Source organism: Mauremys reevesii, linkage group 4 (assembly GCF_016161935.1).
Source record: "Mauremys reevesii isolate NIE-2019 linkage group 4, ASM1616193v1, whole genome shotgun sequence".
In the NCBI taxonomy this organism is placed as follows: domain Eukaryota; kingdom Metazoa; phylum Chordata; order Testudines; family Geoemydidae; genus Mauremys; species Mauremys reevesii.
In genome coordinates, this window is record NC_052626.1 from 88,937,532 (window position 1) to 89,514,247 (window position 576,716).

Below are 576,716 nucleotides of genomic sequence, written 5' to 3' on the forward strand. Positions count from 1 at the left end.
GAAGCGTTAATCTTAATCTAACCCCATAGTAAAGGGATGAGATATTTTACTGTATCTACACTGTAATATCCTAGTGAGGTGATATCAATGCAGGAAGATAAAGGCTGCATTTATAGGAGCAAATTGCAGTGCAAGGCAGAGCTGTACTACCCCTGGGGAACTACAGGGGGTACTGTGTACCAGAGAACAGGTGTTTCCCCTTCTCACCTGTCAGCTTTTCTGGCTGATGTAGCAGGGAATGAGGCAATGGTTGACCTCCTCTCCATCCCCCGACATGGCCTTTGCTTCAGGTGGTGCTAGCAGGAAACAATCCCTGAACCCAGGAGAGTACGTATACTAAAATTGTGTCTGGTCTCTAAGATGGGGGACATCAAATTGGAGAAGGCTCCTTGAACCTACCCATTGGTGCATAAATATAAGTTTCAGGCATAATTTGGCTGTTAGTGTACACCACTGAATTAGCTACACTTACATCTGTATATAGAGTGAACAAACAATTTACACCATATCCAGATGATCATTCATGGAAAGAATTTTCTGTCCTTTTGAATTTATTTTTTGCATATATTAGACTTTGAAAAATGCCACTGCTTCAAACTTTGATATTTATAGATTCTTCTTATCCCATATAGAAGCCTAAAACTTGAAACAATTTAGGAGTACGTTTTCAAAATACTGAGGGGTTTTTAGCTGTATGACTCCCTTTGACATTAAGGTGTCAGACAGATAAACACACTGCACAATGCTTTGTAAACTTAGCAGTTATAGTGCAGAATTGTCCATTGTCCTTTAAAGTGACAGCCCAAATCACTAGTCGCTTTTGAACATTAAGGCCAATGGGATTAAACTGAACAAAGGAAAATTCAGGCTGGATGTCAGAAAATATTTCTTAATAGTGAGATCTAGTTGACCTTGCAACAATATTCTGTGGGAAATGGTGGAGTCCATCAAGGGAGTCATTTAAAGATGGCATGACCAACACACCTGCCAACTCTCAACTTGAGTGATCTTTCAGCTTCTTCCCTCGTGTGCTATCTGCCACAGCCTTTTGCAGCTCACCTCACTGAGTGAGGACATCTCTATTCCTGCCCCTATGACCAAGACTGACAAGGGTGCAGATTCCAGAAATTCTTTACTCTTCAGCACTTTTCCTTATAATAATAATCAAAACAAGATTTATGGAAAAAAACACAGAAAATGGAATTGAAACAAAACCAGTTGAGTTAACACAACGGAATTCACATGTCTCATAAGCTATATGAGGCATTTTCATTATAGACCAGCTGCAGCCCATCTCTGCCACATCCAGTTTCTATATTATCCTTTCAAATAGGTAGATTGGCCTTGTCCTCAATACAAACCTATAACAATGGAAAAGGAATATGAACAATAAATTAGGAACAAGAGAATGGACCCTCTGTCACAGAAGTACTGGAAAACCACTTGAAAAAAAATATCCATGAGTGGGCCCAATAAAGTGGCAAGGAGATGGACACGGTGTATTAATAAGGATTTTCCATCAACAGCTATTGGACTCAATTCTAATGCTCTATGTATTAAAAATATCTGCTGCTCAGAACCACATTATTTTTATTATTTCCTGTTATCATGTACTTGTCCTCTAAAGGAGAATGTTAAAATACGTGGTGAGGTCTCCTAGAACTCTTACCCTCTATCATGCCGCCTGCCTAGACCAGTGATAGTTCAAAACTAAGTTTTCACAGAAAGAAAAACTTTCCCTTTTAGCAAGAAGGTTGGGGATAAAGAAAAAAACATTCCCTATCACATGCAGCTTTGTGAATTTCACTGTGGGCATAAATAATGAGAAGTATTTATGGCACAAGTACTCCTGGTTGTTTTTGCTGATGCAGACTAACACGGCTACCGCTCTGAAACCTGTCACTGTGGGCACAGTAAAACCAGTGCCTGAGAGTCCTGGGGAAGGGAGAGGTGTGGCAGCTAAAGTTTCAGTTCAACTCTTTTTGCTTCTTGGAACATCAATCTGAATCAATGCTCTGAGTTCAGCAGCAGCCTCTCACCCTCAGAACAGGGGAACTTGGAAAGGAAAAAAAAAGTCTAAAAAATAAGGCAAACCTCTCTGCTCTGTCTGTGAAGTTACTGTATTTGGGGTTATAGAATAAAACGGTACTTAGCACTTATGCAGCACGTTCCATCTTCAAAAACACCATTAATTGACTCTACTGTGAAATAGGTAGATTAATATTGTTATCCCTGTGTTACAAATGGAGTAACAGACATGGAGTTAAGGGTGACCCTGTACACATAAAAACACTGGGTTTGTGCCAGGGAGGTTTTCTGGTTTAGTTTTTATGATGTCAGAAGAAAGGGTTTGGGGAAGGCTGTATTGCCTGTAAGTGGGATTTTTTTTGTCCTGGTTTTTACATTAGAAATCTAGCTCTTGCCTGCATTCTTTTTGCAGGAAGACTATGAACAACAGAAGAATTAGCATCATTATGACATCACAGATAACAATAAGAAAATAAGTGAGCAGGGCAGTGCGAAAGCAGAGTGGAACGAAACACAGGATTACTGAATAGCAAAAGCAACCTGGCCACAGGTGAGACACCAGTGTCTTGGCATTGGCAGTATTTGTATTTGAGAAAGATTCTGTAAGGCATGGTACTCAGATAATTACCAAAAAAAGTATCTGTCTATCCAAGGATTTCATATTACTGCTCATCATCCTAATATCTAAATGCCTTCCTCGTAAAATTGATTAGCATTAGCAGTATTCAGTAAAACTCTTAAATTGTACAGTATTTAATTGTAATTTTAATTCTACAGATGATATGTATTTCAAAAATGGATATTTCAATAGCTTTTTTAAATCTTCAACTGCTGTAAATCAGAATTTCATATTGTAAGTCTCAATTCATGGGCTGAGAAGCCGGCCTTGTCTCTTTTAAAAATAACTTACTTTTTCTGTTTTAAAATTTCAAAAAATGTCAATATCTAACTTGCAGTGCTCACATTTTCACAAACTTGTCACAAAAATTTCAGCACGAGTATTCTGCAAAGGAAAATACAGGTACTCATGGTCACCTCTGATGTAGAAGAGTTAATTATGTTTCTTATAAATAAAATAGTCGTACTATTTCCCTATTTATATATTTTTAATTTAATTTAACAAGGTAAAATCGAAGGGTATGTAAAGCTTTGGACAAAAGTCAGGCCAAATTTTTCTTAATTTTCCTTTATTTGCAAGAAAGTTGTTTGATGTTGCTCCCTTTCCTGATTCCTAGCCAGCAAACAATTTTCAGTTTGATAAATAGTGTGCATTATGCTGCTCTTCAACACTTGTTCCATGTTCTATCCATTTTGTACCTTGGAAAGTTTTAGAAATATATGTTTAATACTTTAGCAAAGGGAGTCATCCTCCAGTAACAGGTAGATGAACTGGATGACATAATTGATCTTTCCAGGTTCTAACTTCTATGATCCTCTCTCCTATGTTTGTTTTATTTTCCCAGAGGTATCCCAGTCTTCATGCCAATTAAAGAGATTGTAGTTTGAACTGGCCTTGAATTGCTCCTTTTGGAGTTCAGTAATGATTTTTTTTTAATGGTTGTAAATCCAAAGGTAAACTTCATTGTTGTTCACCTCACTGACGGAGTAATAGCTCAGATCGAAGTTTGTCCTTAAAAGAGGGTGAAATCATTTCCACTCAGCTGAAGGTCTGTTAATAAAGATCATGATTACTTTCTTTTTGGAGATATACCAATCTCCTAGAACTGGAAGGGACCTTGAAAGGTCATCTAGTCCAGCCCTCTGCCTTCACTAGCAGGACCAATTTTTGCCCCAAATCCCTAAGTGGCCTCCTCAAGGATTGAACTCACAAGCCTGGGTTTAGCAGGCCAATGCTCAAACCACTGAGCTATCCCTCCCCTGCTCCTCACTTATTCTCCTTTGGGTTGTTTTGAAAATGAGGTGGTGATATCCAAAGGCAGAGAACTGGGAGTTAGGTACAGGAGCAGTAGATCACACATTTCTTACCTTCAAGTCACTGTTTGGCCTTGATCAAGTCATTTCACCTCTCTGGGTACCTCCGTTTCCCCATCTGTAAAATACTTGGGATAATGATACTTACCCACCTCTAACATGCTTTGAGCTCTATGGATGAAATTCTCTGTATAGGTGCAAAGCAATATCATTTGTTCCCCCTTCACAAAGAGACAAGTGATGATCTCCTTGCCAAATGAACCCAGCCCAGGGCTCACTAATAGGTGAGGGCAAGTTTTCCATTCTGACAGTAACTATTTCTTTTTGGTCAAATGTTATAGTAGGAATGACGAAATACATAAAAGTAAAATGAAGTTAATTGAGACCTGAAAAACCTTGCCAATGATAGAAAAAGACCAGGTAGATTTATTAAAGAAAATGAATTGACATTTGGCCAGCCAGGCCTTGGAACTTGGCTGGAAGCTGATCATAGGTCATGTCAGCAAATCCAGTTCAGAGATGCAGTAACTATTTTTAAATTTAATTCTCTGAACTCAGGTGGAGACCCTTCTCTACATTAATTTTAGATTCTTGAAGATAATGAAGCCTTCTAACTCCCACTTCAACTCCCCACAGCTCAGACCTGTTCAGTAGAATAGAAAGAAGCCTTCTGCAGTCTGGCTGAATTTCTTACTGACTCATTTGGCTGGTGCAAAAACCAATTCCGCCCCCCCCCCAGTTCATAAGTGGTTTCTAATTGGTGCAACCATTACCACTTCCTTCAGCACGGACCTTTAGCATCTTTAACAAAAATACTGGCGTGCTGTGATTCTCTGTGGAAGATGATATTTCCTGTAAGCTACATGTTTAAAAGCAAGGTGGGGAAGGGATTTAAATGCTGTATTGATTTGTTTATGAAGCTAAAGACACCATACAGGGCATATTCTCTCCCTTCCACCTCTAACATGCAGTTTCTAATACAGTTCTTGCTCCCACTGTAATAACACTTACAAAACAAATGTCTTTTCTCAGTAAATCATTCCATGTACCACCATGGTATGACGTATTGTCAAAAGTCCCTGTTGCCCAGTTTGCACTGACAAAACCTTACTGAAAAAGATTTTCTTGCAGAGACAAACCCAGTAGTAATGCATTTCAGCATGATAGTTATAGATAGCAACAGATTAACATCGGGAGAGTACTGTCATCACATAATAGAACAGGAATTGTGGAAATGAGGTCATTTATGAGATAGCCCTCTCCTTACATAGGGGAATAAATACCGCACAAAGATCAGTAATCATATATTCTCTACGTCTGTATATACAGACACACAGTGGGTGGTTTTTGGTTTTTTTTGTACTGACCACATTTTTGAAACAACCCGGTGGCTTTCATCTCAAAAGATCCAATCCTTCTCCCACAGAAATCAATGGAAGCTTTGCAATTGACTTAAATGGGAGGTAGGATCAGGCCCAAGGTTAGATACTTAGCCCCAGAGGTGAATGTGGGGCCACATTCTCTCCAACTTCATCATTTTCAAGAACCCAGTTCTTGACTTCTTACTTGGGCAAAAGCCCTGTTAACTCCAGTAGGAGTGCATACAGGGCTGAGGAGCTGACCCAACAGAATTGTACAAGACTGGAAGACAGATCCCTCCAGCCCAAGCCAGTGGCATTTCCCAGATGGACCATCATAGACTGCAGTGCTCCATGCTCTAGCATGGACATATTTGAGTGGGGAAGCAATGTGGAAAAGTCCCAGTCTGGTCAGTTCACTGAGAAGCAGCAACAGGATTACTCTGGGCGGGGGGGGGGGGGGGCGGTGTTGCTGGGAGTACCTTTTAAAAAGATGTAGCAAGAACTGCTGGCCATTCTCCCCTCACTCCCAGGAGGCCTTGTGGTTTAAACAGGCATAATGCCCTCCCACCACAGCAATAGGGTACTGAAGGGTTACCCCCAGCTCTCAAGTACTGTACTTTAGCCCATTATATCCTGGTATGTCACTCTCTAAGCAGTTGTCTCCTGTGTCATGTGAAAGTGAGGTAGGGAATCAAGCTTAGTTCTGCCCCTTGAATAAATAAACTAGTTAACCTCTCACTTCAATGAGCAGTTATAGAACTTGCAGTCTCTACCTTTCAGCAGTGCTAGATGAGTACAACAGCTTTACTGCCTGTGTGCTGAATATGGCTCAACACATAGGCATTTTCAACTGGCAGTAGGGTCAGAAGTTAAATTAATTTCCATTACCTCCAAAGATAAATCATCACTACCAACACAAGAGAAATTCCATTCAGACAACTAAACTCAGACCGCTGCCACAGACTTTAGTTTACACATAGCCAATTTTCTTACTTGCTGTTGAATTGATAGGTCCACAAATAACTAAGTACAAAGTTGGCTGATGAAAACTGAAGCAAGCCCAAGGGAGAGGAGCAGGAAACCTGCAAGATTCCCATTGACTCCATCAGGAAAAGCAGAAGTTTCTTGCTCTCTTTTCAGTAATCAGCATAATGCAGGTTTATGTAAGATATATAGGTAAAAAGGGTTCTCGGGTGTCACAAGAGGCCTGCTTTCTCCACCTAAAGGATATATTTTTATGAGCTGGAGGGTTGTATTTATGCAGTTTTTTTTACTTTATTTGTCCGACTATTGTGAAGAAGTTGGATCCCATGTGCTAATTATGTATTATGAGCATACTCATAGAATCATAGAAATGGAAGAGACCTCGAGAGGTCATCTAGTCCAGTCCCCTGCACTCGTGGCAGGACTGAGTATTATCTAGACCATCCCTGACAGATGTTTGTCTAACCTGCTCTTAAAAATCTCCAATGATGGAGACTCCACAACCTCCCTAGGCAATTTATTCCAGTGCTTAACCACCCTGACATTTAGGAAGTTTTCCCTAATGTCCAACATAAACTTCCCTTGCTGAAATTTAAGCCCATTGTTTCTTGTCCTATCCTCAAAGGTTAAGAAAAACAATTTTTCTTCCTCCTCCTTGTAACAACCTTTTACATACTTGAAAACTGTTATGTCCCCTCTCAGTCTTCTCTTTTCAAGACTAAATAAACCCATTTTTTTTCAATTTTCCCTCATAAGTCATGTTTTCTAGACCTTTAATCATTTTTATTGCTCTTCTCTGGACTCTCTCCAATTTGTCCACATCCTTCCTGAAATGTAGCACCCAGAGCTGGATACAGTACTCCAGTTGAGGCTCAATCAGTGCGGAATACAGCGGAAGAATTACTTCTTGTGTCTTGCTTACAACACTCTTGCTAATACATCCCAGAACAATGTTCACTTTTTTTGCAACAGTGTTACACTGTTGACTCATATTTAGCTTGTGGTCCACTATGACCCCCAGATCCCTTTCTGCAGTACTCCTTCCAAGGCAGTCATCTCCCATTTTGTATGTGTGCAACTGATTGTTCCTTCCTAAATGGAGTACTTTGTATTTGCATAATGGTGAATTTGTCAGTGTGCAACATTGCACAAATAAACTCAATATTACTCCAGCAGGTTGTGAACATGGCTCAAGTATGGCAATGAAAAGCATGAGGTGTTAGTGGTTAGAGAGCAAATCCCGAAGCAGCAGGCAGAAAGAAACACAATATAGAATACAGACAAGGAAATGATACCAGAGCATGATTGTATCAAATTCACTTAAGAAGAGGTTAGAGCAGGGGACCTGTGGTGTTCTGCAGTGTTTAATGTTTAATAAAGTCAGTCTGCAACTTTGAAAGCATGAAGCAATCACTGCTAGCTACCTCTAGAGGTCAAGAGGTTAATCTATAAAGCATAGGACTAGTCTTCAATGCAAAAAGACGGTCAGAACTGGAGTTCACTAACACAAGATAAAATCCTAGTGAAGACAAGGAAGTCTGTAGTTTTCACATGAGTTGTCAGGTTGAATTAATACTTATGGAGAGCCTCATATTTACCTAACCTGTTCACTACCTTGTCACCACTAGGATTTCACCTTGAATTAGTTAACTCAAGTTAAGAACAAACCTTTCCTGCATTGAAGACAAGGCCTTAGTTAGCGATTGTAGCTGCAAGGATCTGTACAGATATTGCTTGTCATCAGTTCTATGCTGTTCAGGGCAGGGACCTTACCTTCTTATCTATCTGCAAAGTGCCTACCACAATTCTGGACCTATACAAATAAATGATGAGTGTAGTACAAAGACTATAGATTTTATTTCTGTCACTGACACAGTATGTGATGGAACAAGTTACTTATGGTCCAGTTTTTCATAGAAGATGAGTACCTGCTGTTTCCAATCAAGCCATTAACCTCAGCTGTAAAATAGGAACAACCACACCTATCTTTGTGGATTAATAGGGATATAAGTGCAAGGTATTATTATTACCTCCAATATATCTGGCACAATTATAAGGAAGCCAAACATGTTCTTGGAATTCTTAACTACAGAAATGCAATATCAGTAGGTGGTAAGTAATCAGATCCAGTGCATTGATATTGTAGCATCAGGCTATCAGAGACATTTGTGATACTGCAGGAAGGCCCGGGAGGCCAAGAGAGACACGGCAGCAGCTACAAGAGCTGTGTAAAAAGTCTAAAGTGAAGCTGACACAGGAATGACAATCTCAAGTGTTCAAAAATTAGTCAGGCACTGAAAAAATAATGAAATTGTTGTTAAAAATCATGAGATTATTTTAAAAAATAGTAAATGTTACATTCTTTCTATTTCCTTGTTTCTTAGCAATCAGGGTGCACAGTTGGGTCCCATTTTCCAGTTTTATTTTGCAGTCATGAGGGCTAAAAACCAATTTTTTAAAATGAAAGCTGAAATTCTCATGCAACCATTTGAATCCAGCAGCTTGGACTTTAACAAAAATTCGTAACACTATGAGAATTGTCAGCACTGTTGACAGCGTTAATGTCACAGACTTAGGCTGCCTAAGTCTGGAACTGGAAAACCAAGATTTAAAGCTAGAAAGGAGCAGAGACACAGGTTCTGTGGAGGACGGGGAAAGACATCTCTCTCTAGGTCCTCGTACCCAGGTCCTCGTAAATTTTGATGGTTCTTTCTGCGTAATGTTTCTAAGATACAGTCTTTCCTATCCAAACGTATAGCTAAAACTCTCAGCCAGGCTCTTATCTTGTGTTGATAAATGCAACCTCACCTGGCTCACGTCCATCCAGAATTCTGCTGCAAAGATCATTTTCCTTGCCCATCACTTTGATCTTGTCACCCTTCTCTTTGCATCCCTCCACTGGCTCCCCTTCTCTATCACAGCAAACTCAAGCTACTTACTTTCATGTTCAAGACCTTTTATGGCCTATCCCCAGCCTAGCTGTCATCTCATTCACTACTGAGATGTTGACTCCTGCCTCTGATGGTCATCTGCCATCACCAACTTGTTCAATTTTCTAATGAGGACCTTTGTGCTTTCTTCCATGCTGCCCCCCTCACGCGTGGGAGGAGTTCCCTGTAAATAACGGCAAGCCACCATCAAACTTCTTTCCCAGGATGCCTACAAAAAACATGAAAATGGCTGGACTACTGGTGTGCGGAGACCGCTGCCCACCATGCTGGCCAATACTGTCTCATTGTTTCCTTGTATTCCCCGCTCTGACTGTCTCATCTCATACTTAGATTGTAAGCTCTTTGGGGTAGAGAACATCTTTTGATCTGTGTTTGTAAGTCACCTGGCACAATGAGGTGCTTGTTCTTGACTAGGGCTCATAGGTGCTATATTAATACAAATAATATATATATATAATAAATAACTAAGGAAGTGTGCTGTTAAATAACTGGAGGCATGCAGATTGACTTGGTCATAGGCAATGCTCTATGGCTTACTGTAGGAGACACATTTGTGCAGCATGCAGCTCGATGCCAGCAGCCTAACGTGGAGTGTGTGTGTGTGTGTGCGCACACACACATCGGCGCAATTTTATTCATTCACAAAGCTTTATTAATTAATGTTTGTAAGTGTTTTAAGATCTTGGATAGAAGGTGCTGTAACAGTGTATAGTGTTGGGCATTTATTAACAGATGCCAGCTGAAAATTACTCCATTCATATTTCATTTGTTTTGTGGTTGGTTTGATATCTATATGCACCCACTCTGGAATGTTGGAGCACAAAAACATGGGGCATTTTTGTTCTTGGGAAACATATATAGCAAAATAATGTATATTAATGTATATTTCTGTTCACCATATATTAATTTATCTGAATCTATTAAGGATGCTACTAAATCAGCCAGCGCAGTGTTCTTTAAACATGCTAAGAAGTCCATAATAATGCTTTGACCTTAATTGTTGTCCAGGAACTGATATTAGTTATTTTTCTTGTTATTTATAACCTCAATGCTTAAAGTATCCCTTTTGCATTAGGGTTGTCCTACACGTGTTGTTTCGTAGATGGAATATTATCTATTCATGGCTACATAAAATAAAGTTTAATAAAAATAACATGTAATTACTAGCTCTTGTGTACATGTAAGTGCACATGCTTTGCTGATTAACAGGAATTTGGAAGCTACTAGGTACTAAAATGACATAACAGTTTTTAATCACAAGATCCTCTGGCGTCAGCTTTAATTGTTTGATTGCTGAACAGAAACAATCTAAATTGCCCATAATCTTTAGCCCATTTTTCATGCTCCAATGTTTATAAAGCTCAGTGGGGCATCCCCAGATTACCTGCCCTACAGAAAACACTATTGAAGCAGAGATAGGCTCAAGCTGTAAAATTCAGATTTCAAGCACTTCAGAGCTCAGGAATCTTTGGATTTAAGGCTTACTGTGTGTGTTATTTGGAATTTGGGTTTCAAGCACTCCCAGAAATTCTGATGTGTTCTGATCGGAGGTTTTGGTTTGGGCCTACCTTTTGCTGGAGGATAGGCAAAGAATGATTTCCTCTGAAAAAAACTTACATTAGAATATAGTTCTTACTGGAATGGCCAGTCCAAGGACCTTTTTTAGCTCAACTGGTCATGCTGTCATGCACCAACTAGGGATTCAGGTCATGAAGGGTAGAAATGAGGGTTATGAGAGAGTAATGCTGAACTTCAGAAAGGCAGGATGCTTTGTTACTCGCAATCCATGAGGAGTGAGAGCAGCAGTGCTGCTGAGCCAGCAAGAACACCATGCATGGAGTATACCATGGAGCACTGAGCAGCTGGATGTGAAACAGTGTCATGGGCCCTGGTAGAAGCATGTGTGTCTGTGGCTGGCCTTCATGGATGCCCTGCTTTAATTCCAAAGATTAGATCCTCTACATTCTCAGGTAAAGCAGCATTCTAGAGTGACAGCAGAAGTATCATGAAAAATTAATATAGTGCTATGCATATCATTGCACAGGATTGCATTTAAGCCACTGTATCCTGTCTCTGTTCCCCACTGCCCTGTCTAACCCACTTTCCCCCCGACTCACCAGTGCCCAGTGTTCAATAACTCATTTTGCTGATCATTGTGCCATTTGTCTGCCCTTCCTACTGGTGTCGAACAAAAGTGCTTCTTGCTTTGCCTCGGCACCTCTTTTGTCAGGATGCAGAAGCCTGAAGAATGAAGGCCGGTGACAGTCCTGGACTTCTGGTTTGAGACGACTGCAAGGACAGGATGCAGACATCCCAATGAGTTCAATGACTGGATGGGGAAACCCTGCTAATTAGTTAAAGAATGCTCTTGTGTCTGGCTATTATTTGGCAGACACTGCACAATCCTTACAAGCAGCTTCAAGCTCCATCAGGCATATGTTAGGCAGAAAGCCAGGATAGGACCACAGCTCCTGATAACAAAAAAAAGTCTGTTTTTTGTGTGACACTCGTGTCAGATGCAGGGAACCAGCATGTAGCCACACTCCCCTAGAATCAGGGGAAAAAATTAATTCCATGCCTAGAAATAAACTACAGTAGCATCTGACTGAGACACAGCCCAATCCAGAGGTTACAGACTAACCACAATAATACAATCCAAGATCCTTAATATCTATATTTAAGACATGTATCGTTACAGTTGTGCTTTTCAGTTCTGGTGTCTGAATTTGATTATCCTCATTAAAGTAATATTCTATCTCAAAACACAGTGGTAACGTAACTGTACAAGAAACTGAGATAAAATTCAGGCTTTTAGCAATAATATTAATTCCTCTATTCCTTCTTTACTTACCTTCTTCTCCTCCCCTATATGTGTGCATGCATATATGTATTGTGACAGACCCAGGCCAGTGGGGTACAGGAGTCTGGTACAGGGCAAATATACTGGCCACTGGGTGAGTAGTTTTCTGTTCCCTGAGTGACCAGAGCAGGGGCTGCACTAGAGTAATCAGGAACCTGCTAGAACCAATTAAGACAGGCTGATTAGATCACCTGCAGCCAATCAAGGCAGGCTAATCAAGGCACCTGGGTTTAAAAAGGAGCTCACTCCAGTCAGGCGAGGAGGAGCCAGAGGAGAGGAAGTGCATGTGAGGAGCTGGGAGCAAGAGGCGCAAGGAGCTGAGAGTGAGAGGGTGTGCTGCTGGAGGACTAAGGAGTACAAGCGTTATCAGACCCCAGGAGGAAAGTCCTGTGGTGAGGATAAAGAAGGTGTTTGGAGGAGGCCATGTGGAAGTAGCCCAGGGAGTTGTAGCTGTCATGTAGCTGTTACAGGAGGCGCTATAGACAGCTGCAATCCACCGGGCCCTGGGCTGGAACCCGGAGTAGAGGGTGGCCCCGGGTTCCTCCCAAACCTCCCAACTCCTGATCAGACACAGGAGGAGTTGACCCAGACTGTGGGGAAGATCATTGAGATGAGCAAATCTGCCAATAAGCACAGGACCCACCAAGGTAGAGGAGGAACTTTGTCACAGTATACGTTATTCATATTAACACAGACACTATATAACTAGCCTATTATAGCCTTAGCTCTCTTAATGCAGACAATAGTAGTGCTATTAGATCAAGGCAACTAACTATTCTCGTATCTGAGTCCTTAGACGGGTTGATCTTGGCCTGTCAGAACATCAGGGACTTCCACAACTTTTGCTTGTATTACCCTTATGCCCTCTTTCTTCCTCAAAGCCTTCTCTCCTTTGCACAGCGAGCATCCCTCCAAGCAAAAGCCCAGCAACAGCTCCATCCAGAGGCCATCAATGCCAATCCCACAACAGAGAGAAGGGTTAATAGCATCCCTTCCCTACTCCGCACACATCATGTGTCTATTCCTAGAACACAAGGCCAGCCTCTTCATCTTCCCTTGACAACTCAAACCTGCCATAAAACAGATGATTAAACAAGGGCCAAACTCCACTGTTGCATTTGGCCCTAAAAGCATATCCAGTAACTGAGCAGGACAAGGGTTCTGCACCTCTATCTCCTCCTATTTCTTTCTTGTTAACTTAACCGAACTAGTAAATCAGCGAATTCTACAAAATAATTGTATAAGGGGCCCTCTTACTTCCATTAGTCACAAAGAAACTCAGCCTGCAGGAAGACAGATTACTAAATGACAATCTTAAATAGCAATAAACCTATTATACTGTCTACAATATTTAAGGATTTGTCTACACTGGGACATTGACCAGCAAAACTATAACAGTATAATCATATCAGTATAGCTATGTGAGTATAACCGTCAGGGTGGACATTTCCTAAATAAAAGTGACTTTTATTCCAATAAAATTGCATAAAGTGACTTTTATTCCAGAACAGAATGTTCACATGGGGAGTCATTCCAGCATAGCTATAATTATTCCAATTTCCCAGTGTGGACAAACCCTAAAAGGGAAGTGGGAAGAGAAGGTTGTGCAAGAGTGCACTACCTGGATTTCAAGAAAACTCGAGAGCCATCAGTCTTTCTGTGCCCCTTACAGGCTGATCCACACAGCATCAGTGCTAGGCACGTAGCACCCTGGAAGGGAGACAAAAGCACAGAAATGGAAAACTTTTATATCCTTAGATATCCTGAGTACTTTAATTAGGTAAACCATGCCGAACAATTAACAGTCTCTGTCCCGAAGAGTTTACAATCTAAAGGCACAAACAAGTATAACTACGGCCCATTCCACTGTGGGCAGGAGTCTCTATGGCTGCATAGGAAGGGATAAGTTTTCCTTAATGTATTGCTATGCTACCATAGCTTCCAGAGGCCCAAATCAGGATAATTTGCTAGGATAATTTGCAGTACAAACAAATGCGAGGGCATGGCCTCTGCTCTGATGAGCTTACCATCTCGGAATGCAGTGCTAGGAAAGTGAATCACTGGGCATATTTGGATCACTTGTATTTGCAGAACTGTATTAGAGAAAAAAATGTTTTTGCTGTGAAACAACACACCCAGGAGCATGCTCGCCTTCCAGTGTATTTATAATTGGAATCTCTTCCAAGTGATGCAGATCTTGTCTCGCTTTCACAACACTGGAGGCTGGTGACATCTGAAAGTGGGTAAGCAAAGCTAACACAGCAGAATGTGCAGGTTCCACTCACTGCCAAGGTCAACACAGATAGCTTTAAGGGCTCGAAATGCTTGTGTCCTGGCAGCTACTCAGATTACAGACACATCTGATCTCAAAAAAAAAGGAGAAGGAGATTTTCACTGTGCTAAATAGAGGGATAGGTTACAGGTCACCGGCAAGTACTTCACAAACTGAACATTCCAAATAAACAAGTTTCTACAATTTAGAAATATTTTTACCCTAGATCTTTCAAAAAGCTGTTCCTACTCAATGACTGTCCACAACCATAGATCAGTGCTGGAGAAAGAAAAATCCCGCTTATAGGGGCTAGCTATATCTGGGTATTTTGTTCTAATATTGAAATACTAATACACAGTATAAAATAAGTTTAAAATATATTTTAAAGCATAACTTTGGAGGGGGCACACATAGCTGTGAAACTGATGCTTTTGTTTTCCATACACTGAATTCTTAAATTTGTGAGAGCTCTGTCTATGTGCAGAGACTGCGACCATTTTGTTCTCAGAGTTGCTGCGGCCTGTTACAGATGAGCTGTGCACGCAAAGAGCTCCTGGGAAACTTTCTTTACATTCATTATTGTTATTGTTTTCCTTAATGGAAAATGAGGAACAGACTGAATATGTATGGTTCCTCTTTTTGACCTGAAAAATACAATAGAGAAAAAGAACTTACCTTTACCCCTACAGGCAGACTATCCTCTCTGCAGTGGACCAAATAGTGTTTGTGCATCATGAGCATGGAGCATGCTGGGATGTCATACCAGAACCACTCCAGGCATCATCATGCAACTGCTCTTCACAGATCTAAATGTGTATGTGTTGTGGGGGTAAGTTAGTAAGCATAAGCAATTAACTAAAATGCCTCCCTTCCTCCCCTTGTTTATTTGGGGCACTCTATGCATATAACTTTCATGTTCACATTTTCCAGGTACTATTTGTAGATCACCTTTTAAAGAATTAGTCCTGGCTCCAGTATCTTATTAAATGTTGCAAGAGGGTTCGCATACACTCTGTCTTGTTTGTAATAAGGTAGAAAATAAATTTGCTATGGAATGCTAACCCCAAAAGAAATGAGATAGTGCCTATTTAGCCATCTTGAGGGTATCAGATGCTAAGGTGTAGTAACTAGCAACCAATACCTGTAATTGGATGAGTGTGTAACTATATCCACTAAACTGAATCTGATCATTTTTTTTCAATGAAGAAATTAAAAAAAGTAAACTTAAGGTCTGAACAGTTGCCATGGATGAGCCAGCTATCAATATGACATGGCACAATATCAGTACTGCAGATGTGTTTTTAGGATAATGTGAATGCTTTGGGAATGTTTCAGTAAGAACTGAGCTTCTTCAGAAATATTTGCTGGTTCTTGCAGAAGTATTCTACACTCAGTGTCCTTTTCACACAGGACATGTGACTACCACATCAGAAAGTTTTGATAAAGGACATTTCAGGGTCTGCCACAGACTCAGTGTGTGACTTTGGCCAAGTCATTTAACTTAATTGTGCTTCGGTTTCCCCCAACAACAAAACCGGGGTAATACTTCACTACCTCTGAGGCTTAGTTCATTATTGTTTGTGAAGCACTGAGATTCTGGGATGAAAGCTGCTATGGAAATGCAAAGTATTTTTATATGGGGAAAAATAACCTTTAAAATACATTGAGAGGATATTTTCTCCCCTTAAAAAATAGCGCCTGCCTCTCCTAACCAGGGACAGATGTTCTGCATGTGGAATCCTTCCTGGAAGTCACATAGTATGTCCTAGAGGCATTACTCTTGGGTACTAGGAACAAAATATTCACACTAGCCAAGTATGATTTCCGGAGTTGTTAAATCTCTTTGACGATTTACAAAGCCACAACAGAGTTCCCACTGATTTGGAAAGCTCATTAAAAGCCTGAAAGATTTGGAAACATTTGACATGTCTACATTTAAGAAATAAGAGAGAATTTAGGGCAGGGGAAAGATTCCAGATTCAGGGTTCTGGAGGCTGCAGACTTCTGTCTACCAAGCAGCCACAGCAAAAGCAACAACACTTCAAGTTTTCCTACACTGCTGCACCACAATGCCTCAACGCTGGCCAGAAACAAGGAAGCCAGTTAGGTTATGCCAAGAGCAGCTGGAAGTGTCACACTAGTGCAGTTGACACAAAGGACATATTTATATGACACCCAGGAGGGTGCTTCCCCGCATGGGTAGGCACATATGCTAACTCCACTCAACGTACCATGCTAAAAATAACAGTGTGGCTGTGGTGGCACAGGCAGCAGCTCAGATAAACACTTGAGTATGTACCCAGGGAGTCAGGCATGACTGTACTTGGATGGCTAGTGCAAGCCACACCCATGCTGCTATATGTAGTATGCTAGCATGAGCAGAACTAGCACGTCTGTCTACTCGCACTGGAAATCATCCTCCCAGATGTTATGTAGACATACTCTTCGTGTCAACTACACCAAGGGATATTGGATTGAAACTAGAAACCCTCTTCACATAACCTACAGAACAGCCATTGTTGATTTTAATGTTCAGTCACTTTCAACATGTGCTGGTGTGACCTGTGACCTCAAGGTAAAAGACTCATGCTTCCCATTTTTGCATGATGGCTCTGAGAAGAGAAGGGAAGTAATAAGAGGTACATAGATCGGGGCAAGATTTTCAGACGTGACTAGTGGATTTGGTTGTCTCAGTTGGGTGTCTCCACTGGAAACATCTTAAAGGAGACTAATTTACAGAAAGCGCAGGCCCCTTTTAAAAAGTGTAAATTGGGCACCAAATAAAACAGCCACCCAAGACCATTTGTCTCTTGAAAATTTTGGTCAACACAATAAATGTCTACTAAAAATTCTATTAAAATGATCAGAATACAAGTTACCTGAGGGCAGCAGCATCTTCCAATGTCAGAAAGCAAAAGTCGAGGTGAAAAGTGCAGATTGCAAAGACAGAACAGCAATTTTCATATAGTTTAATTTTAGAAATATGAACTAACGAAACTTGCACAGATATATAGATGGATTTTTCATTCAGCCAAATATACTGGACCTGATACAAAGTAGTGCTGAGCATCTGCAACTCCCACTGAAGTCAATGGGAGTGCAAGTGCTCAGCCTAATTCAGGAACAGGCCTTTTGAGAAGTCAGGAGCTACAAGAAGAGAAACTGCAACTACCTCTGCAATAGCATGTCAGCATCTTACTTAGATCTGGGGGGAATCTAAGATATACAACGTTAACATTATTAACAGGTCAAATCAGAAGAACTATATCAGAAAGAAAGAAAAATTTCAGAGAAAGTTTATTTTAGGGAAAAAGTTTTCTTATTACAAAAAAAGCAAAGCGGCTATGGCTTCACCAAAATAAACAGCTTATAGAAAGGAAGTCATTGAAAATAATGTGAGTTTTATTTGTACTAGACACCATTAATTTGTTTTTCTAAAATGGATAATCTTAATTGTTTATAAATGTTTTCATTTGGAATGTGAGGTTTACACAGTAAATTCTAATTGATATATTCTGGATGTATTTAAAATTTATATTAATTAGCCATACACGGTAAAATATTTGATTGCCCTCAAAGTCTTCTGCTAATATATCTTTATGTTCATTTCCATTAGCCAATCAAGAGACTAGTTCAAGTAAAGAGCTGTCCAAATGCTTCAAATTCCAGTTTCCTTGGCCATTCTAGAGACAAGCAGGTAAAAAATGTTCTGGGATATGGAACGCTATGTTTCAAAAATAGGAGAGAACTGAGAATGATGAAATGTCTGCCTGGGAATGAAGAAATATTCAGCCCAATATGCACACAAGAAACGCATATGGGTAGCAGCAAACACTGATTACACTGGATTGGTATTTAGGCAATATGCTGATTGGAATGCTAGAAATGCAGATAAATAAGAAAGATTCATCTGCACAATGTTTCCTTCATCTGCACATTGATTATTTAGAGTATAAGTTCTTTGGGGAAGGGACCTGGTCTTCATATTTGTGTGTAAGGTGCCTAATATACTTAGGGTGCAGGAGCATATCCATGCGTGTACAGACGAGACTCAGATTAGATAGATTTTACTGAGTTTACACTCAGTATTTGAAACTGAAACCCAGGTACTCACATTTGATGCATTTCAAGGGTGGAGGGAATAGATTTTTTTTTCATCTCAGTTGTCTCCCCCTCCCCACTGAAACATTTTATTGTTGGGGGAGGGGTTGTTTGTTTTAAAGGTAATGTAATCAGGAGGACCAATTTGGTCAAAATGGAAGGATCAACACCCTTAATGTTGTGAATAGTGGAGGAGGAGGAGGAGGAGGGAAAAAAAGAGAGAGAGAGAGAGAGAGAGAGAGATCTATTAAGACCCCTAATAGCCAGTGCCAGCTTCATGCCTCATTTGAAAGATGACACCCGTAGAAGCACAGTGTCCCCTGCTTCCAACCTGTTCTGGCTCAGCAATGACTTGACAGAGATGTGTTTCCCTCTATTAAATCACCAACACCACTTCCTCCAGCACCTCTGTTTTCCAAACACATTTCCCATCAAAGTACTTACCAGGCCTGACACTGCTTCACTTACGAGATCTGTTGGGACTGCAGCTTGTCGAAATACAACTACAGGCCAGAAAAGGGAAAGTATCTATCACTTGCATTTCAGTTAGAAATGTCTCAGAATCGGGCTATCAGCCAGTTTTGCAGTAGAGCAAGCCTAAGAGAGAGAGCATTACCAGATGCTGTGGTTTGTTTAGTTTAGTTCTAGAGGCAGCAGCAGCAACAACAACAAAAACTGGGATGGTAGTTTATGAGCGTTAAAACTAAATTTGGAATGAAAAGTAAATTGGGAAAGGGATGGGTCAGACCCAGCGTTTCAATCCATCCTGTAACAGAGATCAGATTCAGTCTGGAAATCTGTGACTTAAATCCCCAAAGTTTGGTTTAGGACCAGACTCTAAATAGAATGCTCGTAGCAATATTATTATTTATATTACAGTAGCACCCAAAATGGGACACCTGTCCCTGCATCCAAAAGCTTAACAGTCTATAATGGCAAAGTAAACAAAAGGTGGGGGAAAGGGATACAACATACAGCTGAAGCGATCAGGGTGATAGAAAGCACAATGAGTCATTTTGTAAATATATATTTACATATAAGCTCGCCAACTGCATATCTCCCTTACCATGTGAGTTCCTCCCTCTGTCTCTAGTTTATTGCCATTCATAAAGAAAAATAGTGGGGATATGTTCATACATTAGGAGAAATTAGATAGTTAGGGGCAGTTACTGAAGTTTGCAGTGGGTCTTGTTGTTCAAAATTCCTTTTTTATGGATCCCAGTGGAAGAAAGGAAATTGGGACAGTGTCTCATACTGCAAAAATTCTCTTTCTAAATTAAAACATGCATATAAAATACATAGGCGTGTGTGTGCATGCACACACACAAAAACTAGCCTCACAGTAATAAGATCAAGCGGGACACTAATATGGTGGAGATTCCTAAGTCCTATCTTCTAGCCTGGATCCCCATCCCAAGCCAATAGTTCATCCTTCCCCATACCCAAGCAAAGAAAACATGTTTTCATTTAGGAAGAGAATTTTTGCAATATGATACACTGCCCCGATTTTCTGTCTTCCACTGGGATCCATAACACCATTTTGAACAACAGTGATGCCTGCTGCAAACGTCAGTTACTGCAACTAAATATCCAATTTCTCCTAATTTATCAACACGTCTCCATCAGTTATTTTCCTTTATGGCAGCGTTTCCCAAACTTTTTCGGCCACGGAACACTTTTTAGCCTCTTACGGAACACTTATAATATTATTTTGTAGTCGTTTGGTTTTCAAATAAAAAATTGCGTTATTTATGCTGAAATATATTTTATTTAACAAAGCAAAAAAAATTAAAATAACTTGAACTAACAATTTCTAACTGGAAAGCGTGTATAAAGTAGTACAAAAATCAAGTGCAAGAGTCAAAATTAAAAACAGTGTTCTACTTAAAAAAAACCCTGTTTTTATACATACACAAACACCAAACGAATTAGATTTTTACCAGAAAAATATATTTTTATAAACAGAAATACAAAATTGGATTTAATGGGATTGGTGTTTCCGCATTTTTCTATCACAAATTCGCTTAATATTAGGAATAATGCTGGAAAGTTGAATCCTTATGTCAGGCGCAGCATCAAGTCTATTCCTATATTTGGTTTTTGTTGCAGTATAATAGAAAAATCCCGTCTCACACAAATAAGTTGTAGCAAAAGGAAGGAGCACTCGAACTGCAGTTTTAGCCACATTAGGGTACTCTTCTATTAGGCTGCTCCAAAAATTATTCAGTGGAAGATCCTTAAACTTTTGTCTCAAATCAGAGTCAGAAATTAAGTCAATTAGGCTTTCATAATCGTGCACAGTAAAGCAGACTGGTTTGGCTGTAATTACAAACGGATTTCGAACCCAAGCATTATCATCAGTAGTTGTAGGAAAATATTCTAATAAAGAGGCCTGCAAGTCACGTAAGTGCTGTAAAATGGTGCTGGAAACTTCTTCATGGACTGTAGAATTTATTTCAGTCAGAAATTCATGTATTGTAGGGAAGCAGTCGAAGTTATTCAGTTCTACAGAAGATGCCCAGAATTGCAGTTTCCTTTTTAACGAAATTTTATTGATTGTAGTAAAAATAGTCACATTGTTTCCATGCAGTAACAGATTAATTTAATTTAATTTTGCAAAAATATCTGCAAGATACGCAAGTCTCATTAGCCATGAGGAATTTGTCAGACAGCCATTAAATTTTCGTCCTGAATTATCTGAAGTGAGGAATACCAGTAGTTCACTACGAAGCTCAAAAAGCCTCACAAGCACTTTTCCTCTGGATAGCCACCTTACTTCCGTATGTACAAGAAGCGCTTTGTGCTGACTACCCAATTCCTCACACAAAATTTTAAATAACCTGGATTGAAGTAGTCGAGATTTGACAAAATTGATAATTTGTACTGCTTCATCTAGCACAATTTTCAGATATGCTGGTATTTTTTTTTAACTGCAGGTGCTTGTCTGTATAGAACACAATGGCTCTTAGTGCTTTCTGGTGCCACACTTACGATTCATGTTACAGCTCCCTTCATCTTCCCGATCATTGCCCGAGCACCATCAGTATATACAACAATACATTTTCCCCAACTAATTTCATGCTTTCTGATAAAATTGTTGATGCAGTTGAATATTTCTTCTCCAGTTGTGTTGCTTTGCAGAGATTCACATAAGAGCAGGTCCTCTTCAATAATATTATTAAATCTATATCGGACAAATACTAGTAGCACAGCAAGTCCTGAAACATCAGTGGACTCATCTAGCTGCAATAAATACTCATGGCAAATTTTCAGTCGGCAAACTAGCTCTTTTTCTATGTTATCAGCAAGATCTTTAATATGGTGTGTAACAGTATTATTTGACAACTGTACAGCATTTTTTTTTAACCAGGCTGCTCGCTCAACATGCACATTACAATATCTTTCACGCAAGGCTTGATAAGTGTTTCTCCAATAGTGTGAGCTTCTCTGGCAAGTGCTATACGGTAACTTACTCGATAAGATGCCTCTGTTGCACTTTCGTTGCCTGTTTTAGCAATTTTAATAATCGAAAATTTACAATTTCCAAGTGAGTCACGCTGCCTCTTGAAAAAACTTATATCTTTGTCTTTGTATTCAGCATGCTTGGTTTCCAAATGGCTACGAAGTTTAGCAGGAGCCAATGAACTGTTTGCTAGTATTTTGTTGCACACGACGCACTGCGCATCAGGAACATCTTTATTTCCAACACACGTAAAACTGAAAGACAAATAACTTTCATCATACTTTCGTTTCGGTCTTTTAATACCTGCTTCTTCTTGTTTTTTGATATACTTTGGTGGAAATTCTTTCACCTTGGATAACTCACTAGTACTAACAGATTTTTCGGCAACAAAAGTCTGCGATTGTCATCCTCACTTTGAAGTGTCACAATATTTTGCTCGTTTATTTCGGCCACAGTTGGAGTACCAGAAGAACTTGCTTTTCATTTCAAAGTTGCTTCTTTTAGCCACAGATCCATGGTGATTAGGATTAGTAACAACATTAGAAATACTGATTTTTGTCACATTTTCTTTGTCACAAATATTTATATATTATTTCGAGCAAAACTAGTTTAAGTTGTGCTTATCGCACACACTGTAAAGACCCACAGGTTTGAACGTGTTGAATATGTTATATTCACCATAGTGTAAAGAGAATGGTGTGTGCATACTGCTGCAGTTCGCACAGCCTCAAGCGGAAGGGGTACGACGTCACTAACTGAAACGTGCCCGAAAGCGGTAGATGTCAACATGCTTGCATGCCACGTTCTCTTTACACCATGATATTCAATACGAGATCTATCAATAACCGGAAAATGAGTTTTGTGTTAAATTATAGTAATTCAAAAAGAGTTGTAAACTACGCTTCAAATATGCCAACTTTAAAATTAAAAAAAAATTAAAGACCCTATTTTTTAATTACGATTATTTCACAGAACACCTATTCACATCATGCAGAACACCAGTGTTCTGTGGAACACAGTTTGGGAAACACTGCTTTATGGCAATAAACTAGGTAGGATTCTCTATAAAAGCATGCCTGTTTGCTAGTTGGTAAATACAATTACAAGAATTTTAATGCCATTTAGAGACTTGTTACAGGTAAACACCAAGGCACTTACTTCTGCAAGTGTTTCCATCCATCCATTTTGCACTGTAATGTATCTAGTAGTATGGGGCAGTCCACTAGGAAGTTCAGTTGATGTCAAAATTCTGTTAAAAATGCATCTGTTCAGCTATGAAGACAAGAGCATCAATTAAATAAAAATATACCCACTTTTTTTAGATCAAATACAAAAATAAAATGGTAAAACAACAGTAAAGGCCAAAGGTGACCCTAAGAAGCTCTCATGGCTAACTGGCAAGGACGTTACAAGAATATCCTGATCCTGGGTCACCAAAGAATATCATGTGAGGTCTTCAATGAAAGCCAGGGCCACACTAATGATTAACAGTGGTGTGAAATATATGCATGGATACTATATAAGGAGTTATGTATATGTGCTGAAGATATGTTCCTAAAGTCTGTTTCAAGGCAGAGCTGATAAACAGGTTTTCTGCTAGACAAAATATGTTTATTCACGTGTCTCGCTGTTGGCATGTACATTAATCACTGTAAGCCAACACAATGAAGAGTCATTTACATACGAAATCAACTGGGGGCAGCACACTGGAGAATAAGCTGCTGGTCGAGAGTGACCAAAAGAACCACTATATTCACACCCTACACACTACTGCAATAATCTTTGAGGTATCATTAGGCCTTGTGAGGTATCATTTGTAAAATTACAAATTGTTGGTCAATAATATCATGGTGAAATGTGTGTTAGCAGTATTATATGTAAAGTTATGAACATAAGCTGAAATTATGACTGAAATATGTTTACCAGACAAGTCTGGGGAGCAGGCAAACCTGTTTCTCAAAGACAAAGAACAAGTTGATGTGTCTAACCAGCTGTCATCAAAGTTGATCATCGGTCAAGTAGAGATTCTTTGTCCACGGAGTGAGTTAGAAACAGATTGATCTGTATTTTAACAAACAGCAGCATGGAACCTCTTTCACTACAAGACATCATTTCTCTGTCCTCAGACTGGGAAGGAACTTTATTTAATCCTCAGGCAAATGCATTTCAGTGGGTGACTGGACTATAAAAGTGAGGGGTAAAAATACCCCAGGTATTCTCTCTTTCTTTCTTTGTCTCTCTCTCTCTCTCTCTTTCATCTCAGAAAACAAACAAATCAGCCCTTTGACTTTTGGAGGAAGAGGCATCCTTAGCTGAGAATTAGGTCAGCCATGTTGCTGGGAACATGTGACAAAAGATTTTACCTTGAACCAAGACTAGTTTGTTTAGTTTTGGTTACTAGAAAGTGTTATCTTTATTTCGCTTGTAACCATTTCTGACTTTAATGCCTTATACTCGTACTCACTTAAAATCTCTCTCGTTGTAGTTAAATAAACCTGTTTTATTCTTTAATCAAAACTAATCCAGTGTGGTGGTTAAACTGAACTGTTTGGTAACTTCATTTATAGTAGCAAACCATTGGGTATTGAAACCTTACAGGGGCAACAGAGCTATAATAGCTGAACTGTCCAGGAGAGGGCTGGACAATGCAGAACACATGTTTTGGGCAAAAATTTTGGGTTGGGAGTGTGTTGGGAACACCCTGCAAGCAGTAACCAAGGCTGGTGGAATCTAGGACTGTTCACAATCTGCTGGGGTCAGAGTTGTTGGACCAGGGCTGCAGTGGTATCCAGACACCCAGGGTGTGACCTTCATGCTGGAAGGCTGATTGTGAGTGACCCTGGTTGGAAGCTACAACAGCAAAGCATTTTGAGGCACCCAAGATTGCAGGGCAAGCGGTGACAACTCCTCACTGGTCCAGATTGCACCCCAGAATGTGCCAGCAGGTCATCCTGACTCTGAGATACAGCCAATGACCTTTGGGGAATAGAGAGAGGAAGCAAGAAAGACACCCCTTTATCTTGCACCTAGGAAGTAATTGGGCAATGCAATTACATTCATGAAAATGGAATCACAAGTTGCCTTGGTTGAAATGCTGCCATGGACATTTGGCATGAGATAAATTTCTTTAGTCTCTCAGACTCACGTTATGATTTTTTTATATCTATATAACACTTTTGTTTCCATTATCCTTACTCACTATCTCTTGAACCTTTGATAATAAACTTATTGTTTTCACTAAAAAAATAAAATTTCAGTTTTGTGGTATTATACAAGAAGCTGATCCTGAATTGAACTGTGCAAGCTGGTGTGCCCAGTGTTGTTTTGGGGACACCACGGGTTGTATTCCTGTGAGTATTCAGTAGATAAGGGGCTGGACACGATAGGGGAACACTTCAAAAGAGCTCAGAGACTGGGGTTCACCTATTGTTAGCCTGCAAGGCAAATGAAGGGCTGAGAGAGTCCAGAGGAAATTGTTTGGGTGGCTAAGAGATTGGCTTCCTCAGTTAAGTTTAAGCTAGTTTTCCTTTCTTTGGAGGAAGGGGGTAACAGGGTAACAAGAACTGTCACACCAAATTTTCTGTGGATAGTTTAATAGTGCAGTCACACAAAATTTGTGTTTGCATGCAAAAACATGGATAACTGCACATGCAAATACAGCAAGGAGTCCAGTGGCACCTTAAAGACTAACAGATTTATTTGGGCATAAGCTTTCATGGGTAAAAACCTCACTTCTTCAGAAGTGTGTTGTTTTTGTGGATGCAGACTAACACGGCTACCTCCTGATAGTTGCACATGCAAATACTGATCTGCATATATAGAATTTTGCCTATACAAATGTGAGTTTTACGAGAAAAATACAGATATATTATTACTATTTATTTGTATTATGGTAGCTTGTGACCCTAAGCGCACTCCAATGCCAGATGGCAAGGGGATCCTTGGTGTGTACAGTACATTTCAGCTGCTCTGACCAGCTCAATACACCTCACACACTGTTGTCATGATATTTATTTTAAAGGTGTCTTGTAATATATAATTTGACACCTAACACCACACTGGTCATTAATGTCACTGTGAAATGCATGCAACAATGTTGTATGTGCAATTAAGGATACTCTCTGGTATTATATTTTGGAGTCTGTAAACAGGCTTTTTCCAGACAAAGGAGAAAGGCACCTCTTTGGCTCAATAGCAAATTGAGCTAAGTGTGACCAGGGACAGGGACAATAAGCTATTCATTTGCATTGGAAATTGCAGGAAGATAGTTTGCATTGTAAATCACAGGAGACTGAAAAATAAACATGGCTTCGGCTCCCTGGTGGACACAGAAAGCTGAGCCCCAGGAGGGCTTCCTGATGTTGAAGACAATTATAAACTTTGGGATATAAGGAACTACTGAAAGACTTTGGGGCATCCATCGCCTGAGAGAAGAAGCCAGCACTTTTTATCTAATGCAAAATGGTTCCTGCTAAATAGGCTGGAGAATGGGGACGACTTGGTGTGAGTAAGGAACTATGTTAGGCAAAGCTATATCTTGTTAGAATTAAGTTTTAGTCACTGTTTGTAACCCTTTTGTATCTCTTCCTCTTTTGCATGAAATCATTTAAATCTATGTTCTTTGTTAGTAAACATATTCTTAGTTTTACTACAAACCACCCCAGTGCTGGTATATTAAGGTGGAGTGTATAACCCCAGCTGAGCTAACCAGCTGTTGTGTGTAGTGGCTCTTTGGAAGCAGGGGACTTGGTGTTACCTCTGTGAGTGTCCAATAAGGGCAACTGGACACTGCAGGGGAAACAGTTTTGGGGAGACTCGAGACCGGAAGTGTTGTTGGGGTCAGCAAGGAGTAACTGGGCTGTGGAAGCTCAGAATGAGACATCTGTGCTGGTGGCATGATGCTGGTCTTAAGGCTCTGAGCCAAAGGTATACAGCCTAACGGCACCCAGATTTGCAGGGCAGGCAGTGACAGAACCCCTAGTGGTCTGGGTAAAACCCCAAAGCATCACATAGCTCCCAAAGGACACAATGGGGATTGCAGCTCCATTGTATCGGGCAATGTACATTCTCTGCCCCATAGAGCTTACAATTTAAGGAAACAAGGCAGACAACAATTGGAAAAGAAAACAAAAGGACAAAAAGTGAAGCATTGCCAGGCCTCTGTACCATGGATTTTAAGAAGTTTTGCTGTTATAGTCAATAAAGCCCCCATTGAAAATTAGTTATAAGTCACTATTGTAAAACAACAAAGTCAAAAATGCACCGGCCAACATTTCTGCAATTCCAGGCACCAAAAAGTAAATGGAAGTGTGAAAGGAGCAGTAATATTTTCCTCTTATCATCTTGACTAAGGATCTGAACATATTTAACCAATACAAATTTTAACATACTTTTACTTAAAATGGGAAATCCTAACTAAGAATCTCTCACGGAGATCAAAATGGCATTCAAATGGAGATTGGAATATTTCACATAATGTATGTATTTTAACTTCCAATGACATACTCGCTCGCATGGGGCTATTACATTACAATGCAAGGGTGTATGGAATCCATCCTTTGGACAGAAATAAAGCCTCCAGTGACACTATCAGTTGGGCAGATGCCAGGGAAACCCTCACTATTGAGCTATTTTATGAGGCGTGCCAATGACACATCAAGTGTTAAAACTTTAAGACTTCTTTTAAGTTCATATTATGCCCAAAGATTTGTAATGCTTATATGAAAACACTGTAAGCAGAAGCTACTATGCAATCAATGTTAATGTTAAAACAATTGCTTAAAACCCACTAGAGAAATAGCTGAGACTGACCCAATAATACACTGTCAATGGAATAATCAGGAGTCCGAATGAATATTGATCTGTATCTGATCCAAAGTTATTTGGAACATAGTGATGTAGTCATTGGCAGCAGTAATTATATGAATGCAACATAAGGTATTTTCATACATATATGACATTTTAAAGACATAATAAATGACACCATGTTGCCTCTGCAGAGCTCCCAGCCACTGCCAGTCCAGAAGGCAAAAAGTTAGGCCTTGGTGATCTCCTAGGCAGCAAGAAAAGCCTAACCATAGTGCCAATATGCTGGCCATGATGCTAGAGGGCCAGATTTGCAGTTACAGACTCTAACTGGGAGACTGAGATTCTCCTGCTCATTGCGGCCCCATTACAGGTAAAAGGACCAGAGCTCTGTAAAGGGTCCTTAACAGCCCCAGATCCAATCCAAATAGAATTCCCTTGGTGCAAGAAGTGAAGAAGACAACCATAGGCTGTCATCTGAGAACCCACATTCCCCCAAGCCCTGCTTAGAAGCTGAAACAGAAGCTACGCCATTTTTAATATTAACATTTAACTTCAATGTAATCTTATAAAAAGAGGCTTCGTTATTTAAAATAATTTAATCTGGCTTCAAATGTGAGAAAGATTTTTCACTAATACTCGTAAAAAAAAGAATTAAATTTTATATTTATAAGATATAGAGAGAGCCCAGTTTCTGGTCTATACTTTACATAGCCTTCATGTGAAGATAAACACTTTCATTTAGAATACCATGAGGCAAATGAGGTTGGGGGAGAGGAATTATCATTTTAGACATTTGATAATTACATTTAGTTCCCTTTTGCCCCACCTACTTAAATAAGAAAATTAAAATATCTTCCTCCATTTATTTTTTCAGTTCAAAGTACTATGGACTAATGAGCTAGTGTGGCACAGGATGAAACCTCAAATCATCCTCCCATCACAATTAAGCTAATGCTATGAAACAAAGTTAATTGGCAACTATTTAAGTCAGTGACTGTCATAGTAGATATGTGAAGATAGCTAGACTAGAAGCAAAAGTTGACTATCATGGCAGCTGGTAACACCAGCCCAGTTAAAAGTTATGTTAACATTTCAACCTCTTCTCTTTCAGAGCTTCCCACATCAGCGGTATCCATTTGCTCCGGACTGCTATTTGGCACTTGACCTTAGCCCACAAATTATACTTCCCACCCACTGACACTCCTCCAACCACCCACTTTAAAATGTGGTTTTCAACACACAAAAAGTAAGTTAGGAGTTGTAAGCTTGTTAAAAGTTCTTTTCACCCTCCAAAAAGGTATTTGCTTTATAAAGGACCAAATTTTGCAGTTAACCCACAGTGTGGACTATTCAGCTGTAGTATTTTCACCTGAAAGAGATAAAGAACATTAAAGGCTGTCTGCTGGGCTTGTAGCACTGTATAATTTTATGGCCTTGTTAGATTTTTCAAGTGCTTAATTACACATTGAAGATGACTAATTGCATGTAATTAAATTAATTACATAAATATACCATGATTATGTGAAACATTCAGACAAAAACTGCATTAAAAGAATATAATGGTGATCACATAAACCTACCAAAAAGCAAGGAAATTCACAATAAAGATCATATCACTATTAACACACCTCCATACACGATTACTATTATGTCTACATGCTTCACTAAGGCTAAGCATTTGCAGTTTAACTACTTCCTTGCCTCTGTTTAAAAAATGTTAAGCTACAGAATCTTCACATCCATCGATACCTCACATTAATTTTCCTATGCAAACTGAAATCACTTTAAAAAGGTCATTCAGTCTTGGAAACTATAGGCTAGATTCTCAGCTGGTGTAAAATGGCATATCTCCAGTGACTTCAGTGAAATTACATAATTTACATCAGTCAGTGATCTGGACATGTGCTTTTATACATGCTGAGACTTGTGTTATATGCTGTGTACGATAAAAATTTTCTATTATGTTATATACATGCATATTCTGACCCAGTCAAAAAACAAAGTAGTTTTATTACAGATGGTTTGAAATCACTTGTTTTAATTTTTGGGTTTTTTTTTTAAACTTTTCACAAATGTAATAGAAAAATATTACAAATGTGATCAAAGAATTTTTTTAATTTCAATATTTTTTGACTTTTAAAAAAAATAAAAATATTAAAAATGCAATATTTATAAAAATAGAAAATTTCTACAATATCATTTTTTTGCCAGAATGTTTGTTCAGAAAAGGCCATTTTACATGAAAGAATCTTTTGTAAACATTTTTTTTTACCAGCTCTATTATTTAGTGAGCATACCAGGCGTTCATAATTTATTTACATGAGTTATAGATGATATTACAACTCACGAATGTCAGACACACAGGTATGTTACGAAAGGTCATCAGTAACAAGTGAAAATGCATAATGTATGTTCAATGAACCCATTGATAGATACATATTTTATGCTCATACAGAGAGTAAGCAACTTGCCCAAGATTAAATAATGAAACCAGGACTCCACAAAAACTTACACACGATTAACTTTACTCATTGTGATGAGTTCCATTGACTGCAATCTACTCAGTAAATGCAAAGTTAAGCACTTTGCGATATAGAGGCCTGACAAGTAGCAGAGCTAGGAATGGAGCCCAGAATTCCTGATTCCCCTACCTACAATAACCGTTGCTGAAATGACAGTGCTGGTCTGACTGATTTTAAAGAGTACTTTCCTCACAGCATTTTTCTTCTCCTAAAGCTTCTGGGTTTTGTTAAAAATACAATGAATAATATATGTGTACAACATATAAAGCAGAATTAAATGCACTTTGCAATCCCTAAAGAAGCACAATGTGCTGACACCACAGTTGTGCTCTCTCAAATATTACTGGAATTATATTTTGTGGGATTTTCTTCAAAATTCATCAACCATAACTGCCAAAAAACTCATATGAGATAGTGTGTCATTTAAGCAGGCTGCGAAATGATCATAAGAAATACAGCAAACTTTGACACTATCTAGTTTGGTTCAGGAGGAAAAGCAATTACGCCTCCCCCTGCCCCCATCTTTTGTTCTGCTTCAAGAAACTCACAAAATGGAAAATCAAAACATCAAAGAATATGAACCAAAAGGTTGTCACAGTCACTGACTGCTGCTGATATCTAGTTCTACACACTAGCTAACATGAAGGTATATGTCCCCTCGCTTATTAAAAGATGACACAGGTGCAGAATAGTCTGGGACTAAAACCTGAATCTGAAAATCCCTGATCTTTGGAGAAATTTGGATCAAATTTTGGGCTTTAGCCCTTCTCCTTCCCCACAAAATCTATGCCTGGCAAGTATGTTAGGCCAAGTGGCTTAACAAATGGGGCTGTGGCATGTAGGGAAAGGGTGGTTTTATAAGGCAAAACCAGTCTGACTGCTTGTGCTCATTTTACCTGTGAACTTTAATGGCTCTGGAGGGTACAGTGTAAGTCACTCTTGTTCTGGCCTTTGTAAACCCAGATCCCCAAGGACTGTAGAAGTCTACTTCATTATCCAGACATCTATTTCATTATGAATATCTGTCTAGACAGGAGAGAGATCAGTATACAGCATTACACATGGATAGTCCTGCAAACACCATGACAATAGCTGGGAAAAGCATACAGTGGCCTTAACTAACCTTTGTTAACACAAATTTGCAGCAGAAAAACACCAGCAAAAAGTTGCAGTTTCCAGGCAAAATAAACATTCTTTTTGTTAAAAAAGGGACACTAAGATTTAGCAATTTGTCTTTAATTAATTATCAAGGAAAGGGAATTACAATATTTTCTCTAAATAGCTTAATACTTACTGTTTTGTTTTCAAATGATCACTAACTTTTATTAAGTGGGAAGCAGACTCTTGTGCCTCATTACATAAATCAACAGATATTTCACTTTTGATTTGTTACAGAGAAAACATGGAGTAATGGTTTATCATAAGTTAGAAAGCATTAGTACCTTTTTGGAGTGATAACGTTGGTCACATTCATGCTTTTAGTATACATTATATGGATGTAAATATAATTCTGCAAAAATTACATTGCAATTTACTAGTACTATCAGCTCATACAATATCACTGAAATACTTTATAGAACATTTATGCATTTAAACTGTTTATATGCTTTTTTATTCTAGTGCACACTCTTAAAATTAACTGTTGAAAAAGTGCTTATTATTGGCGATAGTATGTGAAAATCTAATTTTAATACATCCTGCTACAATATCTTATTGCAAATGCAAATTAATTAAATAATATAATACATGGGTACCTTTTTTCAGTAAATTTCAGAAGTTGGCAGTAATGCAAGTCTATATTTATAAATGTGTAATTAAAAATTGTTGAGGGCATCTAGAATTACAGTGAGGCAATCATTTGTTTAATATAAATAAAAGAAAAAAAAATTAATCTCCTTTCAAGGGGAATAGATCATTCTCATTATCAATGTGGTTTAAAACTTTATTGTGTTTATTGTGTTTCTGTTGAGGGTTTGCTGGTTTGGAATAGACATTACAAAGACTCTTGTTACATGAACTTCGTCTTAAAAACAGAACCAATGGGTAACTAGGAAATTGGGGAGGAGGGGGAAAAGAAAATTGAGAGGTTTTTTTTTACTCTTGTGATATGGTAGGAAGGAATTTTGGAAATTCCTTACTTATTGACGTGAAGGGGACCAGTAAATTTCGCACAATCAGGGTCATATGTATGATTTAGTTCCCTAACGTAATTATATGTAGTGATTAGACAGAATCTATTATACTTTTGTTTTCCTTTGATGGATCTGAAGGGTTTAAAAAAAAAAAGCTATTTCACTCCTGCTAGGTTTTAATCAAACTACCTTGCTTAATAACCGTTAATATTTAAAATTGTCCCAGCAAGGTTCTGAAGTTAGCACCTCAGCTCTGCTTCACAACTTTGCTATTTCTATGGTCTATTCAGAGCCAGTTTTCCACAGCATTGCCTTAACAAGTCTTACACTGACATAAGGAAGGCTATCTGTGCAACAGTAAGGGCTAGACAGCTTCACAGGTGAAAGCTTTGACTCCTTAGAGAAAAACAACTATTGCAAACAAACAAACATTAAAAACTCTTCAAGAAAGTCAAATAAGCCATAATTTTCCTCTACTTTAAGTCAAACGTATCATATTTCTTTTAAACAGATGAGAAAGTGGCACGCTGAGGGTACTCCATAAAGTGTCAAAACAAGTCAGATGTCACATACATTTCTAAACTGAGAAGATGTTTGGAGTGTTGTTGTAGCTATGTTAGTCCCAGGATATTAGAGAGACAAGGTGGGTAAAGTAATATCTTTAACTGGACCAACTTCTGTTGGTGAAAGAGACGTTTTTGAGCTTACCCAGAGCTCTTCTTCAGCTTTGGGAAAGGTACTCAGAGCATCACAGCTAAGTACAAGTTGTAACAGATTGTTAAGCATATGGAGTAAACACATGATGCAGGAGACTACTCAAGATAAAACGGGAGTTAATATCTCTGTGGCCATAGCACAAAGGAAGGTTAGTGGGTTACAGATTGTTGTAATGAGCTATAAAATGAGTGTCTCAATTCAGTCCATGATTTTTAGTGTCTATCAAATTCATGAGTTTAAGCTCCTCCAAGGCTTGTCTTGAAGGTGTTATGTAGGTTTCCTTTAGGGTGACCAAATCATAGAAATGAAATATCAGGACACGGGGGTGGGGTGGGGGAAGGGGGCGGAGCAAAAAAAAAAAAAAGCTGTAATGGCAGCGCAAGCCTGGAGGGGGGGGGGGCGGTGGCGCGGCTTCCAGTTCCTGGAGCTGGTGGTGAGTAGGAGCTCCGGCACCGGGCGGGCAAGGGGGCTGGCAAGGTGACTGCTCCCCCAGGAGGGAGATGGGGTGGACTCAGCTGAGGAGCCAGGACGAGGGGGGAGGGGGGAACTCGGCTCCTTACCTGGCCTGCGGCGGCCGGCGGGACATGCTGACGCGGGGCGGGGATGCTAGCCCCCCTACAGGGGCGAGGAGCCGGCTTGGGTCCCCCTCGAGCCAATAAACTTTACATGGCCCACTCGCACAGCCCCGAGCCGCTCTCCCCCGCAGCTGCCGGGGTCCGGAGCCCCGGACCCCCCCCCCCGTCTCCTCCAGGCTTGCGCCGCCATTACAGCTGCAAGCCTGGGAGGGAGGAGGAAATGGAATGCCACATGCTTGGGGAAGAGGCGGGGCAGGGCGGGGATTTGGGGAGGGATCCAATAGGGGCAGGAGGGGGCGAGAGTCCCTCCGGGAGGGCAAAATTGCTTGTTTGTCCAGTGTCCCGACCGCACATGGGTCGGGACGTGGGACAAGCAAGCAAATATCGGGATGTCTGGTCACCCTAGTTTCCTTTGAGGATGAGATCTGAGAGGTCAGATATGGAGTGATCATTTTGTGAAAAGTGTTCACCCAAGGGGTGATGTCGTGTTTTTGTCTTATTTTTCTGTGTGAGTTCATTTGAGAGTGCAGTGATGGTCTCATTTCACCCACATTGTTATTATTAGGGCATTTAGTGCTTTGGAAGAGGTACACCGCATATTGTGATAGGCATGTGTAAGACCCATGGATCCTGAAAGGAGTATTGGGGGTGGGCAGGGTATCGATCATCATAGCAGTGGAGATATGTCTGCAGGTTTTGCATCTGTTGTTATGGCAGGGTTCGAAGAAACTAGTCAAAAAGAAAGACTAGTAAAAGTGTCATCGAGATGATTGGTGTATAGGAGGCAGTGTTGCCTAGTGGACAGAACAAAGGACTGGAACTCAGGAGACCCGGATTCTATTCTGTCACTGGCCTACTGGCTGACCGTGGGCATGTCACTTTACCTCTATGCCTCAGTTTCTCCACCTATAAAATGGGGATAAAGATATCCTTTCTAAAGTGCTTTGAGATCTCCTGATGAAACGTGCTATCTAAGAATTAAATATATTATGTTGGGATCAAGATTAAAAGTTTAACAGAGAAAATGTTGTAATATTAAAAAGCTGAGTGCTTTAGAATGAAATGTAGTATTGATGTGGAAATTTTCACAGAAACCTTTTGCTTTAAAAGGAAGAGGCTATTTTATTTAAGACCATGTCTACACTACAAAGTTATGGCGCAGTTATTAAATCATTTGTGTCACGTACACTTGGCTTCTTCTGTTGGCAGTGCACATCCTCACCAGGAGCGCTTGTATCGATTGTATTGTCGGCATGGAGAATTGTGGGACGGCTCCTGAAAACCAGTAACAGATGATGTAAGCAACACAGTGTCTACACTGGCACTGCATCAATTTAATTTCATTGACCATGACTCTACACCACCTCCCCGAGCAACATTACTAAATTGGCATAGAGTGGCACCTAAGTTGGCAGGAGCCAAATTAAAGTTAAGACAATTCCACAGCTAGGTCAATGCAAAGCAACTTATGTTGACCTCATCCTGTACTGTAGACCAGGTCTAAGAATATGCATTGAACATAGATCCAGGAACATTATAAGATCAACAAAAAGAACAGGAGTACTTGTGGCACATTAGAGACTAACAAATTTATTTCAGCATAAGCCTTCGTGGGCTACAGCTCACTTCTTCAGATGCATAGAATGGGACACACAGACAGGAAATATTTATACATACAGAGAACATGAAAAGGTGGAAGTATGCATACCAACTGGAAGAGTCCAATCAATTGAGATGAGCTATCATCAGCAGGAGAAAAAAAACCTTTGAAGTGACAATTGAGATGACCCACAGAAGGTGTGAGGAGAACTTAACATAGGGAAATAGATTCAATTAGTGTAATAACCCAACCATTCCCAGTCTCTGTTTAAATCTAAGTTAATTGTATCTAATTTGCATATTAATTCGAGTTCAGCAGTCTCTCTTTGAAGTCTGTTTTTGAAGTATTTTTGTTGCAAAATTGCCACCTTCAAGTCTGTTACTGAGTGGTTAGAGAGGTTGAAGTGTTCTCCCACTGGCTTTTGAATGTTATGATTCCTGATGTCAGATTTGTGTCCATTTATTCTTTTGCGTAGAGACTGTCCGGTTTGGCCAATGTACATGGCAGAGGGGCAGCTTCAAGTCAGCGGCACTGCTATGGGTACCTGCATGGCCCCACAGTATGCCAACATCTTTATGGCTGACTTAGAACAATGCTTCCTTAGCTCTTGTCCCCTAACGCCCCTACTCTACTTGCGCTACATTGATCACATCTTCATCATCTGGACCCATGGAAAAGAAGCCCTCGAGGAATTCCATCATGATTTTAATAATTTCCATCCCACCATCAACCTCAGCCTAGACCAATCCACACAAGTGGTCCATTTCCTAGACACTATTGTGCTAATAAGCGATGGTCACATAAACACTACCCTATACCGGAAACCCACTGACCGCTATACTTACCTACTTGCCTCCAGCTTCCATCCAGGACACACCACATGATCCATTGTCTACAGCCAAGCTCTAAGATACAACCGCATTTGCTCCAATCCCTCAGACAGAGATAAACACCTACAAGATCTCTATCAAGCATTCTTAAAACTACAATACCCACCTGCTGAAGTGAAAAAACAGATTGACAGAGCCAGAAAAGTACCCAGAAGCCACCTACTACAGGACAGGCCCAACAAAGAAAATAATAGAACGCCACTAGCCATCACCTACAGCCCCCAACTAAAACCTCTCCAGCGCATCATCAAAGATCTACAACCTATCCTGAAAGATGATCCCTCACTCTGACAGATCTTGGGAGACAGGCCAGTCCTCGCTTACAGACAGCCTCCCAACCTGAAGCAAATACTCACCAGCAACCGCACACCATACAACATAAACACTAACCCAGGAACCTATCCTTGCAACAAAGCCTGATGCCAGCTCTGTCCACATATCTATTCAAGTGACACCATCATAGGACCTAATCACATCATCCACACCATCAGGGGCTCGTTCACCTGCACATCTACCAATGTGATATATGCCATCATGTGCTAGCAATGCCTCTCTGCCATGTACATTGGCCAAACCAGACAGTCTCTACGCAAAAGAATAAATGGACACAAATCTGACATCAGGAATCATAACATTCAAAAACCAGTGGGAGAACACTTCAACCTCTCTAACCACTCAGTGACAGACTTGAAGGTGGCAATTTTGCAACAAAAAACTTCAAAAACAGACTTCAAAGAGAGACTGCTGAACTCGAATTAATATGCAAATTAGATACAATTAACTTAGGTTTAAACAGAGACTGGGAATGGTTGGGTCAGTACACTAATTGAATCTATTTCCCTATGTTAAGTTCTCCTCACACCTTCTATGGGTCATCTCAATTATCATTTCAAAGGTTTTTTTTCTCCTGCTGATGATAGCTCATCTCAATTGATTGGACTCTTCCAGTTGGTATGCATACTTCCACCTTTTCATGTTCTCTGTATGTATAAATATCCCCTGTCTGTGTGTTCCATTTTATGCATCTGAAGAAGTGAGCTGTAGCCCACGAAGGCTTATGCTGAAATAAATTTGTTAGTCTCTAAGGTGCCACATGTACTCCTGTTCTTATTGCGGATACAGACTAAAACAGCTGCTACTCTGAAACCTATAAGATCAACATATCTCTTCAAGTTTTATCACACTCAATGAAATAGTCTTTTCAATCAAATAGTGCTGATCTAGTGGTATGAGTTCAGGAATTCTGAATTTCTAATCCCAGCTTGGACACTTGCTGTTTGAAGTCACAAGCAAGTCATGTAGGGTCTGATTCTGAAGTCAATGGGAGCCTTTTCATTGACTTCAGTGACCTTTGGCTCAGGCCCTTATCTTTCAGTCTCTATTTTTCCATCTCTGAAATGAAGACTGTGGAACAAATTCACACTGGCACAATTCCCTTGGCTTCAATAGAGCTACACTACCAGAGATTTGGGCCCTATGTTCATTGGCTCCTTGGAGCTATTGTGAGAGTTAGTTTGTGCTTGTAAAATGCCACATAACTGCTACTATTTTTTTAACCTCTTGCACATACCCTACTTTGTTACAGCATAACTAATGTTTGTATTAAATGTTAAAGTAGATTGATAATGAATATATCCAACTTCTACATGGCCTGAGCATGTAAAATAATTGCATATTCCCTACCAATAACTTGAGTCAGTTCTTTACCAGCAGAGTTATATTAACAACTGAGGGTGACTTGGGCAATTTAGTGATGGAAGAAAAATTGAAAGTGAATTTAGGTTATTAACAGTATTGGAGAATAACAAATGTTATGGTGTTCAATCAGTGGTTTAATAGAACTTGACCGCTGAATATAAGGACCTGGAAATACACTCACTCCAAAGAGGGGGCAGGGGAAGAGGAATATCGACAACGTGTTTGATTTGAAGGCATAGCAAAAATAGCGCGATGCCTGGGCTGGGTACATTAGTATAAAGCGTGCAGAAGGTAGAGCTCCAAACAGACTTGTATTGTTTATGTATGCACTGAATAAGAAGATTTAAGGTTTCCTCATGTCTTCATATTCCATTCTGCTGTTAACAGTAGATCCCGGTGTTCACAGTGAGCTGTAGGCACATATGCGATGCACAGTCTCATTTCCTAATAAATGAATGCCTCCCAGCATAACAGTTCTGTGCTTTAACCTTTCCAGGAAAATTAGTTGACGTGCTCTAGATGCAATTTTAAAATTAGGCACCTTCTTTGCTATCTGTCCAGAAACTAAAAGTAGTTGCTTTACAACACATTGATTGAGGAGGTAGTATTATCTCACCCACAAATGATGTACCCTGTCATTCCTCATTGCTATATTACAACACTGCTATGACTGAAAGCCCTTTTCTTCAGCTAGTAGAATAGTAGAGTTTCTAAGAAGGGATAGTTGCCCTATAAATAAGACTGACTATAACTTGAGTTCCTTAAATAGGTGGCTGGTAAAAATATTCTTCGGAGGGGGCTGTATCCATACGGCTCCTGTCCCACGGCCAGGGGCGGCTCTAGCCATTTTGCTGCCCCAAGCATGGCGGCATGCTGCAGGGGGCGCTCTGCTGGTCACCGGTCCCGCGGCTCCGGTGGACCTCCCGCAGACGTGCCTGCGGATGCTCCACCCAACCCGCGGGACCAGCGGACCCTCCACAGGGATGTCTGCAGGAGGTCCGTCGGAGCCGCCTGCCGCCCTCCCGGGGACCGGCAGAGCACCCCCCGCGGTATGCCACCCCAAGCACGCACTTGGCGTGCTGGGGCCTGGAGCCGCCCCCACCCATGGCTTTGGATCAGGCACCCTGCTACGGCCCGTTGGCTCTCATCACTCTGGGATTTTGAGGAGTTCTCCCCTCCCACTTCCTGGCCCTGGTGCAGCTGGGCCTAAAGATTTCCTCCCTCTCTCAGGACTCCCCTTCTCTTCCCCCCCATCACCTCGGATCACCTCCTGTCTTATGAAAGGAGACTCAAAGAGCTTGGCTTGTTTAGCCTAACCAAAAGAAGATTGAGGGGGGATATACTTGCTCTTTATAAATATATCAGAGGGATTAATATTAGGGAGGGAGAGGAATTATTTAAGCTTAGTACCAATGTGGACACAAGAACAAATGGGTATAAACTGGACACTAGGAAGTTTAGACTTGAAATTAGACTAAGGTTAGAGTGAACCATTAGAGGAGTGAAGTTCAGGAACAGCCTTCCAAGGGGAGTAGTGGGGGCAAAAGACATATCTGGCTTTAAGACTAAGCTTGATAAGTTTATGGAAGGGATGGTATGATGGGATAGCCTAATTTTGGCAATTAATTTTGGCAATTGATCTTTGATTATTAGCAGGTAAGTATGCCCAGTGGTCTGTGATGGGATGTTATATGGGATGGGATCTGAGTTACTGCAGAGAATTCATTCCTGGGTGCTGGCTGGTGAGTCTTGCCCACATGCTCAGGGTTTAGCTGATCGCCATATCTGGGGTCGGGAAGGAATTTTCCTCTGGGGCAGATTGGCAGAGGCCCTGGAGGTTTTTCGCCGTCCTCTGCAGCATGGGGCATGGGTCACTTGCTGGAGGATTCTCTGCAGCTTGAGGTCTTCAAACCACAATTTGAAGACTTCAATAACTCAGACATAGGTTAGGGGTTTGTTATAGAAGTGGATGGGTAAGATTCTGTGACCTGCTTTGTGCAGGAGGTCAGACTAGATGATCATAATGGTCCCTTCTGACCTTAAAGTCTATGAGTCTATGAGTCACACCCTAGACACTACTGCAATGATATTTGTACAAAATATACCTTGTGAGGTATCCTATGAAAGCTACCACCACCCTGATTATTAATGGCATTGTAAAATGCATGTGCTAACCTCATATGTGAAGCTACGAATTCCCTCTGTATGATGTTTCTAGAACATGTTTAAGACCAGACAATCTAGCCTAGGTAAAGGTGATAAAGAGGTCTGTGAGCAGTGCTTGGCTTGGCAGTTCATAGCCCCAGTGCCTCTGGGCTGCATCGGTTATGAATGTAAAAACATTGTATGAGCACCAGTACCTCATTGCTTGAGCCCGGCACCTCTTTCACTACAAATTAAGTGTTGACTGAGAGTTTGCTTCAACGTACCATTAAAAAAGCCATCAAGCTAAACCAACAGGGATTATCCAGCTCCTGAACTCGAGAGAGAGAGAGAACTAACATGGCTCTTCTCATCATTTGACAACAAAGCATTGGCCAGCCAATGAGAGTTTAGAAGACTGTACCTCTTTTCATGTTTAAAGCCATGACTCATTTATACAAATTGATTCAGCAGCTAAAACAGCAAAGCTGATGTCAACTAGAAAGTTTGAGATTCACATATATACAGATGGCTGAAGAGCTAAATAACCCCATGTCTGTTTAGTGCAGTATTACATTTTTCTTGGCCTAAAATAAATATTTTCCAATGAACTTTGTAAACATGATTGAAATATTTACTGCAATAAGCCAGTGCCAAAGAATTAGGGTCTGCTGTAAAGCCCATCAAAGTTTTTCACTGGATCATTTCCTTAGACAACTACCTGTGATTATTTATCTCACTTGTTAATTACATCCAAAAAACTATGTTACAAGAATATTAAGATTGCAAAGTCAAGCACTCAAAAGTTAGGAAATGCCAGAATTAAGGTTGCCTGTGCAATCTATTTTGCCCCTCTTGTGTATATGCAGTATGATACAGTCATTAATTATAAGATCACACTTTTTTTCCCCAAAAGGACCCCTGCACAGGATGGACAGTGCTCCCTGAATCGATAGCTATTCAACATTCCTTTTATCTTCCACATTCAGTTTGTGGCCCATGCATTATTTACTGCACACCATCCATGCTCTGCCCTGAGTACAGAATTATTAATTTCCTCATGGGCTTTTCTATGGTACTGTCATTGTAGTGTCTTAGTTCTTTACAAACATTAATGAATTGATCTTCACAGTACCCTTGTGAAGTAAGTTGGTGTTCTTCTCCACATTTTACACAGAGAATTGAAGCAAAATGATTATATCCAAAATTGTTAAAAGCATTAACTAATTTTGGGTGAGAAGTCTAGACTCATTTTTCAGAGTGTTCAGCTTTTTATCGTACTTCTCATGTTCAGCACAGGGCTCCCGTTGACCTCAGTTGCAGCTGTAAGTCCTCAACATTTCTACAAATCATACCCCAGGTGGGCACCAAGAAAATTGGAAACATACATTGGCCACCTAAGAAAATTTTGTTTTAAGTGATTTGCCCAACATCCCATAGAAATTTTGAGGCAGGGATAGAGTTCACAGGATGACATTCAGCTACCTTAACCACGAGACAGCTTTTCTCTTCCTATAGTTCCCTGCCTCACTCACTACACCTCTTCCAGCTTCCACAACAACATAGGCAGGGGTTCTACAGACAACCACCTCATTCACTGCACTGTCATGGCTTATGCCCCAAACAGTTCCATCCTGCACACTGAATGAGGCAGGGGTCCTGTGGAAAAAAATAGCACGTGATTATGTAATTAAAAACTACTATGAAACACATGCAGAAGGGGCCCAAATGAAGATTGAATGGACAATCCTAATTCTGGCATTTCCTAACTTCTGAGTGCTTGACTTTGCAGACTTAATGTTATTTTAATGCAGGAAATTATATCCAAAAAAATAAGATTTAAAAAATCTTAACATTACATTTTTTTTTCATCATGTGGAACCATATTGACCTCATCACTAGGGTTGGACACTTTAGATACACACCACAGACCCCCTGTCACTTGAGCTAATGGAGTAATCGGCAGCAGTAGAAGGCTGTTATCTTCTATGTGGACCTGCCAGTAAAGGGCGATTATAGACACACACTTTACCAGTGGGTTTCACAGCTGTTTGCTACACTGCAAAGAAATGCTGATACTCAGGAATAACGGGTTCAATTCCAGGTTCTGTAGGGGAGCAGGGTCCTGTTCCCTATCTCCCCCTTTCCCCACAGTCTTTCCCTGCTCCTGACTGAGGCTGGGAGGCTGCCAGGAGCTGGAGTACCGAAGACTCCTAGGAGGGGTGGCCCTGAAACTTGGGGCTAAAAACTGACTTAGAAACGTGTTCTGTTCATTTGTTAACCTCTGTTTAAACAATAAACCTCCTTGACTGTGACTGGTTGAAGCAGCGTATGCTTTGGAGCTGGGGAGAAGTGGCAGCCCCAGTGACACCCCCTTTTGGTTTTCCAGTTTCCCCCCAAAATCAAAGGGTCACTGATGCCTAAAACATTTCCAGAAATTTTTGGTCCTGATCAGATGCATTGTTAAAAAATACTTGTGTTACAGACAGAAAAGTAGAGTTGAGTCTTCCAACTTTACAAGCTTGACCAAACAACCTCTTATAAAGTGTAGGGAAACTTTAACTATAGGTGTTGCTACCTGTGCTCCCTAAAATAAATCAACCTCTTATTGTGCATTCATGCTCAAATCTTAGTATCCTCCTTCTCTTCAAAAGTACAACTGATGTGGACACCCATTTTGAATAACTGCACCTACAGCTTGCAGTGTATGTGTGTGTGAAAAATTAAATAGTTACATATGCAGAAGACCATTTGCAGTGTAAAGAGGCATTTGACACACATAATTTGCACTAGAAAGCCAGGTGCATTCCCATATTTAGAGATTATAATTAAGGAATAACTCCAAAAACCTGGCCTTAATTATCACTAGCCCAATTATCCAGAAAGTTCATTGGAATACAAGATAAAGCTCAATGCTAAACAAAATTTATCTTTAAACAATCCTTAAGTGGATCAGTGGGGTTTATAAAACAATTTACTGGCCACTGAATCTACAAACGTCAATCCTATTAAGAACATAAGAACAGCCACATTGTGTCAGAACAATGGTCCTTCTAGCCCAGTATCCTATTTTCTGACAAGTGCCAGATTCTTCAAATGGAATGAACAGAACACTATAATTTTGAATGATCTATCCCGTCATCCAGTCCCAGCTTCTGGCAGTTGGAGTTTTAGGGACATCAAGAGCATGAAGCTGCTCCCAAAAATCTTAGGTTTAGTTTTGACTTGGCTACTCAGTTTAGTACTATGTTCTTGGATTTTGTTCCCCAATGCATTTCCAAATCTCAGTGAAGGAGACTAGCATATGATTTAAAGAGGAAGTGAAAATCTACACCATAAGTTACTTATTGACTTAATACACACACACACACACACACACACACACACACACAACATCTGCCAGACTTAAGAGGAAAAACTCTTTTGGCAGAGTTCACCAGCAAGGTTTCCCACAGTCAATCACAATAATCAATGACAGGTAATAGCAAAGTTTTAGACGACCTGGAAATAAATCAACCCTGTCAAAGAAAATAGAGGCTTTAATATTAAGGGTGAAAAATCCTGGCCCCCTAGAAGTGAATGGGAGTTTTGCTATTGGCCATGGAGCCAGGATTTCAGCTTAAGTATATATTAAATGACAGTGACAACTAGAGAAAACCTGGTTTAAATAAAAACCCACTTCGCCAGAAAATTATAGCAACCACTGTTGCTGTTACAAATAATTGGGTTCATAGATTCCTAGAGTTTAAGGTCAGAAGGGACCATTAGATCATTTAGTCTGACTCCCTTTCCCATGTGTAACAGACTCTTAAATTTCACCCAGCTACCCCTGTATTGAGTCCAGTAACTTGTGCTTAACTGACACATATCTTCCAGAAAAGAATCCAATCTCGATTTGAAGATGTCAAGAGATGGAGAATCCACCCCTTCCCTTAGCAGTTTCTCACTCTCACTGTTAAAAATTTGTGCATTATTTAATTTGAATTTGTCTGGTTCAGGTCCCAGCCAGTGGTTCTTTTTATAACTTTTTGTGCTAGATTAAAGAGCCCTTTAGTACCCAGCATTTTCTCCCTGTAAATGTACTTACATTCTGCAATCAAGTCACTTCTATCTTCTTTTTGATTACCTCAATCTTTGTAATAAACTTAAAAAACTTAATCTGTTTAGTCTCTCACTGTAAAGCATTTCTCTCCAGCCCTTGAATCATTTTTGTGGCTCTTTCCTGCACCTATTCCAATTTTTCAACATCCTTTTAAAAACAGCAGCATCGGTCTCACCAATGCTCTATATGAGGTAAAATCACCTCAACTCCTACTCACTACTTCCTTCTTTATACATCCCAGGATCACATTACTTTTTGGCCACAGCAGCCCACCGGGAACTCATTTTGAGTTGCTTGTCTACTATAGTCCCTAAATTCTCTTCAGGGTTACTGCTTGCCAAGATACAGTCCCCCATTTTGTAGATACAACTTGTGTTCTCCGTTAATTTTGTAGACCTGACCTGTGGACTATGCATCCTATATGCATAAGGTTGTATTTGACTGTTTAAAAACATATTTTTCTTGAATAGGCCTAGTGATCCAGATTGCTGTGTATGACTGCCCTATCCTGATCATTATTTACCATTCTGCCAATCTGTGTCATCCACAAATTTTATCAGCAGTGATTTTACATTTACTTCTAGATCAATGTTGAAAATGTGGAATAGCATTGGATCTGCAACTGATCTCTGCAGAACTTCCCCCGACCAGTGATGATTCCCCATTGACAACTACTTTGAGATCTGTCAGTTAGCTAGTTCTTGATTTAAAGTCTGCTTAGTTGGTAATGTATTCTGCTAATTTTTTAGTCAGAATGTCAGGTGGTACTTAATAAAATGCCTTACAAAATATATTACATCTGTGCAGTTTCCTTTATCAACCAAAACTGTAATCTCCTCAAAGAATGAAATCCGGTTTGTTTGACAAAACCTATTTTCCATAAAACCATATTAACTCTGAGTTATATTTCTATCCTTTAAGTCTTTCAGTTCAATTGATTCCCATATCAGCTCTCCCATTATTTTGCCCAGGATTGAGGCCAAGCTAACCAGTCTTCACTGGGACGGTTTCTCAGGTCCAGGATGGAATTTCTTCTGGTCTAAACTAGAAAAAGACACCCACCTGGGATGTAGGAGACCCTGGTTGAAGCCCTGACTCCACCTGATTCAGTGCCGCATCTAAACAGAAACAAATGTCGAAAACTCAAAAATTTTCATAAATAGAGTTCTTGTTTTCTAGCCAGCCCTACTCTTGAGTCCAAGTTATCTGGGCCTGCTGATATGAATATTTATCCATAGTAGATGTTGTTTAACATTATCCTTTGTTACTAATTAACTGGAAAGTACTTCATTATCCTGTTGATATACAAATACATCAAGTTTCTACACTTAGCTTCATTTATATAAATTGCTATCTTTCTCTCTCCTTTTCAATTTGTTAAATATTGCTTTTTTATTTCTATTTGCTTGCTTCATTTTGCCATTGAACCAGGATGGGCATTTAGCCAGTATTGTCCTCTTTCTTGATTGTGCAGTAAGAGACAGTTACTGTTTCCGTAACTGGGGTTCTTCGAGATGTGTTGCTTATGTCCATTCCAGATTAGGTGTGTATGCTTGCCACATGCACCAGTGCCAGAAGTTTTTCCTTCAGCAGTATCCATAGGGGACCAGCTCTGGCACCCCTTGGACTGGCGCCCACATGGCTTGATATAAGGAGCACTGCAGGCTCCCCCCACCCTCAGTTCCTTCTTGCCAGAAACTCTGACAGTGGAAAGAAGGATGGGTCATGGAATGGACATAAGCAATACATCTCAAAGAACACCAGTTATGGAAAAGGTAGCTATCTTTTCTTCTTTGAGTGCTTACTTATGTTCATTCCATATTAGATCACTTCAAAGCAGCACCCCTGGATGTGGGTAGGAGTTCACAGACGTGGAGATTGCGACACAGCTGTCCTGGATAGGGATGTGTGCCAGAAAGGCCGCTGAAGACGCCTGAGCTCTCGTCGAATGGGCTCTGACAATCAGCGGTGGCAGACCCCCTCCAGGTCATAATAGGGCCTTATGCACGAGGTAATCCAATTAGAAATCCACTGCGAAGACACTGGATGACCCTTCATCCTATCTGCTGTAGCGGCAAAGAGTTGAGTCGCTTTATGGAGAGGCTTCTTACATTCTAAGTAAAAAAGCCAAGGTCTTCCGGATGTCCAGGCGTGAAGACGCCTCTCTTCACTGGTCTTGTGCAGTTTGGGACAGAACACCGGGAGGATGATGTCCTGGTTCATATGGAAGGTGGAACCCACCTTTGGCAGGAAGGCTGGGTGGGGCCACAACTGAACTTTATCTTTGTGGAAGACTGTGTACAGCAGTTCTGAGGTCAAAGCTTTAATTTCCGAGACCTGTCTCGCCGACGTCACCAGGAAAGGACCTTCCAAGACAGGTGGGAAATGGAGTCAGAGTCCAGCAGCTCAAAGGGCAGGCCCGTGAACCTAGAGAGGACCAAGTTAAGATCCCACTGTGGGATGGGAGCCTGCACCTGTGGGAAGAGTCTCTCCAGCCCTCTCAAGAATCTGACCATCATGTCATGGGAGAACACCATCTGTTCTTGGATTGGTGGGTGAAAAGCGGAGCTGGCCGCAAGATGCACTCTAATGGAAGACTGTGTCAGGCCCTGGCTCCTCAAATGGAGCAGGTAGTCCAGGACAGCCTGTATGGAGGAACACAAGGGAGATATGCCCTGTTTGGATGCCCAGTGGGAAAACCTCATCCACTTGGCCAGGTAAGTCAGTCTAGTTGAGGGCTTCCTTCTTTCCAGGAGGACCTGTTGGACTCCTTCCAAACAGGTCTGCTCCTCCAGGTTCAGCAATGCAGCATCCATGCTAAGAGGTGGAGGGACCCGAGGTTGGGGTATAAGAGCGTATCATGGTCTTGCAACAGCAGGTCCAGTCGGTTGGACAGGGGCCAGGGAGGGGCCGCTGACAGGCTCATGAGCATGCCAAACCAATGCTGGCAAGGCCACACCAGGACGATCATGATAACCTGCGCCTGGTCTCTCTGGATCTTTGCCAGTGCCCTGCTGATGAGTGGAATCAGAGAGAACACGTACATCTGGCTCCCTGACCACAACAGGAGGAAGGCATCAGAGAGGGAGTTCTTGCTCAGACCCTGTCGAGAACAAAACCGGTGGCATTTCCTGTTCTGTCTGGTAGTGAACAGGTCCACTTGGGGAATTCCCCACCTTTGGAAGATTATGCAGGCTACCTCTGTATGGAATGACCACTCTGGTAAGAGGAGAAGTCCCTCCTGAGCTGGTCTGCCACTGTATTCCTCATTCTCAGAAGGTGACAATCTTCTAGGTGGATTTCGTGGCTGTTGCAGAAGTCCCACAGACAGAGCGCCTCCTGACAGATAGCCGATATGAGTGCTCCCCCTTGCCTGTTGATGTAAAACATCGAAGATGTGTTGTCAGCCAGGACTCATATCACCTTACCCAACAGGTGGGACCAGAAGACTCCACATGCCAGCCGAACTGCTTGGAGCTCTTTATGTGTAATCACACCTCCTCTGGGGACCACATCCCCTATGTCTGCAGGTTTCCGAGATGTGTCCCTCAGCTGAGGTCCGAGGCCTCCAACAGCAACTTGATGGAGGGAAGAGGGTTGTCGAACAGAACCCCTTCCAGGACTGTCCTGCGGTAGGTCCACCATCTCAGCGAGCTAAGTATCTCCTGGGGAATGGTGGTAATCTTCTCCGGGGGTCTTAGGACTGGGAATAGACCGTTGCCAGCCATTGAGCTACTACGGGCCAGTTGCTGGGAGGATTGTCCTGAGTAGGGTGACCTCCTTCTTGGAGACAGGCAATGACAGCCCAGTGATCAGAGGTCTCTGGTGTCCAATTGGTCCTGGAATCTGTACCGGGCCTTGGAGATGGTCGGGCTGGTCCTGGAGTTCTTGCCAGGTGGCGTGTGCCTCAGAGGATCTGTGCCAATCTACCAGCAAGGTACGTCTCGATGGTGTCCCCAGTACAGGGACTGAAGAGGGCTCCACTGAGTCTGCCTCTACAAGTCCTGAAGCCTGACAGCTTCGGGTGGGTGAGCAATGGCGGGACATCCCTCTCGATGGGAATCAGTACCGCTGAGGTGGGGACACATGCATAGGTCCCAATGTGGAGTTTCCCTGAGACTGGGGTACTGCAGGAGCCAGTGTGGGTGGCACTGGGAGCGTCAGGATCTCTTGAGCCGCTCAAAGAGCTTTGGGTGTCAAAGGCACCTGAAGCTGGCTAAGGCCTGCACCACTATCCAGGGTCGCAGGTGAAGCATGGGATGGGCTGCAACACTCGACTTGAGCTGTGGCCCAACTTCCCAAAAGGGGTGTTGAGCTGCCCGGCACGGGTCGTGGCTCACCCCCTGCCTGCTCCTGTCCCTTACGGGAGGTAGGAGATCTTCCCCTCACATTTTTTTTTGGCTTCTTTCTTGGAACAGTGGAGGGGGACCCGTGCCAGCTTATGGACAGTGCTGGTGGAGCACTGTGCACAGAGGTCGCGATTCTCAGTGCAGAGTTGGACCACTGCTCCAGTGCCAGAGTGAGTGCCAACTCCATTAGGAGCACTCTTAGACAGATATCATGCTCCTTCTTCATCCTAGGTTTAAAGGACTTGCAGATACGGCACTTGCCACTTATGTGCCCTTCGCCTAAGCACCTTAGGCAGCTGGTATGTGGATTGCTGACGAGCATAGGCCATTTGCAGCAATCACAGGGCTTAAAGCTTGGGGACCAGGACATGCCATGTCCCCCAGCTGAGCCCCATTTGGGACTAACAAAAAGTTCAGAACTACTACTAAGGGTAACTGAGAAACTACTAACTATATACAACTATATTACAGGTTTTCAAAGTTCACAAGAACAGAAAACGAAACAATAGCCAAAGCAGCAGATGTTCCAGCACTGTCACAGGCGACAAGAAGGAACTGAGAGTGCGGGGGAGCTGGCAGCACCCCTTATATCGTGCCATGTGGGTGCCACTCCAGGGGGAGCCAGAGCCGATCCCCAGTGGATACTGCTGAGGGAAAAACTTTTGGCACTGGTGCATGTGGTGGGCACACACATCTAATATGAAATGGACATGAGCAAGCACTTGAAGATGTTTTTTTCTATCCATCTAATAAATTGTTCTTTAGAGACTTTCAATTTTTATTCATATTTTTCTGTCAAAATTTTTCCTGACAATCTGTTTTGTTCATAATTTTCCTCAGCTTTTGGAAATTAGCCCTTTTGAAGCACTAAATATACGTATTACTGGTGAGATTGTCATTTGTTTTATCACATGGAATGTAACCAGGTCATGATCACTGGGCAACCAACTTCCAGACCAATTATTAATTTGTATTAAGTCATCATAAGAAGCCCCAAAATAGAGTTAGCTCACGCTGAGTGCAATACCTTGGGTTAGAAAATCATATCTATAATTTCTTAGAAACTAATGAAGTTTTACCACTGGCTGCACAAGACCTCCAACAAAAGTCTCCCAAACTGAAGTCCCCACAGTACAATTTTTCTTTCACATATTACTGACAGATGCTTACAATGTAACTAATTCTGCTCTCTGGTTTCATTTGGGGGGGCTATAACAGTCCCTGCACCAATACCCCTGGCAGGGCTTTGCTAGTTATCACATTGATTCATATGCATTCAAGATCTTGTGATTCTGAGTACCAACAGCTCTACAACAGGTAAAGGTGTCTTGAAAGTACAGTGCTACTCCCCACTTCTTTTACTCATGCCATACTTCCTTAAAAGGTTATAGCCAATGCTTTAATATTCCAGTAATGCAAATTATCCCTACACAATTCAGTAATGCCAATTATATCAAATTTCTTCAATGATAATTTACAATACCTCTTCCATGTTACCCAGAGCATTAGCACAGCTTTATAAGCTATTGAAAAATATTTACACATTCTTTGTCATATTGGTTCATTTGGTTCGCAACTTTGGACTTTGAGTTTCTACTGCACTTGCCTCCTCAGCACCTTCCCCTTGCATTAGTTTAATGCCCTCCTCACTGCTACAATAGTCTCCAACTGAGATTAGCCCTCCTAATTCTTAAATGAGGGCCATCACATTCGTACAGCAACCTCCCCCATTGGACTGTGCCCCAGTGTTCCACAAAACCTTCGTTTTCCACCGGTTTCTCGGTTTCTCATACAACCAATGATTGACCTCCATTATTTTCTGCCTTCTGGTGCTCATTGGACTGGAAGGAACTCCAAGAAGATCACTTGGACTTTCCTTTTCTTCAGCTCTCTTCCTAACCCCCCCTGAAGTGTTCTATAATCTGTGTAATTCCATGTGATGCTGTCTCATTGGTTCCAACGTGTGTCATCACCAGCAGCAATTGTCTCAGTTCAGAGCAACTGCACCTATATTTCCCCTCTGTGGCCAACCAAGGGCACTCACTTTCAGTCTTCCAGCTTCCCAGTCAATGCCCTTCTGGGTGGAGAGCCACGTCTCTCTCCTTTCTGACCGGGCTATTGCCAGGCTCACAGTTCCCTGCCTTCACTGTATTATTCCGAGCACAGACAGGTTGCCTAATGAGATTTGCTTGCTTTTTCTTCAAAGACAGTTATTAGCTGTAACTGCTGCAGTTATATGGTACCACATGGCACTTCTTATGCAAATTTACTTTATTCTTAAGACAAAAAGCACTCCAGGAAAAATATATTAAAAACAAGAAAAGAACCTACACACATACTAATAAGCTTACCAGACATCACCCAAATATGGATTTTGGCAGGAGCAGTCAGAACAAGCACCTAGTCTTATGGAGCATCAGTAGATCCAGTCCTTCCAACCCTCCGTAAAGAATTGGGTCTCTCTATGGACCAGTCTATTTACTGGATCAGAAAGAAGGTCTGGAGCCAGTTTCGAACCAGACTATTTATCGAAAAACCCCTTTGTCTGTTGGTCCCTGGAGAATCTAGTTTGAATTAGTATGTGTGTACCTTTCTCTGGAGATGTTACAACCTGAATGAATTTGCCTAATCATCCCTGCTTTTCTCCTATTTGCCTTTCCCATGGAAATATATACAATTCCACAATAACACATACACAACTGCATTTTTAATACAATGGACCCCGAAGATACTAACATAATTCTTTAAATTTATCTTGATTCCATAAGGTTTGTTCAGGATATTACAGGCTTTTGTCAGTCTGTCACAGAGACTTGCCAGGTGACTTCATAACTCCATCCAATCTTGCTTCTACGTTCCTTCTAACTTTCTATCTCATTCCTTGAGAGAGAGAGATTCCTCAGTATTTAACTTGCTGAATATCTGATAACCATTTGATACTTCTAGCCAGATGGGATGCCTCCTGATTCTCTTTTCCCTCTGGGTCACAAATCACTAGTCCATTTCTACTCTCTACCGTTCCCTTTTGTCAGTTCTTCCCTTTATGGTGTCTGTGACAGTGATTTCTGAATCTGGTAGTCCAAGATGTTTTTATTTTCTCAGAGGCTATGCAGTGTTTAAACTTGTGCTTTCAGGCCATATATCTTGTCTTCCACTAAGGCCACCAGGTTCCACTTCATGCACCAGAAATCTCTTCAGTCTTCTGGCAGAAAGGAAATCACAACACTTCCAAGGCAGGTCACAGCAGTTGTTTCCTCATTGTCCACAGCCACTACCTGATGTAGAGTCATGCATAAAATAGAAAGAAACACACTCCCTCCTGTGAACTCTCTCCAAAACCCGAATGTTTGCTGCTCCTGTTTGCCTATGCGGCTTTCCATTATAAATGCCTCTGTATAAAGGGCTTAAAATGGTAAGCGGAAAAAAATTCATGAGGCTAGCTGTTCAGGAATCCTGATGTGAGGTACCCCCGCCCCCAAAAGTCATTCTCAAACTTTTTTGGCATTGCTTTTCTATAACTGAAATGGGTTGATTTTTAAAATCAAATTTGGCAAGTTATTAGCTGTTGATTCATTAACAACTAGTCTATGTGGCTGTCAGACAATGGAAGCCAAGCGGACCTGTTGGGTTCAGCAGCTAGATTCCCTAAGGAAATATTATAAAAGATTCCTCTGTGCATAAATAGCACCTATAAAGTGCCACATTAGATACACAATGCGGTGATACCCTGTAGATAGGGCATGACAGTGGAAGTCGGGAGACTTTGGTTCTAACCTTAGCTCTGCCACAACTCACTGTGTGACTGACCTTGTGCAACTGATTTCCGTTCTCTGAGCTTCAGTTTCCCTATCTGTAACATGGGATGATAAAACTTAGCCACCTTTGTAAAGTACTCTGCAATCTACCTCAGTTCAATTTATGAACTAAAAGCATGCCAGGTTCACATCATCTGAGTAAGCGATGACATTAACGACCACAGTATTTAAGAAACATTGTGACACTGAGTACTATCCTCTTTGTGAGTTTGCCAGTGGAGGGAACATAGGAAATGAAGCTGTTAGGATTTTGTGGTTCCCAATGAGTCAGATGCTGGGCAGGATCAAGGGTTTTCGATTTGATTCGATTCAATTCAATTCAACAAGGCTTTATTCAATGTGCACAAAGGGAGAGCCCCTGGTATCAAAAATCAGCCAGAGTCCCTCCAGCAAGGAGCCCCTCCTATTGCTATTTTATAGCACATGGCACTTACATAATAAGTTACATAACAAGTTACATAACACAAACCTCTAACCAATCATATTTAACCTTTTCATATATGGATTTGTTCATCACATGCTTATACTTCTCCACTCCACATGTTGAGCTCACCCCCCTCTCCCTGGCCTTCTCTAGAATGTTCCTAGGGTGGTGAGACACAGCATGCTTCTTTATGCACAAGTACCTTGTAAATCACATTTTGTTTAAAATGAACACAAGCATACCCTTCAAAGGTGAGCACTTGGAGAGGAAGAAAAACAAATCTGATTAGACAAAAAGGAGAGCTAATTTGCATTCTTGCTTGGAACATCCTGAGTGAGCACAAGGGGCCCATATGGACCCTAAGCAACACAACATGAATGCATGCAACGTGTTAGTATAATAAACACGGACAAGTTTTGCTACATGTAGTGATAGCAACAAGATCTGGTTATTTGATTCTGTCACTGACTCCACTGGCTGATTACAGCTGCTTTCTGTTTCCAGATATTTCTTTTCACAAACTCATCAGGAGTAAGAGAGATAGTTTTGACTAGCAGAGCACAGGACCAGGAGTCAGGCAATCTGGATCTTACTCTTGATTATGCTGCTAATTTGCTGTGCAACTTTGAAGGAGACACTTATCTCCTGTCCGTAAGTTTTCCTGCCTGTAAAATAGAGGATAAGTGTGCCTTGGCTAGCTTTAAATGAAAAAGGCTATCCTAGCACAAAGTGCTACATACACTCCATTTACTAAGTAGTATTAACAAGCATAATAGTTAATATGAATAATATACTTAGTTACAAGCTTTTTTAAAAGTGTGTACTTTTTTATATATAAAAACACTTTTTTGCCTAATGACCTAAATATTATTTTTTAATCACTTTGAAGACTTTGGGGAAGTTGCATTGATTTATCGGCCTCTGTGAAGAGGGTGTTATTGAAAAGCAGTGAGTCAGACTCTCTGCACAGCAGAGCTCTGTACTGAACATATCTCAAGCTGGGTTACCACAGGATGAGGAAGAGTTAAAGGAACACAAATGACTATTCTGTATTTTAAACAAAATGAATGTGCTCTGCTCAAAGGCAGTGTTATGCTGGGCTGAGGCAGGAGGCAGACATGAAAGCTTTAAGCTTTTAAACAAATCACAACAACATGTTATTCTGACACCCACCCACCCTGACTGTTAAACTTTTAGTGGTTTTGATAAAGCAGAGTGTTTTGCTCATTGCATAACGGGTAACATCATTGCACTGGGTTGAAATGACAAGTCATGGCTTTTATATTAATACATTAGTCCTTGCCATTCCATATGATGAATTTGGAGGGGGAGTTATTGACGGTGAGTGGGGGTGGAAAACAGTAAGAAGAAGAACTTGCCCTGGCAAAAGGAATGTATGGGAATGGCTAGCAAGTTAGCGACACACTGGAAATCAGTACAAAATAGTGGACTTGTGTACATCCTCCCCAAAATACAGCAGTAACGTTCCCTTCTAAATTTGTTTTAACAGCTTATCTAGCAAATATAAGATACAATATAGATGGTCCCCATGGAAGGTGAGAAAACAGAGAAGGAGGACGAGCAGGCAACGGGGGGGGGGGGGGGGTAGTACTTAGGTGAAATATCCCATAGCATATTCAGGTGAATGCAAAGCTAACCACCATTTCCCAAGAAAGGAAGAAAGGCCAGAGGACACCAGCATGCAACCATGGATTATCAATCAGACACGTAAAAAGAATAAAGACTATATTTTCCTCCAACTGTTAGTCCTTTGAGCTACCCAAGGGAGCATAGAGAAGGAGCCTGGATTATATCGATTCTGGGACTAGGAAGTTTTCCACACAGAAAATATATTCAACAAGAGGAATATCTTTGACTCTCAAGTTTCAAACGGTACCAGAAGTCACCTCTGGGATATTCACTATTTGGGAAGTCACTTCTAGATATTTATCTAGTGAGAAATCCTGAGCTTCTTACTCAGTTTCTATTCAGTGCTCACTTCAGATGATGCCTCTTGGACTACCTGGGGAGTTTGCCTACATAAGGGCCAGCTTAAAGTAAACAACAGCTACTGGAAATAAAACTAAGATCGTATTTAACTAAAATAAATAAGATACTACACAATTTTAAGTGAGCATATTTACACATTAAATGGCCTGTGTACCAAATTCAAGACCATGCTATTGATGTGCAGCAGCATGTGTGGAGAGTGTACCTTTACCTACAGGAAAGCAACAACTGAGCAGGTAGAAATTGCCAGAGCTATGATTCATTTCCAATAATATTGGCAGTCTGTTTTATTGTCCCTCAGAGCAGCAACAAAGTGTTTACTCTGTAGGATAGTCACCCCTTCTATATCTAAAACCAAACCCCTCCCTCCAACACTGTTAGATGGTGTATTCTCACATGAATATTTCTAGAACTCCTTACATCAGATTAGCAGCTGGAGTACGCACCTGGACCAAATGCCTCAGTGGGACCTATGAAACAAAATACATATGTAATCAGGTAACGTTTCAAGTATATTGTTAATAAAAATCTTTAATGATTTCAGATACATAGTACTCTATATTGTCCTTGATCCAAGGATTTAAAAAATGATTTACATATGTATCAGTTTTTATACTCTACAAAGATCCATATCTTAATCTAACAATCTATTAAAATCCTGTCAGTCAACCTCAGATCAAATACTCCAGCAGCAACATAAAAAAACCTCCACATTTAAATAATCTTCCCATGTCCTTAGTTTCCCACCCCCTCAATGCACATGCGCGCACACACACATTTACCCACCTGCCCTACCAGCTTTCTCCATCACCTTTCTCCTTATAGGTAAATGAGAGAACATGTGCCTTGCAGCACATCCTGAAGACTAAGACATTTAGGCTATAACTAGGGCCCTACCAAATTCATGGCCATGAAAAATGTGTCACAGACCGTGAAATCTGGTCTCTCCTCGTGAAGTCTGGTCTTTTGTGTGCTTTCACCCTATACTATACAGATTTCATAGGGGAGACCAGCTTTTCTCAAATTGGGGGTCCTGACCCAAAAGGGAGTTACAGGGGGTTGCAAGGTTATTTTAGGGGGGTCACGGTATTGCCACCCTTACTTCTGCGCTGCCTTCAGACCTGGGCAGCCAGAAAGTGGTGGCTGTTGGCTGGGTGCCCAGCTCTGAAGGCAGCACCCCACCAGCAGCAGTGCAGAAGTAAGGGTTGCAATACCATACAATGTCACCTGCTGCCTTCAGAGCAGGGCAGCTGGAGAGTGGTGGCTGATGACTGAAGGCCCAGTTCTGCAGGCAGCAGCGCAGGAGTAAGGATGGCAATACCATAGTATGCCACCCTTACTTCTGTACTGCTGCTGGCAGCAGCTCTGCCTTCAGAGCTGGGATCCCGGCCAGCCGCTGCAGCTCTCCAGCTGCCCAGCTCTGAAGGCAGTGCCGCCGCCAGCAGCAGTGCAGAAGTAAAGGTAGCTGTACTGCAACCTCCCTTACAATAACCTTGAGACCTCCCCACAACTCCTTTTTTGGGTCAGGGCCCCCACAGTTACAACACCATGAAATTTCTTATTTAAATAGCTGAAATACACATTTACCCCGATATAACGCGACCCAATATAACACAGATTAGGATATAACACGGTAAAGCAGCACTCCAGGGGGGCGGGGCTGTGCGCTCCAGCAGATCAAAGCAGGTTCGCTATAACGCGGTTTCACCTATAACGCCGTAAGATTTTTTGGCTCCCAAGGACAGCATTATATCGGGGTAGAGGTGTAATGAAAATTTATGATTTTTAAAATCTTATGACCATGAAATTGACTAAAATGGACTGTGAGTTTGGTAGGGCCCTTAGCTATAACAGATCAGCAAAATGGGGGGCAGGCGTGCTCCAAAGACATGGAACCCTAACTGAGAATGCAAATCTATAAACCAGATTCTGATTCTTAATTAGCTAAACACTTCAGCCCATGTGAAACATGTAAGTAGCTCTCCTATTTTAACAACAGGGAAACAGGAGACAGTTAAATAACATGCCCAAGGTTACACATGAAGTCTCTGGTAAAGCTGAGATTAAAACCCAGCTCTTCTGATGCCCAACACTGTGCTCTAACCACAAACTACCTCTCTGTTTCAGTTACAGAGTATACTCTCCTTGTGGTTTCAGATGTAAGCTCCAATATAAACTCTAAGAAAACGTTAAGAAGCTTCTCTGCCCATGCGTTTTCTTTTAACAGAGGTTTGTCTTTCCCCCCCACATGTTTACATAGTTTGTATAATGCAAATATAACTTTTTCATGTTCTCATTTTAAGGCAATGTAATGAAGTGTTTGCTTGAAACAAAGTGCTTCAAGGAAATACCCTCTACTAGAGTAGCCTACATATTCCCATAACTACATTTGGAAGAAAACTCATGGTGGAAAATACCAGATATACCACCGTGACTTACTCCAATCCTCAATAAATCCAATATGAAGGTGGCAGGAACCAGATTGCTGAAGTTTGAACAGTAAAAGGGCAATTAATTTATCCCAAACATTTTTTTAAAAGCTTTGATTTATGCTATTGTAACTTCTGTAATAATATTAGGCAGATTCAATCACTCCCAAGAAGAACTTAAATGTACAATATTCATGCTACATAAAATCTTATGTCCTGGTAACTGTAGGGAAATTAAACTGGCAGTGATGAGCATTATGGATTTTTTGCCCAGAGTATCTCTCAGCTAAGAAATAAAATGGGTCATTTACCTTTACAAAACATTTATTTCCTATTAAATAAACCTTTTCAATTTCCCATTGGAAAGACCAAATATGTTTTACATACTTGCTGAATTAATTTTCCAGGAATGCACACTCTCTGTACATGTTAAATCTATAATTTCTGGTATTGTTTTTAGACAGGCACTTTAAACAATTAAATGAAAATGCAGAACAATGTCTTGCCCATTCCTTTTTAAACCTCTTGAACCCTCCACAAAAGAGGGCCACTGGCTCTGTTGAATTCTGGATCAAGTTCATAGCTACAAGTTCAAGATCATAGCACGATCACCACCTCCCACAACACCTGTGATCCTCTGAAACAATGGAAGTATCAAGCAGAATAGTAAGACTTGTGATAGTAAGAGACAGAGTGTTTTTAGCAGCTGCATCATAGGTCTAACACTGTGGAACTCACTTCCAAAATGAGCAAAAATCTCACTGCATTCAGACTGAAATGCAAAATCCACATTGTCAATCTTTCCTGTATCATCAGCAAAATGTTACTGACAGGAGAAAGGGTGAGGATGGACAAAATATGTTGCTTGCAGTCTGACAGGAAAGCATATATGTGCACACTTATTAAAAAGGAAATCCCTTCCTCCTCCCAACACATGACTTTGTCGCACTGTCAATCTAAGATGTAGGAGTCCAATAAAGTTCTATTGTTTCATTATTGATTGAATTATAAATTGGATATCCAAATATAACTATGTATCCTCCATCTGTTCTCTTCCATGCTACACACTATACATGACTAGACTAGACAAATGCATACACACAATCACTAGACTTCCCAAGCCTAGTTCACAAGTCCATCACCCTGTGGCTCAAATTCTTCCTAAAAACTCCCTTTTCCTAGTGTGCCAAGAAGTGGCAGACTAGTCACAACACAGACTTCACCCTTCACCCTTAATAGCATTTCCTCCTCTGGATTAACCAGTAGGCCGGATCTTCATTTCCCTTTAGATTGCAAGGGCCAGATTTTCTAAGGAGCTTTTGACAATCTGGCCTTAAGTGCGACAATGGGAACTGAGCTCCTTTGAGAACCTGATCCCAATGGTGAGTGCTGCTGCCCTCATCCAAAAATTTGACCCTGGGCTCTAGGAGTGCAATGTTGTCTTTATTAGTCTCTCGTATATTGCCAAGTTCATAGTTCAGACAAATAACTAAGTACAACTGAAGGGGTTATCTGAGGGTTTCCTTTTGATCACAGCCAATTCCTGGAAGCGAGAGACATACTGCAATGGGGTATGTGCCCCTGGCATTGACAGGCTTGAATAAGAAATAAAGAGGGAATAAGAAGAGGTGTCACTTCTGAGGGGTAGGCCAGTAGAAAAAAAACAAGGTTTTTTTTAGCTGACAGAGCCGTGGTGCGTAACAAGTTCATTTACCATGCAGCAATATTTTCAGCAATTATTCTGGAGGCCATGCTTCCTTACGTCATTTACTTTGAGTGCATTCAGTTATTTTCTAATTAACATGGCTTTATTGAATAGTCAGAGGATGGGATTGTGGTGGCTGCTAAGTACAGTCAGACCCCAGACAGAAAGGGCCTCCCTTCTGGCCTCCTTGGAGGCTGAATCAGGAAAAGGGAAAGGAATAAATAATTTTGTCAAAGGAAAGAACTGTGGGAGTTCCACCCAAGTAAGGGCTGGATGAAGATGGTCAGTGCTGGCATGGGCTAGTCATTGAAGCTGGTAGGTTCTAGGAGTCGATACAAAGAGCCCTCCTGTTGGGGGGAAAAAACAGATAAAAATGCAGACAAAAGCGTTAAACATTCTTAGCATTCTAGATTAGTAGGTTACCTTGGGTAACCTGGAAAAAATATCCTTCTAAGGGCTTGTCTATTCAGCTCAGTTGCGTGGACTAAAGGGGTGTGAATTGCAGCATGCACTAATGGGCTGTGCTGGAATTCCCCCATGTACACCCTGCAAGTATAAACTAAAAGGTAATTAGTTTGCATTAACAAAGTCTCATTTGAAAGTACAAAGCTAATGTGAACTTTCAGTTTGTGCCAGCAGTGTCCACATTGGGCAGTTAGAGCATAGCACACTAGTGCGTACTGCAGTCCCTGTGGTCTGGGGCCACAAAGATAGCCAAAGTGAATGAGAATTTAGGTGCATTCAGAAACATGCGCTATGGCTCCTTAGTGTGTGAATATTCTTACAGTGTATATAGCTAACCCTATAGGACTGGCATATATCTCCTGTGGCATTACATTATAAATGGATGTGTGTGTACATTTATGATTCCTTTCCTATCCCTTTGCTTCTTGCCCCTCTATTGTGAGAAATAAATAATTAAGAAGAAAACAGCACATGCTGCTGTAAATTGTTTCATCTTATTTAATTCTGAGTGTGTCATTTTAAGTTCTGTCATAAAAATGTTCTGATAAAAGAAGAAGAAATTGTTGGCAACTTAAACACTGACCCAGAGCAATCCCAACTTCTGCCATCAAGGGGTTAAGTGCTCAGATGTGCTTTGTTTCTAACATTACTAGACAATGTTTTACATTGAAAGGGTTATTCAAAGATGTCACTGGCTAATTCCAATTTGGACGCCGAAAAATCCATCATCCTCAAGGTATGGTATGGACTCTACATATTCTTTGGGTCAGCTGGCGTTCCTCTTGCTAAGCAATATGCTAATAATTCCTGTGGATACCATAACAGCTACTTCATTAACTATTAAAATAGTCAACAAAGCCAGGATGGATAGACATAAAATATATGAATAGATTTTAAAACATAACTAACCAGTAAACAAACCACTTACATTATTGCTTTGAATATATGACTTAAGGACTTCCCTATTCTTTGACTTAGTCACATCTCCAATTTATGAGTTAAATACTATACAGGTATCATATAATTGCAAATATAATACATATATTGTGAAAAGAATGACATATGCAACCACTAACACCACTATAGACCATTACTACCTTAGTATCCATACTTAGGTTTTTAGATAACAGTTCTGTACTTATGATTATTTTAATACTGAATATTTAATGTATACTCCTTTATATTTAAACCATATATTGTAATGCAAGGAAATGAGTATATAGAGCTAAAATGAAGGCTGTACCAAGAGTAGAATATCTTCACATCCAGACTACCCACACAGAGAAAAAAAAAAGACATGCTTCTTGCAAACAACATTACTCATTCTTTACTGATGAGGTAAAGAATGCTACTTATTGTGAAATATACACAAATCCATTAAAATACATCCTAGAATATTTCAGGGACAGTAAAACATATTATGGTTGGAAAGAAAAATGCTTATTTTTTTTTTCCAAAAAATTGCAGCATTCCAAGTATTTGCAAGACCTATGGGTGGTTTTACACTGTAACTTAGTAGCACATACTCCGGGTGAAATACTCTATGAAACAAAACACGACACTATTCCAATCTTTTGTACAGGCATACATCCTTTAGCTCTGCATGGGTGTGCTACAGTACTCACCACGACACAGATACATAAGAAATGGACCTCAGCCAAAGTTCTGAGCTGCAATTTTGGTTCAGGACCATCTTTAGTTTTAAATAGGCAAGACATCCGTATTAAATGAGATAGCAAGATGAGCCAAACTCAGAACATCTACATGCCAAACCACCCAGGCATATGAAAATATTGCCATGCATCTCACACAGCAAGTAAGATGACTCATTCATTACCTGTGAACCATCAGGTATCTAAGATGTCATGCTGTAAATAATTTCTTGAGCATCACAACTTTTTTTTTTTTTAAAGTGGATTTTAAACCAGTGTTATTTTTAAACTAAACAAAGTTTATCGATCAAAGTCATTTGCATACTGGATTCAGCCTGAGTCATGTTATATTGTGCAATATTATGTTACATCCCATCTGGCACAATTTAACACTACATGGTGCAGCATAGTGAATTCATTTAAACGTGTATTTTGAGTAAATGTCAGATAAAAATATTACTCAAAATTTAGTTTGGAAAGATAGATTAACAGGTAACAAGTTTGTGGATGTGCAAAAAATGTAAACACATGTAATAAAGAGAATCATCGCTCCCCCCGCCCACACACACTGCTTCTTCTCTCTCTCTTTGAGAAACTATAGGCATTCAGATGAAGAACTTGTTATGCTCTGAAAAACTCTATACCAGCAAGTATCTGGAATATGCTTTAAGGGAGTTTCTGCTTACAAAGTCTATAAAATATCCAAATATCACTAACATGTTTGCAGTTCGTAACAATATTAAGTATCATGCCTTCTTAAGCATACATTTCAAAAATGAAAATGCTGCATTTATTTTGGTGTAGTAGCTGCTGGAAACAGCATAGTTTCATAGTGGTTGTCTAGCCAATTTTCTGTAGATCAGCATGCATGGCTTGCAGACAGTAGTTACAGGGTTGTGGGTGAGCATTATCTCTTTTCAACTTAATCTCACCTAGAATGGAATTTTTTTAAAAATGATAATCTCTCTTCTGACAGCAGCGCCTTCCACAATTCTGGATGTCTGGATTGCTCTCCTCCCTCCGCAGCTTATGGAGTGGATCAGCATTCTGGCAGCACATGGCCTGGCCATGCCCCCTCTGCTCCTGATTGCTGCCAAATGAATTATTCTCAAGCTGTAAAATTTGCATAACATCATTAAGAAGTATTGTGATATTTAATAAAATAATAATACTGTATATCAGACCAAGAAAGACTGCCATATGGTAACGATTCCACTTAATATTTGATCCTTGATTCATGAACCATCCAGGAGTGGTAGAATTGTATGAAGACTGCTAGCAGAAAAGAAATTATTGGTAAAATTTAGGCTTTAAGCAATTTAAAAAAAAATCATGATTAATTGCAAGATTAAAAAAATAGTCATGATCAATCACAGTTAAATCGCACCGTTAAATAATAATAGAATACCATTTATTTAAATATTTTTGCATGTTACTTACATGTGTGCTGCTCCTGAGGCTTATGATGCCTGGCACTTGACCAGCGGCTCAAGGCAGGCTCCATGGTGTTGCATGGGGACTGCATCTTATCAGAGCCCACGACCCTCCTGCAGCCCTCTGGCCACTTCTGGCTCACCATTTCAGATTTTGGTTTGGTGTGAGTGTGTGTGTGGGGAGGGGGGCATGGTGGGGTGGGGGTGGGGGAGAAGAGAGTGCTGTCTCTTTAAGCTGAGCACTGAATGCATTTTCAGCCAGCAGCAGCTGGTGGCAGCACTCATTTCTGAGCCAGCAGCAGACAGGCTGCCCCGTTCATCAACCCCAACTCAGCAGCGACCAGGTACACAGGTGGGGAGAGGAGGACACCATGTGTTTCTGTACAATGAAGATGGAGTAGATCTCAGAGAACCTTTCTTCTGAGGGAACACTATCACATGCATATCGAAAAGATGAGATATTTCATTCTGGATCACATTGTGTTTTTGGGGTGGTTGAAGGAAAGATTGGGTACAGCCCTCAGCTCAAGAGAGTATCCCTGGCTACTATTTTCCTGATCCACTTGTCTGTGGTCACTGAAAACCATTCCTTTAGGAAATGGGAAATCCCATCCATTACTTCAGCTCTGGGTGGAGGTCTAGGCAATCGTTTCCAGAAAGTGGATTTTTGGAGGGATGAGGTCCCTCTGGACTTTCCCCCAGACCTTGATTCCACTGTTTTCCGTTAGGGAGTCTATTGTCCCTTGGCTGGTACCTCTGTGAGGAAAAGGAGTGAAAAGAGCACCTCTCTCTGAAGGCCACTCTATATTCTCTCCTGAGAATGGAGAAGGAAGTGACTGTTTGCATTTTGCTATTTTGTCAGCCATCACCTTATTGAGCTTATCTCCAAAGAGGAGGGAGCTTGTAAACTTGGCCAAGCATAGGACCTGATTAGAGTGAGCATTCCCATTCCAGAGCCAGAGTCATAGGTGGCACCTAGCTACTGAGATGGAAACCATGGCTTAGCCTGAGAATCTCATTGCAACACTGAGGCATCAGCTAAAATGCTGTCTGAGATCTTCCAGCCTGGAAATAGATGCTGCTGCAAAGCAGGTAGCTGCCAGAGACTTTTGGAGGGGGATGCTTCAAAGCCCTTTTTGAGAGTGGCAGCCATCTTTATATCCATGGGGTCGTTAGGGTAGGACTTCCCTTCTGAGTGAATAACCATATCCCTGGCGAGGGACCCTACAGTGATGTCAGCAATAGAGCCCTTTGGCTCTTGAATGTTATAGAGCCTGAGGTAGCTGTTTGTGCTTGTCCTTATCAGGCTTGTTCCACTCATCCCTAATCACTTCCTCCAAGGAGAAGGGAAGGCATTTTGCAGTCTCAGGGGAGGATTTTGAAGGGAGACATTTTCTCTGAGGCTTACTCCCAAGGAGCCTGCTCAGGTTTCAAACTGAGACAGCTCACCTCCCTCAGTGGAGGAGTGTAATTCAATATGGACAAATGCAAAGTACTCCACTTAGGAAAGAACAATCAATCAGTTGCACACATACAAAATGGGAAATGACTGCCTGGGAAGGAGTACTGCAGAAAGGATCTGGGGGTCATAGTGGATCACAAGCAAAACATGAGTCAACAGGGTAATACTGTTGCAAAAAAAAAAAGCAAACATCATTCTGGGATGTATTAGCAAGAGTGTTGTAAGCAAGACACAAGAAGTACCATTCCACACTGATTAGGCCTCAACTGGAGAACTGTGTCCACATCTGGGTGCCACATTTCAGGAAAGATGGGGACAAATTGGAGAAAGTCCAGAGAAGAGCAACAAAAATGATTAAAGGGCTAGAAAACATGACTTATGAGGGAAGATTGAAAATCTGGGTTTGTTTAGTCTGAGGAAGAGAAGATTGAGGGTGGGTATAACAGTCTAAGTACGTAAAAACTTATTATCAAGAAAAGGGTGATAAATTGTTCTTATCCACTGAGGACAAGAAGTAATAGACTTAAATTGCAGCAAGGGAGATTCAGGTTAAACATTAGGAAAAAACTTCCTGTCATGGTAGTTAAGCACTGGAAAAAATTGACTATGGAGGTTGTGGAACCTCCATCACTGGAGGTTTTTAAGAACAGGTTAGACAAACACCTGTCAGGAATGGTCTAGTTATTATGTAGTCCTGCCTTGAGAGCTGGGGACTTGACTATAAGTTCTACTGAAGTCCCTTCCAGTCCTACACTTCTATGATTCTATGATGGAAGGCTGGATGCAGTCTGGGCACAACTCACCATCTGTGGGGCCTGGGAAGGCTGACTCATGTATACAGCAATGCTTAGATTTGATGAAGTGTTTTCTTGGCTCCTCTACCATGCCTGTAAGCGGCAGAAGAGCCAGCAGAGAAATGCTGCAGTGGATGCTCAGGGAGGGTTAAACCCCCAAAGGATTAATTAACTCAGGGAGAGGAGGAATATGGAGAAGAGAGAAAACTGCTCTTCACTGCCCAAAAAACTAGATAGAAAAGATAAAATAGGAGTTAGGGCAAGAGCAAAAGAAACCACCATTGTGTATTGCTGTGGAGGTAGAGAATCTGGCAGCAAGCAGGAACAGAGGGGGTGCAGTCAGACCATGCCGCACCAAAACACCAATCCACCTTAGTGAGATGCAGAGGGAGGAAAGCAGCCCAGATGTTAAGAATTGTGGGGGATGCTGGGATGCAGAAATTTGTTTTGTCACATCAACCAAACTCCTCTGCCACCCACTCCGGTCTCAGTTCTGTGAGCAACAGATTCTCTCTCAGCACGAGAGAGATAATTTGGTAGTGAATTTCATCTAAAAGCCATTTCTTCATATCAGTCAGGGAGTCTGAAAGCCTGCTTTCAATGGCATGCATTGGTGCATGCACACACACATGACCGACATATTTAAATACATAGGCATAGAGGGCCTGACCTAAAGCCCATTGAAGTCATTTGGGATCTTCTGATTGTCTTCAGTGGACTTTGAGGCAGGCACTGATAGCATAAACTGTTGGTCCTTACCTTTTTGTGAGGAGGGGATATTCTAGGACAGGGGTTCTCAAACTTCATTGCACCGTGACCCCCTTCTGTCAACAAAAATTACTAAATGACACCGGGGCAGGGGTGGGCCGGAGCCCAAGCCCTGCCGCCCTGGGCTGAAACCTTTGGGCTTCAGCCTCAGCCCTGGGCAGCGGGGCTCAGGCCTCAGCTTTAAGTCCCAGCAAGTCTAACGCTGGCCCCGGCAACCCCATTAAAATTGGGTTACAACCCACTTTGGGGTCACAATCCAGTGTGAGGACTACTGTTCAAGGATAAATAAATAAATAAAAACCAATAGAAGTCACTAAACCCATTTAAATTTAGGGCCCTACCAAATTTCTTGTTAACCAGATTGCTCCGCAAACACAGAATGAAGATTATAAGATAGTGATGAGGTCCTACAAGTGCTTACAAGCGCCACCTCTTTCTATCTGCTGGGGGAGAGAGTGGAGAGCAGTAGGAAGGTTGGGATGGAGGAGTGTGGGATGGTTGGGTATGTAGAACACTGGCCTTGTGGATTGAAGTGTAGAAGGATGAGGTGGTGGAAATGGAGATAAAAGGAAGAATTGTTCATTAGGGTCAATCGGGAAAGGGATGGGATCATTTTGGATGAAAAAGAATGAGGAGGCATTCAGGATGGGGGTGGTTCAGAAAGGCTGCAGGTGGTTAATACAGAAATCCGGTTAGCGCTTTCCCTGTGGAGAATGGAAAGACTAGGAGCATAAAATAGCACCTAACCACACAGAAGGCAGATTACCTGCCATTCAGTTATTGAAATTTACTATTGGTAAAAAGCTTTAACTATTAATATCCCAGGAAAGCCAGAGTAAGAGATCATCGTTCAAGTCCAGAAACATGTTCCTTACAGAATGCTCTAATAAACTCACTTCAAAGGGTTCTAAATACATTGGTATGTCTAGTTGGATGACTTGTGTGTAGATGTGTGAAGCTACTAACAGTTTGTTGTTCTGTACTTTCTTTTAGTTCAGTTCTAAATATAAGATTAGTGTTATTATCACATTACCTTGATAATACGTGCTGTGGCCATATTTTTCTCAACATACTTGCTTTGTGAGTTTCTTGCAGAGTGATCTTAAGAATTCCAAGCAAAATGTAATCAAATACATTAAAATTAATAAAATCTATATTGCTCAATAAAAATATGCAGACCTCATTGATGGAATAATTAACCACCTAGGAACCTTTCCAAAACTGGTAGAAAGGGTCTTATGTGTATTTTTGAACTTCTGAGGTAGTAAGAGCAAAGAGCACTAAGTTAGCATTTTATAACTAAAACCAACATACTTAATGCAGACATGAAGCAGTATCAGCACAGTTCCCCGACACATGTAGTATTACACAATGAGAATTTGAAAGACACACAAATGAAGCACTTTATTCAAATAAACTGTTATTCATGATCCTAGCTGTACTGGAATCCAAAGTTCACAAATTAAAATTTGCTTTCAAGACCACTGTTTTCACATGTAAATGATAATTATTAGGGATTCTCTACACAGGGAGAAGTAAATTAAAATAAACTGAATTAAGACCACTTTAATTTTGAATGAGGATGTTCACACAGGGATTTAATGCTATTTAGCTAATCCACTTCAACTTCATACCTTGAGTTAATTTGGATGAACTTTCCTAGATGTCCCCATATAGACAAGCCCTTAAAGTGAACCACTTAGTTCCACTCAGGATTGATATAGTGTCATTACCATAGCATCCGAGATGATTACAATGGCACCAAACATCAACACCATTTGCATTCTGAATTGTGCAGATCATATTTTCTATTTTCTGCTCATGCTTTAGCATGCTAAAGCTAGAGTGAACAGCATGGTATTGTGGCACTGGAGTGCATTTTTGCAAAGCAGACAAATGTCAAGATTTTAGGAGAGTTCATTTGTATTGCTAGGTTTGCTTCTGGTACTTGAATTCTCATGGCAGACACTATATATAAAAAAATAAAAATAGACGAAAACAGATTTCATTTTAAGTATCCAAGCTGTCTTAAATTAGAATTTCTTTTACATGATTAAAAATATGACAATTTTATTAAATGAAACACTGTTGGATCCACCTTTTCCAAAAAATAAGTGAAACTTTTCAAAACAAATGATTTTGTCCATACTTCGTATGTTGGTCATATCTATCATCATGGGCTCATGGGACTCTCATGGTCCATACCCACCTACTGTTCCATCTCCTCGCTTCTCTTCACCTCAAGTCTTTGAAATGAGTCATTTACAAAATTTGTGTAAAACTCCTATCCCTCTAGTCCGTTTTCATCTTTTGCTTCCCTTCACTCTACCAAAACTGCTCTTGCAAAGGTCTTCATCATCATCTGGCTTGACACTGGTCAAGGCCCATACTCCATTCCCAATCTCTCTGATGTTCCTCCTGCTTGGGACATGCAGATTGCATCAGCTTCTGCTCTGCGACACCCACATTACCTCTCTCTAACATCAACATCTTCATCCATCATTCTGATTGCATTGTCTCACACCCCATTTTGAACTCTTCTACTTCTTCCTGTTACCTTCTTCCATCGTGTCCAGTTCAAACTTCATCCTCTAAACTTCAAGATTCTTCTGAACTCTCTCCCTTCTCTTTTATTAACCCTACCTGCACCAGTGATGCCAACCTCTGCAACTTTCTTGTTTGATCCTCCCATGAATGCAATTAATTCATAAAAGCTGCCACTACTCTCTTTTTTCTAAGCCCTTCTGAAGATGCATTTCTGCACAACAACTATAATAAATCAATCAACATACTATGATTCTGCAGAGGGGCAGCTGGGGAAAGGTTATTTTTATTTGCTTAAAATATATAGAGAAAAATATAGACCTATTTATAAAAATATGTGATAGTCTTCTTCTCCCTTCTTACGTTGTTTGGCTTTTTTGGAATGGAAGCTCTTTGTGCCAGAGACCATGGGAGAAATCCCAGTGCCACACAAATCAATAGCAGAACCCTCACTGAGGTCAATAGGCCATCCCAATAGGTCAGAGTCACTCCCTTGTTTGCAGAGGCCCATCATAATGGGGTCATCATGATCATGATTGGGGCCTCTGGACACTAGTGAAATTTAAATATTAAATAATTATTAGCACACAAACATAACCTGATTAAAGACATATGACAAAATGTCCAGCACAAACTAGAGTTATTAGCCACTACCTGTAAAACCAGTGTTAATTCAGATAGTCTTTCGGTTAGAAGAGGCAGCCACAGAAGCAGCTCATTTTTTTCTAAATTTTAAATTCACAGAACATTATTACTCTTTGTTTACAGTTATAAAAACTTTATTCAGAACAATTAACATAATTCACCTATTTACAATAAAATTAGAGTTTTGAAAACTATAAAACATCAAAATACAGAGGAGCATTTACATTTAAATTGTTCAAGCAATTAGGTTAAACAGATTAAAAATTGTCAGGTTAAAAGTCTGAGCTCAACATATTACAGCTACCATTTTTTTAAATTTCTAGTAAACTCTTTTCCTGTCTCCTGGTACCGTGTTGGTGCTATCACCCTACATCACCAAATTTATATTTTAGAACAAAATTGACATCCCAATGCCTAAAACATGGATGTATTAATATAAGGGTCTGGTTCATTTATTTGTAAATGAAAAACATAAGTTTAATAGTAGAAAATTTCAGTGAAAACATCAAAACAATAAACAAAATATTCTAATTACCTAAACATTTGGTGTATCACAATAAAGACTGAGAATTTGTAAGTGACATTAAAAAGGGATTTCTTAAAAAAGCCGACACCACTGTTTCCTGAAGAGTTTGAGTACTGAAAGGCAGTAATTTATTATTATGCTTGCACGGGTTATAGAAACAGCTCCATGAAATAAGTGGACATCACAATTGTCATCCCCCACCTCCAAGCCCAATGACTTGTTTCTATTCTCATGCTAAAACACAGTAGTAAAAGTTTGTATGTGTTTATGGGAAGCCAGAATGGGTGTCCATTAAAAAGTTTTGTAAAATTTAAATTGTAAAGATGTATTTCAATGAAATCGTCATTGGAAAGGTAAGTGGTCATTCTAGAATCATGCATTACAGGTGCAAAAATGGGCTGACAAGTCTCAGACAAGAAATACTGCAGCAGGGAAAAGCAAAGTCCATCCTTTATTTGAATGCTTCCAATCCTGCCTGAAATGATGAGCATCACATCTAAATCTTACTTTTTCTTAGAAACACGAATTAAAAGATTTGTTGATGTTCTTGATTTCAGACCCAATGTTACATTTCCTTCAGAAAGACTTCTAACAAGGTTTCTCTGCATATTTGGTTCTTGTTTCCGGCTTCTTGTTCCAATTCCTAATGAAGAAATAGATGTCATGTTAAAAAACAAACAAACCCTCTTTCAAAAAGTATGAGCATTATTTCTTTATTTTGTTTCATGTTGGGGGCAACCTGAATCCACTATTGTGGGACTGTGTGTGGATTCTACAGCTTTTTCTACATTTATCAGAGTCTAGCTTTCATTATTAAAAAAAAGGCAGCTCTCTTAGGTGAGACGATAATTTGCGCTGAGAAGTTTGTAGTGGAAGATACAGAAAAATGACCAATAAAGGAGGTATAGGAATCCACTTAACTTTGTGCCTTATTGAAAGGAACTACATAATGTATACATAACATGTAGTTATATTTTTTACATTTTATTCTCCAGTATGCCTAATACCCTACTCAAATTTGTACGCAGACAAATTTCCCTAGCTCAATTTTGAAAAATAAATAAATAAAATAAAATAAAATAGAACTTACTATTAGCTATTGAGCATAACCTCATTCTTTCCCCGGAAGCATGGCTTTTTGGAAACAAAACTGCTACTATGGTAAGAGCAGAACTCTTTCTTCTTGCCCCCAGTGACATGGTATTTAAGTACATGTCATATCTGAAACATGTGTTACTAAATACCTGAAAGGTAGGCAAACTAATTTGTGTTTATCCCTTTTCTTTTAAAAAAAAATCTTTTTGGCATGTCTAATATTTTGCAGTATTAAACTAAGTACTCAAATACATGATTCCTTAACAATACAGTTACAGAAATTGGCGTTGGTATCCCTTATTTCCCAACACTGGGTAGAAATAAGTAACATGGAGACAGCACTATACACAGAAGTACAGAAGCACATCTGTCTACTATACATTTTCAAAAAAAACCTACACTATACTATTGCAACTATACTATTGCTAGGTTTTGTCTGTGGGAAAGGGTATGTGACCAGAGAATGCCTTAGAGCTAAAGTCAGCAGAGTAAAACGTAGAGCAGCCTTCAATCTACTCTAAATTGTACAAGAGGATTTTGCCAGCATTGGGAATGACCAAGAATGGTAGAGGAGGGAAGGCATAGCTTTAAAGTGATTTTTGCATCCTTCCCATTCCTGAGCTGTGCTGAATTCAGTTCTGATGTAGTCCACAATCTAGCTCAGAGTTTTCCATATAATCTCTTCCCATACATAAAGTTACAGAAAGCATTCAGCTTTTTTTTGTTTAAGTTCTGTATGCACTGTTAAAGAAAGGAACAATACAATACATCTAAAATACTGATTCCCTCTCCAAATGGAAGAGGATAGTAACCCTGGCGTGAGGTTGCTTTACACAAATAAAAATGAAATTGAAGTCCTGACAAAAATGTACAGCACTATGCAAGATATTACAGAATATACCATGTGGGATTATGGTTAAGAGCTGTCCAGAGAGAGTAAAAATTCCATTTCTTGACAACTTTTGAAATTTGTGGAAGGAAAACCAAATCCGTTGAACATTTTTTTTTTTTGAAACACAGTTATGTCAATATGTCTGTGTTTGGATCAAAAAAGTCTTCGGAAGTGACCAGAGTGTCTACCCTGAACCTCAGAAACCTTATGTAGAAAATTTCATGAAAATAACTACATTTTGGCTTTGAAAAAGCAACACATTTTATTAAAGAACATTTAGTCAAAAATATTCTGATCAGCTTTAGTTATGGTTGCTCTATGCAGAATTTTTCATGGAACAGGTGGGCTTCACAAGTTTTTGGAAAGATGAGAGTGAGGGTCCTTAGTAAAAATTCATTTGGAGATTGCGACCAAGAGTAAATAAGAGTCTAAAAGGTGTAAAATCAAGAGTGAGCTGAGGTGATACAGGGACCAGTTAACAGAGAAATGTGTGTGAAACACTGGCTGGGGAGAATGAATTAGGGAAGATAATTTACTTTTACAATTATTAAGATGTCACAGTTTGACTTTTAAATCTTGCTTTCAGCAGCTGTTCTTTCAAGGCAAAAAGGTTCAAGGGATATTTGCTCAGTGGGAAGGAGGACAGTTAGAATACATGAACCTGGACAGTTCTTTCTAATACAAAATAGACTTAGCTTTGGATGTTTTAGTAAATTTAGAAGCACAAGTAAAAAATCATTAAATTTGAGGCAAATTTGTAACAGATTACTTTGGATTAACCCTTGTGTAACACACCCTTCAATGCCAAGAGACTAACAATAATATAAAATACATTAGTATCTACAGTGGGCACTCTGAGAACATAGAGACTAAATGTTAAATTAGAACTAAGAAAGCCACACATTTTTGGAAAATTGTGGGAAAAATGCTCTTCATACATTTTTAATCAGTAATAGAATTTGTTACAACAAAAAGTTTTCTACACCTCAGACAGAAGTTTCTTGCAAGCCACTATTATGATCACCTTTTACAGAAGTTTTGGGATCACCACCTAAAGTATTGTAAACAATTTGTTAGAGACTAAAGAATGCTTAAATATTGCTCGCAAATTTCATCTTCTCAACTTCACTGCTGTGTTTTCCCAAATGGTATCAAAAATGTATCTAATAAATCTCTTGTTGGAAAAGTAATCATGCTGTGTTAAAAGATGAAGCAAGCATTCAAGAAAGGTTTGGCAAAATGCTTAATAGATTAATTTGTTTCTCAATAAAAGCAGATATGGAAATTCCATAGTAGGCACTTAAGTTTGACGCTTGTCAATGGGACTGTGCCAGATCAAACCTGCTACCAGTGAGGAGTACGCTTTTAGAGTAATTAAAATCATTAAAGTATCTGTAAAGATTATGTTTTTATCATTTAAAGTTGTTATAAACTTGGAATGCTGGGACCATTTCTAATCAAGACCCAATAACTGACTAACCCTATTCCAAGTTGGGTTGTTGGGGTTTTTTTGTGTTTGTTTTTTAAATGAATGGACATACCATATTCAGCAAACAGCTTAGCTGACTGATCACAGCAGCAAACCATGAAAATGAGAAACTGTAAATGTCTAAATTTAATCTTGGACCCCCTACACAACCAACCATGGCCACAAATTCCAGTTTAATATCACAAGTTATAGTTTTGACACTTACCTGCTTTTTTGGGCACTCTTAAAGGTTTATGACTTAACAAGATATCCTGTCGAATACGCTTTGCGGACACAGGATTTTGCAGGGTATTTAATCCACTGTTTGGCACAGAACTTGGAAAAAAAGACAAATAAAATTTACTTTTAGTGAAGTGATGTTAAACCCACTCACTGTACCGTGGTATTTCAGGACATGCAGTCTGAAAATATATTAGACAGTATCACCTAGTATTAGTGGGTCTTACTAAAAAAATGCAACAGAATAAACTCAATTTTCTTTCTGGTGGCTGTCTTCAGATTTCATTTCAAACAGTTTTCTTTTAAAGCTTTGTAGTACAATCTTGTAGGAATGTATTAATTGTGAAAATAAAAAAAAACAAAGTATATCGTTTCATGAAACAATGTAGTCCAAAATTCCATTGATATTTGGGAAGCAACGAGGATGCTAATTGGATGGTCACAATTAAGAACATAAACGTACTAAACAAAAAACAGATGCAACATATATAGAAAGTTCTTGGAAGGGTCAAGCTGTGTATATTGCTTCAGTCAATTTTTTAGTTACTACAATAATTCTCCCTCTGCCTCCATATAGTGGAGGTGGATGGGTGGAGGGAGACAATTATTTCACAGGTAAGCTTTAAGAAAGTGGTTGAAGCTGATAGTTTACTAAAAGAAAAAAACCTAGTATTTTATAGTATTTCAACTAATGGAATTAAAACATGACAATGAACTACAATGAACATGAAGTTGTCAGTGACATCACACTCCTACCACTATTGTCCCGCCCACCCTCCATGACCTGATTCTGGAAGACAACTTTGAAATCAAGATAGAGTAAGTTTTAAAATATAAACCACAGCTACATTTCTACATGTTTTCTTGTTTCTCTAACAGTATGTTATAGCACTATCCTTCATACTTTAAAGACTGTTTTGTTAAAAAGCTTGTGTTCTACTCAAATACACAGCAAACAGGAAAACTGATTAAGGCTAGGACCAGCTTCCTTTTACTGCTGGGGCCCCTTTATCTCTTAAGCCTGGCTCCTGGGAAGATGATCCACACTCAGTGGGGGCATGTGAGTAGCCTTTAGCAAGGGACCCACCCCCCTTGCTCCCCATGTTACTAATGACTGGCTTCCAGTCACTGACCTGGGAACTACGGTTACTGGTTACTATGTTTAGCAAGTGTGTGTGTGTGTGTGGGGGGGAAGGGATGGTTGAGATTTAGACTTTGTATTTCAATGCTGGATTGGGAGGGATATATTTGGTGTAGGGAGGGCATGGGGGGGGGGGGAGGAAAATATAAGGAATGCTCTCTCTTTTCCTTCTCCATAAACAAGAATATGGTTCCCTTCTCTCTCTCCCCCACCCAGAGATAGATAAGAGAGGGTGAAATGTGTCTCATCTGCTTTTAGGAATTAGTGTGTCACTTGTGGTCAGTCAGCATGATTTTAGGGAGAAAGAGAAGAGAGTATTACTGAGCGAGCAAGTCCTGAGGTTTCCTCTAAAGTTATCCTGGTTCGGGTAGCAGGAAAAAAACGTGTGTGTGTGTGTGAAGTGGGGGGTGGGGATAGTGAAGCAGCTGTTTTGGAGAGGCAATAAGGCTGTATGACTTTAACGGTTCAAATGGAAGACAATGGAATGCTTCAATTTTAGAAGAGTTTCTCCTGTTACATAATATTTGCGTCTAATCAGGCAAAAGAAAGTCTCAGAAACAAAGAAGGTAATTATGTACATTTCTAGGATTAACCTCTTAACCTTAGGAATAAGTGAGTGATTTTGTAGCAAACTTAACTGAGGCGTTTCATGTTCTCTGAGAAACGTAGTTATTTTTCCTTAGAATGCTGTGCACTGCTTTGACGAAATGTCACCAGCATCTCGATTGTTTAGCTCAACTCATAATTATTTGAGAATACGTGGAAATACAAAAGATACCTCTCCCAGCCCAGAAAGCAACAACAAAACACTTCTTTTTAAATTTAAATTGATGTCAACCAAAGCATGAGCATGGAGCTTCTTCACTTCTTGGAAGTTCAATACACTCACTCATTCCAGGAAGAACAGACCTGTTTTGAAAAAGGTACCAGAACAGTGATGCAGCCTGTGCTGCATTTCTGAAACGGGTACTTTTGCTAAATTAGGAATAACTGAAGATTTTTTTTTTTAAATGATATACACTCATAAAATTAGGGTTGCATTTCTCACTCATATATATAAAAGCACATCTGAGTGAGAAATGCAACCTTAATTTTATGAGTGAGTGTGTGTGTGTGTATATATATATATACACACACACACACACACACACACACAACAAAAAAAAAAAACTTGATATCAGGATTCATGACTTCTCCAGAAGCATTTTATGGATAGAGCCTTGATTCCTACATTAAAAAATAACTTATGCTGGAATGTATTACTGACTGCATCAACCAATGCCAATCTATAACTGCAACTTATTTAAAGGGATTCTATTTTTTTTTGTTTTTAATTAAAAACAAAATTTTCTGCTAAAGGACCTTTGAATAGCATCTCCTGAAATAAAAAAAACCCTCTTAAAAACTTGTGTGGCGTGAAAGGGATATTTCTACTACCCTCATGTTCAGAAGTGATTTTTTTTACAGACCACCCTTTATCCGTCATGCCCTTCCCTTGCAAAGAAGCCTGACTGCTGTCCTTCCAGTTTCAGCTTTGCTGCTGCTATTACTAGTAAACATCCTCTTTCAGGATCTAAGTAGTGCAGTTCATGAGAGTGAAGTTATAATGGTTGAGACAGAAATTGTAACTAACAGTTAAATTGATAACACACACAAAGTGATATCAAATGCATGAAAAACATTTCTTATCTCTTTCAGTTTTGGTAATCTTCAGTGTTTTTTGTAACAGTAGGCACAACATTTTCAGATAGTAATTTGATTTTCAGATTGATGATGCAATTTCCCCTTCTAAATCCGAAGTAATTTTCCCACATACAGCGTAGGACGGTTACGGAAAATGCAATGTTAGTCTGTATTATTCTATTAAAACTAAAAAATAGTTCATATTAAAAAAACCCTTAAGAACAGATTCTACATAACCTGGGAAGGTTTATACTTAAATCTGAATTGTCAAAGCCACTGTGGGTCAGAATTATTTCTCATATTTCTGAATACCAGTGACTTGATAAAAACTTCTTCACATGTGGGAAAATATGTTACAGCATGAGAATTGTGATGAAAATGAAAGCAGTACGTAAAAGCTCATTTGAATGGCAGTAGAACAGACACTGTTTTTAAAATTACCTTAATAACTTCCTTTTTCTCTCAGCAGCAGAAGTCATTGCCATATATGATGGCTGCTCATGTATTGGACCAGGATTTCTATTCAGCAATGATGGAAGACCAAGTCTAAAATTAAAATAAGATACTAATTTAAATTATGAAAACCCTATCCTGTGTGAAAACAGTTATTTTTTCACTTTAAGCCAAGTAAGTGTTTTTCAACTGAAAAACACAGCACTGGTAATAAAATGAACTTATTCCAAATAAAACAGTTATAATGTCTTTTTTGAAAGGTATGGACATACTTTATAACTTTCCTTTTGAAAGCCAAAACACGGTACTACAATATTAGTAGTTAACATATATATGGCAGTTTTCATCAGGGGACTACAAAGTGCTTTTGAAGGAGGATTAGTATTTCCCCATTTTACAGATAGGAACATTTCTTAACTTCTCTGAATCTCAGTTTTTCTGAGGCCACACAGAAGCGGTACTGGGAATAGTACCCAGTTTTCCTGACTCCCAGTAAGTGCCCTCTACCTCATCTCTAGTATATTAGGTAGCAAAATACATCCAAAATGACTAGAAAATTTAACAACTTAATTTGCAGTTTGTTTTTAATGTGTCATTAAAACAGGATAGGAGTTTCAAAAATGCTAAGTGTTGGCTTGACTCTCCTCCCACTGAAGTCAATGGAAATTTTACTATTGACCTCAATGACCAATGTTGAGAACTTTTGGGAAAAAAAAAATCACACCATTAGTTATTTAAGTTTACTAGAAAAATAGAAAACAGTATAACTAAAACATATTAACTGCATGAAAAGAAGCAATATAAAACAAAGCATGTAGGAAAAGAGGAATAGAAAATGAATGAGGAATTCTCCTCATGCACAGATGCACAGAACTACCTTTGTAAAACACTGCTGTTGCTGCACAGGTGTGACTCCTTTTCAGACAAGTCAGCAGAAGGGTCATTTGTGTTACTTGTACCTTCATACAGAGTCACTGTTGAGTTCATGTCTGTCTGTTCACACTCTGGCATCACGTTATATGTGAAGTCCATGTCACACTCTTCTTTCAAAGGGAAATGAATGTCTACATTACAATTGTTAACTTTGGGAAAGCTTGCCACTTGTAATGGTTGCTTTACCACAGTCTGTGTACAAAAGATTGGCATAGATTTTCTGCAAACTTCTGGTGTGTACACAATAGGACGGACCTCCTTGCTGAGGGAATCCTCCAGGAAACTAAGGCTAGACTGTTCAGAAGCTTCAGGACTTTGTGCTGTTGCTGGAGAGTTCATAAGCTTCCGCCTTGTTCTTTTTTGTGGAGGGACTGCACGTTCGCTTATATGTTGCACATTTTTCTTGCCTGCTTCTGAAGGGACTCCTGAAGGTGTACCTGTTCAATACAGTGAAGACTAGTAAGCAGTTTACCGAAACTCTGTTCATTAGAGCACTGCTTTCCCACTCACCCACAATCCAGACTAGTGTAGCTGGTTTCATTTCTTTGCCCTTCTTTCCTCCTTCCTCTGCTAAAAAAAGTAAACTTCTATGCAAGAAAAAGCTATTTGAAATAATTTCTGTTAAATGAACACATTTGTATTTAAAGGAAATAATACAATTATTTCTATTATAGTAGTTACCTGTATTGCAAAATTTGGGCTCTGTTGTGCAAGGTGCTGCACACACGCATGTACACAGATCTCTGTCCTAAAGAGCTTACAATCTAAGTTGAAACAACACACTCCAGACCAGTGTGACAAAAAAATAGAAAGAAGACATTGACCACGGAATGGTGCATAAAGATAACGCAAGTAAGATCAGGTTAGCTATTGTACATCTTAGTTGTTCCTGAAGGTTTTAAGTCATAAGTTATTATTTTTCTTTAAAAAAAGAGCACCTGGCCCTCACAATGTAGCCATTGTCAGTTTGGCTTACTTCTAGTAAGTATTGCACACTGTGGGCAGGTGTGGTCATAAGGTGGAAGGAGAGAGGATTGTTACAAGTGGAGGGAGTAGAGGAGGAGATGAGAAGGGAAGAAATCTTGGAGCTAATAAGAGTAAGAATGTTACATTGGATATTGTCACTCTTCTAACAAAAACCCCATTTCCAATAAAAGTAGAACAATTAAAAAAATTAAATGTTTTCTGAAAATCTTTAAAATGTCAAAGGAAGCAATAAAGTAGACATCCATGATCACACCCAATAGAGAATACTTTATTTACCCCCTCAGTAAGTGGAATGACTAAAGTATTATGGCTTGATTTAAAACTAACAAACAAACAAAAACAACTGAGGGGACAAAAGAGGGAAGATGCTATTTTTGCTGAAGTTTTTAGCAAAGGAGAATCAGTGTAAGATATATACCATTGTTTAAATAGCTGGGTAGTGGTGACCCCGGTCAATGGATAGTTTATAATGTAAGTAAAACAATTCTCATGTTACAAATCGAAGCTAGCAGAGGCCAGTCATAAAAGTGAAATGCTCCTATATTTTACTTTAATTTTAACTTTTAAACTGATGAAGTAAACTCTGGTATGCTTAAAATTACACCTACAATGGACTGGCTTCACTTCAGTTTGCAGTCTCAGAATCACACTTTACCTCTACTCTGCTTGCTTAATTCTTATGATCAGGTAAGTAGTTAGTAGCTTGCTCAGGAAATAATCTGAAATGTTAAACTGCAGTACTCATTCAAGAAGACTGATGAAAAAACTTTTGACAGAAAAAACTGAATGCAAGTTTAGAAGTGAATTTTGAGTTTATCAACCTGAAACATTCCTTCTTAACTTTAGTCTTCTCCCACAGAGATTACCCTAGAGCTTTTAACAACTCGAAAAATGTTTGAAGGATAGAAAGTTGATAAAAAAATAGCTAATATAATAACTCTCATTTTTGCCACAAAATTACAGTATATACAAACTATAAGACCAGACAGCACATAGTTTATTATTTGCTAATTTTAGTTTGTAACTAAAGCTTAACCACAATACCTTTTCTGTGCAGTAAAGGGGAGGACAGTAGTGAAATGTTAATAGAGAAACAATCAAAGAATCATAGAATATTAGGGTGGAAGAGACCTCAGGAGGTCATCTAGTCCTATCCCCTGCTCAAACCAGGACCAACACCAACTAAATCATCCCAGCCAGAGCTTTGTGAAGCCGGGCCTTAAAAACCTCTAAGGATGGAGATTCCACCACCTTCCTAGGTAACCCATTGCAGTGCTTCATCACCCTCCTAGTGAAATAGTGTTTCCTAATATCCAACCTAGACCATCCCCACTGCAACTTGAGACCATTGCTTCTTGTTTTGTCATCTGCCACCACTGAGAACAGCCTAGCTCCATCCTCTTTGGAACCTCCCTTCAGGTAGCTGAAGGCTGCTATGAAATCCCCCCTCACTCTTCTCTTCTGCAGACTAAATAACCCCAGTTTCCTCAGCCTCTCCTCGTAAGGCATGTGCCCCAGCCCTCTAATCATTTTTGTTGACCTCCGCTGGACTCTCTCCAATTTGTCCACATCCCTTCTGTACTCCAGGTGTGGCCTCACCAGTGCCAAATAGAGGGGAATAATCACTTCCCTCAATCTGCTGCCAAAATGCTCCTACTAATACAGCCCAATATGCCATTGCCCTTCTTGGCAACAAGGGCACACTGCTGACTCATATCCAGCTTTTCGTCCACTGTAATCCCCAAGTCCTTTTCTGCAGAACTGCTGCTTAGCCAGCCTGTAGCAGTGCATGGGATTATTCCATCCTAAGTGCAGGACTCTGCACTTGTCCTTGTTGAACCTCATCAGATTTCTTTTGGCCCAATCCTCCAATTTGTCTACGTCACTCTGGACCCTATTCCTACCCTCCAGCGTATCTACCTCTCCCCCCATCTTAGTGTCATCTGTGAACTTGCTGAGTGTGCAATTCATCCCATCATTCAGATCATTAATAAAGATGTTGAACAAAACCAGCCCCAGGACTGACACTTGGGGCACTCCGCTTGATATCGGCTGCCAATTAGACATTGAGCTGTTAATAACTACCTGTTGAGCCCGACGATCTAGCCAGCTTTCTAGCCACCTTATAGTCCATTCATCCAACTAGCAAGAATACTGTGGGAGACCGTATCAAAAGCTTTGCTAAAGTCATGATACATCAAATCCACGCTTTCCCCATATCCACAGAGCCAGTTATCTCATTGTAGAAGGCAATTAGGTTAGTCAGGCATGACTTGCCCTTGGTGAATCTATGCTGACTGTTCCTGATTGCTTTCCTTTCCTCCAAGTGCTTCAAAATGTATTTCTTGAGTACCTGCTCCATGATTTTGCCAAGGACTGTAGGTGTAGTTCCCCGGGTTCTCTTTCTTCCCCTTTTTAAATACGGGCACTATATTTTCCTTTTTCCAATCATCCAGGACCTCCCCCGATTGCCACTAATTTTCAAAGATAATGGCCAATGGCTCTGAAATCACATCAGCCAACTCTCTCAACACCATTGAATGCATTAGATCTGGATCCATGGACTTGTGCAAGTCCAGCTTTTCTAAATAGTCCTTAACCTATTCTTTCACAACTGAGGGTGGCTCACCTCCTCCCCATACTGTGTTGCCCAGTGCAGCAGTCTAGGAGTTGACCTTGTTTGCGAAGACAGAGGCAAAAAAACCATTGAGTACTTCAGCTTTTTCCACATCATCTGTCACTATGTTGCCTTCCTCATTCAGTAAGGGTCCCACACTTTCCCTGACCTTTTTCTTGTTGCTAACATTTGTGTTACCCTTTACATCCCTTGGCCTTCCTAATTACACCTCTGCATGCTCTAGCAATATTTTTAAACTCCTTCCTAGTCATCTTAAAGCGAACAAAAGGGAGTACTTCTTCACACAATGCACAGTCAACCTGTGGAACTCCTTGCCAGAGGATGTTGTGAAGGCCAAGACTATAACAGGATTCAAAAAAGAACTAGATAAGTTCATGGAGGATAGGTCCATCAATGGCTATTAGCCAGGACAGACTAGGATGAAGTGTCCCTAGCCTCTGTTTGCCAGAAGCTAGGAATGGGCGACAGGGAATGGATCACTTGTTCTTTTCATCCCTTCTGAAGTGACCTGGTATTGACCACTGTCTGAAGACAGGACGCTGGGGTGGATGGACCATTGGTCTGACCCAGTGTGGCCATTCTTATGTTCCTTACGATTAGCAGTTTAAATATCCTCTTTTCTTAATCTTACTACTCCTTGAGATGGGGTGTTCACCCCACACCGGCCTTGAAAGGGTTAAGATGGTCCAGATAGGGCCAATTCATCTTACAGGCCTCACCTGGTTGAGAGTCGGGCTTGAATGAAAATGACTAATGGCTGATAATGAGAGCAAGGTAACTATGGAAGGTGGGGCCAGACCAGATGATAGCTGATTCCCCAGACACAGACATAAGGAAGTGCCCCAGTGGAGAGTGAACTCTGGGACACTCCTAATTAGAACTGTTTGTACCCTGCTAGATAACTCCTCTCCCTTCTTCTTGTTTGCACCCTCCAGATAGATGTAAACTTATCACGTCGTGCACTGAGCCTGTGTTTGATACTCCTGTTTAGTGGGAATCACAGAAGAGAAAGAGACTAGATATGGTGGGCCCTGCATGCTCTAGCAATATATTTATACTCCTCCCTAGTCATCTGTCCAAATTTCTACTTCTTGTAAGCTTCCTTTTTGAGTTTAAGATCACCAAAGATTTCACTGGTCAGCCAAGCTGGTCGCCTGCCATATTTGCTATTCTTTCTTCACATCGAGATGGTTTGTTCCTGCACCCTCAGTAAGGCTTCTTTAAAATACAGCTAGCTCTCCTGGATTGCTTGCCCCCTCATATCAGTCTCCCAGGGGATCCTGCCCATCAGTTCCCCAAGAGAGTCAAAGTCTGCTTTTCTGAAGTCCAGGATCTGTATTTTGCTACTCTCCTTTCTTCCTTTTGTCAGGATCCTGATCTCAACCATCTCATGGTCACTGCTGCCTAGGTTGCCACTCACTTCTACTTCCCCTACCAATTCTTCCCTGTTTGTAAGCAGCAGGTCAAGAGAAGCATGGCCCCTAGTTGGTTCCTATAGCACTTGTACCAGGAAGTTGTCCCCAACACACTCCAAAAATTTCCTGGATTGTCTGTGCATTGCTGTATTGCTCTCCCAGAAGATGTCAGGGTGATTGAAGTCCCCCATTAGAACTAGGGCCTGTGATCTGGAAACTTCAGTTAGTTGTCCAAAGAAAGCCTCGTCTACCTCATCCTTCTGATCCTGTGGTCTATAGCACACGTCCACCCTGACATAACTTTTGTTACTCTCACCTCCAAACTTAACTCAAAGACTTTCAACAGGGTTTTTTTCATTATGCGGTTTCATTTCACAGCTGTGGAATTTTTGTCTGAGTGTAGCATAAATGGGAGGTATGTTTCAAAAATAATTTCCCAGTCTCATTTAATTTCCCCTACCACTATCTTTTATAGACATACTGTGGTACAGACAGCTATTTTTCTCAAAGCCTATTGGCCGATAATAGGAAAGAGGGTTTTATTTTATTTTATTTTTGGTTTATAAACTACTTTCAATTGGCACTCTGCAAGAGCACTAATGATTCCATTTATAGTTCACTACAAGTTCCGCTCTCTCATCCTTGGCCTATTGTCAAGTACTGTATACATTTTTACTGTAAAACTAATGCCCTTTATTCAGAATATGTACCTTCTGTCACAAATAAAAATTGTGACCAAGGCTTTCATTTAAAGGTTTTTGGACAGCTTTTATTCTGAAATCCAACAAAGCTTTATCCAGCAAATCCATTTCTAGTCTTTGAAACAACTATCCATTAAACATTTCAGGACACATTTTTAAATATTAATTTATGAGGCTTTGTTGCAGCTTATATGCATCTGAAAGTGTGTGTTTCGGGAAAAAGTAGTGGTTAGTGTTCTATTTGTCTGCCGTTACATTCCGACAATGAGGTTCCAATTTCAGAAAGTTTGCTTACTGTAAGATGCTGGGTTATGCAAATGTCCTAAGAATGACTAGGAAGGAAGTCTGTGATACACAAACATCTTGGAGAGTGTGCCAAGTTTTAGAAGCTTCTACAAGACTAAATACAGAAAACACTTTTAAATTAACTGTAAATGTGAGCATTTAAGCCATGAATTAGATAGGTAGAGAACACAAAATTATTGCCAACATTAATAATTTGTTGAACTTCATCACAGTAAGAAATATTTCATACTGCAAAACAAGTACATTAATAAAAAGCAGATAGCAGGGGTTCTATCTGGGCAAATATAAGCCAGTAATAAAAATGCCTTTAAAATAACTAACATAAACAGAATGAAATTCATAGTAAAGAACAAGTTAAAACAACACAGAGTACTAAGGCAAAGTGGCCAAGATACTAGAAATAAAGGGAATATCTTACTGTAAACTCTTGATTCTAGCACATGAGGCTTTAAGAAAAAACACTAAATATTGTGAAATTCATGAGAAAATTGGGAGAGTTGTCAACACTGCTTACAATGTTACTGTCACAGGCTCAGGCTAGCTAAGTGTGGAACTAGAAAGCAAAGCATCAAAGCCAGAAAGGAGAAAAGACACAGGAGCTGTGGAAGAACATAAGAACAGCTAGGCTGTGTCCATCTAGTCCAGTATTCTGTCTTCTGACAGCAGCCAATGCTAGATGCCTCAAAGGGAATGAACAGAACAAAGCAGTTATCAAGTGATCCATCCTGTCATCCAATCCCAGTGTCTGGCAGTCAGAGACTTAGGCACACCCAGAGAATGGGGTTAAATCCCTGACCATCTTGGTTAATAGCCATCGATAGACCTATCCTCCACGAACCTAATTCTTTTTTGAACCCAGTTATAGTTTTGGCTTTCACAATATGCCCTTGCAACGAGTTCCACAGATTGTCTGTGTGTTGTGTGAAGCAGTACATCCTCCTTTTGTTTTAAACCTGCTGCCTATTCATTTCATTAGGTGACCCCTGGTTCTTGTATTATATGAAGGGGTAAATAAAACTTCCTTATTCACTTCTTTCACATCATTCATGATGGAGGAGGAAAGACATCTCTCTTTCTAGGTCCTTACATCCAGGCTACATCTAAATCTTGTTATGCAGATGCAACCAGCATCTCTAAGGCCTTGTCTACACTGCTACTTACAGCGCTGAAACTTCCTTTGCTCAAGGGTGTGCGCTCCCAGCGCTGGTAGCTATGGCCCTGATGGAGGTGGTTTTATTACAGTGCTGGGAGAGCTCTTGCTCAGTGCTGGAGCCATGACTACACAGCCACGTTAAAGTGCTGCCGAGGCAGCGCTTTAATGTCGGCTGTGTAGACATATCCTAAGATTATATTTACATTGCAGCTGGGAGCATGTGTCTCCACCTGGATAGACAGACTCACACTACCTCTACTCAAGCTAGTATGCTAAAAATAGCAGTGTGGATGTAGCGGCACAGTTGGCAGCTTGAGATAACTGTCCTAATCCAAGCCTGCCTGACCCCCAGGCCTAAGCTTGGGTGGCTTGCCCACGCCGCTGCCCACGTTGCAATGCCCACCTTGCTATTTTTAGTATGCTAGCTTGAGTCTAGCTCTCAGCTGTAGTGTAGATGTATCCAGTGATAGTCTTTCCTATTCATCCATACAGTAAAACATGTCCAAGTTCTCATTATGTCACATTCCAATGACTGCATCATTCTTCTCTGGCCTTGATTAATGCAACCTTGTCCTGCTCATATCCATTGAGAATGCTGCTGCTAATCCCCTTTGCTCATGTCACCGGTTTCTTTACATCTCTCCACTGGGTCCCACTTCTCTATTGCATTAAACATAAGCTACTTGTTTTCATGGCTGATTCCCAGCCTACTTATCATCACATTTGCTATACAGATGTTGACATTCACACCTCCAATTGGCCTATGATGCCAGCCTCCATTGTCCACTTGTTAAAATTTTAACAAGCACCTTTATGCTTTCTGAGAGGCTGCACCTCATTCTTGGGAGGAGTTCCCCATAAATATCAGCAAAACTAACATATTGTCCTGTATCTATGTCATATGTCAGACACATAATTAGTTGGAGAAGAGTCAACGTGGTTTTTGTAAAGAGAAATCATGCATCACCAATTTGCTAGAATTCTTTGAGGGGGTCAACTAGCATGTGGACAAGGAGGATCCAGTGGATATGGTATACTTAGATTTTCAGAAAGCCTTTGACAAAGTCCCTCTCCAAAGGCTCTTAAGCAAAGTAAGCTGTCATGGGATAAGAGGGAATCCTCTCATGGATTGGTAACTGGTTAAAAGATAGGAAACAAAGAGTAGGAATAAATGGTCAGTTTTCAGAACGGAGAGACATAAATAGTGGTGTCCCCAAGGAGTCTGTACTGGGCCCAGTCCTATTCAACATTTCATAAATGATCTGGAAAAAAGGGTAAACAGCGAGGTGCAAAATTTGTAGAGGATACAAAACTACTCAAGGGAGTTAAGTCCCAGGCAGACTGCGGAGAGCTACAAAAGGATCTCTCAAAACTGGGTGAATGGGCAACAAAATGGCAGATTAAATTCAATGTTGATAAATGCAAAGTAATGCACATTGGAAAATATAATTCCAACTATACATATAAAATGATGAGGTCTAAATTAGCTGTTACCACTCAAGAAAGATCTTAGAGTCATAGTGGATAGTTCTCTGAAAACATCCACTCAATGAGCAGTGGCAATCAAAAAAGAGAACAGAATGTTGGGCATCATTAAGAAAGGGATAGCTAATTAGGGAGAAAATATCATATTGCCTCTATATAAATCTATGGTACTCCCACATCTTGAATACTGTGTGCCGATGTGATCACCCCATCTCAAAAAAGATATATTGGACTTGGAAAAGGTTCAGAAAAGGGCATCAAACATGATTAGGGGTATGGAACGGCTGCCGTATGAGGAGAGATTAATAAGACTGGGACTTTTCTGCTTGGAAAAGAGATGACTAAGGGGGGGATATGGTTGAGGTCTATAAAAATCATGACTGGTGTCAAAGAAGTAAATATTTATTTACTGCTTCCCATAACATAAGAACTATGTGTTTGAGTCACCAAATGAAATTAATAGGCAGCAGGTTTAAAACGAACAAAAGGACTAATTTCTTTACACAACGCACAGTCAACCTGTGGAACTCTTTACCAAAGGATGTTGTGAAGACCCAAACTATAACAGAGTTAAAAAAAGAACTAGATAAATTCATGGATGATAGGTCCATCGATGGCTATTAGCCAGGATGGGCAGGGATGGTGTCTCTAGCCTGTTTGCCAGAAGCTGGGAATGAGCGACAGGGACCAACAGATCACTTGATGATTGCCTGTTCATTCCTTCTGGGGCACCTGGCATTGGCCACTGTTGGTAGACAGGATATTGGGCTAGATGGACCTTTGGTCTAACCCAGCATGGCCGTTCTTGTGTTCTTACTTACAGATGGGAGAACTCTATCTTGGGAAGCAGTATCTCAGAAAAAGATTTGGGGATCGTGGTGGATAATCAGCTGAACATGAGCTCCCAGTGTGATGCTGTGGCCAAAAGAGCTAATGCGATCCCAGGATGCATCAACAAGGGAATCTTGAGTAGAAGTAGAGAGGATATTTTACCTCTGTATTTGGCACTGGTGCGACCATTCCTGGAATACTGTGTCCAGCTCTGGTGCCCCCAATTCAAGAAGGATGCTGATAAATTGGAGAGGGTTCAGAGAAGAGCCAAGAGAATGATTAAAGGACAAGAAAACATGCCTTATATAGACTCAAGGAGCTCAATCTATTTAGCTTAACAAAGGGAAGGTTAAGGAGAGACTTGATTACATTCTATAAGTACCTACATGGGGAACAAATATTTAATAATGGGCTCTTCAATCTAGCAGAAAAAGGTATAACACGATTCAATGAATGGAAGTTGAAGCTAGACAAATTCAGACTGGAAACAAGGTGAAAATAGCCCAACACTGTGGCATTTAACTTCAGAAAGGGGAACTATGCAAAAATGAGGGGGTTAGTAAAACAGAAATTAAAAGGTACAGTGACTAGAGTGAAATCCCTGCAAGCTGCATGGACACTTCTCAAAGACACCATAATAGAGGCCCAACTTAAATGTATACCCCAAATTAAAAAAAACAGTAAAAGAAAGAACTAAAAAAGAGCCACCGTGGCTTAACAACCATGTAAAAGAAGCAGTGGAAGATAAAAAGGCATCTTCTAAAAAGTGGAAGTCAAATCTTAGTGAAGTAAGTAAATAACTGCCAAATTAAATGTAAAAATGTAATAAGAAAAGCCAAAAAGGAGTCTGAAGAACAGCTAGCCAAAAACTCAAAAGGTAGTAAAATGCTTAAGTACATCAGAAGCAGGAAGCCTGCTAAACAACCACTGGGGCCCCTGGACGATCGAGATACAAAAGGAGCACTTAAAGACGATAAAGTCATTGCGGAGAAACTAAATTAATTCTTCATGGCTGAGGATGTTAGTGAGATTCCCAAACCTGAGCTGGCTTTTGTAGGTGAGAAATCTGAGGAATTGTCACAGACGAGATTTTGGAATTAATTGAAAACTTAACAGTAACAAGTCACCGGGACCAGATGGCATTCACCCAAGAGTTCTGAAAGAACTCAAATGTGAAATTGCGAACTACTAACTATGGTTTGTAATCTGTCCTTTTAATTGGCTTGGACTGACTGGAAGATAGCTAATGTAACGCCAATATTTAAAAAGTGCTCTAGAGGTGATCCCGGCAATTACAGACCGGTAAGTCTAATGTCAGTACCGGGCAAATTAGTTGAAACAATAGTAAAGAATAAAATTGTCAGACACATAGAAGAACATAACTTGTTGGGCAAAAGTCAACATGGTTTCTGTAAAGGGAAATCATGTCTTACTAATCTATTAGAGTTCTTTGAAGGGGTCGACAATCATGTGGACAAGGTGGATCCAGTGGACACAGTGTACTTAGATTTCCAGAAAGCCTTTGACAAGGTCCCTCACCAAAGGCTCTTACGTAAATTAAGTTGTCATGGGATAAGAAGGAAGATCCTTTCATGGACTGAGAACTGGTTAAAAGACAGGGAACAAAGGGTAGGAATAAATGGCAAATTTTCAGAATGGAGCGGGGTAACTAGTGGTGTTCTCAAAGGGTCCCTAAGTGATTGGGCAACAAAATGGCAAATGAAATTTAATGTGGATAAATGTAAAGTAATGCACATTGGAAAAAATAACCTCAACTATACATACAATATGATAGGGGCTAATTTAGCTACACTAATCAGGAAAAAGATCTTGGAGTCATCGTGGATAGTTCTCTGAAGACATCCACGCAGTGTGCAGTAGCAGTCAAAAAAAGCAAACAGAATGTTAGGAATCATTAAAAAAGAGATAGAAAATAAGACGGAGAATATCTTATTGCCCTTATATAAATCCATTACACCCACATCTTGAATATGGTGTACAGATGTGGTCTCCTCATCTCAAAAAAGATATACTGGCATTAGAAAAGGTTCAGAGAAGGGCAACTAAAATGATTAGGGGTTTGGAACGGGTCCCATATGAGGTGAGATTAAAGAGGCTAGGACTTTTCAGCTCGGAAAAGAGGAGACTAAGGGGGGATATGATAGAGGTATATAAAATCATGAGTGATGTGGAGAAAGTGAATAAGGAAAAGTTATTTACTTGTTCCCATAATATAAGAACTAGGGGCCACCAAATGAAATTAATGGGCAACAAGTTTAAAACAAATAAAAGGAAGTTCTTCTTCACACAGCGGACAGTCAACTTGTGGAACTCCTTGCCTGAGGAGGTTGTGAAGGCTAGGACTATAACAGGGTTTAAAAGAGAACCGGATAAATTCATGGAGGTTAAGTCTATTAATGGCTATTAGCCAGGATGGGTAAGGAATGGTAGCCCTAGTCTCTGTTTGTCAGAGGATGGTGATGGACGGCAGGAGAGAGATCACTTGAGGGGGGGATAGCTTAGTGGTTTGAGCATTAGCCTGCTAAACCCAAGGTTATGAGTTCAATCCTTGAGGGGGGCCATTTGGGGATTTAGTTGGGGTTTGGTCTTGCTTTGAGCAAAGGGTTGGACTAGATGACCTCCTGAGGTTCCTTCCAACCCTAATATTCTATGATCATTACCTGTTAGGTTCACTCCCTCTGGGGCACCTGGCACTGGCCACTGTCAGTAGACAGGATACTGGGCTGGATGGACCTTTGGTTTGATCCAGTACAGCCATGCTTATGTTCTTAAATTTTTTTAATGGTGAGAGTAACTTAATCATTGGAACAAGTTACCAAGGGTCATGGGGGATTTTCCATCACTGACCATTTTTAAATCAGGATTTGATATTTTTCTAAAAAGATATGCTCTACGAATTATTCTGGGAAGTTCTATTAATCCTCTTTCAAATCCCCCTAAAAACTCTTTCTTCCCATGATTCCTACAGAAAACTTGACAACTTCAAGGCTGCTGGTGTGCTGAGACCACTGCCTATCACGTTGACCAATGCTGACTCATTGTTTCCTTTACTCCCCCACCCATATCTAGTTTCGTGTTTTATACTTAGATTGTAAGCACCTTTGTGGTGGGAACAGTCTTTTTGTTGTGTTTTTGTCAGGGCCTACCACAAGGGGGTCCTGAACTTAGGACTCCGAGGTAGTATGGCGATACAAATATTTCATAGAACCCAGGAGCCATATTTAAACAGACTGCTGCTTTACACAAATTCACAAGTAGTTACGGCACAAATTGAACATGAGATGGGCATGAAATGTATCAAACAAAGTGAATTAATTAGGGAAGTTTTTAACATTGGAATAACACAATCTTACAAGGAAAGAATAGTACTGAAGCTAAGTACAGCAAGATAGGTAAATTTTTGGGCTCTCATAATATCCGCCATTACATTATTAATAGAGTTTAAGGAAAGTCTGTCTTGGATAACAACTCTTACTACACAGTATGAGCATTTCCCAGAGTTCAGCTGAATACAAGGCTTGTGATACGATAGGATAGGATAGTAATTTATGGGGGATTCCTGAACCCACAATAATTTATTAAGATATGCTGTAAGAGCATGCATTTCATCTACATCTCAGCAGTTTTGTCCAGCAAACATTCCTTGAGCCTATCTTTCTGTCATAGAAATCTGGGTGTTTTTTAGTATACATCTTGTCTAGCTTTTGCTTTACAGATAAGACAGAGCTTTTGCAGTTTTGAAGAAGCCAGTGAAAAGTACCATTACACTACATCCATCAAGTCCTATGAACTTTTCTTTGGGTTGGGAATAGCATAGGCTACTGGAGCTAACTAACACTGTTTTTTATGCAGTAATTTCTTTTCCTGATGCAGATTCAGCACCATTCAGAGGAGTTTGGTTGTGTTCTATGCTTCTAATACGGCAGGGGAAATTTACAGGCATATTAATATGGCTGACAAACAGTGAGCTGCAAATATTTCCAGAGGAGACATTTCCATACATAGTGTTCTAGGGTTCTTATTTTCCAGCTATGCCATTGCTATCATTTCTAACTAAAAGCTGAAAAAGTAACAAGGGAAACTGCAAAGAGCACTGCAGTTAAAACCTGGGCACCATGTAAAGAAGTTAGTGGTGACTGGAAGCCTTTTTGTGAGGACTCTCTTCTACAGATCTCGGTACAAAGGGTAACTACATATGGAAGATTTTAATCAGGACTGTCAAGTGATTAAAAAAATTAATCATGATTAATCACATTGTTAAACAATAATAGAATACCATTTATTTAAATATTTTTGGATGTTTTGTACATTTTCAAATATATTGATTTCAATTACAACGCAGAATAGAAAGTGTACAGTGCTCACTTTATTTTTTATTACAAGTATTTGCACTGTAAAAAAACAAAAGAAATAGTATTTTTCAATTCACCTAATACAAGTACTGTGGTGAAATCTCTTTATCATGAAAGTTGAACTTACAAATGTAGAATTATGTACCAAAAAAACTGCATTCAAAAATAAAACAATGTAAAATTTTAGACCCTGCAAGTCCACTCAGTCTTACTACTTATTCAGCCAATCACTAAGACAAACAAGTTTGTTTATATTTGCAGGAGATAATGCTGCTCACTTCTTGTTTACAATGTCACATGAAAGTGAACAGGTGAGAGCATGGCACTGTTTTAGCCGGCATTGCAAGATATTTATGTGCCAGACTTGCTAAAGATTCATATGTTCCTTCTTACTTTAACCATCATTTCAATGGACATGCATCCATGCTGATGATGGGTTCTGCTCAATAACAATCCAAAGCAGTGCGGACTGATGCATGTTCATTTTCATAATCTAGTCAGATGCCACCAGCAGACGGTTGATTTTATTTTTTGGTGGTTCAGGTTCTGTAGTTTCTGCATTGGAGTGTTGCTCTTTTAAGACTTCTGAAAGCATGCTCCGCACCCTGTCCGGCTCAGATTTTGGAAGGCACTTCAGATTTTTAAACCTTGGGTTGGTTAGAAATCTCACATTGATTCCTGGCCTTTTGTGAAATTTACAGCGAAAGTGTTCTTAAAATGAACAACATGTGCTGGGCCATCATCTGAGACTGCTTTAACATGAAATATATGGCAGAATGCAGGTAAAACAGAGCAGGGGATGTATACTTCTCCCCCAAGGAGTTCAGTCAGAAATTTAATTGACGCATTTTTTTTTTTTTTTTAAACAAGAGTCATCAGCAAGGAAGCATATCCTCTGCAATGATGGCTGAAGCATGAAGGGACATACAATTGTTTAGCATATCTGGCATGTAAATATCTTGCAATCCCGGCTACAAAAGTGTCATGAAAATGTCTGGTCTCACTTTCTGGTGACATTGTAAATAAGAAGAGGGCAGCATTGCCTCCTGTAAATGTAAACAAACTTGTTTGTCTTAGCAATTGGCTGAACAAGAAGTAGGACTGAGTGCACTTGTAGGCTCTGAAGTTTTACATTGTTTTGTTTTTGAGTGCAGTTATGTAACAAACAAACAATCTATATTTGTAAGTTGTACTTCAGGGGTGGGAAAACAACTACGGCCCACAGGCTGGATCCGGCCCATGAGGACTTTGGATCCGGCCCATGGGATTGTCACCCCTGTGGCGCTGCGGGGCTAAGGCTGCCCTGGCCCCGCGTTGCTCCCAGAAGCTGTTGGCACCACATCCCTGCAGCGCCTAGGAAAGCGAGGGGCAGAGAGCTCTGTGAGCGCCCTCGCCTGCAGGCATTGCCCCGTGCAGGTCCCATTGGCTGGGAATTTGGAATCACGGTCAATGGGAGCTTCGGGGGAGGTATCTGCAGGTGAGGGAAGTGCGCGGAGCCCTCTGCCCCCCCCCCCCCAGGCCGCAGGGACATGGTGCTGGCTGCTTCCAGGAGCGGCACGGGGTCAAGGCAGGCAGGGAGCCTGCCTTAGCCCCGCTGTGCGCTGCTGTCAGCCCGGAGCTGCTCAAGGTAAGCTGTCCCAGGCTGAAGCCCGCACCCTGAACCTCTTCTGCATCCCAACCCCCTGCCCTGAGCTCCCTCGTACATGCCACACCCCCTCTATGCCCAAACCTCTTTCCCTGAGCCCCTTCCTGCACACCACACCCCCTCCCACACCACGCATTCCCTCCCGCATCCCAAACCCCTGCCCCAGCCCTATATCCATTGCCCTGCACGCAATTTTCTCACCCAGATATGGCCCTCAGGCCAAAAAGTTTGCCCACCCCTGTTGTACTTTCACGACAAAGAGACTGCATTACAGTACTTGTATAAGGTGAGTTGAAAAATACTATTTGTTTTGTTTATCATTTTTACAGTGCAAATATTTGTAATAAAAACAATATACACTTTGATTTCAATTACAACACAGAATACAATATATATGAAAATGTAGAAAAACGTCCAAAATACTTAATAAATTTCAATTGGTATTCTATCAACAGTGCAATTAAAACTGCGAGTTAACTGCAATTAATCAACAGCCCTAATTTTAATATTGTTTTGTTATACACACTCCCAACATTTGATGCACATTGAAAGTTACAGTTTGGTACAATTGGCTGACACTGAAAATACCGTATGCCTAAAATTTAAACACCTATATGAACTGCTTCTCTCTATTTTCTAAATGGCAGCACACGCAATTCTAGGAAAGTCTTGTCCAAATAAGAGATCTGAATACTTAGGTAACGTATACAAAGACATATTAAAAGAGGAGAATCATGTATGTAACACGGTCAATCAATTTGCAGTTGAGTATGTTCAGACTGATTGAATGCTACTTTTCATAATGGTATGGAAAAGACGGTTACTCACCGTAGTAACTGTTGTTCTTCGAGATGTGTTGCTCCTATCCATTCCAGTTAGGTGTGCGCGCCGCGCGTGCACGGCTCTTCGGAAGATTTTTACCCTAGCAACTCCGGCGGGCCGGCTGGGCGCCCCCTGGAGTGGCGCCGCTATAGGGCTAGATATATACCCCAGCTGGCCCGTCCGCTCCTCAGTTCCTTCTTGCCGGCTACTCCGACAGTGGGGAAGGAGGGCGGGTCTGGAATGGATAGGAGCAACACATCTCGAAGAACAACAGTTACTACGGTGAGTAACCGTCTTTTCTTCTTCGAGTGATTGCTCCTATGCATTCCAGTTAGGTGATTCCCAAGCCTTACGTAGGCGGTGGGGTCGGAGATAGATGTTGCAGAATGCAAAACTGCTAAGCCAAAGGCTGCATCAGCTCTGGACTCTTGGACCAATGAGGCAAAGGTGTGGACCGAGGACCAGGTAGGTGCACCACACATCCCCTGAAATGGTATGTGAGCCAGGAAGGCAGCAGAGAAGCGTGAGTCCTGGTGGAATGTGCAGTAAGGTGGCTCTATGGAACATGGGCCAAACACAGGAGGTGCGGATGCACCACGTCATTGAAGATTAAATCCTCTAGGAGGAGACAGGTATGCCCTTTGTCCGGTATGCCAGTACGACGAAGGTTTGGGGGCGTTACGAGAGGGCTCTGTCCGCTAGATACAGATTGCGGACGCCCTACGGATGTCGAAGGATAGCAATTGTTGCTACCCTTGCAAAGAGAGCGGCTTCGGAAAGAAGACCGGAAGGAAGATATCCTGGTAGATATAAAAGGCCGACACCTCCTTAGGGAGGCAGGTCGGACGTGGTAATAACTGCCCTTGTCCTTGAGGAACACAGTATACCTTGGGCCCATAGTGAGAGCCTGAAGCTCGGAGACTCGTCTGGCCGCAGGAAAGGCTACAGGAAACTGCCTTGCAGGACAGGTATATCAATGAGCATGTTGACATTGGCTCGAATAGGGCAGTCATAAAACTGGTTAGAACCAGATAGAAGAGCCAGGTTTATAGCGAGGCCCCACTGGGGGGGGGGGGGTATAAACGCTCCAAGCCCTGAGGAACCAGATGGAATGGAGCGAGACCTCGGCGGGAGAAACATTGCGTGTTTCGAAGCAGCAGGAGAAACGCTTCCACTTGGCCAGATAGTTTAACCGAGTGGAAGATTTTCTACCACCCCGGAGAATCCTGTAGAACCGAGGCAGAACAACATAACTTGGATCGGTTTAGCCACGCAGGAGCCCTGCTGTGAGGTGCAGGGATTACAAGACCGGGTGGTGAAGCTTGCCCTGATCCCGCGTCATGGGGTCTGGGCCAAGAGGGTTGCTACCGACAGGTGTAGCAACATGGGGTACCAGTGCTGCCCGGGTGACACTGGAGCGCTCATGATCAGGGGCGCTCTGTCCTTGCGGAGTTGTAGCAGGACCCTGTGAACCAGCGGGGACAGCGGAAAAGCGTACGGCAGATGGCTGATCCATGGCCTCAGGAAAATTCTCCAAGACCGAGCTTTGGGAGAGGCCTTGGAACAAGGAGAATTTCTCTCTCCGTTCTCGCGAGAGCGAGGAGGGCTATGTGGGGAAAGACCCACTTCCGGAAACGGAATGGATAAAGTCCGGAGGAAACTACCACTTGAGAGACAGGAAGGATCTGCTGAGACGACCCGCCAGCTGAAAAGCCTGGTACACAAGGCAGACTACTCTCAGCTCTCGGACATTGATATGTAAGGCCAGCTCTTGCGCTGACCGAAGGCCGTGATCCCTCGGCATGGATCCCTCTCCTGGAGGACGCGGCACCGACAATATCCGCACCTTTAACTCCGGCCAGGCAAGAGCCGTCGAGTCCGGTGCAGGAAAGCTCCCCGGTACAGACCGTGGTCGAGCTCACTCTGAAGCTGCGTCTGAGCCGCCTGCTCCGCAGCCAAGCGCCAGGCTCCGTCGGATCGCCCGGCACCGATGTCTGCCGCGGCACCGGCAATACCCGCACCATTAACTCCGGCCAGGCAAGAGCCATCGAGTCCGGTGCTGGAAAGCTCCCCGGTACGCACCGTGGTCGAGCTCACCCGGAAGCTGCGTCCGAGCCGCCTGCTCCGCAGCCGAGCACGATGCTCCGTCGGATCGCCCGGCACCGATGTCTGCCGCGGCAGCGACAAGAACCGCACCATTAACTCTGGCCAGGCAAGAGCCGTCGAGTCCGGTGCTGGAACACTCCACGGTACGGACCGTGGTCGAGCTCGCTATGAAGCTGCGTCCGTGGTGCGAGCTATGGTCGAGCTCACTATTCCCTCCACGCCGGAGACAGTGGCCACGGCGAGGGAGCTGATGGCAATGACAGCGTCCGCGCTGCCTCAACCCCCGGCACCGCCGGTGCGGGTTACATAGTCGATGGGCAAGCCTGCCTTGATCAGACCACCCTCCGTCGGCACCGCAAAGCGGCACCGTTCACGATCACGGTCCCGCAGATGTTCTCGGTCCCGTCACCGATCTAGGTCCCGACGCCGCTCACAGTCTCGGCACCGTTCTCCATGTCAGTGCCAGTAGTACTCGCGGCACCGGTCAGCGTCCCGTTCGCCAGCCCGGTACACTCAGCACCGATCCAGCTCCCGGCACCGCCCCAGGCACCGGGACCCCCGTAGCGACTCCTGATCATCGAGCCTCGCGCTCTCGGTCGACCGCCCGGCACAGCTCCGGTGGCAGGTCCCGTTCTCGGTACCGGTATGTCTCCCGGTACCGATCACCGATGCCGCATCGAGCGACATCAGTTAGAGAGGAAGACTCTACCAAGGGCTTTCAGCTCCTCCAGGGCCATCCAGCCATGCATCAGTGTCGTCCCGTGCGGACACTTCATATGCATAGTGCTCTGTTTTCCAATGTGCCCTCCAGAGTCTTCCAGGAGACCTATCAGTGGTCATTCTGGACGCCTTGGGTGTACTACAACGCCAGAGGCGTATCAGTGATCCCATCTCGCTCCGTTCCCTCGGAGCCCTGGGTGCCAGAGGTGACAATTAGTCGTCCTCCTCCGACCGGTACAGAGCAACCCCCGGTTCGGCACCGGGCTCCCAGATCCCACCGGATCAGGAGATCGTCCAGGAGCTCGAGCCCACACAGGACCCGCTTGTCCCTGGCCTTCTTCTTCCTCCTCCCCAGATGAGACGGGGGCAGGAACATACCCCTCCGGCCCTCCTCTAATTGAAATGCGACCAGCCCCTAAATCCAAAGAGGCTGGGCATGTGGTCTTACTGGGCCGTAAGGTGTACCCGGAGGGGGCCCTGCAACTTCGCGTAGCGAGCCACCAAGCCCTGCTTAGCCACTGCTATGGGTGGCGGTGGGCAAATTTACAGAGTCGGTTCTTCGGAACTCCCGTCAAGAGTTCAATGCCCTCCTGCAGCAAAGGACGGAGCTGGAGAGAGCTTCCCTCCAGGCCTCGCTGGACGCAGCTGACTCTGTTGCTCTGGCCTCGGGTGTTGCCACGAGGCGTGTTTCATGGCTCCAGTTATCGAGCCTTCCCTCGCAGCTGCGGCACACTATACAGGACTTGCCCTTCACCGGCACGGGCCTGTTCTCTGAAAACACTGGCCCTAGGCTGCAAAGCCTAAACGGCAGCAGGGTCAATTTGCGCTCTCTCTCTCGGCATGCACACGCCGGTGATTCAGCGCCGACATTTTCGTCCCCAGCCTCCGCTCTTACCCTGCGCCTTGACAAAGTCAGGCCTTTGTCAGAGGACGTGGCTTACACGGTCGTGGGCATCAATCAGGACCCCAAGGGGGCCGAAATTAGGGTCCTTCTGACCACCAATGGGGCAAAAGCCTACCCATCCTCGTCCCTCCTAAGGACCCCTCTCACGAGCGATTCCTCTTGCAAGAGGTGCGGACGCTCCTCTTCATCGGAGCTATACAGGAGGTACCTAAGGGCGAAACCTAATCCCCTAGGCGAAGGGAGGTCTCAGAGCTATCCTAGGCCTGCGGGAACTCAACAAGTCACGATGCGGATGAGTTCCGCATGGTACCCGGGGCGACCGTCATCCCATCCTGGGATCCCGGAGACTGGCACGCTGCCCTCGATATGAAGGGCGCGTGGTTTCACGTCGCCATTTCTCCTCCATACAGAAGGTACCCTCGGTTTGGGGCTTACCGTCGTTATTCCCAGTATACGGCCCTCCCGGTTGGCCTCTTTACAACCCAGGGGTATTCAAAGTGTAGGGCTGTAGTCGCCGCCTTTCTTCGCCACCATCGGATACACGTTCTCCGTATCTAGACAAGAGGCTCATTCAAAGGACCACCGGGCCCAAGTTACCAGTCATGTGGGCATCGACACGAGCCTATTCCGGTGTCTAGGTCTGATGATCAATAGAAAAAATCCACTCTGCTTCCCACACAGGGAAGGGGATTCATTGGGGCCGTCCTGGACTCCAGACTCGCCAGAGCCTGCTTACCTCAGCCTTGGTTTCAGGCGAGGGTAACAATTGGACAAGGTCTACGGACCTTCCCGCCAACTTTGGCTCGCACTTGCCTAGTTTCCTGAGTCACATGGCTGTCGGCACGTTTGCAACCAAACATGCCAGGCTTCGCCTCCGTCCACTTCAATCGTGGCTCACCTGGGTGTGCCACCTGGGCAGACATAGCATACTTGTGGTCGTCTCGTTCCCCCTGAGTATCCTAGGCTCCCTTGACCGGGAGTCAGCGCCTCCCTGGTGTATCCAGGGATGCTGTTCCATTCACCTCACGGGGTCCCTCATGACCTTCGGAGCCAGCGACGGTCGTGTCAGGAGGCCTTGGCGGTACCAGTGATCCGGTGCCGAGGGAGCGCGCCTTGAAAACTAACTAGCGCTCGGCGCCGAGAGCGGAGGAGCAAGAGCTGCCTCCCTCAGGAGCTGTTTAAACGAAAGCCCCGCGCCCCTTTGTTCACGGATCAAAGGCCCCACAAATGCGGCACTTATCTGTGAGGTAAGATCCCTCGAGGCACTTAGGAGAGGATCTCTTGTCGGCAGCGGCTTGTGGCCGGCCGAGCCTTAGAAAACCCTGTGGGCCGGGCATCGGACCTGGCACTGGGTGAGGGGAAGGGGATAAACCCCGAACCCCTGTAAAATAACTACACTATACTATTCTACAAACAAACAAAGTTAACTACAACTATAAACAGAACGAGAGAAAACTATGAGTAGCTAGGGAAGCGGAGGTCAGTTAAGCTGCGCTCCACTGTTCCAACGGCCATCACGGGCGGAAAGAAGGAACTGAGGAGCGGACGGGCCGGCTGGGGTATATATCTAGCGCTATAGCGGCGCCACTCCAGGGGGCGCCCAGCCGGCCCGCCGGAGTTGCTAGGGTAAAAATCTTCCGAAGAGCCGTGCACGCACAGCGCGCACACCTAACTGGAATGCATAGGAGCAATCACTCGAAGAAGAACTGGCCTATTTTCTAAATCTTATTAGAATCTGTTCCTAGTCTATGTGAACTCTGCTGTATGGGGCCATACAGCTGTGTGTTCAAAAGAATGATCCAGGTGATTGTGCAGACATGTGGTCATTTTACACAGCCTTCCTTTTATACTTGCATCTATTCAGGGAGAGGCAAAACAGTTTCAAATTTAAAGGACTGAAGTAATTCTGGAATTGATTTCATTAACTGAAACATTTTTATGATGCAACTTCGGGGTAATATTATCCCTTGATTGACCTAACATTAACCAGAGTTCTCCAAGTACTTTGTGGGAGCATGGATGCTTCTTAGTCTATGTGTAATCTGCTAATTTCTCCCTAAATATGCCATTGTGCAAACAGAATGAATAAGGAGTCAGTACATTCCTATTTGCTACATCCACTAATATAAAACATTTTATGAAACACTTACGTGTTGAAAAGTAACATGGTGATGACTAACATCCAAGAAGCCAATTAACAAGACCATTGATTAAAACGGTTTATACTAAAATGAATACTAAGTGGGAATACATCTTATTCCTAGATAAAGAACTAAAATTGAATGAATGTCCAAATAAAAAAGTACAAAAAAAAGTCTGAAAAGAAGGCCATCCAACATGGCAAACATTTAATTAAACTTATGTTATGTGGTATAGCAAATAAAAATTTGCAAACAAAATGGAGCCTTTGAAAGATGAAATCCCACCATCTGAAATGGTTCTGACTGTATTTATCCTGTAAAGCCATTCAAACAACATTTTAGTATTAGGCTTATTGACTGGAATGTAGGTATCAGATAGGCACACCTATAGTAATGTAAAAAGTATGTTTTTATCTGAAAAAGACAATTTGTAAAATTGGTCAAAATGTTCTGATTTATATGGATTTTTTCCCCTCTTGTTTACTATACTGTAAAAGTTTTATTAGTCCCAGTCAGCTGATCACTGGAGCTCAGGAGTATTAAACTGTTATTTTTGCTTGCTATATGAGAATGAGTCATTATGAAGTCTACAATTAGTGCTTTCAGTATATACAGATGTTTGATATGCAATAGAAATATTTACACTAAAGATAAGGGACTGGAGCAAAATATATTTTACAATGGAAGTGACATCACCAACTGGATTTCCTTGAGCAAAATGCTTATTTCTAAAAATAGAATTTCTCATTGAAAACAGAGCACATACCTACTAAACCAACTGATCTATAGTGGTTGGCTAATGAATTTTAAGTCTATACTTGCCAAAATTTGTTATCGATCAACTGTTGTTTTACCAGATGATTTTATATATAAATAGTTTAAGTGCAACAGTGATTTAAAGAAGGAGTTTAAAGTGTCACTTCAAATAAAAGAGGCAGGAGGTTTTGGTCAACCTTTGGTTTGCCCAGAAGACTTTACCCTGAGGAACTAATTTATCAAGAGGTGAGTGTACAATCATAAGAGATTTACAGAGGTATAAGATAATGTGAAAAGCAGAATGCAGTATTTAGCAATCATGAGTCACAGCCCAAATAAGTAGGGTTTGTGACAAAGACACACTGATGAATTGGATTAGTTCTAATTGAAGTTTGGGACAAAATAATAGCTAGGATTCTTCTTCTTCTAGAACTCATGTTAATACATGCAGGAGGGGATATTTCTGGAAACTGTGCTAAATTAAGTCTGCCAGGTTGTTCTGCTAAAGTGAAATCAAATATTAATGTATGCATTTCAATAAACATTTCTGGGCTACAAATGATTGATCCAATTACTACACTAATCATAAATTCTGATTCTTTTAACAACTTTCTGACTCACGGAATTCCGAATTGCAAATTATGTCTAGTGAATGAATTTCAGCTATTGAATATTCATGTGACCCAGAGGGATCATTATGGTGGGCAATTTAATGACATTCTTATAACAATAGCTATGATGTGAAAAGGCTAGAAAACAGTTTGCATTCATGGGACTGGCATGTTGGTCATTATTAATATTTTATTCTACACGAGGGAAGTCAGTCATATTAGGACAGGGTGAATGAGCTCTTCAGTATATAACAAGTCTTTTAAATAAGGCAGAAAATGTTTTTCCTGTTTTAATCTTTTTTTTTTTTTTTTTTTTTTTACTATCATACAACTATATTCCCATTGTCCCTGCCCCACACAATAGTAAATTGACTTTACTTTTGGTATTTGTCACTAGGGAAGGTAATGGATGCCATTTTTTCCTGTAAATCAATTTTGTTCTCTCACTACTAATGCACAGTAAGGCTTCAGGAAATGGGATGCCTGAAACCATGCCAAGAACGTCCTCATTCACAGCAATACTTGTAAATACCAGTTATGGCCCTCAACCTAGCTTTGTGCATCTTTCCCCCATGCACCCCCGTACCCCCCCCACTCTACACTGTGAATAGTGTGGGTCACTCTATTACCCAAGACCCTAAATCGATGAAACCTTAAGACTATGTTCATGAACTTACTTATTCTGTATCTTGAATTTTACACATCATTTATGTTTTATTCAATGACAGCTCCAAATAATTTTAGATTCCGTTCAACATACACAAACTGCAACCAAATAAAAATTTCTTCTAACTTGTTCCTAAAACACTCCTTTAGCCCATAGGAAGATGACAGATTTTTCTCAAAGATTAATTTGTAACTGAAGTAATTTTAAAGCAAAGAATTAATATATTTGAGCAACTTCTGAAATGAATGTGTATTTTGACTGTTGAACAACAACAGTATACACTTTGCAAATTTTCTGTGTTTTAATGAGAAAAGATAAGGTTCTGTTTAATGCACAAAAAACTTATATAGCAATTCTATGCTAAGGTTTCATAATAAAATGACTAAAGTTCAGGAGATGCAAAAGGTAAAGTTCTGAAAACAATGTCATTTCAGCCATTTTGTGCAATCTACAAACTTTATGCTAAGAAAAAAAGCAAATATATTAAGATACACACTTTAGGGGAAAAAACTGGAAAATATTGCATATGTACAACATGACCAAGTTACTATTGCTGTAAAAAAATTATATTTCTTCATTTTTGCCGTTTTAGTTGTGCAATCTTGATATTATAGATAATTCAGCAAGGTTTGATTTTTTTTTTTAAAGTAATGCAAAAAATACCCGCCTCAAAACCATTCACGCCCCAACAGGGGAAAAAACGAATAGAAATGCCTTCTAGTACCTTAGCTACAGCATTTATTTCCCATAATGAAAATAAGCAAATTGCATAAGCAGGTACAATTGAAAACATAAGAATCAGGAATTTCTTGCCAATGGTCTTCATATGAAATTTTGCAAGGAAGGTTTCAATGTGTTTTTTAAAATAGCTATTGTATGCTAATAAAAGTAGTTCTTTTAAACCTGCTGTGTAACAGAGATAGAAAGGTATCAGAACTTTTGGTTGTCATCTCTGCCAATGCAAGATTGCTCTAGGTTTTTCTAATCTAACTTTAGATGATCAGAGGATACAGCTTCCACCCATTGGTGGTGTCTGTAATACTAATGACATCAGTAGTGTGTGCATGTGGGGATATGAGATCAACATAGGGAAAAGAGCTAACAGATATCTGAATAGGCTTTGGAAAAGATGGTGAAAGGATTCTAAAGGTTTAAGGAAATCCACGTTTGCATTGCTTTCCCTCTCAGTCCTCCAGAGAAGGCTGGCTGGCTATACGGGGCATGGTCAACCCACAATGAGCAGGGTCCTGTGACCTGAGCAGGCATGGCATGACTGACTTGCAGCACAAGCAGGCTTTGGTTAGCCTGGCAGTTATGGCATGGCTGACCATGGCATAAGTGGGTCTGGTGAGCCTGGGCATTTTGCACCTTCTTCTGCCAAACTTCTCTAGGCTACTGATGTTCTTCCAGGGAGCCTACAATGAAAGCTGCTGAATGTACCAAATACATACCTTGGTTTCAGAAGGGGTTTCAAAAAAAATCCTGCTGCAGGGCTCACTTGAGGTTAAAACAACAGCCCAGTGATACACAGAATCCTTTCTTGGTTGTTTTGGTTTCTTGTTGCCCTGAGCAGGAGATCTGGTAAAGACTTCCTGCAAGCCACTGGAGGCAATTCAAACTGGCTAGGTGGCTGGGTATTCAGCAATATGGCCATTCCCAGTCTGCCTGATTGACAAATCTGGTTAATGCCCCCAAGAATCTGCAAGCTCAAGAGTAAGAACCATGTAATGGATCTTCAGACTTTCCCTATGAATAAGAGTTCTTGTGTGATTTCTCTCAGAACCATGCCAGAACACTTTCTTACAAAATTTATAAAGTAAAACAGGCTGCTCCTCCTGACCCAAGTAACTGAAAAGCAGGGGAGAGAAAGGAGTATCCCACAGATGCTTAAAATCTTAATTATACTGTCTCCTCATTTCCAGCAAGCCTAGTTTAAACCCAATAGCAACCGATGAAAAACTAGTGGCTCGCAACTGTAATTCTTTCCTTGTCATAGAATCATAGAATCATGGAATATCAGGGTTGGAAGGGACCTCAGGAGGTCATCTAGTCCAACACCCTGCTCAAAGCAGGACCAATTCCCAACTAAATCATCCCAGCCAGGGCTTTGTCAAGCCTGACCTTAAAAAACCTCTAAGGAAGGAGATTCCACCACCTCCTTAGGTAACCCATTCCAGTGCTTCACCACTCTCTGAGTGAAAAAGCTTTTCCTAATATCCAACCTAAACCTCCCCCACTGCAACTTGAGACCATTACTCCTTGTTCTGCCATCTGCTACCACTGAGAACAGTCTAGATCCATCCTCTTTGGAACCCCCTTTCAGGTAGTTGAAAGCAGCTATCAATCCCCCCTCATTCTTCTCTTCTGCAGACTGAACAATCCCATGCCCTCTTATTGCAATGCTTCAACTGCTTTAGATTGCTAGGTAGCATGATTATAATGTGAAAAGTGTCACAACAGAGTTTAATTCTATCATTTTAAGCATACCATTTTAGTTCCACATGACAGCTATTTTATAAATTAATGCTACAGAAGCATCAAGTATTAATTTTCAATTTTTTAAAATGATAGCTTTCTTATTGTTTGTTGAATATATCAGCCATTGACGCTACCTTAATTTGACGGTAAACTTTAAAAAAGTTTCAGATTTCCATTTTCTTAATAGACTGTAAGTAAAAGGACAATGTTGTAAAAAAGAAAACATTTTCCTGCCTGGTGTTTTATGATGTGAAAAAGTCAGCAATTTCCTTTGTGGCCACAGACATTGTTTTTCTATACTATTTCAGTTTTACACCTACGCTGACCATAATTACTTGTAGATAGCTAGAGTGACATATTTAGAACTTTCATTAATGGATAATGAATGATAATTAGAATCTTCTTAGTTCAATCAAACAAATGTAATAACTTTATAAACATATAGTGAAAAGGAAGTTATATTTCCCTAATATATCTTAATATATGATCCATGAGTGCTGGCACAGCATGATTAGCATATTTAGTCATAATAGTATTTCATTTCTGCAGGAAGACATTTATAATACCCCACCCCCCCAAAATGCTCATTCTTTGAAAGCTATCCATATTTAGACGCAAGAGTAGTAAATTACATCTACTAACAAGCTGACCTAATACACACCCTTCCTGTTGGCCTCCCCAGACTCATAATACTTTATTAAAGCATACTGTATACATAATTCAATTTAATGTGAATGAAACACTTTATTACCACCAATTAACTTCTCCAAAAACAAAGCATTTAAAAACAAAACTTCAGAAACATTCAAGAGGAAATACATATTTATGAAATACTGTAGATTTTAAAATTAATTCTCTCAACTTATGAATGAAATTAAAAATAAAAATCAAGTGCCAAAAAATGAACAGTTATGTTTTACTGTTGACAAGTAAAGTCCATGCAATTATGTTGCATGTGAAATATGGATTTTAAAATAAGGAATAATGACCACTGTGTAACAGGTGGTCAGTGTTGTTCAGTCTTGATGCAAAAGCCTATTTCCTTTCCAACATCTTGAACATATTATGAACTAAAATAAAATAATCAATGTAGCAAATACATCTGTATAAATCTTTCTTTATATTTGTTTACTAAAGATCTTAGTCAGGTCAGGTATTGCTAAATGATTGCCAAGCATTCTTTTGAAATGACTTTTGGGAAAAAATTAATTAGTTCTGAGAAAACTTATTTTGGGGGGTCTTTAAAAAATAAGAAAAAACACTGCATCCTTCCCATTTCTGTCTCACCATTTTGTTCCCTCTTTAGTATAGAGAGAATCATGTTTTTCTATGCTAATATTGTTCTCTAACCTACTTTTTGTTTCTTAGAAGCTTTGGTATCTACGTTTTGTGACAAAAAGATTGTCTCCTCAAGCCTCAGCTTGGAACAAAATTCGTGACAAAGTTAAATCTGTAGAAGCTTTTGAAAGCATAGCCATTCCTAAATAATTTTACCTTTCTGAACAGGTCTTTTAAACACAAATGCAGTACAGGCCAAAAAGAGGAAGAGCCATCTTCATGAATTTTAGAACTATGCAGTGAAAGTGCAGGACAGACAATCTACTTTTCAGACAGGAGAGTAATAAAACACTCTGATGGGTGGTGCTCACAGGCAGTGTAGCCTAATGGTTAGGGCACAAGATCTCTACTCACCTCACCTCCAATTTCTCTCATTGTCCACTATCATGTCCTGTGGCGGATTGTCTTTTGGTGAGTGTCACCCTGATCCTCCGGTCAGGTCTCCAATGAGATGCATCACTCTCAGGGTAACAGAGTCTGAAGGAAGATATTGGGTCTCACAGCCTCCCAAAGGAAAGGGGGGTGGGAGAGGACCTTCAGTCTGTTTAGTGACCCCTGAGGATACTTAGTTCCAGCTTGCAAAGCCTTTACCTTCTCTGGGTTTCCCCAACAGAGAGTCTGGAAGAGAGGGTTTTCATGCCCTCTGTAACAAGGTAGTTGGTAGGAAGCCCACTAATTGGTAGGGCTCTGGGCCCAGGCCATCTGAGAAGCAACAATGTCCAACACCCAGGAGCACCTTAAGGCTACCTCCTGGGCCACTTCCTACCACTCGTTACCCCAGCAAAGTCTTAGTTTGACACAGTAACAAAGAAAAGGTGAAGAGCTCAACCTTCAGCCCCTCTGGGCTCAGCAGGCTGGCTTTCTTCCAGAGAAAGGTTTCTGTAGCATTCCTTTTCAGGAGCTTTCAGGGTAAGTCTCTCTCCTTGCCCTGTCAGGCCCCTTCTGTGCTGTCAGCCTCCCTTTTAAACTCCACCTCCAGCTGGAGCATGCACTGCAGGAGGGGATGGACAAGGCAGCCTGGGCCCCAAGTTGCTCCTTAACCCCTTCAGTTCTGGTGTAGGGTTTATACATTCCACCGCAAAAAGTAACTCATTTCCTTCCAAACACTGCATTTTCCCATATGCATCAGGAAATGCCTGAGGTATTTGGAATATTTATTAAATTTAAAAAGGAAAATAGGCAATATAGGCCCGATGGTTTCAAATATGGGGACATTTTAAGCAATGTATCATTACTGTACCAGGTAATAGTGGAACCATTAAAAAAGAAAACCATTCAAGAGAAGGCTTCTTTTTTGAAGGGTCACTCTCAACTTAAGTTATATGCTCTCACCATTCCTCTTAGTACCATCTCAAGTAAAAATATCAAAAATTGGATGTCACTTTTTGCGCTCTGTGTACATTTAGGATTTCTTTCAGCATAGACAACGAAAATCAATTAAGTTATTTTTAATTTATTTATCTTATCAGAGGGGTAGCTGTGTTAGTCTGGATCTGTAAAAGCAGCAAAGAATCCTGTGGCACCTTATAGACTAACAGACGTTTTGGAGCATGAGCTTTTGTGGGTGAATACCCACTTCGTTGGATGCAAGTCGGATGGCTTGCATCCGATGAAGTGGGTATTCACCCACGAAAGCTCATGCTCCAAAACGTCTGTTAGTCTATAAGGTGCCACAGGATTCTTTGCTGCTTTTACAATTTATTTATAGTTAATTTAACTTTCAGGTTCTTAATACAGCAATGATTGGCAGTTTTATGTCATATTTTGTGGCTTGACTAATTTTTTAAGCTTTTGTAGAACAGTGCCTAACTGCTAAGCTTTAGATAGTATATAAATAATCAGAAGAAAGAGCCCATTAAAACGTGTGGATCATCGTGCTATGAAGAAAAATCATTTCAGGAGAGGCTGCCAACAACTTAGCTGCTCAGGGGAGAGAGTATGGTTCTTGGTGAAGAATAAAAATCTCCAGTAGTCTGGAAAGGAAACTGGGGACATCTCCTACAAGCTTTACATCATAGTTACATAACTAATCAACTCTCAAGAGGAAACGAAAAGAGTGCATGCTTAGCCAAATGAGCTATGTGAAAAACATGTGTTGCTGGAACTGATTGCCTTTCAGGGCAATGCTACAAAACTCTTCCATTAAGAAGGCAGTTGTTTCTTCCATGATTTGCATGGAGTCTACAGAAAAGCACTGAACAAGATCTACCTGGGAGTTTCCAGGTCAAGTACCAGGTCTGCATGAAAAAAGTTAAGATTGGTGTAAAAAAGCATCACCTCAACTGAAACAAGTGGTTTGCATTCGCATAGGTAAACCTGTAATCCAACAACAGAAGTGGGCTATGTTCACCAAGGAACACTTGAAGACTTTGAACAGTAGACAAATTGAGAATGGGGAATCATCCTCAACTAATCCAAACACAATCCCTTTGAGCAGTGTGAAAACCTGAAGTCTATCCTTATGATTTTGGTTCAAAAGCATGAATGGGTTTGAATTCAATAAGAGCAGGATCAAACTCTAAATGTATATTTAACGCCGACAGCCCCGGTGTTGGTGAGCGGGATTGAATCTGGGATTTGTGAAACTAAACGAATGAGCCTATACTACATGAGCTAACAGCCACATAGCTCTTAGCTAAGGCTGTGGCGGACTCACTAATCTCTAAGTGGTTTCGGTGCCACCAAAGGGGGACAGAGCACCACACCCAGGAAGTGTGTGGGTTACACACAGGATTCGTAGAGAGGTGGATGAAACAGAAGTAGACATGTTTTGTTCCATATGGGAAAAGTGTTTAGCTTGACATGGTAGAGAGGCAGGGAATAGAAGTTACAAAAAATGACAGGTGATGAGTTTTGTTAGATTTCAGCTGTCATAAATACTCTGAACACTTACTTGCATATCCATACATCACCAACACAAAAAAAGCAACTTTTCCAGATATATACATGTAAGGCTTGTAACAGCTGTATCCACCTCTTATTTTAAAAAAATAAAAACGTTTCACGGACCATTTACATGAAACACTTGCAAAGCTAATTTTAATTACATTGTTATTTAAACTAAAAACAAGAAAAAGTAGGCAAAACCACTTATTTATATGTAGAGTGAAACATCATATTTTAGTTTGTAATGAGAAGAGAGCCAGTTTTCATAACCAGAAACTCCAGCCCTCACCTTGAAAATGCTGTGGTTCAGAAGAGTGCACTCAGATGATAGTTATGAAAAGTTTAAATGAGTTTATCCCACCAAAACAGATTTAGTAGGACTATAAGTAGACCAAAACCTCCACACAATAGAACAAAACTGGTTATTGTTAAGGCTATGAGTCTATCACAGCGGTCATGGATTCCGTGACTTTCTGTGACCTCCATGACTTTTGCAGCGGCCAGCAGCAGCAGTTTGGGTGTGTGGGAGGGGGCTCAGGGCTAGGGACAGGGACTTGGAGAGCGTGGGTGGCTCCCCAGATCCCAATGGCATGGCTCTCCTGCAGCTCCTAGGCGGCAGAGGAGGCCCACACCGTATGCTGCTCGCAGGCCTCTCAGCTCCCATTGGATACGGCTCCTGGCCAATGGGAGCTGCGACAGCCAGCACTAGTGGCGGGAGCAGCCGAGCCCCTGCCTCTGCCACCTAGGAGCTGTAGAGACGTGGAGCCGAATAGGAAGCCCTGACAATCCCCTCCCCAAGTACCAGCGGGGGTCCCGGGCCATGCACCGTGGTCTGACATCCTCTCCTCCAGTACCAGCAGGGGTCCTGGGCCACATCTCCCAGCACTTGGCGCGCCCCTAGACTACTCCCTCCCCCCAAGAACTCGCAGCCCCCTGCCCAAGTTTTAGTAAGGGCAGGTATTTTTAGTAAAAGTCATCGACAGGTCACAGGCCCATGAATTTTTGTTTATGGCCAGTGATCTGTCCATGACTTTTACTAAAAATACCTGTGACTAAAACGTAGCCTTAGCTATTGTCACATTTGACTATTATTAAAAAAAAACCCTGCCTTTTATATGTCTCTTGACTGTTTACAGATATCTTTCATAAATTTCAATGGACAATCACTAAGGTTAGAGGACACTCGAACAGCTGAGAGAAAAAGACATTTGATACAAGTGGAGAGAAGGTACCCATAGAGTTAAAGATGAGTATGTAAATATGGTGGGCTTTAGGATCTGCTTTTCATAGATTATAAAGTTAATGTTGCATCATTCAAACTGCTTGATCAGCGATTAAGTTTTCATGTCTGATTCCTCTCTGCTCTATCCGATTTGTTGGAAGTTTATTATTTTTTTATAAGTAAAAGAAAGAAGAAATATATGCAATTAAAATTAAAAAAAAAAACCAAACCCTAAGTGACCTGTCAAGAAATTGCCGAAGTTCCACCAACTTTAGCAATACCTGCAAAATGCCTGATTCATGTCACCAAACAGCCAGACTAAGAGGGGCATTTGGCAAGTTAACTCAATATTCTCCTCTAGGCTTCCCAAAATGCCCAAACCTACTGACCATTGGTTTACATCCAGATAGGACATCCCAGAGTTCACTGTGTAGATTATACCACAATTATGGAAATTCAGTCAGATTAAAGGAAGATTAATCTGAACAATCCAAGGGTGCCACTATATCTACTTAAATCCAGGCAAAAACTGAAACCAGATGCTTAGACATAATGGACGGTCCATCTTCTAGCAGACATGGCATTCTGAGGCAGGTTTGAGGGCGAGGGGAATTGTCTTTCCTCCATATACATTTTCTATGTATCCACAACAGTATCTGATTCATGACCACCATTTTGCACCAAAAGTTTGGATTGTGTTTGCAAGATTTTTTTGGGGATAGATGGCAATTTAACAGACACAGTTCACATAAAAAATGCAGGCACTGCCAATCTATATTGCCAAATATTAATGTAAGTAATCTATCCATATAAATCATAGCTTTTTGGGAAAACATTGCATATTATTCTCATTAGAAAATTTAATTATATACTTACGGCAAGGTGTATTTGGATTGCTTGCAAGTTGTGGAAATGCCAGGATAACAGACATCTCTGGTTGATCATTTTGTTTAGGTTCCTCTTCAACAGGTTGGTCAGCCCAAACTACTGTTTTTGGTCTCTGAATCAGCTGTTCAACCTCCTTGAAGTTAGCCTCAATGACAGCATTTGCCAGCCCAGCTTCTTTTAAGGTGAAGTACTGTTTTCTTAGAACTGGAAGCAAAGCATTTAGAACTCTACAAACAAACAAAAAACCCCAGACAAAGATCATTTTAAATGAAAGTTTTAGTCTAGTCAACAGTAACCTAGCTATGAACTACAACTGTTAGAACATAAAAACTACTATTAACTGAACCCCTGCAAGTTTCTCTCCTTCCTCTGCAGATTGCGGCCCGGGTCACTTGCAGGTTTAAACTATAGAGTGGGTGGGCAAGATTCTGTGGCCTGCAATATGCAGCAGGTAAGACTAGTTCATCACATTGGTTCCTTCTGGCCTTAAAGCCTATTGTTGATTTAGTAGTCTTATTGTATGATTCAATTTGAAAGAAGCGTAATCAACTTCTGAAAAGTACTAAACCCCATGCAGAAATCACTGCTAATTTTGGTGGTGGTCTCTTCCCTGAACTATTAAATATGATGTATATGAAAATTCTTTATCATCCTAGTAAGTAATATTTTCATAACACTGTGCAATACACCAAAACATGAAAAATAGCACACAAGTATGGTTGATATATTTTGATAATATTAAAGATATTATTAGAGATCTGTAAAAGCAGCAAAGAGTCTGTATTCACCCATGAAAGCTCATGCTCCAAAACTTCTGTTAGTCTATAAGGTGCCACAGGACTCTTTGCTGCTTTTACAGATCCAGACTAACACGGCTACCCCTCTGATACTATTTATTTTTTTCAATTATATAGATAATCAACACAGACTTTTTTTCAATTCAATTATTTTTCCATCAGGCACCAAAGTGGTCGTGGTCACTTTTTATACAGCATCCAAAACGTGGGCCAGAGTTCCAGTTTCAGGTTTGCAAGTTTGTGTGGCTTATTCAGCACTTGTATTGTTTGCAGTAATGGCATTTAACATGTATAGTTGATTTTAAAAAATCTGCTCAAAGCATCTAACTTTCTTGAATCCCATTAGCTGTATAACAGCTTCTGTGTAACAAAATTAGACTTTGCTTATCATTAAAAGCCATTTAAGTCTAAGGGTATGTCAACATAGCAAAAGCTGTGCACAGGCTAGCCTACCTTAACTAGCTTGAATCCAGCTAGCGTGGTTAACAATAGCAGTGGAGACAGCACAGCATAGGCAGTACGAGCCCGGCATGAATCCTGGTTACATATTCTACTCGATAGCCTGTGCTACACTGTCTCCACTGCTACTGTTACTTGAGATAGCTGGAGTCAAGCGAGCTCAGGTAGGTTAGCCTACGACACAGCAAAAACTGATCAATATACCTTAACATTGATGTTTATAATCTCCCTGTGCTTTTTTGTTTGGTATACATATGGAAATTATATCAGCATCCTCTATGAAGTCTATGGGTACCACTGCAGTCTGCACCTACGGTCCCCTGGTCTCTGAAATGCTTCCAGTTCCACGCACAGGGCCTGTTAGGCAGGCAGAACTGCAGGGTCTCAATGCGTGGATGAGACGATGGTATAGGGAGGAGGGGTTTAGATTTATTAGGAACTGGGGAAACTTTTGGGAAAGGAGGAGCCTATACAGGAAGGATGGGCTCCACCTAAACCAAAATGTAACCAGATTGCTGGTGCTTAAAAATTAAAAAGGTTGTAGAGCAGTTTTTAAACTAAAGGCTGGGGGAAAGCTGACAGATGCAGAGGAGCATGTGGTTTGAACATCCCTTAGAGGAGGATCTATAAATGGAGATTCGTTATGTCCTAATAAGGAGGAGAGGATGGAAAATGATCAAATACAGGTAGGATCTGATGAAAAATAGTCAAAAGAAAAAAAAAGTCCCATTCAATTACATCATGTAATGACAGACAGCTAAAAAGTGACAAGTTTTAAAATGCTCATATAACAATGCTAGAAGTCTAAATAATAAGATGGGTGAACTAGAGTGACTCGTCTTAAATTAGGATATTGATATAAGAGGCATCACAGAAACTTGGTAAAATGAGGATAATCAATGGGACACAGTAATACCAGGGTACAAAACACATCGGAAGGACAGAACAGGTCATGCTAGTGGAGGAGTGGAACTATATGTGAAAGAAAGCGTAAAATCAAATGAAGTAAAAATCTGAAATGAACCAAACTGTACCACAGAATCTCTATGAATAGTAATTCCATGCTTGTATAATAAAACTATAGCAGTAGGGATATATTACAGACCACCTGACCAGGATGATGACAGTGACTGTGAAATGCTCAGGGAGATTAGAGAAGTTATTAAAATAAAAAACTCAAGGGATTTCAACTATCCCCATATTGATTTGTACATATCACCTCAGGAAGGGATGCAGAGATAAAGTTTCTTGACACCTTAAATGACAGCTTCTTGGAGCAGCTAGTCCTGGAACCCACAAGAGGAGAGGCAATTCTTGATTTATTCCAAAGTGGAGCACAGGATCAGGTCCAAGAGGTGAATATAGCTGGACCGCTTGGTAATAGTGACCATAATATAATAAAATGCAACACTCCTGTGGCGGGGAAAACACCACAAAGGCCCAACATTGTAGCATTTAATTTCAGAAAGGGGAACTACACAAAAATGAGGAGGTTAGTTAAACAGAAATTAAAAGGTACAGCACCTAAAGTAAAATCCTTGCAAGCTGCATGGAAACTTTTTAAAGACATCACAATAGAGGCTCAACTTAAATGTAACCCCAAATTAAAAAACATATTAAGAGAACCAAAAAAAGTTAAATCCTAGTGAGGAAAATAGAAAGGAGCATAAACTCTGGCAAATGAAGTTTAAAAATATAATTAGTAAGGGCAAAAAAGAATCTGAAGAACAGCTAGCCAAAGACTCAAAAAGTAATATCAACATTTTTTTTAAATACATCAGAAGCAGGAAGCCTGCTAAACAACCAGTGGGGTCTCTGGATGATCGAGATGCTAAAGGAGCACTCAAGGACGATAAGGCCATGGAGGAGAAACTAAATGAATTCTTTGCATCGGTCTTCACAGTTGAGGATGTGAGGGAGATTCCCAAACCTGAGCCATTCTTTTTAGGTGACAGATCTGAGGAACTGTCCCAAATTGAGGTGTCATTAGATGAGGTTTTGGAACAAATTGATAAATTAAACAGTAATACGTCACCAAGACCAAATGGTATTCACCCAAGAGTTCTGAAGGAACTCAAATGTGAAATTGCTGGACTACTAACTGTCATTTGTAACCTATCATTTAAATCAGCTTCTGTACCAAAATGACTGGAGGATAGCTAATATGATGCCAAGTTTTGAAAGAGGCTCCAGCGGTGATCCTGGCAATTACAGACCTGTAAGCCTGACTTCAGTACTAGGCAAACTGGTTGAAACTATAGTAAAGAGCAAAATTGTCAGACACATAGATGAACATAATTTGTTGGGGAATAGTCAACATGGCTTTTGTAAAGAGAAATCATGCCTCACCAATCTACTAGAATTCATTGAGGGGGTCAACATGCATGTGAACAAGGGGGATCCAGTGAATATAGTGTATTTAGATTATCAGAAAGCCTTTGACAAGGTCCCTCACCAAAGGCTCTTAAGCAAAGTAAGCTATCATGGGATAAGAGGAAAGGTTCTCTCATGGATTGGTAACTGGTTTAAAGATAGGAAAAGACGGTTACTCACCTGTAGTAACTGGTGTTCTTCGAGATGTGTTGCTCCTATCCATTCCATGTAGGTGTGCGCGCCACGCGTGCACGGTTCTTCGGAACATTTTTACCCTAGCAACACCGGCGGGCCGGCTGGGCGCCCCCTGGAGTGGCGCCGCTATGGCGCTGTATATATACCCCAGCCGGCCCGTCCGCTCCTCAGTTCCTTCTTGCCGGCTATTCCGACAGTGGGGAAGGAGGGCGGGTCTGGAATGGATAGGAGCAACACATCTCGAAGAACACCAGTTACTACAGGTGAGTAACCGTCTTTTCTTCTTCGAGTGATTGCTCCTATGCATTCCATGTAGGTGATTCCCAAGCCTTACCTAGGCGGTGGGGTCGGAATGAGACGTGGCGGAGTGTAATACCGCATAGCCGAAGGCTGCGTCATCCCGAGACTGCTGCACCAACGCGTAGTGGGAAGCGAAGGTGTGGACTGAAGACCAGGTAGCCGCTCTGCAGATGTCCTGGATGGGAACGTGGGCCAGGAAGGCGGCCAACGAGGCATGCGCCCTCGTCGAGTGTGCGGTGAGGCGGCACGGGGGGACGCGAGCAAGCTCGTAGCACGCTCGTATACAGGACGTCACCCAGGATGAAATCCGCTGCGAGGAAACCGGCTCGCCTTTCATACGCTCAGCAATTGCCACGAAGAGCTGGGAGGAATGCCGGAAGGACTTCGTCCGGTCGATGTAAAAGGCGAGGGCCCTACGGACATCCAGGGTGTGGAGCTGCCGTTCATGAGGTGAGGCGTGCGGCTTTGGAAATAAAACCGGGAGGAAGATCTCCTGATTAAGATGGAAGGCCGACACCACCTTGGGGAGGAAGGCCGGATGCGGTCGAAGCTGCACTTTGTCCCCGTGGAAGACGGTATATGGGGGACCTGCTGTCAGGGCGCGGAGTTCCGAGACTCGTCTGGCGGATGTGATCGCCACGAGGAAGGCCGTCTTCCAGGTAAGATGGAGCAGAGAGCACGTGGCCAGGGGCTCGAAGGGCGGGCCCATCATCTGGGCGAGGACCAGGTTCAGGTCCCAAGTCGGAGCAGGCGGACGCACCTGAGGGTAGAGACGGTCTAACCCTTTAAGGAAGCGGGCTACCATCGGGTTGGAGAAGACGGAGCGCCCTCCTACAGCGGGCCGGAAGGCTGACAGAGCCGCCAGGTGCACCCTCAGGGACGAGATCGCGAGACCTTGACCTTTCAGGTACCAGAGGTAATCGAGGACGGTCTGGATGGGGGCCGAGAATGGGTTAAGACTTCGCTGGTCGCACCATAGCGCAAAGCGTTTCCACTTTGCGAGGTAGGTAGACCGCGTCGACGGCTTCCTGCTTTCCAGCAGAACTTGCTGCACTGCAGCCGAACATCCCCTCTCTGCGTCGGTCAACCACTCAGGAACCAAGCTGTAAGATGCAGCGACTGCAGGTTCGGGTGACAAAGTCTGCCGAGGTCCTGAGTGATGAGGTCCGGCCATAGCGGAAGGGGAATGGGTTCCCGAACCGACAGCTCGAGCAGCAGGGTATACCAATGCTGCCTCGGCCAGGCCGGAGCGACGAGTATTACGCGGGCCCTGTCTCTCCGAAGCTTGAGTAATACTCGGTGGACGAGCGGAAAGCGGGGAATGCGTAGAGGAGAGGCTCCATCCATGGCAGGAGAAACGCATCCGAGAGGGAGCCTGGAGCTTGACCCTGGAAGGAGCAAAACCTGTGGCACTTCCTGTTGGCCCGGGAGGCGAAGAGGTCTATCTGGGGAAACCCCCACCTCTGGAAGATTGTGTAAGCCACATCTGGGCGAAGGGACCACTCGTGGGAGGCGAAGGACCTGCTCAAACGGTCCGCCAACGTGTTCTGTACCCCCGGTAGAAAAAACGCTTCGAGGCGAATCGAGTGGGTCACGCAAAGGTCCCAGAGGAGCATCGCCTCCTTGCAAAGCGGGGAGGACCGAGCTCCGCCCTGCTTGTTGACATAGAACATGGCTGTGGTGTTGTCCGTGTACACCGCTGCACAGCGACCCTGAAGGTGGGTCCGAAAGGCAAGACACGCCAGACGGATCGCTCTCAGCTCCCGGACGTTGATATGGAGGGAGAGCTCCTGGGCTGACCAGAGACCTTGGGTGTGCAGGTCTCCTATGTGAGCCCCCCAACCCAGCGCCGACGCGTCTGTGGTCAGGGTGATCGACGGGCGAGGAGGGCGGAACGGAACCCCTGCGCAGACTGTCTCCGGATCCAGCCACCAGGTGAGTGACTGAAGAGCGGGACTCGGCACCACCACCACCATGTCCAGTGGGTCGCGCTGAGGGCGGTACACCGAAGCCAGCCACATTTGGAACGGGCGCAGTCGCAGCCTTGCGTGCGCGGTCACAAACGTACACGCTGCCATGTGACCCAGAAGACGAAGGCAGCACCGCACTGTTGTTGTCGGAAAGGCCTGAAGTGTTCGTATCAGGGATGCCAACGTGTCGTGTCGGCCCCGAGGGAGGCAGGCCCTGCCAGAGTGGAGTCGAGGACGGCTCCTATGAATTCCACTCTTTGTGTTGGAACTAGGTGGGACTTGTCGGTGTTGACAAGCAGGCCAAGAGACCGAAACAGACACAGAATCTCGGATACCTGAGCCGCCACCTGCTCTTGGGTACGGCCACGAATCAGCCAGTCGTCGAGGTACGGGTACACGTGAATCCGACGACGACGGAGGGCCGCAGCTACGACCGCCATGCATTTGGTGAATACCCGTGGTGCGGTGGAGAGGCCGAAGGGTAACACCGCAAACTGGTAGTGGGCCTCGTTGACCATAAAGCGCAGGTAGCGTCTGTGGGGGGGGTAAATTGCCACATGAAAGTAAGCATCCTTCATGTCGAGGGCGGCAAACCAGTCTCCTGGATCCAAAGAAGGGATAATGGTCCCCAAAGTTACCATCCGAAACTTAAAGAATCCTGTGGCACCTTATAGACTAACAGACGTTTTGCAGCATGAGCTTTCGTGGGTGAATACCCACTTCTTCAGATGCAAGCTCATCCGAAACTTGAGCTTGCAGAGGTATTTGTTCAGCTCTCGGAGGTCCAAGGTGGGGCGAAGACCCCCTTTCGCCTTGGGGATGAGAAAATATCTGGAGTAGAATCCCCTGCCCCGCCTGCTGGGAGGCACCTCCTCGATGGCACCCACGCTCAGAGACTGGACCTCCTGTAAGAGGACTTGCTCGTGAGAGGGGTCCCTGAAGAGGGACGGGGAGGGTGGGTGGGAGGGAGGGGGCGAAGTAAACTGTAGGTGGTAGCCGTGCTGGATGGTGTTGAGCACCCAGCCGTCTGATGTTACCGAATACCACGCCTGGAGGAAGCGGGAAAGGCGATTCGAAAATAACGGGGATGGATCCTGAGGGGAGAGTGGTGCGCCGTCCTCGGGCGTCCCGTCAAAAGGCCGGCTTGGGACCTTGAGGAGCCTTGGACGAGCCTTGAGATTGGTTGCGCCGCCCGCCTGACGGTCTGCGGCGGAATGGGGCCCTGCGATTGTTAAATGGCCGAGACCTGGCCTGCGGTCCGGGCCGATAGGGCTGTTGGCGGAACGGACGCCTCTGAGTGGCTGGTGTATGCATCCCCAAAGTACGGATTGCCACTCGTCCGTCCTTGAGGGTCTGAATTCTCTAATCAGTTTTTTCCGAGAACAGGCCCTGTGTTTCAAAGGGGAGGTCCTGGAGGGTATATTGTACCTCCGGTGGCAGAGTGGATGACTGTAGCCACGCGATGCGTCGCATGGTTACACCGGACACCACAGTCCTGGCCCCCGAGTCCGCTGAGTCGACCGCAGCCTTAATCAAGGTCCTGGAGGCCAACTTGCCTTCTTCCAGAAGCGCCGAGAATTCCCGGCGGGAGTCTTGTGGGGTCAGCTCCGCGAACTTTCCCAGGCAACCCAGGATGTTAAAGGTATACCGGGAGAGCAGGGCCATTTGATTAGCGATGCGGAGTTGGAGACCGCCCACGGAGTAAATTTTTCGTCCCAGTAAGTCCATGCGCCTGGACTCCTTAGACTTCGGCGCAGCGGCAGGCTGTCCGTTACGCTCCCGGTCGTTAACGGATTGGACCACCAACGAGTCCGGAGTCGGGTGGACATAAAGGTATTCGTACCCTGTTGGTGGTACCGAATACTTCCTCTCCACGCCACGTGCCGTGGGAGGGACGGAGGAGGGCGACTGCCAGATGGCGGCATTGTTCCGCTGGATTGTGCGGATAAATGGCAGCGCTACTCTTACGGGGGCGTCTGCTCCCACTACGTCCGTGATGGGATCATCGACCTCCTGGACCTCCTCGATTGGCAGGTTGATAGCTTTCGCTACCCGCCGAAGAAGGTCCTGGTGCGCTTTGAGGTCTATCGGTGGGGGCTCTGCTGGCGACGCCCCCGCCACCGCCTCGTCGGGAGAGGAGGATGAGGAGTGACCAGGCAGCACCTCTTCAGGAGCTGGCTGCGCGTCTGGTCTGTCTGGTGCCAGCGTCTCATGCCCCAACGGTGTATCACGGGGGGCAGACTGCGGCGTGGGAGACGGGGGTGGCCTGCTCACCGTGGCCTCCGGCACCGAGCGCACCGAACCAGGCTGTCTCGGTGGAAGGGGAGGCCCCTGCTCATGATGGGCCCAGGGTACCCAAAACCCCCATTGCTGAGGTCCATGGTCTGGCGGAATAGACCCCGCTCTGAAGTCCACCGCGCTGCCCTCCGGAGAAGCAACTGAGGGCTCCCTCGAAGGCCAGGGAGGGGCTGTAGCGGTACCCGGGTGAACATCCGGTGCCGGGATAAACTGTCTCTCCGGTGCCGGTGGACGGTGCCGGTCGTCATGCTTGATCGGCGAACGGGACCTTCGTGAAGCGCGGTACCAGGAGCTCGACCGGCGGCGCCGAGAGACTGACCTCGAGCGCGATCGGCGGCGCCTTGAGCGGCTGCGCGAATCGCGATAACGTCCGCGATGTCTGGAGCCGGACCGTGTGCGGTGCCGGCGACTCGGCGACCGGGACCTGGAACGCCGCCGGGAGTGCGACCGGTACCGCGATTGCGAGTGGTACCGGGACTGCGACCGGTGACGAGATGGGGAGTGTCGTCTCGACGTCGACCGCCGTGTGGAGCGGGCCCGGTGCGGTGGTGATCGGCCCCTTGAAGGAGAACGGGAGCGAGAGCGGATCATGGTGCTCCGATCACCTCGGCCGAGAGAAGGAGGGCGCATCATCAGAGGCTTTCCCATGGATTTTAGAGTCCGTACCGGCGGTGCCGGTAGCTGATGGCCCTGATCCGTGAGGTCAATTAGCTCCCTTGCCGTTGCGAACGCCTCCGGCGTAGACGGGAGCCTCAGCTCTTCCTCGGTCGGCACCAGGGAGCCGGGCGGTGCCGGACTCGACGGCCCTTGCGGCGCCGGAGTCAACGGCCCGGTGCACTTTTTGTGCACTGCCTCAGCCTGTACCGTTGAGGTCGGTGGCGGCTGGGCTGACGGCTTGTGCTGTTGTTTAGCAGCTGCTGTCTCCGGCACCTTTTGCTTCTTCCCCGGGGAGAGGGAGCGGTGCCGGGTCTTCGGTGCCGGGTGCCGAGACGCGCCGGCACTGGAGCGGCTCGGTGCTGCCGGTGCGCTGCTCACTGAGGCCGGTTTCGGCGCCGACGGAGCTGGTGCCGGAGGTTGGAGAGCCGACTCCATCAGGAGCTGTTTTAATCGAGAGTCCCGCTCCTTCCTCGTACGCGGCTTGAAAGCCACACAAATGGGGCACTTATCTGACCGGTGCGACTCTCCCAGGCAGCGGAGGCAAGAGTCGTGCGGGTCACTCACCGGCATGGACCGTTGGCAAGCCACGCAGGGCTTGAATCCCGGTGCCCCGGGCATAAGCCCGCACCGGGGCGAAAGAAGAGGGCTAGCCCCTCTAATTCCCTAACTACTATGCTATACAACTAACTATCAACTTTAACAAGAAAACTAACAAACTATTAATAAATATACAGGAAAACTATTGAGAACGCTAGGGCTGTGGAGGTAAGAGAGCACTCCACTGTTCCTACTAGCCGTCACGGGCGGAAAGAAGGAACTGAGGAGCGGACGGGCCGGCTGGGGTATATATACAGCGCCATAGCAGCGCCACTCCAGGGGGCGCCCAGCCGGCCCGCCGGTGTTGCTAGGGTAAAAATGTTCCGAAGAACCGTGCACGCGCAGCGCGCACACCTACATGGAATGCATAGGAGCAATCACTCGAAGAAGAAACAAAGGGTAGGAATAAATAATCAGTTTTCAGAATGGAAAGATGTAAACAGTGGTGTCCCCGAGGGGTCTGTACTGGGACCAGTCCTATTCAACAGATTCATAAATGATTTGGAAAAAGGGTAAACAGTGAGGTGGCAAAATTTGTAGATGATACAAAACTACTCAAGGTAGTTAAGTCCCAGACAGACTGAGAGCTACAAAAGGATCTCTCAAAACTGAGTGACTGGGCAACAAAATGGCAGATTAAATTCAATGTTGATAAATGCAAAGTAATGCACATTGGAAAACATAATTCCAACTATATGTATAAAATGATGGGGTCTAAATTAGCTGTTACCACTCAAGAAAGAGATCTTGAAGTCACTGTGGATAGTTCTCTGAAAACATCCACTCAATGTGCAGTGGCAGTCAAAAAAAGTGAACAGAATGTTGGGAATCATTAAGAAAGGCATAGATAATAAGACAGGAAATATACTGCCTCTATATAAATCTATGGTACACCCACATACTGCGTGCAGATGTGGTTGCCCCAATTCAAAAAAGGTACATTGGGCTTGGAAAAGGTTCAGAAGAGGGCAACAAAAATGATTAGGGGTATGAAATGGCTTCTCTATGAGGATTAATAAGACTGGGACTTTTCAGCTTGGAAAAGACGGGGGCAAGGGGAGGGGGGGTGCATGACAGAGGTCTATAAATAAGGCAGGGCTTGTAAATAAGTAAATAAGGAAGGGCTTCTCTACACTACCGTGCGGGGTTGATCCAAAATATGCAACTTGACAGCCGACGCTCTCCCGTCGACTTTGCTTGCGCTCCACGTTCTGCTTGCGCTCCACTAGATGCGATAAATGGACCCCCGCTGGATTGATTGCTGCCCGCCAATCCGGTCGGTAGTGTAGACAAGCCCTGAGTGTTATTTACTCCTTCTCATAACACAAGAACTAGGGCCACCAAATGAAATTAATAGGCAGCAGGTTTAAAACAAACAAAACAAACAAACAAAAGTATTTTTTCACACACTGCAGTCAATCTGTGGAACTCCTTGCCAGAGGATGTTGTGAAGGCCAAGATTATAACAGGATTCAAAAAAGAACTAGATAAAATCATGGAGGATAGGTCCATCAATTGCTTTTAGCCAGGATGGACAGGGACGGTGTCCTTAGCCTCTATTTGCCAGAAGCTGGGAATGGACGACAGGGGATGCATCACTTGATTACCTGTTCTGTTGATTGCCTCTGGGGCACCTGTCATTGGCCACTGTCAGAAGACAAGATACTGGGCTAGATGGACCTTTGGTCTGACCCAGTATGGCTGTTCTTATGCTGATCACCTTTTATTAAAGGAGAAATCTTATATTGAAGGGATACTGGGAGGTGGATGGAATTTTCAACATTCTGTTGAACATTACAAGAATACTATGCTTATGATGTTTTCCATTATATAGGAATATATTTTTGTTTCAGTAATTAGAACTGTTTAGATAAAGGTTTGGAAAATTATGCTGCCACTGTCACCTGAAACTCATTGAAATCTGTACATTTATTATACAAATAACAAGTTTTGAAGAGGAACACACGTCAAGCATGATATACAAACACACACTTACTTTTCTGTTTGCTTATGTTGCTGCTCTTGAAGTGATACTAGAGACATCATGTGTTCGATCTGCATTTTCAGATCCTTGACCTCTAGCTTTAAATGGTAGCAGTGAAGATCTTTACGGAGCACCTTGAGAAATAAGTTACATAAAAATTATTATTTAAATTTCAGTGCGATACACACAAATTCAGTCTAAAAAAGATTGAGAGATTAGCATGCAATACCTTGAAAAGTAGTTCTGCAATTCATCTACAACTATGACAATACTCAACTTTTAATTTAATAAATCTTACAGAAGGAATAAAATTTAATTTATGTTAGACATAGCAGTGAAATGCTATTGTCCTATAGTTTTCCATTCACAAACAGATTTGTGTGCTGGACGTAAAGAGTACATATATGTACGACAGCATATACCTTGTGTATATCTGAAATTATTCTAGATTTTTTTTTATTCATGGAGTTTAAGGCCAGAAAGGACCACCAGATCATCTATTCGGACATTCCGTAGATCACAGGCCATCACCCAGCACTTGCACACTAAACCCAAAATGAAAATTATACCAAAACAGTACATCCCACAGGGAACTAAACTATTGTGTGTCTCAGGGTATGTCTACACTATCAGATTAGTTCGATATAAGTTAATTCGAATTTGTAGAATCGACCTTACAAAGTCGAATTTGTGTGTCCACACTAAGGACACTAATTCGACTTTGTGAGTCCACACTAACAGGGCAAGCGTCGAAATTGGAAGCGGTGCACTGTGGGAAGCTAGCCCACAGTTCCTGCACTCCCCGCTGCCCATTGGAATTCTGGGATATCCCCCCAATGCATGCTGGGGGAAAACTGTGTTGAGGGTGGTCTTGGGTAACTGTCAGCATTCAACCGTCACTCCCGCCGGCGGGAAATCAGTTCGCACACTTTTCCTGTTAGTGACAGCGCGGACACCACAGCACTCCACTCCACTGCGATCATGGAGCCCGCTGCGATCATCGCTGCACTTATGGCCATTGTCAACTCCTCGCACCTTATCGTACACCTCTTCAACAGTCAGATGCTGAGAAATCGGGCGAGGAGGCTCCGGCAGTGCGGTGAGGACACGAAATCTCAGAGTGGCACAGACCTCTCAGAAAGCACAGTATGACGCACCGTGGAGATCATGGTGGCAATGGGTCATGTTCATGCTATGGGACGGCGATTCTGGGCCCGGGAAACAAGCACGGACTGGTGGGACCGCATAGTGCTGCAGGTCTGGGATGAATCACAGTGGCTGCGAAACTTCAGGATGCGTAAGGGCACTTTCCTTGAACTCTGTGACTTGCTGTCCCCTGCCCTGAAGTGCAAGGACACCCGCATGTGAGCAGCCCTGACTGTGCAGAAGCGAGTGGCCATAGCCCTCTGGAAACTTGCCACGCCAGACAGCTACCGGTCAGTAGTGAACCACTTTGGCGTGGGCAAATCTACCGTGGGGCTTGCTATGATGCAAGTAGCCCACGCAATTGTTGAGCTCCTGCTCTCGAAGGTACTGGCCCTGGGAAACGTCCAGGTCATCACAGATGGCTTCGCCGCGATGGGATTCCCAAACTGCAGTGGGGCTATAGATGGGACTCACATCCCTATCCTGGGACCAGCCCACCAGGCCAGCCAGTATATTAACCGAAAGGGCTACTTTTCAATGGTGCTGCAAGCACTGGTGGACCATAGGGGACGCTTTACCAACATCAACGTTGGGTGGCCGGGCAAGGTTCATGACGCGCGTGTTTTCAGGAACTCTGGTCTGTTTAGAAGCCTGCAAGAAGGTAGTTTCTTCCCGGACCACAAAATAAGTGTTGGGGATGTGGAGATGCCTATAGTGATCCTCGGGGACCCAGCCTACCCGCTAATGCCCTGGCTCATGAAGCCCTATACAGGCGCCTTGAACAGCGACAAGGAACTCTTCAACTACCGGCTGAGCAAGTGCAGAATGGTGGTGGAGTGTGCTTTCGGACATCTCAAGGGGAGATGGCGAAGCTTACTGACTCGCTCGGATCTCAGCAAAACCAATATCCCCATTGTTATTGCTGCTTGCTCCACAATCTCTGAGAGAGCAAGGGGGAGACCTTTATGGCGGGATGGGAGGTTGAGGCAAATCGCCTGGCTGCTGATTACGCTTAGCCAGACACCCGTGCAATTAGAAGAGCCCAGCGGGAAGCGCTGTGCATTCGGGAGGCTTTGAAAGATAGGTTCCTCAGGTTGCAGGGTAACCTGTGACTGTTCAGGTTCTTTACAGAGAAGCTGAACCTGCCCCTCTTTCAGTTACTGTTGACTTTCTTTTGCGGTTACATAGCCCGTTCACCACGTTTCCCCCCTTCCAACACACGTTTAAAAATAAAGTTAATGGAATATTGTTAATTAACATTTTCTTTACTAATGAATTCGCGTTAAAGGGTTGAAACAGGGACGCAGACTGCGGTGGGTAGGGTGTGCAGTGATGTACAGACCGCTTCTACACTCGAGGAATGACAGGCTCCTGCTCCTAGAGCGGTCTGCACTGCTGGACTGGTTGTTTCAACTAAGCCTGCCATCCCTCCGTTTCGGGACTCTGTGTGCGGGGGCTATGTGGCCTTGTGGCGGGGGAGGACGTTTACAGGTGGGTGTGAAGGAAGGGGTGAGGGGTGCAGGCTCTGGGCTGGGGGTGGGGGCGTAGGAAGGGGTGAGGGGTGTGTGGGAAGGGGGAGGAGGTGTAGGGGGATGAGGGCTCTGGCTGGGGCTGAGGGTTTGGGGCATTGGAGAGGCTCAGGGCTATGGTGGAAGGGCAGGGTAAGGGCAGCCTGCCTTGCCATTTGTGTATGGCAGGTGCTAGGACCCTGGGGCACCAGACAGCATTTCTGCGGGGAGCCGCTCTACTGTCAGGCAGGTACGCAGCGCGGCGGGGTGGGGGGAGACCCGTGGGGGCCAGGGCCCGATCCAGGCAGGGCCGGGGGAGAGACCCAGCTCCAAATATAGCTGGAGCAGGGCACCTGCCGCCTATGCAGAGAACATGAAAAACACCTCCCAGACTGACCAGGGTGCCTAGTGACCGCACTGTGTGTGTGACCTGCTGTAGATCCTGCCCGTGTCTGTACCCAGGTAATGGTGACCGTCCTATGCAATTACCAACCCCCTCCCCCCTCTTCACACAAAGTCTTCTGTAAAGAAACATGACGGAAACAGTAATGAACAGCAAACTATTTTTAATAATCAACTACACAGTGAGGGGACGAAACTGGGATTTGGGCTTGGGTGATCCAGGAAGGGAAGGACTTCTCAAAATTTAGCGAACGAGAGCTTTTTGGTACTTGAGCACTCTGCTGGGGTGGAGTGACAGTTTTCACGGCCCCTCGTGCACCTCCTTCGTGTTATTTTATGTGAGGGGGGTATTGGACTTTGTGGCGGGGGAGGGCGGTTGCAGATACAGTGCAGAGGGGCTCTGTCCTCCTGCCTGCGGTCCTGCAGAACATCCACAAGGCGCCTGAGCGTGTCCATTTGTTCCCTCATTAGTCCAAGCAGCGTTTGAGTCGCCTGCTGGTCTTCCTGCCGCCACCTGTCCTCCCGTTCGCTGTGTGAGCGCTGCTGCTGAGAGAGGTTCTCCCTCCACAGGCTCTGCCGGGCCGCCTCGGCTCGGGAGCAGCCCATAAGTTCTGCGAACATCTCGTCCCGTGTCTTTTTCTTGCGCCGCCTAATCTGCGCCAGCCTCTGTGAGGGGCATGCTGGAGCAGGTCGGGATACAGTTGCAGCTGTGTGATGGGAAAAAGGGATTGACTTCCTTATAAAGATACATTTTTGCAAAGAGGAAACATAGTCTAGTCAGTCTCTGTGAACAAGACCATGCACAGCACTCACGCAGGGAAAGTTCGAATTTTCGGAATTCGCTTTCATTGCCTGGGGGATTGCACTGCAGATCAGACAAGCGGGGCAGGACAGCAGAATCCGTGGAGCAGCCAGGCATGGTAAGCCAAAAACTTTTGGCTGCTTAAAAGTGAATGTATACCACTGTCCTCTTGCTACAGGCAATCCTGAAAGCATAAACTCTGCCCCTGTTGCACCCCTCGCGTCTGTTCCCTGGGAAAGATCCCTGTATGCTGCCACTCTGCAGCCTCCACCACGTGGCTGTAAAGTGACGCTCATTGTTATGCAAAGGAACAGTGAAGCACTCCCAATACTAATAGTACACAAATTACTGTAATTAAATGCAGGAGTCTCTGAGCGAGATCACCCTGAGGAGGGTCACTGAGGCAGATAGAGAGCGCATGCTGCGTGAAAGCCAGCACAAAACCAGGGGCCTATGCTGACATGCTCGTGGAGGCAATGCTCCCGGAGTACCTGATGATAGCCTGGCGCGGAAAAGTGTGCTTTAAGGCACACTCCCCAGGAACCTCATGCGGAGGCTTTTCGATTACCTGCAGGAGAGCTTCTCGGAAATCTCCCAAGAGGATTTCTGTTCTATCCCCATATATATTGACCTTCTTTTCAACTAGTAACTATTCCTGCTCCACTAAAAATAAATGTTAACATGTTTAAAGCACTTACAGGCTGATCCTTCCCCTGATTCAGGGTCCGGGGTAACGGCTGGGGAGGGTTGGTAGGGGATCTCAGTGAGGGTGATGAAGAGATCCTGGCTGTCTGGAAAATCAGCGTTGTAAGCGCTGTCGACTGCCCCCCCGTCCTCATCTCCTTCCTCATCTTCCCCGTCCGCGAACATTGCCGAGGAACTGGCCGTCGACACTATCCCATCGTCAGAGTCCACGCACACTGGTCGGGCAGTGGTGGCAGACCCACAGAGAATGGCATGCAGTGCCTCGTAGAACCGGCATGTCTGGGGCTGGGCTCCGGAGCGTCCGTTTGCCGCTCTGATTTTTTGGTAGCCTTGTCTCAGCTCCTTGACTTTCACTGCATTGCATCCCGGCTGTATCCTCTGAGTGCCATGGCTTTGGAGACCTTCTCATAGGTCTTTGCATTCTGTTTGTTGGAGCGCAGCTCCGAAAGCACAGACTCATCGCCCCGCACAGCAATGAGATCCAAGACTTCCTGGTCAGTCCATGCTGGGGCCCTCTTTCTACTCTGAGATTCCCTGGACTCCTCTGCTGGAGAGCTCTGCATCGTTGCCAGTGCTGCTGAGCTCGCCACAACGTCCACACAGGAAATGAGATTCAAACTGGCCAGACAGGAAAAGGAATTCAAATTTCCCTGGGGCTTTTCCTGAGTGGCTGGTCAGAGCATCCAAGCTCGGACTGCTGTCCAGAGCGTCAACAGAGTGGTGCACTGTGGGATAGCTCCCGGAGCTACTAAGGTCGATTTGCATCCACACCTAGCCTAATTCGACATAGCCATGTTGAATTTAGCGCTACTCCCCTCGTTGGGGAGGAGTACAGAATTCGAACTAAAGAGCCCTCTAGGTCGAACTAATTAGCTTCCTGGTGTGGACGGGTGCACGGTTAAGTCGAATTAACGCTGCTAAATTCGAATTAAAGTCCTAGTGTGGACCAGGCCTCAGACAGAGAATAGAAGGGACTAAGGTGCATGAATGCCCAAGACCCTTGCAATGGCAGAGGATTAATTGATATACACCCAGATAATACTGGCAAGTGACCCACACTCCATGCTGCAGATGAAGGTGAACCCCCTACCCCTTCTCTCCCCAAAAGGTCACTACCAATATGACCTGGGGGAAAATGTACTTCTGAACCCATATGTGGTGATCAGTTAGACCCTGAGCAAGAACCAGCCAGTCAAGCACATGAGAGAGAGAGAATGATCAGTGACACCTCACATCACTGGCCCACCCGATCCAGAGTCCCATCTCTAGCTATGCCCATCTCTGATGATTCAGGGAGAGGAGACCAGATAAAAATCCAAAATACATTTTGAGGTAGGTGGGAAATCCATTCCTAACCCTGGCAGGGGGCTGGATGAAGACCTGAATGTAAAATGTAAACCAGAAGGGATCCTGACCCCCAGGGCTGATGAGCCATGCCCCCGTACCATCACAAACAGTCATACAATCCCATCCATAAATTTGTTCTGCTCTCCCTTAAAACCAATTAAGTTGTTTGCCCCCACTACTCCTTTTGGAAGGCTTCCTAGAACCACACACTGATAGGTAGAAACCTTCTAGTTTCCAGCCTGAATTTATTCATGGCCACTTAATACCCATTTGTCCTTGTGCCAACATTGTTCTTTACCAGTTCTTCACCATCCCTGGTGATTACTCCTTTGATGTATTTGGAGAGAGCAATCATATTCCCTCTCAGATGTCTTCTTATTACACTAAACAAGCCAAGCTCTTCTAGTCTCCTCTAACAAGATGGGACTTCCACCATTCCCCTGATCATTCTATCAGTTCTTCTCTGTACCCATTCCATTCTGAATTAATCTTTCTTGTACATGGGTGACCATAACTGTACACAGTATTCCAGAGGAGGTCTTACCAGTGCTTTGCACAATAGCATTAATACTTTTCCCTCTCTACTGGAGATGTCTCACCTGATAAATGCATTTGACTTTTTTGCAACTGCACTACACCAGTGGCTCATCGTCATTCTGTGATCAAACAACACACCCAGGTCTCACTCCTCCTTTGTCCCTTCCAACCAATGACCCCTCCCCCCCAGTTTGTAGCAGAAAGGCTTAGTATCAGGACACTATGAAATTAGGTCAATTTAATAGAAGTCGATTTAATAGACATCGATTTGATGAAGTCAATTTGATACAGTCGATTGTGTGTGTCCCCACTAAGCTCATTAAAAGTTGGTGGTGTGCGTCCACAGTACCGAGGCTAGCGTCGACTTGCGGAGCATTGCACTGTGGTAGCTATTCCACAGTTCCTGCAGTCTCTGCTGCCCATTGGAATTTTGGGTTGAGCTCCCAATGCCCAATGGGGCAAAACATTGTACCCAGACCCGCGACATGTCATCAGGCTCACCCACCCCTCCCTCCATGAAAGCAACGGCAAAAAATAGTTTCTCGCCTTTTTTCCTGGGTTACCCGTGCAGATGACAGACCACGGCAAGCATGGAGCCCAGCTCACTGTCACCGTATGTCTCCTGGGTGCTGCTGACAGACCTGGTACTGCAGTGCTATACAGCAGCATCCCCTTGCCTATGGCAGACAGTGCAATATGACTGCTAACCGTCGTTGTCGTCCCGTGGGTGCTCCTGGCCGACCTCGGTTAGGTTGCTCGGGGGGCGCCTGGGCAGACATGGGTGCTCCTGGCCGGCCTCACTAAGGTTGTTCGGGGGCACCTGGACAAAAATGGGAATGACTCCAGGTCATTCTCTTTAAGTTTCATCTAATGGAGATTCAGTCCTGCCTGGAATATCTGCCTCAGGCTACTCTCCCAGTTGGCAGCGTCGCACAGTCACACCTACCCCAGCCTACCCCTTGCTCCCATGGCTCATGAAGCCTGGACAGTAGTAAGGAGCAGTTCAACTATAGGCTGAGCAAGTGCATAATGGTGGTAGAATGTGCCTTTGGACATTTAAAAGCTCGCTGGCGCAGTTTACTGACTCGGTTAGACCTCAGCAAAATCAATATTCCCATTGTTATTACTGCTTGCTGTGTGCTCCACAATATCTGTGAGAGTACACACAGCAATGTTTATGGCGGGGTGTGAGATTGAGGCAAATCGCCTGGCTGCTGATTACGCACAGTGAGACACCGGGGCAGTTAGAAGAGCACAGCAGGGCGCGCTGTGCATCAGAGAAGCTTTGAAAACCAGTTTCATGACTGGCCAGGCTTCGGTGTGAAAGTTCTGTTTGTTTCTCCTTGATGAAAACCGGCCCTCTTGGTTCACTCTACTTCCCTGTATGCCAACCACCCTCCCCTGCCCCTTTGATCTCTGCTTGCAGAGGCAATAAAGTCATTGTTTCAAATTCATGCATTCTTTATTAATTCGTCACACAAATGGGAGGATAACTGCCAAGGTAGCCCGGGAGGGGTGGGGGAGGAGGGAAGCACAGGGGTGAGGTAGTTGTAGGGGCACCCCTTAGAATGGCATGCAGCTCATCATATAAGCAGCATGTCTGGGGCTCTGACCCGGAGCGGCCGTTTGCCTCTCTGGTTCTTTGGTAGGCTTGCCTGAGCTCCTTAAGTTTCACACAGCACTGCTGCGGGTCCCTGTTATAACCTCTGTCCTTCATGCTCGTGGAGATTTTTTCAAATATTCTGGCATTTCACCTTTTGGAACAGAGTTTGGATAGCATGGATTCGTCTCCCAATACAGCGATCAGATGCAGTACCTCCCGTTTGGTCCATGCTGGAGCTCTTTTGCAATTCTGGGACTCCATGGTCACCTGCACTGATCAGCTCACCAAACAGGAAATGAAATTCAAAAATTTGCGGGGCTTTTCCTGTCTACCTGGCCAGTGCATCTGAGTTGAGAGTGCTGTCCAGAGTGGTCACAATGGAGCACTCTGGGATAGCTCCCGGAGGCCAATACTGTCGAATTGCGTCCACACCACCCAAAATTCGACCCAGCAGGGTCAATTTCAGTGCTAATCCCCTCATCGGGGAGGAGTACAGAAATCGATTTTAAGAGCCCTTTAAGTCGACAAAAATGGCTTTGTCGTGTGGACGGGTGCAGGGTTAAATAGATCTAACGCTACTAAATTTGACCTAAACTCGTAGTGTAGACCAGGGCAAAGTGTATGACCGTACACGTTGTGCTATTAGATTTCATAGTACGTCTACCACTCCATTCTTCAAGGGCATCCAGATCTTCCTGTATAGAATTCTGATCCTCCTCTGTATTGATGCTTCCCAACTTTGTATCATTAGCAAATTTCATTAGTGCACTCCCACTTTTTGTGCCAAGGTCATTAATCATATTCAATATTTTTATTAGTCATAAGACTGATTCTTGAGGAATTCCACTACTAATCTCCCTCCAATCCAATAGTTCACCTTTCAGCACAACACGTTATCCAGTTCCTTATCCACCCTATAATTCTTGTCTAATCTCCATCTTCTTTAGTTACTAATAATTTCCGATGTTGCACCATGTTAAATGCTTTATCAAAGTCCATGTATATTAGATGTACTGCAATTCCCTTATCTAAAAAAATCAGTTATTTTCTCAAAGAAGGAAATCAGGTTAGTCTGGCATAAACTACTTTTGGTAAACCCATGTTGCATTACATTCCCATTACTATCTACCTCCATGAATTTAATTATTCTTTCCTTCAAAATCTGTTCCAAAATCTTGCACACTACTGAGGTGAGATTAACAAGTCTGTAATCACAACACCCCCATTTTCTTAAATATAAGTATGGTATGACATTAGCTGTTCTCCAGTCACATGGTACTGCCCTGAATAGAGAGATATGTTAAAAATCTTTGCTTCTGGACTAGAAATCTCATGTGCCAGTTCTTTCAGCATTGTGGGATGGAAATTGTCTCATTTCCCCAGCAATAATATTTGGGTTGAAAATTATAGCTAATGGGGGGAGGGATAGCTCAGTGGTTTGAGCATTGGCCTGCTAAACCCAGGGTTGTGAGTTCAATCCTTGAGGGGGCCACTTAGGGATCTGGGGCAAAAATTGGTCCTGCTAGTGAAGGCAGGGGGCTGGACTCGATGACCTTTCAAGGTCCCTTCCAGTTCTAGGAGATTAGTATATCTCCAATTATAAAAACAAACAAAAAAACCACACAAATTTCATCTTTGTTCATGAATTTGAAGAGAAAGGGCTTATAACATAAAACCTATGCTCTAGTTTCAGTGACTCCTATGCTGATCACCAAGCCTGGAACACCCTCCCTATACCAGTGTGCCAATACCTTCTTTTAAATACTTTAAAACTCATTTCTGAGTGTCCAATAAATCCTAACCCCTGCCAGTAAAAATGTAGTGTCACAGTATTTTTTACAAACTATGCTCTATTCAATCTTTTAAATGCCATCAGTATGCTTACCACTGTACATAGCTAAATATTTTCATGAATGAGAAATAATTGCATTAAAAGGATGCAATACATTCAGGCAGAGCAGAAGAACTGCCGTATTTGTGCAAGGGAGACTAAACCAGTTGACACTGCTCTAATCAGTGCTGGAGGACTCTTCCATAACTAAAAAATTCCAGGAAAGAATCTGTTCCCAACTATTATAAGCATGTTAATAACAAGAACTTTGGTTATAAATTGGGGACAAATCAGTTTGAAGAATCAGAGGAGGAGAAGGACCTCAAAGTATTGGTTGATCACAGGATGACTATGAGCCACCAAAGTGATATGGCTGTTAAAAAAGCTAATGCGGTCTTGGGATGCATCAGGCGAGGTATTTCCAGTAAACACAAGGTAGTGTTAGTACCGTTACACAAGGCACTGGGTGAGACCTCATCTGGAATATTGTGTGCAGTTCTGGTCTCCCATGTTTAAGAAGGATGAATTCAAACTGGAACAGGTACAGAGAAGGGCTACTAAGATGATCTGAGGAATGGAAAACCTGTCTTATGAAAGGAGACTCAAAGAGCTTGGCTTGTTTAGCCTAACCAAAAGAAGGCTGAGGGGAGATATGATTGCTCTTTATAAATGTATCAGAGGGATAAATATCAGAGAGGGAGAGGAACTATTTAAGCTCAGTACCAATGTGGACACAAGAACAAATGGATATAAACTGGACACTAGGAAGTTTAGACTTGAAATTAGACTAAGGTTTCTAACCATTGGAGGAGTGAAGTTCTGGAACAACATTCCAAGGGGAGTAGTGGGGGCAAAAGATATATCTGGCTTCAAGACTAAGCTTGATAAGTTTATGGAGGGGATGGTATGATGGGATAGCCTAATTTTGGCAATTAATTATCTTTGATTATTAGCAGGTAAATATGCCCAATGGTCTGTGATGGGATGTTCGATGGGGTGGGATCTGAGTTACTACAGAGAATTCTTTCCTGGGTGCTGGCTGGTGAGTCTTGCCTACATGCTCAGGGTTTAACTGATCGCCATATTTGGGGTCGGGAAGGAATTTTCCTCCAGGAAAGATTGGCAGAGGCCCTGGAGGTTTTTCACCTTCCTCTGCAGCATGGGGCACGGGTCACTTGCTGGAGGATTCTCTGCACCTTGAGGTCTTCAAACCACGATTTGAGGACTTCAGTAACTCAGACATAGGTTAGGGGTTTGTTACAGGAGTGAGTGGGTGAGATTCTGTGGCCTGCGTTGTGCAGGAGGTCAGACTAGATGATCATAATGGTCCCTTCTGACCTTAAAGTCTATGAGTCTGTTTGACTACGTCTGAAATCTACCTTTGAAAGGAAAGTCATTTACCTGTGGAATGTGGCCATCTTGTCCCAGGAGACGCATTTCATTTTCCACACGATGCAGCCAATTAGTATTCTCCTCAAAGTGTTTCATCTCCTCTTCTTTCTTATTCTGCACATGCAAACGACGAGTTTTAAGCATTGCGAGCCTATGATCCCGTTTACAAGTGGCCTGAAATACAACCATATTAAATTATTTAATAGGAAACTACCATATAATGTTCACTGAATTCTGTTATGAAAAAGACTTCGCAGGCTTCCATAATTGGGTAGATATAGTCAAAACAATTTACACAGTCTTTGATCTATGTAATATTTGTAAAGTAGCGCACTCTTCCTAAGTGCACTACTGAAGTCTATTAAATTGTTTTATATGCTCTCATTCATAGTTCTTTTCCTCTGAAGTCTTTTCAGTAGGACTTTTGAAACTATAGTAAATTGTTTAATATTCTTACAAAAACTGCATGTTTTAAAAAAATATTTAAAAGCTATAATGGTCAAACTATAGAATAGAAAAGTTACACATACCTATATTATTTTTACAGGTAGCACTGTCTAGTTACTAATAAGCAAAGAATGTAGAAAAGAGCCAGGAATTCTTGAATTCTAATCCTTGCTCCCCAAGCATGACTACATGTACGGCTTGTCCTCACTACGGGCTAAATCGGCGCTGCTGCGATTAATGCAGTGGTGTTAATTTAGTGAGTCTGGTGAATATGCGATAAGTCAATGAGAGAGCGCTCTCCTATTGACTTCAATACTCCACCTCCTTGAGAGGCGGAAGCTAAGTTGGTGGGAAAGCATCTACCACCGACATAGCATGGTGTAGACACCGCCGTAAATCAATCTAAGCTATGTCAATTTAAATTATGTAACTTAAAGAGTGCAACTTAGATTGACTTACCTCGTTAGTGTAGACAAGGACTTAGATAAATAAGAAAGGAGCAGAAGGACAAAACGAAGCAAGTTTCAACTCCAATTCCTCAAACACTATCCCTATTCTAAAGGTGGTGGAGGGAAGAAGCTATATAGGGGACCAATGGTCACAGGGTACTGAAAATTAGGGCAAAAGGAATGGAGGAGAACCCTCTTTCCCACCTCTTCCCATGTTTGAGTCTCCTGCGCGCTGAGCCCAGTGAGGCCATGTTTGACAAGTGACACAGACCAGGGAGAAGCTGGTATGTAGGTGGATGCAGCAAGTGGCTTAGACCAAGCCATTCAGCCTTTGGAGGCCTGTGTTATATTGCTGACAGTCCCCTGAGACTAGAGGGAACATCCCACATACAGTAGTGGGGAAGTAGCACAAAAGTCTGTGGAAAGGACCAGCTACTGCATAACGATCTGGACAAATTGGAGAAACGGTCTAAAGAATATAGGATGAAATTCAATAAAGGACAAATCCAAAGAACTCCACTTAGGAAGGAACAATCAATGGGAAATGACTACCTATGAAGGAGCACTGCAGAAAGGGATCTGGGGTCATAGGGGATCACAAGCTGAATATGAGTCAACAGCATAACACTGTTGCAAAAAAAAAAAAAAAAAAAAAGTAGGGCTGTCAAGCGATTAAAAAAATTAATTGTGATTATTCGCACTGTTACACAATAGAATACAATTTATTTAAATATTTGTGGATGTTTTCTACATTTTTAATATTGATTTCAATTAAAACACAGAATACAAAGTGTACAATGCTCACTTTATATTTATTTTGATTACAGATACTTGGACTGTAAAAAACACGAACCACCAAAAAAGAAAATCAACCTTCTGCTGGTGGCATCTGACTCAGATGATGAAAATGAACATGTGTCGGTCCGCTCTGCTTTGGATTGTTATCGAGCAGAACCCATCATCATCACGGACGCATGTCCTCCGAAATGGTGGCTGAGGCATAAAGGGATATATGAATCTTTAGAGCATCTGGCTTGTAAATATCTTGTGATGCGAATGCCTGTTCTCATTTTCTGGTGACAATGTGAACAAGAAGTGGGCAGCATTATCTCCTGCAAATTGTAACCAGACTTGTTTGTCTGTGCGCTTGGCTGAACAAGAAGTAGGACTGACTGGACTTGTAGGCTCTAAAGTTTTACATTGTTTTTGAGTGCAGTTATGTAACAAAACAAACAAGCAAACAATCTACATTTGTAAGTTACACTTGCACGATAAAGAGTTTGCACTACAGTACTTGTAGGAGGTTAATTGAAAAATACTATTTCTTTTGTTTATCATTTTTACAGTGTAAATATTTGTAATTATATTAATATTTATGTTAGCATTATACACTTTGTATTCAGTAAAAGCAGCGAAGAGTCCTGTGGCACCTTATAGACTAACAGATGTATTGGAGCATGAGCTTTCGAAGTGGGTATTCACCCACGAAAGCTCATGCTCTAATACGTCTGTTAGTCTATAAGGTGCCACAGGACTCTTTGCTGCTTTTACAGATCCAGACTAACACGGCTACCCCTCTGATACTTTGTATTCAGTGTTGTAGTAGAAGTCAATATATTTGAAAATGTAGAAAAACACCCACAAATATTTAATAAATTTCAATTGGTATTCTATTGTTTAACAGTGCGATTAATCACAATTCTTTTTTTGAGTTAATCGTATGAGTTAACTGTGATTAATCGACAGCCCTAAAAAAAAGGCAAATGTCATTCTGAGATGTATTAGCAAGAAACAAGAAGTAATTCTTCTACTCTACTCTATGCTGATAAGGTCTCAACTGGAGTACTGTGTCCAGTTCTGGGCACCACATTTCAAGAAAGATGTGGACAAATTAGACAAAGTCCAGAGGAGAGCAAAAAAAATGATTCAAGGTCTAGAAAACATGACCTATGAGGGAAGATTGAAAAAATTGGGTTTGATTAGTCAGGAAATGAGAAGATGAGACATGATAACCGTTTTCAAGTACATAAAAGGTTGTTACAAGGAGGAGGAAGAAAAAGTGTTCTCCTTTACTTCTGAGGATAGTACAAGAAGCAATGGACTTAAGTTGCAGCAAGGGCGGTTTGGGCTGGACATTAGGAAAAACTTCCTATCTGTAAGCGTACTTAAGCACCAAAAGAAATTGCCTAGGGAGGTTGTGGAATCTGCATCACTGGAGGTTTTTAAGAGCAGATTAGACAATCATGTGTCAGGGATGGTCTAGATAATACACTCAAGGCAAGACTAAGTAAGGGACTGAACTAGAAGACCTCTCAAGGTCCTTTCTGGTCCTATGATTCTATAAGGAGAGGACTATCAAGCAGCAGCAGAAAATGAGCCCCCGAGTTTAGGCCCTGAGCAGAGCTGAGGCACAGACTGGAAGGTATTCGTTATGGAGGCTGAAGACTGGGGCTTTAAGGGCCAGTATGCATGAGCCAAACAAAGACATTGGCTCCAGAGGCAGCCCCATGTAAAGTGAACATGGCAAAGGTCACTAGCAGCCCAAGATTGGTTCACAGAACGCAGTACTCAGGACCCAAACCCACAACAAATTAACACTGATTTCACAAATGCTAGTTAAGATAATCTTCGTTCTGTTTGCACCTGCTCATTCTCTCAACAATTCTTCTTTTGGACTGAGACTTTCCATGTTTTCAGCCCACAGTTAGGTTCCTCCCTCCTGCCAGGATGGGGTCTAAGCGAGCCTAGCATGAAGATAGGGAAGGTTTGGATAGGAAAGTTTGCATAGCACCCAGTACTGCACAAACTCAACAGCTGGATACAGTAATCAAGAGAAAACATAAAATGAATATTTCATAAATGAAAAATGTCCTTTAAAAATTCACTTGTCTTAGACACTCTCTTGTGATCTCGTAATCTATTTTAGATGAAGAAAACAGACGCAGTTAAGAAAAATAGCATACTTCCAAAAATGTGTGTAAGAACAGAAGCATAGCATACCAGGGAAACATGAACAGTCACTGTTATATCACATGACTGGATTAGAAATTACAATACAATTTGTTCCAACCAAATCAAAGGACATTCAATTTCAAGGTTACAGTGGCTTATTATTATTTTTTTTAATAAATAGGGTACTGCACTTATCCTACTTGACTCTACCAAGATCATGACTATAAATTAAACAGTAATCATAAAGCTACATTTAAGTATTAAGTTTCTATGCAAACGAAATAAATGATTAAACAAAAAACCTTTGTTAACACAGAGTTAAGGTTGCCTGGTGGTATCCTCCAAAACAGAGAGTCCTCAAATTTGTGAAAACCAGGAAATACAGAATTAAGCGACATGCCCACACAATCTTAACTCTGCTCCCCTGAAGCTGGCAACAGGCATTGGGAATTATCTTCATGCACTCCAGCTGTATTCACTGTTAGGTGTAGCTGTTTTGAATAGTGAAGGAATAAATTGGAGCAGCTTGAATGAACTGTGATTTTGATCTGAGCAGCTCTGGGTCTGAGTGCACCCCAGGTGTGTAAGCAAAGGAAAGAGGTACATATGTAACTTGAGGTTCCAGTCTACATCTGGCCTGTGTTATACAGGAGATAAGATTAAATGATCATAATAATCCCTTCTGGCCATGGAACATATGGATCATCTCAATCCAGAAATGCAAGACTGTGTCAGTAGCAGGGCACTGGGACCTGCTTGCCATTGGTATTATCAGCAGTGAGGTGGGATATGAGAGTGGTCTCTGGATTTAATGAAGGACAGGGGAAATACAGGTTTAGGTGGTATCTTTTGTTCAAGTGTGAAAGGGTGGTAAGAGAGAGTATGAAATGATTGTTAAATTTTACAAGTGTGGTATTTTGTCAGGGTAGTAAACTCTGAGCATCGGGCAAGTGCAGCTAGCACCTGTCTATTACACATACTCCCACTCGGCCTTTACATTGTGTTATGGGCATATTGGGGCATCACTCAAAGAGGGCAGAGTTAAGACTGTCTGGGTGTTTTACTGTAACTCTGTATTTTTCTGGTTTACAGAAGTTTGAGTTTTGCTGAACTTGATTTCTGGAAGAGCAAGAACTATCACCAAGCAACCTTAACTCTGCATTAATAAAAGTTTTTTGCTATTTAATTTTCTAGTTTTTTAAACAGAAAGAGAAATGCTTGTAGGTAGGAGTTAATGGTCATTTAGGCCGGTGTAATTCTCACCTAGGTTCGCAGTTATATGTTACTGTGGCTAGGTTAATCATTAAAAGACCTGGTTTCATGCGGTGCTTTTCATCAGTAGATCTCAAAGAACTTCATTATCCCCATTTTAGAGATGAAAACTGAGGCAAAGAGAAGTGAAATGATTTGCCCATGGTCATCCAGCAAGCCGATGACAGAGCTAGGAATAGTCCCAGTCCAATAGTCTTTCCTCTAGGCCACACGGTTCTATATGATTCCTTGGTGCTCTTCACCACTCCTGTATATCTGCTATAGTGGAATGGGGATAATCGTCATGCTTTGAAATGTTTGCAGCGTGTAGTTGTTAAAGGGCTGGTGAGGGAAATCCCATGCAACATCTATGTTTCAGAACTGTGTCACTTTTCTTACATGATTGTTACTGTAATTTTAAGAGAGTAAGAGAAGACTGTTCTGTCTATGTGCTTCTTCACTCTCTGCCTCATCATTCACTGCAACATGTAGCCCCTGCCACCAACATTTCCAGTTCTCCCTTCCCTTCCCAGCCCATTAAGCCATTACTTGGCACTGCAGCAGTCATTAACATTTAAGAAGTTGTTCCTTGCTGTCTCCTGCCTTATGCTGCTGAATACATATATCACATGTATCGGCTTACTGGCAGGCTGCATGCTACCTTGGTTATGTAGCCTTAACTGCACAGCAAGCTGGACCACTCACTCCCACTATCCATCCCCAGTTGCAACCTCTGCCCTTGTTTCCTCAGGAATGCCCCGGCCCACCCAGTCCCCACACAGAGGTGATGTGTACCATAATTCATTTTCTGGATTTCAGATATTTAAATTTGTGTTACTCCAACCCCTAATCCTAACTCACATGCAAGGGCAGGGAGAGGGGCTCAGGTACCCAAAGAGCAGCAAAAAATTTAACAGAGGTGGATTTTCCGCAAATGTTTACAGTTTATTCTCAGATTTCTGCCGGTGGGGAACACAAGATGCATCCAGAGGGAGAGACCAGTGTCAAAGAGTCCCCCCATCTCAAGCTTTTCCCCCTTATTTATACATTAGTAATACAATGACATGTCCCTTAAAGAAAACTTGTCAAGCAAACAGTTCCAATGGGCAAGCAAGAGGCTCCTTCTGATTATTGATTAACCACGTGTAGGTTTTTCCAGAGTCTGCACCCTTGAGACCCCAACAGACATTCCTGAGGGTACATCCTGCTTTTAAAATGCATGCATCAGCAACTTCAACACAGTTCTTATCAGGAAGATGCGGGGTCAAGCTGCCCTTTCTGTGGCACCCAAAACCCCCTCCTGCCTTGGTCAAGCTGAAATTGCTGAATGGCCAATTTACAGCTTGCTGACTAGGCCGCCTTTAACAATAAGTCATAGTGGTTTCAAGCACTTTACTGGTTTGCCAAAAGTCTCCTCGTACAACTATACCCTATGCAGCACATCAAATTTCAAGGCAATCTGATTAACTGTACAGATCTTAGAGCACTCAACTGAGCTTCAAACACAAAGCTAGTCTTAACCTTAACTACAGCAGACCTATTGCTCTGTTAAAATGGAAAAACATATTATAATTGCTTCACTAAAATAGGTGTTAGAGAAATTATGATACAGGATAAAAATAACGTTTTACAGTAGTACTTCAAAATTCCATTCACTGCAAATTGTAACATGAAAAACTTCTGGAATATGTCAGTCACTCTAAACATCATTTGTGACAAGCACAAGATTTCTGAAACAGCAGTGCATTTTTTACCTTGACATTATTCATAACAAATTTAAACCTCCAAGTGAATCACTGCACACACTGGAAATCTGAAATTGTTGCCAGTTAAATTTTGCTATAACAACTGATTAAAAAGAGGAAAAATTAAATCTATATTTTACAGCTGTAAATTTTTATTCAGAAACTAAATTAAGATTGGAGTGTTTTCAGGCTTTCCTGCCTACTCTTGGACCTTCTATAAGAAGATGAGGATTGCTGAACAACAGCAATCATTTGAAATACAGGCCAACGGGTTTTGAACTGCAAGGCCATTGATAGAACTGCTTTAAAAAAAAAGAGTAGCTTTCCTCGGTCAACACTGCAGAACATTTGTATTACTTTAAGTTTGGCATGGAGCTTGACGAGGTTTGTTGTTACTACAGTGATGCAAATGGACTTCTCAGATGACAGTGACCTAAGTAGCTATGCCAGGTGTGCTGTATGTTGGTAAGTTTGTTGTTGCACAAAAGCAGCATGGATATGTTCAGTCTAGTCAGATCTCAAATTAGCAACTGTGAATCACATCTACATTGAAATACTGAGAGATTTTTGTGTTTAGCCGCAACATTAAGGGTCAACACGTTCCTTATTGTGTGAAAAAATAGTGTACCTCACATCAACACCACATTTTCTGTATTAATGTCAACTGTTAAAATGTTATCTGATTGTCAATACAGCGTACGCTGCACTGTTTTGTTAAAGTTGTACATATGAACTTATGACAATCAATGCAATTTGCATTTCAGCAATGTTCAGGATATATTTATTGGGAATTACAACTGAATTATACACAGCTTGCAGAACAGGCACAGGTAACATGCCACAGTTAAAATAAATCATATGGCAGAAAGGAAGTCTAGAACCCTTTTACTTTGTATAATTTTTATTTTAATATAATTTTTGCACTAAAAGCAGATATTCTTAATATCCATATGGTCCTGACCGAAGTAACACATTTAAAATAATTCAAGTGATTTAGGAGGCTAAGTTTAATTTAGGCAAGTAACTTAGTCCTACTGATCTTTAGCAAGACTTGGGTTCTTAAGGATCTACGTCGCTTTTGAAAATGGAATTCACAAGCTGAAGACACTTGAACACTTAAATACAAAAGGTTAGATAGCTGAACCAGATTAAAGGTAAAAATTTCAAAACAGAGGTTCCATACTGTAACATGGCAAAATGAAGTGGTACAAAAATCACTCACCTTTTCTACTCTCTCTTCAGAGCACATCAACTCAATCTGTTCATGGAATTGTTTCTGGTAATATGTTTTCAAAATGTTCTCTTTAAGCCGCATTTCCAGCTTGAGGTATTCCTTTCTGATTTCCTCCCGGTTTATAAACAAACTTTTTAGAATTTCTCGAAATCTACCAGAAATAAGGGACAAGTTAAAAGAAACTGATGACACATGTAGTCCTTTCATGAATGCCTGGTTTACAGTGATACAACGGAAGCAAACAATTCCAATTCTGAGTTAAAAAAGTAGATATGGAAAAATAAGGAATCAAAATTAGTAAGTGACCTCAAGAAAGGAAATATTCCTATTTATCTTTCCCAAAGTGGCAGTACAAAAAGCAAAGATTCTATAATGCAAATTAAGATCCATACAAAACAAGAGCACATATTCAAGTTTCAAAGGGGATTAAACTATCCTTGTTTAGTTTAGGAAGTCATTAAAAGGGTACATTTGTTTCTCTCTTCCCCCAAACAGCCACCACCACCACTACACAAGTACTGGTACTTCATTTTCTATAAGAGAGTTTAAACTATATACAACTCTGATATAAATATGAGACGACACCCAAAGTACAGAGAAACTAAATTCCAAGAATTTAAATCTTTTCTGGTTTCTTCCTCCCCCTGCAGCTCTCAAGTTTTCAAGCTTTAATTTTAAAATAAAATGCCTTGCTCTTTGATTTGTGAAGCTGATATTTGGATTCAAGCAGATAGCAGCCAGACTCTCCTCACACAATGCGCTGTGCTCTAGTATTGCAGAAGGCTTCCCGTTTCCTTCTTTACTCTGCACGAGGTACCAGTCTATCCAATAGCTATGGTGACTGCTGCCAATGGCACATAATGCCGCCTACAAATATTGCAAAAGGACCCCCCCAACCCTTTGCAAATGAAACCCCAACCACTGTGGGTGTCCCTCTCAAGTGTTTAATTCCCTGCAAGATCTCATGCATGCTTTGCAATTGCTTGCAGCTAGTGGACAGTGAAACCATACTCAAATGCAATGAAGGTTTAGGTCCTAATACCTGTGAGGCTGAGGATGGAAAACTCGGGATGGAAGGATGTTTGGGAGAAGGGATCCAATTCTGGAGAAACCTTGATCTCTGGGTGGATTCAGGACCTACTTAGCTTTAATCCATCACTGTCCAGAGTATAAACCATTATGTAAATACATTATGAGTCTGCAAACACTAAAAAATGGTACTGTTGGTTCTTAATGGGGTTGGGGATGGGATATTACCATGTCCTTGCTAACATTGTTAACAGATGATAATCAGATATATCCAGCTTATTAATTCACCTAGTATATATCTGTCATGTTATCCTATTCATTTGATAGAACCATAAGAATATGCTTATAATTTTTGAACATGCAGATTTTCCAGATATGAAGTGCCAGTTGTGTTTAGAAATACATAAGGTAAAAGTGACATCTACAGAACTAGGTAAAAGAAAAAAAAGACCCCTCCTCCCCCTCCCACAGGGATTCTTGTGGTGCGGCTGGCTGGATTTTTTTCTTTTCCAATAAAATGTGTTACATCAGCAGCAGTTCCTTTTCATAACCTAAGAATGTTTGAATAACGCTCATGTCTTATTCTAGTATTTTATAACCGGACCAAATAGAATTAAAGTAAGAACTCCTCTCCACACTGGCAGATATTCAACTACTTTGTCCAACATTTTCCAGAGATTATTATTATTTCTGGATAGTAAGGTATATTTAAAATATATAATTTTTTAATTTAGAGACAAACAAAAGTTTAATAAACATAGAATAAGTCTCAAAGAAATGAAGGATTTCATTGCAGACGATCAGAGCAGAGGGGCACACACCACAGAGATGGAACCATTTAAGATCAATTGTCCCATCAAGTATTTTCTAGTCCATTTATTAATTGGTAGAATGACTAGCACAATAGTGCCCTGATCTTTATTAGGGGTATTTACGCTCTACTGTAATAAAGGGGGAAAAATCACAATAAGTTATAATGATTATAAATGACTTGGGGCCTAAGCCTATAAGACAGTAACATTTTCAAAAAAAAGTCTATGTCACTTAAGAGCCAGTCTCTTTTGAAAATTTTAATCTTATTGCTGAGTTCAGTGCTCACTGCCAGGAGTATTTAACTGGAACTAGTCACAGTAGTAAGCAGCTTGTTCAGGAGCTTTTGCAGGATTATGTCCCAAAGGTTTAAAAAAAAACACCCCAAAACATAACAGATTTGAGGAATAATCAACATATATTTTAGGAGTATTTATTAAAAAAGGATACCTTATTATTAAGCTAACAAAATTAAAGTTAACATCTAGAAATATCTGGAATAACTGAGTGACCACAAAACCACCATTCTCAGGCTCTACAACATCTTCAGAATTTAACAAAATAATTCTTCAACACATATTTGTCAGTCTGTATAATTTTAGATATGGAAAAAATATACTTTTACAGAGGCATAGCAAGAAAAAAAAGCATCTTCTGTCTCAAGTTGTCAGACAGAAACATACAAACTGCATCCAGTATAAAAATATTTTATTATATTTCCCCCCTCCCCATTCTCAGAAATGTTTGACAAGTACAATTAGAGTAGGTACATAAACAGGGATGGACATACTCATGTTTTTACTGGTTTAGATCCGGACATTTGACAGGAACTATACATTTGTAAAGATGAAACAAATTTCTCTTCCTTCAAAGATAAAGTCTCACACTTACTCAGGAGCCTCAACATTAGGTTCTTCAGCTAAACCTAACACGCTGATTACATATTCACTGGAAATTCTCCAAGATTCTAGACTATTGCTAAAAAAACAAGCTTGTTTGCAAGCCTAAAACAGATTTGATACTTTGCAATTACATTTTGAGTACATAAGACAGACCATGCTGGGTCAGACCAAAGGGTACTGAGCTAGATGGACCAGTCTCTGACAGTGGCTGGATGTTTCAGAGGGGATGAACAGAATAGGGTAATTTCAAGTGATCCATCGTGTCATCCAGTCCCAGCATCTGCAAGTTGGAGGTACTTCCTCTTGTTTGTTTTAAACCTGCTGTCTATTAATTTCATTGGGTAAACCATGGTTCTTATGTTATGTGAAGAGGCACAAAGCAAATAGAATCTTACTTTGTACTTGTGACTTGTCCTCATTTAATCTTGAGAGATGTAATATTATGCAAGTACTGTAATTTAGAGACATAAGTATCCAATTCTGCCTCTAGAGTTTTCCAGCTGAAAGAACAGCAAGGGCCAATTGGAGTAATGCCAGCTGGAAAATTCTCAGAAACCTGATTGTGATGGGATTCTAAAGGGATGCATCCAAGAAAAACGGCAGATATTTCTGACCATAGTCTGTTCCTCCCTTACAGAAGAGGCTGACCTACGAAAATAGTCCAGACCTTGGGATAAATGAACATCAAAAAATTAAGTTGTTTGTTTTCTCTCCCGGGCATACCATATCAAAAGAAGAAATAATAGAACAAGAGTGGCCAAATGTACTGATCCTCCGAGCCGCACACAACTACCCTCAGACATTCAAGAGCCGGGGCACACCTGCTGGGGCTCCAGCCCCACTCCTGCTGGAGCCCTGAGATCCAGCAGGTGTGCCCAAGACACTCTTCCCTACTGGACATAAGCCCTTACCCCACCACCTCACTGCAAGGCAGCGGTCCGGAGCTCTTTCCCCCCCCCCCAGTCTGGTAGGTGGAGAATGGGGAGTGGCGTGGGGGGCTCTGTGAGCCACACTTTAATGGTAAAAGAGCCGCAGTTTGGCTACCACTGTAATAGAACATGACTAAGAGAAACAAACACCTTCCCTAAAGACAAAATAATTCAATGAAAACTGTGAAAGTTACAGAAACTAAGAAAGCTACAAATATAAACAAAGTCCAAGAGCTTGCCTATGAAACCTGGGCCTATACAGTACCCATTATGCAAAAAGAACACTGTCAGAGAAGTATTTGGCAGTAGCAACAACTAAGAAAGTGTATGCAGACTTTATACAGTCTGACTGCGGGCAAAAGTAACTTTAATAAGTGGCTGCACTGAAAGCTAACAAATTAACTGACTGCGGAATACTCGTCCTTTCCTCAGAATGCCTGTCAGCAGCAGTGCAGGCTGGATGGCACCAGAGGCTGGATGGCAAGCAGGAACAGAAGCAGCAGAAGCTAAGGCTATTATTTTAGTCACCTAACACAAATAATCAAAAAAAGAAGTTTGATTTGTTAGCACGTCCCCAGATTCTAAAATAAACAGCCGTACAAAATTATTAGTACAAGAAAAAAAGGAGACCCCTTCATGTAAAATACTAGTTTGTCCAGAAATTTACACCCCATTCCAGTCTTTTAAATAACTAGATTGTGGCCAGTTTCTTTGTACTTTTGATAACGTATACCCCAAATTAAGAAACACAGTAAAAGAACTCAAAAAGAACCACCATGGCTTAACAACCATGTAAAAGAAGCAGTGAGAAATAAAAAGGCATCTTTTTAAAAGTGGAAGTCAAATCCTAGTGAGGTAAATAGAAAGGAGCATAAACACTGCCAAATTAAGTATAAAAATGTAATAAGAAAAGCCAAAGAGGAGTTTGAAGAACAGCTAGTCAAAAAACTCAAAAGGTAACAACAAAATGTTTTTTAAGTACATCAGAAGCAGGAAGCCTGCTAAACAACCAGTGGGGCCCCTGGATGATCAAGATACAAAAGGAGCGCTTGAAGTAATTGAGGAAAAACTAAATGGATTCTTTGCTTTAGTCTTCATGGCTGAGGATGTTAGGGAGATTCCCAAACCTGAGACAGCTTTTGTAGGTGACAAATCTGAGGAATTGTCACAGATTGAGGCGTCACTAGAGGTGGTTTGGGAATTAATTGATAAACTTAACATTAACAAGTCACCGGGACCAGATGGCATTCACCCAAGAGTTCTGAAAGAACTCAAATGTGAAGATGAGGAACTATTAACTATGGTTTGTATCCTGTCCTTTAAATCGGCTTCTGTACCCAATGACTGGAAGATAGCTAATGTAACGCCAATATAAAAAACGGGCTCTAGAGGTGATCCCGGAAATTACAGACCAGAAAGTCTAACGTTTGTACCAGGCAAATTAGTTGATACAATCGTAAAGAATAAAATTGTCAGACACATAGAAGAACATAACTCGTTGGGCAAAAGTCAACATGGTTTCTGTAAAGGGAAATCGTGTCTTACTAATCTTTTAGAGTTCTTTGAAGGGGTCAAACACACACATGGACAAGGGGGATCCGGTGGACATAGTATACTTAGATTTCCAGAAAGCCTTTGACAAGGTCCCTCACCAAAGGCTCTTACGTAAATTAAGTTGTCATGGGATAAAAGGGAAGGTCCTTTCATGGATTGAGAACTGGTTAAAAGACAGGAAACAAAGGGTGGGAATAAATGGTAAATTCTCAGAATGGAGAGAGGTAACTAGTGGTGTTCCCCAAGGGTCAGTCCTAGGACCAATCCTATTCAACTTATTCATAAATGATCCGGAGAAAGGGATAAAACAGTGTGGTGGCAAAGTTTGCAAATGATACTAAACTGCTCAAGATAGTTAAGACCAAAGCAGACTGTGAAGAACTTCAAAAAGATCTCACAAAGCTAAGTGATTGGGCAACAAAATGGCAAATGAAATTTAATGTGGATAAATGTAAAGTAACGCACATTGGAAAAAATAACTCCAACTATACATATAATATGATGGGGGCTAATTTAGCTACAACGAATCAGGAAAAAGATCTTGGAGTTATTGTGGATAGTTCTCTGAAGACGTCCACGCAGTGAGCAGTGGCAGTCAAAAAAGCAAACAGGATGTTAGGAATCATTAAAAAGGGGATAGAGAATAAGACGGAGAATGTATTATTGCCCTTATATAAATCGATGGTACGCTCACATCTTGAATACTGCGTACAGATGTGGTCTCCTCATCTCAAAAAAGATATACTGGCACTAGAAGAGGTTCAGAGAAGGGCAACTAAAATGATTAGGGGGTTGGAACGGGTCTCATACAAGGAGAGATTAAAGAGGCTAGGACTTTTCAGCTTGGAAAAGAGGAGACTAAAGGGGGATATGATAGCAGTATACAAAATCATGAGTGACGTGGAGAAAGTAAATAAGGAAAAGTTAGACTTATTCCCATAATACAAGAACTAGGGGCCACCAAATGAAATTGGCAGCAGGTTTAAAACAAATAAAAGGAAGTTCTTCACACAGCGCATGGTCAACTTGTGGAACTCCTTGCCTGAGGAGGTTGTAAAGGCTAGGACTATAACAGTGTTTAAAAGAGAACTGGATAAATTCATGGAGGTTAAGTCCATTAATGGCTATTAGCCAGGATGGGTAAGGGATGGTGTCCCTAGTCTCGGTTTGTCAGAGGGTGGAGATGGATGACAGGAGAGAGATCACTTGATCATTACCTGTTAGGTTCACTCCCTCTGGGGCACCTGGCATTGGCCACTGTCGGTAGAGAGGAAACTGGGCTAGATGGACCTTTGGTCTGACCCAGTACAGTCGTTCTTATGTTCTTATAAAATCTCAATAAATTCTATGTTACTGTTTAAGAAATTTAACATTTCATAGATCTGTTAGGTCATCTAGACCAGCTCCCTACTAGGGCAGGATTGTTCTCTGTAGTACATTTTGTGAGACTTTTGCCTAGCCTAGTTGTTAAAGTCCTATGGAATGGGCTTCAATTACTTCCTCTGGGAGACTATTCAACACCCTAATAGATCTGTCAGGAAACTTTTCCTGCCACTGTGCCTAAGTTTTCTGTTTCCCAATTTCATTCTATTGCTCCTAGCTCAATGCAAAACTGTACCATCCCAAATAATTCCACTCTGTTCTTGGTGTTTACATATGTCTGCTGTTCCCACACACCATGTATTGTTAAGTTAACTAAAAAAACATATATTGACAGTTTGGCTATGTTTTTCCTTTTGAGTCCATTTCTCTAGCTTGTGGATTGCTTGCGTTACTCCTCTCTGAATTCTCAACAGTTTCAATATTTTTCCTGACAAAATGGTACCCAAAACTGAGTAATCCTCTCCCATCTCTACAAATCCTCTGTATGGTGCTCAGAATTACATTAGCAAAAATGACCAGTGCATCACCTTGCAAACACCATCTAATTTGTTATCCACTATGAGATTTAGGTATGCTTCAGCATTACTGCAGGATAGTTTTCCAACTATTGACCATTGTTTTCAGACCCTTTTCCTCCCATTTTATAGGGACCTTTGTGAAATCTTAAAGTGGATAGGCAAAATTGACACATGGCTTAGAATCACTTTACAGCAGGAATAAAATCAATATATATCTGACTCAACCAAAGATAGGAAAGCAAACCTTATAGTATCAGCATTACATTATAGGATTAGCGAAACTGCATTTTGCGAAGTTTTAGTTTCACCATACACACCATAATCAAGTACCAATTAAAACATTTAGATTCAAGGGGTCTATTTTTATGCATTCCAAATATATTTGTGAGATATTTAGGGAAGAATTGCATTACACTATATGAATCCTTAGCTAGGAAAAAAAAATTAGTGTGTGGATAAATCCCTGCCTTTAACAGTACAACAGTATCTAGGCCAAGATGTATCAGTAGTTAGAAAGATAAATTAACTGACAGTTTATTGAACTTCAGTACCTCCAACATACATAAAATCACAGATGACACAAACTGAACAAATTGTAAAGAGTGCATACAAGATAAACATTTTAAAACAAAGGCTCAATGGCGAAGTTCAGATTTCTGTAAGGCTCAGTGCTCACGTGTAAACAAACAGTGCTGACCAGAGTAAATAGCCACACTTCTGTCAAACTGGTAAATATTTAATAGGAAAATATGTACAGATCTCAGAACTTCACCATTTCCCTCCCCACAAATGCTGATGTACATGAATTAAGTGGGTACCTTGACTTCCATAGAACTTGTAGTGTTTTACCCAATAATTTAGCTAGATAGTTAAAGCATCAAATGATTAATTCTTCTGTTTTTCTTTTAAAAAGAGATAATTGGTAGTCAAGATTTTTTCAGAAAACTTTTTATTTTCAAATTATCTGAATACATTTCATGTTCTATTAGAAACAAAGAGGATGAGAGACTGGGTAAAATCAATTTGTGCTTTTCTATTTGTCCACTAATTAGTAAGCAGACCAATGTCCTTTTCAGGATTCCAGAGTGTTTTGGTTTATTTTATTTTTTTTTGGTTATTTTTTAGTCACACAATTTAAGGAGGATTTTCAGTTAATATGTCACACTTTTTCATCTTTCACACGCTTTACAAGTATTTCTTAATTTATACAACATGGCTCAATTAAGTATCATCATTTTACAGGTTTATTAAAAAATTCAACTATCTACTTTTTTTTTTTGCACTGTATAGTGTGCATGATTTCTGAACCTTTAAATAGAAAGCTCAATATAGTGAAATTTATACCCTGTTGCTACTTGTTTTTGCTGAAGCACTAACTCCAATCCAGCACTTAAACTTTTTTTTTTTAAAAACAGGAAAAACTAGATTATTCCTTTACAGTACTGTTTTTGCCATCAGATTATAATAAATGGAAGATATGGCCTTTTAATATATAGCTTTAGAAAGCTCATATGCCTATATTGAAACTTAATAGCTGAAAGTTTATCACTGAATAGGAAGTTAAAAAAAAATGTTCATTAAGGTCACCAACTGATATTTTTCCTGCCATTATGTTAAAGTTCTGTAGCAGAGTCAAGAGAGACCAATTACAAAGATTCTGTCATGAGATTTGTTTCAATCCCTCCATCAAGATGTACTGTAAAATGATATTGAGTATAATGTCACATCTACTTTAGAGAGATCAACATGAATCAAGCCAAAACAAAGATTTTTTTTTTTTTTTAAACAAAAAAGTATAGAACTGACTTTACAAGTTTATGGTAAAATTCTGCAAACATAAATTTGTCAAAATGATGTTACCTTTGTATTTCCACTTGCTGCTGGTTTGAAAGAACACTTGTACCATGGTTTTCAGGAATGGCTGCTTTTTCTTCTTCATATGCTCTCAGTTTCTCTTTCAGCATTATGATCTGAAAAATGAGGAAAATATGTTTTGATTGAAATGCAAAGCTTGCCTTGTGTAACTTATTTTTCACCATCTTTCTGTGCTTCTCTTGTAGAAGGCATTTTTAAATTAACAGTTAGGGATATCCCCCTGAATAGAACATGGAAACATTTGCTCCTTAGGAAAACTACAGAGAAATGGTAAGACAAATCTTATCAAATACTTTAATTCATTGTACACTTTCTGCTTATACCACAGTGACGTTAGTATAGTAATTATAGTGATTAAGACTGACATACCTCTTTCTTTTGTTCATTGCAAATCTTAACATATTGACTTATATGACTGTCCAAACTAACAACATTGCTTTTCAACTGTTAAGGAAAAGAGAAAGTGAAATTTTAACAACATTCTTTATGATACATCATACACAGTAACTGCACTAGACACAAATATCAGTAATTAAATTTGTACTGTATTACAAGACGAGACAAAAATATGTTGTTAGATCAGATTGGAAGCCAGAAGACTGTGGTTCTATTCCTAATTCTGCCAATGGTTACAGGCACGGTCTGAATGTCCAAGGGCACACGTTTCACAAATATAGAAAATTGGGGATGATCTCTAACTACCTTTGTAAAGTACCTTGAGATCTGTGGTTTCCCCGGGGCAAATAAAGTTTGCATTCTTGAAGAATAGCATTGGCATTTACCTTAAACGCATGATATTTGATTTCTAATGTAACTCATCTTAAAATATTGAAGAAGTAGAAAATATAAATAAGAAAATAAAGGATATTAGACCAGATGATGCAACAGAATTTTGATGCAAAAGCCAAGTTAATTGCAAGTTACACATAAGTTAGACACATAACCGCTTTGTTCTTTTAATCCTATGCTATTTTAATTTGGTAGACTCTAATACTTCCAAAATAAGTTGTATACATTTACTTACAGAAGATTTAATATCTTTTGCTCGGTTTGCATACTTCAGAGTGTTGTAAGTGTCATCATAGAACATAGAAGAAGGACTAACAGCAGCTATCATTATAGTCCGACAATTCCCCCCAAGAGAATCTTTCAGTAAACGAGTAAGCTTGCTGTTACGATAAGGAATGTGTTGTTTCTTGCTCTGGAATAAAAAGTCACAAGTGTTTTTATGGATTGTGGAAGTTAGTATATTTGACCTACCTTAAAAGTCTGTTTTAAGATTTAATAATCCCATGAAGACAACAGTACATTTATTAGTGGCAAGCGGTAAAGCCTTGTAATCTTTCACTTCCATTAGTAATCTTCCTCCAAATCAGTCCACTTTAAATCTTTCCCCACAAAAATCAAGGATTAGTACATTTATTGCTTGAATTTTTGAAAGTTAGCCATTTGCTTTCTATACCCTAGATAGCTGAGAATGGTGATTTTCGAGATGCAGACAGCCTGGTACAGGAACAGAAAATGGACTATGGGGGAATCTTTATCATCTATATTAAAAAACAAACAAAAAAAAGGTTACCTACCTCTCGGAACAGTTTTTCTTTGAGATGCGTGGCTCATGTCCATTCCAAGTAGGTGTGCATGAGCTGCATGTACAGTTATCGGTTTTTCCCCTAGCGGTACCCGTCAGGTTGGCTGTGCAGTCCCCTGGAGTCGTGCCTTCATGGCGGTGTATATAGGTCCCTGCCAACCCGCTGCCTTTCAGTTCCTTCTTGCCGGATACTCCGACAGAGGGGAGGTACACAGGTCTTGGAATAGACATGAGCTACACATCTCGAAGAACAACAGTTACGACAGGTAGGTAACCATTTTTTTCTTCTTCGAGTGATTGCTCATGTAGATTCCAAGCAGGTGACTCCCAAGCCTCACTAGGAGGCGGGGTCGGAGTTTATGGAATATCTGATTGTAGCACTGCTCTGCTGAAAGCTGCATCATCTCTGGTCTGCTGTGTGATTGCGCAGTGCGATGTAAAGGTGTGGACTGACAACCACATTGCTTCCCTACAGAGCTTTTGGATAGGAATTTGTGCCAGGAACGCAGCTGAGGATGCCTGTGCCCTTGTGGAGTGTGCTATCAATGCAGGGGCAGGTATCTTTGCCAAGTCATAGCACACCTGGATACAGGATGTGATCCAAGAAGAGATCCTTTGGGACGAGAATGGAAGCCCCTTCATGCGCTCCGCAATCGCAATGAAGAGTTGTGCTGATTTTCAAAATGGCTTTGCTCTTTCAATGTAGAAGGCTAATGCTCGTCTGACATCCAGGGAGTGGAGCATTCGTTCCCTGTGGCTAGTGTGTGGCTTAGGAAAGAACACAGGAAGAAAAATATCCTGGTTCACATGGAATTGTGAAACTACCTTCGGGAGGAAGGACGAGAGTGGTCGCAAATGCACCTTATCCTTATAGAAGGCCCTGTATGGTGGCTAGTCTTAAACTCAGACACCCTCCTGGCTGAAGTTATAGCTACCAAGAATGCTACTTTCCAGGAAAAGTACAGGAGAGAGCATGTTGCTAAAAGCTCGAAAGGAGGTCCCATCCATCTAGAGAGTACAAGGTTGAGATCCCATAGGGGAATTGGCTGTTTTACTTGAGGGTAGAGACTATCTAATCCCTTGAGGAAGCAGCCCACCATGAAGTTTGCGAAAACTGAGCGACCAGTCAAACCGGGGTGGAAAGTTGAGATAGCTGCTAGGTGCACTTTTATTGATGATACCAACAGACCTTGCTGTTTTAGATACAGCAAATAGTCCAGGATAAAAGGAATTGATGACTGTAAAGGGGGAGTGTGTTTTTGTAATGCCCAAATGGAGACTCTTTTCCACTTGGCCAGATAGGTGGCCCAAGTAGATGGCTTCCTGTTGCTAAGGTGGACTTCTCTAACAGAGTCTGAGCATATGATCTCTGAGGGGTTCAACCATGGAGTTTCTATGCCTTGAGATGGAGACACTTCAGATTAGGATGCTGGAGACAGCCGTGGTCCTGGGTGATCAAGTCTTGGACAAGGGGCAAGGTTATAGGTGTGTTCACTGACAGGTCTAGAAGCATGGTGAAGCACTGCTGGTGGGGCCACACTGGTGCTATTAAGATAATTGATGCTCCCTCCGTTCTGACCTTCAGCAGGATATTGTGTACAAGCAGGAAGGGCGGAAAAGCGTAGAGTAGATGGTCCCTCCAAGGGATGAGAAAAGCATCCGAGAGACAGCCCAGGCTGTGATTCAGGAAGGAGCAAAATTGGTGATACTTCCTGTTGTACTTCGTTGCAAACAAACTATCTGGGGAAGCCCCCACCGTTGGAAGATGTTGATCACAACATCCGGGTGGAGGGACCACTCGTGACTGTGAAATTACCTGCTCAGATGATCGGCCATTTCGTTCTGGGAATCTGGAAGGTAGGATGCCTCCAGGTGTATCAAATGGGCAATGCAGAAGTCCCACAGCTTAAGGGCTTTCCGGCACAGGGGACGAGAGAGCACTACCCTGTTTGTTTATATAGAATATTGCTGTTGTGTTGTCAGTCAATGCTGATACATATCTGCCCTCTAGATGGGCCTGAAATGTCTGGCAAGCAAGGCGGACTGCCCTCTGCTCCTTGATGTTGATGTGCAGCAAAAGTTCTGCCTGGGACCAGAGGTCCTGAGTCCTGCAACTTCCTAAGTGTACCCCCCAACCCATTGTCAATGTGGCTGTTACTAGATACAACAAGGATTAGGGCCCAGAGAAGGGCATTCCCCCACACACCACTTGTGGGTTGAGCCACAACTTGAGGGATTTGATAACCGGGGGAGTGAGTGTAATCAACTTGTCTAGGTGGTCTCTATTTGATCTGTACACCGAGGCTAGCCAAGCCTCAAGAGGACGGAGACGCAACCTGGTGTGCTGTACTACATACGTATAAATACCAGAGGGGTAGCTGTGTTAGTCTGGATCTGTAAAAGCGGCAAAGAGTTCTGTGGCATCTTATAGACTAACAAACGTTATGGAGCATGAGCTTTCATGGGTGAATACCCACTTCGTCGGATGCATGTAGTGGAAATTTCCAGAGGCAGGTAAAAATATGCAAGCAAGAATCTGGCTAGAGATAACGAGGTTAGTTCAATCAGGGAGGATGAGGCCCTCTTCTAGCAGCTGAGGTGTGAACACCAAGGGAGGAGAAACTGCTTTTGTAGTTGGCTAGCCATTCACAGTCTTTGTTTAATCCTGAGCTGATGGTATCAAATTTGCAGAGCAGTTCAAACTTCAGTTCATCTGCAAATTTGATACCATCAAATTTGATAGTTTTAATGAGAGGCAAAGCCACCCTCGAGGGATCCTTCGGCACCAGAATATCAACCACGGGGTCAGTCTCCTCTGCCACCTCTTCTGCCTGCATGCTCAAATTTTGAGCCACCCTTCTGATCAAGTCCTGGTGGGCTCTGTTGTCCATGGCTGGTAGCGTGGTGGATGTGCCTGCCATGACTTCATCAGGGGAAGATGCCCCTTGGGGCACTGGATCTTTCTGCCTCTCTGGTTTATGGGGATCCCCTTGCACAGAAGCGCCCTGCGCGATGGCAGTAGTGGTGCTGGCCTCCATGCCTGTCTCAGTACTGGCCCCGGCTCCTTCTGCTATTTTGGTGCTGACCTGCATGCCCAACTCGCATCCATGTGGAGGTTCACGGGCAACAAATACTGATGAAGATGGAAGGGGCCATGACTCCGAAACCACAGACAAAGATCTGGACCTCAGCCTTTGGACTTGGTGGCAGGCCCACGGGTTCCAGAAGGGTCACTGAGCCAGTGCCTGCCACTGTGGTGGCCATGCCATTATAGGCAAAGGCTGCCTTTCCTTCTGTCTGGAGCAGTGTCACGAACAGTGTTGGCTTTGCCTAGAGGTATATGATTCCGCCTCTGATGAGGACTCTGAGTCCAGCGACCAAAGCGGTGCGGAGTGAGATAGTGCTGGGGTGAGGACGAGCGGTGCTGCATTATCGCCGGCTTGCCCTTAGAGGGCACAGTGCCTCTCTGCAGTGGTGCTGGTGCCCGGATGGGGGACTATGCGGTCATTGCTTTGAGCTCTCTGGCTGCCTCAAAAGGTGTCCTCCATGGAGGGAAGGTCTAAATCCTCCTGTCAACCCTCCCGCACCAGGGAGTCCATTAGAACCTTACTCAACAGACCTCCCTGTGAGGCCAGAGCCAACAGTGCTGGCTGGGTAGGAGCCGGAGCAGAGTGTCCCAGCATGGGACGCACACTGTTGGTGCCTCCTCCTTCCACTGCTTTAGTGGGAGAGCAACCTTTGTCTGACCTCTTCTTTTTGTGCGACACCGGCAAATGGGAGTGGTGCCAAGTGCTCGCACCGGAGGAGGTCTTCGGCACCGGGGACTGGTGGTGCTGAAGGTCCCTGGAGCCCAAGTACTTTTTTGGCGTGTGGCCTCTGTTATCGAGGCTAGTGCGCTGTGCACCTAAGTGCTGGGCTTGAGGTCGGACGCTGCTGAAGCTGGCTGGGGATGAAGGACTGACTCCACGAGGAGCCATTTCAGCCTGAAGTCCCTCTCCTTTTTTGTCTTCAGGCAGAAGCCTCTGCAGTTTTTACACTTATCAGTCTGATGGGCTTCCCCCAAAGACTTTAAACAGGAGTTGTGTGGGTCTTCCTTTGGCATGGATTTTAGACAGGACCTGCATGGCTGAAACCCTTGAAACCAAGACATGCCCCAGTCCCTGGGAGGGGAAACAGTGCGGGAAACTCCCCAACTGAAACGCATCTAAGATAAGTAAAAACTACTTGACTAACTAATACTAAGTTTTGAACTATTTACAGGGTCAACAAGAAAAAGTTCACTAGGGGATTGCTTGCCGTAGCAAGAGAGCTGCTCAAACGACCATCACTAGTGGTAAGAAGGAACAGAAGAGGCAGCGGGTTTGCAGGGACCCATATACAACATCTTGAAGGCACGACTCCAGGGAGCTCCACAGCTGTCCCGACAGGTACCGCTAGGGGAAAAACGGTCCGATGACTATGCATGCAGTGCGTGCACACCTACAGGGGAGTCGCATCTTACGTGGGGGTTAGGTTCTGAAGTCGGCACGTAAGGCGAAAATCACGTATAGTCAAACGCTCATTTAGTGGAATGGTGGGCGGAATCACCCGCACTACAGGTACAGTATTTAAATTGTTATTTTTCTCTTTGTTTTGCCGAGCGCGTATTGTTAAAATCGCATAAGTTAAATGCACCTATTATGCGACTCCACTGTACTTGGAATCAACACGAGCAATCACTCGGAAAAAAACTTTTCACAATACCCACTGAATCGCCATCAGATAAGATTGTAGCTACTAAGGACCTCATCCTGCACCAAATAAATGCACAGGGTAAGATTCCCATAGACACAGGACCCAAATGCTCACAGGCCTTGTGGCCTTAGAGATTTGGTGGCTTTGTCTGGGCCAGCAAGGGAATAAAAACCTAAATCCCTCCTCCTTCTGAGCTTGAGGAGAGCTCCGTGGCTGAAGGATGCAGCACACATTTATTGGCTCCTGTACATCCAAGAGGACTTGTAACCCTTCTCGCCGAGGGCTGCTATTCCATGCCAGGAAAGAATGCTTCACATTCATGGGGGTTAGAGTAAAACTGGGTTTTTTAGACTTTGGTAAGGGCATCATGCTAGTCATCTTTTGAGGACTGGGAAAGGAATTTTGCCCAAGTCAGTTTGGTAGTGAGGAAATACAGGATTTTTCACCTTCATCTCAGCAGTTCAGGGATCCATGGGTAGGTTAAGTTTTAAAATCCATTTTGTCACAACATAGCAGGTTCCCTCTGTACATACTCATTCAATAGTACTGGATAAACCAGAATCTTAAACAGATAAGAAGAATGCTGGGGTTCCTGTTGTCTCGTACAGCAAGGAAACAACCCTTTCTCTCCTCCCCCCACCCTTGTATGAGGGCAGTCAAGTCCCATCAACAGTACTGGTGCTAGGTTAACTGGGTGTGGGGCTGACAGCCTTCTGCCATGTGATATGAGTTACACACGAAAGATAACTTGCAAGGGATGAGTTATTGTTGGATAGTTCCCAGATGTGTGACAAAGTTGTGGCCCAGTTAACCTTATTCCTGGTGTCTAGTCTTTCTTCTTGCAGTGTTTAGGACAACACTGGGCTACGATTTAAACCAGTGATTCCATTATCAATCTCACACCCTGATCCATCCAGTCCTTTTAAAGCTGACATTTAAGTGGAAAATCTCAGCTATATTTGTTTTCACTAGATTACGCTTCTTTGAGATGACCCCAATGACAAAATTATGGAAATGTTTACTCCCTGGGTTTGGGAGAAAACACAGTCAAGGAACTCTTCAAAGTAGAGGATGGGGCTTTGGATCGAGTATGCATCAGGGTGACTTTCATTTCAAGACAACTCAAATAGCTGAGAACACCACAGTGACTTTGTACATTGCTTCAGCGTGAAGTGCTTTATAGTTTAGAGCTATACTGATTTCTTTTAAGGAGTCCTAGTTTGGCTATAGTAAAGGGGAGAACTTTAAACTAGGTTTAAAGAGGGCATGTGACAAAAGTCCACAGGCATGCAATAAAAAAAAGTAACCTTGACAGAGGGCTATATGTTGGGGGGGGGCAGCGGGGGGAGGAAGTGGGGAGGATATGGAAATTTTCAATAGGGTCATAGGAACAACAAAAGCGAAATCAGTGGGGGAATCTGCTCAAAACCTTCACGTCTATACACAAATACAAGGATGTTAGGGGGCTTATTCCTTCACCCTTTCACTTCTCTGGTCCTTCTTGCATGAACAGAGAGCAACAATACCCGAAGTCCGAAGGTGCAAACAATTTGATGTTTATTGGGGTGAACTTCCAGCAAGCATGATTCCAGTTTCCTTCCTCAGTGTCCCCGTTCCCAGCTCTGACACCACAGAGCCTTGCCTGTGTCCCTGTTCCCATTCCCTCACCTTAGCGAAACATGATTCCAATTCCCCCACCCCCATTCCTCCCTCACTTCTTGATTGACTGCAGACTATATAGTAAAACTTGAGTTCTGCTTAGCTATACCTTAACCATTTTACTGAAATTTAACTAACCAATCCTAACATATTGTAACATGATTATTCCACCAATTATATCCCACTACCTTAATTGGTTTACATCCAACAAAAATTAATTATACAGCAGACAGAAACAATCACAGAACCAGACAGAGATTATACAGATAAACAATAGGGAAGTGGAGACTACAGTGACAGAAAATACAGAAACGAGGATTTCACATCCCAGCTATTGATAAGTGAGTTCTTGCCAGGTAGGATGCTATCAAACTAAGTTTCCTTTTACATCTTCTAGGCTCTTCCCTTTCTCTGGAGCTGATAGGAATACAATCCTGTCCTGATATTCCTAACAGCCCAATAGAACCTTATTTCAATGCGACTAGTTTGGAATGTGAGGATGTGACCATACACTTCCCAGTTTATGGCTGCCTTTGCTGCTTAGCCAAAGGCTTAGCCCAAGAACCAGGCCTCAGACTGTCACAGTAAGAGAAGGCCCTTAGACAGACAGACAGTGATTTTGATTCTTTTATACCTCTATAACTAGCTTAGTGATAAGAATACACCTACATTCTTAAAGTATAGGCCTTTGCAGATAGGCCTGAATATCTATATCCTAACAAAGGAGTAAAGAGAATAAACAGGAAGAACTGGAAGTATTAGTCCATAAGATGAATGTCGACTTAATTGGCACGAGAGACTTAACAGGATAAGTCTCATGACTGGAATATTGATAGAGAAGGCTACAGCTTGCTCTGGTAGAACAGGCAGGATAAAAAGGGAAGTGGTGATGCAGTATACATCAAGAATATATACACTTGTTCTGAGGTCCAGAAAGAGTTGAGAGGCAGACCAGTTGAAAGTCTCTGGGTAAAGATAAAAAAGGAGTTGCATCATGGTAGTGGTCTACTATAGACCACCAAATCAGGAAGAAGAGGTGGATAAGGCATTTCTAGAACAAACAACAGAAATATCCAAAACACAAGACCTGGTAGTAATGGGGGACTTCCCCAACAGATATCTGGATAGTTAAAGTAATATGGCAAAACATAAGATTTCCAGTAAGTTCTTGTATATATATTAGGGGCAACTTTTTGTTTCAGGAAGGGAGTAAGTAACGAGTGGGACAGCCATTTTAGACTTGATTCTGACCAACAGGGAGGAATTGGTAACAAATCTGAAAATAAAAAGGTAATTTAGTGAAGATGAACATGAAATGTTAGATTTTATAATTCTAAGGAAGGAAAGCATGAGAGCAACAGAATGAGGACAACAGACTTGAACAAACTCTGAGAACTGGTCCGATGGGAAAAAAATCCAAAGGAAAAAGTTGTTCAGGAGAGTTGGCAGTTTCTCAAGGAGACATTATTAAAGGCACAACTGCAAACTATCCTGATGCAAAGGAAAGATAGGAAAAAATAGGAAGAGGTCAATAGGGCTCGCCTCTTGCCGAGCTGGAGTACAGGAGTCGACGGGAGAGCGCTCAGTGATTGATTTATCGCATCTAGACTAGACGTGAGAAATTGATCTCCCCGGATCAATCGCTGCTTGCCGATCCGGACGGTAGTGTAGACATACCCTCAGTTAGCAGGGATCTACTCCTTCCTGCTTCTCAGTTGCTATTGCAGAGTTGCCTGCTTTTAATAAGTTTCCAGAAGGCTCTTCAAAAATTATCTAGCAACACATTTTATACTATGAATTTCCCCCCTTCCAGATAAAGTGCTGTAAGTACTCATGATGGGAAGACACAAAGTGCACTTTTAATACTGAACCTGAATACGTAGTGCAAGCAGAAGTGTTAAAAATGTAATAAGTTATTTTAATCTATAAAACTGAATTATTTTATTATGGAATATTCTGTAACCCTGTGATAAAGTGATGACAAAAATACAATGCAACTAAGACAGCTGAAACAATGTTTAGTTTTTCTTTCTTCACAAGTTTCCTGCTGGCTAATTCTATAACTAATACAAAAGAGCAGGATGAAGTAATCAGTGCCATTGGCTAATGCCAATACTTTGCAAACGTTTAACTATAAAAGAATTATAAAAAAGCCCTAACCATGTGAAAATATTGAGTTGGAGCATCAGGACTCCAGCTTAATGGGTTACAGTACAGCAACCAAAGACAGCAAGAGGCACTTCACCTTCAAAAAGACATGCCACAGCTGTGCATTTATGATTACAGCAGAAGTTATTCTTTTGGGGTCTTCCATTAAATATGCATTTTAGGCTTTTTTAAGGACTGCGGTTATGCAATAAACACAACCATTTAGCATTATCAACTTTATTATTTAAAAATGTCATGAGAGTTTGCTTAAACATAAGAAAAGATTTTGGGATTGTTCACTTCTGAAAGTGAATGAAAGTAGTTAGGTAAGTTATTATTAAGGATATTAAATATAATTAGGTAAGGACCAAATAGTGTGTTTGGCACTGTACAGGATCCAACTATCTCCTGCCCCATTATGAGTACACTTACAATCTAAGAACCAAGGTGGGTGAAGTAACATCATCAGGTCTAGACCTGGAGAAGAGCTCTGGGTGGATCAAAAGCGTGTCTCTCTCACCAACAGAATTTGGTCCAATAAAAGATACTACCTCACCCACCTTGTCTCTCTAACATCCTGGGACTGACACAGCTACAACTACACTGGATACAATCTAAGAACCAGACAGATAAGACTAGATAATACCTAGCTCTTAATACAGCACTTTTCATGAGTATGTCTTAAAGTGCATTCAGAGACCTAAAGAAGATTGCAATTTTTTTTTTATTTTTCTTTCAGAAGAATTAGTTTTTCCTGATTTCACTCAATGTAATAATGGAGTGGAGAAAACTATTTAACTTTTTAGAATACTGAGGAAGAAACAAGTATATTAGAATGATCTGAAGGAGGACAGCAGAGGTCTAGCATATTAGATACACCTCTACCTCGATATAACGCTGCCCTCGGGAGCCAAAAAACCTTACTGCATTATATCAAACTTGATTTGATCCGCTGGAGCTTGCAGCTCCCCCCCACCCCCACCCCAGCGCTGCTTTACCGCATTATATCCAAATTTGTGTTATATCGAGTGGCCTTATATCGGGGTAGAGATATATGTGGTGGAAGTATGTACTTGGCCCAGCTCAACCATTCAGCCACTGCTGCTATCTATGCTACGATGGCTACAATGCTATTTATACGCATGCTAGCTTAATAAAAGCAAGTGTGAGCATGTGTACGTGAGCAGGGGAATCACAGCCCTAGCTTGAAGTGTTATTCCTGTGGGAATTCTGCTCCACTGCACATGTAGAATTTGCACAGAAATTAATGTTTTTTGTGCAGAATTTCCTTTTCCTCCACAGAAATGGGCTACAGAGCTGCTGGCTGCCACTATGGGCTACTGGACCCAGCAGAGCCCAGCTCGCACACAGAAGACACTGCCCGGGGGAAGAGGGAGGGAGCTGGAGGGTTTGGAGCAGCTGCCCTCTCAGCATGCCCTAAAGGAAGGAGGCAGCCTACAGGAAACTCCATACAAGCCTGGGACCCAGCATCATGCTGTTTCTCCCTCTGGATTCATGGGCTCTGGGTGTATGCGTACGCAAATGTCTGAGCTGGGGGCCCGCAGCTGGGGTCTGGGTGGGGAGGAATTAGGGGGTGCGTGCGAGTGATTGGCCTGGGAGTGTGTGGCTGGGCTTGGGGGATAAAGAGTGTGGATTTCTGCCCCCCCTCGCACTCTCGCGGGGAGGAACTGGATCATCATAGGGGTTTCCTTAACACTCTACTCCTGGAGGAATTTTTTTGTCTCTGTATTGTTATAGACATAGTTGCTGATAGGTATTTTGAAATAAATTACCAAAATAATTGAAACTGGTGTGATTATATAGCGTTATCTTGACAAATAAAATTTGCAGCATTTTAAAATATTGTGCGCAGAATTTTCCCAGGAGTTAAGCGTAGACATAGCTCTAGGGCAGGTGTCGGCAACCTTTCAGAAGTGGTGTGCCGAGTCTTCATTTAGTCACTCTAATTTAAGGTTTCGCGTGCTGGTAATAATTTTAACGTTTTTAGAAGGTCTCTTTCTATAAATCTATAATATATAACTAAACTATTGTTGTATGTAAAGTAAATAAGGTTTTAAAAAAGTTTAAGAAGCTTCATTTAAAATTAAATTAAAATGCAGAGTCCCCCGGACCGGTGGCCAGGACCCGGGCAGTGTGAGTGCCACTGAAAATCAGCTTGCGTGGCGCCTTTGGAACGCGTGCCATAGCTTGCCTAACCCTGCTCTAGGGAGCAAGGAGCTGGAGGAGGGATGTAAAGAGAGGATTGACATGGGTTTACTGGTAGATAAGGAAGAACTTTAACAGCTGCATTTTAGATGTACTTTAGAGGGGTGATATGGGTTTTAGGGAGTCTGGAGAGGAAGAGGGGTTACAGTAATCAAGAGATGTTTAGACAACAGGACAAAAAAGAATGGTAATTTAAAAAATGTTGACTAGAAAGAAAAGAAAAGATGAGGTGACAGGCTGGAGAGAAAAGAATTCAGGAACAAAATTAGCAATCATCTACTTTGACAGTCTCTTTGTACATGAGCAGACATACATACACACAAATTAGATAAACTGTCCAACTATCTTTGTTTTAACCTCCTGCCAGATAAGCACGAGTGTTTCTTGGCCCAATTTATCCAAGTTAACTGGGCAAGAAGAGGAAAGTAACTATATTTTTACCTCACTGCCTGCTCAGGGAATGGGGAGGGAATTTCCTTTGTACTGACATGAGCATGTGCTACTCCTTCAGATTTCATATCACATTGGGTTTATTTTTCCTAGTACATGTTTCTTTATGGTACAGCTTGCTGAAGGGGTTTGACAGTTACTCTTCCACAATTTAGCTCTGCAGTTCTCTGGTGCTGTTGATGTTGCAATACATTTTCTGTCAGATGAAATTTACAAGCACATTACCCTGCTTGACAGAAACAGTGAGCCACAAGGATTTCCTGAGGAGAAACTCCCACATGCTGTGTGAGACATTTTGCTGGCTTTTCTTTTGGCTGGGGTAACATTTTTCAACTATACCAATTACATAGCCACCCTGACACAAACTTTCAAAAACATAAAACATTGAGTGAAATGCGCCTTGACTCCAGAAGGAAAAATATCCTCAGTCTTTTTTCTCTAATTATTTAAAACCATTTGGAAGACTGTATATCAGTGGTCTCAGGGCCCACAACTGTGTTGTTAATGTAAGATTTGTCCAACATAGCATGTGTGGTTATAGAGGACAGGAATCTAAAGTCCTTAAGGCTCCAAGTTACAGGACTCCGTTACCAAGAAGAATGGGCATATGGCTCCTTTGTTCAGTTATTGAAACCTCAGCATGGGGTAGCATGAAAACAATAAAATATTAAGCCCCTGGAGACTCTGCCAACATTTAGGATGCCAAGCTTCTTGAAAGGTTCAGAAAGGAAAAACTAAAGTCGAAATTAGAGCTATGGTTTCCCCCACTGTATTATCTGATTTATCATTTGAATTGCAACCTTTTAGGTTTTGTAATAAAGAGGCAGCATGGTCCATTAATAGGACACCATGCTAGGCATCAGGAGATAAAGGTTTTGTCACTCATTTGTTGTGTGACTTAGCCAAATTGCAATCTGTGCCTCATTATCCCCATTTTACCAATGGGGAAACAGAATACTTACATACTTTTGTCAAGTGGGCTTTATATTAACATGCCATTATTGATAATCTGCAAATCTCGAGTATTTGCATATAATTAATAATCACACCTGCAACAGAGGTTATGAAACTTTGAAGAGAATTGCCTACAGCTGCAACATGTAATTTTTAAAATTCGATGCTCCGTCACTTAGCTATATGCTCCACACTGAAAGTAATCAAATTACTGGTGGAAATCTCCAAAGCAACAATCTGCTCTCTCAAACATATCTAGCTGTGAGGCATTATCCTGAGAAATAATATGAATACAGGAAACATATGCATAAAACAAAACATGAACCTAAAATCTAAGGGCTATATTCTGCTGTCTCTGGTGCACATCTCCTACCGATGTTAACAGAAGCCATACTGAAACTGCCTGAGCAAGAATCTGGCCTGTTTTGTCTTACAGATACCCTTCTCCTCCTTGTGTTTATTTCTCTTCCCTGTATTTAGGCTCATTGATAAAATTAACTCTCCTTTTCTTCCTGCTATCCTAGCAGATTAGGGTTTCTATAAGTCCCACCATTTTCTCAGTATATCCCGTATGCTGCAAGTATAGCCGAACAAAGTCAGTTAACTTTGCTTAGGGATTCCCCCTTAAACCTGCCTCATCAATATGATGCCATGAAGTCACTTTTTATTCCACAAGTGAAATTACCAAAGTGGCAACCCTAAGCAGTATGTTCTTACTCTTGGTTTTCACTCCATTTTGTTACACTAAATCCATGTGTCACAGTGAAATATGAGGACAGGTGAGGGGAGAGAATCCAAGAGTCACATTTACAGTAACTATGGATTTGAAAAAACAAAGACCATTTATGAATAAGTAGGTAACTAATTGGGCAATTATTTTGGAAAATACTTGTCCTGCAACACCTAACATGAATGCTGAGCACTGAGAATAGATCAAGTAGCCTATTCTTTAAACCTAAGTATAAAAGAGTGAAAAAAATTCAGCGTAATTTGCAGCACATTAACCAAAATCTGCAGCAGTTTCTTGACTGAATGCAGGGCCAAGTTTAAAAAAAAAGTTGTTGTTTAATAGCTTCACTGGGAAAAAGACAAGACAATTCTAGTACACATCATGCTACAAAAATGAAGGGATCCAAAATATTTCTGTGATCTGGAATATGGACTATTGCTTGTGACATAGCAACTCACTATCTTAGTTTGCATTTGTAATAATCTGATACTTTTTTCATTCTTAAATTACAGATTTGTTTTTGCCTGTGTTCCCATTTATTTTATGTACTAGGATTTTGGCTCAGCATATTATGGTTGTAAAAATAACCTTCCAATGTGAATCAAATGTAAACGTATGCACTATCATCTTCCTGAATATGCAGACAGCTTTGATGTATCCATTGCTGTGCTCATAGCTTTGCAAAGCATCAGCAACAGAGTGGAATTAGCAAGATTGGTCAGTTTCTCTACTGCTGTTCAGAACAACTTGTGCAGCAGTGAAATTGTCAAAAAATCATGTCTATTACATACTGATGCTGGAACTCAAAAACAAAAGGCTAAAATGAGTAGAGTAGAGACCAGTCTCCCCTAAGCACCAGGCAGGCTGGGGGATAAGGGTTGGAAAAGGCTGGTGGAAGAGAAAAAAAACAAAACCAAAATCAAAAAACACAACCCTTTCTTCTCTGTTCCAGCAGACAGAAAGAAGCAGAGCTTCATGTTTATATAAAACACTCACTAGATCATGCTCTAGGAGATGCCCGGCATACATTAGACCAGGGGTAGACAACCTATGGCACGCGTGCCGAAGGCAGCACTTGAGCTGATTTTCAGTGGCACTCACACTGCCCGGGTCCTGGCAACCGGTCCGGGGGACTCTGCATTTTAATTTAATTTTAAATGAAGCTTCTTAAACATTTTTAAAACCTTATTTACTTTACATACAACAATAGTGTAGCTCTATATTATAGACTTAGAGAAAGAGACCTTCTAAAAATGTTAAAATTATTACTGGCACACGAAACCTTAAACTAGAGTCAATAAATGAAGACTCGGCACACCACTTCTGAAAGGTTGCCGACCCCGGCACTAGACTCTTGATGTTACACTCTCCACACAACTATGCTGCAGTGTGGAGCCAGCTAATAGGGGTAATGCCAGTGTTTCTAAAAAATAAATTATATTATGTGTGTGTGTAATAAAATACAATACATAATGCAATTGCTGTAATTTATTAACATCTTATTTTATATTTTATATTCCATAGGATCTCTTCAAAAAAAGACAGCAATGTTGTTTAAACATTACATTACACTCAAGTCCATAGCCAGCTGGCACAAGTTAATAACATCCCCCAAGCTTCTCTAACATGTCTTGGAGCAGAAAATCAGAGCACTCTAAGGCCTGGTCTACACTACGCGTTTAAACCAGTTTTAGGAGCGTTAAACCGATTTAACGCCACACCCATCCACACTAAGAGGCCCTTTATAGCGATATAAAGGGCTCTTTAAACCAGTTTCTGTACTCCTCCCTAACGAGAGGAGTAGCGCCAATATCGGTATTGCCATATCGGATTAGGGTTAGTGTGGCCGCAAATCGACGGTATTGGCCTCCGGGCGGTATCCCACAGTGCACCACTGACCGCTCTGGACAGCAATCTGAACTCGGATGCAGTGGCCAGGTAGACAGGAAAAGCCCCGCGAACTTTTGAATATCATTTCCTGTTTGCCCAGTGTGGAGCTCCGATCAGCACGGGTGGTGATGCAGTCCAAAATCAAAATCCAAAAAGAGCTCCAGCATGGACCGTACGGATGTGATCGCTGTATGGGCAGGCAAATCTGTTCCATCAGAGCTCCGTTACAGAAGACGAAATTCCAAAGCATTTTTAAAAAATCTCCAGACAGAGGCCACAGCAGGGACTCAGCACACTGCTACGTGACAAACGTAACAGAAAGCCAAAGAGTCAAATGGACGCTCATGGAGGGAGGGAGGGGGGACTGAGGACTCAAGCTATCCCACAGTTCCTGCAGTCTCCGAAAAGCATTTGCATTCTTGGCTGAGCTCCCAATGCCTGTAGTGTCAAACACATTGTCCGTGGTGGTTCAGGGCATAGCTCGTCAATTTACCCCCCTCACCCACCTCCAGAAGTAAAAGGGAAAAAAATCCTCTCTTGACTCTTAAATGTCACCCTATGTTTACTGAATGCTGCTGATAGACGCGATGCTGCAGCAGTCAACGGCACCATCCTCGCCCCCCCTCCTTGGTGGCTGATGGTACAATATGGCTGATATCCATCGTCAGCCTTGTGGCAGATGGTGCAGTACAATAGGACTGGTATCCGTCCTCATCATCAGCCCGTGAGTGCTCCTGACTGGCCTCCGGTGAGGTCGGCTGGGGGCGCCTGGGTAAAAAACTCCTGATCATTCCCAGTAGATGGTACAGAACGGCTGGTAACCATCTTCATCATAGCAACAGGGGGCTGAGCTCCATCAGCCCCCGCCCTTCATGTGTAAAGAAAAGATTCTGTACTGCCTGGACTATCATAGCAGCGGGAGGCTGGGCTCCTCTCCCCCACACTGCTTAATGTCTTGTCTGGACTATCATAGCAGCTGGAGGCTGCCTTCCCCTCATTTTATCTCACTAACAAGTCACTATTTCTTATTCCTGCATTCTTTATTACTTCATCACACAAATGGGGGGACACTGCAATGGTAGCCCAGGAGGGCTGGGGGAGGAGGGAATCAACAGGTGGGGTTGTTGCAGGGGCACCCCCTGTGAATGGCATGCAGCTCATCATTTCTGCGGGATCTGACACGGAGCGGCTGTGTTCTCTGGTTCTCTGATACACTGGTTCTCTAGTACACTTGCCCCATACTCTAGGCAGGACTGATTCTATTTTTAGGTACCATAAAGGAGGGATTGACTCGGGGAGTCATTCCCATTTTTGTCTTTTGCGCCCCCGGCCGATCTCAGCCAGGGGCACCTATGACAGCAGCAGATGGTACAGCACAAAAGGATTGTTAATCGTCATCTCATTGCCAATTTACAACGGCATGGTAGATGCTACAGAACGGCTGATAACCATCTCTGCTATCATGCAAAAGCAAATGAATGCTGCTGTGTAGCGCTGCTGAATCGCCTCTGTCAGCAGCATCTAGTACACATACGGTGACAGTGACAAAAGGCAAAACAGGCTCCGTGGTTGCCATGCTAATGGCGTCTGCCAGGGCAATCCAGGGAAAAAGGGCGCGAAATGATTGTCTACTGTTGCTTTCCCAGAGGAAGGAGTGACTGACGACATTTACCCAGAACCACCCGCGACAATTATTTTTGCCCCATTAGGCACTGGGATTTCAACCCAGAATTCCAAGGGCCGGGGGAGACTGCGGGAACTATGGGATAACTACGGAATAGCTACCCACAGTGCAACGCTCGAGAAATCGATGCTAGCCTTGGACCGTGGACGCACACCACCGATTTAATGTGCTTAGTGTGGCCGCGTGCACTCGATTTTATACAATCTGTTTTACTAAACCAGTTTATGTAAAATCGGAATAATCCCGTAGTGTAGACGTACCCTCACATTTTTGTTTGGTTCTTGCCTATTTCTTTACCCCTCTCCAGTGCTGCTGGGTGAGGGAAGGAGCAAAGACCCATTCTGCAGTAGGCACTCCCTACACTCAGGCAGTCAGTTGATCTCCTTGCCTGCTCTCCCTGGGGCTCCTACATCCTAGCAGGGAAACAGGCAATAAAGTAGTCAATGATACTCTTCTCCATTCCCTGTGACTCAGCAGATGGCCAATGGTAGAGAGGTGGAGCAGCTGTAGCAAGAACTGAACAGTTGCTGTTCAGAGCACTTTAGCCTCACATCAAAGTTGCTTTGGGTGGCTGCAGGGAAAGCAGTTCAGATACCAAGGCCAGAGAGGACCATTATGATAAAAAAGGGATCAATTGTGGAAGCAGGGCCTCTTACTTCCTCCCTCTTGCAACAGAAGTGGCCCAGACACTTAAAAGGTGCAGTGTGGCTCAGGAATACATCTTCAGTTCATAATCAAATTGAAGTTCTTAATATAGTTGCCCACAAGGGCCACAGAGGTCACAAATGGCCCCAGCCCACATGTGGGATGCCACTGTGGTAGATGTTACAAGCCAGGGCTCACAATCACGGAAAGATTCTAAAGCAGTTTAACAGGAAGTAGGCCACGTCTGTTGGTCAATTGTAATGACAGTACATATATACAACCCTCAATTCTGAATCCTAAGTTTCAATGCAGTTATAAATGGTCCTGTCCATAAGCACTCACTCAATTTTAACTACAAGATCAGTAGCAATCCAATGAAACAAGAAAGAGAAGGCTAGTAGGGACAGGAAATGGCAATACATTCAGACAACTTTAATAGTAACTTCTCTCCCTCCTTCATGAGGATACTTCTGCAGATCCCTCAAGAAGGCACTTTATGTAAATAAGGACTGAAGGACTTATCCCTGAAATTAACTTCCGATCTGGCTGTAGAGTTGAGAGTACAGCTGAATACATGAAATGAGTGAATTTTAAAGTAAGTGGCAGACTTACAAATTTCAAAGGATACATTATGTAGTTCTGGAGGCATTCTGCACCAAAAAAATAAATTCTGCACATAATATTTTAAAATTCTGCAAATTTTGTCAAAAATAACACTACATAAATCACACCAGTTTCAATTATTTTGGTAATTTATTTCAAAATACCTGTCAGCAATATGTCTGTAACAATACAGACACACACAAAAATCCCCCCAGGAGTAGAGTTAAAGAAACCCCCTATGACAACCCAGTTCCTGTTTCTCTGCCCCCTTCCCCTCCTATAGTGAGTCCACAGAGAAAGAAGTTTTTATATATTTTCTAAATTAGTGCACATATTAGAAAATATAATACAAGGTTGTATTCTTTTTAATATAATATTCCTTCTGGTTAAACAGTATAAGGAAAAGTTGACCTGTGTGCATGTTTAGTGTATTTGAAACAAAGCAGCACTTACCTTTGGATCTGCCAATGCATTAATGACATTTCCAAGAGCTAGCAGTGAACGGTTAATGTTGGTCCCTTCTCTAAAACGAGCTCCTTTGGAATTTGTGGCACTGGCACGTTCAGATCCTGCCAGGTCAATGAGGGACATTTTGGCAATACGTACATTTTGACTGATACTTGCTGTTTTATCTTGCTGCCTTAAATAAATCTATAAAGAAAACAAATTACAAGGATTTAAAAAAAAAACAACAACCAACCTCTCCACAAGCAATGGCTCTTATTTAAAGGACAATACAATTCTACATCATAAGGATAGTTACATAAAAATGTTTGTGCAGGTGTTTACAATGTCCTGCCTGGAGTTGTCACTCTGTACATACTGAAGTATTAAGCAGAAATTACTATTTAGGGGAGAGGGACAGAGTGAGATAATTTCAAAGATTATCTGCTCCCCTCCAATAAGTCCTAACATTGTATGCACCCCACTTTACATAGTAATAGGAAAAAATTCAAGTTTACCTGCTAAAGACACAATGCACTTTCAAATCAGTCTTGCAGACTTCAGACTAAAATGGCTTTTCTGTCTTTGAAATGTATATAATGTAAATTGTCATTTTAAATATAACGTGTCTCTTCCAAAAAGACAGAATACTTTTTAGATTCACAGTGTAGAGTCCCAAGTGCCATAGGAAAAGAGTGGCTGTCAGACATTCAGTAAAGAGAAGTTACTGGTCAGTAACTGTAGCTCAGCAGCATTGCCTGCTCATTCACACTGTGGAAAAAACGATTGCTGACCTTTTCATAACTGTTGTCCTTCGAGATGTGTTGCTCACGTCTATTCCATTCTAGGTGTGCGCGTGCGCCCACATGCACACTCAAAGATTTTGTCTTAGTGGTATCCGTAGGGTTGGCTGTAGCATCCTCTGGAGTGCCACACTCATATGTAGGTATAATAGGTGCTGCCAACCCTACGCTCTCTCGGTTCCTTCTTGCTGGTAACTCTGACAGAGGGGTAGGAGGGCGGGTAATGGAATTGACATGAGCAACACATCTCAAAGAACAGTTATGAAAAGATAGTTAACTGTGTTTTCTTCTTTGAGTGCTTGCTCATGTCAATTCCATTCTAGGTGACTCACAAGCAGTATCCTCAGAGGTGGGCTCAGAGTTCATAGTCTAGAGGCATGCAGTACTGCTCTACTGAAGCCAACATCCTCCTAGGCCTGCTGGGTAAGTGGAGTAATGGTATGTGAACGTGTGGATGGACGAGCAGGTGGCCACCCTACAGATGCCCTGGATAGGCACTTGGGCTAGGAAACCTGCTGAGGAGGCTTGTGCCCTGGTTGAATGGGCAGTTACGATTGCAGGAGGTGCAACCCTTGCCTGATTGCAACAGCGAATGCAGGCAGTCATCCAAGAAGAAATTCTTTGAGTGGACACTGGACGACCTTTCGTCCTGTAGGCCACCACAACGAACAACTGCGTCAACTTGCAGAATGGTGTGGTCCTTTGAATGTAGAAGGCTAGAGCTCCACAAACTGCAGGGTGTAGCTCAAAGATACTATGTCGAGCAACCAACGGTCCGAGGTCAGCTGCGACCAGGCCAATCAGAAGGGGTGCAAAGAGTTGAGGAAAGAGCAGGGGTATGGATCCTGGGAAGTGGCTGAGGCACCATCCTTGGGTGCATACTCAAAACGCTTGCTTCTGGCCTCCTTGGCCTCTGGAAGAACCAGGCTGGGCGGAGGAATGGGAAAAAGAAGGGTGACTGTTTAAATCCTTTGTCTCTGTCCTTTCTGTAGGAGCTGGACCAGAGGACACCCCAGGACCTCCAGGCGGAACAGCTTTCTAGCCTGCTGAGGGGTGTGAAGGCCCAAGGAACCAAGGTTGGCATTGGAGTCTTTAAGGCCATGGAGCCATGAGGTCAGCTACAAAAAGAGCCCTGCTTCCTCATACAGAAGGTCCTGAAGAGTAGTCTGCATCTCCTGGGACAGCCCAGAGGATGTAACCAGGAGCTGCACCTCATGACCACTGTGGAGCTGACTACCCTAGCCGCCAAGTCTGCAGCATACCAGGCCATCTGGAGGGCACCTCTGGTCACTACTTTGTCAACGTCCGGCAAGGTGGCAAACTCCTGGGCTTGGTCATGTGGGAGGCCCTCCTTGAACTTGCTAATGGAGTCCCACAGGTTGAAGCTATATCTGCCTAGCAGGACCAGATGGATAGACAGGCTGGCTTTCCAAATAACTAACTTCCCTGCCAAACAAGTTCAGCCCCCTGGTGTCTTTATTTTTAGGTGTGCCACTTGCCTGGCCCTTTCATTGATGACGGACACAACCAGGGATCCCGCTGGAGGCTCGGTGTACAGATACTCTGATCCCTTTGCGGGGACACAGTACTTCTTTTCTGCCTTCTTGGAGGAAGGTGGAATGGAAGAGGGGGTCTGCCACATAGACTTAGCAATTTTAAGGACCCCTGGGTGGACAAGCAATGAGACTTGGGCTGGTGTGGAGGAGGGCATAACATTAAAGAGGTCATTGGACTCCTCAGCTAGCTCTTTGACCTCCAAGTTTAGGTTGGCAGCCACCCTTTTGAGCAGGGCCTGGTGCTCCTTGAAGTCGTTGGGCAGGTGGGTGGGTGAGGAGAAAGGATGTAGGCTGCTTGTTTGAAAGGGCCCACTACTGCTTCGTCCGGAGATGAAGATGACTGCACAGCAGAGGGAGGGGCAGCTTCCCTGTGCTCGTCCGGAGACAGCTCCTTGGGCATCAAGGCCCACTGTGTTGCTCCCGTGCTGGATTCAGCACCATGATCCAACACTGGTGCCGGCTATGCCAACGGCAGCTTGTCTGATGTGGCCTGATAGGAATGGTGGGAGTACTGCCACTGAGTGGGCCCTGGCCCCTGCCTCCATGCTGCAGGAGCCATGCTGGTCTCGTGGGCCTGTGGTGATTTGCCTTTTATAGACCAGGGGCTAAATTCCCTTTCAGGCTCAGACCACTGTCCTTCCGGTGACAAGGGTGGAGACGTAGGTGCCCAAGTCTGCCAACTGGCCCTCGTAGGCAACAAGTAAGGAGAGGGCGAGGACTGGTGCCTGCCCAAAGATAGGTACCAGGGAGCTGGAGACTGGTGCAGAGACCGGAACGATCCCGCACCAAGGGGGAAATTGACCCTTAAGTGATGGTGATCTGTGCTGTGGAGAACTCTGGCAGGAGGTCCGATGGTGGTATGGGGATCAGCACCGCGACTCAAGTGTCCCGTGCCTTGCAGACAGGGACCATGGCATCAGGGATCTATGTCTTCTAATCAGGGATGCGGTGCCAGGGTCTGGGACACTCTGTTGCTTTAGAGGGTAGTCCCATAACCGGCTTCCCTTAGATGCTGGGGCCTTGTCCGGGTCTGTCACCTGGCTCAGCATCTACATTGGTGGTCAGCCTACTTGCTTTTTGGCTGCTGGGCCCACTTTGGACACATGACCCTACTAGGGGATGGGACCCCCCCACCACTCCCACAAGTCGGGTTCCTGGCTGGACTAGGGGGTCAGACCGCGATGCAAGACAAGGAGCTCCAACCTTCACAGGTGGTAAGAAGGAACTGAGAGGGCAAAGGGTTGGCAGCGCCTAGTATACCAACACTGAGTGCAGCACTCAAGAGGGCGCTATAGCCAACCCTATGGATACCGCTAAAGCAAAAATCTCTGGATAACTGTGCATGTGGCCTCCAGAGCCAGCTCCAGGGAAAACCAAACCAAACCAACCAAACACTGATCGTGATCTGCAGCTCTACCACCACCACTTCAGTCTTCAGCGGCTGGCCCTTTGGCTCCAAGAGGGACCGAGGGACCCGCTGCCAAATTGCCACCGAAGACCCGGATGTGCCGCCCCTCACCATTGGCCGCCCCAAGCAGCTGCTTGCTGGGTTGGTGCCTGGAGCTGGCCCTGGTGGCCACGCACACACCTAGAATGCAATCAACATGAGCAAGCACTCAAAGAAGAAAAAAAGGTACCAGTGACATAAGCTTCCAGAATCTTCCATAGAGCAGTGTCTGTTGGGGCCACTTGCTCTTCTTGGCCCTCTGCTCATGTGGAATTCTAAGGGTATAAAAGGTGAAGAGGAACCAATTCCTTCAGTTTCTTCTGCTAATTCAGGAACTCTTAACCTAGGTGTCTGATTAAAATGGGGAGCATGAATACACAGTTACTGGTCAGTAACTTCCTTCGCTTTTGATGCCACCTCTAAATATTTCCACTTGTGGGAACTTAGTGAGCAGGACAACCCTTCGGGAAGGTTAGTAGCCTAAAAGACTATTTACTCTGATAAGACCGTATTTTCTGTATCTAACTTGGCCTAACAGTCATGTAATTCACTGATTCTCTAGGAATGGTCTCTTTACAGAGATGTTTCACAGAACAGTCTAACAAATGTTTGAACAGAGGAGCTGTGTTGTGAACTAGGCTCAAAGACACGGCTCTCATTTGGGACCAAGAGGCAAAGGGACAGAAAGAGAAACAGGTTTCAGAGTAGCAGCCGTGTTAGTCTGTATCAGTAAAAACAACAAGGAGTCCTTGTGGCATCTTAGAGACTAACAAATTTATTTGAGCATAAGCTTTCATGGGCTACAGCCCACTTCATCAGATGCACAGAATGGAACATATAGTAAGAAGATATATATACACACATACAGAGAACATGAAAAAGTGGAAGTTGCCATACCAACTCTAAGAGGCTAATTAATTAAGATGAGCTATTATTATAGCTACCCTCTTTCAGGAAGGTGGATTAACTATGCCAGTCAGTGTAGGAGTATCTTCACTAAAATGTGACAGTGGTGCAGTTGCACCACCACAGCATTTTAAATGTAGACCTGCCCTAACTGTTCCAGCAATCCAAGATTCTAGTTGCAGATCCAATAAACTTCTGATATGGGTGGAAACATTTCAGATCCTGTAAACCCGGAGATCCAGTAAACTGGAAAACAGGACTTGTAGTTCCAATGTCAAACACTGGGTGTTGGGACAAAACTACCATGCCAGGGCTATTGACAGCATCTTGAGTACATACCAATTCACGTTCAGAAAAACTTCTTGAATCAATAATATCAGAGGGCATTCACAGAGGAATTTCTGACCCAAATCCAGTGAAAGACAGTCAGTGATATCAGGTCTTCCTTGACCCTGGAACAGAACTGAACTCAATGGGCATTATCAATTAATGGAAAGAGAGACCCAACTATGATTCACTTCACTTGTAGAACAGGTGATGCAACACAGATTTATAAATCATGTGATGTTGACTATAATCTATACTAAAAAAGACTATCAAGACATCTTTCCATGGTAGATGAGTCGTTTGTGGAGGCTATACTCCCAGAGCAGAAAAACTTTTATGCTTCTGGCTAGATCAAACCATCCTTTAATAGTTGGCGAATACATGGCCCTAATCTTGCCCATCAGAATTTGGACAGCTTTGGAAGATTTGACCAGAGTGAGAAACCTTGCAAGCCAGACAAGTAACACTTATCTTCAGTATCATGACGTGGCATCTTGTTTCCTTCAGAGTTCATAAAACTTGTGGAGGATGGAGATCTAGGTGAGCACTCCAGTCCACCAGCTGAAACTATTATTATGGTAAGGGAGGAAAGAAAGGACCTGTGACAGGCCACATTTCTATTGAGTCTCTCAGTAAAGAATTTTATAGAATAGATGTTGTGGCTCGGGTGTTCACAGTGTTGAAGTGTGGGCAGTACGACCACAGCTAGCCCAAAGGTCAGGTAGCGAAAGATGTTACCTGAGTTCACTGGTGAAGAACTTGTCCTCTGGCACCTCTGCAGCGAGACAGAAGTAAAGTATTCTTTGTGTATACAGAACTCCTGAACACTATGCACTTTCCTGAGGGCCAAAGGCTAGATATAGACAACGGTGCTCGGATGTCTGAGAAAAATACTTATAACAGTCAGACATTTAGTGAGCCACTCTTTGCAGTTGGTTGTGTTGGACCCCCTGCCTCTGGTTGACAAACATGCATCTGAGAACTTATATTTGGTCTGACCCAAATTTCCAAATAGTTTTGGTACTCCCCTCCCAAATCATCTCTCAGTGAATTGACTATTTGGAAAATATTATATATATTTTACCCAGCTCTAGTCTAAATAATTCTGCACATAAGATACAGACAAATATAAAATAAGGTAGTAGATTGTTTTTGTTCACAGAATGAATCTTGGTTCTTGAACAATTTTATGCAATGAAAAAGAAAACAGAATAAAATATTTTGGTCAACATAGATCTAAAAAAGACAAAGTAAACCCAAGCAAACGTTCAAGATCTAGCTCATTTACAAGGACTAATTGGATGACAGAAGTTGCAATGAATGTGGAAGAAACTTTGACTGGATAATAATAATCTGCTGATGTGATATCTTTGCAGGGATGGCATGGATTTACCAGATGTGGTTTCTACCAGGTAAAATCATGTTTTTACTGCCCCAGGAAAAAAGTCAGTCAGTCACAGTTTAAGGCATTTTCTATTTAAAAAAAAACCCCCCACCTTACTAATGCACAGCACATAATAGTTTTATTTACATATTCAAATTGTGGCAGTAGATTCAGAGATTAATTTAAGATCGTACAAATAAAAAATAAAACTGCAGTGTGTGTGATACTAATATATGTAATGATAATACTGAGCATTGGAATGTTTAGTAAATATTTTAGTTAGTTTTTCTCAAGTAATACATGTCACATTGAAAATATTTGATTATATGAGAATGACAATAATGCAAAATTGTAGGCCTGAACTACTAAGCAATCAGAAGCATGCAGAGTTGTAGACTGCCAATCCAGATCCACTTGGCCCTGCAGAATTCTGTAGCAGACGACCAACTTTGATGTTGTTGGATTGTAAAGGTGTGACCACTCGTGAGTGCTTCCTGCTGGCCAGATGCGTGCTGCGCTCTTTGTTTTTTGGTATCCTCTGACAGTAGTTTCTCTTTCAGATGGGTTTTCAGTGACGCAGCCTTCCAGCTGAGTAACACGCAGTCTGTACGTGAAACAGACTGAAAACAAACCCCTTCTTGGGTAACAGTCCAATGAAAGATTGGCCCCTCCCCAAAGTCATCAGTCCTATCTCAGGGTCTGTTTAAAGCACCTGCACCCTTCTTGGGCTCCAAACAAAACATTTTGCCTCCTCGGCCCTTGGCCACTCTGTGGCCAGTGGGGGGACCTGGGCCTGCCCACTACTCTGGGTCCCAAGCCAGGGACCCTAGGACTAGCAGCCACCTGCTGTTTCAGTCACTATTGTCTATTGCACTATTCTCTGGGCTGCTTCCCACTTTGTCCCACCAGCTTCTCGGGTCCTCAGCCTGTTCCATGTTTAAGCAGTCTCTCTCCCAGGCTTCCTTGCCTGGAGTCTGTAACAATTCCTGTCCTCTCAGGGTTCCTCTCTCACATGGCACTTCACCTGGTGAGCTAATAAGTCTCTGGCCTGTCTCATCAGGGTTCTCGCTCACCCAGGCCTCTGTGCCTAGACAGCTTCACATTCCTACCCCTGCTTATACAAGGTTTCTCCCCTGTCTCCCAGACTTCCACTCTTTCTGGTCCCAGCTAGTGACTGCTCTGTCCAGCTGCTGCAGCTTCCTCAGCCAGCCAGGAACAGTATCCTTCCTCCTCTGGCCCCAGCCAGCAACTGAGCTGTTCAGACCCTGCAACTCCTTTTATATATGAGCCTTTTAGGCTCTGATTGGCTTCCTCCCCTGCAGCTTATCTAGGCTGCTTAGAGGATCCCACTCTACTGCCTTTTTTCTGTGGCAGGGTGTGGTAGGACAGCATGGCCTTCTGGAGGGCCTCAAAAGGCCTAATACACACTGTCATATGGATACACGATGAGCGTATACCTCAGTTCCGAATGGATGTATCCAAAGTTTTAGAAGATTCGTTCTATGCTTGCCAAACACTGATGCAATTGCAACACCAGTTCTAGAATGTCAGAATATTCACATTCTTCATATTTTTCCCATGTTATAGGGAAAAGTTTTTCTTTGTGGGCAGATGAAAACATTGATTTTGGATACAGCGATTCTTCTACTTTAAAATGCTAGTAAATATGTCAAAAAAAAATTTGGATTTTTGCTGAGCAGCCACTGCCTTGAAATTTCTTCTTGTTCAGCTGACAGTCTCTTTCCTTCATATTTTGGATGAAGGAGGTTGGTCAACATAGAGTAATTACAAAAGAGATTTTATGAGGCACTTCTGTCTCGTGTGGTGCAAGCACTTCATTTATTAGTAACTCCAACTATACTTTGTACACAACAGGAATTGCTGATTTATCCCTGTGGAGTGCATCAAGTGCCATAGCAACTGGTTTCACCTGACTGATCAAGTTCTTTGCTTCTAGGTAAATTCCTCGATTATGAATTATATTGACCATCTTCAAGTTCTGCCTAATGCATTGTCACTCGCAATTCTGAGATTATGCAGCTGATTTTTAAACATATGTTTCTAGGCAAGTTATTTGACTGTTCCATCGTGTGTCACCGGGAATGGAGGTTTTTCTTTGAACCAGGCTCCAGGCACATGGTGATTACAAAAGTATTTTTGTAAATCTACAACACTGTTCAAAGGACTTGGTATAAAGGTCTTGTCCAAGTAGATTTAGCCAATGTGATGTACAGCCATTCATAACCAAAGTGTTGTCATCTTGTTTCAAATCACTTCTCATATTTTGCATCTTTTTCAAATTGTCTGTTGGGTAGTTCTTAAAAACACAATTGTACAGTTTATTTGATAATGCCTTGGCTTCTCTCATCAGCATAGCACAGTACTTTCTAGTCTCCTTATTGGTTCCAGTATCAACAGCCAACAGACACCACGGTTTTCCTTATGTGCACACAGTAAGATGTCACTGGGTCATTGTACACATTATTCCAGCCATTTGATATTAATATTATGCTTTCCCACATAATTTGTTGCTTTCTTCCACCTTCAAACCATCAGTGACTGCATCTAACAATTCACCTGCTATCCTCCTTTCAACTGGGTGTTTTGTAGTTCAGCCTTTGGCAGCTGATTATTGATTGAAAGTTGGATTCTCAACAACAAAAAAAGGGGATATTACAGGCATAAAAAATATTCTGCAATTTTCTAGCCTTTTTTTTGTTTCAGTTCTGGAGTTATTACAAGCATATCCATGTGTGGTTGAAAAACCATGATACTTCCTCCTCATTGTCTTTGGCCAACTTTCTTTTGATGTACTTAGCAATGGCAATGCAGTATTATCAATACCTTCATCCTGATTCAGATTCTAATATTTGAATCTGGTTATCCAAAGTCAGTGGTTCTGGTGTCTGTTCTTTCAACTGCATTTTGCAAAGTGATTCTTCATATGGTCTGCCTTTCCACCCCCTTTTCTTAGCAATTTTTGCATCCAAGATTCTTTACTATCTTCATGAATTTTCTCAAAATAGCTATGAATTCAGTCAATGGGTCTTCCACTTTTGCTCATGTTGAAATAGTCACTGTACTCACTGAGTTCAGTTGCAGCAGCTGCATTCCAGCTAGCCAGCTCAAGTGATGGATAACTGGACTGGAGAACTACTATGGCAGTTTATCTCAAGCAGAAACTTCTAAATGTGGAAATTTCCCTTGTTTGTATAGAGAACACAAAATTTTCATTGCTAAACAAAGAAGGGGAATTCCAAGGTTCAGAAATTTCTGTTTGAGGTAGCCAAAGCAATAGCATACAGCTTAAGGTTAAGGATATTTTGTTTTATTTAATTTCCTTTTAGTTAATTTTAAACTGACCATATTATTGCAAAACTATTATCAAATTGCTAAAGATTTTTCAGAAAGACGTAGGTGAAATAATATTTTTTTTATTAAACCAACTTCTGTAGGTGAAAGAGACAAGACTTTGAGCCTGACCCCCACATGATTCCATCTAATGCTATTAAAGGACAAAAAGGAAATCATTGTCCATGCCACCTTCCTTCAACCTTCTGCTCCAGCTAATGTGGGTATATCTATGAGTATACCCTGTACGCATATTGAGGCACTGCTTGAAGAGAGTAGAGGGAAGGTGACATAGGCAACTTTTCTTTCTTTTTTGTCCTTTAAAAATGCTATATGTAATCCTATAGCTGAGAGTAAATGAACTGTAAAAAGGAAGTAAAGGGCTTGTACATTTCAGCAACTGTGGAGTTAGCAGAGTAAAGATGTGTGTATTAATGGGGTGTGTTGGGGCACTGATGAAAGAGGGTAAAGTCAAAGTTGCTCATGCATTTGCTGGTTTTCAGATGAGTTTTGCTCAACTCTGTTCTGCAAAGGGATGACATACCATCAAGCAACCTTAACTCTGCATTAAAGTATTTTTTGCCCTAGAATTTCCTAGTTTTTTTTGTTTTTTAAAAAAAGAGGAAAAGATATGTTGTTGGTAGGAATTAGTAATCATTTAGGCAGTTGTACAGATCATTCCCCCCCACCATCCCCAAGAAGCACACTGGGCCAAGTTCCCTCCGCCCCCAAAGAAAAAGAAAAAAAATCTGTACACAGCAGCTGAGCCCCATCAGACCATTGGCACAACTCTCTAGTCAAGCTCCTGACCTATTCAGTGTATCTCCCTGCTCCAATCGGGTCCCTCCTCACTATTGTACCCAAGCCTCCCCACCACAAGCAGGGAACTCATCCCCTTAAATCTTCATTTCTTCATATACAAAAATGTTTCTATTGCAGAAAATTGCCATATCTGTCTCAATGGCAATCCCCTGTGACACCTTATTGAATTAATTTTAACTGTCTTTGGGGGTCCATTGTATAAAATTAATGGTTTATGTAGTATTGTGGGCTGGGGGGGGGGGGGGGGGGCAAAGGGGAAGATCTGACAGATATGAGACCCGGGGTTTCAAAGGAATATATTGAGCATACCAGACAAGATTAGAATTTGGAACAAAAAAAGTGTGACATTTCCTGGGCAATATCTTGGGGCGTGAATACAAATTCCCCATCTCAGAATATGCAAAAACCCAGCCAATTGAAGTTACACCCTGAAGAGGGGGCCTTTGTCTGCTGACCACCGGTTATATGGACACCAAGATCAAAGGCCCAAGCTGTGTAAAGGAAAGACTGAACTATTCATGGTTGTTCTGGTTCTGAATAAGACCGTAATGAACTTGTAAACATGGGGGAAAACCCTATTCTGGGTATTGAAGGACTGACACCTACCAGAGCCTAAAGTTGGGGTGACGTCTGGTACCCTTTTAAACGTGTGTGTAAGGTTCTTTTCTTGTTTAGTATGTTTTTACTGTAATGCTTTCACCTTAATAATAAATGTAGCTGCTTATAAAGAGCTGTGTGACCATTATGCTGTTTGTAGCCTGCAGACAGAAAGCAAAGTGCATATGCTGGCCTGTTTAGGCAGTCTGGCTTGCTTGGACTATCACAGTGCAGACAGGGAACTGTGCAGTTTGCAAAAATATCAGTGAAGAGGGAGAGACACCCAAGAGAGCTGATGGCTGAGAAGCCAGGAGCCTCGAGTCCGTGCCCTAGAAGAACCATAGAAGGGAAATACAAGCTGCCCTGAACTGTGACAGCTATTACTACCCCACCTCCTATAACCTGACTCACATGCAGTGCCTGGATCGAAGGACAACGATGTTACAGTGGAATAACGTTCCTAGTGGCATTTCACTATGGTTGGAGGGTGGGATTTGTGGCAAGACTGGTGAGAAAAATTACAAACAGGATTTCTCTTCCAAAATACTGATAGATTTATGTTTGAGAGAAACCCAATATTTGAGAAACAGAGGTGTCCAAGCTTGTAATTTTTTCTGTGCCATACAGTACACATTTTCCAGTCAGCCATGAACCATTCAATTTCCTGATTAATTTTCTTCCAACACTTTATTAATAGCTTTCATGCAGTGTTGGGGTGCACCAGAAGAGCTGGGCGTGCAATGTCTCTCAACCTCTCTTACCTCCCGTACGATCAAACCCACTCCCTATAACCCGCTTTCCTCACTGTAGGCCTGAAGCCCTCTCCTATTTTCCCACATACCCGCCTCCTCCTATGAAGCATTCCCACATCTAATCCCCCTTCCCCCAAACTACTTTGATGACATTCCCCCCAAAATGAAATTGCCATCTAGGACTCACAAATTGCAGCAGCCTCAAGACAATCAGTTCAAAGTCTTTTTGTTTTAGGTGGGGGCTTGTGTTTAATTTATCCTTAGTTATGTTAGTGACAGGGTGAGTTCACAGCCATGAAGAGGTCTGTGATTCATCCAGTCATTAGTGTCTTAGTTTTCTTAAAAAGTATTCTCAGTTTGGGTCCTCCAAAGATTTCATGGGTGCCAGGGAATATCTATGTAAAACTCAACAGACTAAGACCATTTTGACTTGGATCACATCAGCAATTTCATATCTAGCTCTGGGCAAAAGGCCACCTAGAAACATTTTTTAAAACTGTTATTTTTTCCCCAGGGCTCGTGTCACTGGAACCCCAGCTGAAACAATTCCAAACCTGGGTCACTAATCCCACCCTGAAAACTCCTGAGGCACACCCAATTTCAAAGAAATCTGACTGAGCATATTGACTTTTGGAGGATTTAGGAAAGCCCATCTTTAAACAGAGGTCATGATGCAACTTTAATAGTGTAGAAGCACCACTAAGTTATAGTGTCAATGTATCTCAAATTTACTGAGACACTTTACATTTTTAAGCATGAAAGATTAAATCAGTTGACTGGTTAAAAGACAGTCAATGCATTTTATGCCCCCTTTCAGTGCTACTTTTGACCCCAGGGTGCTCAAGGGCAACACCAGAGCCCAAAGTGTTTTTTGGAAAGGACAGGAAATACTCATCACAATGATATGCCTTGTTATTTATTTCTATCTCAAAGAAAAAAAAAAACCACTAGATCAGGAAATTTTAAAGAAATATTTAACACCAAGGATCTTGCTAAGCAAGTGGGAAAAACATACACATGCATAAAGCCATGAAAGGGTTAATGTTTTGTCAAATGCAGTAACTTACCCTTACCTCCCTTGTTGCATTCAGACACGATTTATCGATATTGTATAAATATTTTTATAGATCTTTCGAGTTTTTTGGTGTGCATGTTTTTTCTCATATCAGTTTCTTAAAACATCATGGCAGCTTCAAGCTATGTTCCAAATGTATCTAAAACCTATTCCTGAGGGAACTTTAAATAAAGGATGCATTTGGGTGGGGGGGGGAGGAAATGAACAATACAACTTTGTTTGTATAATATATTTCACGTAAACTGTAACCCCAAATGCTGTGAACTAGATAACAGTTACAAAGTTAAAATAAGCAAACAAATTGAGAGAGAAGAACAGTAAAAATGGGCAGTATTTCTCTCCCCATACCCAAGCTAATAAAACAAGATTGCCATAGTCAGATAGCCATTCTGAAGCTTAATAACTACTTTTAAAAAAAATTATCTAAAACTCACTAGTCTCAGATATCAGCCATTAAACATGTTATATCAGCGGTTTTCAAACTGTGTGTCATGACCCCGAAGTGCCGGCATTAGATTTGCTGGGGCTTGGGGCTTTGCGCCCCCTGGGTGGTGGGGCTCAGGTGGGCTCAGACTTTGGTTCCCCCCATCCTGGGGTCAAATAGTAATTTTTGTTGTCAGAAGCGGATCGCAGAGCAATGAAGTCTGAGAATCTCGGTGCTGTTTCATCTTACCTGAAAGACCGCATGGGACCGAGAAGACGAGGCATTCATATCAGTGGGGTGCTGTGTTCGATTCTTGTTTCCATAATCCAACATCTGAAGGATCTCCTCTGCACATTTAGGCTACAAAGTGTTGAGATTACACAAAAAATTAGTAATCTTTACGAGATTTAATTAGGAAACAGGCTTTACATACAGTTGATAAGTAATTAATGGTCTTAAAATTCATTCTAAGAGGAGTTACTTGAATTGCAGGGGGCGGGAAGAGAGAATGAGAGAACTCAGTAAGTCAGAGGGGAATTTTCTTTTTGAAACCAAGTCACTTAAAAGAAAGTTTATTTTTAAATTAAGAGAAAACCTTTGAATTTCTGCAACATAATGATATATATTTTAATAAAAAAAATACATAGTAAGTTTACATACGTGGACCAGTGGCGCACAAACTTTTCCACTCGTGTCCCTCCTTACCATTAAGGGAATTTGTCCACCCCCCTCCATTACTGCACAGCCAAAGCTTTCTCAGCAGTAGAACTTGTGCTGAAGGCAGAGTTGGGGGTGGAACGGGATAGAAGAGGAGCTGGCATGAGGGCATGGTGCTCCTTCCACACCCCCTGTGGAGGCTAGCCTGGGCTCCACCTTACCTGACTCAAAACATTCCTCTGTGCCTCTTCCTAAGGGGGCAGGCCCCACAGTTTGCGCACCAGTGATATAGACAACTCTTTATAAGCTTATTACAAAACACAGAACTACATTATAGAAAGTTACAGCTGCAAAGCTAACCTCTCAAAAGTTAGAAAGTGCCAGAATTAAAGCTTCCCATGTAACCTTAATTCCACCCCTTTCTGCGTATGTATTGTAATAAGGTCTTTAATTACAGGATCACATACTACTTTTTTCAGAGGATCTCACCTCATTCATGGTGGAGTTGACAGTGCTCAAGAAATGAATCAAGGTTGCGTTTAAATAAATCAGGTTAACGAGGCTGTTGTCTGTAGGATCCATGACTCATTTGCTGCAGAAACTGGAAGGTGTTTAGTGAACAAGGGAGAGGGCTGCAGGAAGAGAAAGGACCACCCTTTGGTTTGAATGTCACCCTGAAAACTGTATTCAATCCCTGCATCTGCCGCAAAGGTCCTATGTGATGCTGGGCAAGTCACTTAAACCAAACTTTTCACAAATAACCATTCAATGTTCCTCATTTTCTGGGTGTTCTGACTTGAGATACCGGGGGGGAGATTTAGAGAAGTGCTGAGCAATCACAGCAGCAACTGAAGTCAGTGAGAGCTGTGCTCTGAACAGAAAGTGCTATAAGCTTTTGGAACGGAAGGGAGGGGAAATCAGACCATAGGAATCTCAAATTATCCATCCTAAGTTAGCATATACTTTTGATGTTGAAGCATCTATGCCTCAGTTCCCAATACATAAAATGAGAATATGCCATTTTAATGTATCTTCACAATTCTCCTGTGAGGTAATGTCTATGAAACACTCAGATATTATAGTGAGTTGAGTGTCATAGAAAAGCCCATGAGGAAATTAATTCTGCATTCAAAGCATGGTCTGAACAGTGTGCAATGAACAAGGCCCGAGGCCATACACTGAAGGACGAGAACAAAACAAAATATTGATTAGCTGCTCACTCAGTCAACATCCATCCATTTAAATGAACAAGGCAGGGGTCCTGCGGAAAAGTACGTGATCACATAAAGACAATCATAATGCATATGCACAACAACAACGTACTAACATTGCAAGGGAAATCTTATTAGCATTCTTTAAATTTAATTTTTGGTATGCAATTTCTTAAACAACAGAAATTCCATTAAGTGCAACCATATTGACTCTCCCATGAGTAAACAGTAGGTTAGAATGTTTAGATCCACAGCTCAGACCTCTGCTAGTTGCATCAACAGAGTACCTGATAGAAATATAGAAGAACCTCTGAGTTACAAAACACCAGAGTTACGAACTGACCGGTCAACCACATGCCTCGTTTGGAACCAGAAGTACGTAATCATATAGCAGCACAGATGAAAAAAAGCAAATACAGTACTGTGTTAAATGTAAACTACTAAAAAAAAAATAAAAGGAAAGTTTAAAAAAAAAAAGATTTGACAAGGTAAGTAGACTGTTTCTGTGCTTGTTTCATTTAAATTAAGATGGCTACAAGCAGCATTCTTCTTCTGCATAATACAGATTTGAAACTTTAGTAAGGAATTGTCTACACTGGCACTTTACAGCACTGCAACATGAAAAAAACACCCCCTAAGCACTGCAAATTTCAGCTCCCAGCGCTGGTAGCTAGTCCCCTCATGGGGGTGTTTTTTTAATAGCGCTGGGAGAGCGACTACACAGCCACATTAAAGCACTTTAATGTTGCTTGTGAAGACATACCCTTAGTAATATTCAGAGTTACCAACATTTCAAAGTTACAACCTCCATTCCCGAGGTGTTTGTAACTCTGAGGTTCGACGGTGGTAGGTTGTCATCCTCTGTGTAGGTTAGCCATGAGAGGGAGATGAGGAACACATTTTGCCAATGGCTTTCACAGCTATTTGTGGACAGCAGAGAAATGAGACTCAGAAACTCTGGATTCTATTCCAGCCTCTGAGGGGAGGGCTCTTGAGTAGTCACATACCCTTCCCCCCCAGCGCTACACATCATCCCTGACCCTTTCAGTTCCTGACTCTACCAGTTTATTTCATCCCAGCCACCCCTAATCCTGTCCAGCCCTAAACCCAGCTCCTTACCCCTCAGAGCTGTATGTAGGCTGTGTTCTCCTAATCCTCCACATTAGTTGGGTCCAGCAGGAGGAACACAGAGCAGATTAGAAGCAGTCGCTTTGCTCTTAGTTCCTGTGCCTGACACCACAGCAGTCCCAAGGAGGAGTAATTGCAGGGAAAAATCCTGCTCAGTCCCATAACCCCCTAGGCTGAAGCATATTTCACTACAAATGCAACCTTAAGAGAATTTAGCTGTCAAACTCTAACACCTTCTGAGCCTGTGAAAACAGATTTTCAGAGGGTCATAATCTGTTCAAATCTGGCCAAGTTTTCACAGGGATGGTAGAAGACATCCCAGGCACCAGGAAGACCCCCCATGCCAAATTTCAAACCCCTGCTCCAAAGCACAGATGTGCTAGAGCAGGGGTCGGCAACCTTTCAGAAGTGGTGTGCGGAGTCTTCATTTATTCACTCTGATTTAAGGTTTCGCGTGCCGGTAATACATTTTAACCTTTTTAGAAGGTCTCTTTCTATAAGTCTATAATATATAACTAAACTATTGTTGTACATAAAGTAAATAAGGTATTTAAAAATGTTTAAGAAGCTTCATTTAAAATTAAATTAAAATGCAGAGCCCCCCGGACCAGTGGCCAGGACCCGGGCAGTGTGAGTGCCACTGAAAATCAGCTTGTGTGCCGCCTTTGGCATGCGTGCCATAGGTTGCCTACCTCTGTGCTAGAGCTTCTCGGTGAAACAGCTAGAGTTTAACATACTGTCCCTTAACCTCAATCTGAAGAACAGCTAAACCATTTTTGATAAAGTTTTCAAAAATAATTCAGCCTCTGGCAGATACCCAACATGGAAAATTTCAGCCTAGATGGTTAAAGTGTGGCAAAGTTATAAGCAACTGAAAAAGCATCTAATAAGTGTCAGGGAACACTGAGTGTAAGCATCGCTAGCTGTGCCACCAGTAATAATTGTAACCTGTTGGTTAAAGTAGGATAGAAGGTGTCAGAACTCTTCAGTTTTATTCCTGGCTCTGCAAGCATTTCATCAGCCTTGCTTACATTATAAAATATTGATGTATTAGCTATCAAGTGGTCTCCCCAATACAATGGTAACACCTTGCATTCATACATAAAAATGTTCCCAGCAATGCAAAGGCAATGCTGTCATTGTGAGACTAGTCTTAACTGAAGCAAACAAACAAAACTTCACTGCTGCATTGCCTGTGTGAACAGAGATTACTTGTGTAAAAGCTTCCAACTGTGCAGAGTCCTCTCATTCTACCCCAAGAAGTGACCAGTGAACTTTAGATGGCCTTTCTGCACTCTCACACACAGGGTTCAGGTTAACCGAAATATTCTAGAAGCCCTTTCAAAATTATTCAGAAAACACTGCTTCAGGCTCTGCTGGGAACTCTGATTGGGAGACAGTGATACTGCAACAATGAAGAAGAATGCACAGCAAAGCTACAGTGAACATGAAACCAAAACACCACGGGGAACAGATAGCACCACTAATAGTTACACTGATAAGTGAACTAGTGAAACAGCACCACCAGTTCAATTATCTAGCATAGAAAGAGTCATTGTACAATTAGAGGGCTTGGCTACACTTGCGAGTTACAGTGCATTAAAGGAGCCCCGGTTGCACTACCTCACTACTCGTCCACACTGGCAAGGCGCATAGAGCGCTCTGACTCCAGGGCTCCAGCGCTCCTGGTACTCCACCTCGGCGAGTAGAATAATGTTTGCTGCGCCCCAGCGTTAGTGTGAACAAGGTGTTGCATTACTGCGCTCTGATGAGCCTCTGGAAATATCCCATAATCCCCTTAAGTCAAGTGGCCATTCTTGTCATTGTTTTGGATATGCCCTTTGAAAGCTCCGTTTGACAGCTGGCATGCTTATCTGCTCTGAGACAAAGCAACCATTACTGTGGAATGCTGTGTGTGAGATAGAGGAGCAGGGGGAGGGGGGGGAAGAGGGGGAGGTCTGCTGCTGTCTGGACTTACAAGACAGCATGCTGACATGCTCTCAGCCTCCCCCCCCCAAACCCACTCTTTCTCTCTCCCCACAACACACACTGTCACACTCCACCCCCCCGACCTTTGAAAAGCACATAGCCACTTGCATGCTGGGATAGCTACCACAATGCACTGTTCTCTGTGACTGTTGAAAGAGCTGCTAATGTGGCCACGCAAGTGTGCGGGCAGCTGTCAGTGTGGACAGACTACAGCGCTTTCCCTATTGTGCTGCACGAAGGCTGGTTTAACTCAAAGCGCTCTACATCTGCAAGTGTAGCCATGCCCCAAGCAATTTGCTTAGTCTTCAAGTCTGTAAAAGCTTCACCACAACATCAGAGGAGTTATGTGTCTTAGGCCTGGTCTAACCTACAAAGTTCTCAAGGTAGCTTACATTGACCTAGTTGTGCATGTGTCTACACTTACATTTGTCTCCCACTGATGTAAGTACTCTGTCCCTGTAATGGGGCAACATCACCTCCTGGAGATGTGTTGAGCCATGGTTGATGTACTGACTTTGATACAGCGTGAGTATAGACACTTACTTATGTCAACGTTAATAGACCACCAACAGCTGTCCCACAACGCCGAACACTGACTTCTTTGGTCATAATCTCAGTTACCCATGGTTCATAGACACCAGAAGGCCTCCTTCCCCTTTAAAGGCACTTCAAAAATTTGCAGGGCTTTTCCTTATTCTCCAGCTTGGCAAGCATACCTAGCAGCACTCCATTGTTACATGCAACTGCCTGGCTGACCATGACAGCTACACACTCCGTCTTGAGTAGACAGGAGATAGTGGATCTCTTGGGCCAGTGGAGAGAAGAGGCTGTGCAAGCACAGCTACGGACCAGACGTAGAAATGTGGACATCTATGAGAAAATTGTGTGCAAGTCAGATGCAGAAGTATGATAGAGACCAGAAGCACTGCTGCGTGAAAGCAAAAGAACTGCACTAGGCATATCAGAATGCCAACAGTTGATCCAGTTCCAAGCGCAGATATGCTGCTTTTACAAAGAGCTGAATGTCACACTTGGCAGAGATCCCACCACCACCCTGCACAACACCGTGGATACCTCCATAGAGCCCAAGCCACAGGCTCCTGGCGTGAACAGTGAGGAGGAGGATGGGGGTGGGCAGGGATCCAGCTACGTAGCGAGCCAGGACCTGTTTGGGACTCCATTGCAGTCCAGACCAGTCTGTCCTAGCAGTCCAGCATGGGTGAGCCCGATGCAGGGGATTGAACCTTAGATGTGTGTGTAATTGTATTTCCCATTCAAATGATGTACTCATGTCACACCCAACTAAACAGGACACAGCTATCAACTTTTCATTAAATTTACTCAGATGAGATAGCAGTACAATAGAGAGTTATCTGCTTTTCATTTCCCGGTAGAGACAGGCAATGGGGAGGGCCAAATGGATTAGTTTGTTTATGTCCCTTGAATCCTCCTGAGATCTCAATGAAAAATGTCATGGAGTTACTGTGCAGATCTTCTTCTGGCCATGGGGATGGGGGAGTGAGGTGTTCCCTGGGAGGTCCCCTCCCCTCGCAGAACACCTGTGTCAGATAATAAAGGAGGAAAAAGAAGACAGACTCAGGATGACGTTCAGTAAGATTCTGCAAGTGAGTGCTGCATCAGACAGTGAGCAAAGAGCATGGAGGGTCAACATTGTAGACAGCCTGGAAAAGGAAAAAGATGACAAGAGAAAGGCCCAGGAGTCATGGCAGGAAAAGGAGAGGGAGGTGTACCAGGACATAATGGGACTTCTTTGGCACCAAACAGATGCTACAGACTCTTGTTGACCTAGAGGTTTAACAATCCTGGGCTTGCCTTTCTTTGTAGTCCATGGAGAATTCCAGTATAGCAACTCTCTACATCCCTCCTCAACATTCCATGTGGCATCGGGGGCTGCATCCCTACTCCTACCACTCCACCCTGGGGATCACCAGGGACAACCACAGCTTCACGTACACTGACCTGTGAAAGCCACAGTTTTGTTATGTGCAAGTGAAATGCACATGAATATTTTCTCCTTGTTAAGTTCTGTTCCATTCATATATTACGGTTTTAATGTATTTGCTTTTAAATTGAAGAGTTTTCTTTGCACTGATTTTGTTCCTGAATAAAATTCCATTATTTGGAAAATAATTCATGGTTCCCAACATATGCTGCAGAATGCCTAGCAATTCTAAGAGCACCCACTTACTTGTTACTATACAGTGAGACAACTCATAGGATCAGTGACAAGTGTATAATGATAAATGTACAGCAAATATCACAAAATTAATAGGTCTGCTAAGTGTCATTCACTGATGTACATCAAGCACCACACAATTCATAACAGGCCCCAATACACCTCAAAACATTACAGTGGCTCACTGTTAAAGTGCTCTTTCAAAGCCTGTTTGAGCCATATAGCTCCATATGGAGGTCTTCTAATACCTTGCATCTGGCTGTTCAACCTCAGCACACAGCCACTCCACCGTAGCAACTTTGCCCCCTTTGCTTCACAGATATTATGCAGAACACAGCAGGCAGCTATAACCATTGGGATGTTTTTCTACTGAGGTCCAATCTTGTGAGTAAAAGCCAGTGTGTTCCTTTAATTTACTAAAAGCTTATTCGTCATTATTCACCTGCTGAGCCAGTAGTTGAATCTTTTGTTGGTGTCAAGGTGGCCAGTGTACAGCCTCATGAGCCAGGGAAGTAAGTGGGAGGCTGGGTCCTCCAGGATCGCTATGCCATTTCAATATCACCAATGGTAATCTGCTTGTCAGGAAAGGAAGTCCCTCCTTGTAAACTTTAAGAACACAGGACTGTTCAGAAAGATAGGATCATCATGCACCATCCATGACCAGCCAACATTGATGAAGCATCCCCAGTAATACCTCAATGCTTGCATAACCATGGAAAAATAGCTATTTCTGTTGATGTTGTCTGTGGCAAGGTAGTCTGGTGCCAAAATGCTATTGTTCCATTGCAGTTCAGGAATCCCATTGCTCCAAATCAATCCACTATGTTCTGCATGTTGCTAAGAGTCACAATCCTGCATAGCTGCAGATTAATGGCCCTGCACACTTTCATGACAACAGCCCCCCCAATGGATTTTCCAAATGACTGGTAGCAATCTAGAATGGCAAGGTTCCACAATGTGACCACCACTCACTTTTCGTTAGTGCAACTCTCATTCTGGTGTCCCTGCATTAAGAACTGAGGTGAGCTTGGCACACATATGTAGGAATGTGACCTTGTGCATCCAAAAGTACTGCAGCTACTGCTCATTATCACAAGCCTGCATTACAATGCGATCCCACCAGTCAGTGCTTGTTTCTCGAGCCTAGAAGCAGCACTCCTCTATCTGCAGCTGCTCTGTGAACTCCACCAGCAACCTTGAACTGGTTCTTGCTATGTCCCACAGCAATCTGTCCCCCAAGAAGTGGTTGTATTCCCTGCTGATTCAACTCTGCAAATACTGGAGGATTGTGTGTCCTGTGCTTGCAACACTTACAACGACGGAGCCTGCGCAGCTCTGCACTATGCTTCTGTCAGAGATGGCAGATAGCGAGGGGGACCATGTGGGTTCATTGCATTTCTTTTTTTTTTTTTAAAAGATGCAAAAAATATAGGATACAGCTGACATTATGGGATGAAGACAATTATATGCTAGGACGCTGACCCTTTGCACCCAATCACCCCTGTGCAACTCGTTTCTGCTCCACCACGCATTGCCCAAACTTCCCAAAAGAGTGTGCTAGCTGATTGCATACTGCATACCTGTAGTGCAACGCACGGTGCACTGACACAAGTGGCAAGTATGCATAGCGCCAATGCAAGGAACCAAGTATATGGCTTGTGCACATGGCAGCTTTATGCAGATGTTGCTCTCATTGACCAAGGTCTGTAGTGTTAACATGGCCTTAAAATGAGTGACCTTCAGAGGATAGTGTTATGCAAGATAAAGTATTATTTACATACCTGATGTAATGTTAATCCTTGAACTACCACCCCTTTCTGAGTATCTTCCCGGACAGCCAGTGGTCCTGAATTTACTAGCAGGTCACGGATCTGTTCATTGTAGACCTCCAGAGAAATTAAAAAGCCACTTTAAAAATTAAATCCTATTGTGCTTGAGATTTAACAAGAATAATTTTGCTCCAATTTCATATATTCCTGTTTGTTCAAACTAAAACAAGCTTAATTCTGTAGGAGAAAAATTTTAGCCAACTCTCCCCAGGATTAATGCTCGTCTTCAGAGTATAATTTATCAGTTAAATTGGTAAGTGTTGCAAATTATATCGGGACATCATGGTTTGCTAAAATTCAATGAGGTATGTACACATTTGTTCAAGTCTTATTTCTTATTCTAAGGGGTTACATTAGGCTTCAGGATCTATAACCCTTACCACAATCTTAATGTGGAATCCTCTTTGCTACTGTTTATGAAAGTAGCCCTCTCCCAAATTCACTGGAAAAAGCAGCAGTGAAAGGGACACAATCTTGTCACTGGTTGGTGAAAAGGTGGAGTTTGATGGGAAGTTTTATGTAGCGGCAACATACGCAAACTTTTTTTGCCAGTGAAGCACTTGGGTAGAATGCAGCAAAAGACACGTTTATGTCTAATACAGAAACACTGGAGCACATCTGTACTGATCCTACATGTTTTCTCTGTGCTCTAGCTGGAGTTGAAAGATCATATTGTTTTCATTTGTTACAGCTGCTGCTGCTCCTCCTCCTGACAGCAATGAGAGAGCAATGTGCAAGAGTAGCATTGTGATACAGAGAAGGGGTCAAGTACAACCAACAAGGGAAGGAGGTGGTAGTAGATAACTTATTCTACAAGCCACTGGCAAAGCAGCTTCAGTTGAAATGCCCTTATCTTCAAATAGCTGTTTTCTCAATTCCACCAGAGAAAACCTTTTAATTTAAGCACTACTGTAGCAACCCCAAACAAACAACTTGAAAAAGTCTCATAACTGAAAAGCGGAAAAACTGAGTCTGAATTACAGTCAAGTGATTCCACACTATTCATAGGCATTTCAGTTGTGCTCAGCCCTGCAGTTATCAGGGAACTCAAGGATATTTTGTTGCACATAATATGTGTGTATAATTATAATTTGGAAAATATTGATGATCACTGGAGTATTCAACGAAATTTTTAGAGGAAATTGTTCTTACTGGGCAGCATCCTATTTTAAGATTTACCCTAAAAACATCTCCAAATCGTTGAGTACGGTTCTACTCCATTTTTATTAGGACATCTCTTTTAAGCGCCCAGTTTGTGTCACTCCGTAATAGTTGCTTCAGACAGTTTCACTGTATTTTATATATGAAAATATTCTTTATTGATAGCAATACACAGAATATAGCTGTTAGCTTACCTCTAGATATGAAACTGCAATAGTACACAGTTTCTCTTCTTTTAATTGATCCATGCAATTGTAAAGGTCCATCATGGTTAGATACATCACTCCGGGTTCTTTAGGTGAGCCCAGCATCGTGTAGGTCTTTCCTGCTCCTGTTGCGCCATATGCAAGCACTGAATTTTCAGAAAGATTAGTTTAAGTATGAGTACCATATCACTACACCAATTATGAAATCTACTATAATCCCAATATTAATTTCTTACAAAATAGGTCTTCTCCTGTGTCTGTAGAAAGAGAGATAAAATAAAAAGTGAATCTCCTGCCTCTGACTGCTAGTGATGAAGCTGCAACTGTTCAAAATCAATCTTAGCATTAAGATTAAATGCTAATTAAATATGATTTGGTCAATTCATGGAGACAAACTGAAAAGTTACCTGTACAATTGTATCCATTTAAAAAGCCATCAAGCACAGTTTTGGTAGTACGTTCAAAAACTTCTAATTGAGATGAATTTTCATCAAAAACAGCATCAAATACAAATTTGAGATCCTTGTTTTTCCTCTTGTTAATATCCCTACATGCTATTTTCTTCCCATGAAAGAAGCTAACTTCCTCTTCTTTTGGATCAAAGACCAGCATGTGCTTGTCTACAACATGAAGCACTTTGCTAAAGTTGCCATCTTTTTCTTTTTGATTCTGTGGACGGACACGGACCACCACTCTCACATGATTGCAAATATCTTCCTGGGTAGCACTAGACATGATGATGCTTTGGTTTAATTCTTCTTTGTTGCCAAAAACAATTCTCCAGACCAAGCAACTGAAATCTCTTCTGTAAATGAAAACAATTATGAGATGACTTTAGAATTCAGAAAGTAGCTACAGCTTTACAATTAGCTCATAGCCAAGGCAACATCTACCAAACACACAAGCCCGATTTTCTAATTTATTAAAAAGTTATTTCATCAAGATTTAAGTAGTATACTTCTTATATTGTTAAGATCTACAGCCATTTGCCTTTTTTTTTTTAAAAGGCATTCAGATCAATTATTAGCCTCCAAAAGTACAGTACTTTCAACCTCTCCTCTTCCCCATATAGTATAAGTTATGTTTTTCTGTCAGGTTTTGACAGGTTACAGAAACCAATTGAGAACTGCAAAACAGCTTGGCCCTTGAACTTTGCTGCTGCCTGATGTTGCATTAGTTGATTGATGTATATACAGACTATACTACATGCTAATGAACCTATGCTGACTGAGCAGTACATATGTACGTCTTTCAAATCAAGTGTTGACCCATTCCTGAAAGCTTGTGATTTAAAGCCAACAATAATCAGAATTTGGGGTAAATCAGCATTTTTGGTTTTCTTTTCTTGCCATTTCAGTCAGTAATAAATCAGAAATAAAAGTAGGGTTGTTTTGTTTTTTTTATTTGTTTATAACTAATTTTTTTCTTTGTAGGACTGAAAGCAATGGAAACTGAAACCTGATATATTCATGGAACAAGTAGAAGTAGTTGCACAAGCTTCCCCACAGCGTGCTATCAATGTTCTTCAAACAAAGGGATCATACCCATATCACAATAATTCAGTATATAGTCCCATAGAATCTTAGGTTCACAATCCTACACCCAGCATGGATTAGCAGTTTTTGTTCTACTTTATTTCTGTTTATTGCTTGGTCTCTTAAGTAGTTGCAGCATCACTCAGGTTTGACCTGCCCATCCTTGCGTCATAGTCAAGCTAAATTTGAGTAGCGCTGTGAGCAACCCAGGGCTCCAGGTTGTAACAACACTCAAATATGATCTGGCCACTTGCCCTTCATGACAACAACAGAGGGACAGCTGGGCCCAATACCTGAGTGGCGCGGCAATCCTGTGTGCCAGGTCACAAAGCCCAGAGTGAGGAGCCGGGCCCAGCCATACAGGAGCTGCTGCCACTGGGTGAATTTTTCATTGCAAAAAAGCCCAACACAGGGCTCTACTTATGCCCCAGTCCATTTAGCACAGGCAAACCCATGTGCCCATGCCAAGCTGCATGGAAGTTAATGGACATTGCACGGAGCAATTGACAGGAATGGGGCCTGAGTGTGCAGCCAGCCATATATGAACTGCTCTCACAAGTAACTATGTTATCTCAACACGGCAGGAGGGAAGACAACTTTTAACGAGTCTAAGCTGCATGTTTGCAGTAGCAGGGTAGATCTACAGTCAACCAACGTTCTCACTCTCTCTGCCTCTTTCCTCGGTCCTATGCTTCTGAGCACTGTTAAGACTTCACACAATGCCAAACGTAATAATCAGGTACCTGTAAGACCACCAAGCCACAGGCCAAAGTACTTCAGAGATCATTATTCAGGGTGGATTGATTTAAATCACCTAGAGGAAAGCCTTAATTTATATAGGTGATTTTAGTCAACTTTTCCATTTGTACTTTAGCTATTTTTTAAATAAAAAGTCCATTCTCATTGATTTGTACAGCTATAAAAACAAGTTGATTTACAACTAAACAGAGCCTTTACACTAGATTTGGTACATCTTGTTGGTACTTAAAAAGGTTACACTATATTTATATACTTAATATTTTCAGATTCTTATAAGTTGCACATTTTTAGTATGTTAAGCAATATATCATTCATGATTTTCTATTTACTAAATAATTAAACTTTTGCTCATTGTGTGCGCGTATTAGGACAGTAACTGGAACGTAATTAAACATAAAAAATAGCATATAAAATTTATTGTTATTAAACAAAACCACCTTACATCTCTTCTCTTATCAAAAGATGTTTCACATTTACAACATATGTTGTATTAAATTTAGATTTAAGTTTAAACAGGATTTAAACCAAAACAAAAATAAAAAAAATGATTTAAATAAAAAAAATTATCCACCCCATTTTTATGGTATTTGTTACCTAAATACAGTAAAAAAAATTTAAAAAAAATGCTATCAACTCAAGACAAATACAGGTGACAAATGTGAAGACTTCATATTCTGTTATCGGAAAAAAAAAATCTAAAAAAAAAAAAGAAGTGTATTTATTCTTGGTTTCTCTGCTAGACCTTAACACCCCACCCTATGATATCAGTAAGTGAATCAAAGATATTTGTTAGCTTATTATACTAAACTACTTGTGCTGATGAACAAGATAATGTAGAAAGTCCATAAAATCCTGCCAGTCATAACGGCAGATATCCAACACATTTTAGCTGACAGCATTGCAAATACCACTTTTTACGTACCAAGTTTCTGCCATCTAAATAACTAAAAAATAAAAAAGGCATCCCATAGAATATTAGACTTTTTACATAATCAAATTGGGAGCCATATTCCTGTGGGAAAAATCAGGTTGCGAGATAATGCGCTTATCCAGTATAGCTGGAAGTAACTGGATACTTATCTTAAAACAGATCATCAATTAAACAATTAATGCTAAATAAAGAACTAATTTGAAATTGTTTCCTAGCAGTCTCAACTAGCGTAGCTTTTCCATCAGTATGGAGGGATCATAATTGGATTAAGAATAATTGATCAACACTGGCTATTTGAAACTGAATTGATTTTTAAAAGCTGTGCCTTTCAACAGTGTAGATAGGGGTCTAAATAGAGGTATATTTAATTTAAAAATTCACAGCAGGGCTTGAAAACAAATTCATTCACAGAGAGGAAAAAGAACAGGAGTACTTGTGGCACCTTAGAGACTAACAAATTTATTTCAGCATAAGCTTTCGTGGGCTACAGCTCACTTCTTCGGATGCATAGAATGGAACACACAGAAGATATTTATACATACAGAGAACATGAAAAGGTGGAAGTACGCATACCAACTGTAAGAGGCCAATCAACTGAGATGAGCTATCATCAGCAGGAGAAAAAAAAACCCTTTGAAGTGATAATCGAGATGACCCAAAGAAGGTGTGAGGAGAACTTAACATAGGGAAATAGATTCAATTAGTGTAATGACCCAACCATTCCCAGTCTCTGTTAATTGTAAACCTAAGTTAATTGTATCTAAGTTGCATAGTATCAGAGGGGTAGCTGTGCTAGGCTACGTCTACACTACCCGCCGTATCGGCGGGTAGCGATCGATTTTTCAGGGATCGATATATCATCGTCTCATCTAGGCGATATATGATCCCTCGACTCGATTGCTCTATCGATTCGATCGCGAACGGCGGAGGCGCGGCGGCGCGAGGCGGGAGACATCGATCCCGGACATCGATCGAGGAGGGGGATCGATATAAGATATCGATATAAGACTTCAGTGCGTTATTTATTGGCTGGCATTGGCTGATTATATACCTAGTCTGGATCTGTAAAAGCAGCAAAGAGTGCTGTGGCACCTTATAGACTAACAGACGTTTTGGAGCATGAGCTTTCGTGGGTGAATACCCACATGCATCCAACGAAGTGGGTATTCACCCACGAAAGCTCATGCTCCAAAACATCTGTTAGTCTATAAGGTGCCACTGGACTCTCTGCTGCTTCTAATTTGTATATTAATTCGAGTTCAGCAGTCTCTCTTTGGAGTGTGTTTTTGATGAGAGGAAAGTTACCATTCGAAAGTAGGTGAGTGTGGTGATGAAGGGCACTAAGCTATTGTTTAGTTAACATTTATTAAAGAGTTTTAGCCCTCATGATTATGAATATAAGTATTCAAATGTGAATTGTTGCAGTGCTGTTTCCTAAGGCCTTGTCTAAACCTGGATAAAAGGTTTTTTTGTTTGTTTTTTTAAAGCTGTTAGATAATATATTAAAAGCCTAAAGTAAACAAGGTCACTTGTATTTTAACACATTAGCTGGTAAAGATGAACTCTAGGTGACCACAGATTTCTACAGTTCTTGTTGATATAGGAAACTATAAAATAAACTGAATTTGTTTATTGGGCAGATTCAGGATTGGGAGTTTATAAAAGGAGTGCTATTTCATCATCCTGAAAGTTCTTCTGTGATGCACAGTGCTTCTATGAATCCCATACACCCTACATGCTGGGAGAATGCAGTGTGAATGCAAACACAGATAGTATAAAACTTACTTTATATTATCTTCCAAAAGAAAATCCTCAATTAAAAATGAAACATTCTAAATGATTTTAAAACATCCAAAAATAGTTCCAAACCTAGCACTGTCAGAAATCCTTAGAAAGCTCCAGTAAAAAGGGATTATTTTTAAACAGTTAAGAAATGACTGCTACTGTATTTCTAAACTAGTCAGGCACCTTTACGGCAAGTTACCACCATGTAATATCACCCAGTAAACCCTAATCTTAATTTCACCAGATTTTTAAAAAACAGTAAATATCACTTTATGTAAAAAATATAATGGCCTTGATTTGTCCCCTCTACTAACATTAAATCACTAGAGTATAAACAAACCCCAAACAAAATATTTAACATAGCTTATGCTCAAATACATTTGTTAGTCTCTAAGGTGCCACAAGTACTCCTGTTCTTTTTGTGGATACAGACTAACACGCCTGCTACTTTGAAACCTATAAAACTCTAGTGGTCTGGTAGCAAAAGTAATTTACAGGAACATTGTTAACTTTAAATCTAGATAATTTCAAAAGGAGTCAAAGGTAATTTCAGGCATTATACCTGTCCCCAAATTCTATTTGTTTTTGCTTTAAAGTCTTTGGACCTGATCCTGCAGAGAACTCCATGCTGCAGATTCTCATGACTCTTGCAAGACTGAGCATTTCAGAAGAAGCATATTGTCTTTCTGTCAGTGTGTGAAAGAGCCACACAAACGACAGGGAAACCTGATTACACAGGGGAAAGAGGAAACTAGCTACACACAAGTGCTATCCAATACATTGAAAACAGGATTTTTCCTTTTAGAATAATCTTACGAGTTAGGCATGAAATAAACGTTTCTCAGGCAGGAGTGCACGTTTTAAACTGACAGCTTCCCTTTAATTCACAGCACGTTTATCGTGATGATGATGACGACCAGGCCTCTGATAACCAACATACAAAGTCCTTTATACAGCAGCCTACAAGCTCCCGTCTCTAGGATATCACCATTATTATTTGCACATAGTGTCAGACAGATAGTTACGGCTGTAACAAAGCCTGGTCGCCGGGCCGGGCTCCTCTGCGGGCGGCGGCTCCAGCCCGTTCAGACGGCTCCACCCCACCCGCAGCTTGGCCCGAGGTGCCGGGGGCTTCCTCCGCCGGCCAGGGAGAGGCTGGCGCGTGGGGCAGTGGGGGCCGCACTCACCTGCGGGCGGGGGGCGCCGCTGGCTCTGCCCGGGCCGCACCCCCTGTCACCTCCTTCTCCAGCCGCACACTGAGCAAATTCAAACACAAGCGGCCCGCCTCCCCTCGCCACCTCATTGGCCCGCACTGCCATGACGTCTCTAGTGCGACCGCGCCGAGGGCAAGCGGGACTGGTTTGATCGCAGCGGGGATCCATCCGGGCTCAGTTCAGTCCTGGTAGGCCCGGTGCTGGGGCCAGCGCTATTCTTCCTGCTAGGAAAACGTGCCCCGTGCCTAGGCGGTCTGTGCTTATGCCGCTTGTTCCTTTTGGGTGCTATCACGTGAGAAAGGGGAATATAATTCCGAGAAGCCCCCTTTAGGGTCCTGCTCTGCCTGGGTTGGGGGGGGGCAGCAATCCATCGTGCACAAAGGGGTGAGTGGGAGAAGATGCATTAAGCCCCCGGGTAGGGGTGCGCATGGTACTCAAGAGGCTACATGCCACGTTGTACTGCATTTTAGATGAATAAATCACAGATAGTTGTACAGGTAGCTGAGCAAATTTTATAACAGAACTAAACTGGTGAATATTGTAGAAATCAACCACGTTTCACTTTAAAAGGCAAACGACTATTCGCCAACAGTCTTTTGCCCTATGCGGTTGTCTCCACATATTGCATACACAGGCTCACAACAGGTAGTATGTTACACCCGTGTAACCGTGTAACAGGAGATTAGAACATTCTTACTAACAATAGTTTAGTATGCATGCCCACAAAGTATTGCTGGATTGGACTAAAACTTTACTCAGCCTTAATGATTGAAGTCGTGACTGGCACTTCTGTAGTACAGCTAGGATGTGTGCGGAGGCTGTGTGTGTACGACTGTAGTGGTGATTGTGTGGGTGTATGTTTGTGAGTGAGTGAGACGAGGTTGGTATGTACCTGAGGTAGATTTATGCATATGTTTCTATGCAGCAGAGAGGTAGGTGTGGGGGCAGCAGGGGTTGTGATGTTAATGACAAATACGTGTCGGAGATAAAACCCCAGTGCGAAACCCTGACCTGGGCAGGTCCGTCCTACATATCTGCCACTGGCAGATACCCGAGGTGTCTTTGAAAATGTTCGCAACGTTGCATAGCTTTTCATGCCAATAAGGTATTACTGTATTGAATTGCATAAGACGGGATGATGCGTGTGGGGTATGTACAGGAAGTGGTAGTACGCAACTGACAAGCGTGTTACTGGGTTTGTCTGCAGTTGGCAGGCGTGCTGATTGGTGTTGCATGTTTCAAGGGGAGCGTAGTGTCTATAAACAGGGGCAGGTGTTTGTATATGGCTGGTGGCGGGGGGAGCGGGCTGTGCACAGCTGGGAGCTGGTGTGGGTGATCGAGGATAGTGCCCTGGGGGGGAGATGGGGGGGTACCCGGGGAGGGCTTGAGGCTAGTGTAATGTGGCTGTTGAGAGAGAGAGAGAGACACCACGCTGGGGCCCTGGGGAGATCCTGAGCGGTTTCTTGGGGGCCACTCCCCTCCGGGCGTTTACATCTCCCTGGTCCCTCAGGGACCCTCTGCTCCCACATGAGACGGGGGGGGGGGTGCTGCCGTCGCGGCAGCAACATGCAGGCGGAACTGAAGACACCGGTGCCTTGTTGCCAGGGGAGGGGAGGCCGGGCTGTCTGTGCACTGATACCCCGGCAGCGAGAGAGGGGCAGCGGCGTGATCTGCAGTGAGTACCGGGCCCCCTGTTCCCCCAGTCTCCCCTGCCTGCAGACTGGGGCGGCCTCAGTTGCCCCCGCAGCGCAGCGCGGCCCGGCTGGAAGAGGGGGGGTGGGCAGGCCGCCCTCAAACGCTCTCGGGTGTAGAGACTTCGCAGCCGCGTTATAGACGCGCAGTAAAACCAGACGAAGCGGAGCGTCCGTTGACAACGAGTTAACGTTCCCCGCGATGCTTCCGCTTGGCTAGAGCGCCCGTCCGGCCGCTGTGGGATGGTGCTGTTATCCCCCAAGCACACACTCACTCCTGCCCCCCTCCACGCCCCAGGTTTGGGGTGTGTCGCAAGCCCCAAGTGCTCGCTGAGGTTCAGTCACTCTTCTGCACCGGAGGCGGTACATCTGCTACCTCTTCCCTTCCTAGTTGCATTTCAACAAATGACAGCAACGTTTTCGCTTACAAACTCCCAGTCCAAACAATACATCGAAATATTAATTGGCATGAATTTTAGAAGAAATGTGACTTCTGCTTTATTTAAACAAAAAAGTTGCCTAAAATGAGAGTGCTGTGAAGTAACTTATCAATATATTTTTCTGGGATATGAATTGAGTTTGAGTATAATATATATGTATAACATCTTACTAGGTTCATATGACTACTTAAAGCAATTCTGGTTAAGGATGTAGACAATTAAATGATTATTAATGTTGGCTCTGATCTTGTAGTGATCTATAGGGGGAGTGAAATAGTCTTCTTAGAGAGGGCTCACTGCAGGATCAGGGCCATAGTGTGAGGCACATTTCTGAATTAAATAAGGAGACAAGCACCTTTTCAACAATGTTATCTCCAATATTATACATTTTGCTTATTTGCCCTGGGTGGGATAAGCCAATTGATGGTAGCTATTCATAAGTACCTTGTAGGTAATTTGATCCATCAGTTTCTTAAACAGTTTCTGGAGAACAAGAAAATATCTGATTACAGAGAACTTGCCTAATTTGTTTACCTTTTTAAAGTGTGGAGCTATTTAACAAGTGGGGCATAGATTATAATGAAGGTAAACTTTCCTAAAATGATCATTCAGCATGTTCCCATTTTGTGGCAAACAAAACAGATGACTGAATGATGGGTAGACCTGAATCAATAGAATATATAAAAATTGGGTAGATAAATTGCATCATGGGATTAGACATTGTCTCCATTAATAATAAAAATACAGTATGGCATATTGTCAGATGGCCTTATGTCTGTGTTTTCTTTTTTACATGGTAAGAGAGCATATGAAATGTGGGACTGAAGGAGGTATTTGCTCAGAAAACAAATGTAAAATTCCTGTAAATAAAACCCGTCTTTTTACCTCTTTGCAGCTAACTGCCAATTCATTCTGTTATGAAAAGAAAAGATTAGCCTAAAGCAGTGGTTCTCAACCTATTTACCACTGTGGGCTGCATATGCAGCTCTCTATGTGTTATATGGGCTGCAGCCACTCAATATATATATTACCATGGCCCCAAGGATGTCATATGGGCTGATAGGGCTGCAAGCAGCCTGTGGGTTGAGAAGCACTGGCCTAAAGGATATAGCACTCCACTACTAAAATAAAGAAGAGAGGTAGGTGTATTCTTACTGGTTTGTCATCTAGGTATGACTTAGTATGAAAGAAGCGTAAGTCATGTTCACGAACAATATGAAACTGATGAAAATAGCTATTCTTGACCAGACAAATGGTCTGATGTTTCATTTCTCACCCAGTGTTTGAACAGTTGATGTTTTAAAGTATGAGATTTGATTACATGATGTTATCATGCACTGCTACAAATGTTGCATCCGACGAAGTGGGTATTCACCCACGAAAGCTCATGCTCCAAAACGTCTGTTAGTCTATAAGGTGCCACTCTTTGCTGCTTTTACAAATGTTTTTATTGATCATAACATGATTCTAGCACTGTATTAAATCCAACTACAGTGTTGGACTCTCATTTTCCTATTTTAACTGGTTACAGGGAACACTACAAAATTAATTGTGCTGTGGTGTGCTGATGTTGAAAGCATGTTAACCATAGAAAGGACAGTAATACTTTTTTAAAGTAATGAAGCCTAGTTGGCTTTACTTGTATACTTTGTGCTCAGATATGGTCACTTATCGTTTACCATATACTTCATTTTAATACTAGTATCCTCAATATGTCATGCCACAGTCAGAATCATAGGCTGGAGAGGAAACAAAAGTTTTATGGTAATACGTAAAGAGAAGCATTGCGGCTTGGAGCATCCATGTTGGGTAGAGGGCCTTGGAGAAATCCTGAAAGGATACCACCATTGGAGATTATAATGGAAACTATGTATCTAAATTTCTGCCAATGTAGTGTTTCTCTGGGATCATGGGTTGTGTGACTGCGTTTTTGTACTTCTCCTTCCTGAACCAACCTATTATTTAAAATACTTACTTTAAAATTGTTTCCAATATTTGTTTTTCCAGGTTCGCCTAACTACAGTATGGTGCTGTTTCGGTATTTGTGCCAACTCTACAAACGATTGCTTCTGTCCAGTTTAGAAACTAGCTCAATAAATGTAGGTATTTGGGCCAGAAATATACATTCTTCAGCAGAAAGGCTGGAAGTGACTTATGACTATGGAATTAAAAAACAAACAGTGCATAACCATGAAGTTCAAAAGCTACATCAAAGTGCAGATGATGAAGATTGTAGAAGACCACACATACCTGTGATGGTGAAAGAAGTTGTTAATTGTTTATCACCCCGACAAGGGCAGGTGAGTTAAATGATTTCTTACAGTCGTATATAATTTTTTCCCCAAATTTGGATTGTCACTCTGTATTGTCCTAAGATAATTATTTATTTGGTAGAGAAATAAAAACCACACTCTGCAACTTGTGCTGCTAAGAGCTCTACTGTATTAAATTGATTTGTTATTCAGATTAAGGTTTTATGTTTACCATCACAGGATTCATTAATCTTGTACTCTGGAAAATCAAATTATAGTATTTGTCAAAATTATAGTAAATGTTTGTATATTCCCCTGTTCCTGTATCCAGTCCTGACAGATGAGTTCTATTGGGTCACTTCTGCTCTATGTTCCTAGAGTACCATAGGTAGCAGGGAATTCTCAGTTAATGAATTTCTGATGAAATAGCTGCTTCTTGTAGGCTTCAGGGTATAATGCAGAACATATGTCCAATTAGGTCTTAAACTAAATAGCATATATCAGTGGTTCTCAACCAGGGGTCTGGGGCCCCGTAGGGGGCCGGGAGCAGGTTTCCGGGGCTCCTGCAAGCAGGGCCAGCATCAAACTCGCTGCGGCCCTCGGTAGAAAGCTGAAGCCCCACTGCATGGGACTGAAGCCTGAGGCCCTGAGCCCCACTACCCGGGACTGAAGCCAAAGCCTGAGCAGCTTAGCTTCATGGGGGCCCCTGTGGCATGGGGCTCTGGGCAATTGCCCTCCTTGCTACCCCCTAATGGCTGGCCCTGGCTTTTATATGCAGAAAGCTAGTTGTTGTGCCACAGATGGGCCGTAGAGTTTTTATAGCATGTTGGGGGGCTCAGAAAGAAAAAGGTTGAGAACCCCATGTGTATATATAATCATGCCAGGTTTTAGGTCTCTTTTATTAGATTTCTTTTTTTCCCCTGGTGCTTGTGAAACTCAGTGGGACTTGGGCACCTAAATCCCTTAGGAGCCTTTGAAAACAAATCCTGTGTGTGTAATATGTGTGTTTTAATATGGTAGTGGCATTTAGCTGCAAAGTACTTAACTGCCAAAGCACTTAAAATAAATAGAATATTAGGACTCAGTCCACCAAACAATTAAACAAGAGTAACATGTTTGGGTCTGTGATATCTTAAATATGGTATTGAACTAAAAGGATTCTATTTACAGTGTTACATATTTACAATTCAGATGTGTTGATCTGTGAAATTTAATTGTTGTTCTTTGGAATGCTGGCTTCCTATGAGTTTATTGTTCTTTTCTGATCTCTGTGAGGCTTTTTCTGGAAAAATATTACAATATAATGATTGTTAAATGATTTAAAACACTGGTTACTTACTGTAAATAGTTTGTTTTTACAATAGTTAAACAAGTGGCATCTTTCAAAATGACATAGAGCCCAAGAATGGGAAAATGATGCACAGGGTTTGTAATATGTCCAGGAATCAAAAGGGTTTCCGAAGGTCAGGTGAAATCTCTTATAAAGCCATGATTTGTGACCTTCTGAGGATTGTTGTGGTCTTGAAATTGATGGGTCACTTTTAGATGAATTGAGAAACCAAATATGAAAGAAGAGAGAAGAATTTATAATTGCTGACTGTGAGTAGCATAACTCTTGCAATATGTGCATCACTAATTGCTTACTTTATACAATTCAAGATATACAATACATGCCAGTCAAATATACTTTGATAGAGTTTACAAATAGGTCTTCTGGGTCAGGGCTTTGGAGCGGAGTACGGAGCAGTGGAGCTTCAGTTTTTTGCCTGGAGTTGGAGTGGAGCCGGAGCACAGCTCCAAAGCCCTGGGTCAGAATTAAGATTGCTGTCAAAATCTGAGAGTTGAATTTTTACATGTGAACTGATAACTGAGTATGTAAACTGTAACAGTGATATCTGTAAAGTATTTGTTGTTAATAATAAACTGTAGTTTGCACAAGGGCTATATTACTTTAATAAATTTAAGTCCTTTTTGAACTAATTCATAGGTTCTAACTATTAATATAAAAATACTTGCTAAGTAATTTGAGAGGGAAGATACATTCCTATCTATAAAATGAGGACAATAAATCTTTCCTACCTTGCAAAATGCTTTTGGAATTTTTAATGATAGGTTATAAATGTGTAAGGTAGTTTTATTTTTGTTTAATGTCAGCCATCCTAGCCCTCTATCAGGATGTTGGTGAATTCTCAGTTTAATGCATGGATGTTCAATCCTTTGTGACAAAGTGCCTCCTCTACCTTGGGGGTCCTGCACTTATTGGTGGATTTGCTTGCCTCACAGATTCACCATGTGGGTCGGGAAACAGCCCAGAGACCTTCCCATCTGGTAGAAGCCACAGTCCAGGTCAATTCCTCCTGTGTCTGATCAGGAGTTGGGAGGTTTGGGGGGAACCTGGGCCCACTCTCTACTCCAGATTTCCCCCAAACCTCCCAACTCCTGATCAGACACAGGAGGAATTGACCTGGACTGTGGCTTCTACCAGAGGAGAAGGTCTCTGGGCTGTTCCCGACCCACATGGTGTCTAGAGTGCCTCCTGGTACAGCTGCACAACAGCTACAATTCCCTGGGCTACTTCCCCATGGCCTCCTCCCAACACCTTCTTTAGCCTCACCACCGGACCTTTCTCCTGGTGCCCGATAATGCTTGTACTCCTCAGTCTTTCAGCAATATGTCTTCTCACTCTCAGCTCCTCTTGCTCCCAGCTTCTCACATGCACGCCATAAACTGAAGTGAGGTCTTTTTTAAACTCAGGTGCCCTGATTAGCTAGCCTGTCCTAATTGATTCTAGCAGTTTCTTAATTGGCTCCAGGTGTCTTAATTATCCTGCCTGTCTTAATTGGTTCTGGTAGGTTCCTGATTACTCTAGTGCAGCTCCTGCTCTGGTCACTCAGGGAACAGAAAACTACTCATCCAGTGACCAGTATATCTGCCCTCTACCAGACTCCTGTACCCCACTGGTCTGAGTCTGTCACACCTTGTACAACTGAGGGTCATGCTGAGAGCTTTTGATGAATAAAGAGACACAGTTTTCAATAATTGGAACAGACTGAACTTGTCCTCATCGTGAACATGGAGGTGCAGCCAGTGGAGAATATAGGAATCCATCTGTGGATTAAGATGGAACTTTGTATGCTGGCACCTGCATTTTTCAGATTTCAACTCTGTATAGTCAAGATGAAGACATCAGGAAACCAAATTGCATTTTAGAACTTGGTGGGACGTTTGGCCTGCAAGATTCATTTGGCCACACACTTGTTCAGTGGCGAGTACAAGTGATATGGTTTTGTGTGTGTGTTAGCATGTATATCAGTGGTGGGCAACCTGTGGCTTGTGGGCTGCACGTGACCCATCAGGATAATCTGGTGGCCAGCCGCGAAACAGTTTGTTTACATTGACTTTTTGCAGGCACGGTCACCCGCAGCTCCCAGTGGCCGTGGTTCGCCATTCCCAACCAATGGGAGCTGCAGGAAGTGGCGCAAGGTGCTGGCCGCCGTTTCCCACAGCTCCCATTGGCCAGAAACGACGAACTGCGGCCACTGGGAGCTGCTGGCGGCCGTGGCCGGAGAAAGTCAATGTAAACAAATTGTCTCATGGCCCACCAGAGGATTACCCTGACAGGCTGCATGCAGCCTATGGGCCACAGGTTGCCCACCACTAATGTATATTATTACACACACACACACCCTCTATTAAAAGAACATTGTTAAAGTTGCAAAGTCTAACATTTGAAAGTTAGGAAATGCTAGTTTCATGATTGCCTGTCCAGCCTTAATTCTGATGCCTTGTGTATCTCTGCTCTGTACCAACTGAAGCGGGGATTGTGTATTGTGTAACTAAAGACTATATCATAATGTATTTCTTAAATTTTGAGTGGTTATCTTTGCACCATAAACAACATTCTTGTAAGATAGGTATTTGTGTTTGTGTGTAATTTCTTCTTCTCTTTTTTTTTTTTTTTTTTTAAGAAAAAAGGTAAAACCAAATTCTTTGACTGTCAATGGGATTTAGGCTGCTGCATACCTAAGTCCCTTTTGAAAATAAGAAATAGGCTCCTAATCAGTTAAGCATTGCCACACTGAACACACTGATCCCTAGATACCTTTAAAAAGCTGGGCCTAAGTTTTTTGTGCAACCTGTTAGGCTCTCTGATTCAGTGGTCGTCGTCATCAAGGGAAATCCCAAGGGAACATAGCTTCCTTGCAGATTGAGCATCACTTGGGGCATGTCTACACTACCCGCCGGATCGGTGGGTAGTGATCTATCTATTGGGGATTGATTTATCGCGTCTAGTGTAGACGTGATAAAATAGATCCCTGATCACTCTGCCGTCGACTCTGGAACTCCACTGTGGCGAGAGGCGGGAGCGCTGTCGACTCACTGCCGTCCTCACGGCCAGGTAAATCGACCTAAGATTGCCGACTTCAGCTATGCTATTCACGTAGCTGAAGTTGCATATTTTAGGTTGACACCTCTCCCTCTCCCCCCAGTGTAGACCTAGCCTCAGATTGATCTCTAGCTAAATCCTTAAGACATCTGGCTGGACGTTCAGTCTATGTCTGTCACTGGTGATCTGATAGTGCCACTGAGTTTTTTGGCCATAGAGTGGAATTCCTTAGTAAACATGCTCTGCAATTGGCTTTTAATCCTAATAATATGTCTGTGCCAAGACAGCTGCTGAAACTAAACCAATTCTGACAGAGGTAGTTGCTGGTTTCAGCTATAAATATCGTCATTGCTGATCTTGTCCTGCCACTTATTGTGGAGCGGCTGATGAAATGAAAACATTAATCTACTGCTCCTCAGCCGCCTTCAGTACCCATATCACTGCTCTACTATAAAGTTGGTATAATTGTGATTCTGTAGATTCACAGATTTGTAGCAAGGTTGATGTCACAATGTCTCCACCGAGGCCACTAAATGGCTAGAAACATGAAGCAACTGCTGTTATACAAGTCTCCATGTATTTCGAGCATCCTCCAGCACTGTTTACGGTGTAGGCCAGATACTTGACAGTTGCCATCTGTTTTATATTGTGTCTAAAGAGGTTAAAACTAAATTGGTTGTAATTTGGAGTTGGAGGCTGTTTAATGGTAATGGCCAAGGATTTAGTTTGGGATTAACCAAACCAATGCATGTTGCTTCTTGCCCAACCAGACTGGCTGTCAGCTGCTGTGATTCACTATATTGTGCCAACAAGACAATTTTATCAGTGTATTCGAGATCTCAAAGTATGATGGTGTTCAGCTCAGTGTCACCAACTTTAAGCTTATCCATCAACCAATCAATACCGATACAATGATAGTGAAAGGATGCAGCTTGCCAAACTCCTGTGGAAACAGGAAACTTCCGTGTATCTACCGTTACTTCAAACACACATGCTTCATTCTGTGATGGTGGAGATAACAGAAGTTTCATATGTCTTAGAATGGTGCAGCTCATCACCCAGGAAATGCCAGTGGATTTCTTTGGGGGGGAGGTGAGGTGAACTCCTTTTAAAAAAACAAAACCACAAAAAGAACTAGAGCAGGGGTCGGCAACTTTTCAGAAGTGGTGTGCCAGGTCTTCATTTATTCACTCTCATTTAAGGTTTCGCGTGCCAGTAATACATTTTAATGTTTTTAGAAGGTCTCTTTCTATAAGTCTATAATATATAACTAAACTATTGTTGTATGTAAAGTAAATAAGGTTTTAAAAATGTTTAAGAAGCTTCATTTAAAATTAAAGTGCAGAGCTCCCCGGACCGGTGGTCAGGACCTGGGCAGTGTGAGTACCACTGAAAATCAGCTCACGTGCCGCCTTAGGCACGCATGCCATAGGTTGCCTACCCCGAACTGGAGTCATGGTTTTGTGTGGAATGACACAGCCAGATTAGTTGGGGGTATTCTACATCTAAATCTAGGCTTAACTGAAATTTCATTTTAGCTTTATGGTTCACTGTTGGAAGACATCATTGCAAAACACAAAGGAACTCATTCAGAAAGATTTATTGGGTTATCAAAGTGAACTGTTACTGCTGCTCAACTAAGTTCAATAGAAGATCCACAGAATCCCATGTGCTTTATCTGGGATTCCACCATTGTTAATGGATAAGTGTAAACAGCTTTTTTTGTCACTTTTAAAAAGCATAGTAGGTGTATCAAGTATTTGAAGCATCAGAGAATATCAGGTGTTGCAGTTTTAGTTTATTTGCAAATAAATAGGATATAGTCAGTGACAGTGGGTCAGATGGGTTATGCTAGTACAAGGGTCAACAGTAAAATGTTAAGTTAAATTTAGTGTCTATATCACTGAGATGAATGGTGGAACTTCACTCAGTGCTATCATTTATCATCTTGGCTGTAGAATCAGGGCCGTGTTGCATTGATTTACATTCTAAAGGTTATCTTCATAAACAGGCTACAATATTTGTGTGTGTGTGTTTAATATGTGTATGTAAAATATGCCAGAGTTCCTTAATATTTGGAACTTGTTTTTTTCCCACATAAGAGGATTTCTCTTATCCCTGCTTTGAACACAGTAGAGAATATGAAAGCTGATGTCAGCCTTTATTTTCTTCAGCATCTGAAAACCTAAAGGGTAGAGTAATACATGGAAAATCTGATAGGGAGTGGATACTCCTATCCTAACTTTGATCACTCATCAGGTCTTTAACGTTATTTATAGTGCTTCCTAATAACATACACGAAGACTGAAAATTCATTCACAACTGAGAAACACAGAGAAAAGAGTCAAGTATTAAAAAAACAAACAAACAAATAAAAAGGAAGTTTCTGGGCATTTGGTGCTGATGAAAAAAAGAGAACTTCAGCACTAATGATATGTTTAATACCCCCTGCTTCCGCCCCCCGCCTCCCCCCCCCGGTAAATATTCTTGTTGGCTGTTTCCTATGAGGAATTGGTCTGTCATGGATTTAAGCAATAGTATTTTCCAGTTACCTTCATAAGTCTCTTTATTGCTTTAGAGCCTGTTTCCTTCAAGTCCCTATGGTAGTGCATTCTCTGAAGCACACAGTACAAATGAGTCTCTATCCATCTAGTTCATTTTCTCTTCAATGAAAAGTCTGTTGCAGTAAATTCACAGAAAAGTAATTTCCTCTTTTTAAATTCATTATATTGACTAAACTGTATTTTAGTTTTTTTCAGTCCACCACTGTTCTTTACTCTTATTTGATAACTGTTGTCTGGACAACTTCAGTTTTCACAGTTCCCTTAATCTTCAAGGGTAATAAAAAAACAAGTGTAACTCCTCAGACTGCATATCTGATTCATCCACAAGCAATTATTTTTCTTCCTAGCTTTCATCTTGATTTTTACTAGTTTTCCCCTTGTATGAATCGTTTGCTTTAATTACTCTCTTTTGCATCATAGATGCACTGATATGAAAGAGAGTTTTACTATCAGTGACTTTTAATATATTTGCCAGAGGATGAAACTTTGATTTTTAAGTTATTCTCATATGGGACTTGTAGTAATATTTCAGGGATATTGCATATCCATAAGAAACTAACATTTGGAATGCTTCAGAACAGACATCATGTTTGATGTGTAATATCTAAACTCCCTTTAAGACAAGAGGAAACGTGTTATATCTGATCTAAGTGTGAATAAGAAATATAATAAATTAGTGCCTGATGACATCTACACTTCTACACTTTAAACACAATAGTATCCTGGTCTAGGGTAACATGTTTTTAAAAAAATGCTTTCTGGTCTATGCCTGTTAGGCAAACTGTTAGGTTTTTTTTAATGGTTTTGCCTAAAACTGTTGTGTCAGAGTTGGGGGAAAGGGAACAGTCCTTCAGCTCTGTGATCCTTTGGTGTGTAGCCTGCTTGGTAGAAACAAGGTTAAATCAGATGCTAGTTTTATCAAATGAAACAGTTTGTGTATACAGATAAACCTCATCTTAGAGCTTGCCTGACCTTGCTTTTCCTGGCCATTTGGTACATTTTGCAAAGGCATCCTCTTTGGCTGTACACAGAGTTCTGCAAGTCTATTCCCCTCTACCTCCCCACCCTTGTTGAGGTTCTCGCTCTTGCTCCCATAGATGCACAAAATGCAGCAAGCAGCTATAACACGAGGCACATATTTTTCAGAAGCATCCAGCCTTGTCATAAGACACTTGCACCTTTCTTTCAGTCTTCCAAATTCACACTTCACTGTTATTTTACAGCTGCTCAGAGTATAATTGGTAAGTTCCTTTCTCATATCCAAGTGTCCAGGTAGGATATGTCTACACAAGCTGCGGCAGCAAGTTCCAAAAGCCAAGTTGACAGACTGGCTCACAGGGCTCATGCTATGGTGCTAAATACAGCTGTATAGATGTTGTTGTGGCTCCAACTGGAGCTCGGACTCTGAAGCCTTCCCTAGGCTTCCAAGCCAAAGCCCAAATGTGTACACAGCTATGAATAGCATTGTAGCATGAACCTCAGTCTGTCTACCCAGGCTTGCTGCTGCTCACTGTGTGGACATACCTTTAAAGGTTTTGTAAGCTCGGTCTCCTAGAGTGACAGGAGGAATATATATTGTCTATAATGATCTAAAGTTTTTCATTTAAAAAAAATTGTAAGTTCTAAAGCTCTCCGCATCATGGTCCTTTCCAGACTACCCCAACTTAATATTGGTGAATATACCTCGGTGATCAACAGGACTTTGCACCACAGTGGAGAAATACCCCTTTCCATTGATGAACTCTGAGGTCTGGTGTGTGGGGAGGCAAATAATAGACATGAAATCCCCTTAATGTCTTCTATACAATTTGGGATCTCCTACTGTGCAAATCTGTCAGTAACCTGTGCATTACCCATCTTTATCCCCTGGGGCGGTAACACCTCTTAATAACCGTGCATGCCTCCATAACAGTATCCCAATAGTCGATCTGTCAATGTCAGTCTGGTTAGTTACTAGCTGATAGAAATTAGATGGTGAGCTTCTAGATGGCAGTGATGGTCAAAGGCTCTTCCACACTGAGGAGAGCTCTCATGTTGGTGTTTTGACACTGCAGCTCTGGGGTGAGCTCTCCACCAGTCTTGAGGAAAATTAGTCTTTCGCATCCTGAAGTTTTGCTGCTACTGCTGGTCATCCCAGTTCTTCAGCAGTATCCTTTCCCACCAGGCAGTGCTGGTTGGCTGAGCCCAGAAGCAGTGCTCCTCCAGATGAAAATGTCATGCAGAAAGAAGTAATTTCTCAGTTTCCCATCTCCGTCCTCCTCTTCCTCCTCCAAATAACTGCCCAGCATCATGGTGGCTATGCTGGTGGCTGCCTCCTGACTCTTCCAAAGCTGGCTGCTTGACATCTGGGCCATCCTGTTCATATTAATGGCTGCTAGGATTGCAACACTCAGCTGTGTTTCCTTCATGCTGCCTCATAACAGTTTGAAAATGGTGCTGTATTACTAGTGATTAATGGCTCCATGTCTAATCGGCAGCCGGTATTAAGCGGAGTGCCCCAAAGATCGGTCCTGGGGGCGGTTTTGTTCAATAACTTCATTAATGATCTGGAGGATGGTGTGGATTGCACTCTCAGCAAGTTTGCAGATGACACGAAACTAGGAGGAGTGGTAGATATGCTGGAGGGTAGGGATAGGATACAGAGGGACCTAGACAAATTAGAGGATTGGGCCCAAAGAAATCTGATGAGGTTCAAGAAGGACAAGTGCAGAGTCCTTCACTTAGGATGGAAGAATCCCATGCACTGCTACAGACTAGGGACTGAGTGGCTAGGCAGCAGTTCTACAGAAGAGGACCTAGGGGTTACAGTGGATGAGAAGCTGGATAAGAGTCAACAGTGTGCCCTTGTTGCCAAGAAGGCTAACGGCATTTTGGGCTGTACAAGTAGGAACATTGCCAGCAGATCGAGGGACGTGATCATTCTCCTCTATTCGGCATTGGTGAGGCCTCATTTGGAGTACTGTGTCCAGTTTTGGGCCCCAAACTACAAGAAGGATGTGGAAAAATTGGAAAGAGTCCAGCGGAGGGCAACAAAAATGATTAGAAGGCTGGAACACATAACTTAGGAGGAGAGGATGAGGGAACTGGGATTATTTAGTCTACAGAAGAGAAGAATGAGGGGGGATTTGATACCTACTTTCAACTATCTGAAAGGGGGCTCCAAAGAGGATGGATCTAGACTGTTCTCAGTGGTAGCAGATGACAGAACAAGGAGTAATGGTCTCAAGTTGCAGTGGGGGAGGTTTAGGTTGGATATTAGGAAAAACTTTGTCACTCGGAGGGTGGTGAAGCACTGGAATGGGTTACCTAGGGAGGTGGTGGAATCTCCTTCCTTAGAGTTTTTTAAGGTCAGGCTTGATAAAGCCCTGGCTGGGATTATTTAATTGGGGTTTGGTCCTGCTTTGAGCAGGGGGTTGGACTAGATGACCTCCTGAGGTTCCTTCCAACCCTGACATTCTAAGAATCTATGAAAAGCAGATGAAGTATGGGATACCATGAGAGGAAAATCTGAGTTTGTTAGTTTGATCTGAAGTTCCGTAATTCTAGTAGGTATCGCACAATGCCTCATGAGAAAAATTCCAGAATACATAGAGTCCAGTGGCAGAATATTGCACTATGGAATATCTGCCTAGAATGTTGTGTGGAGTTACTTTGAAAAAGCTCAGAGCTGTGTGGGTGCAGTGATTCATATGGGATTTAGGTAAAGATGACATAAATGAAGCAGTGTGGATGCACTCTTTCAACATAGTTGTACAACTGTAATCACAGCAAAAAACATCTATTGAAAATACTTTCTTGTGTAGCCCAGCCCAGGTGACAAGGCTACAGCACATCAACTTCTATTTTGTGGTGGCTGAATCTTAGCAAGTAAATTGACAAAAAATGACATTTGCAGAATGCTGCCAAAAATATGAAGAGCCTCTTAAAATTGTAGGCTCTCCAATCTTTACATGACCACAATTCCTCCAGTTTGTGTTGTTTGTGGAGTTTTTGGTGGAAGATGTTTTGCTTTAAGATTCACTGTCTCAGTTTTGCCTCCTCACTGACTCTTAGTTGGGCTGGATGACGAGAATGTGCATAGTGAATTCACAAGAGATGTGTAATGGTGTTTACAAACCCCATACTGACTAGGCAGAAGGGAGAGCAGAGCCTTCCCTGCTTGCAGGCAGTCAGGCTGCCCACATCCCAGCACAGCTTCCAGAACTGACCCTTGTGGAAGCATGCACCCACAGCTGTGGTCAACAAAGAAAATGTGCCTAGCCATAAAGGGGAAAGGGAAGGCAGAAAGGCCTGGGATAGCAGAGGTGCAACTGCCCCACACCAGGCTTCCTCTAAGAAACTGGCAAGGAGAGAAAGGAAGACTGCAAACACTGGAGTTTAAGGGCTGATAAACTCAATTTAGATTAAGAATTTATAGATTGGTCTATCTGTTGGCGAATTGAAGGAGACCAGTTAGAAGAAACCTGGGACCTCTAGAGAGACTGCTCCAAGAGCAGTTTACAATATGGTACCAGAAATGAGGGCGCCTTTAAGTGCCCTGTAGAAAAGAGAAGCTTTTTTTGGCTCACAAAACCATAAACTGAGACATACACATGCGCTATGGAGGTGAATCAGCTCCTGCAATGGCTGGCTGATTTACAAGCAGGACAGCGACAAGTGTTTGAACAGATGGCGTCACACCAGCAACAGTTGTTACAACGAATGGTGGATTTGCTACAGACTGCTGCTCCTCAGGATCCCGCTCCTCAGGGTCCTGCCCCTCTGGGTAATGCATTTCCCCAAACTTCAGGGAACCACTCTGACCCTGTTGCTTCCAAAGATGATGACAGATGATGACCTGGAGTCATTCTTGGTAATGTTTGAAAGGGTGGCCATGGCATCTTGATGACCCCCAGCCCAAAGAGCAGTCCAGTTTTCTGCACTCCTCATTGGGGAAGCCCAGACAGTGTATTGAGGACTTGACAGTGCAGTGGCCCAGGACTTTGAATTGCCTAAAAGAAAGCTTGGTGCCCTTGAGAGAACCTAATCCAGAAGCAAAAGGAACAGGCACACCAACCGGTGGCTGCTTTTACAAAGGTATTCTCCACTCGCCCTGGGAAGATGTGCATGGCTCACTGTCACATTAGTACGGAAGCAGATAAAGGTAATACAGGAAGGACCACTGACCAATTCCCAACAAATTGAGAGGGGCTGTTGAGAAAGAGCCCAGGACTGTATTAGAATTCAGGGTAATAGAGTGACTGGAGGAGTCCTATTGTGCTGGTTCTAAAGCCAGATGATTCACTGGGTTTCTATATAGATTTCAGAAAAATGAACAGTTTCAAAATGTGATGCCCACCCCATTCTGTAGGTGAATGAACTCTTAGACTGGTTGGAAAAAAAACCATACATCACCACTCTGGATTTGATGAAGAGGTACTGGCAGATCTCTCTAACCCCAGGCTCTGAGGAGAAGATGTCTTTTTCTGTGCCACTGTGCCTATTTCATTTTAAGATGATGCCCTGCAGATTACACAGGTGGCAGTTGCTACTTTTCAATGTGAGATGGACAGATTACTCCAACAGCATAATCAACGTGTAGTGGCATACTTGGACAATGTAGTAATTTTTAGCAAGGATTGGGATTCCTATCTGGATAAAATATCCACTGTTCTCTGATCACTGAGGGAAGCTGGGTTAACCGCTAACACTGCTAAATGTACAATAGGAAAACAGGAAGCCCGTTACCTGGGACACTTAGTTAGTGGAGGGCAAGTCCACTATTTGGTGGTTAAGGTTTATGCCTTACAGGCATACAAGCCTGCCACCAAAAGGCAAGTGAAGGCCTTCCTATCCGTAACGGGCTATGTAGTGAGGCGGCCTGGTACCCAGCTGCCCCGGAGGAGGAAGAGCCCAGACGGAGGCCGGACTGGGTGGAGCTAAAGGGCTCTGAGCCCGCCCCGCAAAGGGTCAAGCGCCGACCCGGAAGTATAAAGGCGGGCCTTCAGAGCTCAGTGAGAAGTCAGCGACTGGAGTGAGCGGATGTCCCCCCGAGAGCTCGGCGCCAGGAGGCTCCTACCCTTCCCCGTGCTCGCTACCCCGAGGAGCTGCCGGAGCTTCCCTGGGCTCGCTACCCCGAGGAGCTGCCGGAGCTCCCCCGCACCTTGTACCCAGAAGAGTCGACGGAGCCACCCTGGACCGCCATTCCGGAGGAGTTGCTGGACCTGCCACCCAGCCCCGGCCGTGACGAACCCATGCACCTGGACCCAGTGGAGGACAACCCTAGGATACAGGTAGGCCCCGAGGGGGAGTTTGGAAGTGGCCCGGGGCAGCCGACCCTAGTCTGACTGCAGCAGACCCAGAGCCAATGTCAGTGTGTTGTGGCCAGGATCCCCACTGACACAGCAGCAGCCTGCCTGCCGCTGTTAGGGCCCCGGGCTGGGACACAGAGGAGTGGGCGGGCCTGCGTCCCCCCTGCCACCCCACTCACGGGTGGCAGTCTCCCCCTCGCTCCGACGCCCTGACCCAGGGCTTTGTAGACTGAACTGCTTGCTCAGCCCCTACCTGAGGGCCTGAGCCCTGCACCAGCGTTTGTTGCCCCGCCCTGATCCAGGGCCTGGGCTTTATAAACTGAACCGCTTGCTCAGCCCTTGCTGGAGGGCCTGAGTCCTGAGCCAGTGGTGTCACCCCTGTGTGGTGAGGTGGCCTGGTACCCAGCTGCCCCGGAGGACGAAGAGCCCCTCCGCTAACGACTGATCCTACAGGCTACTATTGCTAGTTAATACCGCATTTGGCACCATAGCAGCCCCTCTAACTGACCTAAGGATACTACCCCAAGATGGGGTTTATGAACATCCATCTTGAAAGGGGTTTTCAAGAGCTCAAGGGCATATTCTGCCGTCACATAGTGTTGCATTGTCCAAACTTGGAGAAGGAATTTGTATTGCAAACAGATGCATCAAAGGTAGGACTGGGGGCAGTCCTTTCCCTAAGGGTAATAGAGAAGAACCACCAGACAGTGTACATCAGCTAGAAACTCTTTCCTCTCAAGAGAGTGTGCTCGATGATAGAGAAGGACTGCTTGGCTGCCAGGTAGGGGATTGAGAACCTACAGTACTACCTCCTAGGGAATTAATTCACATTAGTTACAGTCAAACCCCTTTGTGCTGGCTGATTATAATGAAAGAGAGAAACCCAAGAATCATGAGATGGTACCTATCATTACAACCATGTGCCTTCCAGATATAACGCTAGGCAGGAAGTTTGCATCAGGATGCTGATTTTCTGTCAAGAGAAGTAGCCTTCGCCAGCCAAGGCCAGGCCAGGGAGAACATGAAGCAGCTTACACGCTCCTGAACGTGAGACACAGCCCGCTGTGTGGAAGGAACTCCTGCCCGGGAGTGTGCTAGCCACTTGCCCACATTAGTGGGACCAGGGACAGCTTCCAGTGAGCCTGGTGCCCGCCCCAGTGGGCGGGGCTGGAGGCAGTACAATCACACCAGAGGAGCTGCTGGCACAGGGCACTGGCTCCTGGGAGTGGCAGCTTGACATGCTGCTGCTGCTGCAGTTCTTGGTAGAGCCCTGCAGCTTTGCAGATATAGATTTATATTCCCGGGAGCCGCACAGAGCTCTACTGATAAACTGAATTTAGGTTAGACTTTATGGACTGGTTAATTGTAGGTGAATTGAAGGGGCCCAGTTAGGAGAAAGCTGGGACTTCTAGAGAGACTGCCCGAGGTGTACCAATGAGGTTTCAGCTCACAGATATGTGGGGAAAAGGGTGACAATGATTTTGTAGAATGGGGGGAAAATGCATATGCTACTGAAAATTGACTGAATGCAGTCTCATCAGATTAAAAAAAAACACACTCTTAAACATTTTTCTAAGACCAACTGAAGATATTTTTAGCCCAGAAGAAGAATTGTTTTGGAAAGTTATGAGCATTTGAAAATAGAGTGTCAAAATGGAAGCTGTTATCGGTCTAGAGTCAGAAGTCCCTCAAATATAGAACTATGGGTATATTGAACGCTAGTGAGAGCCATTTTAAATATATCTATTTTGATTTGAGACCACTGTGAAATTTACATCCTGTGCTTCCTCTTTTAGGTTTGAGGCATGGCGGACAACTCCAGGGAGTTACAAAATACTCAGATTCTGGGTTTGTGACAGGGGCAAGACTCTTCTTCCAGGGGTGTAGAGATTGGTCCACCTCCATGTTTTCTTTTGTATGGGACTCCAAGAACCTGCTTGCTATTGAAGAAGGAAGCTTGGAAGGGTATAAGGAGGAAGAGCAGGCTGATGGCTGCAGCTCCACAGGGAAGAGTCTTCCAGTTACAGTTTCTGGCCATGTGACATGCCAGCAGGGACCTCTAATTCTCACCTGCAGCATGGCTCTCAGCAGGCAGGCCTGGCTCCTCTCTTTGACAACAACAACATGGCAGCTCTCACCAACTTCCCTTCATGTTTCTCTACTGTAGAAGAGGAAGGGAGCCTGCAGCTGTTACTGCTGGAGAATAACAAGGGAACTTGGTCTGTCTACTGAGAGCCACACTGCAGATGCACCGGATTTCATTTCACTGTAATACTAAGTTAGCTTGTTGCTATCACTCTATCACATAACAAATGATAGTGCTTCAGGAGCCTATTTAAGGCACTGTGTTATAATAAAGCAAGATAAAATGCTTTTGGGTGACTCAGCTTGTAATAGTGCTGTCTATACTCTCTCTCTCTCTGTTGTGATAACATTAGTCTTTGCACCTCTTGGGTAAAACTAATAAAATTCACCAGAAAGTAATCTAAGCCCTTCAAATTTTAACTTGAGTGAAACTGTGGTCCCAGAAAGGATGATAATATATGTAGCTACTCATTTCCTCCCCTTCTAGAACTGTGTACCTTATTTAGTAAGCCTTTTGGCTAATGTTGCTTATTAAATATTTGAGTTCTAGTTTGCAAACAGTAATTCAGTCATTCCCCTTTCCCACAAAGTACAAAATAGTATCAGGGTTCTCAGTTCATAGCAGGAGTGCAAGCGATAGCCACACTTTCCACACTCACTTCTATTTCAGAGAATTCCACATTGTTTAGAGTTACACCTATCTCACCACTGCTCATGCATAAAGAGGCTTTTTTCATATGATGGTGCTAGTGATAAAACTAACAGGATCATTATCATCATCTTATAGCATCTGTGAAGGGATGAACCCCAATGTGCATGTCCTTACAGAACTGGTCCTGTGCTGCTGGTAACTGGGGGTTACCTCCCCCATATTTGTACATCTTTTCTTTCCGTCTTAGATTCTTATGATACTTACATCATAGCATCTGATAACCTCACAATCTTAATGTATTTATACTTGCAGTGCCCCTGTGAGGTAGGATAGTACGGTTCCCCGTTTTACAGATGGAGAAACTGGGGCACAGAGAGACTTAAGTATCCAAGATCAGACAGGAAATCTGGTGAAGCAAGGAATTGAATCTGGGTCTCTTGAGTCCTAGGCTAGTGCTCTAACCAATGAACCATCCTTTCTACCCTGCCCAACCCTCCCCTCTCCCCAAAAAGAATGAACTTAAAGCCCCATGTATGGGTACTTTATTAAATGACAATTACATCTCTTTCCCCCCCCACAAGATACCATATTTGCTCCTTGTTCATCTCTTAATTTTTACGACTATTGGAATGTAAATGGCATTTTACTTAAAAGTTATTAAGGAGCTTAGAATTAGTATTAGCATCTTACAAATCGGGGAAAAAAAGGCTTTCATGTTCCAGCCCATATGTCCTTGTGCAGCTTTCTTAACTCCTTTTTAATAAAAGTATGGACTCTGGGTCCATTTTCTCTCAGGCATCTGCTAATCTAAACATAGATACATTTAGTTATCTTTATAGTGCTGCTAAACTATATTTGGTGACTAATTTGTAGTGGTTTGTACAAAGTCCATCCATTTTGCTAATAATGTAGTTTCAGTGTAAAGATTGGCACTGTTGCATATTCTTAGTTTTGTATTGGGGTTTAAAATACAGTACAATCTGTCCCAAAGTTAATAAAGCAGTTATTTAAGAATTGTGTGAACCTGAGGAATACTCAAGGCAATTCCTACAGAAGCATAATTATTATATGGAAGCAAAGCCGCCTCATGAAGGACTTGTGCTTTCCAACTCTGTTGGGTAGTGAGTAACTCTTCTAACATTTACAGGATTTCTATTTTTTACGATGGAGTGACTAATACTTGAGAATCCATTTCAATGGTAATTTTGCCTGAGTCAGGAGTACATAATTCCATTCCTAATGTATACTTCCATCTCTTAAAATAAGATAATATACATTTTAATCCTCACTGCTCAGAATTTACAATATTTCTGTTTTGGAACAACAAGTTCAAAGAAAAACAGTTGATAGTTATAAAAAAGCACCTTGTCATAATTAGTTTTGTGCAGTAATCCATTGAAGTTGACAGAGATATTTCCATTATCATATCCAAGATGCTTTTTTGGTATCCATCTGGACTTCTATGCTGTAAGAGTGGAATAACTTGCAAAGGAGATTGAATACCTCCAAGAATGGGCAAATTCCACAAAGGGAGAGTAAATAGAGAGCTAATGGGGTTTCCATAGAACTCTACCAATACCAACCAGAAGTGGTGCAAGGGAATAAACTCAGATAAGAGGTATTTTATATTTATAAATTATCTGATTCTCTTTTTGAATCAAAAGTTCAAAACATCCAAACTTATGTGCCTAAAATTAGATAGCCTAATCTAAGTACATAACCTGAATTTCAGAGTTTCTAAGCACCTGCTTCTTCAGTTGACTTTAATGGCATTTGTGGGCGTTCAGCATCTCAGAAAAAGGCCATTTGTTTAAAGGTCTAAATGTCGATTTAGTTGCTGGACTTTAAGTACCCATGATTGATTGGCTAAGGTTCCTAGTTTGTAAAGCAGTATTATCTAGAAAACAGCGGCCAATTGTATACCTAGAAATCAAGAACGTCCATGATTTATATTGAATTTATATTATCCTTTTGGTTGGCTGTCCCTAAATATTAAATAACAATTTGTTTTATTTTAAATTCATCCTTAGTAAAATTTCCACTAAATTTTAATAATACACATTTTTGTTACAATTAAGGAAAGAAAGAGTTGATTTCCTCAAATATAATTATACAAAATCTGGTGGCTAATTTAAGATTGGAATTTTAACAAAATTAGTTTCATTTTGGACATTTTAATAATGACCTGCTTGAATCATACTGTGGAAATATAAACTGAATGGAATTAGATTTAACAGCTTTAATAAATCTATTAATTAACTGAGTAAAATTTATTGGCTGAATTTAATACATAGGAAGTGAGGTCTAATAGAACTATACAAAGGAAGGTAGATGCTGTTCACTTTTGTTTCTTTATCTTCTCCACCTAGCTCGCTATTGAAACTACTCTTTTTTTTTTTTTTACGCCTTTTTTACCTTCACACTTGTTTGGGCTCTTTCTTTTGTTTTACTTTTTCTCCGAGGTACATTTTTTCGTACCTTTTTTTGGCTACCTTGAATTGACCTTTCTTTTTTTGGCAGTTTGTTCAGTTGAAGAAACTGACTAGCATTTGGAGGGCAGATTTTATACTCTGTAGGAAGTGGCACATGACAACCAGTAGAGCATCTGATTCACAATGTATCTTGCCACCCTCAAGGGTCAGAATACATTAAGAGTTAATGGAGCTCTGCCAGTTTTGCATGAAGTCTAAGATTTAGGAGTGAGAATTCTTCAAAGAAGAATAATTAAAAGCTAAGTAATTTCAGGCTGGCCTATATATGTTGGTTTGACCTAGAATATTGCCCATCTGTCAGGTAGTGTAACCCAATGAGAAACCATTATGCCAATGTTCAGCTCTCTATCTTGTCCATCCAATTTCAGGTATACCTCAAGGTCCTAGTCCAGGCATACTCAATTAAACCTACATGCAGGCCAATTGGAGAATTATGACAAGAGGCGGGCCATTTGTGCAGAAGGCTGAGCAGAAAAAAAACCTTCAGCCGCCAGGAAATAAAGACCTTTATTTCAACATAAGTATTAGTTTTTCTATCTTTTAACAAAGTTTATAAATCAACATTATTACCTGTGTTTGTGGCAATCTCTAATAGGAGAGGTGACATTGACTATCTCTGGCAAGCTTTGTGAAGCGTGGTTTGTAGGAGTTCAGGGCAAGGTGAATGCACTAGTGAAGATACTCGTCTGTCAAGCGATCGCGGTATTGTTTTTTTTAAATGTTCATGGTAGAAAGCCCAGTATCACAGATGTATGTTGATCCGAACATTGTAAAAGATAGATGGCTAGATTCTGTCTATTCTGAAACTGGCCAGCATATTGAGTCCAAAAATCACAAAGTCCCACTTCTCTGAATTTTGCCTTCAAGATATTTGAGTTCTCGAGCCTTACAATTTCAAATTGAAAGGCACCTTCATCAAATGAATCAAGAATGTTCTTTGCTTCAGACAGGCAATGTCTGTCGGCAGAGACAACAAATGGATCATGAACAAGTAAAAGCAAATCCTCGTAAAAGACATTTTAAAAAGATGATGTTGCAAGCTAGAAGTTGAGCATATGTAATTTGCTAATCGCATCACAATTCCTATTGTTTTTTTTCAAGTACCCAGACAACTTACTGCACAGGACAATCTCGTGAATGATGCAGTGAAGTGTATTTAATGAAGAGTGTATCGCTGCCAAACATGAAGCAAAGCCCTTCTCTTTACCTGTCATGGAGGGACCTTGGTCTGTAACAAGCAAGTTTACTTTCTGCAGACCTAAACATTTTTTTTTTTCAAAAAAGCCATTTACCTTTTAAAAAATGCTGTCTCCTGTTTGGGTAGATTTCTAATGATATTAAGTACAAAAATTCTTCCTTGAAAATTTCACTATCTTAAAATCTAACAAATAGTCATAGCTGGGCAATGTCCCTTAAATCACTTGATTCGTCCACTGCAAGAGACATGTATTTGGTGGTGGGGTTTTTTAAGTTGGAAAGCAGTGCTGACAAAGAGTCATCGTAAATTACCTCCAATCTTCTCACTGCCCTGGAATCAGACAAGGGAACTTGCTTCACATGGTTCACATTGTCATCTTTGTTTTTATTTCTGGCAAAAAGTTCGTCCAGCATTTCCAAAATCCACTCCTTCACAAGCTCAGCATCCAGAAAAAGCTTTTTCATTTTAGCTTCTACCAACATTATCCAAAGAGAAGCAGCTGTTGCTTTTTCCTGTATGGTCGCTGATGTTGTGAGAATGACATTTAAGCGTGATATGAAGACTTTAGATTTTTCAATTTTGTCACGTCTTGTAACACTGCCAGAAGGATAGGTCACTTTGAAGTTTTCTATGCTTTGATTCAAAGTGGCGCTTCGTGTTGATGACCTTACGGACAAAGTGGTTTGGCATATTAAATACAGAGGTTTTGCATGTAAATGAGGTGGCATAATAATAAGAAAATCCGTTGTCCAGTTTGGATTAAAAGCTTGTTTTTTGCTGTTGACTTTTTGATGTTTAATCCACTCAGATTCATTTTTGGCTTCATTTCCATTCATGAAAAATGGGCAGTGTCCTAGCTCAATCACGGCCGATGCTATCACAAGAACTTAAGATCCAGTAAGCAGTTCTTAATTTGTACCAGGGCTGAGTCCTAGCACCTCTAGCCTTGATAGTTCATAGCCCCAGCACCTTTGGGCTCCCAACCAGCAGCTGCTGCTTTCCGGCCACCTAACTCTGAAGACAGCGCCGCCACCAGCAGCAGCGCAGAAGTAAGGGTGACAATAGCCCCAGCACCTCTTTCATTACAAATTAAGCTCTGCCAGTAAGTTATTTGCTAAGGAAGTCATAAGCATTAAATGATAGGCAGCATATCACAGTTTATAGACTTATAAACCTTATTTTAAGGTGAGCTAGTGGATCACACAGGAAGCCTTGGTGGGCCACCTATTGAATATCTGCATCTTAGTCCTTATGCTTGAATACTAAATGGGATGGGACTGAGCAGTTTCAGAGACTACCTCTCCCTTTGTTTTTTCTGTGGTAGTTTCTCTTTATAGAATCACGAAAGCTAATCAGTTTGTTTTGACTTGAAGGGGCCAGAAGCAGGCAGACCTTTTCAGTGGTTGTCGGTTGTGCAGTTTACTAGAACAGTGGTTAGACTGAGCTTTAGTTTGCAACATTCTGATTTTGCTTGCTAAGCTTATAATTTAACTGGAATTTCATCAACAGCTAAGTCACTGTTCTGGTTCTGGCAACTTGCAACTGGAATAAACCACTGAGAATCAATTGTTTTGTTAGTTGGAAGCTTCAAAATCTGTGGGAGAAGAGTGTTTCTGATGGATTAAAGATATAATTTTCAAATTAATGTCATTGCCAACAGATACCACAGTGATAGATACCTTTAGAAATTAGTAGACTAACAAAAGACATCAAACTTATTTCTCTTCTTTCTAAAGATATTAATAAGTTCTTCTTTATCAGCCTAATTCACTTGGCAGAATTTTTTTGTTATTTTAGTAAATTGAATTGTACTATTCTAGTATATTATGGCTTTTTCTTTTATTCTAAGCCCTGGTCTACACTTAAACATTTTGTCAGCGTAGCTGTGCTGGTTGGGGGTGTAACTTTTTTTTAATGTTAAACCACTTCTGGCCGACATAGCTATTTGAGCAAAAGCTCTAGTCTTTTTTGCTGGTATAGCTTATTTTGTTTGGGGAACTGGTATCAGCTGTACTGGCAAAAGAATATAAGTTTTGTGTCTCCACTAGAGGGAGTTCTATACCTCTGTGGGTGTAGCTATTACCAACAAACCCTTTCTAATCTAGGCAAAGTCTAGCAGTCTATGAAGCCAAGCTAAAGAAGACGTTTAGGCTTACAGAAGTAGGAAAATACAAAGTGAAACACCTTAATCTTGATGCTTAAATACAGAAAAAAAGTTAATGTGCTTCAAAAAAAAAAAAAAAGGGACTAGATTGCCCATTTCAAAAGAAATAGCTCTTTCAAGAGTGGTTGTGGTTGGCTTGTGCTTGTACGGGGTCATCTTGGACACTAACAAATATAAGTAAATGTGTTCTTTTTTCCCCTTGTAGTAAGGGATAGTAATGGTTAATGTGAACTTAACGTGGCATGTGTGTTTCTTTAGGGCCTGATCTGAAGCCCTAACTCTTACACAATAGTTTTTATTTTTTGAGTAGGACCAGTGACTTCAAGGACAGCTTGTTTGAGTAAGATTTGCAGGATCTGGCCCTTCACTTGCAAAGTACTGTGAATAGGCAATAGTACCTGGGGGGGAGGGATAGCTCAGTGGTTTGAGCATTGGCCTGCTAAACCCAGGGTTGTGAGTTCAATTCTTGAGGGGGCCACTTAGGGATCTGGGGCAAAAAACTGGTCCTGCTAGTGAAGGCAGGGGGCTGGACTTGATGACCTTTCAAGGTCCCTTCTAGTTCTAGGAGATTGGTATATCTCCAATCATTACCTTACCTTACCTATTTATGGGAGGAGTTTTAAAAGGATAGCTGAACTATCTTGTTGAATAACTGCAGGGACCACTACTAGAAAATCAACTTTTTGGTTGTACTTCTGTCAATAAAAAAAATAACAAATTATTGTAAAGATAATTCCTTCTTTTGTGTTTATTTTCAATTGAAGTATAAATTTTTTACATTTTATTATACAAAGGGAATTCTAAATTAGAACAACTATGCAGTTTTTTACATTGTGTATGTATATAAAATAGGGTGTGCGCGCATCTCTAATGACCTTAAAATGCCATCTGTTCAAGTGTTCTATTTTTTGTTAACATATTCGAAAATATTTGCCATTCATTTGTGTTCCTGATATCAATTTTTGGCTCTTTGCAATTTGTGATTCTTTCTATGCAATTGAAAAAACCCTAAAAATAGTAATCTCACAGAATCTGTGACTGTGACAGGAGTTCTTTCTTGTGTACAACTGATACGTAGTTTTAGTGTCTGCTGCTAGTTTAATTTTAATGTTAATTATTTTAACACACACAGAGAACAGAATCATAGAAATGTAGGGCTGGAAGGGACCCTAAGAGGTCATATAGTACAACTCCATGCACTGAGGCAGGACCAAGTATACTAGATCATCCCTGACAGGTATTTGTTGCTAGTGGTTTTCGAACGGTGGGTTGGGACCCCAAAGTGGGTCATGACCCTGTTTTAATAGAGTTTCCAGGGCTGGCTTAGACTTGCTGAGGCCCAGGGCTGAAGCCAAAGTCCAAACCCCACATCACGGGGCTTGAAGAGCTTAGGCTTCAGCTTTTCTCCCTTTCCTTCTCTCCCCCCGCCCACCATCCAGGGCAGTGGGGCTTGGGCGGGCTCAGTCTTCGGTCCCCCCTCCTGGGGTCATGTAGTAATTTTTGTTGTCAGAGAGGGGTCACAGTACAATGAAGTTTGAGAACCCCTGGAACCTGTTCTTAACTCCAGTGACAGGGATTCCACAACCTCCCTTGGAAACTACTCCAGTGCTTAAGTATCGTTATAGTTAGAACATTTTGCTTAACGTTTAACCTAAGTCTCCCCTGCTGAAAATTAGGCCAATTATTTCTTGTCCTAACTTCAATGGACATGGAGAACAATAGAGGTCATCCTCTTTATAACAGCCCTAATTTATTTAAAGACTGCTATTAGGTACCTCCTTAGTCCTCTTTTCTCAGGGCTATGTGTCCATTTTTTTTTAACCTTTCCTTAGGTCAGGCTTTCTAAACCTTTTATCATTTTTGTTACTCTCCACTAGACTCTCTCCAAATGTGGCACCCAGAACTGGACACAGTACTCTGGTTGAGGCCTCAGCAGTGCTGAGTAGAGCAGGACAATTACCTCCCATGTCTTACATACAACTCCCCTGTTAATAAACCCCAGAATATTAGGCTTTTTAGCAACTGCATCACATTGTTGACTCATTAAATTTTAATCCACTGTAACCCCTAGATCCTTTTCAGCAGTACTACTATTTAGCCACTTATTCCCCATTTTATATTTGTGCATTTGATTTTTAATCTTCCTAAGGATAATACTTTGCACTTGTCATTATTGAGTTTCATCTTGTTAATTTCAGACCAGTTCTCCAATTTGTCAAGGTCACTTTGAATTCCAATCCTGTCCTCCAAAGTGCTAGCAATCCCTCCCATCTTGGTGTCATCTGCACATTTTAGACTCTCCACTCCATTACCCAAGTCATTAAAGAAAATATTGAATAGTACTGGACCCAGGACAGACCCTGTAGGTCCCCATTAGATATGTCCCTCCAATTTGACAGCGAACCATTGAGAACTACTTTTTGAATATAGTCATTCAACCAGCTTTGCGCCTACTGCATAATAATTTCATCTAGACAACTTTTCCGTAGTTTTGTCATGTTGGGAATGTGTCAAAAGTCTTACTAAAATTAAGGTATATCATGTCTACAGCTTTTCCTCATCTGTTAGGCCAGTAATCAAAGAAGGAATTTTGGTTGGCTTGGCATGATTTGTTCTTGAAAAGTCTATGTTGGCTATTATTCTCCAGTTGCTAACAAACTGGTTATTTGTTCCAGTATCATTCCAAGGATTGAACTTAGGCTGACAGTTCTATAATTCCCTGGGTCCTCTTCATTTCCCTTTTTAACGATAGGTACTGTGTTTTCCCTTCTCCAGTCCTCTGGGACCTCACCCATTCATCCTTCAGAGTTTTTGAAGATAATGGCAAATGGTTCTGGGATTGCTTCAGCTAGTTCCTGAAGTACCCTAGGGTACACATCATCAGACCCTGCCAACTTGAATGCATCTATGTTAATTGTGACAGTAGGAAGATATGGACAGAGCTCCGGCACCTGCAGCCCTGGAGTTCTCTGTCCCTGGCAGGCGTGGGGCCGCAGCTTCTCTCCAAGCTGGAGAGAAGCCGCGGTCCTGCACCTGCCAGGGACAGAGAGCACCAGTGCCCGCAGCCTCGGAGTTCTCTGTCCCCGGTAGGCGCGGGCCTGCAGCTCCTCTTGAAGCCGGAGAGAAGCCGGGGACAGAGAGCACTGGCTCCCGCAGCCTCAGAGTTCTCTGTCCCCGGCGGGCACGGGGCTGCAGCTTTTCTCCACCTTGGAGAGAAGCCGCGGCCCCGCACCTGCTGGGGACAGAGAGCATCGGTGCCCTCAGCCTCGGAGTTCTCTGTCCCTGGCAGGCGCGGGGCCGTGGCTCCTCTTGAAGCCGGAGAGAAGCCACGGCCCTGCGCCTGCCAGGGACAGAGAGCACCAGCACCCGCAGCCCTGGAGTTCTCTGTCCCGAGCAGGCGCGGGGCTGCGGCTCCTCTTGAAGCTGGAGACAAGCCGCGGCCCCGCGCCTGCCGGGGACAGAGAGCACCGGTGCCCACAGCCTCGAAGTTCTCTGTCCCTGGCAGGCATGGGGCCGCGGCTTCTCTCCTCTGCTAGGCACTAGGCGGCGCACATCAATGCACCACATTGGGGATCACTGACTTAAACTGACCAGCTTGAAACCCCGCTATACCACGACCCCGCGTTTATCATGATGGAATTTTTCAGACCCCAAGCATCACGTTATAGCGGGGTTTCACTGTATTTACGGATTTGTTGCTTCCAAAGAAGCAGTATGCCCCAGATTACCAGTTCCACCTCATATCACTACTCTTCTTAACGCACAGCGCTTACACTTAATTTCACTATAAATATATCTGTGTTCATTTGACAAAGCATAGAAGTTCAAATAGCAGCAAGTATATGTATTGGAAACAAATGATTATGTATAAAATAAAATCATAACACGCATTCTAGAGCCTAGACTTAATTAGTAATATACTCTTATTTCTTGTAGAATAATGCTCACCCAAAATCCTTGCAGCGCTTTACAGCCAGGCTGGCTATGATCCTCTTCTCATGAGACAAGCACACCGTCAGTGTGTCCTTTTCACTTTAAAATATACCAAAACAATCTTTTGTCTTTATTCATTAAACAGGATCACCTCCTGATATTTGTTCCTTTTTGTAGATTTTCCCTGTGGTAGATTTCACAATTTCTTAATTGGCAGTTGTCCCAGTGAGCAAATAAGCATATATTGTAAGGCACACAGTACACACACGACCAAACAGGGAGATAGGTATCTGTTACCTACTGCTTGAAAAGAACATTTCTGAGGTATGTCACCTGATGACCTGCCTTAATTCCAGGACCTTAGGAACATATGTATCTATGCTAAAAAATAACTCCTTAAATATTATCTGTACCTACATTTTCAGAATGCTTATGACAAAGGACTACTGGCTCTTGATAGAAACCTTAAATGTCACACTTTGGTGAACTATTATGCAGATATATGACCCCCGGATCCCTGTAAAGGCCTGAGCCCATACACCCTTATGCCCCCAGCCAGTTGGCACCACGGGGTCTTTGGATCACAATGTTCTCTCTCTCTCTCTCTCTTTTTTTAATTATTTTTTTAATGAAAGCAACTTTAGTAATTATGCAGAACTCTGTATTGACCGCAAAGTAATTTCAAATGCCCCCCTGTGTCCTTCCCAGTTTCCTGGTGTGCTTTGCTTGTACACCTCTACCCCGATATAACGCTGTCCTCGGGAGCCAAAAAATGTGAAACCGTGTTATGTCGAACTTGCTTTGATCCGCTGGAGTGCACAACTGCCACTCCCCTGGAGCACTGCTTTATCACGTTATATCTGAATTAGTGTTATATCGGGTCACGTTATATCAGGGTAGAGGTGTACTGTGTGATAAGATATTGTTAAGAATAATATGGAAAAGGCAGTATATATTTCCTTTTTTATTTTTAGCTGATGTTGTCTAAGACACAGCACCTTCTCTTACCTCAGTAACCTTTGTCTTTGTTAAATTCAGCCCTGGTGTAAGTGGGAACAACTCTGTTGACTGAAGTGGGAATTGTGCATGGCTATGCCAAGCATCTAATTTATGGGCTGCAGTTCAGTTTGCATGCCTTAAGTTTTTTTGACAACAGAGTGGCTTTGGATGGCAAGGGCCAAACCTTCAAAAAGTTTGCTTTAGTTTGGATATGTATTCCAAAATGTTTGAAGTTTTATCCAAAATTTAGCAGTGCCTCTCTGCTCCTGAAGATGAGCTAGAAATCTTGTGATCACAGACTTTTTTCACCTGAAATTTTCCTGTATTTTTTGTTTTGTCATGTAAAATATCTTTGATCACAAAATGTCAGTGTTTCAACTTCTGGCACTGGTTGAAACATGGAAATACAGAGATAAGTACATCTTTAAAGAAAGTACACACTTGACTTTTGTGGAAGCCATCACAGAAATAATTAACCATAGGATGGCAACTCTTAGCAGGATTGTGCCCTTATATAGCTGTCCCATATGACATAACATTAGTGAGGCAAATTACAAAATATTGTAGATTCTTGGAGGTTTTATAACAACACATTTCCCTCTTTGTGTATTACAACAAATATACATGTTATGAAGCAAATATTAAAAAAAAAACCAAAACACATTTGTTTTTAACTAGGGAGTACCTGACAATGCATTGTGAAATTTAAAAATCTATAAAAATATCAATCTGAATTCTTCATGAAGGAGGAGGAAAGTTTATCAACATATTTAATAAGATTAAATATTACTATTGATTAAGTCTTAATGATACAAAATTATACTTGTAAATTTTTAGAACATATCTTTGTTAGATGTATAGTTTTTGATTGCTCGTTATGCTTCTGTGTTAGGATAATTCTTCTGCACATTTTGCAAAGGAATGACAACGTGTGTGTTCATATGTGTATGAGTAAATTTTTCAGCTGTAGTGTTTTGAAATTGTGTCATCTCTTAACTGATGAGAGTTGTACTTGCTATAAAGATCGATTGTTCTACTAAAAAAAAAAAATTCATTATGCTCCCAGTAAAATGAAGGCTATTCTTATGGCACCTTTCACTTAATGTGTTCCAACACCTTTTACAGTCCATGGTTGTGTGTTGTTTTGTTTTGAATAAACCTATAGCCTAGGAAACAAGTGTGTCTTTTATTATTTGCGTTATGGATGTTGAGAGGTCTTTTGTTGCTAGGCCTGAGAGCCTTGATTGGTCCTAGGCTCTTGTTGAAAAAGACAGAGAAGTTGCAATGTTTAAAATGTCTTTACATTTAGATATGATCTAAAAGTATGAAAATAAGCTACCTACTTCTGTACAGTTTGTGTGTGTGAATAAAGGGAATAGTGTAGGGGGAACGTTTGTGAGAACATTGTATATTTTGTTGCAAGTACACCTCTACCCCAATATAACATGAATTCAGATATAACGCAGTAAAGCAGCGCTCGGGGGGCCACGCACTCTGGCAGATCAAAGCAAGTTCGATAAAACGTGGTTTCACCTATAATGCAGTAAGATTTTTTGGCTCCTGAGGACAGCGTTATATCAGGGTAGAGGTGTAATACAGTTATCCAGTGTTCATTTTCATGTTTTAGTGCTGTATACATTTGTGTAGTCATTTAGTGAATGAATACTAGTGGTGTGGAATAGTAGATACACCTGCAAATCGATACCGGATCTTTGTCTACTGGTAGTCACCCCAGTAGGTTTATGATAGTTAACACTATGAATATGGGCTCTTCTGATGTATGACGAGTTATCTGAGAGACCTTTCAAAGCTGTTCTGTTCTCTAACCAGCAAGCTTTATTGCTATAAGATCTGAAATGAACCCCTAAAATGGTGTTATTTTGTTTGTGTAATGGAACTGTTTTATCAAGAACTCTAGAGATTGGATTTATATAGCACTAGCAGTAGTGAATAAGGACATCTCTACCGGGTTTGAGCTCATAATAAGAGACAAAACCCCATCTGGGGAGGGCAAACATCAGCGGACATATGTGACCAAGCAACCTTGAATAAGTGAGGTATTGGTAAGGAGTTTAAAATGATTGAGATATCAAAAACTGAATTTAGATTGATGTATCTATGGGGAGGGAGGAGGGGAAGGAAGAGGGAGTGAAGCATCAGCTGTTGTGATGCTTGGTTAATTCAGTTTTTGAAAGTAATTTTTAGCTATGTCTCTTTTCATGGATGAAAGTTAATTACATATAGCATATTTTATGCAGAAATTTTAGCATACCTGTCAGCATTTGAAAGGTCCAGTTAGGGACATTTTTGGAGAACATTAGAGACACATTGTTCAACATCATTTAAGTAAATTGGTCCAAGAGTGCTTTGTGAGAACAGTGGAGAAATGTAAATATCTTGCTGAAAAACTAACAGAGTATGAGCCATTTACTTTTGAAGCCCTAAACTGTCATTCATACCACAAATAGCACTTCACTAGATTTATGACATTATATTACATATAAAAGAAAAAGCTGTTTAATATTTTTTAAATCACAACAGGTTTTCTTCCTATCACATAGAGAATCCAAGATGGTAGCCACAAGATGGTTCATTATAACAATTTGAGAAGCTATGAAAAGTTCTAAAACAATCACCTAAATTCTCTTCTCTGATGGAGGGAAGCTGAAATGGTGACAGTAATATTAGATGTGTTGCAGACATTGTAAAATAAGCAAATTGTTTATCTGTACTGCTTTTCAAGTGCTGACTGGCTGATCATTTTAGTGACTTTCCCCCCTACTCTTTTATTAATAAGCTGGTTTGTGAGTTGCTCTGTTTATACTTCTGAAAATTTATTGGGGAATAACAGACAACTTTCCAGAACGCTTATTAATTAATAATAGGTTTCATTTGGTAGACGGGACATAAGAGGAAATACCATGCAGTATTTTAGGATGATAAAGAAAAAATATTTCTCAACATCCTCGAGTTTGGGGATGGGTGATTGTTTGCAAGGGTTTTCTGGTCTCTCTAGAGATTGCATACTGCTGAAAAATCTTCAGAAACTTTGATTGTTTTCTTCAGTCTTAGATTTATTTACTTTCAGGATGGATTTGATTTAAATCACTAGTCAGGAAGACTCGATTTAATCATGGTTTTCTACAGAAAAGTACATTCTTGTTGGTTGATTTTTATCCACCCTGTTTACTTTAAAACACCCCAGATTTTTTCAGAAAGACTGAAGTACCCAAATTCCCTTTTTAAGTTTAGCTTGTAACTGTATGCTTTAGGATCTGTTGTATGATCAAACAGGTACTACTACTACTACTACTACTACTACAATTTGGGACTGTATGGAAAACTCTTGTGTCACACAGTAGACTGAACCTGACATTTCATCTTTCGTTTGTGTCATGCACTCCATCAAAAAGAAGCATGTCATCAATTAAACCAAAAAAAAAAGTATCGGAAAAAAAACCTGACTTTGAAAGCACGCATGTAGCCCTACTGAATTGGATGGAAAATTGTGTGCTTGCCAGGATGGAGATACTCATTTACAGCCTTCAAATCTTTTTAATCTGACCCAAGCAGTAACAAATAAGAATAAACAAAACAACTTGAAGGGTCCACCTAATTTCATGATGAATTGATCAGCCTACAGAGTAGCACGTTACAATAATCATGGCACAGAAGATTTCAGATCAGCCGACAGAAATAAATCCCTCGCTGTAGACTATGTGAAACTAGTTTTTTATGCACATTTTTTGCACTTGTTTCAGAATTGAATTCTTAACTGTAAACGCTTTTTTGAAATGGCTAAAAACTAACTTTATGTATGTATTTAATAATGATGAATGAACTCAAAAACTTCAGCGTTCAGGTTCACTTGGGATAAACATCTTGAAGTGCAACTGCTCATTTGAAGCTTATCCAAACTATTTAAACCTCTTGAGTCTACAAAGATTGCATGGGAATCTCACAAGTATAGACTTCCTAATGTGCTTCTAGTCCTCGCCAGGAATAACAGCATACAGTTGTCCTCATGGTATTTCATCACTTCTGGCTCTGGTTATGTTCAGAGAGCAGAAGTTAATAAAAATATCCAAACACTTCAGAATATCAGGGGAAATCTTAATTTCAGTTTGATTCTAAAAATGGACAAAGATGCACTTAGGAGGATTAGTTGTTTTATCTAAATATTCTCCCATCTGTTGTATTTAAATTGTGAGGTGAAAGGTAACTCAGTTATAGAATGGTTTCAGAGTGGTAGCCATGTTAGTCCATATCAGCAAAAAGAACGAGGAGTACTTGTAGCACCCTAGAGACTAACAGATTTACTTGGGCATAAGCTTTCGTGGGCTCTATGGTGCTACAGGTACTCCTTGTTCTTTCAGTTATAGAATGTGTATCCTTTACAGTGGTGGTACTGAAAAGCTTTCCAATTGTATCCTTTGTATTTTCAGAAATCTCCTGTACCTTCCCTGTTCTTCCTGTAGAAAATACCTTGAAGACTACAAATATTGCAGCTGGCTAACTGCAGATCTTATTTATACGTACAAAAAACTACATTAAAAGAATTTTACAGTTGCCCATTATTTTTTAACATGGGACAAATGTATTCCCTAACCACCTTCTAAAAAATAATCTGGACTGGTTTTTTTGTTTGTTTTTTGGGGGGCAGGAGGAAAAAGTCAGCTGGAGGCAGACAGGTGGCAAAGAAAATTTACACCAAAGTGGTTACAATTTGGCAAAATTTATAAGCAACTGAAAGCAGGATCTAGTAAGGGAAAGGGTCAGACAACCTTAGACATTCCTACTTGTGCCTCTATAATAAGGCAAGTTTTAAAGACTATCCACTTTTAGCTTCAATTTGTATAAACTAACATATTACTTGCAGTCGGGATTTTTCAGACATTTATTTAAAACTAAATCCTTTTAATATTATTTACTCTTCTTTTTTTTTTTAATAAATGAAAATAAATCCATACTTTTCAAATTGCCTCTTCCTACTAAACTTTATTAGAAGGTCATTTTATATTCTTCTGGTCATCTCAATTTAACACAAGGCTCTTGCTAAGAAGGTCAGTGAACCTGCTTTCCTTTTGATCTTGCATCCTTATGGGTGCTTGGATATTTCTTCTGTAAGAAAAGTTTTACTGGATGAGTCAGTGCACTGAGTCATAGGCAGCATGAAGCCTGTAGTGCTGTAGACTAACTAATTGGTAACAGTCTCAAATTTAATTAAAGCACAGTTGTCAATTCAGTGTTACTGATTGACATCCCATTGCAGCATTTTGTTTTTTGCAAACTTACTTTAATTGTTCTTTGGTATTAAATATTTTGTTTTAAGGTCTTGTTTCTGTTGAACAGATCTACAGTTGTCTTTGTGCTTTCTACCCTATTAATGAATTGTATGCCATTTGTTTTTAATTTATCCCTTGCTATGTCACATCTTTAGTAATTATATTTTTTACCGTGCTTGTGAGTTTACAGCCTTTCAGACTCCTTTGAGGGAAATCTTTTTTAGATTTAATTGTTTCATATTCAAGACAGTCCTGTTAGCCATGATGAATATATTCAGTGTGCTCTCTTTCACTTCCCCTCCCCCACTCTCCTCCACCTCCGTAACGTCATTGTGCACAGTTCATTAAAAATAAAACAGTAATTTTGTCCTGTGCTTATCTTCAGGATAGACTTCTTATACAAACACATTAAAAAGAAATCCTTGAATAGGTAGATACTTTTCCTTTTCGGTGTACCGCTCTGCACCACCAGTACACTATTTTAATCAAGTAGGCAGCGCCTGTTTATCCGAATGACAGCCAAAGGCCCAATTAGTGACCACACTTTCTGATGTCAGCCAACTTCTGCTCTCCTTTTTATCATCTTCCTTGTTTCTTCCTCTGTCTCCTCAAGGAGCATCACAGAAGCAGCTGCCTACAGCATCTTGTTTTGTAGCAAAAACCTCAAGGTCTTGGAAGGACAGTAAACCAGGGACTGTTGTCATTCTCTGCTGCATATAAAAGAATGTCTGTGGGAGAGGTAGGAAAAAGAACACTTCAGTTAGCTGTGGGCCACTTTTCTAGAATCCAGGTTTCATATTGTGCAGACCTCTGATGTGGATATTATAGTAGAAGAGCTTGAAGCTGCTTCTCACCCTATCCTGTTGACATATAGCACAGGCTGAAATTGGAGTAGTGAGGTAGAAGCCTCTCCACATGGAGCCATAAGGAGGAATTGTGGGATTTGGTGATTCCTTGTTAGTTCTTTCCATGTTTACTATTTTTCCTTTTGAGCGACCTCCTTTAGATCTAGAAGTCTTGCTAAATTGGACCATCTACTAGAGGTAGGGTGGATAAAAGTAGATTTAAAAAAATTAATCAGATATCATAATTTAAATTAAACACGTTTTTTGTTTTTAAGACTTATTTAAGATTAAATTTGAAATTATGACAACCTATATCAAGCCTTACACTTACTATAATCTATTAAAACAGTGTTTCCCAAACTTGGGACGCCGCTTGTGTAGGGAAAGCCCCTGGCAGGCCGGGCTGGTTTGTGTACCTGCCGTGTCCGTAGGTCCGGCCGATCGCGACTCCCACTAGCCGCGGTTCGCTGCTCCAGACCAATGGGAGCTGCTGGAAGCAGTGCTGGCTGAGGGGTGTGCTGGCCACTGTTTCCCGCCGCCCCCCATTGGCCTGGAGTGGCGAACCGCAGCCAGTGGGAGTCGCAATCGGCCAGACCTGCGGACTGAGGGGTGTGCTGGGGAAAGCCCCAGGCAGGTAAACAAACTGGCCCGGCCTGCCAGGGGCTTTCCCTACACAAGTGGCGTCCCAAGTTTGGGAAACACTGTATTAAAATAATGTAAAATTAATTAAAAACAAATAATGTCCAAGTAGGACATGTTTATTGCCAAAGTTTTAAAGAGAGTCAAACCACTGAGCTGGTGGCAGGCACTGGCTAAGCATCCGGAACCAGAGTCGGTTCAAGTGGTAAACCAGTTTTTCCCAGCTGTAGCCTCTTCTGCAGGTACAGAGACAATGTTTTCTTCATTTTCGTTTATTCAACTAGTTCAGTTCAATAACTAGTTCATTCAAAGTTAAGAAAACGTTTGGGAGTTTGAAAGAGAAGTAAAGTTTGTTTTCCTCTTCCAATTTATGAATAAAAACAAGTTGTGAGAGGATAAGAGAGAGTTGTTCTAAAACCTTGAAGGACATGGTATCCAGAAACAATGAATTCAGTTAACTAACTACAGATTCCGCCTTTGTTTAATAAATCAGCATTAAATGGAAAATATGTTTTGATAAACATGTTTACTTTTCTTATGTATCCGGCACATTTAAGGCAACTTTAGTTCATTAATGAAAAACAATTTCAAAATCTTTTTTTGTGCACTGATGTCTTCTAATTTCCATCCAATGCAGCTTGACACAAATCATAAGTAAAAATTTAATCTAGTAAATCAGAAAAACATCCATAAAAACTTAATAGAAAAATAAAAATTAAGAATCTGAATAAATATATGTTAAGCTTTAAAATTGCTTAAATAAATGTGTATAAACATAGTTTATGTTCCTGAATATTAAAGAAAAGAACTAAATTTAGTGCAAAGCCTATAGCTCAGGAGTCGGCAACCTACGGCATGCATGCCAAACACGGCACGCAAGCCAATTTTGAGTGGCACGCAGCTGCCTGCCGTGGTCCCGGCCCCCAGCCCCACTCAGCCCCCCCCCCCCCGCCCACTGCTCTCCCCTGCAGGGGCAGGAGGCAGAAGCTTGGTCCTGCGGCAGCCAAGCTTGCCCCCTCCCCCGCTTCTTCCCCCACCGTGGTGCTTTCCTGCCCCTCCCCCTCTCCTTCCCTGCGCCAATCAGCTGATGGCCCTTGCGCGGGGGAGGGGGAAGAGCGGCAGCCTGCACGCAGCTCTGTAGCGGACACAGAGAGAGGTAGGGACGGAGCCTTGGGGAAGGGGGTGGAACAGGGCATATCCCTTCCAGCCCCCTGCCATGAGCCGCTCAGGGCAGGGGGCTGGGAGCACCCCTACGAGCCCTCTTCCCTGACCCTCCCCACATGCCCCAGCCCTCTGCCCTGAACCCCTCCACCCCAACACACACCCAGCCTTCTGCCCTGCACGCCCACAGCCCCATCTCTCTGCCCTGAACCCCTCCACGCACCCAGCCCTCTGCCCTGACTCCCCCACACACATTCAGCCTTCTGCCCTGCACCCCCCATGCCCCCAGCCTTCTGCCCTGATCCTTGAACCCCCCCACAGCCTTCTGCTCTGAAACCCCCAACACACACCCAACCTTCTGCCCTGCACACCCACAGTCCCATCCTCTGCCCTGAGCCCCCTACACCCAGCCTTCTGCCCTGCACCCCCCCAGCCCTCTGCCTTGATCCCTGAACTGCCCCCCCACACACACCCCAGCCTTCTGCCCTGCACCCCCCCCCCCAGTTCTGGGATCCCGGCCGCAGGCCCTGCTCAGCCCGCTGCCGGCCTAGGTGAACAGAACCCCAGGCTGGCAGTGAGCTGAGCAGGCTGGCAGCATAAGATCAGCATTTTAATTTAATTTTAAATGATGCTTCTTAAACATTTTGAAAACCTTGTTTACTTTACATACAACAATAGTTTAGTTATATATTATAGACTAATAGAAAGAGACCTTCTAAAAATGCTAAAATGTATTACTGGCACGCGAAACCTTAAATTAGACTGAATAAATGAAGACTCGGCACACCACTTCTGAAAGGTTGCCGACCCCGCTATAGCTAGTTGCAAATCAGCATGTTTTAATGGTTACCAACCAGTGAGAATAAATATTTCTTGAGGAAAATAACTAAAAAGTGTAAATGCAGAACAAAATTAAAATAGTTGATTTAACTCAAGGTTTCCTATTTACCAAGTTAAATCAGGAATTGGTGATTTAAATCACTTTGATTTAATTCAATCCATTCTGCCTAGAGCTGGATGAAAGCAGCACTGGTGGTCTCTCACTGAAAATCATTAGGGTTCACAAGAAAGAACCTTTTGGAAGTTGCTCTGGACTAGCAAGATGTGTGATAAGAGACTTCCTCTTCTTTTATCACTCCAGTGGACCCAGAGAGACCCACTTAGGGCGTTGGTCAATGATCCTTTGAATAGGAAATTACAGCAACTGTCTAGTGCTTCTGTTGTCTCCTGACATCATTATTTACTCAGCTCTGAGACTTGGACTCTGGTTGTGGATTTTTGTTGTTTACTGTATCGCTGTTGGTCTTTACCCCTTCATAACCTACCAAATGCAACTCTTTAGTTGTCCTACCTGATTCTCCTTGCTCACTGGGATTTTAGCTTTGCTCGTCCTTTCATCCCTTCCCCTCTCTTATTCCAGCAATCCTTTCTACTGTCTCACTTCAATCCCGAGGTTCCCCTCAAAGTCCCCATTAAGTTTTTATAATGTAAGTTAATACATATACATTTGTTTTTAAAAGAATTACTTGGAACTCACGTAATGCATGCCTGCCATCATGTTGATCACTCAGTTTGAGATCTTGTGAAAACAGGCTTTCTGAGTGACCTTTGGCAAATCAACTCACCTATCTATGCTTCAGTTTCCTATCTGTAAAATATGGATAACACTCCCCTCACGTGGATGTTGAGTCGTAATGCATTAATTTATCAAGGTGCTTTATTACTATGCTGATGGACATTATAGGAATGCCTATAAAAGAAATGCATAATAAAATTAGGGCATTGAAATATTATCTAGAGCAGAGGTAGGCAACCTATGGCACATGTGCCGAAGGCAGCATGCAAGCTGATTTTCAATGGCACTCACATTGCCTGGGTCCTGGCCATTGGTCCAGGGGGCTCTGCATTTTAATTTAATTTTAAATGGAGCTTTTTAAATATGTTGAAACTTTATTTACTTTACATACAACAATAGTTTAGTTATATATTACAGACTTATAGAAAGAGAGCTTCTAAAAAGGTTACAATGTATGACTGGCATGCGCCACCTTAAATTAGAGTGTATAAATGAAGACTTGGCACACCACTTCTGAAAGGTTGCCGACCCCTGATCTAGAGAGATCTCCTGAACGTGCCCATTTTTCACAGTGTTTTTTTGCTCTCTGAAAAGGTTTTAAGCTGAAACATCAAGCTTTCTAAACAATCTTAGACATTGCATAGAAGAAATCTTTGTTGAGGGCCTCCCATTTCTGGTGGGACTAAGGAATATCTTCCTTTAGAGCTAAAGCGTCCTACTGTATGGAGAGGGAGGGCTTCAGCTGAAAAGTCATGAAACTTAGATTGTAAGCTCATAGATCAGGTACTGTCTCTTCATGTTATATACAATAATGACATTTAGTTGTTAAGTTCAGGAGGATAGCTGTCTGAAACTTGTGTACAGTCTCAAGCAACTGTAGCTTGGAAACACATTTTTCTGCTAATGTAGCCTTGAGTAAAGAGATAAAGGCACTGGTGCCTGTGCAGAATCTTGTTTTTCTCCCCCCACCTCATTTAATTTTTTAGCACTTAAGATTTCTTTAGGTCAGGGTATTGCTAGAAAGAATGTATCTTATTTTATCTAATCTAATCTAATCTAAATTAGATTTGGGGGGGAGGGATAGCTCAGTGGTTTGAGCATTGGCCTGCTAAACCCAGGGTTGTGAGTTCAATCCTTGAGGGGGCCACTTAGGAATCTGGGGCAAAAATTGGTCCTGCTAGTGAAGGCAGGGGGCTGGTCTCAATGACCTTTCAAGGTCCCTTCCAGTTCTAGGAGATTGGTATATCTCCAATTATTACCTTTAAATTGGTGTACTGAGATGAGGAAATGAGTTTTCTTACCTGTTAATGGGATTTTTGCATCTCAGTACACCTATTTGGAACATCCTCTGGTAGTGGGATTCTCATTTACTTTAGTCAGGGAAAGTATTCTGGAATCTTTCCATGCACCAATGATATCATGTGTTTTAAAAAAATGTTTGTGCAACACAAATACAGCTTGTTAGTTTTGCTTAACTTTGATAGTACATACTTTTTTCCCTTTTCTGCATTTTGATAAAATATATGGAGTTAGGTAAGCAAAGTATTGGAATGTTACAGTCGATGATTTTAACAAATGTTGTAGAAAAGTTCTCTTGGCTTGTTCTTCCAAGTGGACGAGAAAAACACATGAGATGGGAGCTGAAATACCATTTTTGAACTATTTTTTTGAGTCTCTTGTCTGCCTGTTAGGAGAGAATAATTAGAGAATTAAGATTTCATTTCAGCAACTGTTATGCAAAATTTCTGTCTTGGTGACCTAGGTCTATTGAGTGGGTAAGAGTAAATGCTCAGAACCTGATAGAGCTGGCATTTAGAAAATCCAACAGATAAAATTTAACACCCACTGAGGCATGAAACTGAAACAATTAAGGTACCGGTTTTAGAATGATTCCAGTCAGAGGCTTTAATTGTTAGGTTAATTTAACAAATAGTCCATGAGGCACATTTGGAAACATGTTCTGAGCACAGTGGGCTTTTTTGTTTTGTTAAAGGCTTTCCTAATTAATTTAGGAATCTCTCTTTCTCTCAGTAAGCCAACTTCATTAGGTTTTGTCAGTAAATAAATATATTAAAATAATTAAAAGCACAGTAGTGCTCATGAAGTTGTACATTTAGTTTTTGAGTTGCTTTTTAAAAGAAAATATTAAATATATTTAAATATAAAATATATTAAAATATTGTCATCCCAAGTTCTTTCCTCATCAAGAAAGAACAGACCTTATCTTACAATACCAAACTCAGTATTTTACTTACCTATAAAGACTTCAGCAGATTAAAAATGTAAGAAGTCTGATAAAGGAGATTTTTAGATTAAATATATTTTGCATAAAGGAGCATGACTGATGCATAGGAAAATCTTATCAGCTTAACGACCTCACCAGTGGACAGAACACATGAGGTCAAGTGTTGCTCTTTCTTGCCTCTATAAAACCCAATTGAAGTTGATGGGATGCACACACTGGAGTGCAAACATTTATAGAAGAAGAGGGACAGTCATAGCATGGGTGTTCGATCTCTGTCTGTTGCTGTGAGATCAGCTAGCAGTGCTGCTTCTATGCCATGTCTAGGCCTGCAGCGTCATTGGAAGTATTTAAGATATCCAGTTTTGATGGAATTTTCTCGGTCACATTTTCCATAATCTCTGAGATTTTGAAGTCATCTGCAAAATCACTAGTGTTCGAATGTTGGTTTCTTAGGTGTGAACTGGACTATTGCATTTTGTCCACTTCTCCAGCAGTAGTGGATTCATATTCTCAGTCTATTACCAGTGAAAACGGGTATGGAACTATTTCTTCTGTGTTGGCACAGACCTCCTCCCTTGTTCTATGTATGCTGTCCATGAGAGTATGCTTGGTGCTCACCTGTGATAGTGTATTTTATTCTCTGGACTTGTTAGCTGTGAAATCGACTGACTCTTCTGATATCTGTGATTGTACCAGAAGGAAACATTTTAGGGTGTTAGTAGTGAACCACAAGAGCCAGTGTAAATGCAGAAAGGCTAAACATAATTTTGTAATTGGTTACTTAAAACTTATTTATTTGATGAATGCTTCCCTACTTCTGATTTCATAGTGACATCAACACATTTCTGTGCTTGGCTCATCTTTGAGTTAATCTTTGCACTTCATCTTTAATGCTTTTCATATACTTGCTTTTTATGCATGCCTTTTAACCACACATCACAATTTAGATGTGTAAGGATACTGCATGCATGTCAGATAGATCATTGCTGCTTTGATGTATATAGCTGCTCCATCCTGGCCACCCATTGCAGGTTAAATAGAACTGTAAAAGATCTGTGAACCTTCTTGAATAGAAGAACTTGTCCACACTTACCAGCTACTTAAGATTGTCCTCTCATTTGCCCCACACAGGGACAATATTAAAGGTTTGGTTTATATCTTGATTGCTGTCTCATTAAGAAGAGAACAGATGCTCTTTGTAATGATGCTGATTCTGGTAGGACCCAACTGAGAGTGCCAATTCAGGACAAATTGCTTAAAGCAGGACAGTTACAGCCCAAGGCTGCGGTTTCTTTGCACACCAAGGCAAACCAAACCAGCCAAACAGTGAAGACTTTGGTTTCACCCCACTGGCTAACCACAAGTCACACAAGCAATTCCCTTAGATACTCCAGTTTCCCAGTATCACCACCAGTGCCACTCGTTATGGGGACAAATGGTTATGAAAACCAATACCCCAGTAAAAGAAAAAAATGGGGGTTCTCTCGATCCCAAAAGACCAAGCCCCAGACCCAGGTCAATATACAAATCAGATCTTACCCACAAATCATGCTGTTGCCAATCCTTTAAGATCTAAAATCTAAAGATTTATTCATAAAAGGAAAAAGATGTAGATGAGAGCTAGAACTGGTTAAATGGAATCAATTGCATACAGTAATGGCAAAGTTCTTGGTTCAGGCATGTAGCAGTGATAGAATCAACTGCAGGTTCAAATCAAGTCTCTGGAGTACATCCTCTGCTGGGATGGGTCATCAGTGTAGAGCTTCCATTTGTAGCAAAGTCCCTCCAGAGGTATGAAGCAGGATTGAAGACCAGATGGAGTAGCTGAAGAAACTTTTTATAGTCTCTTGCCATGTGGGCTCTGCTTTCTTTGTCCCAAAGACAAGCTGTCCATCACATGGCATGGAGAAACCTCAGAGGTCTGTCCATAGGCATGTCCCTGCATACCTTGTTGAGTCACAAGGTGTGTCTGCCTTCTCTCAATGGGTCATTGGACAGCTCATGGTCCTTAATGGGCCATCAAGCAGGCTAGGTAGAGCTGACACCAACTTGTCTGGGGTGTCACCCAGAAGCATAGCATAAGTTTGAAATACAGACAGTATGGAGCCAGTATTCATAACTTCAACTACAAAAATGATACATACATATAGACAGCATAATCATAACCAGCAAACCATAACCTCTCCATAGACCCCTTACAGGACAACCTTTATACAATGTTTGTTGCAAATATATAACAGTGGTCGCAACAGTGATCTATACAGTTACAGATTATGTCAATAACATCACACTCTTCAGTGCCTCTTTGTAGTAAAAGCATCCAAAGTCCTCATTGTTAAGTAGTAGTTTCAGAGTTATATGAAATAGTTCTATGGCAACAGCGATAGATGCTATCTCAAATTGCGTCTTCAGGTCGGTTTTCCTTTCTCGTGACTGATAAGTCTGATTCTGTTTCCTGAGCTGTGAACAGGTTAAAGACCCATACTGCAAAAAGATTTGTGGACTTGCTTAATAGAAGAAATGAAATTATCAGGATTTAAGAGTAAAGTGTCTGATCCCTGACACTATCAGAGATAATCAAAATCATTCAGAAAGATGGGGGACAATATGATTTGTTGTTGTCAGATTAGCCTCTAAACCAGAGGACAAAAATACTGTTAGTAGTCACTCTTAGAACTGCAGAAATTCTTATCAGATGTTCCTTTTCTCCCTTTTTATACTCCTAAAGAACCATAATCACAATATCTTATCTGATTTATATTAATTTGTCCATTCTCAGAGCATAGAGACCTGTTTTTCATAATAGCAGTCTGGTCCTCCATCCCATATGTGTTATCATGTAAAAGAGGGACTAATCACTGTTTTCTGAACAGCATGTTTTTTCAGTAGTACAGCCACTGTGTTCTGAATGAAATGTGAACTCTATTCCTTTGCATCTTTTAAATGTAGACAAAGTTCTCCCAAGAGGAGAATTTATCTGGAAAGCAAGATAAGGTGGTGGTTGTTCGAAGTAGCTGGTTTACTTCTCAGCAGAATATAAAAATCCTGCATAGATATGAAAGTTTGCCAGATGCCTCTGATCTGTAATAAGAAATATTAGTGACGGTTCACCCAAAGCTTCAGAAAGGAGTTTCAGGGCTTGGCTACACTTGTGAGTTGCAGTGCTGGTGGAGGCTTTCCAGCGCTGCAATTAGTAACTGTCCACACCTGCAAGGCACATCCAGCGCTGCAACTCCCTGGCTGCAGCGCTGGCTGAACACCTGGTCCGCTTGGGGTGTAGCGAGTGCAGCGCTGGTGATCCAGCGCTGCTCGTCAAGTGTGGACACACACCAGCGCTGTTATTGGCCTCCAGGGTATTAGGAGATATCCCAGAATGCTTTTAAGTAAATTACTCTCTTTTGTTTTGTTATGCAGCCTCTCTTTGTTTTGTTGTGAATTCGGAGAGCTCCCGGAGCTGCTTATCTAAACAAACACAGCTCCTGTTTGCTGTGATCAATCTGTAAGTGACTGTGAACAATCAAATGAGATAACCCCCTGCCTACTTCATTCACAGGGGTTGAGTGTTTGTTTGATGAGAGAAAGGGGGGGTGGGGAGAAAGGGAGTCCATGCTGCTTATCTGGTCTGCAGGCTGTTTGCAATTAAGAGTAAGGGGTTTGGAAAATTTTCTGATTTTCAAGGCAGGGAGCTAATACACAGTGTTGGCTCCAAAAATCCACTCTCTCTCTCTCTCCCCCGCTCCCTGACACACTACACCCCACCCCCCTCTTTTGAAAAGCACGTTGCTGCCACTTGAACGCTGGGATAGCTGCCCATAATGCATCACTCCCAACAGCGCTGCAAATGCTGCAAATGTGGCCACACTGCAGCGCTGGTAGCTGTGAGTGTGGCCACACACCAGCGCTGTTCCTACACAGCTGCACGACCAGCGCTGTAACTCCCAGCGCTGCAACTCTCAAGTGTAGCCAAGCCCTCAGTCAAAATGGATTCAGTGAAGACAACATCTTACAGCATATTGTATATATGTGCTCCTACTATTTAGTCTGTTTCTAATTCAGATTCTTTTTGAGCATCCTTAAATCAGCCACTTTACATAAAAGAATGTTTAAAACACAGTTCTACACTGAGAAGTGACTGTGAATTTGGGACCATCGTACTGAAAAGCTCTGTCCCCTGTGTGAATTCAGAATCATAATGCTTGCTTCAGTGACAGAAGGTTTTGTGTACTGCTTTTTACTTTTTAGCCCTGCACAGCCAAAACAGCTATGGTAGAAGGAGCTGGATTTGCTTCCTTATCATACATCAACAGAATAAATGGACACAAATCCGACATCAGGAATGGTAACATACAAAAGCCAGTAGGAAAACACTTCAATCTTCCTGGACATTCTATAACAGATTTAAAAGTAGCCATACTTGAACAAAAAAAACCTTCAGAAACAGACTTCAAAGAGAAACTGCGGAAATAAAATTCATTTGCAAATTTAACACCATTAATTTGAGCTTGACTAGGGACTGGGAGTGGCTGGCTCATTACAGAAGCAACTTCTCCTCTCCTGGAATTGAGACCTCCTCATCAATTATTGGAAGTGAACTACATCCACCCTGATTGTATTGGCCCTGTCAACACTGGTTCTCCATTTGTGAGGTAATTCCCTTCTCTTCATGTGTCAGTATAACAATGCCTGCATCTGTAATTTTCACTCCATGCAGCTGAAGAAGTGGGTTTTTTAGTCATGAAAGCTTATGCTCAAATAAATCTGCTAGTCTTTAAGGTGCCACCGGACTCCTTGTTGTTTTTATCAACAGAATTGTTAATGAAGTCCTAATTACAGGGCCAAATTATTCCCTCAGTTACGCCTATGAGGCTTCATTATAGGCATAAATGTTACCAGATTTTCCCGCTAGTTTGGGGTATGCTCATTTATTAGGATTACTCTTCGTGGGGGTGGGATGGGATGTTCTGTAATTCTATCCATGTACTGCTTGTGTTCTGATACAGAGTTCTATGTCTCCCTGCTGCAAGTCCCCTCCCAATGGAGTTATCCTGTAGGACACCCCCCCCACACACACACACACAGCGCGTCTGAGCGGACCAGGTTAATCAGCACTCCCAAGCTGACCTCTTACATGTCCCTGGAATCAGTAGGCTGGGTTGAGCAGCATTTCGAAGCTGTCACCCTCATAGGCCCTTGGATTCAGCAGGCTGGGTTGAATAGCACCTCCAAGCTGTCACCCTCTCATGCCATGGGCACTGCACCGGAATAGAGTACTCCTGAGCAGGCTGGGTCGCGCAGCACTTTCAATCTGCCACCCTCATATGTCTCTGGACTAGCAGACTGAGTCAAGTGGCACTTTCGGTCTGCCACCCTTATATGCCCCTGGACTCAGAAGACTGGGTTAAGTAGCACTTCCAAGCTGCCACCCTCATATGGCCCAGGTTCAGCACATCCCTATCCCCACTTTCACGTTACAATTGTACTGGTAGTAATCCACTTGATGAGCAAACCCCACAGGATTTTGGGCACTGCAGGGATCTTTAGCTTAGGTATGAGGAGCGTTGCTGCAGAGCGAATGATATAACTTTGGATCCATTTCCTATCTCCCCAATACTACTACAATATTACTATATTATAAAAGTGTCAAATAAGGTCTTTATGAAAGCTCATGATCCACTGGTGATTTAGTATCATTTTAAAATGCATGTATTGACACTATATGAGGAATTACAAAGACTCACTGACATAAGTCTGTGATCAAATAAAGGGAAAAACTGGTTTTCTCCTAGACAGCAGGGAAGGCAGCTATCTACTTGTCTCCAATGAAATTAAGCAAGGTGTTACCAAAAACAGTGGAAGTCCCATTTACATATGAATCTGCTGAGGGATGGGAAGTCCCCAGGAAGGGAAGAACAGCATGAAGTCATCCTGTGTCTGGGGACAAAACAGTGAGATTGGGAAGATATAAGGAGAAAGAAGAAGCCATTTTGGCACCTGTCAATGGACAGACACCTGGGGGCAGAGCTCTTGCAAGCTGAGAAAGATGGGTCCTTCAACCAAGGGAGTTGAAGTCTCTGGGAACTGAATATAAGTGAAAAACGTGCTTAGGCAAATATATTTCACCTAGGAAGACAAGGGAAGGTTCCTGACTGAGATAAAGTCAGCCATGGCTGGAAAGAAAAAGATTGGCAAGAAATCTACCTTGAACCAAGGCTGTAGCTTGTTGTCTGAGCCACTACAAAGCATATTTTACTTTTGTTTGCTTGTAACCATTTTGCCTATGTCCTTTTGTTAATAAACTGGTTTTATTTATACTATAATCAAACCCAGGGCTGTTTGAATGGAAGAGGATTGTTAACGCCAGTTAAAGTGATAAACTGTGCTTTTGTCTCTTTAAGGGAGCAACAAACCTTATTAATTCTTAGTATTCTAGGAAGGGCTGGACACTTCAAAGCAGACAATTTTGGGAAAATTTGGGACTGGGGTGTGTTGGGGTTACCCTGGAAGGAGTAACTAAGGCTGGTGAAGACCAGGGTGGGGCTGCTGGGTTTTAGGCAGGCTGCTGGAGTCAAGAGTGGTGAACCAGGGTTGCACAACACACAGGCACTCAGTACATGCTTGTATGTTGTCTCGGAGTTTCTGGCCTTAAAATCCAAGATTCTATTAAATTATTTATTTCTGAATATTGGGCATTAAATATTTGTGGTAAATTGTTTGTAATCAATCCATAGAGTGGAAAAAATTGAAAATTGAAATATATTTGAGAAAATTGTGATCTGTTTGCAGTTGTTCTCAAAGCAGAAAATGCAACTAAATATGTGAGTAAAGCAAAGAGGTAGATGGTGGATTTCAAATAAAAGGCAGAAAAAAAATCTTAAGAGAGATAGGTCTTTAGAGTTTTATCAAGTGCTGAAAAATTAACTCTTTTAAACTTTGAACTTAAAAGACAATTTAGTGGTACAGTAAAAGTAAACACTGACATATCACTGAATTTTTAACCTATTAAAATGGAAGTTTTATTTAAATTGTAAAAGCAAGGATGAATCATTAAATGTTTTATAGGCATTTACTATCATTTCACTAGTTGTTAGTCCTCTCTAATGATTAATAATTATGTTAGACTACCTTTACCTGCCTGTTCTGAAGAGAGATGTATTTCTCAGAATTATGGAGTTGCTGGTTGCTTGTCCAAATTTAAGGTTGCAACCACGGGCTCATTGGAAACCAAGTTTTCAGTGCCCTTAACTTTTTATTGCATGAATTGACATAGTAGGCTTACTCTCAGGCCTGAGGAGGGTGTTGTTCCCCAGTAATTTAAAGGAAAGTGGTCCAGCAGTTTAAGAGTTAAAATCAGGTGAACCAATATACCTTTGTTTGAGTGGACTGTAGTCCCACTTTTTATGTAAATTGCTTATTGGCATCCAACTTCATTATTTTATCTTCTATATACAGTCCAGAATTACTTCTTGAATTCACACGACCCCTACATCTCAGAAAGTTTAATCTACCTCTTCTATTAACAAAATATATCCTTAGCAGAACTTCCAACTATAGCACCTTATTAACACTTAATGGTAGATGTGAAATTACATACCATAAAAATAGCTGTGGCTTTACTGGTATCCACAAGTGAATTTATACGTGAATCATAGGCAGGGATAAAGGGTCATAGTTACAGTAGTTTGTATGATATTCATTGCGAATTTCTGGATTTGAGACATCATTGTGCAGTTGTCTCAACTGTTATTAAATAGAAATGTGTACTGTGCTATCTAGATAACCTGATAATTCCCAAATTTCTGAACCTTTATTGTTTTAATGTTTTTGTTCTGCAGTTTGTATTGGTGTCCTCCCCCTCCACCCGCCGAATAACTATTCATTGTGAATCAAATGATTATTTAAGCAATAAAGCACAGTAGGAGGTGGCATTATGAATGTGAAATAATCATTTTCCTGTGGTGTCATGAGACAAGAAGTATAGCCTTTTGCTTTAAATCCTCAAGGCTGTGATTATTTTCTAACTGTAGTCAATGAAATTCCCTTACTAGCGCTATAGTAAATGTTTGGAGAAGTAACATACATTTCCGCGCTTGAACTAAGATGTTGCCCATAATCAGAATACTGAACATCCGAGCTGTATCTTTCAGACATTAACATCTCCCTTCTAAAGCTGATGAACAGTCATTCAAAATGTTCCTACTGAAGGAGTTTATAAATGCCTAGTGTGAAATCCTGGCCCTTCTGAAGCGAATGGCAAAACTCTCATTGGTGTCAGTGGGGCAAGGACTCAGTATATAAATTAGTAACTAGTAATTTAAAATTATGTAAATAGTTATTTAACTTGATTTATTTTTAAGTTACTAATTTACTTTTAATACTTTATAAAAGTTACACCTCCATCCTTTCTTTTAAAATATTGTAACTTCTAAAATTTACATTTAATTTTTATTTGTTAATTGATTCATTGTGGTGATTGGCATAATATTTGTTTTGGAGTTAATATTTTTTGTCATGGAATTTTATATAGGCTTTTCTTGAAGTAATTACACTGGTAGTTCCAACAAAATAGTTTACAAGAGAGAGGAAAGGTTGGTGTGCATCTTTAAGAAGAACAAGCATTGTTGGAGGAAATCAAATTACAGTGTATTATACTACAAAGAATATAGCCACAAGTATGAAGATTACTTTCTTAATTAGCCAATTTGTAAAGTGTGAAAATGCCCTGACACTCTCACCAGCTGAATTCTTTGGGGTTGTCGAGTGCAAATCAGGACAGAAATTTGGTCCAATAATTCTATCAGCTGAACTCCATTAATAAACTTAGCATGGTTCAGAAAATGTTTTTATGGGGAGATGGAAGAGGTTTCTCCAGGACAAGTGAATTAAAAACCCCGCCTATAAGAGTATACAGTGCAGCACATTGTGTCCTTTGCAACTTCAGTCTTCCTTTTAGTGAGTGTTTGAAGGTGTGCTCTGTCCCTAGCCTCTGAAGCTGGGAGTAGATGATGGGATAAATGATTGCCTGTTCTGTTTATTCCATCTGAAGCATCTGGCATTGGCCACTGTAGGAAGACAGGATACTGAGCTGGATGGGCCATTGATCTCACCCAGTATGGCTATTCTTATGTTCTCAAGATTTTCTCTGCATGTCTCACCTTTTGTGAGTTGTCTTCACCATTCCACCCTTGAAAGAAAAATGCCCATCTAATCGTCCTGGCCTTTACAGCTGTACACCTCATTAGTTTTCTGCTTTTGTCTCATTTGACTCGTTTCACCACTTCATCACTTCACTTCACCACTTCACTGGTTTTGGCCACCCATTTGTTCACTTTTCTCACATTGGTGGATGATCTTTTCCCTAGGCAAGTATCTATTCTGGTGATGGCAGTACATTTATTAGGTGCCCTTGGTTTGATGATTTTTAAGGTGGTTACACACTTCACCTAGGGTTGATGTTGCTGCTCTTGAATGGTTTCATTCTTTTCTCTTTGGGAGATCTGAGATGTGAGCATTGGGCAAATTCTTGTATACCGCAAGAACTCTCTAATTGTTTTTTATTAGTAGTAGTAATACTAATTTATTCTAGAGGCCTGGAGTCCTCAATCTAGATCAGGATGCCATTGTGCTAGGCACTGTACACCAATGTAAGGAAAAGTATGTCTCAGCATGGATGGTGGTGTCTTCAATATGTCTGTGACACCCAGCTTTATATTTGTATTTTGATTCCCACCCAGCAGTTGAATGCTTTTCCTAGTATCTGGCATGGGTTGGGGCTTGGATGAAAGCAAGATGGTTGAGGAGAGCAAATAAGATTTAGGTGGTGATGGGGAAAGCAACTGGAAAATTCAAAAATAATTCTCTGTTTCAGAAATGGAGTTTAAGCATCCTCCTGTTGTTACTTGTGTTTACAGCCTGGGTGTCTGGTTAGAGTCTCAGTTATTGCTGGAAGACTATCATTCTACTACAGCTAAGGCTGCTAGACTGCATTTTATGATTTGTCTGGCTTTTCTTTCCAGTGTCGACCTCACCACCATGATTCATGTCTTTATCACCTTGATATTAGATTACTTTAGAGCAGTCTGTTTAGGGCAACACCTTTAATCATCCGGAAGCTGAAACTAGTGCAGAATGTAAATTAAGGTAAATTTAGGTATATGCTGCTTGGTAAATTGAGGGTATGTCTACACTGCAATTAAATAGCCCCTCATGAGTCACAGTTGGCGTAGGCCAGCTGCAGGTTTTTAATTGCAATGTAGACATACCCTTAGTGTCTGGTCAAGAGCATGTTCAACCAGTGCTCTGTGAGCCACACTGGATACCTTTGTGTTTCTGGGTGGAGTTTAGGGTGTTGGTATTGCCTCTGGTTGAGATCAGTAGAAGTGCTCAAACTGGAGCCTCCTCATTATGAAAGAGAAGGATCTGTTGGCAGGGCAAAGTCATTCTCTGTGCATGGCTCCTTTCCTTCTCATTTGAAATAGCTCAAATCTGTTGTGCCTTGCAGTATGCTATAAATGTAATTTGTTTAGGTGGGCTGATGAGAAATAGGGGTGAAGTATAGAAGAGGTGTGGAATTGGTTCATTTTATTTTTATTGGTGTTGCCTGATTATTTAGTAGTTATGGGTTGGGTTAGGTTAGTATTATGGGGCTGCTGGTGTGGGTGTGTAGGGTGGGTTGGTTGGTTTGTTTTCAGGTTGTGGTGTCTTCCCCCTCCACCCTTTTCCCCTGTGTATGTATTGTATTTTTAAGGGGTGAGTAGAGTGCTCCATAAGCATTTGTTGGTTTTGTTTATTTAGATTTATAAAACTGAAACTTAGGACAGGAGAGAAAGGGAAGTAAGAAAACTCATTATTTCTAAATGATTTGGAGCCATCAAGTTATGCTCATTGGTTTGTTGAAGTGAATGGGATTACTGATAGGTTTAAAGTTACGAACGTGCTTAAGTGCTTTGCTGCACTAAAGCCATTGTAAATTTACACAATTCTGTGAATCTATTACTATTTTCATCATTCTCTTTCCTCCTATCCTTATCGCTCTCACTTGTTTGATCTTAATAATAATAATAATAATAATAATGGCACCGTCGCTTTTTACAGAGCATGGTGTGTGCTCCGATGAGGTCTTTGATGGCTGCTGAGTCTGATGTGCGAGTGACAGTCCTGTCCAGAGGTAGGGCATACCCATGCACTAGCAAAGCTCTGAATCCGAGCAGCAGATTCTTTCCTCCTCTGAGCCTGGTCATCACAAATCTTGATCCAGAATGGCATTCTGCACTTCTTTCCCAATCATCCACAGAGATTGCAAAGGATACTAAAAGTCATCCTTGCAAGCATCCCAAAATCTTCACAGTGATCTGCCTCTCTTTCTAGACCCTCTGTGAGCTTTAGAGTACAGCACACTCTTCAGGATCCTGTAATCTGGCATTCGCTTGACATGTCCAAACCACCCAAGTCTTTTCTTACTAATCAATGTTCTCATGAACAACATACCAGCACGATTTAACACTTCCACATTTGTCACCATGTCTTGACATCTTATTTGAAGAGTTTTACACAAGCATCCTGGTATGGAAACTGTTTAGCCTTTGGTATGTTTGGCATAAGTTGTCCAGGTTTCTGAGACATATTGAAGATTTGGATAAACCACACGTCTCATAAATATGGATTTTCACTTTAGTTGACAATTTGTTAATGTTCCAGGCTCTGTCTTGCAAAAGACCAAAGTTCCTGGCGGCTTTGCTGATCCTACTCGTGATCTCAGCATCAAGATATACATTGCTGGTAACAGTAGAGCCAAAGTAGCAAAATTTATAAACAGCATCTAGATGAATACCATCTAAGGTGGTATCTGGAACTGGTTCTGAAGAGCCTTTGTGCATGATAAGTCTTCTTCAAGCTTATTGCTAGCCCAAAGATTTTACATGAATCAGAGAACTTGGTAATAAGATCTTGTAAGACACCAATACTGTGAGCCACAAGGGCCTCATCATCTGCAAACAGCAGGTCTCTTATTATGATCTCTTTCACTTTTGTCTTAGCTCTGAACCTTTCAGTGTTAAACAAACCTCCATCATGTCTAGTGCTAAGATAGACTCCCCTTCGAACATCGCAGAACTCATGTTGAAGCAGAAATGAGAAGTAAATATTAAACAATGTAGCAATGTACCTCCTTGAACCTACTGCTATTATCCTCATTCTCTTCCCTCCTCTCCTCATCACACTCATTTGTTGGATCTTAAATGACATGGTAAACTCCTTGGGAAGGAACTGTATCTTCTTTGTCTGTACAGTGCCTAACACAAAAAAAGCTCTGATACTGATAAAGCCTTTGGATACTACTGTAATACAATCATAAATAAGCATGTCACCATAATTATTTCCCTGTATGTTTTGGTAAGACTATATACTGTTTGCAGGGATTTCCTTACCACTGTGTTCTCCAAACTATGGGATGGTAATTAACATTGCTTTGAGTTCAGTGTCAGATTGGCAGAGCCCCTGGGTTTTTTGTTTTTGTTTTTGCCTTCCTCTGCAGCATGGGGCACTGGTCACTTGCAGGTTCAAACTAATGTAAATGGTGGATTCTCTCTGTAATGTGAAGTCTTTAAATCGTCATTTGAGAACTTCAGTAACTCAGCCAGAGGTTATGGGTCTGTTACTGCAGTGGATGGGTGAGGTTCTGTGGCCTGCAATGTGCAGGAGGTCAGACTAGATGATCATGATGGTCCATTCTGGCCTTAAAGTCCATGAGTCTAGGCGTATTTTTCTTCCTGCATTTTAAGATAATAGTGTGTTAAATGTGGTTGCCAAGTAATGTCCAAGATGCAGCATGTATTTAATTTGTATAATTGCTAGATACAGTGACTGTGTGCTTTTTTTTATCCAATAAGAATTAACAAAGGTAAGCTAAATCAGCTCATCATTTTGTAACATAATATCACAGATAGTATTTACTCATAAACAAAGAGTGCTGTCAGAATGTGAAAGGGTTAGTACATTGCCTTCTGTTCTTTCCAGCTTTTGGAGAAGGGTAGATAGTGTCTATATTAACATGCTAAAACGATTAAGTTAAAATTTTTTATGTAGAATATAATGTATGGTGTGTGCTCATTATTTAAGGCAATGCACTCTTTATTCTTTATGCAATTAACTGCCAAAGGTCTGCATTTAAAAAATAAACCAAGAAAATCCAGAATTGATTTGTTTAACTCAAGATGACATCTTGGAATTCAGTGGTCTTTAGAATCATGTGTATTGTGTTGCAATATGTAAGTAACAAGATTAAGGATGCTGTCTGCATTAAAGATGAACTGAAAAGCTTTTCAACTACCAAGATGAGAGATTGAGGTTCCCTGTTCCTCCTGCAGTGATTGATGCCATCACTGCCAATGTTTAAACCATTTTCAGGGAATCGCCATACTTAGTATGGTTGTGTGTGGCTCATTGAGTAAAAATGTGTACACCTCATGTGAGCCAGTAGCAAAGCTGGGACTAGAACGTGGGAGTCCTGATTTTCAGTCCTATGCTTTAAGCAAGAGACTCTGTTCATTCTATATTTAATGTATTGAATGAAAACATTATAATCATGTCGGATTTTAAAACTCATAATTATTTGTTGCACATTAAAATTGATGGAATTTTTTAAAGATCTGTATTATATTTTGATAGCAATAATAATGCAGTAAAGAGTATAAAAGTGAGTGATAAGCCATGCTATTCTTGCTAGAAATTTGAACTTCATATTTGTGGTAAGAAATTAATCTGGTTTTAATTGCCCCATGAGTCTGAAATATATTCCTTTTGTAAAGCTGACCTCACATAAATATAAATCACTATAACTGCCTGTTCTTTAATTATGCATTAGTGTATTGTACCTGCATACCTGATGAGAATGAGTATCTCAAGTTACGGTGTATTGGAGGTCATTAAATCTTCTCTGTTCTATGATGTCCAGTAGCACTGCACTTCTAATTACTGAAAAATGTACTATATTTGTACCACTTCCTTTACAGTAGCTATGTTTAGCTACAGAAACATGATCACTTCAATTTATAAGGAACTGCATAGGTTATTTTGGCAACACTGGAAACAAATGCTGTAAAAACATACTGTAAAATTACAGAAATAATTACAATGTTTTTGCCATCAAGTAATTTAAAAATACTGTAGTGGGAAATCAAAATTTCTGTTGCAATTATTTCGAAATAGTAGTAGTTTACAAATATAAGGCTAAAGTCTATCCCAGGGCATTTGTGTCTCGAGAAACAAAAACAGCGCACTCATATTCTGTGAAAGGGGTGTTGTTGTGTACCTGCTTTCTTGGTAGCAATAGCCTCTCCCCATTTTCCCTCCCTCCCTCAAGCACAGGTTATTGCTGCTAGGAGTACAAGAATTAACAAACAGGACCCAAAGAGATGGCAGGGCTGACTGGCTAGACCCTAGACTGGGAGTCAGAAGTCTTTGGTTCAACTTGTGGGTGTAACACTGAACTGTTGTCACCATGGACACCTTACAATTTTTCTGTACCCCTCTTGATGAAATTGACCTTAAATTTTATTTATTTATTTATTTATTGATGCTCTCATGCCTTGTGACACATAAGGCAACCAATCTGTCCACCTCTGTCTACCTAATACCGCATTTCTTGCTCCATTATAGGGCTTTTCTTTACTATTGGGGTAAGTCGAACTAAGTTATGCTACTCCAGCTATGTGAATAACGTAGCTGGAGTTCATGAAGCTTAGGTTGACTTATCCCGATGTCTTCACTGCACTGCGTTGACAGGAGATGCTCTCCGGTCGACTAAACTTACTCCTCTCGGGGAGCTGGAGTACTGGAGTTGACCAGAGAGCGTTCTGCCATCGAGTTAGTAGGTCTTCAACTAGACCCGCTAAATCAGTTGCAGCAGCGTCGATCTCCCGGTAGTGAAGACAAGCCCAAAGTCTGTTTCTGTGACAGGTGCTTCTTTCTCAGTGGTTTTCTTGTGTGTCATCTGTTGTTCCCCCTTGTTTTCTGTCTTCCAGAAGGTGGTATCCAGTCAAAAGCTTGTCTAGGAATGCAGTTTTTTGATCTCCTTACAACATGTGCAAACCTTTTCAGCCTTCTCTCTCAAATCATTATCTCTAGAATCTTCTGTCCAGTCCTTTGTAACACTCAGTATTGGTCAGTTTATTGCACCAGTATTCTTTGCAAGTACCTCTGATGGAATGCATTAAGTTTCCTGTTGTGAGTTTCTAGTATTTGCCAAGTTTCAGAAGCATATAACAATGTGGGTATCACAATGGCATTGTACAACTTTATCTTGGTTCTTACATTCTAAGCCTTTGTCTGCACTGGGGTTTTGGCCACTGGACTATCTGGAAATCCCTAGTGCAGACTATCTTTTTCAGGGTAAACTGTACTAGTACTATACTGGTATAAATCATATATTATGCTGGGGGCTTAGACTAGTGCAGCTGCATCAGTGGCTAAAAATCAGTGTAGGCAAGGTTTAAGATCTGACTGAGACCTCTTTTGAGTGCAGCTGAATTCTGATGATGTTATGAATTAGACAGATAGTTCTTGATTATGAATTTGCAATAATTTTGTAAGCCAATTAAGCTTACAACGCTAATGGCCTTTATTATGCATTTTGATGTGCTGAATTCAGATATGACCATTAAAACAACTGATTGGCTACTGTTTCTAAGAAATTTAAGTTTTTACATTTTATGTCTATGTATATTGTGTAGATAGTAGAGTTTTAATCATAAATTGTATACCTAGGTCTTTTCATGTGTTTATGGTTGCTTTACATGATAATATTTCACCTGTCCTGTTTATGTAATACTTTACAAATCAGCAAAAGGGTTATATAACTAAAATTTATTATGAAACAAAAGGCAAAAAACTATTATGTACATAGTTTAGTCCTATTCAGTGTCTACTCGGCGCTTCTTGGCTTGTCTTTTGTATTCATTAAATGGAGCATCTCTTGTCACTGTCCAGCAATAGTCTGCAAGCATTGATGGGCTCCATTTGCCCTGATAGCGTTTCTCCATTGTTGCAATGTCCTGGTGAAATCGCTCGTCGTGCTCGTCGCTCACTGCTCCGCAGTTCGGTGGAAAAAAATCTAGGTGAGAGTGCAAAACATGTATCTTTAGTGACATGTTGCAACCAAGGCTTTTGTATGCCTTGAGGAGGTTTTCCACCAACAACCTGTAGTTGTCTGCCTTGTTGTTTCCGAGAAAATTTATTGCCACTAACTGGAAGGCTTTCCATGCCGTCTTTTCCTTGCCACGCAGTGCATGGTCAAATGCATCATCTCGAAGAAGTTCACGAATCTGAGGACCAACAAAGACACCTTCCTTTGTCTTAGCTTCACTTAACCTTGGAAATTTTCCACGGAGGTACTTGAAAGCTGCTTGTGTTTTGTCAATGGCTTTGACAAAGTTCTTCATCAGACCCAGCTTGATGTGTAAGGGTGGTAACAAAATCTTCCTTGATTCAACAAGTGGTGGATGCTGAACACTTTTCCTCCCAGGCTCCAATGACTGTCGGAGTGGCCAATCTTTCTTGATGTAGTGGGAATCTCTTGCACGACTATCCCATTCGCAGAGAAAACAGCAGTACTTTGTGTATCCAGTCTGCAGACCAAGCAAGAGAGCAACAACCTTCAAATCACCACAAAGCTGCCACTGATGTTGGTCATAGTTTATGCACCTCAAAAGTTGTTTCATGTTATCATAGGTTTCCTTCATATGGACTGCATGACCAACTGGAATTGATGGCAAAACATTGCCATTATGCAGTAAAACAGCTTTAAGACTCGTCTTCGATGAATCAATGAACAGTCTCCACTCATCTGGATCGTGAACGATGTTGAGGGCTGCCATCACACCATCGATGTTGTTGCAGGCTACAAGATCACCTTCCATGAAGAAGAATGGGACAAGATCCTTTTGACGGTCACGGAACATGGAAACCCTAAGATCACCTGCCAGGAAATTCCACTGCTGTAGTCTGGAGCCCAACAGCTCTGCCTCACTCTTGGGTAGTTCCAAATCTCTGACAAGGTCACTCAGTTCACCTTGTGTTATGAGGTGTGGTTCAGAGGAGGAGGATGGGAGAAAATGTGGGTCCTGTGACATTGATGGTTCAGGACCAGAAGTTTCATCCTCTTCCTCTTCCTCGTCTGACTCAAGTGAGAATGATTCTGGTGCATCAGGAACTGGCAGTTCTTCTCCATGGGGTACTGGGCGTATAGCTGATGGAATGTTTGGATAATGCACAGTCCACTTTTTTTTCTTTGACACACCTTTCCCAACTGGAGGCACCATGCAGAAGTAACAATTGCTGGTATGATCTGTTGGCTCTCTCCAAATCATTGGCACTGCAAAAGGCATAGATTTCCTTTTCCTGTTCAACCACTGGCGAAGATTTGTTGCACAAGTGTTGCAGCATATGTGTGTGGGGCCCACCTCTTGTCCTGATCTCCAATTTTGCAGCCAAAAGAAAGGTGATAGGCTTTCTTAACCATAGTGGTTATACTGCACTTTTGTGATGCAAAAGTCACTTCACCACAAACATAGCAGAAGTTATCTGCACTGTTCACACAAGTACGAGGCATCTCTGCTCACTTTGGCTAAACAGAAATGTGTCCCTTTGCAAAATCAAACACTGACAAATAAGAGAGCACGACACTGTATGATTTCTAGAGCTGATATAGGGGAATTTGTTCAGCAAAGTGATGTAAGCTTCGTTATGATTGCATCATCCATGACTTCTAGGAATAATATGATGGAATTCATATCATGTATGACGCAATACCAGCTTCAGATTGCATCATTCATTGTTTTGCCTAAAAAGCAAGTACTGTCCAAACCCAGTCATAGATTTATTCATAGATCCAGTCAAAGATGTATTTTAGTCATTTCTGGTTTAAATTGAGATCCCTTCCCTTTATAACTCACTTATCCTTCGCTATTCCCACGTCAAGGGTTGTATATAGTGACCCAATAGCATATCTTGAAAACTAGAGCCAATCAACAATTTTAAGCATCATTTTCGTTCTCAGTGACCCAGAATTAGTAAAGTTGGCCTACATTTATTTCAGAAGCATTTTGTCTGTAGAGCAGTGTAATTTGTGGGTGTTACAAGGCAATACGTTATCTAATGATTAGAGAACATCTGTGAGATTTATAGCCTGTAAGTTTTATGCATGTTATAGTGAACAAGGACTGTAAACTTGAATCCAGCCATGAATTTCAGTTGACAGGGAAAAGACTCCATATATCTCTCAAATGAAAAGCGATCCTACTTCCATAGTCTCTCTTAAATAGATTGTTTGTACCATAATAAGATTTTCCGAAATCAATACCAACGTTTTAGATTGTTCTGTGTAACTGAGCTGGTGTAAGTGAGTTTGTACACAGTTGGCTGTGGAGTAGTAATAGATGTTTTTTTCTGCACCTGAATTAATTTCTATCAGATATATTTTTAAGTTTCTAATTAATGTTTTTATACCATTCAGTTTGCTAATACAGCCAAATGTGTGAACATAAGAAGGCTATCATGCCTCTTCCTTTATACTATTTATAGTACTTTTTAGATAAATTTTAGAATTATCTATAAGGTTAACTAGACTTTTAAAATGAGAATTTATTGTAAATTTGTTGATAAAAAGGGGATTTGAGAAGACTTCTTGTTTGGCTATTGCATAGTTACACTTCTATAACACCTTTTTAATTATTTAAATGTAAAGTTTATCTTACAGGTATTTGTTACCTTGTTCTGGGCTATGTATCTGCTTGGAACATATATTAGTAAAAAAGCGATCTTCTTTTCTAACTTTTCTTATTTTACTTTTCCATAAATGTGACCTATTTAATTTGTAGGGTTTTCAGGAGGTATTGTTGTAATGACTTCCACCTAGAAACTAATGACCAATAGCAGAACAGAAGGATTTTTTTGCACACATATCAAATAAGTTTCTCAATGAAATGAATATTTATTCATTACAAAACTATATTGTAGCTTGTAAAAAAAAATAGCTAGACAATCCCTCTTCATAGAGAAATATTGTCACTGATCAAAAAGGTATCCCACAGTTAGAAAAGAGAGTTCACAAAATGTTGGCTGCCTTGACATAAAAAAAATTGTGTGTTGGTGAGTTAAATAACCATACTGAAAAAGGCACTGAGGTAATAAAATGGTAATTTAGGAAAAATTACTAATGAGAATTTTAGAATATACATTAATTTACTGTGGACAATTAATATGTCAGTTATTTTCCAAGCAATTTTAATTGAAGAGCTGCATCACAGAAGTTTTATGAGGATTAATGATTGTTTACTCAATACTTTGAAGCTGTAGAGTGCTGTGTAAGTGCTGAATTTGATAATTATCGTTAAAACTCTGACTTTCAGAGAACAAAAATTACAGGGAAGGGGGTTTGCTCTTCCTAAAATAACTAACTGCTGATGTTTTCCAAAACAATATCTTACACAAAAAGTAGAATTACAGTTGAACCCTGTTATGTCGCCGGCCTAGGGGTTTGCCAAAAAGCGTCGAGATAACCGATGAACGAGATAAACAAAAAACAATATGGCGGCAATACATTAACATGTGCTTGAAATTTCTTTATGTACATGATGTGCGTTAATAAATGAGAATGTTAATGCACATGTTTTTGGAGGTTTTGGGGACCGGGGAAGCGGGGCCGGGCGGGCGGCGAAGCGGGGACTGGCGAAGCGGGGCCGGGCGGGCGGCGAAGCGGGGAGCCGGGCGGCTGGGGACGCGGGAGCGGGCGGCTGGGGACACGGTGGGTCAGGGGCGGGAGCCGGGGGCCGGGCGGCTGGGGCGCAGGGCTGGGCGGCCAGTGAGCGGGCGGCTGGGGACGCGGGAAGCTGGGCGGCTGGGGCTGGGGGGTCGGGGATGCGGGAAGCCGGGCGGCCGGGGATGCGGGGCGGGAGCCGGGCGGCCGGGGACGCGGGGCCAGGGCAGGAGTCGCGCGGCTGGGGACGCGGGGCCAGGGCAGGAGTCGCGTGGCCAGAGAGGGATGCGGCAGGAGCCGGGCAGGGCCGCCGCCGGAGTTAGTAGTTTACCGGTAAGTGGCAAATTCGGCCCTCTTCTGTGCTCGAGATATTAGGGTTTGGCGAGATTAAAGAATCGACATAACCGATGAGAAACCGATAAGACAAAGAGGGAGTTTGGCGGTTCCACTTCTAAAACGTCGACTTAATACGATTGGCAAGTTAACCGAGGTCGAGATAAATGGGTTCGACTGTAGTTCTGTAGATTCTGAGCCAAAGAAGCCCATGGCCTCTGTGGCCAGCAGATGTGTTGAATAGAGTATGTTCAACTATAAGCAGCTCTTTAAAACTCTCCCAAATATCCACTTGAACTTAAAGAGTTAACATTACTATAACTCCAAGTTGTGTTTTCCAGTTTTAAACCATATGTAAAATATCTTGCAATTTTTGAGAATTTTCCATAATATATCTGTGATCATACTTTGATGTAAAAGTTCTATTAATATTCCCATTATGATCCCCATACCCCTCTTCTCCAAAGACCCCTAATTTAGTTATATATATTTTTATGAAACATAGCATATTGTCTAGTCCCATGAGTGATTTTGTTCTTTCCTTCAAGAGCTGGTTGAAATAAATGGTGCTATCTCTTAGCTAGTCTGACAAAAAAGAGGTATTGGAGCACATTCTTGTTTGGCTAATCTGCAAAGTTAAAACTTTGTTTTCTTTCAAAGGTCTGAATGATTGCTTTATAATTATGAAAAAGTAGCACTCTTCAACATGATTATCTTCTGATAGCTGTATAGTCTGATATGTACTGACATAAGGCCTAATCCAAAGCCTGTGAAGTCTTTGGGAATCTTTTCATCTACCTCCAGTAGGCTTTGCAACAGACATGCAGGGTATAGGCTATGGAAGAAATGTATTGGTATGTTCTGTGGCTGAACAACTCCAACAGTGACAGAGATTTGGATTAAATATTGATAAAATGTATTAGCTGAGTTCAAAAAACCTTATCTTTTTCATTTTGCTTGTAAAATCATTTGCAGTATAGAACAGATCCTCTCCCTCAGATGCAGTTTCTTATGATGCCAGTGCTAGAACGTTGTCTGAATGTACTGTATTTACTTGCATATTACTTTGCTTATTGTCCACCATGGAAAAAAAAGTGTTAACTGTAGCAGAGATTAACAATCTCATTTTAAACTTTCATTGACCAGAAGGCTAGATTTTTATCATAATTTCTGTATTTTCTATAAAATAGTTGAATTGCATTTTATTTTTATGTAGAGACTTTCAAAGCCTGGAAAACAGCTTTAACTTTAAATCCTCCGCTGAGTACGGAATAGAGAACAAAATTCTATAGTGGTAGTGGAATCTTTAAAGAAATATAGCTTCTCTTTTCAGTTTCATCAGTTGATCAATGGTCTTGTTTTGCTAGCAGTTTAATTAATTGCTGTTTCCTTTTGTGTCCTAAAATCACAGCAGGGAAGGGGGGGGGAGGGAGAAAGACACCTCAAATTAGACAAAAAGTTAATGATTAGAAACGTGTACTTTTTCACTTTAATATGTTTTTCAGAATTAGCCTGATGATGTACTTAGTTATAATTGGTGGGGTGGGAAGTATTGTAAGCATCAGTTTTGCATTTGTGTATATGATGAGCAAAAATTATATACAGAAGGAAGCAAAAAGATAAGCAGAAGAGGAACACTCTTTTATAACTTGTTCACCTTGTGGTAGCATCTTGTGTTTCCTTAAAACTTAGGTTCTGTGGAGTGGAGTGGAGTGTGTGCGTGCGTATACAGATTAGATTGGTAAGTAAATTTAAATTTTAATTATCTACTGGAATAAATTATTTTTTCACTGAAAGTTGCACACACACACACACAAAATGTAAGTTAAGCCAAATAAAATGTATTATGACAGTGACTATAGGCATAAATTTGAGCTGTCTGATTTTGTAATGTATATGAGCTTTGAATGTCTTTATTATTTTTTCAGAGATGCTATACACTTGAGTCTCCAGTGCAATGGAACATTCTGGTATGCATATAACACCTCTGAAAATCAGGCACCATAATACAGACTGATAAAATCTTGCTTTACTATTCCTTGCTATAACACGTGGCTAATGAACAGAATTCCTTATTTTGTAAAGGCATAACTTTAATCTTAAAATCACCTTCTTTCATTTTATATATTTTTACCTATTAAAAATATTTTTTTAAACTTGATTTTTTTCTCCAGTCTGTTTGTTGTGTGCATTTTAGAGCACTTGTGTACTTTTTCAATGTTTTGGTGGGTTATTCCCTGGGAAAGAAAGAGGTTTTAAAAAATTGTGGTTATATAACCACAGAAATTGGTAGCAAGACATAAGGTAATTTCTTCTAAGTTTTTTTTAATGATTACTTTTCAAATTAACTGTTTTATAAATAATGAAATGTGCAAAAAGTGCTATAAATTGTTTTATGACCATGTAAGTATTTCAACTTAAATGATATACAGGTGGTGCCTAGACCTCTTGACAGCCTTCTGCACAGAGATGAATTTCACCTTAAATATATTAAAATATTTAAATAATGTGTTCTCATCTTGATGTATATGGAATTACATACTCATATCTTGACTAGTTACATTTTATGTATCTTTATTAAATAGAAAAGATTTGTACATGTTTTGTCAAGATACTGTATGTGGGTGTAGAGATTGTAGTTATTCCACTCTAATGCATGTCAGCAACTTTCAGTGAAAAAATAATGTATTCCAGTAGATAATTAAAACTTACTTAATTTTCTCTTTCTACATTCAGTCTTGGTTTTCTTGGGTCTTATGATTTAATTTTCAAAAAATTATAAAGGGTTACCTGCCCTTGTCAAGTGGTAATGATGAAGAACACACACGTGCAAGGTGGTCATATTACCATGTTTTAGGATTACAATATTAGCATTATTGTTTTTGCTTTTTTTTGAAAAAGGCTGATTTTCATGTTGCCCACATTCTGTATGTTGTGACTTCAATGAATAAATAAGAAGTTAAGGCACCCATGCCTTCTTTAAGGCTCATCAACAGGAGAATTCAATCTTTAACAGCTGAAGAGCCATTTTAGAATCAGAAAAAGTCAAACTATAGAAGAATGAAGCATGTTCAGAATGCAAGAAGATTTGTAACAAAATTATAAGATAACTATGCCAGAGTAAACTGCAGATTTCGGATCTAGATTTTGAATACTCTAAGTAGCCATAGCTTTTATGATCTGGAGTTTTGTTTAAGCCACCACATACAGATAGGGACCATCTACAAAATGTTGATTTGGTGCTGCACTTGGGTGGAGGTACCTCACTCTGCTGCCCAAGAGGTTTGCGGCATTCAGACACAGAGGGTTGGTTTTGGGCCTGTCTCTAAAGGTAATGGTTAATTGAGTTGTCCAAACAGGTAAATCAATTTGAGTAGTATTATTTACGGCTCTAACAGGCAAAGTCTCTCAGCTCTTTTGAAGAAGTTAAATTCTGTTTAAATGTTCCTTCCATACGTGTGCCTTTCTGTGGTTTCATTTTCAGTTGCCCTTTTTCTCCCCAAGGTAAATTTGAATTCTCATGAAGATGTTGCAAGAAGTCTTTATCAAACGTGAGAGGAAAGGGATATGAAGTTGGGGTCTCAGGATGGGCATTACTGTAGAATAGTCTTCTGGATGGCCTTCACCTTTGCCAGGTCCCGACTCCGAGCCTATGCAGGAACTCCTCACTTAAAGTCGTACCGGTTAATGTTGTTTTGTTGTTACAAATGTTGTTTGTTGTTTTGTTGAACTGTTGATCAGTTAGGGAACATGCTCATTTAAAGTTGTGAAATGCTCCCTTCTAATGTTGTTTGGCAGCCGCCTGTTTTGTCCACTGCTTGCAGGAAAAGCAGCCCGTTGCAGCTAGTGGTGGTGGAACCAGGGTGGAACAGCAGCCCCCCTATAAGCTCTCTACTCCCCTAAGTTCCCTGTGCAGCAGCTGTCCCTCCCCCCACTGCCATGTGCTGCTCCTGCCTTCTGCCTTGGAGCTACTCCCAGAGACTCCTGCTTGCTGTACGGGGGGAGGGGGAAGAGGGGGGCTAATGTCAGGGTGTCTCCCCCTCCCCTCTGCTCCTTCACCCCGCTTACTCCATCTTCCATAGAGCAGGGGGGACACATGATGGTGAGAGGGAGCTTCTAGGCAGTAGCTGCAGTCTCAGCAAGCTGATTTAATTAACAAGGCAGTGTACTTAAGCCTGGGGTCAGCTACTTAAAAGGAAAATGCTCATTTTTTTCTCTCACACACAGGGTGTGTGTCTCTGTCTGCCCTCCCTCCTTTCCTGCTGCCTTGTACAGTGTTGTGAGAGTTAATCCTTGAGGGCTCAGTCAAGTGCTAGTTAATTTAGCAGTAAGGCATTCCCTGGGAAATATCCCACCCTCTGACTCCTCCACCTCAACCAAGCTTCACAATCATCATCACTGTATACCTGTATTTTATATATGGATAGATAGGTAGAGATATATATAATATAGTCTTTTCTCTGGTGAAAAAAATTTCCCTGGAACCTAACCCCCTCATTTACATTGATTCTTATGGGGAAATTGGATTCACTTAACATCGTTTCACTTAAAGTCGCATTTTTCAGGAACATAACTACGTTAAGTGAGGAGTTCCTGTATTTTACAAAGACTGAGTCTTGGGAGCAGGGGGTGTTTCCAGCCTGCTGGTGTGGAGAGACAGCTTTGACTCTTTCTGTATTTTAGCATCTTTGGATCACATAGACACATAGGTGCTCTATCAGTATTCTGGAACTATTTGAAGTTCATTTGGCCCTGCACACATGGGAGATTCTTCGCAAAGAATCCTTTTTCCTAATCTGCTGCAGTTGTGTCTAAAGGTTGTTGCTTAGGGTATAAGTCCTCCATTTTAATTTCTTGGTGGAGAAATAAGTTTTAACCCAAGGTGGGATCAAAACTCATGCTTGAGCACATGGCTGAGTATCCCCAGGGAGTGGAGCTTCCACTGAGAAGTGTCTTCAAAGTTGTATCTTTGTTGGGGCTCATCAATGGTCATTCGTTCACTATGTTCTTCATGCCTTTGTGTAAAAAGGTAGGGAAATGGATACTTTATTCTTTTCCTTTATTCTGAGACTTCCCAGGAAAGTCAGATAAAACATGGAGCAAATAATTACGGAAGCCCAGACAAGAATGTCTTGGACCTTTTTGAGCCTCTCTGGTTCATTAGAGACTTCTATTCTATTTGGATCTTTTATTTCAAGGTCTGATACCCTTTGTCAATTGTGATGGCTGGAGATTGTACAGATTAGGTGTGTGAATGAATTTATCTGCACAGGAATAGTACTTGGCTATCAATTATAAAAGAAAGGCTTATTCTCAAATACATATATCTTTACTTACTGGAAAAATTGTTAGGTACCAGGAAATGTTTTCAAAATATTTTACTTTTTGCAACAATGCTAACTTAACTTGTATCCCTAGTTTTTTTTCTCTGAGTTCATGTCTCAGTTGTAATACAAGCAAAGTTAAAGTACGTGATTTGAGCTCACATCCTTCTGTTTCCCATCTGTCTTCCCCTCCTCTTTGAAGAGGCCAAGATTTTGGTTAGTGTTAGGTTTAATTCTGAAAGCAACTGTGAGTTCCTCCTTTGAGCTATCTTTTAGCTACTCTATGTAAAGCAGGATTTTTGGCTGTAATAAGGATACAAGGGGGAAAACGAGCTCTCTGTGCAATAGCTTCTGGGGCGGGGCACATGCCAAAACAGATATTCTTATTTTATTTGTTCGGTACATATTTAATAAACCAGTGGTTCTCAAACTTTTGTATTGGTGACCCCTTTCACACAGCACACCTCTGAGTGTAACTCTCCGTATAAATTAAAAACACTTCTTTATATTTAGCACTATATAAATGCTGGAGGCGAAGCAGGGTTTGGGGTGGAAGCTGACAGCTTGTGATCCCACACGTAATAATCTTGTGACCTTGCTTCAAGGAGTTTGGTAAAGTTGATTGTTGTATACGTAGATTGTATAAGTAAAGTTGATTGTTGTAAAGTAGGGGCATTGCCAGCAGATCGAGAGACCTGATCATTCCCCTCTATTCAACATTGGTGAGGCCTTATCTGAAGTACTGTGTACAGTTTTGGGCACCACACTACAAGAAGGATGTGGAAAATTGGAGAGTCCAGCGGAGGGCAACAAAAATGATTAGAGGGCTGGAGCACATGACTTAAGAGGAAAGGCTGAGGGAACTGGGATTGTTTAGTCTGCAGAAGAGAAGAATGAGAGGGGATTTGATAGCTGCTTTCAACTACCTGAAAGGGGGTTCCACAGAGGTTGGATCTAGACTGTTCTCAGTGGTAGCAGATGACAGAACAAGGAGTAATGGTGTCAAGTTGCAGTGTGGGAGGTTTAGGTTGGATATTAGGAAAAACTTTTTCACTCGGAGGGTGGTGAAGCACTGGAATGGGTTACCTACGGAGGCGGTGGAATCTCCCTCCTTAGAGGTTTTTAAAATCAGGCTTGACAAAGCCCTGGCTGGGATGATTTAGTTGGGGATTGGTCCTGCTTTGAGCAGGGGGTTGGACTAGATGACCTCCTGAGGTCCCTTCCATCCCTGATATTCTATGATTGTTTGTTTGTCATTTTAACCATCACATATTCCTAAAATACCCCCAAACAAACAAACACATAAAAAACCTTGTTGTGGCAGAAACTATAAACAAACGAGAAAACTGGCAAATACAATAGAAACAGTGAAACCTATGTTGCAAAAAGTGTTGTCAAATGCAGTCTTGTTAAAAATAAACATAGGTGTACACTGTAACAGAAGTTGGTAAAATATTTCCAGACATAGGTATGTGTGGGATGTTCTGTTTTATTGTTGTCTCTGTTGACAGTGTCTTTTAATTTATGTGGGATTTTATTCCTGTTTACCCTAGGCTGGAATTAAAATTGAAACCATTAAACTTTTCACAAATATGTGAAAAGGGCTTCCACCCATTGTTTACAAATTTCTGCAGTCCCTTCATTTGTGGAATATACTGTTTAGAGTGGAGGGTTAATAGAGCTATTTCTAAATTAAAGCGTGGATTATATTTTTAATTTTTTCAGCCTTCAGTTTACTTGGACTTTCTATCAGAATTTTTTTTTCACTTTTATTGTGTAAGATGTTAATAATATCTGTGGAAGAATTAGTAAACTTTTATTGAATTTTTAGACCTATTTGTAGCATAGTATTTTAGTGAAGAGAAAAATATATTTAATATATCATCTTAGATAATGCTTTAGTATGAAAAGCAGTTAACTCTCTATTATCATATGCCAGTAATCCACCTCAGGTACATGAGAAAGTTAGCCCTGAATGTGATGATGCTTATATAAAAACCTTTAAAGTGAATTATGATTGACATAGTGTCAGCTGTTTACAGAATACATGTCAATGTACAGTAATGCCTCACTTAGTTGTCCCAGTTAATGTTGTTTTGTTGTTACGTTCTGATCGATTAGGGAACGTGCTCATTTAAAGTTGTGCAATGCTCCCTTTTAACGTCGTTTGGCAGCCACCTGCTTTGTCCACTGCTTGCATGAAGAGCAGCCTGTTGCAGCTAGCTGGAGGGGGCTTGGAACCAGGTGGACTGGCAGCCCCCCCATCAGCTCCCCGCTCCCCTAAGTTCCCTGTGCTGCAGCCGCCCAGCAGGCTAGCAATTGCAGCCGTCCCTCCCCCCACTGCCATGTGCTGCTCCTGCCCTCTGCCTTGGAGCTGCTCCCAGAGACTCCTGCTTGATGTGCAGGGGGGAGGAAGGGGGGCTAATGTCAGGGTGTCCCCCTCCCCCCACTCCTGCACCCTACTTACCCCTTTTCCGTATAGAGCAGGGAGGGGACACCGACAGGGAGAGAGCTTGGGGCAGCAGCTGCTGTCTCAACTTCCTGATCCACTTAAAAAGAGAATGCATTTAAGAGTGGGTCAGCTTACTTAAAGGGGCAGTGTGCATCTCTCTCTCTCTCTCTCTCTCTCTTCCACACACAAGGTGTGTGTCTGTCTCTGTCTGCTGTGCTTCTCCCCTCCCTCGTGTTCATGCTGCTTTGTGTGAGAGGCTACATTAACAACAACGTGTTAACCCTTGAGGGCTCAGCCGAGTGCTAGTTCATCATTTAGCAGTAAGGCAATCCCTGGGAAATATACCTCCCTCTTCCACCCTCTAACTTCACCACCTCAACCAAGCTTCATAATCATCATAGCTGTGAACAGTATTAAATTGTTTGTTTAAAACTTACACTGTGTGTATATCTATATAATATATAGTGTTTTGTCTGGTGAAAAAAATTTCCCTGGAACCTACCCCCCCACCCATTTACATTAATTCTTATGGGGAAATTGGATTCATTTAACATCGTTTCACTTAAAGTCACATTTTTCAGGAACCTAACTACAACGTTAAGCAAGGCGTTACTGTACATCCAATACAATAAAAGGAGTTGAAAAAAAAAGTTGTAAGGCTGCTGTAACAATAAAAAAGAGGAATAATAATAGCCTTTTAAGTGGGATAATCATATTTTTCTAAAGGCAAAAAAGTGACTGAGCAGACACATGTAAGATTTGATTTAAACTGAGCTTGTAGCTTCTTTCTCTAATATATGATTATTTAAAAATATATCATGTAAATGAGCATGAAATACAAGATTGCAAATAAAACCATTTCCATTATACATGTTTAGAAAACAAAAGTAATTGACAGCAATTACAGGGCTTGGCTGCACTTGCGAGTTAGAGCGCATTAAAGCAGCCCTGGGCTCCCTAGCTCACTACCTGTCCACACTGGAAAGGCATGTAGAGCGCGCTGACTCTGCAGCGAAAGCACTCCTGGTACTCTGCCTCGGCGAGTGGAATAACGTTTGCTGCACCATGGCTACAACGCCCGGGTGACAGCGTGAACAAGGTGTTGCATTACTATGCTCTGATCAGCCTCCAGAAACATCCCATAATTCCCTTAAGTCAAGTGGCCACTCTTGTTTTTCAATCGCTGCAGGAATGTGGATACGCGCTTTCAAAGCTCCATTTCTGACAACCGGCATGTTTATCTGCTCCGAGACAAAGCAACCATTACTTTGGAATGCTGTGTGTGTGAGAGAGAGAGAGAGAGACGCAGTGGGGAGAGGGAGTCTGCTGCTGTCTGAACTTACAAGACAGCATGCTGACATGCTCTCACCTCCCCCCCCAAAAAACCCACTCTCTCTCCCCCACATACACACAACACAATCCCTGTCACACTCCACCCTCCCCCATTTGAAAAGCACGTTGCAATCACTTGCATGCTGGGATAGCAGCTCATAATGCACTGCTCCTAATATCACTGCAAGTGCCACAGATGTGGCCACGCCAGTGCGCTTGAAGCTGTCACTGTGGACAGACTACAGCGCTTTCCCTACTGCATTCTACAAAAGTTATTTTAACTCAAAGCGCTCTACATCTACAAGTTTAGCCATACCCTCATATTATGCATCAAATTAGTCATGTGCTGGGATGTTCATTTATTTTGATTAGAAAAAGGGTCACTTACTTTCAAGTTTTTGTTTTTTTTTAAACTTAGACAACAGTATATGTGAAATGAAGAGAGTTTAACAGTACAGTGAACCACAGATTTTAGATACATTTGGTTGTGTCTGCTCTTAAATACTGTATAATGATGAAATGTTAATAATGTTAAGAAGAAAGTCTGAGCAGTTTATATGTACTGAAATTTTATCATATGTATCAGAGTGACTACAGGGTATTACAGATGTCCGAATTAAGTGTGTGTCTTTTATTTGTAACCTACATCTAAAGAGTATAGGAGATTTCTAGGCAACAAAGCTATTTTTCTGCTTCCTTTTGTCTTTTCCCTTCTCTTTATTGTTGACAATCAGTCAGTTTAGACTCCACAGCTGTTTTTTTTCTCCAATTTTATTGGCCTCCAGAAAGTGTCTCACAATTCTGATGATGCCGCTCTGCTCAGTAGTTTGAATTCCGCTGCCCTGCAGCCAACCCACCCTACCCCCTTGCAAGCCCTGGGAATTTTAAATCTCATTTCCTGCTTGCTGGCATCCCAGATGAGCTTCCCGGGTGAGCATGGCTGGCTATCGCACCAAACACGCTCCCGCTTGGACCACCCCTGAGTTGTTGGATCTGATCAGTATATGGGGAGAGGAGTCTGTTCAGTCGCAGCTGCGAGTGACCCATAGGAATCAGGACATATATGGGCAAATTTCTCGAGGCTTTTGCGAGAAGGGCTATGATCGGGACACGCAGCAGTGCAGAGTGAAGATAAAGGAGCTGAGGCAAGCATACCATAAGGAGTGGGAGGCGAACCATTGCTCTGGTGCTGCACCTAAGACCTGCCACTTCTGTAAGGAGCTGAATGCTATCCTCAGTGGTGACACCACCTCCATCGCTGATAGCCCCATGGATACTTCAGAGGCAGCAGAAAGAGGGGGTAACCCAGAGGCTGAAATTCTGGATGAAGAAGTCAAGCTAGAAGAGGATGTGGTGCTCCCACTGGGGTTGCCCGGTGGGGCAGGCAGCCATGAACTTTTCTCCACTCCAGAAGTGCTCAATGGGGAGAAGGAAGCAGATGAGACTCCGGGTAAGTTGCTGTGGCTTGTGTAGGGAATTGAAAAGTAGGAGGTAGGTCGTGTTTTCTGTGAGCTGGACATTGCCCCATGTAGCTAATCTGCATGGCCAAGCAGGGTGTTGATGGACATCGAGACCTTCAAGGAATCGTCCAGAGAGAGGCTCTGGAAAGTTTCAAAGAGGTACTTGTTAATTCTCTGCCGCAGATTCCAAGGGATTGTAACCTTGTTAGTTCCCCCATTGTGAGAAACTGTACCATGCCATTTAGCAATCACTGGAGCTGGGACCAAAGCAGCACATAGCTGAGCTGCATATAGACCGGGGTGAAAGCCGCAAGCATGCAGCAGTTGTGCCTTGGTTTCCCGCAGCAGCGAGATGTCAGCCAGCAGGTTGGCTGCCCATGAAAAAGCATGTAATAATTTTAGAATAAGTTCCCTGTAAAGCTGCCCTGCAAGCCATGACTGTTTTGTCCATACGCACAACCGCCTTCCCCCCACTCCCGACACTCACCATGATTGCAGTGCTCGTGGAGCTGTGTGCCTGTCTAGAGTCTCAGAAAGTGATTTCTACTAGCAAAAGGCCCGTGTTACTAAAATGTTTCAGTCGTTTGCTGGAATGTAACAATCCCTCTTCTGTTCAGCACAGACCTTGAGGAACACACCACGCACCCCCGTCGAGTGGCTTCGGCAGATAAGGAAGAACCCTAGGCGCAACAAAGAAGACGTGTTCCGGGAGGTGCTGCAGTGCAATGAGAGATAGACCAGGGAACGCAAAAGTGCTGGGAAGCGGAAAGGCAGGACAGAAAAGAGAGTGCTGCATTTGCTAGGCAAGCAACCGAGCGGATGATAAAAGTTATGGAGATCAGACAGAGATGCTCAAGTCTCTGATATAGCTGCAGATTGAGCAGATCCGTGGTCGACCTCCACTGCACACATGCAGATACAAAATTCTTTGCCAACCCCATCCTCCTCTATGCCCACACATTCCTTTTCAGTTCACAGCACTCGTGAGTTTCCCCATCACTCCACCCCCCTCACAGCTTGTACAATGACCAATGGGGCCCCTTGGCGATCGAAATACAAAAGGAGCACTTAAAGACGATAAAGTCATTGCGGAGAAACTAAATGGATTTTTTGCTTCAGTCTTCACGGCTGAGGATGTAAGGGAGATTCCCAAATATGAGCTGGCTTTTGTAGGTGACAAATCTGAGGAACTGTCACAGATTGAAGTGTCACTAGAGGAGGTTTTGGAATTAATTGATAAACTCAACATTAACAAGTCACCAGGACCCGATAGCATTCACCCAAGAGTTCTGAAAGAACTCAAATGTGAAGTTGCGGAACTATTAACTAAGGTTTGTAACCTGTCCTTTAAATCTGCTTCGGTACCCAATGACTGGAAGTTAGCTAATGTAACGCCAATATTTAAAAAGGGCTCTAGAAGTGATCCCAGCAATTACAGACCGGTAAGTCTAACGTCGGTACTGGGCAAATTAGTCGAAACAATAGTTAAGAATAAAATTGTCAGACACACAGAAAAACATAAACTGTTGAGCAATAGTCAACATGGTTTCTGTAAAGGGAAAGCGTGTCTTACTAATCTATTAGAGTTCTTTGAAGGGGTCAACAAACGTGGACAAGAGGGATCCGGTGGACATAGTGTACTTAGATTTCCAGAAAGCCTTTGACAAGGTCCCTCACCAAAGGCTCTTATGAAAATTAAGCTGTCATGGGATAAAAGGGAATGTCCTTTCATGGACTGAGAACTGGTTAAAAGACAGGGAACAAAGGGTAGGAATTAATGGTAAATTCTCAGAATGAAGAGGGGTAACTAGTGGTGTTCCCCAAGGGTCAGTCCTAGGACCAATCCTATTCAATTTATTCATAAATGATCTGGAGAAAGGGGTAAACAGTGAGGTGGCAAAGTTTGCAGATGATACTGAACTACTCAAGATAGTTAAGACCAAAGCAGATTGTGAAGAACTTCAAAAAGATCTCACAAAACTAAGTGATTGGGCAACAAAATGGCAAATGAAATTTAATGTGGATAAATGTAAAGTAATGCACATTGGAAAAAATAACCCCAACTATACATTCAATATGATGGGGGCTAATTTAGCTACAACGAGTCAGGAAAAAGATCTTGAAGTCATCGTGGATAGTTCTCTGAAGATGTCCACGCAGTGTGCAAAGGCGGTCAAAAAAGCAAACAGGATGTTAGGAATCATTAAAAAGGGGATAGAGAATAAGACTGAGACTATATTATTGCCCTTATATAAATCCATGGTACGCCCACTTCTTGAATACTGTGTACAGATGTGGTCTCCTCACCTCAAAAAAGATATTCTAGCACTAGAAAAGGTTCAGAGAAGGGCAACTAAAATGATTAGGGGTTTGGAGAGGGTCCTATATGAGGAAAGATTAAAGAGGCTAGGTCTCTTCAGCTTGGAAAAGAGGAGACTAAGGGGGGATGTGATAGAGGTATATAAAATCATGAGTGATGTTGAGAAAGTGGATAAGGAAAAGTTATTTACTTATTCCCATAATACAAGAACTAGGGGTCACCAAATGAAATTAATAGGCAGCAGGTTTAAAACAAATGCAGCACACAGTCAACTTGTGGAACTCCTTACATGAGGAGGTTGTGAAGGCTTGGACTATAACAGTGTTTAAAAGAGAACTGGAAAAATTCATGGTGGCTAAGTCCATAAATGGCTATTAGCCAGGATGGCTAAAGAATGGTGTCCCTACCCTCTGTTCGTCAGAGGATGGAGATGGATGGCAGGAGAGAGATCACTTGATCATTGCCTGTTAGGTTCACTCCGTCTGGAGCACCTGGCATTGACCACTGTCAGAAGATAGATACTGGGCTAGATGGACCTTTGGTCTGACCCGGTACGGCCGTTCTTATGTTCTTATGTTATGATAGCTGAAGCTACACACAGTTGTGAGGTTTTACTCTTTTTAACAATAAATAAAGGCTAAGTTATTTAATGGTACAGCGTTTTTGTTCTGTGTTCTACAAAAGTGTATAGCAATCAATTCACTCTCAGGAACAGGCTTGTTGCATGGCTCTTGAGCTCCAAAATTGTATATGGATGCACCAGGGAAGAAACTCCAAAGCAGACATGTGTTACTGCCCCTCATTGTCAACGTGGTTTCTCAAAGCCTCTCTGACATTATTAGCAGCCCTCTGGGCTCCTCTGACAGCCCTAGCATCTGGCTGTTCAAACTGTGCAGCCAAGCGCTCTGCCTCAGTGCTCCACACCTGAGCAAACATTTCACCCTTAGATTCACACAGATTATGCAAAGTGCAGCACACAGCTATGACCACGGGAATATTATTCTTGGTAAGGTCTAGCCTGCCATTGAGACACCTCCCAGCAACCTTTCAAACAGCCAAAGGCACATTCGACTACCATGCGGCACCTGCTCAGCCTGTTGTTAAAACGCTCCTTGCTGCTGTCCAGGTGCCCTGTGTAAGGTTTCATGAGCAAGGTTTCATGAGCTGTAAGGGGTAAACCGGGTCTCCCAGGATTACTATGGGCATTTCCACATCCCCAACTGTGATCCTGTGGTCTGGAAAGAAAGTCCCCACCTGCAGCCTTCTGTACAGGCCATGTTCCTAAAGATGCGTGTGTCATGCACCTTTCCAGACCAGCCTGCACTGATGTCTGGGAAACGCCCCCAGTGATCCACAAGCGCCTGCAACACTATGGAGAAGTATCCCTTCCTATTGATGTATTCAGAGGCAAGGTGGGCTGGTGCTAAAATTGGAATGTGTGTGCCATCAGTCGCCCTGCCACAGTCAGGGAAACCCATCTCTGCAAAGCCATCCACTGTTTCATGCACATTTCCCAAAGTCCCAGTCCTCCTGACCAGGATGCGATGTATTGCCGTGCACACTTGGAGTAATACAACCCCAACAGTGGACTTTCCTACTCCAAATTGATTTGCAACTGACTGGTAGCAGTCTGGATTCACCAGTTTCCACACAGCGATTGCAACACGCTTCACTACCAAAAAGGTAGCTCTCAATCTGGGGTCCTTGCACCACAGGTTGGGGGACATCTCAGCACATAGCTCCAGGAAGGTTGCTTTACACAGCCTAAAGTTCTGTACCTACTGGTCTTCATCCCACACCTGGATGACAATGCGATCCCACCAGCAGTGCTTGTTTCCCTAGCCCAAAAGCGATGGTCTATCATATGCATCTGCTCTTTGAATGCACAAGATAAGTTGCTGCTGTCAATATCACACTAGGATGAGTATGCATCCGAACAAGTGAGCTGTAGCCCACGAAAGCTTATGCTGAAATACATTTGTTAGTTTCTAAGGTGCCACAAGTACTCCTGTTCTTTTTACTAGGGTGACTGCGATTTATCCTCTGTCAGTAACTTTGTGAGTGACTCTGTGAGTAACTGTGCTGCCATGCACAACATCCTCATGACAGTTAACATAGGAGAGAAGTATGGGATCCATCATCTCTCACTGCAGATGCTGGCGCGCACTACAAGAAACTGACAGTTGGAAAAATGGTGCGAAAGAAAGCCAGAAACCATTGGAGGGCTGGGACACAAAGCAGTGCATGATGGGACATTTTGCACATCCCAGGATGCGCCATGCTCTGTTTCCGCATTCTCATAACACCTAGTGATGGATGGTGGGCACTGTGGGATACATACCCATAGTCCATTGGTCTCGCTGTCAACAATGGTGCCCCGAAAGTGGACATGATCTGTTGACAGAGGGAGCAAATGTAGACAGGCTTTGGCTACTTTGCTTTTGTCAATTTTTCCTTGTCTACGTTAGTTTCATTGACAAAACTTGCCAATGTAGACAAGCCCTTATTGGACCAGCTTCTGCTGGTGAAAAAGACAAGCTTTTGAGCTACACGGGTGTTAAATGCCTACTTTACCTTGAATAATAGTCTCTTGCAGTATGTGTTAACTCCTTATCCATTCCTACTTCTGTTTAGCTGTGACAGAGTTTATCTCCCTGATCTAAAGAACAGCTCTTTGTGTACAAAGATACTACTTCATCCACCTTTTCTCTACTAGAATTATGATGACCATCTATAATGTATTACATAACTAGCAGAAGCACAGTCACCTTAACCCATTACAAACAATTCAGTTCAGCTTTTGTCCACACAGCAGTTTTTCCTGCCAATTTTCCATACAAATCTCTTTGTATGTTCCTCTGTGTGCATCTGCACTTGCCATACTGCCTAATTGTGTTTGTCCATTGTGTCAAAATCTAGGCACCTGTCTCATATTGCCTGTGCAGGGTATAAAGTGCCTGGAGGCTATGCATGCACCAGTAGCTTGTGAGACAACGCACTCTGGGATCATATCACATAAAGAACTGGGAGAAAGGAGCACTGGACATGTCAGTTACATGAATGTTATGAGGTACTGTCTGCACTGCAGTAAAGAAGAGTTCTGAACCAATTTCGTGCAGGGAACCATTATTCCAGCCTAGGCCTCCCTCGGGGTGTACCAAGCTGTGCGTAGACAGACTATATCTAGAACCGGTTTTGCCAATAACTGTTGTTTAGTTCTATTAAAAGTTTGTTAATGTGCACAGAGTATTACTGATGAAAACTATTTACAGAAAGTAATTATAGTAAAAATATTATGTGTTCTGGGAGGAAGAATTGTTACGGTAAAAAAATATTTTCTCTTTAATGGAACAGATTGTGTGTGTGCATGTAAATGTGAAAAATATAAGAAATCTGTTGGTCAGTCCAGCTTTTGGGGACCAGCCAAATAGTATCACCTCTGACCATTTGTACTAAATATGTCATTGTGAATACAAGCATATCAAATATCTATGGCAGTATACTACAGTAGAAAGTTAGAGCAAATCATAGTTATCTGAGCACAATCAGTCCAGGGCCGGTGCAAGGATATTTTGCGCCCTAGGCGAAACTTTCACCTTGCGCCCATCCTCCCCTCCCCACCGGAGCATCGCTTATTATAAACTTTCAAAAATGAATACTGCATAATGTGGTATTGTTCATTAGAATTAATACAAAGGGGTCAGAGGAGATAATCACAACGGTCCCTTCTGGTCCGGGGGAACCTATGAGCAAGGAGGAGGCTAAGAATGCCCCCCAGCTCACAGGGTCTCTAAACGTTCCCAGGCTCTGAGTACTTCACCCTCCGGGGGCGGGGGGGGGCAGGGGGCAAGGAGGGCAGAGCCAGGCTCTCTCAGAGAGCAGGTGAGGCCGGCTCCCTGCATTGGCACAATGCCACCGGGGGGGGGGGGGGGGTCGGTGTTTGGAAGCGGCATCTACACCAGCCCTTTCCCCTCCATCGTGCTGCAGGGTTTAGTTTCACTTTCCCTCGCCCCAGGAGGCTGTGCCCGGCCCCAGGCGCAGCATGTTGGAGGGCAAAGCTTACCTGAGCTCGGGACCACGTCCTGCCTCCCCCAACGGCTCCATCCCTCAGCCACGCTGGTCGCTGCGCCCGGCCAGCTATCTCCTTCTTGCTCCGCTACAGGCTCCCACTGACCATCCTGCATGGCACCCCTAGCTGCGGGGGCGGGTTTATTTTGGAGGCCTCGCTCCCCACCCTGCCCCGCTCAGCTGACTTCCGGGATGCCGGACACCGCTTTTTGGCACCCCCAAATCTTGGCGCCCTAGGCGGCTGCCTAGGTTGCCTAGTGGTTACACGATCCCTGAATCAGTCACAAGAGAGGTTGAATCCTTTAATACTTTAATTTTAATGTATTTAAAGTCAATATGTTAAAAATCAAGCAAACTGAAAAAACACGTTGAGTTGTGACAATGAGCAATTTCTGCTGTGAATAGGAGAGAAATTTAGACAGCAAGACTAAAATGTTTGCGGAGTTTAGGCAGAATGAGTCATTATAGTAACACCAAGGCTTTGATAAAATGAAGGAAAAAATAAATTTATTGCAACATATTGTTTTGTTTGTGATGCAGCTTTTTTGTTTCTGGGGATTTTTTCTTATATAAGCCTATGAAATGGGTACAAATAAAACAAGAAAATGTACTTAGTAGACATCTACTAGCAGTGCCTGGCAATGAAATGATAAATCAAGTAGTTTGGTAGCACTAGCAGGCAAGCAGGTTCAGAAACGCAAGCAGACTAGTAGGCTAACCCTCTGTATTTACAGGCATACACTGTGATTCATTTCAGATGTAGAAAATGCATTATTATGACAAATGTCTTCTTGTCATCCTATTGAGCAGGAAAGATTGGTAAAACCTTAGAGAAGTGTGTGATCTAGTCTTGATTGATTTGGAACACACCAATGATACAGTGGTCTGTCTTACCAGTGCACAAATATGTCATTGTTGTAAAACAAATAACAATTTATTGTGAATTTTTATTTTTGTCAGGATATCCAGTATAACAGTATGTCAAGATAAATTGTTATCTTGACATTTGATATCTTAATTGTGTCAAAGGGACTTTTTTTTTTTAAATTTCAGGGAAAGGTGCTAGGTATTTTCTCTGCTTTTGACCAAAAATCTGAAAGTTTCCACTGGTTTGGATGCTGGATAATCATGATTTACTTTTTCTTATCTAAGTCTGTTGAACTAATTCAGTGTCATTTTGGTTTTTTGTCTTCTGTTTCCTTTTTAATCCTATTAAAAGGAGGAAAAGTGCATTAATTATTATTGCAAGTCTTTCCTAATTAAAGAGGATCATGCATTTTTTTCTGGTTTCTGGACTGTGGAAGGTGAGTGCCTGCTAACACACTCAGGAAACATGGTCTTGGTTAAATTAAGTATAGTCAGGTATTTCTTTGAAGCAAATCTCTTTATTTATAAAGAATGTATAAAGTGCTGTTTCCTGCTACATTTGAATAGTTTGTGGTTTGTGTGCTACAACTAGCATAATAAGTAGTTAGGTCTATATTGTATTTTTATGTTGCTTTTACATTGTTATTTTTAGTATAGTGATGCACCTCTAAGATTGACCTGCTCTCCTACTGCCCTATTAGACTGTAGGTCTTTTGGTTATTGCCTTCATTCTTTGCTTTATTTGTATGAGCCTCATAAAGTCTGTAAAAACGTACTAATTTTGCATAATGTATGATGTAACAAGTTCCAGCTCAGCATTTCTTGAATATGTTGTAGCCCCTTTGTTGATGTCAGGCAGTCCTTTGAAAATGTCTTTAAGGTTGAAGCAGAGGGAGAAAATTAATATTACAAAAATGTAAGTATGGTCATGATTATTTGAAAGAATTAATGAGTATAACAGAAACTATATTAGATACAGTTCTGAATTTCACAAAATAGAACAGAGCATTCTGTTTAAAAGAAAACACACACATCCATATTAGTGAGAATGGAAAGCTTGTATTTTGTGCAGAATTTTCAAGATCAGTTTTAATATTGTCGTTTCAATATGTGACTCTTGGGCTGAATCAGTACTGCAGGGCTTAAAATAATTCAATATTTTATCATCACATTTTTTCAAATCTCATTTTGTTAAAAATTAGAAGAAAACTAATTACAAAGCCAACAGAGATGTAGAGGAGTAAATTCTGCTGAAAGCTGAATGTTGTGGTGAGAAGAATTACACAGTAGTTTAAACCACAATAGTATGATGTGTCATAAGGTATTTAGCATAAGATTTCTTTTCAATAGAAAATAATCTTGTATACAAAATTAAGAAAATGGAGCTTTTATAGCTGTATAACTATATTAGAAAAAATGTCATAAAGTTTCTATTTGCTGCCATCCATGTATCATGAAAGACCTGAATATTTTCTAAAATGTACAATCACAAACTGAACATAAAATTCCTAAGGGGACGTCTTAACTACCTTAACTACAGAAGTGAAGATTTCATGTTGTAATCTTTTCTGGTATTTATAGGACCATGGGGATAGAATGTCATTTAGTTGTATTTGATTAGAAATAATCAGTTTAGAGTAGCGGTTCTCAAACTATTGGGCGGGCCTGCTAAGGAAGGAACGAGAATGAGTCAAGGGAGGTGTAAGCTGAGTGCTGTTTTTTTCTTCTATTTAAAGAGCTCTGGCTGTCAGTCTTTGATGGCTAGGGCTCCTGCAGAAGGGCCGTGCACACCTGAGAGGTGAGGATAAAGGGGACAGCTGGAGCCCTGCCGCTTGGGCTCTCCTCCACCCTGTCCTTCCAGCAGTCCCTCACCAGGAGGCGGCAAAACTCCGTCTGTCAGCCCCAGGGTGGCGGCAGCAGCAGCACAGAAGTAAGGGTGGGAATGGGGCACTAAGTCAGCTGTGAAAATTGATATTGACAAATATCACTTTTCACATTGCCACCCTTATTTTTGTGCTGCTGCCAGCGTGGTGCTGCCTTCAGAGCTGGGTGGTAGTATATGTACTGGAGGGGGTGGGGGGATGTAAACAGCTATCGAGACAAAGAAGGGAAGTCCAATCAAATATGTTTGAGGACCACTGAGCTAGAGAGAAAGTGGAAGACAAATTTGTAAGTGACTTTTCTCTACTCCAGACATGAATGGAGGCCATAAATAATATATTGTGAAGTACTGTACTACTGTAATTTAGCTTGAACTCTGATTAATGCTCCAAAACACTTTTGTTAATAATAAAAAAATATTTTATTTTGCTTGATACGTTAAGGTGATCATTTTGTTTTCGGAGCCAGATTTTCAAACTTGTGTTTCTGAGTAGTACACCCAAAATTGTGGATGACTCGTTACTAGTGCACACTTACAGATTTTTTGCCTGTACCATTCAGGGATTGTGTGTGGAAAACTGTGCACTTTGTTTCTGAGCCAAAATGTACTTTAAACTGAAGTGGCCTATAGTGCACCTGGTTGGAGGATCAGAGAACAGTTTCCTATTGTTTTTTTGAGTGTAAATTCAGTTTTTCGTGTTACCACAGTACAAATGAGTAAGAACAATAAAGCACCTTTGGCAACCTGTTACTGTGGTATCAGAGTGCCAAATCTTAATTTTATGCACTAACCACAAGCTCATCCTCATTCTTTTCTTTTATCTTTTTTGCACTACTGATTATAGTTTTGTATTAACTTATATATATTATTTATAGTATAGCTCATTAATAGTCAATGTCACCAAAGGATTGACTAAGCTTTTGTTGAAGTATGTGTTGAGCCTTGTTGACACATTTCATCCTATTGGAACAATTAAGTTCAATACAAGTTCACTTGTATTGAAAAGAGGGAAAAGGTGTGTTTGACACACATTTGCACAGAGCCAGTCTAGTAGTCCTCAGTGAAATATCAGATCTACAGAATTTAGTTTAGTGAACATTTAAATGTTGCCGTATTATCTGGATGTATGATGGTCAGTGTGACTTCAGCAACTGACTTTTCCACTGTTCCTCCCAGATTAAATTATACTAAACACCTGGTCAGAATTAATGAGAGAAAAGATGAAGGATCAAAATCTGTATAATAAAGTTCCAAACATCAAGTCAGTTAAGAGAAGGAGGCCTCTGGAGAAGAAATCATACAGGGAAACAAACACAGTGGGGGTTAATCCTTTTTTTTTTTTTTTTTTTTAACCACAAAGGATTCTTGTGACTTAAGTGCGATAAAATTGCAGCTGCAAATATTGTGAAGGAGATATGAACTATAATTGTGCTTTGACTTGGTTATAGAACTGTTTGTGGCCGTTTGGACTGTCCCTGCCAGTGTTGTAAGACTGAATATTGCCCTATTTGAAGTATTTTTTTTTTAAACTTGGAGAATATAATTCTATTTCTAGTATCAAATAAGAGTGCTTGTTTGTTCCAAAGGCTCTTCCTATATGCTTGCTTTTTAAAGCTAATGTTTACTTCAGAAGTGATTCATGTGGTGTTAGGAAATTCTTTCAAATTCTTGCAAAATCTAAATCTTTAAACTAATTTTTAAGTGACACTGAAGATTATTGTGAGCACGTTGTTTCCTGTTCAGGTTAATCCTATGTAGGGAACAGAAAGCACTGTTAGTTTATTCTCACATAGTTCCTTCATATTTTTCTGTGGGGAGTTGAGACTGTTCAATAGGTTATTAGAATCATAGTTCTGGAAGAGACTTCGAGAGGTCATCTAGTCCAGTTCCCTGCATTCATGGCAGGACTAAATATTATCTAGGCTACCCCGACAGGTGTTTGCCTAACCTGCTCTTAATAATTTAAAATATCAATTTTACTTGTCATCATTTATGCTGTCAAATTTAATTTTTGCTATTTGCAAAACTAAACTTAGACAAATAAAACAAATTAACATTGTTCACTTTGTTTTTTGTCATTTCTTTTAGGAATAGGAATACCATATTAGACTGTGAATTCCAGTTTCCTACGTAACGAGTATTAGGGCTTGGCTACACTTGAAAGTTGCAGCGCTGGGAGTTACAGCACTGGTCATGCAGCTGTGTAGGAACAGCGCTGGTGTGTGGCCACACTCACAGCTACCAGCGCTGGTGTGTGGCCGCATTTGCAGCATTTGCAGTGCTGTTGGGAGTGATGCATTATGGGCAACTATCCCAGCGTTCAAGTGGCAGCAAAGTGCTTTTCAAAAGAGGGGGGTGGGGTGTAGTGTGTAGTGTGACAGGGAGCGGGGGAGAGAGAGAGAGAGTGGATTTTTGGAGCCAACACTGTGTGTTTAGCTTCCTGCCTTGAAAAAATCAGAAAATGTTTCCAACCCCTTAGTCTTAACTCTTAATTGCAAACAGCCTGCATCCAACACGACTCCCCGCTGTTTCACTCACTCCCTGCCTGCCTCTCATTTGATTGTTTACAGCCAGGTACAGATTGATCACAGCAAACAGGAGCTCTGTTTGTTTTTTAGATAAGCAGCACCGGCAACGGAGCTCCGCGCGGAGCTCGTTCACAACAAAACAAAGAGAGGCAGCATAACAAAACAAAGAGAGTAATTTAGTTAAAAGCATTCTGGGATATCTCCTAATACCCTGGAGGCCAGTTAAAGCGCTGGTGTGTGGCCACACTTGACGAGCAGCGCTGGATCACCAGCGCTGCAATGCTTATTCCCCAAGCAGACCAGGTGTTCAGCCAGTGCTGCAGCCAGGGAGTTGCAGCGCTGGATGTGCCTTGCAGGTGTGGACAGTTACTAATTGCAGCGCTGGAAAGCCTCCACCAGCGCTGCAACTTGCAAGTGTAGCCAAGCCCTTAGATAGTTGAGAGGATGGTGCAAGAAATGCTGTATTGGACAATTAGGATCTATTTAGGCCCCATGAAATAACTTGTTCATTAGCGAACATTTTTCCTAACCCCTTGTCAGTTAGTGATTCTTTATGCTCTAAAACTTGGTGTTTTTTATTTATATCCACAGTTTTGTTAGAGAGAATACTCTCTCTCTCTCTCTCTCTCTCTCTCTCTCTCTCTCTCTCTCTCTCTCTCTCTCTCTCTCTCTCTCTCATATACACACATACATGACTGTGGATTTTTTTATTCATATAAATGTCTTTTTATTTAATTCAGCTAAACTCTTGGACTCAATGGGTTATGCCACTGAGTTCCACAAATGCCTTGTTGGACATTGTTATGTAAAATGTTTTTATTTTCAGTCACACATTTGCTGCCCTTTAGGTTAATTGAATATCCTCTTGTTAGGGTAGAACATAAATCATAGTATCCAATTTACCATTAATTATTTCATATGGTTGAATGGGTCCCAAACATTAGGAGAGTGCTGCAAAGTGTGAGTAGGAAATGTGGTAGGGATGTTTGAATCACCATAGCTCCTCTCGGTTAGTTCCCAGGCAAAGTCTGTCTGTTTGCGTCTCTTCTGTTCCCTGCTCCCTAGTTCATAACTGTCTGCCTTTTTATAAGGTTGCTGGCTCTAAGGCTGTGCCTACACTGCCACTTTCAGTGCTAAAACTTTAGTCGTTCAGGGGTGTGAAAAAACACCCCCCTGAGTGACAAAAGTTTTAGTGCTGAAAAGCAGCAGTATAGACAGCGCTTTATTGCCGGAAATCACTGCAGTGGTAGCTTTGTCGCCTCGTTCAGAGTGTTGTTGTTTTTTATCACTGGGAGAGCTCTCCCTGGCAATAAAGCGTGTCTACACTGCCCACGTCACAGTGCTGCAATGTGAGCAGTGTAGACATACCCTAAGCATTTCCTCCGGCTTAAAACCACTCCTGGGTCACATTTCAATCAGTCGCTCAAGGCCCACCTGGAACAAAGCACTCCCAATTCACACTTTTTAAACAAACAAACACTTGGTCAAACAGTCTCTGCAACTAGGACCAGTCAAACAGTAGTCAAACAAAAGGTCACAGCAGACAGAGGCTCAGATATCCACCTCACAGCACAGCCCCCCAATGCAGCACCTACCTCAGTAGCACTCATCATAGCTCCTCTCGGATAGTTCCCAGGCAAACTCCTATTGGCAATAAAACATCCAATTTGCTAATACGTGGAGGATATAAGGATAATAACTAGCAGCCAACATGGATTTACTAAGAACAAATCATGCCAAACCAGCTTGATTTCCTTCTTTAACAAGGTAACTGGTTTGGAGGATAGGGAGAATGTGGTAGACATAATATACCTGGACTTCAGCAAGGCTTTTGACACAGTCACACCTGATATTTTGATAAGCTGGAGAAATGCAGGCGCAGCGGAACTACCATTAAGTGGATACATAATTGGGATCTTGATAAATTGGTGAACTGGGCTACAGACAACAACATGAAATTCAACGAAGACAAATGTAAGGTGCTACACTTAGGGAAGAAAAGCCAAATGCACAAATACAGACAGATAACTCGCTTGACATCAGCACTGCTGAAAAGGATCTGGGAATTGTGGTGGATCACAACCTCAATATGAGTCAACAATGTGATGCTGTGGCAAAAAAAGCAAATGCAATATTAGGTTGCATTAACAGAGGCATAGCTTGCAAGTCATGGGAGGTGATAGTACCTGCTGCTTGGCACTGGTTATGCCTCCGATGGAATACTGTGTCAAATTTTGGTCACTAATGTGTAGAAAGGATGTAGAGAAACCAGAAAGGATCCAGAGGCGAGCTGCAAAGATGATCAAAGGGATGGAACTCAAGCCATTTGAGAAATGGGTATGTTTAGTTTGGAAAAGAGGAGATTAAGTGGGGGACATGATAGCAGTCTTCAAATACTTGCAGGGCTGCCATAAAAAAGACAGAGAAAAGTTGTTCTCTTGCCACAGATGGCAGGACAAGAGGCAATGGGTTCAAATTACAGCATAGCAGATTTAGATTAAATCTCTGGAAAAACTTCTTAACTGTAGGGCAATGGAACAGACTGCTTAGGGAGGTTGCAGAAGCTCCTTCATTGGAGGTTTTCAAAAAGAGGCTGAATAGCCATCTGTCTTGAATGGTTTAGACAAAATAAATCTTGCAGCTTGGCACGGGGTTAGACTAGATGATCCTTGAGGTCTTACTAAATTTTAAAGATTTTTTTTTAAACAAAGCCTAAATTTGGATACTGAACTACCTATCCATGCCTCTTTAAAAAATAAATAAATAACATTAAATTAAAATTAAAAATCCTATGCTGTGTTCTTATCCAGGACAGTAATTGTAAATGGGAGAGGGAGAGAAAATTTTGAAGTTTAATTATATTCATCTTCATGAATTTGAATGGCTAGAAATAGTCTGTAAGAATTATTACGCAGACTACCTAGACATTTGTATCTTATTTCACCCATTTTATCCAAGCTCAATTGATTGACAGTTCATCAACATATTGATTTTTAGTATTTCATTGATAATATGTAAAGTTCTTCCATGGCTCGTATGTTCCTGTGTATCCTAGGTCATTCCAATGCTCTATGTATATCAATTCCTCATTTGGTTCTGACTTTTTTTCATGTTATGTCCCTTGCCTGTGAACATTCTCTTTTTGGCAATTCAAAATGTAGATTTCCTCCAAGTTTTTAAAAAACAAATTAAGGGCCAGGACTCATAAGGTGAAGTCTCAGGGAGTTGTGCATGTATATTATGTCACAGAAGTCTGCCTTTTAATCCTGTTTGTTTGTTCTCTTCTTCTGTTGCTGTGGGTATAGCTGTTTTTATTATTGTGTGTTAATGGGATAATATAAAATAAAGTATTTGTCCTTTTGTTTTTAAGTGCTCCTATTGTCTTGATTCTACTGGTTATTCACAAGATTAAAGGAGCAACATTAAGGAGTGTGGTTGTAGCACTTGTCAGTGCTATTACTAGAATTTAGTGCAACTGTTTGTATATCATCACTTTTGTTTACTTTGGCCATTTGCACCAGCAACTGATCTGGCCTCTCAACTTTTACAGTTTCCTTTAATAGTATATGAAATTTGATACAAGTGGCTTGACCTTTTTGAAGCGTCAGGTATATATATATCACTGGTCTGGACTTTATTCTTGTCACAGGGTGGCTGATCCTGGTGGATAGATGAGGCTCATCTCCCCTGGACCTGAGCAGGTGAGTCCAGTCCAGATAATTAAAGGGACCTGGACTACACCTGGACCTGTAAAGGGCTGCTAATGGGCAGTGAAAGGGGGATTGATTGAGACAGGTTGAGCCTGTGAGGGAAAGCCACAGTGCAGGGGAGCTAACTTCTGTGGTGCTTCCCCGGGAGCAAGGAGCCTGGTGCTCAGGAAGACAGCCTAAGGGGCTTCCCCAGAGAGGGAGCAGAACTGGTCAGAACTGGGAGGTGGCCAGAGGCCCTTAAGAGAAGTGGAGCTGAAACCTGAAAGTAAAGACTGAGTTCAAAAGACTGTTTTTCTGTTTGTGTATTCGGTTCTAAACCTCCTTGAAAGAGATTTGGTGTGGCAGTTCATACTTGGAGCTGGGGAGTAGCCCTGCCCAGTGACAATTCTGTTTGCACATTACAAGTATGATCAAGTCATGATCACTTATACCTAAGCTACCATTAATTTTGAGTTTTATGATCAGTTCTTCTTTATCTATCAAGACATGGTCTAATATAGAATTGCCCCATTTTGGATGCAACAATTTTTGAGTTAAGAGGTTGTCATCTATGATATTTAGAAATTCCAAGGATGTTTTAGTGCTAACAGCATGAGACCTCCAGCATATATCATCAATTTGAAGTCACCCAAATTCACCCAGCCTTTTTCCTACCCATGATAGGTCCATAAGGAGACACTCATCCTGTTCCCTAGTGAGAGCTGATGGTCTGTAGCAGACATCAGCTAAGGCCTTGTCTACACTGGCAAGTTTCTGTGCAGTAAAGCAGCTTTCTGCGGTGTAACTCCGGAGGTGTACACATTGCAAAGCCACTTAGTGCTCAGAAACTGCACAGTTGCAGCACTGTAAAAAAAAAAAAATCACCCAGTTAGAGATGTACAGCTTTCTGCGCCAGGGCTACAGCACTGCGGTGCCAGTGTAGATACCCTGATCACTTACAGCACTGCGGCTGGCCTCTGGGAGGTGTCCCACAATGCCTGTTCTCACCTCTCTGGTCATCAGTTTGAACTCTACTGTCCTGCCCACAGGTGACCAACTGTGAGCCCCACCCCTTAAATTCCTTTGGAATTTTTAAAGTCCCATTCCTGTTTGCTCGGTGACGCATGCAGTGGTCTGAGCGTGACGATGACTGCTCAACGCACCAGGCGATCCCCCGCTTGGAGCAATGCCGAGCTGCTGGACCTCATCAGCATTTGGGGAGAGGAGGCTGTCCAGTCCCAGCTGCGCTCGAGCCGTAGGAATTATGATACCTACGGACAGATTTCACAAAACATGACAGAAAGGGACCATGACCGGGACACACTGCAGTGCAGGGACAAAGGGAAGGAGCTGCGGAACGCCTACCGCGTAGCATGGGAGGCAAACCGCTGCTCTGATGCTGTGCCCAAGAGCTGCCGGTTCTACAAAGAGCTGGACACGAAACTCGGTGGTGACCCCACCCTCACTACAAAGGCCATTGTGGATACTTCGGTGGCTCTTGTGCCAGTCGAGAGTGGACCGAGCCAGGAGAAGGAAATCTTGGACGAGGATGTGGAGGGGGAAGGGGACCCAGAGGCAGAGGATGACTCGGAGGTCAGAGATGCATGCAGCCAGGAGCTCTTCTCTACCCTGGAGGAGGCTAGTCAGTCACAGCTGTTGGAGCTTGGCAAAGTGCAAACAGGAGAGAAGGCCCCTGGTAAGTGGCTTTGATTTTGGGAATCACTGAAGTGAGTTGTTGGGGGAAGGAGAGTTGCAGAAAGCAGGCTTGTTGTCTGTATGATGAACATACCACCACATGCCTAGTCTGAGCAGCCAAACAGGGTATTGATTGACTCCCTCACTTCATGGGAATCTGTCTCAGAGATTTCCATGTAACTCTCTCGGAGATACTGGGCAATCCGCTGCCAGAGGTTCTTTGGCAGAGCTGTTTTGTTTCTTGCCCATTAAGGGTAACTTTCCCATGCCTCTCTGTCGTCACTGGGGAGAGGAAGGCATTGTTGCACACAGGTGAGCCACATAAGGGCAAGGGCGGAAGCAACAGTCTTGGAGAAGACCCTCCCTTGATTCCCTGCTCACCCTCAACAGCGAGATATCTCCCATAATGAACACAGCCTGTGGAAAATGTGGGGACAGTAATGATTATAAAGCCCCCACTACAGTGCTGGCTCTTCCAAGAGCCATGTGCCCAGTGTACAGTATGGTCCTGGAACACTGATTTCCCCTGCCCCTGTGGTTACTCACCATTTTGGGGGTCTTGTGGCTCGTGTGTTTGCCTGGGGTCAGCCAGTTAGTGACAGGTATGTGAATACTGGCTGTGTTTTAAATCACTGAATCAGTGGTCTGTGTGTTGCAAACAATACTGCTTTTGTAAAACGTTGCATTTTGGCTTCACAGATATGACCTTGAGAACCCAGCTTCGCTCTTCGTTATTGCCAGCTGAACGGCTGTGCAGAATTAGAGAGCAGCCATGAAGAACTAAAGAGGACCTTCTGAGTGATGTCATGATGCACTCCGTGGCCAAAAAACAAGAATTGAAGGAGCGGCGGGAGAGCGAGAAGAGGGACTGAAAGGAGAACGCAGCATCCCAGAATGAAGCCACGGAGCAGCTCTTAAAAGTTATGGAGTGCTAAGCAGACACACTCTAGGCGCTACTAGCACTACAAACCAAGCAGCTCTGCACCCGCCCTCCCCTGCAGCCGCTGTCACAAAACTCTTTCCCATGCGCCCCCCAGACACTGCCAACACACTCTTATCAACTTCCTGGCTCCAGTCTGTACCCGCTGCATTCCACTCCTGCCCCATCACAGTCCAGCCCTGCGGACTCCCAGTACCCACTGCACTCAACACCTGTCCCTCTGCAGTTTAGCCCTGCTAAAGTACAGTACCCACTGCGCTGGACTCCAAAGGATAAGGTTGCATATGATACCTGGACATACACAAATCTTTAACTGTCCTGGGACCCCACCTCCTTCTGGGACCCTCCCTTCCCCCGTCCCCCACAGTGCTGATGGGTTTTTTTTGTTTGTCTCTCTCCTCCAATTGTTGTTTTTTAATAAAATAATTATTTTAGTTTGAAAGCAATCTTTATTCCATTAATTAAAATCAAACAGAGCTCTGCAGAGCAACAGACAATTTTCTTAAACCTTCATAGTGAATCGTCTGCACCAATCACAATCACCTCCTAGCATTGCAAACACTGCACTCCTGAACATAGCAACAAATATTAGTGGATTTCAGATTCAAATTGCTGCGCCAAGGCATCCCTGATCTTTATGGCCCTGCGCTGCACCCCTATAATAGCCCTGGTCTCTGGCTGTTCAAATTCAGCCTCCAGGTGCTGAGCCTCAAGGTCCAACCGTGAGTGAAGCTTTCACCCTTCCCTTCACAAATATTATGGAGCATAAAGCACATGGCTATAAGCATAGGAATATTGTCATCGGCCAGGTCCAGCCTCCCATATAGGCTGTGCCAGCGGGCCTTTAAATGACCAAAAGCACACTCAACAGTCATTCTGCACTTGCTAAGCCTCTTGTTGAACTGCCTCTTGCTGCCTTCAAGGTGCCTCATGTATGGCTTCAAAAGCCACGGCATTAAAGGGTTGGCAGGATCTCCCAGGATCACAGTGGGCATTTTCACTTTGCCTACGGTTATCTTCTGGTTATCTTCTGGTCCAGGAAGAAAGTCTCTGCTTGCAGCTTCCTGAACAGGCCAGTGTTCCGAAAGATGCGTCAGTCATGCACCTTTCCAGACCAGCCTGCGTTAATGTCCGTGAAATGCCCATGGTGATCCACAAGCGCCTGGAGAACCATAGAGAAATACCCTTTCCTATTAATGTACTCGGTGGCTAGGTGTTCTGGTGCCAGAATTGGAATATGTGTGCCATCTATTACCCCTCTGCAGTTAGGAAAGCCCATTTGTGCAAAGCCATCCACAATGTCACACACGTTGCCCATAGTCACAGTCTTTCGGAACAGGATGCGATTAATGGCCCTGCACACTTCCATCAACACAAATCCAATGGTCGACTTTCCCACTCCGAACTGCTTAGCGACCAATTGGTAGCAGTCTGGAGTAGCCAGCTTCCACAGTTCAATCACCATGCGCTTCTCCAACGACAAGGCAGCTCTCATTTTCGTATCCTTACACCACAGAGCTGGAGTGAACTCATCACATAGTCCCATGAATGTGGCTTTCTTCATCCGAAAGTTCTGCCGCCACTGCTCATCATCCTAGACGTGCATGACGATGTGATCCCACCACTCAGTGCTTGTTTCCTGAGCCCAGAAGTTGTGTTCTACTGTGGTCAGCACCTCTGTGAATGCCACAAGCAATCTTGTGTCATAGCTACTACGCGTGGCGAGATCAATGTTGAACTGCTCTTGCCTCTGTAGTTTAAGGAATAACTCCACTGCTGCTCATGTTAGTGAGAACGAGTAGCATGTTGGTCAACAGTGCGAGATCCATTCCTGCAGAATGAAGAGGCAGAGCACGCAGTACACAAACTGTACTGTGTGTTCAGTACAGAAGAGGTACAAGTAAAAGCTGCAGACCAGTGGTCCAAACATCAGTTATTTTCTTTTTCTTCTATAGGACTCTACTAAGGCCTGGTCTACACTAGGATTTTATGTCCAATTTAGCAGCGTTAATTCGACTTAACCGTGCACCCGTCCACACCAGGAAGCTAATTAGTTCGACCTAGAGGGCTCTTTAGTTCGAATTCTGTACTCCTCCCCGACGAGGGGAGTAGCGCTAAATTCGACATGGCTATGTCGAATTAGGCTATGTGTGGACGGAAATCGACCTTAGTAGCTCCGGGAGCTATCCCACAGTGCACCACTCTGTTGACGCTCTGGACAGCAGTCCGAGCTTGGATGTTCTGACCAGCCACACAGGAAATGCCCAGGGAAAATTTGACACGCTCCGGCGCCTTGTGAATGTTCTGCAGGACCGCAGGCAGGAGGACAGAGCCCCCCTGCACTGTATCTGCAACCGCCCTCCCCCGCCACAAAGTCCCAAACCCCCCTCACCCAAAGTAACAAGAAGGAGGGGCGACAGGGGCCGTGAAAACTGTCACTGCACCCCTGCAGAGTGCACAAATACAAGAAGGCTCTCATTCCCTAAATGTTGAGAAGTCCTTCCCTTCCTGGCTCACCGAAGCCCCAATCCCAGTTTCATCCCCTAACTCTGTAGTTAATTATTAAAAGTAGTTTGCTGTTAATTACTATTTCTGTCAAGTTTTTCTACAGAAGACTGTCTGTGAAAGGGGTTGTTAATTGCATAGGACAGTCACCTTTACCAGGGTACAGACACGGGGGCAGGATCAGCAGCAGGTCACACACACAGTGCAGTCAGTAGGCACCCCAGTCGGTCTGGGAGGTGTTTTCCATGTTCTGTGTGGGTGGGGGGTACGTGACTTTGTAGCATGGGAGGGCGGTCACAGAACTTATGCAGCGGTCCTTGTCCCGGACCACAGCGCCATGCAACAGGGGAATCTGTAACCGTCCTCCCCCGCCACAAGGTCACGTAGCCCCCGCACACAGAGTCCCGAAAAGGAGGGATGGCAGGCTCCGTTGAAACAACCAGTCCGGCACTGCAGACCGCTCTAGGAGTGGAGCCTGTCATTCCTCGAGTGTAGAAGCGGTGTTAACATCACTGCACATCCTACCCACCACAGTCTGCGTCCCTGTTTCAACCTTTTAACATGAATTCATTAATAAAGAAAACGTTGTTAATTAACAATGTTCCATTAACTTTATTTTTAAACGTGTGTTGGAAGGGGGGTGAACGTGGTGAACGGGGTATGTAACCGCAGAAGAAAGTCAACAGTAACTGAAGCAGGGGCGGGTTCAGCTTCTCTGTAAAGAAACTGAACAGTCACAGGTTACCCTGCTCCCTGAGGAACCCAGCTTTCAAAGCCTCCCGGGTGCACAGCGCTTCCCGCTGGGCTCTTCTAATTGCACGGCTGTCTGGCTGAGCGTAATCAGCAGCCAGGCGATTTGCCTCAACCTCCCATCCCGCCATAAAGGTCTCCCCCTTGCTCTCACCGAGATTGTGGAGCACACAGCAAGCTGCAATAACAATGGGGATATTGGTTTCGCTGAGATCCGAGCGAGTCAGTAAGCTCCTCCATCTCCCTTTGAGACGTCCGAAAGCACGTTGAATGATGACAGTTACCCAAGACCACCCTCGACACATTTTTTCCCCCAGCATGCATTGTGGGGAAATCCCAGAATTCAAATGGGCAGCGGGGACTGCGGGAACTGTGGGATAGCTTCCCACAGTGCACCGCTTCCAATGTCGACACTTGCCCCGTTAGTGTGGACTCACAAAGTTGAATTAGTGTCCTTAGTGTGGACACACAAATTCGACTTTGTAAGGTCGATTCCACAAATTCAAATTAAGTTAAATCAAACTAATCTGGTAGTGTAGACATACCCTTAGCTTAAAGGAAACCTGCGTTGCAGCTAAACCCAAGCAGTGTGTAGCCTTTGAATGAGAAATAAGAAGAGGTGCAACAAGAGAAAAGGAGAGAGGTTCATGGTGCAAAAAGGAAAAAAATATACATATGAAAGGGGAAAAAGTGAAAAGGGGAATAAAAAGCAGATGCAGAAAAGTGGAAAGAGACAAGAGACAGCTTTAGTAGTGGCAGGATGTGACGTGTGGGGACAGCTTGTAAGGGAGTTCATTTGCCAGCCCATCACAAGTTGGGATCCAGAAAAGAACTTGTGAACTACTGGTGTTTTGTACATACCCATCATCCTTCCTTTTAAGCACAATCCTACAAGTTGCTGAGTAAATCCTGTGAAGTGCTTAGACCCTTCAACCTCCTTTGAAGTCAGGAGAAAGGGAAGATATGATGTTGCAGGAAGTGACTGACCTCATCTTCTGCATAGAGGCTCCCCTCCATGTGGGATCACAATCTGAGCAAAAGAAAATAAATGTGAATTGGCTTGTGCTGTTCTTTGAAGCATGTTCAATGAAAATTGCTTTAAAATGTTTTCAAAAAAAGCTTGTGAAATGGATTTAATATTTATTCTTCCACACCATATTAGAGCGGTTAACTAGAAAAGGCTTAAATCAACAGTAGGTTTCTTTACCTTATATTATTAAGTAACAGTATTATTTCTTTTGCATTCAACAGCGTATGCTTGATATGACGTTTGGAGCAGGAGGTCATACTACAGCTCTTCTACAGAAAGTAACTGATATTACAATATATGCACTAGACAGAGACCCAGCAGCTTATAAAATAGCTCGGCAACTTTCAGAGTCATATCCGTAAGTAGAATTCTGCTTTTCTTGTCTTATCTATGGTATTTATGGGGTGTCAAGCACCATACTTTATCTTTTGTGTATACATTTAAATGGTTATAGTACTACAGTATGTGCCTATTAGTTTCATTAAAAGAAAGAAACCTACCTTAAGTCACTTTTGACTTTTTTGCATGTAAGGCTTAAATTTTTATGAGACTACTTGAATTTAATGCATTTTCTCTGCTGCTACCTGCCCTGTGTGCTTTAGCTAGTCACTGCAGTGTTTAAAACTGAGTGTGATCAGTTTAATTTGGGACTATTCTAGTAACAAGCTTGTATTTAAAAATTTTTATTGCACACCAAATTAGTTTTGCCACAAAAGAAATCTTTCACAACAAACAAGAAATTGATTTAATAAAAGTTTAGTTTTTAATTAAATTATGAGCTAATTTAGCTGTGACTCATTTACACTAGACAGATTCATAAAAAACAAATAAAGATAATTTACTGAGTTTCAGTATTATATTTCCTGCTGTACTTTGTGACTTGTGCCGCTGGCTTCAGAATTTAGTCATCAAGTAAACAAGGTCACAATCTTGCGTCACAGGATCTGCTAACACAGACTCCTGTGCCCATGTATTACTCAGATCTTAATTTGCTAGGCAGAAAAGGACAGGAAATACAATAGTGCTCTTAAGAAATGTATTTTAATAATTTCTTTGTTAATATTACAAATGTTATATTCTTTGATTCTTTTTTTTTTAATAAAGAGGTGACATTCAAATCTATGGCAAAAATGCTTTTAGATTAAATGTTGAAGTCTTTCAACTTCCTTTCTCTTTGCTGCACATAACATTTAAATTAAATTTCTATGGGAAAACAGAATAGTTTATATGCGCAATTCACGTCTCACTTGTAACACAAGCATCTTTTTTTTGTTTGTTCTGAAACTCTTAATGTTCATCCCAAAGCAGTTTACAATAATTACATTAGTACAGGTGACTGGGATAGATTATATAGTTTATTTCTTGATATCATTTGGTGAAATCACATTCTGAAGCATGAACACTATCTCTGTGCACTCAATTTTATGCCTGATATTTATGCTGCCCCACGTAGCAGTGCCACATTACTGTTTGGAGTTCCAGGAGACCTATTGCCTTGTTTCATGGAACTTAAAGATAACTGTGAACTCATCAGATGACATGGATAACTAACATTATCTTCAAAAAGGAGTCAAATCTTTGAACTCGCCTTGGAAGCAGTGACTGACTGGGTGAGTGAAAAGAGCCAGAATAGTGCTTCTACATTACTATCTGTATTGGGCACGGGTATATGTGTGAGCTAATAAATTGGATTCAAAGCATAGTGGATGGAGAGGAAACAGTAATAGATAAAGAAGAGGTGAGAGACAAAGGACAAGAAGCAGATGGGGGAGGAGAATTAGAAGCCAAGATGGCTTACAGTTCATGGAAGATTCTGGAAAATATATTGGAAACTGAGAAGCCAAGTACACAAACTGGAGAGCACAAAAGACAAAAGGAATTCTCAGAATCAGAGCCTGTTTGGTGAAATAGGTAGAACAGATGAAGTATATTAGGGGACAGCAGAACGTTAATTTGTGGGTAACTGTGGGCTGATAGGGAGCAGACATATGCTGTGTTGCCTGGAGTAGTGGCAGTTAGATCAAAATACTAACCAGGCAACTCACCAGAGGTTGTCATCATAAGTTTCAGTGGTGTGTGCTGACGTAGCATTGCTTCATCTTCAATGATGGGCCAAAGTAAAGGGAAGAGAATGAGGACAAAATAACAAGGTAACTGAAGGCAGTTTGGCCTCAAGTAGCAGTTCCATGGCCAGCCAAACAAAGAGCATATAGGCATGCTTGTACATAAATCTGTGCAGCTGAGTAGGCACATTTCTAAAACTATTATTATTTTGACTTGACCAGGATGTGGGAATTGCTTTGGTATAAAAAACAAATAAAACTGAAATGCCTGGGAGCTTGTTCTGGAAAAAAAAATTTTTTTGCAGGAGGGAAACTTCCAGCATTTTAGAAGACTTTACAGTATTTCAAAAGAGATTTTATGTAGTCTCTGTATAACCTGTGTATTAGATTTATCTTTCGTCCGGAGACACCTGGCTTGGGCATCTCATCTTTATACATTCTCCGCAATCCCAAAGATGCTGCTGCTTTACTGTTGAAAGGCTAGGGGCCTCAGCAACTCTCCTGTTGCTTCCGCTTCAGTTCCCCTAGCTGTTGAGCCCTCACCTCCTAGCCAAGATGACTTCTGGAAGTGCAGAACTCTCCCAAGTCAGGCAGGGGAGGCGGAGTTTTAACACAGGGAAGAATTAGATCTGCTTCTCTTTACTTTACTGCTGGTCATTATTACCCCAGCCTTGACCCTGTTCAGCAACCATTAATATCAAGGGGGAGGACAGTCCAGACATACAATCCCTTAACAGCCTTCCTCTTGATATTACATTGGGATAGTGAGCAGTCCCAATGCCTCTGATTTTAATTGCCACGACAGATCAGAGAACAGCAGATAGTGCAGATTACAACAATCCTATATTAACGTTGTAAATAGTTAATTAAATACAAAATAGCTATATTAAAAATACTTCATTTAGGTTGCAAAGTCAAGTACTTGAAAGTTAGGAAATGCCAGATATAGGGGCGTCATCTTAATTTTGCCTTCTCGTAAGTCAGGGGGAAGCCTGACCATTCTGACTCTCTCCACCCCTGGGAATTGGCACTCTTGTCCCATATGGTGCTCCCAGAGGGGAAATTGGCCACCAGCACCACATGATGGGTCTTGTGGGTGGTTGAAGGAAGCCTGGCCTCTCTCTTCCCCACCTCTGGGATCTCTGTCTACATATGGAGCCCCCAGTGTGGTGATAAGAACAGGGGTGGAAAGTTATGGGAGGAAGTCCAGCAAGGCTTCTCTTCCCTTCCCTCCCCCCCAGTAGGTATGGGTTTCCTGCCCCATGTGATGCCCACAAAGGAGCCTATATGATGAGTCCTGGAGAGGGCAGAGGCTGGCTTTTCTCCCTCCCCTCACCACACTGGCAACAGCTATTTAGACAGCTCCCACATGTTCTCTGTATGTTCGTGATGGCATTAACTCAGTTCGAGGCCATGTCTACTATACAGACGCTACAGTGGCATAGGTGCACCTCCATATCTATGTTGGTGTAACGCCATAGCATAGTCACAGACTACAGAGATGGAATCTCCAACTCCCTGACTCTCAAGGGTGCCACTAGAATAGCAAAACCTTTCCTGTTAAGTCTTCTGTACCATTTTCTATACAAGTATCACAAAAGGAAATAAATAGACTCAGCTAGTCCAAATCTTACATGCAAGAGATCAAGGCAGCATTCACAAAACAAAGAGGAAGACACCCACGCTGCTCTATAGATCGATAGTCCTGTGACTTAAAGTCCATTTTCCCCTAATGAACAGATATCCTACTCAGCCTATTTTATGGCGGGGTTTGCTTTCCCAACTAGATGAAAAGATTTTAGAAGCGCTAGATATTATTCTACCCATAGAAACAAAAACTGTATTTGTTTCCAAAGTGGAATTCTCTTTTCCCATCCCTTCTTCACTTTTGTTTACATAAGACATGCTGATGTCTAATCACAGTATTACAGCTGATGTAATTTATTATGACAATGTGAAATGCAGAAGGGCTTCCTCGCTCCTCTTCGTGTCAATAAGTTGATGTGAAGCTATTCATATGGGCACTGAAGTTGAGGCTCTCTATAGACTCAAGTCCATCAAAAGAATCCTTGTGGATTCTTTCTGAAGTAGCATATCTCGCAACCACTGTTTGAGAAATCACTACTTGACCAGCTGAGATAGAATTAAATCACACACTTAAATAGTTCAGAACATACAGATGCAATCTTATGTTTTGTTTTGTTTTGTTTTCTCCCTACATCTCCCATTTATACAGCATTGGAATGAACTGTTGGGTCATTTCTCCAGAGAGATAATAAACTACTGAACAAGATAGATACATTTATGTTCATAATTCAGATTGCCATCTTTAAGTAGGAAAACTGTTTCCTTATGGCATACACAGCCTTTATTAATCTCACTAGCTTTGGGGTGTCAGTTCTGCTTCACAGTTGTAAATGAATGAGCATTTTTGGTGTATGTATAAATTAAAATACATTTTGACTGGACTGTTCAAGTGCTTGCTCATATACATTCCATGTTAGGTCTGTGCATGCTGTGTGCACTGTTGCCAGAGATTTTTCCCTCAATGGTATCCATTCAGCTGGCTCTGGTGCCCTCTGGAGCCAGCGACTAATGCAACAATATAAGGGGCACCGTCGGCCCTTACCCTCTCAGTTCCTTCTTACCGCCCTTGACAGTTGCTGGAATGACCCTTCTTACTGTAGCAAGGCTTCTTCCTAGTGATTTTTAGACTCCTCCTTCATTCATAGTTATCATAGTTTAGTGTGTATAGTTTTTACTGGTATAGTTAGTGTATATAGTTAGTTCCTATCATCGAGAGACTTCTTTGCCCCAGTCACCAGGCTTCAAGCCTTGTTCCTCTTGTGGCAAACCTATGCCCGTGAGTGACCTGCAGTCTAGCTGCTTGAAGTGCTCGGGGGAAACCCATGTGAGAGACAAGTGCCAGATCTCTTGGGACTTCAGACCCCACAATAAAAAGGACAGGGACATCAGGCTGAAGATTGTCTTCATGGAAGCCATCCTCAGACAAGTCTTCAACTACGTATCTCCCACCAGCTGGCTTTGCTAGGGAGATATTATTTTAATCTGTGGGACTCCCTGACTAAATTAAAAAACTCCCTGATCCCAGAGTCAAGGCAGGGTAGAAGAGACTGCACCCACCCCTAAACCTCCCTCTCCCATGGGGGACAATGCCCCAGGGCCTCCTCTGGTCGTACAGTCATTGTCTTCATCCCTGGACGAGGCAGTCATGGGGACTCTCGAGGGCCAGCCCGCCAGATGATTTTAAAGAACACCAGGCCCTGCTTCGATGGGTGGCCTAGAACTTGGGTCTAGAGGTGGAGGAGATGGACGACCATACGGATGCCTTGTTCAGTGTCCTCTCAGCCTCCATCCCTGCCCGTGTTGCACTAGCAGTGCATGACAGCATCCTCAAAATTGCGAAGGCCCTCTGGCAAACCCCGTCATCCATCCCTCTCATCTCCAAAAGGGCTGAAAATAAGTACTTTGTCCCGGCCAAAGGGTTCGAGTACCTTTTATACTCAGCCACCTCCAGGCTTGCTGGTTGTCTCTGCAGCTAACAAAACAGACAAGCAGGGGCACACCAGCTCAACTCCCAAAAATAAAGAGGCCAAAAGACTGGACCTTTTTTAGAAGAAAAATTCCACTGCCAGCCTGCAATTTCGGGTGGCAAGCCATCAGGCCCTCTTGGACAGATACAATTTTAATTTATGGGACTCCCTCCGTAAGTTCAAGGAATACCTCCTGCAGGGTTTGGGCCAAGAATTCGGCACCCTAGTAGAGGAGGGCATCGCAGCGGCTAGGTGTTCTTTCCATATGGCGTGGGACGCTGCAAACTCAGCAGCCAGGGTGGTCACCGTGGCAGTGGTTATGAGGTGCAGCTCGTCGTGTTAGACCGCCGGCCTTTCCCAAGAGACGCAGACCTCAATCCAGGACCTCCCATTTGATGGGAATGGTCTCTTTTCCAAACAGACAGATGCGATGCTGCATGGATTAAAGGACACTCAGGCCACCCTTTGCTCACTGGGCATGCATATGCTGCAATCTGCACGGAAGCAGTTCCAGCCACCCCCGCCACCAAGGCCTTGGCAGCCTCGTCAGGGGTTTGCAAGGAGAAGGGATAGAGACACGAGTTTCAGTTGTCGCTGCCCTTCCTCCTCCAACTCACCTGCGCAGCCCAGCCTGGCAAAGCATCCTGGGGGCCAGAAGCACTCATTTTGAAGTTGCGCTGGAGAGCAGTGCCCCAGTCAATTTCCCAGATCCACCTTGTTCTTCCTCGACCATCTTCATCCCTACCATTCAGCCTGGTTGCAGGTCACCTTGGACCATTGGATGCTGAACATAGTATCTCGGGGCTATTCCCTGCAATTTTTGGCTTCCCCTCCCTTCCACCCACCCTCTTCACCATCCCTTTTCAAGGACCCTTCTCATGAGCAACTCCTCATTCAAGAGATTTAGAACCTCCTGTGCCTGGGGGCGGTGGAGGAGGTCCCTTGGGACATGAAAGGAAAAAGGTTCTATTCCTGCTACTTCCTTATCTTGAAGGCAAAAAGGGACCTCAGACCCATCCTGCATCTGCGTTTCCTCAACAAGTCTCATAAAAAGTTGAAGTTTTGCATGGTCTCCCTGGTCTCCATTATTCCTTCCCTGGATCCAGGCAGGCAGAACAGGAAATGCCTATCCAAAGAGCTTCCTCTCCAGTGCCTATCCAAAGTCATGGCCCACCCAATCACGAGAAGCTCGGGTGTGACTCAAGCTGCTGGTTCACATGGAAGCTTGTACTTTTGTGCATTTGCAATAGTCAGTCCTAATGCTGTGGTCTTTAAATGTTATTTAAAGTTGATTACTATAGAATATTATTTGTATTTGTTCTCATTTTACTATTTTAATAACCTTAGTAAAATCATATTTTAACTGTGGTTATTTTTCATGCTTAATTTTTGCACACACTCTAGTATCATGAATACTGAGCTATGAGACCCTTATTGCCCAAACTGCAGAAATATGCCCAGTGGAACAGTAAGAAAAGATAAGTAAAGCTAATTCATGGTATTTTTCCATAGTCAGCAATTATAAGTGTAGTCTTCCTCATGCTTTGGCAAAAGACAGCTGGAGCTGTAAATCACCAAGTAAGAACATCATATTCACAAAATCAAGAAAAAATAAATTTGTTCTTTGCATTTTAAATATGGTTTTTAGCACCTTGGTAATGATTTAGTAAGAAATAAAAAGTAAACAGTGTACAATTCCAACTTCAGTTCTTGTATACATTTAGTTCCTTTTCTGTTTCAAGCATAGTCAAGATTCTTCCTCATCCCTACCCCCCGCCCCAAAGTGTACTGATGCTTTAATAAGGAAAAAATGGGTCAGATCCTGTTAGATATTCAGTGTGTGGGTGGGAATCCTTTGACGTGCTTTCTGGGGAAGCCTCTAACTTGGCAATTGCTGAGATTCCAGAAGAACAAGATAAAATTCTGTCAACAGCAATATATATTACAAATAAACCCTTTTACTCCCACTGAAAGAAAGAGGCTAGAAAGGTGGCTGAAATCTAGCAATTAACCAGTAACATTGCATGCTTTTAAGGACGAGAAACCTACGCAGAGCCTACGCACAGGAGACAATGTGTTCTTTATATTACACTATGCTGTATGAGAAATCATGGCCCAGAAGTAAGAATAAGTAAAAGCAGTAATATAGAATTCCATACTTAAATGAACTATAATATATATTTTTATTGGCAATCTAAAGTGTTTGTGTGGTGGCGGTGGTTGCGGGTTTTAGTTTCAATGTGAAATTAAGTTTATATGATTGGATAGAATTCTAAATTCAGTAGCTTTGAATGTCTGGGGAAAATTTAGAATACAAATTATAGTGCCCTAGAGGGAAACCAAAACGCTGTTTATAAATTACAGTAAATGCATTTTAGTTAAACTTTTACCTATATGTTTGTGGTTTTTATCTGTGTGTTCAGTGTTTTGGTTTTGATGCTTTACTTTGTAGCTTTGTTGCTTTTGATTACAGGAGGAAGGATGATATTTTTGTACTCTATAGGCATGGCATATTGAAAGTAATCATGTTTATATGTATTATATACTATTGCTGTTACATTTAGCTCCAATCCTTTCTGAAGTAAAAGTTATCACTGTCTGTGCAAGCTAACTCTGGCTGTCTTCTCAATAAAGATAGGATAGATAAATTGATGGGACAGTGCCATTAAGGTCTCTCAAGGTCACCTTCAAATGTCACTAAATTAAAGGCTAATAGTGTTTTTCCGCTGTTTATTTTTTATCTTTTCCTAAAGGTTGTGTTGAGCTTCTTGGGTGCTACTCCCTCCTCTGTTGTCGTTCTAAATTCCAGCTGTCTAGACTCCATCATGTATAGAGTATTGCTGCCTGCCTTCAGACATAAAATATCACCCCCTTTAATACTTTCTCTGGTTCTCTATTCAGAAGTCCCCTAATTAATAAAACGCTGTGTTGGCTTAAATCAACCTACTTCTAACAGACCTTACTTGCTTGTCCTCCCTTTCTACTCTCTGTGTTCTCTTTATTGCTGGCCTTCTTCTGTCCCTTCTCAAAATTTCACCACTATTTGAGTAACAGCCTTCACTTCTGCGGCCATATATGTTTCATCCACCCTACAACCCTTTTCAAATCTCATCTTAACCTATTCTCATCTATGCCTCTTAATTTCTTTTTCCCTTCACTTACTGACTTCATGATTTCATGCTTTAATTCACTGCACAGTTTTTGAAAAACTTTTAGGCCATCGGCCAGTGAGGTTATTTGAATCCTCCGTCTTGTCCAGTGAACCCACCCCAAGGAATCTTCTGGCACACACTACTCAGAAGGATTTTGTATTCTGAAATGTTGTGCCCTGTTGAACAGCTCCTATGATGGTGAACCAACCCATATATTAAATGGCAAAAAAAATTGTTAATGCATAGTTAAGGTTGCCCGTCGATAGCCTGTGCCCTTCCGCTATGTTGAGTTCAGCAAAACTCAAACGTGTGAAAACCAGGGAATATAGAGTTAAGGTAAACACCTACATAGCCTTAACTCTGCTTCTCCCCCCAGAGCTATCAATAGCTGTTTGGATTTTCCTGAATGAACTCCAACTGCATTCAGTGTGTTAGGTGTAGCTGTATTGAATGGTGGAGGAATAAGTTGGAGCATCTTGGATGAGCTGTGATTGTGATCTCAGGAGCTCAGTTCTGAGTCACCCCATGTGTGTTATCAAAGGAAGGAGGCATATATGCAGCTTGATGCTCTAGTCCACATCATTTCAATGCACAATTGTGTAGATTATGTCAGTAGCAGGGCACTGGGGTCTTCTTACCATGGGTATTGTCAGTAGTGAGGTGAGATGTGAGAGTGGTGTATGGATTTTATGATGAGTCAGGGAAGTATAGGTTTAGCTGTGTTCAAGTATGAAAGGGCTGTAAAAGGTTATGAAATGGTTGTTTAAATTTTACAAGTGTGGTAAAAGGGAGCAAGCTCAGTGGTTGAGCATAGGGCAAGTGCAGCAAGCACCTGCCTATTACAGAGAAAAGGAAAAGTGGGAGTGTGTGTTGTGGGCATATTGGGGCATCACTCAAAGAGGCAGAGATAAGGTTGTGTGGGCTTTTACCTTAACTATATTTCCTGGTTTTCACAAGTTTGACTTTTGCTGAATTTGATGTTCTAGAAGGGCATGAGCTATCACAGGGTAACCTTAACGCTGTGTTAATGAAGATTTTTAAATTTAATTTCCTGGTGTTTTAAACTGCAAGAAAAATGTTTTTTGGTAGGAATTAATGGTCATGTAGGCAGTTGTAGTTCGCACCTAAGTTTACAGTCGATATACTACAGTTGGTGGTGCCCAGAACAGGTCCAAGTCCTGCCCCCTCCCCCCCCACACACACCTGCCTTGTAAGCCAATATATATTTTTTAAAATAATGTAAAAATGTGAGGTCTCTTGGGTGGGGGATGACGGGTTTGGGCTGTGGGAGGGGCTTGGGCAGAGGGCTGGGGTGAGGGCTGCAGGGTTGGGCCGGGGATGAGGGGATCACGGTATGGGAGGGGGCTCAGGGCCGGGCAGAGGGTTGGGGTTTTGGGGGGTGAGCGCTCTGGCTGAGGGTGTGGGCTCTGGGGTGGGGTGGGGCGGGGCTGGGCCAGGGATGAGGAGTTTGGGGTGCGGGCAGGTTGCCCCTGGCTGAGGCCAGAAAGGAGAACTCCCTCCAGCCTTCCCCCCACTGGCAGCAGTGAGCTCCGGGGAAGGAGCCCCCTCTCTGCCCCCTCACCCCCCTCCCGGCAGCACACTCACCTCGCACTACTGTCACTGCATGTGCTCCTAGGGCCCCCTCATGTCCAGGAAGCCCCCTTGCCTCCCCTATGTTGGATGTGGGCTGCCATCATGTGTGTGCCTCCTCTCCTGCTTACGCTCCTCATTGTAGCCTCACTGTGGGTGGGGGATGGGGCTGACCCTTACCCAATGTGGGGCAGGAGCAGCGACTGCAGGCGGGGGGGGGGGCTGTGCTGGTGGAGGGTCCCACCAGAAAAGGGAAGAGTCCATCCGTCCATCTGAGGCGGAAGGGCAGGGGCAGGGTCAGCCTGCCCTGGCACTAGCGGTTGGGGGGCGCTAGGACCCTGCAGCAGCAGTTGATGACAGGAGCCGGCAGAGCTGAGTGCAGTTCAGAGCTACAGGGTGCAGCCACCCACTGCCCAGGGCGCAGGCAGGGACTCTTGGGGAAGGTGTGCGGGGGCAGCCCCGGCCCCGAACACTGGTGGAGTTGGGCCCCTGGACCCTGAATAATTCTGGAGCCTGGGCACCATGAGCCTATATAACTTGCCAGCCCTGCTCTCCCACCATGTCATCCCAGTCCGCCTACCCCATACAGGGGTGATCTATATCTAGTTTCTGGATTTTATATGTCTAAATTTGTGTTATCTTCAGCCCCTTTACCCCAGATCCTAACTCACACGAGGGGGTAGGGCGAGGGGCTCAGACCCCTGCAGAAGGGTAGGGCTCCCCTAGATTCCAGCACACATGGAAGGGAAGAATTCAAGGCTAACAGGCTAACTTCACCCCTAAACTCCCAATTTCTACTGCTTATTCACCAACCTCCACATCTTATCTGCTCCCACTTTGTACCTCTCCCTCTTACCTAAGCCCTCTAACCCCCCTAACATCAATGCAATCCCAACTCCTCTCAACCTTATTCCCTTCAACCCCAACATGGCCCTTCCCTTCCTATTTTTCTTACAGAAATAGTTTGATTACATTTTCCCATAATTAACATCCCCACCACCTGCAACAGAGACAGATTTTAGCAATATGCCTCCCAACTTTTTCCAGATTTTTGCCCAAGGTGGGACTCAAACTGAGAGTAGCTGGCTGGGTCAGATTCAAAAGACTACTGCTTATCCCCTTGAGATATCCCGATGGTGAGAAACACTTTGAAGACTAGCAGTCTTGTCAAATCCTTTTTTCTGTGCATGCTTAGCATAATCGGTTAGGCTTGAGAATAAGCACATGCTTGTGACGAACCTAACCAGAGAGGCGCAAAATATTTTTCAAATACTGTTTTAATTTGATTTCCACTACAGGGCTGTTGGTGCCATGCACTCTGTTGGGGTAACCCTCAAACATTGGCGACTCTGGTATGATGATATGAGCCCTAGTTTGATCTGTGTGCGCAAAAATGGTCACCAGAATTTGTCAACTTTAAGAAAAGCTGGTTTTGTTTGTTTGGGTTTGTGAGGAGAGAATGGGGGAGGTTTGCTGTATCACCGGGACCCTTTTGTTCAAATGGCCTCAAATTTGGATCACTAACAAAAACCCCACACACCATAAATTTCAGGGCAGTGTGAGTAACTATGTAGATTTTAGAGCACTTAGAACAGTCAGACTTTAAACAGAAAGCTGATCTTAACATTAACTATAGCAAAGTTGTCTTTCTGCTATAATACATAGTGTAAAGTGCTTTGGAGACCCATTTGGGGAAAGGCTATACATAAATGTTAGATCATTATAATTATCTGTAATCTTAACATAAAGTATATCATAGTGACACTGTTTCATCTGCACTCAAATTCATTGACATCGTAGTACAGAGGAAACTTTTAACATAGCAAATTAATTATTAAATGAAGGTGGCTGATTACCTTCTTGTTTTATTCGTGGTATCTGAAGAGGAGAGGAGAGAACATTCAATTTTTGCTTGCAATTTTGTTGTAGAATCTTTATTTTGACCCCCCAAAATTTCCCCTCCCAAGAAGCATATAATACAGTGTTCATCCTTTAAAGAAACCCATCTTATTACAATTTACATTACATGCATGTGTTTACTAATTGTATGTGCACTTAGTATCAACCCCTTCTTGCATAACTAACCGTACTAAACGTCTCAGCTGTTCCTTGGTGTTTTTTTCTGAGTCACTCTTAATTAATCAAATTTGACCATTAAGGAACCTACCAATAGGAAAAAAGTGCAATATTGTTGTGAAAGCTTTCTTACTTGCATATATAAATGGTAGTACATTTTTGCTAGAGAAATGTATAATTCAAGCTCCCCTGGGGCGGTAACACCTCTTAATAACAGTGCATGCCTCCATAACAGTATCCCAATAGTCGATCTGTCAGTGTCAGTCTGGTTAGTTACTAGCTGATAGAAATTAGATGGTGAGCTTCTAGATGGCAGTGATGGTCAAAGGCTCCTCCACACTGAGGAGAGGTCTCATGTTGGTGTTTTGACACTGCAGCTCTGGGGTGAGCTCTCCACCAATCTTGAGGAAAATTAGTCTTTCGCATCCTGAAGTTTTGCTGCTACTGCTGGTCATCCCAGTTCTTCAGCAGTATCCTTTCCCACCAGGCAGTGCTGGTTGGCTGAGCCCAGAAGCAGTGCTCCACCAAATGAAAATGTCATGCAGAAAGAAGTAATTTCTCAGTTTCCCATCTCCGTCCTCCTCTTCCTCCTCCAAATAATTGTCCAGCATCATGGTGGCTATGCTGGTGGCTGCCTCCTGACTCTTCCAAAGCTGGCTGCTTGACATCTGGGCCATCCTGTTCATATTAATGGCTGCTAGGATTGCAACACTCAGCTGTGTTTCCTTCATGCTGCCTCATAACAGTTTGAAAATGGTGCTGTATTACTAGTGATTAATGGCTCCATGTCTAATCGGCAGCCGGTATTAAGCGGAGTGCCCCAAAGATCGGTCCTGGGGGCGGTTTTGTTCAATAACTTCATTAATGATCTGGAGGATGGTGTGGATTGCACTCTCAGCAAGTTTGCAGATGACACGAAACTAGGAGGAGTGGTAGATATGCTGGAGGGTAGGGATAGGATACAGAGGGACCTAGACAAATTAGAGGATTGGGCCCAAAGAAATCTGATGAGGTTGCAAGAAGGACAAGTGCAGAGTCCTTCACTTAGGATGGAAGAATCCCATGCACTGCTACAGACTAGGGACTGAGTGGCTAGGCAGCAGTTCTGCAGAAGAGGACCTATGGGTTACAGTGGATGAGAAGCTGGATAAGAGTCAACAGTGTGCCCTTATTGCCAAGAAGGCTAACGGCATTTTGGGCTGTACAAGTAGGAACATTGCCAGCAGATCGAGGGACGTGATCATTCTCCTCTATTCGGCATTGGTGAGGCCTCATTTGGAGTACTGTGTCCAGTTTTGGGCCCCAAACTACAAGAAGGATGTGGAAAAATTGGAAAGAGTCCAGCGGAGGTTAACAAAAATGATTAGAAGGCTGGAACGCATAACTTAGGAGGAGAGGATGAGGGAACTGGGATTATTTAGTCTACAGAAGAGAAGAATGAGGGGGGATTGAATGAAAGGGGGTTCCAAAGAGGATGGATCTAGACTGTTCTCAGTGGTAGCAGATGACAGAACAAGGAGTAATGGTCTCAAGTTGCAGTGGGGGAGGTTTAGGTTGGATATTAGGAAAAACTTTGTCACTCGGAGGGTGGTGAAGCACTGGAATGGGTTACCTGGGGAGGTGGTGGAATCTCCTTCCTTAGAGTTTTTTAAGGTCAGGCTTGATAAAGCCCTGGCTGGGATTATTTAATTGGGGTTTGGTCCTGCTTTGAGCAGGGGGTTGGACTAGATGACCTCCTGAGGTCACTTCCAACCCTGACATTCTATGAATCTATAAGCTTAGTGTTTTCCCCTAGGGAATTAGATCAGCAGACTGGGAGTCAAAGGAGATCCAACATAGATGTCATTGTAGGATCAGGGCCTTAATGTGTGATTTTTTCTCAAAGTCCAAAGAGTTCACACCTCACTTCCCTTTTATAGGTCATTGGCCACTGAGCAGGGCAACATCTGCACTGGCTTTTAAAGAACATCAGCAGTTCTTTTGGGTACTCTAGAAATCAAGATGGATATTGGAGTTTCCATTAAAGGGAGTAACTAGATTTACTCTGCATTGTGTCAGTTAAAATTGTAGATAAAACCACAAAAGCAAGAAAATGAAAAGTTAAGCCATCTAACACATCCCTCTCTTCCTCCACCCAGAAACATTCCTCACCACTTGAACTGCTATACACCAGAAAATGCACCATGAGCTAACATTGCAGGTAGATGCCTAGAGGGATTTTCAAAAGCACCAGAGCATATTAGATACCTAATTCCCTGATTGGGTGCATTGAAAATCCCACAAGGTGCCTGTCTGTAATTTAAGGTGCCTAAATACCTTTGAAAATCTGGCCCCACAACCTTAACTGTCTCAATATGGATGCCAGCCTCTCAGCCTGTTCTTTATGATGTTTGTCAAAGATCTGCTGTTCTGATGCAACACAGATATGGAACTAATAGGTCCTCTAGCTGGGAAGAACCAAGGATAGCAGGCTAAAGGCATAGCTGGAGGATTGATGGACTCTTTAGACTGAAACCACAGAACATTGACAGCCACAGTCAGGCAGAACAAGGGAGCCACCAAGCCGGGGGTCTGTCAAAATTGTTCTAGTTCACTGGGTTGCGTATCACAAAAGAACAGTGTTGTAGTGCTCTTCTAAATTATTTATAATGTTTTTCAAGTGTTGCCTCAGAGAACATAAATGGCTAACATAAAACCTGTTATCCATTGGCTACACATTGTACAAAAGTTTTCAACGATGTTGAAAAATGCCTGTTTTTCTTTGGTAAGGAATTAAAAAAATTATATGTTACCAGAAACAGACTCTGACTCTCATTGGATACAAGCTTTCTTGGACTTTCTATGGTCCATAGTTGATAAACAAAAGAAGCCTGAAAAATCATGTCTCACAAATTCAGTTTTCTTAAAGGTTTCATTAACATTGTTTATAACTATTAAAACTAAATCAGTGAACTTGAAAATCTTCAGAAAATTAGTCTTTATTCCTAGATTATGTGCTGTAAATCTGGAGATGATGAAACGCTTTTTTCCTGCTCTAAATGAAGACTGAACCCAGCCTTAATTAGAGATACCCACACCTGAAGTGCAACCACCTGTAGGATAGAAGCACAGCAATTGTTTAATAGAGTACACCAGCACTATATAATTCATAATACTAATATTTACTGAGAATCAACAGGGTTATTGGTGCAGCACAGACATAGAGGAAGATACCGTCCTTATCCCAGGGTTTTGTAATTTAAATCAAATATAGAAAATAGAGTACAGAGTAAAGGCAAAGTGAGAGACACATTGAAGATCCAGTCTTTGAGAAGTACAGTATTTTCTTTCTACAACATATTCTTTCTCTGTCTTTGTCTCTCTTTTGGGGGATTAATGATGAGTTCCACAAAACAGGGAGACAGGGAGAGATTTGAAAAAGGAAAGGGTTAGTGCAGGGGTCGGCAACCTCTGGCACACGGCTCGCCAGGGTAACACACCTAATTCGTTTCATTCTGGATTAAATGTTTATTAGAAATAAATATAAAATTATATTAGATACAGTTGAAACAAAACTTTTAATAGAAGTAATAGTAACATATAGAAATAGTACTAGAAATAATTAAAATAATAGAAGCGAATCAACAGTCTGGCAGAACAGCGTGTGTGTGTGTATATATATATATATTTATATATATGGTGAATTCATATCATTCTGAAATTAAAATACGCCGGTTTGGTTAGGTTAGTGAAAAAAGCATTAGTTTTAATACTTACTATTTTGGTATTGAAAAATCTTCAGTACAAACCAGAGTACTCAGTGTGAGGGATGGAACTGCTTTTGACCAGACACCATCGCGAGGATATCTGGATCGATGTTTGTGATCTTAAGACGAAGATGGGGCTCCACGTCAATAAGATGGTTTCGTTTTTTTTGTTTTGATGCCAACCAGCGCGGAGAATCCGATCTCACACAAATACAATGTGGGAAAAGGCAGAAGATACTTGACAGCTTTGTCCGATAGAGCTGGATATTCAGAGCTAACCCCAACCAAAATGACATCAGTGTATTTTGCTCAAATTTTGTTTTCAGGAAGCTATCTGAAGCCAGCTCCAAGAACTGTTCTTCTTCTGAAGCAGAGAGGTTATTTGGCAATGTTTGAACATTGATGATAAAAGGGTTCCTTATTCATTCAAAGGTGCCTTCCGGTTCAGGGAAATACTTACGAAGATCTTTCTGCAAGCTTTCCAGATGCTGCTTCATGATTTGCAACACATCACTATCAAGTTCATTAGTCAAGTTTATTACTAAGTCATGAAGAGATGGAAAGGAATCCAGTTCACAACCACTAAGACATTTATGCCACAGTTTCGATTTTGCGACCATGGCGCTCACTTTGTCTTGAACATGGAATATGGATATGAGTTTCCCTTGCAAGGATAGATTGAGGTTGTTTAAATGAGCAAAGATATCTGCAAATATATGCTAGTTTGCATAGGCGTTCAGAGGGCGGCCTTTCACAAAACTGATTATTTTCACAGCTTCATCCAGTACTTGCTTTAGATCTGCCTGCATGTTCTGAGTGGCAAGTGCTTCCTTGTGAAGGTAACAAGGAGACGATTTTGCTTCTGCCGCAACAGCTCGAATACATGCAACAACTCCTTTCTTTGAACCAATCATGGCTCTGGCGCCATCTGTGCTTATTCCAACACAACGACTCCAATCCAAGTCATTATTTTTGATAAAGTCATCAATAACTTTAAAAATAGCTTCTCCAGTTGTATGTGTTGGTATAGGTTGTCAGAACAAAATATTATTGTGGACTTCATTATTCAGCTCATATCTGACAAACAACAAAAGATTAGCTAAATCCACATCAGTGGATTCATCCGCTTGCTGTGCATGGTACCGACTCTTTTGTACACTTGACAATAATTGCTGCTTTATGTTTTCGGCCATATCTGTGATTCTACGATGAACAGTGTTATTTGAGAGGGGGGACACAATCTATAGCTTTGCTAGCCTTGTCTCCAATCATCACTTGTACCATTACTTTGGCTGCAGGTTTTACTAATGTCTCGCCAGTCACTTCAGCAGCTCCAGACTATGCAATTAAATATGCCACGCTATACAAAGGTTCCAAAGCTTTCAGATTTTCACCTCCTGTCACATTACGAATTGTTTTCTGGGACTTTGGGACATCTTTGCGCCTATTTTCGAAGAATTCTACAGGTTTTCCCTCATATTCTTTGTTTGCTATTGAAATGGTTTAGGTTGGATGGTTTCATACTTTCATTTGTGAGGGTCTCGTAACAAATCACACATATCATCTCCTCATCTCCAGTCCACGAAAATCCCAGTTTAAGATATTCTTCAACATATTTGCAGGCTTTTTTTGTTTTCTTTGCAACTGATACGTCCAGTAAACTTACAGATGGTTCACACAGTTCACTAATTTTGTCATCACAATTGTCTGATGTAGCCATATCACTGCATTTTTTGGCATAATTATCACTAACATTCATATTTCCTCCATCATTTTCTTTTGTACATTTCAAACTTCCCGTTTTTAACCAGCAATCCATTGTAAATGGGTTTAACAAAAACAAAAAGAGAGAAATTTTGTATATTAATACACACTACTTGCTACGTTCTTTAGATTACTATGAGTAGTTATTCACTTTTATCTTTTATCCATCAGTATGACTTCTGCGCATGCCACAAAGGCAAGCGTATTGCTCGAGCAACTGTAACGCGCACACGTGGTTTGTGTCGGCTCTGCTGTGCTATTAGATGTTACTGAACGTGTTATCATATTAGTTACAAGATAAACCTGTGTGTATTTCTACTGTACATCATTCTTATATATTAAATTTTAGTTAACTGTTTTCTGCTGCTAAAAAAAACAACTATGATAAAGTAAAATAAAAAATTCTGCTGCGTACCCCTTGAAACCTTTTCACGTACCACCAGGGGTACGCATACCACACTTTGGGAAACACTGCAGTAGTAGATGGGGAGCCAGTGGAGATACTCAAAGAGGTAAGTTACTTGATTATTTTGTGGAGGGAAAATGAGTTGAGTAACTGTTTTTTGTATGGACTGAAGCAGTTTGGGAAGGCTGTTTGGGAAGCCAGAGAGGAGGATATTGCATAATCTTATCATGGTGGGACGTTGAGGGTTATAGATAAAATGTAAAATCAACAGCTCACAACTCCATCAGCACACATCCCGTAGCACCATGTCCATCAGCACACATCCCGTAGCACCATGTCATACCACTGTTTTAATACTAACTGAGAGGGAAAATGCTACCCACTTGAATCACCAAAATCACCTCCTGCAGAACTACTCTTTTCTCCTGGATTTAGTATTGCCCTGGCCTGATCTTGCTTTATTTTATGAGATCTGTTAACTTATGCATGATGTGTCATGGCTGCAGACCATTTGCAACATTAGTGGCTGAGTTTGTTTCATGGAAGTTTTATATAAAGAGAATTCCTCACTTGTATTGGTCAAGTCTCTAAGATCTAATGAAAAATAAGGTATCTCTTAAGAATGTTGTAGCTCTACAGGATTTGAAAATTGGTCTGTGTTTACTGAGGCACCACAGTTCTGTTGAAATTGTAGCTGAGGCCATAATACAGGAATATATACATTTGGGGAATAAGTAAATGCCTTCCAGGCCATCAAGACTCATTCCATTTACTGTATTCTGTTCACCTTTCATAACCTATTTTTGGTTTTTGAATGACACTCAAGTGTTTTTTGTCTTAGCAATATTGCCTGATAGGCTATTTCAGTCATTGAAAAAGTGCTTTCTGACATCTGTCCTGAATTTGTTTTCTTTCATTTTCATTCATTACATCTGTTGTACCAATGCCAATTTTAGGATTGTCTCCAGTCAGATGAGTCACTGATTTGGGAATACACAATTTACAGCCATCTTGATCTCTTGAAAATCTTGAGAGAAGTAGCATTCTAGCATTATTTCACAGGGAAATATCACAGGAACAATATTCTCTGCCAAGATTTCAGGTGAGAATGTCTTCTGTAGGCTAGACCAGAATAACAAAAGTTTTGATTTGGTTTGGTTAATATGAAGCAATGAAAAAATATATTTCTTTCCTTCACTAGGGATATTCTGTATCTACAAGTTATACAAAGGCTGTATCTGTTGTATCCTATATAATAGACTAAAAAGGATTGACTTTAATACTATGTGTTTTTTTCTCTAACTACACTTTTATTAATCATTTACCTTTAAATCTGAAACAGAAATAGCCCTACAAATGAAACACACACTTCAGCTTCTTTAGTCTCTCACAGTAAGGCTGGTTTTCAGACCTTACGTTATTCTTGTAGCTCTTTTCTGAACCTTGTTCAGTTTGTCAACATCTCTTTTGAAGTGTGGACATCAGAACTAGACACATTATTCCAATAATGGTCTCACTAATGCCATATACAGTAGTAATATTACCTCCTACCTTCTACGCAACACTCCACTATATACATATCCAAGGATCACATTAGCTCTTTTAGCCACTGCAATGCACTTGGGATCTCATGTTGAGGACTTTTTATTCCCTGACCATGACTCCTATATCCCTGTCAAATTCATTGCTTTCCAAAATGAAGTCCCCCATCCCGTGTGAACTGCATTCTTTGTTCCTACCTGTATAAAATTGCATTTGGCTATAAATAATATCAAAGGCGGCTATTCAGCAGCTGACTCACATCTTAACTAGGAATATTTTCCACACCATTGATTAAATAATATATGCTATTTCCCACATAAGGTGTTAATTTTTTGAATGCTTATACTATTTATGATTTACCATTAACACTTTAAATACTATTAGTAACCCATTTTATTAAATGTTGTCTGGCAAACAATTAAAGTAACCAAATAGGCCACACTACAGTGTTTTAACATTGTTGTAAGCAATGTTGATTGGAAACACCAGAGGAACATACAGCTTGGCAATATCAGGAAAAGGGCCTTTTTTTAATTGAAGTGAAGGTGCCTTGATTATTCTAGCTGAACAACGTATTGATGTGAGTATGGCTCTGTATCAGCTCAGGGGTCTACTCACATGGATCAGCTTGCAGTAACAGGACCTTCCTTATTATCATGGACATTCTAGACTCCAATTATGGATGATATTGTGATGCAGAACATTCATTTAAATACTAGCAAGGTGGAGGAATAAATGTGGAATCAGAAGAAGTGAAACAAACAAACAAAAAACCCAACCCAGTATTTTGGTAGCATTTGTCATAGGATTACCACCTAGATTTTCAATTTACGATTTTATCATACTGCTCATTTCTGATACTGAACCTGCTATGGCACAAAGTATGCAGTGATCTTATGTCTAAATTACTAGAAAGTGAAGCCATTAGACCTATACCAGAATTGAAAAAGTTTTTGATGTAATTTTGCCCAAGCAAATTTGTTTTTTCACCTAGTGTTGAAACAAAAGGGATCTCATGAATTTTTATAGTATTTTGAACAACAGTTGTTTGAAACCTTTCCAGTATGCCAGTCACTTGTGGTAACTGTGAATAACAAGCCAGGATTAATTTTTCCTCACAATGATATAATTCTAAAATACCCAAATACTTTTTTTTTCCCTTGGTGCCACTTCAGATACATCAGTGAAATACCTTCTCTCTGCTGCGATGCTGAAAGAAACGAGCTAACCTGTAAATAACTAAACTGAGGGGCAGTAAGGAAAAATCAATACTAACTTATCTATTGATGTAATAACAAAAACAAATCTACTTTATATATATGAAAATGAATATTTATGCATATAAAAACCTATATATAATTTAATTAGTTCATCTACCCTTTGTACATTACTTATCTTCTGAGGCCTGATTAAGACTTAGAAGTGTTACTTCACCACCACTTCAGTTAGGAGTGTAATTTTTTTTTTCTAAACCAAAATAATTACACTGGTAAACGTCCTAATGTGGATGCAGTTATACTGGTATAAAGGTGTCTTATTCCAGTATAGTTATTTCCCCTCTTCTATGGGAATGGCTACATAGAAGCACCTTTATATCAGTAGAGCTGTCCCTGCACTGGGGATGTTGTATTGCTTTAACATTAGAAATATATTTAAAGTGGTACAACTTTCTATTGTAGACTGTAAGCTTTTCTGGGTGCTCAGCACAACAGGGTCCTGAAGCTGATTAGGCTTCTGGGCCTCACTTTGTAATATAAATTGAAATAGTTGTAAGTACTGTGCTTCTGTTTCTATGCAGTACTGAGAATCAGAATTGTAGTCTTTGTTCATTATTTTTTTTCTTAATATTGGCATTGAGTGTTTTTGAAGTTAACTGATCCAAGGGAACCAATATGATCACCTACAGATACCTCTGAATCAGATCTTGGAAAACAGAAGTTCAGGGCACTCACAGTTTTGGACAAGTGGGTTTCAGACATAGTCATCAAAAGATACTCCATAAACTACCAGATTTCCTTTCCACAATGGATATTTTTTCCAGCTGTGTGTCTAGGATCCCTACAAAACATGCTTAGATGGTAAAAGCAATGGTAGCACCCCTCAAGGAATAAAGAGAACAAAAATATATATATATATTTTCTTCCTAGTCTTGAAATATTCAGGAGGGATGAGAGACCATGTGGATCCAAAAGATGTTTGCAGGTCATTCGAGAAAACAAAACTGAATATGCATTAGTCGAAATCCATCTTAGAAGCTATCTCAAGATCTTCATTTAGCCTCAAAGAGGCCTATGTATACACATCCCTATTAGTCCCTTGGGTTCTTTCATGACCCAGACAATTATCAAATCAAAACATTACTCTTCAGCTGTTTAATGTCCTCAGAAGTATTTACCAAGTGCTAGTTGTCCTGATAACTGTGCTCTTGCAACAGGCTACACAGTCATCCTGAAAAGAATGCCATCCAGGGAGAACATACTGGATATGGATTGTACAATCAGATTATCTCAGATCCATCATCTCCCAATATATTTTCTGAAAAAGTCAGCTCCCTCCCTCTCAGAGCACCTTGGAGTCATCACTGATGCTAATTTGTACAGAATATTGCTCTCCGTGGTAAGAAAGACTCTAATCCACAACATTTTTCTCTTATTTTCTCCTAAGAAAATCCATGTTGATGCTACCTTCCAAAAAAAATAAACTTTAAAAATCCAGGCAATTTTTCTTCTTTGGCATGTTGCATTAACAGTTCATTTTATGACACTTATCATTCACACATCAATAAGGAAATGACAGTAGCACAAAAACTTGTAAAAATAGTCCCAGAGGAATTTTGAGGGTTTATGTACACAATTCGGTTTTTATTCTTTTCATGTTTTCATACACAAAAGATTTCACATCACTTTTTCAATCTGCAATAAGTATCGCATCTAAATATGTAGCTTCCATGTCCAAGGTCTAGTTGCCTATTGTTCAAATTATTCCTTTTTGGTCTAGCCATTCTTATGCTACAAATGCTGCTATTCTTACCCTAGGAAAATATGGATAATACGTATAAGTGACATAGACCATGAAAATGGATTACCTTGAGTTTATGAACAGGTAATTCTATTTTTCTCTTAGTCATAATAATAAACATCATTTGCATTTCAATTTGATCTTGGCCTCTGTGACTCAGCTGTGTCAAGTGTAATATGGAATATTCAGAAGACTAAAAGTAAAATCTGCCAGTGAGTTGCTGACTTAGAATTTAGAGAAGTGCAGAATATAATAATGCATACTGATGTGAAAATAGAGACTCAGGTGGAGGGAGTTTTGTACAGCTTGTTTTTGAGATCTAAGTGGGGAAAAATACAGGATAAGGCTGCTAAATAGATGAAATAGTTGTGACCCTGAGCTCACTGAAGTACTAAAGTGCCTCAACACACCCAACTCGAAACACAAAGATTTAGAAGACTATTATAATAGTGACCGTAATCTTAATATTAGGAATAATCCATAATATTAATATAATTAATTATTTACTCTATTGAGCTTTTTTTTTTTTTTAAACTTTGCTGGCATGGAGAAGATAAAAGCAATTTTAAGGTACAAAGTGTGTGCACATTCTGATGATGGAACACTCTCTGGACTCTTGCTCTGTGTCCATTCCTTTTCACCTTCCTCCAGTGACTGTATATGAAAATTGGTGACTGATGTAATGTTAGAAACTTTATTGAATAGAAGTGATTAGTGCATTGATATATGTAGTCAGAGAACTGTTAGGAATACTCTGCCTGAAACACCACCACAACCAAGTGAAGAGTTCTTCCACACAGGTTGACAAAACACAGGGCTGCCCTAGATTTTGCAGAGCTCTATGCAAACTGATATGCAGGATCCTATCAAGCTCTCTCCCCCATTTATGGCAGGGGTCACTATGTAATGTGGCAAGGCACCTTCTCGGTCTCACCAGCCTCAGCTGCTTTTAGCCTTGGCGAGACAGGCTTGGGTAAAACAGTCCCTCTGGGTTGCACAGGGGAAGTCCGTTCACCAGTCTTTTGTGCTTGTTTTTCTCTCTTATGGGAGGGAATGCAGCCTCCCCTCCTGGTGAGTCTCACTGCTGCTAACCTACTGGCAGCATGTCTCCTCCTCTTCTCCCAACAGGAGAGGGTTTAAAAAGGTCTCAGGAAGCACTTAGTTGGAATCAGTTGATCCTAATTGACCTCCGGTAACTCCCTCTCAGCTGATCCTAATTGATTCTCTGGTATCCCCTTCTCAACTGAACCTGATTGACCTGTAGTTACCCCTCCTCCGTTGATAGGCAGGAGGGCCTTTTAACCTTCTGGGTCTGTTTTCTACACATACACCCCTTGCAGCTGTCTGTCCTGAGTTTATCACAGTAAGTATATCCATGATGCTACTCCATGTTTTCTTTCTGCTTTCCTATAATCACTCGTACTGAAGTAACTGCCTCCTTAGCAGTTAATGAACATGAATGGGCTTTGACTATATGGACCGGAAAACCAGTAGGTGGAGCTTTCCAGATATAGAGCAGCGGAATGGTATGCTGCATGTATCATCACTTTTAATAGCGTTTCAGTCCAGTCCTCTTAAGGCCTAAAAATTATGCAGTCACCTTTCATTTTGGGGGGAGAGGGGGAATTATTCTTTATAAAATATTTTTTGATAAAACAACTGAGAGAGTCCATGCACAGAACAAGACATCCTGTTAAGTCCCTTAATTACTCTGTCAGAGTAGCTACTTGTGACAAACAACTGCAAGAAAGGGCCACCTAAAGATAATATTGAGCTCCCAAGGGAGGCCACCCAGTTTTAATGTGGAGGAAAAGTCTTCAACTCTGATTTGGAACATTTATTAATACACATAGAGTTTGGAACTAGGCCAGGAAGGATACTGGACCATTTATTGGAATGGTTTGTCAAAGGTAATAGTAGGAGACATATCCATATAACCCCTGACTCTGAATCAATAGTGAGTGGAAAACATAATCTGAATTTGTTGGTTTGGCACCTTAGAAAAAGATAGTTGATACATTGTTGATTCCTAAATGTGGGCATGAAAAGGGTATTGTATTCATTAACTAGGTTGTTGAAAGAGAAATAATTTTATTGAAAGCAACTAAAATTTATAGACTGGATGAACAAAGATCAAGTAAGCTGAATTATACATAATTGTACCCTCTGGTACAAGTCCAGGGTATTACCCCACCATTTGTGCCATAAACATTTTTATTGTACATAATATTACCAAGCAAGGCATGTATATTAACATGTATATTTGTTAACACATCTTTTGAGTTAGCAGGACCCATAATTCTGTGAATGAATTTTCCAGGAATCATTGGTACTATCAGTTGAGCTTTCCCACTGTAACAAGGTAATGAATTTCATATTAAAATTAATTATGGAAACAATATTACCCACTGGCTTGGAGAAATTAACAGGCATCTTCTTCCTTAGTTCAGAGCAGCAGAAATTCTTATGAATAACCTTCAGTTTTTCCACAGAAAAGGAAATCTGGTGAAGATGAATCTGTTATGTCAAAATACTCATTTTAAAGAATAAAAGAAACAAATTAATGTTTTGAAATGTATAAGACTCACAGTAAAGCTTATGACAAATACTCAGAAAAGGAAAGGACTGAATAATGAGACTAAGCAATCAAAAGTGCACTGCCTATGTATATATATTTATCCGGTACTTCTATTCCTGTTAATAAAGGGGACCACACAGAGGGTGACTACAGTACGTTTAAAACAGGATGATTGTCTTCTGGTTTGTCTTCATGCTCTACCACAATAATGGTGATCTTATTCCTACAGTGGTCTAAAAAAATTGGAAAGCAGACTACATTGGAGAGAAGGTTAGTTTTCTGATTAAAAAAAAAAAGTACTAGGATTAAACACTTTTACCCACTACCCCCCAAAGTGGTGGTTTATTGAAATCTGAAAAGATTAAAGATTGTATTAAATATTATGGTCTGGTTGCAGTTGCTGAATACTGATAAATTATGATATAGCTTGCTGTGTTTCCCCAGCGTTTTTCTGTTTATAGTGCATTAATATTTTCATCCTTTACTCAATAATATCTAGGAAGCAGGAAAACTAATTCTTCAAGTAGTGTCCCTATGGATGCTCCACCCCAGGTGCACATGCGCCTCTCAATCCCTTGATCGGAGATTTCTAGCTAGCAGTGCCTGTTCGGCCTGTTCATGCACCCTGTGCCTCTTTGTGGCAGACCCTCTTCACTTCTGTTAAAAGTTAGTTTAGCTTAGCATTTTGTTAGTGTTAGTATGGTTGGATATTTTAGCTGAGGGACTGTTTTTTCCTCTTTTTTCCCTGTGAGTTTTGTCTTGTCCTGGCTGGGTGTGCCTGGTTCCTCAGGCTTCAAACATTACCTCTCCTGCTGAGAGGCCATGTCAATGAGCAGCAGACACTCCAAGTATGTCTGGTGCCCAGGAGAGTCCTGTATCTCCCAAAAGTGCTCCTTTTGTTTAGCCCTTAAATCAGGGGTAGAAAAACTTTTTGGCTCGAGGGCCACATCGGGGTTGTGAAACGGTATGGAGGGCTGGGTAGGGAAGGCTGTGCCCCCCCCAAACAGCCTGCCCCCTATCCACCCCCTCCCATTGACTGCCCCCTGACTGCCACCCTCAGAACCCCCGACCCATCCAATCCTCCCTGCTCCTTGTCCCCTGACCTCCCCCTCCCGGGATCCACCCCCTGGGACCCCACCCCCTATCCACCCCCCCCGGCTTCCGACCCCTAACTGCCCCTAATCTGCCCCCCCCCCCCGGATCCCTGCCCCTTTCAGAATGTGGCCCTGTGAACATGGGCGAAGGACTCAGGAGGAGCAGGGGCAGCCACACAGCCGGAGAGAAGTGGCGGTTTCCCCTTCAAAGCACCACTTCTCTCCGGCCGGCTACGCGGCCGCCTGGTGCTCCTCCTGAGTCCTCTCCCTGCGTTTCCCACCATCCCGCCACCTGCACTGCCCACCTGCTCCCCTGCCCCCACAGTGCAGCCGCTTCCCCACATGGGGGGGGGAGTGCCGGTGCTGAGCTGCCCGAGTGCCTGGCCCTGGGTCCCCCTGTTGTTGGTGGGCCCGTGCTAGGGCACCCTGTGTTCACTTGTAAATCTGCCCCTGAGCCGCACAGCCTGGCTGGAACCAGCCCCGTCGCCTCGCTGCCAGCATGGCTAGCTGAGACTACAGGGGAGGGGGGGACAGCAGGGAAGGGGCGAGGGACAGCCGGGAGTTCAGGGGCCAGGCAGGATGGCCCCGCGGGGCGTAGTTTGCCCACCTCTGCCTTAAATCCAGGGCTAGGAAGAGCAGCGAGATAAAGCTCAGACTATTAACAATGGAATGTTCCCTGCAACCACCCTCTGATCCAGGTCTGAAAACCTCCCCATACATCTGTCCCCAGACAGGCCCAGTGCCATGGCCACCATAGGACATGCTTCCCCTAAGAAAGGGAGGCTTTTGGAGCACTCTGAGAAGACTCCCAAAAAGAGGAGCTTGGACACTTTGTCTAAGGAGCCAGCTGCAAAACAGACCAGTCCCTGGTCTCTTGGAGTACTGTGGAGGCCAAGGACTCTTCCTGTGGTAGCAGGCCTGCGAAGCCCCAGAGCTCTAGGGAGAGGAGAAACAGCTCCAATAGGACACCTGTACTCTCCGCCAATAAAGAGAGAAACAGAGTACCATCAAGCTTGGCCCTGTCATCAGCACTGAAGTATTGTGCTCTGCCATTGGTGCAGTCGCCCGCCTTAACCCAGCCATTGATACCAATGCAAATAGTTCAGCTGGGGTTGCCTGTACAAGTGGTACCCTCAGTACAGGCAAGCATTAACGCCTAACAAAGCCTGTGGAATGCTCAGTGATACTGGTACCGTTGGTTCCAGCCACAGCCACTTTCACTGTGGTGTCAGGACGTAGGTCCTTTCTGGTACTGCAAGGTGTTGGATGAACCAGAGTCCCTGTTGCTATCAGATACCAAGCGTCCCACAGTACTGAGACCTTAGTCTCTGAGTGGCCCTTCCCTGGTACAGGACTCTCTTCCATCATCATTGACTGCCCCCCATGAGAGGACGTGAAGGAAGATTCCTTCAATTTCCTCCATTTCTGTTAGGGATTCTCCTACACACCCCTCTGGAAATCCACCTTCACCCAAGTAGGACTTTGCAGCACATCAAGTATGGTGGAATACCCCTTCACCTCCATGGACCCTCACAATGGTCATATTGGGGCATGTGGGCTGCCTATCAGCAACAGTTCAACAAATCACTAATATCATCCTGAATGGATACCAGGGTTCCACATCCTTCCTCTACCTTTTCAATGCAGGAGGAGAGGTTTGAGGAGTTAGAACTTAAGTTAAATGAGGAGGTCACCCCTGAAGGTCCAATTACGTCATCATCGCTGGATGAGGCACTTATGCCTCCCCTTCCTTCTATCACTGATGATCAGATAATTCCAGGACCTCATTAGAAGGATAGCGAACTCTCTGCAGATCTCTCTGGACGAGGTCCAAGACCAGCAGCATAAGCTGCCTGACATTTTGCAGTCAACAACACCCTCCAGGGTGGCACTCCCTAATAATGAGGCTCTCCTGTATCCATCTAAGATGGTATGGTAGATGCTGGCCACTATTCTACCAACATGCAAAAGAGCGAACAAGAAGTTTTATGTGCCTTGTAAGGAGAGTGCCTTTTTTTTGTTTTCCCACCCATCCCTAAATCTCAGTTTGAGGATGCTGTGAATTAAGGGGGAGACAGCACATTTCCAGGACTACCCCCTATAAAAAAGACCAAAAGCGACGGGACCTCTTAAGATGAAAATTGTACTCATCCACAAAGTTGCAGTTCTCTTGGTACCAAAGACCCATGGAGCCTCCTCCCAGAAAGAGAGACAGATTTCAAATGAGAAGCATCTAGCTGCCCTCCGTGATCATCCAGGTATCATCCATATAGCAATTTTGAGAGTTTGAATTATCCCGTTCCTCTCACTTTACAGTTGTGCCCCACCTCCCTCCCTTTGGGTATTGCATTATCCATTTTCACCAGGCTTGGGAGTGGATCACCACAGATCAATGAGTCTTGGAGGTCATAACATCAGGCTACACCATTTAGTTTTTGATGCTACCTCCCTTCCACCCGCCTTCCCATCCTTCTTCAGGGACCCATCTCATGAGCTTCTACTACGGCAAGAGGTGGACTGTCTCCTCTGTCTAGGATCTGTAGAGCCAGTTCCTTTCCCTTATAGGGGTAAGGAGTTCTACTTAAAATACTTCCTAGTACCAAAGGAGGATGGAGGTTGGAGGCCCATCTTGGATCTCAGACAGTTGAACAAGTTTGTGAAGCCCCAAAAGTTCAGGGTGGTGACTCTCTCAACTATAATTCCTGCTCTAGAGGAAGAGGATTGATTTTTGTCCCCTACCAACAAGATGCCTACTTCCATATAGCCATTCACCCATTGCATAGGAAATGCTTTCTATTCACTGTGGGCCAAGATCATTTCCAGTACTGAGTTCTCAAAGATTCTAGCAGTAGTGGCGGTTTATCTTCGACAAGAAGCAATTCTTGTCTTTCCATACCTCAGCGACTGGCTTCTCAAAGGCCATTCTTTTGAGGCAATGTTGTCAGCCACTTGAAAGGCCCTTACTCTATTCTAAGAGTTAGACCTACGACTAAACGTAAAGAAATCTGTGTTTGTATCAGAGCAGGGAATTCAGTTCATGGGGGCATACTTGGACTCAGTGACAGCCAGAACATACCTCCCTGTAGACAGATGTGTGATTCTGTCAGGACTGGTAAGGACAATTCAGGGAAGCCCTCAGGCATCAATAAAGAACTTCACCTCCTTGACCATATGGCAGTGTGCATTTTTGTGACCAATCATTCAGGGTTACACCTCTGCTGTTTCCAAGGTTGGTTGAAAATTGCCTAATCTTTGATCAGGGACACCTTGGACAGACAGGTGGCAGTCCCCTTTCATGTAAAGAACTCTCTGAACTGGTAGAAAGAGCAACTTCATGTCTGTGCAGATGGCCCGGTCTGCTGCCCAACCCCGTCAGTGACTCTACTAACCGATGTATCTCTGTTGGGGTGGAGAGCCCACCTCAGTGCTTTCATGGTTCAGAGCAGAAGTTTGGCTCACAAGTCCAGACTCCGCATCAAATTGTTGGAGCTCAAGGGCGATCAGGAACACTTGCCTCCATATGCTGCCTTTCATCAAAGATAGAGTAATCGGGGTCATGACGGACAGCCTGTCTTGCATATTTTACCTCAACAAACAGGGAGAAGCAAAATCCCCTTCCTTGTGTGCTGTAGCTATAAAGCTCTGGAACAGGTACATAGCCAGCTGTATCAAGATTTCAGCAGCCTACCTTTCTTGTATCTGGTACACCACTGCTGATGCCCTCAGCAGACATTTCTCCTGCAGCTACAAAAGAGAACTGGATACTCAGGTCTTCCAGGACATATTCTAGAGATTTGGATGGCCAGAGATTGATCTTTTTGCCACCTCCAAGAATAGGCAGTGTCCTCTCTTCTGTTCAAAGAAGAGTCTGGGTCACCACTCCCTGGGGGACACCTTCCTTCTACCATGGAAGAGGTATCTGTTTTATGCCTTTCACCCAAAACTTCTAATCTAAGGGTGATGAACAAGGTCAGGCAGGTCAAGACCGGAGTTATTCTCTTAATACCAACCTGTCCAAGACAAGCTTGGTACCCTTACCTGCTTCAGTTCTGTGTCCAACCACTGATCAAGTTAATGACCATTCCCCATCTCTTGTCTCAGGATGCAAGTCAAGCGCTCCACCCTGAACTGGGAGTTCTGTGTCTCAAAGCCTGGTTTCTGGCTGGTTCATGGGAATAGATGTCTCCTGCTCTACAGATGTAGAGCAGGTGTATTACACAGTAGGAAGACATCAGCCTGTACTACCTTCAGAAATGGAGAAGATTCATCCACTGATGCAATTGTCATTACTTCCAGCCTGAGTTGGTTCCACTTTCTCATATCCTGGATTACTTCCTGGAACTGAAGACATCTGGGTTTTCAGTCAACTCGGTCATGTTACACCTGGCTGCCATATCAGCCTTTCATCCCCCAATCGAGGGATTTCCTTTTTTTCTCACCCTGTATCATCCAGATTTGTCAAAGATTTGAGTAATTTGTTTCCCCATATTAGATACCCCACTCCTTCCTGGGACTGCAACCTGGTTCCCAACCACCTTACGAGACCTCCATTTGAACCAGTGGCTAATTGATCCCTTCTTCATTTATCTATAAAGACAGCCTTCCTAGTTACCATCACATCAGCCTGTAGGATAGAGGAGATTGGAGCTTTGATGACAGATCCCTCATTTACCATATTCTTTTGTGATAAGTTCTCCTTACATCCATGTCCTAGGTTTCTACCCAAGGTTACTTCAAATTTTTATCTTAACAAATCAATCCATCTACTGGCATTTTTTCCAAAACCTCACAGTTCTTAGCAAAAATCCTACTTCCATTCTCTGGATGTTAGAAGGGCCTTATCCTTCTACTTGGATATGACTAAACAATTTAGGAGATCACCTACACTTTTTGTATCCTACGTGGTGTTACCAAATTTACCCATTACTTTGGGGTATGCTCATTTATTTGGGTTACTCTTCTGGGGAAGGGGATTCTGTAATTCTATCAATGTACTGCTTGTGTCACTTGTGTTTTCCTATGGAGCTCTACTTCTCCCTTCTGCAAGTCCCCTCCCAATGGAGCTATCCTGCAGGACCTAGGTTCCCCAGGGCTGGGTTTCTCCAGCCCCAAAACTGGATGAACACACCCACACCTACACATACATTAACAGAGCAAGTCTGAGCGGACTGGGTCAATCAGCACTGTCAAGCTGACCCATTATATGTCTCTGGACTCACTGGGCTGGATGAAGCAGCACTTTCAAGCTGCCTCTCCTTATATGCCCCTGGGCTCCATGGACTGGGTCAAGCAGCACTTTCAAGCTGTTACCCTTATGCGTCCCAGATTCAGCACGTCCCTATCCCCACTCTCACATCAAAATTGTACTGGCAGTAACCTACTTGATGAGCAAACCCCACAGTATTTTGGGTACTGCAGGGATCTTTAGCTTAGGTAAAAGAAGTGTTGCTGTAGAGTGAATGGGGGAAGCTAAAAACACAAAAGAGTAAAGTTCAGCAAGAGAGAGAGAAGCAACCAACTTAACCATAAAAGTTATTTATTGAATAATACTGATAACTACACAAGGAAGACTAAACCAACACAACATACATTATTAATGCTTAATGCCTAAGGTAGAAAGGAAAATGAAAAGAGACAGAGAGAGAAAGAGAAGGGGATCTCACCGCTCCCTGAAGCTTGAACTTGTCGGAGTTCCCAGATGATGCTGGTAGCTGAGGGTCCTGAGGGCAGGAGACAGGCAGAGTCCCCAGCACGATCAATCAGGAGAAGATGGAGTCCCAGTGGAACTGAGGCACAGTTTGGATCTAAGCATCAGAACCCCGACTAGAGGGTGAGTAGGGATTTTTGTAGAGAAAATACAATTGTTCAAGGGAGAACAATAGATTTGTTTATAGGTAAGCTGATGACTCAAGGGTTTTCTTTAGACTAGACAATAGGAGCTGGTCACTCTTGGCTATGGGTGTTATTTTCTTCCAGGGAGCTCACAATGCAACTAGGCTGCTTCACTATTTGGATATCAATTAAGGATTCATTACTAGAATTGGTCTGATAATTGCTGAGCTGGGTGTGTGCAGACATCAGTTCATTAGCATCTGGATTCCCATGTTGCAGTGCTTCCCTGCTTTTTCTGGTCCCAGAATTCAGTGTGGTTCTCTGTTCTCCATTCTGTATGTAAGTTGAGATGTCTTCCTGTCCCATCTTTCATGCAGATAAGACTAGGAGAGTTGTCTCTGCTCTCCATTCTGTATGCTAATGGAGATGTCTTAATCTTGTCACCCTTGTCAGGAGGGGTCTAGGTGTGTCTCCCAACGCCCTTCACTGCTCTCTGCAAGTTTTTTTCTCTGATGGGTTTTGGTTTAAGCAGAGGCTGGGGAGAGGGAATGTCTTTCATGAGTCAGGCTGGATACTGCACCCTGGTTCCCCAAGAACACAGAGGTGTCTGGTATCAGTGGAGAGGTCTAAGGGGGCCCCATTTCTACTCAAAGACTTTCTAAATGGATATCAGATTGTATCTATACCTATTATGAGTCTGCAGTTAGTCAACTCCTTAGGGAGTGAGCGCTCATTCAGCCAGATCGCAAGTGAAATCTCTGGCATTTTTGAAGAATATACTAGCTTCTGAGGTATGTAGAAATGCTCCTTAGACTTCAATCAGTGCGTTTTTCAAAGCATTACGCCCTGCTCCTTGCAACCAGATCCAATGCGGCACTTGGCACTGCAATATCATCTCCAGTTCTGGATCCTGCTCTGAAGCCCTCTCCTCCTTCTGGCAATGCTGTGTGGAAGTCACCCAGAGTGGAGCACCCATAGGGACGTTACTAGAAGAGGAAAGTGTTACTCATCCTGTGCTGTAACTGTAGTTCTTCAAGACTTGTGTCCTTGTGGGTGCTCCACTGCTCTCTGTCCTTGTCTGCTTCAGTTGTCCCTTAGGAGGATGGTTGGGTAGAGAAGGAACTGAGGGAAGTTCTCCTGCAGACTCCCATATAGCCTCGATGTCTGCCATGAGGAGGCATAGGACTCATGCATGGGCCAAACAGGTGAAAGCTCCACTCAAGGGTTGGAGAGGCTCATGCGCACCTGCAGTGGCACACCCATGGGGGGAGAACTACAGTTATTGTACAGGGCAAGTAGCATTTCCTTTTTCTACCTTCTCTATACACTATTTATTACTCAAATGCAAGAGTTCCACATATTTATGACCAGTTCATACCAGCTTTGATTCTGTGATTGAGTTTAGAAGCTAGTTTTCATAACAATGCACAGGTATACTGCAATTTGGACCTACATAGGGCCAACAGATCTGAAATTACTTTATAATTAATTACAGTGGCACTGAGATATAGGTAGGTATTAAATACATTTTACAGGGAGATGACCTAGGGCAGAAAAAATTGAAGTGACTTACCTGAAGTGTCATGCCAAGTCAGTGTCAGAGTTGTAACTAGAATCCAGGAATCGGGATTTTCCTGCTCTTATGTCTATGCCACACTCTCAACTTCCTTAAGTAAAATATCAGTTTAAAAACACTACAATCTTTTATTATTAAAGTCTGTAAAATAATATAAATGTCCTTAAGGAATGCAATTGCATGTAGCAGGTAAAAGGTGGCTTAGTGTCTTCAAAGAATATAGAGAAAAAATTGGTGATATGTTTATAGATTTAGTTTTGAACCTGCTTGGACATTCAGTATTCTGCTATAGCTATGATATAATGCTCTCCAATCTCCATGACAATTATCATAATCTCACATTTGAGGTTGACATTTCAACTGTTTTTCAAAACAAAAAGGAATGTTTGAGGTTTTGTCATTTTCCTTTTAGCGCACAATAATTTCTGGCGTCAACCTCATCCCAAATAATACAGAAATAGTTCAGAGTACTATGAGTTGAGCATAACGTTTAATGTTTGTGCATAATTATAGTGTTGTCATTTAAGACACTGTAGTCAAGGCTCTGTCTTCATTTATATTACAAACTCCCTGTTTTCAAGGGTTTGTAAGTGAGATTGATCAGGGTGAAAACTGACAGTAAAAATCAAAACATATTAAATGTAAAAGCAATTCATAATACAGAGTGATTACTATTGGCATTTTGAAAACATAATTGCAGAGTAATCAGGCTTGTAAATTATGTGCAGGGTAACTTACTTGTGGAGGAGTTCAAAAGGGCTGTGTATACTAGTATGCATCTTAAATACTCTAAAAATGGGTTGTAGGCATATCAGGTGCATATTTTCTTTGTAAAAGAAATAAACTACATTATTTTTTTCTTAAAGATCAATTAAACTAAATTAAACATAACTTAAAGTGATAGTAGAATTAAGGATGAGCACACTAATATTTTTTCTCCACTTGACACATGATGGACCTGAGTGCACTTCTTATGTTGGTGGGATGGCCTAGTTTGAGGGTTAATCAAGGAGTAATCTCATGTCTGCTGAAGGAAAGCGACAGATTACATTTCCTAAATCCTCCACTGCTGCCATGAGTATGAATGTCACTGTGTGATTCTGTATGATTTGCATATTTATGCAGCTCCTCTGGTCACCAAAGGTGAATCTGGATTTGATTGCTTCCCTTGTGAATCATGCAGGCAAGGATGATTTTATCAATATGCATGATTCTTTGTAAGATTAAGGACATTTTAAAGCTTAAGAAAATATGTAAAACTATGTCAGATATACACTTATCATATTCTTGAAATGTTTGTGCTTCCTGTTTCTATAGGCTGCGTTGTTCACCTTTGCCACCAGAGGTCTGAGTAAGCCCCTTAACTGTTTGTGCTCTCTTGTGCCTGTCATCACTATTTCTGTTTCTTGTGTGTAAGGGCAGAAGAGAGAATGGAGGTAATCAGTTTGGAGAGGTGTTCCTCACTCAATATGTGTTATGTTCAAAGCAACCAGTAAGTGTCCAGAGGGATAGTCATGCCCTTGATGTGTCAGAGCTTCTGAATGCCTTTGAAAAATCTGACTGAACATCCAGCCCCTTAGCCATGCCCCAGACCTATCCTCCTTGAATGCTCAACACCTTGAGTTCTCAGGAGACTTTAATGAGATAAACAAACTGTTCTGAAAATCCCCTTCACACCCAAACATGCACTGAGCCCAGTTACAGTACAACAAGCCACTTATGTCTTCACAAGCTTTTTTTATCAATGTTTTTAAATAGTTATTCTCAAAAGCAACTATTAAAACAAGTATACGTTACCTTAGAGTTTTTATCATTGCATGTAAAAGAGTATCACTTTGATGATTTTTTTTAGAAAACATAAATTTAATGAGATTGTCAATATATGGAACTATAATTGTGTTTCAGTTAGCCAATGTATTGTAGTTAGTATTAGTATTTTAATATTGTAGTGAAAATTTATGAAAGCTCTGTAGGGCAGGGGCCGTCTTTTTGTTCTGTGTATGTACAGTGCCTAGCAAAATGAGGTCCTGGCCCATCATTAGGCCTCTTAGGTGCTTTGGTAATAAAGATAATTAATAATAATGTTATATTACACAGCTTCCCCTGGAGAGATCTTGATTTTATATCACAAAAATTCTATTATAATTTTATAAGAAGGGGAAAAAGCTTTAAAAAGAGATTATCTGCTTCTCTAGTGGTCTTAAAAGACAGAGTTTTTATAATTAACTTTCTCTTTCATGGGAAACCTTAATATTGCTGAGTAATGTGTTTGCTTTTCTCCCCCACTAACTTTTTCTGTTTGTCTGGAACCAAATACTTCCACTGGTTTTTGGACTGTAGTGTATTCTCCCTGAAAGGAGACAGTAAGGCTCACTGCTGAGATGTGTAATGTTAAGACGAATGTGAAATCATTAATTTTCTCATTTAAAAATAGAATACACAATAACATGGTGTAATATAAACAATTTATTGGCTTACATGTTAAGGTGGCAGCTTTACTCCTGGGTGTCAAAGCAATTAGTTATTCAGGTCATTCCAAATGAGTCTCAATAAAACCTTTATACCCCAGCATCAGGTATTCTGCATACACTGTAATTTCAAAGTGAAATGTTTTAGGTTTCGGGTTTGTTTTGTTCTGTTTATTTGAAGCTTGGTGCTACTTTTCATATTCCTCCACCAATGAAACCAGTCTTCCAAAATGCCAGGAGTACAGCAACAGGAAGTTTAATTTAAAAGAAAAAAAGAAAAATCCTATTAGTGGAAACTTTAGAAATGTCTAAAAATGACCTATATAGCTTTTCCATTTACAATAATGTCACAATTGTAAGATATACTTTCTAATTCTGGAAACAAATGCTATTTATCCCATTGTGAAGAAGGTGAATCTCCTCTTTCCAGTGGTAAAAGCTTCTATTTCTTATCCTGACAGATGAAATAGTGAGATATTGGACCTTAAACTTGTCACTGGTGCAGAGCTGAAAATTTTCTGTTGTTCACTTCAGGCCATATAATTCTGGTTTGGGAGAGGAAATTCTACATTTGGGGAAGAGGTTTGAAGCTGCTCACAGAAGTAGAATGCTAACTGTATTCCCAGAGATTGATTAGTGGGCAAAATGCAGATGGGATGGTCAGTGATAAATTCATTTCTCCCGCAGCTCTGCAACCACCTATATAGTGCTAAAATTTTAATCACTGACCTTAGTTAAATATTCAGTTCAAAATAACATTCAATCTCACCAATGATGCAGGCATCATAGGGATTTTACATTTAAATTGCTGTATGTAAAAATGTGTGAGGGGACACTCATCTACTCTGTTAATGTAAACAATTGAAGTTAATTGGAGTGAATTCATGAATTGAATTTCAGGCTCCCATCTGAGGTTTACAGATGGAATAGCAGGGACTTTCAGCCAAGGCTAAAATGTTTTAAACAACTGTGGAAATAGAATACAGTTATCTTCTGTGTCAAAGTTTACGCAGGGTCTGGAGTCAATGGAACTGTTTCCGTTGATTTTAAGGTGTGTTGAATCAGGACCTGAAACAGCAGACTGAGTACTAGATTCATCTAATGGAAAATTAAACCAACTGCCTTTGAAGACCATTTTCTCTCTTCTTCAGGACAGTAAACAATACTTCATATTTGAACTTGCAGGTGCTCAGCATCTCCAAATCAGACTTTTTTTCTTAAATCTTAAAATGAGCTATGGTTTTACTTAATTTTTGGTATCAGTAACAGAGGCAGGGGCGGCTCTAGGCCCCAGCATGCCAAGTGCGTGCTTGGGGCGGCATGCCGCGGCTTTGGTGGAACCGCGGGACCAGCGGACCCTCCGCAGGCACACCTGCGGGAGATCCACTGGAGCCGCGGGACCAGCAACTGGCAGAGCGCCCCCCATGGCATGCCGCTGTGCTTGGGGCAGCAAAATGTCTAGAGCCGCCCCTGAACAGAGGCACTTCTAAAAATTTCTGTGGACTCTCTCCATGAAGATCAGGTCCTCAGACACATCTGATATAATCTTTTCCACCATCCAGATCTAAAAAAGCTGAACAGGGAACCTGATGCTGTGAGGAGTTGAGTCCTCATCTCTCTTTGAAGTCAGTGGCACTTGAAGCACTCAATACTTTGTAGAATTGGACCCAAGATTTCCAAATATGCAAACACATTGTCTGTTCTGATTTTCTTGTACTTCCCAGCTTCTGTTTTAGTGGTTTATTTCTTCCTGTGGTAAGTTTACAGTAATGAGAGAACCAAATTCTAAGAAAATATTAAATATGGTGACATAGATCATATTTTAACAAGTACATAGAAAAACATTCTTTAGAAATTTCAGGTAAAAGGATTAATTTAAATTGCAACTTTCATTTATAAAACAAATAATCTTTTAATCCTCCTAAACTTAAACAGTTCAAATTGCCCATGACAAATGTCAGTTCTCACTTACATTTTTACATGTTCTAAACTTCAAAAGAACTATGGGGGTTGGGGATCATTGTATCCCATGTACTGTAATGTTTACAAAAATGTTCTGTTACAGTTAGTTAAAGTCAATCATCTGGAACAGCAGTAGAAGAAAGATAATGTTTGTTTGTTTAAATTAAAAAAATAAAAACTCCCATCAAAAGAATATTCAAAAAGTTATTTGAGGTACTCATTTATTTTATTTCCTGATGATTTGACCATCATAAGAACAGCCATACTGGGTCACACCAATGATCCATCTAGCCCAGTATCCTGTCTTCCAACAGTGGCCAATGCCAGGTGCTTCAGAGGGAATAAACAGAACAGATAATCATCACGTGATCCATTCTGTTTTGCCCATTTCCAGCTTTGGGCAAACAGAGGCTAGGGACGCTTCAGAGCATGGTTTTGCCTCCCTGCCCATCCTGGCTAATAGCTGTTGATGGACCTAGCCTCCATGAACTTATCTAGTTCTTTTTTGAACCCTGTTATAGTCTTGGCCTTCACAACATCCTCTGGAAAAGAGTTCCACAGGTTGACTGTGCGTTGTGTGAAGAAATACTTCCTTTTGTTTGTTTTAAACTCACTGCCTATCGTACCATGAGCTTAATCAAAAGAGTCAAACAGAATGCATTGTGTTTGATATAGTTGCTGTTGGACTCATAATTGAATTATTTTACTCCTCTAAAGAAGCTCAGAATTAAAACAGTGAAAAACACAATCTTAAATGCTGGTGAAGCCACAGATTACTGGAACTGATTGGAAGTAAATGTGTATGTGTGTTTTAACAAAACTCTTCTACTTTCCCTATCCTATTTATTAAACTGTTTTGTTTATCATTTTAAAAAACAAGTTTTGAAGTATGATTTGTAGTCTTTTTTTAATGACTTTATATAAAAGTGAGAGGTATGATAGACGAGTGGTTACTTTGTGGAAAGCACAGTTGTTTCTCTCTTCACAGACTGTAAATCTGATTTGGAAGAAGCTGTCTTGGCTTAAAGTTTAAACATCCTCTACTGACCTGACCCTGCTGATACCACAATACGCAGCAACTGTTAGCAGGAGGTGAAGCCCCTCCTTAGAATAGTAGAAAGGCTCCAAAAGTTTTGTGGGCTTTACTTTTAAATTTACAAAATTAATTAATTTTAAAATAGTGTTTTAAAACATAGACCTTGGTTGATCTGTTATTCCCATGAATTCATCAGTTTTGTACAGAGTAAGGTTGGTGTTTCCAGACACTTTTTAAAGGTTTTATAATAGAATTCAAAAATAAATTGTGTAAGATATTTTTGTCTGTGTTCTCCTGCTGTAAATGATCAATCCACTGACAACCTTTTACAGAACTGACGCACATCTGAAGCAGTAGGGTCAGACTCTCTGAACATTTTAAGCTTGAATGGCAATTTGAATGGAGTTTCATGGAAAAAAATATGTGCCATGTATCTAGAACTAAAACAAATATTCTCAGTGTTTTGGCTTTCTGACGTCTTTTTGCCCCATAATCAACTTTCAAAGGTACAGCAGGTGGCTTGAAGGTAGAATGTTTTAATGATTAGTAAGGCTTTACACAGCTTTTGCGTCACTTTTTATTTCCAAATCATTTGCAAACAAGTCACCCAAGGGCTTGAAATCGACCATGAAAATAACCAAAGGGAGCCTGCAGTGCAATTGATACTGATGAACAGAGAATGGAAAGTATAGAAGGAAGAATAAGAATTATCTATTTACTTAGCTGCACGTGGTGATGTCTGATGTTTGATTTTTTTTGTACTGACTATATGATAACTATTCAAAATAATGACTGCCCAGTTGTAATTTTATGTTATGTCTAGACTCCCCTTTTTATATTTGAACAAAGTTGTATTTATTCAATGTAGCCAACTTTGACATACTTTTTTCTATAAAACATTCACTCCCCAGTAATGTCAGTGTAATGGATTTTTCAGTAGACTTAGTGAATTTTCTCACTGATTCTATACCCAGAAATCCCTTTGAAGATGTATCTCTTGGACAATAAGGCAGACTGTCTTCACATTTTACAGAACTAGGCAAGCAACAAAAATAGATGACTACTGTTGCCACTTGCTGTATTACCTTGATAGTCCCTGTGCAAAGTGGGATGGCTTTGTGTATTTTCACTCTATCCTTTTAAACTGTAGCTTTCCTGAGAATAAGGTTGACCTGCAGATATTGGACCAATATAGAGCCCTCTGAAGTGGCATAAAATCTCACAAACGATGGAGCTATATTTTCATTTTTTCCTTTCAACCCTCTCTAGGATGCCACTGCCTGAGATTGTACATAGGCAACTCCTACCTTTCCAGCCATATGTAGGGACAGATTTTCCTCTCTTCAAAATTGTCCTCACATCTTCTATATGTAAATCAGATCTTACATGTTTGACCTGATCTACATTCATAGCACTCAGTTGGCACACACATTGTGCACAATTTGCCCATAGGCAGAGGACCAGTGCACCACTTAAGTCCTCTCTTGATAATTTAGGTGGGATTTAAGTGATGCTAGGCCTTGAACTAGCCCCTCTGTAAAGTAGTGAATTTTATCCCTGATAGATAAACCTGCAAAATATGTGTACATCTTCAGAGACTGTTTGGAAGCATCCTTAATGGACTGCCCTCTTTTTCATATTATTTAATTTAATATTGGAATACCACAAATAATGGATATGTTTACATTTCAAAATATCAAATCTCTCTATTCTTCAGTATTCTTCAGTAAATATGATTTCTTCACATTTTAATCTAAAAATATAAATCCTTGTTTTAACAGATTTTATTAGAAGAAGAAACCTATACAATCATTGCAGATATGGTGTAAATGCTAGACTATTAAGAAAGCTACATTTTTTGTGGGAGGGGGATGGGAAGGACATAGCTGTTCAAATTGCTTCTGATCAATTTGCAATACTTTAATTTTTAAAAAAATTGCAAATTGAGGTGCACAAATTGTTAATGAGCTGCATGTTGTTTATAAATGGGCTGTGTATACACCAAAAAACATCGGGAGTCGAACACAGCTCCTTAAGGATCCCGTTGGTGAAGATAGGGTCAATCATATTCAGCATCCACTGCCAGAATGTATGCTCAAATTCTCTTTCTGAGTGTGGTTGCTGACACTTTGTGGTACATTGTATATTGAACAAGTTTGGCCCTATCCAGACTAGTCAGTAAACCACAAGTGAGGGGTTTAATGAAGCGGTGTGGTCTCCTGCCGCCCCAGAGAGGGACAAGCCCCTCTGGACACCAGAGTGGACGGGGCCAGAGAGCTCCGAGCCGGCCTCCCAGGGGGTCAGGCACAGGACAGGAAGTAGAAAAGCAGAGGGCCAGAGCTCACTCAGGGCGCAGCCGCTGGAGAGTTCAGATGCCTCCAGCCTAGCTCCCGGCTGGGAGACCCTAGCAACCGGCGGTGGACCTGAAGACTGGCCCGTCTGGCCAACACCTGATGCTGACCAGAGCCAGGTGGCGCTGTCAAGCCTGCCCCTCGTCAGTTACTCGGAGGAGCTGCCAAACCTACCCCTCAGCAGTTACCTGGAGGAGCTGCTAAGCCTGCACCTCACCAGTTACCCTGAGGACCCCATGGTGTTTGACCCCCCTGAGGATACCGTCCTGACCCAAGTACCTCTAGAGGGGGAGTTAGGAAGTGTCCCAGGTGCAGCTGACCCTAGTCTGGCTGCAGAAGCGCCAGAGCTTATGTCAGTGTGTTGCTGCCAGGATCCTCACTGACTCAGCATCAGGCCTTCTGCCGCTGCTAGGGCCTCAGGCTGGAGCCAAGAGCCTGCGTTTGTTGTTAACTTGTCTGAGCTCAGCCCCTGTCTGAGGGCTTAAGCCACTGACTCCTTGCTACCATGCCCTGACCCAGGGCCTGGGCCTGTTACTTATAAACTGCCTAAAGGTCTGAGCCTTAGACTCATTGCCGCCCCACCCTGAGCTAGGGCCTGGGCTTGGTAGTTGTAGAACTGTTGCTCAGCCCTGCCTGAGCCACCGCCCATGATTGGGCCCAAATAACTGTTTTGTGGCATCTCCCTGGTCAACCCTGTGAGAGACTCCTGCGACCGGACTGATGCCATGCCAGCCACGGTGAGGACATAACGAGGCAGTGTGGTCCCCGCTGCCCCGGAGAGGGATGAGCCTGGCTACGCCCCTCTCCAAGTGGGGACTAGGAATGAATCTTTCTTAACATAGCTGTTGAGCTGCATGTAAGCACTGCTTCTTGTATTTGCTTATCTTTATGAAGGGTGGTGAGAAGAAGCAGTCCTTCAATAAATAAATAAATAAATATAGCTGTGTTTATACACACACCGTGAGTGCCTTCATAATCTGTTGAATGAACTGTGATTGCATATTCATGGATTATATAACCTAGAACTTTAAAAGGGATAAAGGGAAGTTGGGTTGCCATAAAAGTCTGGGCATATGCAAACCTAATGGTTTTTCATTGTGGAACTGTAAAAGCACAGCTAAATGGATTTTTCTTTTAAGACTGTATTGTGTTTTCATTACCATTTTAATTTAACAAGGTGGTTAGTCTTAGAAATGGTACTTTGCCTGAAGTGATCTTTCCTGACATTAGCTTATGAATGAATTGAATATCTTCCACTCATCTTCATGGAGCTACATTTGTAACTAATCAGATGTAATTGTTTTCATGCTAATAATTCAGTTAAAAGTTAGTGCCCTAGTGTTTTCATAGAGATCCAAATTATCTTTAGTCTCCCTCTTTTATGTGGTGAGTACCCCTAGGATGTGCCATGTACAGTGCAGTGTCCATCGGAGTGACATTTGCATCAGCTTTTAATGTGCGCATTGTGGGATAACATTTCAAAGAGACGCATGGGGCTTTAGCTCTGTGACTGCCACTGTTTGTAAGTGAGAGACATGCAATTAAAACTCTGCATGATACATTGAAAATGTAGGGTTATGTGTCTTGCTCCTGTTGCTCTTGTCAAAATAATTCCTCCCCACTCTGCAATACGTGGTCATTGCAGGGATTGTAGTACACAGTGTTTAAAAGTTTTATAACTGCCTGATTTCTGCAGTACTTGTAGAACAGCTGCAGTGTTCTAAATTGATTAGCTGGTGTTACTTCTCATATCAACTGTCTTATTAACATGAGAACTGGAGGCTAGCAAAATTCTGCGATTGACAGTTGGCCTTTGGAATTCATAATTGGGGGGAAAAAATATGTAGGACTTTGTCTCCATTGAATTTGCTCCTTACATGTCACTCCATATAGTCCAATAGTCATACACTCTTATAAAGAGTTTTCTAATCTAAGAAATTTTCTATGGAACGAGATGGACATCATAACCTTTTGAGGGTATGACTACATTAATTATTGATCAGATCCATTGTTTATAAACTATCCAGAAGTGACCAAATACTCTTGGGATTATTAGTGATATAGACGCATAGAATCGTAGGACTGGAAGGGACCTTGTCAGGTCTTCTAGTCAAGTCCACTGCACTCCTGGCAGGACTATTATCTAAACCAGGGGTCGGCAACCTTTCTGAAGTGGTCTTCCGAGTCTTCATTTATTCACTTTAATTTAAGGTTTCGCGTGTCGGTAATACATTTTAATGTTTTTTAGAAGGTCTCTCTCTATAAGTCTATATATTATATAACTAAATAATTGTTGTATTGTAAAATAAACAAAGTTTTCAAAATGTTTAAGAAGTTTAATTTAAAATTAAATTAAAATGTTGATCTTACGCTGCCGGCCCGCTCAGCCCGCTGCTGGTCGGGTTCTGTTCACCTAGGCCAGCAGCGGGCTGAGCGGGCCCTGCAGCCGGGACCCCAGCTGGCAAGAGTCCGGCAACCAGAACCCCAGACTGGCAGCGGGCTGCGTGGGACCGGTGGCCAGGATCCCAGACCGGCATAGGTCATGTTTTCTAGACCTTTAATCATTTTTGTCGCTCTTCTCTGAACATTCTCCAATTTGTCCACATCTTTCCTAAAATGTGGTTCCCAGAACAGGACACAATACTCAGTTGAGGCATAATCAGTGCAGAGCAGAGTGGAAGAATTACTTCTCGTGTCTTGCTTGCAACACTCCTGCTAATACATCCCAGAATGATGTTTGCTTTTTTTGCACAGTTGACTCATATTTAGCTTTGTGCTCTACTATGAGCCCCAGATCCCTTTCTGCAGTGTTCCTTCCTAGGCAGTCATTTCCCATTTTGTGTGTGTGCAACTGATTGTTCCTTCCTGGAGTACTTTGCATTTGTCCTTATTGAATTTCATCCTATATACTTCAGACCATTTCTCTAGTTTGCCCAGAACATTTTGAATTTGAATCCTATCCTCCAAAATACTTGCAACCCCTCCCAGCTTAGTATTGTCCTCAAACTTTATAAGTGTACTCTATGTGCCATTATGTAAATCATTGATGAAGATATTGAACAGAACTGTATCCAGAACTCATCCCTATGGAATCCCACTTCATATGCCTTTCCAGTCTGACTGAATCGCTGATGATTATTCTCTGGAAATGCTTTTCCAACCAGTTATGCACCCATCTTACAGTAGCTACATCTAGGTTGTGTTTCCTTAGTTTGTTTATGAGAAGGTCATGTGAAACAATATCAAAAGCCTTACTAAAGTCAAGATATACCACATCTACTGCTTCACCCTTATCCACAAGGTTTGTTACTCTGTCAAAGAAAGCTATTAGGTTGGTTTGACATGATTTGTTCTTGACAAATCCATGCTGACTGTTACTTATCATCTTATTATCTAATAGGTATTTGCAGATTGATTGCTTAATTATTTGCTCCATTATCTTTCTGGGTAATGAAGTTAAGCTGATGGTCTCTAATTCCCCGGGTTGTCCTTATTTCCTTTTTTATAGATAGGCACAATATTTGCCCTTTTCCAGTCCTCCAAAATCTCTCCCATCTTCTATGACTTTTTGAAGATAATTGCTAATGATTCAGATACTTCCTCAGTCAGCTCCTTGAGTATTCTAGGATGTATTTCATCAGGCCCCGGTGACTTGAAGACACCTAACTTGTCTAAGTCATTTTTAACTTGTTCTCTCCCTATTTTTGGCCTCTGATCCTACATCATTTTCACTGACATTCACTGTGTTAGATGTCCGATCACTACTAAACTTTTTGGTGAAAACTGAAACAAAAAGGTCATTTAACACTTCTGCCATTTCCACATTTTCTGTTATTGTTTTTGCCCCCCTCATTGAGTAACAGGCCTACCCTGTCCTTGGTCTTCCTCTTGCTTCTCATGTATTTATAGAGTGTTTTCTCGTTACCTTTTATGTCTCTAGCTAGTTTTATCTCGTTTTGTACCTTAGCCTTTCTAATTTTGTCCCTTTATACTTGTGTTATTTGTTTATGTTCCTCCTTTGTAATTTGACCTAGTTTCTACTTTTTGTAGGACTCTTTTTGGAATTTCAGATGATTGAAGATCTCCTGGTTAAGCCAAGGTGGTCTCTTGCCTTGCTTCCTGTCTTTCTTACACAAGGGAATAGTTTGCTGTTGTGCCCTTAATAATGTCTCTTTGAAAAACTGCCAACTCTCTAACAGTTCCCCTTAGATTTGTTTCCCATGGCATCTTATCTACCAACTCTGAGTTTACTAAAGTCTGCCTTCTTGAAATCCATTATCTTTATTATGCTCTTTTTCCATCCTGCTATTCCTTTGAATCATGAAGAGAATACCTTGAGGAGAACAGTCAGTAAAGTTATCTTATTACTTTAACTGGGAAAAGTATTACCAATTTATCATTTATCTAAGATGGAAAGCATGGGAGATGATAGAGAGCCTAGTGCAGCCCAAGAAGTGGATGGTGCTGGTTGGTGGCGGTAGAACGGCCTGCAATCAAAGATGCATTGATTCAGCACAACCCTAGACAGCCTACATCAGCAGCACTCAACTATAACCTCCCCTACAACTATAACTGTTGTTTCTCAATGGAAACTCCGGGGTTGAAAAATCACCATTTGTTCTCTGTTGAGATGAATTTCCCAGGCCGTTGTACTACAGGAGGCCCAGCAGGTGCAGAGAGGTATAACTGTAATCGGCACTTCTATCTGCCAGTTTACGTGAATGAACTTGGTGGTGAGAAATAGTTTGTCTCCTTGCATTTTTGAACTGTAGTATTTTAAAAAGTGTTAGGCATTTTTCACTGCATACTAATATTTTTTTTAAAAAGCAGTGGTTTTATTTTATGCAATATAACTACATCAAGAAAAATATGGCATTTTTTATTAAAAGAACTAATATCTGTCTAATATTTGTAAAAGAAACCACAAAATCTTTATTGTTCATAACTACTTGGTGCCTTGAAAGAGCAATTACTGTTTATAAAAATATTTAACAGCACCACTCTCTGGAAGGAAAAACAACTTCTTATAAATTATATGCGGTAATTAGAGCAATTCTGCAACTGGAAAAACATGCTTATAAAGTGTAAGGGCACAATTCACTATATAAAAGGTTCTTGCAGGTGGTTTCTGCTTTGTGTCTCTTCCATGCAGAAATCAAGGAATGAAAATGGTTTAGATCAGCATGTAGTTAAGTTTAAAATAAAAATGTAGATGTACACAAGGAGAGCAAATTTTCTCCAGACCACAAGTACTTCTGATCATTTACATATGGGAGCTCTATTTGGCAGCTTTTTCATTTAGTACTTGCAGATTTCACCACGTTTAAGATTAACTGTGCAGACACTGTCTTTTGAGAAAGAACTCTTGTTAAAATAATAAAGTATTTTAATTGGAGATTACATATACTGTATTTGGCAATGTAAATACTTCTTAAGCTCTATAATGAAAGATTAATTGTCTTAAATTCTCTGAGGGGTCATATAAGTATATGAGAAGAAGCACAGAACACCTTTTTGTTCAAATAGTTTGCCTCCTGAATATGTACTTTATTAGAACTCAGGGAGTGCAAAGACATACTTTTGGGGGAGTATTAGCCTTATTTAAGACTGAGTATAGATTTATCTTGTCTGCATAAAAAATGTTGTTGGAACAAGATCTCAAAAGCAGGCCATAAAGTTATGGATGGAAGTTTTTGTATGTACAGTTTTTGACAGGCCCAATCTCACAGTCTGATCTGTGCATTGGCAGAGCCTCATTTTTCATGTGAAATACTACAATCTAAATGACTCTGGTATCTTTGTCCTATAGAGTCTTGGATACCCGATGTGAAAAAGTAATATTATGAAGCAAGTTTGACTTTTTGGCTCATCATCGATGCATAAATGTCTGAACAAAATAATGTTGAACCTATCATATTCTTCTACAAGGAAGAGTGTCTTCACTAAGTTTTGGGAAAGTCTTTTTAATAAGAAAGTTGTACATGACTGAAAATTTCCTTCTAAGCATGCTTAGAATGTGCTAAAATTTTAGTGGAGCTTAAAGGTCCCCTTCATAACAAATGTAGGATGGAAAAAATGCACATTCTTCCAGAAAACCTAAAGACACAGTCACTTGTGTGGGCACCTGCTGGGACAAATTGTACCTCTGGGACAATTTAGATGAGGAAGACTTGTGACTGGCTTACTGAACCATGCATAAAACTCTCTTCAAACTGTCTTAACATCAGGGGCTAACTTTAAGAAAAAAATGTTTCTATTCCTCTCTTTTTTGTTCCTAAAAAAACCTCTATTAATGCAATTATGTATAAAGGCATGTTAAAAATTATACATTTAAATTCACAGAAGCCAGGAAACAAAAAAGTACTCATAGTAATGACCACTCACAATGTCCATTTTAATTACCGTCTGGGTGATTGACTGTTACTTGAAGAAACTTAAATGTCTCGTGTCTTTGTTTGTTTAGATTCATAACCTTCATATTTAATTCCTTTAAAAAAATAAAAAACTGTTAAGAGAATGTAAAGTCAAGTACTCAAAAGTTAAGACATATCAGAATTTAAGGTTCATTCCTATGCACTAAATGTGAAGGGTCCCTGTGGAAAAAATAGTATGTGATCTTGTAATTAATGCATACGCACAAAGGGAGCCAAATTAAGGTTGTACAGGCAACCTTAAGTCTAACATTTCTTAATTTCTGAGTTCTTGACTATAAAATCATAATTTTTTTTAAAGATAGCGTTTATTATTGTAAATTTCTAGGAGTTTTAAAAAGGAAAACTGAAAAATCAAAAATTTCATCACATGGAACCATAAAGACTCTCACATAGGTTATCAGGAGGGTTGGGACCTTTACATCTACAGCACGGACCTCTACCATTTGAAACTTTGAGTAATTGGTAGCAGTAGTAGGAAGTTATCCTCTATGCGGACCAGCCACTAGAGGCAGATGAAACCCAAAAATTGGTGGCGGCTTTCAAAGCTCTTTGCTGACAGCAGTGGGATATTGATATTGAGGAAACTTGGATTCTGTTTCACGTTCTGGAGGGATGTGGGCTTTAATGTTCACAGTCCCTTGTACTAATGTCCACCCAGCCTATCCCTGTCTTCCCCCAGGCCTACCCACCCCTCTCTCCATCACCCTCCCTCCTTCTATGACTCATCTACATTTAAGTCAATCTTCTTCCACCTTTATCCTTCATCTTGCTTGGGCACCAGGAAGAGGAACATTCAGCACAAGAAGGACAGCCTCCCTGATCTCAGTTCTGGTGGAACAGTGGATTTTAGCAGTCATGATGAGCAATTGCTGGGAAAGTGCTGCTCAGCTCTGGCCTGGACCATGCTCATGACTCTTCAGGTCATTTTGTTGCAGTCCTCTCACTAGCCTCTATTGAGCATTTGCAGAATATGTAAACTGCATAATTTTGGCCAAATAAAGGGTGGATTTTCATGGGGACAGCAAAAGAGTGCACATTTCTAATCCAAACAGCAATCTGTATGTCAAGTTTCAGGTCCCTGCTCCAAAACTGGCAGGCACTGGATCTGTACAATGAAGTGGTTATAAAAAGTTTTAACTTTGACAAAACAATTTACTTTTCCCTAACCTCATTCTCAGAAATGGCTGGACATTATTTTCTGAAGCTTTCCAAAACAATTCAACCTGAGGCCGTCACCTGGAATGGAAAATTTCAGCCCGACTGGTTAAAGTTGGCAAAATAAGGAACTCAAAACAGAGTTGTATAATGGAAAGTGTTAGGCAACCATAGCAGTACCTGTTATTAGTACCACCACCTATAACGTACATTTTGTTTTGTTTAAATTTACGTATTCATAATATGTTATTAAATTATACTCCCTACTTATCACTCCAGGAAAAGCTCATTCTCTAGTTAAAATGTTCTTTAGAGAAGGCATTAAGGACATGCTGTAATGTGTAATTTAGCAATTCTTTATGAATGACTTTTACATGACTATCTTCTTGGTTATGAAAGTATAAATGTTTTAAAAATGCCACTCACTGGAAATTACTCAGTTTTTGGCAGTTCCTGCGAAGAACTAAAGTGAAATAATATATGCCTCATTTTTTATTATCTAAAACCGAAGCAATAGGGCATTGTGAGCCAGAAAATACTATTTTTGTATCATCTATCACCTTTGTTAACATTTTATTGGACATAAATCATATAGTGTCAGGTTGCATAGTGACAATGTGGTTTGCCATGCATTCTATTTTTATAACTTTATTTAAAACTGACATGTAACATGCTGTACCTGAAACCCCAAGTGAGCCAGTTATTGGAGTGTAACAAAGTTTTGACGTCAGAACTGCTATTTATTCCACTGGCAACCATTAGTGGTGCATTACCCTTTGGCACTCGTGTTTTCAGAAACATAGTTAAATTTTTATGACTGGTTTTGGCCAATTAGGGTTCTTTCTCAATATAGAAATAAGGAAGGGGGCTTTTCTATATCACATTAAATGTGTGGCTTCTCAAAAACAGCAGTATATAAAACTGAACTATTACAGTGAAAGTTCCCCACACTCTCACCAACCCACATTCACATTAATAATTGTATATGTGTATTTCAGAGTAAGGAGTTATGATAGGCTGACTTGTCAGGTGTTTGAAATCTGCATTAGGATTAAATGTAATTACTGCAGAGTCATGCTAACAGATGAATTCTGTTAGCACCAATGAGGTTATAATAGAGTTTTGAAGCCTCTTGGGGTAAAGAGAACTAGGATCTGGACACAGAGATTCCTACAGGGAAGCCCTGGGAACAGTCAAACTTGTGGGAAAAGTTTGGGTTGAAGGTTGAATTGTTTGTGTGTTAAGTTTCCCTTAAATCTAAACTCCAGGAAGAAGGTAATTTTGCTTCAGAAAATGTACATAAACTTCATTCAAAGCAAGGTGGAAACAACTTCTGCTTACAAGAGTGTTAGAGGAATTGATATTGTTCCTATGTGTTTGTTTACCATCATCCATCTGCATTTTGAAAAAGAGAAAAAAATGCCACTGTGTACAAATGTAACATAATCTGCAACAGACACTCTTGCTTACTTTTCAGTGAGCTTTTCTATGGGGTATTAAAATATGCATTGTGCATCCATGCATAAAGCTGTAGTCTACAGAACCAGTGCAATGCTAGCTTAGACACATTTCCTAAATTACTATTAAAGGATTAACAATTGCAATCTTGCTAAAGTGTAGCCGTGTACTTTATAATGAATAACACGAAGAGCCACGGCCAAAATTGGGTGCCAAGATAGGCACTTAAGTCCATTTTTAGGCACTTACATAGAAGTGGCTTGATTTTCAAAGGTGCTGAGCATCTGCAGTTTCCATTCCCAGTGTTGCCTGGAAAATTTTGCCTGAGCTGGCTGACTTCCTGCTTTGGCTGCTGGGCTGCTTGCTCAGTAGCCATAGTTGCTTCCCAGGCACTCTATATTCTGTGTGGGGCAGAACCCTAAAGCAAGTGCAACACCACAGATCCCTCCCACCCCAACTACAGTGCAATCTCTCTCTTATATGCAAATATCAGTGCTTGATGTTAGGTTTCATAACTAGATGGCCTCTGTATCAAGGGAGACTAGGCACTGTAGACCACGCTTCAGAAGTTGGGTTGGGCGCTCTTCTACCACATGAGTTGTTGTCTGCAACGCCACCCCACAGTCACAGTGGCAGGAAACCAGGTTATGGCAACTCTGGTTGAGCCAGAGAGTAGCCTGTTGAATGTGGCCCAGGATCTATGGTCAAGTGGACAAGGAGACAGGTGCAATAATGGACTTTTGAATTTACTGAGTGTTAGACCCTTTTTCTCACCAATGCTTCTTCTCTGTAAGGACATAATTTTTGGCTTCCTGGTAGCACTGGTTGTCCATGCAAGGTAAAGGGCCAGTAGCACTCTTGTAGCAAAGAAGTAATGAGAGCTCAGGCATGGTGTTACTGTCATGAATCCATAGGATTGGTGCTATGCCCCCAGTTTTAGATCAGTCTCTTGGATGTGCCAGACCCCAAGATGTCTCACTCTTCATTCAGGGTAGGCCATTTGGCCTCACCAACTCCTGAAACCAAACCTCTGGGCCTTCAGCACTCCTGCTTCACAGAGCTCTGTTAAGCAAGTCCAACTTAAAAAGACTCCTGGTAGAGATGTGCACAATCTACATGATTTAACACACCTCACCAGGTATTTACAGTGACATTCAAACAGTGTTTTCAAAACACAAGGGTTTATTAGTCAACTGGAACACAGCATTAGGTTAGCACAGAGAAATGAAGGTTAATGCATAGTGCATTTTGGTAAGCTTAGTGCCTCAGTCAAGCTGAAGTGAACTCCGTTTTCAGGCTTTGTCTGTCTGTCTGTCTCTGACTGATCTCCTTAGTCAATTCCCAGCAGCTCAAGCTTCTTCCCAGAGCTCAAATATACCCTCACACCTCTCAGGCTTTTGTTCTTGAACTGGGGTCTTTGCTCAGCTTCCCTGCTTAAAGGCGAGGAAATCCATGGGTCATTGGAGCTTGTTTTCTCTCTAGCTTCCTTTTTGATGTGGGTCAGTTTCAAGCAGTTCCTTAACGACTCTTCATTCCACTGAGACAGGGAAGTGACACACACACCTATGTCTCTTACCCTATCCTATGATCCAAACTTAATTCTATTTCCCCCACTGGGTAACCATGCAACATATAGGGAAGACTCAGGCACACACACAGATCTCCTAAAAATACTACAGAAAATTATCACTTCATCACAGTTATACTTTGAACCACAGGAGGGGGATTTCTCCTCTGAATACAAGCAGACCTTCAAGTTGTTGCAGTGTATTACTCCCTGTCTGAGAGTTGGGCATCAGCCAACTGGAGATTTAATTAGGTAGGTTTTATCTGTTGCAGCTCTCCACACAGACTTAACAGTAATGGCATCTTATCGAAGATCTGGTGGCACTATGGGCACTAGCACATAGAGATTGGAGGTTGATGTATAAAGCTAATAAAAGAAGTGGCTGACTTCAGCTCCATGTTGACAAGCTGAGTGTGGCAGCTGTGCCACCAGACTGCAGTGCAGTATTCAGCTGGAGCAAACACCACAGCTAATACAGATGTATGAATGACCAAAGGGTCTGTTCCCCAGGAGGTTCCTGATAGTTTTTGTATCAAGTTTGGGGAGTGATCTTCATTTTCAGGTGTTCCAGGTGAGGCCAGTATGTCAGGATGTGGTCAAGTTTTACTCCCAAGTATATGACAACTGGGTGGAATGGAGTAGCTGTTCTTGGACACAAATTGACATGGGTTGATTGGCAAGATGATTGCTTAGATGGAAAGTAGTTGCCATTGTCTTGATTTCATTGAAAATTAGTCTCCATTGCTAGAAGTAAGTGGACAAAGTATTCATGTCTTGATTGAGATTCCCTTAAATCCTCTGGAAGTCATTTCCAGTGTCAGCAATATTGATGTCATCAGCATGCACATAATTCTCAGTCTGCATGTCAGGAAAGTCATATGTGAATATATGGAACAAAATGGGAAGCCATAACTGAAGGCCATTGTGGAGTTTTTTAAAGCTACTGAAATTCTCTCCAACTTGCAGGATGAAGCTTTGATTGCTAATCACTTCTTGAATGAACTGCACCATCGGCCTACAAGGAATGACTTATAGCAGCTTGGCAGTCAGCCTGATGTGCCACACAGTGTTGTAGACTGTCATCAAGGACTGCACCAATTTTCTTTCCTGACTCAAAGGCATCTCCTATGTCTTGAGTCAGATGAAGTACCTGATCTTGGGTGCAGCCCAAAGGTAAAGCAGCTAAGCTTCAAATATACCATTAATTTGCATCAGGATTAGTCTTTCCGTCAACTTATAGGAGCACACAGCAGAGAAATCAACTGGGAGCTTTTGGGGTCTGTCAATGGTTTCCATGGCTTGAGAACTGATACGATCTTTGCTCTGCACAGGGCTCTTCTAGCCATCTAATTTAACTACACTTTATGAAAACATTTTATGGTATAAGTGTAATTACCTTCAGTTGATGCATCACATAGTTGATCCTAGTTTTTCATTTGTACTGAATAGCAAAGTTTCAGTGATTCCGTATAATTGCAGATATATTCTATTGTTGATTAACATGAATGTGCTTAATTTGGTTCCTAATTATTGTTTGATGCAAAACAAGTGCAGACCATCCAGTAATTGGGTTGTAACATTGTCAAACAGGAAACGAAGAAAAGAATAAGAGCAGAATGGTTAAGAGGGGAAAGATTTTTCTGCTCCAAGATAGGAGAGAAAGCTATCAGAGTCATGTTTCCTATAGTAGCTACCCAGGGTTGTGGGAGTACTGAAGGAAAAATATGGAGAGAACATTGGAAGAACAGCTTTGAGGTCTTGGAGAAGTAGGGATACAAGCGAGAACAGGGATGCAGAAACATTAGTACAATTCAAGAGTTTAGAACTCAGAAGAGGACCAAGAGAACAAAGGAGTAATAGAGAGGTAGGTCTTGAGCTGCATTTGATGTTTGATAAGAAAGTTAGAGAGTCATAGGAGTATCAACAGCCCAGGTAAGTATCAAAAACATAATTCAGGAGTTAAGAGTTCTGTGAGCTACACTGGAGGTGGTTAGATGTAGCCTAGATCAAGAATGATTGCGGTACATCAGACGCAGAAAGCTTGGTGAACAGCATAAAGGATGAGAGGGATAGGAAAACTGTTACTCCTCTTAAAGAGTCAGAGACACTAAAGCAGGGGCGGGCAAACTTTTTGGCCTGAAGGCCACATCGGGTTTCCAAAATTGTATGAAGGGCTGGTTAGGGGAGGCTGTATCTCCCCAAACAGACAGGCTTGGCCCGGCCCCTGCCCCCTATTTGACCCCCCCTGCTTCTTGCCCTCTTATGGCCCCCCCAGGACTCTTGCCCCATCCAACCCTCCCCCATTCCCTGTCCCCTGGTGGCCTCCCTAGGACCCCTACTCCATCCACCCCTCCCTGTCGCCTGACTGCCCCCAGACTCCTCGCCCCTGACTGCCCCGACTGCCCCATCCAACCCCTTCTCTCATTCCTGACTGCCCCCCGGGACTCCTACCCCATCCAACCCCCCATTCCCTGTCCCCTGACGGCCCCACCTGGGACCCCTGCCCCATCCACACCTTCCTGTCCCCTGACCACCCCCGGACCTCCCACCCCTGACTGCCCCTCGCCGCCCCATCCAACCCTTCCTCTCATTGCTGACCACCCCTTGGGACTCCTGCCCCATCAACCACACCTTCTCCCTGACCATCCCTAGAACCGGAGCCCGGGACGAGTGACTGCGGCGGGTGCCGTGGTCCCGCGGCTCCGCTTGACCTGCCGCAGTCATGCCTGTGGGAGGTCCAGCCCAGCCGCGGGACGAGCGCCCCCTCCGCAGTCATGCCTGCGGCTGGTCCACTCGTCCCGGGCTCCGGTCGACCTGCCGCAGGCATGCCTGCGGGAGCTCAACCGGAACCGCAGGGGCCCCAGAAAACACTCGTGGGGGCCCCTGCGGGACACGGGGCCTGGGGCAAATTGCCCCTCTTGCCCCCCCCTCTGGGCGGCCCTGACCCTATGTATAGTTATAAAATAACATTCTTAATTTGGGATGTAGCTGAGAATTCCCTATTATCTGAACCAGGGTACTTTCTTTGATTATATAATTCTTCATTTACCAGAATGTTTCTACTCTTCCCCATGACATTTTGCTAACCAATAGATATAATTGCACCATTTTTTGTGTGAGAGCACATGTGGGAGTGAAAGAATGGAAAAGTCCAGGTGTGAAGATAATGATTCAGGGTTCTAGCTCTTCTAAGAATGCTATGAAATCCAACCCTGGGTTCTCAGGCAGTAGTCTCAGCCTAAGTGTTTATGTAGCACTTTGGACATGTAAAGTGCAATATAAATGCTAAGTATTATTATTTATAATTTATTGGAATGAGGAATACAGGCCTAAAATGTATAAAGAGCTCCTTTGTTCTTGGGTTTATGAGTACCCAAAATGGAGCCCATAAACAGACTGAAAAATGTCCATTGCCTAATTAAGCTGATTTGAGTGCTTCATGCTTTATATTTGGGTACTGTCACAAAGATAACAAATTGCAGTAGCTGATACTGGTAGAGGGGAGTGGCCTGGGACATAGACCTTGAGAGACTAAACAAGTCAATGAAGAAAATGCAGTTCAGGATGGAAACTGTAGCTTCTACTATAACTACTTTTTTACTGGAAATTTACTTATGTTGGAGGCTTAAGCAGAAACTTATCTGCCTATTTCCATCAGGCTCTGCCATCAAGAATTTCTCCAGTCCAACTATGGAAATCACTATCACCAATATAAAACATCTTTTGTCTGTCTTCTGTCCCCAGGGCATCCACAAAAGTATTAGTAGTGACAATGAGAAGACTGGAAACTATTTTATACCCCTTGGCATATAAATCAGAATATTGTCCCAAGGGATTTTGTATGGGATGTGATTTAGAGGACTCTCCCTACGTTTCTGGCACAGGATAAATGATAAATCTCAGATAAATCTAAAGAAGAGCTCCTTCATCCCCTCTCAAAGGAGTGTCCACCTAGGAAGTAAGACAGCCAAATGGTGCCAGTGTCTTCCTAATTAAGAAAAGGTTTGACAAAATCCAGACACTGATCTCCACAGTGACACAAAACCAAGTGTCATCCATTCCCCTTTACCTGCAGCTTGTAGGTGGTTTGGATTCATACATATAAGTTACTTTCTGTGCAAGAGTGTGCATGAGTCAGTTTCAGTTCTGGAACCATTCCCAAAAAGAGATGCAAAGCAAAGTTACTTTGCAGAATGGTTCAGTCCCTTGGTAGGTGGGATGAGGAAGAGGAAAAAGTTCCTTTTTCACAATCTAGATACCAGAATCCTATATATGTTTCAGGATGGCAAGCATACCTCACCACAAGGGTCAAGGGATATACAAGCTCAAGATCAAAGAGTCTTCAAAGTATCAACTTCCGAGATATGAGAGCAGTTTGGCTGGCCTTCAGGATCACCTGAGGAAGGAGCACGTCCTGATTCATTCAGACTACATAACTATTATATCTATCAGAAAGGGAGTATAAGGTGATGTAGCCTAAATGCTGAAATAATACAGATTCTTTCCTCTCCCACTGACGTCTTCAGTAGACTTGGTATCAGGTCTTACTTGCCATCAGGATGAGCCACAAAGAAGAGGCATGAACAGACAAAGGCTGATAACTAATCTATCTGCAGATAAACATATCTGAGAGGTACTTGAACTACTGACTCCAGCAGAAATCCAGGAAAACGGCTAAATCTCTTTCTTTACACATTTCCTCCCTCCTTTTTAAAAAGAAGGCTTCAAAAGATCAGAAAAGAGAAAGTTACTGTAATTCTCAAATTGTCCAGACATAGTGGATATGTCTTAGAAGTCCCCAAACCATCCTCCTAGAAGACATGACCTTTATATATAATTGTATTTATCTAGTAATAGAAATTCTGTGTAAGGAAGTAATTATCAGGCTTGTGGACAGAAGGGGTGTGACCAAACCTTGAAGTATCATGGATAAGTCTGAGCTGCTTCCAATGTTCTCAGGAAGAGAGGCACAGACCAAACATCTCAGACTGCAGAGGGGGCAGTCTCAGAGAGGAAATTTTCAGAAAATAAAATTTCCATATTTCTTCTAGATACAAAATAGTAAATATTGGGGTTAAATTTCTAGATCAAATGTTACTAAACACAGTGGGCCAAATGCTGCTCTATTTACACTGCATGAACCCCATTGAAGTCAATGGGGGTGCACAGAGTATCAATGAGGACAGAATTCACTATGCTAAATTCATCACTGTGATAATTCCATTAATTTCAAGAGTTACATCAGTCATAAATTTGTCTGAATAGAAATTTGTATTTGAGGCTTTGTATTTCAGTTATGCAAGTACTACACCTTTTTAGTGTGTCTTTTTTATAGAAACCTTTCAAAGGGAGTTGTATATAATATCTTAGTACAGTATACATAGTAATTGCATTTCAGGGAAGAGTACGTTTTAGATAAAACATACTTTACAGAACTGAAATAAAATGCTAAGGTATTTCTACAGTATTTCCCAAAGGTGAATTGAAAACATTACCAGACCACATTGCGAGAACATTAGTGGAGCCACCTAGTCTCTCTCTCTATAGGTGGTTTCTGTAATAGAATAGCCATGGTTCTTCCCTGGCAAAGAGCAATTTATTCAAAACAAAGTGGTGAGGGAAGTGTCATTATTTGGATTTATGTTGGTGCTGATAATCCAGCTTTCAAACACCAACATAGGCACTTTTGTTAGGGCTGTACAATAACAAAAACTGAACTTTGAAGTCTGGGCATTACAGTACTCTTATCAGTTGTTTATTATGGAGTTATACTGCAATAAGGAGCTTGTGGCAAGTGCAGAACAATGGAAGGCGCAACCTTCTGAATGCTCACAAACTTGACCTCACAAAGTGGAAAGCAGTAATTTTGAAAACATGCATAAATGCAGAATTCTAAAAATAAAAATTTTCCCCAAATACATTTTCTTTTGTTCCCACAGCTAACAGTAAGTGCTTATTTTAGTAAGTGTGCTCCCTTTGGCTCATGTCAGCAAGAACTTTAGGTGGCTTACCTTAACCCAGAGAATGCTGTTATGGAAAGTGGGCGTACGTGATGGAAATATTTAAATAATTTGGGTTTGGTGTGGTTTTTTTAATCCTGGGATTCAGCTTTCTCTATGTCAAAGATTAACATAGGGTGATTTGTCTCAGAAACAATTACTTTACTACAAGGGTAAATCTGCGGTTGCCCTCTGGTTTTAATTTGAAGAAGGCCCACTATAGTTCTGAAAAACGCCTAGTCTCAAAGTAACAATGCCTTATGGTGATATTGCACCATTCATTCTAAAGTATTCAAAGTCCTTCACCAACTTTATAAGCTAACTATTTTCTAGGTGTTCATCTGCCAATGAATGGCAGCAACTTGTGGTTACATAAAAGCAGACAGCAAGAGTACAGGACAAGAAATGAATACATCTAATCAAACTACAGGGGGAATTTAGAGAAGTGTAACAGCCCCTTATTGTGTAAAAACTGTCATTAGATATTTAAAGACCAAAATTAATCAGGACTTCAGTTTTATGTACGTTGAAAAGATGGAACCTGTAGGAAAACTTTCCCATAATGCCATGCTGGGGTATCACTAAATACCAAGGAAGAGTACCCCTTTGTTGACTCACCAAGATCACTTCTTATATCACCCTGGCTTCTTTTTAGAAATCTCCTGTTTAAATAATACTTACACTCGCCATACTTATCTTACAAAACCTGATGAGATCATACACTGTATTTTTGGACAGCCTCAGAAGATATTCTGTTGTATATGGAAGATATTAGCTATGTTACCACCTTAAATTATTTGGATCATAAAATCTTTCTCCCTTGATCAGGATATAAAATTTATTATCCAAAATTACAAAAACTACTTAAACTGTAGGAGGAGAACTACACTAAACAAGCCAGCATTTTATCTTCTTCCGTCTCTCTCTCTCTCTCTCTCTCTCTCTTTGCTGGTAGATATCAAAGCTATCCATATATTTAAAGATACGTAATACTCAAACTACAAAGTAATAGACCAGAACACTAAAAATAGACTTAAAAGATAGGCACATCCTCCTTTATCCAGGATGGGAAAAAATATAGTCAAAATGACAGTGATGACAAGAATTCTTCATGTATTACCGAAGCTCACTTTTATATAACAAGAATTCTTTTCCCTTGCAAATCATTTTCGATGTCTAGAAAAAGAGATCAGTTTTAAATATCTACGTCCTCAAATGCACAAGAGCAGAGTGTGATGTTTCACTCAATATTCTTTATGAAAATACTATGGATATGACATAACTGAGATATACTTTATGCAAGATGGCTCATGTAAGATATCATTAGAAAGGTTATGATGTACTCAATGCGACTATCCAATTTGTATGCCTGTACCATTTCTGTATCTGAAGTTAGGAATAGTAACTATGTATCTGTATTTAAAATTTATTACTTTGGGGGTCATCCCCAACTAGCCCTTCAGATACAACAGTGAGAAAGCCAGACAGGGCTAATGGCCCATTAGCAAAGAGAATTGACTGTAAAAGAGCTTAGTCTTCCTGTGGACCTTGGTGATAGGTTACAAGCAATGGCTGCCACAGCCATGCAGAGACATGGGTCTGAGTCACTTGGTGCTGGATATTTCTCCTCCCCTTTTGGAATACCAGTGGTTTTCCACTGGAAGACAAAGGGTTCCCACTTTACACAAGAGCTATATAAGGCCAGGGAGTGACATCATCATGGTTCTCCTCTGTCTCCCCACCCTAAGAGACACTGAAAAACAACTGGAAGCAAGACCTGAACTGTGGGGAGAAGGGTTGATCCCAAGTTGGAAGGGCGTCCAGCTTGTTAGTAATAATAACTGAGGTTTCAAGCTGGAGACTGGTGCATCTGCCTTTCAAGACTTTCAGTAATCTGCCTGCAACAATATCTAAGGTGAGAAATTACTACTTGTAATCTCTTTAGTGAAACAAGGTTAGTTTGCATGTTTGGTTTTATATGCTTAGTAATCTGCTTTGTTCTGTTTGCTATCTCTTTAACCACTTAAATTTCACCTTTTCTAGTTAATAACCTTATTTTGTTTATGATTTAACCCAGTTTATGTAATTTGTAACTGCGGGACAGGCAAGAAGTCGTGCACGTCTCTCTTCACATTGAGGAAGAGGGCAGATATTTATAAGCTTGCGCTTTGCAGATTTTTCTATACTGTATACCAGGCCTGCACAACATATGGCCCGCAGGCCACATGCAGCCCGCGGAGCCTCACTGTGCGGCCCGTGGGGGGATTCTAAATCCCCCGCACACGGCGCTCTGCAGGCAATCCAGAGCCCTTTAAATCCCAGCTGCAGCCGGGAATCAAAGGGCTCTGGGCTGCCCGCAGTGGCGGGGAGCTCTGAGCCCTTTAAATCCCAGCCGTGGCTGGGAAATCAAAGGGCTCTGCGCTGTCCGCAGTGGCAGGGAGCCCTGAGCCCTTTAAATCCCAGCTGCGGCCGGGAATCAAAGGGCTCTGGGCTGCCCGCAGAGATTCCCGACTGCGGCTGGGATTTAAAGGACTTGGGCTCCCCTCAGCGGCAGGAGCTCTGGGCCCTTTAAATCTCTGCCCCAGCCCCGGAAAGCTCTGGGTTCCCCCAGCCACCGGAGCCCCGGGGCCTTTAATTTGCCCCTGAGGGCTCCCAGCCACCTCTTCAGCTGGGAGCCCCTGGTTGATTAAAATCAAGTATCACCACCCCACCCCCAACCTTCCTTTTTGGCCCACAAATGTTTTGGTGGGGCAGCGCTGGGGAAGGAGGGTTTGTTTCTGAAGGGCTGGGCGGTGCTGGAGCGGGGTGTTTTCGCAGGGCCGGGAGGTGCTGGGGGGGGGGGCGTTTCCGCGGGGCCGGGGGGTTTCGGCCCTCAGCTGTTTTCTTTGGAGTAATGTGGCCCTCGCCATTTTACGAATTGTGCAGGCCTGCTGTATACAGTGCAAGACAGTATTATTTTGGGTTTATCTCCCAAAAGGGGTGTGCACCTGAGTGCTGGGGCAAGTCCCTCAAGACAAGACTTCCCAGAACTGATCTCAGTGTCTGTTTTGTTCTGCAATTGGGTGTGGCCCTGCCTGTGTGTTTGCTGGAGGAGGCTTAAGAGCCTTGCTCAGCAAGATAGGTAAAAAGGGTGCCCAAGCTGGCATAACAGGCAGGCTCAGTGGTATCTCAGCACATCAAGTATCATCCTAAGGGGGACAACCCATTACACAGAGGTCCTCAGCCCGACCCTCACAAGGGTTACAGCCTCCTTCCCTTTGTTTATGACTAGAAATGATTGGAAGTTCTGATTTTTCCCCTTATAATATGGAGCCACTATATAATATCTTTCCCAAGCTGAAACATTAGAAGTGAACCTGTGATTTACAGTACCATTCTCCTGTTCACTGTGGATAGTCCCAGATAATCTTTCATGGTTACAAAAATTGAGATAAAACAGTCTTCCCTTTATCATTGTTAAATTTGATCATCCAATTTCAAGGGGATTTGGGAGCTTAACTCCTTTAAGATTTTGAAAATACCAGTTTTAGAGGTGTGTGTGTGTGTGTGTATGTGTGTGTGTGTGTTTAGAACCTATTGTCAAACAAGCACTAGAAAAATTATCTGGGTAAATGCCACGGTGCAGATTTCTGCATGAGGATTAATCATCGCAAAGACATTAATAGGCCTGATATTACCATTTTCCTCTAGGTAACCAACTTTTATAAAAGAAAAAAGACTTTGTTATATTTTCTGCTTATGATCACTCCTGAAATATTTTGTCATGTTATATAGGCCTGGGAGTTGCATAAGGTAACTGCCGTTGTTGATCTAGTAGCCCTGGAGCCATCTTTCAGCTTTATACTTCATTTCTTCTCTACTACATCTTTGTTTTAAACTGGCAGCCTTTTGTCCCTGCCTTTACCAAAATCCTCAACCAAAATTAGAGATCCCTTTTATTTCTTATTGCAATCACATATTAAAGAAAAGTTAAGTACGTGCTCCTGAAAATCAATAAAAATGTATACAAAAATGTAACTTTATTCAGTCACCATGCTACTCTGTGTAAACACTGAAGTATTGAGGATTGTGGAGGGTTTTGGTTTATAGATTGCGCACTGTGCTTAGCTCTTCATTTCTTCCTTGTTCCTTAGATTTTCTGGTAGTGGATGCTTAAGAGCACAGACTGACAAATTTGATGGTACCTGTGTGTTTCTTTGTATTTCACAGGAATACTGCATTTTGCAAAATACAAACCCCATAAGCTCCAAAAATAGATTTTAAAATGTGTTAAATGGTATCTCAACATTATAACACACGAAAGAATTTATATTTACCCAGTAGATGATAATTAAGCTGTTTATAATTAATTAGATAATAATTAGGATGCCAAGTATATTTAATTTAATACTATGTTTACTTGTGCAAGGAAGGGTTTGCAGGATTCCTAATTTAAGGCTAGAGCTGGACATTATGGCCTAGCCCCAGGCAAGGGGCAGCATGTTGTTGCACTGCCCCTGAAGCGGCTTGAAAGAGGGATTTATGATTTCCAATGTCACAATCTCCTCCTCGTTTTCTGAAGAAGGGTCATACTGCAGCAGACCTATAGGTGATGTTGCATTTGTTCCTCAGTGTGCCAGTATAGTTACACTATCAGATGTACTGGGGAAATGGAGTCAAGGCTCGGCTCCTTCCAACCCACCTGCTAACTAAACCTCCACACACCAGAAGCAGCAGTATGGTGGATGAGCACAAGGGAATAAAAGGGCACTTTATGCCTGTGCACATAACTGGCTACCATCTGGCCCTAAAATAGTATTTCAGGTCTCAAGAAACCAGAACTCCTCTTGGGAGCAGTGTCAAGTTTTTGTATAAAACTTGGTATGTCAGACTGTATGTTACTGGAATGGGAACATGCCATATATTTCAGTAAGATCTTTGATTTAATCCATGACCTGTATGTCACTAGGAAATCATTATCCATTTAGCAGCAGTACAAACAAACAGTATATTTTTGTAGACTTGTTAATATTTTATTAATTTACAAGAACAAACTTGATTTGTAAAAGTTCATTACATTCTAAAATATAATTTATTCACACTAACTGAATCCATTCCCTGGGCATATAGTTCCACTAGTTCAGCAGATACAGTACAAGCTGAATAACCTTCCTTAAGTTTTTTTTTTCTTTATCTTAAGGGGAGAAAAATAATTATTGTAAAATAATATTAAAGCTGTGATGCAAAGAATTAAAAACAAATAAGCCCTTTTAAAAAAACCTGTTTTACTCAAGGATGGAATTTCATCTTTAAGTAAATTCCCTGCTTATTTTTGGTATGTCACGTTATGCTCTTTGAACATGTGCAGTAGCATTTTGTCTTTTGGCATATTTAAACACTGCTCTGTGACACTATACTGCAAAATTTGATTAATAAAACCTGTTTTTTTTTAAAAAAGAAATGGTGATGGCCAAAAGTAGAAGACTGTACAATACAGTTAAAAGTACTAAGACCAAACTGTGCTCAATTTACTCACAAAAGTAACTCCACCGATGTCAGGGAGGCAGAATTGGGCACTTGGGACCTGATTCTCAGTTACACTAAACCCTTTTCTACTGCTCTGGCAGTGTAACAGGTCTGTAGAGTAGGCATAAATGTAAATTTGCACACACTTTATGGCCCTTTACTCTGTCAGAACAGCATACAGGGACATTAGTATAGCTGAGAATCAAATCCACAGTGTATTGTAAAGAAAATTAACACCAGTAGCTTTTCTGTATAAGATAGAAGTACATCTTGTGATAATAAACAGCTGTTCTATCAAGCTTATGAAACATACAGCAGCCTTTGTCAAGTTCTGGGGAACCTTTCTCATGCTTCACTACCTCCACCTCAATTAACCACCTTACAGTGGTTAGCGGTCCACCCTTTCCTCACATCCTATTGCATTTTTTCCTTCCTAAGTAATAATAGTACATGTCACATTTTTTATATCTATATGAACATATTTCCATATCTAAATAAAAAATTGTGTGTTGATTTAATATTTGTGCAAGATGTTAGCGTGTCAGGGCTGGAGACTGAACTCTTCTAGCTACAGAACAGGTATGACAAGGGCAATTACAGTTGAAGATTCCCATGAGGGTGCCTTCACTGTGACCAGCAGGGTGAGAGGTTAGGCTCTTTCGGAATGTGCATTTATTTCTTGGTCTTGCTTTGAGACTTCCAACAATCGTGCCAATTCTCATGATGTATTTTGCAAGCTGTACACTGCTCCACTTTGGACTAGCAAGTCACCAAACAGCTATCAACAAGTAAGTACTATAGAGTTGGATCCTGTTCCTATATAAATCATTAAGAGAAGGATTAGGTCCTACTTAGGCCAACCACAACTGGATTTGAACTTAACATCCTAAAGTTGAAAGATTCCATATCCTGTTACCAGCCATGAGTCATTCAGTCCCTTGCACTCCCAAGTCACACATTTTAAAAAGAGCAACTGCTGTAAACTTTTAGATGTTCCCAGAAACTGTCTCCTGACATCATAGCAATCCAAAATAATAATATTCTTGTTCATAGAAAACCTTTTTTCCAAGCATGATATTTTCAGCAGCTTTGACTTCCATAGCATTAATAGCTATTGTTTGATCTGTCTTGGTAGCAGCTTAGAGAAAGTTTTTTATGTTAGTTGGGTCATCTGTTGGTACAAGTTCAGGATCTAAATTTAGATGCATTTAGGTAAGTGGAACAGCCTAAGAATATATAAAACCTCAAATTGTTAAAGTGGTGTAATGGGTCTAAGTAGTGTTGTCTTATATTTCCACAATTTATAAATATGTACATGTATACAGAGATGGGCAGGAAATTGTTTTTCCATGCCCTGACAGTCTTAGAGATTTCAAAACTTGTCCTGTTCAACATTGGGATGAAACTGAGACCCTTTCAATTTTTTTTATTTTATTTTTTATATGTTTTTTATTTTTTTTATGAAGAGACAGTGAAAGACTGAGGCCTGGTCTACACTACAGTTAGGTCTATGTAAGGCTTCTGGGCTCCCTCCTCCCAGCTGGGCTGCTGCCTGGGCTCCTCGCTCTCAACCGGACTACTGCCTATGCTCCCGCTCCCCACTGAGAGCCCGGCTGCACTGAGGCTCCCCATGGGGAACCTGGCAGGTGCACAGGCTCGGGGCATGGAGCTCACTGCCTGGAGCCTGGGCGGGGATCAGAGAGCCTGGAGGGGGGGCGGGCAGCTGGACTCCCAGCAGGGAGCTGCACGCAGAGCTGAGAGCCTGGGCTTTCAGCCCCCCACACTGTCCCTCTTAAGTCGGTGGAAGTACTCCTGGTGAGGATGTGCACCACCAACAGAAAGAGGATAGTGTGGACATGCCCTGAATCCCCTAACATAGGTCAACTTAAGTTTGTAGTGTAGACATGCCCTGAATGACTGACTGCAGAATGGGGGATTAGGACATGCTGCTGGGATGTGGGAGACCTAGGTTCAAGTCCCTGCTCTGTCATTCTCCTACATTCTGGGTGAGGCCTCTTAACCAGTAGGCCTTTCTGGGGTCTCTTGCACTTCTGGCTTTGGCCAGAAATTCCATCCTGGACCTGAAAAATCTTTCCAGTGAAGATTGTTTTAAATGAATCGGCATTTCCAAACAAACGTTTCATCGAAAAATTCCTGACCAGCTCTGCACATAACATAAGGAGTGGCATGCAAAGACAGTTCAGCTTGACAAATCTGGGAAGTGTTTCATCTCAAATAGTGATAAGAGCTCATTCATATAAATGGAAGTTAAACTGGGGTTTCATCACATGGAGGGTTTGGTTTGGTTTTGTTAAGTTTGTAGGCTAACCTTTTTACCTAGGGTTACCAGATAGCAACTGTGAAAAAACAGGACTGGGGCTGGGAGGTAATAAGCGCCTATATAAGAAAAAGTCCCCAAAAACGGGACTGTCCCTTTAAAAATGGGACATCTGGTCACTGTATTTTTACCTAATGAGACAGACAGACATACTTGACGTGATCACTCTTGCTCATGCAGGGAAAGTGTAATTACATGCCCCTTCTTATCCCATTGTGTTCCAGTGAGGATTCTACACCTAACGAGGCAGCTTTAAAATCTGCCAGAGACTACATAGGAGCTCGGAGGGTGGAAACTGCTTAGTGGATGCATGGAATTAGTATGTCACTAGGTTCCCTGGTCATGCCCCTTCCCTAGACAGTGTCACCTACTTTTATAGCAATGCTGCCTCCTGTGGACCACATGAGAGAGAAGAAATTGTCACTACAGTTAATGAGTGTTCTAGTCACAGAGGGTTTGCTATCAGTCTTCAGTAGGTTCTGTGTTCAGTCTTCCACAGTTGTGTGGATCAAGCCAACTATTTGAGTTTCTGAACATAAAAGTTTGTAGGGTTTGTTGCTTGGACATTTTGCTGAAAATAAAAAAAAGTTTTCATTTGCACATTTAACTAAAAATATTCTGTACAATGTCTGGATAATTATGCAGGAAGAAAGTCCAGTTAGCTACTTCATCTTATATGAGCCATACACAGTAGAAATGTGAATACCATAAACTCTTCATGTCGGAAAAGCTTAGCACTGGTAAAATAAATATAGCACAACTAAGAAAAGTTCAAGAGCATTATGAATGTGAACTGTTGCCAAATTCTATTCTGTGATATTGATTTAAACCAAAGGTGTTTTTATGAAAGCAGATAATCTACTTTTTGTATAACTCAACAGTTATTGGCACATGCCTAAATAAATATAAACCTTGATTATCTAAATTCTGATTAACTGAAACTTGGTTATTTTAAAGTTGGATACATCCTCTGAGATTTGACTAGTGTTTGGAAATGCTGACATCCTTAAGTTCTCATTCTTTTGCAACACAGCACATGCTTAAGTCCCATCAACTATAATGGGACTTAAGTACATGGCTTCCTTCCGAGTATATGCTCTGATGAAGGGGGCCTAAGTGCTTCACCGTGCAGACAGTGTATAAACTCATCAGAAGAAAGCATAATCCCACAAAGTGAAATAATTAATCTAAAATAAAAGTGGCTTTTATTCTAGAATAGTGTGTCCAGACAGAGCCTTTCGAAAATAACTTATTCACCTATACCTATCCAGTCAATAGACTTTAGTCACAGTTGGCACTAAGCCCACCTTCCTGGGAGGGCCAACCCACTTTATGAAATCATGATGGAGGCATAGCTGTGGGAGCAGCGGAGTGGACTATATGATATCTGCTACGATGGCCTTTACACTTCAGAATTTTTTGTAAAATCTTTGTGTTTTGAAATTAATTGGTAAACATCTGAGCTGCAGTTCCTTTCTATCTTGTCCAGTTTTAAGGAACCTTGTTTATGTTGTCTATGCCCTTTTAATGCAATGGTTATGTGAGTACCTATAAAAGAAATCCAGCCACATCACCTGGCAGGCAGCTAATTAGTGACAGGTGGATCTAAGCCAGAAGTGGGCAAACTCTGGCCCACGGGCTGCATCCAGCCCATAGGACCCTCTTGCCCAGCCCCTGCCCTGGTAGGCTAGCCCCTGGCCCCTCCCCTGCTGTTCCCCCTCCCCCGCAGCCTCAGCTCGCCACGCCACCAGTGCAATGCTCTGGGCAGTGGGCTGCAAGCTCCTGGGGCAGCGCAGCTGCAGAGCCTCGGCCTGACCCAGTGCTCTGTGCTGCGCAGTGGTGTGGCTGGCTCCAGCCAGGTGGTGCAGCTGCCTGTCCTGGTGCTCTGGGTGGCGCGGTTGTAGTATGGTGCAGCATGGTAAGGGGGCAGGGAGCAGGGGGGTTGGATAGAGGACAGGGGAGTTTGGGGTGGTGATCGGGGGTGTGTGGATAGGGGGCAGGGCGGTCAGAGGGCGGGTAACAGATGTTGAATGAGGGCAGTCAGGAAGGGGGTTGGATGGGCCAGCGGGGGGCAGTTGGACAGGGGTTCTGGGGTGGTCAGGAGACAGGGGGATTGGATGGGGCAGAAGTCCTGGGGGCACATTCAGGAAGAAGAGGGGGCTGGATGGAACGGCAGGGGGTCCGGGAGCTGTCAGGGAATGGGGGGGGGTTGGATGGAGCAGGAGTCCCAGGGGGGCCATCAGGGGACGAGAAGCAGGAGGGGTTGGATGGGGGCGGGGGTGGGACAAGCCTGGCTGTTTGGGGAGGCACAGCCTCCCCTAACCGGCCCTCCATACAATTTTGGAAACCGGGTGCAGCCCTCGGGCCAAAAGGTTTGCCCGCCCTGGTCTAAACCCAAATCCCTTAAAGGGCCATCCCACTGTGTGACACCACCTTAAAGTTGTTTAGTTATGTGAGGGTACATTAGCCTGGATGTATCCGCTCTCCCCAAACTATATTCCAGTCCCCCATGTCCATATCATTCTTGGTGACAGCATAATTTTTGCCCAGGGAGGTCAGTAAGGGTTCATGACTCAGTCCGTACATTATACCTGCCTTCAGAGGTGGACTGGTTGAGGGTTCACCCAGAGATCTCATGAGTGTCCCACCCCCTCGATAGGGAGGCATTGGGCCATTTTGCTCCTTCACTTGTCTCTACTTTTAGAGTGTTCTTTCAGTGTTAACAATAGGATTAGTATTAGAGGCAAAGAACATGTTTTATATTACCTAGTGTTTAAGCTGGTGATGGGCCTTTTAACCATTATAGAGCACCAGCCAGACCTGCTTCCTAGAGTTGAATGGGTATTAATAAATGGTGCTATAGCCAGAGGAGGAGGAAGGCTAGTTTTCTGTCTTACTAACAGAGTGCTGCACCCTACCTACCTCCTTCTTGCCTGACTTGTGTTACTATTTTGCTTTTCCTTCCATACCTCAGGTTGGTCTTCCCAACTAGGAGGATATAGAAAAGGAATGTGACATACAATCATCTTATTACCAATTTATGGTATGGTAGATGGTGCAATATGGCTGATAACCATCCCTGCTTCATGCCTCTCTGTGCTTGGTGGAGGTCAGGCTGTTTGATGCTGAAGCTAGTTGAGAATTAGCAATATGGGACTGTCCTTATCAGAGACAGACTGGGTTGATAAGAAGAAAGATCGGAGCCAACAAAACTGTACTTCTAGCCCAACGATGCTCAGCCTTACTGTCCAAAGTGTGAAATGCAATGTCAAACAAAGAAGTAGTTGGTGAAGGAAAAATCCTCTAGGGCTTTGTCAGGCAACTTGATCAACTTCAATAGTTATTGGGGAAAAAAAACGTGTCTAGGGCTCAGATTTTTTCTCTCGGTTGTATCATAGTGCTAGCACTAAATTCCAGGGCCCAGACCTGCATTGGATTAACAACATGAAGGTTATGCAAATATATTCTAAGTATCAGTAGCGGCAGATCTGTCAAAGCAACAATTATGAACAATTTTGAACAAGCTCTCTCCATGACTAGGGCTCTTTAGAATGTCAAAATTATTGATGTGGAAAAAATATTGTATAAATTTGCTTAGCAAAAGAAAATGTACCAGTAGCAACATTTATTAGCTAGTTCCACAGAGAGGATAAGAGAGTTTTACATACTGTATCATCTGTGTGTTTATAACAATCTTACAAAACGTAAATCAAATTGCAATATGAGTCAGATATTAAAATACAATTGAATGTGTAGGTGTACGAAGGAATATTCTGTTTTGACAGTCCATTTTCTGTTACTTGCTAAATCATAAATGCATGTTTCATGAACTCCAGGGCTGTGTTTTATACACAGATGAGTGTGTTGAACAATGTAAAATAAATGCAAACTTTAAAACCTTTAGAAATAGTGCACTAAACTGATACTGTAATTATAAGTAGGATTTTTTAAATTATCCTAGGTGCAATCTTTACAATTCATGTTCACACCTTTTCTGAGATATCTTGTAAACTGAGTGTAAATTGATAATATTAACTTGTTTTATAATTAATCATTTGTGGAAAGATGGCTACTAATGGTTTGGAGTCATGGGTTTGTAAGAGGAGCAACCATATAACAAAACTCTGTTTTAATTTGCTTCTATTAAAAACAGTTATTTAATCTGATTTTATGTTATGGACAGAATCTTTACATATTGATCCACACTGTGCAGACAGCAGTTAATTGTTATTGTCTGTATAGATGGACCAGTGACAGTATGCCTGCACAAAGGAGGATGGTTCAAGACAGTCAAGGAGTCTGAGGGCTTGTCTACACTTAAAAGGCTGTAGCTGCACAGGTGCAGCTGTTCTGCTGTAGCGCTTCAGTGAAGACACTACCTAAGCCTGCAGGAGGGCTTCTCCCATTGGCCTAGGTAATCCAGCTTTTTGAGAGGCGATAGCTATATCAAAAGGAGAAGCCCTCCCAATGATATAGCAGTGTCTACTCCAGGTGTTGGGTCAATATAACTGCATTGCTCAGGGATGTGGATTGAGTGCACCTTATTCCTCCTTTAAATTCGAGCAGCAGGTGTTCCTTCAAGCATTTGTCTCCTACTGTGTATAGCAAGCACGGGTTCTGGGAACCTGAGCAAAACTTCAGACTGTGAAAGACCACAGTCTCTTGGTCATGATAATGTAACTGATCATTCTTAAGCAATCCTGTCCTGCTTCTGCATCCTCTTCCCCACTAACATGACCTCACATCTTCAAAGTTTCCTCTGTGGTTTAATGCTGATAAACCAAGGATATGATTTAAAAAAAATTTTTTTTAGATTACATTGTTTGTACTGTGTGTTTTTCTGATAATAAAACAGTAGGTATGATGATTGTTGCTCTGTGAATGGCCAGATTCTGCTATTTGTCTACTTATGTGCTCTGAAAAAGTGTTGATACATAACTCTTGTTTCTTATGTTTTTGTAATTCACATTCTTTTCATGTATTTCCAGAATTGCATTACATCTTCTAGATCAGTGATTTTCAACCTTTTTTTTTCATTTGCGTACCTCTAAAAAATTTCAAATGGAGATGCAGCCCCCTTTGGAAATCTTAGATATAGTGTCCACGAACCACAGGTTGAAAACCACCTTTCTGTGGTAACAACAACCTTTCGTGGACCTCGTAGACATAGTCTTCAGACCCCTGAGGTCTGCAGACTACAGATTGAACACAGCTGTTCTAGACTGAGATCTTACTGTTGTTCTAAACATATTAAAGTCTTACTGACAATAAAAAAAGTAAGAATTAGACACTAAAGTTGCTTTTCCGTGTAGAAGTCAATTCTGGCATTAACATTAGGAGCCTAATCTTGCTCCTATTTAAGTCCAGTAGCAAAATTCCCATTGACTTCAATAGGAGCAGCACTATGCCTTTAATATGAGGGTTTTTAAAATACCTTTTTAAACTAGTGCCATAGAAGGAATAAGGAAATAGATAAGGATTATTAACTCAAGGTGAAGCTGCTCAGTTGATGAACTAGTGAAAAATACCCACGGATAGGAAAGTGAGTAAGGTAATGAATGTGTAACCCCCTACCTGATGATGTTGGCAGCAACAAGGACCGGGTTCCATATCTACATGTTCCTCTTAAAATTACGAAACAAGCCCATCTGAAGCTTCCACCCAGAAATCTTGGAAAACTAATTGCCACTCCTGGGTCTTCTGAGGCTATCCTTCCCCACTCTAAAGCACTGAATATATAAGAAGTATATAAGAAAAGAAACATTTATTAAGAGGAGAGGCAACATAGCATTAATTTTGGAAAACACAGCAACAGTGACTGAAAAATATGCAAACAATAATAAACACCCACCTCCAATTACGTTGGGTAGTAGTCCTTTGCCTCAGCTTTTAGTGATTTCACTGAGGAGTGTGGATTGTCACTTCTGCCTCCCCTGTGTTGTCTTGCACTAGAACACTGTACCCACACTATGTCTAAGCCTGAGCCCCCAAGATCAACTTATCAGTGATTTCAGCTCTCATGGTTGCTGAGAAGAAACAAGGACTATCAATTGATTCTAGTTAGCTCTGTCTTTAAACACTGGACGGAGAGGGTCAAACGGCAACTAAGCCCTTTTGAACAGAGTCTTTACCACTACATAAGACAGCTGCATCAATCTTCCCTGCCTTTTACTTGGATCTGGCATCACTATCCCATAGTTAGCAAGTAAGATTACATTTAGGGTGACCCTCTCAATTAGGGCATGTTAAGTACAGTCCTCTGCTCTTCAATCATACAATAAGGATAACAATATTTCATTATCCCTGCATCCAAAATTTGAGTGAATTTAACCCAAAACAGCCAAAATGGATCACTTTGGCAAAGCAGGTATGTTTGCGGATCAACTAGGCAAAGTAGGTGTGTCCATGCAAATACAGTCTTACATCTTTACCCTCAATTCATCAATAGGTGGCAAAAGTAACTCATTTAGATCACTGGCTTGTGAACAGTCACTTCTTTAAAAGTGATTTTACTGCTGTCAGTATGACCTGTTACAAGAGGTAAAGATGATACAACTGTTGTTTTAACAAATGGCAAATCAACTGTTATAGGCTTCAACAGATCAGTCGGTTGCTTATAAGCAACGACAGCATCTGCTACTGATGTTCTTATAACTATCTATAACACAGATTACTCGTGTAATATGCTTATATCATATATAAATAATTTATTGACTTTTTACAATTTAAAATAGAATGTTAATGTTTAGTGTGACCATATTATCTAAAATTCCAGTGCAGGTTAATGTTTATTGTGTTGGAGAATAAGTTCACAAAGGCACTTTCATAGCATGCAGTAAAAGTGTCCACATGGAAAGTTAGTGAGGAGTAACTAGCATGCTATAACTTCACATCCTAACTTGCCTGTGTAACTTCTCATGTAAACAAGCCCTAAATCTCTTTAAAAATAAGTTCAGTAATATAAGAGCATAATTTACTACCCTTTATTTAGCAGAACTTTGCAGTTCTTATGAAACTAGCAAATACATTTTCTCAAATTACGATGAGGCTCATCATTTTCTACTTTGAAAATTGACCATGTAGTTACCATCTGGGATCTGAAGAGTCTATTGATTTTGAGTATACAAAAATGTTTTATCTTCTTGACCTTTAATTTAACCAAAAATAGAGACAAAGTTGATTCAGTACTGACATTTTAAAAATTTTATTGGATAGAATATGCATGCTGTGGAATAAATATAACGTGTTCAACAGAGAATTCCTTCCATAACTATGCTTTAGAATGACTAAATACATTTTCCTGTTTTAAAAAAGATAAACATTCAAAAAATAGTGTGTCCAGTAGAGGTTTTTTGGTCTATCTAGGTGTCTGTGTGGTCTCCATCACTGTAGCATCTAAGTACAGGCCACATGGTCCATTATATACAATCTGGATGTTTGGTGTTGTATAGCTGAAATTATGCTAACACACTGTGAAGGGGTGGACAAGGTCAGAGGCCCCCTGCTGGAGGCCTCAGGGTCCTGCTACACGCTCCCCCAGAGAAGAACAGAAGGGAAGTCCTCCCATCAGACAAACTGCGCCCAGTCAGGGTTCAGGAAGGCTGTATAAAAAGGAGCAGCATTGACAGAGACAGTTAGTTGCTGCCTGGAGCTGGAAGAGAGAGGACTGTGTTTCTGGCTGGCTGAAAGTGCAGCAGGACATCTGCAGGTACATCTCAGTGTGGGCAGGGCTAAGGGAGAGGCCCTGGCTGGCTGTGTGGGCTGAGTAAAGACTGAGCTCAGGGAGGGCTGCAGGAAGACTGTCTCCAGGGAGGAAGCCCTGGGGTATGGCCCCACACCTGAGCCAGGAAAGGGTAAAGACTATATGCCCTTAAGGGCTTTGTTCTGTTCCAGTTATAGACGATGTGTGAGACTCGGCCAGAGGGCTGAGTCACTGAAAACCTGCCGAAAAAAACCATCAACTGGGGGAGGGGCCACTCGTGAGAGGCAGATGCCACCTCATTCCACAAACTGAGTGACTGCAGTCAATCAGGGGGGCACTCGCGAGAGACAGGTGCTGATCCTGTTACACACATCCAAAGCATGGGATGGGTATGTGTGGAGTTTATACATCTAAATAATCTACAAAGTGATTTTGTCTGAGGTAATCTAAAATCTCAGACAGCTGTGTTTGGGGATGACTTGGCCAAGAGGTTCTATACACATCACTCTTTGGGGCTGGGTTAAATGTGTCTTGAAGAAGGGCAGCTGTATCCTGTAGGTACTGTTGGGTGGTGTGAGGAGGAAGAGGGGAAGCTCTGTTGTTTGGAGGCTAGGGGAGAACAACTGAGGTAAGAGGAAGAGGCAGCACAAGTTGAGAGGTAGGCAGGTCAGAGGTGGGAGGAGGTAGAAAAAAGAAAACTCTCTAGGCAAGTATACTCATCTTTAGTTCAGCCAGTGTGAGATGTTCAGTGTTCTAAATGTTAATTTAGGAAGTTGACATGTTTTTGAATCTAGAGTGTGCCACTCAAATTCTATGAAGAATCTTATTTAACCTATACTTGGCCTCTTGAACATAATTTATTTGGGAGTTTGTGATTATTAAATTTACAGTCCAGTTCATACAGGGCATCATCAAACAATTACAACTATAGTCATGGGGACCTCATACTGAAATAAATCTTTCCTGAACCCCGCTTCTGATCTTCAAAGAATCTCCCAACCTCTCCAAGCTTATCATCAGAAGCAAGCTCCCCACAGACCAGGACCCACCAACTCAAAGTAGCACCAGACCCTATCAGAACAACAGATGCAATAGCTGTAGACATATCTTCACTGTGTCAATGGACAACACCCCCACAGCACACCTTTCAAGATTCATGGGCCCTACACATGCCTATCACAATATGTAGTGTGCCTCATCCAATGCACTAAATGCCTGAAATCAACTTTGTGGGTGAAACAAAACAATCACTGCGCTCTTGAATGAACTCTCACAGAAAAATGATAAAAGACAAAAACATCAAAGCACCTGTGGGTGAACACTTTTCATAAAGCAATTACTCTATATCTGACCTCACAGTCCTCATCTTCAAAGGAAACCTGCACAACACCTTCAAAAGACAGGCCTGGAAGTTTACATTCATAACTTTACTAAATACTAAAAATCATGGACTGAATAGAGACACTGGATTTATGGTTCATTACAGCATCCTCCCCTCCATGACAGGAGAGGTGTTAACAAGCCACTTCTTCGAGTCATATCCCTCTGGGTGCTCCACTGTAGGTATGTTTGCATCCCTGCACTGCTGATTGGAAAATTTTGGTAGCAGTGTCCGTTGGTCGCACACATGCGCTGTCTCTCCTTGTGCTGCACCAAGAGGCTAGACAGCACACGCGGGCTAACCCACCTCAGTTCTTTCTCTACTGCAGAGTCAAGACAAGAACTCCAAAGGGGAAAGGTGGGTTGTGGAGTACCCATAGACATCCTGTGTCCTTTGAATTACAGTGGCAGGTTGTTCCTTCTGAGATCTAAAAATGATGCATTCGGGAATTCACATTTAAAGATGGCAAGTTGGCAAATATGTGTAATTTCATTTCTTTTCTTTTGCTAAGATAAACATTATGGTAGCATTCTCTCAATCTAAGGTTGTTTAACTGTTGGATGTTACTTTAGAGAATGGAGGATTATATGGAGGGAGGATGTTTTGCTTAAAACAGTCCTAACAGTTTGGAGTGATGAGGCTGAAAGGCTCAAGAAATTAGAAATGGGATACAGAGCCTTTTATTTCTAGGTCACTGGTTTGAATCCAGCCCAAATCAATACTGAGTGAAAATCATTGCTGTTTGTTTCAGTGGCCAAGATGACATGAGTCAATGATATAAACCCAGCTGTAGGCAGTTGTTCATTACAGTTGACACTCATTGGCACCCGTGTCGGCAATCTCAAAAGGCAACCGCCCGTTAGAGGTACATTAAGCGACATAATTACAGCGTCATAAGCACTAGTGTGCACAGCACTGTGTTGGCAGGAAAGCTTCTCCCACTGATATAGCTATCGCCAATTGTTGGGCTGGATTAACTATGTCGACAGGAGAATGCTTCTCCCGTCAGCATAGAATGACTACACAAGAGATCTTACAGCGGCGCAGCTGCATCGGTACAGCAGTGCGCTATAAGGTCTCTAGTGTAGACATAGCCTAAACTGCTGCCTAAGATTGTATGCTGTTATACAGCTGCTGTGCATCACTCCAGGTTGATTACATTTCACTGTGTGAAGGGATCCCTACAGAGCATTTCTTATAAAACAAAACAAAAAACTTCCTTGGGACATAAGATGTTATGTAAATGTAAATCATCATTAGAAATTCTTTAAAGTCATTGTTTTTAGGTAACAGTCTTTCAAGAATGTTAAATAAGATTGGCAAACAAAGAATCTTTTAAAAGATCAGATGTTTGGAATATGAGAATAGCCTGAGTAAGCAGCATCAGGATAATTGTAGAGAAGAGAAATTATGTTTTCACAGTTACAGGGCAAACTGCACTTAACACCCTTTTAATCCCTCTTGAGTTGCACCCCTTAGGTGACAGGACTGGCTTCCTGCACCTCACTCGGTGTGTTACCGGATGGTCCAGCCACCTGGGACTGAGTCACTGGGCCACAGCCTCTTAATGTATCAGGCCCATCTGTGGTTGGGACCTGCAAACCCTTTTCTTTCAGAGACCTGTGACTAGTGAGTTGATTAAAGCAACTCAAAAACAGTGTCTTCAGAACAAAGCATTATTTATTAGGGCTGTCGATTAATCACAGTTAACTCACGCAATTAACTCAAAAAAATCGCAATTAAAAAAATTTATTGCGATTAATCACAGTTTTAATCACCTTGTTAAACAATAGAATGCCAATCGAAATGTATTAAATATTTTTGGATGTTTTTCTACATTTTCAAATATATTGATTTCAGTTACAACACAGAATACAAAGTGTACAGTGCTCACTTTATATTATTTTTATTACAAATATTTGCACTGTAAAAATTATAAATGAAAGAAACAGTATTTTTCATTTCATCTCATACAAGTACTGTACTGCAATCTCCTTGTCGTGAAAGTGCAACTTAGAAATGTAGATTCTTCTTAGATGGTATCTCCGTCCAGTTGGAATCTTCCACTCAGTTCCTTCTCAAGGACTCGGGGCAGTGCTGCCTTCTCTTCCCTAATCTCTATAGAAAACATAGAAATAGTTCTTAATTAATTCCCAGTTGTTTCCCTTCCTTTAGTATAGTTACATAGTTAGTTACTTAGTAAAAAAAAAAAAAAAAAAAAAAAAAAAAAACCACAGGCTTGGCTCCCCTTGAGACACTACCTCCCATAACACAAACACATAATGCCAGGAGCTTCAGGCTGAAAGAAATGCAACACCTGTCAGGCCTCCATGCCACGGTCAGATGGTCACTCCCAGTGTGTAAAGTGCCTCGGGACACCCACATCCCCACGGCGCCAACACTGTGCGAGCCTCAAAACAAGAGCTGGATCTGCGCCTCAAGATCATTATGATGGAGAAATCCCTGCAGCCACTGTCGGAGCGATCCCCAGCCAGATCAGAACCCCTCCCTGGAGCGGAGGCACGGGAAAGTCTCGAGACTCTAATAAGGGTAAGGGTCTCCTGCCCTCTGCTGGCAGCACGAAGTACTGCTGCTTCAGCCTCTTCACATGCCTCAGCTGCTGCTTTGACAGAGCTGACAGGCGACCAGACTTCCCGGCACCAGCACCACGTGCCTCGGCACCAGCAACAGCCACGGTGCCGACAGCGCAGTCAGCACCGGCACCAGCAACAGCCGCGCTACTTTCAGCCTGGTCAATTTCAGCGCTGAAAGCAGCCGCCAGCGCTCTGCCTCAGCAACAAAAATAGCAGCGGTGCCGACAGCGCGATCAGCCTCCGGCACCCAGCCACTCTGTGCCCTGTGCAGCGGCTCTACAAATCAGGCTGCCCCAAGCAGCGCTCTTCCGGCATCCTGGGAGGCGCCCAGGATGCTGGTGCCTAGAGCTGGCCCTGTGCACCAGCACTGCAGGGCACATCAAAGCACAACTCTGCAGGAAACTCTCTGTCACTCTCTCCTAGCAAAGAGCTAGAGCAGGGAGCAGACTTAGTTCAGATTAAAGAGCACGAACAATAGCTGCTCACTCAAAGTGACCTTTTAGTGCCACCTGAGCCTCACTCTCCACTCCTGGAAGCAGAGGACTCCTTCCTTGACCTGCCACTTTCTCCACCTGAAATGGCTTTCAGTGACCTTGAATTGCAACAGCAGGCAGAGTTCCCCTCCTGCTTCTCCTCCACAGGCACCTTTACCACCTCAGGTCACGGCTCAAGTTCAGCAACCTCAGTTTCCCTATGCTGCCCCTCCGTGGGTGATGCCTGGGTTTTCCTACCCCATGCCTTGGGTGGTACCCGTGGCAGAATCCTCCTATCAATCACCTTCCTCCGGTACCTCAGTCTCCTGCTCCATCTACTTCCAGGGTGCCTGAACCTCCTGAACTATATCCTGATTCGCCTAATCCTAACTCTCCATCAGCCGCAGATGAAGCCAGCCTCCCTCCACCCCACAGATCGTCGACTGCAAACAGTTCCAAGAACTTTTGAGGGTTGCGATCAGCCAGGATATTAGAGGTTCAGGAGAAGCAACACAAACTCCTTAAAATCCTTCAACCGTCTGCACCTATAAATGAAGCACTCATGGAGCCAGCTGACATTCTCTGGCAAACCCCAGCTTCTCTGGTACCAACTTGCAAGAAGGCTGAGCGTAAATATTACGTTCCTGCGACTTCCTATTCTCTCATCCACCACCGAACTCCCTTGTCATTGATGCAGTGACACAGAGGACCAAACATTCACAATATCGACCCACCCCTCAGGATAAAGACCTTAGACGCCTTGATGTCCTGGGCATCCTCTACACTACAGTTCAGGATTGCTAACTACTCTGCCCTCCTCGCCAGTTATGATTTCGATAATTACAATAAGCTTTTCGAATTTGCCTCCTACATACCGGAGGACAGAAGAGCAGACTTCAAATCAATCCTGTCTGAGGGACAATTAATCTCCAGAACAGCCCTACAGGCGTCTTTAGACACGGCGGACACAGCAGCCCGTACTACCGCAACTGCTGTGGTTAGAACCTCATGGCTCTCTGCATCCGGCATTCAGACTAAAGTGGAGGATCTCCCATTTGACAAGGACAAACTTTTCTCCCAAAACTGATGAACTCCTCCATACCATGAAGGATTCCAGAGCGACACTGCGCACCCTGGGCATTCAACCATCTCTTCCCAAGAGACAGCGATACCAGCCCTACCAAAGAACACGTCAGTATTATCGCCCTCAATCTAGACCGTACGACACAACTCGGAATCATAATAGACCTCCCAAACGCAGACAAAATCAGAACCAAGCCACCACCTTCCGTCCACAGGGCAATAAACAACAGTTTTGAAGCTTTGGTCCCTTGATTCCACCACTTACTTTCCCATTTGGCCACCGCCTCCAGTATTTCCAACATGCCTGGCAACGGATCACTCAGGACCGCTGGGTCCTCGAAATAGTTCAGACCGGTTACTCCATTCCTTTTATTTCCTACCCTCCTACCCATCCCCCTTCCCCGTCCCTCTTCAGGGACCCCTCCCACGAGCAGTTACTTCGCACAGAAGTGGCTCACCTTCTGCAATTAGGCGCAGTGGAGCCTGTGCCTCTGCAACACCAAGGGACAGGTTTCTACTCCCATTACTTTCTAACACAGGAAAAGACCGGGGGATGGAGGCCTATATTAGACCTCGCCGACTGAACAAATTGACACAAAGATTCAAGATGGTCACATTGGGCACAATCATACCCGCATTGGATCAGGGGACTGGTTCACAGCCCTCGACCTACAACACATATCAATTCATCCAGCTCACAGGCGCTTCCTCGATTCACAATCGGTCACGATCACTTCAATACCGAGTTCTTCCTTTTGGACTCTCCACGGCTTTTTCCAAGACCTTAGGTCACACTTTTCCCCTATCTAGACGATTGCCTCATCAAGGGCGACTCCTGTCGTCTCACCATCTCCCTCTTTCACAGCCTAGGTCTCCAAATAAACACCCAAAAATCCACCCTGATACCCACGCAACAGATAGAGTTCATTGGAGCTCATCTCGACTCAACCCAGAGCAGGGCCTCGCTCCCATACAACAGATTCCTCACTATCACACAGCTCATACGCACACTCTCTACTCGTCCCAGGACACAAGCAAGAATCTGCCAACAGCTCTTTGGTCACATGGCAGCTACCACCTTCGTGGTTCAACATGCCAGGCTACATATGAGATGCCTCCAGGGCTGGCTCAACTCCAATTTCAAAACCAGCAGACATCCCTTAGGGATGCTGCTAACTCCTCCTCCCAATGTTATAACTTCCCTACAATGGTGGACAAGTCCAGAAAACCTCTGTACAGGGGTTCCCTTCCAGCAACGATCCCCAACGCTCATGCTCACCACGGATGCTTCCCTGATAGGTTGGGGAGCGCATCTAGGAGAACACAAAGTACAAGGTCGATGGTCTCCATCAGAATCTACATATAAATCTCCTAGAACTCAGAGCAGTGAGGAAAGCATGCCTTCACTTTCTTCCCTTATAAAGAACAGATATCTGAGTTTTAACAGACAACATAGCATGTATGTATTACATAAACAGACAGGGGTGCCAGATCACATTCCCTCTGCATGGAAGCCATTCGACTCTGGAATTGGTGCATACAACATCGAATACAGATCATCGCCTCCTATCTACCAGGCTGCCACAACACTACTGCCGATGCACTCAGCAGGCACTTCTCCACAGAACGGAACTGCACCCCACAGTACTCCAACAGCTTTTCTCCCACTGGGGCACTCCATCAATAGATCTCTTTGAAAATGCCCCTGTTTTGCTCCAGGGCGGGACTGGGACTGCATCCCTAGGATGCATTCCTCATTCATGGAACAGTTACCTCCTGTCGCCTTCCCGCCTATCCTCTACTACACAGGGTTATTCGGAAGATCGCGGACGACAAGGCCCAGGTCATCCTTATTGCCCGGCTTGGCCAAGACAGACGTGGTACCCTTACCTTCTCCGTATGTCCTCCGTCACCCATGGGCTCTCCCCAACAGGCCAGACCTCCTTTACCAGGACAACGGCGGGTCCTTCATCCCCAACTCCAGAAGCTCCACCTCACGGCCTGGTTCCTTCATGGTTCCAAACCCATGAACTAGCCTGTTCGAACAAGTCCTACACGTCCTCCTGCACAGTAGGAGAGACTCCACCATAAAACCTACCTTCAGAAGTGCTCTTTGGTGCTCACATAAACATTTAGCACCCAACAATGTGACCCTTCCTAACATTCTAGATTACCTCCTCGAACTGAAACAGGACGGACTTTCGCTTAGTTCCATCACCTTCCACAAACTATTGGATGGGTACTCACTCTTTACACACCCCACCATTCTCTGGCCTGCAAAATCTCTACCCTGAAATTCACGCAACAGTGGCTACATGGAATCTTAACCTCGTTCTTCATGCTCTCATGAAACCTCCATTTGAGCCCTTGGCTACCTCCTCTGATCTCCATATGTCCATGAAGGTGGCTTTCCTAGTTGCCATAACGTCAGCAAGGAGAGTTGGAGAAATAAGTGCCTTGATGGCCCACCCTCCATACACAATCTTCTCCAAAGATAAAGTCACTTTGAGACCACATCCTCAATTTCTTCCTAAGGTGGTATCGACCTTCCACCTCAACCAACCTATATATTTACCAACTTTCTACCCCAAACCTCACCAGGATGCAACCCTGCATACTCTCGGCGTCAGGCGAGCAATTGCCTTTATTTAGACAGGACTAAATCATTCCGCAAGTCTCCACGACTCTTTGTTTCAATTGCGAAAGATCCAAAGGCACGGCTATATCTAAACAACGTCTATCCAAGTGGATCTCTGACTGCATCAGATCCTGTTAGAAGAATCTTCAAAGAACTCATTCCACTAGAGCCATGTCGACATCCGTTGCCTTCCTACACAATGTTCCCATTCCCGATATCTGCAAAGCAGCTACATGGTCATCTGAACACACATTAAACACTATGCTAGACACTCAGACACAATAGTAGGTCATACAGTACTATCTTCATCACTTCCTGCCGTATCTCCACAGTCCCACCAACCGTAGTGGGTACTGCTATACATTCACCTAGAGTGGAGCACCCACAGGGACAGCACTCGAAGAAGAAGAGAAAGTTACTCACCTTGCAGTAACTGAGGTTCTTCGAGATGTGTGTCCTGTGGGTGCTCCACTCCCCTCCTCCTCTACTTTGGAGTACTGAGATGACTCTCCACGGTAGAGAAGGAACTGAGGAGGGTGTGGGGCACGCACCCTGGAAGATTCCAACTGGACGGAGATACCATCTAATCTCCGATCGACAGCGCCGGGACGCACCGTCACCTAGAGTGGAGCACCCACAGGGACACACATCTCGAAGAACCTCAGTTACTGCAAGGTGAGTAACTTTCTCTTTTTTTTGTTACACAACTGCACTCATAAACAAAACAATACAAAATTTTAGAGCCTACAAGTCCACTCAGTCCTACTTCTCGTTCAACCAATCACAAAAACAAACAAGTTTATCGCCCATAAATGTAAACAGTGTTTCCTGCTTCTTATTTAGAATGTCACCTGAAAGTGAGAACAGGCATTTACATGGGACTTTTGTAGCTGGTATTGCAAGATATTTACATGCCAGATATGCTAGACATTCATATGCCCCTTCATTCTTCAGCCACCATTCCAGAAGACATGCTTCCATGCTGATGATGCTTGTTTAAAAAAAAAAGTGTTTAATTAAATTAAATAATTTAATTAAATTCTCCTTGGGGGAGAATTTAATGTGTCCGGGTCTATTTTACCCACATTCTGCCACATATTTCATGTTAGCAGTCTCGGATAATGACTCAGCACATGTTGTTCATTTTTAAGAACACTTTCGCTGCAGGTTTGACAAAATGCAAAGAAGGTACCAATGTGAGATTTCTAAAGATAGCACAGCACTCGACCCAAGGTTTAAGAATCTGAAGTGCCGTCCAAAATCTGAGAGGGACGAGATGTGGAGCATGCTTTCAGAAGTCTTAAAAGAGCAACACTCCAATGTGGAAACTACAGAACCCGAACTACCAAAAAAGAAAATCAACCTTCTGCTGGTGACATCTGATTCAGATGATGAAAATGAACATGTGTCAGTCCGCACTGCTTTGGATTGTTATCGAGAGGAACCCGTCATCAGCATGGAAGCATGAACCCTGGAATGGTGGTTGAAGCATGAAGGGACATATGAATCTTTAGCGTTTCTGACATGTAAATATCTTGTGACATCGGCTACAACAGTGTCATGAGAATGCCTGTTCTCAATTTCAGGTGACATTGTGAACAAGAAGCGGGCAGCATTATCTCCTGCAAATGTAAACAAACTTGTTTGTCTGAGCAATTGACTGACCAAGAAATAGGACTGAGTGGACTTGTAGATACTAAAGTTTTACATTGTTTTATTTTTGAATACAGTTATTTTTTAACACAATTCTACATTTGTAAGTTCAATTTTCTTGATAAAGAGATTGCACTACAGTACTTGTATGAGGTGAATTGAAAAACACTATTTCTTTTGTTTTTTACGGTACAAATATTTGTAATAAAAAATAAATAGAAAGTGAGCACTGTACACTTTGCATTCTGTTATAATTGCAATCAATATATTTGAAAATGTAGAAAACATCCAAAAATATTTAAATAAATGGTATTCTATTATTGTGTGACAGTGTGATTAATCGCACTATTAACTGTGATTAATTTTTTTAATCGCTTGACAGCCCTATTATTTATTCCTTCCTCTTAAGGTGCAAAGCACATACAGCAAGGGGTGAAAACAATAAAAAGTATAACCCTGAGCCTGGATCTTACTTATCCTTAATCTTTCCTTGCCAGCTTTTGCAAGTTTCTCTCAGCATAGCTAACCCCTGTCTCTGGCTGGGAGAAACAGACTGTCCTGTTCACAGCAGGCTCTCCGTCTCTGTGTATTCCCTGGCCAGCCTGTCTGTTTTTTCTGACACTCTCTGAGTAACCTCTGGCCACTCACTCAACTTCCACTCTTTTCTAGACCCTGGGTATTCTAATATTTTACCATTCCCTTTGATATCTGTCATCTGAGCCCTAGGAAAACAGCTATGTCACCACAGTTGGAGTGGAGGAGTCTTTTCTAGGCTATAAACCTAGCTGTTATGTTTGAGTGTTTGTTGGTATGAGCCTTGGCCATTGTTTTACCTTTCCTGCTTGTTCCTCTAACAACCACTTTTGATGTAACTCCATAGGAAGTAACCCATCATAAACTCACACTCAGAGGCATGCACCATATTCATAACAAATAATACAGATATTCTCACATTGTCACATGTCTAATTGGTTTTTGGATTATATTAATATGCTAGTTGGAAAGGGTGCTGGGGGAAAATGATAAATTTCTCAGAGTTGTCTTAAATGTAAGTTAAAATATTGAATGTCTGAGTAGGTATACCAAATGAATCACCACTTTTTTCAAGGCTATGAAATCCTATTCCTATTATGCTGAACATCAGTATACACAGTTAATGATGTATTGTACAGTTTTATATTTAGGGTGTTTGTGTGTGGGCAGATAACCTTCATGTAATATGTTTGTTCCCTTTTTTCTAGTAGTAAGGAACGGTGATCATAATTATTGTTGTGATAGAATTTTTTTAAATGATTTTTGTTTGTTTTTTTTAATGTTGTTTTTATTTCTTGTTTCTCATTTTTCTTTGTTTGGATGAATAAAAGTAGTGGGCCCTTCTCACTTATACTAGTTGAAAACTGGAGTAACTCTGTTGCAGTTAGTGGAGTTGCATTCATGTAAATTTGGTCTGAGAGGAAAACTAGACCTAAGGTAAAACTTTGAAAAGTGCCGAAGTCCTGTTTTCAAAGTGACTTATGTGTCTAAGTGACATTGAGACTTTGGCTCCTAAATTCCTGAGTCTGTTTTGAAAATGGGACAGAGAAGCCTAAGTCACTTATATGCATTTGCAAATTTTACTCCAATTTTTTGTTCATTTCCTACTTTAAAGGGGAAGAAATATTGCACTATTAGCATTCACTTTTTATCTGTGATTCTCTTATAGGAAACAGATTCAGGCTCTTCTAGGGCAGTTTAGCCAAGCAGAAACCTTGTTAATCTCGGCTGGAGTGAAGCCAGGAATGCTAGATGGAGTTCTTTTGGATGCTGGGTGTTCCTCTATGCAGCTTGATACTCCCGAAAGAGGTTTTTCCCTGCGAAAGGATGGTCCTTTGGATATGAGGATGGATAGTGGCAGGTATGTATTGATCAGACATTTCTTCTCACAACAAGAAATCAATTTCTCAACAACACTCTGAATTTAATTTCCTTTTTAGGTTGCAGAATTCCCATCACACGCCCACATCTAACTCCGCACATACATAATAAATCAGCTTTGTTCTTTTGCCATAGAGGCTCATCTAGTTCTCAGGATTTAGGGCCAGATTCCAATCTCACTTACTGCAGCATAAAGTGAAGGTACTTCTGGGTTTCAGTGGTGGAAGGTCAGAATTTGACTATTAGGCTTTCCATACTTAAGGTTAAAAGCAATGAATAATAACAATAATTAAAACAAGTATCTTTAATTTTGTTAAGCAGACCATGATGTAGGATATAAATGAAATTGTTACTGTGAGAAGGTAGTTTATCATCTAGGTGAAATGAGGATGCTTAAGTATAAATGAAGTTCTAACAGACTTCTTTTAACCTTGGTAGCTACTCTGAAGATGGGCATGTGCTAACCTCTACAAAGAAACGGCAGTGAGCCTATCCTATCAATTAAATTACAATGGCAACTCTGCTTTCAAGGCATTAAATATTCTACCACTACTTGCATGCTTACTGTAAGCAATTCATTAACTTTGTCCTATGTTTCATAGCAAGCAGATCAGAATGACTTACTTTATACTGAAATTAACAAGTAGTAAAAAGAAAAAAACCTTTATATTTAATTGATTAGAGTCAGTGCTGAGTATACTCTGGAAGGTGGAATGCAATTCTAATAATAAATACTAATGTTTTCTATGTATATAGCAACTGTCACCTCGAAGGGACTCAGTGCCTTTCATGGGGAATATGCCTTATTACAGAAAACACCAAATATGCAGTCACCTCTGTTGTATGGATGATGGTAATTAACTGAGACATAGCATGCTGCACACCTATAAGGGAATGGGAAATTCTGGCCAAAAATAGTGGGACAAACTTGTGTTCTTAGAATATGAGCCATGGTATTGTTAATGTTCACACATAGCCAATGATACCTCAGTTTCTAAGAAACTATCCCAAAGACTGACACAGCAAGCTGCATGATACGCAATTTAGTCAACTCTAGTATGAACAGCTGAGATCTTATTGGGTTCAAGCCTACGGTTTCAAGGAATGTAAACCTGAGGTTTTTGCCACTAAAATATCCCTGCTGGTATATGAACTTGCATGATACCATATAAAGAATAAAGAATGACTGGGATAAAACAGGCATATACTGTACAGTTGAGGATAAATATACAGGGCAAAGAGTATCTTAAGTTTGGTTATTTTCTATAAGATATTGTGGGGAAATAATAAAATACTGAAAAATATTCTGCCTATCAGTCCCTTTGTAGAAGAGGCAAGTCTGTAAAATAGTTGAATTAGATTGAGCAGTCTCTGCAAATTACTGAATACCCATGCAGTGTATATAAAAGACCTTGAACGATTTCAATAAAGAAAGTTGTACAGGTGAAAAAAATATTGATGACTATGGGATATTTTGTTTGCCTTTTGGTAGATAGTTACAAATATCCTTTTCTTTCAAAATACTTTTGAATTTAAATTGAGATACCTTTAAGTGACAGTACAGGAAATTGTCTTCATAAGGGATCATTTTTCATAGCACTGCATATAAGAGGAAAGATCCTTGAGATTAGTTCCTCTATATTCTGAGTGGAAAACAGAACAAATAATGCAAGATGACTAAAACCAAAACATAAGAAATGAGTTCAGATTTTGAAGATATTTAAATAAAGACAATCTTACAGCCTTTCAATTTTAGAAAAATACTTGAACCATAGCTAATCTTTGTCAACTCATTAACGTTAAAAGTTGATGGTAGTGCTTGAAGTTTCAGCTATTCTTTATTGCTAATTAATGTTAAGGAAGACACTCCATCTGAAGTAATAAGACGGGATTTAAAAGGTAGAAGCTATTTCCGTTTTCACAGGATTGCTTTCTCTTATTTTAAAACCTCAAAGGCACTTGCATGCAGTGTGTGTGTTTGACTTTATGTCTCAATGCTATGAAGCTTCACCTCTTGTCAATGAAAACTGACGTCAGTGAACTAATTGGCTCTTCTTGTGCGTAGGTATCCTGACATGCCCACCGCTGCTGATGTTGTGAATGCTTTAGATCAACAGGCGCTTGCGTCCATCCTGAGAACATACGGGGAGGAGAGGCACGCCAAGAAAATAGCTTCAGCAGTCGTTCAGGCACGCAGCATCTACCCCATCACCAGAACTCAGCAGCTTGCCAGCATTGTTGCAGGTACCCTCATTAATTCTGAACAGTGTCTGAGAGAGAAAAAATATTAATCCCCAAAGTCCCAGAGGGATCTATTTGTTCTTGAAATCATGCAGGATCTAATCCTGTCTATCCTTCTCTGATGTCAGCTTTTTGTGTTGTTTTGTTTTGTGAGCTCCTTTTTTTTATATACTGTGGCTTCCTGATTAGTTTAATAATAGATTTTACATGAAGTGATTTATCATTTTTGCCCCCGAAGGTGAAACATTGAATGACAACCACAGAGGGAATTCTTTATCACTACTGTTGATAAACCCTCAATTATCAGATCTGTTTTATATTTTTGGGGGGTGGGACTGGTAGTACCATGACACTGAAATAAAATAACAACAACTGAAATAAAATAGATTAGCTCATATTTTTCTTCTAAACAACCAGCTAATGAAGAGTAAAATGATGCGTAGGTTATTTCATTTTGTGAATGCTAACTAGATCAGCCTGAAGGGCTTAATGAAACACTTCATCTTAGCTGCTGTTCACCATAAACCTCCTGAACTGAATGTAGCTAGGAGGTGCTTTGTTGCAGACAGGAATTGTTTCATAGCTGTGCCCCTCTGATGAAAGTTTTCCAAGTCAAAATATAATTTCTGTAGCTGCTTAAGACAATTCCATTGGAGAATCCCTAGTCTTGTCAGAAATACATCTAAAGGAGTGAAATTCTTGTATCTGTAGCTAGGGAAACTATCTTCTAATGTAATGTATTATGGTTTATGGTTGCTGTTGGCTTATTAATAATGGAGAAGTTCTTAAGTAATCTTAGAACTCTCAAATGAAAGGTTCAGCACCATTTTAATAATACAGGCTGTTTAGGCAAGTTATATGGTGAAATCAAATACACCTGAACTTTAGTCATAAAAGACGTGAAATGATTAAAGCTCTGGAAGAAGTATGAAGACACTATTGCTGTAGAAAGATCACATTGTAAGCATACTATATGAAAACAATGTAATGACAAAGAGGTAGATCAGTTGGACAATATATAATATATAAACCTTAAATAAAATCTGAAAATTCTGTATTTAAAAAGTACCCATTACCATCTACATTTAGTGGTAGTGATTTAATTTGCTTGTCAGACACATGCTTCTTTCTATAGCTGTTAATTAAAACAGTATGTCATTGTTTATGTACTTAAAGCAGCTACCCTGATGCTGTGTTAAATTTTTAATAAGCTGTAAGTCTTAAAAATACACCGCTACCTCGATCTAAGGCCACCCGATATAACACGAATTTGGATATAACGTGGTAAAGCAGTGCTCCGGGGTGGGGGCGGGGCTGCGCACTCCAGTGGATCAAAGCAAGTTCAATATAACACGGTTTCACCTATAACGCGGTAAGATTTTTTGGCTTCCAAAGACAGCGTTATATCAAGGTACAGGTGTATTATACAAGTTAATATTGTAGCTGTTATGAACTAAATAAAAGTGTCAGCACATTAGATTACCAGTTCCGGGTAAAAGACAATGGTCAAATTTGCAGCAGTGTTGTATCGGTTACCTATGAATCATAGCCACTGCTACTTCTTCTGTCATTTTAAATCCCTTGCTGTACATTATGTAGTTTTGACAGGTATATTAATATGATAAAATGCATGCCAAAGAAATTTATCAAATGACATTTTATATCAGGATTTTTCCTTTTAATAAGTACAGTTTCTGTCTACCAACATGTACAAAACACATATACTTACCAAACATCTCTCTATATAGAATAGGCAAATAATTAAAACTGGTTTAGCCCATTCTTTCAGTCTATGCTTAGGGAGAACTCCCTGGATTTCAGTGTGAATCTGCACAGAGTAAGAAGTTCAGGACTGGCTCTTATTAAGTTTTCATTAATTGTTTATACCTTAAGGTATAATGAACAGTATTACATATACGGTATAGAATTTTTTAAAATTATTTTTGTTTGTTTTTTTAATGTTCTTGTTTTTATTTCTTGTTTCTCATTTTTCTTTGTTTGGATGAATAAAAGTATTGGGCCCTTCTCACTTCTCAGGGAATTCTACTACCTAATTCTAGGAGCTTCCATGGCTTATAGTTCTGATGGTCTCCTGCATGGCCACAGTGGGCCCTACAACACATGAGACCTCTTGGAGCCTTCCTCCTATTGAAGTAGAATCTTCAGGAGAACTACCTCCCTTTTTCCATTCACTCTCCCTGCTCTCATCCTGAAATTGTTGTGGGGGTGTCAACATACAAAAACCCTCACCACAAGGAATCCCCTCACAGAGACTCCTGCAATGCAGGTCACTGTGGATGCTTTGCTACTAGGTTGAAGAGCACATATGGTGCACAAACATCACTGAGTAAATGGTCCAAATGAGAGAGAAAACAGAACATCAGCGGGTTAGAACTGACAGCAATTGGCAATACTGTAGTTTAATCCTTCACCGGACAATCAAATCTGTTCTTCTACAAAATGACCGCTATGCAGTGTTTGTCAAGAAACCAGAGCCTGAGGGTCAGGGAACATACTCACAGAATCCTCCTCTAGATAGAACAGAAGAAACTCTAGGTATCTAAGATTCATGTCCAGGGTAAATAAATGTAGAATTAAATGGGTTAAGCCATCTAGCCTTCTCTCTAGAGGCATGAAAACTCAACCAGATAATTAAAAACTTGATGTTCAGGATATTGGGGACTGCACCTCCAAAAGCAAGAAGAAACTAATCACTTTTTGCAAGGCACTGGAACAAGAAAATGTGTGACGTTGCTTGAATGAGAAAGAATCTATCTGGAAAATGGATGTACATCCTCCCATCTTTTTCTCAGCTGGCTTGAGTGGCCAAGAAAAATCAGGACAAACAATGCTATTGTAGTCCTTGTAACTACCTATTAGTTTCATGGGCCCTCCACAGATTAGCTAGTCTCCCAAAACCTTCTATATCAGTGGTGAGCAAACTGCAGCCACTGGAAGCTGCGGGTGGCCGTGCAAATGTAAACAAACTGTCTGGCGGCCTGCCAGCGGATTACCCTGATGGGCTGCGTGTGGGCCACAGGTTGCCCACCACTGTTCTATATTAAGAACATAAGAAGATAAGAATGGCCATACTGGGTCAGACCAAAGGTCCATCCAGCCCAGTATCCTGTCAGTGTTGGAATATTGGATCTCATTCTGGCATCCATTCTGGCATAACTGTTAAAAGGTTATTTAAAAAACTGGAAAGGATTCAGGGAAGAACTACAAGAAATTTTGGACTGGAAAATATACCTTACAAAGACCAAAAGAGTTAAATCTATAAAGTTTATCAAATAGAAGTTTGAAGCGCCAGAGGAAACACCCATGAAACTTAATCAATTGTCAGTATTTGAACACAAGTCAAAGATTGTTTAAAATTTAACCACGTATCTACACACAGAGAAGGTGCCTGATATTATAGAGCTATTAATTCAGGAAAGTTCTATGGCCTGTGTTATGCAAGAAAGTAAACTAAAACCGATTAATATAGCAGACAAAGGTAGAACAAGATTCAGTGCTGGAAGCTGAAGACAGCAAAGTTCAAACAGGAAATAAGATGACATTTTTAGTAGTTAATTAAGCATTTGGAATATATTATCAAGTGATAAATTCTCCATCACATGGAGTCTGTCACGTTGGATGCTAGATGCAGGAATTAATGGGTACATAAGAACATAAGAATGGCCATACTGGGTCAGACCAAAGGTCCATCCAGCCCAGTATCCTGTCTGCTGACAGTGGCCAATGCCAGGTGCCCCAGAGGGAGAGAACGTAACAGGTAATGATCAAGTGATGTCTCTCCTGTCATCCATCTCCACCCTCTGACAAACCGAGGCTAGTGACACCATTCCTTACCCATCCTGGCTAATAGACCAGAATGGACTTAACCTCCATGAATTTATCTAGTTCTCTTTTAAACCCTGTTATAGTCCTAGCCTTCACCATCTCCTCAGGCAAGGAGTTCCACAGGTTGACTGTGTGCTGTGTGAAGAAGAACTTCCTTTAATTTGTTTTAAACCTGATGCCCATTAATTTCATTTGGTAGCCCCTAGTTCTTATATTATGGGAACAAGTAAATAACTTTTCCTTATTCACTTTCTCCACATCACTCATGATTTTATATACCTCTATCATATCCCCCCTTAGTCTCCTCTTTTCCAAACTGAAAAGTTCTAGCCTCTTTAATCTCTCCTCATAGGGGACCCATTCCAGACCTCTAATCAGTTTAGTTGCCCTTCTCTGGACCTTTTCTAATGACAGTATATCTTTTCTGAGATGAGGAGACCACATCTGTATGCAGTATTCAAGATGTGGGTGTACCATGGATTTATTTAAGGGCAATAAGATATTCTCTGTCTTATTCTCTATCCCTTTTTTAATGATTCCTAACATCCTGTTTGCTTTTTTAACTGCCGCTGCACACTGCATGGACGTCTTCAGAGAACTATCCATGATGACTCCAAGGTCTCTTTCCTGATTAGCTGTAGCTAAATTAGCCCCCATCATATTGTATGTATAGTTGGGGTTATATTTTCCAATGTGCATTACTTTACATTTATCCACATTAAATTTCATTTGCCATTTTGTTGCCCAATCACTTAGTTTTGTGAGATCTTTTTGAAGTTCTTCATAGTCTGCTTTGGTCTTAACTATCTTGAGCAGCTTAGTATTATCTGCAAACTTTGCCACTTCATTGTTTACCCCTTTCTTCAGATCATTTATGAATAAGTTGAATAGGATTGGTCCTAGGACTGACCCTTGGGAAACACCACTAGTTACCCCTCTCCATTCTGAACATTTACCGTTTAGTCCTATCCTTTGTTCCCTGTCTGTTGACCAGTTTTCCATCTTTTACCAGATCATAGAGAAGCTCCAGGTAACAGGCAGAAATTTAAAATTTAAAAACTAGAATTTGGATTCACCACAGGCTAGTGGATATTTTGTTCCAAACCAGAAAGCTATCTACCTCTAACCTTTAATATAAGACCTAGGAAGGGCATGTGCAGTTGTGCCCATGAATGCAGTTCCACAAAAGTAAATGTGAAACATTTTCTTCAACTTTCTGGTGGGAAGCTACCAGAAAGAACTGTGCTGTGGTTGTGTAAATGGGAAGGTCGCAATACCAGAGGCTCTGCAGTTTTTGCAGGAAAAAGGGAGACTTGCAGGTTTTGCCCCTCTCTCTCTAGAGTCAGTAAAGCTATTGGTGATGTCTAACCATCTCAAACATCTGGTAGCCCACAGGTAATCTTACTCTTGATCTTAAACATCTGATGAAACTCACTTTGAAATGTCATCAGAAGTCTCCTTTACTTTTTATAATTTAAGGTGTCCATCATCTCTTCCTGAGAGCAAGCAAACTTCATGCCCTGTCAGCAAAAAAAAACATTTGTACAATTATTTGTCTCAAACATTGATATCCTACTGCAATAGGCATTCTATAAATACTTTACATCATGGGTTCTCAATGAGGGGGTTATGAACACGTCCACAGGGATGAACAGGAAACACTGCCTTAGATAGATTTTTGCCACAGCTACTTGGAAGTTAATAGGTATATATTAAAACACTGAAAAATATAAAGGTTGAACCTCTTAAAATGTAGCTTTAGTGTTCTTCTATTCTACTGATCAACAACTCTTATTTTATTTCAGTGGATGATATGCCTTGTTACCTATTAGCTTAAGCTAGTAACTTAATTTTGCTTGGTTTCATTTAGATTTGTAACCCATTGACAGATCATTGTGAGAGCATGTAGTCATCTGGATTTAACTTGAGAGAAGTTGGAGATTAGATGATAGAGAAGTTTAAAAAACCCTTAGTGGGTAAAGCCAGTTTTATCCAGATCTATTCAAGTTCACAGACTTTAATTAACAGTTTGAAATTTGTAATATTGCTTGAATTTTAGATGGGTGTGAATTAACACTGTATTAAGGGAGCCTAGACAAAAGGACATGAGTTGCGTCACAGAAACTTATTAAATGTGATGCAAATTCAACAGATGAATTCCAGCAAACAGGTGCACGATCTGAATTAATTTTTAAACTCCACCACTCTCATACACTCAGGGGACTTTAATGCCTCACATTGACAGGCACAGCACATTGCTAATTTCATTCACAAGCTTAAAAAATTCAATACATTTTAACATATGAATCTATTAGATTTTAAAAAGTGTAAGTAGCATCAGGGTATCCCAAAACTAAAAATGATAATTTCTCTCAACTGGGATTTCAAATCAGTAATCTAGGTAGAAGCATTATGTTTTTATAAATGAAATCCGTTTTACACACTTCCCATACAAATTTTGTTATATTATTATACATAGCAATGCCTGTTACCAAGCAAGATTTTCTTTTACTGTTAGTATGGTTTTCATCTGTGACTTAGCAAAAAGCACAGGATTTCCTGACTCCAGAAACGTTACTGACTCAGAGGACTGAGAATGGGATAATTGTAGCCTTTCAAATTGCTGATTCAAATCCAGTTTGGATTGTTAACAACTGTTCCAAATAGATGGCTGTCCATATGAAAAAAATCACCACCATCAAAACATTCATTAGCTGTTGACAATCTCAGCAGAGAAACCAAGGATTCACTGGGCTTGGAGACTAAACTGTCTTTTCACTACATACAGCTGGTACATGATCTGAGCATAAACAAGCCTTTTCTCTAGAGTTGTTAGTCAAGGACCTTTCACTTTATCATCAGCAACATTTGTATCACACCCTGCCCTGGACAGCTTACAGTCTAGGTCAGGCATGACATACAAATAAGGGTAATGGGAGTTAATGGGATGGGAACAGGTCAGGGTCACATATAGAAGATCACACAATAATTTAGATTAGTCATGCATAGTTCCTTAAAACATTTTGTTTGAGCTTCATCCCCATCATCAATATTCACCAAACTCATCCACTTCTAAAGAATGCTGCAGCACTAAACGCACAGATACTGTTAAACAAGCATATACATGTATACATGCACAAATACATTAAAAAGGGATAATTGAAAGAGAAAATATTAGCTGCAAGTTTGGTAGTAAAAATGCTGTATTTCTGGCCTCAGTGTGGCAAATACATCTCTTTCTGATGTAATGTGGCTATATTTTTTTTTACTGATTTACTGAATTTTAGTATTACATACTATAACATATTTTCTGCCTTGCTATTTGTGCATTGCCTTCCACAGATGCCACAGAGGATTGTGTTATATATGAAAAAAATATATGTTGGCAGTATTTACTTATTTTTATTTCCTATATTACTATAATAGATTTTTATCCTAAGGGCCTGATTTTCAAAACCAGGTTCTTTTTTTGCTCATGCAAATATTTATAGGAACAGTTAATTGTCAGAAAAAATTATGGTATCTAGATACTGCATTGAAATATCATGGTGATGGGGATTATATAAGATCCAAGATAGATACAATTTAGATATCTCTCTAACTGCCATATATGCCAGCACAATCTGGTAGCTGGATATCTAACTGCTTTCATTTGTCTGCTCCAAATTTCAGTTGCAGAATCAAAGACTAGTTTTCAAGATCAGATCAAGTCTTGCTAAAAAGCTGTCTAATTACAGCAACATCCACAAAGTGGTACAAGTGGGCTAGAATTGCATCTTTCTTTTTTCATATACTTCTAAATTAGTGAAGCTTAAGATTCCTATTCTACTCCCTTCTGCTTTTTCTTTACCTCCCAGGGGATAGCAGTGTGTCCAGTTTATTTAGGTTTAAAAAATAGTTTTGAAACAGTACAAATGTTTGTAGGAGACTTGTTAGTGCAGATAAGTAAAAAGACAAATATTCTCAAAATATTTTGATGACATAGAAGATAAAGCTGTCAGGTTTTTTTCAACTGAGTGTAAAAGAAAGCTCAGTTAGACTAGTATACAATAGAGATGGGCTGAGGAAGCCAAAACCAGACATGATTAGAATCTGTTTCCATTTACCCAAACTACCAAAGTTCAAGAACATCTGATAAAAGGTTCCAGTTTGGGCATATTTCTAGTGCTGGGATGACTGTTTTACTTTTGGGAATTGATCTAACAGTAAATCATGCCTTAGTTTAGCATAGATCCAGATTAGTTTGAAATAGACATTAGATTGGAACCTCTTGCCCCAGCTTCAAGTCATGCACTATAGAGGGTGGATCCAGAACATTTTATAAAGAAGTTCAGATTTGCATCTGAATTTTATCTGAATTCTGTGGCTTCGCTCCATCTTTAATTGTGATCCTTACACGGTACCCTTTTCTGGGGCTTGGGCAGTCTCTCGGCAGCAGAAGTGAACCGAACCCCAGCAAACCATCAGCAAGTTCCCAGAATGTTTTTATATCCTGATGCTACTCTGTGGTACATATCAAATGTGGCTTTTTGTTCTGAGAGGTGACAATCAGCTCTGCAGAACAGAGTCCAAAAGTTATACTGTTTATAGAGCCTATACCCTAGAGCAGAGGTTCTCAAACTGTGGTTTTCGAGCTCCATTCAGGTGGTCCATGGATAGTTCCCTCTAAGGTGCGCGCCTGGGCGGCCACACACAAGAGAATGAAGGGCCACTCACCTGTGTGGCTCCACTAATTAGGTGCCTGGACCCTGGAGAAGATGCACATGTATGGTGAGGTGGTGGCCTTGGGGAGAATAGGGGACAGGTAGCAGGGGGCAGTGAGGTGAGAAGAGCAGGCGGGGGGGGAATTTGGGACATGCAGGGCTGCGGCGGCCAGAGAAAGAGGTGACTTTCCCCAGCTCGACGGCTGCTGCGGTGGGGGAGAGACCCCTCTCCTTCCCACCCCCAGCTCGGGGGCTGCTGTGGTGGGGGAGAGAGGGAGAGACCCCCTCCTTCCCAGCCCCAGGTCGGGGGCTGCCATGGCAGGAGAGAGAGGTCACATCAGGGCCAGCGCAACCCATTAGGCAACCTAGGCGGTCAACTAGGGCGCTAACATTTGGGGGGCAGCGACCGCGGCGGCCGGATCTTCGGCTGCCCCGGTCGTCGGCAGTATATCGGGGGCGGTATTTCGGGGGCGGGACCTTCTGCCGCCTAGGGTGCCAAAAATGCTGGCAGCGCTCCTGGGTCACATCCATCACATTAGAAAGGTACTACTGAGTTGTGGTTCAACCTCTCTAATCACTCAAAACAGACTCCAAAGAGAGACTGCTGAACTCAAATTAATATGCAAATTAGATACAATTAACTTAGGTTTAAACAGAGACAGGGAATGGTTGGGTCATTACACTAATTGAATCTATTTCCCTATGGTAAGTTCTCCTCACACCTTCTATGGGTCATCTCAATTATCACTTCAAAGGTTTTTTTTCTCCTGCTGATGATAGCTCATCTCAATTGATTGGACTCTTCCAGTTGGTATGCATACTTCCACCTTTTCATGTTCTCTGTATGTATAAATATCTCCTGTCTGTGTGTTCCATTCTATGCATCCGAAGAAGTGAGCTGTAGCCCACGAAAGCTTATGCTGAAATAAATTTGTTAATCTCTAAGGTGCCACAAGTACTCCTGTTCTTTCTATACCTGAGGAACTCTCACCAGTGCCTCCTGCTGCTCCCTTCCAAACTATTGCCTGGCTCTTTATGGAGGCAGGATGCCCTCTACCATGCCCATTATGAGGTACTAATTAGTCACAGATGAACTGGACCCATCCCCTTTAAAAGGGGATAGTCACCCTATGACAGCAGGTCAAATAGTTGTAGATGTAACTCATTTGTCCTTCCTGATATTCATTCTTGCTATCACTTTACTCTTTTCAGACATACATTATATGTTTTCTTGCCATTGTGTTACTGTTTCTTCACCGCACAGAATGAGCATGGTTGGAATATTCCATTACCAGAGGCAGAAATCAAATGATTTGGTTCATGCCAGGAAAGAACCATGAGATCACAGAGTTTCTGCTAAGTGCTTGGGGGCGGGGGGGCGGGCGGGGGCGGGGGTAAAATGCTGCTTTCTTTAATATGTATATTAAACAAGATGCTGCACATTACATCAGTAGCCAGTGACCACATTTCTGGCTCCACCTCAATCTGTAGAACTCCCCACTTTGTCTCAGGTAATCATTTATACAGCTCAGCAGAATTTCTGTTTTCTTACCTTCAAATCTTACCAGAGGAACGTACAGCAGAGCCAGTAGTGTAGAAACATTTCATACCATCTTGGAAATTATCCCAGACTGGAGCAGCTGCTGGAAGAAGCTTTGCAAAGGTGCTGCTGACATCACCTGCAACCACATAGCCGCCCCAACTGTAAAGGTAGTGCAGTCTAGCGTTTACATCTTTAGACATTTTAGTCTGCAAATTATTGCAGATTTGGATGGCATGCAGCTGTTTCCTGAGAACCTTTGTCTCTGTTCTTCATTTCCACCCACACATTTGCAAATACACAGTTTTCAACATGCTTCATAGCTGCAGGTTGGCTCCTTGTGCAGTGAAAATGAGAAGATGGGAAAACACGGAGGGGACAATGCTGAGTAAGTTTCCTGTCCTCCATGGAAATGTCAGGGACGTTAGTTTATGAAGTCCACAGTACACAGCTGAAACCATGGACCATCAGGCCTTAGTGTGTAAAATGCTGTACTTACCTAAAGCACTATATAAATAATTATTGTTGATAGAAATGTGTAGTGAGATGGGCAACAGTTTTAAAAAATGGTACCTCTCTCCACCTTTACCTGTATGCCCAGTCATCATTTTTACACATGCATATAGGATGCAAAGGTTTTGTTATTTTCATAGACTCTGGTGTTTCCAACCCATAGCAAAGAAAATTTGGAAAGAAGAGTGGGCTTACAGTATGGGTTTGTTTTGTTGCTTATCCCCAGCTAATAGCCTCTCTTCCAGATCAAGAATGGAGTGCCTCATGCAGTATCTTGAGATGATGGAAAGAGTTTCTTTCCCCCCCCACCTCCCTGTAAGTTTTAAATTCTTAAAAAAAGTTATCAGTAGGGAATACCTTTCTGCTAAAGCCAGCGCTTCAAGTATCATCCAAACTAGTGCTGTTTTATTCATATAACACAAATCAGAAAATCCTTTCCCCACTTTTATAGTTGATATTGAGTTTGATTAAGGGATACACTCAAACCCTTAGTTCTTCTTTGAATGCCTCTGCATATTCTCACATGTGGAATCAAGGTCCCTGAGACATGGGGTTCCAGAATCTTCTGGGGTGCAGTGTCTATCTTGGGCTGCCTATCCCCAAATGGTTCAGACAGTATCAAAGGGGGAGCAGCCCCAAATGCTTTTCAGTTCCTGCCATTAATTCAGGGATTCCTAACGTAAAACTCAGAAGAAGTGGGAAATCTGGATGTGGAGTTTGGATTAACCAGTTGCAAGGAACAGTTCTGTCCCTTTACCAAATAACATTATTGCTTTCACTTTCCTGAATCAGGCTTCTGCATTCACCTGGCATAATAGTTTGTAAATTGGGTTCAAGTCACATCTCTTTTAAGACTCTTTTGCACCTTAATATGCTTTTTTTTCTTTAGCCCAGGTTTCATTAGCCTTATTTACCCATGCATAGAGACTGATGATATAAAGCTAAATTTTTGTAAGGTGAATAATGCCACAAAGTCCAGAAAATATTACCTTGGTCATCTTTCTCTTCTGAATAGTAAAGAGGATGGTGCAATTCCTCCAGGAGTCAGTGGACAATATAGATTAGTTGGCAGTATTTGGAGCTATTTGTCCAACAAATTCACACAGTGACACTGTCACATTAACCGGAAACAATCTAACTACTTGAGGTGGGAACAATATCAACTGTTCCCTCTTAACCCTTCTATCTTAGAAAATCAAAGAATAATAAAAAAATAAAATTGGAAATTTAGCAGCAGATGCATAGCATGAATGCAGCAAGGATGCCTCTTGTAACCCTCAGGAAATTAATACAAGGTCAGTCGGTCACTTGCCTTATCTGTGCAAACAGGTAATGTGAAACAGAGCAATGGTCTCACCCACATACAGTTTAATCAAATACTATGCACTGGGGTTTCCATAGTTTCAACCTATTTAATTCAGCTCAAAATCTGCAGATTAGGTAACCTCCAAAAAATCTGATTGGGACATGTTCCCAATGGATGCCCGTTTGTTTAGTTGGCATGGCTACTTCACATGGACCCTCTTTCCAGATTTCTATCCATAGAATATAATCTAGGAAGAACAGAAGCCCTGTAAACAACACCTTTTAACCTCAGTACTCTCTCACATGCTGACAACTCAATATTAGATCTTAGACTTGCTTTCCTTCAAATACCGTTTGTCCCAGTTCAAGCAGACTGTCACTAATACCAAAGTATGAACAGTGAGACCATGGAAAATTTAGGCTAAACATAGTACTAAACCTGCCTTTCGTATCATTTCTTTTCTATCTAAAATTCATGATCTTGTGTGGAAGTTACTATGTGGTATGAGGAGAAAAATATGAACTTTAAATAATCTAAACCTGCATTTTTCTCTTTATTTATGCACTTTAAATACATAACAAGAAGATAAAGATAAGATCTAAGTAATGTATAATAAATCTGTATTCTTGATTCTTTGTATGTGCCCATTTAGGCATAAACAATGCTAATTAACATATGATTATCTTTATATAAAATATTTGCCATGAAAAATATGTAATATTGATACAAACAGGAAATAATGTGTGTGTGGTAATATGTGACACAGTCATTTTGTACTGTAAAGAGGAAGACTGGTTGTACTATACCAGTGGTCACCGACTGGTCGATTGCAATCAACTGGTCGATCCTAGAGGATCTCCCAGTCTATCGCAATCTATGGCAGTGTAGTGTGGCTGCCGCCAAGGCAGACTCCCTGCCTACCCCAGCCCACGCTGCTCTTGGAAGCGGCCAGCACAGCCCCATGGCCCTCGGGGCAGGATGGGCAGGGGGTAGGCAGGGAGAACTGCAGGGGCGGTGCTTGCAGAGAGGGGCAGTGTGCGGAGCCACGTGCCCCCCGCCCCTCCCCAGGGGCCGCAGGGGCATGTTGGCCCCTTCCAGGAGCAGTGTGGAGATGGGGTAGGCAGGGAGTCTGCCTTAGCGGCAGCCACACTCAGTCTTGCTGCACCCACTGCCGAACAGGAGTCGCCGGAGCTACGTGCTGCCTGGTGGGAGGCCGCACCCCGGCCCTGAGCCCCCTCCCAGAGCCAGCACCCAAACCCCCTCCTGCACCCCAACCCCCAGCCCTGAGCCCCTTCCCAGAGTCAGCACCTCATACCCCCTCCTTCACCCCAACCCCCAGCCCTGACCCCCCTCCCAGAGCCAGCACCCTGTACCCCCTCCTGCACCCCAACACTCTGCCCCAGCCTGGGGCCCCCTCCTGCACCCAAACTCCCTCCTACAGCTTGCACCCCTCACCACCTCCAGCACCTCAACCCCATACCCCAGGCTCAGCTCAGAGCCCCTCCCACACTGAAAACCCTTCAGCCCTAGGCCAGAGCCAGCACCCCCTCCCGAACCTCAACCCCTACCTCAGCCCGGTGAAAGTGAGTGACGGCGGGGGAGAGCGAGCGACTGGGGGGTAGGGCGAGGTGGAGTCCGCAAGGCGGGGCTTTGGGAAAGGGGAGGGGCCTCGGGGAAGGGGTGGGATAGATCGTGGTTGCCTTTAGATTCAAAAAGTGATCTTGGGCGTAAAAAGGTTGGAGACCACTGTACTATACTGATGGATGAATTATAGTTTCTGCAATAGCTACAATCAACTATATCCAAATTCATATATAAGAAATTATTAATCTGTGAAATATCTAAAGTAGGATTTATGAAAGCTAGAGATCCAGCTCTATTCAGTGTCGTCTTATTAAAATGTAATTATATAAATAATTAAATGACGTGCATACACTACTAGAAAATAATATTTCCTTTTAATGTTTTATTGAGTGGATAAAGCAGTTTTGTAGTATCACAATTAGATATCACAAATAGTATCACAGTGTCACAAGTTTTGTAGCATCACAATTAGATTCACTAAGCTTTTAATACTGTATATGGTTTGCTCATTAAAGTTTAACAAGTAATAGTCTTATTTCTTTAAACTAGAAAAAGTATTTAATTGCATTTAATTAAAATAGAATAATTATTTAAATCCCGCCTCTTTGAATTATTGCACAATAATCTAGAAGATGAGACTTAATATTTGCTTCCGCTTCTGCATAAGTTATATATGTTACCTGTTTTAAGAATCTCAGACAAGCAACCAAGTATGCATGTCTATCTGCAATCATCTATATATGAATGTAGCGAGTACTATTTCAAATGAAGATATAGAAAACTAATTTTTTCTGTAGCGTTTTAGGGCATTTTATCTATCTACCCTGTCTATACTTTTTAATTTATCGCAGTTTCATGGCTGTTGCTTTGTATTCTAACTTGCAACTTTATTTTTCAATTCTGTGAAGGATTTGAGGTGCAGTTTGTGTGAATGATTCCCTAGAAAAAGGGCCTGATCCCACAATAGGACTGCTCAGTTGAACAGGGCTTACTCATGTAACTCCTGGGCAGGTCTTAAATATGTATTATAAAGGGAGGAGGTCACTACTCATTGTTCAAAGTATCCTTTACTTTAAAGTCAGCACACATCACTGGATTAATGTCAAAAGTAGTTAATGGCAGGCACAAAAAGTTTATGGAATTACCAGATTTTTTCTAAAAGGTAGCAGGTTCCAGTACAGGAGAGCAGTATAAATGTACTTGATAACCAAACTTTAATCTCCTTTCTCTCTTTCTTTAATCCATAACAGGTGCTTTTCCAGCAGGAGCTTTGTATGCCCGAAAAGACTTACTTCAGAGACCTACACATGTTGCCACCAAAACTTTCCAAGCCTTGCGTATATTTGTGAATGATGAGCTCCGTGAACTCTATGTAGGGTTGAAGATAGCTGAGAAGTTTCTGAAACCTGGAGGTCGACTTGTAGCCCTTTCTTTTCATTCACTAGAGGATCGTATCATCAAACGATTCCTTCAAGGAATAGATGTTTCAGAAAAGTTCAACCTTAACATAAGACAGAAGATAAGACAAGGAGAAAAAAATTATTCCGAACAAGATGTGGAAGAATTCTCCAGTGAAAAATCCAACCCAAGATGGACATCTATACAGAAAAAAGTGCTTACTCCCCAGGCTGCAGATGTTCAAGAGAACCCAAGAGGGCGGTCTGCCAAACTAAGAGCTGCTATCAAACTGTAAAATAAAATAAAATACTCCGATTTTCTCTTTATATTAAATATGCTTTTGTAAATTTTCATCGTTCAGACTGTACAGAAATGGTCACATTGAAGAATAAAAGGAAAGAAAATAATTGTTATCTTAGGATAGAGTCTGACTTCTATCTTCAGTCTTCAGTTTTAATTAAGCTGTGGAATTGAAACATGGAGCATCACATGGTAAATCAAGTCTAAATCAATGGGCATAACTAATATTATTAATTTCTTTAGAAAAACAGTTCTTGAAAAACAAGGCTCAGGTGTCTATAATAGCAACACTTGTATGTACAACTTAAACATATAGGGCTCTATCCACCTACTAAACCACAACATAAACTCCCACTGAACTATTCCAACTTCAGTTCCACAATTGATCATGTTGTGCCTTATTGTTTGAACATATACATTCTTTAAAACAGCTAAAATTTGAAGTCCATTTAAAACTTCTTGTATGAGAAACATCAAAGATTGAAAATTAATATTGGCTCCTTTTACATCTTGTTAAACAATTCATTTTTTTAAATGATATAAAAAGTAGCTTAGGCTTCATCTACTTTAACTTCTTCCTCCCTTTACAAAAGAAAAAAGAAAAGAAAGAAGTGTTCTCTTTATTTGGACAATCAAAATGTGTGGCAGAATTTCACTTCTGATGAATCAGTAGCTTGGCCAACTAGACGAGGAAACATGATTTCTGTTTCTGAATTTGAATGGTTATTACACTAGCTTGTAAAAGAAAACTGACTGGCTGCTTTTAAAACTCCAGACCTGATTCTGATCTCACCAATTTTATACTGGTGTAAGCCCAGTGACATCAGTAGACTTATTCCTGATTCAGATCGGAGCAAATGAGATCAAAATTGCATCCTCCGTGTGTAATAAATTGAAATAGCAATATCCTAATTAATTCCTTTGGTAACATTACACTGATGTTGGCAAATTTCTCATAAATACCCAGAGATATGACATTGGATGATGCAAACACTGATAGGAAGTAAGAGATGAATAATAATGGGCACGTTATACTTTTCTGAAAGTGTACTGTTTTTCCCAGTTTTCATTATACATAGTATTAAATATAAATACAAACATTCCTCTTCAAATAATAATACTTAATGTTGACATCTGTTAGAAACAACAGACTGTATTTAAATAGATATTTTCCCCTCCAAACATTATATATGAATAGTTTAAGTTATTTTTGGTTAAGGTTGTACCTTGAACTGCATCCCCATTTGAAGTTTTTAAAAGATTTTTATGGTCGAAATATTTAAGTTCAGAACAATGTGGTGCTGTGCTGTGGTGCAGGTAGACGCACAGAGAGACATGCAATTGCAACAAAGGTAAGTGCTGTATTAATAATATCCCAGAAGAGATATGGAAGAGTCAGTACTGCTTCTGACTGTTTGCATAGGGGTATCTCCAAAATGCCAGCCCTCCCATTTCCAGAAGTATGGTTGCTCATACCAGTTGGGTCAATATATCATCAACATAGGGAGAACATATTTCCTACTGCAAATATTCTTTCAATCTGGCTTGTTTTGTGCTCGCCTGGAGTTTGCCGACTCCCATAAAAATCTCTGGGTGGGATTAGTTGAAGCATGCTTGTGTATCTTGAACTGTTTCAGTTTCACCCAGTAGATAGAGTAGCATACATTTGGTTACCACTTTGAACACCTTGTTGTATTATGGTGCAAGTAGGGGCCCAGAGCACAGAGAGAATGTGGGGTTGCAACAGAGTTAAATGCTTATTCAGTAACAACCTTGAAGTGACATGGAAGAGTCAGCAGTATTTCTGTGGATAGTGAGGCCTAATATTCTCTCTCAGATTAAGTTCTGTCCAATACACAGAGAGGCAGAGTGTATTTTAATTCCCTTACAGTGGTGTGATCTAAATATATTTCACTTGTGGAAAATACCACCTCATTGAAAATCAAACAAGACTTCTCAGAGGATGAAAATGCATATATATCTTTTCTGGAATTTTTATTTGCAACCTGAACAACATGCATTTCAACACAACCAAATGCAATGTCATACATCTAGGAACAAAGAATAGAGGCCACACTTACAAGGAATGCAGATATACTAAGAAGGTCTTGGGGGACATAATAGATATCCATTTGATCATGAGCTCCTAATATAATGGTATAAAGGGCAAACAGGATCCTCGTATGTATAAGCAAGACAATAACAAGTAGGAGTAGAGAGATGGTATTACCCATGTTCTAAAGTACTGTGTCTCTTTCTGGTGTCCACACATGAAAAAGGATGTTGAAATATTGGAAAGCATTCAAAAAACAACTCCAAGAATGATTTGAAATCAGAAAAACATGCTGTATAGCAAAAGGCTTAGGAAGTTCAATCTATTTTGTTCACCTAAAAGAAGGGTAAGAGGTCACTTGATCAAAGTCTGCAAATACCTACATGGAGAAGAGACAGCTCTTTAATCTAGCAGAAAAAGGCATAGCTAGTTGAAGCTAGCAAAAGGTGCACATTTTAAACTGTGATGGTATTTAACCATTGGAAGAATATACCTAGGGATGTGGTAAATTTTCCATTACGTGAAATCTTTAAATCAAGACTGAATATCTTGCTAAAACATATGCTGTAGTTCAAACAGAAAATATAGGTTTGATGCAGAGTTTATTGGGTAAGGTTCTTTACGTCTTTGTTGAAGGAGGGTCAGATTTAGATGCTCATATTGGTCCCTTTCTGTCCTTAAAAATCTATGAATTTATGACAGCCTGATGAGAACGTATCCTATTTTATTATTATTAAATAGATTTTATTCAAACCTTTTGGGAGAAATCCTGGGCCATTTGAAGTAATTTATGGTTTTATTGACTTGAATGGGTAAAATCCTGGTCTCATTGAAGTCACTGGGGGTTTTGCCATTGACTTGAACAGGGTCAGGATTTCGCCCTTTCAGTTTTGTAACTGAAAGCATTTTTAATTATTATAAAGACTAACATCACCTGAACTGCCTAACTTCAAGATATTGTGGTTTTCTAGAAAAATGTTGATATTTACCGTTTGATATTAATTTTGCTGCAGTACACGTGTTCACTAAGTCACATAATCAGTTTTACTCATTAAAAAATTAAAGGCTCGATCCTGCAGTCCATATTCAAGCAAAGAAAGGAATGCATGTATTATCCATTTTTGTGTTTGTTGTCCATTACTTTGGATAAATTACAGTCAGTCATTTGCAAACCTATTTACAGAGTTACTAATAGTTTGATGAAATTATAACCTAAAATGTCAATATTTATCCATAGTAATTACACTGTGGTATCTGAAATACTTTACAGAGTAGTAGTCATGTTAGTCTGTAGCTGCAAAAAGAACAGGAGTACTTGTGGCACCATAGAGACTAACAAATTTATTTGAGCATAAGCTTTCATGGGCTACAGCCCACTTCATCAGATGCATAGAATGGAACATATAGTAAGAAGTTATACATACAGAGAATATGAAAAAGTGGAAGTAGCCATACCAACTGTAAGAGGCTAATTAATTAAGCTGAGCTATTATCAGCAGGAGAAAAAAACCTTTTGTGGTGATAATCAAGATGGCTCATTTTAGACAGTTGACAAGAAGGTGTGAGGATACTTAACATGGGGAAATAGATTCAATATGTGTAATGACCCAGCCACCCCCAGTCTCTATTCAAACCCAAGTTAATTGTATCTAGTTTGCATATTAATTCAAGCTCAACAGTTTCTGGTTGGAGTCTGTTTTTGAAGCTTTTCTGTTGCAAAATTGCCACCTTTAAGTATGTTACTGAGTGACAAGAGAGGTTGAAGTGTTCTCCTACTGGTTTTTGAATGTTATGATTCCTGATGTCAGATTTGTGTCCATAGAAACTGTCCGGTTTGACCAATGTACATGGCAGAGGGACATTGCTGGCACACGATGGCATATATCACATTGGTAGATTTGCAGGTGAACGAGCTCCTGATGGTGTGGCTAATGTGATTAGGTCCTATGATAGTGTCATTTGAATAAATATGTGGACAGAGTTGGCATTAGGCTTTGTTACAAGGATAGGTTCCTGGGTTAGTGTTTTTGTTGTGTGGTGTGCGGTTGCTGGTGAGTATTTGCTTCTGGTTGGGGGCTGTCTCCTCACTTACAGGTGCCACAAGTACTCCTGTTCTTTTTGAAATACTTTAGTTTCTCTATTCATAGAGACAAAAAGGGGAAACCATGCTATTTCAGAAACTACTATTTGTAAATTCCTGCTTTTTAATAGCAACTATAGAACAGGAGGCTTTCTATGCTCCATTTTTCCTAGAATAGTGCTGGTTTTATTTACTATAAATCATTTATATTACAATGGTACCTAAAATATTCCTGTACAGACATATTGGAAGACACATGGTCGTACTCAAACGGCTTATGCTCTAAGGAGACAAAGCAAAAGAAAGAAAAAATTGGGAAAGGGTTACAGCACATAAACATTGGCATGTCTTGTTAGATCCATGTTGTTGGCTTTATTATTATAATCTAAAGTAAAGAAATAGCTAAATGTCAGTGTTGACTCATTTATTGTAGGTGTTAAGTAGAAGTGTGTCATGGAGGGGAGGGGGTTCTGAATGAGGAGAGAGTAGTAACTTTACACAACAATTGGTTGCCATTATTCCATTCTATGCTTAGTTCCGGAGATGGTATTAAAGGGTTCATTCTTGCATTTCTTGAGCTCCCAAACTTCCCAGGGCAGGGCCTTCAATGGAACTTTGACAATTTATACCAGCTGAGGATCTGCTTCATATTCAACTACATATGTACATTGGGAGTCCATGAGAGACTATCATTTGATCCAGGTGTGTGGGTGTTTTTACATGTAACTTACTTACACTGTTATGCGTATAATTATGTCAGGAGAATATTCAGATCTCAGTGCACAGATCGTTGTGTACTGCACACTGAAATTAAAGTATATCTCATAGACTAAATAAGACCACAGTGACATAGCTAATATCTTAAAAATCATTTAAGTGGCTTTAGAAGAACGTTCTTTTTACCTGGATGGGAGATACACAGGGCAGGAGGAAATAGCTTGTTTCATTAGATCGTGCCAAACCAACCTAATCTCCTTCTTTGAGAAAGTAACAGATTTTTTAGACAAGGGAAATGCGGTGGATCTAATATATCTGGATTTCAGTAAGGCGTTTGATACGGTACCGCATGAAGAATTACTGGTTAAATTGGAAAAGATGGGGATCAAAATGAAAATCCGGAGGTGGATAAGGAGCTGGTTAAAGGGGAGACTGCAGAGGGTAGTATTGAAGGGGGAACTGTCCGGTTGGAGGGGGGTTACCAGTGGAGTTCCTCAAGGCTCGGTTTTGGGTCCGATTTTATTCAATCTATTTATTGCTAACCTGGGAACCAAGAGTAGGAGTGGGCTGATAAAGTTTGCGGATGACACCAAGTTGGGGGGTATTGCCAATTCGGAAGAGGATCGGGATATTCTCCAGGGAGATTTAGATGACCTTGTAGACTGGAGTATTAGTAACAGGATGAAATTCAATAGTGAGAAGTGTAAGGTTATGCATTTAGGGATGACTAACAAGAACTTTAGTTATAAGCTGGGGACGCACCAGTTGGAAGTAATGGAGGAGGAGAAGGACCTAGGAGTCCTGGTTGATCGTAGGATGACTATGAGTAGGCAATGTGATGTGGCCGTTAAAAAAGCTAATGCGGTCTTGGGTTGCATTAGGCGAGGTATTTCTAGTAGGGATAAGGAGGTGCTAGTCCCGTTATATAAGGCGTTGGTGAGACCTCATTTGGAGTATTGTGTGCAGTTTTGGTCTCCCATGTTTAAGAAGGATGAATTCAAACTAGAACAGGTACAAAGAAGGGCCACTAGAATGATCCGAGGAATGGAAGGCCTTTCGTATGAAAGGAGACTTGAGGAGCTCGGTTTGTTTTCCTTAACCAAAAGAAGGATAAGAGGAGATATGATTACACTCTTTAAATATATCAGAGGATAAATACCAGGAAGGAGAGGACTTATTTCAGCTCAGTGCGAAGGTGGACACGAGGACCAACGGATCTAAATTGTCAGTCAGGAAATTCAGGCTTGAAATTAGACGAAGGTTTCTAACCATCAGGGGAGTGCAATACTGGAACAGCCTACCGAGGGAAACAGTGGGGGCGAAGGACCTCCATGACTTTAAGATTAAGCTAGATAAGTTTATAGAGGAGATGGTATGATAGGATAACGGGCTTAGTCAATAGGTCAATTAAGTGCCACACTGGTAAATAGTACAATGGGTCAATGGTATGATATAACCTTTTCCAGAGGGTTTGGCTGGAGAGTCTTGCCCGCATGCTCGGGGTTCAGCTGACCGCCATATTTGGGGTCGGGAAGGAATTTTCCTCCAGGGAAGATTGGCAATGGCCCTGGAGGTTTTTCGCCTTCCTCCGAAGCATGGGGCAGGGGTCGCTTGCTAAGGAGTGGATGGATCGGCTTATGTGGCCTGCATCTTGCAGGAGGTCAGACTAGATGATCATAATGGTCCCTTCTGATCTTGAATTCTATGATTCTATGATTAAAAATATAAGTTAAATGCAATAAAACTGAGCATTAGCTCATAGTAAATCAGTTTATGGTGAGGGTAACTGATAAAAATCCATTTTATCAAAAACACCTATATTACTACTTTGTTCTATTTTCTCTTTCGTTCACTGTCTATTCTTGACGTGCTACAAAAGTGGCTCTCAACCTTTCCAGCCCACTGTACCCCTTGCAGGAGTCTCATTTGTCTTGAGTACCTCCAAGTTTCACCTCACTTAAAAACTACTTGCTTACAAACTCAGACATGAAAATACGAGTGTCATAGCACATTAGTACTGAAAAATTGCTTATTTTTTTCATTTTTACCATATAATTATAAAATAAATTGATTGGAATATAAAAATTGTACTCACATTTCAGTGTATAGTATACAGAGCAGTATAAACAAGTCCTTGTCTGTATGAAATTTTAGTTTGTACTGACTTCACTACTGCTTTTTATGTAGCCTGTTGTAAAACTAGGCAAATATCTAGATGAGTGAATGTACCTCTTGGAAGACCTATGAGTACCCCTGGTTGAGAGCCACTGTGCTAGAAGAAACAGTAGAATGATGTACTATTTTTTTTTAAATAATAGGAGATATACCAATCTCCTAGAACTGGAAAGGACTTTGAAAGATCATTGAGTCCAGCCCCCTGCCTTCACTAGCAGGACCAATTTTTGCCCCAGATCCCCAAGTGGCCCCCTCAAGGATTGAACTCACAATCCTAGGTTTAGCAGGCCAATGCTCAAACCACTGAGCTATTCCTCCCCCTGTGCATATGAGTGAGGAACGTGGTTTTATATGCATAATTTAAGGCAATGGTGGAAATAAATCTGGATCTTTAAATCCAGATCCATGTTTACTTTTCCCTGCCTCTATACATTTAGAATTGTTATAGTATTTCAAATTCTATTTTTTGACATTTCAGTTTGTGTAAGACGATCACAGACTAAATGAAGAAAGCAGAATCTTTTCTTCCTCAGGGAGCTATAATAATAAATTATCTGCCAGTTGTTAATCAGCATGCTATTTAATATTTCTGCTTTATATAAAATATTCTGTTTTATAACATATGTCTTACTATTCGTAATGCTGTCATTATATCATTGAAGAATAGCATAAAAAGTGCATTTATTATTCAACAGAAGTCTGGGGTAAAAAACATTTACTGCCTAGGAATTTGTTACTGTACCAGCCTAGCCAAGTCAAAAATATGTAAACAAAGTTTAATTTTCATTTTGTTCTACCCTGATCTTCGGGCAAACAATTTACTTGAGACTTTTAGAAGTTATTTTGATAGTTTACATTGCATACAATCAAGAACAACCGAAGGATTTTTTTATTTTTCTAATATTATTTTGAAAATTTATAAATTTGACAATAAATTGTTACAGATGTTTCTTTAAAATGCAAAACTGGAGATACAGCTCCCTCTGTCTTCCTTGGGAATATGTAAGTTTTTTGCTTCTTTACCTGCAAATTATCATGAGTACTGTTTCACTTTTAGAGATGGGCAATTAGTTACTGATTGTTATCACAAGAAAAAACAAGACAAACACATATAGGTGCCTTCCTATACAGGACAGTTTTTTTTTTTAACTTATTGTAACCAGAATTGAAAAAGACGAAGGTCACAAAACAAATGAGAGTTGTTTGCCACCCAAAAATCCTTCAGTTAAGGTGTCTAACTGAAAAGGACAAAAACTAAGGTACTCAATAATAATCACAAGGCCCAAAATAAAACTAGATAGAATATACATTAGTGAAAATGTCTAGCCACTTTTTAGTAGATTGGCTGTCACTAAAGAAGTAACATTGGAAAATTTGTCGTCTTTTTCTATAATGACCATTGTCATTTACAAGTGAGGCATTTTTATGTTGCTGGAAGAATCCATGTAAACAGCAGCATATTAGGGCACATGACTGATTTTGAAATCAAAATAAATGGCATATAATGAGGTACATCTTAGAACACTCATTTAATTCCAAAGTATCTGATCAGGGATTTATGTGTCACTGTACTCCTGTGTCAGATATTTGATGTCAAAAAAGAAACATTTTGGGCAAATCACACCCTACAGAGATGTGATTGTAGCAAAAGCAATGTGAGCGGTTTCCATTGTACTTTCTCAATTTCAGCTTATGTGTAATTTATATTTACAATTAATAGTCGTAATCAGAATAATGTATTAACTTCATCAGTTTTGTGAAACTTATTAAAAAAACAAAAAAAAATTAAAAGAATAGCGTCAAAAAGTTTAGGGTCAAAATATTGAGCAAGCTAAATGATTTCTTGCATTACAGAAAGACAGCAGTCTTTCCACAATTAAGGTTGAAACCAATTTTCTATTTTAAGCCATGTTTTCTGCATATCACAACCCCAACATCCTTCTAATTTCTGGATTTCATTTTAAAAGCCCAGGAAATTCTAAATTAAGTTGACAACTTCAAATATGCGCTTACATTTTTTATTATGTGATTGTACTGTTAAAATTAAGGTAAACCCACCTGGAGTATACAATAGGCACTTTTCTGTTTTTGTAGTTGTTAATAGGAGTTGTTTACCTGCTGCGTCCACAGGTTCGGCTCATCGCGGCTCCCACTGGCCTCGGTTCGCCACTCCACGCCAATGGGGATGGCAGGAAGTAGCGCAGTCTGAGGGATGTGCTGGCCGCCGCTTCCTGCTGCCCCCATTGGCCTGGAGCAGCGAACCGTGGCCAGTGGGAGCTGCGATCAGCTGAGCCTGTGGACGCAGCAGGTAAACAAACTGGCCCGGCCTGCCAGGGTGCTTACCCTGGCGGGCCACATGCCAAAGGTTGCCGATCCCTGTATTAGATATTCAATGATTCCATAGATTTTAAAATATCAAATTTTGGTGTAGACCCATTCATAAGCTGACCCCGCTCTTTAATGCATCACTTTTTTACCAAAAATATTTGGCTCATGAACGAGTATATACGGTAATTTAATGTTCGCACTAGCGATACAGAATAAACATTGACTACTGAATAGGGCTACTGAATATCACACTCCTTATAAAATATATTAACCTGGTCAACTTCTAACCATTTCATTACAGGTTCCTGAGTTTAATGATCCTTCCTAAACATATGTCCACCTTTTGTCTGTCTTAATTTCAAAACAAGACTTCACAGCATCTTTGCTTTAAACAGTTCTTTCTTTTGTCCTAAACAATTTTAGTAATTTTATTATAACAGTTCTATATTTAAAATCATGGACCAGCTCCATGCTGCTCAAGTGAGCATATCAGATTCAGTGTTGATGGTTCTTGGGATTTTATTGCAAGTCTAGCTATAATTGCCCTTTTTCTTCTCCTGTAGGCATGCCAAAACATGGAAATCTCATCTGTCTGTAAAAAATACAGTAAGTTTCTAGTTCTTGTGCTTGCAGAAAAAATCTTGGAAATGTGACCCAAGTATATCCTAAAGACTCACATGCGAAATAAAAGTACCTCAAATGTATAACTTAAAAAAAAAAAAAAACCTTCGTGATTTTTAAGCCAACCTTATGTTTTTTTGAGCGAAGCTCATGATTTTTGAATGTGTGGGGTTGGCAATGCCACAGAATTAAAAATAACATTTTAGGGAAATAATATGTGGGTACTTGCGCAGTTGCCCATTTCTGAATGCTCCTTTGCCTATTAACATACTTGTTCCCTACTGGACTGTTCATCTGCAGCATGGGGCCCAGGTCGCTTGGTAGGATCATTGGGCATATTTCACACAATCAATTTCCCGCCATTGGGCATTGGTGCACCTCAGTCTTTTCTTTTTTCTGCCCCTGTAGCACCCAGAGCTTAGTCTCCTGAGGGTTCATAGAATCATAGAATATCAGGGTTGGGTAGGGACTTCAGTCTAATTCCAGCTATTGAGCTCATTGCAGGGGTAACTGAATGGGGTTTAGTGTCCTAAAATGTGCAGTAACTCAGACTAGATGATCTGGTGAACCTTCTACCCTTAAGTGCCATGAAACTATGTGCAGGATTTGCGTTAGAAAAATGTTACAGACAGTGGAAGAAAATGCAAAACTGTTTGTGTAATTTATCAGTTCTGTGTATTCTGTTGTTTCTCTCATGCTATTCACTTGTACTGTTTCAGTTACTAAAGAACACAAGCATCAATTAATTAACACTTTAAATTGAATTGTTTAGAAATCATGTAATTAGGAAAATGCCTGGATTAAATCTGAATATGCAGTTAGGTACCTAATTATGTTTAAAATGGTTGTACACTTACATAGATTACTGGCCCTGGGCCATCCCAGATGGTTTTAGATTCATTTGTCTGTACAAATTAGCTGCTTTTCTATGGCGCACCGCCTCATGGAAATTTTCAAGCACTTAGCGCAGCAGTTGTCATTGTTGGTGCATAGGTTACAGATGTAGACATGCAACTTTTGTTTTAAAATTAGTCCATGGAGTTTAAAAACAAAATGCAATACTTACGGTTTTCTTTCAATTGTTTTCCTATGAAATTGAGTCCTGAAGCAATATACTTAGGGGGAGCACCAGCAAAGTCTAGGGGGGCTCAGGTAAGAGTGAGCAGTAGGGTACCACAGGCCTCCTGGCCTAGGATGGGGGTGCTGCCACCCAGGGGTGGAGTGGCAGGAGAAAGGAGGATACAAGCCCACCTGACTCCACTGTGTCCCAGCCCAGGGCTCTAACAATGGAGGAGTGGTCCACCACTAGGTCAACGGGGATCTGCCTGCAACACGCTGACCTAGTATCGAGTCAATGCTCATCCAGATGGTCATCTAGTTTCCCTGAGCTACTTCCTACTTCTCTGGGGTTTGGTGCCTCTATACCATAGGGTTTTCCTGTCATCTCGGGGAGCTCTGGCCAATTCTCAGGCGGCAGCACTGGCAGCTCCTTGACGTCTTGGTTGGTCAGCGGCCCCAGGAGCTCTAGCCAGTCCTCAGGAGGCGGCCCAGGCAGCTCCTCTGCTGGCTGTAGCAGCAGACAGGATGCATCTGTCTCCCATGGCAGTTCCCACTTAATTGAGCTGTAGGGCCCACCTTTTGTACTTCCACTTTCTGTTCAAACCTTTGTGGGGACGTTCTTATGTAGATAAACCTGGCTTATATTGTTTCATAAGTTTGTAAGGCCAGAAGGGACTGTTATGATAATTTAGTCTGACCTGCATAACAGAGGCTGTAGAATTTAACCAAGTGATTTCTGCATCAAGCCCATAACTTCTAGCTGAGCTAAATCCTATCTTTTAGAAAGACATCCAGCCTTGATCTGCAAATGTCAAATGACTGAGAATGCACCGTATCCCTGAGTAAGTTGTTCTAGTGTTTAACTATGCTTACCGCTAAACTATTGGTTTAGCTTTTATTTGTTAGTTAAACATGCAAGATAAACTGATATAAGCCAAGTTTAAACTGATAAATGCACATACAGAAAATGGCAAGTGGTTTAACTAAGTTGGTTTAAAAGTCACACCTTTAATTAAACCAATACAGCTGTGTTTGTAGACCAGGTCACAGATTACTGTTTAGAATGATAATTGCTGGGTCTCTATTTATTGCTTATCTCTCTATCCACCTATCCTATGGTTATCACTGTACCTCTTCCATTTTACTTATTGGACAACCCTGTTCAACTTTTACTTGTTTAATTGTTAAGGTAGCTTTTATCATGATTTGAGTGGTCAGTGGTACAACTCCCACTCTCTTCAATGGGGCAGTCTTAAGCCAGTGATGAACATTTGAACCCTCCTGCCCCCCATATACACACAATTAATGTGCCAGTTTGGGGCACTAATATTCTTCACAGCAGGATAGACTAAGGAAGAATTAAGATTGCAAATTCATGACATTTAAGGTAAATCACAGGTCTAGTGATTAACATACTGGAGTGGTAGCCAGAAGATGTGGGTTCTGTTCCCAACTCTGCAACTGACTTCCTGTATGGCTTTGGGTTACTTACCTTAGCAAGGGGGTGATAATATCCCCATGCACACGTTGGGGGTAGTCTGAGGCTAACTCTATCTGTTTTTATTAAAGTTTTTTCAGAACTTTACATAGAAGGTGCTACAGAAGGCAAAGTATTATTATTCACTTTCAGACAACAATGGGTCCTTGTAAGGGATTAGGTTGATGGTGAATGGCAAATAAAATTTAATTATTTTTTAATGGCTTATCAATAGAAAAAAAAAGCTGTCATTGAATTCCAAGGCACACTGTGTACTCAGCTACTTTCTTGTTGTGCTTTGTCCATGAATATCTTTAACAGTTTTGTCAGGTCTGAGTATTATTTAAAAGGCTGTTTTCTGAGTGACAGTGGAGTACACCTGTAAAGCTACATAAAATCAATCTCCCACCAAGCCTACAGATGTAATGTTGGCAAATACTAGGCTCTTTTTGTCCCGCATGGTTGGAGACTAGTAGAAGCTGAATCCTTTATGGGAAATGGTAATGCAACCAATCTCTAACAGCTTGACGATGACTATTCATCAGTTCTTCTGAGGTTTAATCTACTGAAGGATTTATCATCCGTGGCAGATGTCTGTAAATACGCAAATGTATTGACGTAGTGTTCATTTTCTGCAAAAATATTGTACCACTAACTGGCAAGGGTGCTTATTTCTCCTGTCTTAGGGATGTCAGGGGTGCAGAGGAGTATTTTGAACTAAAATCTAGTCTATTCTGTATGAAGTCTTCAAATCTGAAGGTTTGGAAATGTGTTGAATATCATCAGATAGGCTTAGGCTGGAAGTGGAAAAAGAAAAAGCCACTTCTAAGTGACTACGTCCTAGATCTGCAAAGGTATTTCTGCACCTAATATTGACTTCAGTGGGAATGAGGTGCCTAAGTGTAAAATCCTTGGGACGGATCAAACCTTATGTAAAAGAACCACTCCTGACTCAGCAGGCACAGGATTAAGGAACAGAAGCCTGAGCTTCAAAATATTATACACTACCACAAGGTACAGGAGTTATATTAGTGAATGAATACTGCTGCTCTCCCCCCACTCCGACATCATTTGGCTAGTGGAAGCATGTAATGCAGGACCACTTTAAGATTTTCTTATGGGGCCTTTGCTTACCATGCAGGAGAGCTAGGATAGAAATCCTGAGCAAGAATAGAGATTAGAGCTGGGCAAAAACTGTGGGAAAATCCCCAATGAAGGTTTAATCAAATTCTGACTCATCTGGGGATTTGTCCATGTTTACAATCAGAGTTGGTTAAAAATATTTTATTTCCCATGAAAACTTCTATATTTTATCAAATTCTAACACGGAAATATTTCCGCTGAAAGCTGGTTGCCTCATGTCCCCATTCTCTATGGGCTGGGTTCCCTGGTTGGACTACATCTCCCATGGTTACTATGGTCTCCCCTCTTGGAGAGGGAGTGTAGTGCATCATGGAAGGTGTAGTCTGGTGGGAGAAATCTGCCTCTAGAGGAGAATGGGGACATGAGGCAACCAAACTAAAACATGAAGCACTACGAGAGCATATCCAAATTAAAAGATTTCAGTTTACTTGTGTTTGATTTTTCAAAGAAAAATCAAAATTTTGTGTGGAGACAAGACACTGTGAACATTTTTTGCTTCATTAAAACCCAATTTTTCATTGAAAAACAGATGGAAAAATGTTACCTAGTCTTATTCGCAGCCCCGTTTTTTGGTTTGCTTTCCCACAAACATTAATGTGAGCATTCTTCATTCATAACAGTTTGGGAAGGAGCTGTTGTTCAGGTGTTTGTGGGCAAACAAGCATATTTGTGCAAAGGTACTCTCCCCACTGTGCTAAAGTGGATTGTCTTTGTGGGTTTGAGAAGTAGAGGTGGTCAGAGATTGTATAATACAAAAGGTGATTTATGTCCTAATTTCCAGAGGTGTTGAAGCTCCTGGGGAAGTCAGCAGTAGCTGTGGGTGTTCAACAGCTCAGAAGATCAGGTCAACAATAAATAAATAGACAACATGGATCAACCTGAGCAACAACATGACTCCATCTCCTTAGATGTAAGAGGAGGAGGAGCACGTCATCCAGTAAACTGACAACAACAATTTGCTCCTAAAGATGAAACTAATGCTGCAGCTTTGCTTGCAAAACATATATCAAGCTCCTTTTGGTATTCAGCCTATTATTTAACTTGTTCACTAAGTAAACAGATATAACATTTTGTCATGATCAACATAAGTTTTAAAGATGACTTATGTGCAGAACCCACATCTTTCCCCATCTCAGCTCAGGGTTCCAAGGTTAAATATTTTAATGACATTTATATGTGCATTTTATTATATACAATGCTCGTTAGAACTGGAGCGGTTTACTCTGCGCAGATTAGTATGCAATCAAATAAAAGTGCCACCTACCACAGTGGGTGGGCTTGGTGGAATAAACTTTGTTGGCTATATTTAGCTGGATAGAGCAATGCTCGCTAACCACAAAAATGTGTTTTCTGAACACTAAATTTGAAAAGGCAGGAATGTTTATTTCTTAACAAGCTTCACTCACCAAAGAATTGAAAACACTTGAGGGATGTAATTTATCTGAAGTCTTTTCAACTGAAATGTTTTCATTGGACCAGGACATTTAAGCCTATGCAGTGAATGAAAATTAGTTCATGCAAACAGCTATCAAGAGGAAGTTGTTATCCTTTTTTTAAAAAGCCAACACAATTTCATTAGTAGAAGAATTGATTCAGACCTGTATAATCTCCATTTTATAATAACAGACCAAAACAAAAAGCTGACCACTGGTATGTTTTATTGTCCTTTTTTTAATGTTGACGTGAGCCTCCAGTTTTAGAATGCAGTTTCATAATTTCCTTTCATTTACCCTAAGTGCCTGTTTTGGGAAAGTTTCCGTTCTTTGAGAATTGGCACAGGAGCTAGTTTAACATGTTTCTGAGCAAGACCTATTATTTTCTTTTGTCATCTGGACAGAGAACAAAATGCAACCATGTTTCACCAGTTACGTCTTCCCTTCCAGCTTGCCTACAACATTGAAATTAAGTCTGTTAACACCTGTATAAGCAGATTGCTTTCTGTAGGGCTCAAGGTCTGTGTTTAAAAATCTGCTTTTGGTCCTTCTGACTGTAAGAGAACATCCTAGACTCCTTATTTATAATTATATTAGACATTTCCAGTGTAGCATTCACAGTAGTAGTAAAGCTCCATGTGTTCTCAAAACTGAAGTACTGCCCTCATGGAATAAATCATAGGAAGTAAACTATTTATTTCTAAACAAAACAGAATGTGCATTCCAAGATTAACATTAGCAGTAACTTTGTGTAATTCATTCCCATGTTATGTAGGAAAATCAGTTATCTGAAATGTAAAGATTACAGTATTTCCTAATTGGTTCTGTAGAAGGTAGAAGAACTGCTATAGCATTGAACACAGATTAATGATGTAAGTAAATGCTTGCAAATTGAGTGTTGGTTGAGTACTAAGCAGTGGAAATCTTCATTGGTTAGAGTGTCACCTTAAGAGCCAGGGCTCTGGGTTCTACTCCCAGCTTTGTTACTGTCTCACTCTGTAGCCTCAGTGAAGTCATTTAGGTAAAAATGTTCCAATACAGGTGCTGAAGGTTAGCAACTTCAATCCAGATTGAGGATCCTAAATAAACAGCCTGATTTTTCAGGGGTGCTGAGCACTCACAGTTTCCACTCAAGGCAAGTGGAAAATATAAAATTTTAATTCCCAAACACAGAGTCCTAATATTTTTCTGACACTTTAACCCACTCCACCTTTTAATTTATTTTATTTAGTCATATTTGTTGACCAGGAAAAAGTGGTTCATAAATATTGTACAGTAAATACTAAACATGATTATAATTGCATGTAGCTGTCAAGTCATCTGAAAACAAAACCTTCGTTAGTGTAATTGGACCATAACTCCTGCCTGCAAACTTGACATAACAACAGCATTCTCCATGGGGAATCTTTTCTCTAATTCAGTCTCAATGCATTACCTAAGAATGAAGACAATCACCATTTGATTTGGTAGTTTTGTTATTTATGTGAAAGTTAAATAGTATAGTAATATGAGCAAAATATAAGTTGAAGTATCAATTAATGGAGTCTGTTAACGAGGGTACAAATTGTTGGGGGTCGGGGTTATGATGTTGACACTTGGTCCATTGGATATAGACTGAGACAGCCAATTCGTTTCACATAGGTCACCAACTATTTTTATATTATTTATATTCTTGTAGCACCTACAAGCCTTGGTCATGGACCCAGACCCTATTGTGCTAGGCTCTGTACAAACACAAAACAAAAAGACGTCCAGATTTACAGCCCAGCCTGCCATGCACTACCTCACCCTAACCTGTTGTGTACCATCCTTGTGGACCCACTGCACTAAAAGTTCCCTGGTGCAGTTTGATCTACTCCTATTTCAAAGCAGGGTAGTTCAAAGAACTTTTAGTGCACAGTAGTGGGGTCCACACAGACACTAAGTATGTGGCAGGCTAATGCAAGATAGATTCACGCCGCAGCCTGCTGTGTTCTAACTTTTCATCTAGATAACCCCCCTCCCCCCCGCCCCGAGAGCGTACAAGTGAAGTATAAGACGTGAGACATCAGAGGGATGCAGACAAACCAAAGGGAGAGGTCAAGGAAACAATGAGACAATATTGGTCAGCATGATAGACGGGTCAAACAGCCCTCATATGGTAACACCTTCCAATCAGTGCTAATGCAGAGCTGAAATGTTGTTTCTCCCTACTGCCCATCAGCAGTGCTATCCTCTGTGATGACCATTTAGTTGAAACAACATAAACTGATTCTCCACTGCCCTTGTCCCTTGTGTGGACATTTATACCTGTGTTGGTTGGGAAATGGTAATCATTTTCAGTCCAAAAATTGTATAGAAAACAGAAGAGATCATGGGTTTAAAAAACAAACAAACTGCAGATGTTTTTCTGATTTTAGGACAAAAACATTTTTTCAGTTTTTGTTTTTCATTGAAAGCAAGTTTTCACAAGAAGTGAATATGTGAAAATGTTCACTTCCCAGCAAAGGATAATTTGTTTAATAATTTTAGTGAAAATATTTGACCACATCAAATGCGAAGTAGGTGTAAAACATTTGTGGGCTAATGTGATCGCTTTTTACACCCACTTTACACAGGTGTGAATGGCCACACAAGGGGCAGTGCAACAGAGAAGGCGACCCCATGCCTGGAAAGTTTGATCTCAGGTCATACACACTGTGGGGCCTGGTTCTCCTTTTCTTTACTTACATCACTTTTGCACTGGGATATACCACAGACCTCAGTGAAGTTACTCCTGATTTACACCACTGTAAGTGAGGAAAGAGTTGAGATGTGCAATTAGCATGATATCTAGAAATTATCTTAGGCATTTCCAGTGTGCCCATCCCCATGGTATCTAGGTATATTATCCACAGTTTACTTGATTATGGTCTTGACACCTAGTGAAGAAATGAATGGAGAAATGCAAATGTGTCAGTAATACAGCCATTGGCATAAAGTTCAGCATGCTCTTATCTCTACAATTTGTCACACGTTATCTTTATTTTCTTGTTCTGTATCTCACCAAAATCTCAACTTCCCATCCTACTGCCTTAGGCTACTAGTGTTATACAAAATTCTGAACTGAAAACAATCTGAAAGACGGGAAAAATGAAAATAGCACAAATGTGAAGTGCCTTAGTAACAGCTTCTTCCATAGGTGACACGGGCAGATGTCACAGGATTGGGACTGTCAAGTTGTCCTGCAGTGGCTCAAAGTGCATGTACCAACCTCAGGGCAGACTGTTAAGAAGCATAGCACAAACCCCAAATTGGTTGTGAGTTCTATACTTAGATTTCACCAACCAAGTATCAAACGTAAATTCCTAGGAACTATAACAGCCTTAACATGGAGTCACAGACAGTCCCCGTGGGTACTCTGATCTATCTTGCAACCCAGGTAAGCTTACCTTTGTGATAGATGGTTCCTTACACCAAAGATTTCAGCAATGTGCAGGTGACTCCCAGTCCCAAAAGACCAGTCCCTTACCTCAGATCATTTGCACCTTAGATCTCACACCAGAGACAATGCTTGAAGCCAATCCAATAATAATTTATCTAAAGATTTATTAACTAGGAAAAGGAAATGAGAGTTATTAACAAGGTTAAAGCAGGTAAACCTGTATACACACAAATGAATTCCAATCTTAAGTTTCCAAAATAACAGGAAGTTCTATAATAAGCAAAGTCTACATATCCTTTAGGGGTAACCCAGGCCAAGCACTGGAAACCTTTGGCTTATGCATAATTCTTGCCCCTCAGAGTCCAAGCAGCATAAAAGATACAGTTCCTCCTTGTTAGGGCTTTTTATTCCTTCCCCAGGCCTGCTTTGAGTTGCAAATTCAGCTGTTGGGAGGAATTCATTTGCACATCTCTTCATGGGACAGGAAGGGGTGAAGCAACCAACAAAGTATTTTGTACCCTGATGTTCCACAACAGTTTGTCTGATGTTGATGGGTCTCCCTTGTTGGGCAAGATCCAGCCAATGCATGTATAGGAGTTGCCTCCCTTACCCTTACCTTGACTCTGGTTATGGACATTTCTTCTCTAATTGGGGACCTCACCTAGGAAACCTATGATTGGACATCTCAACAAGATTTGGCTCTCCACATAAATGTGCAGGAGTTGTGGGTTATTCATCTGGCCAGTCAGGCTTTTCTCCCTCACATCAAGGAAGACACTCTACAAATCCTCTCAGAGAACACTGCATTGATGTTCTGTGTGAACAGAAAAGGGGGAGCCAGATCAGACTGTCTATATCATCTTTGGTATACATCTTTGGGAGTTTTGTTTCACCGATGCAATACATCTCAAAATCTCGCACCTTTCTGGTGTTTAGAACAGCTTGGTGGATCACCTAAGCAGATTATTCAGCAGAGATCACAAATGGTCTCTCAGGCCAGATATTGTGAGATTCATTTTTCAAAACTGGAGTGTCCCTCATATAGACCTGTTTTCTATTTGTCTCAATTGAAAGTTCCTTATTTTTTATTCCAGAACAGGTCCCAGTCATCAGTCTCTCACAGACACTTTTTTACTATCTTGGAAAGATGAACTGTTGTGTGCCTACCCTCCCACACTGCTCTTCCCTGGTTTAAGCTCAAGCAGGATCATGCTCACATGATCCTAATAGTACTGGCATGGCCTTGCTAGCATTGGTTCTCTAGTCTGCTGAGCCTCTGAGCCATGGCTTCTTTGAAACTACTTACAGAACCTGAACTGATCTCCCAGGACCACTGTACCCTATGACTTTTCAACCCAGCTTCTCTCCATTTTAGGGCCTGGATGCTCCATGGTTAATTCTTCAGGGTGCAGAGTGTTCAGGGAATGTGAAAAATGTTCTCCTGAATAGCAGGGAGACATCTACTAGATATGCTTACCTGTTGAAGTAGAAACACTTATCCTTATGGTTAAAACAGAAGGGTGTTTCGCCAGTCCAGGCCTCTATCCAGCATATTTTTGACTATTTGTTCCACCTGAAATAACAAGGCCTATCAGTTAGTTCCATCAGAGTTCCCCTGGCAGCTATCTCCGCTTTCCCCCTATCAATTGCAGGCCACTTTGCATATTTTCTAATCTGATGTCAGTCAGATTCTTAGAGGGCCTGAACAGGTTATATCCCCATGTCATGGATCCCATTCTTCCCTGGGCCCTAAATCTGGGGTTAACAAGGCTGATTTGTCTACCCTTTAAAATGATGGCTATCTTCTCTATGCTTCATCTCTCTATGAAAGTTGATTTTTGGGTAGCTATTACCTCTGTGAGAGGGGTAGTGGAGTTACATGCATCGGTAGCTGATCCTCTTTACACAGTTTATTTTAATAAGGACAAGGTTTACTTACTTCTGCATCTAAAATTCCTGTCTAAAGTAGTTTTGGAATTCCACCTCAATCCAGCCATATACAGACTCACATTCTTTCCTAATCTCTGTTCTCATAAGGATGAGGAAAGGCTCCATAATTGGATGTTAGAAGGGCCATTGGTGCTTACATGGACAGAACCAGGTCTTTTAAGTCATTATCACAGTTGTTCATCTCAGTTGTGGGCAGGATGAAAGGCTTTTCAGTCTCAGTGCAGAGAGGTTTCATCCTGGATTTTGTCCCACGTATGCCTGTGCTATTGCATTGCCCAGTGTACCCCCTTCAACCAGGGTGGCCTCTACACAATCTCATGCAGCTTCCACAGACATTTTTAGCAACTTGGTCTTCAGTACATACTTTTACTTCTCATTCTGCTACATCTCAGCATTCCAAATATGATGCCAAGTTTGGAAGAGTAGTTTTTCAGTACTTGTTCAGGTAGACTCCAAAACCTACCTCCAGTTTGAACAGTTTGTGAATCACCTGAAATGAAATGGATGAAGAAAAAAACCTGGTTACTATTTTGTAACCGTTGTTCTTCGAGACATGTTGCAAATGTCCATTCCATGACCCAACCTCCTTTCCCTCTATATGGTGTCTGTCTCATAAGAAGGAACTGAGGGGAGTCTGAGGTGGCTCTGCTTTTTATACCATTGCACAGCAGCATGAGGCAGCAGAGGCCTGCATGTGTTGCCTCAACAGAACCCAAAAGGAAAAGTCTCCAGTGCCAGTGCTCTGGATACACAAATACCTGAAGTGGAATGGACGTGTGTAACACATCTCGAAGACCAACAGGTTAGTGGCCATTGCTTTCTTTGATTGTGTGGATATATTGTCAGTGCATGTTGCTTAGCTGAGCAACCTGGCAACTTGCCTTCATGCTACTCACTAGAATCATGTAAGCTGGAGACAGAATATAGGTAAGAAGTTATTGGCTCTGTTTCTGCTCTCTTCTCTCTCTCCTATTTTCGGAATAAAAAAGAAAGAAGGATCACAATCCTCCCTTCCGTCAGAAAACCAGAGACTCTTTCCCTGCCAGTTGTGATTTTTTTTTAAAGAACATTTGTTAACATCTGTATTTCAGCTATTGTCACATGCCTGTCGTTTGTCTGAGAGAGTGATGCATGTATAGATGGGGTTGGGAAGAATGAAGATGAGTCTGGATGAGTAACTAACTGCTGAAGATGATTAATGGAGTAACTCAGCTATTCTCTTCATGAGTAATGTATTGACAGACACACTGTTATCACTAGAAAGGGTGCTTTGCTTTACACAGCTTAATTTTTTACAATTTACTTAGCATATCAGAGGCCAGAAAGAGGTTCCAGTCCCTACTGAGTTCTCTCCTTACGTGTAGCAGAGTAGTGTTCCCATTTACGCGTGTGACTGGTGCTGTGGAGGAAGATGGATTATGGTAAGTCATCAAGAAGTGCAAACGAGATTAGAAAGTGTTCCATGCTCTAAAGACGCACTCTTCATTTCATAATGCTCTATTATATACATGCTTCATATTTTTAATAGAGCTACAGAGAGCTGTTTTCTGAGACTCACTACCGAAAAGTCCATTTGAGTCACACACATGAAAAATGCAGGCTTTGCCTTCCTATTCACTGACTAGGCTTGTGTCCATTGTTCTTTCCCCTGGCTGTTACTTAACAATATGCCAACTCCTTCCACGAAAGAGCCTCTGAATCAGTGCTTACATCCCATTGCCCTTGAACTATTCTTGTTCTGAATGTCAGTTTGGAGATTTAGAAGAGTTTATTAAGAGATTTACTTGAGAAAATCAGACTGCTAAGCACTTTTGATATTAGGTTCCATACTGGAAAGGGCACTTTCATTTAGAACACAGAACAGTTTTAGACTTGCTATTTTAAAGTCAATAATGAATTAAACCTCATCGAAGTCTTGGCGATTCACCTCAGATAAGCACCCAGAAGTTCAGGTGTTCAACCTCTCTGTTGCAAGCAAGCTGTAAAATTGGGCTGGGAATCATATGGGAACATATTTTTCTTTTGATGTTTCCATTAATTAGTGCTTTAAATTAAGCCAGAAGTACTGTGAAATCAGCCCCATAGTCTGATATTTCAGCATTTTTTATTCTAACTAGAACCCAGAAGCTGGAGAAATAGACAGCAAGAACTAGATTTTGAGAGATATTTAGGTGCCTAAAGATGCAAGTAGGTACCTAATGGGATTTTCAAAAGCAGCTAGGGGTGCCAAATTCCCATTGAAATCAGTGGGAGTTAGGCATAAAATCAATGGAAGTGAGGCACCTAGTTGTTTTTGGGAATCCCACTTATTTGTATCTTTAGGTCCCTAAATACCTTTAAAAATCGGGCCCTAAGACATCCCCTGTGAGGCAATCTTAAGTGTCTTGAATGTATGTTTGGGACCAAACCTGGGTAAAATGGTGGTCTATCCCTAAAGCAATTTGGCCACCTTTGCAATTTGCCTGGAAACCTGAGGCAAATAACTTTCAACTCCAGATTCATGAAGCTGGATAACTTTTTGTGCCTGTACCTCTTCGGGGGGGGGGCTGGTTTGAGGCTTAATTTCCATAGTTAATATTTGTCCAATGTTTTGAAGATGTACAGCACTGTTATGTATGTAAGTAAATACTATGTACTATTTTGTTACTTAGTGCTGTCAATGAGGCAACATTTTGCAAGATCACACAGATCTAATATTTTAATGCATTGTAGCATATCCTCACCTACAGTAAATCATTAGAGCTCAGCTGAAGTCAATGCAAATAGAAATGAATGAATATTAGAAAATATACAGGATATACACATGACAGTGAATCACATCTTGTCCTTGTAGTCATGCTATACATGTCCATTATAGTAGTTTGTGTGTTCTTGTTAATGCACTCACTATATGTTAGCTTCCAATGAGCTACCCACAGTTCTTGTTAGCAATATAAAGGAATACAAATGAATATAGTTAAGGATTTTTCTGTTTTAATTCTGTATCTCCCATTCTCTTTTAATTACTGTACTAATGGGATGACCAATAATGCACTTTGTAAAGTACCAAATAAGATACTGTTTTTTTTTTTTCAGAATATACTGGTTCTGCCTCAATGCCCTGAGTTTCCACAAGGGAATCCATAGTACATGTTGGTATTTCATTATGTACCCAGATATGACTCACATTTGTTTTAACTGAAAAAAATCCACACACTATTAATTCTCATTCTAGACAACACTAGTAATTAACCACTGTATGCTAACAAGCTTTTTTATGTTGTACATATGGTACTATAATACCATTTTGTACACAATTTCATTATTATTTATAGTTTATAGGCATTGTAGTAGCACCTAGATGCCTTTTCATTTTGGGGGGAGATTTTATTTATTTCCTTTTGTTTGTTTGTGCCTGTCGCAGATTGTAGTTGTCTCAAACACATTAAAAACACAAACTTCACCACCATACCAAATAAATCCTATAAATCTTACAAACAGGCCTCATTCAAAAAAAGTAAGATAGCCATACAGGTTTGTTGTCATTGGCTATAAACCTGATAGTGGTGGTTACATACAGTGAAAATTAAAAGCTACTAACACATTATAAAGAGTTTGACAATGAAATTGGCATTCCTCAATTGCTCTCTCAATTTTGCAGCATATTGACCATATTGTTGTCTGATATGTCAAAACATAAGTCTATGGGCAATGTGGGTTCTTGGCTATACATCACGAAGTATGATGTAATTCCAGTAGCATCATTATATGACATTATAAGCATGCCTGTCACAGTATCTATAGTTATGTCAGGAGTGGCCAACCTGAGCCTGAGAAGGAGCCAGAATTTACCAATGTCCATTGCCAAAGAGCCACAATAATATGTCAGCAACCTCCCATCAGCTTTTCCACCCTGCTCCCAGCACCTCCCGCCCACCAGCAGCCCCGCCGGTCAGTGACTCCCCGCACCTCCTGATCAGCTGTTTTGTGGCATGCAGGAGGCTCAGCGGGGGGAGGGGGAGGAGTGGGCGCACCGCAGGCTGAGGGGAGGGGTGGGAAGGGGTGGAGGGCTTGTGGCAGACCAGAGGTTGAGCAGTGAGCACCCCCCAGCACATTGGAAAGTTGGTGCCTGTAGCTCCAGCCCCGAAGTCGGTGCCTATACAAGGAGCCGCATATTAATTTCTGAAGAGCCACATATGGCTCTGGAACCACAGGTTGGCCACCCCTAAGTTATGTTTTGCATGGCTTTTACTTTTATATGGGTGCCTTTTATGGGCCAAACAAATGTGAGATCCAATCATCCTGTAGTATTCCCAGCATTCAAGAATTAATACCATAAGGTGACCAGATCTCACGTTTTTTCCACTCCATAAATGGGAGCCTGAACAATTATAGAAGCTTGTGAAAATGTAAACAAATACAAATCACCAAGAGTCTAAATACAAATAACCAACTCTTCTTCAAGTTTCTATGGGACCTTTATGTACACCCTATAAAAGGGACCTAATTATGATGATTGTCAAATGCTCTATAATGCGTTAGTAGCTTTTAATTTTCACTATATGTAACCACCGCTATCCCCTTTGCTTATATTTGTGGCTACTAAAATCTATCTTCCTGAATGATCTGGTTTTGCAAAGTTACGTACAATGTCTCAAATACAAGGGAAAAAATGGCTAGATCATTGGTGATAAGAAAGTTCCTTGGGGCTACTGTCATATTTGGGGGTAGCAGAGTGGATGGCAAGTCCTTTTATTACATAGAATTCTGACAGTGCTTGCCATGTTCCTTATTTTCTACTGTGTGGCTGTTGGTATCAGGAAGGCTCAAATTCAAAGTCTGAACAAAAAGTTTAGCTTTCAGAATAGTGTTCTGAGCTAAATGGGTGCTGGCACCTTAATTTAGTTTAAATTTTCAAATGATAATTTTCACCAGAAACCCATTCTGAACAACAGGTGATCATCAAAACCTATGGGAAGCTTAGACACGTGACATTAGATACTGGGCTCCAGCTGATATATGTTAATGGTGCAACTGCAAAGATGGCATGAAGTTCACCTGCTATATGTGGAGCTGCTGTTTGATGAAATGAGCAACTGAAGGCCACATTCTGCTCATCTTGCCCTCATGAGTCCTCCTACTGATGTCAAAGGTAACTACTCACATGAGGCAGACAGTTGTTGGCCCTGACTGAATGCATGTATTGTACATTCCAAAGGCTGAGGCAGAAATTGCCAAGAATCCAGGGACTGAAATTCACAAAAGGGTTGAAGATAGTCTGAATCTGACAAGGATACCGAGAAGAAACTCAAAGCACATTGGTGATGAGAAGTATGGCCATGGTTTGTGCTATTTGTGTTTACTTTTCTCTGTGCAGTTATTTGGCTTGTTGAGCTATTTGGCTTTTTCCCCATGGAATTCCCTGTGGGGATGTTCAAATATCCACAAAGCAGTAGTGCTTGAGCTCTCCATACCCAGGAGGCTGAGGACACTTGGTTGATTTATGTTGCTCATTTTCAGTAGAGTAAATTTATAGCTATATAATGATATTTTGGGCCACTGGATCCCTCTGGATTTGGGAACTTTGAATTACCTTAAATAACTGGAACATAGGCGCTGCTATGTTACTCTGGAGACCCACGAACTGAAGAGTAAAAATTAATTCAGACATGCGTCTAAGCTTCACTGAATTTTAATCTACCTTTCTACCAAATTATTTAGTTATTTTTGGAATGAAAGAATTCTGTGATAAGAAAATAGCCTGGGACAAAATTCCATTTAACACAATATGAAACTGACAAACTCTGTGAAAATTAAGTGAGCAGACAGACCCCCCAGACAGCATTTTTGTTTCCTTTGGGAGGAAAAAAAACAGAAGTTTACAGGATCTTAGGTCAGGTTTTTTGCCTTCTATTGGTGTTATTAAACTTACTTAAATGTTCTGCTAATACATATAAGACAAGGAAAAGGAGGCTAGATCTAGCTGCATGTTTAGCTTGTGTCTGTCACAGTAGGTGCCAAGAGTAGAAAAGCTCTCTCACAGGAGGGCCCATTCATATACGGATGGTTACATCAGAGAGATACACAGACAAGAAGTATTCCCCTGTAAAAATCTTTTAATTCACCTCTTCAGTCAGAGCTAAAGCTAGTGAGTGTCAACAGGCTGCCACAGAGCATAATAAAATTGTGCCAGATCTTCTGGAACTACCTGGGCCCAGGTCTGAATCCCTGATTGTTTCTCCATGAATGAATGAATGTCTCCCAAGACCCAGCCCCAGTGTGCAGGAGGCGCTGGGAGGGAGGGCTGTGATGGGGTGTGCTCGGGGGAGGGGCGGAAAGAGGCAGGGAAGAGGAGGGGCATGGTGGAGCTGGGGCACAAAGAGCTGGGGCAGGGTCTTGGGAGAAAGGGTGGAGTGGGGGTAGGGCCTGAGGCTGAGAGGGGGACATGGAGGTCCCTGAAAATTTTTAAATCAAAATGGGGGTTCTCAGGTTGCTAAAGTTTGAGAACCACTGATCTAGACCATCCGTGACAGGTATTTGTCAAATCTGTTCTTACAAATCTCAGTGACAGAAATTCCAAAACCTCCCTGGATAACATGTTCCAATGATTAGCTACCCTTATAGTTTGGAGGTTTTTCCTAATATTTAACTTAAATCTCCCTTGCTGAAATTTAAGCCCATTACTTCTTGTCCTGTCCTCAGTGGATAAGGAGAACAATTTATCATCCTTCTCTTGATAGCATTTTACATACTGAGACTGTTATGTCCCCCCACCCCCCGTCTTCTCTTCTCCAGACAAAACAAACCCAGTTTTTTTTCAATCTTTCCTCACAGGTTGTGTTTTCTTTTGTTCGCCTCTGGACTTTCTCCAGTTTGTCCACATCTTTCCTGAAATGTGGTGCCCAGAACCGAACACAGTACTCCAGTTGAGTCCTTATCAATGCCGGGTAGAGTGGAAGAATTATTTTGCATGTCTTGTTTACAACACTCCTGCTAATACAGCCTAGAAAGATGGTTGCTTTTTTTGCAGCAGTATTCCATTGTTTATTCATATTTAGTTTGTGATCCAACCCCTGATCCTTTTCCATAGTACTCCTTCCTAGACATTCATTTCCAATTTTGTATTTGTGCAATTGGTTCTTCCTTCCTTGTTCCCCAAAGAGGTCCAGGCAGAAGTAGAAGGTCTTTCCTTCTAAGGCAACAACCTGTTTAGTGAGAAAACAGACAAATTGCCCTGCCTCCAATTCCCCGATTACCTTGCATCCTCAGGAAGATCAAGCAAGACAAGGCAACAGTAATCCTGATAGCACCATGGTGGCTGAGACAATTTTGGTTTACTATTCTGCGAATGGCCTTTTGCCCATGCGTTCACTTACAACCATTTCTGACAAAAGCTGGACCGACCCTGTCTGGCAGCCTGTTTTTTTGATGGATTAGCCTAAAATATCATACTCTAAACATGTCTAGTCCATACATAACAGCAGAAAACCCTCTACAAGGAAGTGCTATGCTGTCAAATACAAGTGGTCCTCCATATGATGTCAAGATCATAACTTGCCTTCAGAAGAGTCTAGGATCCCTCTTAGTTTGGACTGTCCTCTGTCCTTGAAGACACTGGATCTCTCTCTCAGTTCATTATGGGTGCCTCTGGCTACTATCAGGGCCTCCCGTTCTCCTGTGTTGAACTGCTCAGTTTCTTCTCATGCCACAACCATCGAGTTCTAAAAAGGTATCATGAGAACCTTTCCATTGGTACTACAGCCTACATCTGAAATTGGTACTTTTGGCACTTATGAATCCACTTTTTGAGCTTTTGGCCTGCTGTTGTCTTCGTCACCTCTCCATGAAAGTGAGCTTCCAAATGACAATCACCTCTGCGAGGACAGTGGGTGAGCTCAGGGCCATCATTGCAGAATCCCCCCCACCATAGTATTTCACAGGGATAAAGTGTCCTTTAGATTGCACCCCAAGTTCATTCCAAAGATCCCCTCTGATTTTCACCTGAATCAGACTGTATACTTGCCCATCTTCCATCCAAAGTCTCACAATAATAGCGAGGGCAGGAAACGTCACTCTTTGGATCTGTAGCTCTCTCGCCTTTTACTTACAAAAGGTATTTAGGAAGTCTTCAAGACACTCTGTTTCCATTGCTGAGAGAATGAAAGGGCAGGTAATCTCTTCACTAATGAATCTATGGGTGCATTCTCCTCTGCTCTGAGTTTATGGAAATCCCTTCCCCTCAAAGTGTCAGGGCATACTCTACTACAACACAAGCCACCTTAGTGGTCTTCCTGCCAGGAGTTCCCCTCTTGGAAATCTGTAGATTGGTGACTTGGGGCTACATTCACACCTTAATCCTGGCATTATGTCATGGTTCAAGCTTTATCGTTGGCTGTCTCCTTTGGAGCAGTGATCCTGCAATTGGTGGTGCAACATACATCGTAGAATCATAGGACTGGAAGGGACCTTGAGAGGTCATCTAGTCCAGTCTCCTGCACTCATGGTAGGGCTAAGTATTATCTAGGCCATCCCCAAGAGATGTTTGTTTAACCTGCTCTTAAAAATCTCCAATGATGGAGATTCCACAGTCTCCCTAAGCATTTCCCATTTTGTATATGTGCAACTGATTGTTCCTTCCTAAGTGGAGTACTTTGCATTTGTCCTTATTGAGTTTCATCCTTGCACCCTCCTCAATTAGTATAGCTTGGGAGTGACCCACAGTGAATATCTACAGGGACCAGCACTTGAAGAAGAAATGGAGGTTACTTACCTTATAGTAATGAGTTTTTTGAGCTGCGTTGTCCCTATGGGTATTCTGCAATGCAATCTTTTCCCCCTCTGCTCAGATCATCTCTTGATTCATAGCAGAGTACAAACTGGAGAGTTGCTTGGTGCATAACTCCTCTTATTCCATTGGTTCAGAGTACAAAGGGGCATAGGGCGCTAGCATAGACAAATGGATACTGCTATTGAAAAATCTTCCAATTTCAAGCACATGGAACACATGCACCCACACAGTGAATGTCCATAGGGACAACACATCTGTAGAGGGGTTTGATCGGGATTCGGGACTATGGGGTATCCCACCGCCTCGCTCGACCTCGCCGTCCGTCGGCTCTGCGTTCGTCGGGAATAACACGCAGTCGGTTAGGGGCTCAGGCCCTTGGAGCAGGGGCTGAGTCAATAGTCAAACCGCAGCCCAGGCCCTAGGTGAGGGCTGGGCAGCCAGCAAACAGTCTAGGACTCAGGCCTTTAAGCAGGGACTGAGTCAATAGTTCAAATAGCAGCCCAGGCCCTGGGTCAGGGCAGGGCAGCAAGCAAACAGTCAAGGACTCAGGCCTTTAATCATAGAATCATAGAATTCAAGATCAGAAGGGACCATTATGATCATCTAGTCTGACCTCCTGCAAGATGCAGGCCACATAAGCCGATCCACCCACTCCTTAAGCAAGCGACCCCTGCCTCATGCTTCGGAGGAAGGCGAAAAACCTCCAGGGCCACTGCCAATCTACCCTGGAGGAAAATTCCTTCCCGAACCCAAATATGGCGGTCAGCTGAAGCCCGAGCATGCGGGCAAGACTCTCCAGCCATACCCTCTGGAAAAAGGCTAACAATATCCTATCATTGACCCATTGTACTAATTACCAGTGTGGCACTTAATTGACCTATTGACTAAGCCCGTTATCCTATCATACTATCTCCTCCATAAACTTATCTAGCTTAATCTTAAAGTCATGGAGGTCCTTCGCCCCCACTGTTTCCTTCGGAAGGCTGTTCCAGAATTGCACTCTGATGGTTAGAAACCTTCGTCTAATTTCAAGCCTAAATTTCCTGACTGACAATTTATATCTGTTTGTCCTCGTGTCCACATTAGCACTGAGCTGAAATAATTCCTCTCCTTCCCTGGTATTTATCCCTCTGATATATTTAAAGAGTGCAATCATATCTCCTCTTATCCTTCTTTTGGTTAAGGAAAACAAACTGAGCTCCTCAAGTCTCCTTTCATACGACAGGTTTTCCATTCCTCGGATCATTCTAGTGGCCCTTCTTTGTACCCCTTCCAGTTTGAATTCATCCTTCTTAAACATGGGAGACCAAAACTGCACACAATACTCCAAATGAGGTCTTACCAATGCCTTATATAACGGGACTAGCACCTCCTTATCCCTACTAGAAATACCTCGCCTAATGCATCCCAAGACTGCATTAGCTTTTTTAACGGCCACATCACATTGCCTACTCATAGTCATCCTACTATCAACCAGGACTCCTAGGTCCTTCTCCTCCTCCGTTACTTCCAACTGGTGCGTCCCCAGCTTATAACTAAAGTTCTTGTTAGTCATCCCTAAATGCATAACCTTACACTTCTCACTATTGAATTTCATCCTGTTACTAATACTCCCTTTAAGCAGGGACTGAGTCAATAGTCCCTTTAAGCAGGGACTGAGTCAATAGTTCAAATTGTTCTAGCCTCTCCAGGCCAGGAAAAGGACAAGGGGGATCCTGTCACCCAGGAGTGGGTGGCGGGGGGGACGCAGGCCCTCCCTCTCCACTGCGTCCTAGCCCGGGGCCCTAGCAGCGGCAAAGACTCGCTGCTGTCAGTGGGGATCCTGGCCGCAACACACTGACATAGGTTCAGGCAGTGCTGCAGCCAGACTGGGGTTGGCTGCCCCCGGGCTACTTCCACACTCCCCCTCGTAGGGTACCTGGGTCGTGCTAGCGTCCTTGGCAGTCTCGACCACCATCGGTTCCTCAGGGTACGCAGCGAAGGGCAGGCTCGGCTGTTCCTCGGGGTAGCTGGTATGGGGCAGGCTCAGCTGTTCCTTGGGGTAGCTAGGAAGGGGCAGGCTCGGCCAATCCTCCTCGGGGTAGCGAGCAAGGGGTAGGCTCGGCTGCCCGGGTGCGAGCTCAGGCCGGCTGCGGGCTGCTGCTGTCTCCCAAGAGGGAGCTCGGTCACAGACGTCTGGTCTCTCCGGTGGCTGGTTCTCCATTGAGCTCTGCAGGTGAGCTTTTATACTTCTGGGTCTGCGCCGTGACCTCTGAGGGGAGGGTGCAGGACCCAGTGGCTCTGCCCACGTTGGTGTTAGGGGAGATTCGCCCCTCGGCGGGGCTGTGGAGTATCTCACCGCCTCTCTACAACATCTCAAAGAACTCGTTACTTTAAGGTAAGTAACTTCCGTCTATATCATGAAGGTTAATTAAGCTCTTTAAAGCATTTTTAGATACATAGCATCTTTCCTCTGAGTAAGTACAAAGTTCTGTTGTTTTTAATAAGAATTTCACCTGACAGAAATCATTTGTATTGCATCTATTTACGCTGAATCGACTGCGGGTCATTTTTTAACTACTCCAAATTGGATATCTTTTCTTTCTATACATTATTCTTTCTCCTAGTCATGTCACAATCTTGGTCATGAAATTCTTATGTCTATTCTAAAATATATATATATATATATATATATATATATATATATAGGGTTGTCATTGCCCTTCTAATATGTATTTTCACATGATATCCACCACATATTTATGCTTTTTTGCATGAATTTAGTATTGGTAAAATTGTTATAGATATTCTCTGTTTGACTGAAAGTCAACATGCTTTTTCTCTGATCATTTTTAACATGAACTTGCCTCTAACATTTTTTTTTTATTGAACTGTCTTAATCATCTGGCTGTAGTATTGTAACCACAATCTTTGCAAGATGCAGGTTTAATTTCTCCTTTACTTACCCAGTACTGTCTTGTCTTAGTTATCTTGTTCCTTCCATGATTTATTTATCACCTAGACAGATCCAATTTTTGTTAAAGGAATACTCTTTAAATCAAATTTAACCCCCCCCCAAACTATTGTTACTTGTTCTGATAAAAGTGAAATGATTTTGAAAAGCAGATTGATTTGATACCATTCATGTGTATGTTTGCTTTTGTATTTCATTCATTGACTCCAATCAGTAATTCAAAAAAGAAGCTGCTCTGGTGATAAAGGCACTGGAATGGGACTCTGGAGATCTAGGGTCAATTCCTGACTCTGCTACAGACTCCCTGTATGACATTGGGCAAGTCATTTAATCTCTCTGAAAGACACTTCCCTATCTGTAAACAAGGACTGTAATAGTTCCTTTCCCCTATTTCTGTCTGTCTATTAAGACTGTAAACTTGTTGGGGGGCAGGGGCTGTTTCTCAGGGTGTTTTTTCAGGGCTTAGTGCAATGGGTCCCTTGTTTTTATTGGGCCTTCTAGGTGCTACCCATCTGGACATGCATGGGTGCACAAGGGGACAAAAAAAGCAAGGACTCTCTTCCCTTGGATCTCTGAAACAATCCCAGTCCATTGGGCTGTGCACTATGGCAGTGGTAGCCTCCACAAAGCAATCAGAAAGGGGATGGGGTCACAGCCCCACCTCCATCCCAGACTCATGCTGATGTTTCTCAGTAGGAAGTTGGAAAATGGGTTCTTTCATCTGTAATCCAATAACATTTGATCTGGAAACAGCTGAGTGGCAGAGAACATAGAACCCCACAATGCCACGTTTACATATTCAGTTTTCTGAACATAGCTTCACATCAGAGTTACAATTTTGCCCAAAATAGGGAGAATCTCCATAGAGAGCACAAGTCTTCACTTTCTTTTATATTTGCTCTCATTTGAATAGCTACCGTATGTTTGACTATTCAGCTAATTACAGTTTTGGTATACAAGCTTCATAAGGAAAAAAATGCAAAATTCTTGCCAAGACAAATGTTAGCAATATGCAAACATTTTCCTATATGTGAACATATTGGAGGTCCTGATCTTCCTTACAAATATGTTCATGGGGCCCAAAATATAGCATCCTATAGGTAATCTGTAAAAATGTACACATTTTACCCTTTCAGTTCCTTTTATTTTTGGTTTTGCTTATTAAGCATTGAACAAGCTGTGGTTAGGTGTGTGGTCTCTATGTGGCATTTCTATTGTACCAGTATTGGCAAGCAAACATGTCCCCTTTCGATAGAATTCATTTAATAGCAACACGTTAGTTTACAGGTTTAACCCATATGATATTTATTGGCTGTCATTCAGAGAATGACAGGCAGCCAACACACTATTTGGTGGACTTTTCCACCCATCTGTTTATCCATCTGTGGCTTGAAAAATAGATTGCTTTTTTCCCCTTTAAAGCATTGTTTTTGCAGGCCAGTGAGATGAATATATATTGATGTATATTGTTTGCTGCAACTGGATCACCTGAAATATCAACCAGTGTCTTGATATTTTTTAAAAAATCATTCATGCATCCCTGATGTGATATACCTGCCATTGCATCACTAGTACAAACACATAATTGACTAGTTATACATGTAATACTTTCCTGTAGCTTTTTAGACAATGCCCATAGTATTTGAGTGGAAGTCAGTGGTCATTAAGCAACATGATTGGCCCTTGTCACATGTGTTTCTTTCTCTGTCCCTGTCCCTATGGGAAATATTGCATGTGGATTTTTAACAATGCTTTATTTTTATTGATAGATGAAGTTATATGATTTCATTTGTGAAGGCCAACCTGAAGTTAGCCTTAATGCTGGAATGGAAAATGAAGAGGTTTGGGGTGATTCCTTGAACCTGCAGGAGTGAGCTTCTCAGTCTTGAACTAGTCCCGACACTTGCTTGTGTCCTGCACAAACAAACTTTACTTTTCCAATACACAATTACAAAGAACCAGTGCAGTGGAGTTGTCCACCATGAGTCTTGTCCTAGTGTGCAAGGTGATCTTTTAGGTATCTTGGGCCCAGATCATTTAAAGACTTTAATGGACCAGGATCTTGAGCTGGACTCAATATTCTATGAGGAGGCAATGTAGAGAGCAAAGGACCAATCTGATGTGCTTGCAGTAACTTGTGCTACTGAGGACATATGCTGCTACCATGATTAGAATGTTCCCTGAAAAAATGCTAATTAAAATGGTAATCTGATTTTTTTATCTCAAAGCTAGTGTTCCTTTAACACTAGCTTTATGGAATGTTTAAATGAGTGAGTAACAAGGTACTGCTCCCCAGGTACATGCACATGTCTCTGTGCCCTGTTCCAATCCTCAACCCTTTCAGGCTGAGGGGACTAAGCTCAGTGAGCACATGACCAGAGTCATATGACTGCACCTGATCTAGGGACAGTCTTCTCTCCATAATAGGAGACCCACAATCAGGGGAGGTATGCAAACGGGCTCTCAATAGTATCTGCAAAAAGCTACTTAGCGGGGGTGGGAAAGTGGAAGAGGATGTGTCTTTTCCCCTTCCTACGTGGCAGAAAACAGGAAGTATCTATTACTATGTGTTTTGTATTACTTTGTGCCTTTTTATTTAATAAAAGCTATCCTGAGGATAAGAATGTAGAACCTGATCTGAATGCTTGGGCATTATTAGGATTTCTCTAGTTGGTGAATCTGTCCACCAGCTTATGGAGAGATATACCAAAGTAGGATGATCAGATATCAAATTATGGTTACTGATAACTATAATACTTAATTAAGTCACCTTCCCTTCCCCTGCATCCCAACAAATACTATGCTGGGACAACTAGAAACAGCTTTGTAGAAGAGCTAACTCAGAGACATAGGATAGATGTTTTATTAAATATTTAATATTGGGTGATGTGCTATTACACTGTTTGCTTATGATGCCATTTAATCTACAATTTCAAATATTTCTACCATATTCTTTATGGTGGTGCATCATTCTTTAGTAACAAATAAGTTGAAAGCTTTTTGCAACATTACATTTTTATAATGAATATGAGGAAACAGATACAGTGTTACTCTTAAAACAGTACTGCAGATGAGAGAGTTAGGGAATGTGTTTGTGACAGGCTGCCCCCCTTTGAGGTGCCACCTGATGTACTGGGATACCACTGAGCCCACCTGTTCCACCAGCCTGGGCTCCCTTTACCTTGTCTTGCTGAGCCACGCTCTTAAACCTCCTCTAGCATACACACAGGCTGGGCCATACCCAGCTGCATAAAGACACAGACACTGAGATCAGCTCTGGGAAGACTCAGCTTAAGGACTTGCCCCAGCACTCAGGTGCCTACCTCCCTTGGAGTGCAGACCCAAAGGTATTTTGACTTGCATTGTATAGAAAAATCTGCACAGCGCAAGCTCATAAAAATTCGCTCTCTCCTTCAACGTGAAGAGAGATATGCATAGCTTCTTGCCCTGCACCCCAGATATGGATTGCACAAACTGGGTTATGTTATAAACAAGAAATAAGTTTATTAACTACAAAAGAGATTTTAAGTGATTATAAGGGATAGCAAACAGAACTAAGCAGATAAAACCAAACATGCAAACTAAGCTTGATTCACTAAAGAAACAGGTTACAAAATGTAACTTTTCACCCTAAATGTTGAATTAGGCAGGATGAATAATTTCTGTAGAGCTCCAGTTATCCAGCTCCAGTTATCTCTTCTTACAGACTGGACCCCTGTCTCAGTCTGGACTCACCCCTGCCTTTCCCCTCAAGTACTTTCAGCAGTCTTTCTTCTTGGGTGGGCAATGGAGGAGAGTCCAGATTAACCCCCTCCCCAGCCTTAAAAAGGATTTACCTAAGGCAGGAAACCTATGTTTGATCCCCATCCCCCTTCAGAGGAAAAGTACCAGCAGTATCTAAGGTGGTATCTTGTATCAGGTGATCTTATCACCTGACTTAGTAGTCACAGCTACATCCCAGGACACCTCTCAGGAAGGAGAGAGATTAGTATCTTCACAGTCTTATTGTTTCTTGCTAATGGCCCATCAAGGCTGTGATGGCTGGTTGTCTGGTGTGTGTCTCCCAAAGACACACACAGTTGTAATTGTTACATAGTCAATATTCCTAACTTTAGATACAGAAATGATACATGCATACCAATTGGATAATCACATTCAGTAAAACATAACTTATCATTGGAAAGGTTACATGAGCCATCTTGCATAAGGTATATCTTAGTTATGCCATACTCAGATACTCATATTTCTATGAAGAATATGGGGTGTAACATCACAGTGTTGGTTTGAGATAAGTAAGCACTGACATGATACTGAGGTGCCACTGGTGTATGCTTCATGAACAGGTGAAAAAGTGATTCTGAGCTTTCTGATAAGCTTTCTGTTTAATTTTGTGAGTTTTCTCCAATGATAACTTTAGCACTGTTGTAGCAGGTGTTTACAGATGAAAGACCAAGATTATGGGGGAAATGAAAAGCATGTATGGAAATAGCCCAACAGTGCTGATAAAGAATACTTACATGGTGAGAATTGTAGGTATTAAGACTTTGATCCAGCAAAACCCATCAACTGAAGATTGAGTGATATATATGGTGTGCAGTACATGTCCTGGCAAACTCACTGGGCACTTTTTATTTGAATGGGAGTGCAGGATCAGAGTCTATGTGATTGTTTGACAATGCAGGTATATTGTGAAATGTGGAACCTTTCACAGGCGTATTTTTGGAAAAAATTTCATTGGGGAATCTATCAGTTTTGTACATAATATAAAAACACTTTTAAGCCTGAAAGTGGTAAGGAATATAGCTTCCCATTTTCCCTTGACAAATAAATACTCAAATATATTACATAGGGTCCTTTACTTAGGCAAAACTTCCATTGCATTCAATGATAGTTTTGCCTGCAGATCAACTGCAGAAGGTATAAAAACACAATGCTCATGTAAGCTATATCACCTAACATTTTCCCCAGGTAAATTGTCCTTTTCAGCATTATTGTGCAATCTATTGCTAAGGGGAAAAGGAACATATATTGTTCTATTAATTAAAGAACACTTGTCCTTCTCAGACAATGCAACATGATGTGTTGAGACTGAGGAGAATTACTAAGAGTGGGGGAGAGGCTAATTCATCTTCTTTCTCCGTTTTCTTCCATATGCAATTTTTCTATTTAGAATTGAGTGGATTAAGCAATTAAAAAAAGAGATTATAGCAAAATAATTTTTAAAAATAACTATTTCCTCTTTGGGCAGACAACACACCAGCAAAGTTTTTAAAAATTGAATTGAAATTAATTTGAAGGCATTAGTAGTGATTTGCCAAAAGGTATCAAGTTGGATCAATTTTTGTCCATAGATATCATATATATCACTAGTATGAATAACCTTGTTAGGGGAGCTAGTTCTTCTTCTAGTCCTGTCACATGAGATGGCAGGAAGATTGCTCACTGTACAATGTACTTACACAATGGGAGATTGCACAAAGAGGAGGTTTCTTTGTTTAATCACCCCAGTTTGTCCTACCCTCTAAGTGTATAGGTAATATTGTGGCAGCAGTAGTATGAGACAAAAAACAAACAAAAAAACTCCACGCCCTTGCCATAAGCTAACTAAAGAAATATGGTCTCGATAAAATTACTATGAGGTGGGTGCACAACTGTTTGAATGACTGTATTCAAAGACTATTGATCAATGATACACTGTCAAACTGGGAGGGCAACCGGGAGAATTGTTCTGAATTCAATAAGATGAAATTTAATAAAGAAGTGCAAAGTACTTCATTTAGGAAGGAAAAATCAAATGCACAGCTACAGAATGGGGAATAACCGACTAGGGGGTAGTACTGCTGAAAAGGACCTGGAGGTTATAGTGGATCACAAATTGAATGAGTCAACGATGTGATGCAGTTGTGAAAAAGGCTAATACTCTAGGGTGCATTTAACAGTAGTGTTGTATGTAAAACAAGGGAGGTAATTGTCCTGCTCTACTTGACATAGGTGAGCCTCAGCCCGCAGAGTGTCCAACAGGTGCAGCACTTTTGGAAAGATATGGACAAAATGGAGAGAGTCCAAGGGAGGCCCACAAAAATGATAAAAGGTTTAGAAAACCTGACCTATGAGGAAAGGTTAAAATAACTGGGCATGTTTAGCCTTGAACAATTGTAACACTGCTCTACAGCCACAATGCTTCTGAAATAAATGTAGTCTAACTTTACTAATTCTGGGTCACTGAGAACGAAAATGATGCTTAAAATTGTTGATTGGCTCTAGTTTTCAAGATATGCTATTGGGTCAGTATATACGACCCTTGACTTGGGAATAGCGGAGGATAAGTAAGTTATAAAGGGAAGGGATCTCAATTTAAACCAGAAATGACTAATATACATCTTTGACTGGATCTATGAATAAATCTATGACTGGGTTTGGACAGTACTTGCTTTTTAGGCAAAACAATGAATGATGCAATCTGAAGCTGGTATTGCGTCATACATGATATGAATTGCATCATGTTATTCCTAGAAGTCATGGATAATGCAATCATAATGAAGCTTACATCACTCTGCTGAACAAATTGCCCTATAAATCATACAGTGTCATGCTCTCTTATTTGTCAGTGTTTGATTTTGCAAAGGGACACATTTCTGTTTAGCCAAAGTGAGCAGAGATGCCTCGTACTTGTGTGAACAGTGCAGATAACTTCTGCTATGTTTGCGGTGAAGTGACTTTTGCATCACAAAAGTGCAGTATAAGCACTATGGTTAAGAAAGCCTATCAAAAATTGTAGACCAGTGTAATCAGCTGTTTTCCATGTCCACTGAAGGTAGGACAAGAAGTAATTGGGCTTAATCTGCAGCAAGGGAGATTTAGGTTAGATATTGGGGAAAACTTTTCAACTATAAGGATAGTTCCACTCTAGAATAGGCTTCCAAGGGAAGTTATAGAATCCCTGTCATTGGAGATTTTTAACAGTTTGGACAAATGCTTGTCAGGGATGAGCTGGGTTTACCTTGTCTTGCCTCAGTGCAGGGGCCTATGTTTCTATGATACTATGAAAATAGTCTCATTTTGGCCAGATATTGGTCAGGGATAGGGATCAAAGAAAGACACAAGACAGGATTCACCAAAGGGACTCTGAGAAAATACTGCTCATTTTGCCAATGAGTAACTAAAAAAACAAACAGATTTTGAAATGTTTCAACCTCAGTCTTGACAAATACATTCTGAGTGTGAGAGAAATAAAGTTGAGATGCTTGCTCCAAAGAACATAGACCTGTAAGGCCACCAGCAAAATCCAAAAAGAAAGACCTTCCTGGCACAAGAGCATGCTTACACAACGAAAAGAGGAAACTGTATAATGTACATATTGTGTTGCAGAAAGAGAAAAGTATAGAGTTTAATATTTTGGGCCCTGGAAATGTTGATATGAAGAACATTAAGAAAGGGAAAGCATGTTGTACCATTTTGCTATTCCTAAATTGCCATCCTAAATATCAAAGGACACATTTTGGCTAATTCTCAGCTCAGATGAACACCAGAAATCCATAGCCACTAGCAGGATCATCTGACAGAATCTGGCTGCCCTTATTCTGACCCTACTGAAATATTATGGAGTGTTCTATCTGACAGCCTTCCATAGCTGGAGCCACAGATTGGCATTAAAGTGTGTGGCAGGTATGTATTCATGTGCACTCCTTGACCAAGTGGGGTCTGACAGGGGTCAGTCCTGGGTCTGATACTATTCAATGTTTTCATTAATGTCTTGAATAATGGAGTGGAGAATATGTTTATAAAATTTGCAGATGACACCATGCTGGGATGGGTTCTTGGACCTTATTATTTTTGAATGAATGTCATCAGCATGGAAGCATGTCTTCTGGAATGGTGGCCAAAGCATGAAGCAGTATACGAATGTTTACTATATCTGGCATGTAAATCCCTTGCAATACCAGCTACAAACATGTGAACACCTGTTCTCACTTTCTGGTGACATTGTAAGTAAGAAGCAGGCAACATTATCGCCAGTAAATGTAAGCAAACTTGTTTGTCTTATCGATTGGCTGAATAAGAAGTAGGACTGAGTGGACTTGTAGGCTCTAAAGGTTTACATTGTTTTGTTTTTGAGTGCAGTTATGTAACAAAAAAAATCTACATTTATAAATTGCACTTTCACGATAAAGAGATTGCACTACAGTACTTGTATGAGGTGAATTGAAAAATACTATTTCTTTTGTTTATATTATTATTATTATAAATATTTGCACTATAAAAATGATAAAGGGAGCACTGTACACTTTACTGTACATTATTCACTATACACTTTGTATTCTGTGTTGTAATTGAAATCAATATATTTGAAAATGTAGAAAAATATCCAAAAATAGTTGTTAAATTTCAATTGGTATTCCATTGCTTAACAGTCTGATTAAAACTGCAATTAATAGCAATTAATTTTTTTTTGCACTTTCTCACACAAGTGATTTCAGAATTAGGCCAACACTGAGCAATTTTGAAAATCCCATCTTTCTGCTCTATCTGCGCCCAATACAGCTCAAAGTCTGAAATATGTTCCAGAGTGAACTTTAAAAGTCACTGGTTATACTAACAAGAACAGAGTTACTGAAAGTCAGTCTTTGTATTATTCTGTCTGGGCCAAAAAAAGTATCTATACCTATCTATCTAGGCCAGATTCTGATATCCTTACTCACGTTGAGAAATAATCTACTCCTCACATAGATCCAATGGAAATCAAAGGAAAATCAGGAGGAATATTTGTGAAGTAAGGTACTACTCAACAAGAACAAGAGTATGATAATACAGCCCATTGGTTGAACCCAGTTCTTCAAATCCTCCTTCCCCTGTAGCTATATTTCCTTCTCTATATACTGCATTCATGTTTGGGATTAAATATGGAATGTTGGTTCTCTCTCTGCTGCCTTGGCAATGTCTTATTTTTAAACATGGTACATGTTGAATACCTTTTAACAGCATTTTATTTCATTTTTAATGCTTTCTGTGGGACTGACTCCATTGTGCTCTCTCCTGTCTTTCCTTTGATTTTATTGATCAGAAGACACTGAATTTTCAGGATCTCTCTGTAGTCAAATCCTGTCTCTCTCTATCCATTGTGGTCTGTGATATTGATAGTGAATTACTGGATCAGTATTAATATCCATATTTTAGGACATCTTTCCTGGAAACATGCCTCCTTACAGAAACGGTTACTTGGAATGTTTCTACAGAACCACAAGTGCTGTACTTCCTGGAAGGGAATCTGCAGCTACTAAGCAATAATTGAGTTCTATGCTTGCTTCCCTACAGAAGATGCAAAAACCTAAAAGACAATATAAATAACTCAGTTCCATACATTGGCTTCCACTCCACTAAAAGGTATTGTAAGAAGCAGCTGGACTTTGCTGCTGCTGTGTCCTTCATTTGCATTATGACTATATCCAATGGTAAACGTGCCTGCTCCAATTTATCCAAAACCTGAAGTACCAAGCTCCCACAAACATAAGCATAAGCAAATTTACAGAGCAAAAACATGCTCTCTTTCCTTGTAGCCATATTATTAAAAATCAAAGACAGATGTGCTTTTGAGCAGGGCAGGTAAATAGTCGTACATTACACCAGTGCTAGGCTGTCTTTCCTGGCTGCGGGTTCACTCCCAGGTGAAATTGTGGGGGCTGATTACACACTATAAAATTCTGACTTGTTCAATACCCCTGTTAACTCAGAGACAGGGGCGGCTCTAGGCACCAGCAAACCAAGCTGTTGCCTAGGGCGGCCCAATCTAGGGGGTGGCAGGCTGGGCCGGTGGACCTGCCGCAGTCATGCCTGCGGGAGGTCCACCGGAGCCGCGGACGACCGGACCTGCCGCAGGCATGACTGCGGAGGGGGCGCTCGTCCCGCGGCTCGGCTGGACCTCCCGCAGGCATGACTGCGGCAGCTCAAGCGGAGCCGCCGGACCCGCGGGAGGTCCGCTCGTCCCGGGGCTCCGATGGCTCCGTGCCCGCGGGAGCTCAACCGGAGCCGCGGGAAGAGGGGACCCGCCGCGGGACCGAGGAAGGGCGGCGCAGCACACCGCGCTGCCTGGGGCAGCCTATTTTCTAGAGCCGCCCCTGCTCAGAGATAGTCTTTCACAATGGCCTTGCCATTGATTTCACTGGGCTTTGGGTCAGGCCTTGTATACCCATCATGGCACCTACATGTGCAGGATCCCTGTTGCTGCACATCCTGAGAGAGGAGCTCATGAGATTGGTAGGGCTGACCTTACCATGAGGCGAACTGAGGCGGCCACCTCAGGTGCCAGACTGGGTGGTGGTGGTGTGTGTGTGTGTGGGGGGGGGGCACCACTAGGACTCAGAGTGTAGAAAATTGTGTCTGCTGCTGATGCATATGTATTCTCTCTGCTCTAGATGCACAGAGATGGTGGAATGCTGTGCTGGAGGAAGGAGGGCACAAGAGACATAACAGGCAGGCAGGAGAAAAGGTGAGAGGGAATAACAGAAAGCAGCAGGAGCTGCAGGGAGAGAGAGGAGGAGGAGCCTGGACTCATTAACACCAGCTTCTCAGGGAGCTTCCTGTTTCCTGCTGCTTCCCTGAACCCACTTGAGGAGAACAGGCAGTCAACTGAAGTAGTAGGAGCCAGTTAGGCCCTTTAGATGCTGATATCTTCCCTCACTCAGGCCCTGCTACTAGCCTGCTTATTTGTCCCCTTCAACTGAATGTTGAGAGCCACTATAGCTGGCACAGAACAACAGTCATGAGTGAAAGAAGAAAACACCCTTCTGGGGCAGCATTCAGAAAAAAAGAAAGCAAAGGAAGCTTTTCTATCTAAGCAGGAAGGAGCTCTCCTGAAATACATAGACACAAATGTTCACGGTGAGCCTTCCGGCCCCAGTGAGGATGTGAGTGGTGAGGAGATGCCTGATCTTCCAGTTAGTCAGAGTGCAGGTGACTGGGCAGCTACTGCAGCATCCATATCTCCATCTCAAATGGATGTAACCATGCACATTCCTGAGGAAAAGTGTAGATCAGAGAAGAGTGTGGTGGACACACAAGAAACAGTTGCTGCTGAGTTTAGTTTAGTAAGTCTAGATGATCCAGGACTGTGGACCCACTTGAGCAGTAGCCTGAGGGACTTCCTTGTACTGCCTGGGCCACAGCAAGTGGAAAACTTCATGTTCCCCAAAGACAATGAAAATAGAAGTTTCCATCCAACACATTACTGGTGTGAAATCCCTAATGGTGACAAAGTGGAGATGCAATGGCTTATGTACTCAAAAACCCAGAATGCTGCATACTGTTTTTGTTGCAAACTCTTCCAGTCTAATGTTCCAGTCACATTGGGTTCTACAGGAACAAAGGACTGGAAAAATCTGGCTAGAAATCTGGCATGCCATGAGAAGGCAGCAAATCACCAGAGAGCATTCCATAGGTGGAAAGAGCTTGAGATGAGACTAAGGTTAAAGGCCACCATAGATGATCAGCATCAAGAGAAGATTGCATCACAATCTCTTTACTGGCAAAATGTTCTGAAAAGGCTCATTGCCATTGTGAGAATGCTTGCTACCTAGCACTGTGTGGCACTTCAGATCAGATGTATGTGCCTGTAGCGGGCCGGTGTGGCTCCCCTCCTCCCCGGAGAGGGTTGAGCCCCGGACACAGGAAGGGGCGGGGCTACAGCGTGGTGAGCCCGCCCCTCAGAGGGTCAGACGGCGAGAAGAAGACGTTGAACATACCCCACCCACGAAGCCCAAGCCACGGGCCCAAACCCCGACAGGGAACCCCGACTCCACGCTGGGAAGCAGCTCCCCAGCTGAATACCCCGGCCTTCACCCAGGGAGCGCCCCAGGTCCGGCGGAGTCCCCCCCGAAGTACCCGAACAAGCCTCCCCCGGAGTGGACGCCCTGAGCTCGGTCCCTGCTTTAGATGTGGGAAAGCAGGACATGTACAACGGGACTGTTCCGAAATGGATTGCAGTTTTGGGCAGGTTTACATAGGGGCCGGCCGGGCCCGAAGGGCGGAGGCCCCCAAGCTGACAGTCCCGGTGATGGTTGAGAACCAGACCACACAGGCCCTGATCGATTCAGGGTGCGGCCAGACCCTGGTCCGCCAAACTCTGGGACCACCGGCCGACCCCCATTTGACGCCGATGCAATTACAGTGCATCCATGGAGATGTCCGACCTTACCTGAGTGCCTGGGCCCGGCTAACAGTGGGGGGTGTTACCCGGTGGATAGTCGTCGGCCTGGCGCCCGGCCTGGCCTATCCCGTGATTCTGGGACGAGATTGGCCCACCTTCGAAGAGGTCCTCCGGTCAACGCCGGGGTTGGCTGCCGAACCCCGGGGACCTCCGCCAGAGGCGGGGCAGGCTGGTGAGGAGAGTGAGGGAGGAGACCAAGAAAGTCAGGGGCCGCCGGGGCCAACTCCCACAGAACCTTGCTTCGACACGGACTTTTGCCACGACCAGCGGTCAGACCCGACGCTTAGCCGGGCCTACGAACAACTTGCGGCCGTCGACGGCTCCGTAGTGGATTCTCATCGGGGCACGCAGTGGCCCCATTTCGAGCTGCGATGGGATCGGCTCTACTGCATCGACCGAGACCCGCGCACCCGGGAACCCTTGACGCAATTGCTGGTACCCCGTTGTCACCGCAGGGCCGTGATGCAGTTGGTCCACGATGTGCCCGCCTCCGGGCATCTGGGGCAAGAAAAGACCCTCGCCCGAATCCTGGCGCTTTTTTTTGGCCCAGTATACATCAAGAGGTGAAGCAATATTGTACCTCCTGTCCCGAGTGTCAGCTGGCCGCACCGCCTCGGGTACCCAAGGCCCCCTTAGTCCCTATGCCCGTCGTCGAGACCCCCTTTGAGCGGGTCGCCATGGACCTGATAGGTCCGCTTCCCCGAAGCGCGGCCGGCTTCCAGTATGTCCTTGTCCTCGTGGACTACGCCTCCCGCTTCCCCGAGGCCGTTCCCCTGCGGAGCATCACCGCCCAGACCATTGTGGGGGAACTGATGAAGATTTTTGCCCGAGAAGGGTTGCCTAGGGAGATCCTAACGGATCAGGGCACTAATTTCACGTCCCGGCTGCTCCAACAGGTCTGCAAACTCCTGGGGGTGAAACAGCTTCATACGTCGGTATACCACCCGCAGACCGACGGGTTGGTAGAGCGGTTTAACCGCACCCTTAAGGACATGCTAAAAAAATTCCCCCCGGGGAACTGCGGCACTGGGACCAGTTCCTACCGCCCCTGCTGCTGGCCATCCGGGAGGTTCCGCAAGCCTCGACCAAGTTCTCCCCCTTTGAACTGTTGTACGGGCGGAGGCCCCGCAGACTTCTGGATTTGATGCAGGAAACATGGGAGGAGTCGGCCTCCCCAACCCAAGGCCTCCTCCAGTACGTCCTCCAATTACGGGAGTACTTAACTCAGGCCGGGACATTAGCCCGGGAGAATTTACGGGCAGCCCAGGCGAAACAGGAGCGGAACTATAACCAAGAGGCACGGGCCCAGAGGTTCACTCCTGGGGACCGGGTCCTACTGCTTCTACCCTCCAGCGAGTCGAAGCTGTTGGCCCGCTGGCAGGGGCCCTATGAGATGTTGCGGCAAGTGGGACCCATGACATACGAAATCCGCCAACCCGACCGATGGAAGAAGCTCCAGGTCTACCACGTCAACCTGCTAAAGCCATGGTGTGACCGAGAGGGCCTACTGATCGACCCTTGCCCGCCTGAGCCAGAACTGGGCCCGGACGCGGCCGAGACGAGGGGTGCGGAGGAACCCCCGATAGGCCCCTCGCTCACGGCAGAGCAGCGTAAGCAGGCTACATGTCTCCTGCAGGCTTTCCAAAAAACCTTCACAGCCGTCCCGGGGTATACAACCCTGCCTCTCACACGATTCTGACCGAGCCAGGGAAAACGATCAGGGAAACCACCCGGCCTTTGCCATACCGGATGCGGCAGGAGGTAGAAGAAGAGGTCCGAGCCATGTTGGCCTTGGGGGTCATCGAGCCTTCCTGCAGTGAATGGCGCAGTCCGGTGGTGCTGGTCCCCAAACCGGACGGCACCCGCCGATTTTGCATAGACTTCCATCGGGTAAACGCCATCTCGCGTTTTGATGCCTATCCGATGCCCAGGGTGGACGAACTCCTGGGCCGCTTGGGGGAAGCCCAATTTATCACCACCCTGGACCTGAGCAAAGGATATTGGCAGATCCCACTCGACGAGGCGTCCAAAGAGAAAACGGCCTTTGCTACCCCCTCAGGCCTTTATCAATTCAATCGAATGCCTTTCGGCCTCCATGGTGCCCCTGCGACCTTCCAGCGGCTGATGGACCATCTCTTGCGGCCCCACCAGGAGTATGCGGCTGCCTACTTGGATGACGTGGTAATTTACAGTCGCCGCTGGGAAGATCATCTCAACCGGGTCGCCGCGGTCCTACGAACCTTGAGAGAGGCAGGGTTGACCGCCAACCCAAAGAAATGTAGGATCGCCTGGCAGGAGACCACCTACCTTGGCTACACAGTGGGTGGAGGACGAATAAGACCCCTGGTGGGCAAGGTACAAGCCCTTGCGGACTGTCCCACACCCACGACGAAACGCCAAGTGCGGCAGTTCCTAGGCCTCGCCGGGTATTATCGGCGGTTTATTCCGCAATTCGCCTCAATTGCCGCACCCCTAACCGAACTCCTCACGAAAAATAGCCCCCGGCAAGTACGCTGGACGGCCGAGTGCGAGATGGCCTTCCAGACCCTTAAGGACCGCCTGTGCCAGGAACCGGTCTTGTACAGCCCGGACTTCGACAAACCGTTTATCCTACAGACGGACGTGTCGGAGACCGGCATAGGGGCGGTCCTGTCTCAAGAAGCAGAGTGGGGGGGGACCATCCAGTAATATACCTCAGCCGGAAACTATTCCCCCGCGAGCGAAACTACTCCGTGATCGAGAAAGAAGCCCTAGCGGTGAAGTGGGACTGTGATGCTCTCCGATTCTTCCTCCTAGGTGCCCCCTTCACCCTCATCAAGGACCATGCACCCATCCAATGGTTAATGAGGATGAAGGGTAACAACCCCCGGATTATGCGGTGGTACCTAGCCCTACAGCCCTATGCCTTTAACATCCGGCATCGGGCGGGCAAGGACCATGCAAATGCCGACTTCCTGTCGCGCCTTGGGGAGATGGAAGGACCTGGCCCCAAGGTATGGGAGCCAGGCTTGAGGGCGGGGGGGAATGTAGCGGGCCGGTGTGGCTCCCCTCCTCCCCGGAGAGGGTTGAGCCCCGGACACAGGAAGGGGCGGGGCTACAGCGTGGTGAGCCCGCCCCTCAGAGGGTCAGACGGCGACCCGGAAGGATAAAAGCCGGGCCTTCCAGCCCAGTCAGTGCCCAGCCACCGGGGAGAGCAGACCTGTCTGAGGGAGCTCCTGACGGAGGAACCGCTGGAGCCCCGGGCAACTGCCTGGACTGGCCGGAGAGCACCCTACCCCGCTACTGGGAAGACCTGCCGGAGCTTCCCCGCGCCACCTACGACGAGGAGCCAGTAGGAGCTTCCCCGCTACCGTGCTGTTACCCCGAGGAACCCCCGGAGCACGATTGGCCGGACTTCCCCGGGGAACTACCCGATCTACCCCCCAGCCCGGGTTGTGAGGAACCCATGCAGTGGGACTTCCTGGGACCAGACGCCGTGGACCACGTAGGACCAGAGGGGGATATTGGAAGTGGCCCGGGGGCAGCCGACCTCAGTCAGGCTGCTGACCAGACCGAGCCCATGTCAGTGTGTTGCGGTCAGGATCCCCACTGACCGTCAGCGGTGACGACCGCTGCCTAGGGCCCCGGGCCGGGACACAGTGGAGTGGGTGGGCCTGTGTCCCCCCTGCCACCCCACTCACGGGTGGCAGTTATCCCCCTCACCCTATTGCTCAGCCTGCTGCAAGAGGCCTGAGCTCCTGTACTGTTCCCTGCTCAGCCTGCTGCAAGAGGCCTGAGCTCCTGTACTGGTTACTGCTCAGCCTGCTACAAGAGGCCTGAGCCCCTATACTGGTTACTGCTCAGCCTGCTACAAGAGGCCTGAGCTCTCCTTGTACTGCTTGCTGCCCAGCCCCTGCACCAGAGGGCCTGGGCCTTATCTAGACTGTTTGCTCCCCAGCCCCTGCACCAGAGGGCCTGGGCCTTATCTAGACTGTTTGCTCCCCAGCCCCTGCACCAGAGGGCCTGGGCCTTTCCTAGCCTGTTTGCTGCCCAGCCCCTGCACCAGAGGGCCTGGGCCTTTCCTAGACTATTGGTACTGTTGGCAGCTCAGCCTTGCAGAAAGGCCTGAGCCCCAACTAACTCTGTCTTTGTCACCTAGCCTTAAAGGGACAGGACAGAACCCCTGTGAGACCAGCGGGCCGGTGTGGCTCCCCTATTCCCCTCAGAGGGTTGAGCCCCGGACCCACCTGTTACAGTGCCAAACAATAGAAACTTCCTTAATTGTGGAGCTGATGGCTGAGTTTGATGCTGTACTCTGGGATCATCTAAGAAGAGTCACCACCCAAGAAATGTACACACACCACTACCTTGGAAAAACAATTCAAAATGACATCATACAGTTACTGGCAACAAAATTCAAACAGAAGATTGTGGCGGATCTGAAGTCAGCAAGATATTACTTTGTTATTCTGGACTGCACATCTGACATCAGCCATACGGAACAAATGAGAGGAAAGAACAGAGGAGTGCAGACACGGATCCAAGAGTTAAGCCCTCGAGCTTTTTTTGTCCCATGCAGTTCTCATTCATTGAACTTGGTGGTCAGTGATGCAGCATCAGCTTCTAGTGAGGCTGCTGAATTTTTTAATGTAATTCAAAGCATCTATGTGTTTTTCTCTGCATCAACTCATTGATGGAAAATTTTGAGGCAACATCTGGGAACATCCTCTCTGACACTGAAACTACTGAGTGCCACATGATGGGAAAGTCGAGTGGAGGCGATAAAGCCCATCAAACACCAAATTGGGAAGATAGATGATGCCATAGTTGCCATTATGGAGGATAATGCTATGACAGGAACTGTTCATGGGAGAACAGTGGCAGAGGAAAATGGAATCACCAGAAGCATATATAACTTCAAATTTCTGTGTGGCTTAGTGTTGTGACATCCTGTTTGAAATAAATGTTGTAAGCAAGAGACTCCAAGGTGTTGTCCTTGATATATCTGAAGCAATGGAACAACTGGACAAAGCAAAGTCATACCTACAGTCTTACCGGTCAGATGAGGGATTTCAAAACGTTCTGAAGAGTGCACAGAAGTTGGCAGAGGAACTTCACACTGAAGCTATTTTTCCCACTCATTCAAGAATACAAGAGTCACTGAAGAAGAAGATGCCATTTTGATTATGAGGCATGGGATAATCCCATAAGAGACTCCAAACAACAATTCAAAGTTGAATTCTTTAATCAGGTGCTAGATTGTGCAATACATTCAGTTGAAGAACGTTTCATGCAGCTCAAGGAACACAGCAGTATATTTGGGATGTTGTATGATATTCCCAAACTCCTCACTATACCTGAAGAAGACCTACACCAGCAATGCAGGGCACTAGGGACAGTGTTGACACATGATGACATGCGTGATGTTGATGCGAGTGATTTAGGTGATGAACTGATAGCCCTTTCAAGATACATTTCAGCATGATCAACTCCAAAGGATGTTCTGGAATATATGTGCACAAATAAGATGACCACCCTCTTTCCAAATGCTTTTGTCAGGGCCGCCCAGGGGGGGGGCAAGAGGGGCAATTTGCCCCAGGCCCCAAGCCCCACAGGGGCCCCCACGAGAGTTTTTTGGGGCCCCTGGAGCGGGGTCCCTCACTTGCTCCGGAGGGCCCGGAAAACTCTTGCGGGGCCAGGCGCATGAGCTTATTCGCTCCCGGTCCTCGCCGGCGGGGGGTCCTTCCGCCCCGGAGCGGAAGGACCCCCCGCCGGCGAATTACCGCCGAAGATGGAGCGGGACCCGCCGCCGAAGTTCAGCTCTGTCTTCGGCGGTAATTCAGCAGCGGGGGGCCCTTCCATTCCGGGACCCGCTGCCGAAGTGCCCCGAAGACCCGCGGCGGGGACCCCCCACCGCCGAATTACCACCGAAGACCGGGCTGCGCTTCGGCGGCCGGTCCCGCTCCGGCGGTAATTCGGCGGCGGGGGTGCCCCCGCCGCGGGTCTTCGGGGCACTTTGGCGGCGGGTCCCGGAACAGAAGGGCCCCCCGCTGCTGAAGACCCCGGGCCCCCGGAATCCTCTGGGCAGCCCTGGCTTTTGTTGCTCTGCGCATACGTCTAACACTTCCTGGAACAGTTGCCAGTGGAGAATGCAGCTTCTCCAAGCTGAAGTTAATAAAAACCCATCTACGTTCCACAATGACACAGGAGAGGCTGGTCAGCCTTGCAACAATCTCAAAAGAGCATGAGCTGGCCCAGACTATGGACCTTCAGGAAGCAATTCAAATCTTTGCAACCAAGAAGTCACGGAAAGCACCACTTTGGTTATTCAAACAGATAAAAATGCCAATGTTTACTATGCAGACAAGAAAAGTTACACTTGCTGTTCAGGAATTTGAAAGTTAAGTGTTACTTAAAATTTTTGAACAAGGCATTTTAAGATGTTAGTTCTCCTTTATTGGGGTAGGTATCTGAGCAGCACCATGAGAGTCTTCTGCAAAGAAACATGACGGAAACAGTAATGAACAGCAAACTATTTTTAATACTCAACTACACAGTTGGGGGATGAAACTGGGATTTGGGATCGGGTGAGCCAGGAAGGGAAGCAATTCTCATACTTTAGGGAATGAGAGCTGTTTGGTACATGAGCGCTCTGCTGGGGTGGAGTGACAGTTTTCACGGCCCCTAGCGCCCCTCCTTCTTGTGATTTTGGGTGAGGGGGGGACAGGACTTTGTGGCGGGGGAGGGCGGTTGCAGATACAGTTCAGGGGGGCTCTCTGCTCCTGCCCGTGGTCCTGCAGAACATCCACAAGGCGCCGGACCGTGTCCGTTTGCTCCCTCATTAGTCCAAGCAGCGTTTGAGTCGCCTGCTGGTCTTCCTGCCACCACCTGTCCTCCCGTTCGCTGCTGCTGAGAGAGGGTCTCCCTCCACTGGGTCTGCTGGGCCGCCTCGGCTCTGGAGCAGGCCATCAGTTCAGCGAACATCTTGTCCCGAGTCTTTTTCTTTCGCCGCCTAATCTGCGCCAGCCTCTGTGAGGGGGATGCCGGGGCAGTTCGGGAAAGAGCCGCAGCTGTGTGATGGGAAAAAGGAAGTGATTTCCTTGCAAAGATACATGTTTGCGAACACTGAACACAGTCTACTCAGTTTCTGTGAACAAGACCATACAGGGCACCTAATCTCATGTGCTCTCAGGACAAGTTCGAATTTTCGGCATTCGCTTTCATTGCCTGGGGTCTTGCACTGGAGATCGGACAAGCGGGGCAGGACAGCAGAATCCATGTAGCAGCCAGGCCTGGTAAGCCGTAAACTTTAGGCTGCTTAACAGTTAATGGATAGCAGTGCCCTCCTGCTGCAGGCAATCTGGAAAGCATAAAGTCTGACCCTGTTCCAGCCCCTCGCGGCTGTCCCCGGGAAAGATCCCTGTATGCTTTTCCTCTGCAGCCTCCACCACGTGGCTGCTAAACGACGGTCATTGTTATGCAAAGGAAAAGTCAAGCATTCACAATAGTAACATTAAAGTAATTCCCCTAATTAGATGCAGCAGTCGCTGAGCGAGATCACCCTGAGGCGGGTCACCAGGAGAAACAGAGAGCTCATGCTGCGTGAATCCCTGCACAGACCAGGGCTCTATGCTGCCATGCTGGTCGAGGCAATGCTCCCACTATACCTCAGGATGGCCTGGCGCGGAAGAGTGTGCTTCCACGGAGCACCCAATAAGGCACCTCTCCCCAGGAACCTCCTGCGGAGGCTTTTCGAGTACCTCTCCGAGAGCTTTGTGGAACTGTCCCAAGAGGATTTCTGTTCGATCCCTATATGCATTGACCTTCTTTTCATATAGTTTTTATTCCTGTTTTTAAAAAAATAAATGTTTACAGGTTTATAGCACTTACCGACTGATCCTTCCCCTGATTCAGAGTCCGGGTTAACAGCCGGGGAGGGTTGGTAGGGGATCTCTATGAGGGTGATGAAGAGATCCTGGCTGTCGGGGAAAGCAGTATTGTAAGTGCTGTCGCCTGCGTCGTCCTCCACAAACCCTTCCTCATCTTCCCCATCGGCGAACATCGCCGAGGAACTGCCCGTCGACACTATCCCATCCTCAGAGTCCACGGTCACTGGTGGGGCAGTGGTGGCAGACCCACCGAGAATGGCATGCAGTGCCTCGTAGAAGCGGCATGTCTGGGGCTGGGCTCCGGAGCGTCCGTTTGCCGCTTTGATTTTTTGGTAGCCTTGTCTCAGGTCCTTGATTTTCACGCGGCACTGCGTTGCATCCTGGCTGTATCCTCTGAGTGCCATGGCTTTGGAGACCTTCTCGTAGGTCTTTGCATTCCGTTTTTTGGCGCGCAGCTCCGAAAGCACAGACTCATCGCCCCACACAGCGATCAGATCCAAGACTTCCCGGTCAGTCCATGCTGGGGCCCTCTTTCTACTCTGAGATTGCATGGACTCCTCTGCTGGAGAGCTCTGCATCGCTGCCAGTGCTGCTGAGCTCGCCACGACGTCCACACAGGAAATGAGATTCAAACTGGCCAGACAGGAAAAGGAATTAAAATTTTCCCGGGGCTTTTCCTGTATGGCTAATCAGAACATCTGAGCTCAGACTGCTGTCCAGAGCGTCAACAGAGTGGTGCAGTGTGGGATAGCTCCCGGAGCTACTAAGTTCGATTTGCATCCACGCCTAGCCTAATTCGACATAGCCATGTCGAATTTAGCGCTACTCCCCTCGTCGGGGTGGAGTACCGAATTCGAACTAAAGAGCCCTCTAGGTCGAATTAAATGGCTTCCTGGTGTGGACGGGTGCGCGGTTAATTCGAATTAACGCTGCTAAATTCGAATTAAAGTCCTAGTGTAGACCAGGCCTGAGAGTTTTGTGGGTTGCAGTGGTGTGTAAAAAACTGACTTAGACACCTGAGTACTTTCGTGGATCCCACCCTTGTACACATAGGGGAATTTAAGAAGGGATCATTGTAAAAACTCAAAGAATCTACAAGAGTCTGAACCACTGTGATAGGAAATCAGTCATTACATTATCATTGAGCAGTTGAATGGTTATTATAAAATATAAAATTAATTAGTCTCTATTTAGGATATTAAAATGTCAATCTGACTATTTTTGCAACTTTCCCAATAATATTTATAACATTGTCTTTACGTTCTAGGACTTGGAGGACAGACCACAGTAGGATTTTAATAACCCTGTGAAGAAATTCAATTTATATGCAAAATAGAGAGTTATTTAATACATATATGCAAGAATTTTCCAAAACGACCAAACTTTCCCTTCTTCTCCTTGGTGAAGGCTGCTCTGAGTAAAGTGAATTAGAGAGAGATGTAAGATTAGCTTCTCAACACTTTGAGCCCCACAGACCCATGTAATCCTAGAGATGGATGTTTTGAAGGCAATCACTTACTCCTGATGAATGATTCATGCATATAAGGAGCTATTGTAGGGAGTTCATTTGATAGAGCTGAGCTTTACTGTGGACACTAATTAGCTGTACAGATGGGCAGAATGGGTTCAGAAACTACTGATATTTCTGATTCTATACACACTAGTCCAGGTGTGTTCACAGCAGAGAAGTATAAGAGAGGGACTATGGCCTTCATACTCTATATGATTCATTTTCTTATTTAGATAAAAATTACACTGTTTTTTTTCTACTGCTATATCATTTGGAAAACATGTCTAATCTTCTGTACTCTATAACTCCTAGTTCTCTTTTGGAATTATTGCTTCCTTAGTTTCTCCCTTTAATTGAATATTATGTTGTGGGGAGTTTTTTTAGTTGAATCAAAAGATGCACTATGAATACCTGAAATAAGAGGAGAGAAATAATTTGATGAATTGTTTCAACTCCCCAATTATGGGGTGCAGGAGAACTGTGACTCCAAATTTGAAGTGGATTCAGTTTTGCCACAATGAAGTCAGGATGATTCATTGTTTGAAAAGGGCCTATTTTTAGCTGGCCTAAATTACAGAGATTAGCATAAAATTCTTCTTAGTAATTCCCCAGTAGGTAGCAAATAGAAGACTCAGAAACAGATAAGATTTCTCCAGCATGGTTAATTTCCCAGTGAAACCTTCGATGTATGCAGAAGGCAGTTCTGTAACCATACAAAAGCTTTTGTAGGCCATTGATCTTTTCTGCTGAATACAATGCAACACAACTTCATTTTGTATAACATCTTTCATACAAGCTGTATTCCAAACAAAGCCTTAGAGAGTTAAATAATTGCAGACGAAAGAAATTAAGAGGTAAAAGACAAGTGGGAAGGGAATGTTTACGGCTGTAATTGGATGTGAGGCGAGTCAGTGAAGCTCAGAGACTCAAGAAAGCTCTTCCAACCACAAGAACTGCAGAGGAGAAGATTCTTGCATCGACAGCAATGAGATTTTCTGCAAGGACACAGGGGAGGCTAGTGCTGGATGAATAGTTTAAAAAAATAGTGCAAATGAAAGAACCCCAATATTAAATCAAAAAAGAAACAACTCCACACTATTTATTTATAATTTGTTTAACATAACAGAAGCTATTTAACAAACACATTAAATGGTCTGATTGCCATATGAGGTGGCCAGAGGTGGGGGAGATGGCCAATTACATTCAGTCACTGTGAATGATGGGGAGATGAGTAACTGTCTGGGACAAATGAGCATCCTTTTTTATGCATCACCCTAAATATTAAGCAAGACTTCAGATGCAAGAACGAATATGAAGAATGATGAGAGTGTCTGAGTGGATACTCATTACAGTGCACTGTTAAACGGTACAGTCCATACATTACATAAATGCAGTCCATACATTACAGTTCCGTGCAGTGGCTCTCAAACTTTTGTACTGGTGACGCCTTTCATATAGCAAGACTCTGAGTGCGACCCCCACCCCCCCATAAATTAAAATGCTGGAGGCAAAGCGGGGTTTGAGGTGGAGGTTGACAGCTTGCGACCCCCCCATGTAATAACCTCATGATCAACCCCCAGTTTGAGAACCCCTGGTTTAGTGTATTCTCATATAGGTGACAGCATTTATTACCCTAGGAGAAAGGTGTCATTTGAGGTGATATCAAAATGGTGTTAATAGCATCATTATACTCCACTGTCAGGGGAAGAAATTTATTGGGCTATATTGAGAAGTGGTATGTATATTGAGAAGTTAGACTTTTTTACACTCAGACATCCTTCGACCTACTTAGACTCACTCTATTAATGTGAAAAGTAGACTCAATTAGCATGAGGAGGTCTAATGTCACATTACATAACATCATACTTGAATGTCGCCCACTGCCTCTCCAACCAACTGTTAAATGGGAGGTAAATGATGGTCACAACAGTGATCCTTCACAGGTTTCTGTCCACTTTCTTTGCCTTTAAAAGGGCACAGTCAATCTGTGTTGGTTTGGTTTCTATAGTTATTTTGTGTCTTTTACAGCCCTAACAGGTCCTATATGGCTTCTGCTTAAATGTAATACATTGATCGTGAAAATGCCAGAATAAAAGTTAAAGAAGCCAGCCAGAAGTGTGGGGGAGAGTGAGTGTTTTAAAGAAAAGATTTTCTCCAGGTTTTTACTGGTGAAGGAACCAATTGGTGGGTTGGGATGAATGTGAATGGGGAGAATATCTAGATAAAGATGGAATCAAACGCTCAGTCTCACCATCAACCTTCAGAGTTTTAATTTTGTCCAAATAAAAGCTGGGATAACAACTGTACAAGCAGATTTTTTCTAATGTATATATGTTGATTGAGCAGAATATGTCTTGCTTGTTTGAGAGAGGTGGTGGGGCTGTTGAACCTCAGATGAATAAGACCTGTCCCCAAGCTGTTTGCTTTAGATTTTTGTCTGTCTTTTGGGATTGCTGAGACAGTGATCTTCTGATATGTTAATGAGAGGAAAATGCAAATCCTGATCCCATAGAAGTCAATGGGAGTTTTGCCACTGACTTCAGTGGGACCAAAATTTGGTCCAGTGTGTCAGAATGCAGGTCCGATTGCAAAAATGTCAGTTTACACAATTAAATAGCTGTAAAATGAAATAACATCATAGCAGTTTGGATTATAATGAAAAGAAAAACTTAAGGCAGCTTCGAAGTGATCAGAAAAGCAGGCCTCTGAACCTTTTAGTAGGGTTTTCTTGGTCACACTGGTAATTTAGCTGTAAATCTGAGAACTGTTGTGACTCTGCAAATGTCCAATATGCAAAATTCACTATTTAGGGCCAAATCCTAGTCCATCTGTCATCTGTGGTAACAACCCTTGATGCTCATGGAACCGGGAATTGGCATGACATGCAGTAGCTCTCAGCCAATAAATGGGCTGATGGAGTCTCAGTCCAGTCCCCAGTGTCACCATCACAATTGTGCTTGATGACAATCCTGTCAGAGAGGTTAAAGACTGAAAGGCTCCTGGGCCCCAGAGGAGGTTTCTCCAATCTGACCTGATGAATGTTGACCGGGCAGTGTGTGAAAGTATGAGCTATTACCGGTGCTGTACCTTTTGGTGAATACATGAAGCATGGTAATAGCCAGGTTTATCAAGCTGAAAGGTTTTGTAAGCTCGTAATGCAAAGGAAACAGTTTATTAAAAAAAATTACAATAAAACCTTTTCTATTTCTTATTTATTGATAGGTGCAGGAGATGGCCATATGCCGGTGTTTTGGCCTTTTAAGTAGAAAAGGAAGCTCTGGCTTAAATATTGTGCAGGAGAGAGAATTAAATGCCATCTTGGAATTAAATGCTGAATTGTCCCTGTATCTAACACTTCACAAGTTACTGATGTTTGTCTTATATGGCCCCATCACTATAGTGAATGCTATTGATAGATGCACTAGCACGATTCAGTCAGAAACAGTTGTCACCATTTAAAAAGTCAACATTTACCAACTGTTATCGCACCATAGCATCTGTACTAGTACAATGTGAGCATGATCCTTGGAGGATTCAGATGTTAGCAGGGCCGGTGCAACCATTTAGGCGACCTAAGCGGTCACCTAGGGCACTAGGATTTGGGGGGTGGCATTTTCTTTGACAGCAACCGCGGCGGCCGGATCTTCGGCTGCCCCGGTCACCGCCGGCATTTAGGCAGAGGGAGCTGGGGCAGGGGAGTGCGGGGAGGGCCGCCTGCAGCAAGTAAGGGGGGCGCGGCACGCAGGGGAACTCCCTGCCCCAGCTCACCCCTGCCCCGCCCTCTCCCCGAGCACGCCGTGGCTGCTTCACTTCTCCCACCTCCCAGGCTTGCGGCGCCTAAGCTGATTGGCGCCGCAAGCCTGGGAGGTGGGAGAAGTGAAGCAATGACAGTGTGCTCGGGGAGGAGGCAGAGCAGGGGTGAGCTGGGGCAAGTGGGGGTGCCTCAGGGCAGAGGGTGGGGGTGGGGAGCTGCTGCGGGGTGGCGCCTCAGGGCGGAGGGGGGGAGCTGCCACAGGGGGGCGCCTCAGGGCAGGGGCTCGGGGACGGGGGAGGGCGCAAGGTGGAAGTTTCGCCTAGGGCACGAAACATCCTTGCACCGGCCCTGAGTGTTAGGTGCTTACTATTTCAGGCCCTACTTTTTCCAAAGTCAGAATCAGAGTTGTAAATGGGAAATCTTTGGAAGGTGCCAATTTGTAGAATTCAGAGTTACAAAATGAGCCAGAAAACAGCTATTACATGTGCATCAGATCCTGCGGATATGAAGAGTTTTAAAATCTGTGCACTAAAAACTTAAATCCTGTTCTCTGGGATAGGATTAGCCAGTGTGATTGGCTAGCTATTCTATTAGTATTGCTCTGGTGCCTATGGGCCAGTGTGCATGAGAATTCTGACTTTAGAGGGGGAAAACATTACACTGCAGTAAGAAAGCAATGGCTTAAAACAGTGGGTATCGGGCCCTTAGGTTACACTGAATAGCTGGGGTTTAATGAACAATAAGAAGTGTATGAAATACTGTAGGTAACTAGACATCCTGAGGGAATTCAGGAACTCAGCTGTGAATATGTACCCTGAGATTTTCTTACGTGACCTCTCAAGACACTAGCAAAAATCATTTGTTTAGCAGAGAAGAATTTGAACTAAAGGTTGCACAAAGATTACTAGAAACTTAGGGTATACATTTGTTGCTTAAAACAGACATAGTTTCGCCTTTTGGAGGAGTCCTCAGGAGAAGGTTTTAAATTATTTTAATGCCAAACGATAGTAATAAGAAAATAGAATTCAGTGACTCCAATATTTCCAACTTATCAATATGAGTTATTGTATTTTGGAGTTGGATGATATGGATTTCTTAATATTTTAGAATCTTGAATTGTTTTTTTATAGCACTATATAGACTCTAACAGAATCAAGGCATTCTATATAGTTAAGGGGTTTGTTTCTTTTTTTTTTTTCCAAATGACATGCTATTTTTGTGACTCCAAACTTTTAGTTGCTGCTGTTTTTCAGAAAATATTTCCAGCTGCTATGTTAAAAGCTGTCTGTTACAGGTACAGCAACAACAAAAAAGTCCTTGATCACGAAATTCTTAAAAAAAAAAGAAAAAAAAAAGGCAGCCGGCTGGATACTATGCTAATCAGAACATAGCTCATTCTCTGCAAAGGGGAAGGGGGAAAAAAAAAAAGATTTCTCAATGAACCGCTTTGAGGTTGAAGCTATTTGAATGATTTTTTTGAATGACGCAAGACTGAGCTCATGAGAGTTAGATGAAATCCAACTGAAGAGACTAAGATGTTGAGGGGGAACAAGAGTCCAGCTGGGATTCCTGCTATTCACAGACTCACAATAAAAATCTTGATAAAATATGATCCTTCTGAAGTCCAGGTTCTCCAGGGAAGATAAAGCAATTTAAATTGAGACAATGAATAAAAGAAACATTTCCTACTATTAAAGTTTGCTGCTGGTAATAACCGAAGCCTGGTAATAGAATTTGTTATGAGCTTTTATTTGATTATTTACATCATATATTTGAACTGTGAAACTACTTATTTCTTCTAGCTCAGCATCACTGCAATTCTTAAACTTATACCTTTTTAAACACTTAAAAAGTCATCAACCAGGAGCAAAGTCACAAAGATATTGAAGACCCAATCCAACGCCCACTGAAATCAATGGAAAAGCTTTTATTGACTTTAGTAGGCATAAGATCAGTTCCTAAGAGGGCGGATTAGGTATGGACTTCCATACTTTTATTTTTGCTTCAGATAAAGTAATCCTTTAATACTTTGAATATAAATTGCCAAAACTAAATTTAGCAGATACTGTAGGGTATTTATTTATCAACTATGCACTATACTGTGTGTACTTTACAGAGCTGAACTGATTGTTTATTACAAACAGTGGCAAAATGATTTTAAACCTTTGATGGAGAATCAGATTAATAAATCCAGATGTCGGAACTACAAGGGCCATACTCACTTGTCATTGACTTGTCATTGGGTTGCATGTTAATACATAATTCAGACCAGAAATTATGGACTAAGGTAGGACAAATGGGGCAGAGGACCTGTAGTAAAATCAGTATATAATCATGAGACTAAAGACTGTCTCATAATACATGCAACCAAAAGCAGAGAATTAAGATTACTCGGGCAACCATAAATCTGACATTTGACTTTCAAGTGCTTGGCTTTAGAACCTAATTTTTTTTTCTAATGTAGATTTTAAATGTAGTTTTCTAGGTTTTAAAAAAAATAAAAATGACAAAACCAAATTTTTGTATATACTTGTAACATTCCCTACCCCATTCCCATCGTGAGTCATCAGAATGGTTTAAACCTTCAGTATGACAGTATAGACTACTGTTTGAGCTACAGAACTAGCTTAATTGGCTGGTAGCTAGTGAAGATGCTCTTTTAGAATGGGGTTGCTAGTGCCCTGTGCTTGGTCCAGGGGATGGTTAGGTGGAGCCCAACCTGACTTTCTCTCTCCACATCCTGCCACCCCCAGAAGGAGCTGCTGCCCCATGTGGTACTCCTAGAGGTGGAGTTGCTATGGCAATATTTTGAGGCAGAGGGGTATGGGTTAAGAAGGATAGACTGGTCCAACTCATCTTCCTCCCACCCTACGCTACAGCTACACAAGCAGGTCCCAAGTGTTCCTAGTGCAGAGTGTGCTTTGGGGGTGGAATGGTCCTACCCTGAGAATGCTCATTTGTTTACTTGTTTTGGCAGGTACAACACAAGTCAGTGAAGAAAAATGGTGATCTTTTTTAAAAAAAGTAGTTTATACCTCAGCCAAAGCTGGGTAGAAGAATTTCATGGGGCAGGGAAGGGCACTTCTGCTGTGGGCTTTCCCCCTACCAAATTGCAGAGGCTTCTGCAAAAAATATTTTAAAAAAATAAAATAAAAAAGAAGCATTTCAGAAAAAGTTGCAAGAATCTTTGGTGATGGAAGGGTTAGGCAGCCTAAATATAGGGATGGTTACCAGCTCCTTCTAATGATTTTGTGCTTTGAAATGACCCTGGAAAGCTCTTAACTTGATGTGGTACTTCAGCCATGGACTCTACCTGGATGAAAAGATAGGGGTAACAATAGTAACACTGTTAAGTTACAAATAAGATATATATATATTACTGTTGGGAAAAGCTAAAGCTATGCATAGAAGCACCTCCAATGTGCATATGGAGAACATTTCAGTGGGTTTATGTTTCTATTTTACATAATACCTTGTATTCCCAAAGCAGATCCCAAAGCACTTTATCATCTTAAACAAGTGAACTACAAGCTATTAACAAGGATCACTTAATCTCTCACTGAAATACCCCCAGCTATGGGATGAACAGTGCAGAGCAACTGTGATAAATGAAGTGTGTGTGTGTGGGGGGGGGGGGTAGCTCCCTTTTATGGATCCATCCAGGGAGTTAGCTATATAATCCCTCTTAGTAGCTGTTCTCTACTTGTTTTAACTGTAAAAGGTTAAAAGTCTCACTGCAATGCATAGGTAAAAGGAAATGAGTGGGTACCTGGCCAAAAGAGCCAGTGGGAAGGTAGAAGTTTTAAAAATTGAAACAAGACTCCCCTTTTGTCTGTCTGTTGTTGTTCTTGGGGAGAAGCAGACGCAAAGAAACTATGCTGTAAGAAACTTGGTGCCAGGTATGAAAAATCATCGGTATCATACCTAGAAACTACTCATTTGAAATCCCAGATATATAAGTAGATCAGGAAATGTCTAGGAAGACGTGATTAGGTTTATCTCTTTTTATTTCTTTCTGGCTCATGGACTCCTCTGTGCTAACCCCAAATGCTTTTGTTTTGCTTGTAACCTTTAAGCTTGACCTCAAGAACATTATTCTTGATGCTTAATCCTTCTGCTTTTTTTTAAATCTATCAATAGCCTGAATTTCCAGATGTATTTTCTTTCTTTTTGTTTTTAATAAAATTTACCATTTTTAAAGAACAGGATTGGATTTTTGTGTCCTAAGAGGTTTGTGCACATGTTGTTTAATTATCTGGTAGCAACAACTGATTTCCGTTGTTTTCTTTCTCAGCTCTTCCCCGGAGGGGTGGGAGGGGAAGAAAGGGGGCGGTGAAAGGGCTTGAGGGTACCCCACAGGAAGGAATTTCCAAGTGTACCTTCTGGGTTCTCAAAGGAGTTTTGCACTTGGGTGGTGACAACATCTACCCATCCAAGGTCAGAGAAAAGCTGTAACCTTGGGAGTTTAATACAAGCCTGGAGTGGCCAGTATTAATTTTTAGAATCCTTGTGGGCCCCCATTTTCTGCACTCAAAGTGCCAGAGTGGGGAATCAGCCTTGACAGCAACACTGCAACACCAGTTTAGGGTAAGAAGTGAGGAATGTTGGTGCCTCTTTTTGATGTAGGGCTGAGATTCCTTGAAGGGATTCCATGCATCCTGTTTATGAGCATCTCTGTTCCAGGACTGGTGTATATGTGTAAAATATGTGAACTAATCTCAGCCCAACACCAATGTCCTGTTCCCAGACAACAACTCTGCCCTGAGAATTGAGTCTACCCAGGGACCAAGGCCGAGGGCATGCATAGCTTACTTTCCAAGAACCACTGCCTCTGCCCGGAATAGTCAATAGGCAGACTGTGGGCCAAATCTGGACCGCCAGATGTTTCTGAACAGACCGCACAATCTTTTTAATTATTTATTATTACCATTATTGTTATTGTGGTCTGAAAAATGTTTCTCTGGAGTCTGGACCTCGTCTATACCTTGACCAAGAAATTTGGACCTTGAACAAAAATAATTGACTACCCACACCAAACCTTACAGGACAAAAGCAGGTCTTCCCAGAACTGAAGCTTTCCTTGCACACAAAGAAAAATAAATTCAAAGAATGTGCAACAGTACCACCTGATGACACCTACCACACTTTAATCAACCGAGTTAGAATTTGGTAACCTGAATTTAACCTTTTAATGACCACAAATGGTCACAGATTCCATTGTATATCTCATCCTAAGAACAGCAACTTCATCAGCACAGTGCCCTTTAGTGCCATGCTGAAGCACTGGATCAGTGCAGGCTGAGAGGTAAGAATGCTCTTCCTGTTGGTATGCGTACTTCCACCTTTTCATGTTCTCTGTATGTATACATATCTCCTGTCTGTGTGTTCCAGTCTATGCATCCGAAGAAGTGAGCTGTAGCCCACGAAAGCTCATGCTGAAATAAATTTGTTAGTCTCTAAGGTGCCACAAGTACTCCTGTTCTTTTTGCAGATACAGACTAACACGGCTGCTACTCTGGTACTTGTTGAATCAGTGTCACATCCTGTACTACCCTGTGTTTTACTTGTTGATCTCCAATCCACCTAGTGTTAACTAACGTAATTACAGCACAAGCTATAGTACTATTCCTGCAGGCCGTGTTTACAATGTAGTGATGTTTGTATTCTTTGTATTCTGAACAAGTAATCAATGATTACTACAGAGTATGTATTTTATTAAGGTAACAGTGTCTACAGTCCTTTTGTCAGTAGTTTATGAAGAACTGGCACCTTTATCGATAGAATAACAATTGTTAGAACCGTATGAATTAAGGACAGATTGTAATAATTAATTTAGATAGAAAGACTAATCAATAAAGTGCCAATTACTGTAACATCTAAGCACTGAAAAGAAGCTACTCTATTAGTTGCATATTATTAACTGAATGGTATTTCTGAATTATCATGTAAGTATGCAACTAATTTTGTTAATACTAAGTGCCTTTAGACTGGTTCATGTTCTTGGTTTTTCTTACAAAACTACTGCAGATGATTGTGTGTGTGTGTGTGTGTGTAAAAATGGATTATCAGCAAATAATAAAGTTTTTGTCTAAATCCATTACCAAACTGTAATAGTGATAACTATCCATTTAAACACACACACACACACACACACACACACACACACACACAGTTATCATTATCACAGTTTGTTAATGGATTTAGACAATTAGAAACCTGTGGCTGGTCTGTGCCAGTTGACTTGGGCACACAGGGCTGTTTAATTGTGGGATAGATATTCAGGTTCAGGCTGCAGCCTGAGGGTCTGTTTAATTGTGGGATAGATATTCAGGTTCAGGCTGCAGCCTGAGGGTCTGTTTAATTGTGGGATAGATATTCAGGTTCAGGCTGCAGCCTTAGTCCTGGGACCCTCCCACCTTGCAGGGTCCTAGAGCCTGGGCTGCAACCTGAGCCTGAACGTCTACCCCACAATTAAACAGCCTCTTAGCCTGATTCAGCTGGCATGGGCCAGCCATAGGTTTTCAATTGCAATGTAGGTTTTCAATTGCAATGTAGACATGCCCATGTGGTTGGCCTGCATTAGTTTAGCAGGAAGTGATTGGATGGCTTGAGGAGCCAGGGGTTAGCTGCTCTACACAGAATCATCCCTTGCCAAATGCGTGGCAGTTCCAAACCTAATTCTCCTTTTTTGCCACTAATTCTAAAATGGCCTTGAGAAAACCTCTGGTCCAAGAACCAAATCCTGAATGATGCTGAGCACCTGCTGCTCTCAAATGACTTCCAGGTTTTGCCTGAGTAAATACTGAATAAAAACTACATAAAGACTTCAGAATTTGGCCCATCGCTTTTTGCACTTAACACCAACTGTAGTTTAGTCTCTTCTTATATTAGACTGAGTTGTTTCAATGGGGCAGGGAGGCAAACAATCATTCTTTCACCTTTTATATACCCAGAAATGGACTAAACGCAGGTAGTTTTATTGAAATCCCCACTTATGGGGAATGACTGTTGTGATGGAGAAACATGGAGGACCGAAGTTTGCAGCAATTTGTCTCCTCAGCAATCCCTCCAAACTCAGTGGTATCAACTGCTGCTGAACTTGACACTTATCTGGAAGGAGAGGTAAGTGGAAAAATTCTTAACAGGTAATTTTTGTTTGTGAATTGTCCCTGAACAGCTGGCATAATTCTTAAATTTATTCTGTTATTTGAAAGACTGAATTTCTTCAGTGAATAATTCCTGGTATGCAGATCATTCATAGTTGTGCATATTCACAATTTGCCCTGTGTTTGATTAATTGCAATATTGGATGACATATGTGAGTAACCAGAAAAACTTGAGTTTAATGTATTATGGTGGAATAGTCAATTAGCAGTCCATGTTGTGTACTTGAGGTATCCAGTCAGGGACAGAAGTGATACTGTGATGCTGTAGAAAAAAATAGATGACTATGTTTCCACTACTGCATCACCACTGATGGAACACCACTGTTGCACAATTGAGATAGATTTTATACAAAATGTGCCTTTTAAGGTATCACTGAAAAAGTTAAAATCCGCTAAGTATGATTATCCTATTTGAATGTGTGTATCACCATTGTGTATGAAGTTATGAAATTTTACCGTGTGTTCATTACTAAACACGTTGTGTTCCTGGATAGGACCCACAAGACAGATTTACATCAAGACTAGCTGGCCATGTGGTGATGGGGCATTAAGGAGAATCAACTCTTTCAGAGGACACCTCAGAGAGCGTATGGACAGCGGAGGCCCAGTAACTCATCAGGGCATGTAGAACATGTGATCCCTGGGTCCATGTTTGAGACAGTAACTTTCCATGCACATGGACAGGTGGATATAAATTGTAGACTGTGATATCATCTCCTTGCTTCATTCCTGCTCCACATCTCTGGACTTCTGACAAAGTGATTTCTAACAAAGGGAACTTTGAACAATGGACAGAGGACTCTTTTGGATGTACCTACCAGAGAAATTTCTTATAAACTGGCAGATTTAAGATCACTATTATCCTGATCTACAGACTCTGAAATCAACTGTAACATATATGATTCACTTTAATGGTTTAGTAACTCTCTTCTCTTCCTTTTTTATTAATAAATTTTTAGTTAGTTTACTAAAGGATTGGCTGCAGCGTGGAATTTGATGAGATCCTGAAGTACATATTGACTTGGGGTGAATCAGTTCTTTGGTACTGGAAGAACCTAATATATGTGATTTCTGGTTTTAATAATCATTTATCACAGAAGTCTGGTTTGTCTGGATGGTGCATGAGGAGCTAGAGGCCTTGAAGGGGGCAGTCTATGGCTTCATAATAATGAGTATTGTATTTTGGAAGCACACATTTGTTACTGGTTTGGTGAAATCTTATAATAGAGTATACCACCTCTCTGGGGTATATGCCCTGTATTCTGGCAGGCTGACCTGAGATGGGCATGTTAAGCTGTTTCCCATACCACGCAGCGTGATAGATACCATCTGACTTAAGCAGCTAGCCAACAAAGCACACATTTGGAATTGTATATTCCATTGCAGTATTCCCTATACGCTTGTTTGGTTACTTATATAGTCACATGGTATTTTTTCTGCTTCCTGAAAGGATGACTTAGGTAACTAACCATCACAGTGTGACTTATGACTTTTAAAATCAAATAAACCATTCAGAAATTAATTTTCAATTACTATTTCAACATTCAAATGAAAAATATTTATTTTTTGTGAGTATTCATGCTAGTAAAGATTGAGCACTCCAATATTTATGGAAAACAAATTCCAAAGGTCCACAAAATGCAGGCAAAATTAAATTCACTTTGTGAATTTAGCATATATTCATGGACTTTTTCCCAGCTCTGATCTAGTTGTAACTCAATTATATCTCCACTTGCCTGTCTCAATTCCTCATCTCTGGGATAGGTCTCAAATATACAGCATGCAGAAGTGGTCTCTTGTTTCTGATGCATGGGATATCCATTCTTTTGTCTTCTAGAAATACCATTCTCCTGGTCACTGGAGTCGGCAGTAAAAAGTTCATGGCGACCACAAATACATTTTTTCTCCTCTCCCTTCGGCCAGTTTTCCACAGTGCTACCTAGACAAGAATATCAGATTTCTTTTTCTCTATCATGAAAAGAAAATATTTTCCATCAGTCTTCATGCATAAATGGGTTTTTAAGGCCTTTATTTACTACTACTGGGGCACTTGACTGCAGAACAGCATTGCATATTTGAAAGCCATTAAACTCTTTATTAGACACAGTATATGAGCTTCTTTCCACATGTACTCTCAGGGCAAATCTGTTTTAAGTTTTTCTGCCTACTCACATTCTGGCTTTTCAGATCCCCATTCCTTCAAGCCAGAAACTAACTTACGACTTGTAGCTGCAAATGTCTTGTCTACAAATACATACACCAAATCTCAGATGGGCCAAAAACTGCATACACACTGTGCTGCTATTTTTTCCCCTAGTCCTTAGTAAGCCAAAAATCAGTTTACCATTTTTAATAAGGTTGCATTCCATTTCATACCCAATCCCTCACAACATAGCTTTTCTATTCAAGTTTGTTTCTGTGTATCCACTATTATTATTTATCTGTATTGTAGTAGCACCGAGAAGCCCCAGCCAGGTCAGAACCTCATTTATTAAGACAAAGTAAAAGACAGGCCCTACCACAAACAGTCCCTACTTGTTTTTCACTGAAAATCTTTCGTTTTTTCACCAAAACCCCCATCACACTGAAATTTTGGGGGTTTTTAGGGTTTCCCCTTTCAAGCCTTCCTAGCCCCCCATGTCCTAGCTACTATATATCATAGCCTTTTGCACTCTCCCATTTCTAAGTGGGAAAAGCTGAAAAATGTTTGGCTTTCATAAACAAACTGGAAAACTTCAAATGACTCAAAAAAGTATATTGAGGGGAAATGGATACTTTCTGGCCCCCAAAATATTGAAATTAAAAATTCTGAACATCTCTAAAAATAGTGAGATCATGGGTTGTGGTAACTGTGTGCATAATATGTAAGCACAGAGGTATGGGACATGTTTTGGTCAACCAAGACAAATAGGCCGATCAATAGGCAGCAGCTTTAGCTGGCCACCTGCCTAGCCACTATCAGTTGACTGTGCTCATTAGGCATCACAGTAGTGTTGAGGAGGGATTTGAAAGAAGTTAGGGTGGTAGCAATGTGGATTTTTATAGGGAGGGTGTTCCATGCATAAGTGGAGGCATGAAGAAAAGGGTGGAGGTGCTTGTGGGAGACATGGATAAGCAGACAATTGAAGCTGGCATCATTGTGGTATCAATGGGGAAGCTCCGCCTGTGAATGACCTGGGAGCAGACATGCCAAACCCATGAAAAAAATGCAGAAATTGGGCTTGTTTTGGGCTTAATTGGCTTGTTAGTTGCTTGTTGGCTAGTTTTTGGCTTGTGGCTTGTTTGGCTTGTAGCTTGTTGCTTCTTTTTTTTGATCGGCTCCCAGCAAGCAGGGACAAGGTGCGGAGAGAGTCAGCACAGTGGGCCCACCACTGTCCCAGACTTCACACCGGGGGGATCTAGTCACAAAGTGTGTTGGGGTTCTTAAGGACTGGCTTGTTTTGGCCTTGTTTTGAAATGGGATTTTTGATTTATTGTGAAAGTCGGGGTGCTTATTTAACCACGTGAAAGTTGGGAACTGTGCCTGGGAGCACCACAGAAACACTCCATCCTCTCAACTGAGAGCTGCCTGGGAAGATGTATGTAGCTCTGCAGCAAAAACTACTGTTTCTGCCCCTCCCTCAGGCCAGGGCTGGCTGCAGAGATGTATGTGAAGAGCTGGCAGTTCTGCCTTCCTAGGCCTGGATGAAGTGAAGAGCAGATGATACTCTCTCCTGCTCCGGACTCAGATGGTGTGGAAAACTAGGTGTTTCCTGAACAACAAGGTGGGGAGGAAGTTTTTAGAGAGTGAAATAGAGCTGGGGGTGGGTGCTGAAGAGTCTGCAGGAAGATTTATATAATGAATTCCGAGAGGCCTGGAGTAGAAGTTTACAGAGTGAAATGCTGGTGGTGGGGGTTGGGGGCGCTGGGAGCAAGAGAGAAAGACAAAGGATTGGGTAGAACGAGAGATAGTTAAGGAATATTCTTCCCTCTCCCATATCTGAATCATTCACAGTTCTAGCTACTCCCTCCCACAGTTACTCACTTCTCCTTCCTCACTTCACTCGCCCTTCATCATTTCAGCTTTTGATCCCCCCCTTATTTCTCTCTGTCCCCTCCTCCCCCTGCCTTAGCATGGCAGCCTCTCTCTCCTCCCTCAGGACTGGCATTCTGTATGCAAATTTATATAAATTGAATGTATACTATTCTTTCCTTCATCAATGTTAACAGGTAGGCACGTTTATTTGCCAGATAGCAATGGCATCCTGGGACTGAAGATTTCTGGGTGCTGCTCCTAGCCCGGAGAGAAGTGGTGTGTAGTGTTTACAGACAGCAGACCCAATCACATACATTTTGCACATAATTTTCAACAGCAGTGTGGCTGAGGCATGCATCTGCCACATCAGGTTCTATTCTCAGCTTTGCATTAAGTAACCCTAAGAAGCCTCTCCATTACCCACATCAGTGAAGCTGGGAAAATTATATGTGCTTGTCTTCTAAGGTGGTGATAGGAAGCATTGCTGAGTTATAAGTAGGTTGGCAGAATTCAGTTTTTTATACTTTCAACAGATGAAAATGTTTATTTTAAAGCATTTTTAAAATTTTTTATCTATTCACATTTTCACGTGTACAAATGTATGGATTTTAAGCATTTAATTTTTAATTTTTATCTATTTAAATTTTTACAGTTGCAGTAAATTATGAGAAGGGGATCCGACAATAATTAATGACAGTTGACTCTGAGATTCAAAAAGTTCAAGCTTTATAACTGCTAAAGGACAAATTGTCAACATCACATCTCAAAATATACAACGCGGATATTCTGAAATCAAACTTAGATAAATTCTCAAGCAGCATTCTTCTCTCTTTTCCTGTCTACGTTTTGATTATTATTGATGGAAATATTTTTTCATCTGGTTGTGTGTGTAAAGCGAAATAGACATTTACCAACGAAAATCTAATCCTCCTAAGCCTAATTATAAGGGCTGTCATGCAGAGTACATGGAAAAGATGAGACTAAAACCTCTGGCTCCTCCTGGCTCCAAGCCTACCACTCTTTTCGTCTTGTCAAAGAACTGGCTACTTCTGCTGCTGTGACCCATTGGAAGCTCAAGCTCTGTGGAGCCTGGAGCATACTCAGTACCAAGGGAATTTTCAAAGATTTAGCGGTAAGCCCTCTGAAATGCTCACTTAGCATGGAGAGGCTTCTTAGACTTGGTCTACACTAACAAATTAGGTTAGTTTAACTATGTTGGTCATGGGTGTGAAAAATTCACAACCCCTCAGTGGCATTTGCAAGCCGACCTAAGTCCCTGTGTAGCCAGCACTAGGTTGACAGAAGTCCTAGCTACCTTCTTCCACCAACCTAGCTACCACCTCTTGGTGAGGGTGGATTACCTATGCTGATGGAAGAACCCCTCCTCTCATTATAGGTAGTGCCTATGCTGTAGTGTTTTAATTGTAGACATACCGGCTGCTTATAACTGGCCATACCTGTGGATATTTTTTATGAAGACAGAAAAAGGCACATTCTTGATCCCAGAGAAATCCTCAAATCAAATTTCAAATTCTTACTCAAACCTACAGAGGCTCTTCAAAAGCAGTGGAACAGTTTTAACATTTTTTTGATAGTGTGAAAACACCTCTTGTTTCTGCAATCTCATTCTTGGAATCACCAGAACCCATTTTCCTTTGTTTCTGTTTAATCTGTTTGAGGCAAAGAGCAAGTGTGGAAAAATTGAGCCCGAATACTGAAAGCTTTGCAGAATTGTAAGCATCTGAAAATGGACTTATAATGGAAAGTTATAACTATGGAGGTCACTATGAGCTCCTGTTCAATGTGTGTGTAATATGCCATCTCATTTCCCCACTTCTGCTCACACCTCTAGACCACAGATACAAGAATGAGACTAGAAGGTCCGTGTTTTTAAACTATAGGACTTTCTTGTAGTATGAGAAGGGAGAGCCTGTGCAGGCAACCATATGTCCTAGGATACGTTTCATATCCTTGCGTATCTTCCTTAATGTCAAGAAAGCCACAGTCCGCACGGGCAAGAGGTCTCCCAGCTCTACAGTTTTTTGACCTTAAGCTAAAAAAAATCTTTTTCTTCCAAAAATTTCAAGACATTCTATTATTTTAGTAGATGTTAAAGAGCCAATGTCAGTTTTTAAAAAATCACGTGTCTTACCTGTGTTGTTAATGTTAGGTTTGAACCCCATTTTATAGCTTTATACAATCCAAATGTTAGTTTTTGGTACTGAACACTGTGCTAATCCCTGTAAGAAAGAACAATCAGAATTCTGATCAAACAGAATCAAATCAGTGCTAAGCAATGAAGACTGGCTGGTGTATTGTACAAATCAAAGCCAATTCTCCATTGTCACAAATACAATCGAGTAGATGCATCTGTATGACAGATAAATTATAGGGATGCTTTACACACACATTATCTTGTCACAACATAAGAACATCCTACTGTGCTAAAATACAACCTTCAGAAGTAACATGTAATTTCCCATTATTGCTGAGGAGGGCTGCAAGGGAATTTCTTCTATCTTATATATTTCCAGCATCCATTGCAGATATGAGACAAAAGCAAGACATTAAAATATATATTTTCTGGAGATCAGTTAATTTTACTTTCTGGCCCTTTAATGAAAACTCTTGTTAGCTTTGGCTGCCACAGCAATTACTGAAGGAAACTTGTAGATTTTTTTTCTTTTAACGATGATAAATACATGTATCAAACTCTTGATAACATATTTGAAAGCTTTCTTTTTCTTCAAGTGCTCCACTCTGGAAGGCCTTTCCCTTTATCCAGTGGAAGGTGGCAAGGTGTTTTAGTTTCCATCTTAGGTTTGTTGTTGACATGGGAGATGTCTGTTGTATCTTTGGAGGAGTTGTTCCTGGGAGCATTTATGACAACTCCATGGTGGGATTTTCAAAAGTGTTCTGTCTTAGTGAACACCATGGATTTCAACTGGAGCAGAGGTAAGCCAACACTTATGCTTTTGAAAATCTCACTGCTATTGTGTGTTGAACCATGACATCTTTTTTTAAAGCTATGTGCTAAGCCCAGTTTTGTCAGGTGACTTATAATTAACTTTGTGTTGTTATTAGTAATGTGTCACAGCTATAATATTTTGACCAAGATTTGATCTTGGGCCTCTGCAAACATTGGGGTTATTTGTACCCTGGGCTTGGTTCAGCCCATTATGGAGATAAGGAACAGCTGCAAAATTCAGATGCAGATTCACATTTAGATCCAGAAACAGCTCTCCTCTCTTTGTGGTGTTTGCATCCAGGGTTTTGGTTCAGGCATCTGTTGTTTTAATATTAAAAACGAAAAAGCTTTAAATTAATTATTCAGTCTCATATACAACTCCTACCCCGCTGTTGAGGCCAGAGAAGACTCTGCATGTAATGATCTTAATGTGGCTCTTCTGAGCAAGGGGAAGAACAGAGGTTATTTAAGGTGTTTCTGTACAGTCTACACAGCCTGTTTACCACAGAGCTCAACTCTGCAGAAGCCCTCCTCTGCATGGTGGGATTTTACAGGCCTGCACCAGGGCTGCCCAGAGGGGGGGGCAAGAGGGGCAATTTGCCCCAGGCCCCGAGCCCCACGGGGGCCCCCACCAGAGTTTTTCGGGGCCCCTGGAGCAGGGTCCCTCACTCACTCCGGGGTGCCCGGCAAACTCTTGCGGGGCCGGGCGCAGGAGCTTCTGCCGCTCCCGGTCTTCGCCGGTGGGGGATCCTTCTGCTCCAGGGCGGAAGGACCCCCCGCTGGCGAATTACCTCCGAAGACGGAGTGGGACCCGCCGCCGAAGTGCAGCCCGATCTTCAGCGGTAATTCGGCGGCGGGGGGCCCTTCCGTTCCGGGACCCGCCGCCGAAGTGCCCCGAAGACCCGCGGCGGGGCCCCCCTCTGCCAAATTACCGCCGAAGACCAGGCTGCGCTTCGGCGGCGGGTCCCGCTTCGGCGGTAATTCGGCGGCGGGGGGCCCCCGCCGCGGGTCTTCGGGGCACTTCGGCGGCCGGTCCCGGAACGGAAGGGCCCCCCACCGCCGAAGACCCCGGGCCCCCGGAATCCTCTGGGCGGCCCTGGCCTGCGCTATTTAAATGGTTTGAGGTTGGCCCAAGAGATGATTAGCATGGCAGACGGATGGTGTGTGCCTACCTTATGTGAGGCAAGCATATAGCTGACTACTAATAGTGTGTGATGGGTCATCAGCATCAGTCTGAGCAGGGGGCAGAGGGCTATGTGTATGAAGTAACATTTATTGGCAGTAAAAGAAAAATGAGGGAGGTGAGGAGTAGATGTAGCTAGTGAGTGGAGAAACAGAATTTCAGTGCAACCAGTTCTTCATGATTTTATCATAAGTCTCATGATATTTGCTCTTTTACAGCCCCATCTTCTGCAGCCATGAGGTTATGCAAGAATCTCAGCTTTAACAGGCGGTTGGGGGAAGGAAGTATCTAGCTCTCAAGGTTTCAGAAAAAAGCTTGAAAATGTGATTTGGTGCACCCCAAAGCCAAATAATTATTGTGGTTAGTATTTTAAAAGATCTTATGATTTTTAAACCAAGCTCAGGATTTTTTGGGGGAGAGGGCAGAGCTGACTTCTGATTTATGAATGTTTGAGGTGGGCTGTACGGATCCTTCATAGGTAATTGTCACATAAACTGGATTCTCCACAGCTTTATAAGGTCACACCGTCACACCCATGGTCTCTTTCAGGCAGTTTTAGTCCCAAACTGAAACAAACCAACCAACAAAACAGTTTGTCAGCTCACCCTTTGCATCTCAGGTCTTCAGTGCCTCCCCTCCAAGGCAACCTGTCAGTCCATCTTCTGGCCTCTCTCTGTCTTCCTCTCCCTTAGCTAGTTCCTTCTCACTGCCAGGCTTTCGCTGGCACCCCTCTAACCCTCTATAGACCAAGGTAAAGCTCCGCCTCCTGAACTGGCCCAACTGAGAGCACCTACTCTGGCACGGGGGAGTTGGACCTAGTTCAGTGACAGGGGCCAGCCCCCTGTGACAGGAACTTACTGTTATTTTGCCTGAATTATGCTTCTTCACCATCTCAGTCTCAAGAAAATATTTCTTAGCATCATTACACAAAGTGGTGGGTTACTGTATGCAATGACATGGCTTTAGATATCTTCTGTATATTTGTGCCATTGCCCTGTACTGTCTTTAGTCAGAATTTTTATGTGTATTACTAAAAGTAGGTAAAATTTTAAAAAATATTATTCATGAGTCTTATTTGAATTTTTAATAGGTGAAGCTTTGTTAACACAAAACATTTGTGAAATAATTTCATTCAGCAAGCAGCCGTTGAGAAATCACGATCTGCTTGTGAATGGAAAAAAGGGCTAGCTGATGAATAAATTGTGGCTGCAAATAATTTGCCTAGCTGTAACCTTGAATGGTATTTTCTAGTAGCAGTGGGGGTAGAGGTCTCTGTGTCTGGAGCAGGAAGATCTGAGTTCTATATCTGCCATTCCTGTGAATCTCCAAGAGGATGATATGTAGCATAGTGACAACTGGGATCGCCTAGATGGTTGCAGGTGTAAATAAGCAGAAATAAAAATAGCATAATGAACATGGGTAGAAATTAGAGACATACTCCCATTGCCATTAATTCCCGATGAACTGTTACAATATTTTACACATTGTTTTAGGTGATCAGGTATTTGCCTAAAATGCCTTCATAACCACTAGATCTTGATAGACTGGTTTAGAAGAAATGTGTTTGCCCAGTCAGCTCTAACAGTTTGGTTCTTTCATCAGGAATTAATGACAATAGTCTGTATGTCTAGTCATGGTAATAGTACTAATTTTACATCTCCTTATTTACGGGAAGGTTTATTTGTAGCTCGTGGAGTTGATTACACATTCAGAAAGGAGCTCCAGTACAGTCAAATAAGAACCCCACACAAGTTGAAATTTTGCCCTTCTGGCCTTGCAGCATCTTTCACATTACAATAGGCTAGTGACTAACTAAACTGATATTCTGGACTACACAAATAGCCAGCAGAGCAAATCATGTGAGAAGATGAACTACCATGATTTCACGATATGGTCTGCTGAATCCACAGACACTCTTCCACTATGAAATCACTATGAAATCGCTCTTTTGATCAGCAGTTCTGTTTGATATTTATCTACTTTTTGACGTTTAATCTGACAGCACTTGAAATGTGTGTTCGGCTTCTTCAGTTGTTGTGGAACAGTCACTGAAATAGATTTTTATACTCACTGCACATTTTTGTAAATGGAGTAAGGCAGCTCTGAGTGTACAACACAAGGATGAATGTTATGTATTAACACCTTTATAATTTTGGAAGCCAAGCAATTATTTCAATTCTTATATCGTGCCCATCGTTAACTGAATAACTATTGACAAGGAAATATTTTTTACTTTTCCATTTACAAGAGAGATTTATTTTCTGTATTGCTCAATATATATTTTTATTTATTTTAAATTAGATACATATTCATTGTGTCATCTTCCCCACCCTCCTCTCACCCTTGTATCTTCAGTTTCTGGTCACCTGTCATTGATCACATACAATATTTATCTGCAGCATGAAGACTGGTTGCCATAGAAAGAATTGTGATGTCTTAACTGAATACATATTGTGATCAGAAGAAATTCAACATTATTCTGATATTGATTCTAATAAGGTAGCAGAGAAAGGCATTAGACACAAAGACAAGTGAATAATGGAAGAAAATAGTTTCATACTCAGCAAGTATCATTATTATATTATATAATAATAGTGTTATACACAGAGAAACATTTAACAATATAATATTAAACTGTACAATGTAACACTGTATTTTTACCGAGTGTTTCTGAAGAGTAAATAAACCAGTAAAACAAAACTGGAGTAGTTTGTTCTTGGCAATTGAAGTCTAAGATAAATATCTCTGTTTCAACAGTGTTGGAAGGCTGAGATATATGTGTGAGCATGTGCATATATAAAGTAGTTGCATATTTTTATACTCCTTTCCAAATGGTCTCAGTATCGCTATGAATTATGCATTGTTATTACATTTTGCTGCATAGGTATTTATTCTTCTTGAAAAAACGGAGATTTTAGATGCTATTTTAAAAAAATAGACCATTCATTATTGGCATTATGAATATGTGATTGTGTAGTGAGGATATTGACAGGCGTGTACCTGTACAGTATGTTGCAGATTTGAACCAACACAGATTTGATGCTATTGTCACTTGGGTCTGTTTAGCCGATATTATAATACGGAATTTGTAATTGAACAGTAAACATGCAAATCTGGTTAAACATGTTGTTTATTTAGAGTGTCTCTAGACTTCATAATTTAGTATTATTCTGATGTTATTTGGAAAAAAAACCTTAGTTGTGCCTCTTGGGGTTTCTTAGAAATAATTTACTTTTTAATTAGAATATTATCTTTTCCATTAGACACGTTTAATGGTACAATGGGCCAGATCCCATTTGTCCTGGCTTAACAAAGGGATGTAGTTAGGCACGTGTGGCTGAATGTTACTGTGCACTGGCAAGCCACAGCCAGCCCCAAAAACATGGCAGGCTCAAACATAGTCAACTTTACATCCAGGGCCGGCTCTAGGCCCCAGCATGCCAAGCGCGTGCTTGGGGCGGCATGCCGCGGGGGGTGCTCTGCCGGTCGGCAGGAGGGCGGCAGGCGGCTCCAGTGGACCTCCCGCAGGCTTGCCTGCGGAGGGTCCGCTGGTCCGCGGCTCTGGTGGACCTCCCGCAGGTGTGCCTCTGCAGGCACGTCTGCAGGAGGTCCACCGGATCCGCAGGACCAGCAACCGCCAGAGCGCCCCCCGTGGAGTGCCGCCGTGCTTGGGGCGGCGAAATTGCTAGAGCCGCCCCTGTTTACATCCCATTTTCATATCGAGATCCTATGCCAAGTGGCGCTCAGCAAGGATCAAACCCCCAGTATTGGATTTTCCTACAGCTATCTTCCACAGACTGACTGTTTTAGGATTTTGTATTGCTAGTGCCACCTATCATACTCTATCTGAGTGCCTTTCTGTCCCATAAACTAGATGAGAAATAGGTTTTAGTTTCTTTTCATTTCTTTTTGTTTCTGTTATTGGTGTTGTTATAGGGGAGAGAGGGCTATAACAGCAAGGGGAGAAAGGCAGATAATATAGATGGTTTTCTGGTTATGGTGTAAAAGCTTTATCATATAGGACCTATACTATAAATACCTGCGATAAGGATAGTTTTAACTATGGTATCACTATTTAAATTATTCTCTCCAGCTTACTCCCACACAAGTTTATAGTCAGAGGTCCCTGCAAAGCACTTTGACGGCAGAATTGGGAAATCACGCACGTTGTCATCTGTTTATATCTTTGTAAGAGGCATACCAGGAAACAAGCAAATACTTTGACTCTAAGGTTTTTAATTTTAAACCCTTCAATTTAAGAGTCTCCTGGATGGAACACAGTCCTAATGCAGCCAGCACCATTCCATTACTTTATCTACTGTTACAGCTACATTCCATCATGGTCTATTTTGGCTGTTAGATTAAAAAAATAAGAACTATGCATCAATAATTAAAAGTACAATCACAGCTGAAGCGTCAGTTACTTATTTTTCTCCCATCCTGACATTTTTATGAGTCAACAAAACCAACGACATCAATATGAAGCAGATTATTTTTAGCAATTTTTCAACCCTAGTGCACTAACTTGGAATTAAACATTGACGTTGATTATTGTGAAATATCCAGTTTCTCTGAAATTTCAGTGATGAACAGTGTCCATATTCATAATCCTAATATTTTCCTTGTTATTTTGAGAAATAATTTCTGTTTGTGAGTACTCAGAGGTAAGAGCCAGGGAACAGAATTTTTTGTGAGCTTGATTTGGAGTATTTATGCAGTATCATTGTTCATATTGCAGTAATGCTGAGAGGGTCCAAAGGAGACTGGGGCCCCATTGTGCTTGGTGCTGTCCGTAGACAACTGAAGAATGCTTACAAACTAAATAGACAAAACAGACAAAGAGGGGTGGGATGGGGAAGGAAGTTTTGTTACCCCACTTTATTGGGAGGAGGGCATTGGGGCACAGAAGTGTTAAATGCCTTGCTCAGAGTCAACACAGGGAATCTATGATACAGCCAGGAATTGAATCCAGATTTCTTGAGTCCTGCTCCAATGTTTTAATCACAAGACCATCTTTCAGTTGGGATGCAGGATATTTAGCTAGAGTTTAACCACTGTAGTCAATACATGAGGAAAACATGTCTGTTATCTCTCACGAATACATAACAAATGGAAACTAATTCCCAAAGCTCAGAAATGGGATCCACAAGATAATGGGATAAAAGGGAAATAGACTGCTGCACTGTGACAGCAGCAGAAGTAAACATGGTGTGCACTAGTAGCAGTTACAGGCAGAAAGCAACATGGATAGCGAGCATACAGGCATAATGTACAACACTTAATTATTCTCAGTGGCTCAGAGTTGCTATAGTTCTGATAAACTGGAGGAAATTAAAACTACCCAGGAGGATCAAGAAGTGTTTCACAGTTAAAAGTACAAAGATGCATTTTTGGTTGGGATAGTTGCTTAAGGGCTGTCCCATGCAGGGTGAAGGTGTATCGCTCTTGACCTGGTCACCTAATATATTGAGCAGATTATTCTGTCTGATAGAGGAATAGTCTAGATGCACGACAATAAAGGAAGCAGGTTTGAATATTGGCCAATATGCAGACTACTTTTGTAGGACTGTATACTCATAGCTGCACAAAAAGCAATTAGAGCCTGAATTTGGCCTCGAAAGATTGGCAACATTGACTGCTTTTATAAAAAGAAGGGAATATCAGTCTGATTAAAAGTGTTTGTGCACTGAGGAATTAAAAATGTTTTAATCAGTAATCAAGCCTTTATTCCATTTGTCAATATTAGTTAGACTTCACAGTCTATAGGCCAAAGCCAGCAACCTTTCCACAGATCTTACTCAAGTTAAACACTCATTATAGCCAAATAGAAGTTTTGTCTGAGTAAATTTTAATGACTGCAGGATTTGGTCCTATGTGTGTATATTAGAATGTTGTCATCACAGTGAAAACCTGATTACTGAATTCCAGTAATTCATATGTTTTGGTTTTTGCTTCAAATGTCAAGTCCTTCTAACTGTTTTTGTACCAGTTTTAGGGTGATTTACAGTAACAAGCTCCATTTTGTCGTATTTTAAGTATTCATCATATTCTGCCAGTGCATGACTTGGTCATTCTGGTACTCTTACATTCCAATATTTTGAATCATTTTAATAAAGTGGGAATAATTAAATAACTTCTTCTCAAATGCAGCTTATACTTTAATATAGTTAACAAAAACTACCATTGCACCATAACAAGTAACATAAAATATTTCTAATCACTTTGGGGGTTTAGTGTTCCCAAAAGGTTATATGTGCTTCCTGATATAGATAAAATGTCACTTGGCTGAGGAGTTTACAGACTAAAGACCTGATCCAAAGCTCACTGAAATCAATGGGAGGCAGTCTTTCCATTTACTTTATTGGAATTTGAATTAGCCCCCAGGGGCGGCTCTAGGTATTTTGCCACCCCAGGCATGGTAGGCAGGCTGCCTTCAGCGGCTTGCCTGCAGGAGGTCCCTAGTCCCACGGATTCGGCGGCACGCCTGCGGGAGGTCCGCCGAAGCCGCGAGACCAGCGGACCCTCCGCAGGCATGCTGCTGAAGGCAACCTGCCTGCCGCCCTCGTGGCGACCGGCAGAGCGCCTCCCGTGGCTTGCCGCTCCAGGCACGCGCTTGGCGTGCTGGTGCCTGGAGCCACCCCTGTTAGCCCCCAATGCCCTGGTCCAGCAAACACTCATACATCTGAATTAGGGATGTCACTGAATCGCAGTTAACTCAAGCAATTAACTCAAAACAAATTAACTTGATTAAAAAAATGAATCACGATTAATCACAGTTTTAATCACACTGTTAAAAATAATTGAATACCAATTTAAATTTATTATAAATAGTTTTGGAATTTGTCTACATTTTCAAATATATTTATTTCAATTACAACACAGAATACAAAGTGTACAGTGCTCACTTTATATTATTATTTTTTATTTCAAATATTGCACTGTAAAAAAGATAAAAGAAATAGTATTTTTCTGTTCACCTCATACAAGTAGTATAGTGCAATCCCTTTATCGTGAAAGTGCAACTTACAAATGTAGAATTATTTTTTTACATAACTGCACTCAAAAACAAAACAATGTAAAACTGTAGAGCCTACAAGTCCATTCAGTCCTACTTCTTGTCCAGCCAATTGCTAAGACAAACAAGTTGGTTTACATTTACAGGAAATAATGCTGCCCTCTTCTTATTTACAATATCACCTGAAAGTGAGAGCAGGTATTCGCAGGGCACTGTTGTAGCTGGTGTTGCAAGGTATTTACATGCCAGATATGCTAAATATTTGTATGCTCTTTCATGCTTTGATGTGTAGATTGCTCTTTAAAAATGTTTCTTCTGAAAAAAGAGAAACAAAAACAATAATAAAAAAGAGAGCACCCTACACTTTGTATTCTGAATTGTACTTGAAATCAATATATTTATTTGAAAATGTAGAAAAACATCAAAAAAATTTATAATAAATTTAAATTGGTATTCTGTTATTGTTTAACAGTGCAATTAAAACTGCGATTAATCTCAATTAATTTTTTAAATAATTTGACAGCCCTAATCTGAATAATTTTTACTCACACAAATCACAAATAGTGATTTTTAAGGGGATACTCTTGTGAGAAAAGTTAGTCACCTGCATTAGTGTTTGCAGAATTGGAGCTAAATGAGGGAAAGTAACAAGACAGCAGGGAAGGGCAGAGGGAGGCGGAGTGGTGTAACACCAATAAGATTACATGGTTACTCACAAAGGCTGGTGCACAACATGGAAGAGCAAAAATATATCTATATCTGTATACCAAATAAATATTTAGAATGGTCAAGCTTCTTGTATCAGTCACAGAATCATAGATATTAGGGTTGGAAGAGACCTCAGGAGGTCATCTAGTCCAATCCCCTGCTCAAAGCAGGACCAACACCAACTGAATCATCCCAGCCAGGGCTTTGTTAAGATGGACCTTAAAAACCTCTATGGATGGAGATTCCACCACCTCCCTAGGTAACCCATTCCAGTGCTTTATCACCCTCCTAGAGAAATAGTGCTTCCTAATATCCAACCTAGACCTCCCGCACTGCAACTTGAGACCATTGTTCTTATTCTGTCATCTACCACCACTGAGAACAGCCGAGCTCCATCCTCTTTGGAACCCTCCTTCAGGTAGTTGAAGGCTGCTATGAAATCCCTCCTCATTCTTCTCTTCTGCAGACTAAATAACCCCAGCTCCCTCAGCCTCTCCTCATAAGTCATGTGCCCCAACCCCCTAATCATTTTTGTTGCTCTCCACTGGACTCTCTCCAATTTGTCCACATCCCTTCTGTAGTGGGGAGACCAAAACTGGACACAATACTCCAGGTGTGGCCTCACCAGTGCCGAAGAGAGAGGAATAATCAATTCGCTCAATCTGCTGGCAATGCTCCTACTAATACAGCCCAATATGCCGTTGGCCTTCTTGGCAACAAGGGCACACTGCTGACTCATATCCAGCTTCTAATCCACTGTAATCCCCAGGTCCTTTTCTGCAGAACTGCTGCTTAGCCAGTCCGTCCCCAGCCTGTAGCAGTACATGGGATTCTTCCTTCCTAAGTGCAGGACTCTGCACTTGTCCTTATGAACCTCATCAGATTTCTTTTGGCCCAATCCTCCAATTTGTCTAGGTCACTTTGGACCTGATCCCTACCCTCCAGTATATCTACCTCTCCCTCCAGCTTCGTGTCATCTGCAAACTTGCTGAGGGTGCAATTAATCCCATCCAGATCATTAATAAAGATGTTGAACAAAACTGGCCCCAGGACTGACCCCTGAGGCACTCCACTTAATACTGGCCAGGGCTGGCTCTAGGCACCAGCAAACCAAGCACGTGCTTGAGGCGGCACATTTTCAGGGGCGGCATTTTGGCCTTTTTTTTTTTTTTTGCTTTGGACAGCCAAAGCCTAGAGCCGGCCCTGGCAGCAGCAGTGCGGGGGGTGCCCTAGGGACTGTGATTCGCACGGTGGGGGAGCAGCACCCGCATCTTGTGGCTGAGCTGGGCAGGCTCCAAGCGGGCGACACTCAGGCTGAAGGCCGCCTCACGGGGCACACAAGCTGCCTGGAGGTGCTGCAGCGTGGCCGCCCCACAGGGCACATGAGCCGCCTGCAGGTGCTGCAGGGCGGCCGCCCCCCCAGCACTACAGCTGGAGCTGGGCGAAGTGGCCTGAGCCGCCCAGGGACTGCGGCAGGGCGGCCAGAAGAAACAGCAGCGGTGGGGCCATAGAGGGTGGGGCGCTGCCGTGTGGGGCCCATGTCCCACTCTCTGGGGCTCCGCTCCCTCTGAGGCTACCCTGCCATGGCTCCTCAGCCCCCTGCTGGGACGGTTCCCCAGCTCTGCCCTCCTGGGTCCCGGCCGGTCCTGGAGGTGGGAGCCCTGGTTTGAGGGACCCTGGGCTGAGGTGCGGCCCGGGAGCCCCACTGCTTACCCCAACCCTGCTAGCACCTGACTGGCTGGAGGCAAGGGGGGAGTGGGCGGAGTCAGCACTGGTGGGGGGAGCCCAGGATTGGGGTGGCAGCGGGTGTGGGGGGGAGAGACCAGTGCTGGGGCGGCCAGGGGTGCGAGTGGGGGTGGGAGAGAGAGAGCCAAGGGCTGGGGCGGCAGGGGGTGTGGGTGGGGGAGGGCAGTGGTGGTGGTTGGTGAGAGCCCAGGGCTGGGGTGGGGGGCAGCCAAAATTTTTTTTGCTTGAGGCGGCAAAAAACCTAGAGCCAGCCCTGATACTGGCTGCCAACTAGACATCAAGCCATTGATCACTACTCACTGAGCCAGACAATCTAGCCAGATTTCTATCCACCTTATAGTCCATTCATCCAATCCATACTTCTTTAACTTGCTGGCAAGAATACTATGAGAGACCGTATCAAAAGGTTTGCTAAAGTCCAGATGTATCATATCCACTCCTTTCCCCATATCCACAAAGCCATTTATCTCATCATAGAAGGCAATCAGATTGGAGAGGCATGACTTGTCCTTGGTGAATCCATGTTGACTGTTCTTGATCACCTTCCTCTCCTCCAAGTGCTTCAAAATGGACTCCAAAATGGAGTCAAGAGACAATAGATATTTAGAAGGAATTTAAAATAGAAAGGAGTAATGATTTTTTGGAAACATTTAGAAATAAGTTGCACTGGTTGAGTCAGTGTATGTACTTATAGGAAGGCAGACATATTTGTATCCTGACAGATGGGGACCTTGAAGACCGGTATGTTTGGGAATCAGATTTTAGTACATATGGGATAGGAGGAGAGACAGGTATGAGGAAATGTCTTTTTTTGGCCATAAAAACTGATCATATATTTTATTTGGAAAAAGAAGAGAAAGTAAGTAAAAAAGGCTACACTGTGTAACAGAGAATAATTTCAGAATAAAAAATGCCTTTACAGAGATGGTAACCAGAATGGCAGGGCAACAATTAGCCAACCCCTTAGTTGGTGTTTGTAGATTTCACACTGGTCCACTCGAGAGATCCTTCATAATCTCAGTTATTGACAATGTCTGTGTTGTTTAGCTCAACCTTTGAGTAAGGACATCTTTGTATAACCTAGCACAGGGAAAGGCTGGAGAGGCGCTTGCTGAATAATGCCCAAGAGTGGGAACATGAGCGATTGTGTGAAGTACAGGTACCAAATACAATTCGGAATTGTGAGGTTATTTTTAAATGTATTAATTATTAAATGGTATTAGTTTGTTGATGGTAGGGGTAAGAATATTAATTATTTGAAGGTCATGTCTTAAATATCTTAAACCTCAGCCTTAAATGATACATTGGCTCTAAAAATTCTCATTGTCTCTTATGAGAGTGATTTGTGTTTGAAAAAAATATAAAATTGTGGTGCTTAGCATCAATACAATATGGAAATGATGCAAACCTGTAGCAATGATAATAGGCAGTAATGGACCCGATTCTGCCTGCAGGTGTGCCTATGGGCTCCCATTGAAAACCCTGCTCACAGATCACAGGGAGTGGTGGAACATTGTCTGCATGAGGAAGTTTCAGATTAAGATGACCCAGTGTTTTGGGAGATTTGTTCTAGAGATGAGCAGGATCACAATGAAGTGATTGGCTTTCCATTCCTGTAGGAGGGAAGTGGTCAGGAGCATGGGATTCCCAAGAGTAAGAAAGGAGCCATGGATTTCTTGGGCCATGTCTTTGTACTGTGCACATTTATTTACACTTCAAGGTATTCCAGGTAAATGAAGAAATGTGAACATGAAGGGTAGCCTGCTGCAAGTTAGCCTGCAATGTCAGTCTTGAGGGATAGGATTGGCTCCTCCTACAGGGACTCTAGGTGCTTGTACTGCACCTAGCACAATGGAATTAATGGGCTTTGGATCAATGCCATATTCCCCTAGAATGCCAGCACTCTCTTGCCTAGTCTATCAGCAAGGCAACCATATCCATAAATGCAATAAAAAAAGGGCAAAGACACTTTCCTTTGCTGGCATTTGACAGTTATTGAGTGCTAATCAGTACACTAACTGATATCGTAGACTATGTAATATGGAGAACATGGTTAGGTTACACTGCATACTTTGGAAAAATTCTTGGGTTTATTTGGGTTGTTACACTAGCTCTTCTGAATACTGTGGTTTAAGCACAGGTTTGGCCTAGTTTAAGCACTAGGTTTGGCCTAGTTTTCCAGGTGTTTGGATTCTGTGGTTTAATCATTCTACAGTGGGTGCAAGAAACAGCCTGCTCCTGGCTGCTCTACAAAGTGGTGAAGCAACTTTTGCTCTTGACCCAGGGGCGGCTCTAGGAATTTGGCCGCCCCAAGCAGTCATGCCTGTGGGAGGTGCACCGGAGCCGTGGGACCAGCGGACCTCCCGCATGCATGACTGCGGAGGGTCTGCTGGTCCTGCGGCTCCAGTGGACCTCCCGCAGCTGAGGATGGTTCGCTGGTCCGCGGCTCCGGTGGAGCATCCGTAGTCATGCCTGCGGGAGGTCCACCCGAGCCGCGGGACCAGTGATCCGTCCGCAGTCATGCCTGCGGGAGGTCGACTGGAGCCGCGGGACCAGCGGACCCTCCGCAGTCATGCCTTCGGGAGGTCTGCTGGTCCCGCGGCTCCGGTGGACCTCCCGCAGGCATGACTGCGGAAGGTCCGCCGGAGCCGGCTGCCGCCCTACCGGCAAAATGCTGCCCCAAGCGCGCGCTTGGCGCGCTGGGGTCTGGAGCCGGCCCTGTCTTGACCCTTCTGCAGTCAGGGCTGCCCAGAGGATTCAGGGAGCCTGGGGGCAAAGCAATTTCAGGGGCCCCTTCCATAAAAAAAGTGGCAATACTATAGAATACTATATTCTCGTGGGGGCCCAGGGCAAATTGCCCCACTTGTCCCCACCTCTGGGAGGCCCTGGCTGCAGTAGATGAAGAGGCTCCTACCACATGCAATGGGGAGGGGCATGCAGGATAAGAAATCTTGTCAAAAATCACAGCTGAGGTTCTGTATGATTTTAATCAAAACCGATTATTTGGTTTTGAAAGTGTTTCTGTAACAAAACTGCAGCCTGATCATGAGAGCTGTCTTGTGTCTCACTAGCTTTTTCAGTATTTGGCTTGATTTAAAACAGATGAATAAACCATCCAAGTGCCCCAAGTAGCTAGCTTCTAATGAGACACAGCTATTGGCTAAAAATATTTTTTTTCTCTTTTTCCTTTCCCTGGCAAGTTTTGACAGGCACATGTCTCTGGTGTACGATCACTCAACTTCTCCCCAGGGGATATGTTTTCTATTTCCTTCTGCCTGTATTTGTGAATGACAACAATTTGAGGGTCTTCTTGCATCACTATGCCAAAACCTGGTGGGTCATTAACAACACATTTGCTGATACTGGCGTCTCAGTACAGTCCCTGAGGAGGTTTTCTATTAGATTCAGCCTATGTAATTATTTATTATTTGTATTATGGTACCACCTAGAGTTCCCATCACAACTGGGGGCCCCGTGGTAGGTGCAGTACAAACACATTGTACAAGACGTTCCCTATCTGGAAGAACTTTCATTCTAAAATGATAGAACAGAGAAAAAGTGGGAGAAAGGAAGTAGTGGTATCCCCAGTTTACAGATGGGAAAATGAGACACAGAGAGATTAAAGGCCTGATCCAAAGCCCCTTGAAGTCAAAATGACTCACCTAAAGTCGCATAGATGGGAGTTGAATCATAGTCTCCTGGTTTTTGTCGCAGTCCTGTGACTTAACTACAGAGCAATCCTTCTTCTCCAATGTATGTTTATTTTGTATTAACAAAGTACAAAATGTAGCAAGTGCATTTGTTAGTAGTTCAACAGATGGTGTTACTTTCTGTTTCTATCTTTCCTAACTGCAGAATTCAATTAAAAATAATTTTAAAATGGAGCTGAGGTTTCACGTAAGCCCTTTTTTTAAAAATAAAGGAGACTTTTACAATTCTTTGTGTGCGCCACTACTGTTGCCCTATGGGACCGCCATGGAGCCTTATAATTCCACCTGTTCTGGTGGAGTTTCCCTCAGGTGAAGTGACTATATGCTGGAAACTGACATTCAAAATGCAGCTATTCTTTGTTAATAGTTCCCTTTGGAGATATGATGACGTATCCCTACCCACCCAGCCTATTTGAAACTGTTTTTGGGGACTCTAGCTGGAGGGCCCCTGATTACTTCAATCTCTCTCCCCCACTTCTTTTTTTGGCAGGACTTTTATTTATGCCAAAGATGGCAATCCACAAGAAGCACTGCACCAGAGGCAGCCCCCTGGACACTTAGCAGGAGAAGTGCTGCTCTGCACACATACACACTCGGACAATAATTCCGCCTCATAAAAAAATTAATTCAAAATCCCCATTTAGCCACTGCACCAAAGTTTTGTTTGAAGACCAGATGGATGCAGCCTTAGGCCTTCTTCCTTTGGATCCATATGGATGCCTTAGACACCAGATTTGAAGATCAGAAGGCTTCATTTTTAAGTTTTTTTAAATTGTTCCTTTTTAGTTTCTCTTCCTCATTTTAAAATCAGTATTACTTCATTCCACTGCCACTGGCTTGCTTCATTTGTAGCTCTTTTGGGCTTCCCATTGGGGAACATTTGCATTTGAAAGATTTTCTAGGCCTTGCTGTAAAGGGTGTTGTGATGAAGTGTGGGTCTCACTGAATATGATTTTTTCCCTCCTGTTGAAGTTTTAAAATATACAGGTTATTATGAAGCTCTTAGAGAGCACTGTGAAACTATTGGGACAAAATTCTATGCAACAAAGACCCGAGAAACTTCATCCCTATTTTATCTGCCACAGACAAGCCATAAAAATGTGTTTTTTAAAATGCTATATTGAAGTGTGCCTGTTGCAAAATCTAATACATATCCAGCTTAAAATATTGTTATAAGTTATCTTAAAAAATATCTATTGGGACTGATTCTCCTCTCACTTAGTCATTTTCCATTTATGTAGCTTTGTTGACCTCAGTGGAATTACTCCAGACTTATACCAGTGCGAGTGAGAAGAAAATCCACAAAGCAGTAAACATTGTGTTCTGAAAGTCAATACTGTGTTAAATCCTGCCGTAACACTGATACTGTATCTAAAAATCTTGAATTGTCATTTAATAAAAGAGTCATTTGACAATACCATTGGATGACTCTTTTTATCAGTTTTAATCAGCTGGAAAATGCCCAGAACTATGGTACTCTACAGACCCAGGAGAGAGAAGCTAGATTATTTATGAAGACTGACATAATAAGAGTGGAGTAGTTTTGAAGTATCATTTGAATTCCCACCAGCTCTAAGACTTTTATATCAAGCAAGAAAACCTTCCTGGGAAAAAAAAGAGCACTTTAGAGAGCGTATGGTTATGTGGTGTTCCTTTTCCTTTCCTTGTGGTGACATTTTTCCATGGTCCAGAGACAGAAACTTGTATCTGGAATGGAGATTGTAGGTCCTGTAGCATTGAGATGATCTCCCCCACTGAAGTCATCCCAGTTGTATTTGTGGCCAAGGCTTTGTCAGATAAACAGGCTGAATTAGGGCTGAAAGTAAAAAAAAGAAAAGTTTCCTAAGAGAAGTTGTGTCTCCTTTACCCATCTATTTCAATGTGAAAGCTGGGTAGAGGATGTGAGTAGACAGACCATGTCTAAGAGGAGCAGACGTACAATTTGTAGATTCACATAGTGTGTCGGTGAAAAAATACTTTTTTTTCACTGTAAGACTGTATTATAGGAAAGGGGAATCCTTTGGCCTTCACCTTAATGGAACTAAAACACTAGTCATACTACAAGAGCGGGCGATTATTGCCTATTAGAAACATATTACTGAATTCTATTTCTGGTGACATTGTCTTTCTCCTCAGTACATGTTCAGCTTTACCTTTGTTGTCTCACTTCACCCTAAAGAGCAATTTCTTTGTAATGCAATATTCAGCATGATTTTAAATTTCCAAATGGTTGGCTCTTTTTTTAATCCCAGTAGCTATAGCATTAAGCAGTGAGGGTGAAAGAGTCTCCTCTGCAAAGAGCCAACACAAAGTCAATGCACCCTTTTATGAGGGCGGAAGTGGGTCTTAAATAGTGCATGGGCCTTGTGCTAACCCTCTGCACACGAATGAACTTCACCTAACAGAGTTATTGTGACAAGTGGGTACATTTTTTGTGTGAGTTCATATAGTGGTTTTTTGAAGGTATTCTGATCCCAGCACATTAGATAGAATGTGATCCTTGGGCATTCTGACTAGTGATGATTTTGGATGTATGTAAAACCAAGGCAATAGTGATTGGCTCTAGATGATGTTTAACTGGAGCTGCTGGTTTTTACTTGTATTTTGCAAAGAAAAAAAAGAAAAAAAGTAATGAATGGAGCAATTTTTTTTTTAAGTCATGCATCATTTAATCTCAGCTTTATAAAAGTGATGTATATACAGGACAGATCATACTAATAGAAAACTAGAAGCATAATAACAATGAGTGGAATGTGGGAAAATAACATTAGAATACCAGTTATTACAAATGTGAAAAGTGGACCTTCATCTAATTTAAGAAACAGATTTCCAAAGATGAAATTGATGAACTGAAAAGGGTTTGCAAAAAGCCCTTAAAATGATTATGAAAAGTGCATTTATTCAATTGACCAGGCACCATTTGCAGCTAAAATACTGTGTGCTCTAGTGTGCTAAAAGAAAAGAGGAGATTTAAGTGAATCTTTTTGCAAGTTCACTCTAGCTCAGAAGAGAGCTACTGAGGAGCTGGAAGCAATGAATGTAATATTATTATTCAAGTATGGGTCTAGGGACAGGCTCAGGAATCACAAACTAGTTGGGCTGACGTCAGCTGTGGGTAATACATAAGAAACTATTTTAATGGTTGAATTGGAGAACATCTGGAACATGCTGTTTGGCTGAGGTCAGTCAGCATAACTCAAGAAAGGGAAAAGTGATGCCTCACAAACTTAGTGAAATTCTTGCACAATAAAAAGAAGTGGATATAGTGGCTACCATTTATTTAGATTTTAGGAGAATAGATGACTGGAACATAACTCCGTGCTAGGAATATGTTACTTAGATACTTTAGAACATTTTAAAAGCCAGGCCTGAATTCTTCTCTTAGACTGCCTTATGGTATGAATAAGGATGTGGTTCCTGCCAATGTTTCCTGGTTATGAGGAATGTGTTAGACATGGTATTGATATTTACACTAGTTTGGTTACTTATTTAATATAAGTCACAAAGTATTGTTTGTTTTCCCTCCTTGGATGATTTATGTAACTAACCAGCACAGTGTGAATTTAGAATACTCCAGTTAAATTTACACTTTAAATTCTTTTCTTGGATGATTTATGTCACTGTCCAGGATAGTGTGAATTTAGAATACTACAGTGGAATTTACACTTTGAAACTGGTTTCTGGTGGCTATTTGGGGGTTGAAACTCAATATTCATTCTTTGCCAATGATTGTGCTAGTAAAGCTTGATTTCTTGGAAGTGAACTTGAAAAGGTTATGGATGTGAATGAATTGAAGTTGTTAGGAATATTTAGGGAAACTTTTTTCACTGTTTGCTAAGCTCTAGTTGTTTTCTTGGTCCAGGAAAGGCTCCATATATGGAGGGAGTGGGGGAAACCAAACAACAAAACTCCAAACTGTTCCTTGTTCCACCCTAGGAGGCAATGTCAGTAGAGAGGGCTATGGACTGAGTTAGCACAGATCCTGAGCTCTCTTCTGGTCCCAAGGGGTGACCCCTCTGAGTCATAGTAGAAGCCAGGGGACAGGTTATGTGGGGAATATTTACTGCTACTGCTTGTGCTGTACTTGTGCACATATTCTTTACCTTCTTATGTAATATGTCCACATGCACGGATTTCATGTCAAGACCAACAAAAGGAAAAAGTTGAAATTAACATTATGTTTGGCTTTCCTAAGCTGTTTTAGCTGTGAACTATATCAACATTTTCATGTACACCACAATATCCCTATGATAAAATGCAAATCTCTAGTGGAATAATTAACAGATTCTCAACAACTACATTCCAGCAGTCCTATTCCCCAAACCCAAGTTACTCTCCGGCTGATCAAATTAACAAGGTTAATATTTGTTAAGTGCTCTCCTGAGGTTTATTTGCTTTGCTGCCTAAAATGGCTATCCACCTTTTAATACTTACTCTCCAGTTTTACTGTGGCACTCTTAGTTCTCAAGAATGTGGCATTGCTTTGGCTTTAGCCACCTTTCTTCTGACTTCCCTACATACTTAGCTCTTTAGCTCACAGGAGAAACCATGTGAAAATAGTGTGTGTGTATGTGAGTGAGTGAGTGAGTGAGGGGAAGCCAAGATTGATTTTTAATCTACAAGGATAGGAGAAGGAAATAGAATGAGGTTGGGGTTGAGTCTGAAAAATGATGACCTATCAGTCCAGATGTTTGGGTCTGTAATGGTATAGCACATTTTAAAGAAAACAAATTAATGAGAGAAAATTTCCCCTTTACCACATTTGATGAGATTTTGAGAGTAAGGTTTCACTTGAAATTGTGTCCTGAATATTAGCCAGTAGCAGCTTTCAGTTTGTTTTAAATAAATAAATAAAATTAAATAAAGCAAAAACACTCAGATACAAACTATACCTACAGAGCCACAAACATGTGCCTTTCTTACTCTCTTTCTCACTTCAGCATGTGTATTTCAACTCTGAAACAGAACAGGTATGCGACAATGGGGAAAAAAGTTTACTTCCATACAAGTTTCAGTTTGGGATATGTTTGAGGGATAAACAAAGATTCAGGTTGGCTGATATTTAATCCAAGCTGATTTACTTATCCCTGATACTTAATTTGGTTTATGGTAGGAACATGTGCTGTGTGTTGGAGGAGTATCAGTCAGAAAAACGACTGTATTGCCTCAGTGATAAAGTAGAGGTCACTCTGTTTTTTCAGATTAAGGGGCAGACTCCCTTCTGTGTCCAGTTTGGGCTGGATGCACTAGAATAGGGTAGCTGTCAGGGAACCCATTTCTGCTCCTTGATTCTCTGCCTAACCCCTGCCCTGGCATGAAGTACAGTCTAGGGGCTGCTCTAATGTGTGCCTGCTGGGCAGGGCCGGCTCTAGGCATCAGCAAACCAAGCACATGCTTGGGTCTGCACATTTTCAGGGGTGGCATTTCGGCCATCTTTTTTTTTTTGCTTCGGACGGCAAAAGCCTAGATCCGGCCCTGGCAGCAGCAGCATGGGGGGCGCCCTGGGGACTGTGGTTCGCGCCGTGGGGGAGCAGCGTTCGCACCTTGTGGCTGGGCCAGGCAGGCTCCAAGAGGGGGACACTCGGGCTGGGGGCTGCCCTGCGGGGCACACGGAGACACCTGCAGGTGCCGTAGGGTGGCTGCCACAGCTGGGGCTGGGCAAAGCGGCCTGAGCCACCCAGAGACTGTGGCAGGGCGGCCAGAAGCAGCAGGGGAGCCATAGAGGGCAGGGCGCTGCCATGAGGGGCCCATGTCCCGTTCTCTGGGGCTCCGCTCCCTCTGGGGCTACCCTGCCATGGCTCCTCAGCCCTCTGCCAGGGCAATCCCCCGGCTCTGCCCTCCTGGGTCCTGGCCGGTCCTGGAGGCAGGAGCCCTGGCTGGAGGGACCATGGGCTGAGGCGCAGCCTGGGAGACCCGCTGCTTACCCCGACTCTGCCAGCACCGGACCAGCTGGAGGCGAGGGGAGAGTCAGCACTGGTGGAGGGGAGCCCAGTGCTGGGGCGGCAGGGGATGTGGGTGGGAGGGCACTGGTGTGTATGGGGGGGTGAGAGCCCAGGGCTGGGGTGGGGGGCAGCCAAAATTTTTTTTGCTTGGGGCGGCAAAGAACCTAGAGCCGGCCCTGCTGCTGGGTATTGTCCCGTACACTGCTTGGGGATAGGTAGAGACATCACACTCCAATCACTTCCCCTTTCTGCTCCATCCAACCCTGATATAGCCCTGGCTGGGATATCCTCAGCAGGGGACTTTAGTGATGCAAAAAGGACACTTCGGGGTGAAGAATATGCTTCTAAAAAGATAAGTATTGATGGAATTCAGTTCATCATTTGGTGAATTGCTGGTTTTTAAATTTTGGTTGGTAATAACATTTGAATTCAGGGAAGAGCAATGTGAGCCATAGAAATATGAGTGGAACTCTTCTCCCTCCCCCACTCTTTTCCTTTTCCTTTGGTGGCATTGGTAGTTATTTTCCTCCTGCAGGGAAAAAAAACCTGCCACTTTTTGCAATGCAAGTGTAGTGGAGGTGAACCTCATGAATAATGAAGAAGGTACGAAAATGAATGGGGTTCGGGAATATTTAAATTGGTGCCAAAAATTTTGTGGCCTAGTACTGAGCATTAAACCCAGACTATAAATCTTTATGGAGATTCTTGTGCTTCCCCTCCTCAAAACACAAAAACATGACTTAAAATAGCTTTTTATAATATCCTGGCTAAATGCTCCCCACAATATGAGCTCAGCCAAGTAAAACACTGTACTAAAATAACATTAAAGATGTGACTTAAATACATAAAAGCAAGGAACACCGGCACTGGTTGAATTTAAGGGCAACTGAGGTCTTTTGCGGTGCTTATCGTCACATTTATCAGAATGAAATATGAAATTGTTACAACCTGAGCCGGGGAAAAAATCCAAAATAGTTTAATGAACAAAATTAAAAAACTGAACTTGTGGTCCAGTGGAAAGTTCTTTGGAACCTGAATTATTTTTTGTTTTGTTTTTTCAAACGTTTAATCGGAAACATTATTGAAATGGTTATCAACAATATTCAATTAACAAAAATCAGGTGTATTGCAAAATGAGAATTTGTCCATTAATAAAAAAATTGATTTTTTTTTTAATGCTTTCACAGTTAGTGGTATTATGTGTTTTCAGAGGGGGGTTCAATCTAGACTTTTGGTTAAAAGGGCTATGAAATGTTAAAATCAATGTTCTTTGTCAAATATTTAATTTTCTAGACATTGTCAGAGGAGATTTCTGCTGTTTATTTCCATATTTATGTATTTAACCCATCCAGATTTAAAGCACTTTACAAACATTAACTAATGTATCCTCACGATAACCCTGTGAGATTACTGTTGTTACTGATACAGTAACTTGGATGTGCAAGGTGGGCTAAATTTTCAAAAGTAACTAACGATTCTGAATGCCTCAGTTTTTGAGTGTCCAACTTGAGACACTTTAATGGGGTCTGATTTTCAGAAAGTGCTGATGTTCTGCCCTCTGAAAATCAGGTCTGCCTATGAGGTCTCAAGTTGAGAGCCTAGATATTTAGGCATCCAAAATCACCAGTTTTTTTTAGAATCATAGGATTTCAGGCCAGAAGATACCACTAGATCATTTAGTCTGACCTCCTGTATATCACAGGCCACCACCACCCATACACTAAATCCAACAGCCAAAATTAGACTATAATATTACAGCTCACAGGAGACCAGACTATTTTGTGCCACAGGCAGAGAACAGGAGGACCAAGGTGCACCAGTGCCTGAGGTCACTGCCAATCTGAGGGGAAGTCGCTGCCAATCTGAGGGGAAAGTTCCTTCTTGACCCCACATATGGTTATCAGTTAGACCCTGATCACAAATCAGCCAGCCAAACACTTCAGAAAGCAAATGCTCAGTATCACCTCAGAGCACTGGCCCACACCATCCTGTGTATCATGACCCATGGGTCTTGAACCCAGGTCAGCTGGCTTCTTGGGGGGCAGGAGGTGTCATCAGATTCCAATCCTCCACTTGATAGTTTGCTGGCATCAGTTAGAACTGGGACTTCTTTGAAGTCCAACTCAGATGCGCCTACTTAAGCCAAAAGGAGGAACAAGAACAGAAATATGAACTATCAGGGGCTGGGACATAGGTGGCTGGGCCTAGTGGTTAGTGGTTACGTAGGGATCTGATGCTGTGCTAATCATCAGACCCGGCTACCTATGTCCTGGCCCTGACACAATGTCCCGTCTTCAGCCACGGCACCCTTGATGCTTCAAAGGAAGGAAATCAACGCTCCTTCCCTGCAGAATACAGTATTCTCTCAATTTTTACTGCTAAAGAAGCAGACTCAGAGAAATGAGTGACTTACCCAATGTCATGAAAGACATCTGTGGAAGAGCAGGGATTAGAATTTAGGAGTTCCTGAGTCCTAGCACTGTGCTCAGTCCAGGACCATATACTTTGTTACTCCAGGGACAAGGAATGGAAGGGTAGCACATGCTTTTGTTTACATCTCCAAGTGTGACTGTCGCTCTTTGACTGGCTTTGACCTTGTCAGATTGTAATTGTCAGATTGTAATATGTGATGCAAAGCAGTCAGAAGCAAATGGTGTCTCTTCTGCAGCTTAAAAATGCATGTCACTTGTCAGCTTGCAATAGTATAGATCCAGCTTTGAACGTTGCACTAGGGTTTAAAAATATTTTGGAGCTGAATATGCTATTCATAGATATGAAAAACTAGTAGCAGTGGTTAAGGACAGATTTAGGGTAAGCATATGTGGTTCAATACTGAAACAGTGTGCTGGCTTGGTGAATGTTTCTTGGTCCACATGCAGCCAGCCCACGTAATGTGTGGCTCCTCCCATATGGGAAGGACTCCTGGCTCAGGAAGTAATACTGGCCCTGATTCAGCAACTATCCCTACTTAGCAAAGTACATGGAATTTAATGAAACCCAAGCACTTGTTTAAAGTTAAGTAATTTGATAAATAGGGATGGACTTAAGCATGTGCCTAGGTTTCGAACTGGGGTCTCTGAGAGGAAGTTAAAGGATGTGTCTGTTTTTCCTGCCTTTTAGAGACGGGAACGATGAATGCAATAGCAAAGACAAGCAGTAGGGGGGTGAGCTGACTGTGTATTGCCTTCCAGCAATAAACAGAGATTCTTTTGTTTAATGGGCATGTGCCTGCTGTTATTTTTGATTGTGCATGTTTGTGTTATCCCACCAAAGAGCAGACCACGAGGTCACGGAACAACATTTAAGACTCCACACACATCTTTGTGAGTATGTTTAAACCATAGATTGCAAAGTTCATACTTGAAACTAGCCTATTGTACTGTTATGCCACCCCTTAGAAAAGGCATTATGTTTTGGATTTGTAATGTAATTAAATGTTCCCCAATGGCTAGACCAAACCCCTTTCATGTGTGGATTTGGATCCAGGCCTCCAGACAATCCATGTTCATATGTACACCCACTATTTAGCCCTACTACTCTGGAAATGCTTAAGACTGAATCTCTGAAGAATTGAGTTTTGAGTGGACAGGGCAGTTTCATAACCCAATACCATAATTTACACTCTACAATTAATTAAATATGCCTCAATAGCCAAAAATACCATTCACCTATTTCCATCATTCTCCTGTGAAAGAGTGATTCTCCCATCTGAAATAATGTGACAGACTGGCACAACCCAAATATTCTTGATGGGTTAAGTTCCTCTTGCTGTGTGCAAACTGAACACAGATGTGAATTATAGGAAGTTGGCCAGTTTTTCTGTCAACCTTGGCAGACCATTTGTGGAAAGGCTTACGGTAGCTGGCAATTTTGGGGACTGTTAAAAAGATCAGTCATACTTTTACTACAGAAATGTGTATAATAGTATCCTTAATCAGATTTTTTTTCAACTTTTACTTTTAACATGGAAAAGTGTCTTGTATAGTTTTAACCTATGGGTTACCTTGATTACAGTAAAAATGATATTTGGTATTATATTATATCAAAGATAAACATGATTTTTCTACAATTGATTGAGAAGAAAAAGAGTAGAATTGAAATGTGAACCAGCAAGCAACAGTGAGAAATATGCTGCACAGTTTAATGGCATTTAAATCACAATAAAATCAAGCCTTGGGTATAGATTTGCAAGGCAGGAAAATGCTCTATAGAAATTAGATCTACACACTTCTGGCTGCATACAGTCGTAGATCTGCATCTCTTTAACAATTCCTTTGATTTTGTAATGGTAATAGTCTGAGTTTAGAGGTGGTGTTCTGTTTTCGTTGAAGGATGAAATGGGCTGTAGGTGAACGTGGCAAATGTTCTTTGTAGAAATAAGCAAAGTCTTTATAATCAATAAACAGCACTTAGTTTAAACCACTAATAATCTACATACGTTTTTTCAGGAATTACAAGTTTGTTACGCTTTGGTAAGATGTTGGAACAAATTGTGGCTAAGCCTGTCAGCACACTACACCACAGCCTTGATTTTTTTCTCTGATTTTCGTAATGGAATCTACCCAACACTGAAATGTTTAAATGAAAGAGAAACACGTCTGTAATGAAAAATATAGCTCTCAGCTAGTCTGGGCTTTAAAATGAAATGATGTCTCTTGTGAGCTAGTGACTCAAAGGGTAGAAGAAAGGAGCACTCTCAAGTAGAAATCATAAATACACTGAACTGTTGTATTTCCACATGTTCTAAACACATCTACATAGTATTTTATATTTTGTGTGTGTATATCACTGTGCTGGCACAGCAATGTATGGGACTCCAAACAAAACTTTGAAGTGCTCACCCTTTGCCATCAATTCAATACTATCCCTCCTCCTCCTAAAATTCATCACTGCTCTTCCATCCCATTTAACTTTTGGTGGTGGCAGAGTCGGCTCTTCAAAGCCACATGGCTGCAGAATCCATCTCAGATCTTCCCTAGCCTGAGGGCCCTTAGCACTTCAAGAGGAAGGGGGTGGGTGGGTGAGATATGGCAACAATCTATAAATATTTCAAGGGTATAAACACCAAGAAAGGAGAGAAATTATTTATCACAGTGCATGGGGCTATAACTAATGAGATTAAATTTAAAAAAGGGAAAACATAGGCTGAATGTCAAGAAAAGCTCTTTGACATTGTTATGTATGAAGACTGGGAAGCCCTCTCCTAAGGGAATGAGTGGAACATTTAAAACTAGACTGCACAAAATGGCAGAAAATGTTCTGTAGGGAGCAATACTGCCCTAGCAGGACAATGGACTGGATGACCTAGTGTCTCTTCCATGTCCAGTTTCTATGATTCACAGCCTCCTGAGAGCAGTGGCCACCTCAGCTCTTGCCTGGGCTAGGTCTTCTTAGGTCTTTATAACCTTTCAGCTTTATAACCCAACTTCTCCTCCCTGGGTCAAGCCTACTCATTTCCTCACAGCCTAGCGGCTCTTCCATTTCTGGAGCTGAGAGGCTTCCTAGAGTGCTGGGCCTTTATGAACTGCAGAAGTGAGATTTTTGCCTATTACTCCCCTTCCTGATTATACAGGATAGAACTTGAGCGAGCATCTAAGATATTGCTCCAGCAACACCTAGCATTTGAATTTTATTATTGTAATATTTTTGTATAGAACTGGGGCTGAATTCTGCATTTGTTACTTATGTGAATAGCCCTTACTCATGTAAGCAGTCCCATTGAAGTCAATGAGATTACTTACATGAGAAAAGGTAGAGCAGACCATTACTTAGAAATCAAATCATTTGAACAGATGTAATTTTTATGGCATGAAAAAATTTAGTGTCAGAATGTAGGGAAACATTTAATGTCCATCTCTTTAATTTTGATTTTTCATTATTGAAGAAACCAAAATGGTAAATTCAATCTGATTTTGATTAAATTTTGCATCCATCTTGATCTTGGTTATTACAAGGTAGAAGATAAACTTTGTTCACTTCTGTACCAAATGTATTTAAAGATAAATGTTCTTGCAAGTCTCCTTATATTGCTATTGCATATAATTGAACAATATGAGCTCCCTCTTGTGGCCATAATAACACCTCAAAATCCCCCTAGTCATTAATACAAGTCTGTTTAGCTAAGTGGATAAAGTATGTGTCTTTTGTTTTAAAGGTTTCTTGTCTAACTCCTGGAATCCTTTAAAGAATAACTTCCTGATGTCTCAGAGTATTGATAGAAGAAAAGATTTCCATAAAGCAGCACAAAAAAGGAAAAAAGCAAAAAGACTGAGGGTCACACCTAACAACAAAGTAAAGCTGCTGTAATTAATCATGTTTAGTAGCCTGAACAGCCATGCCAAATATATAAGTGAAGAGTGCATAGTCTAACAAAATAAGACATGTTTCTTGGCCATAAACATCAAGAACAGAAACATGTTTTCATTAAGAAGGAAAGAATAATTAAACAACTTCTGGGCTGACAGACACTGCAAAATATGCCCTAATTTTAGTTACTTAATAAAGGCTCCGAAAATTCTTAGAAAACTGTGGAGAAAAACAATCTGCCTACACAAAAATAATACTCAGGAAGTGATAACTTAGTCATTATTTTACAGGTTGTGGACCAGAGTGTAAGTATAATTGGTGATTGTTTACTCAGATTACCTTTTCCTACTATTCATGAATCATGTATATACCATTATAATGGCACTGAATTTGCTCTTTAAGGAATTAATTTCATGTGAATCCTAACCAAAGTTTACAAAATAACTTAGAAAACTGGAAAGGTAGCCCCAAAAATGTTACCTCTGGATTGCCAACATACTTTCCATGCTGTGAAAGGAAACCATATTGCCAGTGATATCGCACCTAATGCTTCACAGTCCTTATGCTTCATAGACCTACTTAAAATAATACATGAATGAATACAGGAATGGTCTAGATAATACTTAGTCCTGCCATGAATGCAGGGGACTGGACTAGATGACCTCCCAGTCCTTTGATTCTATGAATTAAAATAATACATAAATGCTGCGAAATCATTGTCCATATTAAATAGACACTTGGTATTCTACACCTGTGATTTTAAATGGACGCTTTGTTTAGGGTGAAGACATGTTTTTTTCTATCAACTGAAGGACTAAACTGTCAAGGAATCATATTGTTCTGCTCTGACCAATACAGGTAATTCTTTGATGGCTATTGACATACATTGATCATTGTTATTGTGAGAACTTGAAATGTGTATTCTGGACAGTCATTTACACTTACACTGACTAAACATTGTGGTAAATATCCTGTAGCAGCTTTTGCATCATGTTACCACAGAAATTGTAAAGAAACCTCTTTATTTGTGTTACTTTGCCCCCAGAGAGAGCATGCAAAATTCTATATTAATAGTATAACACACTCAGTCCAACTGGGAAGTGTGCATTGTAAAATAACATCAAGAAAAAAAACAAGTCATGGAAATAAAATTTCATAACTATAGGTAGGGTTACCAGATAGCAACTGTGAAAAAACGGGACAGGGGGTAGGGGGTAATAGGTATCTGGTCACCCTAACTATAGGGCTAAATTACATGCCGCAGCAACACTGCCCCATTTGAGATCTGAAATGGGTGACCCATTAGGACCATACTATGCTTTGAACCAATTTATACATGAGAATTAAGGATCTAAGAGAAATCCCAAAGAGAGGGAGTGAAAGCACACAGTTCAGAGTAGTCAACTATAGTCTCGGCCACATTTAGAGCAAAAATGCAAGGGTGTTGCAGCATGGCTCTAAAATAGCTTCTATGACAAGTGTGAACCAGTATTTCATTTTAAGTCAGGAAACCATTCTGGTCAGACCTTCCAAACTTCCACACAATGATGGAAAGACTGAGAGTGCCATGCAGCTGATGGCACTAACTATGTGGACATTTGGAACAGTTGTGAATATTCTTCACAAGAGGAGAATTTCTATAGAGATAATCCACAATCAGCAGCTGAGAATAAAGGACTATAAAATGTGGATAAAGGACAAAGCCTGTTCTGGATTACAATTAAAGAACTTGTTTAAAATTTTAAATGGTAGAAATGTTCTCTCCCTCAGACTATTTAACTTTTTTTAGTTATTTGAATCACTTAATCTGAAAGAGATCTTCTGATGACCCAATGTATGCTGTGGAGTGCAGAAGAAAAATCTTTAGCAGTTTCCCTGGAATAAAGTGAAATTAGAGTTAATCTGTAGCGATCTGTATTTGTCTTGCTGACCCACTTGATTGGATAATGGCAAGCATTTTGGTTTTCCTAGATTCTAGCAGCTTTAACAATATGCAGCGCCTTAATTTTATCACATTTATTTGCCCTGCTTCTCTATTTGTTCTTTTGCTTCATTCCCTATATTTTTCATTTTCTTATTTCACGTAGTTGTTTTTGTCTTTCTTTCTCTTGCTCTTACTTCCTCAACTACTGCACCAGGTGAAGCCAGTGAAAACCTCTTTAGCTGCATAGCGTTGCTTAGCAATGTCATGCATCTCTTGGTATCTCCCTTGGAGGCATAGCAGCCTGGTCTTTCTACAAAGATTGCTATATTATTATTTTCCTATATGTCCAACGTTCCCCTAATATTCATGATAAGAGATGATGTGGCCACAGGTTACATTTTTATCTGTTATAACATAATTAGACCATACCGTGTCTTCTTACCAAAGCCCATCAAGATTTCATGTTTAAAAGGTCAACAGCTTTTTATTTCATATTTCAAAGATAAGCACCTTACATTGTGCTTAATATGTAGAGTGCTGAGGCTGAAAGGAAAGGAACTTAAAAAGATTTTCTCCTTTTGTTATATCATTCAAAATAGACATTTGACAGTGAAATAAATCCAGTCTAATTCCATGAATCATAGAAGTTAGAGATAGAAATAGTTCACCTGTGTCCCTACACAGTGCAGGATTATTCACTGAAACATATTTTCTAGTGCTGTGTCCAGACTAGCTTTAACTATCTCATGTATTTACACTTCTTACACTGAGACTAGACATGGGCTAAAATGTTATGATTTGTTGTTTGTATTATGATAGCAAATAGAGACTTCAACTGAGATTAGGACCACATGGAGCGAGGCATTGTACAAACAGGAGGAGACCGTCTCTGCCCTGTAGTGCTTACAACCTAAACAGAGAAGACAAGAGTGAGGGTCTACATTGATACATGGGAAACTGAGACACTGAAAGAGTCAGTGACTGGCCCAAGGTCACACTGCATGTCTATAATAGAGCTGGGAATTGAACTCAGCTCTCCTGGGTCCCAGTCCAGAGAGTTAACCACAAGGTTCCTCTTGACTAGCAGGCTTTAGTTTTCACTGTTAGGTATTTTTTTTTTATGAGCTTTGTCTAAAATTTACATTTTTTAAATTTCATCCCATCACTCTTTGCTATGCCCCTTTTACCATGCTAAATAACCGTACATACACCATTGAAAAAATTCTTATCCTGTTCCCCACTCTCCTCAACCCTACTCATTCATTAGCCACGCTGTACTTATAAAGTATGTTCATTTTTCCTCTGAGGCCAGTCCTGCCATCCCCCTTTTTTTACACTTACTTGACAGGTTTAAGTTTTAAAATATAGTAATATTTGTTTTAATCATGTTACAAAATCCACAAAATAAAATAATAAGAATTATGACTAGGTCCACATTTTACAAATGAAAGGTTTTTCATTTACCAAAACCCAGTAATCAAAAATGGTTTTCAGTAGATGAAAAATTTTGGTAAGCGTTTTTCATTAAAAAAAAAGACAAAATATTGTGAAAAACAAACAGAAAGATTCATTTCAGTTACTTCAAAATGAAAATGTTGACATTTCAACATTTTTCCAAATGTAGGTTTTCATTTTTTGGCGAGCTGTAGTAACAATAAAGGAAACCAACAATACATACTAGAAACAATTTTCATCAGCATTCTCCTAACTTTATTTTACATACTCCATCCTTTACTTTTCCTTGCCTTCTGCAACTACCCCACCACGCTGTTTTCTAGCAATGAGGTGATCATTGTAAAATATTTTGGGAGCCTTTATAACAAAAGGGGTTCTATTCATGTAAGACAATCCATTATTAAATACTCCTTATCAACATAGGATAATACATCTATCCTCACTTGCCCAACCAACACAGTATTTTCTGATTTAACATTGAGGTAACAGGAGAGAAAAATGGCAGCAGATTTCAATATGTTAGCAGCAGCAAGAATGCTAACAGCTCACTATTTAGGGGAGAAATAGAAGCCAATGTCTTCAGGCTCAGACATCTGTCTCGTATGATTTGCCAAGAAATGCTGTAACTATGAGTTCTAGTAACATTAATGAACATAACATAGCTGTTATTGAAGAGAAGTGATCATTCTAAAAGGTTAAAGAAAACAGTGCACAGTATATATCTTGTCTATTCCATGATATTCTTCCAGATGTATAGACACTAGATTGTATCTTGGCTTGCAATTTCATTAATCTCTCCTGTAATTACCATTATTAATTAATTTAATCACTATTTATTACATTAAGACCTGAAGATGCTGTAATGATTGTGTGCCATACATCCTATTTGTCTGTAGCAAACTGCCCAGAGATAATTAGTTCTGTCAGGCACACTTACCAGCCACTGATGCAAACTTTTATACTACAGCACACTTGTTTGTTGTTCAGTCAGCTTTATCCAAGACTATGTTGCCCTCCAGCCAGCAATGAATCAGTAACTTAACACAACTGTTGTACCAACTGAAAGATAACCAAGGAAACAATTGTTTTATCCTACTTTAATTCCTCATATTCTTTATTCTATTTTCCCTTCTGTGGTAGTGACTCTTCAGTATAGGATGATACCAAAACAACTGCATTGCAAAGCAGGGCCTCCCAGAGGGAGGTGGCAAGTGGAGCAATTTGCCTCGGGCCCTGCAGGGGCCCCCACGAGAATATAGTATTCTATAGTAGTGCAACTTTTTTTTATGGAAGGGGCCCCAAAAATTGCTTTGCCCCAGGCCCCCTGAATCCTCCGGGTGGCCCTGTTGCAAAATCCTATAAAGCCCAGCCATTGAACTGGAAAAATGCACCAATTAAAAACAAATAAATATTAACCATGTCTATAGACTTTTTTTTAGAACTTCTAGTCTTCAAGCTTTCCTCTTTACTGTACTCTCAGTTCCTTGTGCAGTGCCTCAAATGCATTGCAAGTAAGCAACTCATATTTGTCCAGTGAAGTATATTGGATCAAGATATACTCTTACCATGTTGCCCTTTTTCTCTATCGCTCTCTATATAATCTACTTAGTGCAATCAGTCTGTATATCAAATGTTGCCCCTCATAATCCTTTGAGTCTGCCATTGTAGGCTAATTAGACATTGAAGGTAAATGCATTGACTCTGGTTCTTTATCCTCTTTTTATTTGCCCAAGCACACTTCTGGCTCAAAAAAACCTCATAATAGTAAAGGCAGCAAATGACTAAATCTATATTAAGGGTTTCTAAATTGATCAATCTGTATTTATAGAATGCTAATAATTAATTATTTTTAGTTAGGCCACAGATACTGAGGCAGCAGCAGCTACTCCAGGCAGCAAATCCTACTGGAAACATTTTTTCCTTGTGCAGCAATCTGTTATTTGTTATATTTGTCACTGAGTTTTTAATAGATATAGATCCTCTGTATATCACTGTTCTGGCCCACAGGAGTCAGAATCCAGGATGTGGCAGACATTGCAACACCTAGGTTAACATCCTGCTGGCCTCCCTGAAGTCAATGGGGGTTTAGAAGTGGGACTAGGATTTCACATCTAGAGACTGAAGCATGTATTTCACTTCTGTCAATGTGCGACATTAAAAAATAAGTTACACTGTATGAAAAGTCTTTATTAAGACCAACAAGAGAGGAAATTAACTCTAAGGCCTAATCTACTCAGAAAAGTGGTGGGTTTTTTTTGTTTTTTGTTTTTGGTGGGGGCAGGGGTTGGATTTTCTTCTCTTTTTGGGGGGGGGTATAAAAACATGTCATGGACTGTGAAATCTGGTCTCCCCCCTGTGATATCTGGTCTTTTGTGCACTTTTACCCTATATTATACAGATTTCACAGGGGAGATCAGCATTTCTAAAATTGGGGGCAAAAGGAAGTTGCAAGGTGGGTTAGAAGGTTATTTTAGGGGGGTTGCAGTATTGCCATCCTTACTTCTGCACAGCCTTCAGAGACCAGCAACTGTTGGCTGGGCACCTAGCACTGAAGGCAGCCCCCAGCCAGCACCAGCACAGTAGTAAGGGTGACAATCCCATACCATGACACCCTTACTTCTGTGCTGCTGCCTTCAGAGCTGGGCAGCTGGAGCGTGATGGCTGCTGACTGAAGGCCCAGCTCTGTAGGCAGCAGCGCAGAAGTAAGGGTAGCAATACCATACCATGCCATCCTTCCTTCTGCGCTGCTGCTGGTGGCGGCTCTGTCTTCAAAGCTGGGCTCCCGGCCAGCAGCTGCCGCTCTCCATCTGCCCAGCATTAAAGGCTGTGCCGCCGCCAGCAGCAGCACAGAAGTAGGGGTAGCAGTACCACACCCCCCCTTAGAATCACCTTGCAACTTCCCCACAACTCCTTTTTGGGTCAGGACTCCTACAATTACAGCACTGTGAAATTTCAGGTTTAAATAGCTTAAATCATTAAATTTACTATTTTTAAAATCCTATCACCATGAAATTTATCAAAATGGACTGTGAATTTGGTAGGGCCCTAGGTATAACCTAAGGTATGGATTTAAACCAATATATAGTTATATCCAAGTGCACATTCTTATCCTGCTATAAGTTGGCCTTTTTGGGGGGGGAAGGGGAGTGTCATGGTGCTCCAAAAAGCCACTCCTATACTAGAATAAACATCCACATGGTAAAGGTTAGAACTAGCTGAATAATTACATCATGGTGAGTCACAAACCCTGTCTATGTAAACAAAGTCTAACATTACAACGTATGGAGACCAATAGACATAAGGAATTAGTACCAAGAATTAGTATAGAGAGCATAAAGTAACCAATTCCCTACTTAAAAGCCAGAAGTAGCAGTCTACATGAGAGAGACAGGATGGTCTTGTGGTTAAGGCACTGGCTTTGGTCTTGAAAGATGTTGGTTTAGTTCCTGGCTCTGCTACAAACTTCCTATGTTGTCTTGATTTAGTATCTCAGGGCAGGTCTATACTTAAAACGCTGCAGTGGTGCAACTGCAGTGCTGTAGCTTTTCAGGGAAGACGCTACTATGACAACAGGAGAGCCTTTCCTGTTGGCTTTGTTAATCCACCTCAGTGAGCAGCAGTAGCTATGTAGACAAGAGAAGCCCTCCCATTGACACAGCGCTGTCTATATCGAGGGTGAGGTTGGTATAATTCTGTTGCTCAGCGGTGTACAGATATTGTGTGTATATATACAGATTAACAGATATAGTGTAGAAACTGGCCTCAGTAACTCAGTTCCCCATCGATAAAATGAAGAAAATATTTCCTTCCTCCCATACTTTGTCTGTCTTAACTAGTCAGTGTTTGTCTCTTATTATGTGTTTGTACAGCACCAAGCACAGTGGGGCTCTGCTCTCAGTAGAGAGAATAACAATAGAATAGAATAGAAAGTTGTCTAGATTGTTAATTTGTTATAGAAAATATTGTAACCAGAACATACAAGAATACAGATTTATATACATATATGCGTAGACATGTGATTTGGCAAGAACAAAATGATAATGATTTGTGTAATGACCAGGAAAAAAAAACTGTATGGTATGTCAGTGATACTAGTTGGTTTATAGGAAAAATGCAATAAGTTGAAAGTGTTTTATTTTGTGGTGTATTTTACCCAGCAATATATTTCTTGTTGTTTTAGAGGCCTGCTCCTAGTAGGCAGGGTATCCCATACTCACCAATGTAATTAAATCACATTTAAGCAGTTTGATTATGCAAAGTAATAGAGTAGAGTGGGTCTCGCCAAGAGTCTTCCCAGTTAGCTCAATTCAGCTCACACAATAAAGTTCTTTCTCTTTCACCCAATCAGCAGACCAAGGTTTGGTGTCAGACATCTGATTAACAGAGAAAATGCCTGCTGAATCATTTGATTGTTATTTCAATAAGAATAAAGGAGACCATAAAATACAGCATGAATAATTCAGATAATGGACTATCCTGAGTCATTTTTGGAATATGTGTTTTTTTTCCCCCCCTTCAGAATTGTACTTTTCTTTCAAATGCCTGCATGATAAAAATACATTTTGGTAGCTGCAGAATCTCCTTCCTCTTTGACTGTTAATTTTATAATGCAGAAGTGTCACAAATCTTGAAAATAGGAAGAGGGACAAAAATAAATCAGAGTTTTCCTTACCAGAGAGAATAGAAGTAGAGTGTGAAAATAAACTGACTTGTTATTCCAAGGGTAGTCACGACAGCAGAAAAGTGTACTTTCAGCAAAGAGCACAACTAATTTTTAAGAGCATCACTCTGTCACCAAAGTGTACACTAAGCACTTAGAGCCGTGTCCTCTCTCTTAATGGGTATGTCTATTCAGCAGCTGGGAAGGGTGTTTCCCAGTGTGGGTAGATAGACACATGCTAGCTTTGCTTGAGCTAATGTGCTAAAAATAGCAGTGTAGCTGCCGCAGCCTGGATGGAGGCTCAGGGCAGCTGCCTGAGTACAAACCCGCTCAACTCCCTGGGTATGTCCTTGGGCAGCTAGACCAAGATTCTGCCCTTGCCACCCCTGGCTGGTGACACTGCTATTTTCAGCACCTCTGTCTACTTGCATAGGGAATCACACCTCCCCCAGCTGCTGTGTAGACATACCCTTTGTGCAGCACCAAAGCATCTCTACCTGGGAGGTAAGGGTAACAGAACCCTCCCCCAATCTGTTCCATGACTGTACTAGACTTCATGTTTGCTACACACCCCTGTATTAAGGGTGAGAAGGCAGATTTGTGAATCCATGTAGCCTCATTCCAACCCTCCTTTTTTGCATTTACTACGTAAGCCCTATCTGAACCTCTGCAGACAGAACCCCTAGTGTTTTAGTCACAAAGTGTGAAGCTGAATGCAATTTAAAGTTGAACAAGTGAAACTTCATTAAACCCTGGGGACTGCTCTGTCCATGTGGCTAAGTTGCTTAACTTCCTGTGTTCCCTGTTCCACTGGTGCCTGCCACTAACAGTTCTTCCAGGGAACATTGGCTTTCTGACACCAGATTCACTGATCATGATACATCTTCCCTATTTTACAAACTTTTCAATATAAATATTTAAAATAAATAATTGACACCCAGATCCCCACCCTCTGTTCCTTTGGCCAGAGATTGCCAGCACACGGCCAAGCTGGAGTCCTGTCTTTACCACAGACTTAGCTGGTTATAGCCTTTGAGATAGTTTGGTTTCCTCAACAGGTGACCGAGCTGGGAGTGACCTCTTTCTGTCTCCCTGTTACCTGTCTCCAAGTCTAGCTAACTATCTCTCTGTTGAGTCTCCTTCCTCTTTGTGGGGTTGGCCTCCAGATGGTTCTCAGTCTCTTTGTTCTTGATAATCACTATCTCTGTAGGCTGTCTCTGGGCACTATGTCTTCTGGCTCACATCTTCTGTTCATTGTCCTCTTGTTCTTGTTGAGCAGTCACTTTGTATGATTTAGGTGTCATTGGATGACCTCTCGTACTCTAGTGCCTGCTCTCTCTCTGATTGTTGGCCATCTCCTCTCGGCAGTATCTCTATCCCTCTGGCTGCAACAGGACTCCCCTCACTGGTAGGAGGGTTTTGATCCTTCATCTCATCTGTACCTGCACTGGACTGTTTTGGCACTCCTGTGATGGGGTATTCCTATATGCCAAAAATGCTAACAAGGGGTCTTAACCAGAGGAAACTGCCCACCTGACCATGGGAAAAGGTGAGACCAGACATTTCCCATGGCCAGGTGGGCAGCATATGTGGTAACAGAGTCTCTTTCTGATGGCAGTTATTGCATGATGGCAGGTGTCACACACTTCTACCAAGGAGAGGAGTTGTGTATTCATTCCTGACCAGTAAGCACACTCTTGAGGCTGCCTATGACAGCTATCAATGCCCAGGTGTGAGGCATATATTTTTTGCATGTCATCCTTATGTAATGAGGTGGGGCAACAGCTCACTCTCCTTGAAATAGGATTCTGTCCTGCACACTCAGCTCATCTTTAATTTGGGTCTGTTCCTACCGGTACTTGGCTTTTTTCTTCTGGCCACCCTGCCAGTATCTCTGTCTTGACTGCTTGTAGTTGGATTTCCTGTTCAGTAGCCTCTTGGATTTCCATTAGCTTTGCTGTTGAAACTGGGAGACAGCGTATTAATGGATTCAATGTCCTGATCACTTTCCCCCAGCTCACTGATGCTGGACATATATGCTTTGCTCAGGGTGTCAGCTAACACCAGTAATCGTCTAGACAATTGTCTCTGCCTGGTAGCATTGAAGGTGCATCAACATGTATTGGACTCCGTTTGGTGCATTAAGAAGGGGCTTTGCCATGATTGTCTCTAGGGGTTTGTAGTCTGATTACACTATTACTGGGTGGCCCTAGGTATACTGATTGAATAGTTCCATTCTAAATACCGCAGCCAGAAGCTCTTTTCTCTATTTGGGCATACCCCAGCTCAGTCTCTGACAGGGCTCTGCTGGTGCAAGTGACTGCTCCTCCTGCAAAAGAGCTACACCCAATCCTTTCTCCGGTGCATCACTGGAGTGTCAGTGGCTCTCCTGGCTGGTAGTACTTCAGAACAGAAACTTCTGTTATTAGCTGTTTCAGTTTGTCAACTAGTTGTTGTTGGGGGCCTGCCCAGTCCCACTCAATGTCCTGATTTGCGAGCTGACATATGGGTTCTGCCACTGCAGCCAGGTGTAGACAGAACTTGGAACAGAAAGTTTATCATTCCTATGAAACACTTGTAACCTTTTCCAATCCACTGGAGCTAGTACTAGGTCTCTGACTGCTGTTGGACTCTGCTTTCAGTCCCTCTGCTGTGAATAGCTGTCCAATGTATGTCATTTCATGCTGAGTGCCATTTTTTCTGAGTTGAGTTATGTTCTTGTCCCTGTATCACTGTAGAAAAGCTTGTATTTTTCTGTCATTGTGATATTTAGCTTCTGTATAATTTCTCTTCACCCAGAATGAGGATATCATCTGCAATTATTTTCACCCCAGTCAGTCCTTCCAATGTTTGGATGAATCTTCTCTGGAATACCTCTGGTGCAGGACTTAGGCCCACTGGCACATACAGACATCTGTAGTGACCAAATGGTATTGCAAAGGTTGTCAGCACTCTGAACTCTTTATCCAGTTTATGTGCCAAAACCCATCCCTAACATGACAGACTGTACAGTTCTGGCACGTAGGAAAGTTCTGGCAAGGTGTCATGAATCGTGGGCAGTGAATAGTGGCATCTTTTAAATGCCTTGTTCAGTGGCTATGGGTCTCTGTAGACATGTAATTTGCCTAGTGGCTTCTTTATCACCACTGCTTAGAAGGCTGTACCAGTCTCTATGAGTGTGATGAAACCTCAGCTATGCAGACTTGCAAGTTCCTTGCATAATGGATTATGTTATGCCACTGGAATTTTCCTTCATGGTAAGCACACAGGTTCCACTGCAGGATCTGCTTCCACTTGCAGCTTTCCTACAAGGCACCAATCCTCTCTGAAAACATCCCTATCTGATTTACAGTTGTCTCCATTGTGCATGGGACTCTCTCTTTTGCTTCTTGTACTGCAGCTATACAATTCTGATGCTGCACCCTGATTATATCCATAGCTTGCCACGCTGTAGTCACTAAGAGGGGTCTGTGGTGCTTACCATCCACTACCACAAGCTTCAGCTGATATTTTCTGTTGTTCTTTGGTTTAGTTACTATGAGGTCACATTTTCTGAAGGGCCAAATTATGTTCTTATTGTTCATTATTAGATTGCACCTGCTCTTTGTAATGGGCATGTTCAAGTCCAGTTCACCTTGAGGAATCACACTGAAGGAGGCCCTGCTAGCCAGCTGAAATCACACAGGGCATTTCCCTATTGATGTGGTTGTATGCATGGAGGATGAAGTTGTCCCTTGTTTCTTTTCCTGTCGTGACAGCCTGAATCTTATATGCTCTCCGACTCAAGGAGTGAGCTGTGAAGACATCACCGCTGTCTGATGTGCCCTTCTCCTTCTGTACAAATCTGATTGAATGTTTCTGGAACCATCCTCTGCTCTTGCACACATAGGGAAAAAGGTTCAACGTCCTACATTCCTTGCAAGGCTGTCCTAGTGCAAGGCACTTCTCTTTTACCTGCTCATGCTGTCTTCTGCATGATAGGTACAGAACCCTGGCCACCTGCTCTCCTTTGCTGTTATCTCATTGCATTTATTCTGGGGGTGTTGGGCCCCCCAAGGTTTTCTTCTTTTCTCTTGAGGTTTCTGCTCTGCACCCCAAGTCTATGCATCTAATTTGAGATCACCGACATGGAGCAGCTGTTCCAGCAGGTGGTGATCCCAAGTGCCACAGACTCTCCCAAATCAGGGAGTATGTCAAATCCCCAAAATTGCATATAGCAGCCTGGGGTGTGTGGGTGGAAGCTCCCTGCAAGAGTGTGTGTGTGTGTGTGTGTGTGTGTGTGTGTGTGTGTGTGTGTGTGTGTGTGTGTGTGTGTGTGTGTGTGTGTGTGTGTGCGCGCACAGAGGGATGAGAGGTAGGTACTGAAACGGGACGTTTTTATTAGCGTCTACAAGTTATAACTTTTGTTGCAAGCAAGGGAATTTACAACCCACTGAAAAAAGAGGCAAGTCCTAATTTTCAAAAATAACTGCAAAAATCCCCTCAAAAGCTCCCACAAATGGTGAATTAAGGGGGTGCTCAAGTTTTTTTCTTCTCTTCTTCATTGGATCTATTGATAAAAAGCTCAAAGGTTGCTTACCAGTGACCTCAGTCCTTTTCATATGACCAGGGGATGCAAGCTGGAAGCTAAAGCTTGCCTTTATTCAGTGATCTGTGAATAACCCTCAGTCCCTCAATGACGTGAGAGAAGCCTCCAAAGGGAGACAGTGAGTCAGAGAGAAGGAGGCATAGAGATTGCTTGAACAACTATTAGCACGTCATTGGTAATCCCAGCGACACCTTTCACATCCCTGGCATTTGTCTCAATGCTCTCTACTGAAGGCTGATACTATGTTTTATTTAAGGCTTTCTCACTGCCTTCTGCAGCTGTGTGTGTTACTGAAGTCTGACTGATTGCTTGTCTGTTATGTTTACAAACATTCTCAGATCTTGTTAGAGGGGTGTATGTGGAATTCCGGGCATGGCTACGTACCCATTCACTGAATGTGAAGGATTTATGCAATCTTTAAATTATTATAATAAGGAACAGAAAGTTAATTTGATTTATTTCAAAGTGTATACTCTCTCTCTCTCTCTAATTTGTCACCTAATATGAACATTTTGGAACATGTAAAATATGTATACTGATTATGCTAATTGTATATATTTTATGTCTGTCAGCTGAGTATGTGTGCTGTTTCTTTAAATCTCTAGTTGAAAGGAAGGAGAGGATTGGGGAAGGTTCTAGGCAGAAGCTGTACAGTGATGTAGGCAGAATAGCTTTAGGGACAAGACTGTTTTCTTATTCTGATAGCTTCTTGTTCAACGTTTGAAGAAAAGTTCAGCTCTCTACAGGACTTTCAGTTTGATAAGCCCATGGAATGACCTGATTGGAAGAGGCTCGTCATCAGATTCTAAGTACACGTCAGCTCATTGACAAGCTAAGTGGAGTGAAAGTTAAAACGTTTATCAGGATACCTGGTTCTGCTTTGCTGGGTGACTTCAAGCCAATCACTTCATCCCCGTGCCTCAGTTCCACATCTGTAGAATGGGAATGATGATACTAAGCTTTGTAGAGTACTTCAAGATCTATTGATGAAAAGGCTGTGTACGAGCTAGAGATTATTGATTATAGATCTTCACAGAGGGTTGGTCAACATTTTTCTGTTGAAACAGGTGTTTGATGAACCAGAACTTTTCATGAAAAGTATCTGCTTTCTGTGGGAAAAATTGATTTTTTTTGTCAAAAAGAGTGCCCCCAAACCAAAATATTTTGGCCGAAAACTGCAATATTTTTGCATTTTAATTTGGCTGTGCTGCTCCAGTTATAATTTGGTTGCCTCCTACGCCCATTCTCCATTATGGGCCGGACTCCCCAGCCGGACTACAACTCCCATGATACACTGCCTCCCCTCTCCAGTGAGATATATTATTATAGTGTTGAAGACCCGAAAATAGAAGCAGGGTCAACCCTTTCACCACCTGAAAACTAAACTAGACAACTCTTAGGACAATATATCATATTTTTGGTAGGGCCCTACCAAATTCACTGTCCATTTTGGTCAATTTCATGGTCATAGGGTTTTACAAATCATAAATTTCATGATTTCAGATATTTAAATCTACAATGTCATGGTGTTGTAACTGTAGAGGTCCTGACCCAAAAGAGGGCAGCGGGGGCGGGGGGAAGTGTCACAAGGTTATTGTAGGGGGTTTGCAGTATTGACACCCGTACTTCTGCTCTGCTGCTGGTGGCGGCGCTGCCCTCAGAACTGGGTGGCCGGAGAGCGGCAGCTGCTAGCCAGGAGTCCAGCTCTGAAGGCAGTGCAATGCAGAAGTAAGGATGGCGTGGTATGGTATTGCCACCCTTACTTCTGCACTGCTGCCTTCAGAGCTGGGCCCTCAGCCAGCAACCACCACTCTCTGTACACCCAGCTCTGAAGGCAGCACAGATGTAAGGGTGGCAATACCACGACCCCTTACAATAACCTTGCAACCACTGGAACCTCTTTTGGGTTGTGACCCCCAGTTTGAGAAACGCTGGTCTCCTCTGTGAAATCTGTATAGTCGAGGGTAAAAATACACAAAAGACCAGATTTCACGGGGAAGACGAGATTTCATGGTCTATGAATTCGGTAGGGCCCTAATGATAGGGATTAAGCCTGAGTCATACAAGCGATAGACTGATGACCTAGCACCAAAAGCAATCCTAGTCACTCTGGTGTCCTAGTCATTGAATGTAGGGAGTGCATCATACAAGTAATAAAAGAGCCTCTTTTTGCAGTAGAAGGGAATTGCTTTAATAAATCTATGTCCATATAATAAAACATTGGCTAGATTTTTAGCAAAAATGCTAATAGAGGATTAGGAGGGTTTAAATCAGGGGTCGGCAACCTTTCAGAAGTGGTGTGCCGAGTCTTCATTTATTCACTCTCATTTAAGTTTTCGCGTGCCAGTAATACAGTTTAACGTTTTTAGAAGGTCTCTTCCTATAAGTCTATAATATATAACTAAACTATTGTTGTATGTAAAGTAAATAAGGTTTTTAAAATGTTTAAGACACTTCATTTAAAATTAAATGAAAATGCAGAGCCCCCCGGACCAGTGGCCACGACCCAGGCAGTGTGAGTGCCACTGAAAATCAGCTCGAGTGCTGCCTTTGGCACACGTGCCATAGGTTGCCTACTGCTGGTTTAAATCTTTATGCTAAAAGTAAATATTTTACATAAAATAATTGTAGATGAAATGTGATTTACAATCTTACTGGCATGGGGTCTCTCGAAGCAGGTGAGATCCAGAAACATATATATATATATATATAGTGACAAAGCTCTGAGCCTGTATTGGTGGGTCCCACGCTTCCAGGCAGATTCAGTGGCCTCAGAAGCTCACTAAGGCCCTCAGTGTGACCCCCCTTTTTCAGTACAGTGGCAAAGGTCACAGCTTATTGAGCTACTTTCATCACAGGCCGGTATGGGAGGTGGGAAGGTGGAATACCCACAGTCTCTGTTGCTCCTTAGAGGTCAGTAGTCGCAGTTTGGCCTCCTGCCTGGACCAAAGTCTGCTTCCCCTCTCAAGGGAATCTCTGTAGAGCATGGGGGGAAGGGAGGAACCCGGGCCTGCCCTCTACTCCTCTGTCCTTTTTCCCATCTTGGGACTGTAGCAGCAGCGAGCAGGCACTGGTTTTACAGGCGCCCGTGATTGCACGTTTCCTCTTCCCTCCCTTGGACTTGTCCTTCCTCCCCTGCTGCATTTGGCTGATGGGCTCCCTTTTCCCCTGCTTTGCCCTCTGCCCTGTCCTTGCAGCTGTTTGCCCCCTTTCCCTTTGCTGTCTGCCTCATCCTGTTTGCTTCGTTTTGCCCTACCCTGCTGTTTGTGGGTCTTCTTTCTTTGTGGGTCCTTGGTTAGTTTGTCTCACAGTGCAGGCGTTGCTGCCAGCCCCATTTCCCCTTTTTTGGATTGGTTGCTTTTGAGCCCACCCTGTTTTCTGTTCCTTGCCTGTGGCATACTCATTCCTTCCGCCCTTCATTCCGGTCCCTTGCTATCCTCCCTCCTCCCCCCCACCACCCCGGTTTGCCCTCTTTACCTGCGTGCCCACGTTCCATTTTTGGTGCTTGAGATTCCCTTCCCTCTTTGGTTGTTCCCTTCACTGATGCACACTCCTCCATGATGTTTTAGTTCTCCCTTCCTTTCCTTAGTGCAGCCGGGGGAGCTGTTTTTTTCATCCTGTGCCAGGAGTTGTGTTCCTTGTTTTCCTGTTGTCATATCCTTGGGGCAGCCGGTGTAGGAAGCAATCACTTGAGGGAGAGAGAGGCAGCAGCTAAAAACCTCCATTTTTTTTTTTAGATATACAGAGAGACACACAGCTGGTTGAAAAAAACCGATGAACCCATATCTAAATCATCAGTTGCTAGCAACAAAACCATGACAACCAAATAATACACATATTCACCCCTAATAAGAACATCCCCCATCCCACAATAAAACACACTAGAGACTAGAGACTGCCTCCCATTCCTCCCATTCCCCTGGGAAATTTTGGGGGATATTTTTTTTATTTATAACTATAAATCCCAAAGATAGATAAGATCCAGCCGATGAGGAGGCCTTCTGTCTCTAGTGTGGTGTTATTGCACGGCACCCGAATTGCACCCAGAAAGCACCAGGGCCCAGGGTCCAGTGAGGAGAACAGGTGAGGAGGTGGTATCAGCTGCGGGCTGGGCAAGAGGAGACAGTAATGGAGGAGAACAGAGAAAACAGGGTGGTCACCAGACTCTCAGAGGTGAAGTCAGCCCCCAGAAGAGGTGTGAGCAGCTCAACTGCTGATGGGTGCATGACCTGGCAACAGCTGCTGACACACACTGATGCTCTCCAGTCTTGCAGCAGGAAACATTCTCCAGGTGAGTTTTGATTTGGAGGGATGACCATGGATTTAGCCTGGAAAGTATAATTCAGCTCTGGCACTGGCTGTCTGCTAAAGGGTTGCAAAAAACTGTCTGTCCCTGCTGATGCCCCGACTGTGCTGAGCTGATGCAAATGTGTGTGTATTGATTTGTCGGGAGTCATTCAAAGCAGATCAAAGCAGCTCAGCAGATCAGATTCCAGCATAGCCGCGCCGGGTCGTAGTGTGAGGTGTGTGTGAGGTGTGTTGGAAAAAGTGTATTTCTGTAGGAAAGGGAGAAGGTTGTTTTGTTGCTTTTTTTGAAGCGTTTTTCATTGCTGATTTTCTTCAATCATCTTTCTCTTGGAATCTTTGGGTGGTGCAGCGATGATGTGGTGATGTGATGTCATCGTGATAAAATTTTAAAACTTCTTGAAAAAAAAAAATTTGTGAAACTCGAACTGCAGTCTTGCAGTCGGCAGACCAAAAAGACTCTGGAGAGTCGACTAAGAGTAGTTTTTAGTGTGAGTGTCTGCAGAGTAGAGACTATTGGACTGCTGGAATGGGACTGACTTCTGGCCTGCCAGGCCATCCAGAAAATGCCACCTTCCAAGGCTTCAGCATCCTTCACGTGAACACGGCACGGGCCATCAGGCCAGTGGGCCAGTGCCAGGTGCCCTGGGTGGGGTGACATGACCACCACATGACAGACATCACATACTTCTCTCACCTCCAGCTTCAGGCTTCACTCACAAAAAATAGTCCAAAATTTCCACTCTCATGCGCACTATTCCACAGTGACTGGAATGTAGCTTGGTGAATCTAACATCTGTGGTGGTGGTGGAATATAATCTGGTCTGGCAACACAACAAATCAACCAGGACATGTAGGGATTGGACTCCTCACCGACAGACAGGTGGGAAACAGAGAACCATGAGAGATTTTCCATTCATCCATGTCACCATCCTGTGATAACCATGCATCATGGAATTTTTGACAATTTCTGAGTAGCAGTGATGAGTAGTACTTCTGTATGTGAGAGTGACTCTTATTGTATCTGGACTATGTTGGGCAAAGATATTTCATTTTGTTTGACGGCGCTTGAGTGTGCAGGACATTTCATTGCATGAGCCCCGATATTTGATTTGGTGATTTCATTATTGTGTTTCATATGTGTGTGTGCTGACCAGCGGGAATGCCTGTGTAGGGTCCAAATGCCCATGTGAATTGTGGTCAGAGTGTGATGGGATTAAATTCAGAGAAGGGTCGAAATTGATGAGAGTAAAAACAACAAACCCTTGTAAAACAATTCCGAATGCCTTTCGGCTTGATTCTGCTCCTGCTTTTTCTTTGTTTCTAGGGTGCTCCCTGGTCTGAAGGCGAAGGCAAGCACTCTCAGAAGCAATGACTCTCAAACAGGAAGGGGCATAATATGTGTGGCGACATCTCAGGCATAAGGGGTGTATGATGGATCAAAGTGCATTATTAGATCATCAATTAAGCGCAACATCTTGCAACATCACTTAGCTTTGCCATATTTTTTTTCACCATTCGGCTTCCAGGCCTTGTTCTGCTTTTAGGAGCTTGAATGAAGAATGGAAGTGGCTTTGGCTAACTGTGAGATGAATGATAATAGTTCAGGAGTTCCTTTTGCAGGAAATAGTCCTAGAAGCTACAATAGCTTCGAGGTGGAGGGGAGGGCCTTATTTTTTATTTTAATTTCAAAGATTCAACCTGGAAATGAGAGAATCAATGATAATGTCCCTGCCTTTGAGAACAGAGGGCTTGCAAAATCTTCAGGTCTTTCTTTGTAGCTCTAGCGTCCAATTCTTTTCTTAGCCTCTTGGTCCATTAACCAGGATTTCATTTCTTCCCTCTCCATTCTTATCATGATCAGATAGCATAGCTCCAGACCACAAACCCCTGACAAGCCACACAAGATCTGGTCCACAGAGGCGGGAACAGGGGCAGGGCAGGCGCTATTATCGAGCCCAGTAGTCAGGAGCATTATAAGCGTCAGCAAATCTTCAACAGCTCTTGCTCTTACACGACATCGTGACAGCCAGGATCCTTTGAACTCACATCTGAATCCATCGATGCTTTAAGCTCCAGCCAGGCCTGAGGAGCAACGACCTGGAAAGGGGGTTGGCTGCACACACAACACTGGGTCACAAGTGACTTTTCACCGGTCATCAACACTGAGAGCCATCTTTCTTCTCATTCATTGGTTGGTGGCGGGGCAGAGCTTGGGTAACTGGGTATCTGTAGGACAGGTTGGTGAGCTGCCCAGGTCTTTCAAACTCAGGCATTTTGCACATGGGCGCAGTCAGTGTCATTCCTTCATATGATTCCAAACATCCAGGTTTAATCAGTGTTGTATCAGAAGCAGATGCCTCTATATTTCCTCAATCATCTCCAAATCTTTCTAAGAATAGAAGTTAGACTGGTTTCTTCTTAGTCATCCAGCCATCCAGCCCCCTGGTCAGTTCAGTTCTCACTTCCCAAGCCACTACCCACCTTGGCATTGTGCTCCACCTCACTACCAACAACAGCACTAATTTTAGCTGCCTGTCCATTGAGCCCACACATAACATCAATAGTGCTCCAGCACTGCAGCTTTTCTTATACACAGTCTCAGTTTTCAGTTGAGCTTTTCGCGAGTGATGTGCCTTTTTTATACCATTGCTGTGGCACCATCCAGACAGGCTGTGACCGTGTCCATCCCCATCCAAATAATGGGCAGCACCATACGGCAAGTTACCCATGGCTCTGAGCTGATTGCCATTCTGGCACTTCCTCTTGTGCTCTTCTGTCCCTGAGGAGGTGTCACCTGATCATCCTGGGTTTGCTTTTTTTCTTTCAAGGGTCTGCTTTTTTTTGCCACAGTTTTTCTTTTCTTTTTTGTCCTTTACACCCTTTACAGTGTCCCTCTTGACACACTTAGAGAACTTTACCATGCCTCTGACACCAGCATTCTGACACTTTGTGATAATGACCACACAGCGACATGCACTTCACTCTGCACACTTTCTTGTGGGTAGTTTCTGGAGACAGCCAGTGCACCCATTTGAGAGCATGTATGTGCCGCCTGTACTTAGTAGTTCCATCCACAGCAGTTGCAATGCCTTCTGTTCCTTAAGCTGAGCTAGCTGTGCAGTCAGAGGCCATAACAGCTCATTTAAGTTGTGACACATTTGGGCATAACTTAACCTGTCACCATTGGCTAGCTTTTTTCCTCTTTAAATTCTGTGTGCTTTGCTTTTTTTTAAATGGCTACAAATTGTACAACTGTTTCCTTCTTGTCTTTTAGGATTTTATATAGTGTTCAAAAATTTTATTCTTTTTGGTCTCCAGGGTGAAGTAAGCACATTGGGCAATTACAGTGTCAGGTTTACTTAACTCATAGGCAGAGTTGCACTGCTTTCAGCTGTAACATTTAGTTTACAATAAAGCTCAAAACGCTCAGTAGATAAACGCTAAAGCTCTCTTTTATTTCAAACATTTTCAAATCCTGCTCACACCAAGTGCCAGTTGTATTTTGTCATTGCTCAGACAGGCCTGGTTTTTTTTTTTTTTTTTTTTTGATTTTTTTGTACTCTTTCTTTTTCTTTTAGCACAGCTTTGTCTTTTCTTGTTTTTTTTTCCAGTTCCTTCTTTTGCTTCACAGCAGCAGGGAGCAGCCACCACAGTCGGGCAGCCAGCCAGCAGAGCACCAGTGTCATATCAGATACACAAGGAGAGAAACACAGCCAGAACTCACACAGCCAAACACAGGATACTAACCTGCATTAATCTAACACAACACCTGTGTCCCTTTCTGTTGGCGCCCTCCTGCCCTGCTTTCAGCCTAGCAGAGGAGTGTGGTAGCCATTCCCCACTTCCTCCCTTCTCTCCGTTCCCTTTGTTTCCTGCCCTAAGTGGCCGTCCCTATCCCTCCCTTACTGTGGTGGGTGATTCAGGGGGTGGAACTTCCCTGGACGCCTGGGCAGCTCCCCTCTAGTCTCCCTTCCCACCCTCCCCTGTGCTGGCTGCCTTGACCGCCGCTGCTGGGTTGCCTGCCATCGCTGCCACTGAGGCACTGGCAGTGGTGGGCACGGATAGGGACTCCCGAGACTCTGCTGCTGCTGCTATGACCTCTGCCGCCCCCGCTTTTGAGACCATTCCTTGGCTGATGGGAAGGGCCGGGGGACGAAGAAGGGCAAGGGCCACGTCCAGAAGGCGAAACCTTCTCCTGCTGCGGACCCACTGATGGGCGCAGCTCCCTCTCTTCCCTGACCTGTTGTTCCCTCCACCAGCCCTGGAGGTGCTGCTCCTTCGGCCCCCAGGGCGTATGCCCAGGTAGCTGCGACCTCTCCGTGTGCCGCCTTGCAGTCTGCTCCAGCCCCCTCCTGGAATACCATTCCCGGAGGCTGGGGCCCCTTTCCCAACCTCACCAAGGAGCCTCCTGGTGTCGGCCTCGCCCCACGTGGAAACCTACATGCAGGCGATGGTGTTGGTGGTGGAGCCCAGGGCTGTGCCCAGTGTGGCGATGGCTGACGCTGAGTGGCTGGGCTCTGAGCCCAAGGGTGCCTTTCCCTGTGTGGCGGGGCGGGAGCCCTCGCCCCCCCACAGTGCTGTAATCATGGGTGCTTCATTTAGCGAGGCACCTGAGCCTAGCACTGTGGGGGGCGCCCCAATCCCTTGCTGCCCTTCTAACCACTGTGCCCTGTTGAGGGGTGCCGTGTCCCAGTGGCATTGCCACTCGGTCCCCTGATTTTGTCCCTGACCCCAGCCCCGACCCTGTCCCTGTCCCTGTCCTTGGTCTGTGTCCTGCCTCTGACCCTGTTCCAGCCCCTGCTACTGTCCTTAACCCTTTTTCCTTCCCTCCTCCTGTTGCTGCCACCCCTGGGGTTGCCTCATTTTCCTTTTACGAGGGCCCCCGGGCAAGAATTTTGTTAGCCTTTTAAAAATAATACACTGTAGATTTTAGTCACATAGCAGTAGAATTCACTTCTGTACAGAAGACCAGCGGTTTTGGTTTTTCCTTCTTTTGGACCAACCGGGGCTGCAGTTCTCCCTCCGCCACAGTCCCCTGAGCTGGGGTCAAGCCGCGGGGCCCAACTGGGGGATGGTCAGGGGTCTCTGCCCCCTGCCCCCAGGTACCACGAGACGAGCTGCGCTCTTTCTTACTGGATACATGTGGTTCCAGAAATAGGATGCAGATCACTCTCCAGCGCTGGCGGGACTTTCATCTTGTCTTCCAGGCTGTGAGGACCATTTTAGGGGAGGGTAAAAGGACTGGTAGGCAGGACGCTGTGGCCTACTAGCAGACCCACTGCTTCCGTGACTCCCTGATGGCTTTTAGGGTTGGTCATGGTTTGCTGCGGGGACGAATGGGGACTGCTAGTGGGCCTGCCCATAAGGATCTTCCCCAGCCCTCCTTATGCCAGGACCATCTTTGCCACTTTGAACACCTGGGGCTGTACGGTGAGTCTCCTCCGCAGGTGTCAGGTGCTCTCCTTCCTTCGGGAAGGGGGGTACTCGGTAATTTCCCTGCAGGAGATCCACACAGATCTGGCTGCCAAAGCTAGCTCGCAGCTGGAGTTGGGGGACAGGGTGTATTTTAGCCACCTTTCAGCTTGTCAGGCTGGAGTGGCTACCCTGTTCTCCCCCGACCTATAGCCCTAGGTTCTGGGGACAGCTGAGGTCATGCCGGGTCGCCTGCTGCACCTCTGGGCCCAGGTGGAGGGGCTGACATTGAACTTAGTCAACGTCTATGCCCCCGACATTGGGCCCAGAGTGGGTGTGTTATTTTCAGCAGGCTCTCTAGATCCTCACGAGTGTCTGGTCCTAGGCAGGGATTTTAACTCTACCCTCGAGGAGTGGGACTACACGGGGACCAAGCAGTGCCAGGCCGCCATGGACATCCTCCGGGAGATTACAGATCATCATTCCCTGGTGGATGTCTGGTGCAACCACCACCTGGATGACGACTCCACCTTTATGTATGTCCGGGTGGAGGTAGATCAGTCATGCCACTCCCAGTTTGATCGCATTTACTTATCTTGTCACCATCTTTTGTGGGCCTATTCCTCCAGCGTCCGGCTGGCCCCGTTCTTGGACCACCATCTGGTGGTCGTGAAGGCCTCTCTTACTCCAGAGAAGCCGGGGCTGAAGCTTTCTGGAAGATGTGAACTTTGTGGCATCCTTCTGGGAGTTCTGTCTGGCCTGGCACGGGCAGAGGCAGGCCTTTCCCTCTGTGCAACAGTGGCAGGATGTGGGGAAGGTTCGTGCCCAGCTCTTCTTCCGTAGTTACACCTGGAGTGCCAGCCGGCAGAGGGATGTGGCGATAAAGCAGTTGGAATGGGAGGTCTTAGAGCTGGAGAGGCATCTGGCCACCAGCCCCGGGGATCCGTCCCACTGCAGAGCATGTCGGGAGAAGCGGGAGGAGCTCCAGGCCCTTGACAATCTCCAGGCCTAGGGTGCATCTGTCTCCTGCGGCAGATGGATCACGGCTCCTGCTTCTTCTATGCCCTGGAGAAAAAGAGAAGGGAGAAAAGCACCTCTGCCTTTTGGATCTAAGGATCCAGTGGAGATGTGTGAGCAGGCCAGGGCCTTCTATGCTGACCTTTTCTCCCCGGATCCGACCGAAGCTGATACATGTGGGGTGCTTTGGGACAAACCCCTGGTGGTCAGCATGGACGACTGGGACCGGCTAGAGCTGCCTTTCACTCTGGCTGAGTTCTTGGAAGCCCTCCGTCTCATGCCCACTAATAAGTCTCCAGGCATGGACGGGCTGACAGTGGAGTTCTACCATATGTTCTGGGACATCCTCGGCCCAGACCTTGCCATCGTCTGGGCTGAGTCCTTGGGGAGCGGAGTCCTCCCTCTGTCATGCAGGCGAGCAGTGCTCGCCTTGCTTCCGAAGAAGAGGGACCTCCGTTACCTTAGGAATTGGCATCCCGTCTCGCTCCTCAGCATGGACTATAAGGTTGTGGCAAAGACCGTCTCACTGCGACTGGGGTCTGTGCCGGTGGACACAGTCCATCCAGACCAGACTTGCATCGTCCTGGGCTGTACCATCTTCGACAATCTTTATTTGGTCTGGGATCTCCTTGAGCTTGGGTGTAGGGATGGTCTGTCATTCATCCTCCTTTCCCTGGATCAGGAGAAGGCGTTTGACCGGATGGACCATGGGTATCTCCTGGGCACTCTGTGGGCATTTGGCTTTGGGCCCCATTTTGTCAGTTTTCTCCAGGTGTTGTATGCTTCCGCGGAGTGCTTGGTCAGGCTCAACTGGACCCTGACTGCACCTGTCAGCTTTGGGTGAGGCGTGCGTCAAGGCTGTCCGCTGCCAGGCCAGTTGTATACTCTGGCCATTGAGCCCTTCCTCTGTCTCCTCCAGAAGAGGCTGATGTGGATGGCGCTCTATGAGACGCGGATGTGACTGGTCCTGTCAGCGAATGCCGATGATATGCTCCTTGTGGTCCAGGCCCCAGGCCTTGTGGTATGGGTGAAGGCCTGCCAAGCTGTGTACTAGGCGGCCTCCTCTGCCCGGGTCTATTGGGTCAAGAGCTCTGGCCTGATGATCGGGGCTGAGTGGCAGGCGAGCTCCCTCCCACTCGCGCTTCAGGCCATTTGGTGGAGTGTGGGTCCACTGCTCTATCTTGGAGTTTATCTTTCTGTCACGCATCCTTCTCCACCAGAGAACTGGCATGATTTGGAGGGCAGGATGGTTGAGTGGCTGCGGAGGTGGGCAGGACTGCTCCGGTGCCTCTCCCTTTGGGGGAGGGCACTAGTGCTTAGTCATCTAGTCCTGTCCATGCTCTGGCACCGGCTCAACACCCTGTGCCCAGCCCCAGGGTTCCTGGCCCGGCTCCAGAAGTTAGTTCTGGAGTTCTTTTGGCCAGGACTGCACTGGGTCTCTGCAGGGGTTTTGCATCTTCCTCTGGAGGAGGGAGGACAAGGCCTGACGTGCTTGCGTACGCAGGTCCGTGTCTTTTGCCTCCAGACCCTGCAGAGACTCCTTTATGATGCAGGGAGCTTGGTGTGGAGTATGTTGGCACATGCCTTCCTCCGCCACCTCCGAGGGCTCCAATATGACCAGCAGCTCTTTTATCTCCACCTGAGGGGTCTTCCGCAAGACCTCTCCGAGCTGTCGGACTTCTACCAGGACCTCCTCCAGACCTGCAAGCTGGTTTCGGCGACCAGGTCCGTGGTGGCCACCGATGGGGGGGAGGGCAGATCTCCTCACGGAGCCCCTGCTGCACAATCCCCATCTTTGTGTGCAGGTGGCGGAGTCCCCCTCAGTGCGCCAGAGGTTGGTCCTGGTGGAAGCTACCAGGATTGGAGACCTCCTGGACTACGACCAGGGGGACTGGGTGGATCCCTATGCGCTTAGTAGGCATATGGGGCTCTCCGCCCTTGGCATCCCCCGGCGCGTACTTTGGGAGGTGAAGGCAGCCTTATTGCCCACTTCTCAGCTTTTCCTCGAGAGGGTATTCCTCCTGCGAGAGGCTATTCCCCACCCGCCCCTTACCCTGGGCCCTCCAGATCGCTTCATCAGGCCCCTGCCCCGTAAGCCTTCAAGACCCCCACCCCTTTGTATCCAGAGCTGGCTGCGTGATTTGCAGCCGGTTTGTGTCCGAACCGCACCATGGGACCATCTCTACATTCTCGTGTTCCACACTCTTCATTTCCCCACCCTCACGTCCCTCCCTGATACTAAGTGGTGGGACCTTTTACTAGCTGCAGAGGGTGGAGGACCCTGGTGGGCTAGCTTGTATTCCATCCTGGTTCCACGGCCCACCAGAGACATTAGTTGGCGGCTCCTTCATGAAGTCGTGAGCATGAGCATGTACCTGGTGCGGTTCACCCGTCTTCCCAATGCTTGCCCTTTTTGCGGTGTGAGGGAGACCCTGGAGCATGTCTATCTGCAGTGTGCCAGGTTGCAGCCCCTCCTCTGGCTCCTCCAGAACCTGTTGTTGAGGTTCTGGCTGCTCTTTTCCCTGCACTTTTTTCTATATGCTTACCCCATCCATGGCCCCAAGAAGTCGCAGGACCACCTCGCTCTGCCCACCCACTTCCTGGATACCAACAGGGCTACTCTCTTATATCCTTCTGGTCTGAGTCCATCACAATATATATTCTGTATTTAACTATATATATATATATATATATATATATATATATATATATATATATTTATATATATATACATATATATATACATATATATATATATATATATATATATATATTTCTGTATAGTTAAACCAGCACCACAGTAACTCTAAAATGCATCGTAATTTTTGCATATATTTATCTTCATTTTGCAAAAGTGTTTTGTCATGTGCATGCGTATATATAGCTGCTTTAGCTACACTCACAGCTAACGCAGGATTGCTTGGCTGAGTGGGAGGTGATACAAGATTGTGCTATTAGTGCTCAGGTGGTGGGCGGTGACTGAGGCTGATGGGCAGGTGGGACACAGTACTGTATTTATATACATATGTTGACAGGTATTTTTAGATGGGATAAGAATATGGAAATGCTTGTTTAATTACAATATTTGCCTTGTGGAGTGTAACTAGAATGATGTAATATTGCTCTGAGAGAGACAGTGTAGTATAGTGGACTGAGTATGTGAGTTATGAGTTTTAATCCTGGCTCTGCTACAACACCGATATGGGAGGGAAGTTCCCAGAGCCCAGGCTACAGTCCACGCCTTAACGTCTACATTGTAATTAAATGGGTCTGTAGCCTGAGCCCCACAAGCCTGAGTCAGGTGACACGGTCCAGCCATAGGTGTTTAACTGCAGTGTAGAGACCCCGAGTGAAAATGTTATCACCCCAATGTGCAATCTGGATGCTTTGTTAAAGGAGTCCTGCTACAAAACTGCACGCCTAGTGGCTTTCCACAAATGTCTCACAGCAATCTTTAGAAGATAATTAGCAACACACAGTGATGGCCCCTGTGTGACTTCATATGGGGAATATGCCAGAACCCTTCTCCCCAGTCTCTGTACCCCATGTAAAGGCCAGTCACAGGGAATGTCTACACTGCCATGGGAGGTGTGACTGCAGCACATGTAGACATAGCTGAGTTAACTTTAGTCCATCTAGTGTGAGTACCAATAGCAGGGACCACAGCAGCATGGGCTTCAGCACAAACAGTACACATCCACCTGGGACCCTGGGTATTTATTTGGGCAGCTAGCCCACTCTGAAATTTATGCTCCTACAGCGTCACTGCTATTGGTAATCATGCTAGCAAGACTGAATCTTGCTTGGGTATGCCTACACTTGGTGCGTACACACAGATCCAAGCAGAGCCAAGTGCACTGGAGAAGCAGGCTGCACCCAATGCTAAGGCCTAAATGCCATAATTTGGCCTTAGACAATGTAAATCATATGACTGAGTATACCCATTTTTCACTGCAGAAAACTGTGGCTTTTCCTATGCTTGTTGCCATTTATATCCTTCAGACTCAATACCAAAAAACATGCCCAGCTGCAAGCTAGGTCCTCCAGTTTGAAATAATAATTGATCCAAGCATAATGTCTAATTTGTAATCTTAGATGATGACTTTTTAAAAAACAAATGTGGCAACCAAACTCCCTAGGCTGTTTCAGTTCTTGTGCAGCTTGTTTTTGAGTAACTGATATAGAATCTACAAACTTGACAATTAGGCTGCGGGCCACTCCCCAGCCTCATCCTAGCAATAGATTTCTTTCTTTCTTGTTTTGAACTGTCTCCAGTATAGAACAAAGTTCATTTGTGCCAGTTCAATTTATGTACGGGGCCTTGACAATCAGAGCTTTCAAATGACAGCTTGGTTACTATCTTTAGAAAAGCAATATTTCAGTTTTTCAGCTAACTTGTGTGCCACAGTATAAATACTGGGAAAATATGGATCAGCATTGTTTGTTTTTTTTTGTACTTGGACACTATGAGTCCTCTGTGCTATACAATCCATCTACCTACTATTAGGGAGCATCCCTACTGAGTGGGGTTCATACTCAATAGTATTAATTTTGGGGGAGGGCAGGGCATAGAGATTAAACAATTTAAGCGACCTAGCTGTTCAGTTTTAGACATCTGTGGCAATCCTGAACCAGCCCTCGCTGGCTTTCTTTTGAGTGAATCCATAGTTCTGAGGTGTCTCTTACAGCTTGTGTAGTCCAGGGAAACTGACCACCTTTGAGCCTCCAGAGTTAGGGGGCTTCTGAGACTGGTTCAGGTCCTAGCATAAGAAAACAACCCTGGGGATGCTTTAATTTATGCCTATGCTGCTATGGTCCCCAAGGAACTATTCAGTATCTCTGACTAGCAGTGCACACAAGCCTCACTCCCAACCTCTCCCAGTATGTCCCCTCCAGTCCACGGGCATGCCCAAAGCATGCCATTATACCAGGAGTTGTGAGGTGATCTGGGGAAATTGCAGGGTGTGGGGGTATCCAGCTGTGACCCAGCCCTTTTATATCTCAGGAGTGATATGAAAGAGCTGAATAGCAACAGACTGAAGCCCAGCATTGGGGCTTGAGTTTTTAGCAGCAGAAAATTATTAGGCCCAAATGAAACCAATATCCCATTGCAAATTAATCTGAGGAGGAAAGGAGTGCCAGTGGCTACTGCAATGCACAACAAAGAGTTCTGTAAGTATATTGAATATTAACATAAGGCACAAGAGAAAATAGGTCCACTTTAAAAAAAAAAAAAGACAAGGACTTAACTGACTCACCATAGGCCATGGAGATAATGATATAGTCAAGAACACTGGCTTATACTTGTGCACGAGCTCTGAATGATGAGGCTGTCACACTGGCAGCGAATGTATGCAGCCTAGATAGGAGATGAACATGCAACACCACTGGCTCCAAGCAGCAACCTAATCCCACTGCCTAGCTGCCACACCCTCCAACAAGCCCTCCACCCAAAAGAATCAAATACACTCACACAGGAGAGCCCATCATAGCTGCTGTAGCTGCCTCCTGCTTCTGTCCACTGAACCCACAGCAACTCATTACATTGATTATATCACCCAGGAGCCCTGACCATGAACGATTTCCTTTAACCAGTAGATAATACCTGACCTATACTAGATAATGTGCATGCACAAGTCTGAAAAGGCAGAAATAAGCATAGTATTCACTGATATTTTGAGAAGTTCTCAGATGACAGGTCAGATTGTGGAGGACTGGAAAGTGACGAACATAACACCATTGCTAAAAAAAAACGGGTGGGGGGGATAGAGAGTGGGGGGCATGAGAGGCTGCTGGCAGTTGTAGACTGGTTAGTTTAAAAAGCAGGTGTGGGGGGAAATAAGAGACAAAAACCTCGTGGGATTCGGTGAGGAAACACTTCAAAAATATAATTTGATTAGGACACAGCCTGTGTGATTCAACGAGGAGGAGGTATTGCCTGGAATATGCATTTGTTAAAGTTTCACATCAAAAATTACTAAATAACGGTGACGAAGCTATGCTGTGGGGGCCCAAACAGCTTGTGGAAAAGACAGCTTTTAGAAAAACAGAGTGAACTGCAGCTTCTCTTGGGGGAAACTATGAAAGAAACCAGGTTTATGAAGTTACTCTTTCCTCAGGGTTCACCAGCACGTATCATCTACACTGCCTCCCAGTCTGTCATTTTGGTCCCAGCCCTTTATGGAGCTCCATATGAAGCCCCATTGTCAGTGGGTCCCTGCATAGGTGACAGAGCATCACTGAGCACTTTGTTGTTGCCCACAAATATTACATATGGCAATGGTCTGGTTGAAAACATTGTCACAATGAGATTAAAATGTGTTGATTATTATTATTTTATTTTATTTTATTTGTTTGTTTGTTTGTTTTACTGTATCATTTAGAGACCCCAAAGGGAAATGAACAACACGTAGGAAAACAAAACAGAACAAAGGAGTTGCTGGAGGTGAAAGAGGATTAATTAGAAATGAGGGATGAGATATTTTTCACCTTGTCAAATTCCACACTAAAGTCACAATGCTGCAACTGGATCTGAGCTGGCAGACTTCTGCACCATTACAGAGCTCTATTAATTCAATTGTCTGTATTACAGTGGTGCCTAGAAGCCCCAACTGAGTTCAGGAATCCATTGTGTGAGATGCTGTACAAAAGCATAGTAATAGTCAGCACTTGTCCCAAAGAGCCTATATTGTAAAAAAGATTAGAGAAAGAAAGTATTAGCCCCATTTGTACAGATGGGGAACTGAGGTGCAGAGAGGTTAAATGACTTGCCCACAGTTACTCGTGGAATCTGTGGAAGAGCCAGGAGTTGAGCTCAAATCTCACAAGCTCCAGTTCAGTGTCTTAACCACCAGCACATCTTACTTTCTGTAATAAAACAGAATATTAAATAATATGGAATAACTCAACCTGATGGAGTGAATTTGGAACCTTTTAGGTGACCAGACAAGTGCTGTACTTAGAAATATAATATGATGAACATAAAAAAGCAACATCTGGGGTCAATTAATTATGAAGGGGTATTCTATGGAACCATCACCTATGCAGCATATTGATCAAATTAAATATTATGGGGTTTGTGCTGGAAAAGTCCTTGAACCCACTGAGGTTGCAGTGTAAAAAACAGTATACATGCAGCGAATGGAGATGATACCACATTTTGGATGGATTCTGTTTTTCATGTGTTCCACATTTGCATTTTAATGCTCTCACTGCACAAGCCCATTATTCTTTTGAACTCAATCACAGCACATCTGAAGAGCACAGGGGTTGGAGAGGGGTTTCTGAATGACCTTTCCAAAAGACTACTGTTCTGACCCAACACCACCTGAGAACTCTCTTCTGCTGGAATAACCTCAGTGGTCTCTTTAAGATTGTTTTCTGCCTGCTAGGCAGCACAAAGGTGGAGTTGGGGCTGAAAATCTGTCCCTCTATGTGTAATTTTCAGGTTGGATAATCTTGTTACCTGCAAATTGTGTTTGAGTACCTAATGGTACTGTCAAGTAACAGGTAGTTTGATTCCAGTTAACCTCTGTTATGTCTAACCTATTCCTAGTGACGTGCTATGAGTCAGTGTCCAATGTATTTATCATAAATGAATCTTTAAATTGGTGAGTGCACCTTGAAACTACAGGAGTGGGTGGGTTTGGGAATGTGGATGTGATGGGGGAAGGATTCTCTTTCTTTTCAGAGGTTATGATAACCACAGGGAGCCTTGAGGGAAAATACACAGTATATTCTTGATAATCATGTTACTGCACAATGTTCTGTGATCCAGAAAGAATAAACTGTCTTAGCATTGATTTATCTTGATGAAAAGACAAAAAAGTAATGAAGCATTACAATTTTAATACCTCTTGACAAGCTGAACTTTTTTTGCCCTTAAACTAGATGTTTAGTAATCTTAGGGCCTGATAGAAAGCTCAGTGAAGCCAATGGAAAGATGCTCATTTAGTTCAAGGCTTTGGATAAGACATTTACTTAAGATGTTTGATTAGCATTCAAGGCAGTCATTCTATTAGGGGGACAGTTTACTAACATGGAAGGAGCCAGCCATTATGTTTGCCATGTATGCAAGCTGAAAGCCTAGTGCAGTTAGAACAGCAATTATACAGATACAAGCTCCAGTTTTATGCATTAGCATCCAAATTCATCCCTGATGTAATTCTTTTTGCTAATAAGGACATCTGAAAACCTTATAACCTTTCCTTCCCCCTGAAACTGTAGATATTTTGTTTACTATATTTTCTATTTCTCTGGTGCAAGGCTCTTTAAATTTCATTTGCAGACACATAAATCTGCTATTTATCAAATTTGTCATCACTGCAGCATTCTGTTTTGATGTCTATTTTTGGCAACTACAAAAATATGTCTTTAAATGTATATTTATTTATTTTATGTAAAATAGTTTCAGCAGTTCTGATTGAATGTGCCATCCATAAAAGAGTCGGTGTCGAAATGTCACCCCAAATCAGCCAGGCATGCTTAAAGTTAATCACGTGTTTAAGTACTTTGCTGCATCAGGGCTTAAAGTCTGAGCCATTGTCCTCTGAAGTCAATGAGACTCTTTCCACTGACTTTAGTGGGAGTTGAATCAGATCACAAAAGCTTTATACAGAAATCTAGCTAATAATGTTCCTGAATTACATCATATCTAGCTATTAAAAAACTATTGGGTCAAATTGATATGTTCACAGCAATTTAGTTATGCTAGGAATTAACTGAACTATTTATCTATGTGATGGGGTATAAAAACCTCAGACTGGGCCCAAAGCAGTTAAAAGGCAATACTGGGCACAGGTAGTTCCACACGTCCAGACCTTCTTTGACTGGAGGAGCAGCTTAAATGGAGTTCAGAAGCCCAGGCAAAGGGTGGAAGACAGGCTGTAGGAGAGAGGAATCCTTCTGCAGGAAACTAGACAGAAGGTGGCACCTGAGATGGGACTGCAGAGTAGGTAAGACCCTCCAACCACCACATTCATTAAGAACCCAGTAAGTCCTGCAGGGGCCTGCTCCTTTGGATTCTTTTATTTGTTGAGTGGCTGACTGTTTGGCCTATAAGGATGCCCCAAACTGAAGGGATCTATTGGTAGGAAGTAGCCCAGGGATGTGAACTTAGACTTGCTGCACAGAGGGTTGCTTTCCACAGGGCCCTGATCTGGGACCAAACTGAGAGGTTGGGCATAGGTCGCCCTACCACATCCCCTTAAAGGCTGAGGCCCAGATGTGGGTGGAAAACGGAAGGTTCCTAATTTAAGGTCAGGAACAGGCTCCCCTACTGCTCTTACAGAGAGGCAAGGGGCTGGAAACTAGGTATGCTGACCACTAGACTGGCTGGCCCTCCAAGCCACCTATCACAATCTTTCATTTTTCTTTATCTTCTCTGGACAAGCCATTTTTCTGGCTTTCTTCGCTGCTGTACCGTAAAGATGGGGGACTGGTTTTTCCTGTGTGTGTGTGTTTCTCATAAACAAACTAGGGAAATACAGCATAGATGGAGCTAGTATAAGGTGGGTAAAAAACTGATTGGAAAACTGTTCCCAGAGAGTAGTTATCAGTGGTTCACAGTCATGCTGGAAGGGCATAACAAGAGGGGTCCTGCAAGAATCAGGTCTAGGTCCGGTTCTGTTCAATATCTTCATCAGTGATTTAGATAATGGCATAGAGAGTATACTTGTAAAGTTTGTGGACGATACCAACCTGGGAGGGGTTGCAAGCGCTTTGGAGGATAGGATTAAAATTCAAAATGATCTGGACAAACTGGAGAAATGGTCTGAATAGGATGAAATTCAATAAGGACAAATGCAAAGTACGCCATTTAAGAAGGAACAATCAGTTGCACACATACAAAATGGGAAATGACAGTCTAGGAAGGAGTACTGCGGAAAGGGATCTGAGGGTCATAGTGGACCACAAGCTAAATATGTGTCAACAATGTAATGCTGTTGCAAAAAAAGTGAACATCCGTCTGGGATGTATTAGGAGGAGTGTTATAAGGAAGACACGAGAAGTAATTCTTCTGCTCTACTCTGCACTGATTATGCCTTAAGTGGAATATTGTGTCCAGTTCTGGGTGCTGCATTTCAGGAAGGATGTGGACAAATTGGAGAGAGTCCATAGAAGAGCAACAAAAATGAGTAAAGGTCTAGAAAACATGACCTATGAGGGAACACTGAAAAAATTGGGTTTGTTTAGTCTGGAAAAGAGAAGACTGATGTGGGACATGATAACAGTTTTCAAGTATGTAAAAGATTGTTACAAGGAGGAGGAAAAAAATTGTTTTTCTTAACCTCTGAGGATAGGACAAGAAGCAAAGGGCTTAAACTGTAGCAAGGGAGGTTTAGGTTGGACATAAGGAAAAACCTCCTAACTGTCAGGGTGGTTAAGCACTGGAATAAATTGCTTAGGGAGGTGATGGAATCTCCATTATTGGAGATTTTTAAGAGCAGGGTAGACAAACACCTGTCAGGAATGGCCTAGATCAGTGGTTCTCATAGCCGGTCTGCCGCTTGTTCAGGGAAAGCCCCTGGTGGGTTTGGCCGATCGCGGCTCCCACTGGCCACGGTTCGCTGCTCCAGGCCAATGGGGGTGGCGGGAAGCAGCGGTCAGCACATCACTCGGTCCGCGCCGCTTCCCGCCGCTCCTATTGGCCTGGAGCAGCAAACTGCGACCAGTGGGAGCCACATTCTGCGGAACCTGCAGACGTGGCAGGTAAACAAACTGGCCCGGCCTGCCAGGGGCTTTCTCTGAACAAGCGTCAGACCGGCTTTGAGAACCACTGGTCTAGATAATACTTAGTCCTGCTACGAATGCAAGGGACTGGACTAGATGACCTCTCGAGGTCCCTTTCAGTGCTGTGATTCTACTTTCTCACAATTAATTCTAAAAAGCTACAGCAGAAAGTGCAGTAAAATGACTTTGCAGTGTGTGTTCAGGAGAATACAAGATATAAAATATCAAAGTGGATATAGCTGCAGAAATTACCTTTTGGTTCTGATTTTGTTGAGAAAAGAAACAGCATTAATGGTGTCAAAACAATGTGAATCTCTTTTCCATATGAGTAGATTGAATCTGCAATTGTACATTTTCTTGTAGCTTTCTAAAATAAAGAAAACTATGATAATTATTGAAAAAACTATTGTTACTTCACAACTACACCCAAAGTCTGACATTTCAAGACATAGTTTTCCAAAAACCAAAAGGTGCTTCCCTATTATGGCAATTGGGTGTTGTTAATTGATATATTCTGAAACACTTATTAGAACAAGATTGTATAATATGTGACAACTGCTGAGAACACGTCATCGGCTAAGAAAATAATGTAAAAATGTCAAAAATGGGTGCAAAATTCTGCCAAACTCAGAGGTGCTTACCTAAAGCCATCTTACATATTTCCTCTACTGAAGCCACTTGAAAATCAGGTCAACCCTTTCCCCTATAAGTCCTCTCATGCACCACCAAAACCTACTCCGAAATCTTTTTGAAACTAGAGATGATCATTATACTCATTATGCTGTTTCTCTTGAAGAAAATATGAAAAGAGGTTCACAGAGGAAACATAATTTAAGAATATACAGACTCTGAAAACTGCATGAGTGTCTTGATTCTCACAATTGCCATAAAAACTAAATTAGATAAAAAAGAAAGAGGAACTCAAATAATAATTTTCCTATATTATATTTTCTGCCATCTTCTATTTCTTTTTCCTTATCTTATCAGGAGGCAAGGGCTGCAATGGGACTACTCATCTGAGTATGGCTAGGTTTCACTGAATGTACTTTCAAGTCTCTGGACAAATATGTCTTCGTCAGTCCCAGAAAGGCTGGATGGTGGATCTGACACTTCTATTTCTGACACCTTTGGGGAACAAACAAACTTGTTAATTCTAACATAAAGAATTTAACTTACACAGGCTGATAATTTATGATCATTTTAAACAAATAAATTTTGTAAGGTGTACAAGCCTCATCTTCATTGGAATACTAAGGCTTGATGCTTGGGTCTGCTACTTGGTTTCAATATGGCCCCTTTGCTTCACTCTGTTTACACAAGTGGACTATAAACCTGGCAAATCTGGCCACTTGGGAATTCCTCCAGTGTTCAGAGACTCCTCAGGAGGCATAGAGGCAGTGTAGCTGCTCTGCAGCCCATTGTAATTAGGGGTTTGGTCAGGGGAAAAGAAATATGGCTGTGTGTTTCTAAATTTAACAGAAAAATTGAGATTTCTTTATCTGCTTTCTGAGAACACATATTATCAGTAGCTATGAGGACAACTCAGTTTGTGTCCTTGTCTTCTTTAGAGGCAGCCTCAAATCCACTTGCAAACACTGCAGGAATATCTTGTCTGAGGGCAATCTGTGGCTTCAGTACCTTTGACAGTAATACAAAACAGCAAACATTTTGAACTGTTCACAAGATTCCTAACAAAAATTAAGAGTTTACAAGAAGCTTTTTTAAAAGACATGAGCTTGTGAGACTCATGATAAAACCATTAAAATAAGGAACTCTTTTAATGTATCTCAATTCTGTTTCTCATAAATTGCAAATGATCATTTTTTCCAACCAGTAATTATTTTCTTTTAATATTTTACCTAAATTAGGTATATACCCATATCTGTCTTTAGAAGTGACTGGGATTTTTTCACCTTTTTATATTCCTTGTACTTATCTTTTCAGGAAGAAGCCTTCCTTTGAGAAGTCCTGTGTCAAGTGTAAAAGCAAATATCATATCTTGCAAAGAGGAGAGGATGCCATGGGAGAAGTCTCACAAGGAATTAATGTAATGTATTGTTCATATCTACAAAGCCACAAACATAAAATCGCCTTCAACCCTAGTCTGTTGCAGCCCAAATGAGTAATTTTGGCTGCTAGTTTGAGTGCCATGAGATAATACATTAATCTTATTTTCCTGGAATAACCAATTGGAGCTGGCCTCCCACAGAGAAATCATACATAATAATTAATACCTAGGTCTTGTATAGTTGTGTTCATCAGCAGATCTAAAAAGCGCTGCACAATCTTTAATGTACCTCTCTGCACAAAACCTGCCCAAGTGCTATAAACAGAGGGGAGAACTGAGACCCAGAGAAGCTAAGTGACTTGCCTAAGGTCAAAGGAAATCTGGAACAAAAGAAGTACTCCCACTCATGTGTAGTAAGGGTACTAAATTACTAAACAAAAAGACTTCTATTTCGCTTTGTCCTTCCATTCCTGCTTCCCTGCCAACTTCAAATATAATCTGAAATTACTATCTGGTAAGCAGCAGGTAGGACCTGTGGAGGCACTTTATAAAACAATATCCATAGGTAAATGAACACTTCTGGGGCCCCCGTACATTTTGAAACCAGTTTGGCCCATCTCTCTAATCCCAGAACATAAGTGAAATTTTAAACGTGAAATTGGCATGATGCATAGTTACTGCCAATTCTCTCCTGTACTACCACATTCATGTAAAGCTTCAAAATAGATTTTAAATGAGTTAATAATATTTAAAATTTTAATCTTTTTAAGCATTATTACAATTGCCTTTGGCAAAAATCAATAGTACATTGAGCTCTGCATGACTCAGACTCAAAACATTTTTTGTATATTCAGTACTTTGTGAATCACCACTTCTTTGTAGAAAAGCCTTGAATTTTTAAGTATTTTTGCATCTTTACACTATTGAGTACACGATTAGTAAGAACATCTAAGAAATTCATATATTCTCGGATGGCTACAGACATATTTTCCCAGCTACTCAGGGCAGAATTACAGAAATGAAACTTATCCTTTTTCTTTCTGTCCTCTAGACACGTACTACTCTGATTAATGGGATGTTTGGAATTCTATATTAGGATGCCTACCTATTCAGGATGGATTGGAGAGTTTAAACATAGCCCAAAGAGATCTTTGAAGAGGGTAGCATGAACCCAATATACTTTGTCAAGGTCAGTTTGATTCTTAAGAAACACTTCCAGTCACCTAATTGATCTTTTTCTATAATACACTGGTGATAATTATATTGGTAGTCTCAGAATAATCTAATCTATCTATCTAATCATTGTTCTGAGACTACCAATATCAAATCTGAGGTGGTTTGCAAAACTCCACCCCTCCTATTTCCATCATGCACACTCATCAAGTATAAACAGTAAGGTCTATGTTCTGTCACCTTTACTCGTGGGGAGAGGTACCTTGCTGTACAAGTAATCCCATTGAAATGAAACTTTTGCCACATTGCTACTCTGAAACATGGCTCTTCGAAAATGTTTTCTTTCTCTGAATCCCCTTTAGTACTAGTCCAGTCTGAAGTTACAGAACAGCATTGGTTTGTAAAGTCTTCTTTTGCCCTAATCTGCAACATTCTAATCAAAGGATGTGGAGACTTGTTCTTACTTTCTCTAGATGGGATTTCTTCAGGCTGCTTCCAGTTAGGGTGACCAGACAGCAAGTGTGAAAAATCAGGATGGGGGTGGGGGGTAATAGGCACCTATATAAGAAAGCAGCAAAGAATCCTGTGGCACCTTATAGACTAACAGACGTTTTGCAGCATGAGCTTTCGTGGGTGAATACCCACTTCTTCGGATGCAAGTAGTGGAAATTTCCAGGGGCAGGTTTATATATGCAAGCAAGAAGCAAGCTAGAGATAACGAGGTTAGTTCAATCAGGGAGGATGAGGCCCTGTTCTAACAGTTGAGTGAAAACCAAGAGAGGAGAAACTGGTTCTGTAGTTGGCAAGCCATTCACAGTCTTTGTTTAATCATCATCAGGGATCTACAACCCATCCTGGACAATGATCCCACACTTTCACAGGCCTTGGGTGGCAGGCCAGTCCTCGCCCACAGACAACCTGCCAACCCGAAGCATATTCTCACCAGTAACTGCACACCGCACCATAGTAACTCTAACTCAGGAACCAATCCATGCAACAAACCTCGATGCCAACTCTGCCCGCATATCTACACCAGCGACACCATCACAGGGCCTAACCAGATCAGCCACACCATCACCGGTTCATTCACCTGCATGTCCACCAATGTTATATATGTCATCATATGCCAGCAATGCCCCTCTGCTATGTACATCGGCCAAACTGGACAGTCTCTAAGGAAAAGGATAAATGGACACAAATCAGATATTAGGAATGGCAATATACAAAAACCTGTAGAACACTTTAACCTCCCTGGCCACACAATAGCAGATCTTAAGGTGGCCATCCTGCAGCAAAAAAACTTCAGGACCAGACTTCAAAGAGAAACTGCTGAGCTCCAGTTCATCTGCAAATTTGACACCATCAGCTCAGGATTAAACAAAGACCGTGAATGGCTTGCCAACTACAGAACCAGTTTCTCCTCTCTTGGTTTTCACTCAACTGTTAGAACAGGGCCTCATCCTCCCTGATTGAACTAACCTCGTTATCTCTAGCTTGCTTCTTGCTTGCATATATAAACCTGCCCCTGGAAATTTCCACTGCTTGCATCCGAAGAAGTGGGTATTCACCCACGAAAGCTCATGCTGCAAAACGTCTGTTAGTCTATAAGGTGCGACAGGATTCTTTGCTGCTTCTACAGGACCAGACTAACACGGCTACCCCTCAGATAGTATATAAGAAAAAGTCCTAAATATCGAGACTGTCCCTATAAAATCAGGACATTTGGTCACCCTACTTCTATTAGACTTTTGTAGGCAGTGGCCTAATGCATTATGGCCTAGATCCTCACAGGCATTTCTGTGCCTAATTCCTATTAAAATCAATTGGCGTTTGGCACTTAAATATCTTTAAAAATCTGGCGCTATGTTCTTTTGCAAACTCTCGCCTCCTGCCTCTGAGTACTGGTGTCTGTCTCATTATTATTTTATATGTATATACAATTATATTCCAGTTTTACAAGGGAAAATGTATTTCCCTGAGATCCTAATTTTGTTTGTGTATCAGACATAAGGTCAAGTATCTGCTGCAGAGGCCCAGGCACTCCTGTCATTATCTCAGTTCTTAGGAAGTGCTTCATTATTTTATATCATGGTGTGACAGGGAAAAATAGCCAGGTAAAGGTTAAGGACTATCTGCATGTCACAAGACTAAGCAAGGTATTTAAGGGAAGGTTGTTTCCTCCTTTCTGGGGCAGTGAGAGGCAAGGGGAAGCCTCTGGGGACTGCAACCCATGTTCCGCAGGGAAATGGTGTTACTCGTGAGTTTTCTGTTGAATCCATACATTGTGTCCTGAGGCAAAGGCCTGAAATAGACTTGGGCATGGCATTGGTTCCTTCCTGGGTTGGAGAACTAGCCCAGGAGCTTATACTTGACCTCCATTCTCAGGCTATAGTGCGTTGGGCAGCTCCTGGTGTGAATACACACATAAAAATAGAAAGAACCACAGATACTCTGGAGACTACACAGATATAAAGTTAGGTTCTTCAGTGATACTTCTTGGATTGAGTGAGTGGTTGACTACCTGGTCTCCAGTCTGTGGATTTGAGGAATCCCTATTAAGAGATTGTTTACACTGCCCTGCAGTTTGGATTATGGGGGTTGGGGTGGGGTGTGAATAGTGATATGCACTTAAGTGCTGTGCTGTAATGCCCCTGTATGGATGGTGCAGGTGCAAACTAAAAAGTTCCTAGTATGTGTTAACATAGTAATCTTCAAACAGGACTGCACTGATGCAAACTAGGGAACTCCACGAGGGGGAGTTATTGTGCAGCACTTTATTGCACACTGCTATTCACATCTCTGTAGTCCACATAGCTCAGTGGTTCTCAGTTGATTTACCCCTGTGGGCCGCACATGCTGCTCTCTATGTGTTATGTGGACCTCATCCATACAATATATATACGACCTTTATGGCCCTGAGGATATCACATGGGCCACAGCTGTGTGCTGATTGGGAGGCTGAGAACCACTGACATAGCCTAAGTCTCCTCTCCCACCAAGTTACCAGCCTACGTTAATCTCTTCTCACTTTCTTTGCTCAGTCACTCTTCCATTGCATTCCTTCATTCTCCTCCTGAACCTGCCCTTTCCATTCCCATTGCCAGCCTGCTTTCCGTTCTCTAAATCTCCTCCCTTTCTCTCCAAGGTTTTTCTGCATCTGCATCCTTTCTTCACATTACTTTTCCTCTCCCCTGGTTGTTTATTTTAGATTTTGACTCTGTATATGTGAAACAACCCCCCAGAAGAGTTTTCCATCCCCACCTGCCATCAAAGTTTACAAATGCTGCATCTTAAAGTAAAAGGTATGTAGGCCTCGACCCAGAGGAATTAGAGGAAGGAAGCCCTACTCCATCCATAAGGAAGAAGGGGAAATGCCAGCTGTGGCCAGCCTCTTGTGCATGAATTATAATGTTGCTTAATTGTAACTCTGAGTTTTGTTGCTTTAGTATGAATGTTTTGTATGAGTGTTTATGCTTTGATTTTATAAATGGTAATAAATTATTATTATTGTACTCATGAAAGGGCATAGGAATTGTGCAAGATATGCCCTTGAGCGGGTGGAACACCATGACTTTACTGGCAGGACTTTGGTTTGGTACTGAAAGCCAAGCTCAACAGAAAGAAGGTCAGAAAGGTTCTTTCCTAGAGACCAAGGGTGCTACCTCACAAAGCAAGGACTGGGTCCAAGGGCAGTGTCTTTGTTTTATCTTCCACTTAGAGATTCTTCATCCTATGTGGAATGAATCTGTAGGACAGGAGTAGACCTGATAGCAACAGCAGTAATGTTTCAGAGCTGACTTTGCAGTGTGAGATAACTGCACCTGTGTCTAAGATCCATAAAGGGCCTGTGAAGCTAGAGTCTTCAACATGAATGGGGGGAAGACCTTTAATGTATACTTCCTAAACTCCTTTTCTTTCTCCAGCACCACAGGGGGTAATTTTATTAGGGCACCTATACCACTGGTCCATTCACTAAATGCTTATTTGCTCTGCCTCACAGAACAAGGTTTGTCTCTATCACTGTTATCAGTGTGAGGATATTGCTATGATAGGTTCAGAAATAAATTATAAAAGTAGTAATTTCAAACAACTTGATTGTAATGTTACTTTTTATCCTGAGTGAGGGGCAGTGAATAGTTGCCCTGTGCCAAGAACAGAGCAGAGACTGAATTGTGATTCAGAATGTCACAGTTTGGTCCCTGCTCCTACCTGGCTCCAGGGTAAAGTCATCTGCACTAGCCCTTTTCCTGGAGCAAGCTTACTCTCTCCTCTGTTCTACTATGGCTGTACTGGGTGGTATATTGGTATAAAAGGCTAAGGCTCTGCCTATTCACTGCCTACCTGCATGGAGGAAGCTTATCATCCGAGTGGTGGCTCCTCTCCCCAACTTGTATTGCTACCTCTGGTAAGGGCAACAAGCACAGGGTCATAAGGGGACTCTTATGCTCCCTTTTCTCCTGCACAAGCATGAAACAAAGGTCATGTTTCAGTCCATGCAGACTGACATCAGCATCCTGCAATAAGATCTACATGTATGAACCCTTGCACCTGGTGGCTTTAATGAGTTCTGAGATAGCATAAAGGGCTCTCCCATGTGGATCCAATTGCTGCTTTAGAGCCTACATCAGGAGGGATGGAAGCCTTACGTTATTTTCATTTTAAGAATGGGTGATTTGGTTCATTCAGAAGAAGGAAGAAACATTTTTTGTCTATTTGAGATATCAACTTTCTCTTAAATTGATATCAGGTGTGAATGAAAAGACCTTTGGCCCAGATCTTCAAAGGTAGTTAGGCTCCTGACTTCTATTGATTGCAGTGGAAGTCAGGAGACTAAATATTTTATAGAACCATAGAAATATAGGCCTGGAAGGGAGCTCGAGAAGTCATCAAGTCCAGCCTCCCATACTGAGACAGGACCAAGTATATCTAAAGCTTACCTGACAGGTTTGTCTAACCTTCAATTATGAGGATTCCACAACTTCCCTTGGAAGCCTGTTCCAGTACTTAACTATCCTTAAAGTTAGAAAGTTTTTCCTAATATTGAATCTAAATTTCTTTTGCTGTAGATTAAGCTCAATACTTCTTGTCCTAGCTTCAGTGGACTTGGAGAACAACTAATCACCACTGTCTTTATAACAACCCTTAATATATTTGAAGACTGTTATCAGGTTCCACCTTCAGTCTTCTTTTCTCAAGAGTAAACATAACCAGTTTTTAACCTTTCCTTGTTGATCAGGGTTTCTAAACCTTTTATCATTTTATTACTCTCCTCCACTTCAGTTTGTCCATATATTTTCTAAAGTGTGGTGCCAAGAGCTGGACACAGTACTCCAGCTGAGGCCTCACCAATGCCCAGTAGAAGAGGACAGTTATCTCCCATGTCTAACATATAACACTCCTGTTAATACACTCTAGCCTTTTTCACAATTGCATCACATTGTTGATTCATATTCAGTTTTTGATCCACTATAACCCCCAGGTCCATTTCTGCAGTACTACCCCCTAACTAGTTATTCCTTATTTTGCATTTGTACATTTGATTTTTTTACTTTGCTCTTGCCTTTATTGAATTTCATCTTATTGATTTCAGACCAATTCTCCAATTTATTGTCATTTTGAATTCTAATCCTGTCTTCCAAAGTGCTTGCAACCTCTCTCAGCTTAGTGTCATCTGCATATTTTATAAGCATGCTCTCCACTCTGTTATCCAAGTTAAAAAAAAATTGAGCAGTGCTGGACCAAGACAGATCCTTGTGGGACCCCCACTAGATCTGTCCTCTCAGTTTGACAGTGAATCATTGAGAACTACTCTTGGAGTGCAGTCTTTCAACCAATTATGCACCCACCTTTATAGTAATTTTATCTAGACCACATTTCCCTACTATGCTTTTGAGAATGTCAGGTGGGACTGTCTCAGAAACCTTACTAAAATCAAAAAATATCATGTCTACTGCTTCCCCACATCCAGTAGGCAAGTAATTAGGTTGGATTGGCATGTTGAGTTATTGGCAAATCCATATTGGGTATTACTTATTACCCGATTATCCTCTAAGTGTTTAAAAATAGACTGTTTAATTGCAAAAGCCTCCCCACAGTGTTTACTAACTTTGTTCCTGATATCTTGGAGTGAGAGGGTAGTTTACTCTTTATGCTCATTAGCTCTGGCCTATGCTGAATCTGCCTACGGTACATTGATAATGTGGTGTTTCCATGATGGAGTCCTCTATCTATCAAAAATAGAACTGAGAACATCAACTCATCTCACCTAGGCCATTGACCAGCCATCAGTTGCTTTTGGTTGTCTTTTAGTCTTTTGTTACTAACTTAGGCTGTATCCACATCTGTCTAGGGAGGAAAAGCTCAGTATCCCATTACAGCCCCACTGAGCCATCAAGTCACTTCTAATAAACATTTGAGAGAGTCATAAGACAGTTTGTGGATTTCAAGGGATTGTTATCACTGTAACATGGAATCAATACAGCCAGTTGGAGTGTAATCAACTTAAAATTATATAAGCATAAACAAACTATGTAATTATTACTTTATTAAATATGTAAATCACTTTTGTTTTCCAGAATGACTTCTTTTAGCAGATTATGAGATGAATATTTAATGAGAGATGACTGACTTTGCAGAGCAGAAATTTGATATAGCCCCCTCCGTGCAGGAGTGAGACTCTCTTTACATTATGCGTAGAAACATGGCTCCTCATTCAGTGGAGTTGGTGTAGCTCACAGTGGAAACTGTTGTTCAAATTTGAAGATAATCCAGCTCTGTGCTGGAGATTTGATGACAGATCTGTATGATGACTCTGGGGATAGACAACTGTTCTCACATGCTGGTTAAAAACTCCAGTCCCAACAAACATATTAGATGTTCACACATGATTTGGGGAGGGTAGCAAACAAACATCCTAGGCGTGTTGTAATTGTCTAATTGCCTTATCTTTATCCTGATACTGGTTTGTGTGAGGATGGTCTTGTACTTAAGGCACTGGAATGGGTTTAAGGTTCAATTCCTGACTCTGCCACAGACTTTCTGTGTCACCCTGGTTAAGTCACTGTGTCTAAGTTCCATTTTCAATTCCTTTATCTGTCTTTTCTATTTAGCTTGTAAGGTCTTGTAACTCCATGTTTGTACAGCACCTAGGCTACCAGGGCCCTGATCTTAGTTGGGGTCCCTAGGTATTACTATAACAATACTAGTAGTAGCCTGGAACAAATCATAACCAAACAAGAGACATCGACAGCGTGGGTGGCATACTTTAAAAACAAAGGCTTTGCGATACCTGTTAGGCATTTAGTGCCCTGGCATGCATTAAAAGAAAATTTATTCTGTATATTCATCATCTTTCAGGGGCCAAAAAGGGGCATTTTCAAACAGTCTCTAAAAGTTTGTCACATATGGTCTGCATATTCTCAGTTTAATAGTATACTACCAATTCCTCTGTGGGATCATTGGGAGCAAGGCCCTGTTCTCTGGTACTGCATGGAGCATAGCCAGAAGGAATAATTCAAGCTTTGCAGATGAGGTACAGAAATTACTGTAAGACTAGAAGCATGCTTTGACTCCATGAAAACTAAGCCATGGAATCCCATAGAATTTACATAGTGCAAACCTTGCAAGTGTTGCCAAATACGGTATGGAACCTTCACCAGCCACAGTAACCTTGTTTCATATTGGTCACATGCAGAAATAGTATGTATAGTGTTAACCTCTTCAGCTAAGAATTACATTTGATATTTTTGCTCACAGTAATTTCAGTATAACTACATCACAATTAGATACATCTCTTCTTCTGATCTCTAATGGCTTTCTCACAACTTCCTCATCGAATGCAAGTTTCTCATTCTTTTCTTCAGGCTGTGCACAATTCCTTCCATGCCTACAGCTCTGTTTTCATTTCCTACTACTCCTTCCTATTCACCTTTGCTTCATCAACAAATCCACTCTCTTCTCCTTCTTTCTCTCATTTTTGGATCTTCTCCCATGCTGCCTGCTATGCTAAGAACGAGAGGTGTAAATCAGGACCAAATTCTGCTTATTTTATTTTATTTTATTTTATTTTATTTTTAAGACTGACCCGAATTCACTCTTGATGTAATCCACAGACATCACAAGTTTGGTTCACTGGACCTAAACAGTAACTAAATAGAGCTGTTTCAGTTATATTTTGTAAGTGTTCCATAGATATTTTCATTTTCTAGGACTGAGCCATCCTGAAATATTTATGTCTTTTGTTTTATTGGCAGTGAAATGCCAAGGATTTCTTGAAAAACCAATAGAATATCTTGCTATGGAAATAATATTTACATTTTTACCCCACCGTTAAAAATTTTAATGAAGAAAACAATGTACATATTTTGACTAAATATAATTCTGATGTGCTTCTTTTGGCTACATAGCCATCACTAGCCAAGTTATTACCAGGAATAATCAAATGACATTGTTGTTTCATACTCAGCATTTTAAAAAAGCAGACTGTTTTAGCCGCTAGAGAGAAACATCAATAGAAAAGAGACAGATGTTCCAATTTTTTTCTTTATAAAACTAAGGAACTTTTCAAGTTCACTGACTAAAATGCCACTGAAGAGTGAGCTAGAAATATTGTACAATGATGACATTGTCCTAAGCAGATGAAGAAAATGTACTATTTAAATCCCCAGTAATGCTCACTAGCATACTTGAAATAATTAGTGATTGTATGATCAACAGGCACACATAGTAAAGGATACGTAATTCCTTCCTACCATTATAGTAAAGGGAGATTACATATAAATGTCTATTCAAAGGAGAGGATACAAGACTGTTGCCAACAGTTGTAATAGAGAGAGAGAGAGAGAAAGAAAGAAAGTTTAATTAACAAGGACTACCCAGAGAGAGATTTTGTAGGAAGAATGACTCATAAGATAATAATGCAACTTTGCCAGTGGCCAGGATAGGAAGGGAGAATATAAAGGAATAGCTTGCACTTAACGAAGTAGAAATAGTTGCTATATCTTTAGGAAGTTGAAAATGTACCTTTGTTGTCTGCTTATTCATATCCTTGCTGTACATTTCTAGTTTTTTAGGTTGGGGGGGGGCAAGGTTTTAGTTTGCTCTAATGCTGTCTGGCAAGGACAAAAGGGTCGGCAATGTGTGTCTTCCTCAATAGAAAGAACTCTTTGTCTGTATTAAAAATAGTATCAGTGAAAAAGTAGAGTCAGAAGACAAAGTAACATATTGTCCAGGATTGCCTCTTGTTCCAAGTTTCATGTACTTTTCTGCAGTTTTAAAATCCTTAGGAAAGTATTAGTTTTTCAAAGGTGCTGCTCTTATACTACTGGAGAATGTGCTAAGTCAACCAGGAACTTCAAAAAATAGTGCTTTGCAGAGAACTATGACAACCATTGAGAGCAGGTGTTCCTGTTTTACCTCACTGAGGCATTTCCATTGAGAGACTACGATGGCATCTCAGAAGAAGATTACCTTTGTTCCTTGCCACTCTCTGGAATCTGGGCCCCATAGAAGTCAGTGAGAATTTTGCCATTGACTTCAGTGGGGCCAGAATTTCACTTTGAGAGTCATGATGGGCCTCATTTCTGCCATGGTTTTGCTGCAAAATGGTTTCATGTTGCTGCTTAATTAATCGAGCAATAAGTCCATCCATATGAGGAATGACTAGCTTTCTTCAGAAAAAAAGGATTCAACCCATTTTTTATCTTTACCACTCCCCATCTTCAGAGGCTCAGCAGTTCCCACCTTCTTCTGGCTAAAGACAGCAAGAGATGGCTCCACCTGGAGACCACTGAAGTTGTTCACTGAGGTAGCTGAAGAGGCATGTGAGAATACTAAACTGTCTCTAAAGGGGTGAACATGGTGTCTCTTCTGACATGGAATTAGAGACTACTTTAGGTTCAATATCTGCAGTTAGCTTAAGAAAATATTTTGTGACACCTGAGCAGATTCTGTAATTCCACACTGGCTGAATCCAAAGCTGGCTGCAGAATTCCATGAGCACTGCTGTTTCACCATTCCAGAGACAGGCCAGCCCTCTTTTCCCTATAGCTTCCACAGTGCAATTCAGGAAATAATAATATAGTAAAATATTTTATTAGGTAAGTGATAACATTTTGTATCAGCTGAAATGAATACCTGAAATGTTCACCTGAAATGAATACCTAGCCTCATTAGCTGTCCCTTAATGTGCTTTGAGCAGCATTGGATTTATATATTTTCAGAAGGGGGAGATGAAGTGGGTTTCAATATACTTCCTGTTTTTCCAGAAGGTTTTCTCAGATATCAGATTCACTATCTGCATTAAAAGGATAGGTCACTACCATATTGGATACAGTAGTTTATGACTGGGATTTCTTTACATTACAAGACAATACTGAGGAACATTATTGTAATCATCAATGTCCCCCTTCCTTCCTGGGGTCTCCAGAGTGATGAGGTCACTTCTTTGCCCTGGAACAGTCCTTGGTAGCATCCTCTATGTTCTGGCTCTTGGGCAAATGCTCCAGTGGCTAGGCCCTTAGGCTTTAGCACCTGATAGGTCCCAAATATTCAATTGCCATGCTGTTCTCAAATCCTTGCCTGACACTCCCCTCAGCAACTGTCTTAACAGCACATTAAATCACCCCTGTGATGCTATAACTCTGTAGGTGCAAGAGGAATAAGAACAGCAGATTCTGAAAAGGAAGCATCCTTGCATCTGCTTACTCCATATTGAAGTCTTGGTGCCAGCAAGGAACTCTACTCTTTCTATGGTCTCTCCAGCCCCCTTAGTTCTGAGTTCCTTGTCTATTGCTCACCCTAAGTTCATCCCAAGTAACAATAGGGATCTAGTCCTCTAGAGCTGTCTCTTCCCCCTCTACCATAGGATCACCATTTGGATCAAGTTCTTTTGGCAGAACAACCCTTTGGGATTTTGTGTCATTGTCTGACTCAGAAGGAACTGATAAGAATCACACCAGGATATTGCATACCAGAGGCCAGTTCATCATAATGGGGACATACCAGTGCCTTCCCTGGCTTGGTCTTTTGATGCCTGGTGGTTCAAACACCTTGCTGATTTGAGTACCCTCAAACATTTGCCCAGTCTTGTTGTGGTATGTTGCTATGCTTATGGATGGGTCAGGTAGGACTTTAGGGGAGACTCCTAAACAATGTTGGATTACGAGTCCCACATATGTCTCATTAACTTTCAGTGGGACTTGTGCTCCAGATCCATGAAGAACTTTTGAAAATCCCATTCATTGCTTAATACAATGCAGAACAGAGGCATTCTTACCCAATGACAGGAGCTAGTTCATAGAGTACTTCTTGGCTACCTTGTGCTACTACAGAAATTTTGCATTCGAGCCCCTCTTCCATTTGTGTTCCCTGATCCAAGCTGGTTCTTTCTTCTGGTACTCCTGGGTGGATATTCTTAGTCCATAGTGTTCCTTTTGCCTCTGAGTAGTCTTTGGTGATGCTTTACTGTTTGGCCAGCTGTGCTGAGAATGCTTACCGAATGGGTTAAATATTATGTAGGATTAATATATCCTTCTCTCACTGCCTCATCCAGCAATTCTAGCATGAGGATGATTCTTATGTCTAAACATGACTATATGCTACTTCTGTAGGGCATTGTGACATAGCTTTCCCCCCCCATCTCCATTGTTTGGCATCTATAAAATATGACAACATTGCTGTCAGCACACAGTTCAGATGTTTGTGGGTGGTAAGTGGTGATATGGGTCTTACTTATCTCAAATAGGTCACATGCCTCTCAAAAGAAGCGTGATTCAAAGTTTCAGCCCTGATCACTGTGCAAGAAGTGAGGCACACTGTACTGACAGCTATTATATGTTTCATAAAAGCGTTTTCTAGACTATACTATGTTGCTAAAACCATCTTAAAACTTGTGGATTGTGTGAAACGTTGAGTTTTAGAGTAGTTTTTCTGTCTTACATTCTGTCTCTGTGTACTGTATTGTTACAACATCATGCTTGTTAGAGGCTCCTGAATCTTTTTTTGGAGGGGGAAGGATGATATAACCTATACTGTTAAATGAGATGACAGGATTTTCCCATTGTTCCTTTCTGTTTACAAGTGTTGGACACTTGCAGAGAGCTGAGGGGTAAATATTGTTGACTCACTGGAGCATGTGTGGCTCATTTGACTCCAGCATAATTCTAAGAGAGGAGAGAGAGCTCTCTGGGAGAAGGAACTAAGTTCTAGGATAGATGGGTTGACCCTGAGGGAAGAGACCTTAAGAGCAGCAAAGCCCAGAAAGAAGGGTCAGGCTGGAGGTTAATGTTATTTTGGAAGTGTGTGTTTAATAAAACCAAATTGTAGGAGAAGAGACCATTTCTACAAGTAGGATGTAGCTTTTGTTATAAAGTAGGTAGGGAGGCTGGCAGCATATGGCACATTTCTTTATAACACTTTTCTGTATTTGACTGTTTTTCTTTTATTTAGAAAATCTTTTAGGACTTATGTTTTTCATAAGTAACAATAACAAATATAATTGTATAATGATTGCCCATATGTTGCAAATCAAATAAATCTTTGGTATGTTGGACCTAAGATTGAGGTTTCCTAATTTCTTCTCAGATTTTTGAAATTATTATTATTGTTGCAAAGCCACCACTAAAGGGAAGTAGGAACCCCAGTGTCAAGGCTGCCTTGGAATGGGTGCAGGGTCATAATACAGTGCTGAAGAAAGGGCAAAGTGAAATGAGCATGCCTGGTATCTGACTGGAAAAGTCTAGATTGTTCAGAACTCTGGTGTAATTTCAGCCCCTTTTATTTGCTTAGTATCTCTCTGAAAATTTATTACAGGGTAGATTTACACTATGATTCTCTTCTGGTAAGTTAGAATATTGGCTTATTGGAGAAAAAATTGAATAAGTAAACAGGAAGTTTGATAGTCAATGTGACTTAGTGCCTAAGTCACTTTTGAAAATGAGATGTAGGCTCCTAAGTCACATAGGCCTTGGAACACTTTGAGGGGCAACATCTAAATACTTTTTTAAAAGCTAGGTCTAAAGGGCTAGAAGATCTCCTGTTTGGTTGCAAGAATGATTTGGGTCTGATTTAGTAACATTTTACACCAGTTTATGCCAATAGAGAATTTGGACCATCAATGAGTCTTCAATGGGATTCCTCACACAAGTTATGCAAGCAGGACTTAGCCCTTAGTTATTAATTAATCTCTTCAGGTTGTCTTTTCTATATATCTGTAAAGTACTCAATACACTTATGGATACAGCTGGTTGGAAATTTTCTCACAGAACATTTTTTCCAATAGAGCCATACTGACTCCAGTTCACCTGGCTGGCTCCACAGGCTCTCAGCTCCTTGCTGCCAGGTGGTGGGCTGAAGTGGAGGTGGGAGCCTGGAGTTGTAGCTGCCCTGGCTCCCAAACTCTCAGGCTTGCAGCTCTGCGGCAGCCAATCTTTTAGGTCTTCGAGTCTCCCAGCATCTTGGCAGCCCAGGCTCTCAGAACTTCTATGATTCTGGCTCTGGGGAAGCCTACCAGTTAGGTTGCCTCAGAGTTGGTGCTTCCAGGGTCCCCAGGTTGCCAAGCTCCCTGCTTGATGGGCTGCCAAGGCTCTGAGCAGTTTGGGGAGACTGAAATGTTTAGAAAAGGTCAAAGCAAAATGTCATTCTACCTTTTTCTAAATGAAATTTTGGAATTCCCATTCTATGGGAAACATCAACATTTCATTTTTTTGTTCCATTTTGGAATGATTTCAGAATTTCTCATGGAACGAGATTTCCAATTTCTGGCCAGCTCTATTTATGGAAACTGAAGCCTTCCTTCTGCAAAGCACTTCAGCTTGTACTTAAGTCCATCCCTTTTTAATAAAACATTAAATATATGTTTAAGTCCTTGACTTCAATAGGACTTAAAGTGAAACACATATGCTTTGCTAAACAGAAGCCAAAATAATAAGATAATAGTGTGGATTTGACCATATTGGAGTATATTTTTTTACATTTTTTTCATTGGTTTAATTGTTTTTTTTGGCTGAAAACAATCCCAGACATCACTGCATGTGAGTGATGAAAGTTACCAGGGGACCCATCCCTTCCCACCAACGTGTGTTTCCAGGGCATTTTTTAAATCCTTTAATTCGAGGTCTTCCCACACTAAAAACAAACCACTTACGTTGTGTTGTGTTGGGGTGGGTTTTTATTTGACAATTGGACAGCCAAATGTGTTCTGGCATTAACAAATTATCTTGTTGGTTAAACATTAAAATATACAATCAAATCAAAAATAGCAATTGAAAATTCTTCAGATTAATGTGGGTTATAAGTAGTTGAGGGTGGAGGAGCAGAAAACCACATAACATGAAAACAGGTTTCTGATAAGATGACTTGTATTTCTCAGGAAAGAGGAAAATATTTAATTAAATAAGGTAACATTTGTTTCTCTTTACATTCAATTGGTTGCCAAGCAGCTATGGGTTTTTTAGAAAAAATATTGTACATATTGTTATTTAACGTTGTGTTTCATAGGTAGGTATCTTGCAATTTGCTCGTTACTGCTGTTATTTCTGTACTTCACTGCATATCCATAGATCATAAAAGACTATATTAAAGCCACGTTTCTTTATATAACACATGTACTTGCATAGGCTCAACCTTTGAGGTCAACACATCAGAGAATGATCATTGTCAACTCAGCCAAATGTATTTCTTAAGCCCATCTTTTACAATAATAATAAAAAACCCCTTGTGGGCTAGAGATATTCCATTTTAAATAGGCTATAATTTCTTGATTCAAAGGGACTGAGATTTCTCTGAACTGAGCTCAAATATATTTGAAGGCATCTAAGAGAAGATCAAGAAAGTATTGTAGCAAATGAAGATGTCATGGTGATGGGGGCTATAAAAAACAAAGCTGAAGGACTAACACAAAGGTATAAAATCTGACTCATTCTCCAAGAGGAAAAGTTATGCTTCACTATCCATTTGCTGAAAAGTTATAAGTAGCATGCTGAAAAATATTTAAAGTATAAAAAATGTGAGACGGGAACAAGTGAAATAAGATCATTAAAACCACACAGCGAAGTCATATCACATCAGGGATGGCCTTTCAGGTTACCAATAGCAACTAGCCATAGATGCCTTCCAAAAGTTGGTCTATCTGTACAGGTAGTAGGTACAGAAGCATGGAAGGCAAAGAAGGCCCCCACAACTGACTCTGACTGCTGCTTTTTCTGGCTAGTAATAGTGTAGAGGATATTTGGGACCCTATTAACAGAGACAGTTAACACGTCTTTAGAAGAGAGAATTCACTTTCTATCCCAACATACCTACAATCTGACTGCTAATGAAGGGATGAGTATTTGATGTTGGTGACTTTGTTAGTTATTACCCAGGATCAAACCTACATTTTCCAAGCAAGCTCATTAAACAGCTAGACAAAACAGATTAAAATGCTGGCCAGTTGACTCTGGATTCCTCCAAGGCAGGGTTCAGGCAGTAATTTGTTGCTCGGTTGAATTATCTTCTGCTCATTAAGAAGGAAATGATATCCATTCCCCAACTGGATCTCTCTGTGGCTTTTCTGCTTTTGATACTCTCAATTAGCAAATATGCTTTTCATGCCTCCAAGAGGCTGTATGGGAATGTCATGAAATGGCTCAGGCCCTACCTCTTGGTTTGAGCTCAGAGATCATAGAATACCAGGGTTGGAAGGGACCTCAGGTAGTCATCTAGTCCCACCCCCTGCTCAAAGTAGGACCAATTGCCAGACAGACTTTTGCCCCAGATCCTTAAAAGGCCCCCTACATTTATCCCCTTAAGGATTGAACTCATAACCCTGGGTTTAAGCAGGCTAATGCTCAAACCACTGAGCTATCCCTCCACCCAATAGCCATAGCTATAGCCATGATAAACACACATCCTCTGCTCCCAGAATCCTCACCTGCTGTGCCACAATGCTCAGTCTTGTTTCCCATCCTGTTCAATGTGTATATGAAGCCAGAGGGGGAGTTGGATAGATAATATGGACTGAAATGCCAGAAATTTAGAGATGACTCTCTGCTCTAATCCCTTTTTACAGCAGGTATAAACAGGGCTATCTCCCAGCTCTCACATTGCCTAGCAGAGCTAAGCACTGAGATGAAGAGCAGCTCTCTAAAGCTTAACTCAAGCAGCACAATGATGATGCTGTAAAGTGAGGGAAACATTCTGAAGAAATTGCCTCCTTCTAAACATCCCTCTCTATTATGGGTGCCTTCTCATTGATTGTAAAATCAGTTCACTGGGGGAGGGCGGGGGTGCTGCTGCAATGCTTTTGGATGCCAAATTAACTAGAGATGTGAAAAGAACCAATTTCCTCTTCGTGCTGGCCAGAAAAATGTGCCCAAACCCTCTTGGACCATTTTTGGTCATGGCGATATATGCATTTAGGTTCAGTTACTAAGAACATAACATAAGAACATAAGAAAGGCCGTACCGGGTCAGACCAAAGGTCCATCTAGCCCAGTATCTGTCTACCGACAGTGGCCAATGCCAGGTGCCCCAGAGGGAGTGAACCTAACAGGCAATGATCAAGTGATCTCTCTCCTGCCATCCATCTACATCTCCATCCTCTGACGAACAGAGGCTAGGGACACCATTCTTACCCATCCTGGCTAATAGCCATTTATGGACTGAGCCACCATGAATTTATCCAGTCCCCTTTTAAACATTGTTATAGTCCTAGCCTTCACAACCTCCTCAGGTAAGGAGTTCCACAAGTTGACTGTGCGCTGCATGAAGAAGAATTTCCTTTTATTTGTTTTAAACCTGCTGCCTATTAATTTCATTTGGTGACCCCTAGTTCTTGTATTATGGGAATAAGTAAATAACTTTTCCTTATCCACTTTCTCAACATCACTCATGATTTTATACACCTCTATCATGTCCCCCCTTAGTCTTCTCTTTTCCAAGCTGAAGAGTCCTAGCCTCTTTAATCTTTCCTCGTATGGGACCCTCTCTAAACCCCTAATCATTTTAGTTGCCCTTTTCTGAACCTTTTCTAGTGCTAGAATATCTTTTTTGAGGTGAGGCGACCACATCTGTACACAGTATTCGAGATGTGGGCGTACCATGGATTTATATAAGGGCAATAATATATTCTCAGTCTTATTTTCTATCCCCTTTTTAATGATTCCTAACATCCTGTTTGCTTTTTTGACCGCCTCTGCACACTGCGTGACATCTTCAGAGAACTATCCACGATGACTCCAAGATCTTTTTCCTGACTCGTTGTAGCTAAATTAGCCCCCATCATGTTGTATGTATAGTTGGGGTTATTTTTTCCAATGTGCATTACTTTACATTTATCCACATTAAATTTCATTTGCCATTTTGTTGCCCAATCACTTAGTTTTGTGAGATCTTTTTGAAGTTCTTCACAATCTGCTTTGGTCTTAACTATCTTGAGTAGTTTAGTGTCATCTGCAAACTTTGCCACCTCACTGTTTACCCCTTTCTCCAGATCATTTATGAATAAATTGAATAGGATTGGTCCTAGGACTGACCCTTGGGGAACACCACTAGTTACCCCTCTCCATTCTGAGAATTTACCATTAATTCCTACCCTTTGTTCCCTGTCCTTTAACCAGTTCTCAATCCATGAAAGGACCTTCCCTTTTATCCCGTGACAGCTTAGTTTACGTAAGAGCCTTTGGTGAGGGATCTTGTCAAAGGCTTTCTGGAAATCTAAGTACACTATGTCCACCGGATCCCCCTTGTCCACATGTTTGTTGACCCCTTCAAAGACCTCTAATAGATTAGTAAGACACGATTTCTCTTTACAGAAACCATGTTGACTATTGCTCAAGAGTTTATGTTTTTCTATGTGTCTGACAATTTTATTCTTTACTATTGTTTTAACTAATTTGCCCGGTACCGACGATAGACTTACTGGTCTGTAATTGCCGGGATCACCCCTAGAGCCCTTTAAAAATATTGGCGTTACATTAGCTAACTTCCAGTCATTGGGTACCGAAGCTGATTTAAAGGACAGGTTACAAACCTTAGTTAATAGTTCTGCAACTTCACATTTGAGTTCTTTCAGAACTCTTGGGTGAATGCCATCTGGTCCGGGTGACTTGTTAATGTTGAGTTTATCAATTAATTCCAAAACCTCCTCTGGTGACACTTCAATCTGTGACAGTTCCTCAGATTTGTCACCTACAAAAGCCAGCTCAGGTTTGGGAATCTCCCTAACATCCTCAGCCGTGAAGACTGAAGCAAAGAATCCATTTAGTTTCTCTGCAATGACTTTATCGTCTTTAAGCGCTCCTTTTGTATTTTGATCATCAAGGGGCCCCACTGGTTGTTTAGCAGGCTTCCTGCTTTTGATGTATTTAAAAAACATTTTGTTATTACCTTTAGAGTTTTTGGCTAGCCGTTCTTCAAACTCCTCTTTGGCTTTTCTTATTACACTCTTGCACTTAAGTTGGCTGTGTTTGTGCTCCTTTCTATTTGCCTCACTAGGATTTGACTTCCACTTTTTAAAGGAAGTCTTTTTATCTCTCACTGCTTCTTTTACATGTTTGTTAAGCCATGGTGGCTCTTCTTTAGTTCTTTTACTGTTTTTCTTAATTTGGGGTATACATTGAAGTTGGGCCTCTATTATGGTGTCTTTAAAAAGGGCCCATGCAACTTGCAGGGATTTCACTTTAGTCACTGTACCTTTTAACTTTTGTCTAACTAACCCCCTCATTTTTGTATAGTTCCCCCTTTTGAAATTAAATGCCACAGTGTTGGGCAGTTGAGGTGTTCTTCCCACCACAGGGATGTTGAATGCTATTGTATTATGGTCACTATTTCCAAGCGGTCCTGCTATAGTTACCTCTTGGACCAGCTCCTGCGCGCCACTCAGGATTAAATCTAGAGTTGCCTCTCCCCTTGTGGGTTCCCGTACCAGCTGCTCCATGAAGAAGTGATTTAAAGTATCGAGAAATTTTATCTCTGCATTTCGTCCTGAAGTGAAATGTTCCCAATCAATATGGGGATAATTGAAATCCCCCACTATTATTGGGTTCTTAATTTTGATAGCCTCTCTAATTTCCCTTAGCATTTCATCATCACTATTACTGTCCTGGTCAGGTGGTCGATAATAGATCCCTAATGTTATATTTTTACTAGAGCATGAAATTTCTATCCATAGAGACTCTACGGAACATGTGGATTCGCTTAAGATTTTTACTTCATTTGAATCTACACTTTCTTTCACATATAGTGCCACTCCTCCCCCTGCACGACCTGTTCTGTCCTTCCGATATATTTTGTACCCCGGAATGATTGTGTCCCATTGATTGGTCTCAGTCCACCAGGTTTCTGTGATGCCTATTATATCTATATCCTCCTTTATCACAAGGCACTCTAGTTCACCCATCTTATTATTTAGACTTCTGGCATTTGTGTACAAGCACTTTAAGAACTTGTCCCTGTTTATTAGCCTGCCTTTTTCTGATGTGCCAGATTCTTTTTTATGTGACTGTTTATCATCTGATCCGGCCCTTACATTATACTTTTCAGTCCTCTGCTCCTGACTATAACCTGGAGATTCTCTATCATCAGACTCTCCCCTAAGAAAAGTCTGTGTCCAATCCACACGCTCCTCTGCAGCAGTTGGCTTTCCCCCATCTCCTAGTTTAAAAACTGCTCTACAACCTTTTTAATGTTTAGTGCCAGCAGTCTGGTTCCACTTTGGTTTAGGTGGAGCCCATCTCTCCTGTATAGGCTCCTCCCATCCCAGAAGTTTCCCCAGTTCCTAATGAACGTGAACCCCTCCTCTCTACACCATCGTCTCATCCATGCATTGAGACTCTGAAGTTCTGCCTGCCTACCCGGCCCTGCGCGTGGAACTGGAAGCATTTCTGAGAATGCCACCATAGAGGTCCTGGATTTCAGTCTCTTCCCTAGCAGCCTAAATTTGGCTTCCAGGACATCTCTCCTACCCTTCCCTATGTCATTGGTACCTACATGTACCACGACCACTGGCTCCTCCCCAGCACTACACATAAGTCTATCTAGATGCCTCGAGAGATCCGCAACCTTCGCACCAGGCAGGCAAGTCACCATACGGTTCTCCCGGTCATAACAAACACAGCTATCTACGTTTCTAATGATCGAATCTCCCATTACTAACACCTGCCTTTTCCTAGAAACTGGAGTTCCCTTCCCTGGAGAGGCAACCTCAGTGCGAGAGGCAACCCCAGCACCATCTGGAAGGAGGGTCCCGACTACGGGAAGGTACCCTCTGCTCCCATTGACTGTTCTACTTCCCTGGGCTGTTCTTCCTCCTCAACAGCACAGGAGCTGTCTGAGCGGAGATGGGACAATTCTACAGTGTCCCGGAAAGCCTCATCAACATACCTCTCTGCCTCTCTTAGCTCCTCCAGTTCCGCCACCCTGGCCTCCAAAGCCCGTACATGGTCTCTGTGGGCCAGGAGCTCCTTGCATCGACTGCACACATACGCCACCCGCCCACAGGGCAGGTAATCATACATGCAACACTCAGCACAATAAACTGGATAGCCCCCACTCTGCTGCTGGGCTTCTGCCTGCATTGTCTCCTAGTTAATGGAAGGGTGGTTTACAGAAGGGAGCTTTGAAATGTGGTTCGGTTTATAGGTTTTAGGGGGACCACAGGGAAGGGGTTTAGGGCTGGCGAGGGGCTCCCCCTCCCTTCCCACTCCCCTTGCGAAACTCCCTGTTCGCAAAGCTCCCTGGTCGCTTGTGTGCGGCTTTATAAAGCCCTGGCCTGAGTGAATGCCCCGCCCACTGATTAAGGCTCAGCCAATTACCAGAGGCTTTGAGCTTTCAAACCTGCCTCCAACTGCCAGCCAGAGCACACGGTCCCTCAACCAACCAACCAACCAAACAGACTGACAAACTAAAACTCATTGAAATTAGGAATGAAGCCACACACCCTGAAAAAGCTTCATCTAGTACCAAATGCTATAGCCTGCCTTGTTAGAAAGTCAATTGGTCATGAACACATCAGTCCCGTTCTTTGCTGTATGTACAGGCTCAATGAAAAATACAAAGTCTAATTCAAGGTCTCTGTCCTGATGCTCAAAGCTCACCATAGAGCTAACTCATGCTTGAGAGCTCACCCCTCCCTCTCTGATCAAGTTCTTTCACAATAACTGAGTTACACTCTGGAACAATGATATTGTTGAGCGACAGAGAGAAGCAAGTTAGTGCAGAAAATAGCACTTTCATAGAAGCCAGACATAGATTTTGGAACGTCTTCCCACCGGAGATAAATGACCACTGACCTCACACACTTACAGTATCCCACCTGTACATACTAAGACAGAATTTGAAGCACTGGCCTAAATTTTGGCACCTGACATTTGAAGATGGAAATAATTATGAGTGAAATTTTATCCACCTTTTTTCCATCCACACTTCGTGCCACTTATATATCTAAATAATGATTTGCGGTGTAATCAGTTACCTAAGCATCTAATGAGCTAACTGCAAGTATAGACTAATGGGCAGAAAAAAAGGGTGGTCAGTGTTCATTTTAGATATGAACTCCAAATTTTGTATTGCAATAATAGGCAAGACCAAAGCCTCAGATCTGAACACGGTCTGGCTTGAAGGGGAGGAAGAGGGCGGGCATGGGGATAGAATTCAAAATCAATCCTAATTTGCATTCTTCCAAAGTGGGTTGAGCTGCAAAGTCAGATATGACCATTTTAATAAATCTTTTAGAATCTGAAAAACATTGTAGGTAGGTGTATTAGTGCCTGCTCACTTCTCTAAGGATTACAGCATCCTGAATTACTTTACAAAGATGTGTTATTGCATAGAATAAATTGAACTTACAGTCCCCAGTGCTGTAATTGTGACACAGACAGATTGCACTATTTGGGGCTGTCAATGAATGTTATTACTCACTAACAAAAATCTCAATAATGTATCTTCTATAATTAATGGGTTCTTTATTCATTTCTACTGATCAAGGTACATGGAAAATACCTTCAGTGTTCATGGGTTTTCTCCAGTTTAAATATTTAATATTATTTTCTGGGGAATTGTTGACAAAATAAAAATAATCTGTTCTTGCTGTTTCAGCCCTAAAATAATGAACTTTTCAAATGTACAGTTTTCCACTAATGACTAGAAATTGAATTCTTGTCTACAGTTTCATTAATCAGTGAAGGGTTGTTGATTTTTTGGGGGGGTTAAATGTAAGACAAATCAAATAAATGCAGACATTACTTTGCCAAACAAGATCTTTTCAGCAATTTACTGAGTGTAGTGAAAACACATCATGTGGGTGGTAAGCATGCCATACCCACCGCTACAGCCATACTAGAAAGAAAACTAATGTCACCAGTGATAGAGAATAATAATAGGCATGGCAAGGCCGGATGACTTATCTGGGAAACCTACAAGGATTCATTTGTGTGCATATAACTTTGTGTGCATCTCAGTACAGTTAAAAATTATATGAAGAGGTGCAAACATTTTCATGAGCAAGATCCACTTGAAAAATTGAGGGCCTGACTGTAGAAAACTCTCTCATGTTGGTGAATGTTTACACACAAAACGAGTTTCAATCTCTTTCATGAACCTTTTCCTGTAAATGCTCATCTGCATGGGTTCCACTGTGAGGAATTGCATGCTTAGATGTTAGAATCCATCACCACTTGTATACATATGTTAGTGACTGTTAAAAGAAGGCTAGGGTCTGTAAATATGTAAAAGGTAGCAATACCATTTATGACTTTAACATGTAGCTTTGCTGAATGTTCTTGCCAGGACTGCAGCCTTCTTTATAAAAACACAAGTCCACATAACTTAGAGGCACTGTAGTCCAATGGTCTGATCGCCCCCAAGATTTCCTGAATTGTAATCCTATTGTCCCTATTGTGTGCCCTTGGGTAAATCACTTAACAGTTCAGTGTCTCTGTTTTCACTATATTCTGTCAAATATAGCTAATGATTACCAAATCTCAGAGGTGTTGTGAAGATTAATTGCTTACAGTTTATACAGTACTTTGAAAATATAAAGGACCATAGAAGAGTTAAATATAATTCAATTTAACCTATGACCATTAGGGAATGCTCTAAACTTCCTTCATGTTATAAATGGAGCATTCGTGACTATTATGGTTAAAGATGCAAATGCATTTTTTTTTCTAACTCCCTGTTTTCAGACACTGGTCATTTACTGAAAGCATTCACCTTTCAGGTTGAAATTTCCTAGTCAGCTCTCATCCTGAGATAATTTTATTTTTTAAAGTCTGAGCAAAAAATTATGCCCAACCATTTTGACTAGAAATCTGTAGAAAATTTCCTACTTTCTCCTTAATGAAGAGGGAAAAAATAGAATATTATATTGTTTTATTTGAGAAACAATATGTGATCATGTAATATCTCTGAATCATGATGCACTTGAACAAGGAGGCAGAGTTAAGGTTGCATGTGCAACCTTCATTTTGACATTTCTGGCTTTTCAGTGCTTAACCCTGTAACCTTTGCATCTTTTCTATGTACTGCTTTGTGTGTGTATAGCATAACTTATAGACATTACATTATATAATATGCAAGTGAGAAAGAACATTGAATTATGGCATAACTTTAAGTGCTTTGAAAGATGCTGATCTAATGTGACTTTTTCATGTTTTCTTATGATGCTGCATAAGACAAGTTGCCTTGTTACATGCCTTAAACTGAAAGGAATTAAACAAATTTTAAATAACAAATATTCCAAATCATTATTACTGACTGACAGTGAATCCATAATGCTTCTGAGTGGTGCATATGTGTTTATTCCTAGTTTGACTGAAATTTTAATTCTGAGTTATGAGGCACTGAAACAGTCAGTTGACCAGAAAACAATTGGTGTTACCTTACTGAGATAGCACTGTGTGACTCTCTCAAGGATTATTACAATATTATATGTATTATTGTACTTACAGTCTTGGAATCCCACCTGTCCTGCAGGAGATTTCCTGTCCTGCAGGGAGAATTTAGATGAAAACCACCAAATTCCTGTTTTAAAAGTAAAAGATGCACTCCCTTCCTGCTGGCCAGGAAAAGCATTAAGGCTCCAGGAATGTTAAAGTTGTAATTTTGCAAGTGAAACAATATAGCTTCTTTGGTGTGATTGAATTTGGTGCTCCTGTGCACATTATTGGATGACAGCTCTGGCCAGAGACGGCTGTATAGCGTCTGCCAAATGATGGCCAGATACTAGAATGGACTTAGCTAACTAATGCATGTAGCCATTCAACAGCTGGGCTGTGTTGGGTTCTGCATATTGATGTTTCTAGATGCAAGTGACGTACCTGTAGCAAGTGAGCTGAGACAAACATTCTTGTCTAATGGCTCATTAACTGTACATCCATCCTACATGCTTGGCAATATAGAAGTGCTAGAACAGTGCTTGCCAACTCCCATGACTTTCATCATTAAGCTCACAGTAGCTGACGTTTTTCTTAAAGCCTCAGCTGTTGGAATCAAGAGATTGTATGAGTATCTCAGCTTTCACATGCTAAAGAAATTAAGTTTATAGCCTTCATGAATGTGGAGAAGGCCAGAGAAATGTGCAAATTCAAAGCAAAGCAAATGTGACCCTAAGGGATCATTTACCGTACACCAAATAAAAAGAACCCAACATTTATTATTTTTAAATAATGGCATGATTTTGAAACCAATCACATGATTTTTTCAAGCATGAATTTTCTCCTGACTTTTGAATGCTTGGGGTGGTCAATACTGCATTCAGTTCTGGCATGATGCATGTCATAAACAGTTAGTTAAGGGTTAAGGTTTTTGTCTACCTGTAAAGGGTTAACAAGCAGTACCTGTGGACACCTGACCAGAGGACCAATGAGGGACAAGATTATTTTCAAATCCGTGTGGAGGGAAATTTTTTTCCCCTGTTCTTTGTTTTCTTAGAGAGTCTCTCTTGGGAATTAAGAGAGTCCAGACATCTTAATCAAATCCTCCCAGGTTTCTGCAATAAATTCTTCTATTCAAGCTAGTGAGTATTAGCAAGGAACTAGTATTCTTATACTTTTATTTCTGTATTTGCAATTCTGTGTTTTGCTATAGAATTTCTTTAAGTCTGTACTATGATTGCTTTTACTGAGAAAGAGGGGAGGGGGAATTCTCTCCAGAGATTGATGAGTTTAGACCCTGTATATTGTTCCAATTTGGTTACAGAGACAGTGACTTTTCTTTTTATTCTTTAATAAATTCTTTTCTATTAAGGACTTGGTTGATCTTTCTTTGGGTGGATTCTCAGGGAAAGGGGAGGGGGAGGTATCCCTCTGTAGTTAAATCCCGGTGTCTCTCCTAGGAAAAGGGAGGGGGGAGGAAGCAGGGGGGAATGGTTTATTTCTCCTGGGTGTAAGAACTCCATGGATTTGGGGCTCTTGGAATCCCCTAGGATTTTGGGGAAGGACTGTGTCTCAATCCACATACCTGATTGAGTGGTGGCAGCTTTTACTAGATCTAAACTAGGATTTTAGTTTAGAGGGAAACCAGTGCAGGTCCCCACATTGGAACCCAACAGCTCTACGTGGGGGTGAGACCTATGACATGGTGGCAGCGGTCTTCCAGACCCAGAGAGAGAGGCACGGCTTTTCTACCAAAGGCACTCTGAGGCAGTTTCAGGGTTAGAAGGATTTTCAGTTTTTTGCAGGGCTTTCTGTTACAAAGCCCTCCTGCTGAGCGGTGCTTTCGTCCATTGTGATACGAGGTACCACTCAGGATTCCCTAGGTGGGGGGAAGTGCTCGTCAGAGCTGATTCCCGTCCAGCGGGAAAAACAGGTTTAGGGGGGGAGAGAGGAAACCTCAAGCCAGATTTTTTTTCCTGGGTCTTTTGAAATGCTCAGGAGGCAGGAGAACACAGATCCCTGAGGGAAATAGACCAGACTTTTCTCGCAGGTATTGTTAGCAGCAGTCTTTCAGCTGGGCTACTTAGTACAGCAGCTCAGGGAGAGAGGGGGACAGAGAATTATTTTTTTTTGCTCCTCTTTCTCAGTACAAAGCAGTACATTCGCAGACCACAATTTGCAATACAAGGGATTGATTTCTCTTCCTTTAGTCAGTGATAGGCAGGGTTAGGGACTGTCAAGCAACACAGACAGTTTCCTGACTGCAGAGGGGTGCGGCCAGCACCAGAAGCCACAGACATGACTGACAACTGTGACCAACTGGAGCTTGCTCGAGTGAAATTACTAATCCTGGAGGCAGAGAAAGAGAGGGAAGAAGCGGCCCAAAAGAGGGAGGAGGCTAACCACAAAAGAGAGATGGAAGCCAAAGAGGCGGACCTCAAAGCCAAAGAGGCAGACCACAGAAGACAATTGGAGTTACAAGAGAAACAAATGGAGTTAAAAGAGAAAGATCTGGAAATCCAGAAGCAGGCTCTGGAATTAGAAAAGGCTAAGCAGAATGATCCAACCAATCCAACCCCTCTTCCAACTACTGATCCACCTTCTCGGAAAAAATTTCCCGCCTACAGGACAGGCGATGACGTTGAGGCCTTCTTAGAAAACTTTGAAAGGGTCTGCATTGGGTACAGGATCCCTGAAGACCAATTCATGGTAGAGCTGAGGTCAGAGCTCTGCGGAGAATTATTACTGGTGGCAACTGAAATGCCTAGGGACAAAATGAACGACTATAGACTGTTTCTAACCAAGGCCAGATACAGAATGGGCATAACCCCTGATCACGCCCGTCAGCGTTTCAGAGCCCAGAAATGGAAACCAGAGGTGTCATTTCCAAAACACGCCTCCTACCTTGAAAAGCATTATTTTTCCTGGTTATCAGGAGCCAATGTTACTTCCATAGAGGACCTAAACCTCCTGATAATGATGGAGCAGTTCTTGGATGGTGTTCCTGAGGACATTACACGCTACATACAAGATGGAAAACCAAAAAATCTGACTGAGGCAGGGGAGATTGGAGCCAAATGGATGGCAGTTGCAGAGAACAAGAAAGCTACTGTCAAGGGGAGCGAATCCCACAGGGTACACACCGACACTAAACCCTACCATCGAGGACCAATCAAGCCCACACCTACAACCCAAGGACAGCCACAACCTACTTCTTCTTCTACCTCACCAGTCTCCAGTAATCCTCATCGGCCCACTGACCCGTCAACTGGGCGATGTTTTAAATGTAATGAATTGGGGCATATCAAAGCCAAATGCCCAAAGAACCTAACCCGAGTGCAACTCCTTGCACCTTCACACCAGAGAAACCCAGACCTAGATGTCTCTCAAATACCCTTCCACCGTAGGGAAACTTTGAGAGTGGACGGAAAGGAGGTTATCGCATGGAGAGACACTGGAGCACATGTGTCAGCTATCCACCGAGCCTTCGTGGACCCAAAATTCATCAACCCAGAGGTCAAAATCTAAATTTCTCCATTCCTGTCAAAATCAGTAAGCTTACCTACTGCTGAATTGCCTGTCCAGTACAAGGGCTGGTCAGGAAAGTGGACTTTTGTTGTCTATGACAATTATTCTATCCCCATGCTACTAGGGGAAGATTTGGCCACCCACATTGAGCAGCCCGACACAGTGGATGTGGTTACACGCAGCCAAGCCAGACGAGCTGCTGGACCCAACCCTGTTCCTGAGCCATCCACCAAGACACCGTCTGTGTTACCAGAGACCCAGACAGAGGTGGTGGAACCGGATCCCATGCCAACAACTACAACAGCCCTAGTACATCCAGTCCCAGAACCGGAACTGGAAGAACAACCAGTGTCAGCACTGACTCCAGCGCTTGCAACTCCACCGCCAGAGGGCACCAACGAGCCTGAACTGGCAGAAACAGCAGACAACCCTACCCAAGAGGCTCAGCCAGAGCCTTGTCACCAGCGGAGAGCAGTCCACAGTCAACAGAAACAACCTCTTCACCTACATCGCTTCCAGAGGGATCAAGCTCAAGTCCACAGTCTATGGAGGAACTGGTGTCTCCAGCCTCCAGGGAACAGTTCCAGACTGAGCAGGAAGCCGATGACAGCCTTAAGAAAGCTTGGGCGACGGCACGGAGCAACCCACCGCCTCTCAGCTCTTCTAACTGATCCCGGTTTGTTGTAGAACAAGGACTTTTATATAAGGAGCTTCTTTCTGGTGGACACCAGGAAGGCTGGCATCCTCAAAAACGGTTGGTGGTTCCAACTAAGTACCGGGAAAAGCTCTTAAGCTTAGCCCATGATCATCCCAGTGGCCATTCTGGGGTGAACCGAAGCAAAGACAGGTTGGGAAGGTCCTTCGACTGGGAGGGGATGGGCAAGGACGTTGCCAAGTATGTCCGGTCTTGTGAGGTATGCCAAAAGGTAGGAAAGCCTCAAGACCAGGTCAAGGCCCCTCTCCAGCCACTTCCCATAATTGAGGTCCCATTTCAGCGAGTAGCTGTGGATATTATGGGTCCTTTCCCAAAGAAGACCCCCAGAGGAAAGCAGTACATACTGACTTTTGTGGACTTTGCTACCAGATGGCCGGAAGCAGTAGCTCTAGGCAACACCAGGGCTAAAACTGTGTGCCAGGCCTTAACTGACATTTTTGCCAGGGTAGGTTGGCCCTCCAACATTCTTACAGATTCGGGAACAAATTTCCTATCAGGCACCATGAAAGACCTGTGGGAAGCTCATGGGGTACATCATTTGGTTGCCACCACCACCACCACCAATGGCCTGGTGGAGAGGTTTAATGGGACTTTGGGGGCCATGATCCGTAAATTCATAAATGAACACTCCAATAATTGGGATCTAGTGTTGCAGCAGTTGCTGTTTGCCTACAGGGCTGTACCACATCCCAGTTTAGGATTCTCACCATTCGAGCTTGTGTATGGCCATGAGGTTAAGGGGCCATTACAGTTGGTGAAGCAACAATGGGAGGGGTTTACGCCTTCTCCAGGAACTAACATTCTAGACTTTGTTAGCAACCTACAAAACACCCTCCGACACTCTTTGACCCTTGCTAAAGAAAACCTAAAGGATGCTCAAGCAGAGCAAAAGGTCTGGTATGATAGACATACCAGAGAGCGTTCCTTCAGGGTAGGAGACCAGGTCATGGTCTTGAAGGCACTACAGGCCCATAAGATGGAAGCATCATGGGAAGGGCCATTCACGGTCCAGGAGCGCCTGGGAGCTGTTAACTACCTCATTGCATTTCCTAATTCCTCCTTAAAACCTAAAGTGTACCATGTTAACTCTTTAAAGCCCTTTTACCCCAGGGAATTCCAGGTCTGTCAGTTTACAGCCCAGAGAGGAGATGACGCTGAGTGGCCTGAAGGTGTCTACTACGAAGGAAAACAAAATGGTGGTGTGGAAGAGGTGACCCTCTCCACAACCCTGGAACGTATACAGCAGCAACAGATCAAGATGCTGTGCACTCTCTTCGACCCTTTGTTCTCAGCCAACCCAGGACGTACCACACCATTGACACAGGTGATGCTCACCCGAATAGAACCCCGCCCTACCGGGTGTCACCTCATGCCCAAGTTGCTATAAAATGGGAGATTGAAAACATGCTGGAGATGGGTATCATCCGCCCCTCTACCAGTGCATGGGCATCCCCAGTGGTTCTAGTTCCCAAACCAGATGGGGAAATACGCTTTTGCGTGGACTACCGAAAGCTTAATGCGGTAACTCGCCCAGACAACTACCCAATGCCGCGCACCGATGAGCTCTTGGAGAAATTGGGACGTGCCCAGTTCATCTCCACAATAGATTTAACCAAGGGGTACTGGCAAGTACCACTAGATGAACCCGCCAAAGAAAAATCTGTGTTCATCACCCATGCAGGGGTGTATGAATTTAATGTGCTTCCGTTCGGACTGCGGAATGCACCCGCCACCTTCCAAAGGCTGGTAGATGGTCTACTAGCAGGATTGGGAGAATGTGCAGTTGCCTACCTCGATGATGTGGCCATTTTTTCTGACTCATGGCCCGAACACCTAGAACACCTGGAAACGGTCTTTAAGTGCATCAGGCAGGCAGGACTAACTGTTAAGGCCAAAAAGTGTCAAATAGGCCAAAACAGAGTGACTTACCTAGGGCACCAGGTGGGTTGAGGAACCATTAACCCCCTACAGGCCAAGGTGGAGGCTATCCAAAACTGGCCTGTTCCACGGTCAAAGAAACAGGTCCAATCCTTCTTAGGCTTGGCCGGATATTACAGGCGATTTGTACCACACTACAGCCAAATCGCTGCCCCACTAACTGATCTAACCAGAAAAATGCAGCCAAATGCTGTTAAGTGGACTGATGAGTGTCAGAAAGCCTTTACCCAGCTTAAGGCGACACTCATGTCTGACCCGGTGTTAAGGGCCCCAGACTTTGACAAACCCTTCCTAGTAACCACCGATACATCTGAACGTGGGGTAGGAGCAGTTCTAATGCAGGAAGGACCGGATCCCAACTTCCATCCTGTCGTGTTTCTCAGCAAGAAACTGTCTGAGAGGGAAAGCCACTGGTCCATCAGTGAGAAAGAATGTTACGCCATTGTGTATGCCCTGGAAAAGCTACGACCATACGTTTGGGGACGGCAGTTCCAGCTACAAACTGACCATGCTGCGCTAAAGTGGCTTCATACTAATAAGGGAAACAACAAGAAACTTCTCCGCTGGAGTTTAGCTCTCCAAGACTTTGATTTTGAAATTCAACACATTTCATGAGCTTCCAACAAAGTTGCTGATGCACTCTCTCGTGAAAGTTTCCCAGAATCAAGTGGATAAAAAGTGTTCTTCACATTTACATGCTTAGTAGTACATGTAATACTGCATGTGTTTTAGTAATCTGTTTATTTTACAGTTCTAGGAGGAAATCACCACCAGTAGTTCCCACTGTTGGCGATTTGGGGGGCGTGTCATAAACAGTTAGTTAAGGGTTAAGGTTTTTGTCTACCTGTAAAGGGTTAACAAGCAGTACCTGTGGACACCTGACCAGAGGACCAATGAGGGACAAGATTATTTTCAAATCCGTGTGGAGGGAAGTTTTTTTCCCCTGTTCTTTGTTTTCTTAGAGAGTCTCTCTTGGGAATTAAGAGAGTCCAGACATCTTAATCAAATCCTCCCAGGTTTCTGCAATAAATTCTTCTATTCAAGCTAGTGAGTATTAGCAAGGAACTAGTATTCTTATACTTTTATTTCTGTATTTGCAATTCTGTGTTTTGCTATAGAATTTCTTTAAGTCTGTACTGTGATTGCTTTTACTGAGAAAGAGGGGAGGGGGAATTCTCTCCAGAGATTGATGAGTTTAGACCCTGTATATTGTTCCAATTTGGTTACAGAGACAGTGACTTTTCTTTTTATTCTTTAATAAATTCTTTTCTATTAAGGACTTGGTTGATCTTTCTTTGGGTGGATTCTCAGGGAAAGGGGAGGGGGAGGTATCCCTCTGTAGTTAAATCCCGGTGTCTCTCCTAGGAAAAGGGAGGGGGGAGGAAGCAGGGGGGAACAGTTTATTTCTCCTGGGTGTAAGAACTCCATGGATTTGGGGCTCTTGGAATCCCCTAGGATTTTGGGGAAGGACTGTGTCTCAATCCACATACCTGATTGAGTGGTGGCAGCTTTTACTAGATCTAAACTAGGATTTTAGTTTAGAGGGAAACCAGTGCAGGTCCCCACATTGGAACCCAACAGCTCTAAGTGGGGGTGAGACCTATGACAATGCACTTCAATCCTGGCAACCCACACTCCAGTAATTCAGGTCTTTCCTTTACTGAAACCTGCCAATAATGCAGCCTCAAATCCACTAGTGACTCAGGCTGCCAAACCTGTTTTTACTTGTAACGCAGATTTGAACTCATAACCCCAGAGGTAAAAGACTATTATATTAACCCATTGCCCCATCCAGTGTCTAATCACAGCAATTTCTCAGTAACTCTGCTTATCAAGCATGGATACTTTTTGTAGTATTGTATTACTGTAACAGCGCCATTCCTTTGCTAAGTGTCAGTTATATTTATATATGCTATACACATAACGGGATCAATGTGATGATTATAAACAACTCTACTGGCTTTTACAATAAGGATTTTAAAGGAGAAACGGCAATAAGATTCTGTGGATGACAGATGTTCCAGCAAAAACTATAATTTTACTCTTCTGTAAAGCTGGTGAACCATAGAAGACAGGTTTAACTAAAAAGAAAATCTACAGAGGCCTCTTCTGATAAGTTGTATTGCAGTATGTTAACAGATTGAGTTTTAATTTTAGTTTGTAGATATGGGCAACGTGTAACACAGCACCACTGTCAAAAGAGAGCACATGCTTTGTTGCAATCCCTTTACTTCTTTGTAATACTAGAGGTTTTGCGTCAGAGACTAATGTTTCACTTTATTAAATATTTACCAACAACCTATTGGCCATATGTCATAGAGTTTGCATGGTGACAGACTCAGTATTCGTCACCTTTTCAAGCTGATTCTGTTAAATCCACTGTGTTATGCAGGCTCACAAAGCTCTTTCAATAACCCTGTTTTTTGTCCTCTGTCCTTTCTTTGCTAAACTGGTGTCAATATCGCATTTGTGTTCTATTGAAATGTTTTGCAGGAATGAGCTTGTCAAGGCTTTTTTATTGGGGTGCCATGGAAGATGTCAGCATTCCTTTCTCAAGCCTTGTTTATCTGACAGTATTTGTCTTCAATTATTTTCTAACTGCAGAGATACTTTCCATGTGGAAATGAAATTAGTCAAATGATACGATAGTACTTAAAAAGTCTCTTTACATTCTTTCCCCCCACCCCCCAGGAGGATTAGTCTGAGATCTGGTTCATTTTACACTGTCTTAAATAAGACTCACCTAAAACATTTGTCACAGATTAGGTTTTTATAGGCTTCTGATTAGGCATGTGGTTTGTGTGCATGTAGGAGGCACTCAGTGCTCCTGTTAAACTGATAACATGAATATTTTAACTTTTTAGAGTTTTAAAATCTACTTGTATTTCTATCATCAAATCTTTCTGAATTCGATAGAGTTTTTACTAATATAAATTTGTGTTTTCAAGTGCTGTTCGCTTTTTTACATAATAGTAATTTGAAGAGTATAAATTAAAAATGATTTGAAAATATTGGAACCAGTCATCTATATGATTATGTAACTAACTTTGACTATGTAAGCATGCATGCTTAGATACTATGGTGATGGGAGCCAAACAAGTACCTATATAGGAAAATAATATATGATTATTAGATAAATAATAAATATTATCTTCCCCACATGCTCAGGGTTTAGCTGATCACCATATTTGAGGTCGGGAAGGAATTTTCCTCCAGGGCAGATTGGCAGAGGCCCTGGGAGTTTTTTTGCCTTCCTCTGCAGCATGGGGCACGGGTCACTCCCTGGAGGATTCTCTTCACTTTTAAGTCTTTAAACCATAAGTTGAGGACTTCAATAGTGTTGCATCGCAAGAGCAGGAACGAAGTCCAAGCAGAGAGAGAGAGTGTGTGTGTATGCATCCATCTTTATTCATTCCCAGCATGCTCTTATATACAACATGATAAGCAATCACAATTGCTAATTAGTTAATTAAACCCACACAGCCGCAGCTGTAACTCATAGGGTAATTATCATTCTACACACCTGTCTACCTATTCACAATTAGCTGGCCAATGAGAACAAGCCCAAGGCCAGCCCTTCACACACAATTCCAATCCAGAAGCCTTCAGCATCTCACATTCAATCCCACATCTCCCCCCTTTATTTACAATCAAAAGAAAAGGGAAAAGGAAAACAAAATAAAAACATTCACCAAACATTTTCAACTTATAACAGCATAACACCACAATCTATCTTAATCAAATATTATGTTATTCATAAAACATTTGCAACTCATAACAGCATAACATTATAACCTATCATAAACAAAAAATTAAAGCTTTATAAGATCAACCTATATGACCATTCAATCCTTAACATATAATTTCAAAAAACATCAAACGAACAAAACAAAACACAATAAACAAATGATGTAACCTCTGCAGGACCCCCCCCCTTTTTATTTTTATTTTTTTGAAACATCCCTCAGCTGTCAGGTGATCAAACTGACACTGAGGGTGGTGGGGGGTCTTAAGGAAAAAACATCAAACCACATGACAATACAACAACAATTCTGGCCAGAAAACAGACAACACAAAACATAACAAGGAACATAAAACATAAATCTTAGTTCTAAATAATAATTGCATGGTACCACACAGATTTTCTTTCAAACACAAAAAATCATCTCAAGTGAGTAATTCATTCATGGAGGATCAGACAGAAAAAGTCCTGGCAGAGCTAACAAACAGCTCTCCTCCGGGGGCTCTGGTTCCGCGACATCTGAGCGCGTCTCGTGAGGCTCCTCCGCATCTGCCTTCCGTCACTCTGGAGGACGCAAACAAGGCCGGACCCACCTCGCTGGCATCCACCTGGGACCCGCATCAGTGGCAACACACACATAACCCCTGCCCCACGTTAGCAAGTCAACTGGTCCTTTCCATATTTGCTGCTGATAATCAAACCATTTGACCGAGGGTCGGGGGGCCGCACCCTGCTCTTCCCCAGTCATCCCGCTGACATATTTAATCGCAGGGGGCACCTGGCTGTTTTTACCAAGATGTAACCAATTAAGCACGTAAAGAGCTTGCAGCAACCGAGCGGCAGGCGTCTTATCCAAGGCGTCTGCCCGCTCACTGCAAATCCCCCCTTTTTGTCTTAAAAGGAGCGCCTTAAAAGAGGCATGAGCACATTCAATAATAGCGTGTAGTTTGTCTGCTTCAGCCTGAAGGGTTTGGACAAGCAGTTCTTTGGCTTGTAGCTCCTTCTTAATTTCACTCAGCTCAAGAACAGCAGCTCTATAATGACGACGGTTATGTGCTGCATCTACTGTGGCTGCCGCAACCTGCTTTTGAAGGTTATTCACTTTTGACTTTTCTCTTTCTAAGGCAGTCTGTAAAGCTTGAATATTTAGGACTGCTTGAACCCGGAGATTCAGCTGCACCAGGTCTGCCTCTCTCTCTGCTAGTAATGTTTCGGGGATGTTGCTGTGCTCTCGCAAAGCAATGTTAGACTGACCAAGACCAGTGAGCTTCCCCCGTTCATGTTCCAGTTCGAGGGCCAACTTCTTGTTTATTTCTTCCAAACGTTTTATCTTTCTCCTGAAACCTCTAGATTCTTGAAGCTCCTGGCTGGTGAGTGAAATTACGTCTTGCAGCTCTTTCTCCGACATCATCTTACTGTGGCTAACAGCCTGCAGCTCTATCTCCAAAGCTTGAATCCGTTCATGAGAAGCCTGGTTATTTCCTCCATCAGCGATTTGTGCATCCCGTTCTTTTTGCACTGACTGGAGGTGGCTTTCTAACTCCACTATCTGCTGGTGAACCTGGGATACTTCCTTCTGAAGTCTTGAGCATTCAACATCAATGGACTGCTTTTCACTTTGAAGTTTCAGTAACTCCCGTTTTAATTCTTTCACTTCCAAATCCAGCCGCTTCTTTGTAGATTTTAATTCACTAATCAGCTGGTCCTGTGAACTTGCATCTCTTTGATAAGCTTCCACCATTACCTTTTGCTGTAAGAACTGCTCCTTTACTTTTTGGGTCTGTTTCTTCAGGCTGGCACTTTCCTGTTGCAGATTTTCCACCTGGCTCAATTGTGCCAAGATTTCTGATACTGCCTCAGTACTTTCACCTAAGAAGTTTGCGCCTTCATCAAGTTCTTCTTTGCTTGCTTTTGCTGCCTGCAGAGCTACCTCTAGGACAATCTTCTCATTCTGCAAATATTGGATCGTGTCATCCTTAGAAATAACATCACCCTGGAATTCCTCTAACCTGGCCACCAGCTCATCATATTGAGTCTGTAGGTCATTTAGGGACTGCTCTTTGGTGTGCAATGATTCTTGGGTTAAGGTGAGCTGCTTCATGAGCACTAGATGCTCTTGCTGTAAAGATTCAAACTGTAGATCTCGCTGATGCAGAATCAATTTAACCTGTTCCAGTTCTCGCTCCAGTGTTACTGCAAAATCAGCCATTTTCTGAAGTTGTCTTCTCTCATCCTCAAACTCCTCCAATCGTCTCTGCGCGGTGAGCCATACTGGACTCAGGGAGAAAACCTCCTTATCGCCCTGAGCCACCGATTTCCAGAGTTCACAGCCCAACCGCTCCCAAACAGTTTTATTACTTGATTGAACGGAAAGTCCCCCTCTTCGTCCCCACCGCAACAGGCGGGATAATGCATCAGAGGGGAACTTTTCTCCCCACCGCTCCGTGATGCGTATCAAATCTGCTGACGCAGCAGTTCCCATATTAGCTGCTCACTTCTTGGTTCGAGTGTGCCTCCCTTGTCAGATGCCCTGCGGCTCCCAGCCGCTCCTCATGTACGTCTCCCTGATTCGAACGTCCCGCGGCTTCCCAGCCGCTCGTTCGGATTCCCTGCGGCTCCCAGCCGCTTGTCAGGCACGCCTCCTCTCTCGGACGCCCTGCAGCTCTCAGCTGCTCGCTCGGACGCCCTGCAGCTCCCAGCTTTGATGCGTTCCCACTTGGCGCGGCGGTTCTGGAACCAGATCTTGACCTGTACCTCGCTGAGCTTGAGGGCGTGAGCGATCTGCGAGCGCTCCGTCAGGCTCAGGTACTTCTTGCAGTGGAATTCCTTCTCCAGCTCCAGCAGCTGCTCGCTCGTGAAAGCCGTGCGCCTTTTTTTTTTTTTTTTTTTCCGGCCGCTCGACGCTGGGACTTCAGGCGCGTCCTTCTTTTTCTTTTTATCAATTCAGGTCACCAACACTATCTTCATTCAAGATTGGCAACAGTGGTACTAGTACTTATCTTGTTTTAGTTCTGTTTGCCTTCTTGATAGTTCACGATTTGTCTTCTAGTGACTTCATGAGTTTAGTTCTCTTTGCATTTCATTCATTTCCTTTGCCTCAGCCTTCTCATACTTTCCTCTCCTTCTCCTAGTGATAACCAGTACAATAATTCCAGCAACAATTGCTAGTACCACCACTACAATGACTGCAATAACACCAGCAGTCAGATGTTTCATGGAAAACTCTGGGGGCTTTTCATCAACATAGTAGATTAGAGCTTGATCAAATTTTAGAGGTTCTTCACTGATGTTTATCTGTAGTGTGAGTCACCTTTGACATCTTTTTCAAAGTAGTAAGCCACGTCAGATATATCCACACTCTTGGCAGACTTCTGGGAAACATTTTGTTTCAGTTCAATAGTGATATAAGGTTTTTCATACACAACATCAGTTATATACTCTGGATTCAGCGAGTAACGCTCCTTAAATTTATTTTTGATGATTTCCTTCAAAAGAGAAGCATCCACAGCTGTACTTCTCTCACTGTGTTTTGTTTCAATGATGATCCAGCTTGTTCTGACTAGTTCACTGCACTGTAAGTCTGTATCACATCGGGGTCACCATTTGTTGCATCGCAAGAGCAGGAACGAAGTCCAAGCAGAGAGAGAGAGTGTGTGTGTATGCATCCATCTTTATTCATTCCCAGCATGCTCTTATATACAACATGATAAGCAATCACAATTGCTAATTAGTTAATTAAACCCACACAGCCGCAGCTGTAACTCATAGGGTAATTATCATTCTACACACCTGTCTACCTATTCACAATTAGCTGGCCAATGAGAACAAGCCCAAGGCCAGCCCTTCACACACAATTCCAATCCAGAAGCCTTCAGCATCTCACATTCAATCCCACACAATAGCTCAAACATAGGTCAGGGGTTTGTTACAGGAGTGGGTGGGTGAGATTCTGTGGCCTGAGTTTTGCAGGAGGTCAGACTAGAAGATCATAATGGTCTCTTCTGACCTTAAAGTCTGTGCATCTATGAGCCTATGAGCAACAATTGATTTATCCTTATGCAAGAATATGTCGTCACTTTATGTCTTGTTATGCACAGAATATGGGAGAAGCTCAACAGTGGCCTTGCTTGAGTAATATGACAGATGTAATATTGTGGTTCAGCTACCTGAAGTAAAGGTGGCTTCGTTTATGTTGCTTCAGCAATATTTTCTGATGTTCTGAAATAGTTAAAATCCCCAGGGCAGATTCTGAGAAGGTATACATTGTAGTAAATGAAACTATGACAATTTACACTCTTTGAGAATCTTCCCCCATAACCCTTGTGCTGCCCCAAGACCCTTTCTTTTTTCAGTCTATAAAGGGATTTTTAGTTCCTGTTGAAAAGTGCTGGATTAAGAGCCCTGGAGACTGAGGTCTTCTTCATACCTACAGAAGAAGTGCAGCACAGGGTTGGGACAGTTTAAGATGTTCATGCTGGCCTGACAATAGGCCTCAGCCCTGAGCTGGGAGCACTATCACTAGAAATGTGAGGATGCTTCAGTCTATATGCCCATTCAGTCCTTGACCTCTGCAAAGACTAACAATTCATGCCTACTGAGGTGGTGGTTTTTTGATGTGCGTATCTCTCTGCTAGGGATGGGAAGACAAAAACCAATAGGTTGTTTCATACATTGTAGGCCATTAGATAGTAATAACCATTGGTCACTATCTAGAGCAGTGGTGGGCAACCTGCGGCCCGCGGGCTGCATGCAGCCAGTCACAGTAATCCGCTGGTGGGCCACGAGACAGTTTGTTTACATTTGCATGGCTTCCCGCAGCTTCCAGTGGCCAAGGTTCAGTGTTCCTGGCCAATGGGAGCTGCGGGAAGCGGCGGCCAGCACATCCCTGCGGTTGTTACTATGCTGCATACCATGGCCACTTGGAAAAGCACTGCAATAGCAGAAATATAATTGAGATTGTCCAGCTATGCTGGAAGAAGGACAGGAGACACTGGATGTGGTTTAATTAGGCCGCACTTTATTTCTTAAATGTCTGGGATCACCCAGCAAACAAAAGGGTACAGTGCAGGTAATGCCATAATCCTTTCAATATATACACGGGAGGCTTCCGTCAGCCCTCCCACTTACCCATCCTGGTCTCCATCCAATCCGCTGGTGGGATCTCACCATCCTTCCTCCTCAAATGAGAATTAATGGGGGGCACCTTTTATCTGGCAGTGAGGCTCAGCCTCCCCTCCCCCTACCCTCTCAATGAAAGGAGCAACTAGCACAATGCCCACAGTGGATCCTGACAAAACCCAGTATTTCACCAATTCCAAGGGTGGGAGAATGGGTGCTGCTCTGCCTGGTCCAGATAAAAGAGGGCTTTTCCTGCAGTAGCATGGCCCTATATATTCCCCCCTCTCTTCCAGTCACCTTGGGGGAGGATGGGTGAGAGTCCCCACACTGACCTGGTCTGCAGCTGCAGCAGAAAGTCACTCCTTGGCTCTCTAGCCCTTAAAAGGGCACACACCTTTTCCAACAAGCCAGACAATGGAATCCACCACTTAACGCTCGATGAGGCAATCATCTTGCCCTCAAAGAACAGAGCCCTCAAACTTGGCCTCAGGAGAATCTTCATTCACTGTTAGCAGCACAGTCCTATGTAGTTCTGATTCCATCCAGTACAGGGGAGCCAGTTCATTACATGTATCCCAAAGTTTTGATTTAGCCGAAGTTTTTAGAAAATGGCAGTACAGTATATATTGAACATCTTTTCTGAAAAAGATCCAGGAAGCAAGTGGAGCCAAAGATTAAGATAGTTGAAAGACTGAGATTGGATGGCTCTAACCTGTAGGAGATGAGATGTGACTATTTCCACTTGTTTCTCATTTAGACTTTTAGCCTATATGCAAGCAATTAAGCTTTATTGATTTAACTTTTTATAGGATTAGCATATAAGTGAGACATGAAGTCAAATTCTTCATAATATATTCTCACCGAAGTCCTGCCCATACTGGTAGCAGAACTACAATATATTATCTACAATTGGGCTTGAACATGGCTGTTTGTTTGTAAACTGTGTAATAGAAATACGGTACTTGATTTATATTTTAACTATTCATATTATATATAATCCTGTGTTTCAAGTATAGTTAAGGTTAGGGAGTAAATGGTTAACACATTATGAGAAGTTTATCTATAGTTTGTGTGTGTGTAAAATGTTAATGGGGAAGAAACATGGCTGTTGGATGCAGGGCTCTGCCACGGTTTTCATTGCTAACTTGGACAAGGTTTAAAGAACAACTGGAAACGTTTTAGAAAATTATGGACTCATGGAGTAATCTATAACATACTTTGAGTAGTACTGTTTTCTGAAAAATATCCCTGTGAACATTATATAAAAAGCCATGCAACAATCCTGTTACAAAAGTGTAACTTAAGTGCCTATGAACTGTAGTGACAGGTGCTTTACAAATCAAAGGCCATGGATAGATAGATTAGATTGTCACAGCTGTAGATAGCATGGATATCTTCTCAGCATAGACAAAGTCACAATCTAAAAAGAGGTGCTTAAATACTACAAAACCAGTATTTTATCTTGCACAAATGTTTGGAGAATGGATGACCGTCACACAAATATCCATTTTGGTATGCCAGCAATGGTATCCACGTGCAAACAAGAATATTTGTTATTCCTCATTTGCTATTTGTCATTTGTTAATCAGCTGTCTAAAACATCCCATCAAGGAGCGGAACAATACCATGTGGCTTAGGTAACTAACCATATTCCACCAGCAGCAAAACAGAGACAGTTGAAATGAACAGATCAGAAACAGCCCATTTTTTCATGTAATTTGAAATTTGTTCATGTTAGTTTATCAAACAATTTCTAAAAAGGAATTTAAGTAGTATATGTGAAAGTCTTTCTGAATGATTCTCAGGCAGAAAAAAGGGCTAAATTCAATGAATAATTTATTTGCAATTAATCATTCAAAAAGCTTTAGTCTGACTCTTGGTCTGAGAATTCTGGGTAGATAATTTTCTTTTTTCCTATTTGTTTTTAATTACACAATAAGAACAGTCAAAGATAAGTGGGCTGAATCTCTTGCTGGCACTGGATGCTCTAAAGAAGGCTTCCTATGTTACTTGAATCAGAATAAATAGGTTAGAAAGTAAATTAGTAGAGCTGATGGAAAAATCAAACATTTTGAAAAATTTCCATTTTTTCAAAAAATTCCATTTTTTCTTTTTTTTCAATAAGAAAACCAAAAACTAACTCCCAAATTATTTGCTTTTCAGATTTGATTTCCTCTGCTCTCCCACTTTCAGTTGCAAAATGGAAAAGGGAGGAAATGAACAAAATGAGAAACAGAGGGAAAAGGGGGAGGAGTGGATAAATAAAACTTGAAAACAATTATTTTAATCTGTTTTGTTCTTTAGTTGGAAAAAATGGAATTTAAAAAAATGAATATTTGTTGCAGAAAATGTTCATTTTTAAATAGAATTAATTTTTGACAAGTAAAGTTTCAGATGAAAAATTTCAGCAAGCTCTACTAATCAGAATATTTTGTGAGCTGAGGCTCCTTAATCCTATTATCTAAGAATCTATATATCTCTCTGATAATATTTAATATTATATAATATTTCTGATCAGCCTAATTTGCAGTAAGAATCTTTGCAAGTGTCCATAACTGCCATCTCTGGATTCCATTCTTTATGGATGAAGCTATTTTTTACAGTGTTCAGAGCTTTTGGATATGTATTCTACTATGAATCCCAGCATCTTAATGCCTATATATAATTCTATGAACTACCTGCACAGCTAGTGTTCTGTAATCTATGGAAAACGGCCTACATTATTGTGAGTGTACACATTACTAAAGTGATGCTGGAACTATACAGTGGAATTTGTACTGGATATAAGGAATGACATCAGCATTCCCTCAAGAGCTTTGAGTAACTTTTGATTTCATGGCTGTTGATGTTATCAAAACTTGCTGACAGAATAATTATGCTGCCTGTATATTTGTCTTTTTATATAATACAGATAGACTCAAGCTTGTTTAAAGTTTTTTGAAAACTCAACAATGCTAATTTACGGCAAGAATTATATTAGAAAGTATTCAAAATTTTTATTTAACATTACTGAAAAAAAGTTTAAAAAGCACATAGCTCCTCAGCATAATTAGTTACCAAAAGGACCAGGTCATTATACCTGAAAGTTGGAAAGCTGATGATTAGCTTCCTTTATAAACTATATTTTTGAATCCCTGTTAAACTTAAGTAAACAAAATAAGCTAACTCAGTGAAATGCTTGCTGACTCAGGGGCCTATGTGAAATGGTCTCCATGGAAATGGGCTCTCAAATGGATATTTGATGGTCTCCATTCAGTCCTCCATGGACAAAATGTTCATGTCAGAAAAAAACACTGTTACAATTGACAACTTGTAGTGTTTGAAAGAGAGAAGCCAAGGACTTAGGGCATAAATCAACACCTATTAAAGCCAATAGGAGTCTTTCCATTGATTTCAATGGACATTGGTTCAGGCCCTTAATAA

At 42.1% G+C, this 576,716-nt stretch overlaps 3 protein-coding genes, 3 long non-coding RNA genes and 2 pseudogenes across 11 annotated transcripts; 2 read left to right on the top strand and 6 right to left on the bottom strand.

The window, feature by feature from the left end:
- Positions 1-20,470: 20,470 nt before the first annotated feature.
- Positions 20,471-23,136, bottom strand: LOC120403957 (annotated as a pseudogene).
- A 45,661-nt stretch (positions 23,137-68,797) lies between these two features.
- KIF18A (kinesin family member 18A) lies at positions 68,798-200,042 on the bottom strand. The gene is given in 18 exon segments (XM_039537087.1): positions 68,798-69,802; positions 72,841-72,950; positions 76,120-76,224; positions 77,009-77,501; positions 110,126-110,364; positions 121,780-121,901; positions 133,050-133,214; positions 141,107-141,269; positions 150,104-150,213; positions 150,488-150,562; positions 151,143-151,319; positions 169,886-170,083; positions 183,570-183,680; positions 192,284-192,388; positions 193,687-193,844; positions 194,106-194,503; positions 199,896-199,939; positions 199,941-200,042. Coding segments are annotated over 18 exon segments (3,000 nt in total). The 5' UTR covers positions 200,028-200,042; the 3' UTR covers positions 68,798-69,662.
- On the top strand, positions 199,879-398,929 carry METTL15 (methyltransferase like 15). Of its 5 annotated transcripts, XM_039537089.1 has the most exons (7): positions 201,289-201,597; positions 202,949-203,192; positions 204,061-204,353; positions 295,964-296,100; positions 381,233-381,424; positions 383,510-383,688; positions 398,428-398,929. In XM_039537089.1, the coding sequence occupies exons 3-7, from the start codon at positions 204,078-204,080 to the stop codon at positions 398,868-398,870; spliced, it is 1,227 nt and encodes a 408-aa protein (XP_039393023.1). In that variant the 5' UTR covers positions 201,289-201,597; positions 202,949-203,192; positions 204,061-204,077; the 3' UTR covers positions 398,871-398,929. The 5 variants fall into 5 exon arrangements, with proteins under 5 accessions (XP_039393024.1, XP_039393025.1, XP_039393023.1 ...); XM_039537090.1 differs by lacking the exons at positions 201,289-201,597; positions 202,949-203,192 and adding an exon at positions 199,879-200,110; XM_039537091.1 differs by lacking the exons at positions 201,289-201,597; positions 202,949-203,192 and adding an exon at positions 200,121-200,419.
- Positions 236,803-241,917, bottom strand: LOC120404470. Its single transcript, XR_005598011.1, has 3 exons — positions 241,877-241,917; positions 237,209-237,391; positions 236,803-237,082 (listed from the first exon to the last, which is right to left on the bottom strand). It is a non-coding gene; the product is annotated as an uncharacterized LOC120404470 (long non-coding RNA).
- On the bottom strand, positions 311,131-321,128 carry LOC120404469. Of its 2 annotated transcripts, none has more exons than XR_005598009.1 (3): positions 321,059-321,128; positions 311,934-313,716; positions 311,131-311,269 (listed from the first exon to the last, which is right to left on the bottom strand). It is a non-coding gene; the product is annotated as an uncharacterized LOC120404469 (long non-coding RNA). The 2 variants fall into 2 exon arrangements; XR_005598010.1 differs by lacking the exon at positions 321,059-321,128 and adding an exon at positions 316,254-316,279.
- Positions 398,930-403,563: 4,634 nt separating the features above from the next.
- On the top strand, positions 403,564-413,766 carry LOC120402763. The gene is made up of 5 exons (XR_005597280.1): positions 403,564-403,710; positions 408,792-408,834; positions 410,692-410,750; positions 412,072-412,239; positions 413,310-413,766. It is a non-coding gene; the product is annotated as an uncharacterized LOC120402763 (long non-coding RNA).
- Positions 413,767-568,734: 154,968 nt separating this feature from the next.
- LOC120403958 (golgin subfamily A member 3-like) lies at positions 568,735-570,657 on the bottom strand. The gene has a single exon (XM_039535983.1). It carries the CDS (start codon positions 570,655-570,657, stop codon positions 568,735-568,737), a length of 1,923 nt encoding a protein of 640 aa, XP_039391917.1.
- LOC120403959 lies at positions 570,555-571,765 on the bottom strand (annotated as a pseudogene).
- Between the last annotated feature and the right edge of the window lie 4,951 nt (positions 571,766-576,716).

Excerpts from the sequence above, each read along its gene's own strand:
- LOC120403958 (XM_039535983.1), bottom strand. The coding sequence starts at position 570,657 with ATGGGAACTGCTGCGTCAGCAGATTTGATACGCATCACGGAGCGGTGG.
- METTL15 (XM_039537088.1), top strand. The coding sequence starts at position 201,450 with ATGAGACGGGGGGGGGGGTGCTGCCGTCGCGGCAGCAACATGCAGGCG. Across the intron at positions 296,101-381,232 it reads CAACTTTCAGAGTCATATCC|GAAACAGATTCAGGCTCTTC; the intron begins GTAAGTAGAATT and ends ATTCTCTTATAG. Across the intron at positions 381,425-383,509 it reads ATGAGGATGGATAGTGGCAG|GTATCCTGACATGCCCACCG; the intron begins GTATGTATTGAT and ends TCTTGTGCGTAG.